Source organism: Pleurodeles waltl, chromosome 7 (assembly GCF_031143425.1).
Source record: "Pleurodeles waltl isolate 20211129_DDA chromosome 7, aPleWal1.hap1.20221129, whole genome shotgun sequence".
In the NCBI taxonomy this organism is placed as follows: Eukaryota; Metazoa; Chordata; class Amphibia; order Caudata; family Salamandridae; genus Pleurodeles; species Pleurodeles waltl.
In genome coordinates, this window is record NC_090446.1 from 698,320,933 (window position 1) to 698,830,978 (window position 510,046).

The 510,046-nt window shown below is 45.9% G+C and overlaps 1 protein-coding gene and 1 long non-coding RNA gene across 2 annotated transcripts; both read right to left on the reverse strand.

Annotated features, from left to right (window-relative positions):
* Positions 1-26,188: 26,188 nt before the first annotated feature.
* NDFIP1 (Nedd4 family interacting protein 1) lies at positions 26,189-300,279 on the reverse strand. The gene is made up of 8 exons (XM_069244703.1): positions 299,673-300,279; positions 202,587-202,674; positions 166,757-166,887; positions 130,893-130,980; positions 122,919-123,043; positions 120,595-120,661; positions 92,173-92,278; positions 26,189-27,450 (listed from the first exon to the last, which is right to left on the reverse strand). Exons 1-7 carry the CDS (start codon positions 299,706-299,708, stop codon positions 92,175-92,177), a joined length of 639 nt encoding a protein of 212 aa, XP_069100804.1. The 5' UTR covers positions 299,709-300,279; the 3' UTR covers positions 26,189-27,450; positions 92,173-92,174.
* LOC138304553 (uncharacterized) lies at positions 246,219-281,077 on the reverse strand. The gene is made up of 4 exons (XR_011205589.1): positions 280,975-281,077; positions 269,531-271,409; positions 252,889-252,951; positions 246,219-248,237 (listed from the first exon to the last, which is right to left on the reverse strand). It is a non-coding gene; the product is annotated as an uncharacterized lncRNA (long non-coding RNA).
* Positions 300,280-510,046: the final 209,767 nt, after the last annotated feature.

The following is a 510,046-nucleotide window of genomic DNA, read 5'->3' on the forward strand; positions in this document are numbered from 1 at the left end:
TGCCTTTCCCTTTCTATGGCTAGGATCTGTCTTTCCAAAGCCAATCTTTTGGCCAACCTGGCTAGCAGGCGGTCATCTTCATTGAGGCTGTCCTCAATGCTTCCAGAGTTGCTGGACTCTCCTGTGAGAGAAGCAGCATCTCTGACTATCACTTCTGGAGTCGGGGTTGGAGGAACCCTGGTCTCCCTAACCCCGGGTTGGAGGTGGGAATTCCTCCAGCTCACTAGTGTCCCCCTCTGTGAGGCCATCATCAGAGGGGTTGTTTTTAGAAAACTCTGCCAAGAGCTCCTGGAGCTGTACTTTGGTAGGGTTTGAACCAGTCTTTATCTTTTTGATTTTACAGAGAGACCTTGACTCTGACATCCTAAGATGCAGGTAAGCGGTGAGGTTGAGTTCCATCACATTCTCTTCTGTAGTAGACATTTTGTTTCTAAAAGTTGGAATACTTTTTAAGAATCTAAAACTATCTCTAGATCTTAACTCAAACTTTTACAAAACTTTTAGATTCTAAAAGAAATGCTAATAGGGACTAAACACAAGGCCCAAGCAGGACTTTTAAAAATTTAGAAAAATTGCTCAAATTTCAAAAATCAGTTTCTAATGACAATTTTTGGAATTTAGTTGTGTGATCAGGTATTGGCTGAGTAGTCCAGCAAATGCAAAGTCTTGTACCCCACCGCTGATCCACCAATGTAGGAAGTTGGCTCTGTATGTACTATTTCAAAGTAAGAAATAGCATGCACAGATTCCAAGGGTTCCCCTTAGAGGTAAGCTAGTGGCAAAAAGAGATAATTCTAATGCTCTATTTTGTGGTAGTGTGGACGAGCAGTAGGCTTATCAGAGGGTAGTGTTAAGCATTTGTTGTACACACACAGGCAATAAATGAGGAACACACACTCAAAGACAATTCCAGGCCAATAGGTTTTTGTATGGAAAAATATATTTTCTTAGTTTATTTTAAGAACCACAGGTTCAAGATTTACAATCAATACTTTAAATGAAAGGTATTTCACTCAGGTATCATAGGAACTTTGAATCAACAAAATAGCATGTACAGTTTTGGCAAAAATGGCAATAAGCTATTTTAAAACTAGACAGTGCAAATTTCAACAGTTCCTAGGGGAGGTAAGTATTTGTTAGTTTTGCAGGTAAGTAAACCACCTACAGGGTTCAAAGTTGGGTCCAAGGTAGCCCACTGTTTGGGTTCAGGGCAACCCCAAAGTTACCACACCAGCAGCTCAGGGCCGGTCAGGTGCAGAGGTCAAAGTGGTGCCCAAAACACATAGGCTTCAATGGAGAAGGGGATGCCCCGGTTCCAGTCTGCCAGCAGGTAAGTGCCCGCTACTTCGGAGGGCAGACCAGGGGGGTTTAGTAGGGCACTAGGGGGACACAAGTCAGCACAGAAAGTACACCCTCAGCGGCACGGGGGCAGCCGGGTGCAGTGTGCAAACAGACATAAGGTTCGCAATAGGTTTCAATGGGAGACTAAGGGGTCTCTTCAGTGAAGCAGGCAGGCAAGGGGGGGCTCCTCTGGGTAGCCACCACCGGGGCACGGGAGAGGGCCACCTGGGGGTCGCTTCTGCACTGGAGGTCGGATCCTTCAGGTCCTGGGGCTGCGGGTGTAGTGTCTTTACCAGGCGTCGGGTTCTTTGAAGCAGGCAGTCGCGGTCAGGGGGAGCCTCTGGATTCCCTCTGCAGGCGTCGCTGTGGGGGCTCAGGGGGGTCAACTCTGGCTACTTATGGGCTCGCAGTCGCCGGTGAGTCCTCCCTGTAGTGTTGTTTCTCCGCAGGTCGAGCCGGGGGCGTCGTGTGCAGAGTGGAAAGTCTCACGCTTGCGGCGGGAAACGTGGAGTCATTTTAAAGTTGTTTCTTTGTTGCAAGTTTTGGTTTCTTTAGAACAGGGCCGCTGTCCTCTGGAGTTCTTGGTCCTTTTAGATGCAGGGTAGTCCTCTAAGGCACCAGGAGAGATAGGGTGAGTACTATAGGGTCCTATTTAGTAGGAGCAAGAGTCCTCACACACCCAGTTGGGTGTCATGCTTCATCATCGGACGAGCTCCTCGTCAGACCGGCGCTGCAATGTCTGACGGGCACCACCCATCGGGGGGCTCTTTGCCGGAGATCTTTTCTCGATGATGCCACACTACCCCGCAAATGAGTAGGGAGAAAGAAAACGGGGAGAGTTCAAAGAAATAAATAAAATAAAATTGGCTCAGGACCCTTACTGAGTACTAACTTTATTATGTCTGTGTGGGGTGAAGGCCAAGGTTAAAATATTAATCAGGAGAGTGAGATAGAGATGATGCTCAACCACTCTCTAACTGTATGTCTAATAACGGGTGGTCAGGAAACTACAAGACCCACATCAGAATCGGGTCGACATGTTTCGCGTCTCTGTGGTCCACAGGGATCCAATGACGCTTCTTCAGGAACTAGTGTAAAAAACTTCTCCAACTACAAGCTAAAGTAGCTCTTACATATCAAAGCTAACAGTCAAAAAAAGGTATTGTCAGTCACTTACACGAGTCCATTATGACCCTGTATTTAGTTCCTATTCGTCACCCTGGAAAATATCAAAGCGTAAATTGTATCTCAAAATACTCCTGATTCAATTAAAGAAGAATGTACGATAAACTGTGTGGCACACGGTGATGGTGTTGGTGATAATACACCCATGCCAAATAAACAGAAACATGCTTACCCTCCCAAATAGAGTCAGGGCTTCATGGGATCACGCGGGCCATAGGCCAGGTTCGCATAACACACTACTTGTCATATGGAAGAAGATAAAGTAAGGGAACAAATAAAATTTCAAAAATCACACCCTTACATGGAATGGAGACAGTTCAAAGATATTTATCAGTACTAAAAAACACAGTGTAAAGAGGTCATTTCCCTCTATTAAATGTAACCTTAATAGTCATTTAATAACAGTGTAAAAGAAAACATAATTGACAGTCCAAGAAACGGATATGTGGGATTTTTATGGTATGTAAATAATTGCTGTGTACCCACTTTGAGTATCTCTAAATAGAAATGGTCCGGGTAGCTGACCGGTCAAGGGCAGGAGGTGCCTATTGACTCAACTTAGTCTTTTATATTTAAAAACGCCGAACTCACTCAATCTAACAAACATAGACGGAGGACAGACCTTGGGGGCAAGTATGCAGCATTTGTGGTCGTACAAGTATCCCCGGTTCGGTCGACATTCAGACGTTACCCATGCCGCCAACGAATCGCAACAGCTCAACACAGCGGTACACTTACTTGTCAGGACCTGGCGGTGGGTGGCTACACCTACCCCTGGACGCGCTCCCAGAGGTAAATGGGAAGCGCGAACCCAGGGGTAGAAATCCCAACGCGCCCGGAAATTGATGTCAGCAAATGACGTGCGCGTTGCTAGGTGACGAGAATACGTCCCGAGCACGGCGATAATGGATAACAGAAACAAATGACAGGCTCGTGATGGTCCTGACTCTGTTACAGGCACAAAGCAGTGGCCATCTTAAAGTTAAGTAATTCTGGGTTAGTGCAAGTCAGGAAAATGATCCAGATGGCTGTAACAAGTGTCTTCTTACACTGGAACGTGAGAGAAGAGAGGAATTGAGTCCCGACTAATCGTGTGTCATCATTTATCAGCTGATTCTCGTCGTAAATGAGATGCTGTCGATAATCATATTTTGTGTTAGTATCAAGTCAAATTGTCTCAGAACCACACAAATGTCCAGTGGACCACCATGGTTATTCTAAGTGTGGAAACTAAATCAGGGGGAGAAACTCGTCCAAGGGATGTCGTCATTCAATCCCTTGCGATGGGTCCCAAGTTTAAATACCCAGCGTTGTTCTAATTCGAAGAGAGACCCCGTCCCTTTCTGGGCGCATGTCTGCAGTACAACCCACCACATGTCATCCGGGCTGTGTTGTACTTCAATATAATATTACTGCGGTGTTCATTGATTCTTAGTTTGACTGTTCTTGTGGTCATCCCTACATATTGTAAGCCACAAGGGCAAGTAATCAAATATACACAATTTCTGGTGTTGCAGTTGGTATGTTTGAGTAGCCGCCAGTTTCCAATGGGTGCTAAATCTAATGCATCTATTTGTTTTGTGAGTGAACATACATTGCAATTTCCACACGGGTAGTGGCCACTAACCGGTGGCAGTTCCCAAAGAGTCCCTTGTCTGCTGGGCAAACCCCGGGGTCTGGGTCGCGTGTGGATCAATATATCTTTTAAATTGGTGGTCCTTTTAAAGGCAAATAGCGGTTTTGAGACATTCTCACCGCCACTACAGAGGATATCCCATCTTTTATTAATGATTTTCTTGACGGTATTAGACAATGGTGTAAAGGTGGTAACACAGGTCAGTTTATTTTCTGGACACCTAGGTGCCGTATGCAGTAGTGAATCTCTTTCACTGTACTTAGCTCGCTTATAGGCGGTATTGACCACTCTGGTGGGATAGTGACGGTCGCATAGTTTATGTTTCAATTCTGTAGCTTGTATGTCAAATGAGCGGATGTTGCTGCAATTGCGGCGTAACCGCAGAAACTGGCCATAAGGCAAATTGTCTCTGAGTGCTTTAGGATGGCAGCTGTCGTATAGTAGTAAACTATTACTATCTGTAGTTTTCTGATATGTGCAAGTCTTCAGTATCCCTCCATCAATGCTGATCACCAGATCCAAGAAAGGGATCATAGTGGTTGAGACCGAGGAGGTGAAATGCAAAAAAGGATCCAGATTGTTGACCCAAGTCGTAAAGGCCGCTACCTCGTCGATGGGACCCTGCCAGATGACCAAGATGTTGTCAATGTAACGACGCCATAATTTGATGTTATCAAAAAAAGGGTTCGAATCAGGTAGTATGAATCGTTTCTCAAAATCATTCATATAGAGACACGCTAGGCTGGGAGCAAAAGTACTCCCCATCGAAGTACCTCGAATCTGATGGAATAGTAGGTCTTCGAACTGAAAACAATTCTCTGTCATGGCTAGGTTAGCACAGTGCATGATAAAATGCACAGGGGTAGCCGAGTCGAGTGTGGCAGATAGGAGGGCTGTCTCAACTACTGTCAAAGTGGCTTGTTGTGGAATATTGGTGTATAGTGCTTCGACATCTAGGGTGATCATTGCTTGAACGTTACCTGCGACATTGATAGATTCTATGAGGTTTAGGACATCTTTAGTGTCTCTTAGATATGTAGAAGATTGCTGCACAAGAGGTTGCAAAAAATGGTCACAAAATGTAGATAGGGGTTCAAGGATGGATCCTATTCCTGAAACTATAGGGCGACCCGGGGGAGGGGTCTTCCCTTTGTGAATCTTAGGGAGGCAATAAAAGTATGGAATTCTCGGATTCACAGTATCCAGAAATTCTGCTTCTTTTTGTGAAATCCAAGAGTTGCTGGAAGCCTCATTTATCATTCCTCTAATCTCAGCTTGAATTCTGGCTGTTGGGTCATTGTTGATTCGTGCATAATAAGTGGAGTCACTAAGGAGGCGGAGGCATTCTTGTCTATAGTCTACTGAGTTCAATATGACTATAGCGCCGCCTTTATCTGCTGGTTTGATGGTAATGCTGTTGTCGGCTGCCAGCCTCTTAAGAGCGTCATTCTCATTTTTGGGTATATTAATGAAGCTCTGTTTGGGTCGTATTCTCGTCACCTAGCAACGCGCACGTCATTTGCTGACATCAATTTCCGGGCGCGTTGGGATTTCTACCCCTGGGTTTGCGATTCCCATTTACCTCCGGGAGCGCGTCCAGGGGTAGGTGTAGCCGCCCACCGCCAGGTCCTGACAAGTAAGTGTACCGCTGTGTTGAGCTGTTGCGATTCGTTGGCGGCATGGGTAACGTCTGAATGTCGACCGAACCGGGGATACTTGTACGACCACAAACGCTGCATACTTGCCCCCAAGGTCTGTCCTCCGTCTATGTTTGTTAGATTAAGTGAGTTCGGCGTTTTTAAATGTAAAAGACTAAGTTGAGTCAATAGGCACCTCCTGCCCTTGACCGGTCAGCTACCCGGACCATTTCTATTTAGAGATACTCAATGTGGGTACACAGCAATTATTTACATACCATAAAAATCCCACATATCCGTTTCGTGGACTGTCAATGATGTTTTCTTTTACACTGTTATTAAATGACTATTAAGGTTACATTTAATAGAGGGAAATTACCTCTTTACACTGTGTTTTTTAGTACTGATAAATATCTTTGAACTGTCTCCATTCCATGTAAGGGTGTGATTTTTGACATTTATATTTGTTCCCTTACTTTATCTTCTTCCACATGACAAGTAGTGTGTTATGCGAACCTGGCCTATGGCCCGCGTGATCCCACGAAGCCCTGACTCTATTTGGGAGGGTAAGCATGTTTCTGTTTATTTGGCATGGGTGTGTTATCACCAACACCATCACCATGTGCCACACAGTTTATCGTACATTCTTCTTTAATTGAATCAAGAGTATTTTGAGATACAATTTACGCTTTGATATTTTCCAGGGTGACGAATAGGAACTAAATACAGGGTCATAATGGACTTGTGTAAGTGACTGACAATACCTTTTTTTGACTGTCAGCTTTGATATGTAAGAGCTACTTTAGCTTGTAGTTGGAGAAGTTTTTTACACTAGGTCCTGAAGAAGCGTCATTGGATCCCTGTGGACCACAGAGATGCGAAACATGTCGACCCGATTCTGAGGTGGGTCTTGTAGTTTCCTGACCACCCGTTATTAGACATACAGTTAGAGAGTGGTTGAGCATCATCTCTATCTCACTCTCCTGATTAATATTTTAACCTTGGCCTTCACCCCACACAGACAGAATAAAGTTAGTACTCAGTAAGGGTCCTGAGCCAATTTTATTTTCTTTCTTTCTTTGATCTCTCCCCGTTTTCTTTCTCCCTAGTCATTTGCGGGATAGTGTGGCATCATCGAGAAAAGATCTCCGGCAAAGAGCCCCCCGATGGGTGGTGCCCGTCAGACATTGCAGCGCCGGTCTGACGAGGAGCTCGTCCGATGATAAAGCAGGACACCCAACTGGGTTTGTGAGGACTCTTGCTCCTACTAAATAGGACCCTATAGTACTCACCCTATCTCTCCTGGTTTCTGAGGAACAGTGTATTGCATTATTAGTAACTTTCATTGGAGGGTATACACTGGACCTTTAATCCTCCGAATCCCCTGTATTTTTGATGTAGTCCTCTGAGGCTTCAGAGGTTGCTGGACCCTGGGGAGCGCGTCCCTGTTGCAGTTTTTCTCGAAGTGGGGAGACAGGCCGATAAGGCTGGGGCCAAAGCAGTTGGTGTCTCGGTCTTCTCTGCAGGGCTTCAGGTCAGCAGTCCTTCTTCGTCTTAGGTTGCAGGAATCTCTCTTCCTAGGTTCTGGGGGCCCCTAAATACTAAATTTAGGGGTGTGTTTAGGTCTAGGAGGTCAGTAGCCAACGGCTATTAGCCCTGAGGGTGGCTGCACCCACTTTCTGCCTCCTCCCTGAGGGGAGGGGGGCACATCCCTAATCCTGTTGGGGGAATCCTCCATCTGCAAGATGGAGGATTTCTAAAAGTCAGAGTCACCTCAGCTCAGGACACCTTAGGGCTTGTCCTGACTGGCCAGTGACTCCTCCTTGTTTTTCTCATTATCTCCTCCGGCCTTGCCGCCAAAAGTGGGGGCCGTGGCCGGAGGGGGGCGGGCATCTCCACTAGCTGGAACGCCCTGTGGCGCTGTAACAAAGGGGGTGAGCCTTTGAGGCTCACCGCCAGGTGTTACAGTTCCTGCAGGGGGAGGTGAGAAGCACCTACACCCAGTACAGGCTTTGTTCCTGGCCACAGAGTGACAAAAGCACTCTCCCCATGTGGCCAGCAAAATGTCTGGTGTGTGGCAGGCTAGTAAAACTAGTCAGCCCACACTGGAAGTCGGGTATGTTTTCAGGGTGCATCTCTAAGATGCCCTCTGGGGTGTATGTCACAATAAAATGTACACTGGCATCAGTGTGCATTTATTGTGCTGAGACGTTTGATACCAAACTTACCAGTTTTCAGTGTAGCCATTATGGTGCTGTGGAGTTTGTGTTTGACAGACTCCCAGACCGTACTCTTATGGCTACCCTGCACTTACAATCTCTAAGGTTTTGCTTAGACACTGTAGGGGCATAGTGCTCATTCACTTATGCCCTCACCTATGGTATAGTGCACCCTGCCTTAGGGCTGTAAGGCCTGCTAGAGGGGTGACTTATCTATGCCATGGGCAGTGTGAGGTTGGCATGGCACCCTGAGGGGAGTGCCATGTCGACTTAGTCATTTTCTCCCCACCCGCACACACACGCTGGCAAGCAGTGTGTCTGTGCTGAGTGAGGGGTCACTAGGGTGGCATAAGACATGCTGCAGCCCTTCGAGACCTTCCCTGGCATCAGGGCCCTTGGTACCAGGGGTACCAGTTACAAGGGACTTACCTGGATGCCAGGGTGTGCCAATTGTGGAGACAAAGGTACAGTTTTAGGGAAAGAACACTGGTGTTGGGGCCTGGTTAGCAGGCCTCAGCACACTTTCAAATCATAACTTGGCATCAGCAAAGGCAAAAAAAAAGGGAACGCACCAGAAGAAGAAGACGCCTGGATTACAAGACTCTCAGGTGTAGGATGTTGGGACAGGAACTTTGGGTCGTTCGGCGCTGGCCGATGGCGGCGAGCGATAGTCCTGTTCACAGGAGCCCCTGTATTGGGTTTGGACCATGTACCCAAAAGGACATCAGTGAGGGTCTCATTAAATGGGAGAAGGGGTTCTGACGTAGAAGCCCCAGGTTGAAGCACCTCCGTCAGGAGATTAAACCTGACTTCAACAGTAGGTAGCTCAAGGCCAAGGACCTCAGCTGCCCTACTAACCACCATACTATAGGTAGCTCCCTCTGCCGTAGCCACGGTAGGAGGAGACAGCATGCCAGTGTCAGGAGAAGTATCCAGACCACTGGCTTCACCCAGTCCATAGTAGGGTCTTCCTGGTATTCATAAGGGTCCAGGGACCCCTCCAATTACTCCACGTATTCCTACCCATAGGAAAATGGGTCAGAATCTGACCTCGGGCGAATAGGGCCCACCGAAGCCGATGGCGGCGTCGGCCGACAGCGCTCCGAGTCATCGGGTATGTGAATTGGGTTGACGTCTATAGTGGGCACTACTGACGGCGGGAGCGTCGATAATCGACCCGGCACCGGGGAAGGTCTCGATTGTGTGACCGGCGTCAGTGCGGATCCGCACACTGATCCGGAGGTGACCTCGGTGGCCGGGGCCGAAGCCTCCGGTGCAGAACCCGAAGGCCCCACAGCCAAGCCCCTTGGGCCCGAAGGCGCCGTATCGGGGTCGGCACACCCAAAGATGAGGCACATGGCCTCGTAAAACTCTTTAAGTTGGGCGGGTGTCGATCCGGCTCCGGGAAACACAGGGAAGCGCGAAGTCAACCCAGACATAGGCTCCGAGGACAGAGGCCTAGTGCGTGGACGCTCATCCCGCGTCGTGTCGGCCGAGCGACGGGGTGAAGTCAGAGAGCGATGGGACTTCTTCTTTTTACCTTGACCCGAGGACTTTGAAGAAGACGAGTGGTGATGGCTCGGCGACTGAGCTCGAGACCTTCCTCTCAAGCGAGACCAGGACCTAAGCGGAGTCGAGTGCCGGGCTGGCATCAGCTTTAGGGACTGCTCCCTCAAAGCCTTCGGATGATTTGCCCGACACTCGGAGCACGACTTTGGGTCTTGGTCACGCTCAAGGCACCGACATCATCCGATGGCAGTCCTCACACGGCTTGAACCCGGTCTTCAGGGACATCCTTGACACACCAAGTGTCCCACCCAAAAAGTTTGACAAAACGGTCAAATTCAGACAAAAAATAGCCTTGGGTAGCTCTTTCCGGATCAGCGCGTGGCACAGAAAGAAAAGAACTGATGTCACTGCGCAAGGGCGGCGTCTATGTACTACTCCCGACGTCATCACGACGCCTACGGAGTTGACCAACGCCACCTACCGACGCGCAAGGGTAGTGATCGAAGAAAAATCTCCGGATCCAGTCTGACGCCTGGGGGAAATTCGAAGGTAAGGAATCTGCAAATAGAAGTCTCTGTCAGATAGATAACACAATTATACTTATTCCTGTCTTAGTAGACAACTAGTGCGAAGTTTCCAGCATCTGCCTCATACAGATCTGGTAACTTGCCCTACTAGTAGCATTACAGCTAGGCTTCCCTGTTTTTTTATTGTTTACTTTTTTTGGACTTTTCAGTGGCATTTCCTCCTAAGTCTCTGGTTATCACTGTATATTCAGTTGCCTACCCCCCCCAATGTTGTCCAGTATTAATAAAACACATTGCAGTGATCGTTATAACACATTTTTCAATTTAAAGGCAAAGTACTGCATGCAATTTAGTGTCTTCTCACTGGCAATGTTTCCAATTGACATATGGTAGAGTTGCTACACATAGCAGTCTATATACTGCACACTCTTACAAGCCCTTTCTCACATCTTATGCTTGCCTTTTCTGGGCTGTGTCTGGTTTCCAAAACTATTAGTGGCTTAAGAAAGTAGAACACGTTATTTATCTTTGGTATAGCTATCGCGGGTTGAGACTATCTAACCATAGATTCCTCACCTTTTGACTAGTCCCTTAAGTGTCAGACTGGATCACGAAAATCTTTTGCTGTTCCCCTGAATGCCAGCAGGTGGCATCTATGACCCCACATCAACATTGGTCCACAACAGATCTAGTGTGTACAGGCCTACATAGGTGCCCCAATGCATGCTGACATCAGTTGCTTTCTTTCCCATCTGCACTCGAAGACGCAGAGCTAATATCAGATCAATTGAAACCAATGTGCAGACCTCTATGTTGGGACCTTATTGAATGAAATAGACCAGTTCAGAGACTGGGGAGACAAGAAGGTTTGAAGAAATCTGCAGTTAAATAGAGCCGATGGTTCTTCTAACAAACTTTTACCCACAGATGCCTCACCATTTGAATAGATACCTAACCAGTACCTACCAGCTGGTGGGTCTGTGAACTGGCTCAAACCAAAAAATCTTTCAGGACCAGATGGATAAAATGCCCACCTTGGCGGACCTGGCTGTCTAGATAGTAGTGTTTTGTGTACATGGTGAACCTGATCCTTTCTGCTGGGTCCTCCACAAACATTTTGTCTTCCTTCTCCTATTTTTGCTGAATTCGTTTTTGCTGGTATTGGGACTCTGTGCACTTTACCACTGCTACCCTGTGCTAATGAGCTCAGGCTCTCTCCTCTACACATGGCAGTATTGGCTGATAGCCAATTTGCATGTGGGCCAGAGCGCACAGCAGGTAAAATCAAATGTTCACAATCTTATTCTTTGATTATGAATCAATGGCAGGACAATTTCTTTGTCAAGACTTACATTCTCACGTCCAAAAGTCTTTAACAGTGGATTAAGGAAAACAGTACACAATTCCAATCAATGCATGTACAAATGTTAGTGCACGTTTGCAAAGTTCCCGCAAATGGAAACAGGTTTCTTTTGTGTTAAAGTGGGCATTGGAACAGTTATTTTGATGCTGTTGTGAAGCTGCAAGGGCAGTCCCCCTGGGTACGTTGCAAGTTAAGTCTGCTTGAGGAAGAGCTCTGGGTCACTTATGAGTCTTCTCTTTTTATTTATGTTGTGTTTTGAGTTACTAACATCCCTCCTTGTTTCCTGTTTACATTGGCAGTTACTCTTGAAGAAAGGACACATGGTCCCAAAACGCATAGGGTCTTGTACACAGTCTACAGTTTGCATGATGACTAAGCATTATCCACAATGAACTTTGCAAATGTGCAGTAACATTTGTACAGGCATTAATTTGAATTGTGTACTGTTTTTCTTAATCCATTATTAAAGACTTTTGCTGGACATGGGAATGTAAGTCTTCACAAAGAAATTGTTCTGTCACTGATGCATAATCGAAGAAGACAATAAGAAATATTTAGTGTTTGCTCCTCTGCGCTCTGAATCTGGCCCACTGCAGTGGTCCAGTTACTTTCAAATACTCTTTTTACCAGGCCCAAACCTTCTCTTTCTATGCATATGTCACCCCTCAGATAGTCCCTTGATAACCCAGGGTGCAATAGATTTAAATGGCAGGACATGTACTTTTACGTTTTACATATCCTCCTAGTAAAAAAACTGAAATTTGTTTTTCACTACTGCAAGACCTACCTTGCCCGTAGGATAACACTGGGATTCCCAGTTGGTAAGAGATAGACTTTCCAAGTTTGGTGTCTCTGGAATCACAATTTAAAATCCTAACTTACAGTGATGTCGGATTTTAAACTGCAATTATGAAAATGCCACCCCCCCCCCCGAAATCCATACACATTGGAAGCTTAGGTGTGACTTAATGGGCCTTCCTGGCAGGATGGGAGGAGGTGCTGGACTAGCCTCATACCTAACTAGGGTGTGCCCATCCCGACACAAATGGCTGCATTCCTCATTGTAGTGAGTCTGAAGCCAGTCCAGGAAGGCACCACTGGTTATAAGAACTGGACCTCAGACACCACCATTTCAGTACACTTATGGTCCTGTGGATACTCTGTCAGGAAGGAGAACTGCTGTACTGCTGAAGGACTGCCCATGCTGGATTGTACTCCGCTGGACTCCTGCTTTGCTGAGCTGACCTGCTGCCTTCTGCCTGAGTAAGAAGGACTGGACCTGCATCCCTTAAACCCAGGGTGACTACAAGGGCTAGTTGGCTGGCCTCCTAATCTGAAGGCTCAGGGACATAAAAGACTCCAAACTATCCTGCTTCTGCACCTGGACTCTGCAATCTGTGAGTTTATCTTGCCAAGTGATGCAACCCCAGTTCTGGACCCTTGGATGTGGGCCTAAGGTGCTTACCAGCAGAACAAAATTAGTCCTCCCTGCAGAGCGACGCATCCCTTGTGCATCTCCTTGGCTGTGCAGCACTCCCTTGAACAGAACAGATACATTGCTGCTGCTGTGCACAGTGGAGCATCGCATAAGACTTGCATAGCCGCTGACTCTCACATCTTGGGTTCGACCCATCATGTGTGAGGCTTTTTACCGGTGTAATAATCTTGCATTTACCGTCGACAGAAGCCTCAACACCACCACCGAAACCCCACATCGCAGCTTCACTGCTCATCAGAACAAACACACTGCCTTGATTGCGCAATGCTTCCTTGACACCAGACTACACATCGCAAGCCCCATCGACAGGATTATCAATGTTGAGGCTACAGGATTTCACACTGCAGCCTTGCCACATCTCAGACCAGACGCATTGTCTCGGCTGCGTAATACATCTTCGATGCGGATCCACACAAAGCTCTGCAACCAGAATTTGAGGTAATTTGGTTCAGCAGCCCCAATTGGGTCACTGTAGCCGGCCCACATTCCATCGCTGTCAGCCTGAAGTTTTGACTTTGTCCTGGTCTGGCACAACCCGATATCCCCAATAGCACTTTGTGCTTCTTGGCTCTATTTTTACTTAAAACTTTGAAATTCAATAACTCCAGTTCTACTTATTGGATTTTTGTTGTTTTGGTCTTGTTTTATTTACAGATCTTTCAGTGCTGTGTTTTCACTGTTTTCCTGTCTGAAGTGTTGCACAAATACTTTACACGATGCTTCTATGTTAAGCCTGACTGCTCTGTGACAAGAAACCAGAGGGTGAGCAAAGGTTAATTTAGGGTTTGCCTGTACCTTGCTCTAGCTAAGAGTGGTTGCCGTTTGACCAGGGCTCATACCCCAGTCAACCAACATCCTCACTTCTAACAGACGTATGAAGTGATGGCCATGTATCCACCTGGCAAATGCCCAGGACACACACCGGGCATTGCAACGCAGTGGTAGCAGGCTTGGCTCTCAGAGTAAGCCAGCAAACTTTCAGGGCCCGCTGCTTTGCCATTGCATAGCAGATCTTAATGAAAGCATGAGCCACCGACAGGTGGTTTTCTTCTGCACAGCCTTGCCTTTATTCTCTCCAGTGAATCAGATAAACGGCTAATTGACCACCCACTGTTCTCTGGTACAGCCAATACAGAAACTGAGAACACTTTTTGGATCCAGGAAATGGGGTATTCCTCCTTCTTAATGAGGGTGAAGTTGAGCAAAGAACGCCAGCAGAGTGATATTCTAACAGACATGAAAAGGAATCAACTTTAGAAAAAAGAAAACCACCATATTCATATGTAGGCCTGAATTGTAAAACACCTGAAACCTAATGCTTTCAGCATTTTTACTGCCATTACATGAAAGTGTTGCTGGTGTTGCTCGGAGAATCATAGCTGCCAAGTGTCCCCAAGTGAAGTGTCACTTTAACTCAATCTCACTTTTTAGCCAACATCACATATTTTAGGGCTTTAAATTTTGCAGTTAACATTCTAAGCTCGGCACAAAACCCCAGCAATAAAGTGCAGGCGACTAAAAGGTCAGGATTAGCTCAACATGCCACACATAACAAACTGACACTTTTTCAATATGAAATATTGTTTAACTGCATTGGTATTTGAAATACTTGTGCAATGCTTTTTCCATAGAGACAAACAACTTTTTACATGTACATATCACTATACCTTGCACTGAATGTTTAAAGCCTGGAGGGTTTGGCAGTCGACCTGTTATTAATACTGACATGTGAGAAAAGGTACCAGATGTATATATGGGTTTGACAAATTGTGTTTATGGAAAATGTAATAATACATATTGGCAAAGATTCTTATGAGTTAGTCATTCCATTTCACCACAGAATTTAACACTGTTAAGGGGTCAAATATGATTTTAATTCTCCAAGATTCTCTGCAGTGTATAAAATAATTAGATCAAACCTAAAAACATGTTCCTAAAAGTTGCACCATTAATCTAGCACACAAAACTTGAAGAAACCAAATGAAGAATAAACAACATTTTAGTAAAATACTTGGAATGTAATAGACTAATATTAAATCAGTCTGTCTTGTTACTGCCGTGTACAACAAAGTCAGATTGTGTTGGTCCCTTAAGGAAGAAATAAAAATGACAAATGTTCTATCAGTTTATTCTTAAATGCCCGCACATATACACACTAAAATGCCATTCATCAGTGCTTATTTGTTTACACTGATAAGGGCCATTTCCCTCTAAGTTGGGTTTTATTAATAAGTATTGGTTCAACCTAAAACTGCAAAGTCTAGATATAGTATGGGCTAAATTCGACCAGAAAGAAAAACAAAATTGACTGCTAGAGGTAATTCTTGACCTTGCTTCTGGCGAAGATATTATTGTCCAGGAAGCCAGTGCACTGACGAAGGTCCTGAAGGGCCTGAATAGTAAAGTACCCGAGGCAAAAAGCAGCTACAACTGGGTTGATGGGGACTGTCAACAGTCAAAGAAGTAAGAAAGTAGTACAGTGGTTTATTGCATTTTCAGATCGTATATTATGGCCGATACTGTTATACGTTTGAAACTATAACATCAAAATTTAAGAAAATCTCTAGATGACCTATAAAAACTGTATATTGAATTTCAGAATTTAGTCGATTGTACCGCGGAATCTACTACTACACACAGTATACACGCAGACTAACGGCTCTGCCAGTGCATTCTTAGCTGGTTGGAAAGAAGCTTCAGCCTCTGACCGGGCATCATGATTTCCAGCGATCACTGATGTAAGTGCATTTCTTGAAGAAGTGGAACCTGCGCCAGGCTTGAGACTCGAAGTCAGCTTCTGCGGGGGGTAACCTTAACTTAAAGCACGTCTTGGTAGGAGTGCATGAAAAGCAAGACTGCAGGGACTACTAGAGATGATTGCTCAAGGTAAGCATTTTCTTGCAGTCAAATCCAGATGATAGTTGAACTGCATCTTGAACACATTTTTCCAAATAATAAAGGAGTCTACATGAGAAAGAGGTTATGGACCTTGCCTTTGGTTGAGAGAACAGGTCACAGGTCACGCAATCGTGATCATTTGTTTTGCAAATGCGATGGTAGTAGCCATGACATTGTTTTTTGCACTTATTAAATTAATAATCATAAACCCTATAACCGTTTTAATTTTTTTAGTGCTCTGACACTAACGCTGTGTGTAGTTTGCCTGCTTTGCTGTAACACTATTCTTGTGGTGTGTTAGGGACACGCACTCGGGACTGAGGTAGCTCTTTGGTGCTTAGGTTTTTTTCCGTCCTGCAGTCAATTATGATAGCTCCTTTTGTTTTAGATTATAAATTGCCGCCTATATATTTTAAGTATTATACTATTTTTTTTTGTTTTCTTTGGTGAACTATACTTTATATTTTAATGGCTTCTGCTGTCTCCCGGTAGAGGCTCACACTGATGCCAAAGACGAGTTTTTCCAGTTTTTAATACCAAAGTAAACTAGTCTAGACTAATGCGAGAATAAATCTCCTAACCTTTGGCTCACTGGCATGCAGCTGGATGACCCGCCATTTTCTTGTTGTCCCTTTGATCTTGGCACTACTCATCAGGTCGTCAGCACTGTTGGTTTGTTGCTGATCTTGATTTGACATACCAGGACCGATTGTAATAGGTCTCATCACGCGTAAAAATCTGTAAGATGCTGGTGGAAGAAGTGCGGAACGTCTTCGATTTTTTTAACCAACCATTTCGGCTATGATAGTGCTTTAATATATTGTGCCTGTCTATCCATGGCTTTATCTGTAGCTAATGCTGATTGTCTCTTCTCTTTATCTATTTAACTAAACTCTGCTTCATTGATGACCGCGGTTGGGGTGGCTTGTGTACTCCTGAAGCCGGTTCCCTACAGCCAGTAGAGCAAAGACTTTCATTGTAGAAGACAACATCGGACAATAAGTTGTGAATGCCTTCATCTCCAGAATACTGATTTTTGGTCAAATAACTTCCCCTTGAGTGGCCGTGTTTTCAGCTGGCTGGATTGCCTGGAGAACTCTCTGACCTCTTCGAAACTAAGGCCCATATTTATACTTTTTGACGCTAAACTGCGCTAACGCAGTTTAGCGTCAAAAAATTTAGCGCCGTCTAACGCCATTCTGAAGCGCCATGCGGGCGCCGTATTTATGGAATGGCGTTAGCCGGCGCAAGCAGACCGGCGCTGCCTGGTGTGCGTGGAAAAAAACCACGTAGACCAGGCAGCGCCGGCGTTGGGCAAAAATGACGTTAGGGCGTCTTAAAATGGGGCAAGTCAGGTTGAGGCAAAAAAATCGCCTCAACCCGATTTGCGCCATTTTTTTACGACGCCCAGACGCCATTTCATGACTCCTGTCTTAGTAAAGACAGGAGTCATGCCCCCTTGCCCAATGGCCATGCCCAGGGGACTTGTGTCCCCTGGGCATGGTCATTGGGCATAGTGGCATGTAGGGGGGCACAAATAAGGCCCCCCTATGCCACCCAAAAAAAAAAAAAAAATTATACTTACCTGAATGTCCCTGGGGTGGGTCCCTCCATCCTTGGGTGTCCTCCTGGGGTGGGCAGGGGGGGTCCCTGGGGGCAGGGGAGGGCACCTGTCGGCTCATTTTGAGCCCACAGGCCCCTTAACGCCTACCCTGACCCAGGCGTTAAATAGTGGCGCAAATGCGGGGTTTTTTGACCCGCCAACTCCCGGGCGTGATTTTTGCCCGGGAGTATAAATACGACGCATTTGCGTCGCCGTCATTTTTTTAGACGGGAACGCCTTCCTTGCATCTCATTAACGCAAGGAAGGCGTTCACGCAAAAAAATGACGCTATTTGCCAATACTTTGGCGCTAGACGCGTCTAACGGCAAAGTATAAATATGGCGTTAGTTTTGCGCCGAATTTGCGTCGAAAAAAACGACGCAAATTCGGCGCAAACGGAGTATAAATACGGGCCTAAATTACTAGTTTCATAATTATGTTCATTTTACTGCATTCAGGGCAGCAAAGGGACAGCTGGCTGGTCCGGCGTGTCTAAACGGTCCTTGTTGATGCTTCAAAGTATTCAACGTTCTGACTAAAGGCATTTTTTTTTTCTATCAAGACTGTTTGTTCTCAGGTAGTCATTCAAAATCCCAACAATTTTCATACTTGCAGTACTGGAATGTTTTCCTTAAAAGTTTGTTGTTGTCTAGTTTGGATTTTTTGTCTATGTTTAAGCAGATGCTTAGATTCTCAGGCTTGCTGCTTCTTACTTGAGGTCTGTAGTTAGTCACACAACTTCTCAGTGTATAATATCAGTCCGTCAGTTCGAGTAAGATGTCAAATATGTTACTTATTGTTTGTGAGGTAAAGAAGCAATTCCCAAAAGAGTTCACTGAAGACGTGGTACTGCTTAAATATTCCCTCAACTAGTAAGGGCGGTGACAAAGAGACCCTAGTTATATTAAGGATATTCCCTAACCTCACACCTGCTCAATGCATGTTATGCCTCAGGCAAAAGCTCTGTTGGCACGTGTGAAATCATACACATATGCTGATGATCTATACTTCCCACAATGAATTCCAACGAACAGTGCACTTCCTATGGCAACTAAATGGCAATAGGATCACAGTACAATAGTGGCCTATGGGGTCATTCTTATTGGTCTACCAAACAGGGAACCCCTCCGCACTACTGTAAATTGTGTGAAAAGGCTGGGAGTCAAAACTGGCCTAGTCACCTCTGAATGCTCAAGTATCAGCAGGTCGTTTCTTCTTGTACATATCATATTAAAATTCTGAAAAAGATTCTCCCTTACCTCTTTCATGACTGTACACATAATGCTACGATTGCCTTACCTGGATCCCAACTGGACTATGCAAATTCGCTGGTTCTTGGAGCTGCCGCAAAGTGTTCCACAGGCTTCAAGTGGTCCAAAATACAGCAGCCAGATTGGTGGCCAGGGACTAATGTTCTGCTCAGACCAGCCTAATTTTAACACAGCATTGGCAAAGCCAATAGGTCTCGTCTATAAAAGGGCTATTGGCAATGTGTTTTTGCCATGTTGTACACCGGTGCGGCTACTGTTGTAGTATGACTAAAAGTTAGTGTTATGGAGTGAGGGACAGTTGAGTGGCGTAGTCAATTTGTTGGAGCATAGTGTCAGAGTGGGGAAGGGAGAGTGGAGTTCAGTGGTAGAGCGGGTGGGGTAGAGCAGATGGAGGTGGTGGGGTGGATTGGATTGGTATTGGCATTGATTGGATTTGAGTGGAGTGTGGTGGATTGGAGTGGTTTGGGGTGGGTGAATTAGAGTGGGATTGATTAGACTGGACAGGAGTAAATTGGAGTGGGCTGGATTGGACTGAGAGGAGGTGGAGTGGGTTGGACTGGAATGTGGTAGATTTGAGTGTAGTGGGCTAGATGGATTAGATTGAGTGGGTGGATTGGAGTAGAGTTGGGTGGACTGGATGGGTTGAATTAGATTGGAGTGGGGTGGGTGGGGAGGACTGGGGTGGATTGGACTGGGTGGAGTGGGGTGAATTTCATAGAGGTGGGGGGATTTTAGTGGGGTGGGGGAATGTAGTGAGGTTGAATGAAGTGGATGGATTGGAGTGGGTGGACTGAAGTGGGGTGAACTGGATCAGCGTCGGGTGGACTGGAGTGAAGTAGATTGGACTGCAGAGGGGTGAACTGGATTGAAGTGAGGTGGATTGGATTGAAATGAGGTGGATTGGATTGAAATCAGGTAGACTTGTTTGGGGTGAGGTGCACTGGATTGAGGTGGGGTGAACTGGAGTGGATAGGATTCATGTGAATTTGATTGGGGTGGGGTAAATTGGATTTGGATTAATTGGATGTGGGTGGATTGGAATGGGGTGAGGTTGAGTGGATTGGGGTGGGTTGTTTTGGATTAGAGTGGGTGGACTGGAGTGGGGCAGGTTGGATGGAGTGGTTAGGGATGGATGAATTGGAGTGGATGAATTGAGTGGATGATTTGGATTTCGATAGTGGGTGGATTGGAGAAGAATGTGGTGGATTGGAGTGAGTGGGGTGGATTGAAATGGGGTGGTGTAGATTGGGGTGGCTGAGTTGGATTAGGGTGGGGTGGACTGGAATGAAGTGGGGTAGATGTACTGGACTTAGGTGAGTGGGTTGGAATGGAATGTGGAGTGGAGCAGTGGGTTGGACTGGGGAAGGGTGGGGTGGATTAGGGTGGGGTGTATTGGATGGGTTAGATTGGATTGAGTAGGCTAGTTTGATATAGATTAATTGGATTGGGGTGGATCGCATTGAGGTGGAGAGGATTTTAGTGAGGTTAAATGGATTTGGTGGAGTGAGGTTGCATGGTGTGGGTGAATTGGAGTGGGGTGGATTGGAATAGGTTAGATTGGACTACAGAGGGGTGAACTGAACTGGAGTGAGATGGATTGGATTAAGTGGAGTAGATTGGATTGAGGTGGGGTGAACTGGACTGAGGTGAGGTGGACTGGACGGGGTAGACTGGATGTGGCTGGATTGGGGTGAATTGGACTCTAGTTAGGTGGACTGGGTGGGGTGGGTTGGAATGGAGTGGGTTGTTTGGAGTGGGGTGGACTATTTTGGACTGGTGCAAGGTGAATTGGAGTGGGGCCGGCTGGAGTGGTGTGGGCTGGATTGGAGTGGGTGATTTGGACTGGGATAGAGTGTGGTGGGTTGGAGTGAGTGGGATAGAATGGACTGGGGAGGGGTAGGGTGGATTGAAATGGGGTGGATCGGACTGAAATGGGGTGGGATGGACTGGGGAGGATTAGGTGGGGTGTGTTAGATTAGGGTGGAGTGGGGTGGACTGAAGTGCAGTAGGGTGTATGAACTGAATTGAGTGTGATTAACTGGAGTGGGGTAGGCTTATTGGATTAGATTGTGGTGGCCTCCACGGGGATGAGGGCCTATTGGATTGAAATGGAATGGATTGGGTGGTCTGGGTGGAGTTGATTGGACTGGGGTGGATTGCCTTGAGGTGAGGTTGAATGGATTAGGGTGGATCGGATTGGGGTGGACTGGAGTGCAGTGGTGTGGATTTAAGTGAGGTGGATTGGACTGGAGTGAGGTGGGGCAGATTGAATTAATGGGGTGGATTAGGCTGGGGTGGACACGATACGGGTGGGATAGATTGGAGTGTGGGATAGGAGAGGGATAGATTGGAGTGGGCTTTATTGGATTGGAGTGGGCTAAATCGGATAGTGTGGGGTGGATTGACTGGAGAGGGGTGGACTGGAATGAAGTGGAGTTTATTAGGGTAGTTTGGAGTCTGATTGATTGGACTGGAGTAAAGTGGATTGTATTGGGGTGGGGTGTATTGGATTGAGGCAAATTGGAGCAGGGGTGTGGTAGGTTAGTAGGGTGGGTTTGATTTGACTGGAGTGGTGTGGATTAGACTGGAGTAGGGTGGGTTAGATTGGAGGATGGATTGGATTGTGGGGTGGATTGGAGCTCGATGTATTGGATTGGATTTGGGGGGACCGACTGGAGTGGGTTGGATCAGACTGGGGTGGGGTGGATTGGGATGAGGTGGATTGAACTAGGGTGGGGCGGATTGGACCGGGCTGCATTGGGGTGGATTGGAGTGGGGTGAACTGGATTGTGTGAGGTGGACTGAATTGGGATAGGAGTATGGTGAACTGGAATTGAGTGGGGTGGATTGGATCGAGGTGAGATGAATTGGATTGGAGTGGGTTGTTTGGGATTGGAGTGGGGCAGGTTCTTTTTGGGTGAAGTGGGCCTATTGTTTTGGATTGGAGTGAGGCATATTTGAGTGGGGCAGATTGTTTTTGACTGAAGTGGGGCAGGTTGGAGTGGGACAGATTGCTTTGGATTTGAGTGGGCAGACTGGAGTGAGGCAGATTGTTTTGGATGGGAATGGTGCACACTGGTGTGGGGCAGATTGTATAAGGGTGGACTGGAGTAGGGTGGATTGGGTTGATCTGAGGTAGATTGGACGGGAGTGGGGTGGCCTGGATCTGACTGAAGTGGGTTGAATTGGATGGGGTGGGGTGGGGTTGATTGGGTGAGGTAGATTAGACTGAAGTGGGGTGTATTGTTTTGTATTGCAGTGGGGTAGATTGTAGTGGGAAAGACTGTTCTGGATTGGAGTGGGAAAGATTGTTTTGGATTAAAGTGGGGCAGATTGGAGTTAGGTGGACTGGAGTGGGCAGATTCTTTTGGATTGGAGTGGGGCGGATGGGAGTGGGGCAGATAGTTTTGGATTCCAGCAGATTGTTTTGAGACAGACTGTTTTGAACTGGAGTGGGGCACATTGCCTTGGTTTACAGCGGGGCAGACTGGAGTGCAGTAGATGGGAGTGGGGCATATTGTTTTGGATTGGAGTGGGGCATATTGTTTTGGATTGGAGTGGGGCAGATTGTTTTGGAGTGGGATAGACTGTTTTCAATTAGCGTGGAGCAGATTAGGCTGGAGTGGGTTGGGAGGACGAGTGGGGTCAGTTGGAATGAATTGGGGGAGTGGTTTGGTTTGGACTGGAGTGGGGTGGATTGGTGTGTGTGTGTGGGGAAAGTAGGGTGGATTGGGGTGCATTATAGTGCACAATTATGTGTTAAAGCATCATTTCAGAAATTACAGATAAAGAAACAATGTTGTTTTGCACTATTTCAATCTAGATAATCGCCATCTTTTGAGCAGCACGCCCACGGGCAAAAACAACACAAAACACGAGTGGAAAGTGAGAAAAGACAACTTGGCAAAATAAAAGAAAGTTAGCTGTAAAAAAATAAATCTTTACAATTTTGTTTGTTCTGCTGGGCACTAGAAGTTAAAAAGAACAAAATAGAACCTCGATCAAGGCGGGAGTAGTGGATGGGCGCTAATTAAGTTGAACTAATCAGTGCTTGGTCCCTGTTCCATACAGACAAATGGAAATGATGCCAGGTGAGCCTTGACGAATTAGAAGGTTACAAAGTAGAGTGCCACGCAAACCATCAAATGGAGAGTGACAGGCGGGCTCCAATCCTTTAACTGTACACCACAATCTAGCTAGTGCATGCACTCACAGGCTCGACCCTAGAGACTACACTATCTCCGTATCAGATAACAGATCCACTTTTAATCACAATGCACTGCGCATAGGTTCATGTCAGGGAACATACCAACGTTTATCAAAAAGTGATTCCGAACTTACCGTTCCAACAGGACTCTGAACTCCTCAGGAGCCAATTAATGACTGGGCCCAGATTCGACAAACCTAGAATTGATGGGACACAGCTTTTCAATGTATGCTACTAAGCTTTGAAAAACCCTTCCTGTCAATTTGCGACAGGAAATGTCTCTTTTACTTTAATACATCTTCTGAAAACGTGGCTCTTGAAGCAAGCGTTTTAAAACCTTCTCAATTGTCACTTGATTTGGATCTAATCTCTACCCACTCAATAAGCGTAGCACCTACAGATCTGTTTGTGATAGTGTGCTACACAAATATTAACAGACCATAAGAGACGTGGTGACGGCGCCTAATTACTAAAAAGGCAACCTTCCTACACCTACATCAACACCAATGGTGATAATGCTTGAGGTCAAAGTAAATCTGTCTGGAACACGGACTAAAACCATATGGAAAGGAGTAGGATCCAATTTTCCAGACATGGACTTAACCCTCAATAAATGGTGGGAAGTGAAGAGGAAAATTAGTGTAAATGCCTCTGTAAAAAGCACTCTGATGCCCTTGAGGCCTGATCCATGCTATAGAAAACATGTTAAAAAATAAATAAATAAAAAAAGCTACGGTGATATTTACAGGAGATCGACATTTAATTTTGTGAATAAGGGTAAAACAGAAAGATTCATTTGAATTTCACAAAAACTGAATTTTGACCAGAGACCCCTAATATCATGGAAATGTGTTTTTTTTTAATGCAGAAATATAGTGAATTTGAATGAGTGCCATTTCTATTCTTGAACTTCTCCCATGACTCACCAGCTATATATAGGTCAGTTCACACTAAGCTTTTTCCTTGTTCACAACACAAATTGTGGGAAAGGCAGAAAATACTTCGTGGGCAAAAACAAGTTTACTAATATTTTAAGAATAAGCTAAAAAATGCATTTTCTTTGGAGGCTCCTTTAACTGCATTTCATGTGAACTTCCAGGTGCTGGTGAGCTGAAGAAGCGCACAATCTGAAGATAAGAGCACAGCTTACTAAGAAGAAACATAAAAAATAAGTGCATAGGCCAACAAATACAAATATTTTTCCATTAAACCCAAATACTATTTGCTGGAAGCACAATAAATACACCTTGGAGGAAACACGAAGGAGCACAGAATAGCAACGCAACAGGCTGGGTACACACAGATGACACAAATGTAAATGTGTGTATTCAATGACAACTCTGTCGTCTACTAAATATTTAGTTTATGGATGAATGCTTTAGAAAATGTTGTGAATCAACAATAAGACAGGGCATTAGCAAAAATAAGTTGACAGCTTCTGAAATCGGTATTGGTATAGTAACACGTGTGGGAAACCAAGCAGGCTAACCAAGTCAAGGTAGTGCACATCAGTCAAATTCCTAAAAAGGGTGTCCCGCACACTTTGGGCTAGGGAAGGGATGGCTCCATACCGATTTTCAGGTTAACTAGTGACTTTGTTAGTGTTTTCCATGTAGTGTCAATGTGTGTAAATACATCTGGTGTGGATAACTTGAAAATCTGCCACTGAGTCAACCATCCAGGTAGGAAACTCCCCACCTAAACTGAGATTGTTCTAAAGCAGGGGTCTCCAACGAGTAGCTCCGGAGCTATTGATAGCTCACCAGTACCCTTGATGTAGCTCTCAGGGCTGAAACAGAGCCCTGTAACACTTTCAGAGGGTCTGTGCATATTAAAGAAGGTGGCACTGTTCACCTCAAGACGCTTAGAGTAGTAGGCTGGCAAACCAATGACTGGGCATCGTAATAAAACTCAAACATATGCTGTTTCAGCCTATGGGATCTGCCTTGTGGCCATCTGTCTTCACTCAGAGTTAAACACATTTAAAGTTTATAACATAATGAGACATATTGCAGTAGTCCTTTGTGCTAGGGGACACCTGATGCTCTGTCTGATATTTCATTAGATAGGTGGAGGCACTTAATACTGATGGGCTTTTTCCTGGTATTTCTGCTGGTAAGAGCACCTGTAATTCTTGTGTGGTCGGTACTGATAATCCCGTTTATGGTGTCCATAGTATAATATTAACATATGTGATTACTATTTTACAGTGTTAAACGTTTCTAGTGGCTCGTGAGGACTTTGCTAGCACAAAAACAGCTTTTACTACAGAAACGACTGGCGACCCCTGCACTAAAGACATGAAATTAAAAGTTAATGTTCTCTGTTTGTACATTGTACACGTGCATTGTACACGTGCAAATGCATGTGATTTAATCCAACCCACCAAACATTTGTTTGATAAATCAGTATAATTACACCAGTAATACTGTCAGATGGTGGTTTGTACAAGCGTGTCGACCCCACCTGCACAGGAAGCATTCCACCGTGTCATTTCTGCAGGTCTGGATCCTTCTAGGCCGGATGCAAACACTGTAGGAGGTCAAGACTATTTTGTGGCTCGATGCACTCTGTCCAGGATTTTGTCTAAACAAAGGGCTTAGCGTTTAAACACTGGTAAGTCCTTTAAACGAAACAAGCAAAACATATTTACAACTTACTCTCAGATGAACGGGGGGAGGGGGCGACAAGTGCGGAGCAATGTAGGACATGACGAACATGAAAGGGGAGCAGTCTAGTTGTTGAACAGCATTTAGACAAATTACTTGACCAAAAATAGGAAGCAGCGATTCCAGTTTTTCCCATATACAAGACCAAATAAGGCACAAATGTAAAATGAGTAAACACACGACTGGTTGGGCGTGTTTGGCTGTCTGGCTGCAACGCAGTGTTTCACTCTGCTCAATGTTTAGAGCAGTCTCTCTCTCTACGAAACAAAATGTTTTTTCCAAGTTAAATCTATGCAGGTAATAGCTGTGCTTTCTGTTCTTACGCACTTACAATACATAATACTGTCAGTTGCTGTTCAACTTATGCCACGAAACCATCAAACAACAGTAAACACCTAAGTCAGTTGTAATTCAAATAAGGAGCTGCGTTCTTCAACATGTTCTCATTGAAATGTTTTGATTTCCAACACCTACAGATCAGGCATGCGATAGAATTATGCACATATGCTGTACATTGCGACCTGCAGTGCTGAAGAATTTTGCATGACAGTTGTTTAAGGAGGGTAAACATGAGGTTATGAGAACAATCAGAATCGCGAATGAGGCGCCAATCTCTCACGGAAAGTGATACTTTAGAGACATTTATTAATGTTGTCCTATATTTACAGTTTTAACATAGTAAAACTCCAGAGTGATTTGCCGCTTGGCAGAAAGCCCAAAGTGCATGCCAGTCTACACTTATAATGCACACGTTTAAAAGCAAAAAGTACATGTCTCAGAAGCCCAGCAAACAAACCGAAAAATGATAACCACACATGGCCCTCTTTTGGGATGGTGATCTCGAGCCGTTCTCTTCAAATAGATTACTGAAGTTTCAGGTTGTAAAATGGGATTTCCGGCTCCAAAATATAAAGGTTCTTAGTGGAAGTCCCAGCCAATAAAATGAAATAGTGTGCCACAGCTTAATGACGTCACCGTGCACAGGTCACATGGCATACAGTCACCGTCACTCAACTGATGTCCTCATCGGAGGCTCTGGTTTCTTAGTTGCAGCTGGTTGAGCACGTTGTATTGCTATTTTCAAGTTAAGGTTACCATTTTAACAGTAGGCAGAGAAACATGGCTAACAAAAACAGCAAATGAGTTTCCAAAATCAGCAATACCTTAATACTTACGTTATCATCTTTACGGGATGCACTGAACAATCTTTCCACGCTCCAAAAAAGTATACATTTATGTGTAAAGCTATCCAGCACGATTATGAATATTGGCTGCAATAAATCAAACTCGAGCACCAAAACCATACCACAAGAAAGTCAATCACCCACCCTAAACTTATTTTGGGGTGCAACAGAATGTACCCTATCACACAACGAGTGTCTGGTGTGCAGTAACGTTATAACAATAAGTAATTCCATCTTCCGTGACCCGAACCCCTTTCAAAGTTGTAGCCTCATACTTTTTTTAAAAACACTAAAATATTGAGATTTCTACCGTCATTTTAGTATGAAGAAAAAATAAACCAAGACTGGCCCCTACTGGCCGCGGGGGCATACTCCATGCTATCAAATGACTACAAATAATGTAAGGCATTTAATATTAGTACATCACAGGTTGATTGCACTAGCTTTCCAGACAGTAGCCACTAACGATTCAATGAATACAGATTTTTTGCGTGAACTAGTAAAATTGTACACCTTGAAACAAATATAAAGAAATATTTTTCTACAACAGTACTTTATTTTAGATAGTTTTAATATGTTCTTTGTAAAGCAGTTGATCTTCCGTTTCCTTTTTCGCACTGAACTTTTTGAGACTTCCTGCAGGTGTCCGATTGACGCTTGACGTTGAATTCATAAATACAGGAAGGACTGGCCCAGAAACCTTCTGTTGACGAAAAAAGATACATAGTATTAGACGTAACGTTGGGGTTTCCTTGTTGAGAGGCACTACAGTATGCCAAGCTACGCTACGTGCCTCAGCGGGAATTCGCCTGGCACACACACAATTATTTTACACTTGGAACGTTCTGTCTGCTAGCTGCTATGTTGCAATCTGTAAATTAGACAGCGTGGAAAGGAAAATCCAAAACACGGTGATTGTAAGGCACAAAGTATTAGTGAAGTCAACGATAATACGCAGTCCAACGGAGTGTTTTACGAAAGGCGGTAAACTCACACCGGAATAGAGCCCCACTGAATACGGGATTATAAAGAGGGAAAAGGTGTGTGTAATAAACAACACATTTCAACATTATTACTTTCTGTGTCAACCTGGCGCCCAATACATGCAACAATGTAGGGGACATCCAAATCCATTTACACTCTCAGATAAACGAAGGTTGAGTGCATTTTAGAGGACTTGAAGCTTATCAAATGACATACATTGCGCTTTGACTGTGGATAAAGTAAGGGGCAGTTGAGACCGGGCAGAACATTAGGACAGAAAAACAGAGTTTGAGTGTGACCATATATTGGTGGCTGTCAGAAACCCTTGACACCCCACAAAAGAGTACTGCAAATGGATCGTGGCCACACTCAACTAGTGGTTAATCTATTGACTTAAGCGAAGGTAGTGCTTGAAATAACTATGACAAAGTAAAATACCAGTTACTTACTTGTCAGTATAATTTTGAAAGAAGACTCTTCTGGAGTCAAAGGCTGCCCATAGTTGTGTCCGGAGGAGTAGAGCCCCTATACCACCCATCCTTTTGACTGTCTGACAAGTACCGTTCAACTGCTCGCATTTACAAAACTATATTTGTTTTCTTTTCCATTAAGGCACTTTTTGAGAGTGCCTTTGCTTTCTCGCGGTCTATCTCGTGTGCGACTTACCATCCAATACCCACAACCCCAATTCAACTTCTCCTCTGTAGCAGTCATTTGAATATATATTTTTGTAAAGTTTTCTTTTTTGGGAGGACCTGGCACCTGCCATTTGTTGCCGGGTTGTTCGACATTATAAACGACGCTTTGCTTGTTCCCCTCAACGCCCTCTCCTTCTCTGTTGCTTGTCCCAACCAAGCTCATCGCCCACTCCTCCATTGCTTCCCACGTATCATGGCCATTTTACTGTTCGTTTTTATTTTTATTTATAGATTATTTTTTTTAGAAGGAGCGGCAGCTGCGGGGCTGCACTATCTCAAAAGCATTTTCGCACCGTAAAACTTTTTTTTTTAATCTTTATTTACTGATCAAACTGATAGGGGGGAAAAAAGGAAATTGTGGTCCACATTTTGTAGGTGCACGCATGCATCCCGTTGTCAAGCGGTGTGTGCGTAGCGTACAGAATGACTGCTACCTGCAGCAACAGCTTTAGGCGATAAATAGTTATATTTTTTAGCAATACGCAAAGAGGCTGTAAAAACTGCAAATCTTCTTGATAGGTTTCCATTGAAAGGACGCATTCTACAACCGATAACGTCCTCTCAAAAACAACTTCGTCACTAGGAAGCTTCAAATGACTTTTTCAATTACAACCAATATTGACAATCAAGCAGCCTTTAGATTTGCTGACAGACCATTTGCACACATTTGCATGTGTTTCAGGAAGCTGGCACCCTAGGGAGAATACTTGTTTCTTATTTAGATGCCTGTCCCTTCTCTTGCTTCACAGTACAGGAGACAAACTCCTTCCCTTTCAGCCTCAGGAAGCTCAAGATCCACATTAACCATTCAAGAATGGGTTTTTGTTAACAAAAAGTGTGGGAACTGCTTCTAGTAAAAAAAAAATAAAAAAATAAACACAAACAAACAACAACAAAAACACTTGTAAATTCATTCTCAACAGGTCGCACTCACTTCATCCACTGCTCAAAAGATACACTATGGGGGTTATTACAACTTTGGAGGAGGTGTTAATCCGTCCCAAAAGTGACGGTAAAGTGACGGATATACCACCAGCCGTATTACGAGTTCCATACGGCATGCAGTTTTGCATGCAGAGTCCTAATTCCAGATCATAACTCACTGTTCTACATAACAAGAATTATAACTGAGATGTCAATCAAGAATACAAATCTGGGACATGCATGTTCTACGTTGTATAGTGCAGAAGGCACATTCATCCTTTGTTATTTATTTCTAAGTTAAATCTGTGAGTAGACATCACTCAGATTTCAAAGGCAAGTGCATTAACAACCAGAGTTCTTTCACAGTTATGATACCCCGAAAAGTGCTGGTCTCACAACGAACTATGCAGCAAGTGATTTAACCCATAAAAGTTAAGATAAATGCAGTCAGTGACGAATTAAGTAAGCCAAAATGTATTCAGTACATCATCTTTAGGTTGAGTGTGCAAGCGCTTTGACCTATTCTAAGTATTGTGGGATTTTAACCAGGCCCACAGCACGCCCATCGCTTTCACTTGTTCGTGGGCTTGCCTTTCAAAAATCATTTATTATCATTGGTAAATGCTTTACATTTGTCCCTCCTTGGGGCGGTTTTGTTACCGCCTTGCAGTCTGCCCGTTACATGGATAATTGCACGATTGCCGATATGTTTGACTATGTGCGAACTTCTTTTTCTTTGTGTGTCTCCTTCGCCCTCATGCTCATGGCAACCATAGTGCTTTGAATCGGCCCGCTTATGTCAACTGTTTTTTTCATTTTCAATTTAAGTCGCAAGAAAATTCGAGTTAGGAATTTATCATTGGTAATAGCTTTAACTTGAGAAAATGCGAGACCCATTGCATTGCAAATGCTTGCTCCTTGTTGCCAACTTCTTCGGGGCAGTTAAAAAAAAAAAATGTGTAAAATGACTAGCCAACTCTGCTTCCCTCTTGTAAGTTTGTTTACTTAAATCCTGTGCAGCAGCGGTTAGCCGAAACTGAGCACCTTCAGTTACTTTCTGCACCACTGCCACGCAGCATGCCCTGCCTGCTCTTTCCAGGGTGCCAGACACTGCAATGGTAGTGCATTTACTGGCCAGTGTCCCCATGCATCATCCAAAAGGCAGCAAAGCTAAGTCACTTGCTGCCACAATCAAGGGTGGAGAGGCAACTGCTCAGGCTCCCCCCATGGGAGATGGTGGCTCTGCCTGTAGGAGTCTTAAACTCTATTCTTGTCTGGCAGGTGCACCCAAATGTTGCAATGTCTAGACAGACTAAGGCAGTCCGCGATCTGCTCAATGGTTTGATTGCCCTGAATGTTTTCAACGTTACTCATGTAACTGGAATTTATACTATGCATATTATGTTATGCACTAATATATACATATTTTGTTTAGCATCTGACATTTGTTTCTACAGATATTCTGTGAATTTAATTTCAACGGTACATTGGTTTCTGTATTATTAGTTGTTGCATTTTTTGTAGTTTCTGTAGTTAGTAAATTAAGGTAAATGGTTAGCTATAATTTCTGCATTCTGAATTTGATTTTCTTAATTTTTACTTTGCTTGATTACTTATTTTGCACTTTATTGCACTTTTTAATTACTGTTTTTTTTCCGCGCAGTATGAATCTTTTTTTAGGTCTCACATGGAAAGCGTTTACACTATCTCTTCGAGGCATTTTCTTTACAGTTAATGGGCTTACAGCCAACCTATTGCTTCTTATTTGATGTGCTGAATGTCAGTTTGAAATGCTAGCTTTTATGTGGTCATTGTCTGTTAGATAACCTGTCTTTTTAGGGTCAAGCGTGCAAGCGCTCTGGCCTGATGCAATCTCTCTGTGGGCTTTTAACCACACCCACTACTGCTATTCATTTTTTGTTGTGCTTGTCTTAAATGCTTCATTTTCAATGGTGCATTTTGTGAAATATCCCTGCTTTGTGTGCTGAGTTCCCTCCCAGATGATTTCACTAAGTGAACATTTTTGTTGGTCATCACACTTTCTCCTGTTACAGCGTGTGATGGCCCCTCCTCCAGTTTCGGTTTGCCTTTCATCCCAGGCGCGATCCTTTCTAGACATTCACGCAGGGAGCCAATAACTCTTGCACTTACGGCTGCCGTGGCGCTTTGAATTGACCTGCTTATGTCAACTGTTTTACTTTTCAATTTCAATTTATGTGGCAAGAAAAGTCCAGTTAGGAATTTACAACGCTTATAGCTCTAACTCAAGCAAAAGTGAGACCCATTGTATTGCAAATGCTTGTTTTGTGTTGTTCCCTCCCACGGAGATTAGTCCAATTACTTGTGACCTTCCACTTTTTTTTCTTCTTTTGATTGAGGAGGTGTTTGGAAGCGCATCTTGCTCATGTTTCTTACACAGTCAGCGTGTCACTGGTTTATTTATTTTTTATTAAAGTTTTAAAACATCCTGCAGCGTAACTGTATATTTGTATAAAGTGTTTTCTAGTGCACCGCAATTGTGTTTTGAGATTTTTGTTTTTCCATTACTACAAAGAAAGTTTGCTTCGGTGCTTGACGATGACTTGTTTTCTCAGCTGGCTCCCTTGTGAACTCCTCCCCCCTCTGTATTCCTCCTGCCCTCCCACACCCAGGTGCCTGTCCTCCCTCCCTCTTCCTTTTTTTTTTTTGTTGCCCTTTCAGAACTCTGTTTGTTACTTCCCTCTGTCCGTTACTTACCCCCTCTCGCAGTCACGATTTAAAAAAAAAAAAAAAAAGATCCTGCTTGAGACCTCACAACCCGCAACACTGAGTGAGCTGGTGACACTGGTCACAATAAATATCTGCAGGCTCTGAGGGGCGATGGTCCCACTCTGTAGCCTCATTAGATTTCCCCTTGCCACCTTGTCCCACCACCTCCACACCGTAATTACTTTTTACATTTGTTTCTTGAGCTAATAATTACCCAGAATGGGGCCTGTGTTCCTTCTCTGTTGGAAAACGTGGCAGCAATGATCCAAACAATGTCACTCCTGTACGGCAGAGTGTGTTAAATCTTGCCATACACTGCACCGTGTTATTTATTGCATTGCTTTGAATGTCTGAAGACGATAACATGGGATACAATTTGTGCACTACACATTAAATAGTGTAGCCATATTTATTTGTGCACTAGTTCAAACACATACTCACTGGGCCACTTTAGTTTTCACTGAATGGTGCACTGCACAGGTTTTGTTACACATTTTCACACTGTAAGAAGACACATCAGTGAAGTTACCCCTCCACCATGACTAGGGTTGCCACGGTTCCAAGCGAAAAATACTGGGCATTAGTTGTTTTAAGAGTGACGTGATTCTGAATAGGAATATAAACAAAATCGTATGTATTCATTGATAAATGACTATTTGACTTGTTTTACTTTAAATATTAGCCATGGATCATTAACGCAGCCCTAGAACACATTTAAAAGTACTTTCTATTTATATTTGCTGTTTGAAGTATGTACAGATAAGGGCAAAAAAAAATAAAAAAATATGGGCTAAAAAAAAAAAAATCTTGTGGCTGCTCCGGCAGATGTCCTGTTTCTTTTTACAAGGTAAAATTAAATGCGGTTAGCACAGATATGTGGTGGTGCGAGTGGACACATCACCTTTACTGCAGCTTTCTGAAAACAGAATTCTTAACAGAATTGCACTTGCACTGTCCCTTCAATCTCATCATCGCCCACCCAGTGATCTTTTGGTATGATCAATGTAAAAGCTGAGTGTTCTTTTGGTATCCAAGAGAAGAGATTCTAATGCTCTTTGAGGGGTGAGATTGTTATGTGGTTCCTATATTGGTAATAAGACTGTATTTGTAGAGCAGCAGCACAACTGAATGTGGGAGACTGAGTCAACTACCCACACGCTTGGAAGCTTTGGGTCTCCAAGCTAGCTTGCAGCACTTTACCCAACACTATCAGGGGAGCGGTGATTTGTGGCAACCTACATCGGACACTCTGACTCCTCAGAGAAGTCGTGGAAACAGATCATGCCTCTTTCACTCAGTTACTCATGCATGTCAAGGTGAGACATAAGATGCAAATTGGATTTCAAAGCATTTATTAAAGCAATTTCATCTTAGTGTAATAAAAAGCATGTGCTGCGAAAGGAAGATGAAACATAACTGAAAAGTATGACTGATTTACATTTTGCACATGTTTTTTAATCTATGGCGCACTGTATTTTAATTATCTATGCTTTTATTGTCGATATATTGTTTTATTATGGGTTGTGCAAATCGAAATAAAGTACATATATAACATAACACAGTAATCATCATTACAACTAATGTGAAGAGATGAACAACCCCACCATTTTGTATGATTCTAGAAAGCCTAGTTTTTCCTAGAGATTCCTACCACACCCTATGTCGAGATCTGACAGCATAGCGCTTGTAACCCCTTCTGCCTGGCCTGACCTAAGGGATCAGCCCCAGCCCCATTCCTGAATAGGATAGCAAGGGTCTGCCTGTTGTCTGGATGGCAATCCTCTCGGGAAGGTGAAGAGTCAGCACCAGGATCAGCAAAGCTGAAGTAGTGTGGTACAGGCGCCAGGACGATCATGACCAGAATGTCATCTACCCTCCTTAGGCCCATGTGTTGTTTATATACTAAGCCATACAGTGTTCTGAGAAAAGGTCTAGAGTAATGATGTGTCTCAAGGAGAGAAACTGACTGCAGGCTAGCAATACAATTTGGCATATCATGTATCGTACATGGCAGCCTAATTGTAATGCACTAGACCTACAAACTGGTCCCAAAATGTGTGATCCTAGGCAAATATGTTAGTTTACGAGTCGCCTTTTTCTTCATTCTCATGAGTGCACCTTCAAATATGTGAGCTCAGCATTTCTGCTGTACAAAAAAAACCTCTTTTGTTTCAAACAGACTAAACTTTTGCTCCATGTATAATAAGGATTTAGTTTACATATAGAGGACACATGATCCATGACTTGTCTCTTAGTTTACTAACATAATTGCCATAAGGGCAGGAATGCTTCTCAGTTTATGTTTAAACACTCATTTTTATTAAATATATTACCAAAGCATGATGTGGTAGCACACTGCCCTTTACAGACAGTACATTTCCAAGAAATGTCCAAAAACCTGCCAACTTGCAGCTTTACTCATAAAACTATAAAATGTATTAACAATAATCTATGAAAATTGGTTTCAGAAAACATTTATCCTTTGCCCACCACCAAGTAAAGTGTTCCGATGTTTTCATCCTATTAAAATAAGTACATAAAATGGACCTTCACAACTACTGAAAAATATTTTGAAATGTTTGCACAGTTTACTTATTTATTTAAATACTGTGTGTGGAAAAAAACCTGGCATTCTACAGCCTTATTTCACATTCTTTGTACAGCAGGTCAGATAGTTCACCTTACAAAAATCCTGGAACTCTGCAGCCAGAAGTAAATTAACTGTAAGAAGACACTGACGTTTGACCTCTGTCTCTGAACACAGAGCAAATGTGACAAGATAAGAACAAGATTTAAAGGCGTCTTTATTGCTTCTTCACTTTCTGACTGAACAGAATACCTGTTCTTTGTCAACTCGCCAGAAGGGGCAAATAGGTCCTAAAAATACCTCAACATGATAAAATATGACATCACTGCGAGAAGATGTGCAATAGGAACTCTGTCTTATAAAAAATGACAAAAATTCCGAAGTCGACAAGCTGACCAAAAGTTTGAGAACATGGCCAAATTCAGACAGTTCTTTTCAGAAAAAAACCATGCCAATTAGCAGAACCACACATGAGGCTATCAAACACATGCGTGGAGATGGAATCCAAGAGACCCCACTTCGGCAGGCTATATAACCATCTGAGCCTCATCCAAAAGGTCAAAGAAGCACATGTGATCCGACCCCAGCCAAAACTGAGGGGGGGGGGGCAGCATTCCGTTCTGTGCCGGATGTCAGGGCACAGGGAGCCAAAGCGACCTGGTTCATAAAGGATGGCTCAGAGAAGGTGTCACGGAGCAACTGCAATTTCACAGGACAACTCTGAATGAACCCTTATCAGGAACAGCATCAGACTCATGTCCATAGAAATTACTTGTTGCTTAATAAGACACACTTCCAATTACATTTTCGAAAGGGCACCACAAGCAACGGAAGACAGGCTGAACACAGCAAAGTACCGGTTGAAATGACAATGACCAGTCCTTATCAAGTTCTTCCAAAAGTAATACTCCACAATACTGCATCATGCATTCACGACACAGGTGGGTTGGTGGAAGCTGCATCACTTTGTTTGGTAGAGATGGGGCAGCCATTGCAATTCAAAAACAGAAGTAGCTGGTTGACATCAACTAATGCCACAGCAAACGGGAAACCTCTAAAAACATTTGAAAACGAGTGAATGTCTGAAGGTATTAGCCAGAAAACATTCTGGAATGTACTTACAAATCTGGATTCAACAGCCTTAAAAAAATGTACAATCCCTGCAGTATTAGAAGCATTAAAAATGTGACTCGCCAATTCACCAAAATGTCTTGGAAAGTTCATATTTAAAAGGGACTGCAGCTTAGTTGATGACCTTGCCACTTACAAGTCATGTGTTTCAAGGGCAGATGTGAGCACCACGTGTTTTTGAAACAATAATGCCTTTAGTCTGCTCAGGTTGTCGAAATTGACACTGGAAGTAACAAATTGAGATGGCCAATTTGCTACTTTAATCTCTTGCATGTGAGGGAAAAGTACATTTGCACAGCGGGTCACTACATGAAAAACAGAAATCACATATAGGACTCCTGCTCTCATCGCACAACAGCCTTAATCACTCAGCATCAATTATCTCCCATTCCAGAGTAACTGAAACACCAGGTGGCTCACAGAGACGGGAATACCCTTCAAATACAAGCTAAGTTAGCTGTTGATGCATTGCATGCGCTGTGCAATGCCAACTGTTTAAAAATAATTTAATGGCTCAAAGAAGTTTCATATTCCCTTCCGCTAAGAAAAAAATATTTTTCCCCACTCACGCATTTTAAAACGAAAGCCAATTCCCACACCTCATTAATATAACTTCCTCCTAAATGCTCAAACGTACTAATAAGAAAATGCTTTAAGCACAAGGTAAACTAAAATGTGTACATCGGCTGGGATATGAACCTATGTATTAACCACGTTGATGATAGTATTCCAGCTACCGTAAAAGACAACTTTTCTAGCTTTTTTTATATGAAGCATACTGTAACTAGCTTTCTTGTCTGCCATTATATGTTTAAGTGTAAGGTTGAATGTGGCAAATAATTCCTTGGAGTCCACGTGCTTCCAGGGCACACAATTTGCCTTAAGAACTTATAAAGTTCAACCCAACTACAAAATGGACCCTAGTTGACTTTGCCCATGATGTAAAAATGGCAAATCGTTTGGAATACTGTCAACAGCAGAAGACACAATGTTGTTTATAGTATATATTCAAGTGGACAGTGTATTCATACCATTATTGACAACAGCTAAAGCCTTCTCCAAGTATTCCCTATCCATTTGCCTTAAACGAGCTACAGCGTCCAGTCGTAAAAGCTTCCATATTTCATTCTATATTTTGGAGTGTGGTTTTCTGGGACCCAACAAGAAGTCTTCTAAGTCTACAGCTTCGGAAAGGAATGAGAGAGGTTCTTTCACGGCTGTTAACTTGGAGTGTTTCAACCATTGTTGACATAATTTACCCATGCTATATGTGGTTATTATACCTTAATGTTTTGTGGTGGCATTACGATGGTCCAGTCTGCTTGCTCTAAAACCCTGTGTGGAGTTATTTAATAAAACACGCATGACAACCATCCGTGTTCATTGGCCATAATAACCACCCATTGGGACCTGAAAGTGATAAATTAAACATACCGTTCTGAACTATGCCATTGAGCTGCTATTCAGAAAAATAGCTATCTTTTGCCAATTGTCAAATTTAGCTATTGAGGGAATAATGGGCACATTCTTTTCATTCACTTTTGGTAACCCAAGGCAAGTTGTTTGCTGAACAGTGTCATGCAAGAAAATCATTTGTGAGGACATTAAAACTGCTTTAAATAAAGCTTCCACGCCTAGTGCTTGCCAGTCTTTCGTTCCCCAAACCGTTTTTAAATCAACTGTCTTTTTAACAATACCCATAGCCTTGTATGGCCAACCGGGGAACAAATGAATCGAAATAAATTAATTTAGTATCGGTTAGTAGTATTTTCCTTGATGTGGGTATTTTGAAATAAATAGGACTCAGGATTTGTAGCACCATGCCCAGAAAAATAGGTGAACTTTTCTACATGTATTGAAACTCCCCACTACTGTGTATATTTGAAAACTATCCTGCGAGTACTAGCTATATGTGAAAAATGATGTCCATAATAATGGTAACAGACATTTCCCCATAATTTGTGGTGCTCATGTTCATATCATAACTTCAAACAAAGTATAATATTCAAGCTCAGAATCAACTATTTTAACATCCTAGTCATCAAAAACTACCCCAGGTGCAATAATGTAATTCATGGAAATTTTAATAACAGATGGTATCTGTATCATTTCAGTAGGACCAAATATATCATATGGAACTTTATCCCAAACAATCCCATTAGAAACTGGAACAGCAGAAATGTTCACAACTGACACGTCTCTTCGCACTTTGTGGGAAGACAAAGAAGGCTTTAAAACCTCATCCACCAGTTCAACAGCAGAGGGTTCAGGAAGATAATGACCATGTAAAAGCAAAAAGAAGACCATAACAAAACCAATTTAAGGAAGAAAGACCAGCAGTGTCAATATAATCCACAAGTAATACCATGGATGAATCAGATAAGGGTGTATAAGACAGTTAAAAAGCATATGCATACAATGTGTTGAGGAAACAGGTGAAGCTGAAGCGAAATCTTCTATGTCGGCAAAATACCCAGAAGCAGTTTCTGCAAAAACTGGAGCCGGTGCAAGTGAAAGTGAACTAGTAGATGTAACCAAAGGAGGTTCGTAGTAGACAATCCCAAGAAATTGTGTTTAACTGGCAAATTGCCTATTCAGATTTTGGACATTTCTTGCGCTTGTAGCGGTTACTGGAATAAAAAAAAGTGAATTCTCCACCCTCCCCAAACTCTGGAAATAATTTCAGCATTGTTTAATGCTTGAAGAGGTATCTCCTGTACAGTAGTGAGGAGGGCAAGGGAACTACCCGGGAATCCTCATGGTCTACAGTGCAGGATCGACCACATGATGCAACTTTATGTGATCAATGGAGATAAAGATATTGCTTTTAGAGCCAGGCAGTGGTGGTAGAATAACAGTTCTTGTACCCTGTATTCCAAGAACCGGTACCAGTGCCTGGTATGATGGGCCAAACCCCTTCACAGGTATCTTTTTTTCAAACCAGATACTCAATTTTAGGAATCCAGCCTGTGGATGTTGTTGAATCCCTCATTCGCAAAGTGGTGGCATGTGCTTTAAAACACTCATCTCAGAACTGTTGTAATTCTTGCAAGACAGTGACACGTTCATTAATGTCAAAAGGTGTTTCTGCTGCCACAGTGTCAGGACCATCAAGATCTGGGACGTAAATAGGGATGCTGAACAGAATGTCACAGGGGTAAGGCCTCCCAAAGATCTTCTAGGCAGATTATTTCATGCTCTATGGACTACATACAATTGATGGATCTAACTACGATCTGAGCCTCCTACCCTAGTTGTTAAGGATTGCTTTAAGTCTCTGCTTTTCTGGTGGCGGGGTCAAGATGGCGGCCGTGGCAGACGCTTGAAATCGGGCTCCGCTTGCGGCCTTTACAAATATCTGTTTGACGCCTCTGCGGCACCAGCCACCGCCATAAATGGTGGCAGAAGCAATCTGGGGGTGCCGGGAACGGTTGGTGTCACGTAAGGTGGACGGGGCAGTGCCCGGGGCCGCCGAGATTTGAGGGCCTTCCCCAGGAGCCGGGACCTGAGAACTGGGAGACACGTGCGTGGGTGTGGCATGCCGGTGAGGCGTGCCATTCTGAAAACGGACTGCGAGGGGGAGCAGCGCTGAAGGAGGATCGGCTCCGCGGAGGCAAAGCTGAGTGAGACTACGGCTGTCCGGGTGCTCTTTCGCTGCTGGGCATTGCCCTAGATGCCCGACTGGAGAAAGAGAGACCGCGTGCGGTGAGGAGTGCACCCTGGGGGTCCAAGGATTGTTGGGGGCTCCGCATGGACGTTATGACTGAGGGGCTGGCTCCCACCCCCCTCCTGTTTGCCTCCTGGGCCTTGCCCTATAATAGTGTTGGCTGCTGGAGTCTATCTCCACAACATCTTGCGCCCAGGAAGTAAAGGGCAGTGGCACACGAAAGTCCAGGGGACTGTATATGGAGACTGCACGTGGATGAGGCTGATCGGAGGCAGCAGAGACAACTTCACAGTGGGTACAGTTGCTGGAAGCCCAGGGATATTGTGCTAAGTGAAGCAAACCCCGTTGGCTGCATGAAAAAGGGGATTTTAACACTGCAAAGGGGTGCATTAAAGTGCACTACATAATGATACCAACACACTGAACAGGCCTGCTCCTGATTGTTGCCTGCCTGAGGGGGGGCAGTCCCTGGAGCCAGTGATAGTACTGGTTTTCTAGGGTATTCGTGCACATTTGAAGTTACTTTTATTCTGTCCACGAGGATATTGATCTATCTGGCAGCGGTGAGTCGAGTGGTCTTTTCGACATGGTGGTGAAGTGGAAAGTAGACTGGGAGTAGGCAGCTCACCCTAAAGGAGTAACATTTTGCGCAGATAGAATGATGGGGAAATCTAAAACACCCAAGTCCCAGGAGCAATTTCATCATACAGCTCCTCCAGAGGCACCAATTGGGGTGCTGAGTCTACGCTCTTTGGAAAACAGTTTGCAGTCACACTCGGGTCAATTCGAGAAGATCTTGCAAGCTATCATGGACACTATATTATCTCTTGAAAACAGAATAGACACGGTTTCCCAGGACCTTAACCTACTCAGAGTGGATCACAGTAGTCTGGTGGAGAAGGTGGGGGTGACGGAAACCACCCTGGGTACCATAGATCCTATTGTATCCAACAACCAGAGGCAAATACAACAATTGGATTTGGAAGTGAAAGCCCTCCAGAGACGTGCAGAAGATACTGAAGGCAGATCTCGTCGAAATAATGTTCGGTTTTCGGGGTTCCCAGAAAGAGTGTGGGGGGGCACAGCACGGAATTGTTCCTGAAGCAATGGCTCATTAAAGAGGTGCTGAATGGCACAGCACCAACGTTCTTCTCTGTGGAAAGGGCGCACAGAATTCAGAGTAAGCAGCTGGCTCCAGGACTGCCGCCCCACCCGCTAATTGCGCGTTTTCTCAACTACAGAGATTGTGATGCGAATCTGCAGTACTTTCGAAACAAAGGCCCGATACGACACGAGGGGGCTTCTATAACGGCCTACCCCGACTTCACAGCAGAAGTGCAGTGCCAACGTTACTCCGACATGAAGATAAAACAGTGTCTCCCTGAACACAATTTCAAATACGCCCTGATGTTCCCTGCTAAGCTCCAGGTGATTGCTGAAGACCGCACTCATGTCTTTGCCACGCCGGCTGATGCCTGGATGTGGATGCATGCCAAGGGTATTGCACAACCGTCGGAGGAAGATGGGGAACATGGAGAGTGGCTGTCTTCGTCAGCTCGCAAGAGATTAAGGAGGAGAACAAAGGCGCAGCCCACGAAAACACAAGCAGCTGCAGAAAAAGCAAAGGTGCTGAGGGACACAATGCTGCATAATCATAACTCTTTCACTATGCTCCGATCAACTTCCCGGGAGCAGACGGACTCGGATTCTGGTGGATCCGACTCTCTACCATCGTGGACATGCTGAAGGGACCGGTGGTTACGCCCAGTACTGCAGATGAGTTGTAATGATGCAACAGTCACTTCCTTATCCAGTGGTGATTTATCATGGAAGTCTGAATGTCTTTGTGGTGTCATGATATGGGCCCTGGGTCATTTGGCCAAGAGACTTGGGGATGTGACTGCCACCTGGTTGGCCTTTGGATGGAATCCCCGACACCGTAATAATGGTTTTGGCTACCTGTACTAGTGGAGGTCTCCTTTTTGTTCCATGGACTCAAAGGGTCCTGGTGGTGGTGTGGCTGAGGCTGATGGAGGCGTTACTATGAACAACTTTTATCCTGTAATAGGGGCCCTAGTAACAGGCTTCCACCGACAGTTACCATGTTCCCCCAGATGGTATTCAAATGGACAAAGTTTTTTTTGCAATCGATGCATGTTTTCTTTTATGTTACTATTGGTGGTGTCTAGAGAGGTGTACGTATGTCACCATTTGTGGGGGCTATGGGTATTGTTGGGGGGTGGTGGGTTTTGTTCAACATGTTTAACTGGGTCACAATGCATGTTTTCACAATTACCAGACAGATACCTTTTCCATGGGCTACAGTTGCATGCCCTTATTGGAGGTCGGTCACAGGGCAAAACGGGCACAAATGTATTGCTTACCATGTTACAGGTTCACACACATACAGTACACTATGCAGGACTATAAAATCATAACATGGAAAGTGCGAGGAGTGGCTGCACTGGGTAAGAGGCATCGTATATACATTTATCTTAAGCGGCAAGGGGTACATTTTGCCATACTGCAGTAAACACTTGTTGGGTGGCGATTTGCAGGCTCTGAGGAAACGCTGGTGAGGGCAGATTTATGGCACGTCGTTTTCGGCATATGCGAGGGGAGTACTTATGTGGATAGCGCCTTGGGTACCATACATTCAGCATACGCACAGGATAGAGGAGGGGAGCAGATACATAGTGTCAGAGGCGCAGCTCGATGGTAGACCATTAATTATAGTGGGGGTTTACACCCCCAATAGCGCATTAAGTGAATTCCTACAAATACTGACCCCCGCCCTGTTAACTGACCCTGCAGTGCCTGCCATCTGGGATGGGGATTTTAACTGTGTCCCAGATGTACTGATGGATCGTTCGGCACTGCCCTTGCAGGGTGCAATGAGTAGGCGCAATTCTAGTTTGCTGACGCTTGGGCTGGCGACATTGGGATACACAACATGTGGCACATGGGTCACCCGACACACAGGGAGTATTCCTTCTACTCCCCACTACACAAAATACACACCAGAATAGACTTGTTGTGGGGATCCTCCACCGTGTTCCTTTATAAGACTCAGAGTACCTGGCTAGAACTAGGTCCGATCACTCCCCATTCCTGCTGACTATACAATGGGGTAAAAAGTGTTGCACAATACCTACTTGGCGATTACAGAGGGAGGCACTGTTGGACCATCTCTTTAGAGAGGAGCTAAGCACCTGTATTAAGCAATATTGGGACTTAAATAATGGGTCCACTGACACAAGGGCTATGGAGTGGGACGCACATAAAGTTGTGGTGAGGGGACATTGTCTCTCGGCCTCCTGGGGGGCTCATCGGTCATTGCATGTTGAGGTTGTCACCCTGGAGAAAGACATGCGGGCACTGGAAATAGAAGTTGAACAAAATAAGGCGTCCTTTGAATCCCTTCGCACTAAACGTGATCTGTACGAGGAGGCGGGTCAACGTCTTCGCCGCCATGATTATAATTATCACCTCATGCGATTACAGGCGGAGGGTGACAGATCGGGGAAAATGTTGGCATGGCTGCTGCGGGAGGACCAGCAACATACCCCTTTCTGGGGCTATACGTTTGATTGATGGAACGTTGGTCACCTCGCAGGAAGCAATTAATGCTTTCAAGGAATATTACATGGGGCTGTACCGTGAGCGGGCCATCTGCGACGCTCTGCGATTAGAGACCTTCTTCTGCGGGGCACCTTTTCCATAGTTATCAGCAATGCATACGGCAGCGTTAGATGAGCCCCTCAAACTAGAAGAAATTGGTGTAGCCATAGCACAAATAGCTTGCAATAAGACCCCGGGTGTGGATGGCTTGCCGATAGAGTACTATGCTATTTATGCACAGCATTTGTCGCGGCACCTGTTGTCAGTGTTTGAAGAGGCGTGGACCCGCGGGATGCTCCCGCTGTCTCAGAGAGGCACTGGTAGTGGTGCTCCCCAAATCTGGTCGTGATCCCACGGATGTGAAGTCCTATAGGCCATTATCTCTTCTTAACTTAGACCGCAAAATCTTAGGCAAGGTGTTAGCAAATAGGCTCGCCCATGTGATACACACTCTGATTCATGAAGATCAAAATGGCTTTATATGAGGCAGAACACATTTTTGAATATCCGCAGACCATTAAGCATCATTGGCGATACTCTACCAGAAGCATATGGTAACGTGGCAATGTCATTAGATATAGAGATGGCGTTTGACACACTAGGCTGGGATTTATTGTTTGCCACCGTACAACACATGGGGTTTGACCAGGGTTTCATGCGATGAGTACAGACCTTATATGCTGAACCTACGGCTAGGGTCAAAACGGGAGGAGTAATATCGGACAATTTTCCCATTGGTAGGGGGACCAGACAGGGATGCCCCCAGTCACCTTTACTATTTGCAATTGCAATGGAGCCGCTTGCGGCCCAATTGCGTGCAATGGCCGAGCGGTGGGGGATATGTCGGATGGGGATGCACCACATCATATCATTATATGCGGATGATGCATTGATTTACCTGGAGGATGGCTGGACCACACTGCCTGCAGTGATGTCCCTGCTGGATGCGTATGGAAAGATCTCAGGACTGAGGGTTAACTGGTCTAAATCTTGCTTGTTCCCTCTGGGTGACTTGCCTGCGAGGGTGAGAGAGACGCTGTGGCGTTTTGACACCTTTAAATATCTGGGAGTAAATATATACCATAAATCTGAGGACCTGAGGGATAGTAATCTGGGCTGCACGCTTTTCTCAATGAAGGGCTCGCTCCGGTTTTAGTGCTCACTCCCTCTCTCCCCTCTGGGCAGGGTGGCAGTAGCAAACATGCTGGTGCTCCCGCAACTCCTTTACTACTTTGCTGCACTGCCCATAGTTGTGCCTAGGAGCTTCTTCCGTGAGCTGAACAGATTATTGTTGGGACTTATATGGGGGGGGAACGACAGACCCAGGGTGGCACTTGACAATCTGCAGGAGCTGCTACGGGAGGGGGGAGGGGAGGGGGGGATCTGGGCACCCCAAACTTCGAACACTACTATGTTGCAGCACAGCTACAGAGGCATTATACTGGATACATAGGCCTGAGTCATCTGAGGCAGTGTGGGTAAGTACACAGCTACAGGGCATTCCTATTTACACATGGTTGACGGATCGCGCAGTGAAACATAATACTCGTAATTCTTTGTTGACAACAGCATATACCTGCTGGAGACGATATGTACAGAAGGGAGGAACTGGTTCCCCATACTCACCCCTCATTCCCTTGGGCCAGATACCAGGAGGCGCACAATTGCTTAAAGCTCAGTCCCTCACACTATGGGCGGAAGCAGGGGCAGAGACAGTGGGGGATTGTTTTGATGTAACTTGAGGCTGTCAAGGACCTTACCTCGGTGGGATCGGGACAATTTATGTCATATTATACCATATGTCACTTGATTAAAAAGCATGGGCGGAGGGAGACCGGGAGCCTGTAACCTCTCCCACACTACACTTTCTGCTCTCAGATAGCGGCCTCTCAAAAGTGATTACAAATTTGTATAAAGCCCTAACAGACACGGATGGAAATAAACTTGAGGTTGCGAGACAGAGATGGAATGCAGTTCTCCCTGTGCCTTTGACCCCCGAGACATGGCTAGTGGCCCTTCAGCAGGTACGAGTGTCACGAAACCCTAGGTTCCGCTATACTCAGATCAATTTTGTTCACCAGACATACCTGTCTCTATCCCGTATCCACCGCTTGTAGCCTACATCTAATCCGACATGCCCCCGATGCGGATCTCAAGCAGCTCACTTTTATCATATGGTGTGGGATTGTGGACCCCTTCAGAAAGTTTGGCATGATGTAGTGACAGATATCATTGACATCACAGAACAGGTCTTCCCATTGGAACCGAAATCTTGTCTTTTGGAATAAGAACCAGAATCAAGCAGCATACACATATCCACAGGTTCACCGACCTGGCGTTCATTATGTATAAGCAATTGATTGCTATGAATTGGAAGGCATCCAGGGCATCGGATATACATAAGTGGCGTGCTATGACACTGCGATGGGCACGGACGGAGTCACAAGTGCTACGAGCCTTGCGAGATAAGGGAAAGGCGCACACGAACCATGACATTTGGGAGAGACTTGTTGCCCAGTTGGAAATAAAAAACTGATGAGCGTCCGCCGTGAATCAAGGAGTCAAGGTCACTATATCCGTAAAGCAATAAGTGTTGGAGTTTTCCTGTGAGTTGGGGGGTAATGGGAGACTTGGAAGGACTTATGTATGCGCAAATGTGTAAGTGATAAGCACACAAGAAGGTTAACAAAATAGATTTTACCCAACTGCTTGAGTCCCCGTATGTAGCTAGCAGTGCACTGAATCGGAGGCACGGGACTACACGCTTGTGATGTGTTGTGAGAATTAACTCACTGGGTGAGAGGTACAACAAATTAGTCGCACTCAAAGCATTTAAGGGATGGCATACGATATTGTAATGCACTATGCAGCTGCTTCTTGCACATATCGCTTGTTGCTCTTCGATAGATTTGTATTATGAAACAGCACACAAATGCTCTGTTGACCTATGAATAATGGTATACATTGACCCAGTTTTTGATATTTTGATATTTGAATTTGTGACTGAATATCTGTGTTGGAAATAATAAAATAGAAATATAAAAGAAATGTCTCTGCTTTTCTTTCCACAACCGAATTTCCTTCAGGAGGGTATGGTGAATAAAAATGGACTGCTAGCCCAAACATTCCCATGGCATCCCTGTAAGCCCTAGAGGCAAAAGCAGAGGCCTGGTCCGAATGGAAAATGGGAACTGCATATGTCCTGATAAAGACTAGCAAATCTTTAATCTTTTATGGCCACACCTAAAGGAATCTGGAGCAAGAGTCTACTGCTAGTAGAATGTATTTGCATTCACCTTCTGAGTTTAAGTGACCACAATGGCCCAGGTATGCAAATGACATATTCTTGTTTGTTTTTAAGAGGGATGTCTGAGGTGGGCGCTTGTTAGTGCAACCTTTAATTTATTGACAGATGTCACAGCTAAAGACATACTGTTTCGCCTGTTCCTGTAGACTGTGCCACCAACATTTTTTGTAAAATGGAAATGGTAGCTGCCACACCAGAGTGAGCAGTAGCAACACCCTCATAAGCTGATTTGATCAGTTCTGGCCTACAATCTAGGTTGGGGACCACACGATCGCCCATCCCAGGTATAGTTTGTTTTGGGCACTTAAGTGGGATGAATATTTGGTTGGGTATGCTTTTGGTAAAGGCTTTTTGTCCGCCAAAGCATTTACAGCAGTCAAAATGTCATCATCCATCCTCTTATAGGAATAAGTTATTACAGCAACAGTTGACATAGCAGCTGCAGATATTGCACCTTCATCAGCCAGTGAATTCCCTACAACATGTATTACATGAGCCCGTGGCTGTTTGTCCTTAAGCTAAGCCACTTTCCCCCACAAAAATGTGTGTTTTACAGTGTTTCCTTTAGAATCTCCAAACCAATTAGGGCACCAGTAATTTGAGTTTTCATTGAAGGACTGGACATAATAATAGGTATCGCACACAATAAGTGCGAGGAATTTAGGATCCGTATGTTCCAGGGCCAAGATCAATGCTTTGAGCTCAACAAGTTGTGCTGCGCAATCCCCTAGGGAGTGTGTGCAGGTTTGTTGAGGGTGGAATTCAGCATCCCTCCTAAGTCGCTAGAAAGCTGCGTAAACCGCAGAGTATTGATGTTTGTTACTTACAGCTTGTTGCCCTGAACCATCAATATAGATAATGTATCTGTAATGGTCAGGAGGCATAACATTAGGGGACATGAGGTACTCAAGATCCCATTGAAAACATTCTTGGGTCTGTAGTTTTGGATCAAAAACAGTCAACATCAGTGGCAGTCGTGGAGATAGCCCTTTGCATCCAACATGGATGTAATGTTTAAGTTCTTTTGCATTTAGAACACTGGCTTTCGTAACCGCCTCAAGTGCTAGGGCTGGAGTAACGACAATGATGCGCTTACCCTGGGCTAGTGGTCTCTCCTTGATCACAGCCATATGAACTGCAGTCAATATTTTTTCAGTAGGTGCAAAGCGCATTTCTGCATTAGAGTATAAATGTGATTTGTACACTATTTGTACTGTATCACCTTCATTAAATATGACGTATGTGAATCCGATGGCATCCGGAATGACCCGGATTGACAGATTTGTTTCCTTTCACGTGTATGTGTTTTGCTTCAAGCATGTCAGTTTGTAATGATTTGAGAATTTTTGTATATTGTGGTGTTCAATGTTTATTTGAGAAATCTGAAAGAATTAAATCATAAAGTAGTTTTATGCATTGTGCATAATCTGGAATGTAAGTTCTGCCAAAATTGAAAACTGTACCAAGGATTGCCGTTTCTTAATGGTATTTGGTGATTTTAATTGGGCACACTTCTTAGAGAAGTGTGGTGCCAAACTCTTCCCCTCGTTTGAAAGCATGTTTTCCAGAAACAGGACACTGAGGAAGGCAATTTTAGTTTTCTCAAAATTGAATAAAACCCAACACATTGCGATCTACTATGGCCAGATGTGAATTGAGGTCGTCATCCGCCAGATAAATATCGTCTACATAGGACAACACCTCAGGATCAATATCATGCAATACGTATGTCACACGGGCTGAGAACAATCCTGGACTGTTCTTATTCCCTTGAGGAAGTTGGCAAAAGCAACACAGAGTCTAATGCGGAAAGGCTGCTTAAATCCCAGTTTTCAGGTGCTAGATTTTGGCAGGAAAAACCCATTGAAGATATCCAGGGTTGTTTTATATTTTTTATATGGACAATGCTGTTTATAAGAGTTGTACTATGAGTTTTGAACAGCAAATGTGAGTGTTACTTTTTAAATGTCTGTAATCTAAAACTATTCTGTAAGAATGGCCTGGCTTAGCTATGGGAAACAATGGGATGTTCACTGGTGATACACAGGGTTCAATTACTGCCTGGTACACTTGAGAGAATCTCCCCCAAAGGGGCTTTTGCATCACGTTTTATTGGGACCTGAGGTTGTACTTGTGGGCTGGTCCGTAATGGAATAACATAAGGAGAATCCCTATCCCAACCTACATGGTTGTGGTACAGAGATGGAGCCTGTGCCAGAGCCCAATCTGCAGCATATGCTTATTTTACTGAATCTGGAACTAGGCCTGAAGAAGATGGCATAATAACATCAGCTCCCTGAGGGAGCATTCAAATAAGCTCTGGAGGTCAATCGTTTTCTGCCAGGAGAATGTCATGGGTTAGTGTTAACCTTTCCCAGAAAATTACTTTCAGTGATCACATAAAAGGAAGAGGGTGTGGGAAGCATCCAAGTACCAAATAACGCAAGTGTAACAAACTAGTAAAAAACGGTAAAGAAACATACCATTGGTAGTATCCAGTCACTACTAGTAATAACAAAAGTGTAGATGACCCACCCCCTCTTTCTTTTGGAATCTCACCTTGGGAATCCTATTCTTGTCTTACTATTTTCATGATAACGGAGATACATATATCTCTTTAACTGTACCGACATGTAACCTTTCTTTTAATTATTTTTTTTATTAAATTCACATTACAATTCTGTATCTGCATGTTTCTGTGCACACGCGTTGTACTGGTTTATTATTTTGCATTTGGGTGATACACGGCTTTGTTCTTTTTCGACTCATCTTTATGAGTTGCATCCTTTTAATCACTTATATAGTCATACTCTTTGTGTTAGGGATAGTATGGTATATATATATGTTCGTTTGGTTATGTTACAGCCCTGAAGAAGCCCTTTTTTTGGGCGAAACACGTTGGCTGCTGTTCATCCTGCATATTCTATCTGTCCAGCGAATTGCAAGACAACGTGGCTACTTCATTCTATTTTTCTTTGACTCTTTATCTTATGTATGGAACTGTGTGGAATTAAAATTCCTTTGGACTTGTGATAAAATATTAAAAGGACAAGACAGTTCAGTTGTACTTCAGAATATTGATTATCTTTTTGTCTTTTCATGAAATATATTACTTTGTGTTGATGGTCGTGCACCACCTTGTTGATTATCTATATACTAGTATAAGTGTCAAATAATTTTTGATAACTACCATTCTTGGTCTATCTGTGGAACTTTGGCAAGCCGTTTGTATACTGCCAATGCTGCTGCTTCCCCTTTAATATTTCCTAAAATAATAGACGAGATTGTGGCAGAATTGTCCATTAATTTCATCCCCAAATATAGGTCAGGGGCAGGCTTGTGTTCATTTTGTACTTGTTTTAACAATTCTGGAAGGTTTGAGAGTGTTGGTTTACCATGTGTTATGGTGTAGGCTACAGAAAATACCTTAACCCAAGTGGCACAGTCATCTATGGAGGGAACCATCCCAAATAGCAAGCATATATTGAGAATTATGTTCCTCTTGGTGTCCCATATGGGAAAATGCTGCTTTCAGCTAGTTTATTTTTTGTGCAATCCAAAATGGAATTTCTTCACATTTGGTGGGAACCTTACCCATAATTCCATTGAGATTTACCTGGTTTATCCCTGGTGACGCCAACAGTTGAGCAGCTGGAGCAAACCTTGCTTAGGCAGTACTCAGAGTTTGCATTACAACTTGTATTAATGGTCTATATATTTTAACTAGATCATTGTATAGTTGGTGCAGATCTGCTGCCTGCAAATTTTGGAAATGGTGTGAAGGCAGCTAGAAATGGGTGTGAAGGCAGCTAGGGATGGCCGTGAGGCCTCATCATTACTGAGGGGTCACAATCTAACTCTCTCAGTAAGGTGTGGGAGGATGCATTGAAACCAATTTTTGTGTTCTTAATATGTTAATGGTATTTCTAAAAGATTATAAGTTCTGTATTGTGCAGGTGTGTTTGCTACAGTGTATGTGTGAAGAATATTTGTATTAGAATCTGCAGGAAAAGTGAACATGAATAGAAAGTTTCTGTTCTGTATGCATTGCATGCCTTTACCAAAAGCATAACGTTTCCACCCCTATTTGGAAGCCCATTAGCAAGTAAACATTGTGTGACTGCTCGTCTAAAATTTACTGGATTTACTACTGATTGTGTCTGTAAAACAACTTTCAGAGATAGAAACACCAAACGGGGTATCCTTTTAAGGTTCAAGCTTAAATGACCTACTGGCTAGTATAGGTACTGTCTATATAGCTGACTGAGGAGGATTCTTCCATAACACCATGACATCGCCATATAGAAGGCGATTAGGGTTTTTTCGGATTGCAAAAGTGAATTACTCAGGAGATCCGTTAAATAAGTACCTGACCTAGTGATGGTAGCTCTTATCTAAACCAACAAATAATTTACAAAAAAATATATATGCAGCATAGATAAAAAAAAACGTTAAGAATCCATCCTTTATTTTATACACAATTACTTCTATAATCTTACTCAATATTCATAAAAAGCCCCTACCATATTAACACAAGAGAAAAGAAGGACAGAAAAGGTGGAAGAGAACAAGTGCTCGTGATTAGGAACACAAAAAACGACAGTAAATTCCCCACATATCCATTAACAAATTTCAGTTTAAAAAGCTAGTTGCTTAACCTTTTTTCTAATTGAATCAACACTTGTTTTTGTCCGGGTTTAATTCCCTACTTTTGTCCTTCACTCCATTCCAAAGAACCCAATTCAGGCTATAGCGTTATCGTCGATGTTTCGACGCCCTATAACTCTTGGGTCAGTTCCAGGCTCCAAAACGGGTCTTCCTCTGGACTAATAGGTAGGGAACATCTAAAATTCACTCAACCTTTAAAACCAACATCTTCTCAAGTATAGCTCCAAATTCCCTCAGATCCACAATGCATGAGAATCTTTATTAACATCTTCTTCTTTTAATAATATTTTCTAAACCACATAGTGCAATGTATCCTTTGCCCCCGGTATTATTTCCTCCAATTCGGTCCCTTTTTCAACTTGGTGCATTTATCGCCTAGATTCAGCCACAGCCCCTGTTTGTAACGCTCCGTATATTGAGTAAGACTATAGAAGTAATTATGTATAAAATAAAGGATGAATTCTTATTTTTTTTTGTATCTACGCTGCATTTATATTTTTTTGCAAATTATTTGTTGGTTTAGATAAGAGATGGAAGTAATTGCTTCCGGGTGGATCAATGTTGTTTGGTAAAATGAATAACCCAGGTACTTCGGGCTCTTTATTGGGTTACCCTGTGTAGTCTAATATACTAGTGTTGGTAGCGCCATGACATGCAATTTCTATTTTAGTAATAATACTACATGTTTGGGGCGATAGCACCATCGAGCGTGGGAGACTGAGTCAACCCCACACCTCTTAGAAGCTGTAGGCCTAACTCCTGGCTAGCTCGCAGTGCCTCCCCCAACCCTATAAGAGGTGAGGTGATTTGTAGTAACCTAAACCTGACACTGACTCCTCAAGGAAGTCGTGGACACAGATCATACCCCTTTCACTCAGTTACTCATGCATGCCAAGGCAAGACATAAGATGCAAACTGGATTTCAATTAATTTGTTGAAGCAATTACATCCTAGTGTAAAAAGCATGTTCTGCGATAAGTCAGATGAAACATAACATAGTAGTCATCATTATAACTAATGTGAAAATGAACAACCTCAACATTTTGTATGATTCTAGAAAACCTAGAGATTCTAGAGATTCCTACCAAACCCTATGTCTAGATCTGACAGCAAAGTGGTTGTAACCCTTCTGCGTGGCCCAACCCAAGGAATCAGCCTCAACCCCATACCTGAAAAGAATAGCAGCGGTCTGCCTATTGTCTGAATGGCAGTCATATTTGGACGCTGAAGAGTCAGCACCAGGATCAGCAAAGCTGTCTGGAGTGTGGTATGCCTCCCAGGACGGTCGTGACCGGAATGCCCTTTATCCTCCTTAGGCCTATTTGTTGTTTGTACAGTAAACCATACAGTAAACCATACAGTGTTCGGAGAACAGGCCTGACATAATGACATATCTAGAGGATAGAAACGGACTTCTGGCTGGCAATACAAGTTGGCATAATATGTACCCTACATGGCAGCCTTGGGCAAAGGTACAGATTACATGTTGTAAAATAGGTGATAAAATGTGAAGCATGAACTCTGACTTCCTAGAAGAGGCAGCTGATAAAATATGTAAAACAACTGCTAAAAGCAGGCTTGATAAAAATTATGAACATGAATAAACCGTGAATGAAATGTGTAAGTTGTAAAAGGGACAAACAGGGGAACTAAGCTACGTTAATCTAAGGCTGCTTAACCTAGATACTATACGGTCCTTACAACGAGATAGAGCATAGAAGACGAGCAGGGTGATAGTCTGACTAATATTGAATGCTGACACACCTTTTGAAATGATGCCTGCGTCCGCAGAACAAGTTTGTCTGGGAAGAAGGAAATGCATGGTGGATTGACACAGAGTCTGAAGTTCACTCACTCACTGTGCCTAGATGATGGCAATGAAGAATAGTAAGGATCTGTAAGAGACAACTGTGAAGCGCCTCAAACAGGAGTGCACATCAAATAATTGAGGATCAGTTTGAGTTCCCACTGGGGCATTACAGAGGGGTAACGGGGGAAAACGTACATTTTGGAGCCCTGAAAACTGATATTGTAGCCCTTTCAAGAATCGCATCACAACTGGTGACTTTGACAATGATCTGGCGACCATACGGTGGCGAATAGGGCTGAAAGATCACCTTTAACCATGCCCAAAGCAAAGCCTTGCCAGGCAAGAGACAAAAGAAACAAAATCGCAGATAACGTATCCTGATGGGGGTAAATCTGGGGTGTGCCGAACGAAACACATCTGTGCTAACATGCATATACAGTTTTCAATGAGGGATGCCTAGCTGCCAAGATTACATCAACCACCTGCAGGGGAAAAGTCAAATGAGTTCAACTGCAACCGCTCAATCTTCAACCATGAAGGGAAGACTGTGAAGGCCCAGGTGCAAAACCCTGCCTTGTTGCTACGACACCATATCTTTTGGAGGGGCAGCCCGTTCAGAGGACTGATGCTCAAGCCCAGGAGTTCTGTATACCACACCTTCCATGTCCAAACCAGAGTTACTAGGGTGACTTGTGCCCATGCTGTTCTGATCTTTTTTTGAGAACTTGGGGGCAGATGCGGTATTGGCAGAAAGGCTCATATGAGTCCTGAGTTGCACTCAAGTTGTAACGCATCCCAGCAAGAGATGCCTTGGAAACTCCAAAACGCAGAGCTGACATTTTGGGGGTTATTACAACTTTGGAGGAGGTGTTAATCCGTCCCAAAAGTGACAGTAAAGTGACGGATATACCACCAGCCGTATTATGAGTTCCATAGGATATAATGGACTCGTAATACGGCTGGTGGTATATCCGTCACTTTACCGTCACTTTTGGGACGGATTAACACCTCCTCCAAAGTTGTAATAACCCCCTATATGTTCTCAGTGGTGGCAAATGAATCGAACCATGGTTCTCCCCATTCTCAGATGATGCCTTGTGTAAGCCCCCCCTCCCCCACATGCTCCTGCCACTCGTGACCCACAAAGCATTGATTGCAGAGTTTGTACGCCCTGGCATTCATAGAACCTGCCAGGTAATTCACTAGGAGGTAAATCCATCCCAACTGAAAAGTGATGCATTGTTCTTCACTGTCAGCTCTGGGACATGAGGGAAGTGGTGCCTATGCTGATCCAATCACAGTCCAGTAACCACCACTGCAGGCCTTTCACAGTCTCCTCTGAAATCTTAACATGGTTGGAAAGGAACCCTTAATGTTGGGCCCACTGAGACTTCAGGCCCCACTGCAGAGTCTGCATGTGCCACAAGGTGTGCTCGACAACAAGTATGCAATCAGTCCCAGCGGCCTTAGAGTCGACCTCACTTAAATACTGGACAGAGGCTGAAAGATCTGCATCAAAGCCTGAATGTCCTGTATGCCCTTTTCTGAGGTTAAGAGACTAAACTGAACCATGTCCAGAACGGTTCAGATAAAGGGGAACCTAAGAGAATGAGTCAGGTGAGTCTTCAGCACATTGATGGTGAACCTCAAGATGACACTAGGTTCGCCCTAGTTTGGAGGTGGTAGACCACTTCCGGGGGTGACCTCGCCTTCCACAGTCAGTGGTAAAGGTAGGAGCAGACAGGAATCCTGACCTCAGAAGGTGTGCTGCAACCACCACTATCAATGTTGTGAACACTCGAGGGGCAGTGGTGAGACTGAAGGGGAGCACCACATATTGAAAATGCTCCTGTCCCATCACAAACCACAAGTAGTGCCAGTGGGCCAGCAGGACGGGCATATGAAAATAGGCTTCCTGCAGATCCAACAACCCCATCCAGTCTCCAGGTGAAAACACAGAAGACTTGGCTAAAAGTGAGCATTTTAAAATTCTCCTTCCAGAGCAAGGCGTATAGAGGGCACAGGTATAAAATAAGCCGTAGGCCTCCATCTTTCTTGAGGACCAATAACTAACTACCACAACCTACTTCTGACACAGGCACCCTCTCAATAGCCTCTTTGACCAAAAGGCTTGGCGGTAATAGTTTTTTAATTAGATCAGTCGTTTGAGGCTGCACCAGTAGGCTTTCAGGTGCTGCAAGAGAAAAGCAGGGTCACCTGAAGCACAGAGATAGCACCTGGCAATTTGCGAATTGTCTGCCTGACCAGAATAAGACTTGCCCAAGCCCTTATCCATCAGTGCCTTGTTAAATGGAAGAAGGGGCTCAGAAGATGTTTGCCCTGGGAGGATGAATTCTATCAAGACATTAGTTTTAACCTCCAAGGCAGGGACCTCACGGTCAAGTACTTTCACCATGGAGTATGAAGCAGATTCCTCCCTTACCGGTCGGGGGGGCTGGTGGGGGGGGGAGAGAGGAACAGTTTATGGGGAAGTACTGAGGCCACTAGCCTTCTGAAAATCCTTGTAACAAGTATGCTAGTAGAGTTGAGTAAACTCATCCCCTGGGTCATAGTCACTGTCGGAGTCCATTTCAAAAAGGGAATGCAGAGTGGGTGTTCTCCCTTGTGGAGGTGGCAAATCAAATAGTGGGTTGGGTGCTTCGGGCAAGTCATCTGTTTGGGTCGGACTGAGATTGAAAATAACTATTAGGGACTCTTCCTCCTGTGTCAACATAGTTGGTATTGGCATCAAAATGAGCTCAATGGCCACTGAGAGTGAACCAGGCTGTGGTACTCTAGATTGAAGCCCTCTCAGCTACTTGGGGTCTGAAGGCGTGCCAGAGGGAGTCGGCAGGGATCCTAAGATCAAGAGCATGGCTTCCCGGAACTCTTTGATCTGATGTGGCATGGCTGTAGGCCCAGAAACTCTGGATGTGCCGGCACCAGCTGCAGAATCGGCTCCAATGTTGGCCAAATTCGAGAGCGAGATAGAGAGGTGTGGCGCTACCCTTGTGCCTGCTCAGGCAAATGAGAGTGGCATGTCGATTACATGTTTTTTTACTTACCTGTGGATTCTGACAGCAATGAAGCCCGGCTTCTAGAGAGGCTTTGTCGACTTCGGGAAGAGGAACAAACTGGACCGTTGCTTGGAACGGTCCTGGCGAGGAGTCTCCTTATGCTTGGCGATGTAAGGTTTTGCTTTGCGGTCCCGGATGGCCTTTGTGTTCAACACACAGCTGCTGCGGGCCTTGGAGTTGTGGCCTGACCCCAAACACCAGAGGCATACGTAGCGGGGAATCTGTCACAGACATTTGTTTGGGGCAGTCGTTTAGGGGCTTAAAACTTGCTGTTTTTGTGGAGTGACATTCCTTTCATACTGAAGGAAAGTTTTAGGTAAACGCCTCAGACATGAAGGGAATTCCAGATTTTCATCTGCTGGTGCGGAAAGAAATGTACAGATGTCAGCACATAGAGGTGGCGTCTATATATGTTTTGGACGTCAATTCCAGAGCGGAACAGTCAGTGCGGAGACTTTACTGCACCACCTGTTGGTTCACTGAGGTACTGCAGAATATTAAAAAAGTGAGGAGTCAGCGGCTTGAAGTCTCTATCTGAAATGTAAGTACTTGGGACAAACACAGCTTTGAATGCACCTTTTGTATTTAACAAGGGGCAACTGCTGTATAAGTAGTACATCAAAAGCAAGAGAGGTTGGTATGATATCAATTTTTAACTACTTTGTGAAAGCTCTACCAGTTGCATCTACATCATATAATTAAACACTGGCAAGGACGCAAGCATTTCACCACCGGATTGCCCTGAGTCTTTGGGTACCAGTGGAAAAACTGATTGGGATATTGTGTGTCATGTACTGGAATTCCACATTTTTAAGGAAGTTGTTTTCTATGGCCACTCCTGCTTGTGGTACTATCGGGAGCAGTAGAACATGGTTTCCCAGGGAGCTGGTGGTTAAGAAGCTTGCAAGAAGGCAGTGCAGTGTTTAATATTTTGAAGACATGCTAGTCATAAAGTTCCAAGACCACTGGTAAGTGCATCTTTTGACCCCAATCTGTAATGAGACATCACTAGTGTCAATGTACGGTCAGATGAGCGAAGTCCAAAAGCCCAATTGAGTTTTTTACTATAATAAACACATGGGTGAGGTTGACCAGTATGGCCAGATGCTTCTGGCCTTGCAATGCTGCTCATAAGACCTGCATTTAGTATCAGAAGTTGCCTGAACACCTGATGCAAAGGGCACCTTACAATATGTATTATGTGCATTGCAATTCAACTCCTAATTGCAAGATGTCTTTTTGATTCTGAGAAGCCGATCATCAGCAACCTTGATACTATTGACGATTGAGCACTGTACACTGAGTTAGAGTGTGTTTCATGGCTGGCTGGCCAATCCTTTTCCAAACTTGAACCTTCAAAAGGGAATAATCACCAACCTTATCAGAGGTCTGAAGTTTGTGCCAGAAGAACGAGTTACTTACCTTCGGTAACGACTTTTCTGGTGGATACATTAGCTACCTGTGGATTCCTCACCTCATGAATACTCCCATGGCGCCAGCATTCGACGGAAATCTTCTTACTAGTCTCTGCACGTCGACGAGGACGTCACTGTCTCGCACGCGACGCCGTCTGACGTCATACAGGCAATAAGAGGTCCTCGACGACGTGCAGACGTCAGTACCAATCATTTTTTACGTGCATGAGAACAACCAGGCAATGCAATGAAAGAGCAAGGCAACATCCATTATATTGTAAAATACACCACATTGTATGAATAACTGTATATCTTTTTATGTACATATATATATATATATAAAACTCTCTCTTTTAAAATATATACACACACCAAGTATATACCATATACACATATATATATACAAATATATTATATATATACATCTATTGCACCCTCAAGGACCAAGAGGAGCGCACTCAAGGATTACTTGGCAAGACCATAAAGGCAACGGGGAGGCGGGTGGGACCGTGAGGAATCCACAGGTAGCTAATGTATCCACCAGAAAAGTCGTTACCGAAGGTAAGTAACTCGTTCTTCTGATGGATACAACTACCTGTGGATTCCTCACCTCATGAATAGAGTCCCAAAGCAGTACCACGCCCGGCGGTGGGTGCCTAAATGGTCAAACCAAGAAATCCTGCAGCACTGACCGTGCAAAATGACCGTCCCTTCTAACCTCAGAATCTAAACAGTAATGTTTTGCAAAAGTGTGAAGGGACGACCAAGTTGCGGCCTTGCAGATGTCGACCACAGGAACACCTCTGGCTAAGGCCGAAGTGGCCGACTTAGCTCTGGTGGAATGAGCTCTAATGCCCTCAGGAGGATCCTTCTTTGCCAAAGAGTAACATATTTTAATGCAAAGAACAACCCACCTGGATAGTGTTCTCTTGTGGACTGCCTTTCCTCTCCTCTTGCCCACGTATCCAATAAACAGCTGATCCTCCAGCCTGAAATCCCTTGTTCTATCGATAAAGAAGCTCAACGCTCTCTTTGGGTCCAGACGGTGCAGTCTTTCTTCCTCTTTGGAAGGATGAGGCGGAGGATAGAACGTGGACAAAGTAATTGCCTGAGCCAAATGGAAGGGTGAAACAACCTTCGGGAGGAAAGCAGCCTTGGTCCTCAACACCACCTTATCCCCATAAAAAGTTGTATAAGGGGGTTTTACTGATAAGGCCTGCAACTCACTCACTCTCCTTGCTGATGTTATAGCTATCAGGAAGACTGTTTTTAAAACCAAATACCTCAAGGGGCAAGAATGCATAGGTTCAAAAGGGGACCCCATAAGGAAAGTCAGGACTAAGGACAAATCCCATTGCGGCATAACGAATGGCTTTGGAGGATATTGATTTAGAAGACCTTTCAAGAATCTGATAACAATAGGGGATTTAAATAAAGATGGTTGGTCTGGAAGACATATGAAGGCTGACAAGGCCGATAAATAACCTTTAATGGTAGCCACTGCACAACCTTTCTGCGCCAGAGATAGAGCAAAAGACAAAACGTCCGATAGATGAGCATGTAAAGGATCAATCTGCCTCTCTCCACACCACGCAACAAATTTAGACCACCTATTAGCGTAGATAGATTTAGTGGAGTGTCGCCTGGCCGCTAATATAACATCCACTACCTCAGGCGGGAGAGAGAAGGAACTCAGGTTGCCCCGTTCAATCTCCAGGCATGTAGGTGCAGACTCTGGAGGTTGGGGTGTAGAACCTGCCCCTGCGACTGTGAGAGGAGGTCTGCCCTGAAAGGGAGACGGAGCGGCGGGCACGTTGAGAGTTGGAGAAGGTCGGAGTACCACACCCTCCTTGGCCAATCCGGAGCTATTAAGATTACTAGAGCCCGGTCTTGGCGAATCTTCCTCAATACTCGAGGAATCAAGGGTATGGGAGGAAACGCGTAAAGCAACTGGCCGCACCAGGTCATTTGAAACGCGTCCCCCAACGCTTCCTGCATCGGATACTGAAGGCTGCAGAACAACGGACAATGCGCGTTCTCTCGAGTGGCGAACAGATCTACCCGAGGAAACCCCCACTTCTGGAAGATTAAACGGACTTGATCTGGATGGAGACGCCACTCGTGGTCTGCCGAGAAGTGGCGACTGAGACTGTCCGCACGCACGTTCAAAACTCCGGCCAGATGGTTTGCTATCAAGCAAATCCGATGGTCCTTTGCCCAGGACCATAGTCGAAGAGCTTCTCTGCAGAGAAGGTACGACCCCACTCCTCCCTGCTTGTTTATGTACCACATCGTGGTAGTATTGTCCGTTAGGACCTGTACCGACTGACCACGAAGGGAAGGGAGGAAGGCCTTGAGAGCCAGACGTACAGCCCGTAACTCTAACAGATTGATGTGAAAAATCTGTTCCTCTGGAGACCAAAGACCTTTGATCTCCAGATCCCCCAGATGAGCTCCCCACCCTAGAGTGGAAGCATCCGTTATGACTGTTGTCACTGGTGGCGACTGCTGGAACGGCTTTCCTTGTGAAAGATTGTTGCTTGCAATCCACCACTTCAAATCCACAGCAGCATCTCTGGAGATCTTGACAGTACCCTCTAGATCCCCTCTGTGTTGAGACCACTGCCTTCGGAGGCACCACTGAAGAGCCCTCATGTGCCAGCGAGCATGCGTGACCAACAGAATGCAGGAGGCAAAAAGACCGAGCAGACGAAGGACCTTGAGGACTGGAACTACCGCTCCATTTCGAAACATTGGAACCAAATCCTGAATATCTTGAATCCGCTGAGGCGGAGGAAAGGCCCGACCCAATGTTGTATCCAGTACTGCCCCTATGAACAGAAGGCGCTGAGAGGGCTCTAGGTGAGATTTGGGCTCGTTCACCGAAAAGCCCAGGTCGAACAACAACTGGGTTGTTGACTGCAGATGACGCAACACAAGCTCCGGGGACTTGGCTTTGATTAACCAATCGTCCAAGTAAGGGAATACTGCTATCCCCTTCCTTCTGAGCTCTGCCGCAACCACCGACATCACCTTCGTGAAGACTCGAGGTGCTGAAGTAAGACCAAACGGAAGGACCGCAAACTGGTAGTGTTGCGATCCCACCACAAACCGGAGATACTTCCTGTGTGACTTGAGTATCGGGATATGAAAGTAAGCATCCTGCAAGTCGACAGACACCATCCAGTCTTCCATGTTCAACGCCAAAAGCACCTGTGCTAGGGTCAGCATCTTGAACTTTTCCTGCTTGAGGAACCAATTCAAGATCCTCAGGTCCAGAATTGGTCTCAAACGACCATCCTTCTTGGGAATCAGGAAATACCTTGAGTAAACTCCTTGACCCCTTTCCTGCTCCGGGACCAACTCCACCGCGCCCTTTAAAAGGAGGACTTCTACCTCCTGTTCTAGCAACAGGAGGTGTTCTTGTGAACAATACGAAGGGCGGGGCGGGATGAGGGGCGGAAACTCCCGAAAGGGAAGGGTGTAGCCTTTTCCCACAACACTGAGAACCCAAGTGTCCGACGTAACAGTCTCCCATTTGGTGAGAAAATGCTGTAATCTTCCCCCTACAGGAGAGGAGTGAGTGGGAAATGGTGGAAGCCTAAGGCTGCTTCCCCTGCTGCACCCCTCCAGAGGATGAGGAAGAGGCAGAGTGCTGCTGAGAAGCTCCCCTGGTGCGGACCCTACCCCTCCCCCTAAAAGATCTATAGGGATGGGAAGAGGCAGGTTGCTGATATCTTCCCCGAAAGGAAGAGGAGGAAGAGCCACGCCCAAATCCACGAAACCTCCTGAAGAATTTGGAAGAGGCCGTGGAAGAAGGAGCTTGGAGTCCCAGCGACTTAGCCGTGGCCCTGCTCTCCTTAAACCGTTCCAAGGCCGAATCAGCCTTAGCCCCAAACAGTTTGTCCCCATCAAACGGGAGATCCAACAATGTGGACTGTACATCTGCCGAAAAGCCCGAGTTACGGAGCCAGGCCTGTCTCCTTTCCACCACAGTTGTGCCCATTGCTCTGGCTACCGAGTCGGTGGTATCCAGTCCCGTCTGGATAATTTGGGTCGCAGCAGCCTGAGCATCAGAGACAAGATCCAAAAGACCCTGGGGAAGCTCTGTAAACGAAGAGGAGATGTCATCCATCAGAGCATGAATATACCTCCCCAGGATACAGGTTGCATTGGTGGCTTTTAAAGCCAGACTGCAGGACGAAAAAATCTTCTTCGACTGCGCCTCCAGCTTTTTTGAATCTCTGTCCCCCGGCACCGTCGGAAAAGAACCAGGCGCTGACTTGGACGAACAGGAGGCCTGCACAACCAAGCTCTCCGGCGTAGGGTGCCTAGATAGGAAACCAGGATCAGTTGGAGCCGTCCGATACCTCCTGGCCACGGCTCTGTGAACTGCTGAGGAAGATGCCGGCTTCTTCCACACTTCTAAAACCGGATCCAGCAGAGCGTCATTAAAAGGTAATAGAGGCTCCGCCGCGGCTGAGGCCGGATGCAACACCTCTGTCAAAAGGTTTTGTTTCGCCTCCACCACCGGCAAAGGCAGGTCCAAAAAACTAGCTGCCTTCCGTACCACTGTATGAAAGGAAGCAGCTTCCTCGGTATATTCCCCCGGGGACGAAAGGTCCCACTCAGGGGAAGTGTCCAGCCCACTGGCCGACTCCAGTCCACGCAGCCCATCACCCGAGTCCTCTAGCTCTCCTTCCTCTAGGGCTCGTTGGTACTCCTGCTCCTCTAGTACCCGGAGAGCACGCCTCCTTGAATGCAGTCGTTGCTCAATCCGCGGAGTCGACAATACCTCCGCCGAAGTCGGAGATCGGCGCCGATCTTCCGAAGCCACCGACGCCGCATCCGGCGCCACAGGTAACTTCGGCGCCGACTGAAGAGCAGATGAAACGGATGGACCCACCGGAGTCACAGGCCGAAATCTCGACGTCGACGGGATGGAAATCCCTGGGGCCAATCCGTCCGAAGCCATCGGAGCGGCCACCGGCGCCGACACTGGCGCCGAGCCCACGTTCCCAAACGGGAGAAAGGGCATAAAGGGTGCCGGCCGAAGAGGCGCAGGATCACCCAAAGAAAAGGCCAAAGGCCCAGCCGGAGCACCCCCTGGAGCCATCTGTTGGAAGATGGCATACATCGCATTCAAGAATGCGGAACTATCGGCTCCAGGGGTGGGAAAAGCCGGATACTGGGGTGCCTGACTCGGAGGCGACCCCGACCTCGGCGTCTGCGCCGGAGAAAACACTTGAGGCTCCAATACCTCAATCACCGACGCCTGTCCAGGCGAAGTTGGAGACGCCGGAGAGAGCAACGGCGTCGAAGGATGCGGCGTCACCGTGGGGCTGACCTCCCATGTCCTCCGGCGCCGATCCGGAGACCTGGAACGAGCCTCCCTTGAATGACGCCGAGATTCTCTACGGCGCCGGGAGTCTCGATGACGCCGATGTCTTGGAGAAGACTTTTTCTTGTGATGCTTCTCCTTTGACTTGGCCATAAACAGCTTCGCCTCGCGTTCTTTAAGGGCCTTCGGATTCATGTGCTGACACGAATCACAAGTCGAGACGTCGTGGTCGGAGCTCAAACACCAAAGGCAATCGGAATGAGGATCCGTCACCGACATCTTGCCTCCACACTCACGACAAGGCTTAAATCCAGACTTTCTCTGCGACATTATTTCCACAGAGAAAGAGTACGCAGCAAGATATACACTGTAACCGCAAGAGTAACAGTTGCTCCCTCGAAGATAACCGTTTCGAATGCACGGAAAAAAGGGAACTGACGTCTGCACGTCGTCGAGGACCTCTTATTGCCTGTATGACGTCAGACGGCGTCGCGTGCGAGACAGTGACGTCCTCGTCGACGTGCAGAGACTAGTAAGAAGATTTCCGTCGAATGCTGGCGCCATGGGAGTATTCATGAGGTGAGGAATCCACAGGTAGTTGTATCCATCAGAAAGAGAATCAGATGAGAGACAAGGTAATTCTGTCCCCAGTCTCTCAAATACCGACCTGTGCCACCCCATTTCCATCTGTACCACACAAAGGGGAAATTCGGGGAGACTCCTTGAGAAAAAAGTTTTTTGGGTGGTGCTCGTTGTTCTAGATTTTTATGGATCTTTTCCTTCCAGTGTTCTTTGACAGGTAACTTATTTGGCATGAGTGAATAAATCATGTAAGTTAGCTTTGCAAGTATGTTTTTCAAATGTGTGGTGATAATATGTATCATTGAAAAACTATCTTGATGTTGTAGAAGATACAAGCCTGAGGGGGAGCTGAACAGTGTAAAAGACTATGGGTAACTGGCAATGTGGTTTTTGGAAGTGTGATTGTGTGGCTAGAGATTTATTGAAAAGTGGTGTACTTGCGTTGCAAGTGGTAGTGCGAGTACTGTGAAACGTACACTATGTATGGTGGTAAAGTGTTTAGTGCACGTTGTGTTGTCCAGATTACTAGTGAAGTGGTGGAAGTCAGTGTGCCATGTGGGTGACTGGTTGCAGAAGTGAGCAGTGAATGGGTATTAATATAGTTGCTGCCTCAAAGAGTCATCACTGCTCACATGTTTATGATCCATGTACCAAACCACCCTTTTTGATGGATGGCTATGTGTAGTAGTCAGATGATTAGTCTGCCTATGTATGAGTGCAATTGGTGGGTTTCTGAAATGTATGAGAATTAAGACTGAGGAAAGGTAACATTTACAAAGCAGACATTTTGAATAACCGACTTGATGGCATATTTAGGAACTGGGATGAGCCTCACCCAGGAAGTCATACCATCAAAAGGTACTTCGATGACCTGGAGAACCTTGATTGTTGTGGCTTAAGTTGATAACAGCATGCTTTCATACCCAGAATTCCCCAAAAAGGTTTGATACAAAATTTTTTTTTTACCTCATTTATGTAACAAAAATATCTGGCTCTTCTGGCCAATAGCAAAATCTCCTATACTCTTCACTTGTCTCCCGATAATTACACCATACCACAAGTGGGTGGACGTAATGCACTTGTTTTTAATGGACCAAAGCATTTAGCTACTGATGATTACATTCTAATGTGGCCAGGCATCCTGGATTTGCTGGGACAGTCTCTGTGTTCCACCGACTGTCCTGGCAGATTTTGGGAAATTTAGCCTGTCCCGGTGTTTAGAGAGGGTCGACTAAACGGTGGGAGGTAGCTTTTTATGTTTTCCAAAGCAGGGACACTTAGCAGGTGTTATAAGAAAGAAATGTAATTACCAGGCGTGATACTGGCTTTAAAATTTGCATTTTATATTCTTAGTACCTCTGCTGTAAGTCTATGCTGATGAGTGCTGTCATTCTGCATGCTCACTAGAAGTAAATTGGCTTTTCTGTTTTTATGACATGTCCTTTTTTTTTTTTTTTTTACTTTAAACTTCTGGTCACCCTATTACATTCACACTACATGACCCAATCGTCACAGTTTTGGCATTTCGTGTTGCAGGTGATAGGCCCAGCCAAACAAGTGGGGTACATTTTATGATTATTATTATTTTTTAATCAGGAGTAGTGTAGAACACTGGGTGGTAGGAATTTTGTGGATCCCAACAGATGCCAGAAGTTTCCATCAGAGAATTGTGGAAAATGAGAGATATTAGCCAAAGTCTGACAATTGTAGGTCTACTGGGTAAACAAAAATATTGGGATCTACACAGGTCTCCCCACCCTGGTCTCATATGTGTCTATTATTCAGGAATGTATTGGTTGGGTAGATTTCCTTGGCTCTAGCAAAGCCCGGGCCAATGTGTAAATTTGAAAGGCAACATTTTTCCTTGTTGCCTTTTGGAGTCGCTTCAGTTTCGAGTGACAAGCCCAAATACACAGGTGGGCTGCTGTTTCTAATCGGAAGAAGTGTGAGAGCACAGAACAGTAGAACATTTGTTATTATCATTTGTATTTATCTCCACTTTTAGCGTTCAAATATACACAAGTATGCAACAAAGAACATATTTTACAAAACACCCTCACAACTATGATATGTTTAGCTCCAAGATTTCTACAAATAGCCACTATTCTTCCTCATTATCTTGGGCATATTTCACAAGTGCATGGTTTACTTCATGCCCATTTTTCGTTCATTAGATATTATCATATGAATTGATGTTTGGCCAGTACACAGTGACAATTACTATAAGCTGCAGCTCTGTTTGCTTTGAGCATCACATTTTTTTTTTTTTACAACCAACATTATATATCCCCTTGAGCAGAGGAGTCAGGAAATAATAGCATAATATTTTTGTAAACCAACTACGATGAAAAATTGCAGATGAAAACGTTGCCACACATTTCAATTTTTCCAATGATTATGCCTTTATTTCTTTGATTTCAACAATTAGTTTATTGGGGAAAACTATGGGCTGGCTACGCAAATTAATTCCGTTCTGAATTCAGACACTGGTCTACTTTTCAGAACTAAATTCACCAGTGTCCAACACAAACTGCGGTTAAAAACACAAAATACAAGAAAATCGACTGTCATTAGAAAATTGAAAAACATTGCGGCAAAATGCCTTTTTTCAAAAACAACTTTGTCTCTTCCTGGAAACCAGGAACAGGGTGATCTTAGCACAGTAAAGCTTTTATGGATGCCATTTTTTTTTTTTTTTTTTTTTTAAGGAAAAAAAGACTAGACATTTTTTGCACAACATTTTCCCACATTCCCAAAAAATAAATACAAAACTTAATGCTGCTACATTTTTGCTATTTTTCAGTTCCCTTTGCAGTCCCAAACGTGGGGAAAAAAGGATGCACGTTTGGTCTCGATAGCTTAATACTGACGTACAAATATCAAAAGTAGGGGGTTAGCACAAGGTGGAAAACCTCTGTTGCTAAAGAGATTAGCGAGTTGGAAAACAAACTCAAATAAAGTGGCATGTGGACGTCCATTTGCATTTCATGGGCTCAGTTGTACCTACAATACGCTAAATTTTTCGGTTTCTTTACACATAGGGAACAACACTTCCAGCGTCGTTGCATCAGGCGTAAACTTAGGGCATAGAAATGTACCTGCCAAATTCTTAACTAATAACTACTTTTGGCTCGCAGGAGGAACAAAAATGTGAGAGCGAGAGGTCACAGGATGTTTTGGATACCTTCATTACATTTTACAAAATGAATAGTGTTTTATCTAAAATCTCATAACCAAGGACAAGTGTGTTCTTGTAGCTTACATTCCCCGAAGGGAGTATCTGCCATGAACGCTCAGGGCTGGTTCGCATTACGGTAAACCACTCCAACAGTCTGCGTTTTCTGGAAGCCACGGCTTTCCTAACACACAGTGGCTTGCGCCTCCCATTCGAAACCAACTGGCATGTGCGTCTTTTTGGAACAGGCGCACTGCTGTGGAAAATTATTGCTCGTTAATGATGATAAAGACAATTGCTATAGGTCCACTTCAGTGCCTACGTAAAGGTAGTTCAATCGGGTCAGAGCTGACTCTATACATAAAGCCAGTGTCTATGAAGCTTGGGAAAGGGGACCGGTGGTAGCATAGGAACAGCCATCACGTCTGGAAGGCACCACTAAAAGGTTGGTGGAGGCGGAGGAGAGCTGTCAGATAGGGGAAGGAGGCTGCAGAGACTGGCTAGAGTTCTTACCAGGCACAGCTAGAGACCTATGAAAGGCCAGTGGGGCAAGTACCCTAGAATGATGTGAACTACTGGCCTTTCGTATGATGCTGCTCGTACTAAACACACTAAGCAAGTTAGTGCCTGCTAGTGCCACTGACCTTACGGGTGCTGCCTCAGTTACTGATGCTGCTGGAGGAAGATTTATTTGCAAACTCGCAAAGATCATTCTATTTATACCAGACAAGCTTAAAAAAAAAAACAGATTGGCAATATCCCTAAATTGAGGGGATCAGGCAGGTATACTAGCTTCTTTATTTGTTTGGTCTTCAAACAGGGGCAAAAAAGTGTTAAAAAAAAAAAAAAAACACTGACAAAGCCAATAGATCTGGTGTTTGGCATTCAGCCTATCAGCTTTATTGCATTTTCAGTCAGTATTGTACATGACATGCGGATATACTGTCATGGTCTAGCCCAAACTTTTGACCAGGGAATCGAAGAGGTGTTCCTCTATGCAGATGACTCGTTCTGTTCGGTAGATACCCAAAGTGGTCAGACCAGCATCTTATGAAAAAACTAGGCGAATTCAGAAAAGTCTCATGGATCATAGCCAATTGGAACAAATTGGTTACCTATGAGACAAACAGTTTTTAATATTTGATGATTCCAAAATTCAGGATCCACAGAGGTGGTGGAATCTGAATCTAAGTCCTCTGGTGGAGACCTTAAGTAAAGATCTTCTGGGTTGGAATGCACTTCCTATTTACACCTCGGAGAGAGTCACTGCTTTCATGATGGTGGCCTTGCCCCACCTGTTATGTGTCATCCAAAAAAATAATGCTTTGGAATCCCAGCAGATTATTTTTTGTAAGAATGTGGGGAATATATCAATTCTCCCCTTCAGGCGAATTGGGTGCCCTGTGTGACCTTTCAAAGCTGTATTCAGTTTATAAGGATGACTGACTTGGCAGACATTAGGTTATAATAATGGGTCTCCCAACTTTTTGTGATTAATGATTGGATTTTCAGTCAGCGTGCAGGCCCTGCAATCTGACTGGAACTTGATCACGTCATGGAGCTTTACCCGTGTGGCCATTACCATTTGAGGATCATCAACCAGCCTTCATTACTCCTGTTAAGACTATAGTTCGGTCAGGGGGACGCACCTATTCAAGACAAAAACGAATAAATCAATACATAACAAAGAGAGCACAGTTAGAACATCTATAAAACAAAAAGGAAAAAACTGCAGCACAAGAAGAATAAGGGGGCAGAGGCAACCAAAACATCTGGGTTGTGGCCCTCCTCCTTTCCAAGATGCTGTGTCAATCTACATGCCACTGTACCCAAATACAGAGAGGAAAGAGTGGCTTGTTTTGAGAAAGAGCATATCTTTAACAAAAGGTAGGTGTAGGGAGGATAAGCAACGGAAACCATCATTAGGCAGAGAATTCCACTATGGAACAAAGACAGGTACAAATCATGCGTCTTATGATTGTCCAGCGCCAAAAAGTCCTTGAACCGTTCATGCAAACGTGTGATGCTTAAATCCAACTGAGAAGAGGATCTTGGTCTTACAGACCAAATTAACTTGCTCAGGCCTAAGGTGGCGTCGAGCAAGTTTACTTTACTTGCTAGAATGAGATTAATATTTTCACAGGATTTATTATTCACGAGTCATTGGAAAATGGCTAACTGCACATCCCTTAGCAGCCTTAGACGCACAACCCAGCATGGGTCTTCTTTCAAGGCATGTGGAGATAATCTAGCCATCCAAAGGTCTTGGTCCGAAACCACTCAGACACCTGCAGCAATTTATGGGTGGAAAACCAACGTGCCCCTTAATAAGCTCTTCCGGTCATTATGAACGAAGAAGGATATACTCGTGCGGCACCTCATAGTTATGGTGTCCTTCTCACATAACAGGATATAGCTAAACACAGGAGATTGCCCACACTCGGCTCTTCAGGAATGGTTGAGAGGAATGGACAGATGTTTGCTGTTTAAAGAAGTTATTTATAGGACTAGGGGCGGTCGCCAAAAGCACTAAAGAGCATGTGAACGCTTCCACATTTGTCTTAGATTTAATGCATATTGATGTGTTTTACTTATTCACACCCTACCACTCAAACCCATTTAGTAATAAGGTATTGTGTGATAATAAGTCGGTGACGACGCTGAGGAGGAGGGGCAAAAAACCAGGGGCAAGCATGCAGAAGCTGGGAGCAGCAGTGCAGCGTGGACTGGTACCGGACTCCAGGTGCCTAGGAACCCGAGAGCCAAGGCGCAATAGGCCAGACTGTTTGGGATTGAGGGGAAGCGACACTGGCAGCTTTAACGTGCCATTAGCATTCGTCGAAGGTAAGGTGCGCAGTGGTCAAACGCTCTCCGCTGCCTCGCAGCGATTTACTTACGGACGTCTTTTGCCGCTCAGACATCCCATCCTGCTGGACTCCCCCCATCGGGCCGCTCACCAGGCCCCTTGTCACATTGTCATTTTGCTCAATGTTTACTGACTGAATTGAAGCCTATGCCTTAGCATATTAACTTCACCTGTGCTCCTGCAATCTAGCCTCCCGCAATTTATTATTGTAGCCAACATAGTCTATCTGGCAGCGTGCTTGTTGATTCGTGTAAAGAATAGGAGCAATACCTTGCCCTCGCAGTGTCACATAATTGGTATATGCAACACAAGCTACGTTACAGTAACTTTAAAAAGTGCAGCAGACAAGCAAATTCAAGACATTGGCTCGGCGGTCGTGGTGAGCGTGGCCATGGGGTTAGAGCCACTGCCCCAGGGTTCAGCCGGAGTGGAGGGGAGGCGGCGGGAGTAGGACTCCGAGCGGCTTGCAATACTCTACATGTTTCCCCGCCTTTTATGTGGAGTGTCCTTTACAGCTGCAACGACCTTGCCATCTATGTCACATTATCTGTTGTCTTCACAACAGCAATAGAAGTTGCCATTGGTGCTGTCCATATTGCACTACTCAGCACTGAGGGAAATGACACTTGAAAATCCTGCTGTAGCAACTGCTAAACAATGAGGTCAGGTAAACCTGGGGGCAATCCCCCACCGGCTCAGCGTAAATGGAAGGGCCAAAAAGCGTCTGGCACTGATAGCCAGGCGGCAAACTCAAACAAAGCTCTCTATCCTTTTTTTTTTTATAAAGAACTTTTATTGATTTTTGCAAAAGAAAGAAAACCATGATACAAACATCAAAACACGATGCCAACGGGCACACAACATTGGTCGAACCTGTGATCCCAGACAGCACTAATATTAGAGATGACATATTGTTCAGGTGCCTATTGCGGTCTCCCATTTCCCCCATATCCTATTGTATTTATCCGGACATCCTCTAGCCTCACAAAGCTCTCTATCCTTAATGGTTTGCATATTAGTTTCACCTCTTAGTCCATTCCTGCCCAACATGTTCGCCTCGTAGCCTAGGCTTCATAAAAACCTGTCGAAATTCTTGTTCATGAAAGATGGAGGTGCAGTTCCAGCCACTGAGGTTAATGGAATGCTTCCTGCATTACAGCCCCCACTAACTCCTCTACCTGGCCCTCAAGGCAAGGATGCAGTTGCTGTTCAGCAAGGGTAACAGGCAACTCGTTGGACGGGTACACCTTGCTCAGTCCTATAATACAACCTCAAGTTCCCCTTCTGAGCAGCAATTTGATTAATCTTCATTTGCTCCTCTATCACAAAAAGCAAATACCCAAAAGGCTATTTTTTCTGTGCAGCCAGAAGAAAATAAGTTACTTACCTGTAACTGTGGTTCTCCAGTATTGGTATCTTTCATAGATTCACATGCTTGAATCATTCCCCGTCGTCGAAGTGGGAGTCCCACCGTATATAGAAAGCAATAAATAGAGATTTTTTTTTTTCTTCATTGAAGTCCATAGGAAAAAACACATTCAAGTGTACAACTGTCAGCCTCATTAGAAAAAGCCCAAACTTCAGCCAATCAGGCGAGACCACCCCTTTAGAATCCTCAGCACAGAGGCTCAGTCTCTCAGATTTCTCCGCACTAGTGATTACAGGAAAGCAAAAGAGGTGAGCCCCTCTGGGGAGGAGGGTGGGTCGCATGTGAATCTATGAAAGATACCAATACTGGAGAACCACAGTTACAGGTAAGTAACTTATTTTCTTCTCCAGTATTGGGGTATCTTTCATAGATTCACATGCTTGAATCAGAGTAGTCAGCAGTAGGAAAGATGGTTGAGTTCTGAAACGCCAGAAGCATGCCTGTGTATAATTTATCCTATATGGACTTATATAGGTAATTAACATTTGCAAATCAACCCTCTAAAAGATTATATACATGAATATATATATATATATCTACACATAGATCTATTTACATGAAAATATCATTCTGGCAATACGTAGAGGATGGAGGGTAAAAGGTTATTGGCTCACCTTATGCAAATAAATTACGTAATACTGCTTGTCCTACCGCGGCATCCATTCTGTCCGTCGCTTCCAGGCAGTAGTGCTGGGTAAAGGTGTGAGCACGTGTCCACGTTGCCGCTCTGCAGATCTGGCTCAGAGGGACTCCTGCGAATAGAGCTGCCAAAGTGGATACCGCTCTAGTGGAATGCGCTCTGACACTGGATGATAACGGTTTCCCTGCCAACTGGTGGCATAGCTGTATGGCAGAAAAGATCCAGCGCGCTAGGGTCTGCTTAGTAACGGCTTTGCCTTTATTGATCCGTCCATAACTAATAAACAGTTGCTCAGATTTACGGAAATTGCTAGTCCTTTGTATCTAAAATTTTAAACATCGTTTAATGTCCACAGAATGTAATGCACGCTCCGCTGCAGTTTGCGGATTTGGAAAAAAATGTTCTCAGAACCACCGGCTCATCCATATAAAAAGACGATGGAACCTTAGGTATAAATTTTGGATTAGTTCTTAGAATGACCACCTCTGGTTTGAATTGGATGAAAGGTGGAGAGATTGTGAAGGCTTGGATATCGCTAACCCTCTTCGCTGATGTCAAGGCCAGAAGGAGGGCTGTTTTAAAAGAAATGAATTTGAGGTCTACCTTATGAATGAATTTGAGGTCTACCTTATGAATGGGTTCAAACGGATGCTTCATTAACTGGGATAGCACAATATTCAAATGCCACTGAGGTGAAGGACGGTGAATCGGCGGAAACATCCTGAACAAACCCTTAAGAAATTGTTTTATTATTCTGGATGACCATAAAGAAGGTGACTGAGACGTTCGTCGGAAACGGGATATGGCAGCCAGGTGCACTCTAATAGACGAATGCGAAAGGCCGGATTTAGCTAAATGCAATAGATATGGCAGAATCTGTTCAGGAGAGGACTTTAGAGGATGAACGTTGGAAGTTGAGCACCATATGCAAAATCTCTACCACTTGAACTTATATGTCCTGTTTGTAGACTGAGCCCTGGCACAGGCAAGTACCTCCCTGCAATCTGGAGGAATATCTAGGCCGTCGAATTCATAGAATTCAGGAGCCAGGCTGATAAACGAAGAGACGTCGAGTTGGGATGACGGACCTGACCCTGATTCGTTGTTAGCAAATCCGGTAGTGTCTTCAGTCGAATGTGAGGCTGCTCCGAGAGTAATAGGAGTTCTGTGAACCAAAACTGGCGTGGCCATTTGGGAACAATTAATAGAAGTCTGCATGGTTCCCTCTTCATTTTCTGCAGAAGTCTCGGGATGAGTGGAAGCGGGGGAAAAGCGTATGCATAAATCCCTGACCATCTGATCAAAAACGCATTCCCCTTTGATCCCTTCTGCGGTCGCCAGCTTGCGAAGTGTTGGCATTTCTTGTTGTCTCTGGTCGCGAACAGATCCAGACTGGGTTTGCCCCAACGCCGAAAGACGGTAGAGAACTGACTGATTGAGTTCCCACTCGTGGCAGCTGGTTCGAGTCCTGCTTAAGGCATCTGCCCAGGTGTTGGTGATCCCCGGGAGATGTTCTGCTCTGATGGATATTCGATGTTGAATTACCCAATGCCACAGCTTCTGCATCTCTAGCGATAATGCTTGCGATCTTGTGCCCCCCTGTTTGTTGAGGTAATGCATGACTGTGGTATTGTCAGTTCTTATCAAGACTGAAGAACCCCTGATGTTTGTGAGGAAGGATTTGAGTGCCAAGGAAACCGCCCTTAACTCCAATACGTTTATGTGAAGAGTTGACTCTTGAGTGGACCATTTCCCTCTCACTGAAAGATCCTGCAAATGAGCACCCCATCCCTCTAGGGATGCATCTGTTGTTATAATGTGCACTGGCTTGTCCTTCAGGAATGAAAGACCTTCTGAGATGAGGGGCGTATCCTTCCACCATTTGAGAGCTTGTTTTGCTGATGGGGTTATCCGAATTACGTCGTCGAAAGAACCTTCCGTTTGTTTCCATTGATTGTCTAACTGCTGTTGAAGTGTTCTCATGTGCAGACGACAATTTTCTATCAATGGAATGCAAGACGAAAGCATCCCCAGAAAAGACTTGTAAGTCCGCACAGAAGCGGACCTTCTTTTGCTGAGACGTGCTGCTAAATCTCGAAGTTTCTTTCGTCTGTCGTGTGAAGCAAAGGCTTTTGCTTGGACTGTGTCCAAGACTGCTCCTAGAAAGGTGATGTTCTGGGAAGGATCTAGATGAGACTTGGGGTAATTGACTGTCAAGCCTAGTGTTCCGAAAAGAGATAGACATGTCTTCGTGTCCCTGGCAGCCTTTGACGTTGTTTGTGCCTTTATTAGCCAGTCGTCTAAATACGGGAATGCTTGTATCCCTAGTTGCCTGAGGTGGGCTGCAACCGGTGCCAAAACTTTGGTGAATACTCTTGGGGCCGACCTGAGGCCAAAGGGCAACACTTTGAACTGGTAGTGAGTGCCTGCAACCCTGAATCGTAAGAATTTCCGATGACTGGGGTGAATGGGAATGTGGAAATATGCGTCCTGGAGATCTAATGATGTCATAAAGTCCCCTCGGTTGAGTAGGCGCAGGACGTCTTGAAGGGAGATCATGCGAAAAGATTGCTTCCTGAGGTATTTGTTGAGAGAATGAAGATCTAAAATAGGTCTCCAGTCTCCTGTCTTTTTCCGTATAAGGAAGAAGCGGGAGTAAAAACCTGTTCCCCTCTGGCTCCTTGGTACGATCTCTATTGCTCCCTTCTTCATTAATATAGTAATCTGTTCCAGAAGTTCGTTGAGATGGGCTGGCGGGGGACCTCTTGGTGGTACATGAGGGGGAGGCTGGTTGAATTCTAGTGTATGTCCTCGGTTGACAATATCGAGTACCCATTTGTCTGAAGTAATTTTGGACCACTGGTGGAGGAACTTGGAAATTATGCCCCCTATTAGAGTGTTGATATAGGGGCTGGGTGCAGGCATCCGATGAAGGTCAGTGCTTTCTTGCCGTCTCCTTGGTCTTGTAAGCCGACTTTCCTCTCGCTTGTTGCCTGAAATGCGTGGATGACTGTTGTCGAAAGGAATGTGGTTGTTGCTGGCCAAAGTTGGAACTAAACTGTCCCTGGTAAGAGGAGTATTGGCGATACTGATGTGCGCCTCCTCTATAAGAAAATGTTCCTCTCCCTCCCGCTCCCCGAAAGGGCTGTCTCTTGTATTGCAATGTTGCCAGAGATCTGGCTGTCTCAGTGTCTGCTTTAATGGATTGTAACGCATCATCCACATGCTTGCCAAACAAGGGCTCGCCATCATACGGCATGTCCAGGATCTTTAATTGTACTTCTGGCCTAAAAGAAGTAGCTTTCAGCCACCCTTGACGCCTGAGTACGGCCGCTCCGGCTAACTGGCGAAAACCTGTAGACGAGACGTCTATGGCGCAGTCTATGATTTCAGCCGAGATCTTTTCACCCTCCTGTAGAATCTTGAGCGCTTCTGCTCTACTATCTTCAGGTAACCTGTCAATAAATTGCGACATATCAGACCACATCTGGCGGTCGTACCTTCCTAGGATTGCTAGGGAATTTGCTGCTCTAACTGTAGTGGCCGCCATCGTTGAGAACTTTTTCCCAATCAAATCCAATCGACGTCCTTCCTTGTCTGGGGGGGCAGTCAGAGATGCTGATGGATTTCTGGACCTTCTCTGAGCTGCCTGCGATATGACCGAGTCTGGTTTAGGGTGACTAACCAGACATGCTGGAGAATTGTCCGGTGCTTTATACTTCTTCTCAAGTCTCTGTAAGACTGCAGGAATGGAGGATGGAGTCTGCATGACCTTAAGGCCCTCCTCCCAGATGAAGTCAACAATGGGTATAGCCCTTACAGACTTCCTAGTATCCTCTTTGAAGTCATAAAGAAAACAGTCTGACTGCTTTGATGTTATTGGCAGTTGGAATCTTTTTGCAGCTCTTTCCATCACGCTATGAAAGCCACCAATATCCTGCGGCGGAGAGTCCACTGGCGGTGGCGTAGAAGGAGATGGTGTTTGAATTTGATATTCATCCCATTCTGGAATGAGTGAGTCAGTGTCCTGAATTTCACCTTCTTCCTGCTCGTCCTCAGATGAAGGTGGAGCAATATCCTGTCCAGATGAAGGAGCTGTGGTAGGATCCGGCAATTCAGATGGTCTAGCAGGGGTGGACACTGGTGTATGCGGAGGTTGCACCGGGGTAGAAAAGCCAGGTGGAGGAAATCTAGAATAATAATCCTGCATCATCTGCTGTAGGTTAGCTATCAACGAGACAGGCATCTGAACTGTCTGCTCCTGCTGCTCTTGAAGTTGCAAGTGACTCTGATTCTGCTGATCCGAATAAGGCTGGTTATCTTCTTCTTCTTCTTCTTCATCTTCATCTTCATCTTCCTCCTGACACTTAATCCGTAGTTCAGATGGGCTACGTGCCACCGGGAAGAAACCATCATCAGAATATACATCATCATCCTCCTTGTCAGCAAAGAGATGTTGCGGAGGTACTGGTGTGACTTTACTGGGTGATGTATGTGATGGAAGTAGGAGAGAAGACCTGCTCTTTATTGGTAGAATTCTCTGTGGCAGGTAAGGAGATGCTCCAAAATGTTTGGGTATCGGATCAGGGTATTGAGCCGTCGACGGAGCCGTCGTCGACGGAGCGTTCGTCGATGGTGTTCTCGTCGACGGTGTAGGTGTCGACAGAGCCGTCGTCAGTGGAGCCGTTATCAGTGCTGTGAGCGTCGACGAAATTGCCGCCGACGGTGCCAACGTCGACAAGGTTTCTGTCGACGGGGTTGCCGTTGACGGGTGTGTCGCCGTCGCTGCTGCCGTCGGCGAGATCGACGAAGAACTTCTGAATTTACTCGTCGATGAGTGCGTCGACGGTAGAGATTTCATCTTCTTACCCGTCGACGGTTTCTTTGTAATCTTCAAGGTGTGAGCCGACGATGGACCGTATTTCAAGCTCACCGACGTTATAGTCGTAGATGACATTGGAGACGAGGTAACGATCATTGGCGACGATGGAGCCGTAAACGTGGCCGTCGCTGTTGTCGATGAAGGAAGGCCTGCCGTCGACGATGCGCTTGTCGACGGTGTGGATCTCCTGGACGTCGACGGTGGCAGGGAACTTGAAGGTCTTTTGAGCTTCTTTGATGAGGAGGCAGGTGTAGATGGCTCTGAGCGAACCTTACTACCCATTTCTCTGGATGTTGAAGCTTGTTCCTCTGGCCTGTCCTTAAATGCATGCAGCTTCTTGGCTGACTTACTGCTCTTGGGGGAGAAGCTCTCCACAGACCTCTTCCTCTTCTTTGAGGCCACTGATGTGTCGCTGTCCTCCTCCTCAGAAAGAGCTTCTCTGGCCATTCTTTTCTGAAGCCAAAGTAAGAGCCTGGCTTCTCTGTCTCTCAGAGTCTTGTTGGGAAAGGTCCTGCAGATCTTACAGTCTTTGACCTTATGCTCTGGATGGAGACAGTATATGCATTCCTTGTGAGGGTCCTCACAGTGAAGTCTTAACTTTCCACAGGTCCCACAAGGTCTAAACAAACCTTTTCTTGCTGTAGACATGATGGATAATACTACAGTAAGAACAAAAGTGAAAATTGAAGATTATCTCTTGAAGAGAAAGAAAACTGAGCAGAGCTCAGGGAGACTCCCTTACACACGACGTGCGGTAGAAAATCTTAGAGACTGAGCCTCTGTGCTGAGGATTCTAAAGGGGTGGTCTCGCCTGATTGGCTGAAGTTTGGGCTTTTTCTAATGAGGCTGATAGTTGTACAATTGAACGTGTTTTTTCCTATTGACTTCAATGAAAAAGAAAAAAAACAAAAAACAAAAAAAAAACAATTCTCTATTTATTGCTTTCTATATACCGTGGGACTCCCACTTCGACGACGGGGAATGATTCAAGCATGTGAATCTATGAAATATACCCCAATACTGGAGAACTGTGCTTAACGTCAAACTAGGTCACAACAAATGTTAAAACGTTACAATGCACAATATAAATACTGAAGCACCTGAAAATATCACTGGCTCGCAACAACATACTTTTCAGCATCACAAGCAGCTCAGTTACACATGAATATACGTTCATTGGTGATTTTCAAGTTGTGCCTCTGATCCAAGACTGTAGTATTAATTCCACACTTGATATTAAGGCCTGGCAACAATTAATTAATACTTTAGATATTACTACTAACGCTTTGGAATACCAGTGCAACAAGGTCGATATCCAAATTTCTCTATTAGAGACGCTAGCCCAATACACATCATCAATTGACTCTCCCTTTGAACAACTTAATGTCACTAGTAAGCAGTTTACTCCTAAATCCCATAGTCCCATAATCCATCTATTCATAATCCATCAACCTCTTCTGCCTCCAGTATTTAACAGTGCCTTTCTTTCAATTCTGATGGACAAGTGCCTTGCTCTATCCTTCATAGTGGTCGACTTACTCCAGGAAGTAAAAATGGTTGGAAAAGCACAGCCTTTTCATGCTAAATCCCAAACCATCTTGTTACCAACAGACTTGCCAAGAACTTTTGAACAGGCACCAACACTGCCAGCACCAATAGAGCCCTCCACAAAAGCACTGACATCAAAGGCTATGGGACTCAGTGTGGAGATAGAATGAATATAATGTAACCTAGAAATATTAGACAGTAATGAAACAACAATTAAAGCAGATAACTCCATGCCAGCCAATACTGTAACAAACTCACCAACTATTTAGGATAATCAACACAGGCAGCATTCCTCCTGTACGACCATCAAGGCACAAGAAAAAGTGACTCTGGAAACTGAATTAACAAAAACAGGATAAGATCTTGAAAGCTGCAAGACAGGCAATATTGATAAAAAATGTCTTTCAACCTACTAAAAAAAGAGATCCACGCACAGATGGATTTCGCTCATAGTTGGAACCTCCAGGAAGTGGTCCTCTCAAGCTCTAAGTGCTCCATCAACCTCACAAAAACTAATAGAACACAAGTTATTGCAAGACTAGACTCTGGAAATTCAAACAAAATCAGCTTGCCCTCTTCAGCAGCACCAGAAGAACAACCTAAAATAGATCCCACATCAAGTGGTGTGGCAATTATGATTCTCCAGGCCACAGGCCCCTCTCAATCCTTAAACCGGCAAAACATCATTAGGAGCTTACGTCCCGCACCATCAAAAGAAAAAAAATCTCAAAAATCCAGCCACATTAGATATACACCCTAAAGCAGAGCTCAAATTTTCAGCAGGAAACGCAGTGCCAATTATAAGCCATCATAAAGCAGGCGCTATTGTTGCAACGGGGAAAGAGCAAAGCGACACAAGAGCAAGCAGCAAAAATTTGAATGAACTAAAAAAAAAACCTCTGACAGCTAACTCGTGTGTGCAATCCACAATAATGTCAAATCATGTCATGACAGGTAAAATAACAGTAGAATACTCTAATGCCAGGTCTCCCTTTACCACCAAGGATGCATTCTCATGTTGTTGCTTCTTTAGACCATCATCTGACCAATAGAGCACCAGGCCCTACTGTTGCACCTGGCCCTTTTTGCAGTCATCCCCAGTCTTTCTGCCTCCATTCTCGCAATTGTTCTGACCAGTTTTACTTGGCTTTAGGACTCTAGGCACTTTGCCACTGCTAAAACAGTGCTAATGTGTATATGCTCTCTGTGTAAATTGTACTGTTGATTAGTTTATCCATGATTGGCATATCTGATTTACTGGTAAGTCCCTAGTAAAGTGCACTAGAGGTGCCCAGGGCCTGTAAATTAAATGCTACTAGTGGGCCTGCAGCACTGGGTGTGCAATTCACATTAGTAGCCCTGTAAACATGGCTCAGACCTGCCACTGCAGTGTCTGTGTGTGCAGGTTTAAACTGCCAATTCGACTTAAACCTTCCCTTTTACTGCATGTCAGGCACCCATAAGGTAGGCCCTGGGAAGCCCCAGGGGCAGGGTGTGGGGTATGCTTAAGGTAGGACATATACAAGTGTGTTTTATATGTCCTAACAGTGAAATACTGCCAAATTCGTTTTTCACTGTGCAAGGCCTCTCTCTCTCATAGGTTAACATGGGGGCTGCCTTTAAATATCCTTAAAGCCCAGATTCCCCTTGAGAGCAGATTAAAATGTGGAGTTTAGGGTCTCTGAACTCGCTATTTAAAAATACATCTTTTATTGAAGTTCGTTTTTAGATGGTCTGTTTGCAAATGCCACTTTTAGAAAGTAGGCATTTTCTTACTTAAACCATTCTGTGAATTTGCCTGTTTGTGGATTGTCTGTCTGGGTCATTTTCACAGATGGGATGTTTTGCACCTCTCTAGACAGTGGCACAAAAGGGGTAGGGTGTGTAGCCTGCATAGCCTGATGAGCCATCTGAGCTAGAAGGGAGGGAGGAGTTGTCATTCACACCTGAAAGTACTGTGCCTGCCCTCACACAATGGAGCCCCCGACCCCCTGGTGTGTTTCTGGGCTGGCCAGGACAAGAAAGGGTCTGTCAAACACTTGAGACTTTACTTTGAAGTTTGCCAACTTCAAAGGCAGAAGGGGGTATAAGAGGAAGACCCAAAACCCCAGACTTGTAGAATCTTTCTGGAATCAAGAGGAACCTCTGCCAAGGAGAAGAGCTGGAGGAGGAGTACTGTCCCTCTGCTGTGTTGCTTTGCTGGACTTGACTGCAGTTGCTGTTTCTGCCTTAAAAGCGTGCAAAAGGTGAACACTGCTGTGTGTCCTGCTTAAGAAAGTTCTCCAAGGGCTTGGAGTAGAGCTTGCCTCCTGTTGGAAGCCTCAGGGACACCAAAGACTTCAGTATCCTCGACCTGCAGCACTGGGAACTGTGTGTTTTGGCTGCTCAAGAGCAGAAACCACAGCGATGCTACGAACGACACCGCTGGTCTGCAACGCAACCTGCCGACGCCGCACAGAGTCGCATTGCCTCGCTTCGCACCGCGACCCTGGTCTCACCGACGCCGTCATCAGATGACTTCACCGAGCCACTGCTTGCACCGCGACCTGTGGGCCCCACACTCCGGCATCACATGCTCACACCGCAGCCTGGGCCTCCCTGACGACGACACTCCAGTTGACACCGGCGCCACTGCCTGCACTGTGGCCTGTGGACACCGCTCATGAGGAGCGCGAAGCACCATCCCGTCTCGCACTGCAGCCCCGGTTCACCAACGCCATTTCCATCGACTCCAGTGTTGTCACCAGTAATCTCGGCCTGCACCGTTGCCCGTCGACGGCACTGCTCATGAGGGTCACAAAGCACCGTCCCGTACCGCTTTGCTGGCTTGGGCCTACCGACGACATCGCTTCCACAACGACGCCGCCGCTGCCTGCACCGTGACCTGTGGACACAGCACGTTGCACCGCCCGCTTCACACCACAGCCCTGGTCTCACCGAGCCGCTGCCTGCAACATGACCTGTGGGCACCGCACGTCGCATCGTTCCACTTCGCCCCGCAACCCGACGCCATCCACGCCAGCGCTCATTACTTCATCAGCCCAGAGTTCGATCTGCAAAGCGTGTGACTTCAAGGGCCCGACGAATCCTGCCTGACTCTGGAACCAACACTGCATTGTCAGTGACGCCGCTCTCCGGAGCTCACCGCAAGGATCACCACGCCCTACTAATCCAAGGTACTGTTTGCGGGTCTTCCCGACACTGCTGCCTGAACCAACAGTTGAGGCCGCCGCGGCCATCCTGAACTGTTGGTGTTGTTGATCACGACTCCGTGATAGCCCCAGGTGGAGCTACTGACTTCAAGGAACTGTATTTTGAAGTTAAACCATGCAAAATTCATATCTTTAGCAATGTATATTGGATTTCTCTCATTTTGGTCTCGTTTTACCCAGATAAATATTGGCTATTTTTCTAAAATTGGTGTGGTGTTCTTTTGTAGTGTTTTCACTGTATTACTGTGTGTTATGTGCAAATGCTTTACACATGGTTTCTGAGACAAGCCTGACTGCTCGTGCCAAGATAGCAAGGGGGTGAGCAGGGGTTATCTGACCGGGTATCTCCCTTATCCTGACTAGAGTGAGTGTCCCTACTTGGACAGGGTGCAAAATGACTGCCAACTAGAGACCCCATTTCTAACACCTACTGTCACTCTTAAATCAGAAACTGGGAAACGCAATGCACAAACATATGACTGCCCATGCCTTCGACCCAATCTGGCATAGACTTAATATATAATAATACAACTCAAGATGCCTCAACTTTAACAACAATCTGGCAACCTGAGTATACCTCACAAGGCAATAACAATATACTCAACCGAGGTAATATTGTTAAACTCCTGGTCTCATATCCAAATTTGTCATATAAACTCTAACAACACTGCTGCCATATATTTTATATACTGGCTCACAAGGAAGCAACTGCAGTGACATGGTCTACTCAATCTGCAGCCCACACAATCTGTGAAAATCAGAAATCTTAGAAGAGTGGGGTATGCTGATAGCTCTTCCAATAGGGCCTCGATATCCAACAGCACTCTTAATAAAGGAACACGTTCAAGCTTCCAGTCAGCCCTCTTTCAATCAAGACAAAATTCAAAGACCCAGGGCTCCAATAAAAATCAAGGACCATCATCTCTTCTAAGAAATGCAATTGCCCCCCTTCGATCAACAGTTACCTCTAAAATACAAACATTAATTGTTTCTACTCACAACCAGGCAGGGAGATGCTATAAGTTCCTTACACTACTAGCTGAAAAACCACAGGAGGATTTGGAATGGCTCGCTGTCACCTTAGCCAGACACCCATCCAATTGACTTGCACCTAAAGAGCATATCAGTTTAATGCTAAACCTAAAGAACAAGGCTGCATCTACATCTTCAATTTCCTGGAATGTGGCAAGTTTAGAAAATCCAACGGACTTGTCTTTTTAACATCATATGACAATATATGCATCCAGGAATCGTGGCGTGATGTGGGAACTTCGCGTGAAGATTTCTATGAGTTTTTCTCTCCCATCACATATTATGGGCCATGCAATGGGTGGTCTATCCATTTTCTTATCATCCCTTTGGGACTTTGCGATTGGACAAAGACTTTTTATGTGTGGAGATTAAAAGTTGGAGCTACAGTTCCATGAAGAGTCAACTATTCTTACTAAACGTGTATATTCATCCAGCATTCTTAAAGATAAAGCAAAAAGTGAAGTGAAGGAGCTGGAGCAGCTAATGTCAGCTATTAGGCACAGTCATCCCAACGCTCATCTCCCGACAGTCGATTTCAATTTAAATCTGCTCCCTAATCCTTTTTGCAGCACCCATACAAGGGTCACCAAACCAGTGGCCGCCAACTTTTTAGATTGGTAGTCCATGGTAAGACGGGATTCCAGCCAAAAACCTAAGCTCTTCAGATTCTGTCACACTGGAAACATGCTATTGCCAAGCCTTTGCTCAAAAAGCCTCACCTTAATGCAGCCCTATTGAATAACTATAGGCCGATCTCTCTTCTTCCTATAGCGTCCAAACTGATTGAAAAACGTGTCAATAGACACCTGTCAGGTTTTCTTGAGGACCACATGATCCTTCATCATACTCAAATGGGCTTTAGGCTCCAACAGAGCACCGAGACCGCCCTTCTGGCAGTTGTGGAAGACGTATGACAACATCGTGATTCATGGGGCTCTGCGGCTATCACTTAACTGGACTTAAGCGTGGCATTTGACACCTTAGGCCACACCACATTGCTTCAAATAATCTCTCATGCAGGCATCAAGGGGCTCGCCTTGAAATGGATCTCCTCCTTCCTGGGGAATAGGACTTTTCAAGTCCTTGATCATTCCTTTTTCCCCAGTAGTTTCTCTCCCAGCTGTGGGGTTCCCCAGGGCTCCTCCCTGAGCTCCACCTTGTTCAATATCTATATGTTTCCATTAGCTGAGATTGGAGAACCTTATGGTTTGTCACTAGTGTCCTATGCCGATGACATTCAGCTGTTTTTTTCATTCTCCACTAATTCTAACTCTGATCAGCCCAGTCTAACACCTTGCCTCCAAGCAGTAGCCAGATGGATGGCTGACTATAAACTCAAATTAAATGAAGACAAAACAGACGTAATTCTAGTGGGGAACTATGTCTTTCACAGATCCCCTTCCCCATGCCCTGAAGGGTTTCAAGACTTGCTTACGCCAAAAAGAAATATAAAGAGCTTAGGTTTTTGGCTGGAATCCCGTCTTACCATGGACTACCAATCTAAAAAGTTGGCGGTCACTGGTTTTAGTGTATTAAGACTTCTTAGGTTTTTAAGGTACTTCCATTTTTGGCCAAAAGACCCATCATCCAGGCTCTTATAATTTCACGCATGGATTATGGGAATGTCCATTATCTGAGTTCATCTTGATATGTATTAACAAGACTGGTGCAGAATGCCGCTGCACGCCTACTTATGAATATACCTAGACACCTGTCTGCAAAATCTACTTTAGTCTCGCTCCCTGTGGAGCAACTGATCAACTTCAAAGCTCTTTGTACATTGCACAGAGCCCTACACAATAGGGGCCCGGCCTTTCTTAGGCTGATTGCAACACCTTATATCCCTCACAGGTCTCTCAGATCCTCGACATCCACCCTGATTAAGGTCCCTCGGATCAAGAAAACAAGGTGGGGGGCAGATCCTTTGCATATAAAGTTGAAAATCTCTTGAACTTCCTTTACTTGGAGCTCCATCAAGATAGCCAAGAACACCCTTTCGTAGGAATTTGAAACTCTATTGTTTATAGTACAAGCCTCTTCCTTGCAGTCTGTTCTGTTTCCGCTCTAGCACTGAGAGGCCTTCGGGTAACCATGCGCTTTATAAATCCTTTAAACTAAAGCTAAACATCAGAAAAAAACGGCGGACTATTGGTGGTGGATTCTATCGCAGGTAATAATCCCACCAAGAACTGATTCCCCAGGAGGCACTCTGTCAGCGGCTTTAGAGGGGATGTCTCACCTAGCACTGAACAGGCATTTTCCGGAAGATAAATCACCTAATTTTACACATTTCTCTCAGAAAAGATCAGTTATTTAACATTATACGGTCTGTTCAATCTTACTGTTCAACACTATTAAGTCATTCACTCACCATCATTTTGTGATGTGAAAGTGATCACATGCCCCAGAGCTTGCTTATAAAACAATTATAGGAATGAGGACACCACTCTAAGGACCGTCGGCTCAAATGACACTCATAACTGGAAACTGATTAAATGGAGCTCAGAAGCTGCAATAAAATACACCACCTGGAAAACAACATTATCTAATCAGAGTACCTCTTTGTGTCTTACAATTCATAACTGGGAACTCTTCGCGCAACAGCTACTTTCTGCTCTTGCCAGTAGTCAGTCTAGTCCAACAATAAGATCCTCCAGGTCCACCTCTTCACAGTCATGGTTCACAAAGCACCTCAAGATCCAGAAAAGAAATCTTAAGAAGATAAGATTGCTTAAATCTGGGCCTAGTCCTTTTTTTATCTGCAGAAATACATACCTTACATAGCTGATACAAAAACCAAATTTGGCAAGCAAAACAAAAGTATGAGGAAGCACTCCAGATTGAGGTTTTTTTGGCCTGTTTAAGTGAAAACACAAAGGAGTTTTGGATCATTATCAATAGCCTCAGCAGGGGGACGAAAAATGTTACAAGAGATGGGAACAACTTCACCTTCCGAAAATTGGATCGCACACATTAGCCTTCTGTACAAAGCTGCAACAGAATCCTATAATTTTCAACGTAGTTATAATAAGTTTAGTCCCTCGTGCAAAAGAACCGAGGCAACAGAGGTGCAAACCCTTCAATACACATCAACTTTTATGGCCAAAAGAATAGTAAACTTGTTCCAGAAAAGCACAGCTGATGGAGCCCCTGGCCCCAATGGCATTCCTGTATCAGTATACAAAAAGGATGCAGAGTTTTGGTCTTTGTCGTTCAAAAAAAACTTTAAAACATTTGCTTGATCATTAAATCCATACCTTCTTCCTGGCAAGGGTCAATACTGCACACCATCTACAAAAAAGGGCTCAGTGGCGAGCCCCAATAGTTCTTGCTACATAAGCCCTTTTGGACGTCAGAGTTAAGTATTTCACCTCACTTCTACTGAAGGACTTAGGAGCACGGACAAGCTCACAAAACCTGATACCTCTCCATCGAACTGGTTTTAGACCTTTTTTTAAGCACTGCTGACTATCTTGCGGCTATTGGATGATCGTGGCAAAACAGATAATGAAAGAGGAGTTACCCAAAGTTGGTTAGTATTTAACAAAAAGGAGGTCAGTGGCTCTGCGTGTGTTGCTTAAATATTAGTTTTTTTAGCCTATACCCTCTGTTGTTGTCCAGTCACTGCTGGTAAAACTTTGGTTAATGGGTGAACAGAATGGGTAAGCCGCTAGGCAAAATCTGTTACTCCTACATGGGTTTATTTCGAGTTTACTATAATCTCCTGTTTACCCTGTGTTGATTTGTGCCTATCCTGTCATTTTAGGAATTTACAGTCCAGATCTTTATTTGTGGTAACATTTTTAGTACAGTCATTGGTGATTATTTAGCACTTTAATAGTTTTTAGCACACACCACTTTATAATTCTGTAATTTACTAACGTCTGATCTCAGACCAATTTTCTTTACTAATAAATGCATAAACAGCAATGAAAGAAGAGTTGCTCTGCTGTTTTGTGGACTATTAAGCGAGGCCCTTGATCATGTTAACCGCGAGTTGCCTTGATCTAAGCTCAAAGCCTGGTATATCCCAGAAGCATTACTCTGTGGCATTCAACTACTCTATTCTGAAACGTGGGCCTGAGTAAAACTGGGAAATAACACAGCAGTCTCCAGCAGGAAAAAATTCGAACAAGGCAGCAAACAAGGGTGTGTATTAGCCCCGGCTCTTTTTAATCTGCTTATGTGTGACCTGGTACACACACTGCATTACTGCATTTCCAGAGAAACTGGGCGTCTTTTTGAATAATGGTCAGTGCACCATTTTTAGATCACTGTTCAAGCTTCCTCAGAACACCTCACCAGCCCAGATTAAGCTAGAGTTTATGATGAGCGGCCAATTCCTTGCACGGAAAGCCAGTTTCTTAAAATATATGCACTCCACACGTGTCGCAGAAATAAGCTCCCTAAAGAATCTAATCTGGCTGCAAGTCCTATACGTAAATAGCTCAGCATCCCAAAATGCTTGGACAAACACCCTTTCTGGTGTTTTAGAGCTTAAAAGTGCAGTAGCACTCTGGAATCTAAATTTTCCTCCAAGCAGTTCAAAGCAGCTTTAAATAAAGAGGTTCACAGGGGATCTTGTGTATCTGATGGTCGGACATTCACGAGAAGAAGAAGAAAAAAAACTGACCTAAGAGAGATCCACAAATACATTACTGAACCATTTTCAGTCTACTACAAAGTTAAGTTCTGTCACCTCTGCATGGGCTGCTTTTGTTCCTTAGACCTCCTGCTTCCTTGGTCGTGCCGACTCGTCAGCAACATGTGCCATCTTTGTGGCTCGATCCAGGAGTCACTACCACATCTGCTCTGAATATGTCCCATGCTTATTCATGAAGGCAAATGGTTCCTCCATCATTTCCTGATCAAATCAAGGGACACAGACAATACGGGATACTTTTGAATGTCTTCTGAATGATGCCCACCCACAAGTAATTGCTAGCCTGGTAAACTTTTTGGACAGACTGGATAAATTATTAAGAAATTTAGCTGCACACCCAACCCCCTTAGAGCTATAGGGATACAATTCTGGAGTGTGTCTACTGTATGATCTGTGCCCTTTATGTACCCAAGTGGGTTAGTATTTAACAAAAAGGAGTTCAGTGGCTCTGTGTGTGTTGCTTGAATATTAGTTTTTTAGCCTATACCCACCGTTTTTGTCCAGTCGCTGCCGGTACAACTTTGGTTAATGGGTGAACAGAAAGGGTAGGCTGCTAGGCAAAATCTGTCACTCTTACATGGGTTTATTTCGACTTTACTATAATTTCTTGTTTACTCTGTGTTGATTTTGGCTAGCCTGTCATTTTAGGAATTTACAGTCCAGATCGTGATGGTGGTAAAATATTTGGTACAGTTGTTAGTGATTATTTAGCACTTTATAGTTTTTAGCACACAGCACTTTATAATTCTTTAATTTACTAATACCTTCTGGTCTCAGACCAATTTTCTTTTTTAATAAATGCATAGACAGCAATAAAAAGCCACTACACTTAGCCCCAGATGCTATAAATCAAAAACAGCTGCACCACCACCAACGTTAGTAGACTAGTTTATCTCAATATTTTGTAACCTCTAGTCATAGGTATCAGAATCTGTCATGTGTATATCCAGTGAGGCCTAGACTGATTTTAGTATTCAACGCAAATTCTCTATTAAAGGTCTAGTCATTAGATGATTTTATAATTGCACATTATGTGCTACAGTTGCTTTTAACATTTTATGAATGGATTGTGGTGTATATTGTGTGACACTGTTTATTCATTTCATTTTTTCCTTATTTGGACGTTATTTTATGCTGCTGGCACTTTAATAGACTTGATTGTCTAAATAAATTATTTTCAAATTGAACTGAATTGTGTAATAATTGTAGATGTGTTCCACTTGAAAAGAGACCGAGGGGAGTGATCCCGTCAGAGCTACTATTGCTATACTTCAATACCGATACAATGTTGTAAATACAAAAATCATGGATTAGGCACCTGGGAAAGCAATTGAGAACCGCTGCTGCATATATTTGAGCTCAGAAACCTGGTTCCAGTGAGTACCGAATCACTATTTTCTATTATTGGGTTCTCACAGATTCGGGATCATCCATAAAAACAGACTCTGCCAGGAAACCTACTACTTGGCTTTCTCCTCCTTTGAGTGTGTAGTCGTACATTGTGAAATAAATTCAAACAGATCCTTCACCATATTAGTCCCCATCACTCTCTGGCCTTTCAACGTCGGTCAATCACCGTGAAAAACACTAATAAAGGAGACAGAAATTCAGCCTCCGAATTGAATGAGAACGAGTGCATTAAAGGTCATTTAGAACTGAGTGGGCTTACTCACAAAGTGGGCCACAACCAACTGGTTCTCAAACGATAGGGAAACCAGAGTATTTTAAAATGCAACCTCAATCTAGGTCTGACATTCACTGATCATCCTCTCCACCAATCTAACCTCTTGTGTCAATGTTGTTCTCATACTAAACCAGAAAGGCCCTTCTATCCTGTTACAGAAGTGAAGAATGGAAGGTAAGACTCCAGCAATGTATAAATCAGTAATCTCAAAGCTACATACACAAAATGAGCCAGAGATCCTGGTTCATTACCTCAACCCACTAAATCTCAAACATGCTCAGCAAGCTGTTACCAGGCCCACTTAGAAGACACATGCAAATGATCAAGTAAACCAATAAACAGTATAAACATGAACAATCCAGCGTTAAGACAAAATTCAACAACAGTGAACACAAATGGTATGCCTCACTACCAGAAGCGGGCATGGGTAGCTGTAGGAATCAGAGAGAAGAGGCTCACAATCAGATAAGTATGCAAAAAAGGTGTAGTATGCCAAATACAACAATAAAGCCCTAAACAAAACTAAGGACATCTTCAACATCTACCAAGAAATAGTTATTCATTATATTTTGAAAAATACACCTCTCTCTTCTTAGTAATACAGTTGGGAACTTCGTGAACATTTTCAAGACAAAGACCTCAAATATATTCAAATCAATTGCACGCAATTCAGCTCCTTCACCAACCCACGTAGACAAACTTGACTCTCTTCAATCGTTACTCTCCACTTTTAAACATGGGTGCCCTGTGTTTAGACGGGCAGCTGGCAACATAGTAGCAGTAGGACGGAGAGGTACTTTGAAAATTATGAAGAAAATGCTAACAACTAAGCTCATGATTTTCTTTAGGGGCAGGAGAAGTAGTAAAGTTTAATCCTTACCAGAATCTTTAATAAAGATTTGGCAAAATGGATGGAAAGAGGTTTTCAAATGTCTTAGATGTTCACGCGCCGAAACCTGGAAGCAGTGGCACTGTAGATGATGAAGAATGCTAGCCTCATAATGAAGTGTAATTGCAAGTTGAGAATACGGACAAACTGAAAGAGCGCATTTGTATCAGGAGTACAGTGATGAGAGTGGACACAGTGGCGGTACAGAGGGGTTTAAGAAATAGATTTCTTTGAGTAGTGAAGGAAATAAGCATGAAGGAGCAGAGGGCCATGCAGTGTCTCCAATTCTCGGCTGAAGCGGTAAAGATGATCTGTGCATCAGTGGCAACACTTGATAGGAGAAGGCAAACTAGACAACTAAAAAGGAGAGATTTGGGAGAGAGATGGGAGAACTGGTCAAGCATTGCAGTGGCAACACCCAGTAAGAAAAAGTAGCATTGAGGAATGGTGAACAATGTGAAATGCTGCAGAGAGGTCATGCTGGATAAGAAAAAGGAAAGAAGCATGGAGATTAATTCTGGACTTATGCAAATGGTACAGGTAGAAATGGATCAACAGTAGTTATCTCTTCACAGGTGAAGCTGTAAACCTGCAGAAGTATTTCTAAGATGCAGGAATACAGCAATATTGAAAGCTCTGTCTTGAGGAGTTAGTGCAGTATTTTTGCACTCATTTCCAAAGGCTTTTTTCTTATCCAGACCCCCCCCCCCCACCCCCCCCCCCCCCAACACATCTCACAAGGCTTTTCCCATAAAAAAGTGCACGTGGCAGAAAATTAAGGTGGTTTCCGCTCGAATATCAATTACAGTGAAACTAATATAGTGGACAAAGTTGTTTAAATATTTTACAGAAGTTGAGGAATTAGAGTCTCCAATGTCTGCCGGTCTCTTGAACGAGGAAATTACCATAGGATACCTGAAGGACTGTGGATAGGTTCCTGCATGGAGACAGTGAATACAATCTCCAAAGAGCTGGATAGGTGAAAGTATACTGGAGAAGAGGGCAACCGAGTTGATGATATAGGAACACCAAAGAGCCAGTGAGTTCACAAAATAAGTCATCGTATAAAAAAAGGAGATCTTGTAAAAGCGACAGACTATGCTGGGTTGCTGTATTTCGAGGGGGTACAGGAGTACGAGTTAAAATTGGGGTTAGGTCAGTGAGAATGAATTCAAGTAAGGTGGTCGCTGTAAAAGATAGAATTAGGCGAGTCAACAGTTGTGATGAAGGTACTGAGGACGTTTGCAGATTTATAAAAGCATAACATCCCCCACTTAAAAAAGGTGAAAATGCAAAACTGAATATTGCGGAAACTGAAGTGTGATGCACGTTTGTACAAACATGGCAAAGGGTGATAATCAAAGGGAACTGACATATGCCATTGCAGAATTCAATAGAAATGTGGTAAGTGAAAGGAGTAAAGACATGACAGGTCTATATAAGGATGGCTAGATTTTTGTTCTGACGTAGGGATCAGGGGGAATGTCTTATGAATTAGGACACGGTCAGAGAGCAAGGGGTAAATGGTGAAAGTTGTGGAGGACACCAAAGGTCTGTTATGTGCAACAAAAAAGGGAATGCAGGGGCACTGCCAAAAAAAAAATTCTACTACAAAACAGTAATATATTTCCCTTGATAAGTACTCACTATAATTGCCTTATTCAATGCTGGAAGTATCCAGGTTGCAGACAACATACACAAAATTAGCTATCTTGACCACTGCCTGGTCTGTCTCCAGAGGAAATGTCCACTCAAGGATTGGGTCCAACCCTGGAATCACTACGCAATAGGAACAAAAATCCCTCCTAAGGGACTTTATACAGTTCTATGAGCCGTAAGGGCTGACTGATAGAGAAAAATCTACTTGTCTGAACTTGCAGATGTCTATTAACCTCAGGGTAAGGTATTAACAAGGAAGAAGAACCAAAGCATGAAGAAAACAATGATATTGGAAACTAGATCACCATCTTGCTGATGACACCCCAACAGATGCATTCACATGTAGCACAATCTTTGCCACCATAGGATTTCATAATTCATATTCTTGCAAATCTACTGCCTTTGCTTTTTTCCTCTAACAGGAGTGCTTATGTTAAGTTTAATACCATTGTAAATTACTTTGTGGACTAAATATTCTTTCTTTTGGTGATGTATGCCTCATGGGGTTTTAGTAGCTCGTTTGCATGGATGTGTATGCTTACTACAATTTTACTTGGTAATTAACGTTTCTAAAATCAATACAAAAGTTGCTTGTAAAAGAAACTAAGCACATGCAGGTGAGCATACACTGAACAACCAATAGTTCTAATAATGGAGGCGAAACAATATTGCAGCATCACTGGAAAAAAAAAAAATATATATCACAAAAAGCAAAATAGAGTAAAAGTCAGCCACAAGTTCTAATGATCTCAAACAGAACTAAAAAGAGAAAACACAGGTGGCGTTTACGGGCAGGAAACGAGAATTTATAGAGCTAGGATGTACATTCGCTCATTTAAGTCTACTTATAGATGTGCAGCAGCTTCCAGTTGTCATAGTCAGCTGTGAGGCCACAAGAACAGCTTAATCACGTCGATCTTTCACCACTATCAATGTGATTTCATATATCGCCAACCTCAGCAACTGCATGCCACTTCTCTATTATGTAAAGGTTGTCTGTCACTAAAAGTACCATGCAAGGACTCCAACATTTTAATTTAACTTAATTTTGATAATTCTGTGATGGTAGTGTAAAGTACGTCTTATGAAAACAGATTGCACAATGCTTTAGGAACACAATCTTTATTTTGGAAAACATAAATGTGGGATAGTGATGTGATCTGCCACAGTAGTGCATGTTTTATACCTTCAGTAGATAAAAAGGACCCTGGTCCTGGGGAGAGTTGAAAATGTATCTGGCATCTTACGGACTTTCGCATAATTGATGAATCCTCTAAGAAAGAGAAGAAAACCTAAAAGTAAAAAAAAAAAAAAAATCATTATTAGAAATGACATATAGCCTGGACCTTCTATCACGCAATACAGTTATGTCTCAATAAACACCTTTCTTTTTTAGATAATCAATATGTTCTGTTCTCTACTTTAATGAACACATTTTACCCTCATTCTAAATCCATGCTCATTTGTGGTGCACATTTACAGTCTTGCATTCGCTGGATTGAAATTTCAGACACAAAACACATTTACTTCAGCCATTCCGCTCCCCAGCCACTACACACTGAACTTTTTGCTCCCTCATTTAAAATTCATAGTACAAGTGAGTGCAGAGAGCTGAGCTCTGGCATGGCTGCCTCGTTTCGGAGCTCCAGTACGGGCTATCACCTGCAAGCTGCTAAATTTGTCTACGGCACGGCTAATTAATCCAAATAAGGGTTGGTAAATGTGGTCCCAACCACACTTTCTTACTTTTTAGAAAGCTTGCTGGCTATAGAATATACAGAGCCTGATTCAGCACAGTAGTGTAGTCAACCATTTAGCAGTATCAAGTAGTCGTGGGCGCTTTCCACTGCATAGCAATTTGTTTAATAAGATCAGACGCAAGGTCGATTAATAATCAATGTAAATGTTTATCTTCTTTGGCCTTGGGGCAGAGGCCAAGAAGGCAGGGTTCAGGGGTGGGCGTCAGTGTGTGACCAGCTGGTGGGTGCGATTTTCACCTGAAGCAGGTGAAATCATGGGCAGTCCCACACCATGTAGAAGAATCCAGCTTCTGCCAGTCTACATCTCGGGCATTCGGGTGTGGTCATAGGAATTATGCGCCTGACACATTGGGGCGGGTACAGTTGACGTGTGTAATTAAATTGTGTAAAGCAGGTCCTTGGATCCCTGGATACATCTTTGACATTCTGTAGAGCTCACGCCTAAGTTTTGTTTGTCAACAGCTGGTAGAGAACTTCATTCCACCAGGTCAGCGCCTGCACCGTATCTGCCAGAGCCCCAGCCGTCAGTGTCACATAGTGTTGATATGGTCCGGCATGTCCCGTCATGTGTAAGGAGAGTGTGCAGGATGGGTGATTGAGGCGGTTCCCCCTCTCCAGTTCCCCATGTAGTTCTCACCACCTGTTGGATGGCATGCTAAGCTAGAAAGTGGCCCGTGCCCAAGACGTATGTATCCATAATGTCTGCAAAGGACATGAGGGTTCCCTCATGAAATAGGACTCCTAAGGTGTCCAGTCCCACTGCAGCGCCAGGTCGTGTTGGGCAGCTAACTCCAGCATATTCAGCAGTTGCTCCAGTGTAGTTAATGGTGAGTAAAGGATGATGAGGTGGTGCCCACGTACAAACCGGCTCCAACATTTTTGTGCTGCCATCAACAGATTCGATCCTCTTAGTGGAGGACAAATATGATCGATCAGCCAGCTGACGACACTAGCTCGCTGAGTCTAGTTCCAATGGCTGTTTGTTCAGCAGCCTGTGCGATATTCAACCAGTGCAGCACCTGCTGTAGCTGCGCCTGTGCGTAATTTAGCTCAAAGTTAGGTGGGCACAATCCTCCTTTGAGGAGTGGACGTTGCACTATGGGTAGAGCTACGTACCAGCAGCCCTCCCCAGATCAGGGTCAATAGCATCCCGTTCAGTTCTCTTGAAAACACATTTGGGAAGTGCAATTGGCAGTGTGGCAAAAAAATACAGTAACCTAGGAAGTACCAACATCTTGCTACTGCCACATGCCCTAGTGGGATAGGGGCAGCAAGCACCAAAAAGGCAGAGAGCCACGCACTGACTGCACTGAGCGATACAAGTTTCCCTCTATGGGACCCTGTTGGTGTGATATATTTGGACAACAAGGTATTTAAAAGTGCCATAGAACCATTTGAGCAGGTGATCCGAAGTGGCAGCCCTTTGGGGTTCAAGAATTGGGGCATAGGGAAATAGACAAGATTTGAGCCAGTTGACGCTTAGGCTCGAAACAGCACTCAAGTCATCAAGTAGCCACATCAAGTCTGGCAGTTAAGAACCAACATCATGCAGGAAGACCAACGCATCATCTGCATAAAGGGACACAATGTGGTGAAAGTTTAGTTTTGGAGTTTCTCATTCCTGCGCTCTTTGTTGTAGGTGACAGGCAAGTGGCTCCATGGCAATCGCGAATAGCAAGGGTGATAGCAGACACCTCTGCCTGGTGCCCCTCAAGATATGGAAACTGTTCGATATCAACTGGCCCATCCTTACTCCACCCTTCAGGTTTGAATACAATGTGCAAATCCACCCCCAAAAACCCGTTCCAAATCCCATGAGTTGCAGCGTCATGAGTAGAAAACTCCTAACTTAGGGTATCAAATGATTTCTCGATGTCAAGAGATACCACAAGCCTGTTGTGCACCTCTAGAAGTGTGTCATGCATGATCTGTAAGAGTCACCTTATGTTGAGAAAGGTGCTACCAATGTTCCGATCAACAGGAAAAGTCTGTTGGCTAATATTTTCCTGAGCACTCTCCAGTCAAGAGTAAGACAGGACTGCGGGCGGTATAATGGGAAATCCAGCAGGTCACATACTGGCTTAGGAAGGACTATTATGATTGCTTCGCATTGCGATACTGGAACATGGCCACGTGACCTGGCTTCCTCAAACACCTACAAGAGGGGCTGGGTAAGTAGGGCTGAGAACGTGGCATAGTATTCAACAAGAGTTGGTCCGTGCCAGGGGTTTTTCTTGAGGGCTATCTGAGCCACTGCTGCTCTCACCTCTGAGTCGGATGGGTTCATTCAATTTGGCCATTTGAATCGGGACAGATGTGGTAAGGGTATTTCAGTCATGAAATTGTGTGGCGGTTAGGGGGCATCCACAGCCCTGTACAAAGTAAAGTAGTACGTGCAGAATGCATCATTAATGTTAGACAGTGAAGCATCATTGCACCATATGACACCATTTGGGATGCAATTTTGTTCATCCTTGATCAACCATGCTAGCATTACATCACAACATGATGATGGATGGAGTGCTGAAACTTTTCAAACACTCACCAGCAGCCACAGATCTGGGTTAAATCCATTGCTCTTCTGCACACCAATGCCACTCCAGTTTTTGTCTCAGGCACATGCAAATCAGTCTTGAACCTGTTCACCAAGGGAACAGACCAGTCCGAACTACCAAGTCAGGTCCTCCCTGGACCAGAAACAAGCATCCTTGGACTGGTTTTGGAGTATCACCCCTCAGCAGCCAGGCTAGCTTGAATCCAGTGGTACAGTGAGCAAGGGGTCAACATCTGGGCATACCCTTACAACGTAGGGTGAACAAAAAAACACAACAAGATGATGGACGAGGGCTGTAACTTTTCAAACACTCACTCACCCCCAGTCACAGATCTGGGTTAAATCCATCATTCTTTTGCTCATCATGCCACCACAGTTTGGACCCAGCCAGATGCAAATCAGTCCCTCATGGGGAACATAGCCAAGTAAGAGGGCTAGGGTCAGTACAACCTAAACTTTTATTTTGTTTGGAATTGGGTGCACAAATCCCCACAAGTGTCAACTGTGCCCCGTTTAGGTTGCCTTCTAATATCACAAGCTTACCCCATGCAGCTGTGCTGTGTCTCCACTATTTATGGAACCCCTGGCGCTACCCATATGAGGACACTACGGACAGACTCTGACAAGGATGTGCCAAAGATCTGCCCGCTCCATCTGGCCTTAACTTTCTAAAGTTTTGCTGCTGCAGTGAGATGCGTCACCTGCAGCATGGGTATGTGTGTGTGGTGACACTTCAGATATAGGTAGATTCTATAGCATTTGCCTGGGGTCGCCATGATGCACACATTCCATATCATCACAATGTAGTGGAGGGTGAGTGTATTAGTGCGTGTCCCCATGGTGAGTCGCAGTAGGGCGTGTGCCATCCATTCAGTTGTGGGCTTCAGGTGGTCCGAATCGTGTGATCACAGGTCCAAACCATGTTGAAGCCTCCTTACAATTGCCCGTATGTAAGTGGAACACTCAAACTATTGCTTAGCAAGGAAATTCAGCAACAGGTCCTACCCTCTACGGACCTCAACCCACAAACAACTCTGGAGTGGGTGTGAGACATAATGGTGAGGAATTACAATGACCAAGAAAGTAGTAATGCTTTTTTTGTTTCAGATGTTCCGTAACTGAATAGTGCATTTCATTTACACAATGTACAATTACTTACTACCTTGTCAAAGAAAAAATACAATCTTTTTACCAAATAAAGAATGCAAGTTTGCCTTGGAGGTCGCATACTTTGTACTGTACATAAATCAATAATTTCGTCTACTCATCCCCCACTGAGATGAATACTGCCCATTATAAACAAAGTTATGGATTATTACACTATGTAGATGCAAAATAAATATCCATTCTAGGCCACTGGCATTTGTTCAACTATAGTCTTATTTAAAGTCCTCGTTAACTAAACTTTTTGGGGAAAAAGAGCCTACAATCTTGAATTACTGTTGACAGGTTGCCCAGAGTCGAGAGAGAAGAGAGGAAGAACCTTCTTCCATCTGGACAACAAAACAGCCAAAGATGAGACTTATTCATGGTTTTTAGAGAGGATAGAGATTGTCTTCTGCCCAAACACCCACGTGAGAAATAGATACCATTGAAGGAAAACAGTAACCACAACACATCTTTTAACTTAGAATGATGTTAAGGGAAGTAACATGATTGTGGATAAAAGGAGCCTGAATCGACAACATGTCAATCCCTCACAATGACCACAATCAAACAGCTGCACAAGACATTAAAGTATTGAGGCTTAAGTACCGGCTATAGTGACCTAGCTAGAGTAGCTCCCCAGAACTACTGAAGTGGAAACGGAGGTCCGGGCACTGGACTGCTTAAAGGAATTACCAGAAGAAAAAGTGAAATAAGTGACCGAAGAACATGTAACTTCCCAAAGATACGCAGCAGAGACTAATAAAAACTTCCATGCTAAGGTGGAGAAAGCTGAAATGCAGTATTAGTGAATCAAAAATAGAATTTTGGGCTTTACTACTTCTTAGAAGGGAGAGGAGCTTAGACATGGTTTAACCATGAGCACGGCAGTGCAGCCGGATGCAGCCTCAGCTAGTACAAAGGTGCCCGACCAAAGCACCAACTGCCACCGAAAGAGCAAATTAGGACTGCCACAGTAATCAGTTAGACACAACGTGCATTCTGAGAAATGTTGCCAGGAAGCTTTTTCTGTAAATCTATGAAGACGGACAACCTTCCTTCCCTGACGTCATGCATGTTTCATTCTTTAGGATGTGATTTGATGTTATGTCAAGAAAACAAAGTCTTTTCTATAGTTAAAACGAGTACACAGGTGTTTAAAACCAAAAGTAGATTGATTATTGCGAAAGTCGTCCCATCTTTTATAATCAAAGAAAGTGCTTTGCAGTCAATGTTGTGCGGCATATCATGTTCCTGGCACACACATATACTTCCACCTTGGACCAGACTGGGAAATGCAAGCATCCTTTAATGTTTTAGATTCTGTCATGTAAAAAACACCCTCAGTGTTATGAGGTAATTGGTGCACCCTCTGCATGAGAATCTTGACTGCAGATTTTAAGGTCATGGCCTAGAGACTGCCAAGTGTGTTTTAATTGATCACAATGCACTTGTAAAAAAAACAGATATGAATAATCCTAGATTTCATATCTATATGAGATGACTGCTGTAAAAATGATACTGCATACATTTGTAATTCTATTGAAACATAAGCATTCAGATGTTTGTCAAAGTTTTGTATTCCCTATAAAGTTATGCAGGGTATGTCAACACAAAAGGATTTTAGTATTATACATTAAACCTGAATCTAACACTGAAATTAGTGCATTCACAAAATAATGAAAAAACCTCTGTATCAGGTAGGCTTATAAGTTTTCTTGAACAGAACCATATATTATATATATATATATATATATATATATATATATATATACACACAATAAGAGCAAGAGTGTGTCGATTTTTAAACAACATTATTGTTGACAAAGCTTTGTATGAAAAAAATCATATTAACCCTTTCGCTGCCAGGCCTTTTCGCCTCCTGTGCCAAGCCTTTTTTTTTTGGCTATGTGGGGCAGTTCGCACTTAGACCCTCATAACTTTTTCTCCACAGAAGCTACCCAAGCCAAATTTGCATCCTTTTTTCCCCCCCAACATCCTAAGGATTATAGAGGTACCCAGGCTTTGTGGGTTCCCCTGAAGGAGACTAAGAAATTTGCCAAAATACAGCGAAAATTTAGTTTAAAAAAAAAAAAGAAATGGGAAAAGGGTGCTGCAGAAGGCGGCTTGTGGGTTTTTCCCTGAAAATGGCATCAACAAAGGGTTTGCGGTGGTAAAATCACCATCTTCTTAGCTTTCAGGAACAGGCAGATTTAAATTAGGAAACCCCATTTTTCAACACAATTTTGACATTTTACTGGGACATACCCCATTTTTACTATTTTCAGCCTCCTTCCAGTTAGTGACAGAAATGGGTGAGAAACCAATGCTGGATCCCAGAAAGCTAAACATTTCTGCAAAGTAGACATAGTTCTGAGTTCAGCAAGGGGTCATTTGTGTAGATCCTACAAGTGTTTCCTACAGAAAATAAGAGCTGAAATAAAATAATATTGAAATTGAGGTGAAAAAAACAGGCATTTTTCTCCACATTTTACTCTAACTTTTTCCTGCGAGGTCAGATTTTTTTAAAGCACTATACGGTTACGTCATGCTGGACTCTTCTGGTTGCGGGGATATAAAGGGCTTGTAGGTTCATCAAGAACCCTAGGTACCTAGAGCCAATAAATGAGCTGCACCGTGCAATGGGTTTTCATTCTATAACGTATACAGCAATTAATTTGCTGAAATACAAAAAGTGAAAAATAGGTATCAAGAAAACCTTTACATTTCCAAAATGGCCACAAGATAAGGTGTTGAGAAGCAGTGGTTATTTGCACATCTCTGGATTCTGGGATGCCCATGCTACCATGTGAATTACAGAGCATTTCTCAAATGGACGTCTTTTATTTACACACAGTCTTACATTTGGAAGGAAAAAATGTAGAGAAAGACAAGGGGCATTAACACTTGCTTTGCTATTCTGTGTTTCCCCAAGTCTCCTGATAAAAATGGTACCTCACTTGCATGGGTAGGCCTAATGCTCGCAACTGGAAACATCACATTTTACATTGAAATCAGACACGTTCTTTGCAAAGTGCCTAGCTGTAGATTTTGGCCTCTAGCTCAGCCGGCACCTAGGAAAACCTAGCAAACCTGCGAATTCTTGAAAACAAGACACCTAGGGGAATCCAAGATGGGGTGACTGGTTACCCAGAATCTTTGCAAACCTCCAAATTTGGCAAAAAAAAAAAAAACACTTTTTCCTCTCATTTCGGCGACAGAAAGTTCTGGAATCTGAGAGGAGCCACAAATTACCTTCCACCCAGTGTACCCCCAAGTCTCCCGATAAAAATGATACCTCACTTTTGTGGGTAGGCCTACTGCCCGCGAAAGGAAATGCCCCAAAACAATATCTGGACACATCAAAATTATAAAATACAAAACTACCTGTTTTTGCAAAGGGGGGGGCACCTGAGTTTTTGGTCCTGGGCTCAGCAGCAATCTAGAGAAACCTGACTTTCGTGGATCCCCTAATGTTTTCTTACCCAGAATCCTCAGCAAACCTCAAATTTAGATTTAAAAAATAAATGTTTCCACATTTCTGTGTGGGATCACCGCACCGGGACAAATTTCACACCATCAAACGTTCCCCTCAGTCTCCCAGTAAAAATGATACCTCATTTGTGTAGGTGAGCCAAGCGTTTGTGACAGGGAAGAGCCAAAAACATGTCGAAATTGAGGGGGAACCAAAGCGGGTCCAAAAGGGCAGTTTGGAAAAAAACATTTTTAGGCTGATAAGTGCAGCAGAGTTATTATTGGTATAGATATGAGAATGCTGGGTGGTAGGAATTTTGTGGATTCCTGCAGATTCCAGAATGTCCCATCACAAAAATGTGGGAAAAATGTGTGATTTCCAGCAAAGTTGGAGGTTTGCAGGGCATTGTGGGTAAGAAAATGGTGCAGGGTGCATGTGAAACACACCACCCTGGAATCACCCAGATGTTTCGTTTTCAGATGTGTCAAGGTCTTGTGGATTTTTCTACATGGCAGCATCCCAAAGTCCATAAAGTGCACCATTCCAAGTGGGACGCTTTTGAGAGTTAGCCAAGCTCTCATGGCCCACATGTAAAACCAAAACCCAAAATAATCAAATGTCCTCTTGCTTGCTGTGGGATAAGATGTTTTAGTGTGCGGGGGAGAGCTGAAAAAATGTTACCCCCTTCAGTTGGGGTGGGGGCATAACCAGGCCCATATTGGTTGGTAGCCACAACCCCACTATTTTTATTTTTTTTATTCCCTGACATCTAGTAGACTTTCTGCCCCCCCCCCCCGGGTGTGTATCAGGGGTAATTGCCCCATCTGCCCACTGGTGGGCATAACAACTTTGGCCCCATTTATTTGGGGTGAGGGTATGGCCATACCTCCACCCTCTTATTTTGGAGAAAAAAAAAACTTCCCTTGTGGGCTTTCTGACCCCCCTTGGGGGCAGATGGGCCTTCCAAAAATAGGCCAATCTGCCCCAAGGTGGACAGATATGGCCAACAGTAATATGCCCCCAAGGGGAGTGACCCTTACCCAAGGGGCTGCCACCTAAATAAAACACATACACACACACACCAATCACTGGTGCCTAAGTGGTTCCTGCGCCCCCAGTGGCAGATCGGGCAAATAGAAATACGCCGAAATTGCCCCCTAGGGCAACGGCTCCGGTATAGGGGGCACAGAGTCAGAAAGCAGCACCAGTTCCTACGTCGCTCTGGAGTCAATTTGTTTAGTTTCTTCTTGGTTGTACCAGAGCTCATTTATAAAGGACCAGGAACTGGATTTGGCGCCACTTGGCAAGCCAGGACTCTCAGCAAGAGAGCTCAGGCATTGGGAGGTGAAGTCTTTGATGGCCCTGAGGAGGCAAGCTCAGTTCAAGCCCTCGGTGAACCTTGGAAAGCAGGATGTAGAAAGCAAAGTCCAATCCTTTCACTCCCGGGACAGACACAGCAGGCCCGCGCCACAAAGCAGCAGGTAGAGTGGAAGTCCCTCCTATAGCAACCAGCTCTTCTTCCTGGCAGAATGTCCTCAGTCCAGAAGTGTTCTAATTAAGTGGTGTCAGGGGTCCAGTACTTATACCCATTTCTGTCTTTGAAGGAGGCAAACTTCAACAAAATGTCTTTGTAGTGCACATGACCCTACCTTTCCCTGCCCTGGCCCTAGACAAACACCAGGGGAGTGGAGACTGCTTTGGGTAAGGACAGGCACAGCCCTATTCAGGTGCAAGTGTGAAGTCCTCCCACCACTCTAGCTCAGGAAGACCCATCAGCCTGGTGATGGGCCATCAAGATATGTAGGGCACACAACTTCCTCTGTGTTACTGTCCAGAGCGAATGCACATACAGCCCAACTGTCAGCCTGACCCAGATGTGTACTCAACAGACAGAGGCACGGAATGGTTAAGCAAGAAAATAACCACTTTCTAAAAGTGTCACTTTCAAACGTACAATCCAAAAAACAACTTTACCAACAGATGTACTTTTACATTTTGAGTTCAGAGACCCCAAATTCCTTATCTCTATCTGCTCCCAATGGAAACTGACACCTAATATTTCAAGGTAGTTCTCATGTTACCCTATGGAACAGATAGTCTTTGCAATAGTGAAAAACTAATTTAGCAGTATTTCACTATTCGGACACGTAAGCACACCAGTACATGTCCTACCTTTTCAATCCATTGCACCCTGCCCGGTTTGTGCCTGGCAGTGGGTGTACTTTCCAGGTCGAAATAGCAGTTTAAAACTGCACAAGCAGACACTGCAATTGCAGACCTCAGCCACATTTACAGGGCTACTCATGTGGGTGACACAATCAGTGCTACAGGCCCACTAGTTGTATTTGATTTACAGGCTTTGGACACACACTGTACTAGCGGATTACTAGTAAATCAAATATGCCAATCATTGAGACACCTGTACAATTTACACAGGGAGCACCTGGCCTTTAGCACTGGTCAGCAGTGGTAAAGTGGCCAGATTTTTAAAACCAGCAAAAACAAAATGTAGCACACAGTCAAAAACAGAAGATCAGAGGCAAAAAGACAAGGGACATTACACCAAGAGCTGAAAGGTCTAACACTATGTAATCCTAAAGTGCTCTGTTTAGGGGTAGAGTGGTCGAGCAGCCTTAGGCTAAACACAGACGAGTGCAAGACATCTACAAATACACACAATAGTCCATAAATGAGACACACGACTCAAGAAGGCGAACCACACCAATTTCAAAAACTAGGAAGTACCTTTAAATATGTTTTGGCATCAGAGAAAAATCATTCAGGAAAGTGCATTTGTAAATAAGAAATCGTTTCACTTTCAAAAGTGGACACTTCAATTTCTGTGTTCTGCACTGTTATCCTAGGGGAGGAAAAACAAGTTCTGCAAACAGGGACCAATCTCCAGAAATTAAGGTGATTAGTGAGCAAGGTCCAAGGCAACACCAAAAGGACATCTCCAGAGGCACTGGGGGCCAGGTGCAGAGTGAAAAACAGTGTCTGGTGCACAATGTGTTCCTATGAGGATCGGTAACTGTGAAAAGAGGCTGCAGTCTCTGGCCAGGAGGCCAATCGGGCTGAACCAACAGCAGGGCTCAGGCCTCACGATGCTCAGGCACAGGTAGGTACCTTTGGTCCTCTTCTCCACAGCTCAGTTGCGCCAGGTGTAGAGGTGTTCTTGAATGTTTTTTTTTTTCTGACCGTAGTGGTCGCGGTAGATGGAGTCCAGAAGGGGTTGAACAGAACAGTGGCACTGGGGACCTGGTTGGCAGGGTCCCAATACACATCAGTCAAAGTTATATCAAATACCAGGCAAAAAGTGTGTGTGATGGGGGGTTCCCTACATACACAAGGCTCAGGCTTTCCTGAAAGGGATATGATGTTTTTTGGTACAACTTATTATAAAGGATACAACCAATGTCCCCCGTTTTATTTAGGAAATACTGTGGAATTCTTGGCACATCCAAGATATGAAGCAATCTGTGTGGCAAAGAGGACAGATATGGATTCTAGTTTGAAATGTATAAACAGTGACTTGCAAAGAAATCTGTTATCACTTCAAGATGGAAAGATCTGTTATCACTTTATGATGAAAACTTGGTTGGTTTCTTAAAACAACCTTATTTTCAGGGAGGAGTGTTTGCTGCTCAGAGACAAAGGCCTGAATCACACTAAGCCACTGTGCAAAGGTGTTAGTTACGAGGAAAGACACTTTACAAGAGAGATGCTCCGGGATGGATTAGTGCATAGGTCGAGAAGGAGGACTCATGAGCTTTGACAATAAAAGGTTTAACTCTCAAGGGACAGTGGGCTTTTCACATTGGGGGAAGACTTTAAACGTACCCCTGAGATAATGAAAAACATTTAGGAATGGCTCTTCCCATAGGCCGCTATAAAGGCTTGGAGAAATGTCTCTTATCCACCCACCTAGATTTTTGCTGGAAAGGATAATGCAGTTTTCACCTCACACACAACTGATTTGATGAAGTCAAACAGTGATGCAGGATTCTATTTTAAACTAGAAATGCAACTCCAGTCAGTTCAGCAACCTCATCTGTCAGTGTTCTGAGAATCACCTTGTTGAGGCAGTTCTGGAGCAAGTAAAATCATTCTTATGTCAGCCTGTTTCAGCTTAATAATAATGTCTGAGAACAGGCAAATTGGTAGAAAGGTTTAGAGAAAGCTCTCTTAACAGCCCATCAAAAACACATTCCACACAATAGCAGTCTCTGGAAACTGGATAAAAAGTCTTAACGATTTGCAATTTTTGTAAACCACAAAAAAGTTTTTCTCAGGCTTTTCCAGTGAAAGAACGTGGACTCATTTGTGGCTGTCGGTTACGATTCTGGTTACAACACTGGCTTCATTGAATACTGCTGTGACGGAGACATCCCAAGCAATGAACCTGTGCATGCAGCTCAAGCATCCTTCCAGAAGGAACATAATGTTGTTCTTCTGTTTTTCTTGTTGAACGACCAGGTGAATAACATTTTATTTCCATTATGGTTGAAAAGGATTTTAAAGTATAGAGAAAGACATTGAGCTACAGTATCTTTATCTGATACAATGATTCCTCTTGGAACCTGTACCTTAAACCTGTTTGCCTCAGTAAAGAGATTTGTAAAAGTGAAACCATTTCATAATTTTTGGTTCCTTCATTCACCACTAAAACAATTCCAGGTCTATCACCATTAGTGTTAATTCACTGTCTCAATGTCCCATGCATTGGCTTCCCTTAAGTCGTGTATGCATTCCTAAGAGGTTTCATACAGTGTCTCCATTTGATAGTGAGCTAATGTAGGAGGCAATGAAATGAGATTTAGCAAGACAGTAGATAACATTTTGATACTTTTTCCAAATGGAACAGAATCTATCTTCTTTAAGGGCACACCCTTGCTTCTTTCACACCAAAACACTCATAAATAATGAATTAGTGTAATTAAAGTTGCAGGGGAGTGACCTACACTTTGCCCACAAAAAGGGTTTTATCCACCAGCATCCACTGTGTCTGTAGGTGGAAGAAAAGGAATTGTCTAGGACACGATCATGACTGTCATATACCCATCAAATACAGGAAGAGGCTTGAAAGGGTCACACCTCTTCAGTCTTTTCTCTCCTCCATCCCATCCGTCCAGCAGTTTGCTCATGAAATAACTGTGTATCTTTAAACATTACAACAGCACAGCAACATAATGGATTAGTTCTTTGTCTCACAAATAATCCATCCACATTTAGGAGACTTGCTATTGTATATGTTCATCTGCTCCCCAATTACATAATGGTCCAGGAGGCAACAGCTCACAACTTTTGCTTGGACCAAGAAGACAGAGTTAAGACTACATAAGGGAGTGCAGCTCTATCCATTTGTTTCATGTGACACCAGCTAGCTAAAACCACAGATTGTTCCATTATCCTATCTTTCTACAATAATAATAATGCTAATTAATATGCAGACCAATCCCTTGTAAATGCACAGCTGATTTGTTCATTTCTGTCTGTAGACAGTGCAACACTGCCATCAACTACAGTGAGTGGTGCATTGGTCAACATGGAAGGTTGAGGGGTAGGATATCAAGGTATGCAAATTTTAATTTAATTACATTTTGTACAATTTTAAAATAATTGTCTCCAGAAAACTTGGCTTCTAAATCCCCAGCTCAAACAAGGATGTTATATACTTCAGATCTGCCAACAATTACAGAGAAAACATGTATCTGGTTGATTACTCAAATGGGCTACTTGCAACTATCAATTTAAGTCCTTGGCAAGGTCCTTTTTTCTTTTAAATGGTCTATGGTTTGGTTAACGATCACTTCCACTCAAACTGTCCTTCACCCAAGACCATACATTTGTTGAATAAAAAGAGTTTGTAGTCAGCAGAGAACACTGGGTCAGCCATTAAGGAAATCCTTGTCAGTTTTCGGGTGACCGTCACCCAATCACTCTGTGGCCTAATGTTTTTCCGGATTTCACTGCCTGGCAGCTTTCAAAATGTAGAGCTCTGAAATGGAGCACAACCAAACTAGCATGTCCATGTTCCTTTTTTTTGCTGATCTTGCCACTGAACCTCTGACTACTATGGCACATACTACTCTCACATTTTAATATTTGCAAGGCTGCAAATCCAAAAACTGCCTATTAAGACTGTCTGCAAATATCAATGAGTGGATGTGAATAAGTTAATGAAAACCTTAAATTCCCAGATAGCAGTGGTTTTCCGCAAGCAAAAAACGAACAACAAAAATACAGTAACAGCAAAAAACAATTCTTTGGAGATCCATTTTTCAGTTTCCAAACCACCATTAGACCATAACAGCCAAAGATTTTTGAATTCATGAATTGGGGCAGAAAATATCTTTGCTGTTTTCCCGATTCGACAATTTCAGATTTATGGCATAACCATTTTATGAATTTACATGGTGTTAATAAGCCAAGATAAGAAAATATTTAATCCTGTTAAGTCTTTCTCAAGTAATCCAGAATCTTTAGCTCCAAAAAGCAGGAATAGCAACTGTCTCAGACTAAGGTCAAGATGCTTTTCTTTCACTCCTCGTCAAATTCTACGAGCTACCTTTTTTGCAGATATTTCATTACACTTTTCAAGCACGGAGCTAACAAAACCTTAGATGGATTTTTGCAAAAGGCTGTTGGGGAACTTGAAAAAGAAATAGAGTTGGTGCAGCGACGCCTAGCTGTCCCCTCTTTTCTAGTTAATAGCCCAGTACATGACAGCTCTGCTTCACAGCCCCCCCTGCGAACAGAATTGCAGCCTGTTCTGACTACCCCTCTTTCCTCCCTCTCCAGAATCCCCCAGGAGTACCAGGACGAAACGTTAAACGCAACTAATACCCGCGCCAATTTTGCTGGCTCGGAGTCCTTCAAATGAAGGACCCTTAATCTCAGTAGATTCCAATACCAAAGGAAAAAGGAAACAAAGGGAACCCGCCATTAAAAACAAACGAACCAGGACTTTGAGCCCCTTTAATTTGGCTCAGCCCTCTAACAAGGATGCGATTCTAACCTCCTTACATAACACTAACGAACGACAAGCTAATGAGCATTCTAGGAATCTCATAAGAGACGAGCTGTCAAAGCTGTTTCTTCCCATTTTAGCTCGTCTCCAAACAATAGAGGACAAACTGGAAAGTCTTATCAAGAGCCACCTCTCAGCACCTCCCCCAATTGCAGAAACTAAATTCCATTCCCATCATCCCCCCCTTAACCGAGACCTCTTCACTGCTAATAGACCACCCGGCCAAATGGGCAAGTCTCCTCTTCTCTCTATAAACCAAGATTGGTCCAGTTCTGTCAAAGTAGCTAGCATTTCAAAGAACAAGCTCCCCACAGTCTCCGCTCCCCTTCCAGAAGGAATTGCTCTATGGAATAACCCAGCAACTAACACAGTAGAAGGCAACCCTAACTGTGAGCATCCTCAATCAGGCCCCCAGAAGAGGGCCCAGATTAGTGGTTCATCTGATCCAAGAGTGCTGCATCTTCCATCCATCATACCCATATGTTCTCGTTATATCCAATGTACCTGAACTCAAACCCAAATCCTCAGAATCTTTCATCGAACTCAAAAACAAGGTCATTCATTGGTTGCACGTTAAAGCAGGGTTTGCATTCTCCATGATACCCTCGATATTGATGGTGAGAAGGGTAGGGTGGGTGGGCTCCTTAGCGAAGAATGGCCCGGGGGATTGTATTGTTATTAAATTTAACTCTCCTGGCCTTGTACAGCAGCTCTTTTCAAATGCCAATAGACCTTATCCTTCAGTAGGTAAAGCTTCCCTTTGCAGGTTACAAGTGTTTTATCCTCCCTCTATGCCATTTGTGAGTAGGCAATTGCCGTTGCTGCACGGAGCTTCCCCTGTTACCCAAATACAGCCTATCCCCAAACTTGGCCTTAGATGCCTTTCGTCGTCTCTTTCTGAGATAGATTGACTAAGAAATGACCCTTCAGAAGTGGCTCCGAGTACCTGTGAAGTTGAAGATACTCACCATCCTGTCCTCAGTGTTTCTAATTCTGTTATTCCATCGACTCTGGCAGACTTTGACAATCAGGGAACCTCTGTAAGCACTACGCATCAAGTTAATGAGGAAGGGGTTTTTAGTCTGACAACCGCTCCTTGTAATCCGGGGTTCACCCATTTGGATAATTTACCAGATATGAACATAGCTGGTGTAGCATCCAGCGAGGTGAACAAATCACAGAGTGAGAAAGCTACAGGTTACAGTATGCCTGGGGGGAAATAGTATGGTTCTTAGCTGTATCTCCTCTTGTAGGAAATATCCCCAGAATAAAGCAGGGTCTACCAAAACAGAGGATTTTGATAAGGTACTCAGCTGGAACATAGCAGGGCTGGAAAGTAAATTACAAAGCCCGGGATGGGGCAAATTTATTGACGAACATCAGATTTGTCTTTTCCAAGAAACATGGGCATTGGAACCTAAATACAGATTAGGCTTTAAAAGCTACTGGGTTGCAGCACGCAAGTCGTCCTTTGGGAGACCATCGGGAGGGCTGCTTGTCTGGTTAAGCAGTTTTCTTAGGTGTAAAACAGAAGGAATAGATGTGGGTTGCCCTGATTTGCAGGCCTTATTAATAACGACTTCTGAAGAGAGATCTTTACTATTAATTAATATCTATAACAGGAATGTGGGCTCCCATTCGGACTCTGATGCTCTGCCTATTCTGGACAGTTTTCTTAAAAACAATTCTTCCCATTTTATCTTGATTGGAGGGGACTTTAATGTCACATTCGAGCCCAATCCCTTGGTTCAAGGGATATGCAAAGAAGAGGATGCCTATTGGGGTATCCCTCAGCTAGTCTCCAATAAAAGACCAAGACTGAATAAATCAGCGCGCTTACTGGCTGATATCACACTAGCGCATGGTCTCCGAGCTTGTAATGGCCGTTACCGCTCCAATACCAATTTGCAAGCCACCTTTAGGCGTGGAGGGCATAGGAGTCAGATTGATTACATACTCCTTGACATCCGACTGTGGAGCCACATGTTTGACATGAGGGTCCAAGAGCATGTTGAGAGTGACCACGACCCGTTGATTTTACTAACCAGAGGACTCTTTCCTTCGCTTAAAGCTCCCCATTCCAAGGCTTATGCCCTACAGCTGGCCTTAACAAACAAAAGAGGCAAATTAAAATGGGAATCTGTTATTTCATCCCCTAAACACCTCGCATCTATATATAACCTGTTAGCCAATCAAATGGAGTGTATGATTCAGTTTAATGAGGAGGGTGAGGGTGACAAACTTTTAGCAGCCCATACTGAATTGTTTCAAGCTCTAAAGCATCTCTTTACAAAAGAGATTTCCAACAACCCAAATAAAAAGCATTGCGCTCCCTGGGTCAATAATTTATGCAGGGAAGCACAACTAACTCTTTTGAAAGCACTAAAAGACGGCCATGCTGAGTCTTTAAGAATAGCCAGGAAGGATTATAAGAAGGAATGTCTTAAGGCGCGCAGAAGCTGGGAAGAGGCCAGATGGGTCACTATCCTGGAGACTGCTAAATCTAACAACACATCCAGGTTCTGGAAGCTAATAGCAGATGATTGCAGCGATTCCCCCGCCGTACCTGGCTCCTCAATTCTCTCTGCAGCATGGGTGGAGCACTTTGGGCAACTATATGAAGGACCATCGGAAGCATCTTTTTGGGCCCCTGTTGCTTCAACAACCCAAGAGACCACCCCGATTATATTCACCCTAACCGAAACAAGAGCAGCAATAGATTCACTGAACTGGGGAAAGGCTCCGGGCCCAGATAAGATTCCAGGCGATTTTTACAAGTCAAGACCTGATATATGGGCACCATATCTTAACCTTATCTGTAATGCAATTGCAGCGGGGGCTCCCGCTCCACCTACTTGGAAAGGGGCTGAAATAGTACCCATTTTTAAAAAAGGTAGCCCCAATACCCCTGCCAACTATCGACAGATTTGTCTTCTCGATAATTCCCAAAAAATGTATGCAAAACATCTTTTGTTTCATCTCGATGAATGGATTTCGGAGTCTGAAGCTCTCTCTGACTTACAAGCGGGATTTAGACCTGCAGTGAGTACCATAGACCAAGCCCTGAGATTCCTGTCAATTAAATGGAAGAATGTTGACATGGGGGGGGGGGGAAATCTGTATGTGGTCTTTATAGATCTTAGAGCTGCATTTGATTTGATCCCCAGGACCATGCTAAGGTCAACACTATCAAACATGGGGGTTCCATCAGGCCTCTTGAAACTCATTGCCCGATTGCATGATAATACCTATGCTCAAATTAGATGTGGTAAGGGGGGGTGAGTTGACTGACCCCGTAGCTATTAAGAAAGGAGTCAGACAGGGATGTGTCTTGGCGCCCACTCTTTTCCTGCTCTATATTAATAACTGTATCCACTACTTAGAGAATTGCATAAATGACTCACCTAAATTGGTAGGGAAAAAAATCCTGTGTCTGCTATATGCAGATGACACAATTTTGCTATTGAAATCACCAATGGGAATTCAAAACTTGATCAACCAATTCTGTGTCTTTTGTAGTGACTATGGTCTGGACGTAAACGTCAAGAAAACAAAACTTATGATATATAATACTTCAAGGAAACGACTGGTTGCTAAAATAGAAATGAACTCAATTCCGCTGGAAAAAGTGGAAGAGTTTGATTACTTGGGTATCAGACTATCGACCACAGGTAAATGGAAGGCAGCCATTGATAAAGGGGCACTTATTATAAGCCAAAGAGGTGGGGCCCTTGTTCGTAGGTCTAGAAAGGCTCTGAGTCCCCCCTTGAACATAATCGCGGAGATTTACAATGTCCAAATCCGTGCGGCGGCCCTATATGGAGCCGAACTTTGGGGTTCGCACAAACATTTTGACATTCTGCAAACTAAAGAAAACCATTTCCTTAGACAGGTGTCCCGATTAGGTATGGGCACACCAATGATCCCTCTTAGGCTCGATTTAGGTTTAAATAGCATCAACACCACAGCGGCCCTAAGACCTCTTTCCTACTGGATTAGTCTATGGAGAACTGTTGAACTCGAACCATTCAGGTTGGCGATAAGGGAACTCATAGCCTCTCCCCAGGCCCTGGAAAAAATCCTTTGGTTGAAGGAGATGAAATCTGCCTGGGATAAAATAGGACTCACCCATTACTGGAAATATCCGGAACTAATCCCCAACAATGCAAGGCAACTCGTTAAAAGAAGATATTGGGAGAAAATTAATGAAGATTCCTTCCACCAAAAGGAGGCGGGCAGGCTAACAATGGAATTTCTTCAACTTAAGCATGTGCCTTGGCCCGAGAACTTTTTGAATCTTTCTATGCCTCCGTATGCTCGTGTCTTATACCTCCAGCTAAGATATGGTACACTGCCTATCAATAGTTACACGGCTCACTGGTCATCTAATAACTCTTCAACCGATAGATGTATTCTTTGCCAACATTGTAAAGAAACAATAGAGCATATACTATTCTTCTGCCCTTTGTACAAGAGTCCCAGAGGGAGGTGGATCATTCCCCTGTGTAAAAATGTGTCACTGCAGGACAGAGCTAATGCCACCAGAATCTGTATATATGATACATCTTCTCTGGTAGCTACTTCAGTTACCAAATATTTATCGGAGGCTTGGTTCATCCGCCGTAGGTTTATTGCAGCAAAGGGCATTTGAGTCAGTTTGGCAATAGCCCATAGAGGGAGATTTAATAAGACATAATTTTCATTGATGCCTTTTTCCCTCATCTTTCATGTAGCTTTTTCAGGAATTTCATTAGAAACCAGCGGCCCTTTATATGACCAGTAGAGATTGTATAAGTTTACAGAGACATTTTTGCACTCGAAATTTGACATGCTATTTGACAAAATATTTTATATATGGAAGTGAATTTTATCTGTTTTGTTTTTTTGGGACTGGCTAAGGCCAGGTCTTATGAAAGGAAACAGCTGCACACATTGGTATGATAGACACAAGTTTTTAATCACAGCTTTTTCCTTTTTTTTAATTATTATTATTATCTTACCCATGTCTTATCTATTGCATTTTATCTATGATCAAAAGCTCAGTTTTGAGGATTTCACAGTTATATTTCTCCGATTGTTACTGGTGTTATCAGCACTATGTATTGTTATTATGAATTTTAACATATTTCATTTATTACGTAAGAGTGTTATCTTTGTAATTTTAAATGGTCCAGAACTCTAGACCGAATGAACCTAAATAAAGTAAAATAGTACTTAAAAAATTTAACAGACCAGTTCAAGTTCTTCCTCCTGGATATCACAATAAAGAGTTCTGAGCAAATAAGTCTGACTTTATGTGTTGAGTCTGTCTCAGGCAGAGTTACGTGTGGGAATGAGTTCATTTAATCAGGACTTCTACTGATGCAGTGTGAAGTCAAGCATGAGCAACTTTGAAAAAATAAACTGCGCATGTCATCTTTTGAACTTCAGTGATTTCAAATAAATCAAATACTCCAGATGTTTTAATTACTAATTTCCCTGGGGTTAAAGCAAGGCACTGTTGAAGCCATCAACTGACACTGTAATGCTACCCATGGAGAATGATATGGCAAAACAGTTGTGCTAGCAGATGCAGCTGACATACTGAAAGCAGCATGGCAAGGATGCACCTTTACCTTAGTTTTGTTTAACATCTTCATTAACAAACTACTTCTCACTCAACTGTTTGAAAGCAACTCTGTGTAGAACATATTGCTTTTAGTACAAACTGAAACTAGCCTTGCTATGAGGGCCTCGGGGAATTCTGCAAAATGAAAAAAATAAAAAGAGTTTGCATTCAACACAAAGTTTATTGTAGTAGGCACAAATATAACCTTAGAGGGGAGACTGCTACTGAACAAATAGCTTAATTAGAAATATCTAGGCATCTGCATTACGTCCCAAAGAATACAAGGATTACATACTAAAACATGGAGGAAGGCTTAATTGTGACTCCATCTGATCTAAGTCAGTCCCTATAAGATCTTCAGGTGTTTCGTCTATCATAACCGTTTATAATGCAAACTCCCTTTCATGTGTGTTATATGCATGCTGCAAAACTGGATTATTTTATACTGACTAGCACCATGTCACTGAACTCACTTTTACAACTTTGGTCCTCCACCACACATTTGGGCACTAACGACTGAACTGAGTCACTGCTATAGACTAGAACGGTAAGAAATCATGTTAATCAGGGTAAAAATCTACTCAAACCTATATCTTTCCACCTGAAATAAAAATGTATTAAGGTCTGCAAGGCAGGCCAAGACTGGAAATTGTATCTAATCCATGCAAAAAACTCAATGTGAAACCTGAATCCCCCCCAACATGTTAATTGTTTTTAAAACTTTAAGGTGATCACACCTACCAAGCACTCTTACTTAAGTCAATACTAGATAGGGAAAGCACCTTATTGCCCACTAAAACTAGAAAATTATGACAACTAAACAGTAAATCCTGGCTACGCATCCAGTTTACCCAATGACCCAAAATTGAACAGCACTATCCTTAGAATCTGTGATAACATTAAGTGAGGTACAAACAAATCAGACGTTTATTAGAGCCAAAGGGTTTGGTTCTCTATTTTCCTTTCAACACTAATAATAACCTTTGTCATGGTAGACTGGCACTTCATCACTCTGATGCTGAAGAGAAAACTAGGATAGGATCCTCATTTTAACAAATCAGTATTGCAAAAGTACTAGACACCAGTGACAAATATCAAGCTAAAACAGCATTTATTTTTATAGAATCAACAAACCTAAGACATCCTTGTTTCTCAGGCCCTAACCTCCTAAACTCTTTCTTCTCGTATAAAGGAACTTTGCACATGTCTAATGTTCATCAGGGAAAACACTAATAACCACAACCCAGGCACTTTCTTTGGTAATGTTAGGGCACACGCCACATTGCTTTTCTGGTCTAAAGTCACTGATCCTTATACTAGGGGTTGTGGTAGCCTAAAGCTTGACCTACTGATATCAAGGTGCTGTCTCTGCCTACGCCTACTAAAACAGATGCATGTAGGCTACCTCACAAGCTAAAATACAAGTACCCCCCTCAAACACACTGAGGTGCCTCTGCTCAGAAAGAAGCCGGCTCGAGCAAATGTTGTTCCGTCCCTCATTCCCTTTGGGCACTCACTCTAAAAGAAATGGTCTACTCAGTCATTTCCGTCCCAGGATCTGACTGGATCCCTGTCTCTTAGGAAACTGGTCAAAGCTTAGCCACATGTCAGTAAACGTGAGAATTCATTCAGACAGAGGCATTAGTTCGAATAAACTGAGGGACTAGGCATACACATCTGCCATCAATCAAATGATTGCCTTTCTATGGGTAAATTTTCCATCCTGGTTATCAGAGCACTGTGGCTTGAGATCGGATGCTGGCTGACCAAGCTTCTGAGAGGAAACAGGAAAGTAGATCTTCCATGCTCCTGACAGCATCAACTGGAGCACCCAGGGATAAGTAACATTGTAATGCAAATCTAGTCTCCACTTTTTAATCTCTGGTTTTTTGGTGCCTCTCTCTCATGTGGGCTAGAGAAATTGATGGATGGATGTTGACTCACATCTGAATCCCCCCAGTCTAGGATCTTAACAAATGGTCTCGAGGGGGATGGATCCTGACCAGCACCACTTCATTAGTGAGGCCTCGAAGGGTTCTCCCTGCTCACTGACTTGCCCTTCTGCTATACTGTTCTTGGTCCACTGACTAGCATAGGTGCCTTATGAATGAACGTTACGAGGCAATTAGATCAAAGCATAGTGGCAATCCCTGTACGTGTATGTATGTTAAGTACAATTCTATCAGCATGATACTTATCTGCCACTCTAAATGACCATGAGGTGCATTAAGAAGAGTGAAGGAAACCTCTGGTCAAACAATGAAAGATTCCTACATAGGTCACCTTTTATTCCCACAACAAACCACTTAAATCCTGTATTCCAACAATATTAAGAAGGAGTGCAAAGCACTTTTAGTATACTATGAGTAGAAACAGGCGTTACAAATGTTGAATACAGTATAATATAGACCATGCTGAGGTCACATGATCGCTCACGTTATCAGGTCTGATGCAATTCCACATCAATAAATCCAACAGTTAAAAAAAAGGCAATTCAGGCATTATGGTAAAGATGAAAGCAACTCAAAATATCCATTATGATTGATTATGTAATTTATAAAGCACATGGCTACCCAGCGGGTTTGCCAGGGCCAGCCAAGTTACAGTAGCAGATCAGTAACAGATGACCGGGTCTCCCAGGACTAAATCGGTGAGAAAAGCCACATTTTCAACAGCTTAAGGAATCCCAGATGGGATTTACATTCTTTCAGACGTGGCAGGAGGTTGTTCCACAGTTTAGGACCAAGAACGCGCAAGGAAGAGTCACCTTATTGGGCCCGTCTGACTGTAGGGACAACAGCTAGGTTCTGATGACTCGACCCAAGTATATCCTGCGGCACATAATAGGTGACTTTTGAGCTTGAATAGGAGGGGGCAGTGTTGTATAGACATTTATACATAAAAAGAGTGCTTTAAAAAGAACCCGTGTGTCCACGGGCAAACAATGGAGAGAATGGAGTAAGGTGGCAGAAATAGTGAGCTGCGCTGCGCGAAGCAAGAGACCCGTACTATCTCTGTAGCAAAGCAGTCTGTACTATTTGCAGGCGTTTTGGCAAGGTTTTTGCCACTCCAAGATAGAGAACATTACCGTTGTCCAGCCTTGAAATAACTAATGCTTGGACTACGGTACGCTGAGCTGTAAATGGAATACAGTATAGTATTTTTCTCAGCCATTTAAAAATGCCAAAACAAGTGGCAGCCACCTTAGCTATCCGTTGCATCATTGCCAGTTCCTGATCCAACCATACTCCAAGAATTTGCACCTGCACAGCAGGGAGTGGAGAAGCACCTAAGAATGCTGGCCAGAGGTGGGGGCCCCATAATGTAGGGGATGTAAAAACCAGGAGTACTTCAGTTTTGTTCCCATTCGGGTTCACAAAATTTGCAGACATCCAATCTGCCACTTGCTTAAGTCAGAGGGGAAGTGCAGCCTTAGTAGACTGGTTCTTCAAAGACAGGGAGACCACTATTTGGGTGTCATCTGCATAAGAGAAAAGAAGGAGACCGAAATTCTCATCAATATTCGCCAGTTGCCTCACATATGATTAAATAATACCAGGCTCAGAATAGAGCCCTGAGGCACTCCTGACATAAGCGCATGTGGCTTAGATCTGCATTGATTTGAGTGAACCAGAAAGAAGCAACCTGTCAAAAAGGATTCTATCCAAGAGAGCGATTTGCCTCGATCCATCAAGTTTTTAAAGTAATATTTCATGACTGACAGTGTAGAAGGCTGCACTCGGGTCTAAAAGCAGACGTACAGCTCCTCCTCCCTCATCCAGTTTGTCTCAAATTCGGTGACCGCCCCAACCAGTGCAGATTCTGTACTGTAACCTGCACAAAAGGCCGACTGAGAAGGATGAAGTAAGTCATTCTGTTCTACAAGTTGTGTTAGATGCAGATTCACATGTTTTTCTAGCAGTTTCGAAACTATGGATAAAAGGGATCTGGGCCTATAGTTGGACCATATTTGTGAATCAGCATTAGGCTTATGAAAATGTGTACTTCTCTTTGTGGCAGCTCTCCTACATGGAGAGGCTAACACAGTTTTCTCTACGGGTTAAGCAACTTAACTAGTTAGCGAACCTGGTCCAGTTAAAAAAAAAAAAAAAAAAAAAGAATAAAGAAAGAAATATCTTCACAACGTTTAGGTAGGCAGCAACACCCTAACAGGCAGACCAGTCAAGGTTCTCGCAACCTATTAAGGGCCCAAATAAGAATGGAGAATACTTCATAACAACCGGGCACTAGATGAGTCCACAGCATCAAATTGCACACTCAGTGTTAAGAAAGCCGCTGGGAAAAGCTTAATTTGAGTGTTTCTCTGAAGGATTAGTTTGAACCACCATGTCAGTTCGAAGCGTATAAAACAAAACATTTTCCCGGTGTTGCATTTCTGATTGTAGCACAAGTGCCAGACAAGTAATAGCTAATGGAAAAGGTTAATGCCTTATCGTATGTGCAATAAGAGGCAAGTAAGAAGGATGAAATAAAAGCACACTAATCATCTATCATTTAGTAAATGGAAAACACCACAATAAATCAAGCTGCATCAAGCGTAACTTTGTACACTTCATATATAATGCTTTAATTGGTTCTTTTGTTGCACAGAAATAGGGCATCCTTTCACAAAGGCGACGCATTTCTTTTCTGTACAACTAAAACTGCTCCAAAAGGTCACCTACGGCAGAATACCCTCCCAACATTCAAACTCAGCAGCCCATGTATCAGCTTTCTTTTCAAATGTATTCACTTCATGTTTTCAAGTCTTGTGTTAGCTAAATCCATTTGATGTTACAAATATTAGATACATAACATACTTACTTATAAGAGCTTTCAGCAAGCCCTCTCTATTCATTATTTTGTTGCTGTGTCATTCAGATTTTCTTCTGCTCATCACAACTCATAGTTATAGCATGGGGAGATATGTTAGCACCCTCCCCTTCTGCCACTGGCTAGTTACACTGAGAGAAACCACATTTTGCTCTCACAAAGAGTACACCTTCTCCCCCAACAAAAAAAAATATTCCAAGGATTAGTATGGCAATGTGTGTTTTGAGTTTAAAGAAATATTTTTACTTTTAGTCTTGGCAGCTACTTCAACAATTTAATGTACAAAAAGCCATGACAAAACAAGCACTGACAAAGCTGAAAGGCTACAAAGCAATGCCTGTGGTTGCACCAATGCTTGTTTATTTTGTAACAACTCAATGCTACAATTGAAACAACGCTGGTCCAACAAACAAACCACGCTATATAGTTTAGCTAATATAATCCAGCAGATACTAATAAAATAAAAACTTACAAAAACAGATGTATTATATCAACTGTCCTACACGCCCTTTTCGGTACCATCCATAAGAAAGTTCATGTTTATTATTTTCTGTGCAAAAGACCTTGAACAAACATGCAGACACTGTAAGTAATGCATTCTTATTTGTTCCATTAAATACTTAAGTCCTAACGCCTTTACGCCTTGCTCTCAAATGTAACAATCAGGACAGCATTTTTGAAGACAAAAGCTCAGTAGTACGAAACAGCCCAGTGGCGGAATATCTGAATAAAAAGGTTCAACGATCTCAAATTACTACTGAATTATGAGACTCGAGATACCCCACTGCACACCTTACTTTGGCCTATGACATAGCAAGAGACTATTTTCCAGAGGGCAACTTGTGAGGGAGTGCACGGATATGGTTTGGGAGAGGTGGACAGAGTGACGGCAAAGTTGAGCGTGTGTATGTGTATTCTATCTTATTGCAACCAGTGCCAATAGCCCAAACATTTGCTGCAATTAGCAGGCCCTAAAGACTAATTGTTCTTTTCTGGATAAAGGTGTGTCTTCATCTATTTAGTACTGGCTTAATCAGAATGGTTGAAAAATAATGGACAGCAACTTTTTTGGGCTTTCTCAAAGGCCTTTTTTCAATCGGAAGGTCCCAACCATACACCACTGAACCCGCTTCCCCGGACATCACCCTCAACAACTGGACCCACATCAACACGGAAGAAACCAAATCCATCATGAACTCTATCCACTCCGGCGCCCCTTCGGACCCCTGCCCGCACTTCATCTTTAACAAAGCCGACGACATCATCGCCCCGCACCTCCAGACCGTCATCAACTCTTCTTTTTCTTCTGCTACCTTCCCCGAATGCTGGAAGCACGCTGAAGTCAACGCCCTACTAAAGAAACCTACGGCTGACCCAAGCGACCTGAAAAACTTCCGCCCCATCTCTCTTCTACCTTTCCCAGCCAAGGTAATAGAAAAGACCGTCAACAAACAGCTGACCACCTTCCTGGAAGACAACAACCTGCTCGACCCTTCACAAACCGGATTCCGAACCAACCACAGCACGGAAACCGCCCTCATCTCAGTCACAGACGACATCAGAACCCTGATGGACAACGGTGAAACAGTCGCCCTCATTCTCCTCGACCTCTCGGCTGCCTTTGACACCGTCTGTCACCGCACCCTAATCACCCGCCTACGCTCCACCGGGATCCAAGGCCAGGCCCTGGACTGGATCGCCTCCTTCCTCGCTAACCGCTCCCAAAGAGTTTACCTCCCTCCGTTTCGCTCAGAACCCACCAAGATCATCTGCGGCGTACCTCAAGGCTCATCGCTCAGCCCGACACTCTTCAATGTCTACATGAGCCCCCTCGCCGACATCGTACGCAAGCACGACATCATCATCACCTCCTACGCCGACGACACCCAACTTGTACTCTCCCTCACCAAGGACCCCGCCAGCGCCAAGACCAACCTACAAGAGGGTATGAAGGACGTCGCAGATTGGATGAGGCTCAGCCGCCTAAAGCTGAACTCTGAAAAAACGGAAGTCCTCATCCTCGGCAACACCCCGTCCGCCTGGGACGACTCCTGGTGGCCCACGGCCCTCGGCACCGCACCGACCCCCGCAGACCACGCCCGCAACCTCGGCTTCATCTTGGACCCTCTTCTCACCATGACCAAGCAAGTCAACGCCGTGTCCTCCGCCTGCTTCCTCACTCTCCGCATGCTCCGTAAGATCTTCCGCTGGATCCCCGCCGACACCAGAAAAACCGTGACCCACGCCCTCGTCACGAGCCGCCTGGACTACGGCAACACCCTCTACGCCGGGACCACAGCCAAACTCCAAAACCGCCTGCAACGCATCCAAAACGCCTCGGCCCGCCTCATCCTCGACGTACCCCGCAACAGCCACATCTCCGCACACCTGAGACACCTGCATTGGCTCCCAGTCAGCAAAAGGATCACCTTCCGTCTTCTCACCCACGCACACAAAGCCCTCCACAACAAGGGACCGGAATACCTCAACAGACGCCTCAGCTTCTACGTCCCCACCCGCCCCCTCCGCTCCGCTGGCCTCGCACTTGCTGCCGTCCCTCGCACCCGCCGCTCCACGGCGGGTGGGAGATCTTTCTCCTTCCTGGCGGCCAAGACCTGGAACTCCCTCCCCACCAGCCTCAGGACCACCCAGGACCACTCCGCTTTCCGGAGACTCCTAAAGACTTGGCTGTTCGAGCAGCGATAACCCCCCCTTTCCCCCCTAGCGCCTTGAGACCCGCACGGGTGAGTAGCGCGCTTTATAAATGTTAATGATTTGATTTGATTTGATCACCTAAAAAAACCCAGCCTTTCATTTTTCGGGTAAGACCAGCTGTGTGATGCTTTCCTGTGTCCTGTACAAATGCTGTTTTCTTCTTTCTTCTTCCCCTAAAGAGGAAGTGTGTTAATTACACTTCTAGCTGATAAATCCCCTGCTGATAAACCCCCTGACTCTTTCTAGGTTGTTCGCTTTGAGCTTCAACTTTAAAAAGGGAATTAAGTTCTAATAATGGATTAACCCAGAGTATCATGGTTCTAGCAAACGGTTCAGCTCACATAAGGGTTTACAAAAAAACAGACTGAAGCCTTCCAGCCTGGAAGTGAATCAATGATCCTCAAACAATAGATTATTCTAAAATGTGTTTTTATGCATTATAATATTAAATCATACTAATGAACTGTTTTAATTTAAAAGTACTTACCCAACACCAGGAAAACCCACCAAAGCCAGTACTGGCCATCAAAATACCCAGGGAAGTAGGTAGAAAACTAAAAGTGAAGACAGAAAAGGAAGTCATGTTAAAATACCCAAAACAGTGAAATCTATGTACATTGTGGATTTGTAAACGGTAAAGTTTCAAGAGTTGTTCAGCTCATTTCAAAGCTCATAAACAAATAAATACATTGTTCCATTAAATATGCTTGTAAATTCATCAATAGTATGTTTATTAAGGCAAGATTGGCAAACGTGGCATTTTTTTTAAACCTGTGTTATAGAAAAGAGGAATGATGTACATGAATTAAAGAAGGCTCTTCTAAAATCAAATATCTGACACTACATTGATCAAAGATCGGACGGATGTATTAATCCATGGAAAAAGTATTTAGAGAGTGCCAAATATTGTCTGGAGGGGAGTGAGACATGGACAGTTCTAAAAAAAAAATTAGCCGTTCAAGTCCTCCATAGCAAGTCAGTTAATAATTATACGCTACTTGATATAGTTTCAAAGAAAATACTGTTTCTTAGTTTATCTTCTTCTCTGCAGCTAAAAAGAAGCAGGGTTAATTGAGTCAATAGAACCTTCAGTTCAACTGTGTTTTTTTCTCGTTCAATTTACGGAATTTAGAGGTCACTCCAACATCTAAATAATCAGGGTTTTTGCAAACGACTTAAATTACTCTGAATCTTTAATGCACATTCTCTTCTTTGCAAGCTCTTGGAACAAGAAATAAAATATTTGATATGGCCCAACATTTACTAGATAATGACATCTGTACTGATCGAGAAGCAATTCATTTGTCTGAACGTATTACCACATGTGGTTACATTTCTTTCAGTAGAGGTTAAACGATTGATGGAGTTGATCAAAAAGTAGTAGCAAGTGCACATTGAAAACCATGTTTTTTTTAATTAATACTTTATTTTTGTATGTGTTTTTTTCAAATTTGTTCTTCTAAAATATAGAACATAAAACAGGACATTTTCTGTAAATTAGTTGCACCAAACGTCTGGCAATCTACCACATTATCTTTACATGTTCATCAGAAATTTACAACCATTGCACCACTTATTTGGTTTTTGCTGATCTGACCTAATGTTTTATACCACTCAGGATTTAAATCAAGTAGCACTGAAGAGCAATTTGAGGAGAGCCACAACCACTAGGTCCATAGGATGCTCTATAATCATCGTAGGTCTGCATGTATTCCCTTTAAAATGTGATCTTAACAGCACTGCACAGCTTAGTCAAACTCAAATAACTACTTATAAAAACAGAAGTGATGAATTAACTTTATTATTTTCAGTGCACGTTAACAGGAATTTTACAATAGCAGTGGCAGGCATACTGTAGCAATTGTATATTTATTTTTCATAACTCATGTGTTGACTAGGTTGTTTCTTGCTTTATCTGTTGAATGGTAATTGATGTGACTCTATTTTGCATATTGTAATGACAAATTATTGTCCAAGAACTACAAAAGAAAGCTTTTCTTTCGTATAACCTTAAGCAAAGTACTTTTCTACTATAACTATTTTTGCATACAAGTAATGCAAGTAATGCAAATGATTTTGTGACCAACACTAACGTTTAATAAGAAAACAGACCAAAGCATGTCTGCCAAATGAACTGTTCTGAGGCACATAAGCGATACAGTAAGAGCTTCAACCACATCAGGAGTCAAAAGACTGTTTGCTTTTTGTCAACCATTGGCACTAGAGATCTCAGTGCAATGACTTTACAGAGCAAGTGGTTTATCAACAAAGTAGATGGCTGAAAATGACCCATAGCAATTCTGGCTGTAGAGCTAAAAAGTGAAGTTGATCTGTCATGGATCAAAAGGGGTCGCAGAACTCAGTCATAACCTTTTTTTTTTTCTTAAACCTTTTTTTACCATTGGGTTGTCTCTGGCAAGGTAGCATTTTTTATGGAGCATTCGTATGTACTTCATGTACAGCAAGCAATTGTTGAAGGAGTAGCTGGCAATCTCGAGAACGAATCAAGCAGTGGATGGATGCTGTGGTGGCCACCTCACTCAATGTCATCACAGCCCTATTTCTAGCACTGGGTTTTCACATGACAACTTGATGCATATTCAATATTGTGGTCTTGGAATATGTTGATTACCTCATTTAGAAAAGGCACTTATTTCGGAGTGAAAATTTCATGAGTAGAAATAGAGGCCCTGGTGTACATGGAGTGAGGCTTGGTCACTCAAATGGATGTGCATATCTCTGCCAACCATTATCAGCACTGTGACAACTACGGGGTGACCCTAACAGGCAAAATTTATTTGACGTACTTACTCTAACAATCAGAATCCACTTGATGAGTGAGAGGCCAAATCCAGATATTGCTCCATATCGTCCAGCAGCTGAGGTGGTGAGACAGAAGGAAAGGAAAAACCCAATCCAGTTGAAGAGGAATGCCACTGAGGTGGATAAAAAAAAAAAATACACATTTTCCGTTTACATTTTTGTCTACAGCAGGTACATGTCAATTTGAGTTTAGCTTAGTTACAAAAAGTAATAAGAAAATAATAATTACCTGTAACTACAGTTCTCCAGTGTTGGTATACTTTATAGACTTACAGGCTTGAAGCATTCCTCATCGTCATGCTGGGAGCCACCATTAGCATTAGAAATAGCATTAAGCAATATTCAACACACACATAGGGATAGTAAGTACCATACACATGCTATAATACTATGCATGCATTTTAATACATTCATGTCTATTTCGCAGTACATTCACTTAATTGTTAATGTACATAGTTCAGTTAATAGGATGAATGTGCGTTGAATTCCAATTCCCTCAAAGGCCATGTATCCCAGATTTCTACGCACTAGAGTGTAAGAATAGGCAGATGAGGCTTCAGGGAAGAAGGGTGTATAGCATGTTAACCTATTAAAGGCACCAGCATCAAACAAGTGTAGTTGCAGATTATGTAACTTCTTCTCAAGCACTGATCTTTTATAGATTCACATGCTTTATTCTAATTACTAAGCAGTCAACAACGGGTAAGACAACACAATGGAAAGAGGCTTTCCTTATCTGCAAAGGGTCTATGGCACAGTCTATCTCACTTTGGAATACTTTCTGGGCTGCACTGAGCAAGTTGTGCTTCATAAAAGGTATGATATAATACATGCTGCAGGCTTTCGCTAAAAGACTGCTTATCCACTACCTGGTAGAAAAAGGTCAGAGCCTGAAACAGACCACTTTTTAATAAGCGAAATAACATGTTTACATGTGCATTTAATCAAATGGAGGATCCAGGAAAAAAACTGTGCTAAGTTGTTACAAAACGGAAACATACAAAAGAGTATTTCGCTGGATTTCTTCAAAGTGAATTAGTGTCTACTTTGCTCCATTGTAGTCGGCTCTTTATGCATATACATCAGCATGTAACAAAGGAAATGTAAAGGAAACAAACACTGTTTGAGACGTGCACAATCTAATGGTGCAGTTGTATGTAGCCGCAAATGTTTTTGTTGCGGCCAATAACGTCACCTTCCTTGCTCCAGGTTTTTGATTATTAGCTGCTCCATCAGCCAAAAAGAAAAAAAGAGTTCGTTTCGTAAGCAAAAACTGTTCTTATTATTCAGACACAAGTCTATTTTGTGGACCAGGTTCAAAGTTGCACCAGGGCGGGCTACTGCTTCTGTGCAGGATTCTGCTTTCAGGATCTGGTTGTTCAAATGTGGGAAAATGTGATTTTGCTGTCATTTGAAATAGGCCTCATCTGCTACCTGAAGTTCTGGGTGCACATTTTTGCCCAAATGGAAGCACCTTTTGTTGAGCCAATGGATATGATAAATAGTGGCCATTTGTGATACCTTGGAGAATTGAGCCACAAAGGAATGGTCATGAAGGTCGATGATATTAGGTACTCTTCCTACTTAAGAATGCAAGGAGATACTGCAGGGTTACCATGGGGAGGGACAGTTTCTCAGTGACTTTGGATAGAGAAAACGCAAGATCTCTCTCCATCCTGCATATTTCTTCTTTACCTAGTACTCTGAACAGAACCATCCCTCTCTCTGGTTCATAGGCACGTCTTCTTTTATTATCTAGCTCAGACTTCCCTACTCCAACACCTTGAAGGGGTTGGAAAATTCTTTCTTGTGTGGATTTTGAGGGATGTTTAGATGAACTCCAATGTCTGGCTGTAGCAAATGATAGCCATTACCAACTCAGGATAGGCATCTTGAATATATGGGTGTTCTTAGTCCCTTCATCATCCTTCTTACAATCCTCATAGTCACCCTAGGATAACAAAGTGAATGGCTAAATGGTTGGAGCTTAAAGCACTGTCTTCTTACATGAGGTCCACATTATTTTTTTCCTCCACTCCCATGATTTGAAGGAGAAGCTGTAGATCCACTTTAAGGAAATTATGGACCGCTAGCAGATAGGACACGTTTTGTAGGTGATGGTTTCACTGTTCACCTAGGCTTCCCCATGAGCAAAGGCTTATTCCATTTGAATAAATCTGCATTAACAAAAACATTGAGGATGTTTGCTTCATTGACAAGGACGTTTTCAGACAGCATAAGCTACTGAAAGACAGGTAAGCAACAGTTGATCATCAGTTCTATTGGGTCACCATTTATGAAGGAAGGGTGTTTGAGAGAGGTGAGCCCAGAGACCAGGTCCACATCATCGATGAACTTGTAGCTTTCACTGGAGGGGCAGTTATTCATGAAACAAACGTTGCCTACAATTATTTAGATTTAAAATCTTGGAGATGTAAAGAGAAGTGCTCAGAAAGTATCTTAGATGGAAAAGTCTTGAATGAGGTTATTTTCGTTGAACCTGTTCATTCAAAAAGAATGAAGTATATCATTTTAGCCATGGAGATCCAGTCCAGTGAATTAGAAGGAGGCCTGGGCAACCGCTGATAAAATTAACAGTTCCTCAATGTTTCAGTGTAAATTCTCAACAATTCATACAGAGACCGGAACTAGGACACACAGCACCATCTCTTGGACTGTAATCGAGCCCATGAACAGATGCTGTGCACATTCTTTGATACTGAAAAATGCTGAAAAAGGATTAGCTAGCTCTGTTGGTCTGTACAAAGACTATGTTGAGGAATCCACTTTAAACAACTACTGGCAAAGCATGGGTGATAATGCATCCAGTGCTAGAAGATGAGAACAAAAACAAGGGAGTGAGCCAGCAGGAGGGGACAGAGAGGTTTACAATTATAAAGTAGTCCCCTGTACAGTTCAAAACAATCCCAAGTGGAAGGATACTGCAGACTGCACATAGCGTTAGGCAAGATGATACTCCACCAGGCTGAGCCAGTCGTTACAGATAAAATGAATACTCCACCAGCCTGAGCTTAGATGGGATTCTTAGGCCACTGGCTGGAAGAGGTGATCGAAGACTACCAGTGTTTCATGGTTGAAAAGGGTGGACCCAAAGGCTACACTAGATATTTTCTTATCAATAACCCAGATCTAAAAACCTATATAGATTGGCTGCCAGTAAGAGAAACAATCTTATTTGCACAGTACAACAATACTATGAGACATGGAGGACATAACACCCTAGTACTGGGCAAGATGATGTAAAAGCAAACAATGATAAAAGGAAAAACCACAGAGGTGAAGACAAAGCAAGGCTTTCATTAATGGGAAAGGGAACCACTACATCAGTATCATTTACAATGACGCTGGCACTTGTATTAGAACCTGTATTGACACTGCAGACCAAAGAGCACAAAAAAATCTCAATTGAAACTATACGTATGGGTTAGGATATGGATGTACACAGGTGCATCAAGTTTCAAATGTAAAAAACTTAAGACAAGCTTTATACCAGCTATTTGTCTTGTTTGACTCAGGCAGGGGCCGTCCCTAATGCAAACGGGGCACTGCATGTTGGCTATTAGCCTGCATCACCTTCTGGCTCTGTAAAGCTAAGCGTTTGCCACTCCAAGGCAGTATGCGGGCACATTTCTTGAGAAACATGGCAACAACAATAACAACAGCTGTACTATACAAATAGCTATGCTGGCTATATGTTGTTCAACCATGTTGAAAATCAGACATATTTTCACTGAGTTTTACTACCTGGATCTGGATGCAGCACTCAACTCTTCAGTAGCTCACGCAGTTCTAGGCAACGCTTTTTTTTTTTTTTGGGGGGGGGCAAAAGTGTGCCTGCTTTCTGCTTCCCTTATCTATAATATACTGCTTGCAATTCTAATTCAAGCATGTGAATTTACGAGCAACCTAATACTTTTGAAGAATATTCTATGAAATCGCAGCCATGGTGGCCACTATTGGAACAAGAGAGCTCAGCACATCCATGTCATTGCCTGAAGTTGAGGTTGTTTCAAATTACATGGAAGTGCTACTAAACAAATGTGGTTGCTGGGCATTTGCAGTTTTACTGCCATTTAAAGATATTTGGTATTCCCGGCCTGGTAATAGGCATGTGCATAAGATAAAAAAAGTTTCACTTTTCAGAATTACTTAGTTTTGCTTAAGTAGTAAATGGCTGCTCTACGGACTACTAGCATAAGCTGAACTCTTTCTGCTTGGGTCTTTGTTTGCTGGAAGAAATCCGGTAATTGAATGTTTTGTTCATATGGAAATGTGATACGACATTTGGCAGGAAGTGTGGGAACTGTTTGAACAAGATTGCTTTTAATAGCCAATCATCTAGGCATGGGTATACTGCTGTCTGCAATATGCTACCACTTCTGCAAAACATTTTGTAAACACCTTGGGTGCTGACTCTATCCCAAAGGGAAGTATTTTGAATTGGTAGTATACTTGATTAACACTTAAGGAAAATAATGCTTTGTGCTTCCTGCTCATTGGCACCTACAGGTGGGCATCCTTGAGGTCTGCAGTCACTAAATGGTCTGGTTTCCACAGCCAGGGTATGACCTCTTGAGTGAAGTCATTTTGAACCTTTGTGTCTTAATAAACTGGCTAAAAAAACCTGAGATCCAGAATTGGTGTCAAAGTTTAGACGGATTTTCAGAAAATACACAGAGTAGATTCTCTGGTTGATCCATTTTTGGTATATTTTATCTTGATAGTTTTTGCGGGAATTCCTCTACTTCCTGTGCTAGTGTTGAAGTACTTCCAGTGTACCTGTTTTTTGGGTTTGACATAGAGGATTTTGTAGGAGTCAGATACAATAACTGTGTTCAACAATGTTCATTATCCATTTGTCTGAGGTGATGGACCTCCATTCTTTAAGGAACACTTCTATTCTGCCACCCCTTGTGTTATATGAAGGGGCTGTCCTGTGTACATGTCGTTTACTTGAAGAGGCCGTCACTCGAAGGCTGTCCCTTTCCCCTGGCTCTGCAAAAAATAAAAAAATAAGGGCCAGATGTATCAAAATATTTTGCACTCGCAAACGGCGAAACGGCCGTTTGCAAGTGCAAAATCGTGGTCTGCAATGCATCAAAGGCATTCGCAGACCACAAAATGAAAAATCGAAAAAATTGCGATTTTTCGCAGAATGGTATTTTGCACATGCAAAATACCATTGTCTGCAACCAGGTGGTAACCTGGTGCAAAATTAAAAAATGCAGTAAAACTGCATTTTTAAATTTAATCTGGAAAGCACACATGCCCTTTTGGCATGTGTGTACTTTACATGGTAAAAAAGAAAATTGGGGTGCAGGAGAGGGGGCCTTAGGTCCCCAGCACCCTGACCTTTTGCATTTCCCAAATTGCGATTTCTGGTTTAGAAATCGCAATTTAGGAAATGCAAAAAATTTGCAGCTATGGGCCAGTATCGCAATTTGCGATTCGGTAATTTAATTTGCGATTTTTAAGAAATCGCAATTACCGAATCGCAAATGTGATACAAGGCCCTTTGCGAGTCGGTAATTGCGATTTCTTAAAAATCGCAATGGGCCAGAATCATACATCTGGCCCTAAGTGCCTTGGTGTTGTTTAGAATTGCCACTGTGGTGGTGGTTGTTCTTCTACTTGCTGGTGTGAAATCTGCGGTGTTGATGCTTCAAAGCCTTCTCTTTCCAGTGGTTGTCTTATTGGGCTAGCTCCCCATCCTATGCTGCTTGGAACAGCAGAATTACCATGGCCTTTGTGGTTTTGTTGCTCTCATTTAGTTGTTGTAGGGACCCACCAACTATTGTTATAAACAGGTACTCCACTGTAAATGGATTATTTATATTTGCCTGCACCTTATGTTTCATGCCTGAGATGCACAGCCAAATATGCCGCCTGACAACAGTACTGATGCATAATTGCCTACTTGCCATGTCAGCGGCATCAAATGCAGACTAAACACAGGTATTTACAATAGTCTTGGTTTCTTCTACAATGAATCTCCCTTTTTGTATTGTTTAGGGAGATATGTCATTAGTTCCATCAATCCACTAATTTCAGAGTTTCTCCAACTGTTGATGGGCATATTAAGATTTCTTTAGAGCTTGCAATTCTCCATTAAACAGCTGCTCTTCTCTCCACCTTTCGCCCCATCATCTCCACCTTTCGCTTTTCCAGTGGAGGTCCAGATGACAATAGGACATTAGCTATTTTCTGGGCAGTTGCCATGCTTAATATTTCTGCCACTGCAATCCCCTTGATATAGAGCGGGTCTTTGGAGCACTATTTATACTGCTTCCCCACTATTAGAGTCACAGGCCTGGAGACTGCTATTTCCTGAATGCTTCCGTTCCTTGATCTAGAATGCATGGCACTTCTTTGGAAATGGTATCAGAGCTTCCAGGAGAAAAAAACGTCTGTGACTGTTATTTCTCCAGTTGTACCCCGTACATGTCAGCAACTTGCTTTATTATCATGTAGTTGACAAATGTCTTGAAGGATAGGATTCCACGCCCTCTTCAGGTGAATCTATGTCAAGATCTAGCCATTCTCCCTCTGTGCTCTCCAGGTCAGAAAACACCAGTCTCGTACAGCTCATCCTTCTCTATGAAGACTTCCTGCTCCTGTTCTTGGGATTTAGGTGTAGTCTGTGGAAGCAGTTCCAGTTGATCTTTCTCAACAATGTTCTCCCATATCTGCTTCGAGCGGATTTGAAACTCCTTTAAAAATGCATCTACGTTCCTCTTTTGGCGAATCGCTGCCATTTTGGCCTCAGGAGTCTTTTTCCTTTTGACCTAGAGCACTCTGTGTACGCTAACAAGGGCTGGTTCCAGTCTCCTGATTGGGGTTCCTGCCTCTTACATAACCTCCTTCCAGTCTTCCTTCTCTTTGTGTCGGTGGGGCATCCTCCAGTGGTGTTCTTTTAACGGGAGACTCATGAGATTCTTTGTGTTGCCACCTGACTTCAGAAGGCAATCGTTTCACCATCAAGAGCGTCTTTGGGTCCCAAAGTCTGAATGTTTAGACTTTGGTGCACTGTGTATTTGTGGTGTTGCCTAAACTTGCCTCTTGTGCCCTCATTCTTTCAGCTTGTAGCGCCTTGTTTAGTTGCTCTTTCCTTTCTGGCTCGACTTGGTCTCCCTCCAAGCTACATCCCTGTTTTGCACTACAGTCACTCGACAATGTGAGATCTAAGCTAAGCTTGATCTTTTTTTCCTGTGACTGTAGTGTAGTGTAGGGTGCCAACCTCTGTCTTTCTCTGATTCGGAGGTTTTATGTTGGAATGTGGTAATGGCATTGCAGCCTTTGGCACTGTGGTCTTTAGGCAAGCAGAGGTTGGAAACACTAATTGCCTTTTAGTGAAAATCTTAAGGGTGTGTTATCCATCTGCTGCAACGATTCCTGACCCCCCCCTCACACCCACCCCCCACCCCCTCCACCCCAGTTGCATACCCTTTGACTCCTTGATCAACAATTCATAAGGCACACCTATTTCTTTCAGTGATCCTCTTTGGCTATTGGTTGTCCTCTGTGTCTTTTCACATTTTGATGTTTTTGTAGAGGTTTTCCAATATTTGTGTGTGCTAATCTAACAATTTTACCAAAAAATATTTCCTCAGCACACCTGGAGAGCTGTCTTCTGCTTCTGGACACAAAGATGGGAAAAGGGAACTGACAATGCAGGCCATGTCTTTAGGCTTCTAGGGCGTATGTCTGACATCATGAACTGACAAGCGTACCACCAAATAGTGAATTAGGAAGGCCACATTAATAAAATGAACAATAAAGAAAAAAAATCCAGACACAACCACCAGATGGCAGAATAATGCACAGCATGTGAATCCAGAAAATATTCATGATGCAGAATTCCACTGCCAGAAAAGTTTAAACATGCAGAGAAACTGCTGCCCAAAACCCTGGCACAAGTTACATCCTATAGGACATACTTACTGAAGAATGTCAACATGAAAATCCCGTCATTCCCTATCCTCAGCTGATCCGCATCATCAAAATCATCCCGAGCAACAAAATCATCCTCCTAAAAAGAAGCAAAAAAAACTAGGTTAGCGATTCCCACCTGTTGGCAAATTAAGCATTATCAAACATAACACAATGGTGATAGAAGATTTGTACTTTAAAAAAACAAAATACAGGACGTATTCACGAAAGGAAACTGGAAGAAACACAATGTGATAATCATTGTTGGTCAAGTGTTCTAAGCTTGCAATTAAGTGACAAGTTCAGGAGTTATAAAGAGTCAAGTATTTTATTAGGAGGTATAGCTTTTGAAGTATATCTAACAATTGCTTAAAACTGCCTTCATCCCTCTTGAAAATGTATGGACAGCGGGTGTGAAATTCAGTAGCAGCTTTGGACAAATCCACATACTTCCTGCTGAAACTGCGAATAAGAGTGGTTGAGAAATTCACCGAATGAGTAATGACGCAGAAACCACTATTTACATTTCAGCATCACAAGGCCAAATACATTCTAAAATTAGAGAACGAGCAGGCATATAATAACACTCTTTCAAATGATCTATCAAGTCTTGTATGACTGACTGGGCTCTCATTTTGGTTAAAGGTCTGGATACTTTTCTTCACATTTGGTTGACTCTGTAACAATGTGCTACTTCAGTGAGATCAAGACTAAGCCTTGACTGCTGCCCACATGGATTCCAGGGATTCAGTCTCTGCTGGTCTTCCTAAATTCACTCTACTTCTAAGGATGTGCTTCATTTGGTCGCCACACTGGTGTCAAGCTCCAGGAATTATAACCATAATTCCACGTGTATTATTACTACATTGGCTGCCTATGCTGGCACAAGTGACACTGACTGTTGTTTGCCTTACCTATGAGGCTTTTACTATCAAAGCCGTTGCACAGCGTGCTGCCAAACTGAAATTTTGTGGCCCTAAGGTCGTTGAATTAAGACTATTAAGACCACATTTACACATTTCAGAATCTGCACATTTTCTGTCAGTTGTACAGCCACATGGAATTCTTATCCCCATGCAGCCAGCATTTCCTGCTGTATGGCAAACAATTAGGGCTTGCCTTTGGGTGTCTCCATTTGAGATAAGAGCTACAACTGTGACTTGAAACATCTCATCTGTTGGCAGCCTTTGACAAAGCATGTCAAAAAATACTTCTCTCTCCTCTCAAAAGCTCACTTGGTATAGATGAATCTACAATGCAGTGTGGTTAGGATCTTTTTTGACTATCTTATACATCAACTGAGTGGTTCAGAACTCATGTACCCATGAGATAAATATAAGTCAGTTAGATTCAAGTGTCACCAAAGTAACCACTGGGGACCTCTAGGGTCGGTCTTCGCCTCTTGGTCTCTCTCGCTCAGCCATCCACTGATGTACATTTGATGTGGCATGGTACTTTCCAATAGATTGTCAACAGTACACCTCAGATGTGTGTTCTTCTAAGACTATTGAGCTTGATCAGACATTTTGGGGTTCTCTCTTTCCTGAAATAACTTTCACCACAAAAGTCAACAAAGTTATCAGCAAAGCGTTCAAGAAGGTCTAAATGGATTGCACCTCTCTTGCCAACCTCTCAACCTGTTCTCTCAGTAGCCCTTTCAGACTCGGACTCTTTCTGGCACATAGAGGGTTATAGCAACAAAAACAATGAGTAAACTTTAAAGAGCTTCTAAACTCAATCATTGTCTTAGAAGCTATGATAACATGTTGTCTACCTGTCAACACCAGAGCAGTACGCGCTCTATTGGTGACAAAAATGCAAAAACCCAGCACTCTCAAAACAAAGTAATTTATGCATTGTGCTGATATGTTGTGGTTTAACCTTTTGCATTGCAGAGTTCAATCCTGAAAACTTATTTTTAATATGCTTACAAATACTGTTTCTTTGCAATGTATTGCTGCAGGTTTTCAGAGTGTGTTAGGGTGTGGCCCCTTTCCAGGGCCTTCCAGAGACTTTCCCTGCAACATGCCTGGGCGAGGTTCTGGGCTGGGCCAAGACTCTATAAAAGAGAGCCAGCCCAACTCCCAGTGCTCACTATTCAGAGGTCCAGGTGCAGAGCAGCAGGTTCTTCCTAAGCTCCTGTCTCGGCAGCCTATTTGGATCTTCCAGTCTTCTGCCCTAATCCTTCATTGGTGATCATTGTTCCAGGCGGTAAGACGGTGGTTGGACTGTCCCGACACGGTTATTTAGAATTTTCATATTCTTGGTGTAAAGAAATGGCTCCCTGTTGCAGTTACCCCCCACTTTTTGCCTGATACTGATGCTGACTTGACTGAGAAGTGTGCTGGGACCCTGCTAACCAGGCCCCAGCACCAGTGTTCCTTCACCTAAAATGTACCATTGTATCCCACAATTGGCACACCCTGGCATCCAGATAAGTCCCTTGTAACTGGTACCTCTGGTACCAAGGGCCCTGATGCCAGGGAAGGTCTCTAAGGGCTGCAGCATGTATTATGCCACCCTAGAGACCCCTCACTCAGCCCAGACACACTGCTTACAAGCCTGTGTGTGCTAGTGAGAACAAAATGAGTAAGTCGACATGGCACTCCCCTCAGGGTGCCATGCCAGCCTCTCACTGCCTATGCAGTATAGGTAAGACACCCCTCTAGCAGGCCTTACAGCCCTAAGGCAGGGTGCACTATACCATAGGTGAGGGTACCAGTGCATGAGCACTGTGCCCCTACAGTGTCTAAGCAAAACCTTAGACATTGTAAGTGCAGGGTAGCCATAAGAGTATATGGTCTGGGAGTCTGTTTTACACGAACTCCACAGCACCATAATGGCTACACTGAAAACTGGGAAGTTTGGTATCAAACTTCTCAGCACAATAAATGCACACTGATGCCAGTGTACATTTTATTGTAAAATACACCACAGAGGGCACCTTAGAGGTGCCCCCTGAAACTTAACCAACTATCTGTGTAGGCTGACTGGTTCCAGCAGCCTGCCACACTAGAGACATGTTGCTGGCCCCATGGGGAGAGTGCCTTTGTCACTCTGAGGCCAGTAACAAAGCCTGCACTGGGTGGAGATGCTAACACCTCCCCCAGGCAGGAGCTGTAACACCTGGCGGTGAGCCTCAAAGGCTCACCCCTTTGTCACAGCCCAGCAGGGCACTCCAGCTTAGTGGAGTTGCCCGCCCCCTCCGGCCACGGCCCCCACTTTTGGCGGCAAGGCTGGAGGGAACAAAGAAAGCAACAAGGAGGAGTCACTGGCCAGTCAGGACAGCCCCTAAGGTGTCCTGAGCTGAGGTGACTGACTTTTAGAAATCCTCCATCTTGCAGATGGAGGATTCCCCCAATAGGGTTAGGATTGTGACCCCCTCCCCTTGGGAGGAGGCACAAAGAGGGTGTACCCACCCTCAGGGCTAGTAGCCATTGGCTACTAACCCCCCAGACCTAAACACGCCCTTAAATTTAGTATTTAAGGGCTGCCCTGAACCCTAGAAAATTAGATTCCTGCAACTACAAGAAGAAGGACTGCCTAGCTGAAAACCCCTGCAGAGGAAGACCAGAAGACGACAACTGCCTTGGCTCCAGAAACTCACCGGCCTGTCTCCTGCCTTCCAAAGATCCTGCTCCAGCGACGCCTTCCAAAGGGACCAGCGACCTCGACATCCTCTGAGGACTGCCCCTGCTTCGAAAAGACAAGAAACTCCCGAGGACAGCGGACCTGCTCCAAGAAAGGCTGCAACTTTGTTTCCAGCAGCTTTGAAAGAACCCTGCAAGCTCCCCGCAAGAAGCGTGAGACTTGCAACACTGCACCCGGTGACCCCGACTCGGCTGGTGGAGATCCAACACCTCAGGAGGGACCCCAGGACTACTCTAAGACTGTGAGTACCAAAACCTGTCCCCCCTGAGCCCCCACAGCGCCGCCTGCAGAGGGAATCCCGAGGCTTCCCCTGACCGCGACTCTTTGAATCCTAAGTCCCGACACCTGGGAGAGACCCTGCACCCGCAGCCCCCAGGACCTGAAGGACCGGACTTTCACTGGAGAAGTGACCCCCAGGAGTCCCTCTCCCTTGCCCAAGTGGAGGTTTCCCCGAGGAACCCCCCCCTTGCCTGCCTGCAGCGCTGAAGAGATCCCGAGATCTCTCATAGACTAACATTGCGAACCCGACGCTTGTTTCTACACTGCACCCGGCCGCCCCCGCGCCGCTGAGGGTGAAATTTCTGTGTGGGCTTGTGACCCCCCCGTTGCCCTACAAAACCCCCCTGGTCTGCCCTCCGAAGACGCGGGTACTTACCTGCAAGCAGACCGGAACCGGGGCACCCCCTTCTCTCCATTCTAGCCTATGTGTTTTGGGCACCACTTTGAACTCTACACCTGACCGGCCCTGAGCTGCTGGTGTGGTGACTTTGGGGTTGCTCTGAACCCCCAACGGTGGGCTACCTTGGACCAAGAACTGAACCCTGTAAGTGTCTTACTTACCTGGTAAAACTAACAAAAACTTACCTCCCCCAGGAACTGTGAAAATTGCACTAAGTGTCCACTTTTAAAGTAGCTATTTGTCAATAACTTGAAAAGTATACATGCAATTGAAATGATTCAAAGTTCCTAATGTACTTACCTGCAATACCTTTCAAACAAGATATTACATGTTAAATTTGAACCTGTGGTTCTTAAAATAAACTAAGAAAAGATATTTTTCTATACAAAACCTATTGGCTGGATTTGTCTCTGAGTGTGTGTACCTCATTTATTGTCTATGTGTATGTACAACAAATGCTTAACACTACTCCTTGGATAAGCCTACTGCTCGACCACACTACCACAAAATAGAGCATTAGTATTATCTATTTTTACCACTATTTTACCTCTAAGGGGAACCCTTGGACTCTGTGCATGCTATTCCTTACTTTGAAATAGCACATACAGAGCCAACTTCCTACATTGGTGGCAGCGGTGGGATACAAGACTTTGCATTTGCTGGACTACTCAGCCAATACCTGATCACACGACAAATTTCAAAATTGTCATTAGAAATTGATTTTTGCAATTTGAAAAGTTTTCTAAATTCTTAAAAGTCCTGCTAGGGCCTTGTGTTAGATCCTGTTTAGCATTTCTTTTAGAGTTTAAAAGTTTGTAAAAGTTTGAATTAGATTCTAGAACCAGTTGTAGATTCTTAAAAAGTATTCCAACTTTTAGAAACAAAATGTCTAGCACAGATGTGACTGTGGTGGAACTCGACACCACACCTTACCTCCATCTTAAGATGAGGGAGCTAAGGTCACTCTGTAAAATAAAGAAAATAACAATGGGCCCCAAACCTACCAAAATACAGCTCCAGGAGCTTTTGGCAGAGTTTGAAAAGGCCAACCCCTCTGAGGGTGGCAACTCAGAGGAAGAGGATAGTGACTTGGAGGAAAATTCCCCCCTACCAGTCCTATCTAGGGAGAACAGGGTCCCTCAAACCCTGACTCCAAAAATAATAGTCAGAGATGCTGGTTCCCTCACAGGAGAGACCAACACCTCTGAAATCACTGAGGATAACTCCAGTGAAGAGGACATCCAGTTAGCCAGGATGGCCAAAAGATTGGCTTTGGAAAAGCAGCTCCTAGCCATAGAAAGGGAAAGAAAAGAGATGGGCCTAGGTCCCATCGATGGTGGCAGCAACTTAAATAGGGTCAGAGATTCTCCTGACATCCTAAAAATCCCCAAAGGGATTGTAACAAAATATGAAGATGGTGATGACATCACCAAATGGTTCACAGCTTTTGAGAGGGCTTGTGTAACCAGAAAAGTAAACAGATCTCACTGGGGTGCTCTCCTTTGGGAAATGTTCACTGGAAAGTGTAGGGATAGACTCCTCACACTCTCTGGAAAAGATGCAGAATCTTATGACCTCATGAAGGGTACCCTGATTGAGGGCTTTGGATTCTCCACTGAGGAGTATAGAATTAGATTCAGGGGGGCTCAAAAATCCTCGAGCCAGACCTGGGTTGATTTTGTAGACTACTCAGTAAAAACACTAGATGGTTGGTTAACTGGAAATGAAGTGTGTGACTATGTTGGGCTTTATAATTTGTTTATGAAAGAACACATTTTAAGTAACTGCTTCAATGAAAAGTTGCATCAGTATCTGGTAGACCTAGGTCCAATTTCTCCCCAAGAATTGGGAAAGAAGGCAGACCACTGGGTCAAGACTAGGGTAACCAAAACTTCCACTGGGGGTGACCAAAAGAAAGGGGTTGCAAAAACTCCCCAGGAGAAAGTGGGTGACACTAGAAACAAAGAAAAAGAGTCCTCTGTAGGCCCCCAAAAACCAGAACAGGTGGGTGGGCCCCAAGACACAACCCAAAACAAAGGTGGGTACCAGGGTAAGAACTGGGATGCCACTAAGGCATGGTGCCACAACTGTAAACAGTCTGGGCACCACACCAAGGACACTTCTTGTCCCAAAAACAAACCCCAGAACAAAATTCCAGGGGTAACCAGTGTAGCCATGGGAGATGACTCCTCAGATGAGGAGGTCTTCATAGCCTTCAACTGGAAACAGGGCCCAACAGGTGAGTTGGAGATTCCAGAGGGAAGTAGACACTTCCACCACCTACTGGTGAATGGAATCCCAACCACTGCCCTGAGAGACACTTGTGCCAGTCACACTATTGTGCATGACAGGCTGGTGCTCTCAAACCAGTACATCCCAGGTGAGACTGCCAGGGTAAGAGTTAGCCTAGACAGGGTCACTAAGAGGCCTGTGGCTTTAGTGCCCATAGAAGTGGGTGGCACTCTTAGCTGGAGAAGGGTAGTAGTCAGTACAGACCTCCCCCTTGATTGTCTCCTTGGAAATGACTACCCAGAGGTTAGTCAGAGCCTAAGAGAAGAACTGGTCCAGGGCCAGTCCTCTCCCAAGGATTCTGGAGTGCCTGCCTCTGCAGTAAATGCAAGTAGGCCCCAGAAGAAAAAGAAAAGGAAACAGAGTAGGAAAGGTGGACAACCTTTAGCCAAGGTTCCAGCAAGCCAAGGAGATTCTGCTCCAGTAGGGGAGAACTCCAAAAGTGGCTCTGATAAAGTCCAACCTGACCCACAAGAAGTCCTGGCTAGTCAGGCAACTGTTAAACCTGAGTGGGTGGCTCCTCAGCTAACAGAAGAAAGAGTGGAAGAAGGGTGTTTACTACAAGATGTGGTAACCCCCCACTCTAATACAGCAGACAGGCAACCTGAACCCAAAGAAGCCTGTAACTTAGCCCCTTCCCTTTTAGGTGAAGAGCTAAAGGTGTGGTTCTGGGCACTGACAGCTGTCAGTGGCCTCTGCTGGGTGTTAGCCTTTATGGCTGCACTATCCTTAGCATGGTGGTCTGACCCCATGCCAAATAGCAAGTTAGGCCCCCTGACCCTGTTGGTCATGGTGGGGTTACTCCAGCTCTGGGTAACCTCTTTGGGTAAGCTAGGGGTGACCCTGGCTAAGATAAGATTAGCAGAGGTGGATACCTCTGACCTCAAAATAGAGAGAATGGGTAAAGACATAAAAAGCACAGACAAGAGGCAGTTCAGACTAGGTCCTATCACTGTGGAAGTGGGTCAGTTCCCCAGAGGGAATGACCTGAACAGGAGGATGTAAGGCAGAGTAGGCCCTGCAACAAACCAGCCATTTCCTCTACTCTTCCTCGCCTGACAGACTAGGAAGACTCTTCCAGCGTTGGCTGAGTCTCCTGGCCTGTGGGCTGGGGGGGGCTTGTATAAAGAAATGGCTCCCTGTTGCAGTTACCCCCCACTTTTTGCCTGATACTGATGCTGACTTGACTGAGAAGTGTGCTGGGACCCTGCTAACCAGGCCCCAGCACCAGTGTTCCTTCACCTAAAATGTACCATTGTATCCCACAATTGGCACACCCTGGCATCCAGATAAGTCCCTTGTAACTGGTACCTCTGGTACCAAGGGCCCTGATGCCAGGGAAGGTCTCTAAGGGCTGCAGCATGTATTATGCCACCCTAGAGACCCCTCACTCAGCCCAGACACACTGCTTACAAGCCTGTGTGTGCTAGTGAGAACAAAATGAGTAAGTCGACATGGCACTCCCCTCAGGGTGCCATGCCAGCCTCTCACTGCCTATGCAGTATAGGTAAGACACCCCTCTAGCAGGCCTTACAGCCCTAAGGCAGGGTGCACTATACCATAGGTGAGGGTACCAGTGCATGAGCACTGTGCCCCTACAGTGTCTAAGCAAAACCTTAGACATTGTAAGTGCAGGGTAGCCATAAGAGTATATGGTCTGGGAGTCTGTTTTACACGAACTCCACAGCACCATAATGGCTACACTGAAAACTGGGAAGTTTGGTATCAAACTTCTCAGCACAATAAATGCACACTGATGCCAGTGTACATTTTATTGTAAAATACACCACAGAGGGCACCTTAGAGGTGCCCCCTGAAACTTAACCAACTATCTGTGTAGGCTGACTGGTTCCAGCAGCCTGCCACACTAGAGACATGTTGCTGGCCCCATGGGGAGAGTGCCTTTGTCACTCTGAGGCCAGTAACAAAGCCTGCACTGGGTGGAGATGCTAACACCTCCCCCAGGCAGGAGCTGTAACACCTGGCGGTGAGCCTCAAAGGCTCACCCCTTTGTCACAGCCCAGCAGGGCACTCCAGCTTAGTGGAGTTGCCCGCCCCCTCCGGCCACGGCCCCCACTTTTGGCGGCAAGGCTGGAGGGAACAAAGAAAGCAACAAGGAGGAGTCACTGGCCAGTCAGGACAGCCCCTAAGGTGTCCTGAGCTGAGGTGACTGACTTTTAGAAATCCTCCATCTTGCAGATGGAGGATTCCCCCAATAGGGTTAGGATTGTGACCCCCTCCCCTTGGGAGGAGGCACAAAGAGGGTGTACCCCCCTCAGGGCTAGTAGCCATTGGCTACTAACCCCCCAGACCTAAACACGCCCTTAAATTTAGTATTTAAGGGCTGCCCTGAACCCTAGAAAATTAGATTCCTGCAACTACAAGAAGAAGGACTGCCTAGCTGAAAACCCCTGCAGAGGAAGACCAGAAGACGACAACTGCCTTGGCTCCAGAAACTCACCGGCCTGTCTCCTGCCTTCCAAAGATCCTGCTCCAGCGACGCCTTCCAAAGGGACCAGCGACCTCGACATCCTCTGAGGACTGCCCCTGCTTCGAAAAGACAAGAAACTCCCGAGGACAGCGGACCTGCTCCAAGAAAGGCTGCAACTTTGTTTCCAGCAGCTTTGAAAGAACCCTGCAAGCTCCCCGCAAGAAGCGTGAGACTTGCAACACTGCACCCGGCGACCCCGACTCGGCTGGTGGAGATCCAACACCTCAGGAGGGACCCCAGGACTACTCTAAGACTGTGAGTACCAAAACCTGTCCCCCCTGAGCCCCCACAGCGCCGCCTGCAGAGGGAATCCCGAGGCTTCCCCTGACCGCGACTCTTTGAATCCTAAGTCCCGACACCTGGGAGAGACCCTGCACCCGCAGCCCCCAGGACCTGAAGGACCGGACTTTCACTGGAGAAGTGACCCCCAGGAGTCCCTCTCCCTTGCCCAAGTGGAGGTTTCCCCGAGGAACCCCCCCCTTGCCTGCCTGCAGCGCTGAAGAGATCCCGAGATCTCTCATAGACTAACATTGCGAACCCGATGCTTGTTTCTACACTGCACCCGGCCGCCCCCGCGCCGCTGAGGGTGAAATTTCTGTGTGGGCTTGTGACCCCCCCGGTGCCCTACAAAACCCCCCTGGTCTGCCCTCCGAAGACGCGGGTACTTACCTGCAAGCAGACCGGAACCGGGGCACCCCCTTCTCTCCATTCTAGCCTATGTGTTTTGGGCACCACTTTGAACTCTACACCTGACCGGCCCTGAGCTGCTGTTGTGGTGACTTTGGGGTTGCTCTGAACCCTCAACGGTGGGCTACCTTGGACCAAGAACTGAACCCTGTAAGTGTCTTACTTACCTGGTAAAACTAACAAAAACTTACCTCCCCCAGGAACTGTGAAAATTGCACTAAGTGTCCACTTTTAAAGTAGCTATTTGTCAATAACTTGAAAAGTATACATGCAATTGAAATGATTCAAAGTTCCTAATGTACTTACCTGCAATACCTTTCAAACAAGATATTACATGTTAAATTTGAACCTGTGGTTCTTAAAATAAACTAAGAAAATATATTTTTCTATACAAAACCTATTGGCTGGATTTGTCTCTGAGTGTGTGTACCTCATTTATTGTCTATGTGTATGTACAACAAATGCTTAACACTACTCCTTGGATAAGCCTACTGCTCGACCACACTACCACAAAATAGAGCATTAGTATTATCTATTTTTACCACTATTTTACCTCTAAGGGGAACCCTTGGACTCTGTGCATGCTATTCCTTACTTTGAAATAGCACATACAGAGCCAACTTCCTACACTTGGTTTAAATTCTTAAATGAGTAACAGATTACTTGCACGCTACCATTTCTGGACATTTATATGGTAGTTTACAAATAGGCAAGACACGCGATTTATTTCATAAAGGTTTGACTTTGTTATTCATTGCGCGCTACCATTTCTTGACATTTACATGGTGGCTTAAGAATCGGCAAGATGTGCGATTCGTTTTATGGTGTTTAAACATTGTTGTCCAATCGCGCTACTATTTCTTGACATTTACATGATATTTTACAAATTGGCAAGACGCACAACTCGTTTCATGAGCATTTAACTTTGTCGTTCATTGCGCGCTACCATTTATTGACATTTGCATGGTGGCTTAAGAATCGGCAAAAGAAGCGCAATTTGTTTCATTGTACTTTGATCTTGTTATTTATTGTGAGCTGTTATTCCTTGACATTTACATCGTGTTTTACGAATCGGTAAGACGCGCGATTCGATTAATGATTTGACTTTGATATTCATTGCGTGCTACCATTTCTTGGTATTTTACATGGTAACACTCGAATTGGCAAGACGCATGATTCTTTCCTCGAGTTTAATTCCTGTTGTTTATTGTATGTAAACTGTAAACTTCGTACTTGTATAGAGCACTACTCACCCGTTAGGGTCTCAAGGCGCTGTACGCATACCGCTGTGGAACCCCTCCTGGCTTTTCCCTGTGAGGTGCCCACTCCTGGGCAACCTCCAAGGTGAAGCCAGGCATCCCAGCGCTGTTGGGGCCGTTGTGGAGATTAAGCAAGCTATTGCCCAGAGTTACAGAGTGGGACCCATGAATTAGATTAGGCACTTATGCGAGAATTATCAGGTCCGAGGAAATTGAGCCCAAGACCGGCCGAGGCGGGAATTGAACCCTGGTCCCGGGCCAGATTTCTGCAGCAGGGTCTGCCGCTCTAACCATTGAGCCACACTTCTCCACTATTATGTATGCCACTATTCTAAGATATTTATTATGTAATATTCGAGTTGACAAGTTATGTGATTTGTTTCCTGAATCCATATTGTGTTATTCATGGTGCACAATCCTTTTATGGTGTTTACTACATATATATATATATATATATATATATATATATATATATGCAATATGTGCAATTTGTGTTCAAACATTTTAAGAGTACACAGAAGGCCAGAGTTTCTAGATGCAATATTGTATGGTCCTAGTATACATTCTCAAAACAGTATTTATATGACTGGTTTAAAATTTAGTCAGAATGTTTTTTCTGATTGTCATGTATAGGAAAGTACTTGAATAAGAAAGTTTTCATTTAATTTATCTTGATTCCCCTACAGGTATCCGGCCAGCTTGAAACTTAGTCATTTTAAGCTTAACTCTTAGATTGTTCATGTTTTCAGAGTGACTAGGCTTAGAATCATAGTCTAGTATTGATTTCAGGAGATATAATTTTCATATTGTGTATTCTAACTTTTTTCTTACTACCGGTCTCCTTCCCAGCTGTTCCCTTCCTAATCCTCTCTTCCCCTCTTGAACTCTCTCAGTCTCTGTGATTTATCTATCAGAGTCTTGGAGCTGTTCAGTGGTGGACGTGTTGGGAATGTGCACAGACCCCGAGCATCTGGTGACTCTGACAGAATAGTGAGCCCACAAATTATTATCCTCCTGGCTTGTGTATGTTCTCAGCATGGCCACGCTAGAGGAGTTAGTCAAGACTATCACCCAGCTCCAAGCAGAGGTGGTATCATCCAAAGAATTGACAACTAGCTTAGCAGAGAGAGTTAGTCAGTTGCAAGATAAGGTAGAGAAGAAGGAACAAAGTCCCACAGGTGTGTCTTGGCCAGGTACTTCTTCTCAGGCTTCTGGAGGTAATCCGATTTCCCTAAATGTTCCTTCTGCTATTCCTTTAGCTCCCCCAGAACATTTCTCAGGTGACCCTTTGAAAGCGTAATCTCTCCTGGTTCAAGTGGAACTACACTTCACCTGCAGACCAAATACTTTTCCCGATGCCCAGTCCAAAGTAGCTTTCTTGTTATCATATCTATCTGGGGATACAGCTACTTGGGCAATTCCTCTTGTGCGTAAAAATAGTCCCTTGCTGTATAACTGGAGAAATTTTGTTCATGAATTTGAGAGTTTTTGATCGTAGAACTGTAACACAGTCAGCAGATCGTGAATTATTAGATTTACGCCAAGGAAATCAAGACCTAGTGTCGTATTTAGCTAACTTTAACCGGCTGGTTGCCGAGACATCCTGGCCTGAAGAAAAACAAGCGGTCTTGTTTTACAAGGGACTCAAAGAGGAATTAAAAAATATCTTAGCGCAAATCGATCCACAACCTACAAACTGTCAAGAATTAGTCAAACTTGTCTTGAGGCTTGATCATCGTTTAGCAGAACGTAAAGGAACTCAAAACAAGATTCAAAAATATTCATGGCGTGTTCATGATAACAGAGACTCAAGAACTCCGAAAGAGAGAACGCCGGAAACAATGGAAATTGGAACCATCAGAAGACCTTTGACCAAAGATGAAAAGGACCTACGCAGAAAAAATGGACAATGGCTTTATTGTGGGCGGAAGGGTCACTTTGCCAAAGATTGTCCAATCAAACCAAAGAACAAGCAAGGTCCAGTTCAGAAGGTAGCAGCCAATGCACCAGTCGAGTTGAAAAACTAAAACACCCAAGATGCAGAGAAGGGTTGCTCTTGGGCGTCACCGTGGACCCTTCACAATCTAGACATCTTAAACTGGAAATAAGAGTTCAGGTCAAGAAAAAGATCTATTTAAAAAAAAGCTCTAGTCGATTCTGGGGCTACTGGGAACTTTGTTGATGTCCAATTGGCTCGTGCATGGGGGAGCCCATGTATTGAAAAGAAGACCCCAGAAATCATCCAGGCAGTCGATGGAAAACTCTTGACTGGACGTCCAGTAACTCTTCAGACTATCCCCGTTGGTGATGATTTGTGAAGAAAAGAATCAAAGAAAGAAACATAAAGAGAAAATAATTCTTGACGTGATCCATGCTCCCCAATATGGGATTATCCTCGGCTTGCCATGGTTAATTCATCACAATCCGGAGATCAATTGGGCAGAACGAAAAATCGTGTTCTCATCTGCACTATGTAACAAACAATGTCTCCAAAAGATTCAAGTACCAAAAGTTTGTAACTCTTACATAGCTACTGCCACGGAGAAAGAAATTCAGCTGCCCAAACAGTATTCATCTTACAAAGATGCATTTGATGAGAAAGGAGCAGAGACTCTACCTCCTCATAGATCTTATGACTGTCAAATTGATCTAGCCCCAGGTGCGATACTTCCCAACTGTCGTGTATATGCCCTGTCAGAACATGAAAATCAACATTTACGAAAATAACTAGATCAATTTTTGGAGAATGGCTTCATTCGCCCCTCTAAGTCTCCTGCAGCTTCGCCTTTGTTTTTTGTTCCAAAAGCTAATGGAGAACTTCGAACTTGCATCGACTATAGGGGTTTGAACAAAGTCACCATCAAGAATAAACATCCTTTACCCCTAATTCCGGTATTATTGGAACAAGTAAAGAGAGCAAAAATCTACACGAAGCTTGACCTTCGAGGTGCTTATCATTTGGTCTGAATGAGAGAGGGTGACAAATGGAAAACAGCGTTCAAGACAAGATATGGCCTTTTTGAATACACCGTCACGCCTTTTGGTCTGTGTAATGCTCCAGCAGCATTTAAATTTTTCTTGAATGACGTTCTTAGAGAGTACCTTGACATATTTGCCATAGTCTACATCAATGACATTTTGATCTACTCTGACAATGAAAACGAACATGTCCAACATGTCAAGAAAATTCTTGCAGCCCTTCGAAAGCACCATTTATATTGCAAACTAACCAAGTGTGAGTTTCATGTTACCGTAGTTGAGTTTATAGGGGTTATTCTTACCCCTCAAGGTATGGTGATGGCAGAAAAGAAAGTAAATCTGTATCTGATTGGCCCACCCCAAAGACTGTTCGTGATGTACAGTGTTTCCTGGGGTTTGCAAATTTTTACCGGCGATTCATAAATCATTTCTCCGAGACAGTGGCTCCAATCACTAAGTTACTAAGAAAGAAAGAAAAGTTTGTATGTTCCCCAGAAGCTGATCAAGCCTTCTTGACTTTGAAGAAAGCTTTCTCCACTGCCCCAGTCTCGACTCATCCTGATGCGAATCGACCTTTCATAGTGTAAGCTGATACTTCAGATGTAGCAATAGGAGCTGTCTTATCACAACGAAATAAAGACACTGGTCAACTTCATCCTGTAGCTTATATGTCTCGGAAGTTGAACGAAGCCGAGCAGAACTATGTCATTGCTGAAAAAGAGCTTCTGGCGATTCGTGACGCCTTTAAAGAATGGAGACATCATTTGTTGGGTGCCAAATACACTGTTACAGTATATACTGATCGTAATCTTCAATTCATGAGTTCCGCCAGACTTTTGACCCCTCTGCAATTACGCTGGATGCTTTTTTTTGCCGGATTTGACTTTGTAGTAACCTTCCGGCCTGGTAAAGATAATCGCAAGGCTGACGCCTTGTCCCGTCAAGAGTCTACCACGTTTCCTGCATTTCAAGCCTCCAGAGCTATCATTGCTTCTGACAAGGTTCTATGCATCATAAAAACTGAAGATTTCTTTGAAGAAATTCGCAACTCTTTCACTGTTGAAAAATGGCAAACGTGGGCCCAAGCAAAACCCAAAAGGTCCATCACGCAAGGTTTACCCTTTCATGACACTCGTTTGTTCGTACACACTACCAAACTGCGCAAGATAGTGTTTCATTAGTTGCATGTTATACCTACGGCAGGTCACCCAGGTACTCCTAAAACTCTCGAACTGATCCATCGCTATTTTTGGTGGCCTACCCTAACAAAAGATTTAAAAGCAATGGTAAACAACTGTGAAGTTTGTGCTTGCATTAAAACAAGTCATTCAAAACCAAAAGGGTTGTTACATTCACTTCCAAACCCAAGTCGTCCATGGGAGCACATTTCTTTAGACTTTATTACCGGTCTGGCAGTGGTTCAACAGCATTCAGTCAGTCATTCTGGTGGTAGTAGATAGTCTCACGAAATATGGACATTTCACCGCCTGTAAAAAAAATTGCCCACTTCTAGTGACTTGGCAACTATTTTACTGAACAGAGTGGTTCGTTATCATGGACTGCCAAAGGTTATCCTCTCCGATCAGGGGTCACAATTTTCCTCCAATTTCTGGAAGACATGGTGTAAAACACACCAAGTTACATCTACGCTATCTACTAGTCACCATCCTCAAACAGATGGTCAAACGGAGAGACTAAATCAGACTTTGAAACAATACCTACGTGCCTACGCTGAAAAGGCACTTCATTCTTGGACATCTATGCTCTGGTTAGCTGAGTTAGCTTACAATAACTCATTCCACACTTCTATTGGCGTTACACCCTTTTTTGGTTTATTTGGCTATCATCCTGACACCTTGCCCATCACAATTCCTCAAGGAAGTTCTCTTACTCCAGCTGTATCAGAAACCATTCAGCTTTTACATCAAACCCAGAAACTTATTCAACAGCATTTATAAAAAGCCAAACAAAAATATAAAAGGCATTAGGACAAGAAACATTGTGAGGGACCGCAATATCAACCAGGAGACAAAGTGTGGCTTTCCACAAAACATGTAGAATTCAAGAAGCACATGTTTAACCCTAAATTCATAGGCCCTTATACTGTCCTTCAGCAAATAAATCCGGTGACATATAAACTACAATTGCCCAGATCCTTACGGATTCATCCAGTGTTCCACACTTCCCTCTTGAAAAAGGCAGTCCAAAAGGTCCACCCTCATCCAGCTCCTGTTCTAGTACAAGGGGAAGAAGAATACGAAGTCAAGAAAGTGTTGGATTCTAAACTGAGAGGGCGTAATCTATGGTACTTAATCTCATGGAAAGGTTATGGTCCTGAAAGTAACTCATGGGTTTCCGCATCTGATGTTCATGCTCCAGTACCTGTGAAACGCTTTCATCGTCTTAATCCAAGCAAACCAGGCCCTAGAGCGCACCTGGGAGAGGGGAGTACTGTCGACACCAGAGCAGTACGCGCTCTATTGGCGTCAAAAATGCAAAAACCCAGCAATATTAATGTTGCACTTGGATGTGACGAAAACCAACACTGATTATGGCAATGAAGAATTAAAAAAACAAAGTGAAAAGACTAAAGAGGGATGCAGTATCAAGGATGTAGTATCGGGGATGTTGTAGGAACCAAATAACTAATTTTAGTAGATCCCAAATATTGGGCAATTAGTAACTTAGGCAATTTCCCATTTTACTTATACCTACACCAACTGCATTACTTTCCCTCATAAGAGAATAGGCTTGAGCAAATACGTTTTGCTGTAACTGTGAATCTGCATATATGCCTCGTGTTTTGCTAGCAACCTTAAACACCTAAGTTATAGAAACTGTACATTCACAAAGGAAAGGAATGTATGTCCAATTACAATAGCACACATACAGAGGTGGCGGAATGGGGGCTTCATGACTCCGCACTCTCGGCCTCAGGTCTCCTCTCCGAGGGATGATAGGTCCTACGCTGCGTGCAGATCTCAGGCCCAGCGAGGCCCCAACACACGGAGCAGAGAGCAGCCCCGCAGGCCCAAACCGCCAGCCTCTCCTCCTGCAGCGCTGCGCCTCCCCCGCTCACAGGCAAGGGTGCCGCCTGGGTGTCCAGGTTGCTCTACAATGATCACCGGGCCGTTAGATACCCCAATCCGGCCGATGCCGCCGATTCCAGGAGGATTATGGCAGTCAAGTGCGGAGCTAGAGAATTACGCGTCCGTCATGTTGGATCGCGTAGCCACGCCCCAAAGAAGTATAACCTTCCATGACAAGAATTTTACGTCCGTCCTGTGAATGGGGCTCAAATGGATGTTTCATTAATTGAGACAAAACTGTGGTACGCTGCCAGGATGGCGGTGGTGGTGGTGGTCTAACTGGTGGGAAAGAACAAAAAAGTCCTATAAGAAACTATTTAGTAATTCTTGTCGACCACAAAGTTGGTGAGTTTCCTGATCGCCTATAACGTGAAATTGCAGCTAAATAGACCCTAATTGAAGCGTTCGCCAAACTTTGCCTGGCTAAATGAAAAAGATAAGGTAGCACCTGCTCTGGCGATGACGATGACGAGAAAGTGTGCACCCAAGCTGGTTTGCACCATACGCAAAATCTTTTCCATTTAAGGCGGTAAGATCTGATGGTACTATCAAGAATGACTCTACAATCGGAAGGAGTGTTCAAAGGTTCGAATTCATGGTGTTCAGGAGCCAGGCAGTCAAGTGAAGGGATGCTGGGGCCGGTGGAGAACTTGACCGTCGCTCATTGTTATCAAGCAAGGCCATACCGTGGTTACTAGAAGAATTTTGGAGGGCTCGTTCTTGATCTTGGCTAGGACTGTCTGAATGAGGGGAATGGGAGGAAAAGCGTAAGCATAAATTCCTGACCATGCAATTGAAAACGCATTCCCCCATGAGCCCGGATGGTGATCCCGACTTGCATAAAATGAGTGGCAAAAAGACTGAGCTTTGGTTTGCCCCATTGAGAGAAAACGCTATCTAGCACACTTCAATTTAACTCCCATTCATGGTTGGATGTTGTCTGTCTGCTGAAAGAGTCCATAATGACTATCAGAGTGCCTGGTACGTACTCTGCTCGAAGATGCATCCCCTGTAGGATGGACCAGTTCCAAATACGTTGAGATTCTCGAGATAAAAGCAGAGATCTGGTTCCCCCATGCTTGTTGAGATAGTGCATCATTGTGGTGTTGTCTGTGCGTATGAGCACTGACGAAATTCTTATCCTTGGTAGAAAAGCTTGAAGCGCTAAGCAAACTGCTTTCAGTTCAAGATAATTGATATGGTAAACTTTCTGATGTGAATCCCATTTGCCTCTGACTCTTAAATCCTGAAGGAAGGCTCCTCAATATTCTAGGGAAGCATCTGTTGTGATCACCCATGGGAGGAAGGAAAGAGAGACCTACTAATATGGAGATCCCTGGGTCGAGCGAGATAGATGCGCTCTCGTGGATCTTGTAATTTTGATTACGTCGGTGAAAGACCCTCTGGACTGCGTCCACTGACCATCCAGTTGTCCTTGAAGTGGACGCATTCTGAGACGACAGAATGGCACAAGTGGGATGCAGGAAGACATCATTCCTAGTAGGGACTTAAAGAGGCGAACTGAAATAGACTTTCTTTTTTGAACAAGACTCACTAAGGCAATTCGTTTTTTCTGCCTCTTTTGTAGGAGCCGCCTTGTTGTTGGAAGGGTCTAGAACTGCACCCAGAAAGGTTATTTTCAGGGGTTGAAATGCTGATTTGCTGTGATTGAGAGTTCGGCCTAGTTTTCCAAACAGGTCTATTCAGGCCTTTGTTGCTCCCTGAGCCTGCAACCTGGACTTGGCCTTGATGAGGCCGTCGTCCAGATATGGAAAGACTTGATGTTTGTGTCTCCTGAGGAAAGCTGCTACTGGGGCTAGGCATTTAGTGAAAATTATGGGGGGCGATTTCAGCCGAAGGGAAGGACTTTGAACTGAAAATCCTCTACGGCTACTGCAAATCTGAGGAATCTTCTATGGGACTGATGTATAAGAACATGGAAATATGCATCCTGAAGATCGAGGGTGGACATATAATCTCCTGAATTAAGAAGGGAAAGGATATCTTGTAAAGTAATCATACTTAAAGACTGCCTTTTGAGGTAAGTATTCAGGTCCCTCAGATCCAAGATTGGACGCCAATCTTTCCATTTCTTCAGGACAAGAAAAAAACAAGAATAAAACCCCTTGTTTCTGTCCCAAACAGCAACCCTTTCTGTAGCTCCTTTTTTGAGCTTTGTTCGGACCTCCTTTTGGAGAAGATTTAGGTGTTTCAGGGTCCGCGGAGGAGGAGGTCTTGCTGGTGGAATTTGCATGAACTCCAGTGTATGGACAAATTGACTTGGGTTTAATACCCAATGGTTGGAGGTGATTATTTGCCAATTGTGTAAATATTGAGAGATCCTCCCTCCTATTATTGGGCTTGAGGAAGGATGAGTAGCCGGAGTAAAAGAGAAGTCATTGCATGTGTCCTGCTTCTCTTGTTTGTCACCCTGCTCTTGCCTTCTGTGTCGTTCTAACATATGCTGCCTGTGGAGTCTGCCTCTGTTGAAATTGGGGTCGAAAGGATTGGTAATTGGAGAATGAAGAGGGATATTTAGATTGTTGATACCCCTTATGTAGAATGGTTATCCCCTTCCTCTGGCACCCCAAAAGGGCTGTCTTTTGAATTGCAGGGTTCCAAGGGACTTTGCTGTGTCTGTATCAGGTTTGACACTGAGGAGTCGTCTGGCAGCTTATATTTCTTATGTAAGCGTGGTAATACCGCAGTAACAGTAGTGGGATTTTTCATTGCCTTCAGACCCTCAGTCCATATGTAGTCCACTATGGGCATCGATTTTACACTTTTTTTTTTAAAAGGCTCCCTAAAGTAATAGAGAAAGCAGTCCATCTGCTTTGTAGGCATAGGTAGTACAAATCTCTTTGCTGCCCGCTCCAACAAACTGTGGAATCCACCAATGTCACCCGGTGGAGAGTCTACTGGGACTGTGGAAGGGGAAGATGAAGGTATTTGGTGGTCATCCCACACTGCAATAAGGATCTGGTAACTCCCCCTCTTCTCCGTCATTGTCGGATGTTAAAGGGTCTTGTGGTGGAACAGAAAGAGGTTATGTGGGGGCACATCCAATGGCAATACCTGTGGTCTAACAGGTGTGGCAGGAGGTGGCGCTGGTGGAAGTATAGATGCCTGTCGGTCTTCAGATTTGACTGGTGGAAATCTTTTCCTATAGTCCGCCAGCATTAATTGGAGGTCTAAAATAAGGGAACATCTGTTCCTGGTATGAATAGTGATCGTCAGGAGTATAAAAGGATTGAGGGTCATATTGGTTGTCGCCTAAATCCTGGCGCTTCACATGTAGCTCACAAGGACTATGGGCAGCTCCAAATAGATCTTCCCCATCAGAGTCGTCGTCTTCCAAAAGATCAAGCAGGAATAAAAGGTGACTCCCTACTAGGGGAAGTGTGCGACAGTGTCAGGGGTTTAAATTCTTTAGGTTTCTGTACAATATCCCCTGTCAACGGTATCGGCGATGCGGTTGTCGCCCATGGTGCTGGCAGTAACGGCTGTGTGAGTCTCGACGAAAGGTTTAGCGTCGACACCGGAGGAAGCAGTCGTCGTCGTCGTCGTGTGCCCACTGGACGTACTGCAAGCTGTATAAACAGTCGTCGTTGTACAGGTCATCGACAATGCCGTGCACACACATTTCATCGATGTAGTCGTCGGCGATTTCATCAACGATGTTGACAGGTTGACAGATGGCTTCTTGAAATAATGTTTAGTTGTTGGAGGTGGTGCAGGAGGCTCAGAATATGCTTTTTTACTACGCTCTGATGAGGCGCAATATTCTCTTCTCTCTCTGTGGGAGAATGCAGACCTCCTGTGAAGAGAACTTGAAGGGATGTGAGTTTTTACAACCTATGTTTGGTCTTTTTTTAAAGCTTTTTTAGGCTGGTCCTCCTTTTCACCTGTTTGAGGTGATCTGTCCCTTTTATGAGTTTTAGTTAAAAGAGTCCTCACTGTCTGAATCAGAAACAGGATTTTTCCTAGTTTTTAATTTCTGGAGCCATATAAGGAGACCCTCTTCCCCATCCTTAAGAGTCTTGTTAGAAAATGTCCTGCATACCTTACAATCCTTAGCAGAATGTTGTGGATAAAGGCAATATATGCAGTATTTTTTGGGGGGCCCTCAAAGTGACGCTTTTTCTTTCCACATGTCTTGCAGGCCCTGAAGTGACTCTCTCTTCTTGTAAAACGTGTTGTAAAAAATGTGAAACTGGGTGTAGAGCAGACTAGAGAAGACACCTGAAAGTCTTTGACTAGTAACAGCAATATTCTGAGGAGAAAAATACCAGAATTAGTTTCAGAAAGGTGTGACTGAGGAGAGCTCAGTGGAGACTCCCTAACACGATGTGCAGAAGAAAATCTGAGACGCTGGAGTTTCTCACAGGAGTGTTCTAGAGGGAAGGGCAGCCTGACTGGCTGAAATCTGCTTTTTTCCCCCCAAATAGACAAGGATAGACTACTAATGTGGTAGGCCTTAGGCCAGTATACACTTTAGTTATCATTACATTGCTATTATAATACACCGGGGACTCCCATCTCAATGACGGGCAATGATTCAAGCATGTGAATCTATGAAAGATTCCAATACTGGAGAAATACAGTTACAGATCAGTAACTAATTTTATTTTTTATTAGTGAACATGTATATTCCTTCAGGAAAGCCTTTTGATTAACTGATGAACTCCCTCTTCTTTTGTTCATAATATTTGCATTTTGGAAGATTACCCCTCAAGTTATCATGTGAGATCTAAATGCTAAGGTGTCTAATTCCTCTTTGGCAATCATTACCAAAGTTGATAACGAAGAGATATGGTCCATTCTGGAGATTCTCCTCTCTGATGAAACCAGATCAGATAAGCGTAGGTTTTTATTACTCAAGACTCTTAGTAAACCTGATTAGGTTATCCTAAATGGGTGATTTCCTGGGGGTGAAGTTGTCTTGTTTTCTTTTCATACCTTCTCTGCACTTTAATATGTGGTGGTCTATCTTTAAATGTTTGGGATTTGAGTGACCACAGTTTAGTTAATACATCTGTGGCCCTTACTTTCCACTAAATTTGGGAAATTCTTGATTGGTTACTATGGGTTTTAATAGGACTAACGGTTGTTCCTTTTGTATCACTAAGAATATGGCTACTGTGCAAGTGCAAAGATAAAGAAAATCTGAGATGATTTTGTGGAAATTGTTTGTGAGGATTCTATTAGGTTTTTTTGAGCCTCAGATGGAAGAATTTCATAAATTAAGCTCTAATGCTATTGGCTCTCGAGTGCTAAGAAAACTTAAGTCCCATTTAATGGATATCTAGTGCTATTGAATATGGTCACAAAGCTGCAGGGAAGCCCCTGAGCAGAACATTGCATGCACATTCCACTAGAGTTGTTGCAGCATCCACTGCGCTCTTCGGTGGAGTGCCCATACAGGACATTTGCAGAGCGGCCACCTGGAAGTGCATGCACACTTTCATGAAGCACTATTGTCTGGAAGAATCATTACAAGGTGATGTAGCAGTGGGACAAGCAGTGCTGCGGCATCTTCTCCAGTAACGGTGAGTTGTGTTATTCTTCTTTTTTCCCTTCCTACCCAGTATAAAGCTCATCACATTGTATGATAAGGTTTCTTTCCTTCACAATACATTGGCTGTTTAGTACGGTGTAATAATTGTTTTGTTACCATAGCAATTAATCATCTAAAGCTTTCTTTTCAGTTCACAGAGTTGCATCTATCAAGGGAACATAATGGGTTCATCATAAAATGTGCTTCACTACTGCTTGCTACTCTGATTCAAGCATGTGAATCTTTGAAAGTCCCAATATTTGAGTAAGAAAATTAGTTACTTACCTGTAACTTTAGTCCTCCGGTATTGGAATCTTTCATAGATTCGCATGTGACCCTCTCTCCTCCCCTAAGAAGCTCACCATTACAGGTTATATACCTCACATACTTCAGCACTTGTGATGGGGGGGGGGGGGGGGGAGGGGGGGAGGACCTGAGGCACTGGAGCTTCTCACAGGAGTGTTCTAGAGGGAAGGGCAGCCTGACTAGATGAAACTTCTTTGGGTCTTTTTCCCCAAATAGACAAGAATGGGCTTCTAATGTGGCTACCCCACCTGCCCCCACTAGCATGACCCCTGAGCATCTTGCATTACAGGTAAACACAAAATAACCATTGCCATCAAACTCTGTATGTGACCAGATTTTTTTAAAGCAAATGATTAGAGAGTTGGAGGATTTCACAAAAGGCAAATGTTATGTACCCAGTAAGCATCTGTTCGTGGCATGTAGTGCTGTAGATTCACATGCTCTGCATACTCCTGCCATCTAGTGTTGGGTCCGGAGTGTTGCAAGTTGTTTTTCTCTGAATAAACATTTTCGAGTCACGGGATCGAGCGACTCCTCATTCGCGGTGAACCTGTGCTTGGGCATCGACTCCTTTATTTGACTGTTTTCCCACAGGCAGATGAGAAAAGGAGTGTAGAGGAAGTGTAAAGAAAGATGTCCCTGTAAATATAATTACATACGTACAAGAATATACAAATATAAAGTAACTGGAACAGCCAAAGGCGTCCGGGGAAGAGGGAGGGTGCATGTGAATCTACAGCACTACATGCCAACGAACCAATGCTTTCTGGGTAAGTAACATTTTCTGTTCAATGGCATGTGTGGCTACAGATACACATGCTTTGCATAGACTGTAAAGCAGTCCCTCCATAAAAGTGGTCGCTAGTCTGTGGGAGTTGCAGTTGATTGGAAAAGTGTTTGTAGCACAGCTTGACCTACAGTGGCTTGCTCACGTGCTAGTACATCCACACAGTAATGCTTGTAAATGTATGTGGTGTAGACCATGTTGCTCCCTTACAAATGCCAGCTATAGGTATTTTTCCAAGGAAAGTCACATTGGCTCTTTTTTCCCTAATAGAATGGCTCATTTATTCCTTGTAGAATGTGTAGGAGCAACAGCTCTAGTTGATTTATCATAGCAGGTTTGTATACAATTTACTATCCATCTAGCAACGCTGTTTTCGGATATTGGACTGCCCTTCAGAGCTCTATGGCTTTCCTAAATTCTTTGGTTCTAGCAATGTAAATCATAAGTGCTTGTTTAACAGCTTGTCACACTCAACAGAGTGTGTTGAGCTCTTTCCGCAACTGAGCCAGGCTGCGGAAAGAAGACTCATAGCTCAATGGATTGACTGATTGATATGGAGTTGGGAAACTACTTGAGGAAGGAACCGCTGGTTTGTACAAAGGACCACCATGCCTCTATGAATTAGAAAGAAAGGTTCTTCCAAGGTTAGGGCCTGGAGCACACTAACACGCCAGAGTGATCGGTTTGTGGCTAAGAATGCCACTTTCCAAGAAAGGTATTGAAGAAAGCATGAATAAAGTGGGTCAAAAGGAGGGCCCATAAACCTGTAGCACAATATTGAGGTTCCAGGATGGTGCAGGATGTGCATTGGGTGGAATAACCCTTTTAAGGCAATCCATGAAAGCTTTGATGACTGGGATTATGAATAAGGAAGTATGTTGTCTGATCTGTATATATGCAGCTATAGCTGTGAGATGTAAGCCAATGGATGTGTAAGCTAGCAAGCCTTGAAAAATGATAAAAATGTTACTAGACCTGCAGGTCGAGTAGCTTGAATAATCTACTCGACCTATCCGTAATGTACTTGACCCGGAAACGGGTCTCAAATTGTGTGATCCTAGGCAAACATTTTTTTTTAGATTCGCCTTTTCTTCGTTCACACATATGAGAGCACCTTCAAATATGTGGGTTCAGCATTTCTACAGTAAAAAAAAATACCTTTTTTTAAATTAAATTCACAAAAAATTTGCCCCATGTATAATAACTCTAGCCCACATATAGGGTACACATGATCCATGCCTGACTTGCCTCTTTGTTTACTAATAGCTTTGCCATCAGGGCAGGAGTGTTTTAGTTTATGTTTAAACACTCACTTTTAATAAATATATTACTAAAAGCATGACGTGGTAGTGCACTGTCATTTACAGACAGTAAATTTCCAAGAAATGTCAGAAAACCTTCCCACTAACTTGCAGCTTTCCTGATAAAACTATATAGTGTATTAATAATCTGCGAAAATTGGTGTTCAGAAAACATTTATCATTTGCACATCACCAAGTAAAGTGACCTTTTTTCATTTTATTAAAATATTTTCTTTCATCACACAAGTAGAAAAAATGTCTTTCACAGCTACTGAAAAATGTTTGCAAAGTTGACTTAGTTATATAAACATTGTGTGTTAGGAAAAACCCAATACCAAAAGCCTTTCATTTCACATAGGTCAGACAGTTCACCTTACAAATCCTGGAACTCTGCAGTCACAAGGAAAAGTATTTGGATTGCAAGAAGACAAACTGACTTTTGACCTCTGTCTCTGAACACAGAGCTAATGTGATAAGAATAAGAATTAAAGGCATATTAATTGCTAATTCAGTTTCTGACTGAACAGAACACCTTTTCTTTGTCCACTGGCCAGAAGGGTTGAGTGGAATCTAAAAATAGCTCGACCTCATAAAATAAAACTCACCATAGCAGGTCAGTAGATTTTTCGAGCCCTGGCTATATTTGCTATCTTTAAGTGAAGCGAATAACAAAACTTGTCTTGAACAGTAGCTTTAATGGATTAATACGTATGGGGTTGGCAGTAGCATACAAAACGTTTCCATTTTGCAGCATAGCAGGCTCTGGTTGTGGATCTACAAGCTTCCCTGAGAATGTCCATACAACCGGCAGGCAATCCTAAGTAACCAAACTCTGACTTCAGGAGCAATATCGCAAGGTTGAGTGTCTTGGGGTCTGGATGTCTGATCGGTCCTTGATTTTGAGTGAGAAGGTCCAGCCTGTTGAGGAGATTCTTATGGGAAACTACAAAGAGGTCCAGAAGTGTGGTGAACAATGGCTGACGTGCCCAAGTGGGAGTTACAACGATCACGGTGATCCCCTGAATCGGAAATTGAATGAGAGGGAGAGGTGAAAAAGCATAAGCAAATATCCCTGACCAGTTTATCCATAGAGCGTTGTCCTTGTATAGAGGGTGTGAATGCCTGGAAGGGAAGCTTGAGAATTTTGCGTTTTCTGCTGTGGCGAAAGGTCTATCTGAGGAGTTCCCCACTTTGCGAAGTACGTTTGAAGGTCTTGGAGGTGGAGGTCTCAATCGTGGACTTGTTGCTGTGTCCTGCTGAGCAGGTCTGAAAAAATGCTGTCCGTCCCTGGGAGATACTTTGCCACTAGGTGAATGTGGTGGTGGAAAGCCCATTTCCATATTGTCTGAGAGAGTTATGACAATTGGGGTGACCGTGACCCCTGGTTTCTGTAAATAATACAAGGCTGTCATGTTGTCCGTGCAGACTGAGAGCACCCTGTGAGACAGGTGATGAAGAAATGCTTTCAGGGCCAGAAAAGCGGTCTGCTCACGGTAATCGATATGTAGAAATTGGTGACTAAAATCCCAGAGGCCATGTACTGTAAGGTCTTGAAGGTGAGCCCCCAACCCGTGAGTGAAGTGTCTGTCGTCAGAATGACCCAAGACACAGGGTCCAGAAAAAGCTGCCCTTTTTTCACAGGTTTGTGGTGTTCCACCTTTGCAGACAGCAGTGAGTATGGTGGTCTAACACTAGATCCTCCAGGTGACCCTGTGACTGAGACCACTGATGAGACAGACCTTGCTGTAGGGGACGCATGTAGAGTCTGGCTTGGTGAACGATAGCAATGCAGGACACCATCATCCCTAACAGGTGCTTGATAGTCCTGACTGTAATGTGTAATTCTTCTGAAACTCGGGGAGAAGAGACAGAAAACACAGAATGCAGGCCGGGTTAGGGTGTGCTAGCCCCAATTCACCATTGAGAATAGCTCCTAGATAGGGCTCATTCTGAAGAGGTTGTAGATGGGAGTTGACAAAGGTGATTGTGAATCCCGGTGTACGAAGCAGGTCCATGGTCATATGAGTGTGATATTGGCACTGTGGTAGTGTGCTGGCTTTGATGAGTCAGTTGTATAGGTAAGGGAACAGTGTATGTTTTGTTGGAGATGTGCAACGATGTAGGAAACTGGCCTGGTGTGTGGTGGGTACCTAAGGTTCTTACACTTACACCAGGGCCAGGTATCTCCCATTAGTGTAGTGAGGCAGTGTATAGAAGCCAGGCTCTCTAGAGATAGCTGTGGCTGAGCAGCCAATGTTTATCTAGGAGACATGCAAAGCTCATACAATATTACTGTAGTCACACAGCACTTACACATATGAAAGAAAACACTCATTGTTACAAAAGAAGGTACTTTATTTTAGTGACACAATTACCAAAAAGTACTAAAGAGACAACCCTCCAATAGGAGGTAACACACTAGATATGTACACTTCTAATCAGAAATAGTCATAGAAAACCATAGAAAACAGTGCAAATGCAAATAGACAATAGTGACCCTAGGGGGAGCCCAAACCATATACTAGTTGAATGTGTAGAGGGCAGCTGAATGAATTAGGAAACCCCCAAAGGTAAGTAGACGGTGCCCCCCAGCGACCAGGAAGAAAGGAGAAAGTTACTTTTTTTTCCCTAAACCACCCAAAAGGAAGGAAAAGAAGAAAATGTAACACCCAGACAAGACTGCAAGACACTAGCGGTGGATTCCTGAAGGGAAGACCTGTGTAAGAAGGGGACCAAGTCCAGAAGTCACAGGAGAGTCCGGTGGGGGCGGGAGCCACTACCCACCCAGCTGTGGTTGCAGGAGTCTTCGTCCTGGATGCGGATTTTCGGTTCCCGGAGGGTCCAGTCGCGTGTCCAGGATCTAGAAGTCGAAGTAGAGGTTGCAGAGGGGCCCTGCTGAATTCTTGCAAGCCAAATCAGAGGACCCCACCCAAGAGAGAGACAATAAATAACCAAGAAAGTGGGATTGGTCACTTAGTCAGGTGACCACCTATCAGGAGGGGGCCCTGAAGTCACCTGCCTGACCTGGCCCCTCAGATGCTCCCAGAGGTCCCTGCCAACCTTGGATTCAAGATGGCAGAACCCAGGGACCCTCTGGAGGAGCTCTGAGGTGGTGATGGGCAGGGGAGTGGTCACGCCCATTTCCATTGTCCAGTTTCAAGCCAGAGCAGGGACTGGAGGTGCCTGAACCGATATAGACTGATTTATGCAAAGAGGGCAACCCCTCCCAAGCCATGAAACACCTATTTCCAAAGGGAGAGGGCTTTACCCTCCTCTCCTAAAACAAATCCTTTGTTCTGCCTTCCTGGGCTTGAGCTGTTCAAGCAGAAGGAGGGCAGAAACCTGTCTGAGGGGTGGCAGCAGCTTGGGCTGCCCGGAAAACCCCAGAAGGCTGGAATCATACTTCCAATACTGGCAACAGTATCTGGGTATGATTCCGACATGTTTGATACCAAACATGCCTAGGTTCGGAGTTACCAATATGTAGCTGGACATATGTAGTGACACGTCCAGTACACACATAAAATGGCGTCCCCGCAATCCTAAAGTCCAGGAAAATAGAACTGGAGTTCGTGAGAGCACCTCTGCTAGTGCAGGGGTGTCCTCACACACCAGTACTTGCAACCTGCCCTCTCGGTTAGGAGGGCCTGCCATAGGTGTAACTTACAGTGACCTGGTGCAGTGACCTGTTATTGAAAATGGTGCATGCACCCTTCAACGCAGGCTGCAATGGCAGGCCTGCGGATACACTTTGCATGGGCTCCCGATGGGTGGCATAATACATGCTGCAGCCAATGGGGGATCCCGTAGCTACCCCAATGCTCTGGGTACCTGGATACCATATATTAGGGACTTACATGGGGGCACCAGTATGCTAAATGTGGGGTGAAAATGGTTCACGTAATCATGTTTGAAGAGAGAGAGCATAATCACTGGGGTCCTGGTTAGCATGATCCCAATGAACACCCATACAGGTCTCAAGGCGCTGGGGGAGAGTGGTGTTGTGTAGCTACCATTAGTGATGTGGTTCTCCAAAAAGCCATGTTTTCAGCTCCTTCGGGAAGTTGAGGAGGGATGTAGTTTGTCTGAGGTGAAGCGGGAGGGTGTTCCAGGCCGTGGTTGCGATGTGGGAGAAAGAGCATCACCCTGTTCTTGATTTCCTGATGAGAGGTACTTCAGCGAGGGAGAGCTGGGCTGATCAGAGGGTCCAGTGGGATACATGGAAGTTTAGTCATCTGTTCACGTAGGCCGGTCCAGTGTCATGGCGGGATTTGTGGGAGTAGATGAGGAGGCATGTCTCCTTACTAGTATACTGGTGTTTATACCATGTGCAGGCATGATTGTGGCATCCAGGGCACAGCGGGTGGAATTATTAGAGATTGTTTGGCCATCTGCAACAATCTGTTGTCCTCTTTTGCGGTGCTCATCTGGGAGGTATTTTGAGGAGCTCCTCCATTTCATCCCAGTGAGCCCGATTGTACCTCTCTAGCAAGGCCTGTGAATTGGCGATGTGCCAATGATTGGCTGCTTGTGCAGCTACTCTTTTGCCAGTAGCATACAGCTTTTTGCTCTTCTTGTCTGGGGACTCCCCTGTGGCCTGATTATTGGCCCAATTTCTTGCAGTGGTGGCCACTATGGAGTCTGCCGGGATCTGGTATATAGCGGATCAGAGGAAGCAGGTTTATACTTTGTCTATTCTAGAGGTGATAACCCTAAAGCAGACCGGTTCATTAAAAATGTTGTCTCTGTGACTAAGCATGCCAGGGAGCAGGGGGAGGAACTGGATATCCTTGTGTGTGGAAGTTAACATGTTGAAAATGGGGCGCCCGTGCAGCTCAACAGTACGGAAGGTGGCTGCCCAAGCTACTACCTGTTGGTAGGATGTAGTATCCTCGGGGGGGAGGGTTTTGTGGGGTACAGATCTTGGTCTGCACTTATCATGGGATAGGGGTCATACGCCATAGATGGTCCTACGGTGTCCCACCCAAATCTTCCCCGATAAATAAAGGGGAAACCTGAAGTGTGCGATCTTCTGCAGTAGGAGAAGCAGGTGAATGAGGGGAGGGGTTGTGGAATAGAAGCAGGGAGTCGAGGTGGTGAAGAAGGTGGATCCGAAAGAGGAGAAAGAAGAAAAGGCTTGGGAAAAGTGTTAGTAGCCTTGTCATTAGTGTCCTTCTTTGGAGTTGAAGTGACCAAATCCTTTTGGAAGGACAGTTTCCTCTTGAACGTGACGGGGGAAAGCAATAATGCGCCGCCCTGTACCCTCCTGGTGCCCATAGTCCCCAAATTGGGTTAAACGGGTGATAGCATAGCTGAAAACTGGATGGAGTGTTTGTGCTCCGAAGGTGTTGGCTCCCTAGGTTTCGTTTGGGGTCCTTTTGTCAGAACCAAAGCAGCGGTGGAGGCTGGTCTGCTCAGAGCCGAAGTACTCAGTGCCAAAGTCTGGACCGAGGAGTTGCAGGTCGATGCCAAAGAAGGTGCTGCGGCCTTGGCTATTTCGGAGGCGAGCGGGAGGGCGAGACAGCCAAAGCAGTTTTTCAGAAATGGCCCTGGCTTTGTGGCAGTGGCAGTTCAGCAACCTCTTTAAGGGGCTTCGTAGCATTCTTGGAGTGAGCAGGAGGGGCCACTGTACTCACAAGTTGCACTGATGTCCGCCAAGTCGGAGTCCTGGATGGAGAAGGAGTTCTGGATGGAGAAGGAGTCCTGGATAGAGAAGGGCTCCTTCTTGTTCTGGCTCTTCCTGGGTGTGCTCCTCCCCAAAGATGTCTGGGGTGCCAACCGGAGACTTGTACGCCATCTCCAACGTGCGAGCTCTTTGATCCCAAAGAGTCTTCCTCGACCAGAATGATTTGCAGGCACTGCACGTGGCTTCCTGATGATCGGGAGAGTGGCACAAATTATGTGTGGTTGGTGTCAGGGAATTTCAAGTGGCGCCAAGGACAGAAACAAAGCTGCGTCCGCATGGTGAGGTAAGCCCAAAACATGCAAGGTCACACCAGAATGGTGCGCGGTCAGTGCCCCGACCGACGAGTGGAAACGAATGCAAAGATGGCAATACACAACCAAGAAAATACAGTCGCTAAAGGGAAGATGGAAGGAAAGTTTCAAACCGGAGTGAGTCGGAAGACAGAGCAAAGACACACACATCCGAACCCAGACAGTGGAGAGAAAACAATCAAATAAAAGGAGTCAATGCCCATGCGCAATACCACCGAGAAGGAGTCACTCGATCCCATGACTCAAAAATGCTTCTTTTTTTTTAGGGGGTTGGGGGGTTGGAACACTCCGGACCCAACACTAGATGGCAAAAATATGCAGAGCATGTTTGAGGGGACACACGCTACTGAACTGTAAATTTTCCCTCATCATATCCCAACCCAGACATATTCCAAGACAAAAATAAGCCTCACAGACTATCTTAGTGGCTTATTAGTCCTGGGTGAGGGGCAAGCGTTATTCAGAGCACCCGCCACCCACCTCCGGTGAACAGGTTGGAGACGGAGGGATGAATTTCCGGGCCACCCACCACATTGTTTACTTAACTCCCCTGCCCTAGTAAGACGAGTAGGTCTCTGGGATTCCCAGGTAAAAAATCCAAATCATGCCCCATTGCATCAATCACAGTTTACTTGAATACATTTGGATAATTTGATTGTTGAAAAGGGGGTTCCTAATACTCAGTAACAACCTCAATCCACCGCTTCAGAAAATATTCATAATTCTGGACAAGCAAATTTGCATCAACTAAGGAGCCGAAAATGTAACTCTAGAGTAGGGGGACAGACCAGCAAAGTAAATATTTACATTAGTGATATCACCACTGTTCACCAACATTAAGGCATCAATCTACTTGAAAGAGTTTAAGGTACAACTTTGTTGAATAAAACAACAAAATCAAAAACAAACAACTTAACATTTTGCTCCACCTGCATCCTTTGTAGAAAGCCTACTGAGGGGCTTAAAGAGGGTTCCCTTACCCTCAGGCAAAAAGATTTGGCCTCATAATTAAGCGTTGTACAAGGGTGTAAGTTAAACGCACCTGAGGAGCTATAATCAGCATTAAGCCTTGTGGATGGGATACATGGATGATCTCCTTTGATTATTCCTCCTACATAGGAAATTTGCCCTTGCGAGCACCCAACCAAATTACCATCAACAATTCTTCCCAACTCCGGCAATGAAGAGGGTTCCTCACTTCTCATTCCCACTCCCACTCCAGGAGGCACAAGGGTATCAGTCAGATTGGGAAGCAAGGCCCCTTTAGGGGCAGTCGAAGGAGGAGAGGAAAAAGTAAATGCTACTCCACTTCTCACCACCATCCCAGCATGATCTATATATGGGAAATTCTGCACAGTAGGCACCTTAAGAACACAGTCTTCAGAACAGAGTTTTTCCAGGCCTCCCCACCCCCTAACTATTTGTGTTGTTATCTTTAGGGAAATGCAGTTTTTTGGTTTTCTGTTTACGAAGTCTTCAGGTTTTTTTTATTATACCTTTTCATAATCATAACATTCAGACTCCTTATAGGCAGCATCTCCACCTTACCCTCCACCAAAACTTTGCTGGACATACCAATGCCCTATGGCTCAGCGAGTGGCACTGCAGCTGGCAAATAAGCAGAAGCCTGCACCCCATCCAACCCCACAACCAACTGTGATGCCGATCCATTTACTTTCGCCAAGTTTTTAGAGCCCTTTTTTGACCTCTTTTTAAATAGTGCAAAGATCTCAATGTTGCCTTTACCTGGGGGAGAACACTTCTCCAAGTCCCCAAACAGCATAATCAAACATAGCTCTTAATTTGCAAGATTACCATCATTTTGTAAGTGAGGCACTTAACGCACAGGTACACCACCTTGCACAGAAACGTCATTTAACCCTCCTAAGGGCAAAACCATTTTGTTATTTTTTCACAATATTACCCTTAACTGAACTGACTACTGTCTATGACCCGGCAAAACGAAATTTATTTACATTTTGCACTCAACCAAGGTGGCAGGCATCATTTCCAGTATCTGGTCAGAACTGAACACATGATTTTTCCAATAGAGGCAGGATGGCGCACAAGAACTTTTCAAACCAGAACAGTGTGTCCGACTGGGCACCCTCCCGAACATTAACAGTATTCAGCTAAGTAGTCTGGAGTAAAAAATCATCATCTAACTCAGAAAAAGAACCCTTCAAATGAGAGGAACTATGGTATAATGAAAGTAAGGATGGTCGCAAGGAACCAGTAGGGTGAATTGGGTTGGACACAGGCCCCCTCTTCCAAACTTTTCTCGAAAGGGGAGAAACTATGGTATAATGAAGGTAAGGATGGTCACAAGGAATCAGTATGGGGAGCTGGTTTTGACATACCCCCCTCATCCAACATTTTCTGAGAGAGACCACCAACCAGGAAGACCGCAGCCTCCCTATGCAGGTCAATGTCAATATTTGGAATAGTGAGATCTTCCTAAATCCTCCCTTCTTTTCTGGTAACCGTAGCAGCTCCATGAACAGATTAATTTCTCAAGGCATCTTCTGTAAATACTTCTGGGGCTACACATTGCCTCCCAATAATTTTACCATCCTGCAGAAGACTTAAAGGACTGTGAACTTTCCAAGTACTATTAGAGGGGCTGACGGATAATGCCCGAGGTGCTAGAAGCAACTCAGCAGGAGACTCTGAGGAACGAGCAGAAGGTGAAAGGACTTGGCTCTCCTGAGCACCGCCAGACAATAGAGACCCACCAACAACACTTGCCTTCATTGGACAGCCATTTGCAAGCAAAGGGCTAATCTCAGAAAGAGAATGGACAGAAGGACAATGACTAGAGACTTCTGCCATTCCCACTGCCTCAGAAACAACAAAGGGCATTTTCTTAAAGAAACTAGTAATAACAGGATGGGATTTAAGAAAATGTTGCTAGGAGCTTCTTACACCACAGGTAGATTTTCTTACTTTCAGTTTTTGGCTTGGGGAGGAAGAAACTACTCGGCCAGAATGCAATTTCTTCACAGTCATTATTATAATTTCACAGACCCTCCCTTCAAGGCCCATGCTTGCAAGCTTCCTACCTTATTAGCTGCTGGTCAGGCCGTCTGAAGATGGTTTTCAGATTGAAACATGCAAACGGAAGTGAAAGCAATAATAGAAAAGAGGCAGCAGATTAAAGCCAAAACTAGACTTTAAGAAGCTTTCGAAAACTTAAGAGCAAATGAAGACGTTGGCAGACTGTGGAAATGTGTGCAGGAGGCTTGCCCTCTCTCTGTGGTAAAAGCCGCACTGGCCTAAAGCCAGCCGCATCCGCACCACCTGCAGCCTAAGCCTCTACCTACACACACCCAAAACTGCCTCTGAGTGCCAATGAAGCATAAACTTCGCACTCACCGCTACTTGCTGTTGTCACTGATGCTGTTTCAGACTGCTAAATCACTTGCCTCTCTCCTCCAAGGTAGCCCTTGAGATCACTCCAAAGCTCAAGCTAGATATGCTGACACACACAGGCTTCGGTCGATAGATTATTTTTTCTGGCCACAACAGCACAAATGCACAGCACAGATGCGGTCAGTGTGGTCAATACGGTCAGTGGATGAGACCCACAAGTCTCTCAGGCACCTAATTCTTAATTCCAAGTTACTTGCGCCTTACGCAATTGCAGCAAGGGCAGGGCCACAGGCAGGAGACCATGGCCTGGTTACTGCAATGGCCTGGGAGAGCCGTGACAAGAGTGGTGACAACAGCAACCAAATGCCTGAGTATGGGCTCCGAATATGGCCTCCAAGGGAGCAAACAGAGCATTTCCAAGCATCCTGGCTACTTTCCAAACTTCTGTAAACTTTATCAGCTGCTGTCGCTTGCTGTCCAGCAAAACCAGTAAACGACACAGCCCAACATGCCACCACGGGAGCAAACAAATGTCCAAGCTTGGGAGCTTACAAAACCTCCAGCCACCAACTGCCGCCTGATGACCACCTACAAGCAGCAATGGCAGCACCAATGCAACAGAGGGAACAGCCAGCCGAATCACCTCTCTCCCCCCAAGCGGCCCAAGTGGCCATACGTCCCAAACAATGGTGGTCACCTCAGTCTTCAGTTTTCTGGTTAGGGGTCCACAGCAGCAGTGTGTCCATCCTCACAACTACCCTCAAACGCTTGAGTAGAGTTCTACATACCCATTACACCCTATTTTATTTTGACACAGTTTACCGATTACAGGGAATAGAATAGGCCCACACGTAGTGGCCAACGGCAAAGGTGGTTTACTTTTTAAGCCGCCTTACAGCAATCCAAGGTAAAACCTAACAAAAAAAAACTATGTAAATAGTATTTGACGGCCTTGAAAGAGAATATCTAACATTGTAAGGGAATGCACTAGAGAGGGAAGCAGTAGGAGATGCTTCTTTTCATTCATTTTTACAAAAAAAATGGGTAATATTAAATCGCACGTTTGATCTAGGTAACAGTATTTATGTTTGGAATGTGGAAATTGCACAGATTAAGACACTTCAAAATATTCGGAAAGAAACCCCCCCCCATGACAGGGTCAGGGACTGCTATAGCAAAGTGCATTCTCATAGCAATAAACATCCCTTTGTGGAAAACGCCAAACTTATAACCTGAATAGGACAGATTGCACCAATTCAGAATTTAAGTGTGCCTATTTTCATGGACAGAATGCTATAGTTAACCTTCTGATAAATTGTTAAATACCCAGTTTTACACTGATCATTTGTGCATATGCCAAGCAAACAGTCAACAATGCCCTCCATGATCATTTAAAAAGATAATAATACATTAAGATAAAAATAATACTTACTCTCCCAGGAACCAGAGGCACAGTAGCTTCAATCTTGGTTCGTTCAGCTTCATCATAACTTGGGAGTGAGGTTGCAACATTGTATGAAGGTGGTTTTGGAAAGCCAGACTCATCTTTATAATCGAAAAAAGCTGAAGGAATAAGTAAAAACATTGTTTGACGAAGAAATTTACCAAAATCATCAATTCAAGATAGCACCTCACAGATATTTAAGAAAAATTAAAGCAATTCCTCCAGTCATAGGTTTTTAACACCAGAGCAGACTGAAAGAACAAGTCTCTCTTCCGCATTATCAAGTATGGTTTAGTTGGTTCACTCACTATACATTTTCGCTAATTCACCAAAGCCTGCAAGACAGGAACAACAATGTGACTCCATCTGCATTAAAATTTATTTTTAGGATATATATGCTTAAATGCACGTAAAACATTCATCAGACATCTTGCAATCACCAAGATATTGCAAGGATACAACAGAAGGTTTGATAATATCAACAGAAGGCGACAAAGGAAGTAAAATCATCTTGCTCACGATCGAAACAGAAATGACCCTCACCAAATTGTACAAAAAAGAATCTCAACACCTCTTCTCTGAGGCAAAAAACATAACCTCCAACTTCCTTCCACACCAAAGTGAACCCAGAAGTCTGGAATAAAGAAAACGTTTTAAACTGAGGGTTTATGGAAAAGCAAATAAAAACTTGAGGGGATTATGACAAAACATCATAAATTTGCTTTTATACTGAAGCCAGACAAACATTTCCTACAAATTTCCACAGCCCAATGAGCAGCTACTGGCTAGAATACAATCTATCTAAATGGTAGGAAATCTGCACAGGGCAGTGCAGCATCTATCATTTCAATTCACATAAGATGCAACACAGGAAGCAGACGGGACGGTAGCTAAAGACAGTGATTTGACAAGGGATTATCCATTTTATTTTACTTATTTTGGAAATGTGTATGGTCTTACATACTGCACTGTCTTCAAACTGTGGGTGAAGGTTGAGAGAATTAGACAAAAGTACAAGTAGGCAACCAGATTTTCAGTTGCTTTCCGTCTAAGCTATTAAATCAGAGGACCATCCAGAGTGTAGTACTTCACACAGCAGATTTTTGGCCTTCACACGAGTGCAATCAGAAAGTGAAGTAAAGAAGTGCCAGGTTTATTGACAATGGATGAAGTGCTCTTAAAGTATTCAAAGGCTGATAAAGGCAGGGCAGATATAAAAGTGTTTTGTCATTTATTCAGAACCACAACTTCAAATATGAAGTAGTCTTGTGTTAGGAGAAAATTGTGTCCTTTTAGGAAAGTGTTTGTGTGGTCAACTAGATCGGTATTTAGGGCCTGTCCGGACATTCTTTGGGTGTAAACAGTTAAGTTATCTGAAGAGGGTTTTGCATAATCCTGCCCCTCCAGATATACCTCCATAAAAAAATGCTGTCCAGAGATTTTCATTTTTGCTTTGTGTTTTTGGATCATTAGAGAATTATTTAAGCTTGTGTAGTCATTGCTGATCCGGGCCAAATTGTTCTTTACGACAATTTTAACAAGCATTGGCAAAGCCAATAGGTTTCACCTTTGTTTTCTTTTTATATGTAACTGGCTAACAAATATTACGGAAATTATATAATTACTTTGTTTTATTAAATTAAAAACAAACATTATAAAAATGTTTCTAATATTTGTAAGCCAGTTACAATGAAAAAAAGAGAAAGGTGAAACATATTGGCATGCGTGTTAGAAGAAAGAAGACAGAAGGGGCTCGAGAAGACAGAAGAGGCGTGAGAAGACAGAAGGGGCATGCAGAAAGAAAAAAGAAGACGGACGGCAATGAAGAAAGAAGACAGAAGGCATTGAAGAAATAAGGCGTCAGTGAAGTAAAAAAAACTGCATGCTGGAAGTAGAGAGAAGGCAGCAATGAAGAAAGAAGACAGAGAAGAAGACAGCGAAGAAATACAACAGCATGCAAGAAGACACAAACATTTGCAATGCAATGATTCTCGCGTTTGCTTTAGAGCTATTAGCGTTGTAAATTCCTAACTGAACTTTTCTTGCCACAAATTAAAAATTACAAGTAAAACAGTTGACATAAGCGAGCCGATTCAAAGCGCCACGGCCGCCATGAGCATGAAGGAGAAATTAAAAAAAAAGGAAAAAGTTTGCTCGCAGTAAACGTATCAGCAAACGTGCAATTATCCATGTAACAGGGTTGATGGCCAAGGGGGTAACAAAACTGCCCCAAGGAGGGACATACGTAAAGCATTTACCAATGATAACAAAGGATTTTTGAAAGGCAAGCCAATGAACGAGTGACAGTGATGGGTGTGCAGTGGGGGTGGTTAAAAGCCCACATATAGATTACAATAGGCCAGAGCACTTGCGTGCTGGGCCTAAAAAGAAGTACCTTCAACATCGTAGCCAGAGGAAGGGCACTGGCCAGTGTCCAAAAGGAAGTGACCGGGAGGACTATTTGGTCCACACTCAACGGCAAGATCGGTGAAGACAAAGACAACGACAGGAAGTAACATGAAGAAGACGTGTTGGCCAATCTGAAGCAGGTAAATTAGAGCGACACTGGATTAAGCCAATGGTAATTTCAGATAAGTAAGGAATTGGTTTCAAACCCCTTTTAAATTTTTTGTACTAACAAAAGATTTTGCAAGCATGCATGCAAGTGTGCAGGCAGGCGAAACCTAAAAAAAGGCGAATGTATTGTAGCAATGTAATATTTCAGGAACCTTGACACCTATGTACTTCATTTGGTGTCAAACATAGGTTTTGGGGATCAAGTAGTCTTATAGAACAGAAAATAACTCCTCAGAGCAACCCATCTGCCATTTTCCAAAACGGCAGCTATAACGGAGGAAGAATAGACATATATAGAAATGAAACAAATAATAATGTTTTTTAATCCTTTCATGTATACACCAAAGAAAGTTTATGATCTGAATATGAAAAAATAGTTATCATTTCTGTTTTAGGCACATTTTCATTGTTCACTTTAGTTGGGTCAGCAATCGCTCATGGTACATTTGCAGAATGATGAACATCTGAGAAGAGCTAATCAACAGGTTTTGCAAGTACATGTGCATTTAAGTTCTGTGGGTAGAGACTTTAGAAATTGTATAGGGTATAGCACCCCATCAATAGCTTCCCAACCAAATTCACACAGATCTTTCTCTACATATGCATGATCCAAAACATTTACACATCTTCTGATCAAGTAGAACGCGCTTTAAATGTATCCCTGCGCAGAATAGGACATTGCTAGACGATCACTTAATGAGACTGATCTCTTGAACTCACTGTATGGAAGATCGTCAAACCTGTGACAGTCCAAACAATTTTTCCCACACACACACAAGGTATTTTTCTACATTTTTAAAGTCACGCTCTTATTCTGTCTCGGCATATCCTTTTAGAAACTTCACAGGTTCAGCAGTTAAAGCTCCAAGTTTTGTTCCAGTTTTGCTGATAGTGTCATCACCCACAAGAATATGTGCTTTGATAGAAACACTGGGCATCTCTGGGTCAAGTTTCTTGTACAGAATATGAAGCAGGATTAAGTATCTTTTCTCGCCTGTTCCATAACGTATCCATAACTCTGACAATCCTTGACTTATGAACATTGCAACAAATCTAAGTAGCACATTAATAACATGTGTCATTTGACAGTACAATGACTCTAGTGGAACCATTTCGAACAGCCCGCTCAAAGTGTGGCACAACACCAAAGTCAGCTTCCTCCAATTTGCTGTTAGGTTTTTGAACAATATAGTCTGTACTTTTTTAATCTCTCTCTGCTGGCACCAACTCTTCATTGACCATCAGTCCACATGCAGTAATTGGAAAAGCAGGGTTCACTGAAGCATCAGCAATGTTGTGGCAAATTAACATCTCCAAGTTCATTCTGTTTGATGTTGAGGACCAGAATTGATCAAGTTGCAAACGTACAGGTGTCGAATTTTTGATGCAGGCAAGGTCAATTGTTCCACTTGTGGATCTTCCTCCGATTCTCTCATCTTGGGCAGAACTAGGTTTCCCCCAGTTCTGGGATAGTCCTGAAGCGAATCCAACCAATGCAGCTCCCCTTTTTAAGCAGAAATTCTGGGAGAAGGTCAATACCCAAATTTCTCAGAAAAGTACAACGGGCTGCCCGACAAGCAAATTCCTTTCTGTTAAACAGGAACCACTTGCAAAACCGTTCATTGATTTGAATATACCTGCTCATGCTCGTTCGTTGTTCCCAAAGTTTAGGTACGGCACTACCTGTGGATGACTACACCGCCCGGTGGCTGCCGAACGGTCTTGGTGATAGTAAATGCAAATTATGTTTGGTAGGCGAGAAAACTATTGAACACTCTTTTTCTGCCCCAAATACATAGCCCCAAAGAGAAAGTGGATTGTGCCCCTATACAAACATCTGACACTTTGACTGTTTCAATGCCTTCGGTTTCGGGTAAAAGTGATCCATCATCTGTGATAGTAACTGCCATTGCTAAATATATTCCGGCTTCTTGGCTTATCCACAGCAGAGCACTTAAGGCTCTTGGTAGAGATATCCCTGAGTGATGGACCACTACATCGCTATTTACATAAGGCTATTGGTTTAGTCAGGAGCCTGAAAGGCCCCGCTTCATACTGCTGTAGTTTTAGACATCTCCATTTATTGATTGTTAATTTTATTGAACTTTAGATGTATTTTAATTAGATGATCTGTGTTATTTCGAGTTCAATTGCTCTTGACCCCTCAAATTGCTTGTATTACGAACTATAGAAACCATCAAATGGTTTTATTGACTGTTTTTATTTATTATAATTACAATGTAAATTTTTGTATTATTTACATTTTAACTGTTTGGCTGATAATTGTTATGCTTGATGATGAGATTTTATAGTTCGATATGTTAATAAAATTTGAATTTGATTCTCTCACATTCTTTGACAAATAGTTCAAGATAACAGTCAAATACAATGTGCAGTTCTTGCGAGGTGCACACTAGCCTTGATATCTGTAGAACAGTCTGAACAAGCTCTTAAGTTTTGCATGAATGAAATCTTGGCCATTTGCAATTGTGACATAGTCCACAATAACAGCAGTTTTTAATGAGGACACCTTTTTGAATTAAAACTCTTCAGGTGAAAAGGTTGACTTTTTTTTTTTTAGCTCTTGTACGAGTTTGTGCTTCACTGGTTTGGTTGCAATATCTCCATTAAATATTGCGTTTGTTGAAAGAAGATCTTGCTACAGAAAGTCCTTGATAAATTCATCTCTTTCTTTTGCTACATTCATCTCTCTATGTGCTTGCGAAAATTATTTTTTGTAACATGCTTTGTATTGGCTGGTAGGACAAAACTCTTTCTATGGCAAATAAAACGTGGAAGTTTAGCTTTAGTGATTATGTCAAATAGCCTTGTATCTTTCAATACAAATATCTCCTGCTTCAGTTCTGCGGATAGTTTCGATCTATGTTCCAGGACATCTACTAGACGTGTCTTTATATCATTATCCACAGATTGTTTGGTCACAAAATTGTGTAGTTGCACGGGCTCAGTCAGTTCAAAGGGGTTTCCTTGCTGCTGCATGAAATGAAGAAGGCTGTCTACGTGTTTATTATAAACGCTTCAATCTCTTTCCCATCAGTTTGTGGTGAGGAACAGTCTCACAATGGTCCACTAATTTTGAATTTATCATCACTCTGAAAACATTGCAAATAGAAAGGATTTTGTGTAAACTAGCTGCCATTGAGCAAAATATTCACTTTAACGTATCTGGCCAACAATTCCCTTGGAGCTTTTCGGTGATCTCTAGATAGTCTGTTCCAGTTTCATATATGGAGCTACAGCATTAAACTTTCCCTCTCTGTCTTTCATAGCAGAATGTCTTTGGATGAAGGTTCTGTAGAAGTGTGGTTTTTCCTTTTTTTTTTTTTTATTTGGAAAAGAAAGATGATTCATTACAAGGATAAATAAAACAATTATCCAATTAATTGCAATTAAAGTGCTTTATGCCTTGCTTTCTTTTTCACTAAGCCATTACCGTGACCACCCCCAATCTCCAAAAAGTTCCCTTATTATCTGACCCTTACATCTTGCCCGCCTCCCCTTGCGTTGGTACAGAGCTACCGCCAGATGATAAATAGATAAAAGTCTTTCCAACCACTGCCGACATGAAGGGGGCCATGGAGGTATGGTTTTTCCACCTTTAGATTCTTCACTCTTTCCAAGTACCACAACACATATCTCGGGTAGTTTATGCAATTGAATTTGCGAAACACAGTAATCAGTGACTCCACAATCTTCACGCGCTGCTCCCAATCACCATCCCGAACAGAATATATCAAGTTTTTCAGTAGAGCCATCATGTGCAATACATATCCCCAGTACTTGCAAAGTTCAGATTTTTCCTCAAATTATTCGACAAACTCTACAAACTTGGTTTTCGGATTTTGATCCGTGTGTATTGAACATTGCCTGGCTTTGCGTTAAGTCTTTTGAATTAAGTGCACACTGTGCCTTGTTCACTTTTGAGATAAGATATGCAAAACCTAATTTGTCATTCTCGCTCCAGAAAGCATTCCAATGCAATGTTTCTATATCCTCAGATACGATGAGCATACCTTGTAACAAACTAACAGAATGAGTTCTGCTCAATACCGACTGGGCATTTTTGCTTTCAAAGATTTCCGCCTCAATAAGTGAACCATCTCCGCCACAAGCACTGAGAACTTCTAGCACACTGCAACACAACTTTCGTCATGAGGAAAACGGTCATAATTGGATAAAGATCAATCAAATTCTACTGGCTTATTTAAAAAAAAAATACATATGTCAGCTACAATATGGAAAACACCTTCATTGTAAATATTAGCAAGAGAGGCTGGTCTTCATGCTCAGCACGCACATTTTAGATTTTTTTTTTAGAGCTGTGTATACTGTTGCGTAGTTGGATACTGGAGATAGTATTACTGGTAAAAACCCAAATTTCTTCAGTGGGACAGTATTCTGGGAGATCAGAGCATGAATTCTAGCCCACAGAAGAACTTGCTTTTCTTCAACCCTCAGTCTACAAAGAATAAGCGATAAGATAAGATAAATCAGCTTTGCGTACCACAGCATCAGGTAGAAGAAGATTCATGTCCTCAGCCACTTTGAAACTTTCTGGTAGACTGGGACGTGTTGATGGCTTGAATAGACTTTGCACACGCTGGCAAGGCAGTTGGGTTAGACGTTTGCAGCTTTGGGTGTTTATGTTTGCCGTCATTCCACTCTGGATCCCCCGCCGACCCCTGCCGGAACCACTTCTACAACCTAGGAAAGGAGATAATAGGAGCACCCCTCACAGTGATCCTAAATACTTCTATCACTACAGCCACAGTTCCCAAACCCTGGTAACACACCGAGATCAGACCCCCTTCTGAAGAAGCCTTCAGGGGACCCAAGTGAGCTCAAGAACTACCTCTCCATCTTGCTCCTCCCGTTTCCCACCAAAGTCCTGGAAAAGGTCATCAATCGGCAGCTCATAGATTTCCTCAAACACAACAACCTACTCAACCCATCCCAATCCGACCGAACCACAGCACCGATACCACCCTGATCGCAGCAACTGATGATATCAGACACCTCCTAGACCTCAGTGAAAAAGCAGCTCTCATCTTCCTCGACCTATCCGCAGCCTTCAAAACAGTATCCCCACCACACCCTCATCACCAGACTCCATAGCATCGGCAACCAAGGGAATGTTCTCAACTGGATCTTCTTCTCTGGCCAAACACAGAAGATCTCACCCCCACACTATGTCTCCACCCCCAGAGACATCTGTGGGGTCCCCCAGGGCTCCTCCCCCAGCCCCAACCTATTCAGCATCTACATGACCCCTTTAGCGGGCATCACATGCTCCCGCGGACTCAACATAGTCTCCTATGCCAACACCCAGCTCGTCCTCTCCCTCACCGATGTCCCCTCCACATGTTCCAACACACCATGATCAACATCGTCTCCTGGATGAAACCCAACTGTCTCAAGCTAAACTCAGATAAAACAGACCCTCACCTTTGGATACAAGCTACTCCCCCCCCCCTCCCAAGGGACAATTCATGGTGGTACTCCACCCTCAGTCCCCCACCCACGTTCTCCTCCAGCCATGCATGCAACATTGAAATTATCCTAGATAACCAACTCACCAAGAAGCAACAAATAAACTCAGTCTCCACTGCCTGCTTCCACACCCTCCTCATGCTCTGCAAGATTTTCCACTGGAGACCCCCTCTCCACCAGGAAAACAGTCACTTAGGTATTCATCTCCAGCTGCCTCGACTACGGTAACGCACTACACTGGAACCACAAAGCAGCGCACCAACTGCCTCCAGACCATCCAAAAAACAACAGCAAGACTCATCCTCAACCTCCCCAGAAGTACCAGCATCACTCCCCACATCAGGGCCCTCCACTGGCTCCCCGTATAGCACAGATGCCACTTCAAGCTCCTCACTCACGCCTAAAAAGCCCTTCACAACACCAGACTCAGCTGCCTCAATAACTGCCTCAACTTCCACCAACCGACCAGGGAACTCCGATCAGCCACCCTCACCCAGGCCCTCATCCAGCGCAAATAATTAGAAGAGTACTATAAGGAAATGCCTTCCTTGGCATGGTTACCCCATGACTTTTTGCCTTTTGGTGATGCCAGTTATGATTGAAAGTGTGCTGGGACCCTGCTAACCAGGCCCCAGCACCAGTGTTCTTTCCCTAAACTGTACCTTTGCTCCCACAATTGGTACAGCCCTGGCACACAGATAAGTCCGTTGTAAATGGTACCCCTGGTACTAAGGGCCCTGTTGCCAGGGAAGGTCTCTAAGGGCTGCAACATGTCTTATGCCACCCTGGGGACCCCTCACTCAGCACATGCACACTGCCTCACAGACTGTGTGTGCTGGTGGGGAGAAAATGACTAAGTCAACATGGCACTCTCCTGAGAGTGCCAGGCCCACCTCTCAATGCCTGTGGCATAGGTAAGTCACCCCTCTAGCAGGCCTTACAGCTCTAAGGCAGGGTGCACTATACTACAGGTGAGGGCATAAATGGGAGAGCACTATGCCCCAACAGTATCTAAACAAGACCTTAGACATTGTAAGTGCAGAGTAGTCATAAAGAGTATATGGTCTGGGAGTCTTTCAATTACGAACTCCACAGTTCCATAATGGCTACCCTGAAATCTAGGAAGTTTGGTATCAAACGTCTCAGCACAATAAATGCACAAGGGTGCCAGTGTGGGACTTATTGTAAAATACACCCAGGGGAAATCTTACGGATGCCCCCTGCATACTAGTCCGACTCCTAGTGCTAGGCTGACCAGTTTCTGCCAGCCTGCCACAACGACTAGTTTCTGGCCACATGGGGAGAGTGCCTTTGTCACTCTGTGGCCAGGAACAAAGCCTGTACTGGGTGAAGGTGCTTCTCACCTCCCCCAGTAGGAACTGTAACACTTGGCGGTGAGCCTCAAAGGCTCTTGCCTTATGTCACAGCACCTCAGGGCATCCCAGCTAGTGGAGATGCTCGGCCCTTCGGCCACTGCCCCCACTTGTGACGGCAAGGCTGGAGAGGATAATGAGGAAAACAAGGAGGAGCCACCCACCAGTCAGGACAGACCCTAAGGTACCACTCCTGCCTTTAGAAATCCTCCATCTTGAGATTGGAGGATTCCCCCAATAGGAATAGGGATGTGCCCCCCCCTCCCCTCAGGGAGGAGGCACAAAGAGGGCGTAGCCACCCTCAAGGACAGTAGCCATTGGCTACTGTCCCCCTGAAGTAAAACACACCCCTAAATCTAGTATTTAGGGGAGACCCTGAACCCAGGAAATCAGATTCCTGCAACCTACAACAAGGACTGCTGACCTGAAAGCCCCGCAGAGACGACAACTGACTTGGTCCCAGCCCTACCGGCCTGTCTCCAGACTCAAAGAACCTGCACAGCGACGCATCAGACAGGGACCAGCGACCTCTGAGGACTCAGAGGACTGCCCTGAACCCGAAAGACCAAGAAACTCCTGAGAACAGCAGCACTGTTCATAAACTGCAACAACTTTGCAACAAAGAAACAACTTTTAAAGAACTCTCTTTTCCCGCCGAAAGCCTGAGACTTCTCACTCTGCACCCAATGCCCCCGGCTCGTGCTCCAGAGAACAAACACCGCAGAGAGGACTCCAAGGCAACTATGACGACGTGTCTGCCCCTGTGCAGCCCCACAGTGACGCCTGTGCACCCCCACAGTGACGCCTGCAGAGAGGATCCAGAGGGCCCCCACCCCTGACCTCGACTGCCTGGTAACATGGAACCTGACACCTGGACCAAGGACTGCACCCGCAGCCCCCAGGACTGAGAGGAACCACCTTCCAGTGCAGGAGTGATCAGCAGGCAGCCCTCATCCTAGCCCAGTCGGCGGCTGGCCCGAGAAGCCCCCCTGTGCCCTGCCTGCATCGCTTAAGTGACCCCCTGGTGCCTCCATTGCTTTCAATAGCAAACCTGATGCCTACTTTGCACAGTGCACCCAGCCGTCCCTGTGGTCTGCTCCCCGAGGACGCAGGTACTTACCTGCAAGCAGACTGGAACTGGAGCACCCTTGTTCTCCATAGGGGCCTATGTGTTTTGGGCCCTCCTTTGACCTCTGCACCTGACCGGCCTTGTGTCGCTGGTGCTGTGGCTTTGGGGTTGCCTTGAACCCCCAATGGTGGGCTACCTATGCCCAGGAGACTGACTCTGTAAGTGCTTTACTTACCTGAAAAACCTAACCAAACATACCTCCGCCTGGAACTGTTCATTTTTGCACAGTGTCCACTTTTAAAATAGCTAATTGCCATTTTAACCTAAACAGTGTGTACTACTGTTTTAAATCAAAGTTCTATACTTACCTGTGTGAAGAACCTTGCACTTTATGTACTTACCTCAAATCTTGAATCTTGTTGTTCTAAAATTAAGAAAGGATATTTTTCTATATAAAACCTATTGGCCTGGGGTTAATTCTTTGAGTGTGTGTGTTCCTTATTTATTGCCTGTGTGTGTACAACAAATGCTTTACACTACCCTCTGATAAGCCAACTGCTCGACCACACTACCACAAAATAGAGCATTAGTATTATCTAATTTTGCCACTATCAACCTCTGAGGGGAATCCCTGGACTCTGTGCACACTATCTCTCACTTTGAGATAGTATATACAGAGCCAACTTCCTACAGGTGCTCTTTCCCCTTCCTCTCAGCCAAATCCTGGAACAAACTCCCCCTCCACACACACACATCCCAGTCACTGGCCGACTTCAGAAAGCAGCTCCAGACCTGTCTCTTTGGCTGTCACCTCACGCCAGGCTAGACCAAAAGTCCATCCACATCACCTAGAGACTTTCCAGGGTGGCAAGCCGCACTTCACAAGAACGATTAATTGATTGATTGATCCCTACAGCTGACACAGATTGTTTTCCAGCAACTACTTCACTGGTACAGTCTTGAAAAAGCACCATGGCAGTTATGTGTGCTGGATGTTCCAAACAAAGAAAGAAGAGCTGTCTTCAAAATCAAAATCATCAAGAGCAGCAATTGGGAATCCTTTCTTGGAAAGTGACTTGTAAGTGGTGTGCTGTCGGATTCACAAGATTTTACAGCATGAGCTGCTAACACGTTCCTGCTCCATACTATGTCATTATAACTTGTTGATACACCTATCCTATTCATTGAAGTGATTAGCTCACTACCTTTGCACTTGTCAGATTCTGTGAGCAGTCATCATGTGTAGCGGAGTTTTCTTTTTGCCGTGATGTAATTCATAAAACATAATTTGGAAAAGAATACACTTGCACAGCATAAGGCTGTTGGTTCATGGAATTTTTGTCTTTCACTGCTTCGGTTATATCTTCAAAGCCTTCATGAATGTTGTCAGCTTCTGTTCTGAAATTCAAGAACTTTAGTTGGCAACAGTTTGCTTTGCTGATATTGAACAATGATGTAGAAAAATGTTAAGGCAACATCAGGCATTCTTGTTGACTCATGAATTGCGGAGCTCTAGGGTATCACAAACTTTGTCATCAAGTCCAAAATCGAAATCTTCCAGGACGTTTCTTAAAATGGTTCCACCCGATTGTACTGCATTCTGGCAGCAAGAAATTCAGGAGTCAAATCAGCTGCGAACACCACAAGTGTCTCATTCATTTTGTTAGACTGACAAAAACGAATTCTGTCATTGAACATTCTCACCAGAAAAAGCTGTGTTTCATTATTATGGATCAATACAGTTTCATCAATGTTGACCATTATTTCTCTGATCTCACTGAGTGTAAACCTGTAGCCAGCACTCAAGACTGGCTTTAAAACTTCATTCACTTTTTCAAAGAGGCCAAACTTAACTGAAGGCTGGTGGTTAAGCTCATTATACACTCATATTTCAAGTGTATGCACACGTGCAGTGTGGGTGGGCATACAAATCTGCTACAAATACATTCACCTTGTGTTTAGATCAGCTACTCGGCTGAAAACCTTATCTTGGAAGAAACTAGCTGCAGATAAAAACAAGTTTGCCCTTTGAGACTCACATACTCTGTACTTTGTTCTTTAGTCAATCACTATGGCCCTTGTTCTGGCTAAAACACAGGTAACACATTGAAGATCCTCTGCTTTCTGATCAGTTGTTTGAGGTGGACGAGGGGTAGCCATCGATCTTCTAAGTGGATGGGCAATAAGTTTGGCTGTCGTCGCTTTCTCAGAAGACTCAGATTATTGTTGTGATTCACTAGTTTCTGCTATTTTTTGGCATATTTTTTTCCAGGCTTTTTTCCATTGTATACAACTTAATAAAATATTTGATCCTCTTCTGCAAACCAGTTTCAATCTTTTGGGAACTTCGTCATTCCGTATTTCTGCAGCATTTCAAACTCTTCTGTCCAGCCTCAGTTGATGTTAGCTTTTCTTTCGGATTAGTTTGGAATATGACTCATTTGTCTTTGTTGAAGGAGTCCTCAGATTTTGTAGTTAGCAATACTCTGTCAGGAGGTAAAGATCCTCTGCTATCACCTGCTTCGCTCATGTTTACAAATCTGAATCAACAGAAAACCTGAAACAAAAACAATATTAAATTACCAATATGATGTCTAAAACACATTATAGAGCAGCCATTTCTAAAAATGGCGAAAGGGTTGCTCTGAGGAGTTATGTACGGTCTCTGTAGGACTACTTGACCACCAAAACCTATGTTTTGACAAACAAATGAAGTATATAGGTCCCATGGTTCCTGAAATATTACATCACTGCAACACATCCGGCATTTAAAAAAATGTCATTCTGGGGGCTGAGGGGGGGGTGCAGTGGAAAGGCCCATATTAGCAATGTCTACCCAAGCTAAATTAGTTCTAATCATAATAAAAATATATATCAAAAATGAAAAACTCTGGATAATTATTATTTTTTATTTTTTATTTTTTTAACTGAGGTATATCAATGGGCCAGAACTAACAGCAATCTAAGTTAGAGAAGTTAAATCACTCACCATGATACTGAGGCACAAAACAGACAATTATTCAGCGCAAATTTATTCGGGCGGAATTTTGAAGCAATCATTTGGACTTAACAGATCGTGAAAACCGGCACTGCATCATAAAACGGGACGTGGGAACTGACCACAGAAAAATAACTCCGTGTAGGCTACGAATGTACTGAAATAAAATTCTCCCATAAGCTGCATTGCTTAAGCCAAAGTGCAATTCCCACACAGTGCTTCATAGTTGGTAAAACCTGCCTTCCCACAAATACATCAACTCTTTAACTGCTGCACAGTGACTATCACAAAGTGCAAAAAGTAGCACAAATACTAACACTTCCACACTCCTATTTAGTAAGCACACAAAATTCACCCCCTTTCTTACAAAAACAAATCCTATTATACAGCACACCTCCTGACAAACCCATTGAAACAAAGGGCTCCTCTCACCTCCTACACAAATAATAAGCACGCCTTCTTTGACAGATTGCCACTTCATAAAGACACACAACAATCCTACCATATGCAGGTGCTATTACACAGCATCCTTTACACAAAGCATAAGAATCCTACTATCCCCCTAAAAGCAGCAATTGATGCATATTTTGACTGGAGAGTTAAGACAACACTATCATTGGTATAAAAATCATCTGCAGAGTTCCATACGATTCTTGCCAGAGGTCACTTGCATGCACTGAATGTAGAGAGGATGGAGCACTGTGGGACAATGGGGATGGATTGTACAGGGATGAAAGTCAAGGACTTGTGGCGGACTCAGATTTGTTTGTTTTGAAAAGGCTAAAACCAGTACAGGACTTGGGCATAACCTAACCAATGTGTGGAGATGTATAAAGAAGAATACATGGTCTAGAGTTTGCTGATCTTTCTGAATATGTCTGCTGTGTTTCAAACTGAATCAGTTTGAACCAAACAGTCATATTAAGGTGTGGAACTCCTATAGCCCGATGCCCAGGACATATTTTTGGGGTCCAGGACAACTGGTTTTCAGGTTTATTTTGTCCTTGGGACAAATAGGCCCAATCCTCGGCAACACAAACCCTTTGGCTGCCAGCTTACAGTACAGCATTACAGAGCAGGGAAAGGAATTGCCGGCAGTTGAGGTTACATTTGTGTCCATATGTTAATGCTGGTCGAACTTGTATTTATGGTTAAGGTTTAATTAATACAAATTCATTATTAGGGTGGGTGTTCTAAATAAATGTTGGAAGCTTGGACTGCACTACTAACAAAAACAACAACAAAATAAGTGTACACGCTTTTGCAAAGTTTATGAACATGTGGGGACGAATAATGCTCCCAGAATGCTCTCTGATTAAATGCAAATATTTGCAGAAGCTTTTAAGCAAGCATGATGATTGTTTGCTTTCAAAACAAAATATTCACAAACAATGCCACTGGGGGGAAATAAAGATTTGCTAAACAACTGCGAAATTTTAGGTAAAATTTCTTTGGAAGCATCATTTAGTAAAATGTGTTGACAACCTAGTATTTCCAGAAAATATTCATAATGGTCAGTGTAACCAGTTTCAAAAAGATTATGGGAAACATGAATATAAACAAGCATAGGCAAAGCCAATAGGTTCGACATTGGTGGTCATTTATTTTGGTTTTGTCAATGCAAGCCCTGTTTTGGCATGGCATTTGTAAAACTTTATTGTTTTGTGAGCTGCTGGGCCTTCACCACTGTAACAAATATTACCAAAAAGCAAACCTAGTTTTTGGGTGCAAAAAGCACACATTGCCACAGTAGTTCTTAACACTGAATAAAACTAGTTTGTGTGGAGAAATGCTCCTTTTGAAACAGCAGACTGCAATAATTGTCATGTATCACAGAATTGTCCAACACAGAACTTGTCACCATTGAGGGTATCCAAGCACTGAGTTGGAGCAGGTTTTGCAAGTAGGATCAGTCACAGTGAATTCAATAACAAAAAGGTCTTGGTTAACACAAGCCCTTTTAGGAGGCCAATTCTTAAAGAAAGTCACAAAGGTGCACCCATGGCATAAGTCTATCCATTAGTGCAGATCTGTGTATTTCATGAATTCATAGGTATTTACAGAAGTAGACAAGGAAATCATACTCCTAGAACATATCTGGGAACTGTATTTTAGCACGAGCAAATATGCAGGTGTAGATTTGATCTTGTGAAAATGTGTTGAGCTTTTACAAGTTCACTTTCCCTTTAAACACTTTCCCTCCCCCCCCCCCAACCCTGGAAGAAGTTTTACTTCTGACCCTTTTCGGGAGTAAATTTCCAGCCTCTCTCAGTATGGGAAAAGTTTAGAGAAGAGCTGGGGAACACCCTTAAAACATGCAAGGTAGTAGCTTTGCACTGACTCAAAATGGCATTCCAACCCTGGAACTATTGCTTACCACTACCTCCACCTCCAGTATGTAGATCTGCTGAAAGGTGACCAAATAAGGAAGCTGCTAGTATTCAAATCCTTACTATAGTAATAGCCCTGGCATAATCAGAGAGGATATTATCAAAGCTCTTATACAATGAGTTTGCTGCTATAACTTGTCGCCACGCTACATGGCACCAAAGGGACAAGCAGATTTTTTTTTTTTTTGCAGGAAAAGTAGATTTATGAAGCAACCTGTGCCATGGAAAAGTAGATACTATATTAAATTCTGCACCTCTGCATATCAAATGATCAGTGACAGAGACCATGGATGAGGGACTGGGCTGAACAGTGATAAAACTGACCAAGTTTCAGTGGATCAGGCAATATACCTTGGGAGAAGCCAGGATTGGGAAAGAAATTTAAAAATGGGCTCAATATGGCATTGCTTTGAGAAATGAGGGAAACAGCTGTATGCTGACTAGCTAACTAAAACATGAAAGAAAATGTTATTTACCTTCAGTAACGCCTTACCTGGTAGAGACAATATCTAACTGCAGATTCCTTACCTTTGAATTTACCCATGGCATCAGACTAAATCCAAAGATTTTTTTGAGTAGTACCCCCAGGCACTGCTAGGTGGCGTCAATCGGCTCCACATCAGTCTTCTGTGTTGCCTGCGCCAAATAGGAGATCGCAGTTCCTATATAGGTACTAACCCGGCGCACTGACTTCCATTTCATTTCACGACCTTCCACGCCAGAATTGCAGAGCCACGAAGAACACTGACTACTGGTGCGTCAAAACTAATGCCCTGAAAAGGGAGTCCCTGTCCCTAGAAATCAGTTCGCAGAGCGAGGAGGATGAGTGGGCCGGTAAGGAATCTGCCACCTGATATTGTCTCTACCAGATATGAAGATTCCTTTCCTTTGATCTGATACCCAAGCAAAAACATCCCAGGAAGTGGGTCTGCATATCAAGAATGCGTACCTGCAGGACCGAACGGGCAAAGTACCTGTCCCTACGGACCTGAATGTCCAGGCAGTAGTGTTTGGTAAACATGTTCAGAGATGCACACGCTGCCACCTGAAAGATGTCAGGGACTGGAACTCACTGTGCTAACACAGTGGTCGCAGCTGTAGCTTGGGTAGAATGAGCAAGTAAACCTTCAGAGGGTTGCTTTTTGGCCAGCGGGTACCAGAGCTTAAAGCAGAGAACAATCCATCTAGAGAAAGTCCGCTTCTGCACAGCCTGACCTTTCTTCGTAGCCACATAACCGACAGAGTTGATCACACACCCGGACCTCTTTTGTACGATCAGGGTAAAACGCCAACGCTCTTTTTAGGTCCAAGCACTGGAGTTTCTCTTCTTTATAAGGATGTGGAAGTGCATAAAAAGTAGGCAAGGTGAAGAAGTGACCTATATGAAAGTGTGTAACTACTTTTGGCGAAAAGGAGGCCTTAAGGTGAAGTACCAAGTCAGTATAGATGGAAAGGTAGGGCAATTAGATGACAATGGCTGCAGCTCATTCCCTCTGCGGGTAAATGAAATAGCCACAAAAAAGGCTGTTTTCAAAGCGAGAAGCTTCAGAGGACAATTATGGAGAGACTCGAAAGTAGCACACATCAGAAGGGTCAAAATCAAATTTAAATCCCATTGGTTGTTAATGGATGGAGAAAAGGGATTTGTAAGGCCCTTAATGAACCTATAAACAAAAGAAGTTGATCATGCAACCTTAAAAACACAGAAATAGCCGACAAATAACCTTTTAGACTGCCCACAGCAGAGCCCTGCTGGACAAGAGAAAGGATAAACAACATGACATAAGCAAGGGGCAGAAAAGGAGTGAGACTTCTCTGTGCATCATGCCACAAATTTCTCCCAACAACAGGTGTATACCGTTTTGGTGGAGGGATGCCTGGCTGCCAAGATTATGTTACAGATTTTGGGGGATAGGTCAAAAGCTGTAAACTGTTGTTGCTCAATCTCCATGCAAAACAGAGTTGACAGGTTGGGCAGAAAGGCGTACAGGAGACCAGAGTGCCACTCGAGTTGAAAAGCATCTCAGAGTGACTGCAGCCTTGGAAACTCCAACATAAAAAACTGCTGACATTGCAAGTTCTCTGCAGAGGCAAACAGATCTAACCAAGGCTCTCCCCACTGCTGAAAGACATTGTGCCACCTCCGGATAGAAACGCCATTCGTAATCCACTAGACATTTTTGGCTGAGTGTGTCTGCTCTGGAGTTCAGAGCCCAACACATGATGAACCACCAGGGATATGTACTGCTATTCCAGCGATGTCTAGAGGCGCAGAGCCTCTTGAAAAAGGGTCCACGACCCCACCCTGCCCTGATTGTTGCAACACCACACAGCAGTTGTCTTGACTGTTAATACCTGCACCATATTCACCTTGATAGAGGTAAGAAATGCTTCTAATGCTAGTCAGATCGCCCAGACCTCCAGCAGGTTGATGTAGAGTCCAGATTCCACCAGAGACCATAGGCCTCTGATCTCCACCTCTCCCAGGAGTGACGAAATCCAGGGCAGAGGCTGAAACAACAGTATCATAGTCCGAATATCCTGGACTCTCCGCTCGGGAGAGTAAGCCCGAAACGGCACGGTGTCTAGAACAGCTCTGATGAAAGGGAGCGTCTGAGAGAGAGTCAGGTGTGACTTTGGCATGTTTACAGTGAGCCCCCAGAAAATGCCTGGTCTACCATAGTCAGGAGACGACAGCCTGGGGCAAGCCTGCCTTCAACAGTCAGTCGTCAAGATAGGGGGAAGACTAAAACCCCTGATCTGCATAGAAGAGCTGCAACCACTGCCATCATCTTGGTGAACACCAGAGGGGCGCTGGTAGGGCCAAAGGTGAGGACGGTGAACTGAAAGTGTTGTGGTCTACCGTGAACCGCAAGTTATGTCTGAAACAGGCAGGATGTCAATGTGAAAGTAAACGTCATACAACTTTAACGCTACCATCCAGTCTCCTTGGTCTAGGGCAGATAGAACCTGAGCCAGAGTCAGCATCTTGAATTTCTCCTTGAGGAAGAGATTGAGGGACCGAAGGTCTAGGATAGGACAGAGGCCCTTGTCGTTTTTGGGCACCAGAAAGTAGCAGGAACAGCAACCACGACCTACTTCTGGAACAGGAGCCCTCTCTATGGCTCTCTTACCCAAGAGAGCTGTAACTTCCTCACGAGGAAACAAAAACTACCCTCTGTCATCTGATCGTAGGATGGTGGTATGGAAAAGAGGAGTAGCCCATTCGTACTATCTGCAAATCCACCTGTCTGACGTGATGGATTGCCAGAGGAGCAGGTGATGGTGGATCCTGCCTCCAACTAGCCCACAGTGGGGAAGAGTCTGGCAGGGAAGGTTTAGAGGGTGCTGTGACATGACGAGTGTTGGGGGGGGGGGGGATGTGGCGGCAGCAGACTGGCCGGATTGCTGGCTTCCTCCTCCAAGTGGCCGGTGGATTCCACGCCCTCTGCCATGCAGAAGCTGGGCTGCATGCACGGCATGGTGGCTGGTCATGAATAGACATGGTTAGAGGCACCTTCCATAACCATGAAAGGGGTGAAAGGGAGACTGAGGGGGATGAGGGGCACCATGAGGCCCAAAGACCTTGCTGCTCTGAATCCTTGAAGTGCTCAGGCGCCAACTCGGCCTTGTCTCCGAAGAGACAGGTGCCATCAAAGAAGTTTGGAAATACCCTGAAAAGCTAGACATCAGTAGCCAGGTGTGGAGCCTCAGAGACACTATCGACAAAAACACTCTGCCTAGCAAGTCAGATGTGTCCAGTCAACAACGGATAGTGAACTTGGCTAAGTCTCTCTCATCCGCAGCGGCCTGAGAGAGTACAGCCCGGGCCTCCTCTGCGACCTGTGGCAGCACTTGAGCAGCCATATCCCACAGCATGTGAGAGTAATGGTCCAAACAGCATACAATGTTTGCAGACCGCAATGCTAGACTGGTGGAAGAAAAAAAGAAAAAAAAAGTCCCCAAGTGCATCGAGCCTTTTGGATTCCCTACCATGGGGTGCGGAAGGGAACTCACACTGGGAAGTAGATGCTTGGATAACAAAGCTCACAGAGGTGGGGTTTTGAGTCAGAAAACTTGGGACCCCTGCAGTGGGGCAACAGCCGATGTCAATTGTCCTGTCCACAGGAACCCCTTTGCTGGCTTTGGACAGGTACCCAGTAGGATATCCATGAGAGCCTCTTTAAAAGGGGTTGAAGCACCTCCGCTTGGAGTTTAGTCCTGACTGCCACCGAAGGTAACTCATGGTCCCGGACCGCAGCTGCTCTTCTCACCAACACAGAACAGGACGTTCCCTCCTCTATAGCCCCAGTAGTGGGAGAAAGCAGTATCTGGAGAAGTATCCAGTCGGCTGGCTTCAACCAAGCCTGTATGCCAGTCCATAGGATCTTGGAGCTGGTATTCTATAGTGTCCAGCGACCCCTCCCGTTTCTCACCACAACGTAGCCCGTAGGAAAGGGACTTAGGACCTAGTATAGGAAACAAGGCTCCCAACAGCGGCGTACAACGCCCATCTGGCTCTGTGATGGAGTCAGTTATAAGAATGGGGATAGCGCCGCATGTGGGCGTGGGCAGCGCTGGGGAAGGTCAGAGTGGTACAACCGACATTGGTCCGGATCCAGTATTGGATCCATAGGTGCCCTTCGTTGCCCAGACCAAAGCCGCCAGCACAGAACCCAAAGGGGCATCTTCAGACTCCGCTGGGCCTAAAGGCGCTCCAGCGGTGTCGGACTGTCCACACATGAGGCGCATGGCCTCAAAACTCCCTGAGTTGGTAAGGGGTTGCTCCTGCTCCCAGAAACTCGGGAGGCATGGAGTCAGCCCAGGCACAGGGTCCACAGAGCGAGGCTTAGAACTTAGACGCTCCCTCGTCTCATCAGCCGACAGACGAGGAGAAGTCAAATTAAGATTTTTCTTGTGCCTCAACTTACCCGATCGCCCCGAGGACTTGGAGTGGAATGGTGACGATGGAGGACTCTGCAACCAATCCCAGGGCTTTCCTCTTGACAGAGATCATGACTTGTGAGAAGTGCCAGCCTGGATCCGGAAACTTTTTCCCCCTAGTACATCTGGGTGTTGCATGGCTCCGTAATGGTGTCGTCCACTAGATGTGATGTGAACGGAGTCCATATAATCCCCCTGCCGACATACAGACGTCTGTTTCTTCTGTTACATTTTTCAGCACTCAAAACGTGAAGCCACAATAGAAAATGGCAATGGAAACATTGTGCTTCAAATAAGACACCCTTGTGTCAATTATCACCTACGTCTAAGCCTAGGTGTAGATTTCCAACAGGAAATCTATGCAGACCTCAGAGGAACGAAGTTCACAAAGAGGGGAGGATGGGAGGGTCGTTAAGGAATTTACAGCTAGATCCTGCCTCTACCAGATATATTGCAACCGAAGGTAAGTAACTTGTTCATCAGGAGAGCGACATCTAGCCGCAGATTCCTTAAATTAGAATCAAAGAGCAAAGCATAGAAACCCCAGGGGAGGTCCTGCGAACTGAGACCCTTGAAAGTCCAAGTGTCATTAAACCGGTTGAGAACAAGAGCAAAAGGCCAGGGAAGAACAACAATTAAGGAGAAAAACAACATATTCTATGACATTTTAGCCTGTGGAACTAAGCACAGGTGAGTAACACCAGAAAACAGGAGAGCATAAAAAGAAGCTCAACCATGTGAAAGCATGGAATAAACTCATGTGTCATATGTGACTTAATCACAGAGAAAGCCTTTCATCTCGAAGGAAAGCTGATTTACTCCTGGAGAAAAAGACTAAGTACTCGAAAAAAATACCCATGAGAAAGAACATCCTCATTAAGAAAAAGAATTGGTGAAAAGACAACTTGCGAAAAGGGGTACAAAACGGTAAGAACATGGGTAAAAACTCAGCCATGACTGCACTATTAAAATTACGTTCAATATCCTTAAAATGTATGTTCTGAGAACAGAAACGGTCTTGAAAAATGTGAAAAGACCAACATACAAAAAAAGTATGTGAGCTTTACCATATTGCACTACCAAGGACTCCACAGAGAAACCACTGAGTAGGGGAAATTCGAAGGTAAGGAATCTGCAACTAGAAGTCTCAATTAGATACTTTTCTTTGAAGATATTGGGACAAGATAGGCGAGAAGAAGCAGCTAGGAGATGTGGGTCATGTAAAATTGTGAAACATATGTGGTAGGAGAGTCGGGGAGCAGTCTTCAAGGCAAATTAACTTCCGAAGAAGTAAGTGATTATCTGCTAATGAAAAAAAATCAACACACATCCACAGCAAATTAAGAAGATGGACACTAACCCCCTGTATATCCTCTAAGGTGTGTGCAAGGGTGCCTGTTCAGTTTTTCATTTGTTGCACTTATCGGGAGGCTAGCATGCAAAATGTGCATGTGAATACACAAAGTCAATATTTTGCCTTCCTATGTGCAGTTCAAGGAAAGAAAATGTTTTACATTTCATTTGTCTTGCCGAATTGTGTGATGAATGGGATGGAGGCCCTTAAAGCTCGCCCCCAAGAACATCCGAGCATGATTGAAGAAGGTCAGGGGGAGCTGCATAGAAATTCTGCTCAGTTTACTCTGCACAACGCACTCCTTAACACCACCCTCATACTCAAGGAAATAAATTCAACTGCACTCCTACTGTTAACAAAAAAAGTGAGGCAGTCTGGTCAGTGAATATGCAAGTGATGTTTAGTTGAATAAGGAGCTTAGAATAAAATAGTGTTTTCCCATCTGCTTCAGAATGTGATGTCAAAACATTTTCGTAATCCTGCTTAAGGTGATAATCCATAAACAAAGCAGGACAATATTTCACAAGATACTGTTTATGTCCCATCTTTGCTGCTTTAGTTTGCCTGTATTTCTCCAACTGTGTTGCCCATTATCCCCAATGCCATCAAGCAGATTACTGACACACATAACGGTCTGTTGTGGTTGAAGACCAACAAGACAGGCTAAGTGTTTGAGACAGCTGAATAAACGTTGCTTCTCTTTTCGAAATAAAACAGCAAAAAAGTCCAAAAAAAAATCCATTTAGCTGGGAGTACCTACATCGGTGGACATCACACTAATTATTAATATCATCCTTTATTAACATGCCCGATAGTCCATGACCTCCGCACTGTTCACATGCAGATGGACACTCAGTTTCAAATACTTACTCTGAGACACAACTCTACCTAGAATACATTTCAGTAAAGCAGCTTCTGGTTAGAGTTGCCTAATATTCAAGGGAATACTAGCTCCTTTGACAGGATTTTTCTGCAGCTTACCATTTGAAAACACAGAAACACAACGGGCCCTGTTTTTTTGTTTTTTTTTCAGGTCACAGATGTAGAATTCACTTCCACCCAAATTCTAGAAAAAGCCACCTCTGATACCATTAAAAACATGGTCATATTAACCATTTTAGGTTTAAAAAATAAAGGACAGGCAATGTATTTTGTCAATTTATTTACATTTCACATTCTTCAATTTAAAAACCAAGATGGGATGTTCAAAGTTGAGATTTCTGCTAGTTAAGCATTGTACCACATTTAAACAAGCATTTGGAATGCAACGGGTCTTGCGTTTGCTCATGTTCGAGCTGATCGCGTTGTAAACTCCTAACCCGACTTTTCACCTATCGGTAAAAGTGCATTAATGTACGTAAGCTGAAAAAGTGCATTGAACTATGTAAAGCGCTCGACTTCTGCCAAGTAAATCGCGCTAGTAAATTAGAGAAAAAGTAGTCCACGAGCCGGACAGAAAACAGCGAGTCTTGCATGTTTTCTGTACTTGGTCGATGCGCTCATGGAGGGCTAGCCACCGGAAAAGGCATGACGTATGCATGCCTTTGACTAATGAAAGCAAGTAGATTTTAATAGGCAACCCCACTAACCAATGAAAAACACTGACGTGACGTCGACAGGGCTCCGAGCCCTTTTCTAAACCCTAAAGCGTCTCGCTGCGATTCACATGCACGAGCGCATGCAACACAGGCTCGACCCTAAAAATGGATGAAAAAGACATAAAAAAATAAAATAATGGGCCTGAGGCTCAATGTCTGTGGTTAAGCATATATTGTGCAATATTTGTGCCAAAGGAAATATCTTTCAAGAGACTGTGGATATTTCAGATTAGGGCCCTCTGAATTGTACTTCATGCACCCTCTAACCAAAGAGGAAATTGACAGTACAGAAGGTATTTTTTTAATCCACCGTTGACTCTCTTGGAGTAATGTGGCACCGATTTTAGCAACCTGAAAGGAACAGGGCATCTCACAGCACATAACCTGTCTGGTTGCTACCTAAAACTAGCGTACTTAAGTGATGGGACAAAGAAGTTCTAAACTCAGTTTTAAGCATGTGGCAATACAAGCAGCTTCCAGATTCCTCTTAGATGTGTGGCTAAAGAGCATTGCAGCTGTCTGCAACAGCTGAGGTAATCGACAGAAAAATACCTCAAAGTATCACTATTCAGAAAGGACCTTTAGCTTTGCCACTGTTGATCTTTTCTACAGACATTTGATTCATGAGCTACTGTGCTTTTTCACCTATAGCACAGTTCCATTTGCGTCTAACTGACTGAGGCAGTGATAGCGCAAAACCCACACTAAATGAATCAGGCATGGATTTGATATGGTGCATCCCAATTACAAATACAATGGGGTGGTTTTAACACTGCAAACTCTGACAACTGGAATTGGCTTTAAATTAACAACTTCATGACAAATCTAATAGGAAGGAGCTTTACACTGCAAAAATTGTTATAAACATCGTTGGGAGGAATTTTACATTGTTATTAATAAAAGACCTTCTTGGACGGACCTTAGTCAGGAGAGACTAGAGAGTTGTGGTTTTCCAAAGGCACATTTGTAATATATGTTCTGAAGATCAAGTAGTAAAGGGCGGTATGTACTTAGTGCTCAGTTTAGATATAATAGTAAGAGTGGCCCAGTGCTCAGGCTCTGCCCTTTTATTGATCATTTTCTTTACAAGTGTTTAATTTGGCAATAGTTGTGTTAGCTCACCTAAGACATAGCTCCTTACTTGACAAAGACACTGTTAATGTAGAACCTATGTCAAATACTCTAACAAATACAAGAGGAAAGGATTTTATATTTTGGAAAACATCACAAGCACCACACAAGGTGGCTGAACATGGTTTCATGCATACCTTTTCACACAGACTGCTAATTCAAGAGGATCTGTAAATGCCTTCTTTCCATTTTGTGCACATACAACATTTTATGTTGAGCATTTAGTTGTGTGTGAATTGATCCAAACCTTTTAGTCTTAGCTAACTACCTTTGATCCCATAACACCCCCCACCATATGAATCCTATCCATGGCCAAACCAAATAAATCCTAGGGTTGGGGCTGATGTGCCAGAGTTTGTTTTACGCATCTAGATATCTGATGATGTGACGCCTCAGTAGGAAAATGTCACTTACCCAGTGTACATCTGTTCGTGGCATTAATCGCTGCAGATTCACATGCTGTGCATAGTCCGCCGTCTGGTGTTGGGCTCGGAGTGTTACAAGTTGTTTTTCTTCCAAGAAGTCTTTTTTCGAGTCACGAGACCGAGGGACTCCTCCTACTTTGGTTCCATTGCGCATGGGCGTCGACTCCATCTTAGATTGTTTTCCCCGCAGAGGGTGAGGTAGGAGTTGTGTATGCTAGTAATAGTGCCCATGCAATGGAATGAATAAGTATGTACAAAATGAAGGTTAAAGTAATATATTTACAAATGTTGAGGATTACTTCCAAACGGCTACAGGCTCCCGGGGAGGCGGGTGGGCGCATGTGAATCTGCAGCAACTAATGCCACGAACAGATGTACACTGGGTAAGTGACATTTTCCGTTTGGTGGCATGTGTAGCTGCAGATACACATACTGTGCATAGACTAGTAAGCAGTTATCTCCCCAAAAGCGGTGGTTCAGCCTGTAGGAGTGGAAGTAGTTTGAAATAAAGTTCTTAGTACGGCTTGACCTACTGTGGCTTGTTGTGCAGATAACACATCTACACAGTAGTGTTTAGTAAATGTATGAGGCGTAGACCATGTTGCTGCCTTACATATTTCGTTCATTGGAATATTTCCTAGAAAGGCCATAGTAGCACCTTTCTTTCTGGTTGAGTGTGCCCTTGGTGTAATAGGCAGTTCTCTTTTTGCTTTAAGATAGCAGGTTTGGATGAATTTTACTATCCATCTGGCAATACCTTGTTTTGAAATTGGATTTCCTGTATGAGGTTTTTTGAAGGCAATAAATAGTTGTTTTGTCTTCCTAATTTGTTTTGTCCTGTCAATGTAGTACATTAGCGCTCTCTTGATGTCTAACGTATGTAGTGCTCTTTCAGCTATTGAACCTGGCTGTGGGAAGAACACTGGTAATCCCACTGTTTGGTTTAAGTGGAACGGTGAGATAACCTTTGGTAAGAATTTTGGATTTGTTCTTAGAACGACTTTATTTTTGTGAATTTGAATAAATGGTTCTTGTATGGTAAACGCCTGTATTTCACTTACTCTCCTTAGAGATGTAATGGCAATGAGAAATGCAACTTTCCACGTTAAGTATTGCATTTCACAAGAATGCATGGGTTCGAAAGGTGGGCCCATGAGCCTTGTTAAGACAATGTTGAGGTTCCATGAAGGAACAGGTGGTGTCCTTGGTGGTATAATTCTCTTTAAGCCCTCCATAAACGCTTTAATGACAGGTATTCTAAATAGGGAAGTTGAATGAGTAATCTGCAGGTAAGCAGATATTGCTGCGAGATGTATCTTTATGGAAGAGAAAGCTAGATTTGATTTCTGTAAATGTAGTAAATATCCTACTACATCTTTCGGAGATGCATGCAATGGTTGAATTTGATTATTATGACAGTAACAAACAAATCTTTTCCATTTACTTGCATAGCAATGTCTAGTGGAAGGTTTTCTAGCTTGTTTTATGACCTCCATACACTCTTGAGTAAGGCCTAAGTGTCCAAATTCTAGGATTTCAGGAGCCAAATTGCTAGATTCAGCGATGCAGGGTTTGGATGTCTGATCTGTTGTTTGTGTTGTGTTAACAGATCTGGCCTGTTGGGTAGTTTGACATGAGGTACTACTGACAGGTCTAGTAGTGTCGTATACCAAGGTTGTCTTGCCCATGTTGGTGCTATTAGTATGAGTTTGAGTTTGTTTTGACTCAATCTGTTTACTAGATATGGAAGGAGAGGGAGAGGGGGAAAAGCGTACGCAAATATCCCTGACCAATTCATCCATAGAGCATTGCCTTGGGATTCCCGGTGTGGGTACCTGGATGCGAAGTTTTGGCATTTTGCGTTTTCTTTTGTTGCAAATAGATCTATTTGTGGTGTTCCCCAAATTTGGAAGTAATTGTTCAGGATTTGTGGGTGAATTTCCCATTCGTGGACCTGTTGGTGATCCCGAGAGAGATTGTCTGCTAGCTGGTTCTGGATCCCTGGAATAAATTGTGCTATTAGGCGAATGTGGTTGTGAATTGCCCAATGCCATATTTTTTGTGTTAAGAGACACAACTGTGTACATTGTCGTCATGTTGTCTGTTTTGACAAGAATGTATTTGTGGGTTATCATGGGTTGGAATGCTTTCAATGCTAGAAATACTGCTAACAGTTCTAGGTGATTTATATGAAACTTTCTTTGATGTATGTCCCATTGTCCTTGGATGCTGTGTTGATTGAGATGTGCTCCCCACCCTGTCATGGAAGCATCTGTTGTTATCACGTATTGTGGCACTGGGTCTTGGAAAGGCCGCCCTTTGTTTAAATTTGTACTGTTCCACCATAGAAGCGAGATGTATGTTTGGCGGTCTATCAACACCAGATCTAGAAGTTGACCCTGTGCATGTGACCATTGTGATGCTAGGCACTGTTGTAAGGGCCGCATGTGCAATCTTGCGTTTGGGACAATGGCTATGCATGAGGACATCATGCCTAGGAGTTTTAATACCATCTTTGCATGTATGTTTTGTGTTGGATACATGGCTTGTATCACCTTGTGTAAATTTTGAACCCTTTGTGGACTTGGAGTGGCTATCCCTTTTGTTGTGTTGATTGTCGCTCCCAAGTATTGCTGTGTTTGACACGGCAAAAGGTGTGACTTTGCATAGTTGATGGAGAAACCCAGCTTGTAAAGGGTTTGTATAACATAATCTGTGTGGTGTGAACACTTTGTTAGCGAGATGGTCTTGATTAGCCAATCGTCTAGGTACGGAAACACGTGTATTTGCTGCCTCCTGATGTGTGCGGCTACTACTGCTAGACATTTTGTAAAGACTCTTGGCGCTGTTGTTATTCCGAATGGCAATACTTTGAATTGGTAATGTATTCCTTTGAATACGAACCTTAGGTATTTCCTGTGCGAGGGATGTATCGGTATATGGAAATACGCGTCTTTTAGATCTAACGTGGTCATGTAGTCTTGCTGTTTCAGCAGTGGTATTACGTCTTGTAGCGTGACCATGTGAAAGTGGTCTGATTTGATGTAGGTGTTTAGTGTTCTGAGATCTAATATTGGTATCAGAGTTTTGTCCTTCTTTGGTATTAGAAAGTACAGTGAGTAAACTCCTGTGTTCTTTTGTGGACTTGGTACTAATTCTATTGCGTCTTTTTGCAGTAATGCTTGAACTTCTAGTCCTAGAAGGTCTATATGCTGTTTTGACATATTGTGTGTTTTTGGTGGGACGTTTGGAGGGAGTTGGTGAAATTCTATGCAATAACCATGTTGGATAATTGCTAAGACCCAAGTGTCTGTTGTTATTTCCTCCCAAGATTTGTAGAATTGGCTTAGTCTTCCCCCCACTGGTGTTGTGTGAAGGGGTTGTGTGACTTGTGAGTCACTGTTTATTTTGAGGGGTTTTGGGACCTTGAAATTTTCCCCGGTTTCTTGGGAATTGGCCCCCTCTATATTGGCCTCGAAAGCCTCCCCTTTGATATTGTCCCTGGTAGGTAGGTGGTCTTGTTTGTGAGGTGCTGGCTTCTGTGGCTTGACCCCGAAACCCCCCTCTGAAAGTTGTTTTGCGAAAAGTGCCAAATGTGCCTCTGCCCTGCGGGGAATAGAGTGCGCCCATGGCTTTGGCTGTGTCCGTGTCCTTCTTTAATTTTTCAATTGCAGTGTCCACTTCCGGCCCAAACAATTGTTGTTCATTAAACGGCATGTTGAGCACTGCCTGCTGTATCTCAGGTTTGAAGCCAGAGGTGCGCAGCCATGCGTGCCTCCTTATCGTCACAGCAGTATTTATTGTTCTTGCTGCTGTATCTGCTGCATCCATAGAAGAACGAATCTGGCTGTTGGAGATATTTTGTCCCTCTTCAACCACTTGTTGCGCTCGTTTCTGGAATTCTTTGGGGAGGTGCTGGATGAGATGCTGCATCTCGTCCCAATGGGCCCTGTCGTAGCGCGCTAGGAGTGCTTGCGAGTTGGCGATGCGCCACTGGTTTGCACCTTGTGCTGCAACCCTTTTCCCAGCTGCATCAAACTTGCGGCTCTCCTTATCTGGAGGTGGTGCGTCGCCTGATGTTTGCGAGTTGGCTCTTTTACGAGCTGCTCCTACGACTACTGAATCTGGTGTCAGTTGTGACGTAATAAAAGCAGGGTCTGTGGGCGGTGCCTTGTATTTCTTCTCCACCCTTGGAGTTATTGCTCTGCTTTTAACTGGCTCCTTAAAAATCTGTTTAGCGTGCCTTAGCATTCCTGGGAGCATAGGAAGGCTTTGATAATGGCTATGGGTGGAGGACAGGGTGTTAAAGAGGAAGTCATCCTCGATAGGCTCCGAATGTAGCGATACATTATGGAATTCGGCTGCCCTAGCTACCACCTGTGCATATGCTGTACTGTCCTCAGGTGGTGAGGGTTTAGTTGGGTACGACTCTGGGCTATTGTCCGATACCGGAGCGTCAGAGGTCCCATGCATCCTGATCATCTTGGCTCATGGTGGTATGAGCCGGTGATTGTGGTGGAGTCTGTGCCGGTGATGCATGAGTTGACGGTGGTGGAGAGGGTGGTGGATTTACCTTCTTTGCCACCTTTGCTTGTGGTTGCTTGTCTTGTTGCTGGAAGTCAAGTTTCCTTTTCCTCCTGATGGGGGAAGAGTGCTGATCTTCCCTGTACCCTCTTGGATAAAGATACGCTTTTGCATGTGATCTACTTCTGTTCTTTGTAGTTCCTCCTCAAATCTGTGTCTTTTTAGTTGGGAGGACAGTGATTGTTCCTCTGAGTAGGAACTGGTTTTCGGTTCGCTTGCCGGGTGTTTTGGCACCGAAACCGTGTCTTTAGTTTTTTTCGGCTCCAACGAGATTTTTCTCTTTTTCGGTGTTGTGCCCTCTCAGTGACGACCATCTTCGGTGCCGCTGTCTCTGTGCCGAGCAGCTTCGGTGGCGCTGTCTCTGTGCCGAGCAGCTTCGGTGGCGCTGTCTCTGTGTCAACCCTTTTCTGCACCACTCTCTCGGTCCCGAGATTGCTGAGTGCCTGTGTCTCGACCTGAGTTGGACGACTTCGGCACTGGCTCGCCCTTTTTCGGTGCCGATGGACGGTCACCTAGTTTATGGCTTTAGCCATGGCCTGTTGGCAGTGGCGTCCCCTGGGCTTTGTCTGTCTTTTCGTTTGATCTTTGCTTCGACGTCTTACTCACGGTTGGTTGCTCTTCGACGTCGAATTCTTCGGAATCCGACTTGTGGATGGAGAAAGTTTCTTCCTCGAACCTTTGATGTCCTGTCGGCGTGGACGCCATCTGCAACCTCCTGGCTCTTCGGTCTCTGAGTGTTTTTCTCGACCGAAACGCGCGACAGGCCTCACACGTTTCCTCCTTGTGCTCGGGGGACAGGCACAAGTTACAGACCAAATGTTGGTCTGTATAGGGATATTTATTGTGGCATTTAGGACAGAATCGGAATGGGGTCCGTTCCATCAGTCTCGATGTTGCACGCGGTCGGGCCGACCAGGCCCCGACGGGGGATCGAAAATACCCCGAAGGGCTACCGGAGCTCTTCAAGATTCGGTGTCGATTCTAATCTAACCCGATACCGAACGAAACAATACCGACGTATTTTCCCGAGATTCTGACTAACTTTCCGACCCGAAACACGGAGCGAAAAGGAACACGTCCGAACCCGATGGCGGAAAAAAAACAATCTAAGATGGAGTCGACGCCCATGCGCAATGGAACCAAAGTAGGAGGAGTCCCTCGGTCTCGTGACTCGAAAAAAGACTTCTTCGAAGAAAAACAACTTGTAACACTCCGAGACCAACACCAGACGGCGGACTATGCACAGCATGTGTATCTGCAGCTACACATGCCACCGAACATTTGGTTCCAGACTGAATGGAGAAAAAAAGGTTGATGACCTGGTTTCTAGCACACGGCCTCAGAGTATTTAGCATGGTCACACACTGATCCTTGTGTACTGAGAAACAGCCAGAAGTCCAAATCCATACAGGGACTTGAGAACTCCAGGTTCTCCTGTAGGACCTTTCACCAAAGAATGTGGAGATCTTCACATCCATCCTCAGCATTACAACTGTCAATGTGAAACTTCTGCACATAAAAATGTGTTAACAGTGGAAAGGCCTGTGACACTTAGTGGTATGAACCCTATGCAGTCACAGAGGTTATGATGCTTCCTTGAACTCTGCAGAATTCCTAGCCTTTACAGACATTAGTACTGTTGGTCTCTTGACCACTGGTGGATTCCAGCAATTGATATAGGTCATGGCCTCTCTCGAAAATTGACTTCTGCCTTGCACCTTCTTTCAAAAGTATCAATCACACTGGAACATGGCAGAGCCATCACAGGCAACCAGGGTGTGAGCTCCAAATGACAGAGGCAAGGACTGAGAGGAGTTCAATGAACCATTCTTTTCCAAATCAATCACTACATAAAAGGTGAGCAGTGAGACAAAGTAGGTACCTATAACCCCTTCTGTGCCCAGGACGTAATGGTTACATCCTGAGGCACAGTGCTCGTGTGCCCAGGACGTAACCATTACGCCCTGGGCACAGAGCCCAGAGGGAGAGCTAGCGCTCCCTCTGTGGGGTTCCCCCCCCCCCACCCTGCAAAGGCAGGGATGGAAGGAGAAGCCCTTCCCCTTCCACCCCCGCCCCCCCTCCTCCCTGTAATGACATCAGCGCGCAATCACGCACTGAGATCATTACACAGTGCCAGTCGCACTGGAAGCCATTTGCTTCGAGTGCGACGAAGGGAGAAATAGGTGAGTTTCACCTCCGGCGGGTGGGGGATTTGGGACAAAGAGGCACCGGGGGAAAGGAATGGCTTTTCCTTCCCCCCCGGTGTCTCTTTGAGCATTCAGGAGTGCCCACTAGACGCCAGGGATTTTTTTTTCTTTTTTTTTTTCTGTGCAGTTTGTGTTTCGGGAGCAGCCCCTTGGGCAAGGGTCGCTCCCATTTGGCGGCATGTTTGTGTGGCCATTTCTGCCCCCCCTTGGGGGCAGATCGGCCTAATATTTTTAGGCCGATCTGCCCCCAAGGGGGGCAGAATCCAGTAGACGCCAGGGATTTTCTTTTTTTTGTTGTACTTTCTTGTTTGTGCGTTGGGGAGCAGCCCCTTGGGCAAGGGTTGATCCCATTTGGGCGCATGATTCTTGTGGCAATTTCTGCCCCCTATTTGTAGGCCGATCTGCCACAAAGGGGGGCAGAATCCACCAGAACGCCAGGGATTTTTTTGTGTATGTTTATATATGTAGTGGGGGGAGGGGAGATGTCCCCTTGGGCAAGGGGCGCCCCCCAAAGGGGGCATTGAACTGTTGGCCATTTCTGCCCCCAAGGGGGGCAGAAGCCACTTAGACACCAGGGATAGTGTGTGTGTTGTGTTAGGGGATGGGGGGGCAGCCGCTTGGGCAAGGGTTGCCCCCTCTTTGGGGGCACGTGTATCAAGGGCATTTCTGCCCCCAAGGGGGGCAGATCGGCCTATTATTTTTAGGCAGAAACCACTAGAGCGCCAGATAATTTTTTAATGTTTATTTATGGGGGGGGGGGGCAGAAGCCACTTAGGCACCAGGGATAGTGTGTGTGTGTTTTTTTTTTTTGGGGGGGGTGGCCCCTTGGGCAAGGGTTGCTCACCATGGGGACACACTACTAAATGTATTTTCTGCCCTCCTTGGGGCAGATAGGCTTATTTTTTAGTAGGCCCATCTGCCCTTATGGCAGAATCCACTTAGGCACCAATTTCTAAATGCTTGATGGTTGGGTGTATGTCAATTGACAAAGTAGTTGTATTTGTGATTTTAAAAAAAATATTTTTTGTTCTAGTTCAAAGCTTTTGCTTTTTTTGCTGTGGCTCCTTGCAGTTTTGGCGGTGGTTGACCAGCGGTTTGCATAGTTGCATGTTTTAGGTAAGTAAAAACAATTTACTCCAAAGGAGTATTGTTGACATGCATGAATGGCATGTTTGTAGGTGGTGTACTAAATGCAGGTTTGTGAGTGAAATTGTCCTTAGATTTGTGCACAATGATATTTGTGTTGTCTTATTTCTAATTTGCTTTTCTTTCTTTCTTTTTAGTGGGATATCATTGGTGATTGCTGTGTCTGTGCAGAGTAGTTGCTGGTGAGTCAAGCTTTTTCAGGCAAGTGAGCGGTATAGTTTTTGAGTTTATAACTCTTACAGATAAAGCTACACTTTATTACTTATCTTACACAGGGTTGGTTGTTGGTGGTGCATTTGTCGAGTTAATTTTCGTAGGAAAACCGCAGGATGACCGCTCAGTAGGTGATTGGTATGCTTTTTGAGTCATTGTCTGATCATGATTATGAGACGGACTCTGCATCTGAGGCAGAGGAGGAAGTGAGAGATTCTGGCAGCGAAGTTTTTGTTGGAGAGGAATAGGTTGATGAGGAAGCCACACTCAGTGCAGATGAAGGGCCTGTTTTAGAGGAGGATACTGATGTGCCATTAGTGCAGCAACCTGGGGCTGAAAGGTTTCCTGTTAGAAGACCTGAACTCTGGGTTGCCCCAAACATGGAGCAGCCAGAGTTGCCTGCCTTTACTGGTCTACCAGGGTGTAGAGTCAATACAGAGAACTTTGTGCCTGTCAATTTCTTTGAGGTATTTGTGGATGATGTGTTTTTGGAAGAGCTTATTGAGCAGACTAATTTGTATGCGGAGCAGTATTTGAGGGAAAACGCTGCTAGACTTAGGCCACACTCTAGAGCTACCCAGTGGATTCCCACAAATTTGGAGGAGATGAAAAGGTTTTTGGGTTTGACTCTTTTGATGAGGTTGATAAGGAAGCCATCACTGGCTTCTTATTGGTCTACTAGTCCCTTGATGGCAACAGCTATATTTCCTGCAACAATGAGTCGTAATCGGTATTTGCTTCTTCTTAGGATGCTGCATTTTATTGACAATGCCATGAGATCACCCTGATTCTGACCGTCTTTTTAAGATTAGGCCCGTCCTTGATCATTTTGTAGATCAGTTTTCAGAGGTCTATGTTCCAGGCAAAGAAATAGCTGTGGACGAGTCTTTGGTCCTCTCCAAGGGTCGTTTGGTTTTTAGGCAGTACATTCCTAGCAAGAGGGCACAATGTGGAATTAAATTGTATATGCTGTCTGAAAGTAGTGCAGGATATGTGTATAATTTCCGTGTCTACACTGGTCGGGATTCCCACTTTTGGGGTTACTAAGAAAATTGTGTGGGAACTTGGTAGACGACTGTTCAACAAAGGTCACCATTTGTATGTAGATAACTTTAGGGATATCACCCCCGTAACGGCCCACCACTTTTAAAGTGAATCATTTGCCACTGCCATAAGTGTTGCAGGAATAAGATAGTGACAGCAAATCTCGAAGAAAGGGCAAAGCAGGAGGTATGAGGACAGGGATGAGGGAAACATTCACTGGTACCAAATGCTGTAACTGGATACTCATTTTCCGATCCTCTGAGGCATACAAGAGTCTGAATTTGAGGCTGATAAATGAGAGCATAGGTGCCAACCCAGGAGTCTTTTTAAAACAGCCTTCACCATTCTTGCCTTCCTTCCTTAATGTGTCATGAATATGAAGGATTAGCATGTGAAAGTTAAGGAAAGTATAGCCATTTAAATCTACTGAGGCCAGTCTTTGGCATGTAAAATCAATAAGCACAAATGCTAACAACTCAATCTGAAGAAAAACCTGTCACTGAATCAACAAACTATTTATAAAAAAAAAAACATCTCAATATAACCATAAACATGTATCTCAATACGAAATGCTCTACCTAGCTACCTTCAGCTCAGCCCTCCGGCAAATACACTGTCTCCTGGCCAACTAGCATGCCTGCTATGTGCCAAGTCCATGGACCACAGACTGTCAACTGTGCCACGATGGGTACTGGATAGTACTACCCTGACCTCTTCTCTCGGGGATTATCAAAGCATTCTCCTCGTTAAACATCCTAACCCAGTGAAAGACATTTGTACTGGGACCAGGATGTGGAAGAGGGGCTTGTTGTAGACGGGATAATCTGGTGACAGACTGAATATTAAGCCCACCTTACAGCAGGAAGAACAGTTAGGATTGTCAATACGCTGTGTTGAAAGGACAGGTTGGCGCAAAATAAACAATCTGCTGAAAATGCCATAGAAAAATGGCTTAAGGTCTCCCACGTGTGGAACAATTTGCCCCCACACCCCCCCCACCCCCACACACACACACACATATATGTACCAATTGGAAACATGTGAAAGTTGCATTTTTAATAAAGATGGAATGTCAAAAAAAGTTCCATGTTTTAGTGTTGACAATATCTACAACAGCACTCTTTGAAGTAAGATGTACAAAGGGACACTCATGTCAACAGTGACCGCTAAACACACATGAAGATAAATGCTTATGTGCTGACAGAGCATAAATTAACTAAGGAAACAAAGAAAAGCAATTGTTTGATCACATACCTGCATTCTCTCCGGTGAGACTGCTGTATGGCGGGGGGGCATCAGTTCCTGCTTGGGATGACTCTCCTGGCTCCTCTTCATTCTGTAACTAAACATACCAACATAGTTTAGTTAATTCTCTTAAAACTGAACAGAGTGAACAATATCAGCTAGAAGACGGTCCATGTGCATTCTCACAAATTCTTGTCACCACTTGATGTTTTATACCAAGCCTAGCATGTGCAGAAATCTATTAAAACAACCACTTTATTGTGAGCAAAGACTGACTCAAAGTACAGTCACACCATCCATTTGCTAGACCGCATCAATAGAATCTAGGATCAGATGGATTTTCTAAGGCAATGGAGATTTGATGAAGTCATAGTCTACCTTTGTGACAAAAGCAGACTTGCACATGAGAAACGGTGTGGCTACTGATTCAAACCCGAGCAGCATTATATAATGATGAACCAAGAACAGACTCTAGACCATATTAATAAATAATGACAAATGATGCTCAGATTGTTAGGTCACAGCAGATAAGATGGTCTCTGCTGGCTAGAGAACACTAAAAGAAGAAAGACATGTTTTGAAGAAAAGTCAGGTTTTAACATAAGAAGCAACAGTAGACTTAGTCAGTAGGATATATCCTACAAGCATTAGCACTGTTATTTTACAAACCTTGCAATATAACTTCCTTACTAGTAGTCCAAAATATGTGAAATGGGAGAAAGAATTCCCCAAAACATCACAACACCAGCTACTGGTATGAAGTTCACATTGCAATGTTTATGTGCAATGGACAATCTGCTCATGCCAGATGATGTCAAGCCACTCTTTTAGCTTTAAGACTGTAACCTGCTTCAAACTGCTTCGTGGATGAACTATGGGGAGGGGGGAGATTACCTACAAGGGAAGGAGAGTTGGAAATAGGGAATGCAAAAGCAACAAAAGAGACAGGACATAGTTTAGCTGGGTAGAGTATTATAGTGTGATCCTCTCCAATTATTTCTGTAGAGTGCGCATTTCTGGTCATTGTGTAGATTTTGAGTCCCAGCAATAATTCAAGTTAGTGGTGCGACAATATATGGCGCTCATACCATATCAGCATTCTTGAAGAGTCATCTGGCAAACATTCAACGTCACATCCTGGTGCACTCTGGATCCAAGCACACCTCTTAATTTAGTGGGTGTGGTGGAGAAACAGTTAATGCTGCTAAACACTTCAATGTTTCAACACCTCCGAGACTGATCATCTCGGTCGGTTTGTTGGTGGAATAGCATACTAATAAGGAGTGGTGTAAAGACTGCCTTCTTGAGGAGGCAGATTTAAATTTTCTTTAAGCGGTCATGGTTTTAATGCTCAACCAGTCTGGTATGCAGAAAAAGGCAGTCTATGGAATCTCAAACTTGATAGCACTAGCAGCCATTAGCCTTTTTATGAATTTAGGGATGACTGAAACCAAGTCTCCTGTCTCTGTTCTTGCCAGTACCTCGTTCATGAGTGTGGGGAGCAGGAGAATTTGCTGGTTCAGACACCATCGGCCTGGCCTCACCCAAGATACTAATGAAAGAGGTTGGGCTTCCACGTTGTTTTTCTTTTTTTTTTAAATCACAAACTCCATAGCGAGTCTTACTTCTGATGAATCTTTTATTAGGAGCATTGTCCAGACCAAAGGGTTGCAGCTTAGAGTAATCCAATATGATATGATAGATGATAATCCACCTATGAAGTTTCCACACTGGCTTCAGCAAGGACGATGGTAGAGTGTTAACCAATATGATGCACTGATAGCTAAATAGCTCAATCCGTTCTATGCTTGACTGAACTTTATAAAGATACCGGCTTGTCCAGCTTTCTGTAGTGGCCGTCAAAATATTCTGGTGATCATTCCAACTCCAGAAGAGAAGTGTAAGGCTAGCACAACATTTTATGAGATTTTATGAGACTTTAAAGAACCAGTATTGCAAAGGTGGGCAAGCACTCGAGGAAAATCAGCAGGGTAAACATTTGATTAATCTCTCAGCATGTCTGGTCCAATGTGAGCAGATCCATGCACAGCTGAGAAGGTGGGCCCCAAAAAATATTTCAGGTCGTTCAGCTCTTATTAGACTCAATGGCATTTGCACATATCGTTCATCCAATTTCTACTGCCTTCAGAAGGCGTAAGTAAAGGGAAAAGATAGACTCTCGACTATGAGGCTTTTCATCTCAAAATGTACCGAACCTCTACAAGAAACTCGAAATATTTTTCTATAAATTACAGATTAATTTGTAGAGATCTGCATATGATTTGAAATAAATAATGCACTTCCCTGTAGTAGTGTGGAGTTCAAATACTTTATGATGTTCACTAGACTATAATAATTTCAACAACAAAAAAACAATAAGTTATCTCAACGTTTCACTCAACACCTTTTCTTAATCTCAAACATAATCAAAGTAAAAAAGACTGTCAATGTGCAGATTTGCTAATAATTACACACTAAACGTAGGTGAGGTGCATTTAAAGTAACATAAAACTCAATAATAAATGGTGTATATTACTACAAATTGGGTATGTACGTTATTACACATTCTGGCCCAATGACAGGTAGGGAGCACCATTCAAATCAGTGGTGTCATTCCTGAGAAGAACAGTAAACGAAAACTTAGTCCGCTGCTGCCTTTTTCAGCCAGCAAGTTATACAAGGTTAAATTCGTTTTTGATACATTCACAGAAAACTCCCCATGAAACCGGAAAAAGCATTGACAAAGATAATATGTCTCAACTTTCAATGCAGTTATTTGACCTTTTGGGTATGCAAAAGTATTTTGCAATGATGTTCTGCATGAGCAAATTGGAAAAAATGCCTGTTTCCTGATGTGAAAAGGCATTATCAAAAAAGCATGATGGAATATATGTACACTTGCATTATAATGCATGGGCATGTATTACTTCATGATGCTAAAACAACTGCAGCATGATGACGCATTTGCTGTTCAAAGATGAGGGAAAATGGGAGACAATGAACTTGAAGCAGTAAATTAAAAAATATATGTAAAGAGTGAATGACAAAGCATTTTTTAATGGACGACAGCCAGCGAATTGCAGCTGCCAGGCCTATATAGTAATAGTAAGTACAAGACATCGACAGGATGCATGGAGGAAGAGTGAGGGTCAGAGTGTTAGGGGAGCTGGGTGAAGGTGTATTCATTTCAAAAGAGATTTTAAAAAACATGCTTAACAATGAGAAGTGAGAAACAACAGAAGCTGAGGAGGAAGAAGAAAGCAGCACCGAGGATTGAGCGGAGGGGTGGGAATTTGAAGAAAGCACATGCACTCCCACGGAGTGCTGAAAGAAAAAGGAAAAGGTAGTTCCCTGAATACAGCAGAAAGATACAAGTCATCCAATGAAAGGGATGAATATCAGGCTATGCACCTGGTGAGGGAAAAACACAAGAAGAGAAAGTGAAGCCATGAAATAAAAAGCAAATAAATTAGACTAATTAGAAAATCAATCATCAGTAACAGATGTCCTCACCCAAAGCAACTTCTAGTACTGGTGTTGTCCATAATTGGTCTTCAACAGACAGCTAAAGGCTAAGACCTAAAAAAAGGAACTGAAATGCTTTCTGATAATGTGCTCGGCTCCGTACTCTTTAAAACAGCAGAAGACACAAAAGGTAGCATTTTTCTAACTATTCCTTAAACCCAATTGCCTCTTAACACCCAAAAAGTTAAAAACAACTGGAATTCAGTGAGCAGTAAAAAAAGTTGATTAATCAACTACACCAGATGAACTGCGTGTGGTTCTAAAGGAGATGGAATGAGGGTAAAAGAATTCCTAGGAGACAATACGTGGAGAGAAAAGAAAAATCCTGTTGCCTCTGCATTTAAATCAGGAAAAAGAATGGTAAAGTAGCACTGTTTATTGGACCTGAAGGAGCACCCTAGAACGGAGCTACAATAGTTTTCAATTAGACAGTGTCGCTGCACTATACAAGCCAAGCACACACTCTTAAAGGCCAACTTCTTTTTGACCGATTGTCAAGGTAGCCATTTAACGGACAAAAACTGTAATATTTCAAAGGGCCAAGGAAGAAGCATGCCTCTGCATTTGAACAGAATGCAACCTCATCACAAGACCTGCACAAGGCCTGGGTGAGGACCCTCACAGAGTCTATTAGGTTTTTACCAGGAACCCAACAATAAGCATGTGCTACGTCCTGATAATACAGTGAATTTCTTCATTTTGCAAAAAAAAATGTAAATAAAAAGAACAAAAAAATATGCTAAAAAACACGTATTATGTATAAGGTATTTGCATGAGGAAATCACACTTAGGTATTATGAACATACAAAGAAAAAAATAACGTTTAGGTATAACTTAGTCTAACTGTTCATGCAATATTAACTGCAATTTATGCTAAAATTAAAAGGCCTGTTTTCCAAGTTGAACTATTTTTGTGGATATGCTGTTTTTGCCCGTTTCACTGCAGATGCTGTAACTTTCCAATAGCTGTTTGTTAGCTAGTGAATAGGTATTTTTTATGCATTAGACAACTTTTAGCGAGGTTCTCATCAGGAGCATAGGAGTAAACAGGAAGCATGATTCATGGGAAGAACTGGCTGAACCACAAAATATGGATGAGGATCTTTTCAAGGTCTTGCATCTCTGGCCTATTGTGAAGATGTAATAAAGAGGGGAGTTTACCTACTCCCAGGAGTTTACTGAAATCCTACTGGATACTGCAGACAAAGAATGTGTTACTTGTTTGCACTCTTAAAAGACTTTGTTTGTATTAGAGTGTGTTTCTAAATAAAGTAAGGCTTTTCTTGCTCGCATTTCTAGAGATCTACCATGGGTTTCTTGGGACCATCGCTATCTTCATGGGATAAAACAGTTGATGTTTTTCCTTTTCATTTAGACGTCTGCTGATTTATAGCTGCACACATTTTCCAGCTTAAATAATTTTGTGTTGCTTGAAGTGGAAAGGCTTAAGGCTTATGTATTGATTCTCTCATCAGAATGCTTTACTGGGATTTTGAACTGACACCTTGTTCCACTCTATTCCAATTTAATTTAGATTAGGGGAATTAGATTACGAAACACACTTGCTGTACTATTTCAATTTTAACTATCATGCTTACAATTATTGTACTTTTCTTTATTTTGAGATACAGCTTTATGTATTATATGAATTTCTAATAACCAAACTATAATGAAAACTTGAAAATTGATGAAAAAAATCCTTTAGCTCATACACAATTCTCTTTATTGCTGGAAATAAAATCTTTGATTATTTTATTATTTATAAGAGCATGTTGTTGATGACTGCTCTTTTTAACTTCTCCTTGTTGACGATCTAAGGTTCATACAACTAATGGGGGTAAATTAATTACTACACCCGAAGATTAAGATATAAATATCCTGACTCCCATCATTGAGAAAGTTTGGAAGAGTGTGAGTAGTTGGCAATAGTAGAATAAATGAGGTTGTAATACTGTCCAATTAGGACTCCATTTTTCATTCCAAATACCCACAAGATGTTTTTGCTTTGTTTTAGTTTTTTTTGGGTGGGGTAGGGGCTCAGATCTTGTGGCCCCTGTTTATAGAATAGGCAGATGCCTTCTAGCATTCATCCAGCACACCGCTGACTTAAGTTTGTTCTTAGGCCTGCAGAAAAAAAAATAGTCTTTTGAACTAGAAGCAGATTCGGAGAAATTGGGAGATCATGTATTTAGGAAATATGAAGGTTCAACTAAGTGACAGTAATATGTCAAGTGATATCAGCAGGGTCTGAAGTATGGACAGGGTAGCCAACAATGTATGTTAGGACATGTTTTCTTTCCTTGAGCAAGAAATGCAATAGTCACTGATAGAGATCGCATTTTATTAATACATGAGTGGCACAGAAGTTAGTGTATAGCGGCTTAAAAGTTTCATTTAAAAGCCTAACAGAGAAATTAACATTAGAAGTAAAAATGTGCACTTTTGAAATATGGTGGACATTGTGACCTCTATTTGTTTTCAACATTACGTTTTGCCATGGAAAGATGCTGTGCATTTATATTTTAGTGAACTATGGCCATGAATCAATATTAAAAGTATTTTTGGAGAAACAGATTAAAAGAGTATTATGAGTATTAAATGAACATGAATTAATCGTACGGATATTAATTAAATGAATTTATTAATGTGAGTTACATGTGTGCAAAAAACAAATGAACATTCAAACTGTTCTAATTGTAGATATCAATAATGATTGCAATTAATTTTGTTTGCATATTTGATTTAAATTGTAAGGTGTGCAATAGGTTTTATTTGTATTAACTTCATTAAAATATGTATTTAGGCTTTCTTAGCTAGAGTAGGCCCGAAAATTAATTTTGCAGCACTAATGGTAAAGTGCTAACACATTCTGTTTCTTTTGACCCGAGTTATTTCCTAGGTTGCTGACATATTAGGGAATGTCCCATTGTATTAAAGACAGAGGGCGTTTTAACCAATAACAATTGTAACAATATTTGTTCTAGCTGTTGAACAAAGCAGGAAGCATTATTGTATTCACATGAGAACTGTTCACATCATCCTGTAGAAGCCTAAGAAAGAGATCCTGTTAGAAATGGGGTTTCTAGTTGGCTAGTGTATGCACCTAAGCCAGGCAGAACCCACCCACTCTAGTCAGGGCAAGGGCGTTACACTCCAAGATAACCCCTGCTCACCACCTTGGCAGCTTGGCACGAGCAGTCAGGCCTATCCCATAGGGAATGTGTAAATTGTGTGCACAACACACGTGACACACTATCCCCACCACAAAGGAAACACAACACCAAGTTACATGAAAATATACTGTATATTACGCAACGTAATTATTAGACCAAACACAACAGGTCAGTAATATCCTTCTACTTAAGCAGTTGTCAGAACGTTACAACATAGCACATAACACACAGGATACTTATTATTCTGCAGCATAAGCAGTAGTCAGGAATCACATTATAAAAGAAATGCACTTGTCATTAAAGTATCACAAATGCCTATACCAAGAGCATTATAAAACTTATGGCAAGCCAAGATAACGTATAAGCATGTCATGCCGGTAGGTGGCAAGAAAGTACGCACAAGGGCAAACAAACAGAAAGAAAGCGCTCTAAAGGCGCTAGGATAATTACTTAAGAGCACTTCTCTCAGCGCTCAACACAAACTCAGCAAAACACTTTCCAGGCGCTACAAGGTGAAATTAAGCACTCCTCGTGCTCTAAGGAGTTGCGGGGGTCAGGGGCCACAGCACCCTGCCCCTGGGTAACAAAGTCAAGGAAAAAGGCGCACAGGTGGCTGGGCCCAGCAGCAGGCCTGCGCAAGGGAGATGCAGGCAGATGGCAGGTCCTCCCATGACCAAGCAGGACACAGGTCAGCACAGCAGCAGCAGTCCATGGTGGTTCCTGGTGAGACTCTCCAGCATTCTGTGTCCAGTTCCAAGTAAGTTTCCAAAATGTCACCAAATTGAGGGGAAACCTCCCCTGTACTTATACTCAGTTTTACAGTGTGTTTCACAAAGAAGGGGAGAGGAGGTTTGAACCAGTTACAACTGGTTCTGGGAGGGCCCCCTCTCCCCTTCAGCATAGGTTCCAAACATCAGTTGGGGGAAACAACCCTTTTGTGTGAGGCCAGGGCAGCCTTTACAAATGTAGGTGTGCCCCACCTCTCCCTTCTCTCAGCCCAGGAAAGCTATTCAGTATGTAGATGCACCTCTGCAACACCTCCACCCTCCCTGTGTACAGGCTGTCTGAAAAATATGCACAAAGCCCAACTGCCACTCTGCCCAGACATGGATCAGAGTCAAGCTGCAAAACACCAAAGTCATAAGCACAGAGAAATGCTCACTTTCTATACGCGGCATTTCTGTAATAGTAATAAAAAAACTCCACTTACACCAGCAAGCAGCAATTCTCGTTACCATTACAACCATACCAAACATGCCAAACATGCCTACGCTACCCCTCATAAATAAGACAATAACCCATACACATAAGGCAGGGTATTTCCAATGCAATCCTATGAGAATGCAGCACTGACAGCAGTGGGAAACCAAATAGGATGTTTGACACTACCAAGACAGGCCACACTACTAGGCACATGTCCTGCCTTCTACACACATAGCACCCTGTCCATAGGGCTATCTGGGGCCTATCTTAGGGGGGACTTACATGTAGTAAAAAGGGAGTTCTGGGCCTGGCAAGTAAATTTAGATGCCAGGTCCCTGTGGCAGAAAACAGCACACGCAGGTCCTGCGCCAGCAGGCCTGAGACAGGATTGAAAGGCTATTTCAGTGGGTGGCACAAGCAGTGCTGCAGGTCCACTAGTAGCATTTAATTTACAGGCCCTGGGTATAGAAATACCACTGTACAAGGGACTTGTAGGTAAATTAAATATGCCATTGAGGTATAAGCCAATCATACCAACTTTATAAGGGAGTGCACCTGCACTTTAGCACTGATCAGCAGTGATAAAATGACCACAGTCCTAGAGCCAACAGCGACAGGTCAGAAAAAATAGGAGGAAGGAGGCAAAACGTTAGGGGATGAACTTGCCAAAGAGCCATGTTTCAAAATCCTATAAATGTTTTATTTTGTCAGAACTGTATGAACTCATCAAGATGACACTGCATCTTCCCTTTGAAAATCCGGAATAGTTGAAAACCTGATGGGGCATTTAAAACTCTAATTGGATATTGATCCACTTGTGCAAGATTAGTCCACCCTGAGGACCAATCAGAGCTCAATGGATATTTCTAGATAGGAAGAGACTTTTGAAACTGGTAGACAGACGAGTCTTGCTTATGACCCTTGCTGTGATGCTACTCTCTCTTCTCCTGAATCCCTATGATCCTTAGATGTCTTCTGAAGAAACAAAGTCATCCTTTCTGATTGCCCCATATGCTTATGATCTTCAGTACTAATATCCCAAATAAATTCTGAATTGCTGACTTGCCCTATGTGCAGCTTGTGTTCTGCTCTGCCCTTGATAATGCAGTCTACTGATGCTGAGAAGCTGTGAGCGCTCTGCCCAACAAATCCTTCCTGTCTGCTGTCCCATGAGGAGAGGTATACAAATTGTAATGTTTTTCTTGTTTCCTTTTCAACTTTGATAATTACACCAGTGTATTCTAGTAAGATTTTCAAATTATTTTTGTCTCTTCTTTTTTTCCCCCCGCATGTGTTAGTCTGTCCCCACACCTGCAAGTCTGAATTTGTGTTAAAGTATGGCCCAGCCCCAATTACTGACCGATATTGAGTTTGATGATTTACTGATGTCACCATCACCTGCTTTGAAATCTGATTTTGATGTGCATATTATCGTACTGTTGATTTGTGTTATTCTCCTAGAGTGTTTAATAGCATAGATGTTTAGTAAGGCTAACCTGATTTTAGACGCTTTGGTCAGCCTATGATTTTCATGTACGTTTATAATTTAGTCTAGCGCAACATTTACGTTATTTTGGCTTTGTGTTTGTAATAAAGCTTTTTAACTTTATTTAGTTTGGAGGTTTGCTTCCGTAGAAAAATTGGTCATGGTGTGTAACATTATTTGTGTTTCTCATGGTACTGGTTTATGTTGAATGAATCTGATTACCACACTCCTCTCAGAGTCCAAAGATCTACTCGACCTCTAGTATAGGTAGGATGAGTTGTGGCATCACACCACAGCACATGCGGTTTGAGAACCCAAGCAGGAAAGAAGACCTCTGCGTGCACCCAAGCACCAGTCTACATTTCCGGCTTATTATAAATGGTTAGGAGGGCTGTCTATCTGTAGCTGCTTATGAACTGGCAGCCCAGCACCCTATCCCTGGTTGCCCTGTAGATCCGCTATTCATCAGTAAATCGGAGGACTGGTCACTCCTACTGAAGATGATAATGATGATGATGATCCAGGTCCTCTTTCCCACGGGCCCAGTGACTTTGCTCTTTCATGTGGACTCCCATGAAGGATCCTGCAATGATCTCTCCGAATATAAAACATAAGAGGACCTGTCTGCCAAGTGTCATTCCTTAGGTCGCTACTCCTGTGAGCCTCTTGGGTGTCATTTCAAGCCATGCAGCCTCCTTCTGCCCGTACAGACCAGCAAGAAACTTTAGTGCATCCTGCCAGAAAAGAAGAGACTATGGTAACGCAGACCCTTTATAGATGGTAGCCCTAGGCAAATGCCAGCACCATCGGCAGACCCACAGTGACGGCGATTCAACCTAACGCGCATGGTTATCCTCTCCCATTAATGTCGCTGAGGCTTGATGTCTATGCTTGTGTATTTAATCCACGCTAAACCCCGTAGTTGAACTCTCCTACAGAATAATTTCTTTATGCACTACATTTATGTCTGATGGATCAGAAGAACATTTAAAAGGTTGGAAACAAAGGGGCTTTCCCCTACCCGCCCCTAGCACACACCCCTATTTAGACTGGCAGTTGAGTGACTCAAATGCGGTGCATTCTTATCCCCTTTAGCTGCAGAGAAAGAAAGAACCAAAAGCAACGAGCAGTGTTTGACTAATTTCCAAATGTCCACAAGGTGGCGGTATTGCCACAAAAGTACAGTGAAAAGTTCCGCAGCATTTTAGCTTCACTCTATTCTCGACTATAAACAATATAAACATGTTCCTTCTATTCTTTTACAACGTCAGCTTTTTCAGTAGTCAGATGTTTAACCTTAAGTAACCTGCACCAAGGATTCGTATAGGCGGATTGAGCCATTCGCACAAAACGGCACCGAATTCCTGTTCTGGTAACTGAGGCCGCTTGCAACGGTAGACAAACAAACACTGCGTGCACATAATAAGAATGCAAGGACCACTCGATGTGTGCTCGGTCTTCCGTGAGTTAAGTGCCCAACCCTAGACTATGCGGAAATAACTGCGTGTAACTAGCTCCATGTCCTTCACATACCAACGATCACCAGAGAGCCCAGAATCAAAAGTCAAAACCCGTATTCTATCTACTAACGAACACTGACTTAATTTTCTACCACATAATTACAGTGGCAAACTGGAAATGGGGGTGGGGGTTGGCTTGCCTGTTACACTACGCCAAAGCGTCAAATTCTATTTTTTTTATTATTGATGGCAGTCAAACAAATAATAAATTACGCTTGTCCTCAAAGAAAAGCATACTGCGATCAGGTTCTTGCTGCGGTACCCTTTATTCTAAATAGCAATAAAACACAATGACTTTGAAAACAGGAAAAAGAAACTGAATGAAAATGTCAACAATAAACACCAAATGTATGTTGTGTAGAAAAGCAACCTCAAAGTGTGAATTAAACGTACCAGAACTTCAGACACCTACAGAACAGCAGTACACGAGCTACAATTTGACTTAGTGTTACATTGTGTGCGGGTTTAAAGCACATTTCCTCCATTTGTATGACCCCATTACCAGTTTCAAAACCTGGGCATCGTGGTTGGTTCTGGGACCCTCACTGATCAGAGTCGGAGTGGATTGCTGATACTTGCGCCTAGTTGTGTTTGGAATGTTTGAAGGTGAACGCTACTCCATAGTGGTAAGAAAGTTAAGAGTAAACTAGCACAAAGACAATAATGGGTTTATATTGGATTGTGGAAGGCAGGATCCACTTATGAATGTGTGAAAGCTTTGGTGGTGTTTTTCTTGAAATGTTCTGTGCATGTGTTGCAGCAGATTTAAATTTCCGGTTTCAAAATGGTTGATATGTAGATTGCTGAGAGGATATGAAGTTAAGGCGGCATATGCATAGACAATGGTTTGAAGAAATGAGCACGTGATGATGTTATGGGTTGTCTCTTCTGTTGATGTGCTCCAGAGGCGTCAATGTATATTCAACTATGTGGCTTCAATCGTGCTCCAGTCGTTTCTTCAGAACACTGTTAACAGAGCCTAAATAAAATTATGTTATTAATCAGTAGGTACAGTAGCTTTTTGTTCAAAGGGGACTGATGTCAATGTTTTTTTATTAGTGCATCTCTTTATCCCTAGATGTATGTGAGATACTTAACCGAATACATTTTGGGTGTTATGTTGCCTTTTGGAAGAAAGGCAGATAGTTAGGCAGGGGTGTGGAATTTATTAAAATATCTACTTGTCCAGGGGACAGGTTGCTTCTCAAATCTACTTGTCCTGTAAAAAGATCTACTTGTCCCTTTGGTGCCATGTAGTGTGGCGACAAACTATGGCAGCAATCTCATTATGTAAGAGCTCTGATAATAGACTCTGATTATGCCAGGGCTACTACCATAGTAGGGCTTGAATACTTGCAGTTTCAATCCCTACTGTAGCAATTTCCTTATTTTGCCACCTTTCTGCAGATCTGCATACTGGGGCTGGAGAAAGCAGTAAGCAATAGTTCCAGGGCTGGAATGCCTTCGAGACTGCAAACCTACTAACCTGCATGCTTTAAAGATTTTCACCAGCTTCTCTCTAATATTTTCCCCTATTAAGAAAGGTTGGACATTTACTCCTGACAATGGCAGAATTAGAACTTCTTCCAGGGTTGGGAAGAAAGTGGCTGGAGGGAAAATGAACTTGCAAATGCTCAATAGATTTTCACATGAGCAAATCTACACATGCTTATTTACCCATGCTAAAATACAATTCACAAATATTTTATAGGGGTACGACATATACTATGGGTGCACTTTTGTGACTTTCTTTAATAATTTGGGGCCACATGTAGGTAGGTTCAGATTTGCGACCCGCAAATCCGAATGTAGGATGGTGTCCCTGAGACCATCTGTGATTCGCAAGGGCTTCACAAATGCCCACCTCATGAATAATCATGAGGTGGGTCACAATTTGCGACCCCCTTGCGAATGGCGGCCCTCACAGGGATGGTGGCCTGCTGGAGACAGCAGACCACCATGTCTGTGACTGCTTTTCAATAAAGCTTTTTTTTTTTGTAATGCAGCCCGTTTTCCTTAAAGGAAAACAAGATGCATTACAAAAACGAAAAATGAAACGTTTTCGTTTCATTTTTTCAGAGCAGGCAGTGGTCCGCAGGACCACTGCCTGCTCTGAAAAAATGTTTACAGTGACATTCACAATGCGAACGTGTTAGCACCCATTTGAAATGGGTGCAAACTGTGATTGGTTTGCGCCCGCGGTCACAAAACAATCCTACATTGCACTGCGAGTCGCAATTAGGAAGGGAACACCCCTTCCTAATTGCGAGTCGCAAACCCGTTTTGCGATTCGGTAACCAGGTTATCAAATCGCAAAACTGGGTTTGTGCATCGCAATGTGCTTTTTGCACGTCGCAAACAGCGAAAGTCGCTGTTTGCAACATGCAAAAAGCTACCTACATGTGGGTCTTGGTCCCTAATTAGGTCTGGTGTTAACAGAGACATTTTGTTTTTATTAAACTTCTATTTCTCTCTCTTTCGGCTGGCTTTACTGTGAGTGATCGCATTCTGCTCTTCCACAAGGAGCATATTTGCACACAAAGTAGTTTTGTTCAGTGTCAGGAACTACAGTGGCAATCAGTGACGTAACAAAACTGGAGGGTGCCCCTTTGCAAAGTACATGGAGGTGCCCCCTCTCCAGACTCAGGGCAGGTGCTGTGCTGAAGGGACCCCCTGGAGGGCGGCTGCAGGGCCTTTGTTATGCCACTGGTGGCAACGTGTGCTTTTAGAGTTCAAAAATCTTTTTTTTTTTTTTTGCCAGTGTTTGTTACAATGTTGAGGGCCTGGTAGCTCCCACAACAATAAAGTGTTACAAAAGCCATGTCAAAACAAGACACGCATTGATGAAACTAAAAGACTTATAAAAATATGTCAGATCAGTTGGCTTTGTCAGTGTTTGTTTATTTTCATGCTTCCCATAATCGTGTTGAAAATGGTTACACTGATTTTCCATTAGAAATATTTTTGGGAAATACTAGCATGCATCAACACATTTTAATAAATGACACTTCATTTGCATCTAATCAGAGAGCATTCTGGGAGCATTATACTTAGCCCCATAGCCTAAACTTTTCCAACATGCGTATACACCTTTTTTTTTTGTACTGGAACCAACATCAGTAGTGAAGTGTGACCTTAAAACATTTATTTACAGCACTCACCCTAATAATGAAGGCTTTCAAATAATGAACCATAAATACAGTTCAAACAGCATTATCTTTTGGAAACACATTACCTCAATTGCAGAGAGTTCCACTCTCTGTAAACAGGCAGCCAAAGGGTTTGTGCTGCAGAGGGTTGGGCCTACTTGTCCCAAGGACAAAGTAAACATAAAAACTTGTTGCCCTTGACCCCAAACAAGATGTCCCGGGCGTCGGGCGATAGGAATTCCACATCCCTGGTAGGCAATGCAATAAGTTGCAATTATGGGTATGTAACCCACGCAGTCACTCAGGATCAAAACATTTTATTTTGTTTGAATCGTTTTATTGAGTTTTACAATATGCTTCTTAATGACAAAACAGACAAAATGTAAGTAATGGTAAAGTTTAATTACAGCAAATCGTTAGGTGATGCAAAATAAATGGTTTCCATACAGTCTAAGAGAAAGAGGATGCTGTTGATAAACAGCTACGTTTTAAATCTTTTTCCAGAGAGAACTAAACCACAACATGGAAACTAAATAACTACAATATATTCCACGAAGCGCCCCATTAAATTTTCCCCACCCATCATATTGCCTGCAGATCGTAATGTACCAGTGTAAAGATCACTTTTGTTTTATTTTCTATTTTTCAGTACCTAGACTGCATTTTACTACACTAGAGGGAGTTACTCGTCTAGGATGTCGTGTGAGAAATGCTGCTGAAGTGTGCATGATATTATATCGCAGTCATCTTTGATCTAGGGCGTCTGAGTGCGAGTCAGTTGTGAACTCAGATAAGAGTGTCCCAGTAAGAGGCAATTGGGTACTTGCGGAGCTGCAGGGTGTCTTCTGTGAGTAACTTTACGCTCTTTACTGGGGCCAATGCGCGCAAAGAGGCATTCCAAGCCATTTGTGTCGAAAGTTCCGACTATTTCCACAGTTTGGTGAGGAGTCTTTTAGCTGTTATGAAACCCAAGTCCAAAAAGCGAGTGGTGGCTTTTCTTTTCTTTTGCCTATGGTATAGGCCTAAGAGGCACACCTCCCATGTATGTTAGCTCTGTCGGTCGGTACATATGGATAGACAAGACGTGCTCCCCGCCAGTAGGCCTACAAGCGTGGACAATTCCACAACATGTAAAGCAGATCTGCATCTGTATAATAACAGCGAGGGCAGGTAGTGTCTGTTCGACCGAAGTATTGATTCATTTTGCCTGGGGTAATGTAAGCCCTGTGTATGATGTAGAACTGAATCGATTTAAATGAGGCATTTCGTGGGACTTGCATTTGGCTTTCGAAAAAGGCGGCCCGTTCTTTGTCTGAGCAAGGACTGGCCAGGTCGTTCTCCCACCCGTATCCAAGGGCCATAGGTGGTGGGGTAGTGTGGCTGCGGAATGAATAAGCAAGCCAGCATGTCAGGTATCCACCTGCTCCCATCACATGAAGGTACTGAATCATGAGGTGTATGGGGAGTTCGTGTGACATGTCAACCCCCAGCGAGACCAGTAGGAAATTGTGCAGTACGAATTTTTCGGGGGTAAACCTTCTTCTGTCATTAACGATATGTATGGGAGAAGAACATCTTCTCAGTACAGGTCGTCTTGTGTAGGTATCCCAGTGGCATGCGGGCAGTTCTGTCATCGATGTTAAGGTGTCACCCCTAGGAATGCCAAGAATTGCAGCGGACTTGGGATCCTGTAAGGCAGAGGCATCTGCAATAGCAACAATAAGCTACGTATAATAAGTAGAGGGGGCGGGGGAGGGAAATCAAGGGCTTTCATTTTAGTAGCACAGATGGAATAAGAGAAGGATAGCAAGCAGGTTCTAGGCAGGCAGTGTGTGCCTACTGTCAACTGGTTAGCCATCTAGCTACCCACTGAAATGGGAAAGCCAGATAGTAATGTTCCAGATACCCTAAGTCCACCATGGTTGAACATAATTTCATTAGCACTACCCTGCAGCGACAGGCGTGCCATATGAACTCATGTATGGGTCGCTCAAAGGAATGAAGGAATCCTATTTGGAAATATATGGGCAGATTAGCAAAATAGTATAGGAGATGGGGTAACACTACTATTTTTCAGGAGCGCAACGCGTCCCGCCATTGTTATTGGTAACATGCACTCAAAGGTCATTTGCGATCGCAAGGATGTGGCTGCTCATGAAATGTTCCCATCAAAAAGGTTAGTCAGGGAGTGGTATATGTGCACCCCTAAATATCTTAATGTAGGGGATGGCCAAGGGATCACTGCATCACCAAGTGTAGGTGAGTCTGGTGTGAAGTGGAATAGGCAAGATTTAACTCGCAGGCCAGAGAGGGATGCAAACTGATCAAGGGTCAGAGCTATTGTGTCAGGAATTGCATGTGTGACTTTAAGACAGAATAATAAGTCAGTGGCATAAAGGGAAATAGTAGGAGTTCCATCTCCTAGAGCTATTACCCTATGATTCACTTTGCTTCTGAATGGCAACTGCAAGTGGCTCAATGGCCAGAGAAAAAAGAAGAGGAGACAAAAGGCAGCCCTGTCTAGTGCCTCGATGTATGCAAACAGGTTTGGGTATGAGGGAGCCCATCTTGACCTGTACCAGTGGTTGGGCATATAGCAGTTGCACTAGGCAGAGAAAGCGATGTCCAATGACATAGCAAGGCAGTGAAGCAACAAAAAAAAAAAAAGTCCCATTCCACTGAGTCAAAGGCCTTTTTTCAAGGTCTAAAACTAGGCAACCAGCTTTGTGCCAAGAGAGAGTAGGACATGATGCGAAAAAACTCAGCAGATTCAATGAGGTATTGCAGACCGGGACAAACCCATTCTGGTCTGGATGTACCAGAAATAGGACCAAAGGGGCCAGGTGATCCACTAGTATTGTGGCCAGAACCTTGTAATCATTGTTGAGTAGGGCAAGTGATCTGTATGATTCCATCAGTGTAGGGTCTTTATCAGATTTGGGGAGGGAGATGAGGAGCTCCTCACACTGGGAGGCAGAGAGACAATTAGCTGATAGAGCTATGTCGTTTAGTGACAGCAAAGGGAGTGATAGAAGATGTGCATAAGCCATATAAAACTCAGCGGGCAGTCCATCTGGGCCTGGGGTTCTGCTGGAGACAAGCAAATGTAGTGCCTCAGGGATTTCGAATTGCGTGGTGGGACTGTCAAGTTTGGCACGCTGCTCTTGATATGAGGTAATGATATCGTAGAAAATAAACAATTAAAATCGCAAGGGGCTGGGCTGAAACAGACTGATACAATTGCGTATAGTGGTCGATCAGTTCATTGTGCACTTTGAGTTGGGTAAAGATTAAAACATCTTTGGCAAATATTATTTCCACTATGGGTTATCTGGATTGGTGTTGCTGAATAAGCCATGCCAGTAGCCAGCCAGGTTAGTCTGCCGCTGCATGCTTACAAGTCAAGTGGGTAGCATAATTCAGGAAGCACCATCTTTCCAGCAGGGAAGTGTGTTCCCGTCTGCCATCTGTGAGTTGGGGGGGGATGTTGTGTTTTTGAAGGTCAGGAGGGTGCATTCAAGTTCTGAAATGTCTCTGTGAAGTGTTTGACACATGAACCATTGTATCCCAGTATCACAACTTTAAAAGGCATCCTATTCTAATGATTTAGTGGATACTGTGACAGTATTATTATAAAAGTAGTCAGTGATTGCCGCACAAAGGGAGGCACATAAGTGCAGGTCTTCCTGAAGCGCCAGTTGTAGGTGGCAACTAGGGATGGAAGAGGGATAGGAGTCCCAGGTATATTGAAGATTTGAGGGTTGTCGTCCGAATGGGCTTGGCCCAAATAATCTGTGCTGGAGATGGTGGGGAGTAAGGCGAGTGAGCCAATGATTCTATCAATGCAGACGTTTAATTGGTGTGAGGAGGAAAAGGAGTATGTCCTTGTGTCTGGATTTCTAAAGTGCAAGATGTCAGTTAATTGCCAGTGTTGGAGCCAGGTGTGTAATGCTAGTTTGTTGGAGGTGGTGGTGTTCAAGGTAAGAGAGGCAAGAAGCGGTCAAGGGTGGTGTCCAGGACACAGTTGAAATCCACCCGCCTTTAATCCATGGCAGTCCATTCCAACGGGACAGTATCTCTGATAAATTGTGGAAGAATACAGTTTGTTCAGAATTGTGGGTGTATATTGAACCCAGGAGGATAGGACGGCCGTCAAGCCAGCCTGGACAAACACAAAGCAGCACTCCGTGTCTATGCAGTATCTTCCGCTACTAAGGGGGTTTGACTCACAATAACATTCCCCTTAGCAAAAGGAGGAACGTGCGTGAGCCAGCCCGGTAAACACCATACTAGGTGGGCAGCATTGGCAGGGTCCATGAATGTTACAGAAGTGTGACCAAATAAAAGGTAGGTACAGTGAGCAAAACATCTGCAAAGGTAAGATAGTTAGTTGGGCAGCAACAATTGGAACTGTCCATACTTACAGTGCCTAATTTTGCATGTTGGAATGTAGAGCGATATGGATCGGTTAGACCTTGATTCAACTGATATCTTCTGCTGTCTGTGACGTTACATCACGAGGAACAAGCGACCTGGCTCCAGATGGCGGATGATTCATTGTCACTCATTGATTTAGTGGAATCTTCCTAAGGGTTGGATACCCGAGTGTCCTCTCATAGCGTGGCAGCAAGTTACAAGGTTTGACGCCTCTCTTGTATGACTTGCTAAAGATTGGGTTTGCTCTTCAGTTGTGATGGGCAATTGGAGCGGGATCGCCGCCTGCAACGGTGGCTCGCAGAGGAGTTGTTGGATGATTTAGGTCTGGGTGCAGAGTGACTCGGAGACATGAGGCCCTTGGACACCAACCCTTCCCAGGCAGCTTTAGAAGAATCAAAGAATAGTGTTTTCCCTTCTGACACTATTCTCAACCTCGCCAGAAATAGGAGCGAGTAGCAGATGTCCAGTGCACGGAAGTGGTGCTTAACTGTCAGGAAGGAATTTCGCCGTTTCTGCACTGACACAGTGTAATCCGGAAAAAACATGACATTATTTTGAATCGTGAGGTCTTCAGGTTTTCATGTTTCACGCAGGATGGAGTCTGTCACATTAGTGGAGTAGCATAAATAGGAGCAGTCGGGGACCTCCACCCAGGGGTGGTCTCTGTGACGGAACACGATTGACATGTTCCACAGAGAAGAACTGGGAGAGGACCTTGGGGGGGGGGGGATGTTTGGAAGGGAGAATCAGAGGACAGCAGGTCACGTGGCCACTGCTCAAAACATGCTACTGCATCTACTCCCTCAACCCTCTCCAGGAGTCCGACCACTCTTATATTGTTCCTTCTTAGGCAGCCCTCTGCATCTTCGACCAAGATATGAACACTGTATGCTAGGGATTGCAAGCAAGGAGACCTGTTCTAGGGCTTTCATTTGAAGTTCAGTAGAAGTTGTTCAGCATCTTTAACTTAATCTCCCAATTTGAAATGGTCAGCATGTAGCAACATTAGGTCAGCTGTGATATGATCTATTATGATCTCAAGGGACATACTTGCGTTTGTGAGAGAGATCTCAACTTTTTCCACTGTTGCTAATATGGCGCCCAGTTTATCACCAATGGAAGTAGTGGGGTCTGGGAGGTCCGACGTGTCAGGGACCCCAGTCTACTGGTCAGTGGTGGCAGAGGGGCGTGAGGGTGCACCATGATTTCCAGTGCGTGGACGACTCATTAAATTGTATCTTGCGGACGTGGTATAGAAGAGGTATTGGTGAGCCCTTAAGGGGCCTGCTTGCCAGCACCGGCTGGTGCTGGGAGTGTGGCAGCACGAGCAGCCCACATGGCCAAGAACAGGGAGGTAGAGGCACAGTCAATAAAATGAGGCAAGTCCAAGGATGGCTGCAGGAAGGTGAGGCAGACACTCTGTTCCCGAGAGAATGCTTGAGCAAAGTGACTAAGTTTAAATGGTTCATTCCGCAGTGTTGTTGGTTAGCAGTAGATATATACTGCAGGTTATTGAAGTGCAGTTAGTGTGGGTGGGAGTAACAATCTGCATACGGGTGCAGGCATTGACCAACAAGACCTCCAAGATGGCACGGCATAGAAGGCAGGTTATTCAGGCCACAGCAATTATTGTTTGCATCAAGGAGTGTGGCAGTTTGTGCAGGACTGCAGAGATATGGGGGCCAGGGATCAAGTGAAGAGCCAAATAGCGCAACTGTGTTCTCAGTTGCAAAATCCTGTGGTTATTCAGGTGGGAAGAAGCTCCCAGATGCCGAACAGTGTCTTTCACACCGATGGGAACTGATAAAAGAACTGTATGCCACAGTTGCTGTTTAAGTATAGCAAGCCGGTTGCTGCAGCCCTCCTCCATGACTCGCACGGTTGCCAGTGAGCTGCGGCAGTAGAAGTGCATGGAGGGAGATCTGCCGGCGATTACAGCCATGGAAGCGGGATCCAAGGCCATGTGGCAGCAGAGTTTGCTTATTCTCAACAGTGCGGCCTGCGCCACCTGCCATAGAAACGGCCATACAGTGCTGCAAGGCCCCAGATGTCAAGGCAATATTCTCTTGTCCAGGACAGAGATGCTCAAGTGGTGGCCGCACTAAGCCGGCATGCCGCTTCACCACTTGCGGCCCTCCTTCGTCCCATTCAGCAGCAAAAAACAGTTGTGGTACAGCTGGCAGTCTGAGCAAGTCTCAACACGGCTTAGGGCAGATGGCAGGCTCACAGCAGGAGAATCAGCAGATTGGCGGGGATAAACGGCAGTGCCTCTTCAAAGTGTGGCTGCCATCTCGGCTGCGCAAACCGCGCCACAAGGATCAAAACATTAATAATAATATAATACAAAGAATGTGCTTGCTAGTGCACACCACACTCATTTTGGTGAACCTAATTCTAACTAGCCCATCTTCCATGACGACAGTAACTCATCCAGAAAGAGGAAAATGGGGTGGATACCAAACTAGGAGTCAGCCCAACAGTACAGAAGACAACAAACAAGAAGGACTAGAGGTCAGGGTGGGAAGAAAGAGCCATTGGGTTTTGAAAAAGGGGACAAAAGGAAGCAACAAGGCAAAAGGGGAGGCGTTCACTGGCAGGGGCTACAGCAACAAAAAACAAGAGAAAGTAAATAACAGAAAAGATAGAAAGGTGACAATAACACCAGAAAGGGAAGCAAGTTCTAAGAGAGTGAAGATAAATAAAGTGAGGGATTAGGGCATATTCTCTGTAGAATTCAAAGAAAAGGACCATGACAAAAGGAGGATTGCTCACATTTGTTTTTTGTTCTGGCATTAACCAAGACCTTTTGATTTTGCTAAACATATACGTATAATACACTGATTGAGACTGTCAGACAGTTGTTTTCATACACTGGTCTATTATGAAGTAATTCACATTTTCTCTTCCACAGAATACAGCAAGGGGCAGCCAGCTCACTTCAGCCATTGAGTTACATCATGGTGAATAACGTAACTCTGCTCTTTCACTATGAGCACATGGCCACACAAAGTAGTTCCCTTTCAGTGCCAGAGATTACTATGGCAATATGGTCTTTGAAAACAAACATTTTTTTTTGTAGCTTTTAGGCAAGTTTTTTTTTTTTTTTTTTATAAAGATTGTTGAGGGCCAGGCAGCTTTCCAAAAAAAGTTTTGCCAAAAAGTGACAAAACACAGGTACTGATAGAGATAAAAGGCTAACGGCCAGACCTAGGGGCTTGATCAATCCTTGTTTTCAGGTGAAAGGCCCCACCAGGCTGGATCTAATAACGGCATTCATTTTTTTGGGGGGGAAAGTGGGGTGTGGGGGGCGAATCACAGAAATGGAAACTTGGAAAAGGATTTGTAGAAAAGGTTTCACCACACATTTTTTCCATTTCAATATTATGCATCCTTTTGTGCACACTGTTCCGTAACTCCCTGCACTGCTGAATAGGACTCCAGACACTGCTCCCTGGATGCCAAGATTACAGGATGATTTAATGCCACTAATAACAATGTGCTTGTCCAAGGCACTTAAAAGCTACTGCTTTCAAGTAACTGTAACCCTGATTTTCACCAACAAGTATTAAAACTAATCCACCACATTACAATGACATAAGAGGAAAGCCCCAGATTGCAGTGCTACGTCCTTGTGGCATCGGGTCATCCGAGGACCTTCTACGAGGAACACACTATATGTTGAAAAGAACAGGGTGGGTGGTAATTCACAGTTATTTGAAAAAGCACTCGGCACATTTTCTCAAAGTAAGATCCAGCCTTACTGAAGAACTAGTTATTTACTTTCTGTAACACTTTCTGGTGGAAACACTAACCACAGAATCCGCACTTTGTGAATATCCCCAGGTGCCAGATTGAAATGGAAACTCAAAAACTAGTACTCCTGCACACCATTAGGCGGCATCCTGCAGCTACACGCCAAACTTGTTCCACTACGGAAGTGAACAAAGCTGCATATAAATGCCACCCAAGCGTGCGAACGTCAGTTCCTTTGCTGGAGTTGCGGTTAATTGCCTTGGTGCTGAATGCCTTCCTGCCAACTATCAATGAGAGGCTGGAGCAGGTCCTCAAGGACACTGCCACTGATATGTGGTACTGCAGCAAGCAGTGCAGGGGGGCGTTCTGGGTCCTGGACCAGGATACTCTACACCTCTGGAACTTACAGAGCCTTCTGGCAACCACCTATAGGGATCTCTGAACACCAGGGCTGATTAACTCAACTGGCAACATCGAGCAGATCACAAAAGGAAGCTACAGCCAGAGGTGGTGCAGGGTGTATCCCAGCAATTGGAAGAACCCTGGCTCGATCTCTTCACCATTGCAAATAACTTGCAGTGTGATACGCGTTGAAGCATTCTGCCTAGAACGAAGCATGGGGTTCCTGTATGCCTTCCTGCAGCTAGCTCTTCCCCCCTACCCAGAGTTCTGAAGATGATCAGGAACGATCAGGCTAAATTCATCTTATTTGCTCCACACTTGGCCAGGTGTTTGTGGTACCTGAAACGTCTGAACTGTAGCCTTTGTCCTTTCATCAGACTGCTGCTTTGGAAGGACCTTCTGTCATGGTCAAAGGGCAGGGTTTGGCACCCGCGTCTGTGCCCTCTGGACCTCGACGCATCGAGATGGAGTGGCAATATTTAATCTCCTTTGATCTTCCTTCCAAAATGATTGATGTGATCATGGCAGCCAGGTGTCCTTCCATGAAATATGTACCTGCTGCAGGGCAAACTTGGATGGCTTGGTCGTTTTATCTTCGAGACAGCAAGGGCTTGCAGTGGGCACGTTAAACAGTTACTTGCAGGACTTTCCAGCCATTGTACGTTTGCTGGACCAGCAGCCCTTGTTCAAATCACCTGTTGTGAAGAGAATTTCTAAAGGTTTGCAATATACATTTCCACCAAAACTCTTTGTGAGAACAGTGGGACTTAAACTTGGTTCTTACTTTCCCAACGTGTACCCTGTTTGAGACAATGCAGTTGTCTATAATGCTTCTTCAACAGTTTCCAGACAAACTTGTGTTGAGAACCAGAGGTTCATTCCTGCTGAAGGTAAGAACACCTTTTCATGCTGGGCAAGCTATCACACTTCTAACATTCTTTGTTCTGCCTCATTTTTCGAACAAGGAAGAGAGACTACTTTGCCTGGACCCCAAAAAGCAGTGAGCTTTTGCATGAATTGTAACAAGGATATCTGGTGGCCGATCAGCTCTTTGTGGGATTCTCTGGAGCAAAGGAAGGCAAGGAGGTGCAGAAGCAGACCACATCACCATGGATAGTCCTCTGTATTAAGATTTGCTATGCAGTGGTTAAGCAGTAGCCTCCAGAAGGTCAGCCAAGGCCTGTACTGCTGTTTTGGCACTGAAATACCTGTCCTGGATGTAGGTCAAGCTGCTAGGTGGGTATCAGTGCACAAGTTCACAAAGCTCATTCTAATTGGCTACTTACCTTACGTAACACACTTTCAGCGGAAAATTATCGAACTGCATATGTAACACCACCCTTAACCTCCTCGTTCTGTAGAATGGTCTCCTTTTCCATCTAGAAAGGTCCCAATTTAAGAATCTGTACACAGATTCATCCAATTTGTTGATGGGCTACTGTCTGAGGGCAGGAACAAGCCTGGAAATGAAATGGACATCAGCATGTGTGGGTACTTAAAGCATTGTTTGTCTCTTCTTAATGGAACTGCAGGCCACCACCTATCAATGCGCAGGAGCACTCCTTTTTGAGTTTCCAAATCTACTCTCACGCCTGGGGATATTCACATGGTGAGGAACCCGAAATCTCCTTGACATGCTATTATTTATGCTTTATACAATATATTTTTTGAAGTACCTATGAAAAACCCTGCATTAAACTTGAGCTTCTGTTTTGCTCAACAATATCAGAGAGCTCCAAACAAGGTTACAAATACAAAGTATGCTGCATTTGCTTAGAACGATACACACCAGGATCTGGTTAGTGGTGAAGGGGAACAGTAGAGACTGAGAGGCACTTGCAAAAGAAATATGAGGGGCAAAGTGGATTAAGCTTTCTTAGGCACATACACAGCAGGGGCTCAAACAATATCCAGGCAGTATTCCTTCACACAATTGCTCTGATTTCCTCAACCGCAATCTGCAGCATGCCAGACTGTCACAGCAAAATCCTGTTCTTCATACTGCTGAGTCTGCATTCAGCGACTGGAAATGTGGCCTGCCTGAGGTTATCTCTAGGGCTGCCATAGAAGAAATCAGTAGAAGCAAAACGTCAGAATGTTTTTTTTTCTTTTATAAAGTAATTTCAAATGAGGTATGCCTTTTGTTTCTTCAGACCTGGGAATCAAAGATATGTGTCCCTCCATCACAGAATGCATAGTGGTTACTCTTGTGTTTGCCTGACAATATGATCCTAAGATCAGAAGTTCAGAGCTGGCCTATCTTAATCTATAATTTCTTTGTAATGCAACAACAACATTTCAGAATGAAATGCTAATAAACACAAGGGTCTTTGGGCTGTGTACCATCTTGCCCAGTTGCAGAATTCTGCCTGCTAGGCACCAAAATTCACAACGCGCTAACAAGCATAAAATCCCAGTTTATCAGTTGCCAAAAATGATCAGCAAGTCCGTTGCCTATAAAGCTAGCATTTTTCTTTCCATTCACACTTTAGAATGCTTAAAAACTCAAACAAAATATCTGTATTCTAAACCTACAGCTTGCTGTAGCCAGCCTAATATCGCCAGCTTTCTGGCTACTGCTTGAAACTCAGGCCTGTGTTGTGTGAAAAAGGTGTGATTTATGAAATCAAAAAGAACAGATGATGGACGGAATGCAGAGCAAATCAAACATTCACCCCCAGTCAGACAGATCTGGGTTTAATCCATTGTTTTTTTGCTCACCACGCCACCCCAGGTTGGACCCAGCCATATGCAAATCAGTCTTGACCCTGTTCCTCATGGGAACAGTTCAACCCGAACTGCCAAGCCAGGTCCTCCCTGGACCGGAAACAAGCATCCTGGGACCGGTTTCAGTGTATCCCCCTTCATCAGCTAGGCTAGCTTGAATCCAGTGGCGCAGTGAGCACTGGACCAACGTCTGGGCATACCCTTCCCACTTGAGGTGACAAATGCAAAAAGGACAGATGATGGACGGAATGCAGAGCAAATCAAACATTCACCCCGTCAGACAGATCTGGGTTTAATCCATTGTTTAGTTCGGGTTGGACTGTTCCCATGGGGAACAGGGTCAAGACTGGACCCAGCCATATGCAAATCAAACTGGAATGGCATGGTGAGCAAATAAAACTGATGGATTAAACCCAGATATGTGACTGGGGGAGAATGTTTGATTTGGTCTACATTCCGTCCATTATCTGTTCTTTTTTTGCATTTGATTTATGAAATCAACAGTTTTCTTTCATTCAGCTCTGAGTTGCAGTTTTCAGTTCTTGTATGGGCCTATCACTGAACACGGATTACTTCTGAAACCTACTTCTTTTCATTCGCTTATACAGTTTGGTCCATATCTCCATCTGATTCCTCAGAGCATTCAGCTCACCACAGACCAGCAACATACGTTTTGGAATGTATGGACAATTTAACAAACTATTTTAGGTCGAGACTATACAAGGTGTCATAGTATGATTTATAAAAGCTTTTGGTGTCAAGATCAAGACAAGGCATGAATAAAACGAGATTTGTGTTTATGTAGGACGATTTGAAGTTTCAAAATATCATCTTTGTGGTCATCTTCAAATATTAGTTGGGTGGACGAACAACAGGTAAGAGGATCTGGCTCAGGAGCAGAGTGATTTTTATTTGGAGGTTTCTCATCTGTCATCCAAGAGGAGAGGACTGGGCCCGGTAGAAGAAGGAGGCAGGTGCTTAAGCAAAAATCCCAATTTCTACTACCAACAGAAGTACTATGAAGAGGGCCAAGCTGAAGGCACCACACATTGCTGCTGCAAGGCTATACTTAAGCACACCCATTCCTCGAATACTTTAACTTCTCCACCTGTTTCACTAACCTGAGGACCTTGCTGTAGCACATTCTCCTCACATCCCACAACGTGCAGCAAAGCACGCGCACAGAGCCAGCGGACAGTAGTGTGGCAGGAAAAAATGTGCAGTTCAGAGCCTGCAACCATTCATATCTCAGAAAGGCAACACTGCCAACAGGCCAAATCAGTGGCAAACAGGCGCTACATAAATGTCAACGTAGATAACTACAAAAGGGACACTCTGTTAGTCATGATGGTGCACCAGTGCCCACCACTGGTCATCTTTTTTGCACTAGCAAACATAACTGGAGTAATAAGAGGGCCAGGGGAAACAGGCCTAAGAAGCATTCTATGGCTTTCCAGCACAGGCCTAAGAAGCATTCTATGGCTTTCCAGCTCAGCCCAGCCCAATCCTTTGATGTCACTACAAGCCTTCAGTGTCCACATTGGCAGAGAAGTACAAAGGGACCCCCTGAATACTCCAGTACCATCCACTTCTATTTTCCCACTCTGCTTTCTAACTATTCTGGCACTAACCTTCAACAGCAGCAGTTGGCCCTCCTCTCCACCGGTAGTATTAACAACAGCCACACGGGGTACAAATGGGAGTGATTTACTTGTATATTAGGCTCTGGTGAGAGGACACGTCAGCAGGCCATGGAGATAACATTCACTATACTTCGCAAAGATCCTCCCCCTGAGTGTGTTGGCTTCCCTCGCTCACCCTTTCAGGCCCTTCTGTCAGACTGTGAGAGCAAAGGTCAAAAGGTGCAGACTTGAAGGAGTAAGCAAATTAAAAACAGTACAATGAAGTGAACACTTCGGAATTAATAAAAGGGCACTTCTAATGTGTGATGAGCTCTTGTCTCTGTACAGTACTGAAACTCTCACCAGGACCATTTTGATCATATGGTGTGTGATCAGAAAAAAACACTCGCATATCTTAAATTACAGTAACATTTGAGAGAAAGTGCAACCAAAAAAATGTGTGTAAATGGTGCCTGTCTGCGCAGTGAGAAGGTGGTGGTATTGCAGTGAAAGTACTGAACTGTAGTTTGTTTTTCAGCAGTTCAATAAATTAACCACAATACCTGCCTGGCCCTATATTTGGAAAAAAAAACTTCTCTAAAGAAGTTCAAAATCTACATAGGCCCACAAGAAAACTATTACTCATTTACTGAGGGTTGTCAGATTATCAAATCTGTAATAACCACCCACTTTGATCATCAAGAGTGAACTAGAATTTGTGTTGTCCTAACTTAAAATTAAAAAAAACACTGGAATGCTAAAGGAAGAATTCATACTCAGACATCTTTATGAACGCTCTCCTTTAACTAAATATCCCAAAGCTGTTAACTTGAGAACTGGCTTTCCACAGTCCTTAGGGTCGTGTCCTGCAGGTTATGTTCAATGTGAGTTACTCATGACCAACCGCCTATCTCTTCCACCTGTATCAGGTATTAGTCTCAATGTACTTGTTCACATTGTTGATTCAATTTTAGTTCATGAAAAGAATCTGCATAACCCTAGCAAGTCTCTCTGTAATACTTAATTTCAGATCTTAACGGTGTATCATGACATAAGGTATGTAATGCTTTTTGTTGATGTATGTAATTTTAATTTGGATCTAAATACAAAATATAAATGTTTAGTGCTGCACTTAGTTCACCAGGAAGAGTGTACGTACGAACTGTAGCTCCTTTTTTATATATTTTTTTGTTCTACTTTTTAGCCACCTGTGTGTTACGAAGTTCCCGGTTTTTGCCTTTTGGAAAAGGATGACAAGTTACCAGGTCTTGGCGCATTTTTTTCTGCAGTCAGATAATATATGCACCGATTGGGATACTTTCACTATAATTGAACGCAACCAAGCATGAATGAAAAATGTATGCAACATATTTCTCTGCATGCTTCTGTGAACCTTTTCTATAGGTAAAGGGAAAAGTTTGGAGACCTTTTCTCTGCCCAATGACATTGCGAAGGAATAGATCACTAAATTCTCCGCAAACTACATTTCAGGTAGAACCATTTTCATCGCGTTAAATAAGAATACCAGTGACATAACTTGTTTAAAAAAAAAAATCACGATATTGTCACGCAAGAGGCAAACAGAAAACTTGTGCGATCTTCACTAAGTTGCTTCGCAAAGGTTTGGAAAAAACATTACAACTTCAATCCCCTCTGCTGATAATGGCATCAACTTTCAATCAGATTTGGGTGAAGTTCCAAGGTACATGGGTTTTCAAACATGTGCCCTTTCGTTTCGAGCACAGTAAAGGCTTTTTCACCAGTTTCTGCAATTTATGCACACTGGACCTTTACGTCAAAGCTGATTTAATGTGCCACAAAGAAGCTCTGCCCTTGTAAACATTTGCATCTAAAAGAACAGTACGCAAAGGTAAGAAAAAAGTAGAACAGGTTCTTGGTGAAGCGTCAGCAAAAATATCGGGTTTATGATGTAAAACGCAGCACGTGAACCACTAACGAGAAACATAAATAAGTACAGCGGTAGAATGGTCATATCGCTGCTAACAATCACATCAAACAAATAACTCCGGCGAGTAAATGAGGTGGAAATAAAGAACAGCCGGTACTCCCACACATACCTACCACTGGTCAGGGAAACCAAGTTTAAACAAGTATTGACACAGCCTTTAGGACAAACTTCTTTATTTTTATTGTGTATTTTTGAAGGCATGATTTGTATCACATATCTAACACAGTTGGCGCGACTAGGCTCATCGCAATATTTCTGTTCCGTGCTCAGACATTGGCGGAAACAAAAGGAATAAGTGCTACACCAGATGGTTTCCTCTTATTTGATACAATGTCTTTCAGGAGCAAACCAGCTCCTTCTCTGCAAGTCCTATAATTACCGATTCTTAAAGGCTGCCCGATGTGGCATACACTACCAGTCACTAGTGCATGCTGCTCTAGATGCTTTCAATCACCGCTATCTTACAAATGAATGCATGGCTTTATTTTAAGCTAAAAAACAAAACAGCAGCACCCATCCCACTGCTAGACCCATTATTGGAATATCCTACCAAGACACCATAGTCTTAGTTACTTCATAAGCATACCTCAATCTGGGTAAAGTACAAACCAACGTTTCAGCGAATATGTGCTGGTTCAGAAAAGACTGGGCTTTTTATGAGGCGGAAAGTAGCACAAAGAAAATTAGGGGAAAAGAAGTAGAAAAATCTAAGTCACTTTGTCACAAGCTGTGTAGTTTAACGGTTTAACAATAATACTCTGTATCTTATCATAATTAGGAAATTCAAGAATACATTACAAGATCCTGAGACTGCTAAAGTTCATTTTGCAGGCAGCCTGAGCACAAGATAGTACATAGCCACAGCTCATCATTCAGATATCATGTAGCCACTGCTTCTCACCAAAAACAGGCAATCCAATCTAAGTAAAGTGCTCAGAGAGTGCTTAGGTATCATCCATAAACACCTCTGAAAACTATCTCCCTAGTGCTTACAGAAGGCCCAACCCGCTTAATCAAACAGAGTTCAGTCTAATTCCTATATCTTACAGACTCTCTAGTCCTGGTGGCTGATATTCTGCCTCACTGTCGTTGGCTAGAACTATTTCATGCCATACTCCGCCCTGAACACGCATCGTTTTTATGACTGAATTGCATGGTCATTTTGCACTTCAGTCCGCTACAGGCGAATGCGGGCACTGTACCTACAGATGATGTAATTTAAATATGTTTAGTTTGTGTTGTCAATTCATGCACCCAATCAAACAGTAGTAAAGAATACAGATAAAATAATAGGATTGTGGTGACAGCGAAAGCAGGGCAAAAAGAAATACTGTAGAAAATAGGAGAGAACTAAAATGTAAAGAAGCGAACGAGCAAAATAAATGTAATGTACACAGTGTATTGTTTTGATAACACAACAATTAAGTATAAACTGCTAGAGGGTAAAAAACATGTTCATGTGTGACAAACTTTAAAGTGTGCTTTTGCTCTTAGAGTTTCCTATTAGAGTAATATACTGAACTGTTCATTCAAGGCAACCCAAGTGACTGTGGCTTCAAAACTTTACCCCTCACCTTGTGATGTTTATTTATTTGGGCGTTCTCTATAGTATATGTGCTACCTTCCCAATACTTCAGATTGAGTAGAAAAAACAACCCACAGTTTAGACCATGGGTACTCACAAACTTTTTCTCGGGGGCCAAAATTGCAGTATGGTTTGCGGCCGAGGGCCGCACTGAAGTGACAGCGGGGGCAGGGGGGGTGGGAGGGGCTTATAGGGGGCACAACCACCCGCCCCCTTTTCCAAACATTGCTAAACACACACAGCGTCATACACACACCGCGCCATCTGCACACAGCGCCATCTGCTCTCACCCCTACCCCAGTATCACACACAGCGCCATCTGCTCTCACCCCCTACCCCAGTAACACACAAAGCGCCATACACACACAGCGCCATCTGCTCTCATCCCTACCTCAGTATCACACAGCGCCATCTGCTCTCACCCCTACCCCAGTATCACACACAGCGCCATCTGCTCTCACCCCCTACCCCAGTAACACACACAGCGCCATCTGCACACAGCGCCATCTGCTCTCACCCCTACCCCGGTAACACACACAGCGCCATCTGCTCTCACCCCTACCCCAGTAACACACACACAGCGCACACACACAGCGCAATCTGCTCTCACCCCTACCCCAGTAACACACACACTACATTAAAAACAAATAAATAAATAACCAAAGAGCCTTACCTGCCTCAATAAAGCACTGTAAAGATGCCACAAATGTAGAACGGCAGGCAGGCAGGCGGGCAGCAGACGTGGAGCCGATGACAGGAAGCAGCCAAAAAAGCCCCGTAAAAGTTAGCTGCAAGCGCTGACTTTTATGGGGCTTTAGCTTCCAGGATCGTCACGGAAACGCCATAAATAATGGCCGCTGTAGGTAAACAGAGGAGTGCCGCGGGAGCATGCGCAAAGAAGCCACGATTGCGCATGCTCCCGCGGCCCTCTTCTATGTTTATATACTGCGGCCATTATTATATGGCATTTCCTTTACGTGTCCGCGGGCCGGCAAGGAAGGTCCGTGGGGCCGCTGGCGGCCCGCGGGCCATACTTTGAGTAACGTCGGTTTAGACCAAGAGAAAGGGAAAGTTAGATCCCAATCAGAAGGGTGATTTCCCATTTCAGAAATTCTAGGACTGCAACCTATGATCTATAAGGAGTTCCATTTAAAAAGCCAAACTGCCAAGGAGCGTCTTAAGTAGACGTCTGTAGATATTGTGGCAGTATTTTAGGGATCTCAAGGCAATGGCTCGAGCCAGCTCCAAACGATGGTCAGTTTGGAGCAGTGAAATGATATTTCATAATAAGATGAGCTGGAGATCAATGTTTTTAAACAAATAGGTTGACTTGTGCTAGGGCCGAGTTCTACGTTAAATTAGCAGTCCACAATAAACATTTTTTCGATCCGTCATCATTCAGGTTAAACTAAAGAATTCAAACTGAATTAGGACTGATTGGAAATGGTTATGGTCAATGCCTGCATTTTCTGGGTCTCCCTTCGACAGAAGGTCAGGCAGGAAGGCACTATAGGACAGCACACAGTGTGCTCTGAGAATGGCATCATGCCGCAGGGCCTGTATTTTAACAGCCCCTTACTGCAATGTGTTTGGAGCTGAAATGCCATCGGCTTCTTCACGCTGCTATAATACGGTTCTCGGGCGTACCCATGCACAGCCCAGAACTTGGCTGAACGTCTCTTCAATCCAACATTGTCATTTGCCACAGGGTAGATATGCAAACCTCTGAGATGTGACCTTGCGGCCCTTGGACTTCTCCAGGCCTGCTCTAATCGAGTGCCTGGCTCCTGTAGTTCGGTCTTCTGCTGCTAGAAAATCAGGGATGCACCAGAGTTATCCAAACAGGTTTGTGTCTGAATCTAGAAGACAGATTTCTCTGCAGAGATGTGTGGTTTCACGCCTTACAAATAACAAAAGGCTCACTGTCAAGCACATAATAGGTAAACATTTTCTTATTCAAACAATCCTGAGGAAATGATACATTGGTAGCTTGAACTGACAGCACAAGTGTGTGTGCTCTGCTCACAGATATATTTTGAAGATAATAGGGTATATATTAATTTCGTACTAGGCAATATAAATATGGAAAAGAACAGTCAGATAATTCCCCCACCATTTAGCTGCAGACACTGGGGTTGTCGGTCATTTTGCTTATGTTTAATTAATCGACCAGTGTTACTTTTACATCCTTATTCACAGTTAGTTTTGTGGAGTTGTAAGTGTGACATTTCTTCAAAGAGGTCGTTAAGCTGAAAAGCAAAGCAAAAAAAAAAAAAAAAAAAAAAAAAAAAAAACTTAATTGTGGTGCTGGAGAAGAGTCAGTTGGATTAGCACATTAGGTTAACACATTCCTACCTGTTAACGTAGTGTAACTGGATAACTTTCACTATGGCTTCTCTTCCCAGTCACTGGCTCCCCTTCCTTATGCAATGATTCCCATTGGCTTACACTTCGCCCACCTCTCCTATGCTTCTGTTATCCCAATGTTCCTCTGTCCGTTTTTTTTCCCTTTGCTCTCTTTTCCTTGACCACACCCTTTTCTTCCCTCAGATACCTTTTGAAATCTCCATGTGTTCCCTCTCCAGTCCCTCTCATGTGCCTCCCATATATTTTCCCTCGCCTTTGGTTCAGTAACTTTCTACCTTCTCTTACGTAGACCTTCCCTCATATCACAATGACAATGCCCTCTCTGCTTTAACCATTTACAGTTCTTATTGAATATCTTCTCTCCAAATTTTATTTCCAATCCTCTACTTTGCTAAAGCGGTCTCTTTAGTGTCACCAACTTTACACCATCGATTTTTGCCACTTCTGTCACTTTTTGCCATGTTACCTGTCTTTGCCCTCTTTATTATCAATGTTATTCTGCCTTCTATGCTATAGGTCACCCTGGTGCCCGGTGTTCCACCTATATTTCCTTTCCGTGCCACTTTCTTAATTTTTCAGTTCTTTGTTATTCTTAAATCATTGTCTGGATTCTCATCTTTCTCCTTTTCCTGTATCACTATCTGACCTCTCCTATATGGCTATCTTTTATGACTTTCTCCTATCTGCTATGTCTCACTGTCAGATGACTACACCACTGGGAATGTTAAGGCTTGCCTGGGCTGTTGCACAGAAAAATATGCTGGAAAACGCATGGTTTTGACCATTTTTAAAAAGCATTTGCAATGCAATGGATCTTGTGTTTGCTCGAGTTGGAGCTATTAGTGTTGTAAATTCCTAACTGGACTTTTCTTGCCACAGAAACTGAAAATGAAAAGTAAAATAGTTGACATAAGGGATCCGATTCCAAGTGCCATGGCCACGATCGCGAAAGGAAAAACAAGTTCGCTCGCAGTCAAACGCACTGGGAAATGTGCAATTATCCATGTAACAGGGTCGATGGTCAGAGCGGTAACAAAACTGCCCCAAGGAAGGACAAACTTAGAGTATTCATCAATGATGACAAAGGATTTTTGAAAGGCAAGCCCATGAACGAGTGATAGAGATGGGTGTGAGGTGGGCATTGTTAAAAGCCCACAGATAGATTACAACACGTCAAAACGCTTGCACGCTCGACCTAAAAAGAACATGTTACTTACCAGTAATCAGTTTGTGGGTTGTAGTTCTGTAGATTCACATAATGTGCAGAAGCTCGCCATCTAGTGTTGGGTTCATAGTAGTACAACTTATTTTTGTTAGAAGAATGTTTTCGAGTCACGGGATCGAGCGGGCGACTCCTCTCTGTTATACTGTGCATGGGCATAGTCCTTTGTTAGATTGTTTGTCCGCAGGCGGGAGAGTGAAGTAGTGAAAAGAGTATAGAAGGATATAAAAAGATGTCCCTGCAACGTATATGCACATTATATATATATATATATATATATATATATACACACACATATATACACACACACACACACACACACGTACACACACAAAAACTAAATTGCAATCCGTACACACTTCCGGGGAGGAGGGAAGAGGGAAGGCACATGTGAATCTACAGCACTACATGCCACGAACAGAAGTCTACTGGTAAGAAACATTTTCCGTTCGATGGCATGTGTAGCTGTAGATACACATGCTGTTCTGTGCATAGACTGTAAAGCAGTCCCTCCATAAAGCGGTGGCTAGTGTGTAGGGGTTGCAATTGCTTGAAAGAGTGTTTTAAGTACAGCCTGTCCAACACCTGCCTGTTGTAAAGGTGTGTGGTGTAGACCATGTTGCTGCTTTGCAAATGTCGGTCATTGGTAAATTACCTAGAAAAGCGATAGATGCACCTTTTTTCCTAGTGGAATGTGCTCTAGGTGGTACAGGTAATTGTCTTTTAGCTTTAGTATAGCAAGATTAAATGCATTTGACTATCCATCTTGCTATAGTTGTTTTAGATACTGGGTCTCCTTTATGTCGTAATGAGAAAGCCACAAAAAGTTGTTTTGTTTTCCTAAAATGTTTTGTCCTGTCTATTTAGTACATACCAGCTCTTTTGACACTTAAAGTATGTAAAGCTCTTTCTGCTACTGATTCTGGTTTTGGGAAGAAAACTGGCAATTCTATTGTTTGATTAATACGAAATTGAAAAATGACTTTTGGATTTGTTCTTAATACAACCTTTTATTTATGAACCTGAAAGAAGAGTTCTTCTAACGTTGGTGCCTGGAGTTCACTAACACGCCTGAGAGATGTGATGGCAATCAAGAAAGCTACTTTTCATGAAAGGGTATTGTAATGGCAGGAGTGTAATAGCTCAAATGGTGGAGCCAGGAGTCTCGTGAGTACCATGTTTAAGTTCCAAGACGGAGCTGGAGGAATCCTTGGTGGAATTATTCTTTTAGTCCTTCCATAAATGCTTTGCTAACTGGAATTCTAAACAGTGAAATATGTTGTCTATTTTGCTGATATGCAGCTAATTGTAAACTAATAGATATGTAGGCTAAATTTGCATTTTGAAAATGTAATAAATATTGTACAAACATCCTGTACTGTTGGTTGAAGAGGGTGAATGTTTTTTGTTTGAGAATAGCAAACAAAACATTTCCATTTTGCTGCATAGCACTGTTTAGGGGTAGGTTTGTGAGCTTGTTTTAGGATATCCATACATTCTTGTGGAAAATGTAAATATCCAAATTCTATGACTTTAGGAGCCATATCGCTAGGCAGAGTGATTTGGGATTTGGATGTACAATCTGTTCCTGTTTTTGTGTCAGAAGATCTGTTCTGTTTGAAAGTTTTTGATGAGGAACAACTGAGAGTTCCAGAAGTGTTGTGTACCATGGTTGAGGTGCCCAAGTAGGGGCTACTAAAATCATGTTGAGGGAAGATTGTTTTATCTTCCATATTAGGAATGGTAAGGGTGGGAGGGAAGGAAAGCGTAAGCAAATATCCCTGACCAACTCATCCATAGAGCATTGCCTTGAGACGGAGGGTTTGAGTACCAGGAGGCAAAGTTTTGGCATTTTTTGTTTTGTTGCAAACAGATCTATTTGAGGTGTTCCCCATTTTGTGAAGGACTGTTGAAGGACTTGTGGGTGGAGTTCGCACTCGTGTGTCTGTTGATGAGTCCTGCTTAGCAGGGCTGCTAACTGGTTGTCTGTGCCGGGGAGATACTGTACAACTATGTGAACATGGTGACGAATCACCCATTTCCACAGTGCTTGTGCTAGCTGGGACAGTTGTTGAGATTGTTCCCCCCCCCACTCCGTTTCTGAAGATCGTAAACAGCACTCATATTGTCCGTGCGTATCAACACTGTTTTGTGTTGCAATTGTGGTAGGAATGTATTGTTTTTGCCAATAATACTGCTTGCAGTTTGAGGTAATTGATATGAAGACACTGGTGAGTGTCTTCCCATATTCCCTGAACTGTTAGGTTGAGGAGATGTGCTGCCCACCCATTGTTTGAGGCATCTTTTGTGAGAGTAATCTGGGGCACAGGGTCTATAATGGGCTGCCCTTTTAAGAGGTCTGTGTTATTCCACCAATGTAGAGATAGACAAGTCTGGCGGTCCAACAATACTAGATCTTCCATTTGACCCTGTGCTTGGGACCACTAAACGAGTGAAAGTGACGGGCGTGAGGTGGGCGTGGTTAAAAGCCCACACAGATACCAACACATCTACTATGCTCGACCTAAAAACTTGGCAACAGTGAAAATGAGTTAAAAGTGAGAAAATTAGCACAAGAAAACACAACATGTCTGCTTCACGAGGGAGTCTCATACACAGTATGGGTGTGTTGCAAAGGCCACTTAAGAGCACAGGGTGAATGTGACCTCTTAACTCCAGCTACATCATCATCTCACACTACTCCGTCTAGAAAGGATACCTGCATACCACTTGTTTAATCTCTCTGCTGGGTTACCATGTAACTCAGAATGACACAGGCCTGGGGGGGGGTTCATTGCTCAACCCTCATTTGCTTAAGAGCTGAAGTTCCTGGAAGATATCACTTTAAGGGGCTCAAAAAAAGTCAAACTCAAGCTTCAAGTCAGACACCTCCAAAATACAGAAACTAATAAATTAAATTAAAACGAGAGAGACCGAGATCAAGTCAACCATAAAGACAAAAGTTGTATGACAAGTTAAACAAGCATTTGAAATGCAATAGGTCTCGCATTTGCTTAAGTTAAAGCTGTTCGAAATTCAAAACTGGACATTTCTAGCCACATAAAGTGTTCAACCCAGACTCATAATTTCAGCTTTTCCAGTCATATAATTCCAGTGGCCCTGCACTTAACTGAAGCACTTCCATTTATCTTCTTCCTCTCTGTGCAGCAAAAAATGAAAATGTTACCAATTAGCATCCTAATTTAAATCTGCCATGCCAATTCAAACAGAATACCAATTTCACCGCCCCACCTTCAGAGTTGCTGGATGGCTAACAGAATTCCCCCCAAAAATCACAAGACAGCCACAGAGGAGAAATAAACTAGAAGGGTCCCCCAAACATATCAAGGGTGTTCAAACAGCCATAGTGTAATAAGAAAGTTAAGTTGGCCTGAAATATGGTCATAACTGTAATAAGAGATTTTAAAGCATATACAACTATCATATAAAATTTATCAGAAATAAACGTTTGGCATTAGACTGTAATGCTCACAACAGTCCCTAGAGGGCACCATAACAAATATCATTTGTATGAAACCTGGTAATGTAAGCATATTTTTAGCCCCTAGAGGGGATAACCCTGTGAAAAAAACAGGAGAAAGTAATGCGGGTAACCATATACTTAGCCCCTCAAAGGCCTTTTTTAGGGCTAGAAGGCCTACTAGAATATTACAAACAAAGGCCTTTAAAACAAAACTTCTCCCGGCTGTAAAATAAAAGTTGTAGCTATGAGAAAGCTTAAAAGATACTGAATAGTAGGAGGGGTTATTATTTTGGGGTCCCCACTAACCTAGTGAGGACCCAGAGATGATGTAGACAGAAAGTGTTTGAAGGTGTTCCCATTGTCCTAGGACCACCACAGGCTGAGTTATAAGCAAAAATGTTTTGTAAAAGTAATGCCCTGCAAAGCATTATGGGACAAGTTTCTGTGACACAAATATTTTAATATGTTGATATGACTGTAATGCTTAGAACAGCCCTTAGAGCGCACCACAATGAAAATAGCCGCTGTAAGTCACATGGTCATGTAACTATATAGTTTGCCTCTAGAAGGCATAACCGCACAAAATGAAAATGCCTATAAACAGTGCTGCATAATTATGTGATCTAGCCCCTAGACAGCATAGTGCATTGCATTTATTCGGGGGTAGCAGGCCTATAAAAATGATATTACAAACAAGTTCCTTAAAACACAAGCCTTTCCCAGCTGTAAAAAAAAAAAAAAACTAAATGGTCCAGCCATGAGAAAGTTTAAAAAGACACTGAATGGTGTGCGGGGTTCTTATTTTGAGGTCCCCACTAACCTAGTGTGGGGACCTAAAGATGATGTAGACAAAAAAAGTTTTGGTGGTGGTCCCATTGTCCTAGGACCACCAAAGGCTGAGTTATGAGCAGAAATGTTTTGTAAAAGTAATGCCCTGCAAAACATTATGGGTCGAGTTTTCCCCGAGTGCAGTGAATATTGTAGCATCGCCACTCCCTCTGTGCCGGGAGAGATGCTTTCGCTTTGAGGATTTCGGTTTTAAGTAAAAGTATTCACCAATTTTAAGTGTTTTAAGGGGAGACCCAGGAGAATTGACTTTGATTAGGTAACTGTGAACAATGTGACCATCGCTCCAATACCGCTGATCGAGTTCACGCTGTTGTGCCTGTTCACGATGTGAGCACCATGGCCACCATGCAGCACGAAGGGGAGGGGCAAAAAAATAGTTTTCCCACAAGGAAGTATAACGGCAATCATGGAATAATCCATGTAACAGGGGCAGTCTGCAAGCCGTGACAAAAACAGTCTCAAGGCGGGGCAAACGTAAAGCATTTCCAACGACATTAAGTGATTTTTAAAAGGCAAGCCCACGAACAAGGTAAAGTGATGGGCGTGAGATGGGCATGGTTAAAAGCCCCCAATACTTACAACAGCCCAAAGCGCTTGCGCGCTCGACCAAAAAATATGTAGTCATTTTCCATGTTAATGGTAATCTGCTCTATTCTGATGCAAAGCCAAAGGCTTCATAACCAATTGTCATCTTAAGGCTTACGAACAAGGGTGTAAGCAAACGTTTCATTCCATTATAAGGCTGGCATGGAGGTAATAAAATCAATGTACAATTTGTATCTAATGGTACAGATGACAAGTTGAACATACATCCGCTTGAGCTTAAGACTGTCTGAAGAAACACTGGGGAAGCAAAGTAAAATAGAAACTGATAAAAACTGTCTGATGTGACTAGAAATTTGCTCTGTTAAATGTCTTTTGGGGTAGGCCAATAAATAACAGACATTCTTTATATGTAGTTTCTGGGACCCAACAATAAAGTCAGTCTGGAAAAAACGTGAGAAGTAAAAAAAAAACAACAAAAAAAATAGCTATGGGTTAGATTGCTTGTTATGCTGAAGTAATTGCCGCTGATGGGGGGTTCTCAGAAGTCAAAAAGGTTGGGAACCGCTGGTTTAATGTATTTAATCAAACAAGAGTTTTTTTTTTTTTTTTTATATATACCACAAATGCTGAACTCACATATTTGAAGGTGCACTCATATGCGAGAATGAAGAAAAAGGCGACTGTAAAATACAATATTTGCCTAGGATCACACAATTTGAGACCAGTTTCCGGGTCAAGTACATTACAGTTAGATCGAGTAGATTACTCAAGCTACTCGACCTGCAGGTCTAGTAACATTTTTATGATTTTGCGAGGACTGAACAAGATTACTTTGGAGTCTTAATTGAGCTTTCAAGGTTCCAGTTGGGAAGATCCTATAAAGACCTATACAGGATAATTTTTTATGTGATCCATTCATTTACTATATCTCCAAGGGCGAGACTTAACCCATAATCCAAGGTTGGCAAGAATTTAGCAATTGACACCAACTATGGGTGTAGATGTAGGACTTATTAGTGTGAATGTAGTTTTCTTAGACCATACATCTAAGATGCTGCTTTACTTTTAAGATGTAACAAGTGGTGCCTATCTATGCCCACTCCAGCTCTCAAACGAGTACTTTTGATAATTACCTATTTCCACGTGGTCTGGTGATGAATTTGTCACGTGACATACGTAAAGCTTCTGGTCTGACCAACAATTTAACAAGATATACTGGCATTTGAAAGCGCTAAATTATTATAAGCCAACTATGGCTCAAACCAATGGAAATGTCAACATACTGGTTTTTGCCCAATGGTTTATGGGAAGAGCCAGCCTGATACATTTATCAAGGTGTGCAATAAATGCATACATTAAATAATAGTGGCGCAAGCAAGTAGCCTTGTTTTGAACTTTTGTTTGCAATTTTATATAAAATAAAGCCATTATTAAATTTGATCCTTCCCCATATGCCCGAATACAGGCTTTGAACAACTGGTAAAAGTCTTTGGGGAACTCCATAACCCTATACTTGTTTCCACATCATAACACTATATGCCCCAAAAAAAGTCACAGTGCATGAGGAGAGGATAAAGCCGACAGTGCACGCAATAGAGAAAAGAATCATTTGAAAGGTATGAAAGCAAATTCTCTGCCAAATCTAATGTCTCAAATTCCATTAGTACATTTTGTCCATACACTTATTGCCTCAATATCAATGAGCACACTCAACCAGTAGTTAGATTTGGTGTGCTGCAAGACGTATTGTTTAAAATTCAAGTGGGCTTGCTACCCGTCCAAAGAATGCAATTAATTGCCTTTAGATGTCACTCTCATTTGCAATTTTCTGATTGCTTAGCTCCTGCAAGCTTCCCTTCCTTTCTTTCTTGTGTTAAGCTGCTCTCTGGAGCATGGACCAAGTAAATGTGTCCATCCTTGTCTTTTTTGCAACACACTTTGTAATAAGCATTTAGTAAAAATATTTAGAAAAACAGCAGTAAAAAGAATAAAAAAAAAAAAAAAAAAAAAAAAAAAAAAGAGAATATAGCACAAAGTCAGCATCAAAGTAATCACTGCAGCCGTAGGCACACCCCATAATACTCTGTGATGCCCACAAAAAAATCTGCATATTCTTCCTGGCCATATACCAGTAGGGCAGGGGAACCACCCAAAGCCTGGGGTCAAATGTATTGATTTGAGAGGCAACATGGTTCAGAGGAGCAGTGCAGTCCTCTCCCCCCACCCCCCCAGTACTCACAAACCGGTTCTGAAATACTGACATCTAAGCCTACCCAACCAGCATACATGACCCTGGGAGAAGTTTTCCTCGGTTTCAAGAGCTCCCAGGGCTGAAATGTTCATGTGCCCATGAAAGCCTCAGGCCATTGTGTTTCTGGGTCTACAGTGACAGCTAGAAAACCAGGTTTTGAAAATATATATATATATATATATATATATATATATATATATATATATATATATATATATATATATATATATATATATATATATATCTTTACTCAATCTGGATTTCTAACAATCACCAACAATAGTAATTCCATGATGTTGCTCCATTTGAAAAAGGATGTTTGGGGATTGAGATGTGTTATGACATCAATCACAAGAAGTCCTATTTAATTATAAAAACACTTGCACTGCAAACTGGATTGACTGTATTTCTTAGCTATAGATTGGAGGTGTAAAGACATCTGTATGTAAGCACTGCTCCATCTTGACCACGGACTCCATTTTGTGGTGCAGGTAATTTTCAGCTTATGCAACACGTTTTTCACTCATGTTTTTGTTTTCATGCCCTTTCTCACCAAGAGCAGAGACATAACATGGAGGAATGAGGGTAAGATAAGGATGTACCAGAAGAATATTTATGGTACGGTAGGGAACAGCTTAGTGTTGGGAGAGCACCTTGGGATGTGGCCAATCTCTGAACGTGCTCTTTCAACACGGACCTGGTAAGGTCACCGTTATAAAAACTTACTGGACAGCTTGTTTAACCCATATAAAAGGAGGAAACTGGATGACAGGGAAGGAATATAGAACTCTGTTCTGGTGAGGGACGCCTTTGCCCAAAGTCCCATTGTGGGTAGTTCTCTCTTGTTCCCACGGTCGTCTGGGTTCCCAACATGACGTTGGCAAAGAGATGTTGCAGTCAAGCCATTTTGAGGGTTGAGCGCGCAAAGAGCTCTGTCCCTGGTGTAATCTCTCTATGGGCTTTTAACCACACCCATCAAATTAGTTAGTTCGTGGGCTTGCCTTTTAAAATTCGCTTCATTTCGTTAGTGAAAGGTATGCACACGTCATGCCTTTTCCAGTGTTTAGCCCTCCTCGAACGTCCCGGCCAAATACAGAAAACATACAAGGCTCGATGTTTTCCATATGGTTTCTGAACTACTTTTTATTTAGTAGGCAGCACAATCTCGCTGGGCAGTAATCGAGGTCTTTGCATGACACTGACCCAGTTACAGGATAACTGCACTTTTGCCAATATGTTTCACTGCGAGCGAACTTCTGTTTCCTTTTGTGGGTCTGCTTCGTGCTCATGGCCGCCGCCGGCTCGCTTATGTGAAACTGTTTTACTTTTCAGTTTATGTGGCAAGAAAAGTCCGGTTAGGAGTTTAAAATGCTAATAGCTCCAACTACAGCAAACACAAGACCCATTGCATTGCAAATGCTTGTTAATTCTTATCTTTAGCTTTGCATTGTGCATGAATATGTCAGTAGTGTATGTTCATTGTTTGTTTCTATGATCATTATTATTCTACTGCTCTGATTATTTTAGGAAGTGCACTTGTGTGCTGCATTTGAGATTAGATATACACGCCTTCCCTGTACGAACCTTAAGAAATGCCTCAATAAATTCATTTCTCAGACTAAGAGCTCTGCATTGTTGGAATACCTTTTATTTGTATTTCTTCTCAGTCTGAAGTACAAGCAAAACAGGAAGTCATAGCTAATTTGTTTGTATAAGCCAAGGCTAAATATGCAGTAACAGAAATGCTTCAAATTCGTGAAATGTGAATTTTCTTACTGTTAAACCTATGGCAACTGTTGGAAATGGTTCCTTTTGCAGGGTCATCCCCAAACGTCTGTCTTCTTTCTCCCATTTCTTCTGAGCTGTTTTTGTTGACTTTAGGACTCTGGGCTCTTTACCACTGCTTACCAGTGCTAAAGTGCAAGTGCTCTCTGTCTAAATTGTATTGGTAACTGGATTATCTGCGATTGGTATATTTGATTTACTATTAAGTCCCTAGTATAGTGCACATTGTGTGCTCAGTGCCTGTTAATCAAATACTGCTAGTGGGCCTGCAGCACTGTATGTGCCACCCACATGACTAGCCCTGTAAACATGTCTCAGACATGCCACTGCAGTGTCTGTGTGGACATTTTTAACTGCCAGTTCGACCTGGCAAGTGGGCCCACTTGCCAGGCTGTTTTGCTTCACTAATGACAGAGCTGAAACACTCATGCACTGACAAAAATCTCTTGAATGCGCTTCTTAGTCCAAAGAAGATATTTATTTCACTTCGCAAGGTTCCTAAAAGGAGATTAGCACGTGAAAACACACGGTTGAAAATGGTCACAGCAATGAAATGAAAACATGTACAAATGATTCTCCACTGCAACATACACCTCCACTGCAATATACACAGTAAATATAAGTATCTATATTATACTGCAAAGCAAATAATGAATTAAAAAATATGCATCACCATGAGGAAAGAGCATCACTGCTTTATCTCCATCCTATTCAGCATCAGATCATCAGAATCGATTGAGGAGAGAGAGATCAATTATCCTCATGGGAAGGATGATACACTCTAGCGTCTTGGATATGCCTGTCCCCGGTCCACCCGGTCTCGGCCTCTTACACTTTGAACAAACAAGAGAGGAAAATTCTAGAACATCCCTCTCTCTGCAGAAGTTTATTTATTCAAAAAATGCTGATTACTTTAGGCAAGCTTTGAAAATAACACAGGACTTGGCCACAATCCCAAGGTGCCAATTCAAAATAAGACCGTTCCCTGCCGTCTCAGTACATCCTTATCAGCCTAAGCCCTTGGTGGGAAAAAACACAAAAAATAAAAACTTGTACACATTGTACAATGTGGATAACTACTTGTAGCCTTTAACGTGGCAGTGTCTAATGCTAAAATAATGTCAATAGACAAAATGAAGTTGGTGGTCACTAATGTGACGGTGTGCTGCTAGGCTACGTGGAGTCAGTGGAAAAAACTCACATTTCATTACACAGGCTCAAACCTTCCCCTTTACTACATGTAAGTCACCCCTAAGGTAGGCCCAAGCCAGCCCCATGGACAGGGTGCAGTGTATTTAAAAGGTAGGACATGTACGGGTGTGTTTTACATGTCCTGATAGTGACATACTGCTAAATTAAGTTCACACTATTGCAAGGCCTATCTCTCCTATAGGTTAACATGGGGATATCCTTGAAATATCTTGTAAGTGTAATTTCCTATTGGGAGCAGATAGAGATCCAGAGTTTGGGGTCTCTGAACTCACAATTTAAAAATAGATCTTATGGTGAAGTTGGTTTTACAATTCTAAGTTTGAAAATGCCACTTTCAGAAAGTGGTCATTTTCCTGCTTAACCTCTGTGCCTCTGCCTGGCTGTGGAATACACGAATGGGTCAGGAGGACAGTTGGGCTGTTTGTGAATTCACTCTAGCTGAGGTGTGCCCTGAATATTCTAATGGGTCTTCCTGGGCTACAGTGGAGGGAGGAGCTGACACTTTCACCTGTGCCTGTCCATAAACAAAGCAGTCTCCATCCCCTGGAGTGTGTCTGGGGCCAGGGCAGGAAAGGCAGGGTCTTGTGCACTACAAAGAATTTCCTTTGACGTTTGCCTACTTCAAAGGCAGAAATGCATAGAAGTATCGGACCTCTGAGATCACAACTTCAGAACATTTCTGGACTGATGACATTCTGCCAGGAAGAGCGGGATGCTGTAGGAGGAACTGCCACCTTTGCCTCCTGCTTTGTTGTGCTGGCCTGCTGCTTCTGTCCTGGGAGTGAAAGGACTAGACTCTGCTTTCCACATCTTGCTTTCCAAGGTTCTCCGAGGGCTTGAACTGAGCTTGCCTCCGGTTATGAAGTCTCAGGAACATCAAGGACTTCACCTGCCTGGGCCTGGACTCTTCTGCTGAGAGGCCTGACTTTCCAAGTGGTGCCAAATCCAGTCCCTTGGACGTAGAAACCGGTGTCCTAAGGGAGAAAATCCATGCATCAGACTGCCGCGGCTAAAATCAGTGCTTCGTTTGGCTTGCAGCAGAAGAATTGACTCAGCGCCTGCCTTGCGGTGGAAGGATCAACAGTGCCTGTAGGACTGACGCAGCACCTGTTCCACCGCAGCTCTGTCATCACTGTGCATCTGGATTTTCCCACGCATCGTGTCTGGGCGTCATTTTGGCATCAACCCTGCACTGCAGCAAGGAACAGAGGTTGCGTGACCAGAAACCTATGCATCATCTCTTCTTTGGGGAGAAAACAGATGCATCACCTCCCCTGCAAGTAAGGAACCGACACATAACCTCACCTTCGCAGTGAGGAACCAACGCATCACTTTGTTTTCCGGTGCCTCGCCTCCTCTACGCCTGCATCGTCTTTTTGACGATTCCCAGGTACTGGATGTTAAAAAAAAAAAAAAAAAAAGACAATTATAGATTCCTCTGGATTAAGACTCTTTGTAACTTTTTAAAAGTGATATCTTTGCTTGTGTATGTTGGATTTTTGTCAGATTGGTCCTGTTTTATTAAGATAAATACTGGCTATTTTTCTACATGTATGCGTGTGTGGTGTGTACAATGACTTTACACATTGCCTCTGAGTTAAGCCTGACTGCTTGTAAGAAGCTACCAAGGGGGTGATCAGAGGTTACCCTAGATGTGTGGCTCCCTTACCCTGACTAGAGTGAGGGTCCCTACTTGGACAGGGTGCAAACCACTGTCAACTAGAGACATTGTATACAGTGACAAACAATGACAAATCTATAGCACTTTAGTTGAAATGTAGCTATACTGCAGCCCAAAAAAGTCACAGCTAGTCAGCTCCCCGTTCAGCAGCAACCATTCGTGTCTAGGTTACACAATGGAATGCAGAAACAAGTAATGTCAAGACCTAATACACCGAACGTTCTACTCCCAGCACAACATATCTTTCACCTTTAAATAAAATTGAAACTAATAAAATAATTACGAAGAACTAAAACCTAATTCATACTTCAACAGTTTCACAAAAGGACAAAAAGTCACTAATTTACAATAGAAATCACAGGACTTCTTGGGTACATTAAGAACACAGCTATGTTTACTGCTTTTTACTTTATTCTCCTCATGACTTATTCGCAGCACAGGTACTATTTCCCTCGTTGGTAGAAATTCCTTCCTCATTATTAATAACTTCACATGCAGCACCTTCATCATTCAACCCATCATACTTCTTAGCTGCAATGCACTGGTCGTCATTACATTTGGAGTTTACATGGCAATCTTTGCTATCCCATAACATAGCTGGATCGCAATGTCATTACATTTTCTTCATAGGTTCTCTAAACCTACTCTCTCCCTTCTTTACCAAATCACTCTCCTTGACATACACCCTCTCTCCATCCCTCAAATTAACTTCCTTCACTCAATGTCTTTTATCATAGTTTCTCTCATAATCTGATTGTGCAGTAATAATATTCTTCAATACTTCTTCAGGCAACCAATCAACCTGTCCAACTCTAGGCATCCAAGTAACAATGTCTTGTGTGAACAGTGTCCTGCCCTTCATAACAAATGAACTATACCTAGTCACATTACAAGGAATTATCTTACAAGTCCACAACATTTTTAAAATGAACCTTCCCCAATCATTCTACTCTTCATTGATTGTTGATCACTATGTTGAAGTTATCAACATTTCCATTCCATTTGAGATGGTATTTGGATGTTTTATGCACTACTCTATTCCTTCTCAAAAAATCCTGTACCAAGTTAGATGCAAACTAGGGTGCATCATCACTAATCAACACTTTATGTAGGTCTGGTCTTAAAAATACTTTATCCAAAAACATGACAACCCCACTGGCATCTATCTACATGCTCCACAAATTTCACCCATTTTGAAAAACACATCAGTCTTTACAATAACAACCTTACTTTTCTTTCCTCTTAGCCACAAAAAGGATCTATAATAATTAACTTCAATTGCTTCCAGGGCAAGCTAGGACTTTTGACAGGACAAAGCGGTGTCCAGAAAGTCACTTGCGATTTGCCAGAATTCAGACATGTAACACAATTTCTAATCACATTTTCTACTTCCATATCTAAACCAGACCACCAACAAGAACCTTCAACTCTTCTCTTTTTCTTGCACTGCCAAGATATCCTTCATGGAAAAGGTTTATATATATATTTTTTTTTTTTGGGGTTGGCTAACAGATGGTACTACCTTAAACCCTCTTGTAAGTGTTCCATCATCATCAACACTTAGTTCATCTTTAGCTTCGCACACTTTTACTCTGTCATCCAATCTCTCTTTTTATGGCCATCTTTCATTAACAAATGAAGAATACACATTATCTCTACCATCAGGTATACTAATGCAAGCTTCTCTTGAAATACAATGTTCAGAATATTCCGATAAACTAGCTCATTGGAACACATCCCAATAATTTGTGGGAATTTGTTTTGTAGGTAAAGGCAAGCTTCTTTAAAAATAAATAATAATAATAAGCTATACAGTTTTTGGCACCTGATACCTACCCTACCACATAGTTGTAATCAAGCAGTCTAAAAGAGGCACGTGCAATGAAAGGTGCTGCATTAAATAACCCTTTGGCAGGCATCATTCTAATCTAAGGGGCTATGAGCAAATCTCAAAATCACACAGGTGCATTCCATATATCCTGCCTAAAATATTGTAAACCTCATATATAAGCCAAGGTTTCTTTTTCTATAACATTTTCCTCAGTCAAGGAGCGTGTAGAGTAAGCAAAAGTGTGTCCTTTCCATTTACTTGCATCGGAGTTAAAACAGCTCCTAATGCTTTATTCTTTCCATTAGTAGTCACAAAACTAGAGAGTCAAATCAAAAACTTGTAATGGTATTCTATGCAAATATTGTTCTTGATCAGGTCAAAGGCATGTTGACATTCAGACGACCGTTTAAAATATATTCTTAATTAACTGCCCGAGTTCAAATGTTTTTCCCGGCAATTTTCTCAACAAGTTTGGAGTACAAATTAGCAAATGTACAGTTACTAATTTCTGCACAAGGCTTGTTCTTTCATAAGATACTTAAAACTGATCTAAGTGTCTTATTTTTTTCAGGCTTAGCTTTACTCATGACAGAGACGTCATCTTCAAAGAAAAATACATTGTTGACATCCTTGAATAACATGAACATTAATCTCTGAAGAAGTACAGCAGATGACACAAAGCCAACTGGAACCCTACAAAATGAGTATCACCTGAACCTAAACAGCCAATTTCTTGCATTTTTTGTGGGGAGGAAGGTGACAGGCTCACTTCAAATCAACTATACAAAACCGTTTCACATTCTTGGTCATAGTTAAGTTTCCATTACCAAAGATGCAACAAATGTTACCACAAAAATATTCTTCTTCAACTTATGAAGGTCCACACGCTGTCTAACTTTGCAATGGACTGACAAGTTGCCACCAGACAACCAACTGGAGGATTCTTTAGGCTCTATTATGCCAGCATCAGGGATGTGGAATTTAATAAAATATCTAGGTTGCTTCTTAAATCTACTTGTCCCTTTGGTGCCATGTATTACGGCGACAAATTATGGCAGCAATCTCCTTGTGCAAGAGCTCTGATAATAGCCTCTCTGATTATGCCACGGCTACTACTATAGTAGGACTTGAATAATTGCAGTCTCAATCCTTACTATAGCGATTTCCTTATTTTGCCACCTTTCTGCAGATCTACATAATGGGGCAGGAGGAAGCAGTAAGCAATAGTTCCAGGGCTGGATTGCCTTTGAATTTGCAAACCTACTAACCTGCATGTTTTAAGGATTTTCACCAGCTTGTCTCTAATCTTTCCCCATAATGCAAAAGGTTGGAAATGTACTCCTGACAATGGCAGAAGTAGAAGTTCTTCCAGGGTGGGGAAAAAAGTGGATGGAGGGAAGGTGAACTTGTAAACGCTCAATAGATTTTCACGTGAGCAAATCTACACATGTATATTTGTTTGTGCTAAAATACAGTTTACAAATATTTTCTAGGAGTATGATTTCCAGGTCTACTTCTGTAAGCTGTTGTGAATTCATGAAAGCCACTAATTCAAAGACGTATGCCATGGGCGCACTTTTGTAACTTTCTTTAAGAATCAGGTCCCTAATTAGGTCTGGCGTTAACAAAGACATTATTGTTTTTATTAAACTTTTATTTCTCTATCGGCTGGCTTTACTGTGGCTGATCACATTCTGCTCTTCCACAAAGAGAATATTGGCACCCAAAGTAGTTTTGTTCAGTGCCAGGAACTACTGTGAGGTAACGGAACTGGAGGGGCCTCCCTGAAAAGAACACGGAGGCCCCCGTCCTTCAAACTAAGTGCAGATGCTCTGCTGACAGGGCCCCCTGGAGCGCGGCTGCAGGGCCTTTGTTACACCACTGGTTGCAATGTGTGCTTTTTGAGGCCAAAAACGTTTTTTTCTTTTTGCCAGTGTTTGTTACAATGGTGAGGGCCTGGCAGCTCTCACAATAACAAAGTGTCACAAAAGCCATGTCAAAACAAGACACGCATTGACGAAACTAAAAGACTCATAGAAAATGTTGGTTCATTTGGCTTTGCCAGTGCTTGTTTATTTTCATGCTTCCCATAATCTTGTTGAAAAGGGTCACAATGATTTTCCATTAGGAATATTTTTTTTTAAATACTACCATGCATCAACATATTTTAATAAATGACGCTTCAAATAAATAGCCCCTAAAATTTCACTGTAGCAAAACGCTTTTTTTCCTATTTGCATTTTTTTTCTGAACATTTTATTTTGAAAGCAAAGAATCCTCACTCTTGCTTACAAGCTTCTGCAAACATTTGCATATAAATCAGAGAGCATTCTGGGAGCATTATACTTGGCCTCATATTGTTAAACTTTTCAAACGTTTGTACACTATTTTATTTATTTACTGGAACTACTGTCAATAGTGCAGTGGGACTTTAGAACGTTTATTTACGGCACTCACCCTGATAATGAAGCCTTTTAATTAATGAACCATAAATACAAGTTCGAACAGCATTAACATATGGACACACATTACCTCCACTGCAGACAGTTCCCTTCTTTGTTAATTAGCAGCCAAAGGGGGCTGGGTCTACTTGTCCTAAGGAAAAAAATAAACATGAAAACTTGTTGTCTTTGACCCCAAACAATATGTCCCAGGTGTCGGGCAATAGGAATTCCACATCCCTGCAGCATCCAGTACAATTTTCAGTCCCAGCTTAACTTCACTCCTTAACACTATGCATATCCGTCTGACTTTATGCACAGAATGTACAACATATATTTTTTTATAACAACCTTGGATACTAACCCTGTCAATTTTCCAATTACATCAGAAAACACAGTAGGAAATTCACTTATTATGGACACGTCTATCCTTTCATTATGGACTAAGACCAACAGTGACTCTGGACTATTAAGATTCAAAATCATAACCAATGCTCCTAGATCCATCTAACTTAAAACTGAAGGCCCTTTGATAGCTACATACAATTTTCTTTCTGCTTTCTTGTTAAACTCAAACAATTTCCTGTAGCCCAATAACTCTGTAGGTTCGCCAGTGTCTCTCTCTGGTTTATAGCAGCAGGTTCTATTTTTTTCACCTAAAACATGAACACATTTTCTTTCCATACACCCTCATTTATAATTGTGCAGAGTGAACCTGAGTCAGCAACAATATTCATTTTACTCCTCCAAAGAACATCACACATTTTTTTGGAAATGTTGTTTCCAACAGCCCCTATAATTTCCACTAGGATACTTAATACACAGTTGTTGTCAGAATAACCAAGACAATTGAAAAGATTCTTTGTCATTACTGATACGTCTGATTTTGCTAATACTTTTGGTTTTGCCAGAGATGTCCTCTCCCCCCCCACCCCCCAAACCCCTCTCCCCACACATACCCTGGCATGATGGTTGAAAATACCAAAAGAAAAGGGGGGGGGCTGTGTGTGTGGGGGGGGAGGGGCGCGTGCGTGTGTGTGTGTGTGTGGGGGGGGAGGGGCGCGCGCGCGTGCGTGTGTGTGTGGGGGGGGGGAGGGGCGCGCGCGCGTGCGTGCGTGTGTGTGTGGGGGGGGGGAGGGGCGCGCGCGCGTGCGTGTGTGTGTGTGTGGGGGGGGGGAGGGGCGCGCGCGCGTGCGTGTGTGTGTGTGTGGGGGGGGGGGGGAGGGGCGCGCGCGCGTGCGTGTGTGTGTGTGTGGGGGGGGGGAGGGGCGCGCGTGCGTGTGTGTGTGGGGGGGGGGAGGGGCGCGCGTGCGTGTGTGTGTGGGGGGGGGGAGGGGCGCGCGCGCGTGTGTGTGTGGGGGGGGGGGAGGGGCGCGCGCGCGTGTGTGTGTGGGGGGGGGGAGGGGCGCGCGCGCGTGCGTGTGTGGGGGGGGGGAGGGGCGCGCGCGCGTGCGTGTGTGTGGGGGGGGAGGGGCGCGCGCGCGTGCGTGTGTGTGGGGGGGGGGGGGAGGGGCGCGTGCGTGTGTGTGGGGGGGGGGGGGGAGGGGCGCGCGCGCGTGCGTGTGTGTGGGGGGGGGGGGGGGGGAGGGGCGCGCGCGCGTGCGTGTGTGTGTGGGGGGGGGGAGGGGCGCGCGCGCGTGCGTGTGTGTGTGTGTGGGGGGGGGGAGGGGCGCGCGCGCGTGCGTGTGTGTGGGGGGGGGGGGGAGGGGCGCGTGCGTGTGTGTGGGGGGGGGGGGGAGGGGCGCGCGCGCGTGCGTGTGTGTGGGGGGGGGGGGGGGGAGGGGCGCGTGCGTGTGTGTGTGGGGGGGGGGAGGGGCGCGCGCGCGTGCGTGTGTGTGTGGGGGGGGGGAGGGGCGCGCGCGCGTGCGGGGGGAGGGTCGCGCGCGTGTGTGTGTGTGTGTGGGGAGGGTCGCGCGCGTGTGTGTGTGTGGGGAGGGTCGCGCGCGTGTGTGTGTGTGGGGAGGGTCGCGTGTGTGTGTGTGGGGAGGGTCGCGCGTGTGTGTGTGGGGAGGGTCGCGCGTGTGTGTGTGGGGAGGGTCGCGCGTGTGTGTGTGGGGAGGGTCGCGCGTGTGTGTGTGGGGAGGGTCGCGCGCGTGTGTGTGTGGAGGGTCGCGCGCGTGTGTGTGTGGAGGGTCGCGCGCGTGTGTGTGTGGAGGGTCGCGCGCGTGTGTGTGGGGAGGGTCGCGCGCGTGTGTGTGGGGAGGGTCGCGTGTGTGTGGGGAGGGTCGCGTGTGTGTGGGGAGGGTCGCGCGTGTGTGGGGAGGGTCGCGCGTGTGTGGGGAGGGTCGCGCGTGTGTGGGGAGGGTCGCGCGTGTGTGGGGAGGGTCGCGCGTGTGTGGGGAGGGTCGCGCGTGTGTGGGGAGGGTCGCGCGTGTGTGGGGAGGGTCGCGCGTGTGTGGGGAGGGTCGCGCGTGTGTGGGGAGGGTCGCGCGTGTGTGGGGAGGGTCGCGCGTGTGTGGGGAGGGTCGCGCGTGTGTGGGGAGGGTCGCGCGTGTGTGGGGAGGGTCGCGCGGCGTGTGTGGGGGGAGGGTCGCGCGTGTGTGGGGAGGGTCGCGCGTGTGTGTGGGGGAGGGTCGCGCGTGTGTGGGGAGGGTCGCGCGTGTGGGGGAGGGTCGCGCGTGTGTGTGGGGAGGGTCGCGCGCGTGTGTGGGGAGGGTCGCGCGTGTGTGGGGAGGGTCGCGCGTGTGTGGGGAGGGTCGCGCGTGTGTGGGGGAGGGTCGCGCGTGTGTGTGGGGGAGGGTCGCGCGCGTGTGTGTGGGGAGGGTCGCGCGTGTGTGGGGAGGGTCGCGCGTGTGGGGAGGGTCGCGTGCGTCGTGTGTGAGGGTCGCGTGTGTGGGGAGGGTCAGCGCGTGTGTGGGGGAGGGTCGGCGCGCGTGTGTGGGGAGGGTCGCGCGTGTGTGGGGAGGGTCGCGCGTGTGGGGAGGGTCGCGTGTGTGGGAGGGTCGCGCGTGTGTGTGGGAGGGTCGCGCGTGTGTGGGGAGGGTCGCGCGTGTGTGCTGGGAGGGTCGCGCGTGTGTGTGGGGAGGGTCGCGCGTGTGTGTGGGGAGGGTCGCGCGTGTGTGTGGGGGAGGGTCGCGCGTGTGTGTGTGGGGGAGGGTCGCGCGCGTGTGTGTGGGGAGGGTCGCGCTGTGTGTGGGGAGGGTCGCGCGTGTGTGTGGGGGGGGGTCGCGCGTGTGTGTGTGGGGGAGGGTCGCGCGTGTGTGTGTGTGGGGAGGGTCGCGCGTGTGTGTGGGGAGGGTCGCGCGTGTGTGTGGGGAGGGTCGCGCGTGTGTGTGGGGTGCGTCCCGCGCGTGTGTGTGCTGGGGAGGGTCGCGCGTGCGTGTGTGTGGGGAGGGGCGTCGCGCGTGTGTGTGTGGGGGGAGGGTCGCGCGCGTGTGTGTGTGTGGGGGAGGGTCGCGCGTGTGTGTGTGGGGGAGGGTCGCGCGCGTGTGTGTGTGGGGGGAGGGTCGCGCGGTGTGTGTGTGTGGGGAGGGTCGCGCTGTGTGTGTGTGGGGGAGGGTCGCGCGCGTGTGTGTGTGGGGGAGGGTCGCGCGCGTGTGTGTGTGTGGGGAGGGTCGCGCGCGTGTGTGTGTGTGGGGAGGGTCGCGCGCGTGTGTGTGGTCGTGTGGGGAGGGTCGCGCGCGTGTGTGTGGGGGAGGGTCGCGCGCGTGTGTGTGTGTGTGGGGAGGGTCGCGCGCGTGTGTGTGTGTGGGGAGGGTCGCGCGCGTGTGTGGGGAGGGTCGCGCGCGTGTGTGGGGAGGGTCGCGCGCGTGTGTGTGGGGAGGGTCGCGCGCGTGTGTGTGTGGGGAGGGTCCGCGCGGTGTGTCGTGGGGAGGGTCGCGCGCGTGTGTGTGGGGAGGGTCGCGCGCGTGTGTGTGGGGAGGGTCGCGCGCGTGTGTGTGTGGGGAGGGTCGCGCGCGTGTGTGTGGGGAGGGTCGCGCGTGTGTGTGTGGGGAGGGTCGCGCGCGTGTGTGTGTGGGGAGGGTCGCGCGCGTGTGTGTGTGTGGGGAGGGTCGCGCGCGTGTGTGTGTGTGGGGAGGGTCGCGCGCGTGTGTGTGTGGGGGAGGGTCCGCGCGTGTGTGTGTGGGGAGGGTCGCGCGCGTGTGTGTGGGGAGGGTCGCGCGCGTGTGTGTGGGGAGGGTCGCGCGCTGTGTGTGTGGGGAGGGTCGCGCGTGTGTGTGTGGGGAGGGTCGCGCCGTGTGTGTGTGGGGAGGGTCGCGCGCGGTGTGTGTGGGGAGGGTCGCGCGTGTGTGTGTGGGGAGGGTCGCGCGTGTGTGTGTGGGGAGGGTCGCGCGTGTGTGTGTGTGGGGAGGGTCGCGCGTGTGTGTGTGGGGAGGGTCGCGCGTGTGTGTGTGGGGAGGGTCGCGCGTGTGTGTGTGTGGGGAGGGTCGCGCGTGGTGTGTGTGGGGAGGGTCGCGCGTGTGTGTGTGGGGAGGGTCGCGCGTGTGTGTGTGGGGAGGGTCGCGCGGTGTGTGTGTGGGGAGGGTCGCGCGTGTGTGTGTGTGGGGAGGGTCGCGCGTGTGTGTGTGTGGGGAGGGTCGCGCGTGTGTGTGTGGGGAGGGTCGCGCGTGTGTGTGTGTGGGGAGGGTCGCGCGTGTGTGTGTGGGGAGGGTCGCGCGTGTGTGTGTGTGGGGAGGGTCGCGCGTGTGTGTGTGGGGAGGGTCGCGCGTGTGTGTGTGGGGAGGGTCGCGCGTGGTGTGTGTGTGGGGAGGGTCGCGCGTGTGTGTGTGGGGAGGGTCGCGCGTGTGTGTGTGGGGAGGGTCGCGCGTGTGTGTGTGGGGAGGGTCGCGCGTGTGTGTGTGGGGAGGGTCGCGCGTGTGTGTGTGGGGAGGGTCGCGCGTGTGTGTGTGGGGAGGGTCGCGCGTGTGTGTGTGGGGAGGGTCGCGCGTGTGTGTGTGTGGGGAGGGTCGCGCGTGTGTGTGTGTGGGGAGGGTCGCGCGTGTGTGTGTGTGGGGAGGGTCGCGCGTGTGTGTGTGTGGGGAGGGTCGCGCGTGGTGTGTGTGTGGGGAGGGTCGCGCGTGTGTGTGTGGGGAGGGTCGCGCGTGTGTGTGTGGGGAGGGTCGCGCGTGTGTGTGTGGGGAGGGTCGCGCGTGTGTGTGTGGGGGAGGGTCGCGGCGTGTGTGTGTGGGGAGGGTCGCGCGTGTGTGTGTGGGGAGGGTCGCGCGTGTGTGTGTGTGGGGAGGGTCGCGCGTGTGTGTGTGTGGGGAGGGTCGCGCGTGTGTGTGTGTGGGGAGGGTCGCGCGTGTGTGTGTGTGGGGAGGGTCGCGCGTGTGTGTGTGTGTGTGTGTGGGGAGGGTCGCGCGTGTGTGTGTGTGTGTGGGGAGGGGTCGCGCGTGTGTGTGTGTGTGGGGAGGGTCGCGCGTGTGTGTGTGTGGGGAGGGTCGCGCGTGTGTGTGTGTGGGGAGGGTCGCGCGTGTGTGTGTGTGTGTGGGGAGGGTCGCGCGTGGTGTGTGTGGGGAGGGTCGCGCGTGTGTGTGTGTGTGGGAGGGTCGCGCGTGTGTGTGTGGGGAGGGTCGCGCGTGTGTGTGTGTGGGGAGGGTCGCGCGTGTGTGTGTGTGGGGAGGGTCGCGCGTGTGTGTGTGTGGGGAGGGTCGCGCGTGTGTGTGTGTGGGGAGGGGTCGCGCGTGTGTGTGTGTGGGGGAGGTCTCGCGTGTGTGTGTGTGGGGAGGGTCGCGCGTGTGTGTGTGTGGGGAGGGTCGCGCGTGTGTGTGTGTGGGGAGGGTCGCGCGTGTGTGTGTGTGGGAGGGTCGCGCGTGTGTGTGTGGGGAGGGTCGCGCGTGTGTGTGTGTGGGGAGGGTCGCGCGTGTGTGTGTGGGAGGGTCGCGCGTGTGTGTGTGGGGAGGGTCGCGCGTGTGTGTGTGGGGAGGGTCGCGCGTGTGTGTGTGGGGAGGGTCGCGCGTGTGTGTGTGGGGAGGGTCGCGCGTGTGTGTGTGGGGAGGGTCGCGCGTGTGTGTGTGGGGAGGGTCGCGGCGTGTGTGTGTGGGGAGGGTCGCGTGTGTGTGTGGGGAGGGTCGCGCGTGTGTGTGTGGGGAGGGTCGCGCGTCGTGTGTGTGGGGAGGGTCGCGCGTGTGTGTGGGGAGGGTCGCGCGTGTGTGTGGGGAGGGTCGCGCGTGTGTGTGGGGAGGGTCGCGCGTGTGTGTGGGGAGGGTCGCGCGTGTGTGTGGGGAGGGTCGCGCGTGTGTGTGGGGAGGGTCGCGCGTGTGTGTGGGGAGGGTCGCGCGGTGTGTGTGGGGAGGGTCGCGCGTGTGTGTGGGGAGGGTCGCGCGTGTGTGTGGGGAGGGTCGCGCGTGTGTGTGGGGAGGGTCGCGCGTGTGTGTGTGTGTGTGTGGGGAGGGTCGCGTGTGTGTGTGGGGAGGGTCGCGTGTCGTGTGTGGGGAGGGTCGCGTGTGTGTGTGGGGAGGGTCGCGTGTGTGTGTGTGTGTGTGTGTGGGGAGGGGTCGCGCGCGTGTGTGTGTGGTGTGTGTGTGGGGAGGGTCGCGCGCGTGTGTGTGTGTGTGTGTGGGGAGGGTCGCGCGCGTGTGTGTGTGTGTGTGGGGAGGGTCGCGCGCGTGTGTGTGGGGAGGGGTCGCGCGCGTGTGTGTGGGGAGGGTCGCGCGCGTGTGTGTGGGGAGGGTCGCGCGCGTGTGTGTGGGGAGGGTCGCGCGCGTGTGTGTGGGGAGGGTCGCGCGCGTGTGTGTGTGGGGAGGGTCGCGCGCGTCGTGTGTGTGGGGAGGGTCGCGCGCGTGTGTTGTGGGGAGGGTCGCGCGCGTGTGTGTGTGTGGGGAGGGTCGCGCGCGTGTGTGTGGGGAGGGTCGCGCGTGTGTGTGTGTGTGGGGAGGGTCGCGTGTGTGTGTGTGTGTGTGTGGGGAGGGTCGCCGCGTCGTGTGTGCTGTGTGTGGGGAGGGTCGCGCGTGTGTGTGTGTGTGTGTGTGGGGAGGGTCGCGCGTGTGTGTGTGTGTGTGTGGGGAGGGTCGCGCGTGTGTGTGTGTGGGGAGGGTCGCGCGTGTGTGTGTGTGGGGAGGGTCGCGCGTGTGTGTGTGGGGGAGGGTCGCGCGTGTGAGTGTGGGGGAGGGGTCGCGCGTGTGTGTGTGTGGGGGGAGGGTCGCGCGTGTCGTGTGTGTGGGGAGGGTCGCGCGTGTGTGTAGTGTGGGGAGGGTCGCGCGTGTGTGTGTGGGGAGGGTCGCGCGGTGTGTGTGTGTGGGGAGGGTCGCGCGTGTGTGTGTGTGGGGAGGGTCGCGCGTGTGTGTGTGGGGAGGGTCGCGCGTGTGTGTGTGGGGAGGGTCGTGTGTGTGTGGGGAGGGTCGCGCGCGTCGTGTGTGTGTGTGTGTGTGTGTGTGGGGAGGGTCGCGCGTGTGTGTGTGTGTGTGGGGGAGGGTCGCGCGTGTGTGTGTGTGTGTGGGGAGGGTCGCGCGTGTGTGTGTGTGTGTGGGGAGGGTCGCGCGTGTGTGTGTGTGTGGGGAGGTCGTCGCGCGTGTGTGTGTGTGTGTGTGGGAGGGTCGCGCGTGTGTGTGTGTGGGGGGGGAGGGTCGCGTGTGTGTGGGGGGGGGGAGGGTCGCGCGTGTGTGTGTGTGTGGGGGGGGGAGGGTCGCGCGTGTGTGTGTGTGTGGGGGGGGGGGGGAGGGTCGCGCGTGTGTGTGTGGGGGGGGGAGGGTCGCGCGTGTGTGTGTGTGTGGGGAGGGTCGCGCGTGTGTGTGTGTGGGGAGGGTCGCGCGTGTGTGTGTGTGTGTGGGGAGGGTCGTCGTGTGTGTGTGTGTGAGGGGGGGAGGGTCGCGCGTGTGTGTGTGGGGAGGGTCGCGCGTGTGTGTGTGGGGAGGGTCGCGCGTGTGTGTGGGGAGGGTCGCGCGCGCTGTGTGGTGTGGGGAGGGTCGGCGCGTGTGTGTGTGTGTGTGTGTGGGGGGAGGGTCGCGCGTGTGTGTGTGTGGGGAGGGTCGCGCGTGTGTGTGTGTGTGTGTGGGAGGGTCGCGGTGTGTGTGTGTGGGGAGGGTCGTGTGTGTGTGTGTGGTGTGGGGAGGGTCGCGTGTGTGTGTGTGGTGTGGGAGGGTCGCGTGTGTGTGTGGTGTGGGGAGGGTCGCGTGTGTGTGTGTGGTGTGGGGAGGGTCGCGTGTGTGTGTGTGGTGTGGGGAGGGTCGCGCGTGTGTGTGTGGGGAGGGTCGCGCGCGTGTGTGTGTGGTGTGGGGAGGGTCGCGCGTGTGTGTGTGTGTGGTGTGGGGAGGGTCGCGCGTGTGTGTGTGTGGTGTGGGGAGGGTCGCGCGTGTGTGTGTGTGGTGGTGTGGGGAGGGTCGCGCGTGTGTGTGGTGTGGGGAGGGTCGCGGTGTGTGTGGGGAGGGTCGCGCGTGTGTGGTGTGGGGAGGGTCGCGTGTGTGTGTGTGTGTGTGTGTGGGGAGGGTCGCGTGTGTGTGTGTGTGTGTGTGTGTGTGTGGGGAGGGTCGCGTGTGTGTGTGTGTGTGTGTGTGTGTGGGGAGGGTCGCGTGTGTGTGTGTGTGTGTGTGGGAGGGTCGCGTGTGCTGTGTGTGTGTGTGTGTGTGGGGAGGGTCGCGTGTGTGTGTGTGTGTGTGTGGGGAGGGTCGCGTGTGTGTGTGTGTGTGTGTGTGGGGAGGGTCGCGTGTGTGTGTGTGTGTGGGGAGGGTCGCGTGTGTGTGTGTGTGGGGAGGGAGCGCGCGTGTGTGTGTGTGTGTGGGGAGGGGCGCGCGTGTGTGTGTGTGTGTGGGGAGGGGCGCGTGTGTGTGTGTGTGTGTGGGAGGGGCGCTGTGTGTGTGTGTGTGTGTGTGTGGGGGAGGGTCGCGTGTGTGTGGGGAGGGTCGCGCGTGTGTGTGTGTGGGGAGGGTCGCGCGTGTGTGTGTGTGTGGGAGAGGGTCGCGTGTGTGTGTGGGGAGGGTCGCGTGTGTGTGTGTGTGGGGAGGGTCGCGTGTGTGTGTGGGGAGGGTCGCGCGTGTGTGTGTGTGGGGAGGGTCGCGTGTGTGTGGGGAGGGTCGCGTGTGTGTGGGGAGGGTCGCGTGTGTGTGTGTGTGTGGGGAGGGTCGCGTGTGTGTGTGTGTGTGGGGAGGGTCGCGCGTGTGTGTGTGGGGAGGGTCCGCGCGTGTGTGTGTGTGTGTGTGGGGAGGGGCGTGTGTGTGTGGGAGGGGCGTGTGTGTGTGGGGAGGGTCGCGTGTGTGTGTGTGTGGGGAGGGTCGCGTGTGTGTGTGTGGGGAGGGTCGCGTGTGTGTGTGTGGGGAGGGTCGCGTGTGTGAGTGTGTGTGGGGAGGGTCGCGTGTGTGTGTGTGTGTGGGGAGGGTCGCGTGTGTGTGTGTGTGGGGAGGGTCGCGTGTGTGTGTGTGTGTGTGTGGGAGGGTCGCGTGTGTGTGTGTGGGGAGGGTCGCGTGTGTGTGGGGAGGGTCGCGTGTGTGTGTGTGGGGAGGGTCGCGTGTGTGTGTGGGAGGGTCGCGTGTGTGTGTAGTGGGGAGGGTCGCGCGTGTGTGTGTGTGGGGAGGGTCGCGCGTGTGTGTGTGTGGGGAGGGTCGCGCGTGTGTGTGTGTGGGGAGGGTCGCGCGTGTGTGTGTGTGGGGAGGGTCGCGTGTGTGTGTGGGGAGGGTCGCGCGTGTGTGTGTGGGGAGGGTCGCGCGTGTGAGTGTGTGGGGAGGGTCGCGCGTGTGTGTGTGTGGGGAGGGTCGCGCGTGTGTGTGTGTGGGGAGGGTCGCGCGTGTGTGTGTGTGTGGGGAGGGTCGCGTGTGTGTGTGTGGGGAGGGTCGCGCGTGTGTGTGTGTGTGGTGTGGGGAGGGTCGCGTGTGTGTGTGTGTGTGTGGTGTGGGGAGGGTCGCGCGTGTGTGTGTGTGTGGTGTGGGGAGGGTCGCGTGTGTGTGTGTGTGTGTGTGGGGAGGGTCGCGCGCGTGTGTGTGTGTGTGTGGGGAGGGTCGCGCGCGTGTGTGTGTGTGGGGAGGGTCGCGCGCGTGTGTGTGTGTGTGTGTGCTGTGGGGAGGGTCGCGCGCGTGTGTGTGTGTGTGTGTGGGGAGGGTCGCGCGCGTGTGTGTGTGGGGGGAGGGTCGCGGCGCGTGTGTGTGTGTGTGGGGGGAGGGTCGCGCGCGTGTGTGTGGGGAGGGTCGCGTGTGTGTGTGTGGGGAGGGTCGCGTGTGTGTGTGTGTGGGGAGGGTCGCGTGTGTGTGTGTGTGTGGGAGGGTCGCGTGTGTGTGTGTGTGGGGAGGGTCGCGTGTGTGTGTGTGGGGAGGGTCGCGCGTGTGTGTGTGTGTGTGGGGGGAGGGTCGCGTGTGTGTGTGTGGGGAGGGTCGCGTGTGTGTGTGTGTGGGAGGGTCGCGTGTGTGTGTGTGTGGGGAGGGTCGCGTGTGTGTGTGTGTGGGGAGGGTCGCGTGTGTGTGTGTGGGGAGGGTCGCGGTGTGTGTGTGGGGAGGGTCGCGTGTGTGTGTGTGTGGGGAGGGTCGCGTGTGTGTGTGTGGGGAGGGTCGCGTGTGTGTGTGTGGGGAGGGTCGCGTGTGTGAGGTCGCGTGTGTGTGGGGAGGGTCGCGTGTGTGTGTGGGGAGGGTCGCGTGTGGTGTGTGTGGGAGGGTCGCGTGTGTGTGGGAGGCGCGTGGTGTGTGTGTGGGGAGGGTCGCGTGTGTGTGTGGGGAGGGTCGCGTGTGTGTGTGGGGAGGGTCGCGTGTGTGTGTGGGGAGGGTCGCGTGTGTGGTGGGGAGGGTCGCGTGTGTGTGTGGGGAGGGTCGCGTGTGTGTGTGGGAGGGTCGCGTGTGTGTGTGGGGAGGGTCGCGTGTGTGTGTGGGGGAGGGTCGCGTGTGTGTGTGGGGAGGGTCGCGTGTGTGTGTGTGGGGAGGGTCGCGTGTGTGTGTGTGTGTGTGGGGAGGGTCGCGTGTGTGTGTGTGTGTGTGGGGAGGGTCGCGTGTGTGTGTGTGGGGAGGGTCGCGTGTGTGTGTGTGGGGAGGGTCGCGCGTGTGTGTGTGTGTGTGGGAGGGTCGCGTGTGTGTGTGTGGGGAGGGTCGCGTGTGTGTGTGTGGGGAGGGTCGGGACGGTGTGTGTGTGGGGAGGGTCGCGTGTGTGTGTGTGGGGAGGGTCGCGTGTGTGTGTGTGGGGAGGGTCGCGTGTGTGTGTGTGGGGAGGGTCGCGTGTGTGTGTGTGGGGAGGGTCGCGTGTGTGTGTGTGGGGAGGGTCGCGATGTGTGTGTGTGGGGAGGGTCGCGTGTGTGTGTGTGGGGAGGGTCGCGTGTGTGTGTGTGTGGGGAGGGTCGCGTGTGTGTGTGTGGGGAGGGTCGCGTGTGTGTGTGTGGGAGGGTCGCGTGTGTGTGTGTGGGGAGGGTCGCGTGTGTGTGTGTGTGGGGAGGGTCGCGTGTGTGTGTGTGGGGAGGGTCGCGTGTGTGTGTGTGGGGAGGGTCGCGTGTGTGTGTGTGGGGAGGGTCGCGTGTGTGTGTGGGGGGAGGGTCGCGATGTGTGTGTGGGGGGAGGGTCGCGTTGTGTGTGTGGGGGGAGGGTCGCGTGTGTGTGTGGGGGGAGGGTCGCGTGTGTGTGTGTGTGGGGAGGGTCGCGTGTGTCGTGTGTGTGGGGAGGGTCGCGCGCGTGTCGTGTGTGTGTGGGGAGGGTCGCGCGTGTGTGTGTGTGGGGAGGGTCGCGTGTGTGTGTGTGGGGAGGGTCGCGCGTGTGTGTGTCGTGTGGGGAGGGTCGCGCGTGTGCTGTGTGTGGGGAGGGATCGCGCGTGTGTGTGTGTGTGGGAGGGTCGCGTGTGTGTGTGGGGAGGGTCGCGTGTGTGTGTGGGGAGGGTCGCGTGTGTGGGGAGGGTCGCGTGTGTGTGTGTGTGGGGAGGGTCGCGTGTGTGTGTGTGTGTGGGGAGGGTCGCGCGTGTGTGTGTGGGGAGGGTCGCGCGTGTGTGTGTGTGGGGAGGGTCGCGCGTGCTGTGTGTGGGGAGGGTCGCGCGTCGTGTGTGTGTGTGTGTGGGGAGGGTCGCGCGTGTGTGGGGAGGGTCGCGCGTGTGTGTGTGTGGGGAGGGTCGCGCGTGTGTGTGTGTGGGGAGGGTCGCGTGTGTGTGTGTGTGGGGAGGGTCGCGTGTGTGTGTGTGTGGGGAGGGTCGCGCGTGTGTGTGGGGGAGGGTCGCGCGTGTGTGTGTGTGTGGGGAGGGTCGTGTGTGTGTGTGGGGAGGGTCGCGTGTGTGTGTGTGTGTGGGGAGGGTCGCGTGTGTGTGTGTGTGTGGGGAGGGTCGCGTGTGTGTGTGTGTGTGGGGAGGGTCGCGTGTGTGTGTGTGGGGAGGGTCGCGTGTGTGTGTCGTGTGTGGGAGGGTCGCGTGTGTGTGTGTGGGGAGGGTCGCGTCGTGTGTGTGTGTGTGTGTGGGGAGGGTCGCGTGTGTGTGCGTGTGTGTGGGGAGGGTCGCGTGTGTGTGTGTGTGTGTGGGGAGGGTCGCGTGTGTGTGTGTGGGGAGGGTCGCGTCGTTGTGTGTGTGTGGGAGGGTCGCGCGTGGTGTGTGTGGGGAGGGTCGCGTGTGTGTGTGGGGAGGGTCGCGTGTGTGTGTGTGTGGGGAGGGTCGCGTGTGTGTGTGTGTGGGGAGGGTCGCGTGTGTGTGTGTGGGGAGGGTCGCGTGTGTGTGTGTGGGGAGGGTCGCGTGTGTGTGTGTGGGGAGGGTCGCGTGTGTGTGTGTGGGGAGGGTCGCGTGTGTGTGTGTGGGGAGGGTCGCGTGTGTGTGTGTGGGAGGGTCGCGTGTGTGTGTGGGGAGGGTCCAGCGTGTGTGTGTGTGGGGAGGGTCGCGTGTGTGTGTGTGGGGAGGGTCGCGTGTGTGTGTGGGGAGGGTCGCGTGTGTGTGTGGGGAGGGTCGCGTGTGTGTGTGGGGAGGGTCGCGTGGTGTGTGTGTGTGGGGAGGGTCGCGTGTGTGTGTGTGGGGAGGGTCGCGTGTGTGTGTGTGGGGAGGGTCGCGTGTGTGTGTGTGGGGAGGGTCGCGTGTGGTGTGTGGGGAGGGTCGCGTGTGTGTGTGGGGAGGGTCGCGTGTGTGTGTGGGGAGGGTCGCGTGTGTGTGTGGGGAGGGTCGCGGTGTGTGTGGGGAGGGTCGCGTGTGTGTGTGGGGAGGGTCGCGTGTGTGTGTGGGGAGGGTCGCGTGTGTGTGTGTGGGGAGGGTCGCGTGTGTGTGTGTGGGGAGGGTCGCGTGTGTGTGTGTGGGGAGGGTCGCGTGTGTGTGTGTGTGGGGAGGGTCGCGTGTGTGTGTGTGTGGGGAGGGTCGCCGTGTGTGTGTGTGTGGGGAGGGTCGCGTGTGTGTGTGGTGGGGAGGGTCGCGTGTGTGTGTGGGGAGGGTCGCGTGTGTGTGTGGGGAGGGTCGCGTGTGTGTGTGGGGAGGGTCGCGTGTGGTGTGTGGGGAGGTCGCGTGTGTGTGTGGGGAGGGTCGCGTGTGTGTGTGGGGAGGGTCGCGTGTGTGTGTGGGGAGGGTCGCGCTGTGTGTGTGGGGAGGGTCGCGTGTGTGTGTGGGGAGGGTCGCGTGTGTGTGTGTGGGGAGGGTCGCGTGTGTGTGTGGGGAGGGTCGCGTGTGTGTGGTGGGGAGGGTCGCGCGTGTGTGTGTGGGGAGGGTCGCGCGTGTGTGTGTGGGGAGGGTCGCGCGTGTGTGTGTGGGGAGGGTCGCGCGTGTGTGGGGAGGGTCGCGCGTGTGTGTGGGGAGGGTCGCGTGTGTGTGTGGGAGGGTCGCGTGTGTGTGGGGAGGGTCGCGTGTGTGTGTGTGTGGGGAGGGTCGCGTGTGTGTGTGTGTGGGGAGGGTCGCGTGTGTGTGTGGGGAGGGTCGCGTGTGTGTGTGGGGAGGGTCGCGTGTGTGTGTGGGGAGGGTCGCGTGTGTGTGTGGGGAGGGTCGCGTGTGTGTGTGGGGAGGGTCGCGTGTGTGTGTGGGGAGGGTCGCGTGTGTGTGTGGGGAGGGGCGCGTGTGTGTGTGGGAGGGGGCGCGTGTGTGTGTGGGGAGGGGCGCGTGTGTGTGTGGGGAGGGGCGCGTGTGTGTGTGGGGAGGGCGCGTGTGTGTGTGGGGAGGGGCGCGTGTGTGTGGTGGGGAGGGGCGCGTGTGTGTGTGGGGAGGGGCGCGTGTGTGTGTGGGGAGGGGCGCGTGTGTGTGTGGGGAGGGGCGCGTGTGTGTGTGGGGAGGGGCGCGTGTGTGTGTGGGGAGGGGCGCGTGTGTGTGTGGGGAGGGGCGCGTGTGTGTGTGGGGAGGGGCGCGTGTGTGTGTGGGGAGGGGGCGCGTGTGTGTGTGGGGAGGGGCGCGTGTGTGTGTGGGGAGGGGGCGCGTGTGTGTGTGGGGAGGGGCGCGTGTGCTGTGTGGGGAGGGGCGCGTGTGTGTGTGGGGAGGGGCGCGTGTGTGTGTGGGGAGGGGCGCGTGTGTGTGTGGGGAGGGGCGCGTGTGTGTGTGGGGAGGGGCGCGTGTGTGTGTGGGGAGGGGCGCGTGTGTGTGTGGGGAGGGGCGCGTGTGTGTGTGGGGAGGGGCGCGTGTGTGTGTGGGGAGGGGCGCGTGTGTGTGTGGGGAGGGGCGCGTGTGTGTGTGGGGAGGGGCGCGTGTGTGTGTGGGGAGGGGCGCGTGTGTGTGTGGGGAGGGGCGCGTGTGTGTGTGGGGAGGGGGCGCGTGTGTGTGTGGGGAGGGGCGCGTGTGTGTGTGGGGAGGGGCGCGTGTGTGTGTGGGGAGGGGCGCGTGTGTGTGTGGGGAGGGGCGCGTGTGTGTGTGGGGAGGGGCGCGTGTGTGTGTGGGGAGGGGCGCGTGTGTGTGTGGGGAGGGGCGCGTGTGTGTGTGGGGAGGGGCGCGTGTGTGTGTGGGGAGGGGCGCGTGTGTGTGTGGGGAGGGGCGCGTGTGTGTGTGGGGAGGGGCGCGTGTGTGTGTGTGGGGAGGGGCGCGTGTGTGTGTGTGTGGGAGGGGCGCGTGTGTGTGTGGGGAGGGGCGCGTGTGTGTGTGTGGGAGGGGGCGCGTGTGTGTGTGTGGGGAGGGGCGCGTGTGTGTGTGTGGGGAGGGGCGCGGTGTGTGTGTGGGGAGGGGCGCGTGTGTGTGGGGAGGGGCGCGTGTGTGTGTGGGGAGGGCGCGTGTGTGTGGGGAGGGGCGCGTGTGTGTGTGGGGAGGGGCGCGTGTGTGTGTGGGGAGGGGCGCGTGTGTGTGTGGGGAGGGGCGCGTGTGTGTGTGTGGGGAGGGGCGTGTGTGTGTGTGGGGAGGGGGGCGTGTGTGTGTGTGGGAGGGGCGGCGCGTGTGTGAGTGTGGGGAGGGGCGCGTGTGTGTGTGGGGAGGGGCGCGTGTGTGTGTGGGGAGGGGCGCGTGTGTGTGTGGGGGAGGGGCGCGTGTGTGTGTGTGTGGGGAGGGGCGCGTGTGTGTGGGGAGGGGCGCGTGTGTGTGTGGGGAGGGGGCGCGTGTGTGTGTGGGGAGGGGCGCGTGTGTGTGTGGGGAGGGGCGCGTGTGTGTGTGGGGAGGGGCGCGTGTGTGTGTGGGGAGGGGCGCGTGTGTGTGTGGGGAGGGGCGCGTGTGTGTGTGGGGAGGGGCGCGTGTGTGTGTGGGGAGGGGCGCGTGTGTGTGGGGAGGGGCGCGTGTGTGTGGGGAGGGGCGCGTGTGTGTGGGGAGGGGCGCGTGTGTGTGGGGAGGGGCGCGTGTGTGTGGGGGGGGCGCGTGTGTGTGGGGAGGGGCGCGTGTGTGTGGGGAGGGGCGCGTGTGTGTGGGGAGGGGCGCGTGTGTGTGTGGGGAGAGGGGCGTGTGTGTGGGGAGAGGGGCGTGTGTGTGGGGAGGGGCGTGTGTGTGGGGAGGGGCGTGTGTGTGTGTGGGGAGGGGCGTGTGTGTGTGTGGGGAGGGGCGTGTGTGTGTGTGGGGAGGGGCGTGTGTGTGTGTGGGGAGGGGCGTGTGTGTGTGTGGGGAGGGGCGTGTGTGTGGGGAGGGGCGTGTGTGTGTGTGGGGAGGGGCGTGTGTGTGTGTGTGTGTGTGGGGAGGGGCGTGTGTGTGTGGGGAGGGGCGTGTGTGTGTGTTGGGAGGGGCGTGTGTGGGGAGGGGCGTGTGTGTGTGGGGAGGGGCGTGTGTGTGGGGAGGGGTGTGTGTGTGGGGAGGGGTGTGTGTGTGGGGAGGGGCGTGTGTGTGTGTGTGTGGGGAGGGGCGTGTGTGTGTGTGGGGAGGGGCGTGTGTGTGTGTGGGGAGGGGCGTGTGTGTGTGTGGGGAGGGGCGTGTGTGTGTGTGGGGAGGGGCGTGTGTGTGTGTGTGTGTCTCAATGTCAAGGAGGACCCCGTAAGTGTATCAAGCCTGAGGCCCTGTCCATTCCCATGTCAAATGTGGTGACTTGCTGATAGTGAAGCCTGTTTAATTATTTCCAAATCGTGGTTTGAAAACATTAGGGGGTCCAAATTATAGTCCAGTATCCTAAATCTAAAGAGAGGAAGTATTTTTTCTGCATGATACCACTCATTCAGAGTTTAGCAATTTCAATTTGCTGGTGTTAATGATATATCCAAACTCAGTTGGGTCTTCCTTCGGTCCTAACTTTCTCACTGCAGAGTCTTTAACCCCTAGAAAGATACACCCTTTGCTTGGTATTTGGGTTATTTCTCGCTTACACCTTCATAACTTTTTTCCACATACGGTATCCACATCAACTTTGCATCCTTCTTTTCCCCAACATTTTTTTATAAACTAAAGTGGAATTTTAATTGTGCTACGGTTTCAACTTTGTAACCGTTTAGGTACTTCTAAATCCTCTAAAAATTTTCTCAAATTAAGCCTGTGTGCTCTGTGCAATAGCTACCGGGGTTGAGCTTGGGTTTAAATTACTGAAACCTGCACTGGACCTAACAAGAATAGTGACATTTTTTTTTATTTAAGAGAATGAAGAGCGAAATTACCTGATGTTGGGAATGTATTGACAGGCAAAAAGAGATGGGATAACAGTCCAAAGCGAAGAACAATGTTTTAACTCCAGGTAACAAGATTGGGAAGAACCAAACACAGGCAGTAATGGTTGATCAAATTTGCCTTGCTATTCCGGGGAGACATCAAATTTTGCAATGTTGACTCAACCAGAAGAAAGGTCATAGTGGGTCACAAAAGTAATATGAGGCACAAAGATAAATCTGTCCACAAAGTGCAAATACTTTTGTCCCTAAAGTTGCAACACACAACTTCACAGGTCCTTCAAAGCATCCCCTTCTTATTTATGCAGCAGTTCGAGAACGCCTGTGCCACAAACGCTGGCAGAACATGGCATGTTCTCAATCTGATGAGGCATTTACCCGACTGCAGGAAGGATTCTCGGTGCAATCTAAGGCACAGATTACTACATTCGAAAGTGGCAGCCATTTTAGGTTAGGGGAATCCCTTCCCCAGCAAAAAGAATTGCTTCTTTCAGGCAAATGGATAGTTAGCACTCGGCTCCATGTAGAAGTCAGACTGGAGTGTAGTGGGTGAAGCTGGTTTGCACAAAGGCTAGCTGCCGCTGGAAGCCAATCCTGTTAAGTTCACGGGCCATCGTTTTCAGGAGCATAATGCAGCAGGGGTGGTTTCCCCGCAGTGCATCTCTATACAATAAACATTTACTTTACGTCCATGCACTGCAATAAAAACACTTTTTTTTTGCAAAGTAGCACAACTGCTGGCTTATCAGGTGCTGTCATGCCGGAAATAAGCTCGTCAGCATCTGAAGACCCTATCTATATTCTCTTTATTTTACTTTTTTTTTTATTTTTTATGACTGCTTTCGCAGGCTGCCAAAACTCAAGAAGTCTCTACCAATACCTGAATAAAAGAGTTACTGGTGAGGACACAAGCTGCCAAGGAATAAATACATATAGGATCAATTGCCGAACAACAGTTTACTATGGTATGCCTACAGAAGCACAGCCGGCCACAAAAATATAAGCATTATCCTGCCAGTACACAGATACACACAATCACTGATCTTGGACAATAGGTAGCACAAACAGGTCAGGCAAAGCTATATTATTAGCACAAATACCCACTTATCAAGGTTAAATTGTCATGGTTTCAGAGTGCAGTTTTAACATGTTTACTATTATAGACTACCAAGGATTCAGACATTTGACGTTCGGATGCAGGGGTTTATTTATGTGTAGACAAAGAAAGACATTTGACGTTCGGATGCAGGGGTTTATTTATGTGTAGACAAAGAACTTGGGTCTCCAGGGCGCCCCCTCCTCCCCCCCCCCAAAAAAAAACACACACATACAACACGGGAAGCCATTCCCCGCAGCCACAACAACGCCAGAGCTCAAAGTCCAAATCCGTGGAACAGCACCCACAGGCCTGTCACGAGAATATAATGTTTGAAGGCTTTCACTCACATACACCAAACAAACATTCTGAGCTATGTTTATATATAAAGATATCACACTCGTGCGTGAAAACAACTATTAATAGGAAGAAGGTAGCAAGTTTTGCAAATGCCTTTCCACATAAACATGCTTAAAGATAAACATCGGGCAAACCCCCTTCTTAAAAGCACAATATAAGAGCCCGCCATTAGATCCAGACTTTAGGGTGTTGTGCCTTCCGATTGTGAATAACTGTGGCAGCCACATCCACTTAGAGTGGGGAGCGGAGGAGTTGCATAAGAGGGGCGGGCAGGGAAACTGCAGAATTGCTCTTGCGACCGACAGCACTGGAAATCTTGATGAGCACAGATGACTATTTAAATCGTATGATCTGTTTCCATGGTAGCCTGATGAGTTTCTCCTCTGCTTCTCTTTAGAGGCATCAACCCCCTTGCTGCCAAAAGAAAAAAAGGTTTCTTTCGTTTAGCAACATATCGCTTTACCAAGCAACAAACACTTATTAATCAAGGGACATGCATAAACCTTTAGCAAATGATTCTAATCGACCAATGTGGTTTGTTGTGTCCCATGTTGATTGCTGAAACAATACAGGTTTCAAGTCTCTGCTATGCTTTTGTTTTACTTAGCCAGGGACGATGAGAACAGTCTAAATGTGCACTCCAAACCAATTAGCAGTTCATTTAAAAAAAACAGTATGCAGGATTTTTGCAGAGCACGTCCGAAAATGTTCTCAGAACATTAAAATACAAAGTAGCACACGAGGCTGGCAGAGCAGATTCAGCGCAACAGACAAGGTGGGGTTATGCAGCGAGAGTGGCAGCCTTTTCGGCAGTTTGGGCTCTTTCTATATAAGAGAAACCATCTGACAATCATCTAGAAGAACCGAGTCAAAACGGATGCAGAGGAAAGTGCACACCATAAAACTTCTTAACGAGGACTCACTCATCTCACCACATTAAAGTGCAGAACTTGCTTTCCTGTAATGTACGACACAAAAAAAACAAGCATTTGTAATTCAATAGGTTTCACATTTACTTGAGTTAGAGCTACTGGCCTTGTAAATGCATAACTGGACTTTTATTGCCACATAATTTGATCCTCAGTGCCACATAATTCCAGTGGCCTTGCAGGCTGACTGCTATATTACTTCAAACAAGGCCCTTAAAACACAAACTACTCCCAGCTGTAAAACAAAAGTTCGAGCCATAAGAGCTTAAAAAGACAATGATTGGTGGGAAGGGTTAATATGTTGGGGTCCTCACTAACCTAGTGTGAGGCCGAGATGATCTAGACAAAAAGAGCAAGTGGGGAACGTTTTAAAGGTGGTTCTATTGTCCCAGGACCATCACAGGCTGAGTTATAAGCAAAAATGTTTTGTGAGAGGAATTACATGCAAAGCATTATGGGATGTGATTCCGAGTGAAGCGAATATTGTAGTAGGCGGACTGTAATGCTCAGAACAGCCCCTAGAGGACACCATAGTAAAAATAGCATTTGTAATATACATGGTCATATAACCATATAGTTAGCCCTTAGGAAGCATAACCACATGAAAACAGAATGTCAGAAAGTAATGGAGTGAAAGCATGTATTTAGCCCATAAAGGGTTTAGTGCAATACACTTTTTCAGGGCTAAGAGGGCTACTACAATGATATTACAAACAAGGCCCTTAAAAAACAAACTACACCCAGCTGTAAAACAAAAGTTCCAGCCATGAGAGAGCTTAAAAAGACACTGAATGATGGGAGTGGTCATTACTTTGGGGTCCCGACTAACCGAGTGTGAGGACCCTGAGATGAGAAGTTACAACCCTTCTGTTGAACGTTCTGAAGGTGGTCCCATTGTCCTAGGACCACCACAGAAGTTATGAGCAAAACTGTTTTGTAAAAAGGATGCCTCACAAAGCATTATAGCGTGAGCTTCCCCAAGGGCAGTGAATATTGTTGTGTCAGCCCTCCCGCTGTGCTAGGAGAGCCACTTTGATGATTTCTGTGTTTATCAATAAAGCAATTACAAGGGATTTTTGAAATCCATCAAGCAAAGGGGAAAGACAAAAGCAAAACTGAATTGACTCTGATTAGATAATGTGAACAATGTGACCAGCGTTCCAATACCGCTGATCAAGTTCATGCTGGTCGCGCTTAGTGAAACTTCAAATCGCCCTGGAGGGCGAAGGGGAGATTCAAAAGTAATTCACCCTCGCTGAAGTATACCAGCAATCATGCAATAATGCATGTAAAGGCGTAACAAAAAAGCCTCAAGGCAGGTCAAACGTAAAGCATTTACCAATTACATCAAAGGATTTTTCAAAGGCAGGCCCAGATACGAATAAAAGTAATGGGCGTGGTTAAAGCCCACGGAAAAAGTTACAAGTCAAAAAGAAGCGCTTGCGCGCTGCTATGCTCAACTTAAAAAAAGTAGAAAATCACTGAGTAAAATGCATTCCGTTGACATTCAGGTTGAAACACAATTTGCAAGCGTAAAAAGGCAATTTATAATGTCATGCTGGAATTGGTTTAACAAAGATGCACGGACATGAGATAAGGGGTGTTCGGAGGAAAAGAAAAGTGTATTGGGGTGCGGTATTAAATGTGGAAGTAGCGGTGGAGGGATGATGTGCAAAGAAGCGGTAAGCAGGGTGGCTTGAGGGTCACGAATACTGTCATCAAGATTATTATTATTTTTTTATTTATTTTTTAACATTATAGGTAGTGCCGAAAATAGAATGGGCACCGGGGGTCTCTACCCACACCTCTGTTGGGAAACTAAATTAGAACATTCTGTTTTACTTGTAGCGATTTTCGGTATATTAAATTAGGTTAATATTGATATATTGGATGAGATGCAATTTAGCAAATATTACATAGAATAAATGAGGGTGGATCCGTTTCTGTACAATCATTTAGATTACATGCTCTACAACTCCATCTGCTACGCTGCAACAATCAACAAGGACCCCATCAACAATCAACAAGGACCCCATCGTCTGGCCTTAATAGACTGGGCTCTTTCAGACCACCTGAAAGCTAATTATCCCAAAACTTATGCTGACTGGAGGTCAACAAACGGTGCCTACACAAAGGAAATTCAGAAAATCTCAAATGCAATGCAATTTTAAGCGAGAAATTATAAGTGCCAAAACCAAATTCCCTACCAAAGACAAACTGTACAAAGTCACAAGCAAGCCATAATCTTATTGTTCCAAACTAATCCTCCTATTAGCGAGGCTTCAAATAGTGAAATGGTTCCTGGTTTCAGAAAGGTAATCTGTGGTGTGTGCCTTGTGATCTGTTAATCACTTCAATTACCTATTCTATGCACTTTTGTTTTCCGTATTACCTCTTCATAATAAATACAAGATAGTAGAAATATCCCATCGCAAACATTAACTTCAATTAGCAGTCTGCTCGAGGGATACCGTGGAAAGCTGTGTTGCTCTTAAAACTCCAGAGGGGCATACAATATGTGGAGGGATCTAGCATTTATCTTACCTAATGACTACAAACTTTCCACAAAGTATAAAAAGCCCGGGGGACGGAATAAAGAGCTGTGCATGCAGGGAGTGCTGAGCACTGATGCAATCGTCAACTAGGTGTCACTTGCAGCAGTTAGCTTCGAAAGCAACAACAGCAAATGCATGTGCGCAGATAACACAGCTCCTAAAATGGCCAGCAATATGTAGCAGGATGTGCATGTAGATTTCAAGTAAGGAAGACCATCTTTAACATGTACAATCAGGACACAAGACAGGGCCAATGTCAGACTTGTTTAATCATTATCCAGGGGTCAGATTGTGGAATACACAAAATAATAATAATAGAAAAATCTTTATAAATTCAATAGGCAAAAACCCTTGGCTGAATCCAAGCAAGAACTATGATCAAAACACATATGTTCAATAGTTCTAATCTCAGAGTGTGTCAGAGTATCTTTCCCTTCATTCCACTTTACAAAAGGTTCCAATAGCCCCATTATTGTGAAACTGATAAATAAGTGCATTTCAAGAGTGGAACAAACACAAAACTGTAACCTACATTTAAAATAAAGAAGAAAAATATGTGAATAGTCCTAATGGGAGGGATCAGTGCTTTTCCACAAAAATGCCATCAACATTTTGGTCACTAAGGAGACAAGCATTGGCAAAGCCAATAGATCTCACCAATGCAAGAACTATTGGCTTTGCCAATGTGATTAAGCTATGTTGTACACCAGTTTGGCTGCTGTTCAGCTTGGCTAAAAAAAGTTAGTGGCGTAAAGGAGAGTGCAGTGAAACGGAGTGCCCTGGCATAGAGTGACATGGCAAAGTGACGTGGCATCGCATGACAGAGTGGCGTGGGGTAGAGTGGCATAAAGTGGAGTGCCAGAGTGGCGTGGCACAGAGTGGCGTGGCACAGAGTGGCGTGGCACAGAGTGGCGTGTCCTGGAGGGAGTAGAGTGCTGTATGTAGGAAGCTGGCTTGGTGCGTGGTGAGCATCTATGGTGTTAACACCTTATGCAAGTACCAGGTATCCCCTATTAGTGGTGAAGTGTAGGCAATGTCTAGAAAGCCAGGGCTCTCTAGAGGTAGCTGTGGATGGGCAGCCAAGTCTTATCTAGGAGACATGCTAAGTTCATGCAATACCACTACAGTCACACAGCACTATCACACATGAAATAACCACAGTGTTAGAAAAATAAAGATACATTATTATTGTAACACAAATACTAGAATACTGAATAGGCAATCCCCCAACGGGAGGCAAGTAAACACACTATTTTATACATATTAGTAATCAGTAAAGACTGTAGAAAGCAATAAGCATTGGCAAAAGTATAGGTAAACAGTGAGGGTCATACGGGAGGGCAAAGCCATATACTAAAAAAGTGGAATGTGAAAGGCAGTCCCCTAACTAAGGAAGTGGAATCAGTAGAATGGAGATGGAGGAACTAAGGACCCCAAGAGGTAAGTACCAGAGTGACCCCCCCCCCCAACCCCAGCTACCAGGAGAGCAGAGGTAAGTACCTGGTATTCCCCAAAACAACAGGGAACTTTTGAAGAAAAAAAAAAAAGATTATGCAAGCCCCAACCAAGATTGGTCGAACCCAAAGGTGAATCCTGTCAGAAGAGGACCTGCAAATTAAGGGGACCAAGTCTAGTTTGTGATGGAGTGTCCGGTTATGGCAGGAGCCACTACCCCACCCTTCTGTGGATGCAGGAACAGGTCGACAGTGGACGAAGAAGGCCAGCAGTGCAGCACCGGAGATGGAGCAGAGTCCCAAGAGTGATGCAAGTGGTGTCCCACGTGGGCGGTCGAGAAGCAGCCAGTGGTGCTGGAAAAACACCAACAAGCATAGGCAAAGGCAAGAGACTGAGAAGAGGGTTTGCAAGGCTGAAGCGGACCAGCAAGGTCCAGGGGACTCAACCCAAGGAGATGAGTCCAGGGTGACCCTCAGCAGCTTGGAGAGTCACAAGAAGAGGAAGTAGACCCCACATGCAACCCACTGGCAGCAGGCACCGGAGTCACAGCGAGGCCCACTCAACTCACCATGTCGCTGGATCAGCAGACACGAGACTCGCTTTGCAAAAGGAGTGCTGAAGGTCGGGGCTACCTGGAGCCTGAAGATCCCATGGAGGAGGAGCAAACAAGCCTTGGTAGCTGCAAGAGTCGCGAGGCACTGGGGTACGGTACGGTCCTGCAAGGAGGGGCAAGGGCATATTGTCTCTCAAGTTAGACAGCTGGTAGAGGACCAACAGGACCACTCCAGTCCACCACCTGTGATGCAGGATCCACACAGTTCCAGAGGAGAGAAGATCCATGCAGCCAGTCGCCATTGCAATTGGTGATGCAGATTTAGGGGAGTGACTCCTAGGGAAATTCCTTTGCTTATTTCTTCCTGTGCAGGCTGAAGACTCCCCTCCCTCATAGGATGCACAGCCGGGGAAATGTTGCAGGTACTGGAAAGAGCCGGAGTAACAATGTTGCAGAACGTAGTCATCACTGAAATTGTAGATTGTCAGCTCCTGGATTGGTTGCAGTCCCAGCGGCCAGAAGATCTAGTAAACAATGCAGAGAAGTCCTGCTGGAATCTTGCACATCGGATCGGAGGACCCACCCAAGAAGGAGACTCTAAATAGCCCAGGAAGTGGGGTTGGTAACCTTGCACAGTGACCACCTATCAGGAGCGGGCTGTGACGTCACCTACCTGACCTGCCCACTCAGATGCTCCCAGGGGCCTCTGCCCACCTTGGATTCAAGAGGTCAGACTCAAGTGGCCACCTGGAGAAGCTCTGGGCAGTCTAATCGGGTGGTGATGGACAGAGGACTGGTCACTTCCATTTGCTTTGTCCAGTTCTGGGCCAGAGGAGGGACCTGGCTCCCTGGGCCCCTGGGCTGGTGCAAACCAGTTTATACAAGGAGGGCACATTTCAAAGCACACCAGTGGCTTAGGGATGCTACCCTTCTCAAGGCATGTAATACCTATTTCAAAGAAAGAGGGTGTTACCTCCCTCTCCCACAGGAAATCCTTTGTCCTGCCTTCCTCTGCCTGAGCTGGTCAAGCAGCAGGAGGGCAGAAACCTGTCTGAGGGGTGACAGCAGTGGGGGCTGCCCAGAAAACCCCAGAAGACTTGTAGGAGCAATGCTGGGGGTCCTTTAAGGAGCCCCCAGAGGGCATGGACTCATACTAGGATTCCGACATGTTTGATACCGAACATGTCCAGGTTCGGAGTTACCATTATGTAGCTGGACACAGGTAAGTGACCTGTGTCCAGTACACGGGTAGAATGGCTTCCCCACACTTACGAAGTCCAGTGTAATGGAGCTGCAGTTCGGAGCGGCACTTATGCTCATGTACACACAGGTACCTGCACCCTGCCCTCTGGGCTAAGAGGGCCTGCCATAGGGGTGACTTACGGTGACCTGCTGCAGTGACCTATAGTGAAAGGGTGCATGCACCTTTTCACGCAGGCTGCAATGGCAGGCCTGCAGACACATTTTGCATGGGCCCCCATCAGTGGCACAATAAATGCTGCAGCCCATGGGGAACCCCTGGTGCCCCAATGCTCTGGGTATCCAAGTACCAAATGCTAGGGACTTACATGGTGGCACCAGTATCCCAATTGTGGGGTCTGCAAAGTCCTAAGCAACCAAATTTAGAGGGAGAGAGCACAATCACTGGAGTCCCGGTAAGCAGGATCTAAGTGAGAACAGTCAAAGCGTACTGACAGCAAGCAAAAAGTGGAGGAAACCATTCCGAAAAGAGGGTACTTTCCTACACTGTAGGGTAGCTTAGATTAGAGTGGCTTAGAGTAAAATAATGTGGTGTGGCATAGACGGTGCTGCTCCGAGAGGAGATTGGTGGCGTAGACTGTCGTAGAGTGGGGTGGCATACAGTGGAGCAGTGTTATAGAACTGCATAGAGTGGAGTAAAGAATTGTAGAGTGGAGTGGTACAGAGGATAGTAGAGTGGAGTGCTATTGAGTGGCGTGGAGTAGTGAAGTAGTGCGTCATAGCACAGAGTGGAGTAAAGTGGCATGGAGTGGCATAGAGACAGTTGTGAAGATCATCGTGGAGGTGTCTAGGCTGGAATGGAGTGGCATAATAGACTGAAGTGCTGCATCAGAGCGGAGTGGCGTGTCAGAGTGGAGCAGAGTGGAGCGGAGTGGTGTGTCAGAACAGAGTGAAGCGGAGTGGTGTGTCAGAACAGAGTGGAGTAGAGCAGATAGTTTCAGAGTAGAGTGAAGTGATGCAGGAATTCCTGCATTCTATGCCACTGCAGTACGCAAGAATCACCTCACAGCACCTCTGAAGACAACAGAAGAATTCAGCAGCCAGACTCATCCTAGACCGCCCTAAACTGACCCACATCACCTTCAACCTCAGGAAGCTCCACTGAGTACCCATCCAGAAGAGACGCCAGTTCAAAATGTTGATGCACACCTTCAAAGCCCGCCAAAACCAGGGACCTGCTTACATCAACCAGACTGAACTTCTGCCTTCTCTTTGGACACCTTCGCTCCGCCTCCCTCGGCTTCGTACGCACCCCCACATTCACCACAGCAACCATGGAGGGCACTCTTTCTCCTACCGCACTGCAAAGTCCTGGAACGACCTCCCTCATCACCTAGAGACCTCAACTTCTCTGTTGGAATTCAGAAAGGGACTCAAGACCTGGCTTTTCAACTAAGTCGACTGCAGTGGAACACTCAGAGACTGGATACCCTCACGGGTGATTAACCGCGCTGTACGAATCAATTTTGATTGGAGTGACGTACAGTGGAATGATGTAAGGTACAATGAAGTGGTACATACTATAGTATAGTGCTGCAGAGTAGAGTGGTATAGAGTGCAGTGGTGCAGAGTAGGCTAGAATGCTGTACAATTGAACGGTGTAGAGTGCAGTGATGCAGAGTACAATGGCACTGAGAGTAGTGGCCTAGAGTGCATTAGTGTAGAGTGCAACAGAGTGGCACAGAGTGGTACAGAGTAGAGTGCAATGGTGTAGACTGCAGTAGTATTGAGTTCAGTGGCGGAGTGTGAAGTATTGCAGAGTACAGTGAGTGCAGATGTAGAGTGAAGTAGCAGAGAGTGCACTGTCAGAGTACAGTGGTGCAGAGTAGAGTAGAGTTCCGTGACGTAGAGTGCAATGGTGTGGGATAGAATGATGTAGAGTGCAGTGGTGTAGGAGCAGAAAGTTGGAGAGTAGAATATGTATTAGTTTAGAGGAGAGTGGTGTATAGTGCACTGGCGCAGAGTGCACTGGCATAGAGCAGAGTGGAGCAGAGTTGGGTTGAGTGGAGTATCATAGATTTCAGTGTTGTAGGGTGCAGTGGCACAGAGTGAAGTAAATGGCATAGAGTGCAGGAGAGTGGAGTGTGCCAGAGTGGTGTGGTGTGGGGTACAGTGTAGTGGGGTAGAGTAAAGTACAGTGGTTTAGAGTAGATTAGAGTGGTGTAGAGTCAATTGGCATAATAGTGCCGTGGAGTGATGGAAAGTGAGTTGCAAATACTCAAGTGGCATAGCGTGCAATAGAGTGATTCCGAGCACAATGCGGTGGCATAGCGTGAGAGTGCACCGGTGTAGAGTACAGTGGTGCAGAGCAGAGTGCTGTAGAGTGCAGTGTTGCAGAGTGCACTGGAGACTACAGTGGTGCAGAGATGTGACAGAGTGCAGTGGCATAGAGTAGGGTGTTGCAGAGTAGAATAGAGTGGCACAGAGTGCAGGGGCGTAGAGTGTAGCAGAGTGGAGTACAACAGTGTAGAGGTGCAGATTAGATTAGCATAGAGGCCACTGTTTTTGAGTAAAGTAATTAAGAGTGCATTGGCAGTAGTGTAAAGAAGCATAAAGTGCAGTGGTTCAGAGTAGAGTCATGCAGCATATATTGCAGTGACAAAGTAGAGTGGAACAGAGTGGAGTGATGCAGAGTAGAGTGGTGTAGAGTGTTGTGGCACAGAGTAGATTGTTTCAGAGTAGAGTGAATTGACAGAGTGGAGTGGTGTAGGATCAAGTACAGTGGCGTAGAGTGGCGTGGTACACAGAGTGCAGAGCTGCAGAGTGGAGAGAGAGCGAGAGGGGCAAAGGGGAGTGGAGTGGCCAAGACAGGAGTGGCGTATAGTGCAGTGGCGAAGAGTGTAGTGGTTCAGAGTAGAGTTGTGTAGACTGAAGTGGTGCGAAGTACGGTGAAGTGGAGAGGTGCATGCAGAGTGGAGTGGTGTAATGTGGAGTGTATGCATGGTGTGGTAGAGCATTGCCATTACCGACAATAAATTTTCAATTTAAATACCATTACAACTGCACATACAATCTTAGTGATAAACCTATACAGTGCACAAATGATAATGTGTGGAAAAGGCATCACCTAGTGTACGGACTTGTAAAATATTTGTTTCCATCACACTTCACAATTACAAAAAAGTGGTTTATTTTTGGTTTCCTAATTCCAAAGTGTTCTGAAATATTTGCAGTTAATTTACAGATATTTAAATGTTGTTGTGTGCGAGAAAAAAACCTTTTCTTACCCAGTACAGGCAAAATTGTCACATAATTCCTCTCACTTTGAAGTCAGAGAAAGAAAAGTAAACACCAAAGCCCCTCGAAGACACATCCTGACATTTGACCTGCAAATGTGACAAGATAAGAAAAAAATGTAAAGGCTGTTTACAGAAAGCAAGGACTTGTGGAAGAATCCAAGGAGCAATGGGTAACAAGCCTTGCTCTTCCAGAGTGACGAAGACATACCAGATAGCCTAAAACGAATAAAGGCATGTAATAGAAAGCCAAAAAATGTGAGCTACAAACCACAAAACCAATGGTAACCAATGAGTGAAATGTACTCCCAGGGAAGCATTCAGAGAGCACACAAAAATATATATATTTTTTTTTTTACAACCAGTCAGCTGGGCTGTCTGGTAGGCTTCGATTTAAAAAGGAAACTAGCACACACTTTTTTCTGAAACCTTCATCTCCTGGGCTTCATAGTAATGCCTAGGTCACTTTCTGGTTATCATGACTTATCCTAGTCCTATTCTTCTTTGTCACAGTTATTCTTAATAAAGTATACGTCACCTTCAATAGAGGAAATTCATTTCAGCTAGGCCATCAGTCCTACTGATCTCCCAACAATATCCAGGCCCATCTAGTCTGAAGGACAAGACTCACAGTGCAGACAGGGTACAAGCAATGAGATCAATAAGAGCACACCATCATCTTTCTCATTCGACTCCAGTCTAATGAGGTACACCAGAGCAGAAGGCACATTCACTCCAGTACTTCAAAAGCACAAAGTGCACAGGAAAGCAGGTTACGTGAAGCACGGTTGCACTAGTGGACATGCAATAACGGTATAACCATCTACGCACATCAACCATTAAAGAAGATGAAGTCTCCATGATCTCCACCAATAGATGCAATAAAAAATTTTTTTTTAAAAATAAAAAACTCAGGCGAGTCACTTGTCATTTACAAGAGAGCTAACTAGAAGCTCGATCTGTGAAGACACTGGTACATACCAAGGGAAAAAAAAAAAAAAAAGAGGAACTCTTAAGGGCAAAGGAACTTGGTCTACGAATATGCAGGCGTAATGATGGATACTAACCAAGTGACCGCCTGGGCTCATCCAAACTGATTGTCTTTAACCTAATTTGGTAGGTGAAGGCTGTTTTTTCTATTTTTTTTAAGGGACTGATCACCCTAGAGACATGATGGGAACAAAGACAGAAAATCTCTTGGGATGCATGAAAGGATGAGAAACTTTGGAGCAATAAGCTAAGTTCATTTGTGAGCGATAATGGAAATTAAGTATATAGATTAAATAAAATCAATTTCCTCCTACCTTGCCTGTATGTGTTATGGCTAGCACACACATAGTAAGACTACCCGAGTCTTGCTCAGGAGAACGAGACAAAAAATATAAAATTGTTGTAATGTACCACATGCACAGACCCCAAAAGGATCAAGCCAAAAATCTTACATTAACTTTTTTCACAAGGGCTGGATAGAAGTACTATAATATAAAGAGAATCCTTGGAAATCCACAGACATAATTATCAATAAAATGAGTTTCAAATGCTTCCTCTAATAAATATTGCTGGAAGCTCCATAGAAGAAATAATCTGTATTGCCACACCATTAAATAAGAACAAGAAGACCAGTTAACACAATCTTTTCCCATATATGACATTAAAGCTGACAGTTACTAAGAGTGGGAATAAGACTGTTTCAGCCACTCCACTTTTCCAAAATTATGCATTTGTGGTCCACGTTTGTGAGGCATGTTAGTCAGAAGATTATCTTAGTAAGATTAATTAATGCATGCGGGAGAGAAGTTTTTTGCTCAGTAGTGTGGCGGCCATAAACGCACCATGATGGTTCTGATGGCATACTCTTTGGCATTATGCAAAATGTGATGGATTCTTATGTATGTACTCTTTATGCTCTAGTGTACACAACAGTGCAAACCCTGTTTTTTTTGGAAAAAACAATAAAAAGAATCTTTAAAAATAAAATGCCCTTTTCTTTGCCTAGTATTATTAACTATACCGAGACATAACCACAAAATCCCCATACAATTATTGTGGATTTATTGTTTTTGAATCTCCGATCATTACTGCAGACCATACTTTGCATACAGCTTATAGGCCACAGCGTCCAGGCTATCATATCATAAGGCATTCAAAAAAATAATTGAGTAAAAAAAAAACAAACAAAAAAAACAAGGGGTGGATAAAGGGTGCCAACAAGCACACTCTAGCCAGCAGGAGCAAAGTAGCACTTCTTACTTGGTTATCTGCTGTTTAATTTTACTATAGTTGGTCTATGTAATACACAGGGATAATGTAAAAAGCTTCCTCCTCCACAGGTGGCACCAAACTTAAAACAGGTCTATTTTATGCTGATAACAAAGTGAACCTATGTCAGTTGCCTCTGGGCTTGTACAACTACAAACCAATCTGGAGAAATCTTGCACCATACATTTCTTTAGAGACAACACAGGGAAAACAACAGTCTTTCAGTGCAACCAAAAGTGACATTTGAACGGTTGTATATGGAAAGATAAAATAACGGAGCCTTTCCCAAAGTACCTCCACTTGGGCCAAAAAAACGAATAACCAATTAAATGCACTGGAATCCTTTGGCAGACACTGAATAACTGTCATATGAAATCTTAACAATAACGTCATGCAAATCAGCCAATCTAAATGTATCCGTCTTAAAGTTCATAAAGTGATGATGGCTCCATTTGTCAAGTGTGGGGTCACTAGTGGTGGCCAGGCTCATATGAAGAGTGCTAAAGCTTAGTAAAAACCACTGCTAAATGGGGTTTTTGCTGTAAGAAAAGCAATAAACTATCCAGGTTGTCCAAAAAGAGTGGTTAATGTGTTCAATTAAGGTTACAGATTTGGAAGCATTAATCGGACTTCTATATAAAATCAGGTATGTTAACAACTATACCCTGGAGGAACTAATTGGCAATAACCATTTACATCTATTTACCTTAAAAGGTAGTTGGATAGGTTAGAACTTAGCACCCTAATGAATGATGATGTGTGTAAATTCAATTTAATGCAGTAGGTCGAGCTAAAGATACATGCTTGGACTAACCTATCGGACATGAGATATCAATAATCCTGATGCTCATACATAATCTGTCTGGAAACTGTATCCTGTATAGGACATGCGTTTTATTGCACCAAGAATTTATATACTGAATACAGATAAGCTTTTAAATTGTTACACTGGGGCCAACTGTCTTTGTTAGGAGAGCAATGAAGATGGGCCATGACTTGTTAGATATCTTAGTCTTTGCATAGAGTGGCTCTTGCACTTTTTCAGTTCCAAACTAAGGTAATGAGTAATGTATTCTCCAATTCCAAAGTTTTACAAGTAAACAACGGGTACCATGTTTTTTTTTCCATTAAGCTCAAAAGTTAAGGCCATGCTAAAATTGTTTGATAGTGGCATACATGATCAGATCTGACTCCTTGAATTGCTCTCTTCATTTACGCAACTTTGAAGACTTGGCAAATGTTATGTATATATGTATTCAGTGGCTTTTCAGTTGGGTGAAGCTAGATAGGGGGCAACACAGCACTAGGTGAGGGGAATGATTCAAGCTCACATTCTATAGGGGGTAGAGAGATTATTTTTACTGAGTAAGGAGTCAAAGGTACTGAGAGGATGAGATGCTTTGCTCTGTGCCAGGCACACTATCTTCTGACTTAGCTACATGCAAATGTTTAAGGATACAGGGATTTGGAAATATCAAACTTGACAAAGCTGTCTCAACTTGGTCGGCTACTACTTAGCCTAACAATACCTCACCTCTTCCTTTCCAACAGGTTCTACATCTACAAAACCTGCACAAGAAAAGCGATGGCTCACCCCACATTCACAAAATCTTTCCACTTTTACCTAAGTCGTATTAATATCCCTCACAGCCACTGCCATGTTAATGGCCACAGCCCAACAGAAGAGAATGTAAACAGTGGGGTAAAAGTTCAGGCACTTGGGGCTGTCCCGGACCATGAGAGACACAAGGGGACAAACAAAGCTTTGGAATGGAGGAGGCAATAAGCAGTCTTTATTGCAGGGCAAAGCAACCCTACTCCTCTGACAAGGGTGGAGGCAGCATTCAAGGGTTTGTGTGGTGTACTAGTTACAAACAATCACTTGTTTTTTTAGAGCAGGGCACATCCCTGAACTTGCTCTAGGAATAAACCCAAAGAACACTCAAAGCCTGAGATGAAACACCATATGATATGTAGTAAAAAAATAATAATAATAGTAATAATAATAATAATAATAATAATAATAACTTGACATATGGGACCAATGGTACAAGAATAAGCAGCCTCTTGGTGGGGATCTACCAAGACTGTGAATGTGAGGAATGAACGTAGAACTCACACCACTCACAAAGGTCAGAGATACAGGAGTACATAATACAAAGATAGAAAAGTATACACTGTGATGCACAAATGTTTACAAAAAATGAAATAATTATTGGAAAAGATGCTGAGAGGGGAGGTACAGAGGGCATTCAAATTATCAGGCTAGATGCCCATAATTATGGGCATATTGCGTCTGTCTTGCTGCACTGAACGAATGCTAAAACACCATGCAATGGATTAAGCATCTTTGAAACAGAATGTTGCATTAATTACCTAGGTATTCAGGAGAAAGGTAGCATACATGCTCATCCTTTATGTTCTAAACTGTAACATCTCGGCTGTAGAGGTTTAGTCAAAGATCCAAATATTAGAATGATTACTGCATATTCTACCTATCTTAACAGTTGGGTTGGATTTAAACAGAATATTAAAGGACCATTCTATGCAGCCAGACATCCAGCAATAAAGCAGACAGAAAATCATAGGTCCATCAGATACACTCACAGAGGCTTAAGAGTTGAGATCGTAATCAGGTAATTCGGTCATGCTGCCAGTTAAACGGGATAATCAGATCACTGAAAATCCCAGTTAAAGTAAGCTTCTTCCTCATGTGAAAACGGCTGGCATGTTAGAAAGAAAAGCAGCACCACTTCAATGCCACATAGGAATGACTTGTAAACACTGAACGCAGTAAACTGATGTAGCAGAAACATAAGTGCCATCTCATGTCACAGGGATCATCTATACAGGACAGTTTATGCATTATGTTAATCAAAGTACAGATAGTTTGAATATAGAGTGGTGCACTGAGAAGCTATTTTAGTGTGCATTTGTTTGGACTAAAGGCAGGCATGGGTGATATGGAGGTTTAATTAAGTGTTTGAAGTATTACTATTTAAGCTCCAAGCCAATAGTCTCCATTGGAACAATATTGAATTTCTAATAGTTAATGTTTTAAATGTGTGCAAAAATAGAGAAATGTAGTTCTATGTTATACTGACTGAAATGTATTAACAGATGTTTTTCTTAAAGTTACTGTAACATGAATGCTAATGGAGGATTATTAATGTAGAATTTATAGTTTGCAAATCGAAATATGTTTTATTTGAACGTATCAATGTGCTGTTTAATTCACTTCAATTAGCCTAAGTGAGGCCTACCCTGTATTTCGTGACTATGCAGAAAATGTCAAGTCATTTTGCTAAGGTGTACCTTTCTTTCAAACTTCATTCCCATGAAAGGACTAGTTTGGTAATAAACGCCTATTGTTTTTCACATAAAGAGTTACAAGATTCTGACCTTGAATGTAGAAAATCCTGAACTGTGGACTAGCAATTTAAACATTTGTTTCAATCTTGTGTGGAGCTACATGGATGGACGCTATTGTCATGACAGACTTGGGAAAACCTGAAGATGTTTCAAGTTGGAATCATAGGATTTATTTCCATTGGATAATGCCCCTTCAACATCAAATTAACTGTTGCCCTGACAAATCAGATTGTCATATGAACTTTAATATCTCAATGCCCAGCAGGATCTAGATCAGATGCCTTGCAGAACTCTAGCAGATTCCTTGGAGGCCCAAGGATAATATTTTGCCCCACATGCTGAGCCCCAGAGAGTAAGATGTATCTTCCTCTCTACCTTTGCCCCCTTTGAAATGCTTTGCTGAGATTTAGAGATTTTCTTCCTAACCCTTACAGAAATCTGTTGACTGAGCTTCCGACATGTTGACGCATTCCCTTTTTTTACTTAGTTAGTAACTGGTTGCCCTAAATTACCTTTTTCTTTTCCACTTAAGTGTTCCGCCCCACACATGTCCTCCCCTTTTTGGCTAAACCGTAAGGTTTCCATGAGCCCAGCCAGATTGAACTTTGATGATTTGAACTGCCTTAATGCTTATTAAAAACTGAGCAAATTTTATTTTCTGTACATCAAATTATCTTGATGTTTTGCATTGTCTTTGCTGAATGCATAGTGCACCTAAAGTAAGTCCGCTTGAAGTTATTTTGTTGCCTTGGATAATCCTTGGTGTTTTTGTATCTTTATAATTTTGTTTGTGAACTGTCTACATGACTCCGAGCCTAAGTTTGTAATAAAACCCTTAACTTTACTCCTGACTATGCGCCAGTCCAGGCTTATAGGGGGCAAGTTGTGACATGTATTTGGTCGGTCACAGAAATGCATGTCAGCTTGAAACCAATTGTCTGTCTCCTGGGAATGGTGGCATGTCCCAGAGGATGCATGATTCACTATATAATACCCCAATTGGTCTAATTGCTGGCGAAGAGGAGAGTGGCCAGAGGCTGGATGAGCACAAGGGTCCCACTGTTTACAGAATGGCTCCGAGACATATTAGAATGGGGTGCGGCAGAGGAATCCCACATGAGAGTATCACACACAGATGAAGGGGTGGCTACAGCTGTCCAACTCTGGGCTTACTTTTTGAGTAGGTTCCCAGAGGATGATAGCCTGACACTTGGGGAGAGCTCTGAAGGGGAAGGATGATGATCAGTCAGGTCGACGGCCTGCGCTACGATTATTCGATAGATGTATGGGACATGCGATACCCTGGAATGTTATGATGGCCAATAACTTGGGCAGTTCCAAAGACCAGATACTATCCCGGAATATACTTGTGTTTTTTTCCCCCCATTGAGTGGCTGCTGTTGCATGATTTTCTAAATAATTGTATTGGACTCTGAACAGTAACTGCTAATGATAATACATTATGAGTAATGCGGATGACGTACACGACATGTATATATTTGTTATGGTTTAAAACTAACAGTTTAAAAAAAAAAATTAAAAAAAAAAAACACCTTTACTCCTGACTGGAGTTTTCCTTGAGAGTCCACATGGTCACAATGTGTAATCTAACTGGTTTGTATTGAAATTTTGTTGTAGGTTTCAACCACATCCTATGCATGGTCCAAAGATAGGTTTACCTCGATGAGCACAGACTCCTGTGAAGGAGGAAAATTCTCCAGCTAAGCCACTGCTGAAAAATGTGTGCAGCAAACTAAAAACAAGAACTAATGGTGAGAAAGTTCATCCATAAAGGGACATGATGTTTGTTTTTTATTAAGCACGGATACAAACCCTTCATTTTCTATGCCACGGGGAAACAACCAAAGTGTGTCTTTTATTTTGGTGAAATATTCACTCCTTCGTGAGCTTTTTCACCGTCACTGTTCAGCATTATTCAACATCCTCATCTTAAAGAGGAAGGCATGCCGGGTACAGCTCTTGAGAGTATGGGCTTCCTCTCCACTAAAGGATATATTGGATCGGAGTAATCATGACCACAGAAACAAGAGTCATGCTACTTACTTCTACAGGTATTTTATTTCTCTCCTTTTTATACCCTCTACAGGCCTAGTGCATACAATATCCTTGGGCAGAAGGGTGGCTTAGTGCAAACTTACTCCTCAATATATAACAGTAATTTTCATGCTTTACAAGAATTGTAAATCATGTCCTAATTCATCCCTCTAGCACAGATCTTTCCTGATGCACTTCTAAATTACATCAATGACATACAGATTTACAGCTGTCTGTACAGTAAATCAGGGAACCAGACAAACAATATGAAAAGACCAGACCAGTCTTAAAACTGGATAAAACCTTGTGTGAGTGGAGTGAAAATGTAACCTTTTTAATGGTATCGGCAAATCAGGGCTGTAGTGAAGAGGGTCAATTTACATATGTCCATGAACACGTGATGCACTCCTGCAAGGTGACAATCTGATTGAATCAACAGGGGCCCCTGCGGTGGGCGGTTAGACTACTGTAATATAATCCTAACATCACACAAAAAGAGCTCACTAACGAATTGCAGACTAGAAGCAGGTGGTCAAACTATGCCTAAACATCCAGCAAACTAATCAGGGATACACAGAAATCCACCCACCTCCCCCACAAAAATAAATAAATAAATAAATAAGAAAGGCACACAGCAGCAGAAAGAATGTCACAAAATGACATGCGTAAGCCTCGATAATGTCGGGTCTGGCTATCCTAAATCTTCCATCTGGGTTTATCTGGTGGATATCCATTAACATATCATGCAACACATCTGCGCATACCACTGTGCACAATGTAACACCAAAGCTACCCTCTGACGCAACTCAATCTACAACTTTCACAGCACAAGGAAGCTCACATTAGAAAGTTAATTCATGTACTTTGTTAGAGTGATACTGGGAAGAGTTTAACACAAAGGTGACGTCTCAGTCCCACTAATTACCATGCACTTACTAGTCAAAATGTATATATTTTTAAAACATGTATGCCATGCAGGGTCTTCAGAGGTGCCGACAAGTATGGGGCACAAGAGGCAGCAACTCAGGAACACTCAACTGCAAAAGGTGGCATCCCATCCTTCAAATCATTAAATGACATTCTCTACACATGCCTCGCATACTGAGGAACACCCATTACAAACAAAAGCCACGCTCGACGTTACCACGGTATGGAGGAGTGATCTACTGCTTCTTTTGCAACTGAAAATTCATTTTGTATTGCAGTACCTAGTGTTCACTAACTGAGGTAAGACAATTAGCAGACCGCCCGCTCACTTTCATCATAGTGCACCCACTAGAAACCTTGGGCTTCGGTCGGTTCTGAAAGCCATAAAACCAAATCCACATTGAAAAACTCTACTTTGCTTATGTATGCTCCTCCGTACGCTGACCCGGTTGGCATGAACTACCTCACAGGTCCTTCCACCAAATCTGAATTGTGTGGTCTGGGCAAAGGGAAAATCTCTATGATCTACTACTTTTAAATTGACTCGTGGACTTTTTTTTTCTCCAGATTTCATGAAACAATGACTGTGGCAAAAATAGAAAAGTCTGTAAGTTTCAAATCTGTCACGATTCAGGCAGCAGAAAAATAAATAGCACCCTGCTAAAAAAGCTGAAGGCACACAAATGTCGTCCACATTACACTGTAGTTACAGAGTACCTACACTATACTGCCTGACATGGACATTACCTTCTCTAAAACACGAGGCATTACATCTTTTCAGGTAAATTAGGTAAGAGCTACCTAATAATATTTCAATACAATTGAAGAGAAAATGTTAGTAATATATATATATTTTTTTTAAAGCATAGGACTGGGTTGGGGGGGGGATTCTCTACACTTCAAAATGATAAAATACCTCAAGCTCTAGAGAAGGATATGCAGAGGCAGGCTATAAATGTTACAACCATATATACAGATATTCACAGCCATATCCCACACAATACATTGCTCGCCATTTATACAAACAACTCACAAACACTAGCTTCAGTTTTATGCTATGTATCAACAAAGAACATCAGTCACTGACAGAAAAGACTGATGTGATAACTAAAGCCTAAATAAATAATTGATGCTTTACAATAAGTATGTGCATATTTCTTAAACGTGTTAAATTTCTGTAGAGTGCAATACTTAGACTACCACAGATCTAAAAGAAAAACTGGTCATACTAATGACAGAGTATAAGTCTGTATAAAGCTACCATTACCAATAACATATTCACCGAGTGGGCTTCGGCTACACTGAGAAACGTTGATTCTCTCTTTTATTCTGTCTCCTATGTGTTCCTTGCTTTGTAGTGCGTAGGAGTCTACTGTACAGCAGAAAAGTGCACCGAACCGTCATATTTTAAATTATTTACCTCATAAAACTGGCTATACAAAGTTATTGCTTTTATTTTATTGTTCACTGTAGAAGGGTTTTCAATGTTTTAGTAGGGGCTCAAAATAAAAGCCAGGCCAATTGGCTTTGCTAAAACGTCGAATGCTATTATGTCTAAAGTGTTGCTTCATACAATTAGAGAGAAATGACAAGGCCACTGTAAAATCGCTTCTTTTGGTAGTTTATAAATTATAAGCCAGAATAGGTGAGCGTCAGGGGCCGCAAATCACATAATTCCAAGTTGTCTTCCACCCAATCAAATGCAAATACAGAACCAAGTTACTTCAGTAGTCACTTGAACTGTTACTAGGAAATTCATATTTTTACAATTAAATTTCTTCAAAAAAGTCCAGTATGTCCTATTCGTACCTAGATGCAGCAGGTTAAAACCTGACCCTCACCTAAATAAATAACGGCATACTGCAGACCTTCAGTCAAATGGATATTCATTTAGAGTCATTAAGTGCCAAGGTTTGAAGAATTCCTAGAGTGTCAACCTTGCGGAAATAGAGACTGTGCTTATTGCTGGCACTAGCAGGCAAGACGGGTCGCTACAAGTAATTACATGTTACATGAATTGGACATCATCATCACTCTCTGCTTCAAAACCATACTGTGGCATCAATTCGCCATGTCATGCAGAGTCAAGACGTTCTTTCCATCCCTTACACGACATCTGAGTTCCAAGCTTTAGTTCATTTACATCTTGATGGAAGCAGCACTCTACTCACCAAGCTGAACGCCTAAAAAGAATAACTCGTACAGTCTTATTATTCAATGGTTTGAAGACATTTGACGAGTCCTCATCCATACCACAACCTCCTCACAGGCTTCCTCAGTCAATCCACAACACACTTAAACGTTTATGTCATGTCACTTTCAGGGAAGTGAATTTAAACAGCCCATTTTACCCAGCAAGCAAAATTAAGAACTCAGGTGTGTTATAAATTAAACAGCACCTGTATCTTTAAACTAGAAACAAGAACAAACAAAAGGGGGGAAAAAGATATGTCAAGTCGTCCCCTCTTGTTTCGGATCTGAAATGATTTGTTAGTACAAAACTTCTTGGCATCATTTTGTGTATCTCTTACCTGCATGGGTGGCACAGGTGTGATGTACATGTATGGGGGGCAGGTGAAGAGTGTAAAGCAACTTTTAAAAAAATTGGAGCGATCGTTTTAGTATGTAATTTCCAACACAGATCATAGTTGTACATTCATTCAGACATCATGAACTGACTGAGCTCAAATTATATCCCATAAAATATAACCCAAGCTCTCATCCAGTCAGAATATTTGCTAGTAGTCTTTGATTTTTTGTTTTCAGAGTGGTATCTAGACCCAGGCCATGAAGATAAGACTAAAACCAATAAGGTTGATATCATTGTTAAGTTGCTCAGAAGGCACACTATTTTTTCACAAAATTACACTACTCTTCTTCAAAAGATTAAGTCATATATGTCGGACTCTCCTCACTATGCAGATAGTAATATGTGAGGATTACATTGTGTTTTTTATGCCTAATATAAAAGGTATCTGGGTCTTGATGTAAAATAACTCAAAAAAGTTTATGGAAGATCAAGGTTTGAATGTCTGCAATGCAATTTTTAAAAAGTATTTAAAAGTTACTAGGTTTCAGATCAAATAGAAGCCGCTGACATTCATTCTGTATGGCACTTCCTTCACCCAGCCTTGTCCTTCCAACAAATTATCCCTTTTACAAACTCATAATTGTGGACATACGTGTACTTTAATTTATGGATTCCCTCACAGGACTAATCATCCAGATCTATTAACTATTACTCCAAAACCCAGCTAAATAACATTTTCCTGAGACGAAACTCATTCTATTGCCTTGGATCTCAGTCCCCTTCCCAACCAGGTTCCTTCAAAGCATGCAAAATGTATGTCAGGAATTTAGATTCCATAAGTAAACACAAACTAAAACACGAAGTCTTTGGTAAACTCCATAAGTAAAGCACTTCTTTCATACCTCGGTCATTTTCTGCAAGTCCTTTTGGGAAACATGTTTTTGTTTACGTTAGCTTTACTCCTAATATTTTTATGATTTTGTTAGACATTAACCAAGACAGTCTGGCTATCAGGGTGCTGTAAACGTCTGTTTCAAAATTGAAGTTGAGGAGAAGCATACTCGAGCATAACTGTTGTTCAAAACAGAATGAAAAAAAAAACGAAAAAAAAAAAAAAAACACAACACTTGGCAACAAACATGTTTTAAAGTCACACAATATTTTGTAGAACCAAAATGTTTGCATTCTAATGCATTGAAACCACGAAAATGGATGGAAGTGTTGTAAAATAAATATAGTACGAATATGAAATATTTAAAATCCAGTCTCTCAAGCTACAATTCAAAAAGATTTTAAGACGGGCTTTTACAGAAAACAAATTAGTTCAAGTTATCACAGAACCATTTTCATTATTTCAGAACTGTGGGTAAACTGATAACAATCAAATAGGCTCTGAGCAGAGCACTGTTGTATTCGTAAAGCACAAAATAATGACAGAAGGAAAATGTTTGGAAACAATGTAATATGGTCTCCACAGACCTAGAGAATGCTTTAGACACGGTCTCCAAGGCCCATCTATTCCAGGTATTAGAACGCATGAAGTTCGGCCGGGTGTATATCGGGTGGATAAGACTTGTGAATGCGCAACCAATGGCATCATTTCAGAGAGATGGACGTTAGAAAGAGGTATGCATTAGGGTTATCCGCTGCTCCCTCGTGCTATGCGTGTAGACCTGAGAGATCTAGTAATGACTGTAAATGCTCTGCTGGAGAACTTGGAGAGTTTTGAATGTACTTCTGGTCTAAGAAAATTAATTGGGATAAATGATCTACTGACTCACTCTGACAAAACGTAAACCTGTGCATGCTTGATTTATCGCTTGTGCGGTAAATTACACTTTTAGATACATGAAGAGCTCAAATCGTGCCCTTGGCTCAGAGATGGTAGTCACTGAATATGGGTGGGACGTCAGTAAATTAATAAGCAATATTTGCAAATCTGTTTTGTTGTGGTTTACCCTCATTTTTCACTACTGGTCAGAGTTGCACTGGCGCCACAATCGAAGTACTGCTCACAGCTTTTCCCAATGTTGCATGACCTCTTAATCTTAGGATTATGGACTTGGGCCTGAACAGGCAACGATTCGTAGACGCAGCACTAGTACTAAAATGCCCTATCACTGAGGTACCGAAAATAACTCACATCTCATTAGAATGGCCACAAAGCAAATTAACCTTACATAAAACAGGCCACATACACCCCTAAAGCCCCCGCTGTGCGGATTACCGAAACTCAGGAAGGGATGGAGGGCAGTGTCATGTCATAATGGAGGATGGGGTAAAGGGATGGAGGAATATGGGTGATCTCTAATTGGCAAGTTGTTAATTATCTATGAAGAAGCCCGAACTAAAAATCAATAAAAATGTGTGATAATTCCTACAATGAAGCAGAATTCTGCCAGCAGCTACGGGCACATGGCCAACACTGCTTGAGTCCCATTCATTGTCAAACATACTGTACTTTCCAAAATGGCAGGTGTCCCAAATACGTGGCTGGATGATCATTTATACAAGACAATCCGGAGTGATGTCCCATAAAAGACACTTCTAGTGAAGAATAGATGGCACGAGGAGTGTGGTGTAGAGATTCACGTTAACGACTGGGACAAGACAAAGATTACATGTTACAAGGCAATGCACTTTGCAGGGGGTATTCTGGAAAAATGTTTCAGAGGTACTCAGAGGACACAAATCTATCAAACCTGCTGATGCCACACGTATGCCTGCTGAACATGAACCATTTTAAGAACCAAGGGAGACATTACAAAAAGCTGCATTAGCCTCTCTATGACAATATAAAAGGAGGATTGTGATTCACTGATGTGCTTGAGGGACATAGAATAGAGGTCCCATACTGGTGACAAATTAGCAGATTTTGGAGGAGTGGCAATTCTAGCTACTTCACTTATTGCACCCTCCTCTGTGAGAAACTGGGTTGCTGTTGTTTGAGGACGGTGTGAGCCCTTTTAAAGCAACAGCTACAATCCCCATCAGGGTGAACCATAAAAGTCACTAAATTAACCTGTGCTTAACCCTCTGGTCGCCTGACACAAAAGCAGTCAGGCTGGCTTAATTTAGACGCAATGTGTAAAGTATGTATGCATCACTTTAACAGTAATGAAAGGTGAGAACAGAGCACAAGGAAAAAAAAATATCACACAACAAGAGAAATAGAGAAAAATCCAATCAGTAGAACTAGAGTTATGAATTTTTAAAACTTTTATAGTGGAAAATAGCACCTAAAAAACGAAAGTGTTAATTGTGGATATCTAGTCACACAAGAATGGGGCAAAATGCAAACTTGTAGCCAACCGCAATGGAGCGCGGATCAGATACACAAAGTGGACTGGGCCCAGTTTCCACTTCTCTTCGAACGTAAGAGTTTTTAGAAGAAAATAACTGAGAAGGTAAAGTTCAGCGGGCAAGGCAACTGGTGGAGTCCAAAAAGGCATCATTGTCAAGGAGCAACTGGATGAGGTCAAGGTTAAGATTCCTTTGTTCAGACTACGCAGAGCCGCTCAATAGGAATTGCTACTGCAGAGAACGTAGCAGTAGCTGCCGGGAAGTCAGGTCAATCAGTGATGCACTTTGGGCTGATCGGCAAACAGGTAGGTTCTCGTCTCCTCTCAGTTTTCAGAGCACTTTTTGGGCAAACCTTTTCTAAGCTCAAGTTATGGACTTGGGTGGGATGGTCACTTTCAGCATTACTTTTAAGGGTCCAGGACTGGGAGGCACCACTTGGAGGGTCAGGATTCACTCAAGCACTGTCCAGGAGCAGGTTCAAGATGGTTGGAGCTTATTCTGTCCTGGAGGCTCTGGTCAGGGGGCCACCCAACTGGACTTGGAGCCACTCTGAAAGTCTTGGGTTCAAGTAGAAGAACACAGCAGACCTCTGGGGCTCAAAGCAGGCTTCAGTAAGGAGAGCAGTTCTTGGTACACTAAAGCAGTCCCTCTGAAGTACACATCCAGACACAGTGTTTGAAAGTCCTTCTGTAGGTCCAGAAGTGAAATGAAGAGTGGGTCTGAGGGTTCCGTTTTTGTCCCTGGTGCCTCCTTTGATGTGCGGGAAGCTTCTAGAGGCTTCTCCTCACAGCCGTGCCTGGAATTTCCTGCCTCCCTGGTACCAGCCTGCCTGCAGAAAGAAAAGGCTAGCATAAAGTCATTTGTGGGATAGCTGGGCATAGCCTACTGAAGTGCAAGTGGGGCTGTGCACACCTCTGCCCGACCCCAATCCTACCTATGATAGCCCATCCAAGCACACCTAGTCCCTCTACTGAGTAGCTATCTGGAGGAATACGCAAAGGCCAACTACACCCACTCATGAGGCCCAGGAACAGGCACCAAATGGTTAGGGCAAGAGAATGCCAACTTTCTTTAAGTGGCATTTTCAGAACTGTGACTTAAAATCGGACTATCATTAAAAAGGATTTTAAATTACAATTCCTCAGATACCAAACATGACTTTTCTAACTGCTCCCAATCCAAAGTTAGCACGATTAAATGTAACAAAGGTAGCCAAATATTATCCTATAGGAGTGGTAGCCCTCACAGTAGTGAAAAACAAATTTGTGAGTTTGTTCACTATAAGGACATGTAAAACTTAAAAATACAATTCCAACTTTTCAAGTACACTGCACCATGCCCTATAGTAGGTCTAGGGCCTACTTTAGGGGTGACGTGTACTAAAAAAGGGAATTTTAGGCCTGGGAAAAGAGTTTGTTTGCCAGATCGAAATGGCAGTTTAAAGCTGCATGTTGGTTGCAATGGCAGACCTTGGACATGTGTTAGGGGGGGGTTACTTAAGTAGGTGGCACAATAAGGGTTGGAGACCCACTAGTGGCATTTAATTTAACAGCCCTAGATATATGTTATACCACTTTACTCAGGACTTAGAAGTAAATTAAATATGCCAAACAGGTTCATGCCGGTTTACCATGTTTTCGTGAGTGAGCAGAAGCACTTTAGCACTGGTCAGCAGTGGTAAAGTGCACAGACTCCTAATACCAACAAAAAAGAATTCAGAAAAACAGGAGGGGTGAAGGCAAAATCTTTGGGGGAGGACCACCTTAAGGCTGACAGATCTAACGCCCACCTCTTCCTTCCAAGATCGAATTGCCCTCAAATGTCCACCATACTGTGATTAATGGATACAAATGTAGCCCGGTTTCTGGACATGGTTATAACTCCGACTAACGGTGCAGCGGAGCTCCGTTTATGAGCAAGATGCTTAAACTTACCCCTGCTTTGTATGTCTACCTGTGGATCCCTAGTTTTCCTAACCTACACACCCAGTCATCTTGCAAATATTTGTGACTCCTGTATCGAGCACTGTCAGCTTGTTCTCACTATTATCCAAGTATGTTTTTCATCATAGGCAATTCAATATGTTTATTCTTGTGTGTTCTGAATAAGTCAATAATAAAAAAATAGCAGCTTCCTCAGCGCAAACGGAAGGCTTCTCAATACTACTGCCTGCGTTGAGAAATCTCACCGGGAGGTGGTCTAAAGTAGGATTTTCCTCACTCACGAAAGAGGAGAAAAAAAAAAAAAAAAACTACTCCGCACCAGAGTGTGGAGTGGGAAAAACTCAGCAAACTCCACGAGCAGAGCGGAGTTCACCGCCCACCCCTACCGCCTTGAACAACTGCCCTTTCTCTGTGAGGGCTGAATGGAAAATAAGTGTGGATTTTAGCCTCTATATTGCCTCAGCAGTTAAAAGCTTCTTCTTCAGCCTATGTATGCTGGTAAAAAATGTTTTATTTCAGAATAGGATTAAAGGGGCATATGTCTTTGTTCAAGCATGCCTGAATTTTTGTATTCAATCTATTTGTAAACTACAGGCTATCCAGAACACCACTGCGAGGCTCAGATTTAATTAGCAGAATTATTAAAATGAGTTTCCAAACACCTTAATAAACTTCAATGGTTAGCAGTAGTGAAACTAATTCGGTATCAATAGGCATATGTGGTCAGGATTCATTAAACGTGTAAAGTTTGTTGCTGTTCGCCCCTAAAATCCTGAATCTCAGGCTATTGAATCATCCTGAAGTGCAGAAACATAAGGTTAGGTGGTGCAACATTTAAAAGGTCCAAGCAGCAGAGCTTCCAGTGGACGTGAGCCATTGAACCTACTGTACCCAGGTTTTGGAAAAAAGATGAAAATGTGTGACTTTTCTCAATAATTTGGAGATTTTACTTTAAATCCGCCTCTGGTGGTAGTTTGCAAGTAGGGTAAAACGGTTTGTCCAGTTTTGGTAGAGAAAAAAGACTCCAAGTACGAGAAAGCATGCTCTATAAACAAACATTTGTTATTTTCTTGGTCGTGGACATCAGGATTATATTTACTGCACAAATATATATTTTTACACAATTCAATTTCGAGACTGGAAAACGTGTTATTGATTAAAAAAAAGTGAGTCGAAGAACTCAAACCAACAATATATTCTACATATCGCTTTTACAACTCGACAGCAGAGGCAGTCATGCGGATACTGTGATTGAGGCGAGCATAGGTATTACGTATTTAACATAATAGAGCGTAATACGTGTACAGTACTTCTTTGCCAGAAAATAATGCCACGGCAAAAAGCAAAGCAGATAGGAGGAACTCTGAAGTATAAGAACAATGTAAAGACCTCCCAACGCTCCAAAATATCACTGAATTTCAGTACACTGTAAGTAACGGTTAGGGTCCGATTAACAATTGAGCAAGTCTTGCCAATTTATTAAATGGCCTTGGCGAGAACTTATGTACAATGGAAATGCAGTCACAAAGGCAGGAAATATATATATTACTTGCTCGTGGTTCACCTTTCTCTGACCCTGAAACATTCCACTACTCTGGTGCATTTCAAACGAAATGTAGACATGACCAGCATTTTAATGTGCATCAACATTACTTCTCTGGAAAGGCATCACATCACGTGCTGTTACTGGTTTTGATCATGCAAGCAATTATGCACAAATTACAGGTAAAAACTATCACAATGTCTCAGAAGCCATTGCGCCTAACAACTCATAAAAGAGGAATTGTCATGTAATGAGTGTTCAACCTATTTATAACACAAGCGCGTTACAGATTACGTTTCAGACACACCAAAAATCGAAAATACATGGTTAAAACGTTCTCTCACTGGGTGCCGGGGAAGAGTAATAACGCGATCAGGTCTACTGTTGGACCTACACAGGAAACAATCCGGCACATACGAATTTGACAAATTCATTTTTATCAACTAGGAAAATGCCCAGAAAAAAAAAAACACATGACGTGAAACATATTTTAAAGAATAGGGTCCGAAAACACTAGTCTCGGTATTTCATTACCCCTCTTTGCAAATAAATAGAAGATTAGTCTCCAAAGAGAGAGTTATTTCTTATTTCACTGTAAATTCCGTAAAAGTGTTCTGAAGAAACAGGTATCTCTGTTTGAAAGTGCATCAAAACAGTGGGGCCTACCTCGCCCTGCCCGATCCCCGGCACTCGCGTAAAAGCGCGGCCGGCGCCCGTCAGGCCAAGCCCGGCAAACCCGGCAACCCTTGTCGCCTACCTGCTGGTATCGGCCGCTGCTGCTGGGATCCGCCATGACGGTGTTGGTGTTGAAAACGCTCACAGGCAGCCGATGGAGAGGCAATAATCCACTCAGAAAAGGACTCCTGCCGCCGGGGGTCTCCTTCCCTGGAGAGGGGCACTGGGAATAGCGAAACTCCGAATCTAGGGCGGGTCGATTGCGGCCTCCCAGTGTACTACAGTCACGACCTTCTTCCTCCTCCTTCCTCCTCGCAGTTGCTCAATGGAGCAAAACACTGCCACCCTCCTCTTCTCTCAGGCAACTTCACTGCCTGCCTCAGCAGACTTGCCAGAGGCCAGCAGCAGACGTTTAACCCTCTCTGCCTGCAGCGCTAGGGTACGACATTTCCGGTGTTCATTTAACAATTCACCCTGTTCATGTTTGGCGACAACCCCGTTATTTTTAATAATAATGTATATTTTTCTTTCAGTTCTACCATACCCTCTAGCTTCTTTTGAAAGCAATGAAAAAACGTGAACATAGAGGTCCCACGTTTATGCAATCAGGAACCGTAACCTACTAATGAAAAACAGGTTTGAGAATATTTTTATCGGACTCTTGTTCAGTCTTCCCCTATTCCAAGAGTGACTTCGGCTAAAACTGTGAACGCCTTGAGGATGAGCTAGATAGATTTGAAATAAAATGCATTGGAGCAGTACTCAATTTGAGGCGGTGGTTTCCGGTGCAAGGCACCAGCACTTATTTTTTTAGGGCCGGTACTTATTTTTGAGGGCAGGCACCTAGGCCCTCATTTTGTCATTGGCAGTAAAATCCACCTACCGCCACGGTGACAGTCGCCAAAATACCATTTCAGTGGCTACCATCCATCCGCCACATTAGGATCACTGCCAGACTTCCACCACAAGAAGGGAGGAAATCTGGCAGTGATCATACTGGCGGACAGTGGTAAACTGGCGCTGCTACCACCAGCACCACCACACCAGTTGAACGCCGCCAACCGTATCATGACCTGTGATAGGGCCTGGCGGTGGTCTCCTGGCAGGCGCTGCCGGCGCTAGCAGCGCCCCTTCCCATTCCCTGTCAGAAGACCTCCTAGAACAAGGTACCTGGGCTTCCGACAGGGGAGTGGGGGTGGGGGGGTGGGGGTGTTGTGTGTGTCTGGTTGTGTGCATGAATGTGTGAGTGTGTGAATGCATCTGTGTGTGTAGCGTAGTTTGCGTGGTTGTATGCGTGTGAGTGATTGTGTAAGAATGTGTGGTCGCCTGTCTGGAAGTATGCATGTATGAATGCGTGTATGCCACTGTGAGTGATTGGGTGTATACGTGTGGTGCATGTCTGCGCGTGTGTGCATGTATGGGGGGGTGAGCGAGAGGATCGGAGCGGGTGGGGGGAAGTGTGAGGATTGGAGGAGGTGGGGGGAAGTTTGGATGGAGGGGGGTGTCAGGTGTGTTTTGGGGGGAGGGAGGGGGAGCCGCCTACCGGTGACAGGGAAGGAATTCCCTGTCACCGGTTGGGCCTACCGCCATGGTTTTCGTGGCGTTAGCAATGCCATGAAAACCATGGTGGTAGGCAGACTCAAAATGCCACCGGAGATACTATGCCATCTGCCGAGCTAGAGATTGACATCTCTGACCCGGTGGCTGATACTGCCATGGCGGTATGAGTGGAGAAGTGGCGGGTTAGCTGCAGTCAACCCGCCATTCTCATAATGTGGCGGTATGTACCGCCAGCCTGTTGGCAGTACTACCGCCACATTATCACTCACTGCCGGGGTCATAATGACCCCCATAGTTTTCTGCATCAGGCATTTACTGCGAGCAAAAGACACATAAGGGAAAGGCAGAGGAAGAGAAAAAGGAAAAAGCATCCCAAAGGGAGAAAGCAGAATGTTACAATAGTGAGTTAAAGGGGCAGTGAGTGGGTTTAAAAGGATTAAATAGGCCAGAGATGGTTTTAGGATAATGCTGCCTCAGCATTCAGTGTTTGCACATTTAAATGCAGCAGCTGCACGTTTCAAAGGAAAGCTTTGGGCACCAGCACCTTTTTTATTTACAAATACAATTTAATTTCAAATTTACAATAAAGCACTGAATTGGAGTGGAGGCAGAGGGATACATCCAAGCGGGCAACAGCATTAGGTGAGAGATGGATTTTCTGGGCTTCTCCCATTTGGAGATTGGATAGTTGAAGGCTGGCATGATTCAGTGGTGAAAGAATGGCTTATCTTGGTGGGGGGGAGATAGCACACATCACCCACTAGAGTTTGGGCGGTAACGTACAGAACCAAAAAAGCAGTAACTCTAGCGGGATAGAGGCACGTAATAAAATCTACAATAATACTTGAATTATTATTGGATCATATCAACAGTTAACAACAAATTATTCAAACTTATTCATACAGCCCAACGCTGCTTTCAATGTTGTAATACATGAAAACGTTTATTAGTGGATACTCCTCGGACATCAAGTGATAACAATCTTTATAACCAACAACACAGTGTCCTTGTATATCTACATCAATCAATAGACAGCCCAAAACTTCATTTCTAGTTGGAAGCGTCTTGAGGCAGTCCATTTTCCATTTTTTCCACCTTTCTCCTAGTATGTACATGCTGAACAGTCAATGTATTCAGGCCGGAAATTCTCGCATCAATCTTCCTTTCCAATGTCAACGTGGACTCCTTTGGAGTGATAGTCGAAACATTTTGGTCATTTAATTTCCAGACTTCTCAAAACTATACAAGGGAATCTGGCTGCCTGTACCGGCCCCCAGCTTATACCAGTTGGGCCTCTCATACTGTAGAACAATATGCTTCATACATCAGGTAACGTCAAGGGCGATATCTATCCCATCTGCCAAAATATAAATCTCATTATTTCCTATGGGATTTATATTTCGGCAGACGGGATATTCATCACCGTTGTGACAGAGAAACCCATGCGCTGAAATCTAAACCAGGCTCTTAGTCTCTGAAATGGAAGTTGAAAATCTCCAGTGGGATGAGGCAGAGAGCTGTAGCTGAAGACAATTCCACAAGGACGGATACCCCTTTTTCGAAGGACAATTGTAGAGGCTTTACTGCGGCGGAGAAGAACGTAGTGGGAGAAGCCACAATGTCAATCCGAGCAGCGGTGCATTCCGGGCAGATAGGCAAGCAGGTTGGTCCCCATCTCCTCCTGGTTCTACAAACAGTTTTTAGCAACACATTTTTGAAGTCCTCACTTTTGGATTTTGGCTGTCTGGGCATTTCTAGCACTACTTCAACGGGTCCAGGACTGGTAGGGCATCACAAAGAGGATCAAGACGCGTACAGGTATGGGTTCATCATGGAAGAAGCCTTTTGTATCCCTGTGGCTTTAAACTGGAGACCAGAACCCTATCCCTTGTATGTCACTCTTCAGGTCCTGGAACAGTTGAAGATCCAGTCCTTTTCCCCAGACAAAAGGTAGCAGAACAGCAGGACAACCAGGGCAGCAATCCAGCAGGACAGCACCCTTTCAGAGCAGCAGTCCAGCAGAGTGGCAGTCTTTCCAGCAGCACAGCAGTCCTTACTTGTAGCGGAGTACTCACAGGTCGAGAAGGTAGGTCTGAAGGTCATATTTTATGCCCTGGTGCCATTTTTCTGGAAGGTGGAGGAAGACGTTTCTAGAAAGGTTATTTGAAGTGCACAGCATTTCCTGACTCCCCTGCACAGGCTTCAAGCTGGCTGCAGTGACAATGTGAGGTTGTTAGGACCTTTGTGTGAAGACAGAGCACACCCATTTCAGTTGCACGTGGGTCTGTGCTCATCTCCACCCCTCCATCCTGCCAGTAGGCATTCCTAATCCTCCTTCCATTGTGTGATTGTCTGGGAGGAAGTCACAAAGTCTGTCATCTACATCCAGTCATGTGCCTCAAGACAGGTAGCAGGTACAAAGGGAAGGAAAATGTAAACTTTCTAAAAGTGGCATTCTCAAAATTGGTATGCAAAACCCAAATTTACCATTAATGGGGATTTATCATTACAATTCCACAGATACCAAGCATGACATAGCTGCCTGCTCCTAAATGGAAATTACAGCTTATGCAACGTAATAAGGAATTCCCAATGTTATCCTATGTGAGGGGTAGGCCTCACAGTAGTGAAAAACGAATTCAGGAGTTTTTCACTACCAGGACATAAAAAACTTAAGAGCGCACTTCCACCGTTTTATTTACACAGCACCTTGCTCTATGGGTTACCTCGGGCCTACCTTAGGGAGGACCTATGTGTAACAAAAGGAAAGTTAAAGGCTTAGCAAGGGAGGGGTTAAATGCCGCAGCGGGCCATAGAAGATGCAGCGTAGGAAGTGGGATGCTCCCCACTCTGCTGCGTCGGTGGCAGTTGAGTGGTTGATAGAGACCTGCTGTGTTTGTGCACCTCGTGGCTCCTATGGTGTCGGCAACCGTTGAGGAGGTGTGTACCGGCCTGCCATCCTTTGCATCTTCAGTGGGACGATATTTGCATGCCGTGACCCTGGGAATAGCCACACCTTAATACCTCATCGGCTGGGGCTGGGGCCTGCTGTGGGAAGGTCTGACTCCGAGACCTGAGCTGAGGTCAAATCTGCGACTGGGTTAGATGATGGCAGGTAGCCCTTCACTCCATTTTCTCCAGTGGCTATGTTAGGGGCCCCATAGCCTATACCCTCCATGTGGGTGGACTTCATGCGGTTGGTCCTGTTGGCAGTGTTACAAAAGGAGCCTATCCACTGATAATCCTGGAATCCCAAAATGACAGTGGCTCTGGGAAAGAAATATGCAGTGCTGGGAGCCCTGCTCTTGGTGATGCCTCTGTGGAGGAGGGCTTTGACCCCGTTCAATGACTGGGGACCCTGAGGACTTGTGGCGTTTGGTGAATGTGCTGCAGTTTTGCCCAGCAACTGCATTGAAGAACCCTCTGAGAACTTGGGGCCCGCACACGACTGGCACACTCTGTCTGCACTGTCATGCAGCCCATACAGCTGGCTAGGGGTCCTACCTGGGTGGACTGGACTGGACTCATGCCTGAAGCTGCTTGTGCTGAGGTTGGGTGTCCGCGAGCCTCCATGTGGCACCTGGTGGGGCCCCAGCAGGATAAAGCTCTCAATCCTTTGAACCTGATTCCTGAGCTTGTGACCCCCTCCTATTGGGGCTCTGCCATGGGAAGAACTAAACCTGTGGGCACGGCAGCATCCTGCCGGACAGCCATGGAAGAAATTATGGCCCTGGAGTGATCGCCAGTGGCCTCTTCTAACCCTTCCTCTGCAGTAACTGTTGTGGGCTTAATGCCTCACAAATTGGATCTAATAAGGACAGAGATCTGTAAATCACAATCCCCCTAGGAGCACAAAATCAACACCTTGGTTCTTGATCTGGGTGTCATCAGAGAGGACCAATGTAAACTGCATGACAGGGTTCAACAACATACCTCCACACTGCAGGATGTTGCCCCCAAAGTGAGGGAGCACACCACTCAGCTCCTTCATTTGGTAGACCGAGTGAAAATCCTGGTGCATCAGGCTGAACATGAGGAAGGCAGGGCAAAGTCGTACACAGCGGAAGTCGTACATAGATTAACGGCAAGGTTGCTTCCTCTGAGCACAGCCACTCCACCCGCTGGTGGCTAGAATACTGAACTATCAGGATTGTGACTATATTCTTTGCCTGGCCAGAATCACAGAACCAATGTCATTGGAGTCCTCCAGAGTGATCCTCTGGCCTGACTTCACCCTGGCAGTCCAAAAATCCAGATCATACTACGGGGAGGTTAAAAAAGAGCTACGCTGCCTTGGCCTCCAGTATGCCCTCCTCTTTCCCTCATGGCTCTAAGTGGTAGCGGATGACCACACCCACTTCTTTGATGACACTGTGGAGGTATTGGCTTAGCTGGAGCTTCATTATGGTCAGACGGGCCCACCTGGGTCTGCCCAGCCACCTAACACAGCTGCTCTTCCATCAATGGGGGGGATGTAAAGGTCACAGGACCCACCGAACAGTGTAGGGGTCTAAATTGGATCAGGCCTCTGAGGGGCGATAGGCCATCCTGAGATCTGCGGAGACGCTCTGGTCTGCCGCTGCCTCCTCACCTGATGGAGAACTCCCTGATTCCCTGTCAGACTCTGGCTCACAGTCCTCACAGCCAGAGCGACCATGTGTTAGACAGCAGATTAAGTTGTTTGATTGCTTCCGGAGACATGCACCTCCGTGGCCTGTTCGGACTTGGGGTTGAGTGCCTTCGCCACCATTCTTTATTACTCAGTCTCAAGGTATGACTTTCCCCTGAGCCAATGCTGTCTTCTTTTTACCATTGATAGTTCATCCAGGACAGCTCCTCTTGCTGCCCCCAAGGCAATGGAAACTATGGCCCTCATTACAACCCTGGCGGTCGTAGATAAAGCAGCGGTAATACCGCCAACAGGCCGGCGGTAATAAATATGAAATTATGACCACGGCGTAAACCACTCAGACAGACAGCCACTTTAACACACCGACCGCTAGGGCGAAACCAACAGACACCACGGCGGTAACCGCCAACAGCCAGGTGGAAGACAATATACCGCCCACAGTAATATGACACACCTATCCGTTGCTTTTTCCGGGGTGGTAACAACGTCATCAAAGCCTGGCGAAAACAGACCACAGAAAGGAAATGACTCACCTCTGGACACTCAGGGAAGAGCCATGCCACCATGGAGTCTGAGCTGCATGTCTTCCCCATGCTCTTCTGCCTTCTGCTCCATTACGAACACCAACACCGGCGAAGATGACCACGGTGAGTACTGCCGTCTAGCACACAGGGGAGTGGGGAGGAAAAAGAGAGTGACACACACGCGCAACACCCCCAACACCATACACACAACCAGGTGCAGTAACATAATGGGGGTCATTCTGACCCCGGCGGTCATGGACCGCCGGGGCCAGGGTTGGCGGGAGCACCGCCAACAGGCTGGCTGTGCCCCGCAGGGCATTCTGACCGCGGCGCTTTGGCCGCGGTCAGAAGAGGAAAACCGGCGGTCTCCAGCCGGTTTTCCGCTGCCCATAAGAATCCTCCATGGCGGCGCAGCTCGCTGCGCCGCCATGGGGATTCTGACACCCCATACCGCCATCCTGTTCCTGGCGGCTCTGCCGCCAGGAACAGGATGGCGGTATGGGGTGTCGTGGGGCCCCCGTAAGAGGGCCCCACTTTGTATTTCAGTGTCTGCTTTGCAGACACTGAAATACGCGACGGGTGCAACAGCACCCGTCGCACCTTCCCACTCCGCCGGCTCCATTCAGAGCCGGCGTCCTCGTGGGAAGGTTGATTTCCACTGGGCTGGCGGGCGGCCTTTTGGCGGTCGCCCGCCAGCCCAGTGGAAATCCCAGAATCACCACAGCGGTCTGACGACCGCGGTGCGGTGTTCTGGCGGGGGTACTTTGGCGGGCGGCGTAAGAATCAGGCCCAATATATACACCCCGTACTCCTCAGGAATAATGCAAGGACAACTAATATAGTGTGAAAAGACTGTAATAAGATAAATACAGGTGAAATATGTACATCCAAATCCAAAACTATATACATATTTACAATGCAAGGGACACTGCCCAGTCCTCAATGTCCGTGGGCCACAGGGCCACATAACAAAGTCCAAGGCCCAACCTCGCTCCTGCAACAATACGGAGAGAACACTGCAGGGGCATCAAGTCGAAAATAGACAGGGAATGGGGAGGGCACCTCAGCCGGAAGATGGTACAACGCCACTGGTTCTGGAGGGGGCAGCATGCCCACCACTCTGTCCTGGCGAGTGCAAGGCCACAGTCTCTCAAGTGGTCCTGGGGAGTGCAAGGCTACAGTCTCTCAAGTGGGTGACTTGCCCACTGCTTGGTCCTGGGGAGTGCAAGGCCATAGTCTCTCATGTGGGTGATTTGCCCACTGCTTGGTCCTGGGGAGTGCAAGACCACAGTCTCTCAAGTGGGTGACTTGCCCACTGCTTGGTCCTGGGGAGTGCAAGGCCACAGTCTCTCATGTGGGTGATATGCCCACTGCTTGGTCCTGGGGAGTGCAAGGCCACAGTCTCTCAAGTGGGTGATTCGCCCACTGCTTGGTCCTGGGGAGTGCAAGGCTACAGTCTCTCATGTGGGTGATTTGCCCACTGCTTGGTCCTGGGGAGTGCAAGGCCACAGTCTCTCAAGTGGGTGACTTGCCTACTGGCTCTGGAGGGGGCATCGTGCCCAGTGAGCTTCATCCTGGGAAGGATGGGGTGAGTGGATGGCTTCTCCACTGGTTCTGGAGGGGGCATTGTGCCCAGTGAGCTTCCTTCTGAGAAGGATGGGGTGAGTGGATGGCTTCTTCCACTGGTTCTGGAGGGGGCATTGTGCCCAGTGAGCTTCCTTCTGAGAAGGATGGGGTGAGTGGATGGCTTCTTCCACTGGTTCTGGAGGGGGAATTGTGCTCAGTGAGCTTTATCCTGGGAAGGATGGGGTGAGTGGCTGGCTTCTCCACTGGTTCTGGAGGGGGCATTGTGCCCAGTGAGCTTCATCCTGGGAAGGATGGGGTGAGTGGATGGCTTCTTCCACTGGTTCTGGAGGGGGCATTGTGCCCAGTGAGCTTCAGCCTGGGAAGGATGGGTGAGTGGGTGGCTTCTCCACTGGTTCTGGAGGGGGCATTGTGCCCAGTGAGCTTCATCCTGGGAAGGATGGGGTGAGTGGATGGCTTCTTCCACTGGTTCTGGAAGGCGCAACATGCCCTGTGATGCAGATCTTGGGGGAGTGGAAGGTCACAGTCTCTCATCTGGGTGTCAGACCCACAGGATTTGCTGGGGCCAGGCCGCACAACCGCCCATGGAGGCAGGACTACACACTGTACGCCGGTGGTGACGGCTGCTCAGTGGTGGCAGTGGTGGTGCTGGTGGCGGTGCTGGCAGTGGTGGGGGGAGGCTACAGCCCTTCCCCTGCAGCCTTGGACGGCTGCCCACTGGGGCTGCTGCTGCTGGCAGTGGTGCTGGTGGCAGTGCAGGTGGCGGTGCTGCCAGTGGTGGTGGGAGGCTCCAGCCCTTCCCCTGCAGCTTCGGATGGCTGCCCACTGGGGCTGCTGCTGCTGGTGGCAGTGCTGGCCGTGGTGGGGGGGAGGCTCCAGCCCTTCCCCTGCAGCCTCAGATGGCTGCCCACTGGGGCTGCTGCTGCTGGTGGCAGTGCTGGCAGTGGTGGGTGGAGGCTCCAGCCCTTCCCCTGCAGCCTCAGATGGCTGCCCACTGGGGCTGCTGCTGCTGGCAGTGGTGCTGGTGGCGGTGCTGTGCAGGTGGTGGTGCTGCCGGTGGTATGAGGAGGCTCCAGCCCTTCCGCTGCAGCCTAGGACAGCTGCCCACTGGGGCTGCTGCTACTGGCAGTGGTGCTGGTGGCAGTGCAGGTGGCGGTGCTGCCAGTGGTGGGGGTAAGCCCCAGCCCTTCCCCTGCAGCCTCGGACGGCTGAAGCACCATGGTTGGTGGTGGGGGCGCCGACTGTGTTCCAGCACCAGGCCTCTTGACTTTTGTGCCTGCTGGTGCAGGCCCCTTGCCCTTCCTGCCAGCACCTGGGGATGGCTCCTTGCTCATTTTGGCAGCAGCAGGGGACTGCTCCTTGACCTTCCTCTCAGCAGCCGGGGATTGCTCCCTGCACTTCCTTTTTGCAGCTGAGGGTGCCTCATTGCCCTTCTGTTTTGCAGCTGGGGGTGCTTCCTTACCCTTCTCTGCGGCACTTGGTGCAGGCACCCTATCAGTGTGGCTGCCTAGTGCCCGGGATCCTCTCCCACCTGGTGTAGCTGTGAACACTACTGTGCCCCTGGACTGGGTGGCTGAGGTGCTTGACTAGGTTTTGACCACCCTGGCCTGACATAAGGGACGGGGGAAGGGGTAGGGAAGAGGTCAATGGTGCAAAGGAAAAGCTTCTTAAGGACATTGGGGTGGGAAGAGGGAGATGGTTTGGGAGTGGAGGAAGAGGGAGTGGTTGTAGGAAGTGTCAGTCTGCAGAGTTTGGGTGCAGGTGCATGGGCTGGATGCTGTTGTGAGGTGGGTGGCTGTTGGGTGTCTGAGTGCTTATGTTTGTGTACTTTGGGAGGAGGGGGCACAGGCACAGTGGGAGAGGACACAGGAGACGTGTGCATGGAAGTGGGGGTACTGACTGCCAGTGAGGGGCGTGTGCTGTTAGGTGTGCTGGGGATGGGGGTAGTGGATGTGGATGTTGTGCATGCAGGTGTGAGTGTAGACACAACTGGGACGGAGGTGGAGGAGGAGGAGAACGGGGACACAGTGGAGACAGTGGATGTTGGTATGTCTGCCTTTGGATGATGTCTGTGTGAGTGCCTGTGTCATGAAGTGCGATGCTTGTGTTTGCCATGTCAACTCTTGTGTTTTGTCCTGGGTGTATGCTCGTCTCACTGTGTGCTTGGGATAGGCTGTGGTTGAGGAGAATGGGATTGTGTAGAGGAAATTGGAGGGGGGAAGGCTAGAAACAGGGACAAAAGCTGCCATCTGAGAGAAGGCCAGAGCCTGGATTGATCTATGTTGGGCAGCCATGCCAGTGTGAATGCCCTCCAGGAATACATTTGTCTGTTGCATTTGGGCTGCCAGCCCCTGGATGGCATTCACAATGGTTGACTGCCCAACAGAGATGGATCGCAGGAGGTCAATAGCCTCCTCACTCAGGGCAGCAGGGCTCACTGAGGCTGGGCCTGAGGTCCCTGGGGCGAAGGAGATGCCCACCCTCCTCGGTAAGCAGGCACGGGAAACTCACTGAGGGGCTTCTGGGAGGGCGGTGCTGGTACGGGGTTGGCGGCTGTACCTGTAGCTAGAGTGGGCACAGAGGTGTCCGCCACCACCAGGGAGCTTTCATCGGAGGAGGAATCCGTGTCTGAACTGTCCCCTCCTGTCTCAGCTGTGGTGCTCCCCTCGCCCTCCGTCCCACTGGTGCCCTCGCCATTGGTGGATTCGTCATCCTGGGTCCTGTGGGACTCTGCTTCGTCGCTGGTGCCTCTGCTTCTCCGCCAGCTGATGCTAATGTAAATAAAAACAGTTTGACAAAACAAAAAGGGGGGGAACAGACAAAGGATACACTTGGTCAATGGCAGCAACAACACCACCGTTGGTTTACACAACACAACACACACACAAACACATGGAACAGGCCTACGCACTAGGCAATACAATCCCAGTCACAATGCTAGTCACCAGGCCATGGATAGGGACACCCAATGCCAGTTGCAGCATACCTGAGACCCATAGACCACTGCCCAGTAGTTGATGCCTACTAGCTTGTTTGGAGGTATTTTACATCAGAACCCTGCCCAACACGGGACCTTACTCTGCACTGTCAGGCCTGGCCTAGGGGCACCCACAGGACCACATCCCCCACATGGATCCCACCCCACTAGGTGCAAGTTGTATATTGGGGCACTGTACTCAGTCCCTTGTGCCTGCTGTGAAGCACCCAAGCACCCATCCAGCTCTGGATAGGCCACCGCCAGTATGCGGGCCATCAGTGGGTCACGGTTCGACAGGCATCCCTTCCTCATTGGGAGGGCATCCCAAGCTGGGCCTCCGCTGTCTTCTGTGCCCAGCATCTCAGGTCTTCCCACCGTTTCCGACAATGGGTGCTCCACCTGCCGTAGACCCCCAGGGTCCGCACGTCCTTGGCGATGGCACGTCATATACCCTTTTTCAGATGGGCGCTGACCTGCAGGGAAATGGACACAGGGAAAGGTATTAGTCCAACCGTCCTGTCTGTTACACTCATGGCCCACCATACCCCTTCCCATCCCCATTAGCACAGACATGGCCCACCATACATACAGCACACTGCCCAGGGCCCATCCACCCCCCACCACATGAGGCCTTCACACACAGCACTCCATGCATTCACAACCCATGCATCGTACTCACTGTGTATTCACCTGTTGGTCTGGAGGCCCTTACAGCATTCGGTACTGGGGTAGATCCCCATCCACCAGTCTCTCCAACTCAGCTGAGGTGAAGGCTGGGGTCCTTTCCCCAGTGACACGTGCCATGGTCAGTTTTAGACACGGTCACAGCAGCAAATGCAGTGTAGGTCCTCTCCTGTTGAAGGTCAGGTAGCAAGTGAGTGAACAGATGGCAGTGACGTCCACGGCGGTGCATACCGTCACTGCCGGCGTACATGACCACTGGCCATTGTACCCCATAGGGCCCAATGTTAACCAATGAGGAGTTGCACGGCGGTTTTCGACCACCGCCCGCAGCGGTCCACAACGTCAGCGGAATTACCTCATTTCCACCTGTCCCTCCAAACAGGACAGGCGGACGCCATTTTAGGGGGGTGCAGGTCATGGCTCCTAACTGCGTCACAGTACACATATGCACCATTTGAACCTCTCTAACAATATACTGTTACAATCACAACATGCATTGAAGTGTTTGGAAATAAGAGATAATGACCAGCTGCTCATCATGTTGCCCCATAGATTGCAGCCGCTGCGGATGAATAGGAGATAGAGACATACCCCCGTGTACAGACCCCTGGTGGACTTGGCAACAATGGAGGACAGGCACATTATCCTCACCTATAGACTGGACAGGGCCACAACCACAGAGATGTGTGCCCTATTGGAGCCAGACCTAATATCTGCTATCCGTCACCCCACCGTGACCCCCCTCTTGTGCAAGTGCTATCAGTGCTCCATTTCCTGGCAACTGGCTCCTTCCAAGTGACAGTGGGCTTGGCAGCAGGAATGTCTCAGGCAATGTTCTCAATAGTGCTGACCAGAGTGTTGTCTGCCCTGATTAAACACATGCGCAGCTACATTGTTTTCCCCCCAGGTGGAGGATTTGGCCACAGTGAAAGCTGATTTCTATGCAATGGGACATATCCCCAACATTGTTGGGGCAATTGATGGTACACATTTTGCTTTTGTCCCCCCCTGGCGAAATGAACAGGTGTTCAGAAATTGATAGAGCTTTCACTCCATGAATGTGCAGATGGTGTGTCTGGCGGACCAGTACATCTCCAACATCAATGCAAAAAATCCTGGGTCTGTGCATGATGCCTTTATCCTGAGGAATAGCAACATGCCATAGGTGATAGCTCAACTCCAGAGGCACAGGGTGTGGCTAATAGGTGAGCCCTGGTTTCCACCCAGTATATGTTGGTGTATGGGTATGGTGTTGGCCCTAAGGGTTGGTGTGTGGCTAACAGTTGTCCCTCAACATTTGCAGGTGACTCTGGTTACCCCAACCTCTCATGACTCCTGACCCCTGTGAGGAATCTCAGGACAAGGGCAGAGGAACGTTACAATGAGGCACATGGGCGGACAAGAAGAATCATAGAGAGGACCTTTGGCCTCCTGAAGGCCAGGTTTTGTTGCCTCCATCTGTCAGGTGGATCCCTGTACTACTCACCCAAGAAGGTCTGCCAGATCATTGTGGCATGCTGTATGTTGCACAACCTTGCCTTACATCGCCAGGTGCCTTTTCTGCAGGAGGATGAGGCTGGAGATGGCCGTGTGGCAGCAGCGGACCCTGTGGACAGTTAAGATGAGGGTGCAGAGGACGAGGATGAGGACAACAGAAGTGCAATAATTTGACAATACTTCCAATGACACACAGGTAAGACAGTGTAACTTCACATTTAAATGACTGTTTTGTGTTTGACATTGTCACTGGCGGGCTGATTTTCACACTTCTATGGCCACTCACTGTACCCTTTAGCATCTCTATTTGCAGATATTTGTGCCCCACTATCGCTCCTAGTGTGGTGACTCCAGACGACTATAGGTCATTCCTATTTATCCATTTACTGTGCAGTTGATTTTCAATGTTTAAACCTTGTTAAACAAATACATACTTATATCATTTGACATACTCCATACTTGTATTTTTTCAAAGGGTGTTTATTTAGGTGCTAAGAAGTAGAGGGGGATGTGCAATGGGCTGGGGTGATGGTGGAGGAAAGTCCAGGATAGAATCCAGTCTATTTGTATCACAGGTGCGTTGTCCAAGGAGGCATAGGAAGGGGAGCAATGGCAGTTCAAGGTGGACAGGGTGACAGAATGGGACACAAGGGTGACAATCAGGAGAGTCTTATTTCCTGTCAAGGGTCTTGGCAATAGTCTCTGGCTTCTGCCTGGATCACAGGGAACATTTGCGGGGTGGTTCTCCTTCTGCAGGGGGAGGGATGATGGTGGCCTGTTGGTCCTGTGGTGGGGCCTCCTTTCCACTAGCAGCAGCAGAGGTGGAGGGCTGTTCATCAGTTTGGCTAGTGGTAGAGGCCCGGTGGTGTGCCACTGCCTCCCTCATAGTGTTGGCCATGTCTGCCAGCACCCCTGCAATGGAGACCAGGGTGGAGTTGATGTCCTTCAAGTACTCCCTGATCCCCAGGTACTGTCTCTCCTGCAGCCGCATGTTCTCCTGCAACTTGTCCAGTATTTGGCACACCGTATCCTGGTAATGTTGGTATGCTCCCAGGATCACGGTGAGTGCCTCCTGGAGAGTCGGTTCCCTGGGCCTGTCCTCCCCCTGTCGCACAGCAGTCCTCCCAGCTTCCCTGTTGTCCTGTGCCTCTGTCCCCTGAACCGTGTGCTCACTGCCACTGATCCCAGGTCCCTCATAGTCCTGTGTTTGTGGGGTGGTGTGAGAAAGTAGCCTCTTTCTAGCCCTGTTACCCCCACTTTTGGCCTGTTTGTGAGTATATGTCAGGCTGTTTTCACTGTCTTACTGGGATCCTGCTAGCCAGGGCCCAGTGCTCATAGTGAAAACCCTATGTTGTCAGTATGTTTGTTATGTGTCACTGGGACCCTGCTAGCCAGGACCCCAGTGCTCATAAGTTTGTGGCCTATATGTATGTGTTCCCTGTGTGATGCCTAACTGTCTCACTGAGGCTCTGCTAACCAGAACCTCAGTGGTTATGCTCTCTCTGCTTTCCAAATTTGTCACTAACAGGCTAGTGACTAAATTTACCAATTCACATTGGCATACTGGTACACCCATATAATTCCCTAGTATATGGTACTGAGGTACCCACGGTATTGGGGTTCCAGGAGATCCCTATGAGCTGCAGCATTTCTTTTTCCACCCATAGGGAGCTCTGACAATTCTTACACAGGCCTGCCACTGCAGCCTGCGTGAAATAACGTCCACGTTATTTCACAGCCATTTACCACTGCACTAAAGTAACTTATAAGTCACCTATATGTCTAACCTTCACCTGGTGAAGGTTGGGTGCAAAGTTACTTAGTGTGTGGGCACCCTGGCACTAGCCAAGGTGCCCCCACATCGTTCAGGGCAAATTCCCCGGACTTTGTGAGTGCGGGGACACCATTACACGCGCACACTGTGCATAGGTCACTACCTATGTACAGCGTCACAATGGTAACTCTGAACATGGCCATGTAACATGTCTAAGGACATGGAATTGTCACCCCAATGCCATTCTGGCATTGGGGGGACAATTCCATGATCCCCCGGGTCTCTAGCACAGAACCCGGGTACTGCCAAACTGCCATTCCGGGGTCTCCACTGCTGCTGCTGCCAACCCCTCAGACAGGTTTCTGCCCTCTTGGGGTCCAGGCAGCCCTGGCCCAGGAAGGCAGAACAAAGGACTTCCTCTGAGAGAGGGTGTAACACCCTCTCCCTTTGGAAATAGGTGTGAAGGCTGGGTAGGAGTAGCCTCCCCCAGCCTCTGGAAATGCTTTGATGGGCACAGATGGTGCCATCTCTGCATAAGCCAGTCTACACCGGTTCAGGGATCCCCCTGCCCTGCTCTGGTGCGAAACTGGACAAAGGAAAGGGGAGTGACCACTCCCCTGACCTGCACCTCCCAGTGGAGGTGCCCAGAGCTCATCCAGTGTGTCCCAGACCTCTGCCATCTTGGAAACAGAGGTGTCTGTAGCACACTGGACTGCTCTGAGTGGCCAGTGCCAGCAGGTGACATCAGAGGCTCCTTCTGATAGGCTCTTACCTCTCTTGGTAGCCAATCCTCCTTTACTGGCTATTTAGGGTCTTTGCTTTGGGAATGCAAGAGCTCATCAGAGTTCCTCTGCATCTCCCTCTTCACCTTCCGCCAAAGGATCGACCGCTGACTGCTCAGGACGCCAGCAAAACTGCAACAAAGTAGCAAGACGACTACTAGTAACCTTGTATCGCTTCATCCTGCCGGCTTTCTCGACTGTTTCCAGGTGGTGCATGCTCTGTGGGGTAGCCTGCCTCCTCTCTGCACCAGGAGCTCTGAAGAAATCTCCAGTGGAATCTTCCCCCTGCAACCGCAGGCACCAAAAGACTGCATCACTGGTCCTCTGGGTCCCCTCTCAGCACGACGAGCGTGGTCCCTGGAACTCAGCAACTCTGTCCAAGTGACTCCCACAGTCCAGTGACTCTTCAGTCCAAGTTTGGTGGAGGTAAGTCCTTGCCTCCCCACGCTAGACTGCATTGCTGGGTACCACGTGATTTGCAGCTGCTCCGGCTCCTGTGCAATTTTCCAGGATTTCCTTAGTGCACAGCCAAGCCTGGGTCCCCGACACTCTAACCTGCAGTGCACAACCTTCTGAGTTGTCCTCGGGCGTCGTGGGACTCCGTTTTGTGACTTCGCGTGGACTCCGGTTCACTCTTCTTCTAAGTGCCTGTTCAGGTACTTTTGCAGGTTCTGCCTGCTTCTGTGAGGGCTCCCTGACTTGCTGGGCACCCCCTCTGTCTCCTCATCCAAGTGGCGACATCCTGGTCTCTCGTGGGCCACAGCAGCACCCAAAAACCTCTACTGCGACCCTTGCAGCTAGCAAGGCTTGTTTGTGGTCTTCCTGTGTGGGAGCACCTCTGCAAGCTTCATCGCGACGTGGGACATCCATCCTCCAAAGGGGAAGTTCCTAGTCCTCTTCTTTGTTGCAGAACTCCTGCCCACTCTCAACACTGTCGCGACTTTTGGACTTGGTCCCCTTGTCTTACAGGTACTCAGGTCCAGAAATCCACTGTTTGCTCTCTGGGGGTAGTAGGTGCACTTTACACCTACCTTTCAGCGTCTTGGGGTGGGCTATTTTTCTAACCCTTACTGTTTTCTTACAGTCCCAGCAACCCTCTACAAGCTCACATAGGTTTGGGGTCCATTCGTGGTTCGCATTCCACTTTTGGAGTATATGGTTTGTGTTGCCCCTATACCTATTTGCTCCTGTTGCAATCTACTGTAATTTTACATTGCTTGCATTACTTTTCTTGCTATTACCTGCATAATTTTGGTTTGTGTACATATATCTTGTGTATATAACTTATCCTCATACTGAGGGTACTCACTGAGATAGTTTTGGCATATTGTCATAAAAATAAAGTACCTTTTTTTTAGTACTTCTGTGTATTGTGTTTTCTTATGATATTGTGCATATGACACCAGTCGTATAGTAGGAGCTTTACATGTCTCCTAGTTCAGCCTAAGCTGCTTTGCCATAGCTACCTTCTAGCAGCCTAAGCTGCTAGAAACACCTCTTCTACACTAATAAGGGATAACTGGACCTGGCACAAGGTGTAAGTACCTCTGGTACCCACTACAAGCCAGGCCAGCCTCCTACAGGTGGACACACTGCTGATTGACGTGGATTTACCGCCAATGTCAAAATGAGGGCCTATGTTTTTTTGGCTTCTTGTTTCAAAACTCTGTTTAGAAGGTTCATCCGTTGGCCTTGGTCCAACCAGTTTTGAGGTATTTTGGTTATTTTTGTTGCTCACTGGAATCTCCTGCATTTCTCTGCATCTCACTACAACAGCTGGCTACAGGTTGAACCATCTTTCCCCCTCATCGGAGAGTGTGCTCTTCTCACCACACTGTGATGTCTCAGATACAGCCCACGACTTATAGATTCCTAATGTGGAATGTCCTGGGCATGGGATTGTGGCCAATATAGCCTCTACTCTCAGATTAGACTATCTGGGGCCCATATAGTGTTCCTGCCAAAGACCCATTAGGACCAGAAGGAGGAAGAAAGGCTCCATTGCTGCTGGCAAAGACAACTTTTATATACTACACACTCTTCCTATTCCATGGATGCAGCTATCTGGGTTCACCATGATATTCTCCTGCGGATAATGGACTCGGTCATAGACAAAGATGGGAGCTATGTTTTGCTCCGAGGCTGTTTAGATGGTCAGTCAGTAGTCCTGAGAGGCCTCTATGCTCCTTACTTTGACCCACCCCATATTGCTTCCCCCTCTCCCCACTTGGTGACCTAGGTGGACTATAGGTGGCTCCTACTTGGGGATTTCAACTGTGTAATGGACCGTGCTCTTGACCGCTTCCATCTCCCCCTTCCCTGGTGCCCCAGCGGCTGGTAATTCTACTGCTTTGGCTGAATGGATCACTCATTGGTCCCTAGGTCACACATGGCGGACATAACACCTACACAATAAGGAGTATTCAATTTTCTCTGCACCCCACAACCTACATGCCCACCTCAATTACATAGGGTGCTTTCTCTTCCTTGCAGCGTAGACCATGAATGCAATGTATCTTGGTAAAACATCCTCTGTCCACAACTCACTGTACATAGTGGCACAGGAGAGGGTGCCCAGCCCAGTCCTCACGTGGAGGCTACAGCTCCAGTTGTTGGAAGACCCAGCCTTTAAATCTACTCTGTGGCACAATCATTTCAAATTTCACAAACAACAAAGATTCCGCTTCCTCCTTCTTGGTTGAGTGGGAGGTTTTAAGGCTGTGCTGTGAGGCGTGTGTATTAGGACTGTGGTGGGGAGCAATTGTCAGAACTTGCGTAGATGTTGGACCCTTGTGAGCATGAGGCAGTGGCAGAACCAGTGAGTAAAGATGATCAAGTTAACACGGGAGAGACATATGCTACTTAATTGGAGTGCCTTTGCTGCTTAGACTGGAAGGCCCACATAGCCCACTCCCATGCTGAGGTGGAACGACCCAGCAGGCTCTTTGCTTGGTTGGTGGTGCCCCACTCACTGGAGGCCCCTGTTTACAGGATTTATAACCAAACTCGTACACTTCATCATAAACACAGTGAATCGATGTGGCCTTTAACTGTTACTATTTCATGCTTTACAGATTCACGGATGCTATAACACCAGCAGTGCATTATGGCTGCCTTGCAGATATCCGATTACCTCGAATACCTGATGGCCTCCGAACTGCTCTTGAGACTCCCATCACGGAACAGGAAATTAGAGAGGCGATCAGAACTCTTCCTAGAGACCAATCACCTGACCCTGATGGACTACCCCTCAAATTGTATGCAGCATATGAGACCTCTAATATACTACGCTTCTTAAAAATGTTCCAATCAGTAAGGGAGGCAGGCTTCCTTCCTCCTTCCTTGTGGAAGGCCCAGGTGGTGCTGAATCCGAAACCTGGCCACAACTCCACACTCCCTTCCTCATATTGGTCAATCTCCCTCCTCTCATCTGACTACAAGATCCTTAGTAAAGTTCATAATCTCCCCCTCCTTCCCGACCTGGTACACACCGGCCAAAATGATTTTGTTCCCCATCACAACACCTCATTAAACATATGCCGATTATACGTCACTATGAAATGGGCCCGCTTGTTTGGCCTCAGGTGGTGTGCCTGTCGCTTGACCTGATACAGGCCTTCAACACTCTGAATTGGGAAACTTGTTTTGGGACCTTTGGGGCTTTGGCCCACAGATACTGAGCTGGATCCATCTCCTTTACTTCAGTCCCACCTCCAGGACTAAAACTGGCCAGCATATTTTATGATCTTATTCTATAGACAGTGGCACCCGTTGAGGCTGTCCCCATCCCATCTATTGTGCCTGGTGGTGCTGAAACCACTAGCTGCACAATTGAGAGCTAGTGGCGATACCTACGGCAATGCCCTAGATGTCCAAACATGCCTTGTCTCACTTTCCGATGATGACATGATTCGCTATATCCAGGATATTTATGGGAATCTGACTGGCCTAACCTCCATCCTATCCGCCTTCGATGAAGTGTCGGGCCTCAAGATTAATTATGTCAAATCCCTTTTTTTTCCCTGCTGAGAGTCTCCCTGTGCAGCCAGTCTCGATTGGTGCTGGACATCTTACATGGGGCCCGAACACTTTTAAATGTTTGGAGATTCAGATATATCACTCGGCTGCGGACCTCCTGAAGGGAAACCTGGGTAGAACACTGAGATCTCTATTCTCCCAGGTCTCTATTTGGTTTACCCTCGCCCTATCAGTGGTAGATCTTTGCCTGCCTCCAAAATGGTAGTACTACCCTGGTTGTTAAACCATTTCACTAATATACCAGTTCTGATCTCGGTGAGCATTTGCCGATGTCTGGACTCCATGCTAGTGGAAATGATCTGTGGCCCCAGTCGGAAAAGAGTTGCTTTGCACTCACTCCAGTTACTCCCCTCTGGAGGGGGCATAGGTGCCTCGATTTTTGCACACTATTACCTTGGTGCCCCGCTCCCATGGATGTCATGGTGGTTGGGGGCTGTCATATGGGTGAAATGGGGTCCTCCAGGCCAGAGTTGGCAGGGGCCTTTTGTTGCAATCTTCCAGGTTGCCAGACAAGGGGCCCCTACACTTTACTCCTTTGCAAGTTTTTGTGGAGGGGTTTTCTGTGAGCCAACGCCACTCAGCCTTATACCCTGCTGACCCCCCTCCCTGGGGGAGATACTCTTACCAGCCGGTATGTGGAGATCTGGAAGGAGGCAGGAGTCACAACATGTGGTGACATGTTTTGAAAGAAGCAAAAAAACACAAATGATGGACAAAATGCGGAACCAATCAAACATTCACCCCCGGTCACAGATCTAGGCTTAATCCATCAATTATTTTGCTCACCATGCCACACCAGTTTGGACCCATCCATATGCAAATCAGTCTTGACCCTGTTCCCCATGGAAACAGTCCAGCCTGAACTGTCAGGCCTGCTCCTCTCTGGACCGGAAACAAGCATCCTGGGAGCGGTTTCAGGGTATCTCCCTTCATCAGCCAGGCTCGCTTGAATCCAGTGGCACAGTGAGCCCGGGACCCACATCTGGGCATGCCCGGCACACTTATGGCAACAAAAGCAAAAAAACACAAATGATGGACAGAATGCGGAACCAATCAAACATTCACCCCCAGTCACAGATCTGGGTTTAATCCATTAATTCTTTTGCTCACCATGCCACCCCAGTTTGGACCCAGCCATACGAAAATTAGTCTTGACCCTGTCCCAATGGGAACATTCCAGCCCGAACTGCCAGGCCAGGACCTCTCTGGACCAGAACCAAGCATCCTGGGACTGGTTTCAGGGTATCACCCTCCATCAGCCAGGTTAGCTTGAATTTAGTGGCACTGTGAGCCCGGGACCCACGTCTGGGCATACCCGGCGCACTTATGGCGACAAAAGCAAAAAACACAAATGATGGACGGAATGCGGAACCAATCAAACATTCACCCCCAGTCACAGATCTGGGTTTAATCCATCAATTATTTTGCTCACCATGCCACCCCAGTTTGGACCCAGCCATATGCAAATCAGTCTTGACCCTGTTCCCCATGGGAACAGCCCAGCCCGAACTGCCAGGCCAGGACCCCTCTGGACCGGAAACAAGCAGACTGGGACCGGTTTCAGGGTATCACCCTTCATCAGCCAGGCTAGCTGGAATCCAGTGAGACAGTGAGCCCGGGACCCAAGCCTGGGCATACCCGGTGCACTTATGGTGACAAAAGCAAAAAAACACAAATGATGGACGGAATGCGGAACCAATCAAACATTCACCTATAGTCACAGATCTGGGTTTAATCCATTAATTCTTTTGCTCACCATGCCATCCCAGTTTGGACCCAGCCATATGCAAATCAGTCTTGACCCTGTTCACCATGGGAACAGTCCAGCCCGAACTGCCAAGCCAGGTCCTCTCTGGACTGGAAACAAGCATCCTGGGACCGGTTTCAGAAAACTGATGGATTAAACCCAGATCTGTGACTGAGGGTGAATGTTTGATTTGTTCTACATTCCGTCCATCAACTGTTCTTTTTGCATGTTTTGAAAGAAAGCATTTCTGTCCATCCAAGCGCTCCATGAACTCTATGGCTTACCTAAGGGGGAATTCCTGATTTAACGGGGTCTATAGGGGATACTACAGAAATGTTGGGGGTTCACTACTCCATGCGCTGCACTCACTGGGACACAGTCAGCACTTAGTGACATGGGTATATCAGGTCTTTGCATGGGAACCACTGGAGATGCTATCTCGTCTGCGGTCTGGATGAGAGAACTCTTTGGGACAACCTTCCATGACTCGGACTGGCTTAAAGTGCTGGAATATCCCAGCAAACTCCTCTGCAACGCCAGGTTTAAGCACATATAATTATGTCTCCTGCATTGGGCCTACTTGACTCCCCAATGACTTTACCCTATATATACCACAGTTGCAGACAAGTGCCCTAGGTGTAGAGCGGACTCGTGGAAATGGTATATGTTCTGGAGCTGCAGGCCCCTACATCCTTACTGGGACACCATTCTCTGAGGGATATCAAGAGCCACGGGCAAGGAAAGATTGATCACTGGACAACAATGACTCCTGTGTCTGCACACTAATGCCAGGGCTGGCAAAGCATCCACACACGTCACTGACCTTGCGCTCCTCTTGGCTAAGAGAGTGATAGCAATGCAGTAGAAATTTTTCATTTCCCCATTTGACTTCGCTTCTATGCACCAAGGTGCTCAGATGGGGGAGGCAAAAGGCACCACACTCCAGCTTGAAGAGTATTGTGCACTGAGGAAATTCATCCTTGTGGACCACTGGGACCTAATCATTTGTGATTTAGTGCCTCAGTTTGCAGAGGGATCACCCTCCCCCTCAGACACATCTGTCAAGGCTTACACCTGAATGACAGATTCCCTGTTCTCCCCTCTCCTCCAATATTTTTGGTCCCTTCGTGTTCCCCTCCTGCATCCTCATTACGACTTCAGCTGTCTTACTAGAAGTCCGCCGATGCCGCGGGCGCCACTATACCGCCAGTGCTGGCAGTATATGTGGCTTTATGACTTTTCCGCTGGGCCAGCGGACGGAAACAGTGTTTTCATTGCGCGATGGGGCTGTGCCTAGGGGTTCCTGCACTGCCCATGCCAATTGCATTGGCAGTGCAGGGGCCCACAGGGGCACCCCAAGTCCCCCTTACCACCAGCCTTTCCATGGTGGTGTTTACTGCCATGGACGGGCTGGCGGTTGGGGATTATGACCACCAGGATGAAGCCTGGCGGTATGTTGGAGGGGCCGGCGGTATGGCCGTGGCTAATGTGCCACGGTCATAATCCACTGGCGGTACACTGCCAGCCTGTTGGCGGTGTTACCGCCAGTGTACCGCCGGCCGCCAGGGTCGTAATGAGGCCCTTAGTCTGGTCCTTCTCCCGCCATGCCATGTCCCCCTTGCTTGGAGGATTTAGATTTCCAATATTCCTATCCTTCCTGTTATACATATGAATGACTCTTGGTGAGATTCCCTGAGGGGTGAGGGATAGATTTTAATTCCTTTTTTCTAATTGTTAGTTCTTATTATCTAAAATGATACTGGATGGAACATGTACGCTAAGCCACTATGCATAAGAATGGGATGTTGAACGTTATCCGGTTCCCACCGTACTCTGCCTCATTAGTACCTTTCACCACACTTGTGTCTGTGCATGTATGCTGTTATAATACTCTCTAGCATGCTTTTTAATGGTTTAAAAAAAAACAGTTTGGGGGTGACCATGCAGAAAAGGCCAGGTCCAACACAACCCCCCTCCAGCCTAAAGCCAGTGGAGACTAATCAGTACCTTGATGGGCTTCCCTGTTTAGGCAATAGAACATGTCCAACAATAAAACATGGAAACAGTCCCTCTACTGCAGAGGCTTGTGTCTATGCCCTTCTGAATTAAATTGATCCCCTGCCTACACTCCCCTGAGCCACTGACCCATAGGAAGCCCTTCTCCTCCCCTGTGAACCCCATCTCTGCAGCACCTAACCTTAATTGGCACACAGGTGCGTCCCAGTAGGCAGATTGTACCATTATGGCCAATAAAGTGATGTGGTCCATTCCACCCCTTGGATCATATTTCTATTCCAGACCCGAGGAAAACTCTGCCCATAAGTACAACAACTAATAGAGGCCACTGACAGAAGTTAGTGTCAAGAGCCAAGTCCTTCCCGGGATATATGACCTCTCAGGTTTCTCAGAGTTGGAAGCAACATCCCCTGGTGTTAGGCACCCTTTTTCCTCTCTCTTTCCCACCAGTCCAGGGGTGGTAGCCTGAGATTGGTCACTCAGCCCAGAATCTGTACCCTGGAGGGTCAGGGGTCAGAGGTGAGTCTTTTCTCCCTCCTACCCCTCCATCTGGGGTTCTGTACCATCCATTTGGGAGGGGTACACCCAGATGTCTGTGCTTTCAGGGTGCCCTTTGCGGCAACCCCTATCAGCTCCCCTGACACCGGTGGCAACTCATTGCCCAGAAGGCAGACCATGGGCATCCGGGGACTAAGACCCTTCTATGGGTCACCTTCCCAGCAGTTCAGGGATAGCAGGACCATGTGGGGGACAAGGACCTGCCACTGGCCTGGGTTGTCCTGCACACAAGGCCAGTATACTGCTCTGAGGAAACCAGCCTTTCCACTACCATTGTCTGGATGGCCCCGGTGTCCCACAGAGCAGTGACTGGGATCCCATTCAGCTTGACCTGATAGAAGCGAGAACCCCCACCTTCAGGGATCACCAGTCTGCTCTCTGAGTCAATCTCCCAATGAAGGGAGACTATGGCATGTTCTATTACCTGGTCCTGGGAACTACCTCCCCCTAAGGCTTTATGGACTCTCATGTGCAGCTCCCACCAGTGGGTAGGTTTTTAATACAGACCAGATCCCCTTGCCTGTGCCCTAACTGGGAGCAATCAAAGCACTGGGGTTTGGAATGATGCATCCTGGGCCTCCACCCACCAGAACCTACCCCCTAATCTTACGAGAAGCATCAAACTCTGTCCCTACACACTAGACTGGGACCTGTTTGGGTCACTGTGTACCCTTCCTCACTCTGTTGGGAGGCCCATGAACCACTCTCCTTGGGATCACTCCCAGATACCTTCTCATACACTCTGGTACTCACCCAGATATCTCCCTCTCTTACAAGCTTCCTGGGGTCTGAACGTATTAGACCAGGCACCCTTAGTGTGGTCTTCCCCCAGACGTTTTGGCTTTACCTCCTGTTTAGTTGTATTATCATTTGGTTGGCTTCAGGACTCTGTGCAGTTTACCACTGCTACCACTGCTAACCAATGCAAAAGTGCATGCGCTTCTCCCCTAAAACATGGTAACATTGGTGTATCCACAATTGGCATATTTAATTTACATGTAAGTCCCTTGTAAAGTGGTATACCATATACCCAGGGCCTGTAAATTGAATACTGCTAATAAGCTTACCGCACTGTTGGTGCCACCCACTTAAGTAGCCCTGTAAACAGGGCTGCCACTGCAGAGCCTGTGGGTGAAGTCTCACTGCCACTGACTTGGCATTTAAAGACCTTACCAAGCCTTAAACTCCCCTTTTCTAACATATTTCAACCCTAAAATATGCTCTAGGTAGCCCATAGGGCAGGGTGCCATGTAAGTGAAAGGCAGGGTATGTCCTGGTAATGAAAAACTCCCAAAGTCATTTTTCATGACTTTGAGGCCAGCCCCTCTCATAGGCCAGCATTGTGAATTCCTTATAATACTTGTAAGCTATAATTCCTGATCCTCTCTACTAGTATAGGTGGATTTATTATTAGTATTTTAGAAATGCCACTTTTAAAAAGTGAGGATTTCCCCACTCTCACTGCCTTGCGTGCCTACAGCCCATCTCAAATACATGTCAGACTGGGGCTAGGTGACAGCTACACATGTGCATTCCCTTCAGACACCCAAAACACAAGATACTCAGCTACATCTGTATTTATTTGCATACTGATAGGTATTCCCAGGGAGGAGGTCAGGAAGTGCTCCCACTTATATCACAAAGGGTAGTGGCAGGGCCCTTACAAAGGGGCTGATTACCTCCCACTGTGGAGCCAAGGCTGAGCTGAAAGGGGTACCTGTGCGCTTCACAGAAACCTTTTGAAGTCATCCCCCACATCAAAGGCATTTGCTAGTATAAGTACTGGATCTCTGAACCACTCAAATCAGTACACTTGACAGTTGAAGATCTAGTCTTTGTCCCCAGGCAGAAGGTAACTAAGCAGCTGGACAATCAGGGCAACAATCCCTCAGGGCAGCAGTGCTTCAGAGACGCAGTCCAGCAGAGTGGCACACCTTCCATGAGCACAGCAGTCCTTTTTCCTGCCACAATATCCAAAGGATCAGAAGTGTCCTTATGAGTGTATCTGAAGGTCCTATTTTGATACCCTGGTGTCCTTCTTCTGGAATGTGGGAGAAGTTTCTAGAAAAGTTCTTTGAAGTGCATGGAATTTCCTGATTCCCATGCTCCGTCCCCATGCTGGCTGCAGTGACAATGTGAGGTTGTTAGGCTCTTTGTGTGAAGGCAGAGCATACCCTCTTCAGTTGCAAGTGGGGCTGAGCCTCACAGTAGTGAAAAAAAAACAATTTTGGAGGTTTTTCACTAAAGGGACATGTAAAATGTAAAAGTACATGTCCAACTTTTAATTACACATCACCCTATCCTATGAGCTACCTAGGACGTACTGTAGGGGTGACCTATCTGTAATTAATGTGGAGTTTATGGCATGGCTGGGGGGGATGTAAATGCCAAGTCAACTTATCACTGCATTCAGACTGCAAAGGCAGGCCTGGAACAGGTTTTAAAGGGCTGCTTAGGGGGTGACACTAGTAGCATTTAATTTACAGTCCCCGGGTATATGGTATGCCCCTGAACAAGGGACTTATAAGTACATTAAAAATGCTAATTTTGTATAAACTAATCTAACCATGCTGTCGACGATTGAGCATAAGCACTTTAGCACTGGCCAACAAAAACAAATTCAGCTCAGAAGTGGAGATTAAAAGGCAAAATGTTTGGGGGTTTCCCTGCAGAGGGGGACAGGTACAACAGGAGAATTAGACCTTATCAGTATCTCAAACCTTGGCTTTGTTTGGTGATTAGATAATGTGAGGTCCTTCCAGCAGCAGGAGGAGGAATTCCAATTAAACAGTTCCCAATTAAATGGGTATTTACAATTCTGCCATGCAATGTTGACAAATAGAAACAAGTTGGAGAAAACACCGGAGCTTAACCCAACAAAAACAAACTGCCCATGCAACCCTTGGGGACTAAAGACAACTCAAAGTCTCAGCCACAAAATGAAAACTCGTCAAAATTACTTTAGAACTGTCTACAGTATTCCTGAATGTTTTATTGCAAATAGAGACAGAATTGCATTGTTAAAGAAACAAAATGCAGACAGTTTTACACAAACTGCTGGTTTACGTTTGTGGTTTAATGGTTTAAGTACCATTGTGGTAAATTGAAGAAATTCAGGGATGAATTAGGTATTTACAAGCAGGTGTTTATTCACAGTACAGCATCCAATCGCCCTGTGTCTGTACTGCAGCTGATCCAGAATCAACATTCTGAATTCTAAACAGCTGATGCAGAGCGGAGCAACACAGTTGAACATAAACACATTCCTTAGTTACACATCCATGAATAATGACCTATACATTAGATATGATAAAGAAAAGGTACACAAGGTACTTGATCTAAAATGTTAATATCTATATATATCTGTCTGTAACGACCATCTTCTGGGCTTTCCATAGCTCAGGATACACAGAAATATTTATAATTTTTCTGTGCGAAAGTTGGCAAACCGTTCTGCAGGTCTTCAGAGAAGCTGGGACGCCCACTAGGTGCTCACAGTCATACTTAGAAACTACAGCCAGATGTACCTCCATAGCACCCACAGACAGCTTCACAACAGTGGGTGTGGTTTGTTTTTTCAAAATATTTTTATTTGAGTTGTTACCAATTTGAATACAATAATAATGATAACGCGTCCATTTATGTCAATTTTATACACATTAGGACTCGTTTTAGGCCGATGAATCTTTTGACCCAGTGGTGAGACACCGCAGAACGAGATAACTGATCAATATGTCAAGCAATATATCAATGATGTTATCAATATTTATCACCACAATATACTTTACTTTGGATAAAGACATTGATTAAACTGTCGGCGCAACCATGACCTTTCAGTCATGAATAACCACACCTTATTAGAATATTGTGAATTTTATTCCCTATTGATTACAATCTAATAATAGAAGTGTCAATCTCAAAACCATGAAGCAAAAGAACATAGTCACGATATGGCAACTGTGATAAGACTTTGATAATGCAAAGATCACAAACATAAAAGCACCAACATAAGACAAACATAAGTCAGAGCACATAGAATATCATATACGTCTCAGTTCAGCATAGCACAATGTCAGTCTCGTCTGTTTGCGTCAGTCAGGGTGTTCACCTGGCCTAACCACTGATTAGCATCAGCATGTTGGACTTCATGCAAAACAATTTAGAACACCAATTTAGAAAACATCTAAACTAAGGTCTCTATTAAAAAATACAGCAGTTGGTACCTAGAAAGGAAAAGCAAACAGACAAATTTCAATAGCATTGTCATAATTACCCTCCTCGGAATAAGTCAGCATACAGGATCAGTCTTCGTCTTCAGGACATCAGTTAGTTCGCCGTCAATCTACTTCTTCTAAGGGACAGGGGACACTTCCCTCATAAAGAGGAAAAGTGTAAAAGGGCAGTCTATGGATGAGGATGCTTTGTTTAAGTCTCAAATCACCAAACAGAGTGACAGAGTTTCTGGATGTAATCAATATCATTCCCTACCTAGTTCTAATGACCCTTCTGTGTCATGAGTTTTTATCCCTTTTTCGCAACACCTTCCCCCAAAATTCTATTGGATATTTGCTATACCCCACTATCTTCAACCTATCAAATTATACATTAGGTAATCCAAATTGTCACCCCACAATAATTTATAACACTTTGATTGGTCTTCATAATTGACGTCTTCGTAGGTGGCACATCCGGAGGGTGTCATCGCCTTGGCACGTTTCTTAGGTCAAAAGTTCTCTTTTCCATGGTTGAATGTCCTTGAATACTTTTACTTTTGTTGCAAACTGTATAAAGTCCATTGCAGAAACAGCTAATATGCGGATAGGAAAAAAACATTATTGTTTCATAAAACGAAGAAAAGAACAAATGCTGGGTCATGGCCCTTTGCGAGTCAGCACACTGGAAAAACAGAAAATATGCTTTAATATGAGAGTTACACGGCTAAATCTTCGACTCACGCTAACTTAAGGCCTATAAGATTTTTATTGCAATATCGTAAATGCTAATATAAGCTTGATTAATCATATCACAAACAAGTTTACTCATTATTGTCATTAGTTCAGTTTATCATAGTCATAATTCAAAATGCACGTTAAGCAATTAACTAAGTATTGTCAATTTCTATGTGCAGTATTGTTAAGCATTTCACATTAATATATGTATTGTTTAAACTACGCTCTCTCAATAACATTTCAGTATTATAATATACCTTTCCAGTTTCAAGATCCAAATTTTCATCAGACGGGACAGCATTCAACTGATGTGTATTACTGCACTGTCCATTACATTCCTGTGTGGCCATTTACACCTCATCATTATTAGACACTTTAACAGGTAGCCTAGAAATGGGGCCCATATGTCCCTCTGGCGCAAAGCCACTGGGCTGGGAGCAGTTCAGCATAGAGTTTTGTTCGGTTCGCTGCAATACATGAGCTAATGTATTGATTATTGAATGGTGCAGCACAAGCTCGGCCCCACTGTTGTGCTACTATTCTTATGCTAGTAGTCGGAATAGAGTTGTGAACTTCCGGTTACCATTTGAAACCTTATGAACCCAAGGAGCAAAAATAAAGGTGGTTCTGTAAGGGGGTGTTCGGAATACTGTGAATTATATTTATTACATTTACTCTTGACATTTTTCCACAGGCCCATGCACATTTCTCACATATAGAACCAACCCTCAAATCCGATTTGTGCAGCATTAATGGTGAGTAATAAATTCTATGAATGTATCTGCAATGGGTCAGCCGTAGTTTACTACTTGGCTGGCGTTCACCTGTCTGTGCACTAAAGTATGACCACATCTCATCAGTAATTAGTGATTCAATATCAGCCCCCAGACTGGCCCGCTCAATGCAGGCCCTTCAGGACGCTCCCCCTGTATGCCTTTAAATATAGCAGAAATTAGTTTCTGAGGATTCTCAGCAACCATTAGCATTTCCAACGAGTCAAAGCAGACTAGCCCGTGGGGGAACTCTGGCATAGTTTGCCTGCTTGTCAATTTCACACTGTGATAAAGAAGTGTATCAAGAGGTGTAAATATGTCCCTTGCACAGTTTAGCGTGATTTATGTGCTTCCTTCATATAAATATCTCCTCATTTTATTGTTTAGCCTATTAAGCTGAGACCGGGCTTTTTCTTCAGACATCATGTCAAATCATAGGTGTGTTTCAGTGATATCCTGGGTGTGTGTATAGTAGCGTCACATTCGCTATTTGTTTGATCTGTGCCCAAGCCAGCATAGTGCAGTGTACCATTTTTATTTGGGATTTTGATGAGGGTTGTTTGATTTAACCAAATGTGGAGTCGGGTGTGCCACCTCCCTCTCAACAGCAAGATGGACTGGGCACCCTGTGTGTGTGAGGGGAGGGGTGGTAGGTGAGGGTATAGCCAGTAGTGTGCAAAATGTGCCTGGGCACTCAGGTAGTAAAGTGCTATACCCACTATGGTGAAATCTCCCTTTTGGTACTGCAGAACCATATGCCCTGATTATAACATTGGTGGTAAATTTGGAATACTGCTGCGGTGACTGTTGCCAACATACCCCGCGGAGGCGAACATCCGTCCACCAGATTATGACACATACACACAAAACCGACAGAAACCAGCCACAACCACAAAACTGCCAGACCCACAGAACGTGATAAACTGTCAGAACTAGCACCCATACTGATATGCCACCAAAACAACGCCCTCCAAATAATGACCCATGAATCACCACAGCGGACATTCAACTGTGGTACACCATTGGCGGTGCACACCACCAAGGCATGAATGGCTACCCAAATACAAAACAATACAAGATTGGCCACAACAAAATAAAAAACCTGACACAAATACCCACAACCCACACACCTACCAACATCACTATAAAACACACACCCACAATTCCCACAAACCTTTGCAAACACAATAAAACCACCACACCTTGCCACCTCAATCCCAGAGACAACTGCACACACATACCACAACTACCCATATATCCATCACGCACCACACCACATACCCCACCACATCACACATCACCCTCTGCACAACACACACAACACCCATGTCCCCACAAAGGCACCCCTTTTCACTGATGAGGAGTTGCGGGTCATGGTGGAGGAAATAGTCAGGGTAGAGCCACAGGTGTTTGGAGCACAAGTACAGCAGATCTCCATTGCCAGGAAGATGGAGCTATGGCTGAGAATCATGGACATGGTGAATGCTGTGGGACAACATCCACGCACAAGGGACGACATTCAGAAGAGGTCGAATGACCAATGGAGGAAGGTGCGTTCCATTGCAGCAAGGCACCAGCTCGCCATCAGGAGGACTGGTGGTGGATCCCCACCTCCTCCCCCACAGCTGACAGCATGGGAGAAGCAAGCCTTGGCAATACTGCACCCTGTGGGACTCACTGAAGTAGCCGGAGGACTGGACACTGGTTAATCACCATTAACAACCTATCCCCCCAATACCTGCATGCCATCTCACCCCCTCACCCTGACTCCCTTCATCCCACACCATCCCACACAGTGCTCCACCACAATTACCACAACGAAATGTCAAACCCTGCATGTCATACCCACAGCAAGCACATCCCTTCCAGCTCTGCACGCACACCCACCACCAACACATGTACAGCATGAAGATCTACCAATCCCACAATACATCACCATACACAACCAAAGGTGGGAGGACAACACCAATGACATTGGGAAACCTAGAAATGTGGAATATGTCACAGACAGGTACCCTAACACGTCACTTACATCCCCACAGGTGCCCCAGCCAATGTCAGCGGCAGGCAAGACATTGAGGTCTTGGTGTCAGTGGGAGTGCGCACACCATTCAAGGGACACAGGCACAGGGGGCCAGGGACAGTCTGAGGACAGCTGTGCGCCAGGGGGAAGACAGGCCCAGGGAACCCACTGCCCAGGAGGCACTCCCAAATGTCCTGGGGGCATACCAACAATCCCAGGACAGGATGGGTCAGGTGCTCAACATCATTCAGGAGAACCAGTGGCTGCAGGGGGGACACCGTCAGGAGGTCATGCAGCAATTGCAGGCCTTGAATACCACCATGGCCTCCGTTGCAGGGGTGCTGGGTGACTTGGCCAACATCATGCAGGAGTACACAGCACACCAGCGGGCCACTAGCCACTGTACTGACCAGCCTTCCATATCTGCTGCAGCAAGTGGACAAGAGGCCCCGCCACAGGACTCACAGGCCACCAGCACCCCTCCCCTTGCAGAAGGTAGACCACCCTTCAAACATTCCCTGCAATCCAGACAGACACCATAGACAGTTGCCAAGACCACTGCAAAGAAATGAGCCCCTCCAGAATGTCCCCTTGTGTTCCACTGTGTCACCTTGTCCACTTTGGACTGCCATTGCTCCTCTTCCTATGGCCCCTTAGACACTGGACCTGTGCTACAAACAGAATGGCCCACTACACTGGACGTTTCCTAACCATCACCCTACCCTATTGCACTTTGCATTGTAATTGTAATTTTATAAATAAACACCCTTTTACATGACTTGAGTAATAGTGCTTTATCAGAAAGAAATGTACAATGTATTGAACTGTATTGAACTGCATGACTGTGCAAATGTCCTGTAATGTGTAAATCCATCCTACATATGTGTTTCAGCAGTCTGGACACATCAAAGCAGTCAGTTGGGATGCAAAGGTAGTGACTGGCATTATACCACAGACACACAGCACATCACTTAAATGGAGAAATATATAGTTCAACAGTCTTACCAGAGTGTCATTGGAAGTACTGGTGAATGGTATGTGGCCTGTTGTCCACATCCTCCTCCAATTCCTCCTCCTCACTGTCCTCAGTGTCCACTGCTGCCACAGGTGCATTGTCAACCCCCTCCTCCTGCAGAAAGTGCACATAGCATCTGAGGGCCAAATTGTGCAGCATAGAGCACACCACAACAATCTTGCAGACCTTCTCAGGGGAGTCGCATGGGGATCTACCTGTCAGATGGAGGCACCTGAACCTGGCCTTCAGGAGACCGAAGGTGCATTCAACAGTCCTCCTGGTACGCCCATGAGCATCATTGTACCCATTCTCAGCCCCTGTTCTCGGATTCCTTACAGGGGTCAAGAGCCAGGACAGGTTATGGTAGCCGGAGTCACCTGGAAGAAGTGAGGGACACACATTAGCCTTGTAGGCATACACAGACATACATTGGGTGGGGAGTCAAGCTCACCTATGAGCCACACTCTTTGTAGTCGTGCCATCAACTGTGGGACACTGCTATTCCTCAGGACAAAGGCATCATGCACAGATCCAGGATACTTGGCAGTGACGTGGGAGATGTACTGGTCAGTAAGGTACACCATCTGGACATTGAGAGAGTGTAAACTCTTCCTATTCCTGTACACCTGACCATTGGCCCTGGAAGGGACTAAGGCAATATGGGTCCCTTCAATGGACCCAATCACATGTGGTATGTGTCCCCTTTGCATAGAATCCAGCCTTCACAGTGGGCAAATCATCAACCTGGGGAATGCATTGTAGCTGCACATGTGTTTGAGCAAGGCAGCCAAAACCCTTCCAAGCACAACAGAGACCACTGGCTGTGACATTCCTGCAGCCAAGCCCACAATCACCTGGAAAGAACCTGTTGCCATGAAATGTAGCTCTGACAGTACCTGCACAAGAGGGGGAATTACTATGGTGCAACGGATAGCAGTTAGCAGATCAGGCTCCAATTGTGCACACAGCTCTGTGATTGTGGCCCTGTCCATATGATAGGTGAGTATGATGTACCTGTCCTCCAGTGTAGCTTATTCCACATGGGGTCTGTACACGGGTGCTTGCCTCCTCCTCCTATTCCTCTGCAGTGGTTGATACCGAAGTGAGCCAAAATTAAATAGGGTGTGACAACAGGACCTATGGACACACAACATCAGAGTACACTGAGCATGTATGTATATTGGACAGTAGAATTGTCTAGATGTGTATAGTTGACACCAATGACGCACTTTTAAATTCAATACATGAGTACTAGCAGTAGGAAATGGAACCGCCTGTCCTGGAACCTGCTTTGGCCCATGCAACAGGGGAAAGGGCCCCAGCCTTCACGTTGGAGGAGTTAGAGAGGCTTGTGGATGGGGTCCTACCCCTGTATGGGCAGTTGTATGGGCCTCCATACCAACAGGTGAGTACATCATGGGTACATTGCATGCAACATGGCTGCATGTAGATGTATGTGTGTGCTGGCAGAGTGTCATTTGGGGGAGGTATGGCTGCAGGCAATGTGAATGAAGAGGTACGGGCCATGTGTGTGTTTGATGAGGGGCAGATGCAGTATGTAGGCCATGTGTGTGACAGGCTGGATTATATGGTTCATGGTGTCCTTCTGTCTGTGTTTCCTCTGCATGTCAGCGCCCATCAGAAAAAGGGGTTGTGGCCTGCGATTGTTTAGGACGTGCAGACCCTGGGGGTCCATAGCTGGCAGAGCACCCACTGCAGGAAACAGTGGGAGGACCTGAGACGCTGGGCCCGGAAGACCGCAGAGGCCCAGCTGGAGACGGCCTCCCAATGAGGGAGGGGTGCCCGTCGGAGTCTGACCCCCTCAATTGCCTGCATACTGGCAGTGGCCAACCCAGAGCTGGATGGTGTATTGCTTAACCCTTCAGAAAAACAGAACTATGCACTTCAGGATAGTTTAGAGCACAATGTGAAACAATCACTCTCACATACCTTAGTAAGTAGAATAATCAAGTTTATTTATGGGGCAAGTTCTCAGATAGCAAAACTGACCACACTAACATATCATGAAAAATAACAGGAGAAAAGCTGCGAGAATATAAACACTCTGTGATATCATGAAAAATAACATGAGAATAACTGCAAGAATAAGTGCATATTACACACACACAGAATATGCTTAAATGCTTATAAATTGAAAGGCTTCACCGAAAAGAGATTCTGCATCCCTCCGCCGCACACCAAGCCGGGGAACCCAAATTGACTGGCGCAGGGAGTCTCCTTTGGGACAATCAGTCCTCTTGGTGTTGCGTCCAACCCAGAAGAGAGTTCTTAAACCAGTTCATCAGGGCTCCTGACCTTTATAGTATTTACTAACGCCCAGGAGTCTTTTCTAGAAAAAGACCCCTCCTTTACAGATTGTGCAATCGGCGGTACCTTGTTCACCCTTCGAGAAGTCTCCTCGGAACGGGCCAGGTTCCCAGAAGAGGGCTCCAAGGTGAAGCTTGCATTCCTCCTTGAGTACAGGCGTATCCCCCTGTTGTCCTAACTGATAGCTCGTGGAATGTAAATAGCGCCCTCCGTACCAGGTAGATGGAGCGAAGTTGAGCAGAAAAACACCCCACCCTGCAGCTTGAAGAAGCTTGTGGAAAAACACAGAACAGTGCTTTACACACAGAACCAGACTCGACAAAATGGAGTTGTGAGCCATTTTAAAATGGAAGCAGAGGCCAATGATCCATAGTATATTTAATTGCCCTTACCCTGCACCACTGTTCACCTTGCACGTAGTGCATGTAGCAATACATTCCACCCTTGGACCATTTGGCAAACTTACAACTAAGTGTATCCTATAAGCTGAAATGGTAATGCTCTTGGGCGACACTGAGATAGAAAGTTAGGCATACACTGAATACAACAACATAACAAAATTAAAATACTTATTATGATAATGATTACACCAAGGATATAACGCAGTTGACCTAAATCAGGCAGCCATCCAAAAACCCAGTCCCACCACCCCTTGTCAACATCTTGTTTCACTCCCTTCACTAACTTATGCAGGGCCTCTTTGTGGGAGTTGATTGATATGGAGTGATCAGATAAATTAAAACAACACAACCCTTCAAAATCGCTGCAGCCATGGTTGTGCTTGAGCAGCAAATAATCAATAGCTGCACGATTCTGCAAAGCAGCTTTCCTAGTTCCCTGTACATCTAATAACAGCTCAGCTAAAGCAGCTGATGTATAATTAATATTCTTAACTACTAAACATGCAAGTTTATTAATAACTCTGGTATTATACACTGCGAGCCGTGGCACCCCTATGATGGAAACAGCTAAACTGACATATTCTGTTTTGGAAAGCAATGATATTTCAAAATCACAGTCTGCAGGCAATTGAATAGTGTCTCTTACATAGCGAGGGTGTAGAGCGGTATCCATAGGAAACATGAGAAAGCCTAAGCGTGTCCAGGCACAAGGCCCTCCGGTTAGATTGGCTGGGATATAGGTAAAAGGGATGTTACCACGTGAAAAGAGCCAACCTTTAGGCAACTTAACGTTTCGAATGTGGCTGACAGCAGGCACCACATTCTGACAGAAAATTGAATTATTTACATTCAAACAGGTCATGTCATTTCGTGAGAGGCACAATGTCTGTTGTGCAGCAGTTACGTTTTTGTCTTTTTTCTCCAGTTTAAGCTGAGCACATTTACCTATTTTTATAGGATCACAGGTCAATGAATAGCATACATCTCCATTTGAGATGTTAAACGTGAGTATGGATGTCATGTTCCTCCACAACCGCCTGCCCACCTCCGGGCAATGACGGCAGTACTCATAGAGTGACAGATGGGAGCGAACGTCACTCACATCCACCATTCCATCCTGGATTGTATCGTTAAAGATGTGCAATAATACCGCAGCAGGAGTGGGCATCACCACTAGACAAGTGGTAATCATATCTTGAACGCTTCGCATGTTACTCATACAGAAGTGAGATACATTCAGCACTTCCTGGGCCAGATGAATCCAAACATTGTTCGGTTGATGCAGTAGCGTCGGCATCTGCGGCTGACGAATCTTTGTGCTATGAGTCCCACCCGCTCCCCGGTGGAGCCTCCCGAAAGGGCTCCATACACCACACTCATTGCACAGGAACCCCATAGGATGATCTGAAAAGAACAAAAGACAAAACACGTATTATCATTCTCGCAAATAGCATTTGTCAGCGGGAACATGTTCCCATTTGTCTTGACCAGGTCGCATAACTACCAGGACATTGTCTGGTCCAGTGGCAATGACATCAGCGGGTTGAGGAGGGTTATTTGGGGATTCAATCCACACTTTGGCCCCTGGGTTCTTGTCAGTAGATCCAAACCCTCCTTTGCCTCTTATAGTGAAAAGGGCTGGGGCACTCCCCTTCTTGACAACACCTCCATAAACCGGCATAATTACAAGCTGGGCAACACGATCACCAGGTTGCACCACTAGGTCTGTGTCACCAGTGTTCAAGAGAATGACTTTCAACTCGCCCTGGTAGTCTGAATCTATCACACATCCTAAAATTTGGATGCCTCTCAGGGCGAGCCCAGATCGAGGGGCGATTAGACCATAATGCTCAGGGGGAATCTGAATTCCAACCCCTGTTTCAATCAGAGTGATGTCTCTAGGCTTCAATTGATGCATTTGTAAAGCATGCAGGTCAAATCCTGCAGATTCTGGTGTAGCCCGATATGGGGCCAAAGCTCCTGGAGTTGTTTCCCAATACACAATGGTATTGCTTGCTGTAAATGGTTTGATCTGTAAAGCAGACGTGAGCATTCTCATGAGAGGTGTCTCGGCATTCGTAAGGGGTCGGTTGTTCAAAATTTGCATAGCATCGTACAAATGATCCCTTCACCCCTTCAGTGTCCCATCAGACAGTTTGCGCAATTGTTCTTTCAACAACCCATTCATTCTCTCAATCAGTCCCACTGCTTGCGGGTAATAAGGTATGTGAAAAATCCACTCAATGTTGTGTTGTGCACAATAGTCCTGCACTAGTCTGCCCTTGAAGTGCCTGGCGTTATCACTCTGAATTTGGAGCGGCACCCCAAAGTACAGAATCAACAGATCTAATGTTTTCAGGGTGATCTGCTGAGTTGCACACTTGCAGGGAAAGGCTATGAGATAACCAGCGTAAGTATCCACCACTGTGCAGGCATACTGACACCCTTTGCTCACTGACATTGGTCCAATGTAATCAATCTGCCATATCTGTCCTGGCAATTTACCTCTGCCTAGCTGGCCTCTCACCAACTGTGGGACCGGTCTGTGCTGTGTATGCTGACAAATGGGACATTCAATGATTGCTGTTTTAATTAAATCTAGGGGAAGATGCATCCCTCAAATCTCTGCCCACCTGTGAGTAGCTTTTTCTCCAAGATGTCCGCATTTCTGGTGTGCCCATATAGCCATTCCCACCAAATCAGAATTCTGCACCTCCACTTCAGCCTCTTGAATCTTGGCTCGATCGTCTGCAAGACAATTGAACTATTGGTCTAATGAATCAGTCGGACAGTGAGCGTCCACGTGATAGACAGTCACGGTGCTTTGAGGTAACATTTCCCAGATCTCCTGTCATAACTCCTTCCCCCATACCTCCTTGTTATGGATTTTGTACTGATGTGCATGCCACGTGGGAAGCCAAGTAGCTAACCCATTGGCGGTAGACCAGGAATCTGTATAAATGTGACATTTTCCAGGTAGCTCTTGTTTCAAAGCTTGATACACAGTGTAAAGCTCTGCAAACTGGCTACTTCTTCCCTGTCCTGTAGTTGTTAAAAGCTTCTTTGTAACAGGATTATAGGACACTGCTTTCCCGTGCCTTTTCGCTCCCACATATTTTGCTGAGCCATCTGTGAACCACATATGTTTTTTATCATCTGCATATAAGTCTGTGAACGGCTGGCCCCATCCTACCGGAGATTCACATACCTGAGGTACATCGTGCAAAATTTCTGAATTTTCCACAGGAGCCTGCTCTACCTGCTCATGCAAAACAGCGGTTCCTTTTGGACCCATTCGTGCCCTGTCCTGGACATACCATTTCCATTTTATAATGCTGGCTTCTTGCGCATGCCCAATTCTGTGAGTCTTAGGAGAACTCATCACCCACTGCATGATGGGGATTTCAGGTCTTAAAATCACATTATGGGGGTCATTGTGACTCCCGCCGGCGGCGGTAACCGCACGCCTGGCGGGAGCCGCCGAATGACCGCACTGCGGTCAAATGACCGCGGCGGTCATTCTGAGTTTCCCGCTGGGCTGGCGGGCGACTGCCAGAAGGCTGCCCGCCCGCCCGCCCAGCGGGAAACCCCCTTCCACGAGGATGCCGGCTCCGAATGGAGCCGGCGGAGTGGAAAGGGTGCGACGGGTGCAGTTGCACCCGTCGCGATTTTCAGTGTCTGCTATGCAGACACTGAAAATCTTTGTGGGGCCCTGTTAGGGGGCCCCTGCAGTGCCCATGCCATTGGCATGGGCACTGCAGGGGCCCCCAGGGGCCCCACAACACCCGTTCCCGCCAGCAAGGTTCTGGCGGTCAAAACCGCCAGAACCAGGCTGGCGGGAAGGGGGTCGGAATCCCCATGGCGGCGCTGCCTGCAGCGCCGCCATGGAGGATTCCTCAGGCCAGGGGAAAACCGGCAAGAAACCGGGTCGGAATGACCCCCTATGTCCCAATGTCATTTGCTCGGTATCAACCAGAGCCCAATAGCAAGCCAGCAGCTGCTTCTCTGAGGGAGTGTACCGCTCTCCTGCCTTGGGGAACTTCATTGTCCAAAATCCCAGGGGCACTCTCTTTCTTCCTTGTTTTTGCCACAAACTCCAATTAGCATGGTGCCCTTGGACTGTCACATTCAGCTCGATGTCTCCCTCCTGAATTGGCCACAAATCCAAAGCACTCTGAATGTCGTCTCTCGCTAATTCAAACGCGCGCTGCTCCTGCTCTCCCCATTCAAACGCATTCTTCTTTCGTGTAACTTTGTACAAAGGGGCCAAAATCTGAGATACGTGGGGTATTTGTTGTCTCCAATACCTGAATAGTCCAATAAAACACTGGGCTTCCTTCCGATTTCGCAGCACTGCAAATTCTTTAATCTTTTGTTTCACTTTTGGCAACACTTCTCTGTGTCCCTGATTCCACTGAATGCCCAAAAACCTTCACGCTCTGAGACGGTCTCTGCACTTTCTCGGGCTTAATCTCCCACCCTTTATTCTGCAAATGTTCCACCACCCTGTCTAGCTGAATCTGCACCTGTTCTTGTGTCTCTCCCTGCATCATCACATCATCTATGTAGTGGGAAATTTGGACTCCGGGAACCACTGGTACTTCATCCAAATGCTCTGCCACCAGCCAGTGACAGATAGTGGGGCTATGTAAATACCCCATGGGCAACCTACAAAAGGTGTACTGACGCACCACCCACTTGAATGCCAGCTGGGGCTGGCTCTCAGGGGCTATTGGTATCGTGAAAAAAGCAATGGCAATGTAAATTGTTGCATGCCAAGTCCCACTGTGTTTCTGTATGTTTTCAATCAAGGTAATGGTGTCTGGGACTGCCGCCGTCAGAGGAGGGGTATATTTATTCAACTGGCGATCAATGCAAATCCTCCAACTGTTATCGCTTTTTTGCGAACAGGCCAGAGGGCATTATTCCACGCAGTGGTGATCGGAACTACCACCCCGGCCTCCAGTAAGTCATGTATAGTCTGGCTAATCTCTTCATGCCCTCCCGGTATTCTGTACTATTTCATTTGAATTACCTTAGTGGCCTGGGAAGTGTTACCGGAGAAATTTTCAACAGCCCCACCCTCACGGCGGCTATTGATATAAATCTCTTGGAACCAAACTGATAACATCCATCTTCCAAATGTAAGGTCATCCCTTTCAAAATGTCAATCCCAATAATGTACTCGGGAATGGGCACGATCAAGACAGTGGGGGTCATTACAACATTGGCGGTAAAAGCCACTTACCGCCGTGCAGAAGACCGTCAACACACCGCCGCGGCTGCGGAATTTCCGCCACAGCTGTTATGACCCACATCTCGGAACCAGCCAAAATTCAGACACCCACACAAGTCCGCCACATCAAAGGTCAGTGATCAACTGGCAAAAACAAAACCAATACTGTCACGCCAACAGAAATACACCCACACTATCACGACACACGAATCCATGCGGCGGTCCTTCAACCGTGGCATTCCATTGGCGGTACACACAGCCGCGCTAAAAATACACACACACATACAAAACACAGCCACATTGGACAAATCGAAATACACACACCTGATACACATACACACACCACTCCCACACACCCAATACAATATAAAACACACACCCACATCACCCACAAACCCCTACGACCAAAAATCGAGAACGAAGCACAGAGAGAGACACCACCAGCAAGTACAACAGCATCCACAGGCACATAACACCATCACTCGCACAACTTCCACGCACCTCACACAACACACCACTACATATCACCACACTTATCACCACACACCACACCGGACACATCACCTACACCACCCCATGGCACGGCAAAGACAGCCCAGGTTTTTGGAGGAGGAGCTCAGGGTCATGGTGGAGGAAATCGTCCGGGTAGAGCCACAGCTATTTGGATCACAGGTGCAGCACACCTCAATTGCAAGGAAGATGGAGCTATGGCGAAGAATAGTGGACAGGGTCAATGCAGTGGGACAACACCCAAGAAATCGGGAGGACATCAGGAAAAGGTGGAACGACCTATGGGGGAAGGTGCATTCCGTGGTCTCAAGATACTACCAGGCGGTTCAACGGACTGGGCGGCGGACCCCCACCTCCTCACCCACAACTAATAACATGGGAGGAGCAGGTCTTGGCGATTCTGCATCCTGAGGGCCTCGCAGGAGTTGGTGGAGGAATGGACTCTGGTAAGTCAAATCTTAACTATTACATCCCCCACCCTACCTGCATGCTATCACATACCCCCACCCTCGCCCTCACCCCTATCACTCCAACTCCCCACAAATGTACCAATATTACAAACCACGCTTCCCAACACCAAGCCCTGCATACAACAACAAAGCATGGACACCCATCACTAAAGCATGCCCACTGCACATACCCATACACCCCCCTAAACCATCATCACACAAGCTCCCACACAGGAATGCCAACACTGGGGTACACGGTCACCCACCCATTGTACACCATGCCACACACAGATGCAATAATCATGCCTTTCCACCCCTGCAGGACCACTACCCAACGTCACCAGACAGATCTAGATGACCAGCCCGGACCATCGGGGGCCTCGGGACAGTCGGTTCCCCTCACACAGGCACAGGCCACCACAGACCTTCCCCCCTCTGGAAACACCAGCACAGCACCCACCCAGCGGGCCCATACCTCCGTCCCCAGGACACGTCATTCAACTGTGTGTCCACCACTTCAGGGAACCCAGGATAACCCACCACCCCAACAACAACAGGGACCTGGGGGCAGTGGCAGGGGCACACAGTCCAGGGGACGGAGGCCCAGGAACACAGGGGAACTGGGAGGGCTGCTGTGCAACAGGGGGCGGACAGGCCAAGGGAACCCACTCTCCACGAGGCCCTCTCCTCCATCATGGGAGCCTACCACCACTCCCAGGAGACAATGGCAACGGTACTGGCCAAGTTTCAGAGACCCAGAACCTGCAGGAGGAACAGTATATGGGCTTCAGGGAGGAACTCAGAACCATCAGCTCCACCCTGGGCACCATCTTAGGGGTGCTGAAGGAACTAATTAACACCAGGAGGGACACTGTGGCACTCCAAGAGGCCCCTGACACTAGCATGGACGATGAACTGCCCACCACCTCCGCCGGCGCTAGTGGACAGGACACCCCGCCACAGGACCACCACACCAGCACCCCACCCCCTGCAGAGGGTGAACCACCCCGCAAACGGTCCCTGAGATCCAGAAACAAGACAGAGCACGATGCCAAGACCCCCGCCAAGAAATGAGACCACCCTGATTGTCGTCCCACTTTGTCACCCTGTCCATAATTAAACTGCCCCAGCTACACTTCCAATGCACATATGGGCAATGCACCTGTGAGACTAATAGACTGGACTCTGCCATGGACACTCCTCCGCCATCACCCCTCACCATTTAACTTCCCCCTCCAATATTTTGCATTTAAATAAACACACCTAAAGCACAAAATGATCTGGAGTCTGTCTGTGATTTTGAAATAGTGTATTTGCAATTACAGTGACAAAATGTTCTTGAAATAGTAATGTCAACATACCTATGTCACATAGCTCTAGCCCATGAGGAATCTAAGCAGATGACACACGTTGGGACCCACATCTTTGAAACCGTAAGGGAAAGTGACAACTCAGTGACCATACACTGGGTGAAAACGACAGACAGTAGAGAGGTAGTAGTGTAAAAGTACATGTAGTAGGCAGGAATGTATTCTCACCTGTGTTTCACTGGAAATATTGCTGGATCACTGAGTCCCTGTTCTGCATGTGTTCTTCCTCTGCTTCATCCTCATCACTTTCCACAGGCTCCACAGCTGCCACAACACCACCATCTGGACCATCCTCCTGCAGAAAAGGCACCTGTTGTCGCAAAGCCAAGTTGTGAAGCATACAGCAGGCCACGATGATCTGGCACACCTTCTTTGGTGAGTAGAATAGGGATCCACCTGTCATATGCAGGCACCTGAACCTGGCCTTCAGGAGGCCGAAGGTCCGCTCGATCACCCTCCTAGTTCGCCCATGGGCCTCATTGTAGTGTTCCTCTGCCCTGGTCCTGGGATTCCTCACTGGGGTCAGTAGCCATGACAGGTTGGGGTACCCAGAGTCACCTGCAAATGGCGAGGGACAACTGTTAGACGCACACTAACCTGTAGGGATAACCCCAGACAACCATTCCCACTGTCTTGCTTCCAGGGGCTCACCTAATAGCCACACACGGTGCCTCTGGAGTTGACCCATCACATAAGGGATGCTGCTATTCCGCAGGATGTAGGCGTCATGCACTGAGCCAGGGAACATGGCATTCACATGGGAGATGTACTGGTCTGCCAAACATACCATCTGTACATTCATGGAATGATAACTCTTCCGGTTTCTGTACACCTGTTCACTCCTGTGGGGGGGTACCAAAGCCACATGGGTCCCTTCAAAGGCACCTATGATGTTGGGGATATGTCCAAGGGCATAGAAGTCACCTTTCACTGTAGGCAAATCCTCCACCTGAGGGAAAACGTTGTAGCTCTGCATGTGTTTCAGCAGGGCAGACAACACTCTGGACAATACGTTGGAAAACATAGGCTGGGACATCCCTGATGCCATGGCCACAGTTGTTTGAAAAGACCCACTTGCAAGGAAATGGAGCACTGATAGCACTTGCACTTGAGGGTGGATTCCTGTGGAATGGCGGATTGCTGACATCAGGTCTGGCTCCAACTGGGTACACAGTTCCTGGATTGTGGCACGGTCAAACCTGTAGGTGATTATCAAATTTCTTTCCTCCATTGTCGACAGGTCCACCAGCGGTCGGTACACCGGAGGATTCCGCCATCTCCTCACATGTCCCAGCGGATGGTGCCTATGAAGGACAACAGCGACCACAGAGTCAAACAACTCAGAGGTACGTACCCACAGTTTACCCAGAACACCAATCATACACAATAGGTGGCCTGTATGTGTGTTGAGACTAGGCCTAGGTATGTGTGACGCAGTTGGAAATGAGGCTATGCGGGCCCCTGAAATGCGGCTGCCTGACTTCTAAAGTGGGACAATGGGATGTGAGGTAACTGCGTTGGCATTGTACACCGTTGCGGTAGGCGGTCAGAGACCGCGGCGCAATGCTGCATTGCTTAACATTGGACCCTATGGGTCCCAAGAGCTAATGACGATGTACGCCGGCGGTGATCGTACGCACCGCCGTGGACTTGACCTCCATTTTCTATCTGTTCAATCACTCGATACCTGATCTTCGACAGGAGAGGACCTACACTGCAAGTGCTGCTGTGACCTCGGTCTGGAAGAGACAATGGCTTGTGCGTCTGGGGAAAGGGCCCCTGCCTTCACATCGGAGGAGTTGGAGAAGCTCGTTGATGGGGTCCTCCCCCAGTACACCCTACTCTACGGTCCTCCAGACAAACAGGTAAGTACACAGGGAGCATGTTGTATGGGCTATGCCTGTGTGGAGAGGGCTGGATGTAAGAAGGAAGGGGGCAGAGTTCTGCGTGCATGAAAGACGGTGGGTGCATGTGCCACATGGCAAGGGTAGGGATGGGGGCCACTCACTTTGACGGTGCAGTTGGTAATGACTTCTCTTCTTCCCCTGTACATTTCATGTAGGTCAGCGCCCACCAGAAGAAAGATATTTGGCGTGCCATCGCCAAGGATGTCCGGATCCTGGGGTTTTACCACAGACGGAGCACCCACTGCCGGAAAAGATGATAGGACATTCGCCGCTGGAGCAAGAAGATGGCGGAGGCTCAGCTGGGGATGGCCTGCCAACGTGGGAGGGGTGCCCGTCAAACCATGACCCCCCTGAGGTTCAGGATCCTGGCGGTGGCCTACCAGGAGTTGGATGGGCGCTTGAGGGCATCACAGCAGACACAAGGGGGTGAGTACACTCTCATTCAGCTGACATTGCGCGCAGTGGAGTAGGAGGGCTGTGGGTTTCCCTAGACCAGGGCGAGTTCCGTAGGCTAGGCCCCTCCGTAAGGCATGGCCCTGTGGCCCCCACCCCTCTGTAGAGTGCCAAGTACAGCTATTCATGGCCCTGTGTCATCTATGTGTGCAGATGTCGTCCATAGCCTTGTAGGCCATTTCCCAGGAATTGCACTGTAGAGCCCAAGAGCGCGGCATGGTGCAGGGGGCTTCTGTGTCTGTCTTGTCCGCCAACTGTAGCGGTAATCCATGCACTCAACATGTCTTTATTTTGTATCCCCCCCCCTTTTGTGGTTTCCCTGTTCTTGTGTGCATTAGCATCATTAGGCGGAGGAGCAGTGGCACCGGGAGCATGAGGGAGCTGCATCACACATGGCCATGGAGGGCCACACTATGGACTCAGAATTCACCAGTGGGACGGAGGGCGAGGGGAGCTCCACAGCGGGGACAGGAGCTGACACCAGTGACACGGACTCGTCCTCTGATGGGAGCTCCCTTGTGGTGGCAGCAACATCTGTGCCCCCGCATCTACAGGTACAGCCGCCACCCCCCCTACCAGCACCGCCCTCTCAGCAGCCCCTCAGCCTTCGCCCGTGCCCGGTCACCCAGGAGGGTGGGCATCACCTTCACCCTAGGCACCTCAGGCCCTGCCCCAGTCACCCCTGCTGCCCTCAGTGAGGAGGCCATTGACCTCCTCAGGTCACTCACTGTTGGGCAGTCTACCATTTTGAATGCCATCCAGGGTGTAGAACGGCAGTTGCAACAAACAAATGCATTCCTGGAGGGCATTCATTCTGGTCAGGCGGCCCCTCACCGAGCCTTTCAAACTCTGGCCTCAGCGCTGATGACAGCCATTGTCCCTGTGTCTAGCCTCCCCCTTCACCTTCCTCCACCCAGACCAAATCCCCTGTACCTCTGCCTATCCCAAGCACACCATCAGACCAGCCTGCAAACACCTCACCACACAAGGGAAGCTCAGGCAAACATAAGCACCACACATCCCACAGGCACACACGCAAGCATCACACACATGGAGACACACCAACATCCACTGCCTCCACTGTGTACCCCTCCTCCTCGTCTCCCTCCTCCCTCCCAGTCTCGTCTACACACACACCTGCATGCACTACCTCTACAGCCACTACGTCCCTCACCAGCACACACACCAGCACACCCCGCTCACGTGCAGTCACCACCCCCACTACCATTCACACATCCCCTGTGTCCTCTCCCAGTGTGTCTGTGACGCCCCCTCCCAAGATACACAAACGCAGGCACACACCCACCCAACAGCCATCCACCTCACGACAGCCTCCAGCGCATGCACCTGCACCCAAAGTCACAAAACATACACCTCCTACTATCACCACCTCTTCCTCCACTCCCAAACCCCCTCCAGCTACCCGTCCCAGTGTGTCCAAAAAACTTTTCCTGTCCAGCCTTGACCTTTTTCCCATACCTCCCCCACCCCGTCCATCTCATAGGTCCCGAACTAGCACCTCAGCCACAACATCTCCGGGACCAGTGGTGCCTGTAGTCACAGGTATGTGGAGTGCACCGGCCACCAGGACAGCCAGTGTGGCACGGAGCCACAGCACAGCCAGTCCCCCCACTGTGAAGCATCAGAAGTTGGCCAGTGCCCAGCGGGAGAGGGGGAAGACTCCAGCCACCGAAGCCGCTCCCAGGGGTCCCGGTGGGAGTGTGGACTCAGCTGTGACACCTCCCAAGGTGGGGAAGGGCCACAAGAAACCCGGCAAGTCTGGGAAGATCAGCACGGCGGAGAAGACCACCATCATCCCGCTGCCCAGGAGGCCACCGCCAGACCCAGCCCAGCTGCCCAGGAGGGCCCTTCCAGCCCCATCCCCGCTGCCCAGGAGGCCACCGCCAGCCCCAGCCCAGCTGCCCAGGAGAGCCCCGCCAGCCCCATCCCTGCTGACCAGGAGGCCACTGTCAGCCCCTGCCCAGCTGCCCAGGAGGGCCCCGCCAGCCCCATCCCCGCTGCCCAGGAGGCCACCGCCAGCCCCATCCCAGCTGCCCAGGAGGCCACCGCCAGCCCCATCCCAGCTGCCCAGGAAGGCCCCGCCAGCCCGATCCCAGCTGCCCAGGAGGGCCCCGCCAGCCCCATCCCAGCTGCCCAGGAGGGCCCCGCCAGCCCCAGCCCAGATGGGCCATGAAGGACCGCCAGCCCCAGCCCAGCTGGGCCATGAAGGACCGCCAGCACAAGACCCGCTGGGCCATGAAGGACCGCCAGCACAAGACCAGCTGGGCCATGAAGGACTGCCAACTCAAGCACCGCTGGGCCATGAGGGACCGCCAACTCAAGCACCGCTGGGCCATGAGGGACCGCCAACTCAAGCACCGCTGAACAGGGCAAGCACCGCTGAACAGGGCACCGCCAACTCAAGCACTGCTGAACAGGGCACCGCCAAATCAAGCACCGCTGAATAGGGCACAGCCAACTCAAGCACCGCTGAACAGGGCACTGCCAAATCAAGCACCGCTGAACAGGGCACCGCCAACTCAAGCACCGCTGAACAGGGCACCGCCAACTCAAGCACCGCTGAACAGGGCAAGCACCGCTGAACAGGGCACCGCCAACTCAAGCACCGCTGAACAGGGCACCGCCAACTCAAGCACCGCTGAACAGGGCAAGCACCGCTGAACAGGGCACCGCCAAATCAAGCACCGCTGAACAGGGCAAGCACCGCCGAACAGGGCACCACCAACTCAAGCACCGCTAGCCCATGAGCGGCAGGGGCACTGACGCAACTGGGACCGTCACGGGGTGAGTGATGCACTCTGCACCAGTCCCCCCCCCCAGAACCAGTGGAGACATGCATCCACTACCTCTGTCCTTCACAGGATGAAGCACTCTGGGCGCCAGTCCCCCTCCAGAACCAGTGGAGACATGCATCCACTACCTCTGTCCTTCACAGGATGAAGCACTCTGGTCACCAGTCCCCCTCCAGAACCAGTGGAAACTTGCATCCACTACCTCTGTCCTGCACAGGATGAAGCACTCTGGGCACCAGTCCCCCTCCAAAACCAGTGGAGAGATCTATCCACTACCTCTGTCCTTCACAGGATGAAGCACTCTGGGCACCAGTCCCCCTCCAGAACAAGTGGAGACATGCATCCACTACCTCTGTCCTGCACAGGATGAAGCACTCTGGGCACCAGTCCCCCTCCAGAACCAGTGGAGACTGTTATCCACTTGAGAGACTGTGGCTTTGCACTCCCCAGGATATGGCAGTGGGCAAACCACCCACTGTAGAGACTTGAGAGACTGTGGCTTTGCACTCCCCAGGATAATGCAGTGGGCAAACCACCCACTGTAGAGACTTGAGAGACTATGGCTTTGCACTCCCCAGGATAATGCAGTGGGCAACCCACCCACTGGAGAGACTTGAGAGACTGTGGCTTTGCAATCCCCAGGATGCAGCAGTGGGTAAACCACCCACTGGAGAGACTTGAGAGACTGTGGCTTTGCACTCCCCAGGATTGAACAGTGGGCAACCCACCCACTGTAGAGACTTGAGAGACTGTGGCTTTGCACTCCCCAGGATTGAAGAGTGGGCATTGAGCCCCCTCGTGGATCTGCGTCATGCACTCATCTGGCTGAGGTGCCCCCCTTCCCTTGCATGTGTGTGTCCCTAATTTTTGCCTCCCCCCTCCCCTGTGTCGTAGGTGCAGTACTCACCGTGGTCTTCGCCTCCGGCGTTCGTGCTCCTGGTACAGGAGCAGGAAGAATATCGCAGGTAGGATTTGGAGTTCCGGGTCCATGGTGTCCTCATTCCTCGTGGAGTGTGTTGAGGTGAGCGTTTTTCCTTCGAAATTCCTGTTTCCGCCGTGTTTTTATCCGCGGTGAATCTGCCCCGGAAAAGGTGGCGGATTGGCCTGACATAATAGTGTGGGCGGTACATTGTTTTCCGCCTGTCTGTTGGCGGTGACCGCCGTGCTGTTTGTTGGTACCGCCGTGGCGGTCGGAGTGTTAAAGTGGCTGTCTTTGTTGGCAGTTTCCGCCACGGTCATAATTGCAATTTTTTTTCCACCGACCTGTTGGCGGTCTTACCGCCGCTTTAACACCGTCCGCCAGGGTTGTAATGACCACCAGTGTATTCTCTTTTTGGGGGTGCCCCTATTTTCATGGGAACCACTATCTGCACTGCTGGGGTTTCTTTTCTGCCCAATCCCGTAATGGTGAAGTACTGTCACTTGAATTTTCTTGGGTTTCCATGAATTGTAGAGGCCACCGCTCCGGTGTCAACAAGGGCTCGAACTTTCTGAACATTTCCACGTTTCCCAAAAATTTCTACCTTAACATGTGGTAGGTTATCTTTGCGAGCCCATCCCTGCACCGGAGTTTGACCTATTTCCTAGTCTATTTTCACTCTGCGCACATCGGAGTCTGCCCAAGTCAGATCTGGATACAGTCTATGGTAATTCTCAGGGAGCTCCTCCTACCTGTCTCTGCCTCGCAATCTCTCTGAGCTTATTAGCTCCCTCTCCCACTCTCTGCCTCGAGTTCTCTCGGAACTTGTGAGTTCCTGGTCTCTCTCTCTGCTCAGGGTTCCCTCTGAGCCTCTGTGCTCTTGCTCCCAATCTCCATCATCTAGGGATCTCTCTCTGATGTGGGTCTCTCTCTCTCTCTCTCTCTCTCTCTCTCTCTCTCTCCCTCATCATACTCGTGCTCGTCCCATCCTGCCTCTCTCTGGTTAACCTGTTTGTTATCTTTCTTGTTCCCTTTCCTGCTTCCCTCCTTCTTATCCAAACCGCATTTGCGGTACATCTCCCACATATCCTTGGTGGTTATCCCATCAATGTCATTGCTGGCTACCCCATCTTTCAGCAAGGCCAGAAACATGTCCCGCCTTGACACCCTGTTGTTATCAGTACGATTCTCAGACCGTGAATTCCTCTCCGGCTTAGTCCATTCGCCTAAATCACTTAAGTCACGCACGGCTTCTACCACCTGAGACAGTGGATTACCAGTCTGATTAATCAACAGAGTCATGATGACATGCTTATATGCAGGAGGAGCGGACCTAATCAGTCGGTTTCGCACAGACACATTTAAAATTCCATTCATCATTTATGAGCATTATCCAGAAAGATGGCCGTTTTCATTCCTTCCTCCTTCAATCTCTGTACTGCATCTCTCAAAGTATACCAAGGTTTATCGTTCGGCGGCCAGTCTGACTCTGTCGGATACTTCTGACCACACCCGTGTGCCGCTAACTTCAACAGATTGGTCATGGGACCATTCCCTGGATAAGTTCTAAACTCATTTTGGATAACTGGGTCCGTACTTAAGATACAAAGCCTCAGGCGTCGCCGTGATCTAATTGGACCCCCTGACCCCCCATATCATGCACTCGCACCATCCATTTAAGCAATGTTTCCTTTGACCTCTGTCAAAATCTGTCTATCACATCACTTAGTTCTTGCTGTGTGTAGTCCTCCAGAGCATCCAGCATTATCCCTCCTATGTTAGCTGGGCTATGCTGTAACCTTCGCCGATATATTGGCTGTGCACGGACAACATTCCTGCGCTCTGTCTTTTCCTGACTAACCTCTTGACAAGTATCACCCCCGGACTCATCCGAAAAATCAGACGTGTCCCAGATGTTTCCATCCCAAAATTCAGGGTCAAAGGCTAGCCCTGCCTGAGAGATAGCTAAATATACCTTCTTTTTATTAACTTTCCCCTCTTTGTATTTTGTGTTTATATTGAGCAACGCTAACTGCTGTCCTCTCTGCAACCAGATGGTACATTTCAAGCTTATCACTTAACAATTTATTTTGACAAGCTAACATGGCAGAGGAATTTCTGGCTTCTACTAACTCCTTCTCCATTTGCTCGTGGTGTTTCTGTAACTGTAAACATTTTTCAGCAAAGTCCAGCCTCGCCTCCCTAACGTACAAATCTCTTTTCCCTTGTCCATCGACACTTTTTGCAAACATGTTAAGACATTTTCAGGTTCTGCATTCAACATACACGCATTCCAATTTTCACACAAACCAGCACAACATGACCATTCCTGAGCTAAAAGTTTATACGGGCAGTTTCCCACCCCGGTATTTCTATGTCCGGATTTGATTTATGAGAACTTGCTTTTGAGCTCGCCTTGATCTTGTAAAACATTTTTTTTTTTATCCTGCAATCGACCGTCAAAATTTGTTGCTTCACCCTTCAGAATAACAGAACTATGAACTTCAGGATAGTTTAGGGCACAATGTGAAACAATCACTCTCACACACCTTTGTAAGTAGAATAATCAAGTTTATTTATGGGGCAAGTTCTCATATAGCAAAACTGACCACACTAACATATCATGAAAAATAACATGAGAATAGCTGCGAGAATATAAACACTGTGATATCATAAAAAATAACATGAGAATAACTGCAAGAATAAGTGCATATTACACACACACACACACAATATGCTTAAATGCTTACAAATTGAAAGGCTTCACCGAAAAGAGATTCTGCATCCCTTCACCGCACACCAAGCCGGGGAACCCAAATCGATGGTGCAGGGAGTCTCCTTTGGGATAATCAGTCCTCCTTGAGTTGCGTCCAACCCAGAAGAGAGTTCCTAAACCCGTCCATCAGGGCTCCTGACCTTTTTTTTTTTTTAAAAATAATTTTTTATTGTTTTTAACAAGGGGTTATAGCATGTAATGATACAATTTACTAAATACACCCAAACATAAAAACTTACCCCCCTCACCCTCTCGTGCACTCAGTCCATTTTCAAATACTCTTATTACAACAATTCTCTACTGTACGGGGCTATGTCAGTGTTCCATAGTGTTTTTGAGCTGCAATTGTGGCGGTCTACTCAGATTCTGGTTCATTGTCACTGTTATTATCCTCTGATGTGGGCGCATCCACAGACTTTTAATTTTCCAGCAGGGAGTCCCATTGTATAGCATCGTCTCTAGGCGTTTGCCCCTGTAGGGCTTCTTTTAACAGAACCGATCCTTCAGTTCCACCCATTTCTTTAGCGCAATTTGCCACCTTGTCATTTGGGGGCCTCCCGGATCCTTCCAGTGTGACGTTATTTCTCTCCTTGCTAGTATTAGTGCCAGGTCTGTGAATTTATTGGTTATTTTTTGAGCTGACGGGAAAGGAAAGTCCCCCAGTATTGCCACTATTGGGGTAGCCGGTAGAGATTTATCTGTGCTGGAGGATATTTTCCTGAACACTTCTGACCAGTATGAGTTAATTTTCAGGCAATTCCATAGCACATGTACCAGGTCTGCTTTAGGTTCTTCACAACGGGGGCAATTAGAGTTATTTGTGTTGTAGAATTTGGATATCAATTGTGGGGTAAGGTATGCCCGATGATAGATATATTAGTTTATCAGTTTGAACCTTGCATTCCTAGATACTGAGTAGATGTGAGAGGTGATTCTAGTCCATTGAGTGTCCTCTAGTATAATGTCTAGGTCTGTCTGACATTTGGTTCTAAGTTTGTTAATTGGTGCACAGGTACTGCTCTGTAGGGATCTGTATATTCCAGAGACTGCCCCCTTCTGGCCTCCCATTGAAAAGAGGAACTGACATCCTTCATTTGTGTTTGGTTCACTAGATTTTGTTCCCCATAGTTTTTGGATGGTGTTAACTAAGGCATTGTGAGTAAGGAACAGGCCGGAGGGGAGATTAAACTGCTCCTGGAGCTCTGCGTAGGAGCAGAGTTTACCATTACTGTACAAATCCCCCACCTTCATGATGTTGTGTGCTATCAGTTTATTAGTGTGTGTTACGATGTATCCCTTCAGGGTGGGATTTAAGGCTACCAGGGGGAGCTCAGGAGAGTATGGGGAGTTTGTACGGGAGCATCTCAGAAATTGTTCGCCAGCAGTGTCTTGATGTTTTCCATTCCAGCGGGAGCGGTTGTTTAGATTTTTTTGGGGTTCAGTATTATATGTACAATTTTTTCAAGAGGACAGTTTAGGGGGATTCGTAAATCTTTTGTGCCTGTAGGTTCGCTGACTAATTTATCCAGCCATTGTAGTTGCCCCGCCCAGTAGTAGATTTCCAAGTCCGGTACGGCCAATCCACCCTCCGCAGTGGGCCGTCTGAGGGTGTTAAGGGCGATTCTGTGCCTATTCCGGCCCCATATGAAATTCACAATTAGGGAGTCTATATTTTTGAACACTCTTTTTGGGATTATTAACGGGATAGTGGAGAAGTAGTACAGTAACCTTGGTAGTACTATCATTTTGAGCAGGGCAACTCTCCCAAATACAGTCAATGGCAATGTGCTCCAGAAGAGCATATTGGCTTTGATTCCTCCAATTGCCCTCTGTACACTTCCCTCTAATAGATCTTCTGCTGTGTGGTATATGTTGACCCCTAGATATTTGAAAGTGTTCGGGGACCAGGGTAAGCCCTTGGTATCTGCAGGTTCTGTAGTGTCTCTAGTTAGTGGGAAGATGGAGAACTTTCTCCAGTTGATTCGGAGACCGGAGGCCATACTGAAATTTTCAAGCATGTTTATTGCACCAGCTAAGTCTATATCCAGGTTTTTGAGGAATAATAGCATTTCATCTGCGTATAAAGCTATGTGGTGTGGCCAGTTATTGATTAAGATACCCTCAAAGCACTTCTTGGCTCTTGCTGTTTGTGCAAGGGGCTCTACTGCTATAGCAAACAGGAGGGGAGAAAGTGGACAGCCCTGTCTGATTCCTCTACCTATAGGGAAGGAGTTGGAAATGGTGTTGCCTGTACGTACTCTCGCGGTGGGGTTGGTATACAGTAGTTTTGTCCAGCGTGTAAATCCCTCTCCTAGTCCAAGTTTTAGCATGACCTGTTCTAAGTAGTCCCACCTTAAGCTATTGAAGGCGTTTTCTATATCTACAGAGATTATCGCTGCTTGAGGCATTGTTGATGGTAAGGCATGCAGTATTGAAACTAAGCGCCTGATGTTTTGTGCTGTACTGCGTTGCAGGATAAATCCTGATTGGTCTTGATGTATCAGTGATGTCATGTGGGGTAAAAGTCTGTTTGCCAGTATCCGACTATGGGCCAGATGTAGCAAGGGTTTTGCGAGTCCGTTTGCGAGTCGCAAAAGCCTCTGCGCTATGTAGAAATGCATTTTGCGAGTCGGATCCGACTCGCAAAATGCATTTCCGACTTGCAAATAGGAAAGGGTGTTCCCTTCCTATTTGCGACTCGCAATGCTATGCATTTTCATTTGCGACCGCGATTGCGGTCGGAAATGAAAGCGCAGTTACTATCCACTTGAAGTGGATGGTAACCCAGGAGCAAACGGGAAGGGGTCCCCATGGGACCCCTTCCCCTTTGTGTCTGGAAATTGTGAGTTGCAATTTGCGAGTCGCTGAGACTCGCAAATTGCAACTCGCAATTTGGAGTTTTGCTACATCTAGCCCTAAGTATTTTATAATCTAGATTCAACATAGATAATGGGCGGTAAGAACGAACGTCTGAGTGAGGTTTATCGGGCTTAAGTAGGGGAATCATTATAGCCTCATTGGTTGATTGAGGCAGTTTGTTGTTGCTCCATGCTTCAGTGTATATTGCGCAAAGTCTCTGTGCTAATAGATCCTGGAATAGTAAATAGAACTCCATTGGGAGTCCTTCTGTTCCCGGGACTTTCCGCCTTGCCATGCTCTGTATCGCTGTTTTAATTTCCGCTATTGTTATTGAGGCAGCTAGAGACAGGCATTCCTCCACTCCTAGTTTAGGAAGGATGAGAGCCTCTAGTTCCTGGACCTGAATGTTACTAATAGTGTCCTTAGGTGTGGCATAAAGAGTTGAATAGTATTCTAGGAATCTTGTATTAATCTCCCTTTAACCATGTACTCTGTCGTCACCTTGTGTCTCGATCTCAACCATAGTGGTTTGCTGTTTGGGTGGCTTAGCTAGCCATGCTAACAGAGCGCCTGCTTTGTCGCCTTCCGCATGTTGTTGGTTTATATACTGCTTATAATCAAAGCGAGACAATCTAGTCTTTGCCTCTGTAATTTTAGTTGTGGTTTCAGTCATGAGGGGGGTCAATTCAGGGTGAGTTGGGATCTTACGCTCTACTTCTCTAAGGGCATCTTCCAGTTTTTTTAGTTTGTTCTCAATTGAATTTCGGACTCCTATACTCTCGCCAATACATTTGCCCCTGGTAACTATTTTGAAGGTTTCCCATTCAAGGGCTCTGGAAGTGGCTGTGTCTGTATTTATAGTGAAGAATTCCTCGATGTTTTTATGTAGGGTGTGTTTGAATGCTTCGTCTTCAAGTGTTTCTAATCCTCAGACGCCAAGTGGGGATCAACGTTTTTTCCCCCCTCCATGCCAGCGATACCATCAGGGGGTTATGTTCTGATATTGTACGACTTAAATATTCGGCTGCTATTACTACCTGTTGCAGTTTGTGGGATATTAGGAAGGTGTCTAGCCTAACGTATAGGTCATGTGTTATCGAATGATAGGAGTAGTCCCTACAGAGTGGGTTAAGCTGTCTCCAGCAGTCTCTTAATTTCCAATGTTGTTGCCATTTTGTAAAAGAATTGGCGTTTTTTGTAGTTTGTGAGTGCGGTAAGGGCAGATGTGACCTATCTAGGTGTATGTTGGCTATAGTGTACAGTTATTGTCCCCGCCGAGGATTTTCAGGCCTGTGAGGCTCTGGCCTAATTCTTGCGATAGTTTAATAAATATATTTTTTTGCTCTAGGTTCGGTGCGTATAGGCCACCAATTGTCACCACCTTCCCGCCTAGTCTGCCCTTGACCACTACGTATCTACCTTCTTTGTCTATGGTTGTTTGTAGTGCCTGGAAGGGAACCCCCGGTCGGATCCATATTAACACTCCCCTGGCACTCCCCTGGCAAATGTAAGTAGTAGCAAATATTTGGCCTCTCCATCTTTTGACTTCCTGTTCTAACAGATGTGTTTCCTGTAATAGGGCTATGTGTGTCCCCCTGCGCTTGAGGTAGTTGTATACTTTATACCGTTTGAACATATTATTTAAGCCTCTGACGTTCCATGTTATCATTTTGTAGATTGCTGCCATGATCTGTGGGTTTTAGTTTTGTGAGTGTGGGTGTGAGTAGACCTATAGCTAGGTTTTCTGTTAGGAATACTGATTGAGGATCTGGGACGAGAATTGTTTGATTCATTGGTGGTTAGTGCTTTTTGAACCCCTCTAACTATGTGAACAAATTTAATCCCCAACTTCCACTCCTCAGGACTGGTGACCAGAACATTTCCCGTCCAAACCATAAACATTCTTAAATTATAGTCCTATAGGTGTGAGATGTGTCGGCGGTCGAGAGCCCCCGCGTGGAGCTGCATCCGGTGCCCGGCTGTGCAATGTGTTGCTTCCATTAGCGTGCACCCAAGAGGCCTAAACTATCACTTGGTTTGAGGGGATATTTGCTTATTATCCTGGATGTGCTACTTAGGGCCATATTGGCAATCACATAAAACTTGATCCTCATAGACAGCGATTAGATAATCTCCTCCGCGGTACCTGGCGTTATTTTGGGCAAGCTTGTGATAGTGTCCCGCGAGGATCTCGATGAGCCCCCACAGTCAGAGTCGAGGTCGGAGACATGGTCCGGGGTCCGAGGACGAGGGCTGGTTCCTCCACTTAGGGCTGCTGCTGTTTCTACCGCATTCCTCATCTCCCAAAGTGATTGGTGCCTTGGTGGGGCTGATTCCAGGGTTCGTTTGGCGGATCTGCTGCGTTTCTTGCCGGGATTGCGTGGGGTTCTAGGAGGAGGGGGCGGGTTATTTATGTTTAAGGTTTCCATCCATTCCCGTACTAGCTGCGGTGATAGAAAGAAGTGTGTTTTGCCGTTGTGTTCCACACAGAGCTTAGCCGGGAAGAGCATGGCATAGTTTATACCGCACTCATGTAGTGCTCTCTTAGAGTCATTGAAAGAGGCCCTTTGTGCTTGTGTTTCTGTGGAGAAATCCGGGAAGATCATAATTCTTTGGTTATTGCATGTTATCTCACCTAGTTGACATGTTTGCGAGAGGATGTAGTCTCTGTCTCTGTAGTGCAACAACTTTGTGACAATTGGTCGAGGTCCGGCTCCAGGTAGAGGCATTCTGGGGCATATTTATACTCCGTTTGGGTCGAATTTGCGTCGTTTTTTTCGACGCAAATTCGACGCAAAACTAACTCCATATTTATACTTTGGCGTTAGACGCGTCTAGCGCAAAAGTTCATGGAGTTAGCGTCATTTTTTTGCGTGAACACCTTCCTTGCGTTAATGATATGCAAGGTAGGCGTTCCCGTCTTTAAAAATTACTGCGATGCATATGCGTCGTATTTATACTCCCGGGCAAAAATGACGCCCGGGAGTGGGCGGGACTAAAAAACCCGCATTTGCGCCGGATTTTAGCGCCTGGGTCAGGGCAGGCGTTAAGGGACCTGTGGGCTCAGAATGAGCCCAGAGGTGCCCTCCCAAGCCCCCAGGGACACCCCCTGCCACCCTTGCCCACCCCAGGAGGACACCCAAGGCTGGAGGGACCCATCCCAGGGACATTAAGGTAAGTTCAGGTAAGTGTTTTTTTTCTTTTTTTTTTTTGACATAGGGGGGCCTGATTTGTGCCCCCCTACATGCCACTATGCCCAATGACCATGCCCAGGGGACAGAAGTCCCCTGGGCATGGCCATTGGGCAAGGGGGCATGACTCCTGTCTTTGCTAAGACAGGAGTCATGTTATAGGCGTCTGGGCGCCCAAAAAAAATGGCGCAAATCGGGTTAAGATGATTTTTTTGCCTCAGCCTGACTTGCCCCATTTTTGGACGCCCAAACGCCATTTTTCCCTACGCCGGCGCTGCCTGGTGTACGTGTTTTTTTTTCACGCACACCAGGCCGTGCCGGTCGGCTAACGCCATTCAATAAATACGGCGCCCGCATGGTGCTTCAGAATGGTGTTAGCCGGCGCTAATTTTTTTGGCGCAAAACTGCGTTAGCGCAGTTTTGCGTCAAAAAGTATAAATATGGGCCTCTGTTGGGGACCCTATGGGCTCTTTCTATTGCGAAGAACGCTGAAAGGCCCTCCAAGGGGATTGTGGTTTTGATCCAGCTTTCCAGAAAAGCCTCCATGGTATCTGCTGATGACTCTGTTCTCTCTGGGATCCCAACCAAACGAAGGTTACTCCTATGTGAGCGGTTCTAGCGTCCTCCTCTCTGGATTCCAGGGATTTAATACGTAAGGAGAGATCCGTGAGCTCTGTGGTAGTTGTGTTTTGTGGTAGGGTTGTTGCTGCAAGAGTTTTTTCGTTTGCTCCCACCCTTTCCTTTAACTTGCGGTGATCCTCTCGCAATAATGTAAGGTCCACTGCTAGGTTATCTATTTTCTTCTCTAATGCTTCCCGGGAGTCTCTGATGGCCAGGAGGACCATATCCAGGGTTGTTTCTTATTGCGCCTTGTCATCTGGAGAGGTTAATTTTGGGGGGTAACTAGTGGTTTTAGTGGTTGTAGCCTCGTCTTGGCTCTGCTCTTCGCGCCTCTTGGTCTTCCCCATTTTTTGAATTATTGATTAATTAGGTGAGAAGAAGTATCTACTGCGCCGATGGGCGGTCCCTTATTTTGCGTTGCACTTTCGGGGGGTCCCACAGTGTTATTAAGACCCACTATTTTCCTTCAGGGGGTGGGCGGAACAGGGGGTAATTAGTTGACTGTTTAGTGTATGCAAGGGGGGAATGTGTGGGTCCCACTCTCCCCCGACCTCAGGGATTTTGAGTCCGAATGATACTGTTCAACAGGGCTTGTCCAGGCTGAATTTCACTGATGCTTTCCATTCCCGTCCTAGACCTGTATTGTTATGGGGGTCCCCAAGGTTATCCTGCGGTGGGGCCTGTGATCATTTTTGTGCTCAGCAACTCAACTCGAGACAGGTAGGGGGGACTTCAGCGCAGGGCAACCCCGCTCTGCATTGCAGTTCGAATCGCTGCTATTGAGGGAGAGGCCTTTAGCACCCGGTCTTCTCACATAATTTCCAGCACCTACGAATTGCAAGCCCTGGACCCCTAACTCTTATTCCCCCACTCTCTGGGCTTCAAATTTGAGGGGCGGGGGTTTCATTGCTCGTGTCTGGTGGCGGGGGGGCATGCAACCAGGTAGTCCTGCGTTATTTGTTTTGCTCAGTGGCCCCGGCCCAAGGGATGTTCGTCTTTTTCACGCGCCAGCGGCGAGGACAGCCGGGGCGCTCCTGCGTCAGTTTATGTCAGGGGGAGCGCCACCACATTAGTATTGGCAGGGATCCCCGTGCTCCTCCTCAAGTTTTCTTTTTTCCGGCCCCCGCCCTTATATGAGGGAATTCCGGTGTCCCCGGTCTGGCAGGCGCAGTCTCCAGGCCGCGGTTGGGCAAAGGTTTCAGGCCCTTCGCGCCCCACTCACCGGCTCATCCAGGGTACCGTTGATAAGCTGCCTCCACTTCGGGGCCCCCCCGGTTAGCGGGGGTCACCTGGTTCTCGTTGCGGGTGCCACGTCTCCTTGGTGTTCCAAGGCGGGACTCCGAAGGGCTCACTTGGTCACGGCCGCCATTTTGTCTTGGGTGGCCGCGGGTGAAAAAGTCTGAAATTAAGTAGTGTCCCGGGGTTGTTTCTGTTCCTGTTGTCTCGGCGCATTCTGACACGTTCCCGCCCACTGGAGTCAGCTTAGGGTGGCTATCAGGGGTTTGAATCGAGCCGGGCCCCGTTTGCTTCCCCGGAGCTCCTTTCTAGGTGTGAGGCTCCATCATCCGCCGGCCACGCCCCCTACGGGCTCCTGACCTCTATAGTATTTACTAACGCCCAGGAGTCTTTTCTAGAAAAAGACCCCTCCTTTACAAATTGTGCAATCGGCGGTACCTTGTTCACCCTTCGAGACGTCTCCTCGGAACGGGCCAGGTTCCCAGATGAGGGCTCCAAGGTGAAGCTTGCATTCCTCCTTGAGTACAGGTGCATCCCCCTTTTGTCCTAACTGATAGCTCATGGAATGTAAATTGCGCCCCCCATACCAGGCAGATGCAGCGAAGTTGAGCAGAAAAACACCCCACCCCGCAGCTTGCAGAAGCTTGTGGAAAAACACAGAACAGTGCTTTACGCACAGAACCAGCCTCAACAAAATGGAGTCGTGAGCCAATGTAAAATGGAAGCAGAGGCCAATGGCCCATAGTATATTTCATTGCCCTTACCCTGCACCACTGTTCACCTTGCATGTAGTGCGTGTAGAAATACAGATGGGCGCTTGGGGGCAGCACAGCAGCCACAAGTGGGTGAGTACAATGTGTGTGATATTCATCATTTGTTGCCTGGCAAGGGATTTGGGTGCAGGGTTCTAGTCAGTGGATGCCCCAATAGGCCAGTTTAGACATTGCTGCGTGGTCCTGCTTAGGTATGTAGGGTGGTATGCATATTTAGAATTGCTAGGTAGCTAGCTTTCCATGGCAGACAGGGTTTAGTTGGTCCCAGTAGGTGTTTAGATGGAAGTGTTTGGGTCCTACCTGCTGTAGTACCTAGCCAATGGTATGCCACTGAGGTCCATACTGCCCATTCTTAGTCCCAGTGAGTGATAGTGATGTGTATGCCATCTATGGTGTTGGTGCTGTAGTTGACCCTGTGCTCCCTTTTTTTCCTCTCCCCCCTCTCCTTTTGTCATGCTGTCCATGTGTGCATTAGCATCATCCGGCGAAGGAGCAGGGGCACCAGTGAGTGAGGGAGCTGCAGCTCACGGGACCCAGGAGGCAGAGTCCACCGATGGCAAGGGGACCAGTGGGACAGAGTGCTAGGGGAGCACTACGGGGGAGACGAGCTGATACAACTGACTCTGATTCCTCCTTCGATGGAAGCACCCTGGTGGTGGACGACCCCTCTGAGACCACCCCAGCAATTCATCTTCCGCCACCCTCTGTACCAGCACCGCCCTCCCAGTAGCCCCCCACCAAGTGGCCCGTGCCCGCTCACCCAGGAGAGTGGACGTCTCCTTCCGCCCCAGTCAGCCCTAGTGCCCTCAGTGATGGGCTATTGACCTCCTGAGATCCATTTCTGTAGGTCAGTCAACCATAGTGAATGCCATCCAGGGGCTGGCATCATAGATGCAGCAATGCAGCGCCTTCCTGGAGGGCATTCACGGTGGCTTGGCAGCCCTACAGAGATTGTTTCAGGCTCTGGCCTCCTCGCTGATGGCGGCCTCCTCGCTGATGGCGGCCACTGTCCCTGTTTCTACCGTACCCCCACTCCAACTATCTCTTCCCAATCCCTGTCCCCTCTCCCCCAACCCATCTCACACACACACATTCAGAAAAGCATGCACCCAAAACAACAGACAGGACTCGCACAGACAAACACAGGCACCACACTTCAGTCCACAAGCAAACACACAGCCAACATGCAGATGCACATACAACATCAGCCACTGCCCCCACTTTCTCCCCCTCCTCCTCTTTCGTCACAGTCACATCAGCACTCACACCTGTATGCACAGCATCAACCGTCCCAGACCCTGCCACCTGCACAGCCTTGCCCACAGTCACAACAGCAGACCCACAGACAAGCACCCCACACACATGAGCAGTTACCACCATCACCACCTCATACAGCACACCCACCTCACTTGCAGACACCACCACAACATCCATCCACTCGTCCTGTTTGTCCTGCCCCACCCTTTCTGCCCCCCTCCAAAAACACACAAACGCTCCCACTCAGACCCCCAGCAGCTAGGCACCTCACACATGCACACTGTCCATGCACCTGCACCCACGTCCAGCACACCTCCTCCTCCTACAACCACTGCCGTGCCTCCTCCCACATCCCGCCCCACTGATCCTAAGAAGCTTTTCCTTTCCCGCCTTGACCTCTTCCCTCCTCCATCCGCCGTCCTGCCCTTAAGAGGAAAGTCTCACCCCCCTGACCAGTACCTCCAGCTCCAAACCGACTCCTGTTCCTCCCCCTAAGTGTACTCCTGCCACTAAGGTGAAGAAGGGTGGCACTTCGGCCCCCGTCCCAAGGCCACTCCTCCTCCCCCAAGCCGAAAGGGCATGGACCGGCCTCCTCCCAAACCCAAGGGCCCCCCTGCAAAAAAGAAACACCCCCCACTCTCCCCCATCCCCCCCACCACCCTCTGAGGTGCCTGCCTACCGTTACCATGATGCCCCTGCCCAGTGGAGAGACTGGGCTGTCAGGAGGCAAGTTGGGCCTTGGACATTGCCCTGTGGCATTGTGATTCACTATCTGTAAATATCTGTATTTACAAACTTGAGGTCGCTATACCCAACTCATTACAGTGGTTAGAGCGAAGGTATGTGTCCTGGCTTTCTTACCTTCTGGCTTATGTTGCTGTTGACCCACTCTGCAGATTGTTCTGGGTATGTGGTGTGTGTGTATGGTGTGTGTTGTGCATGTGGGTGTGTCACTCTCCCCTCCCTCCCTTGTGTGCTAGGCAGCTGTACTCACCTTATTCGTCTTTGTTGGCATTGGTGCGCCTGGACTGCCATGGCATGGTACATCTTTGGGAAGACTTCCAGTTCTGGTTCCATGGCGGCCGCGGACTCCTCTGTGTCCCTGGAGGTGAGTGTCTCCTTTTATGTGATGTGTTTTCGCCAGGCTTTTTGTGGTGGTCTGCTATGTCATGTTATTGTGGGCGGATCCTTGTCTTCCGCCTGCCTGGAGATTGCTACCGCCGTGTTCATTGGTCGTACCGCCCTGGCGGTTGGGGTGGTACATTGGCTGTCTATGGGAGGGTTCACCGCCATAGTCATAATTTGGCAGTCATTACTGCCAGCCTGGTGGCGGTACTATCGCCATCGTCAGTTGACTGCCAATGTCATAATAACCACCATAGTCTCCTACGCTATCTTTAGTTTCTTCCCATTCCACGTTAATTGGACGAACAGCAAATTAAGCTGTTTAAAAAATGCCTTAGTGAGTGGTATGGGTATATTCACAAACACGGGAAAAGGAATTTGGGCTGGATGGCCATCCTGATGAGGCCAGTGCGCATAGACATTGAAAGGTATAGTTGGAGTCAGCGAGCCACACCTCCCTCGAGTGTAGTGATAGGCCCTACTGTAGTTAAGCGCTATGATTTCATCCACATCGAAACTTATCCAGAATGCCAGTTATTCTATAGGGGGCAGCACAACTTCAGAGGGCAGTCTTGGTCGAATTGTTGTGTGGCAGGAATCAGCAGAAACATTTCCGACTTGCCTGAGTTCATTGTTAGCTCAGATATCCAACTCAATTTTATAAATTCCTTAGCAATGGATGGAGACCCTGTCACAATTCCTAACATAGAGTGTGATGTCATCAGCATGGATTGATGTGGGTATAAGCCTATTTGTGAATCACAGGGGGAATTGATGATAGAGTTGCCTTTATGTGGAAACAAATGGCTCCAATGTTATTGCGAATAGCGTAGGGGATACCGGGCAAACCTTTCTATTCCCTCTGTAAATCACAAATCCCTTGGAGATGATACCATTCAGCTGAATTGTAGATATTATTGCAGTGTATAGAAGTCGGATCAAAACTGGGTACAGTCAAAGCATGCCCATGTGTCCCAGCACCACCATTAAGTAATGCCACTCAAGCGAGTCAAAGCCGTGGTAGCGTGTAGGAAGATTGCTGTCACCCCTTTCTCGAGTTGCTGTAAAACAGCGACCAATGTGTGAGGGTTGTCACCTTTACTAGTGTGATGTGTTTGGTACCCAGCAGGCACTGTGCAAAAACATATCTGCCTTCCGGGTCGGATACTGATCTCAAAAGGTGGAATGGAACTCCTCTATTAACTAAAAATTGCCATCCCCCCATCATACAAGGAATACGAGGCAGGGATTGTGAGTGCCAATCATCTGCCGAGTATGTTTCTGTAATTTGCAGGTGTCAGACGTGTCTCCTGTAAGAAGACGATCTCCTTTCCTTGCTTCTGCAAGTATTCTGTTACAGGCCTCTCATAATCAATGTAAGCTGCAAAACTTCCTGTCTTTAACAAAACTACCCATCATATGGTATAGGTCTAGTGTTTGAGATCTGTGTAAGCTGTAGCTTGGCTACACTCATGTAAGTGAATATGAGACGATTTGGTATAGAGATTGTCATAATAACATTGCATTTGTCCTTCTCTTGGTTCCTCCTTCCACCCACACCAGCCCCCAAGCATTGCTGGCGAATGTTATAAGCCCACCCATACACACCTCAACCACTAGATTCCAATCAATTACATATTCTTTAACTTAATCATTATGTCTACTTTGCCCTTGGATTTTATCGCTTGGGGGAGGGAGGCAGCGGGCCTAGCTGTTCACGGTGCTCTGTGTCTAAATGAACTTGGGGGCTTCCAAGACCAGGCTTATTCAGAAGCACATCTTAACCAACTCAGTCCCCGTAGATAGGGCTTTTACCAAAATGTTAGCTACAAACATTTGCAGCAGGGAAATAACTGAAACTATTTATGTTATTTTGTTGGAGCAGAGGGACAGTGCACGTATCAACATATCCCTAATGAGATGATTAATTATGGTGATTCTTCTTTGGATGGAGATGTGTTTCCTTCTTTGTTGGTGTGCCACCTTTTCTTAGACTTGTCTTTCTGTTGTTAAACTAATTCCATGATCCCCTGTGGGTCAATGAAGATTTGTATTTGCCCTTGTAAATAATTCTCAATTCTGCCAGGTATAGCATGGCATATGGGATGCCACGTTCTTGTAGTTTATGTTTTGCTGTTGCAAATGCCAAGCAGGCCTCTTGAACAGCCAAAGTGAAGTCAGGATACAGTGCTATTTGACAGTCTTTGTATTGTAGGCCTTTTTGTTCACACACCAAACAGAGTGCGGTGTCCCTACGCCTGTAGTTCAGGATTCATGGTAATATAAAGCATGCAGGGTCACCGAGAGGTGGCAGGGTGCAATCGATCTGTGAGCACTCTCCTCTATGAACATGTTGGAAAAAAGTTCTGGCCCCAAAGAGTGAGCAGAGCATGGTTTCAACAAATAGATACATCTTCCTGGTTTCGCTGAATTCTGCAACTCCAAGAATGCAAATATTGTTCTTTCTTGACTGCATTTCTATGTCTTCATTTTTAGCTTTAGTGAGGCTGAGCACTTTGTCCATGTTCAGCATTTTATCACCTGCAGTGTTTTGTATGTCATCTACAGTTGACAGTCTGTGGTTCACCACCATGATTCTATCATCATGCTTGTCTCTTTAGAATGATATATGATCCATCCACAGATTGAGGGCATCTATCTTTGTGTCAAATGAGAAAAGGCTGGCTTGAACAGATAGTAATAGACTGTTTACACCAGGATTTTCTCCTCCCTCTGGTCGGTACTCCCCTGAAAAGGATGCAACAGGCCACCAGCTTCGAATTGTTTTCCTGTTTTGCGTATCTCAAATTGAATCATGGTTTGTTTCAGGTCTTTGGTTGTCTCCATTGTTTTTTTCGTGTATCTACAGCAGAGGCAATTTCAGCTGGCGGGAGACATGCACTTAGAATCCAGTTAGTCCCAGTTTTACCCTGAGCGGTGTGAAAATAGAACAAAAGTATTGTGGACGCATTTTTCATCCGTCACAGGAATCAAATGCACAACTAGATCGATGAACCTTTGGACCCAGAAAGATATGTGGTGAACCTTCAAAAATTACTTCAACACCACCTCAATAATTTAGACACCAAGACCAGTGTGGCCACGGAAGGAAAACTCCAGTCAAGAATATAGTTCAAAGCTTTATTACAAACACAAGTTCAAAGTCATGTAGACTATGTGCAAAACCAAGTTATAGCGATACATAATCACCAGAGGTGCACAATGCGACAAAATAAATTCAGGTGTACTAACATCAGTAAAACTAAGCCTTCAAGAAGAATGATATTGGAAGTCAATAGAAACATCCAAGACACGGAAATCACGGGATGCTCAGATTGCACAATCACTTAGTCAGTGCAAGTTCAATTAAGTCAATAATCCTTGGCTGAGCATACATCGACCCTACAGTTAACTTAATTAGGGAAATACATGTGTGGGAAGGAAAACAGGCTGACAAAAAGGACAAAAAGAATTCAAAAAAATAGAATAACGCTACAGGACACTAACTAAAAATCAAAATAAAATAAGAAGTGTCAGCATGATGGAGATTCTAACCTAAAAGGGCATTTGAAGGGGTAGGTGCAAATGGCAGAGAGAAAGATACCTCTCCAAGGGATACAACTAATTACAAAAAAACAACAGCCCTAGGCAAAGTACTAAAAAACACTTACACATACATACATACCATTACCCTTCAAATTATTTCCCAAAATTATTTTTTAATATTTTATCACATAAATTATTTCATTTAAATACAATTCATGACCCCCCATTCTATCATAGAACAAAGAGAGAGAAAACCAGTGTAAAAGATATAAAGTGCTTGTGTGCTAATAGTAAAGAAAAGAGAATTTGTCCCTCAAACCATTCCAGAAAGCAACTTTTAAAAATATACACTTAAAAGACAAAAAAGCCTGTTGGTTAAACTTTTCACCACATTTAAATCAACATATTATTTCTCCAGAAAAATTATATATATGGAATCCTATCCCCCATTCTAAATTCTCTCCACAAATAATCCAACCAATCCAGGCAAGAGCAATATCGTCGACGTTTCGACCCCTTAATGCTCCTGGGCCAAATCAATGCTCCATCATTGGAAATAATTGAAGGGTAATGGTACGTATGTATGTGTAAGTGTTTTTTAGTACTTTGCCTAGGGGTGTTGTTTTTTTTGTAATTAGTTAGACCCATACCCCTTAGGGGCGATTTAGGGTTACCCTCTGTGGTTGGTAAAAATTCTCCAAGGGATACAGTGTACAGGGAATCTTCATCAACAAAGCATCTGGCCAGCAAGACATCTGCAAGCATCAGGAAAGTGTCTATCTCAGATTAAGACAGGACAAGGGCTGCCCTCTCCGCTCTGCACTCAGGCTGCTCTGAGCAAAGTTCGATCAGCCAACACTTTATTCATTCACATGAAATGCACCTACGGATCACTAGTGCCAGTTCATGTTACGCTAAAAGGGCATCATTCGATCATAAATTATCACCAGACTTCAGGTTGCAACAGTTTGACATTTTCCCAAGCCTGTCTTGAGAACATCCCCTTTTCCATGCGACTCCAAATGGGTAGAAACATACGTATACAAATTCAGTCCATGTTCCTGTACTGAAAAACTCTCAAGGACAAATGGGTCCAATTCTTCTACAATTAATCAATAGACCAGTGGTTACCAACCTCTCAGGAGTCCGCGACTGCTTAGAAATTAAAAAATATTTAACAGATTAATAAAGTGTATATAAATAAAGTGGCCAAATGTACAGTTGAACATTTTAAAACATATTGTAAATATCAAGGAATTTGAAATTGGAGGCCAAAAATTAAATTAATATCCTCAGATTGATTTGTGGGAGCAGCGTAGGGGCATCAAACATAATATAGTATGGACTATGTGTGGCTTCAGTTGAATTTAGAAAAGCTCCAGCCTTCCTATTAAAATTACCTTTTTTTAATTGATATGTTTTTGAAAATTGAATAACGTGTTATCATTTGTGTTTGATGAATGGTTGTTTCTGTATTTTTGTGGATTGTTTTGTGTTTCAAATCATTGGCAATGTTTAAGCCGGGGTCTCCGGCTTCCAACAATGACTCAGTGGGGGGTTCCCCAGATTCCAATAATGATTCAGTGGAGTTTGCAGGTTGCAGGAGAGATAAAGTGAGGGTCCACAGAAGTCAAAAGGTTGGGAACCACTGTAATAGACGATAGACGTTTTACAAGTGGGGCTTTGCTTCTCATCAGAACAAAATCTGAAAGAAGACTTCCCATTATGAAAAATGATTAAGAACTTTTATATTTTTTTATATTTCTTTTATTAATTTCACAAGTTAACACCATTACAACACAATGGTAACAGTTTCCCTCTTCCCTCCCCCTGCCCCTTCACAGAGCTAGTGGACAGTCACACCTTCATTGCAATTGTTTGTATAAAGCCAGACCATAGTGTCCATTTAACATGAGCACAACTGACATGTCACATATATTTGAAAAATACTTATTAGTAAAATACATATAATATATAAGGTTATAAGTGCATCATTAATGATATTTCATCAGATTAATTAAAACATTTCATCTAAATGGAAAGCTTTATTATTGCATTACATTAAGTGTAACAGAGAAGTGCATTTTTCTCACTTGCGCATATTTTCAAATCTTTCATTAAACAAAAATAATCTAAATTTATTTCGACATAAAGTATTAGTTTAGATTCTAAATTACATCTTATGATCAACTTTAACATTCCAGCATGCAATTTAATCAAAAAGGCACCTATGTCGAACTGTGAAATACAGGCAAATTGCACATTTAAAATGTGCATCATTGCAGCTTTCTACGTCAGTTTTTCTCTCATTTACATTTATGAGCTTTAACTTGTCACAGTCGGCTGTCTATAGTGACATGAGGGACAGAACTAAAATGTACGCTCCTTCAGTATCCATGTTAGGTTTCACTCTGAGGCGCAGTACATGTGATGTCAGATTGTCTTTATTTTTTCCCTCCTTATTTTCATGTTTTGTATTTTGGTTGTGCTCTGCATGTCAGACTCGTCACTCTCTCTCGGGGGGGGCATGAGCGCTCTCCGTGTAGGTGCTCTCTGGCATTTTCCATCCACCTGCCCCATGGTTTCATAATAGTGCAGTCTGTGAGCACATATAAAGAAAGCCCTTGTTTCAAGTACCTGCAGTGCAATTGTCATTCACATGCACGGGCTCAGTGGATGGGCTTATGCATAAGGAGCCCCCCTCCTTTTGCATGTTTAGTATTGTGAATACGGGCAGCCAGGGAGGAGAGGATTTAGGATCCTATTCTTGGTCTTTGCCCCATCTACATTGACGCCAGAGTGACAGACTGAGAATTAACAATAATTCATTTTCACAGCCAAGCACAACTTATCCGTGGGTATCAATGATTTTCATCTGCTCTGTTTCCACTGCACTTCTCGTACAACCATGTGCCGTGTACAGCTCTTGCTCCGAGTAGATATTCTTGGGGCTCCATTTCTGCACCCTCACCTGTGTTCATATCATGGGAGGACCTTCAGTCACTCCAGTCACCTTCACTGTTTGACGCTGTTCTGGGCGAAGGCCTGCGACCGTAGGGAGCTCGGAGGGGCTGGAGCGGAAACCACACCGTGGCCCGAGCAAGAAACGCGCCGAGTATGGCGCGTAAAATGTCAAAGAAAGAAGGGGGGCCGGAAGTGCCCCTAAAAAACAAAGAAACAAGCACCCCACCCCCAACCTTTCTGGCCATGTCGCAAACAGGACGTTTATGGCGGAAACGTAAAGGGGGGGCTGGAAATGGACAAATAACCCAGTGGGGTGCGGTCATTGTTTGAATTTCGCTCAAATGCCCTGAGGGCAGAAATGGGGGTTAAAAAGGGCTGCCCGGCTCAAAGGACGCACAAAGATTGCGAGAGACCGGGCAGCAGAAGAAAGGACGACACCCACACCTAACATCAGGCACCCAGAGCGTCGCAGGCTGGGCAAATGGATAACAGGCAGCAGCGGTGGAAAGGCGGAAACGAGAGATAAAAAAGAACTACAAAGGACACACCCAACGCAGGGGGGTGGCAGAGCTACTTACCTTGGGATGCCTCACGGCAGGGTAAGGCAGTCAGCGGAGGTACTCGGAAAATACGGCACTCGCAGCCCGGGTCCACCGGAGAGCTGGACACAAGGACTAAACAAGGTAGCGAGTTAAGCCTAAAGGGAAACAAGTACCCTCCTACTTGAAAAAGGAATAACGGCTTAGGACCAAACGGGAGATTGATTGAAAGCAAAGGAATGAACGGCATGTAACAAGAATTTTATTGTCAAGTTGAAAGTTATCAGAAATGCAAAGCGATGTATGACACAAATGTAGCAATGTGAATCACAAACCCTAGGTCGGCTAATCTCAGAAGAGATATAGCAGTATGGTAAATTTATCGCTCATAACAACAACTTGACAGAATGATGTGTGGCCCTCATAAAAGCAGGGCGGGCATGCTGTAAACTAACCGTTCAATAAACTGCGGCCAAAGATTATCCAAACACATACCCAACTGTGGTGTTATCATTGCGGGAATGGGCCGTCTGGAAGGGTTTTTCATTGGCAGCACTGGCCTAGCACACCACAAACCCCCTTCCCTGCCATTCTGTGCAAGCCCAGCCCTCCACTGTTTCTCCGGCTGCCAGATTCCAGAGCGATCCTGGGAGATTTTATGGCCAGTGTCAAGCTCAGCAAGCCCTCATGACGGCAGTTTTGGCAGATTTAGCTCACTTGTCTTTTTTTGATGTTTGCCACCTGTTATGTCGCCACGCGGCATCGGAATACGTATCACGGACACGTGGTGATTCTTAATACTCTGGCTCAGCCGATGCAGTTTCTCGCTCAACTCTGTTAGAATCATTGACCCCGCCCTGCCGACTAACCTGACTTTATTACCAGCCCCACACCTGACCACGGCAGCAACATTTTATGGCAACACCAAGGGAGTCTAACCGACCCCCCTAACATTTCACTTTGTGGTTGTGGTAGTGCCCGCAACCATTTGCGTCACTGGCGCAACACTAAAGGCATCCTGCAACTCCACCAGAACTCGCTTGCTCAGCAGCTGTCATAGCTTGCAGACAAGCCACGCACCTAAACAGTGGGTATGAGTAATGCTTGGGAAACATGAGAAGAGAAGCTTCAAAACAGGCTTCCCTCTCTCATATAATAGGTACAGCACAACTTGCAAACAACAATCACAGAACAGACACAGCTTGGCATTAGCAGTGCAAGTGTCCCTCTCTCATGGAAGAGATGCACCATGTGCATCAGTTGACCAGCTCCCCATCTTCAAAGAAGAAGTACACCGCAGCATCTCTCAAACAGCAGGTACAGCTGGGTATCAGCAGTACAGGCTTCCATTGCTCATAGAACAGGTACAGCATGGTAACATTAGTGAAAGCTTCGCCCTGACATTACAGCAGCAGAATAAGCTTTCTACTGTCACATAACAGCTAATGCTCATGAAGTAGTCATAAAACCTCCTCTCTCACTACAGCACACCCAGCAGCAGCTGTGCAAATTGCCTATTTGATGCATATGTTTCATTATGTTTGTGTGGATTGGTAACTGCCTGGATGGTTGAGTAAAATGCTCATCTACGAATGGTTGAGTAAAACATCTGTTATTTTAGTGCCTAGAGACTCCAAGAGGGGAACAAGTACTTACAAATACATATGTCATATTGTTATGTTATGTTTGGAGGGGTTTATAACTGTATTGATACATGAGCGAATGGATAGAGTAGTGGATGGTGATGTGAGTTGGACAAATGACTGGGGGAGAGTGAGGCTGGGTGGCTTCTGAATTTATGCTTTGGTGAATGCTGAATTTGTGTGGGCAGATGGATGAGGAGATAAATGGAGAATTCATGTTAAAGGACAATGCCTGTGGATTCATGGAGATTTGTGCAAGGATGGGTGTTGGTCAGTTTGTGTGTGTGGTAGATTAAAGGCCAGGTGGCATGTGTGCATGTCTTTGGTGTGTGTATTGATGTTTGTGTGAGTTTGCATGTGTGCCCAGATGGATGTGTATCTCGATGGATATGTGTAACTGAATTTGAATCTGCTGCTTACAGATCATCTCCCCTTGTGCACATGCGGAACTGTAAAGAGACTTCAAGGCATTAATTGGAAACGTCTTAAAGAGACACTTTCATGTGTACTGTTAAGCTTTTAGGCTTTGAGGCATTCCTGCTGTACTCCCGGCCCCACCACCACCAAAATCCACCAGGTAGCACACTGGGAAATGTGAAGGACAGTATTGGATAGACGGGGGAAGTTGTTATATCTGTGTTGAGAGATTATCAGAGATTACAAATGTTCTGGAGAAACTGGAGTACCCCTCACACAGTCAGGAGTTGATAAGTAATATGCTTAGTGCGTGGCTCAGCATCGTTGCTGCCAACACCATGCTGGTGCTTCTGAGCTCATGCACAATTGAAGGGGTTTTCCATGAGCCGCAATAAGGGATGTCAAATTTAGGCTTCTTCAGGTGTCAAACTTGCGCCTTGAGTTACAGGAAAGGAGTCTGGACAAACCTCAAACTCCCCTTTCCAAAATGATGGTCTGTTTAGATAATTCTATTTGAGGATCCAGTTTGAATCTCATATAGGGGGAGGCATTTACTAGTGATGGATGCATTGCTGAGCATTCATTCCCTTATTTTGTGTCAAATTCCTTGCCCCTTGTTACTATATATGTTCCTGACTTTTCTGTTTCTTGCATTTGGAGCTTCTACTGGATCTACCTCTGAATTTCCTTGTTTGGCTCTTTCATCTTCCCTGTTCTCAGGTTACTTTGGTGCTTTACTCTTACTCTCTGTATGAAATCTCACCTTGAATCAAGAGCTGCAAGATTGCAGAGGATATTTTGTATTCATTGTTGTCCTAACTGGAAACCTCTGAAGGAGACGTTTGTACAAATACTATTAAGTCAAAGGTGGCGCCCTCTCTACTTGGAGTTGTTTCTTTATTCAGGCAATTAAAAAAGAGACTGAACCGACCTCAGCATTCAGTCATTTACAACAGTAAATGTTGTAGCACTTGTTGTACATCTGGTGAAAGGTGCTGTCCTTTTTAGCAATATCTCACAGTTATTCTAGGGAAAAGAATGACTTGCTTGTTGCCTTTACTTCTTGAGGGCAGTGCTAAAGGACCTTCATAGGGAAAGCCAGCCACTGAACTGGATCCTTCCTCGCCTTAATATTGTTGGACAAGGTGTCCTTTTTGTATCCATACAAACAGAGGGTTCAGTAAAAGGTACTTTGACATTGTGGTTTATATGGCCCAAATGCTCAAGTTTAACTTTCACGTTCACGTCCCTTATATTTCATTCTGATGATGATAGTGTCAAATCATTGTTTACACAGTAACTATAGATTGGGTCTGGACTCATTCATTGTAGGACGTAGCTGTGTAATCACTGAATTGGATGCTCAGCCTGATTTCCATGACCTTGTCATCTGCTGTTGTTTATATACACACATATTCATTTTCACCCACCTTTTCAATGTGGGGTGACTTGGAACACTATGCACCGTTCTATGCTTATTATGTGAATTGTAATATTTTATTGCATTATTTATTTGTTCACAGAGGCTGGACTTTCATCCTTGCAAGATCACATTGATTGTGCTGAGCAAATTATTTGCTCATAATGCGCTTTGACTGTCTTTTGAAAACAATTAGACCGTGGTGAATCAATGTTTTGTATGCATGTAGTTACCCAGTTTCCTGTCAAAATATTGAGCCGTTGTCTCAGTCACTACCAATGGTTCATATGTATGCAAGAATTCAAGAGCTTTTACCTTAGAAGTTTGTCACTTCACAGGCTATAGTCCAGGTGATTTATTTTGGTTGACGTCTGGAGTCAGTCAACTTAAGCATCCATCACTGTAGATTAAGAATATGGGATTCAATAAGTAGTAGTATGGTTTGGATATGCAAGATGAAGCAACTGTTCTACTCTCAGATTAACATGGCTAACCCCTGTAACTTGATTGATTGTGCCTGTCAATTTGCTATTGATTCTATAAATGCCTTCAGGTCGTTAATGTTGAGGCATGTGAAAACATTTTGTGAGCTGATACCCTTCTGCGCAGTTCTCTTTTATGCACACAGCAGTAGTACAAGCCCTCTTTGTAATGGTTCTCAAAATCAAATACAAATATTTAAAAAAAAAATAATGTGGGATTCAAAGCCTTTATCCTTCATGGGACTACTAAAGCCTATGCTTTGGTGAGTTCAAGTCCCCATCAGGAGGTTTAACCCCTTAGCTGCTGGGCCGTTTCCCCCCCAGTGCTGAGCCCTTTTTTGGCTATTTGGGCTAGTTCGCGCTTAGGCCTTCATAACTTTTTGTCCACATAAGCTATCCACGCCAAATTTGCATCCTTTTTTTCCAACATCCTAGGGATTCTAATGGTACCCAGAGTTTGTGGTTTCCCCTGGAGGAGACCAGGAAAATAGCCAAAATACAGTGAAAATTTCATTTTTTCCAAATAAATGGGAAAAAAGGGCTGCCGAAGAAGGCTTGTGGTTTTTTCCCTGAAAATGCCATCAACAAAGGGTTTCTGGTGCTGAAATCACTATCTTCCCACCTTTCAGGAATGGGCAGACTTGAATCAGAAAACCACATTTTCCAACACAAATTTGGCATTTTACTGGGACATACCCCATTTTTACTATTTTTGGTGCTTTCAACCTCCTTCCAGTTAGTGACAGGAATGGGTGTGAAACCAATGCTGGATCCCGGAAAGCTAAACATTTCTGAAAACTAGACACAATTCTGAATTCAGCAAGGGGTCATTTGTGTAGATCCTACAAGGTTTTCCTACAGAAAATAACAGCTGAAATAAAAAAATATTGAAATTGAGCTGAAAACAACAGCCATTTTTCTTTATGTTTTACTCTGTAACTTTTTCCTGCAATGTCAGATTTCTGAAAGCAATATACCGTTTTGTCTGCTGGACTCTTCTGGTTGCGGGGATATAAAGGGCTTGTAGGTTCATCAAGAACCCTAGGTACCCAGAGCCAATAAATGAGCTGCACCCTGCAGTTGGTTTTCATTCTATACTGGGTATACAGCAATTCATTTGCTGAAATATGAAGAGTGAAAAAAAAGTATTAAGAAAACCTTTGCATTTCCAAAATGGGATCAAGATAAGGTTTTGAGGAGCAGTGGTTATTTGCACATCTCTGAATTCCGAGGTGCCCATACTAGCATGTGAATTGCAGGGCATTTCTCAAATAGACGTCTTTTTTACACACTCTCTTATATTTGGAAGGAAAAAATGTAGAGAAAGATAAGGGGCAATAACACTTGTTTTGCTATTCTATGTTCCCCCAAGTCTCCCGATAAAAATTATACCTCACTTGTGTGGGTAGGCCTAGCGCCCGCAACAGGAAATGCCCCAAAACACAACGTGGACACATCCCATTTTTTGACAAAATACAGAGCTGTTTTTTGCAAAGTGCCTACCTGTAGATTTTGGCCTCTAGCTCAGCCGGCACATAGGGAAACCTACCAAACCTGTGCATTTTTGAAAACTAGAGACCTAGGGGAATCCAAGATGGGGTGACTCGTGGGGCTCTGACCAGGTTCTGTTACCCAGAATCCTTTGCAAACCTCAAAAAGTGGCTAAAAAAATAAGTTTTCCTCACATTTCGGTGACAGAAAGTTGTGGAATCTGAGAGGAGCCACAAATTTCCTTCCACCCAGCATTCCCCCAAGTCTCCCGATAAAAATGATACCTCACTTGTGTGGGTAGGCCTAGCACCCGCCACAGGAAATGCCCCAAAACACAACGTGGACACATCCCATTTTTTGACAAAATACAGAGCTGTTTTTTGCAAAGTGCCTACCTATAGATTTTGGCCTCTAGCTCAGCCGGCACATAGGGAAACCTACCAAACCTGTGCATTTTTGAAAACTAGAGACCTAGGGGAATCCAAGATGGGGTGACTGGTGGGCCCTGACCAGGTTCTGTTACCCAGAATCCTTTGCAAACCTCAAAAAGTGGCTAAAAAAACAAGTTTTCCTCACATTTCGGTGACAGAAAGTTCTGGAATCTGAGAGGAGCCACAAATTTCACGCAGCGTTCCCCCAAGTCTCCCGATAAAAATGATACCTCACTTGTGTGGGTAGGCCTGGCGCCCGCGACAGGAAATGCCCCAAAACACAACGTGGACACATCACATTTTTTCATAGAAAACAGTGCCTACCTGTGGATTTTGGCCTCTAGCTAAGCCGGCACCTGGGGAAACCTAGCAAACCAGCACATTTTTGAAAACTAGAAACCCAGGGGAATCCAAGATGAGGTGACTTGTGGGGCTCTGACCAGGTTCTGTTACCCAGAATCCTTTGCAAACCTCAAAATGTGGCTAAAATAACACGTTTTCCTCACATTTCGTGACAGAAAGTTCTGGAATCTGAGAGGAGCCACAAATTTCCATCCACCCAGCGTTCCCCCAAGTCTCCCGATAAATATGATACCTCACTTGTGTGGTTAGGCCTGGTGCCCGCGACAGGAATAGATCACACAACGGTCAATGTTGGTCCTTACGTGAGCCAGCTGTTGACCCTGGGGTGATCCATTCCTGACACAGGCACTAGGTGTAGGCACTCAAGTGGGGTAGTGTTTTTATCAGGACAGGTGAGGAGTCACTGGGTGGTAGGAATGTTGTGGATCCCAGCATATTCCTGTTGCTTGTGTGACAGAAATGCAAGAAAAATTGTGTTTTTTTTCCAACATTTCAGCTTTGCAGGGTATTCTGGGTAAGAAAACTTTGGGGAATCCACACAAGTCACACCTCTGTGGACTCCCCCGAATGTCTAGTTTCCAGAAATGTTTGGGTTTAGTGTGTTTCTCTATATGGCCGCCGAATCCAGGACCAAAAACACAGGTGCCTGCCTTACAAAACCAGTTTGTTTTGCCACAGATAATTTTGATGTCTCCACAATATGATTTGGGTGGTGGAATTTGGGGCTGAACTAAATTGGGGAGCTCCAAAGAGAGCACTCTCTCTCTCTCTCTCGCTCGCTCTCTCTGCTTGCCGCCGCATTCACCTGCTCTCTGGGTTGGCCTAACCCACTATTACCCAGTTGCACGAACAGCTTGCGAAGGGACAGCAGGACTGTCCTCATCACCTTCCTCATAATGTACTGGAAGAGGAGTTATCGAATGGGACTCCTCTGACTGAAAAATCACTCCCAGAGTCTGCGCCATTGTCCTATCCCTCAGATGCTGTCTCAGTATCTGATGTCTCAGTCTCTGATCCTATGTCAGAGCAGTACTCTATAACCCGAGTGCAGGCAGCAGTCATCCATCAAGATGCCATCTCTGCTATTGGCTAAACTGTTGCTCTAAAACACTAGCCTACGTAGACAGTCACAAAATCGATGGTGTGTGTGAGATACATGCAACAGTAGAGGCCACCTTACCTGCGCTTCTTCCCTCAATCAGCACGTACTTTCAAGACACTCAAAAAACACCTTGTCACATACCATTCGTTACAGTCTTTAGCACCTCCTGCGCCCAGTCCAACAATCATTATTGGTGCTCCCACTCCCTCCTCCTCGGATTCCCTCATTACCACCCAGCAAAAGTGCCCTTCATCTCTCCATAGCCGCCCTCCACCCCGCACATACATTTCATTGGTATTATAGCGCAGGTAATGGCTGACTTTACTAATGTACTCAGCTATTTACATAAAATACAGATTTGCTCTTTGCAGTAGGCATATAAACCTTCTGCGCTTCTTTATGGCACTAAAACTGCCACTAGACAAGTCGGACCCTTTTCCCCCCAGGGAAACCACACACATATTGACAAAAGTGATATATATATGACAGCCAACCACCTGAAACTCAACTCAAGCAAAACCGAAATAATCCTCTTTGGCCCACACAAAAACACCTGGGACCCCTCATGGTGGCCCACCACGCTAGGCCCTGCACCCACCCCCGCCAACCACGCACGCAACCTCCTGATCATCCTAGACTCCTCCCTCTCGATGACCCAACAAATCAACGCTCTCACCTCCTCATGCTTCAACACACTCCGTATACTGAAAAACATTCAAATGGATCCCCACAGAGACCAGAAAAACTGTCACTCACGCACTCATCAGCAGCAGGCTTGATTACGGAAACGCCCTCTACGCCGGCACCACTCTAAAACTCAAGCGCAAACTACGCACATCCAGAACTCAGCAGCACGACTCATCCTCGACCTCCCCCGACACAAACACATCTCTCCACACCTCAAATCCCTCCACTGGCTCCCCACTGACAAAAGGATCACCTTCAAAATCCTCATCCTCGCACACAAATCACTCCACAACACAGGCCCTGCCTACCTCAACGAGAGTCACCTTCCACACCCCCACACGAAACGTCCGCTCAGCTGACCTCTCTCTCGCCTCTGTCCCCCGCATCACACACACCACCACCGGGGGCAGATCCTTCTCCTACCTTGCACCCAAAACCTGGAACGACCTCACAACCCACCTTCACAAGACGCAAAACCTACTTCTTTTCAGGAAGGGCCTCAAAACCTGGCTTTTCGAACAGTGAACCTCCCAGCCCCTTTCCCTCCCCCCGTCCCCCCTCCAGCACCTTGAGACCCTCACGGGTGAGTAGCGCGCTTTATAAATCTTTGATTGATATATATAGATCTACCTCTATATATATATATATATATATATATATATATATATATATATATATCTATCTACATAGATATATCTATAGATATATCCATGCAGTGCTTTAAATGGGCGGGTACTCTCCGGTACTGAGTACCAGTACTTTTTTATTTTGAGAGGGAGAGTACCGGCACATCTCAAGAAAAACGTAATACTTTTAATTGGAGAGTACCGGCACTTCTCAGAAACAAGCAGGTACTCTGGTACAGAGTACCTGCACTTCTATTTTTCCATTTAAAGCACTGTATCCATGTACATAGATATATCTATCTACATAGATATATCTATCTACATAGATATATATATATATAGACCTATATATAGATCTATTTTTTTTAGTTGTTGTATGGTTTCCTTGGGGGCCAAAATGGCCCTCAGGGAAACCCTACAACATCTAAAAAAAAATATTGCCCCCTCAGGGGGTCACCCTGCCCACGGGCGACCCCCTGTCATTTTATTTTATATTTTTATTTTTTAATTTTATTTTTGGGGAAAATTCCTGGGAGTGTTTCCCCTTTCTTACGAGGCCTTCCTGAAAGTGTTTCCTGGACCCCGATCGCAGCTGTGCTTCTTACGAGGCCTTCCTGAACGTGGGGAAGGCCGTTTTACCCATCGAAGCAGGAAGCGGCCGCAAGGCTGCTTCCTGCTTTGATGGGGAAAACACCTTTAAAACGTCAGCGCGCCGGCGGATGGGGGGTGGGGGGGAGACACGGAAGCTTCTGTGTCTCCCGGGGAAAGGTTAAAAAAAACAAAAATCCTCGGGTGCAACGCACCCGAGGATTTATTAATACCCTTCCTGGTGTCGGCCACTGGTTGTGACCCACACCAGGGAGGGTGTGTGGGCGTCGGCCAGTGGCCGACGCCCGCACCGAAAAGGTTAAAGTGGAATGAGTGTTGCAGATGCACATTTGTGGTTTGTTCTTTGATGAACCAGTGCAAAGGCATTTCTAATTAGGTGGTCCTTATTCCGAAGGAGTGGGAGGAAGAAGAGGAATGTGGAGTTAATACTGGAATTACATGCCGTAGCCTTCATTGCTATTGGTCTATTCTTCTTCATAACTATTTTTAACTAAAACGTTTATTAAAGATTTTGTGAGAAACCTAAAAAATATGTTTGGTACAGGAAGAACACCTAGTATTACAAATAATTAACAGTGGCAAGGCATAGATGTGTCTTCAGGAATAGTTGCATTGCCACTGGGCCCTCATCAATACTTTTCCCGGGATACAATAGCCTTTCCTATGTTGACGGGCCTCATTAAACTTTAGTGTTCTTGATTTCCCCAGAAAGAGCACAGAAGTTACCAAGATGATTTCTATGGGTGTTTGTCAGCAAATACAAATTCTATATTATCTCACAATCACTGTCCCTGTGCAGTAGAAGTCCATATGATATTAATAGCAGCATCAAGAGTTGGGTTGCTCATTTAACTGGAGACGAGCAGGTTAAAGGTTAAAATATCATAATGAATCCAGGAATTGTGGCAAAGGGTGTAGGATTGGCTTGAGGTACAGGTCACATACCTGTATTCTTAGATGTGGGATTTTGTTTTCTGAGTATCAAAGACTGCTGAGGGTGCAGGAAGGGTGCAAACAAAAGTACAAAAAGTAAGGTCCATTGTACTCTTCTCAGTCTGTTATTAGATCTTACCCTACACTATTCACATGAGGTAGCCGAAGGCTGATGAAATATGTTACTAACACCTCTCCCTTGAGGCACGCAGGTCTCCAGGACATCTGTTAAGTTCGATCAAGCGTCTGAAAAGAGTATGTGCAGCCTTGTGCATAATCACCAGACCCATTAAGGTTTGATTGCTGCTATAGAGAGCCTTCCTCCCTGTGGAGTACCCCAAAATTTGGGTACTCCAAAATTTAGACACATCCGGTTCTCCCAGAGACTAAATTGTGCATTAAGAGACCCTCAAATATCTATTAGCAGAATAAAACAGTTCAAATCATAATGGAGTCCACTCAATAATTCTAGATCAATAAAAATTAAAGAGTTGTGTTACAAAATCAAAAAAATATGGGGGGAGGCAATATGGCAGCAGGCACCTGGCTTGTCAGTTTGCCTCAGCCATAAATAAAATGCCTACAAACTTGTTACATGCTGGTATTTTACTCCTGTAAGGCTACACTGAATGTTTGGATACTCCAACTCCTGCTTGGAAGGTGTGCAGGGAACGAGGCACATCCCTACACCCCTGGAGGCCTTGTTTGTCAAAACAATCTTTCTGGGGGGAGGTACTCCTACTTCCCGATGATCCTTTGCTGATCCTTTTAGGTAATCCTTGTGCAGAAAGAGCTCTCCCCACCACGACTTCACAGAGGCAGTTTTTGTCTCATCTCCTCCTCCAGCATGATTGTGCATAGCGCAAATGTGGAAGCAGCCCCATTCTGCTACTATAAATCTGTGGTGGGGCAAGTTATAGAACCTGTATGTCATAGATCGCTGCAATTCTTAGGGACCGACTGGCTGAGCTTGAGGCAATGTTGGCACTCCTTTATCACATACATTCACCATCAAAATAGGACAGGTTCATACACTTACTATGTCGAAGACGCTGACAGCCTCAGACATATGGGTTCTCTCCCCTTCAGGCTCAACGGATGACTCTTCTTGATTTAAATATGCTTAGGCCACCCTGTATACATGCTACCACCTTCTCGGAAAGGTCAAGACATCCATGATGGAAATTATGTTGTAGTCACTTTGGGGGGTTTGTGCTTGTATCTGCCGTGACTTGGGGGATTACAAGGGGTTGGTGGGGAATTCTATGGACCTATGCGGAAACATTCTGTCTTGTGCTTCTGAATTGAGTTCATAGGAGTGAGTTATTGTGATGCTTTCCCCTTTCCTGTTCTTAATCGTTTTTATGATATGTACTGGATGCAATTGCTAAATGTGTCTTGTTCTAATTCAAAATACTAAATAAAGTGGTTAAAAAAAACAAAATAAACAGTACAGGGTTAATGCAATATAAACTCTAATGTGCAGCGTTGTACAGAGTATGCAAAGTCAGAAGTTATTCCAAGTTCCAGTTGAGCAGCAAAATCAAAACGAAGTCTGACAGCCTCCTGAAAGTCAACTGGCTCACCCCCAGAATCAAGGGGCCTTCTATAAAATTCTTGAATAACAAATTAGACAAACTGTGAAATCACCATGGTGTGCACAAAAGTACAACTTTTTTTTTACCAAATCAAAACTCAAAACAAAATACCCTTTACGACCTTAACACATTATCACAATCCTATTTCCCAAAAAACGTTTTCTGCACCCTGTTAGAAATGGGGTCTCTATTTGGTAGGGGTCTGCACCCTTTCCATGTAGGGACCCTCACTCTCATCAGGGTAAGGGAGTCACACAGCTAAGATAACAGCTGCTCACAACATACACAAGTCAAGACATGAATATTCAAAGATTTTATCTTAGTAAAGCACTTAGAAAAACAATAGCTCCAACTGGAGCTATCACGGCACCTTGACGGAGTTGTTCCCAACAATCTGATGCCATTCGCGAGGGAGTGCGGGCCGGTCACGGAGTTGAACGGACTCCAAGTACAGTACCTTGGAAAACGATGAGGAAACAACGACGCTCCACAGAGTAGGGGAGGTGATGTATCACTGAATCCAGTGCAGCGTCGGTTCCTTGCTGCTACTGAGGGGGATTAGGCATTGGTTCCTTACTGCTAGGAAGGGTAGGTGAGGCATTGGTTCCTTACGGTTGCAGGGGAGGTGAAGCGGCATCAGTGGTGAGGTGTCAGTTTCTTACGACAAGGCGGGGTTGATGAATCCAGCAGGTCAAGATAGTCACACCACAGGGCCACAGGTGCTGCAGCTGCCATTGTCTTCGGTGACACAGCGCACTGGACTGACGATGTGGTGGGACTTCGGAGGTACTGTGGCAGCTTCAGGCCTGCAGCTTCAGTCACAGTAGTTGCACTCAGCGGGGACCACAGCTTCAGTGCAGGCAGCAGTGTGGAATCAGACAGTGGGGCTGTAGAAAGCTTGCCTGGTGTGTGGTGGGTACCTATGGTACTTACACCTAATACCAGGTCCAGGTATCCCCTCTCAGTGAAGTGTAGGCAGTGTCTCGAAGCCAGGCTCTCTAGAGGTAGCTGTGGATGAACAGCCAAGGATTATCTAGGAGACATGCAAAGCTCATGCAATACCACCACAGTCACACAGTCCTTACACACAAGAAAGAAAACACTTGGTTGTACAAAAATAAAGGTACTTTATTTTTGGAACACAGTATCAAAAAATACTAGAAAGGTAACCCTCCAATAGGAGGTAAGTAAATACACTTTATATATATATATATATATATACACACACACTCACACTAATAAACAGTAAGAGGCATAAACAGAGGCATAAAAAGGTTTGAAAACAGTGTAAAATTGCAATATGCAATAGTAGCCCTAGGGGGAACCCAAACCATATACTAAGAAAGTGGAATGCGAACACAGGGCCCCACCTAGGTAAGTAAATTGTGTAGAGGGGAGGTGGGAGTACTCAGAAACCACACAGGTAAGTAATGCAGTACCCCCCAGTGATCAGGAATGCAGGAGTAAAACACTGGATTTCTCCAAAACCACCCGAAAGGATGAAAATAAGAAAAAGAAGACACCCAGAACAGCCTGCAGGGAACCAGCAGTGGAAAACCAAAGATGGAGACCTGTGGAGAGAGGGGACCAAGTCCAGAAGTGTCTGTGGATTCCAGGGGGAATAGGAGATAACCCCCACCCAGAGGTCCCTTTGAAGCTGGTAGACAAGGAAGGAAGACAGGTCAGCACTGCCACACAGAAGCTGGAGAAGAGTTCCTGATGCGTGCAAAAGATGTCCCACGCGGGAAGCTGGATTGCACTTGGGTGTCGGTGAAGGATTTTCACCAACAAGCCTGGGCAAAGGCAAACTCGCAGTTGGAGGGAAGGGGTGCTGCCAGGGACCAGCAAGGTCCAGGAGAACTCTACCCAGGAGGGGGAGTCACAAGAGACCCTCCACGTCACAGAAGGCCCACAGGAGCAGTGGCAGCACCCACAGGTGTCCCACAGGTGTCCCACAGGACAGGGACACAGAAGTTGCTGAAGCAGCCCACGCAGCACCACAGAAGTTGCTCCCACGTCGCTGGAGGACCACAGTTGGTAGAGAGGAAGGGCGGCTCTCCAGACCACCACCCATGATGCAGGACCCACGCCACTTAGGATGAGGGGAGATCCACGCAGCCGGTCGTCGATGCAGCCAGGTACCTGTAGTTACAGGGGAGTGATGCCTTCACCCAAAGGAGATTCCTTCTTCTTCTTGTGCAGTCTGAAGGGTTGTAGTCTTCTTAGGATGTGCAGCCGGGGAAATGTTGCAAAGCTGGCAGGAGTTCCGGATACAATGTTGCAGAAGAGTTTTCCTTGTGGATCTGCAGCTTGTAGGTTCCTAGAGGGTCCAGTCGTGGATCCTGAGGCCAGTGGTCGAAGCAGATGTTGCAGAGGAGTCCTGCTGGAGTCTTGCAAGCTGAGTCTGAGGACCCACCCCAGAGGAAGACCCTAAGAAGGGGCTTGGTCACCTACCCAGGTAACTACCTGCTTAGCCTGGCCACTCAGATGCTCCCAGATTTCCCTGCCAACCTTGGATTCAAGATCACAGAACCCAGGGACCCTCTGGTGGAGTTTTGGGCACCACCCCTGGGGTGTGATGGACAGGGGAGTGGCAACTCCCCTTTCCACTGTCCAGTTTCACGCCAGAGTAGGGACTGGGGGTCCCTGAACCAGTGTGGACTGGTTTATGCACGGAGGGCACCAAATATGCCCTTCAAAGCAAAACCAGTGGCTTGGGGAGCTACCCCTCCCAAGCCAGTCACACCTATTTCCAAAGGGAGAGGATGTTACCTCCTCTCCCAAAAGAAATCCTTTGTTCTGCCTTGCTGGGCTTGATCAGATCAAGCAGCAGGAGGGCAGAAACCCGTCTGAAGGGTGGCAGCAGTTGGGCTTCCCGGGAAAACATGTAGGACTGGTGGTAGCAATGCAGGGGGTCCTCTAAGGTGCCTCCAGAGTGCATGGGATCATAGTTACATACTTAAAATACTTGCAACTGTATTGGGGGGTATGATTCTGACATGTGTGATACCAAACATGCCCAGGTTCGCAGTTATCATTATGTAGCTGGACATAGGTATTGAACTGTGTCCAGTACATGCGTAAAATGGCATTCCCGAACTCATGAAGTCCAGTAAAATGGAGCTGGAGTTCGTGGGGGCACCTCTGCTAGTGCAGGGGTGCCCTCACACACACCTGTACCCTGCCCTCTGGTCTGAGAGGGCCTACCATAGGGGTGACTTACAGTGACCAGGTGCAGTGACCTGGGGTGAAACCGGGTGTCTGCACCCGGTTCACGCAGACTCCAATGGCAAGCCTGCAGAACCCTTTGCATGGGCTCCCTATGAGTTTCAGAATAACTGTTGCAGCCCATAGGGATCCCCTGGAACTCCAATACCCAGTATGCCAATTGTGGGGAGAAAAGGTTAGTAGCAACCAAATTTAGAGGCAAGAGCATAATCACTGGGGTCCTGGTTAGCAGGATCCCAGTGAACACAGTCAAACACACTGACAACAGGCAGAAAATAGGGAAACCAAGCCAAGAAAGAAGGCACTTTCCTACAGGCGCCAGTTCTGAAGTCGCTCTTGAGTCGATGTGCTTGGTTTCTTCTTGGTTGCACCAGACCCACTCCCAAGGGCCCAGGAACTGGACTTGGCAGTACTTGCAAAGTCAGGACTCTCAGCAAGAGAGCCCAGGTGCTGGCAGATGAAATATTTGATGTCCCTGAGACTTCGTAACAGGAGGCAAACTTAGTCCATCCCCTTGTAAAACTGTTAGAAGCAGAATATAGAAAGCAAAGTCCAGTCCTTTTACTCTCAGGACAGAAACAGCAAGCAGAAGGCCAGCACAGAAAAGCAACAGGCAGAGTGGCAGTCCCTCCTACAGCATCCAGCTTTTCTTCCTGGCAGAATAACCTCAGTCCACAACGATTCTAGCTATGTGGTGTCAGAGGTCCAGTACTTATACCCATTTCTGTCTTTGAAATAGGCAAACTTCAAAGAGAAGTCTTTGTGGTGCACAAGACCATGCCTTTCCCTGCCCAGGCCCCAGACACACTCAGGGTGTTGGAGACTGCTTTGTGTAAGGATAGGCACAGCCCTGTTTAGGTCCAAGTGTCAGCTCCTCCCACCACTCTAGCTCACGAAGACCCATCGGTCTGGTGATGGGCCATCAGGAAATGCAGGGCACACCTCAGCTCCCTTTGTGTGACTGTCAACAGTGAATACACAAACAGTCCAACTGTCATCCTGATTCAGGCTTTTATTCAGCAAACAGGCAGAGGCACAGAATGGTTAAGTAGGAAAATGCCCACTTTGTAAAAGTGGCATTTTCAAACTTACAATTCAAAAACCAACTTCACCAAAATATGTACTTTTAAATAGTTCAGTTCAGAGACCCCAAACTCCGCCCCATTATCTGCTCCCAATGGGAAATTACACTTAGAAGATATTTCAAGGCAATCCCCATGTTACTCTATGGGAGGGATAGGCCTTACAATAGTGAAAACAAATTTAGCAATATTTCACTATCAGTACATGTAAAAGATACCATTACATGTCCTACATTTTAAATACACTGCACCCTGCCCATAGGCCTGCCTTGGGCCTACTTTAGGGGTGACTTACAAGGGAAGGTTTGAGCCTGGCAGGTGCACCCAATCGCCAGGTTGAAATGGCAGTTTAGAACTGCACAAGCTAGCACTGCAATGGCACGCCTGAGACAAATTTGCAGGGCTACTCATGTGGGTGGCACAATCAGTGCTGCAGGCCCACTAGTAGCATTTGATTTACAGGCCTGGGGCACACCTGGTGCAGTATACTAGGGACTCACTACTAAATCAGATATGCCAATCGTGGATAAACCAATCACCAATACAATTTAGACAGAGAGCATATGCACTTTAGCACTGGTTAGAATTAGTAAAGTGCCCAGAGTCCTAAAACCAACAACAAAAAGGTCAGAAAAAATAGGAGGAAAAAGGCAAATGTTTGGAGATAACCCCACAAAAAGGACCAGGTCTAACACACCCACTATACTAAAATCACCTAGAGATGTTCTAACTAATATGAAACATTTAAACAATGGCATGTTCAGCAAAGGAATGGACTAGTATTCAAAATGTTTCAAATTATAAAGAACAGGGAAAAGTTCATCAAAAGCAATGCAATCACGACAGTGGAAATAAACTACTAGATATCAGCTTGGCCGTGCTCTGTGGAGCCTTTGGGGAAAATATGCATGCAGGGGAGGAACAGAACTGAGATACAAACATGGCATCCATTGTCTAATGGCATCTCACAATAAAATGTAGCATAACTAAAACACATGAACAGACTTCTACACATCCTATGATATTTGTTTTAACTGTAATCATGTTAACTCAGCCTACATTTGCAGAATCAAAAGTACAAATGCATACTAACCGTCATTAATTATGCACAAAATGTAAACCCCAAAAAACAATATAATATCCCATATGCTTCAGCCAATGTCAGCGTGTGATTGTAGCTCATCAAATTGGGCCAACCTATCATTAAAAAAAGAGTTTTCTAAATTGAATTATACATGTCAGTGTCTCAATGTCTCTTATATCTGAGACTTTACACTTCCATTGAAATACTGTCAGGGTGGCATCTGATTTCTAGTGCAACATAATACATGTATTAGCTGTTACTACTGAAATTCTAATTAAATATTTATTTTTCTGAGCAAGGGACTTGGCATCTGACACACTAAACAAAAGAGAGAATGGCTTATTTGAGAAGCTGTTGCCTATAATGGCTCATATTTCCTGGTGGAGTTGTGTTCTGTATTGTTGAAGTGTGAGAAACATCTTGAAAATATTCTCATGAATATAGTCAATTGTGTGTACCAGAACCCTTTCCAGTAGGTGCAAGAAATGGGTGAACCCTCTCACTTCAAATATTAACATACACGTTTGGTCTTTTTCCAAAGGAAAATTTACATTTTTATTTATTTATTCATATGATTTTTCATAGTGTGGACATGGCCCAACAATTATAATTACCAACAATCACACAAGAATATATATTTGAGATACAGTGCAAGAAAAGTGAGAAACAGCCAATTAGGAGTGTGTGTGTGTGAGATCACAGAGATAGCCAAAATCCTTTCAAAGAGAAGTGTATTAGGTTTCTTTTTAAAGGTGGCATGCCCAGGGGTCATACAGAGGGTCGGAAGAAAGGAGCTTCAGAATCTTGGAGCCCTTCTTGAGAATGACTGGTTCTTGTTGGAGAGTTGGGAGGCTTCAGGAGAAGGAATTGTGCATCTTGTACCCTGTTTTGTGCCCAAAGTTTCCATTTAGGTAAATGGGCAAAGAGGAATGCAGGGCTTTGTGTGTGGTAATGTCATGACCAGCCAGAACGCTGACTTGTTTCTGCTCTCTTGTCCTCCAAGTGCCTGCAGGCCAAACCAAAGTTGGGATGGTGGATTTTCTGGGTGTGCGCATGGAGATGCAAGAAACTGCTTCCCAACACCTCAGGGGGTCAGAGGGTCGTTTTGGGTCACAAACATCCTGAATAGCACTGAATCCCACTGTGTCATTGTAGGAGGCTGGCCTGGCTTGTAGTGGGTACCAAGGGGTACTTACACTCTGTACCAGGTCCAGTTATCCCTTTATTAGTGTAGAAGAGGTGTTTCTAGCAGCTTAGGCTGATAGAAGGTAGCTATAGCAGAGCAGCTTAGGCTGAACTAGGAGACATGCAAAGCTCCTACTATACCACTGGTGTCATATGCACAATATCATAAGAAAACAAACACAATACACAGATATACTAAAAATAAAGGTACTTTATTTTTATGACAATATGCCAAAAGTATCTCAGTGAGTACCCTCAGTATGAGGATGAGAAATATACACAAGATATATGTACACAATACCAAAAATATGCAGTAATAGCAAAAGGAAGTAATGCAAGCAATGTAAAGTTACAGTAGATTGCAATAGGAGCACATAGGTATAGGGGCAACACAAACCATATACTCCAAAAGTGGAATGCGAACCACAAATGGACCCCAAACCTATGTGAGATTGTAGAGGGTCGCTGGGACTGTAAGAAAACAATGAGGGTTAGAAAAATAGCCCACCCCAAGACCCTGAAAAGTAGGTATAAAGTGCACTTATAACCCCCAGAGAGCACAGAAGTCGGGATAGGGGGTTTCTGCAAGGAAGACCAACACCAGCAAAGCAACAACTGTGGATTTCCGGACCTGAGTACCTGTGAAACAAGGGGACCAAGTCCAAGAGTCACGACAATGTCGAGAGTGGGCAGATGCCCAGGAAATGCCAGCTGAGGGTGCAAAGAAGCTGCCACTGGATTGAAGAAGATTTGGTTTCTGCAAGAACGAAGAGGACTAGGAACTTCCCCTTTGGAGGATGGATGTCGTGAAGAAGCTTGCAGAGGTGTTCCCACGCAGAAAGACCGCAAACAAGCCTTGCTAGCTGCAAGGGTCGCGGTTAGGGTTTTTGGTCCAGGAGGGACCAGGATGTCACCACTTGGATGAGGAGACAGAGGGGGCGCCCAGCAAGTCAGGGAGCCCTCACAGAAGCAGGCAGCACCCGCAGAAGTACCGGAACAGGCACTTGGAAGAGGAGTGAACCGGAGTCCACCCGAAGACACAAAAGGGAGTCCCACGACACCAGAGGACAACTCAGAAGGTTGTGCACTGCAGGTTAGAGTGTCGGGGACCCAGGCTTGGCTGCGCACGAAGGAAATCCTGGAAGAGTGCACAGGAGCCGGAGCAGCTGCAAATCACGCGGTACCCAGCAATGCAGTCTAGTGTGGGGAAACAAGGACTTACCTCCACCAAACTTGGACTGAAGAGTCGCTGGACTGTGGGAGTCACTTGGACAGAGTTGCTGAGTTCCAGGGACCACGCTCGTCGTGCTGAGAGGGGACCCAGAGTACCGGTGATGCAGTCTTTTGTTGCCTGCGGTTGCAGGGGGAAGATTCCATCGTCCCACAGGAGATTTCTTCAGAGCTCCTGGTGCAAGAAGGAGGCAGGCTACCCCAAGAACATGCACCACCAGGAAACAGTCGAGAAGGCGGCAGGATGAGCGATACAAGGTTGCAGTAGTCGTCTTTGCTACTTTGTTGCGGTTTTGCAGGCGTCCTGAGCAGTCAGCGGTCGATCCTTTGGCAGAAGGTGAAGAGAGAGATGCAGAGGAACTCTGGTGAGCTCTTGCATTCGGTATCTGAAGAATTCCCCAAAGCAGAGACCCTAAATAGTGAGAAAAGGAGGTTTGGCTACCTAGGAAGGAGGATAGGCTAGTAACACAGGTAAGAGCCTATCAGAAGGAGTCTCTGACGTCACCTGATGGCACTGGCCACTCAGAGCAGTCCAGTGTGCCAGCAACACCTCTGTTTCCAAGATGGCAGAAGTCTGGAGCACACTGGAGGAGCTCTGGGCACCTCCCCTGGGAGGTGCAGGTCAGGGGAGTGGTCACTCCCCTTTCCTTTGTCCAGTTTCGCACCAGAGCAGGGCTGGGGGATCCCTGAACCGGTGTAGACTGGCTTATGCAGAGATGGGCACCCTTTGTGCCCATCAAAGCATTTCCAGAGGCTGGGGGAGGCTACTCCTCCCCAGCCCTGGCACCTTTTTCCAAAGGGAGAGGATGTAACACCCTCTCTCTGAGGAAGTCCTTTGTTCTGCCTTCCTGGGCCAAGCCTGTCTGGACCCCAGGAGAGCAGAAACCTGTCTGAGGGGTTGGCAGCAGCAGCAGCTGCAGTGAAACCCCGGTAAAGGTAGTTTGGCAGTACCCGGGTCTGTGCTAGAGACTCGGGGATCATGGGATCATGCCAGAATGGCATTGGGGTGACAATTCCATGATCTTAGACATGTTACATGGCCATGTTCGGAGTTACCATTGTGACGCTATACATAGGTATTGACCTATGTATAGTGCACGTGTGAAATGGTGTCCCCGCACTCACAAAGTCTGGGGAATTTGCCCTGAACGATGTGGGGGCACCTTGGCTAGTGCCAGGGTGCCCACACACTAAGTAACTTAGCAGCCAACCTTCACCAGGTGAAGGTTAGACATATAGGTGACCTATAAGTTACTTAAGTGCAGTGGTAAATGGCTGTGAAATAACGTGGACGTTATTTCACTCAGGCTGCAGTGTGTAAGAATTGTCATAGCTCCCTATGGGTGGCAAAATAAATGCTGCAGCCCATAGGGATCTCCTGGAACCCCAATACCCTGGGTACCTCAGTACCATATACTAGGGAATTATAAGGGTGTTCCAGTATGCCAATGTGAATTGGTGAAATTGGTCACTAGCCTGTTAGTGACAATTTAGAAAGCAGAGAGAGCATAACCACTGAGGTTCTGGTTAGCAGAGCCTCAGTGAGACAGTTAGTCATCACACAGGGAACACATACAAGGCACACTTATGAGCACTGGGGCCCTGGCTGGCAGGGTCCCAGTGACACATACACTAAAACAACATATATACAGTGAAATATGGGGGTAACATGCCAGGCAAGATGGTACTTTCCTACAGTCATTGATGTCTATGGTGGAATATTCTGGTAGGAGTTGAAGGGATATGCAAAATATTGGCAGCCATTTGGGATGAGGAGGGTATAAATACACTCTCTTTGGACTGCACCCTTGATAGGCTATCAATGCTCTTCCTGAGAGGACATTTCTCCTTTTGCCTCAGGTATCTGCAGTGGATCCTAGTCTCAGATTAGCTGTAGTGGAGCCAGCGTATTCAGTTCTCTTCAGCATATCTTCCTGTCACGGACATCAGCAGCTGCTACCTGAAAAAATAAAAGTTAAAGCTAAGTACTTACAACTTACCTTCATCACATGTACAAGCATGGCTAAATCCCAGAGACTAACCCAAGCCTATCGCAGAGACTAATCCAAAGAATAATACAGAGACTAACCTCAATGTCCAAGCACTGTCACACAGAGAGCAGAAACCAGCCAGAAGAAAGTGGTCTCAGTAACCACGCAGAGTAATCAAAGCACACAAGTTCTTACTGTGCATTCAAGCTAGACTTAGGACTGAATGGAAAGACAGTAGAGGAATTTTTATTAAACCTAGATAAGGCAAAGGACATATTTGGTGAATCATGTTGCAGGGCCAACCTACGATAGTTCTTCCAGTGGAAACCTGACTAGGAATACAATTTCAGGTGATATGTTCAAACAAGTTTGTATAAATGAAAACAAAAGGTTGCATACAGTTGTTTCATTGTATAGTTTATGTACGGTGACTAATACAATGCACTCTTTCCTATTCAGACATGCAGACTCTCAAGGCTACAGTTTATTCCGATTGAGAGAGAAGTGTTTAATGATTGGTCCAAGTTTCGCTACTACACAGTCACCAGTTGGCTGTTTCTAATTTTGTCCCTTTTCCAACATTCCCTTTGGTGCTCTTCAGGAGAGAGTAGTTCCATTTACTCCTTGAGTTGAGAATGAGGGGGAGTGGACGTACAGGCCAGGCCTACAGGTTAGTCCTTTTGCATTTCTGATTACCTTTGGTTTTGACAGGTAGAGTCAGTTTAAAATTGTGCTCTCATCTCAACAGATAGCCGTTGGAGGGATAACAGGACAGGTGTGATATGGTCAAATTTCTTGTGTCCCATATCAAAATGGACCACAACATGTAGTGTGGATCTGGGCAGGACTAAGGGGGTCATTCCGACCCCGGCGGGCGGCGGGTGCCGCCCGCCGGGCGGAAACCGCCCAAACACCGCCCCGCGGTCAGATGACCGCGGGGGACATTCCGACTTTCCCGCTGGCCCAGCGGGAAAGCCCCAGCAAAGATGAAGCCGGATCCGAATGGAGCCGGCGGATTTGCTGCGGTGCGACGGGTACAGTGGCACCCGTCGCGATTTTCAGTGTCTGCCAAGCAGACACTGAAAATCTTTATGGGGCCCTGTTAGGGGGTCCCACGACACCCGTTCCCGCCAGCCTCTTCCTGGCGGTTTACAGGCTGGCGGGAAGGGGGTCGGAATCCCCATGGCGGCGCTGCTTGCAGCGCCGCCATGGAGGATTCCTTTGGCCAGGGGAAAACCGGCAGGAAACCGCCGGTTCCCCTTTTCTGACCGCGGCTTTACCGCCGCGGTCAGAATTGGCCAGGAAGCACCGCCAGCCTGTTGGCGGTGCTTCCTCTGCCCTATGCCCTGGCGGTTTCAAACCGCCAGGGTCAGAATGAGGGCCTAAGTGTGCTTTGGGCAAAGGAGAGAGTTCCAGTAGTCTTGTCTTAAGAGAACTAGCACCTGAACAACTGATTTTAGTTTCTGTTCTAGAATGAGCTGCCTGATTCCTCAGTGCAGACTTAGTTAGAACTAGGCCCTCTTGGCTATAGCCACCATTTGACTCTGGAAGTTGAGTCAATTATCGAGGATGAAGCTAAACAACTTGATGTTCGTAACAATGGAGATTTGGCACACTAGGGCCTGGCAGGGGTTCTACTGATACTTGTATATGTAGATTGGATTTCTTCAAAGATATAAGAAGGAATTTTGTTGTTGCTGGGTTAAGGGTAGGGTGATGAGTTAACATACATGTTTGAATTCTTGTCAAGGTGTTGGAGAAAAGTAGGCTATAAAGGGATGAGACCTTCAAGTAGTATCATCACGACATAGGTGAAAAAGGATCCCAGCTTTCCTAAGTAGTTCATGATAGAGGTTAAATATGGTTGGTCCGAGGGCCAAGCCTTGAGAAACCCTTTGTTGCATGCTGACTGATTAGAGACTGAGCTCCCGAATTTCACTAATTGTGAATGGGCTTATGTGCATAGCTTCTTTCCCAACTTTAAATTGGTTAGTGAGCTTCTGAATGGTCACAATATTTGCATCAATGAATCTGTGGTGAAGCACTTCGTGTTCTGTCCCAGATGTTTGCCTTGTAGTCATATAGATGTACTTATGGGGTAGGGAACATCCTATTATGATTGATACCTTCCAGTTCCCGATTGTGTCTTGCTGAAGTCACTTACAAGCATGTAAACTGGGCTGCTTCCTAGTTCTGTTAAATTCTTGGCAGAGCCAGACCGCTCTTGTGACATATTATCCCAAAATACAAATTTCCTGATCCTTGGTTGGTTTTTTGGCCCATATCAAAGTTAATTAGTATCTCTCTAAAGTGATAATGTTTTGTACTGTACACTTAGTTGAGAAGCACTAAACAAATACAAGTATTGATAAAAGAATACATTTGGTAATGTTTATTTTACCCTTCTCTGAGTGAGGAATGACTGTCCACCTTTTTGCTATATACAGATCCTCCACCAGAAGTATTCACAGACATTTAGGGGGTCATTACAACATTGGCGGTAAAAGCCGCTTACCGCCATGCAGAAGACCGCCAACACACCCCAGCAGCAGCGGAATTCTGCCACGGTCATTAAGACCTACTGCTCGGAATCCGCCATAATTCAGACACCCACAAACCCTTACTACCAAAATTTTTGACGAAGGCCAGAGAGAGACACTACAAACAACTACCAAGCATCCACAGGCACACAATACCATCACCCACATTACTTCCACGCACCTCACACAACACACCACTACATATCACCCCACTTATCACTACACACACCACCCCACACATCACCCACACCACCCCATGGCACGGCAAAGACACCCCAGGTTCTCTGAGGAGGAGCTCAGGGTCATGGTGGAGGAAATCGTCCGGGTAAAGCCACAGCTATTCGGATCACAGGTGCTGCACACCTCCATAGCTAGGAAGATTGAGCTATGGCGAAGAATAGTGGACAGGGTCAACGCAGTGGGACAGCACCCAAGAAATAGGGATGACATCAGGAAGAGGTGGAACGACCTACAGGGGAAGGTGCGTTCTGTGGTCTCAAGACACCACCTTGCGGTTCAGCGGACTGGCGGCAGACCCCCACCTCCTCCCCCACAACTAACAACATGGGAGGAGCAGGTCTTGGCGATTCTGAATCCTGAGGGCCTCGCAGGAGTAGATGGAGGAATGGACTCTGGTAAGTCAAAGCTTTAACTACTTCATCCCCCACCCTACTTGCATGCTATCACATACCCCCACCCTCACCCCCACCCCCACCCCCATCACTCCAACTCCTCACAAATGTCCCAACATCACAAACCACACATCCTAACACCAAGCCCTGCATGCAACAACAAAGCATGGACACCCATCACCAAAGCATGCCCACTGCACATCACACAAGGACCCACACAGGAATGCAAGCACTGGGGTACACGGTCACCCACCCATTGCACACCATGGCACACACAGATGAAACAAACATCCTTTTATACCCCTGCAGGACCCCTACCGAACGTCACCGGACAGGAGGGTCCACACATGTCCACACCACCAACAGAAGAGGCCCACAGTGATGACAGCACCTCTGTCCAACTGGATCTAGATGACCAGCCCGGCCCATCGGGGACCTCGGGACAGTCGGTTCCCCTCACACAGTCACAGGCCACCACAGAGCTTCCCCCCTCTGGAAACACCAGCACAGCACCCACCCAGCGGGCCCATACCTCTGTCCCCAGGACACGTCAATCAGCAGTGTGTCCACCACTACAGGGAACCCAGGCTAACCCACCACCCCAACAACAACAGGGACCTGGGGGCAGTGGCAGTGGGCACACGGTCCAGGGGACAGAGGCCCAGGAACACAGGGGAACTGGGAGGGCTACTGGGCGACAGGGGGAGGACAGGCCAAGGGAACCCACTCTCCACAAGGCCCTCTCCAACATCATGGGAGCATACCACCATTCCCAGGAGACGATGGCAATGGTACTGGCCAAGTTTCAGGAGACCCAGCGGCTGCAGGAGGAACAGTATTTGGGCTTCAGGGAGGAACTTAGATCCATCAATTCCACCATGGGCACCATCGTAGGGGTGCTGAAGGAAGTACTCAACACCAAGAGGGGCACTGTGGCACAACAAGGGGCCCCTGACACTAGCCTGGACGATGAACTGCCCACCACCTCCGCCGGCGCTAGTGGACAGGAGGCACCGCCACCAGCACCCCACCCCCTGCAGAGGGAGAACCACCCCGCAAACAGTCCCTGAGATCCAGGACAAAGACCGAGAACGATGCCAAGACCCCAGCCAAGAAATGAGACCACCCTGAATGTCATCCTTCTGTCCCACTTTCTCACCCTGTCCATCCTCAAACTGCCCCAGCTCCACGTCCTATGCCCATTTGGGCAATGCACCTGTGAGACTAATAGACTGGACTCTGCCATGGACATTCCTCCACCATCACCCCTCACCATTTTACAACCCCCTCCAATATTGAGCACTTAAATAAACACCCTTGAAGCACAAAACAATCTGGAGTCAGTCTGTTATTTTGAAATAGTGTATTAGCAATTACAGTGTCAAAATGCTCTTTCAAATGTAATGTCAACATATCTATGTCACACAGCTCTAGTCCATGAGGAAACAAAGCAGATGTCACACAGTGGGACCCACATCTGTGAAATCGTAAGGGAAAGTGACAACTCAGTGACCATACACTGGGTGAAAACGACACAGACAGTAGAGAGGTAGTAGTGTTAAAGTACATGTAGTAAGCAGGTTTGTTTTCTTACCTGTGTCTCACTGGAAATATTGCAGGATCACCGAGTTCCTGTTGTCGATGTCCTCTTCTTCTGCTTCCTCGTCTTCACTGTCCACAGGCTCCACAGCTGCAACAACACTGGGCCATCCTCCTGCAGAAAAGGCACCTGTCATCGCAAAGCTAAGTTGTGAAGCATACAGCAAGCCACGATGATCTGGCACACCTTCTTTGGTGAGTAGAATAGGGATCCACCTGTCATATGGAGGCACCTGAACCTGGCCTTCAGGAGGCCGAAGGTCCGCTCTATAATCCGCAGAGTTCGCCCATGGGCCTCATTGTAGCGTTCCTCTGCCCTTCTCCTGGAATTTCTCACTGGGGTCAGTAGCCATGACAGGTTGGGGTAACCAGAGTCACCTGCAAATGGCGAGGGACAACTGTTAGACACACACTAACCTGTAGGGATATCCCCAGACAACCACTCACACTGCCTTGCTTCCAGGTGCTCACCTAATAGCCACACACGGTGCCTCTGGAGTTGACCCATCACATAAGGGATGCTGCTATTCCTCAGGATGTAAGTGTCATGCACTGAGCCAGGGAATTTGGCATTAACATGGGAGATGTACTGGTCTGCCAAACACACCATCTGCACATTCATGGAATGATAACTCTTCCTGTTTCTGTACACCTGTTCACTCCTGCGGGGGGGTACCAAAGCCACATGTGTCCCATCAATAGCACCTATGATGTTGGGGATATGTCCCAGGGCATAGAAGTCACCTTTCACTGTAGGTAAACCCTCCACCTGAGGGAAAACGATGTAGCTCCGCATGTGTTTCAGCAGGGCAGACAACACTCTGGACAACACATTGGAAAACATAGGCTGGGACATCCCTGATGCTATGGCCACTGTTGTTTGAAATGACCCACTTGCAAGGAAATGGAGTACTGACAGCACCTGCATTTGAGGGGGGATTCCTGTGGGATGGGGGATAGCTGACATCAGGTCTGGCTCCAGCTGGGCACACAGTTCCAGGATTGTGGCACGATCAAGCCTGTAGGTGATGATCACATGTCTTTCCTCCATTGCCGCCATCTCCTCACATGTCCCAGCGGAAGGTGCCTATGAAGGACAACAGCGAGCACAGAGTCAACCAACTCAGAGGTACGTACCCACAGTTTACACAGAACACGAATTATAATCCGAAATTTGGCCTGTATGAGTGTTGTGGCAAGGCCTAGGTATGTATGACGCAGTTAAAAATAGAGCCATGTGGGCCCCTGAAATGGCAGCTGCCTGACCTGTAAAGTGGGACAATGGGATGTGAGGTAACTGCGCTGGCACTGTACACCGTCGCGGTAGGCGGTCGAAGACCGAGGCGCAATTCTACATTGGTTAACATTGGACCCTATGGGTCCCAGGAGCCAATGACGATGTACGCCGGCGGTGACGGTACGCACCGCCGCGGACGTGTCCGCCATTTTCTATCTGTTCAATCACTCGATACCTAATCTTCGACAGGAGAGGACCTACACTGCAAGTGCTGCTGTGACCTCGGTCTGGAAGAGACAATGGCTTGTGCGTCTGGGGAAAGGGCCCCTGCCTTCACATCAGAGGAGTTGGAGAAACTCGTGGATGGGGTCCTCCCCCAGTATACGCTACTCTATGGTTCTCCAGACAAACAGGTAAGTACACTGGGAACATGCTGTATGGACTATGCCTGTGTGGAGTGGGGTGGATGAAAGATGGGGGGGAGATTGAGGCGTGCATGAAACGACGGTGAGTGTATGTGCCACATGGCAAGGGTAGGGATGGGGGCCAATGACTGTGATGGTGCAGTTGGTAATAACTTTCTTTTCCCCTGTACAATTCATGTAGGTCAGCGCCCACCAGAAAAAGGATATTTGGCGTGCCATCGCCAAGGACGTCCGGACCCTGGGGATCTACCACAGACGGAGCACCCACTGCCGTAAGAGATGGGAGGAGATTCTCCTCTGGAGCAAGAAGATGGCGTAGGCCCAGCTGGGGATGGCCTCCCAATGTGGGAGGGGTGCCTATCACACCATGACCCCCCTGATGTTCAGGATCCTGGCGGTGGTGTACCCGGAGTTGGATGGGCGCTTGAGGGCATCACAGCAGCCACAAGGGGGTGAGTACACTCTCATTCTGCTGATTTTGCGCGCAGTGGAGGTGTCTGGGTGGGGGAAGTGGGCTGTGGGATTCCCTAGGCCAGGGCGAGTGTGCTAGTTAGGTCCCCTTGTTCTGGCAGACCCTGTGGCACCCCACCCCACCTGTGTACAGTGCCAAGTTCACCTAGTCAGGCTCCTGTGTCATCCATGTGTGCAGATGTCAGCCATAGCCTTGTAGGCCATGTCCCAGGGATTGAACAGTGGAGCCCAAGTGCGCAGTGTAGTGCAGGGGGCTTCTGTGTTTGTCGTGTCCGCCAACGGTCGTGGTAATGCATGCACTCAAAATGTCTTTCTTCTGTCGCCCCCCCCTTTTTGTGGTCTCCCTGTTCTTTTGTGCATTAGCATCATCAGGTGGAGGAGCAGTGGCACCGGAGCAGAAGGGAGCTGCATCCCACATGGCCCTGGAGGGCGAGACAACGGACTTGGAGTTCACCAGTGGGACGGAGGGCGAGGGGAGCTCCACGGCAGGGACAGGAGCTGAGACCAGTGATACGGACTCGTCCTCTGATGGGAGCTCCCTTGTGGTGGCGGCACCATCTGTGCCGCCCGCATCTACAGGTACAGCCGCCATCCCCCCCACCAGCACTGCCCTCCCAGCAGCCCCACAGCCTGTCAGCCTTTGCCCCGTGCCCGCTGACCAAGGAGGGTGGGCATCACCTTCGCCCCAGGCACCTCTGGCCCTGCCCCAGTCACCCCTGCTGCCCTCAGTGAGGAGGTCATTGACCTCCTCAGGTCCCTCACTGTTGGGCAGTCTGCCATTTTGAATGCCATCCAGGGTGTAGAAAGGCAGTTGCAACAAACAAATGCATTCCTGGAGGGCATTCATTCTGGTCAGGCGGCCCTTCAGCAAGCTTTTCAGACTCTGGCCTCAGCACTGATGGCAGCCATTGTCCCTGTCTCTAGCCTCCCCCCTCCAACTTCCTCCACCCAGACCCAATCCCCTCTACCTCAGCCTATCCCAAGCATACCTTCAGACCAGCATGCACACACGTCAACACAAAGGGAAGCTCAGGCAAACATAAGCACCACACATCCCACAGGCACTCATGCAAGCATCACACACATGCAGACACACCAACATCCACAGCCTCCACTGTATGCCCCTCCTCCTCATCTTCCTCCTCCCTCCCAGTCACGTCTCTACTCACACCTGCATGCACTACATCTACAGCCACTACTTCCATCACCAGCACACACACCACCACACCCCGCTCACGTGCAGTCACCACCCCCACTTCCATTCACACGTCCCCTGTGTCCTCTCCCAGTGTGTCTGTGATGCCACCTCCCAAGATACACAAAAGCAGGCACACACTCAGCCAACAGCCATCCACCTCCCGACAGCCTCCAGTGCATACACCTTCACCCAAAGTCACCAAACGAACACCTCCTACAACCACAACCTCTTCCTCCACTCCCAAATCCCCTCCAGCTACCCGTCCCAGTGTTCCCAAGAAACTTTTCCTGTACAATCTTGACCTCTTTCCCTCACCTCCCCCACCCCGTCCGTCTCCTAGGGCCCGACTCTCCAGGTCCCATCTTAGCACCTCAGCCACAACATCTCCGGGACCAGTGGTGCCTGTAGTCACCGGAATCTGGAGTGCACCGGCCACCAGGGCAGCCAGTGTGGCACGGAGCCACAGCACGGACAGTCCCCCACCTGTCAAGCATCAAAAGTTGCCCAGTGCCCGACGGGAGAGGGGGAAGACTCCAGGCACCAAAGCTGCTCCCAGGGGTACAGGTGGGAGTGTGGAGTCAGCTGCGACACCTTCCAAGGTGGGGAAGGGCCACAAGGAAGTCAGCAAGTCTGATAAGAGCAGCACGGTGGAGAAGACCGCCATCATCCCCGCTGCCCAGGAGGCCACCGCCATCATCCCCGCTGCCCAGGAGGCCACCGCCATCATCCCCGCTGCCCAGGAGCCCAGCACCAGCCCTGCTGCCCAGGAGGCTACCACCAGCACCAGCCCTGCTGCCCAGGAGGCCACCGCCAGCACCAGCCCAGCTGCCCAGGAGGCCACCTCCAGCACCAGTCCAGCTGCCCAGGAGTCCACCGCCAGTACCAGCCCAGCTGCCCAGGACAGGACCGCCAGCACCAGCCCAGCTGCCCAGGACAGGACCGCCAGCACCAGCCCCGCTGGGCCATGAAGGCCTGCCAGCACCAGCCCCGCTGGGCCAGACAGGACCGCCAGCACCAGCCCCACTGGGCCAGACAGGACTGCCATCAGCTGAGTCACTGCCAAGGACCCCACCGCCAGAAGCACCGCTGAACAGGACACCGCCCCACAAGCACCGCTGCAAAAAACACCGCCGCCACAAGCACCGCTGCCAAGGACACCGCCGCAACAAGCACCGCTGCCACAAGAACCACTGACAAGGACACCACCGCCACAAGCACCGCTGCCAAGGACACCGCCGCAACAAGCACCGCTGGCCCAAGAGAGCCAAGGGCACTGACACTACTGAGTCCGTCACAAGCAGCATGAAGCATTCTGGGCCCAAAGCCCCCTCCAGAACCAGTAGAGAGATACATCCACTACCTCAGTCCTTGGTAAGATGAAGCACTCTGGGCACGGAGCCCCCTCCAGAACCAGTGGAGAGATACATCCACTACCTCAGTCCTTGGCAGGATGAAGCACTCTGGGCACAAAGCCCCCTCTAGAACCAGTGGAGAAAGGCATCCACTACCTCAGTCTTTGGCAGGATGAAGCACTCTGGGCACAAAGCCCCCTCCAGAACCAGTGGAGACTGTTATCCACTTGAGAGACTGTGGCTTTGCACTCCCCAGGATAAAGCAGTGGGCAACCCACCCACTTGAGACTTGAGAGACTGTGGCTTTGCACTCCCCAGGATAAAGCAGTGGGCAACCCACCCACTGTAGAGACTTGAGAGACTGTGGCTTTGCATTCCCCAGGATTGAACAGTGGGCAACCCACCCACTGTAGAGACTTGGGAGACTGTGGTTTTGCACTCCCCAGGATAAAGCAGTGGGCAACCCACCCACTTGAGAGACTTGAGAGACTGTGGCTTTGCACTCCCCAGGATAAAGCAGTGGGCAACCCACCCATTGTAGAGACTTGAGAGACTGTGGCTTTGCACTCCCCCGGATTGAACAGTGGGCAACCCACCCACTGTAGAGACTTGAGAGACTGAGGCTTTGCACTCCCCAGGATTGGACAGTGGGCATGTGGCCCCCTCGTGTATTTTGCGTTGTGCACTCAACCGGCTGAGGTGCCCCCCCCCTTTCCCTTCCCCCTTAGGTGCCTGTTTTATTGCCATCTGATGCCCATCCAGTGTTCTCTCCGTCATGTTCGGGGATTGAGTGTGGGCCTCGCCCATGCCGTGTGGGCCCAGTGTTCCACGGACTTCAATGGAGCACTACCTGGACTACTATTCTTGGTGCATATATTTGTTTATAGTGTATATATATTTTTGCGTCCTGGATTTTCATATATTACAATGGTTACACTCATTTGCTTTTGTCTTTGCATTCTTCTGGGGGGTTTGGGGGATGTAACTGTAATGTGTCATGCTGTAATAGTGTGTGTGTTGTAGTGGGTGAGGGTGGGGGTGTTGCGTGTGTGTGTCCCTGTTTTTTCCCTCCCCCTCCCCTGTGTCGTAGGTGCAGTACTCACCGCTGTCTTTGCCGCTGGCGTTCGTGCTCCTGGTAGAGGAGCAAGAAGATGAGGGCTGGCAGGATCTGGAGCTCGGGTTCCATGGCGTCCGGATTCCTTGTGGGGTGTGTAGAGGTGAGCGTTTTCCCTTCGGAGTCCTGTTTCCGCCGTGTTTTTGTCCATGGTGAATCCACCCCGGAAAAGGTGGCGGATTGGTAGGTTGTGATACTGTGGGCGGTCCTCCGCCTGTCTGTTGGCAGTGACTGCCAAGCTGTTTGTTTGTACCGCCGTGGCGGTCGGAGTGTTAAAGTGGCTGTCTTTGTTGGAGGTTTCCACCACGGTCGTAATTGCAGATTTTTACCACCGGCCTGTTGGCGGTCTTACCGCCGCTTTAACACCGACCGCCAGGGTTGTAATGACCACCTTAATCTTAAGTTTGTATTCTGATCCTTTGTCTGTTTGTATGGTTGCTGTATTGGGTTGAACAACTATTTCTTGCACGCCATTGCACACATAGCCGTTCAGTTTTGTTGACATTCATTTTATACCTGAACACCATGGTTTTAAGTGGCATGAAAATGTTGTGGGGTCTATAATGGGATCTGGTGAAATACATCCTTATCTGCTGACAAGAGCTCAGGTAATCACCAAAAACTATTTTAAAAGCTCCACTTGTATGTGGACATTTTATTGACCCGCAATTGTGTACTTCCACACATGAAGTAGTTCCATTGCTTATAACTGTTAGAGACATTGGGAATGCATTCCCTGAGTCAAATATGGTAGTAAGATGCCTTTGAGGGGGTAACCCATTGAAAAACGTAATAGGAAAGGGTTTTACATTGTGAACTCTATTACAAGTACAATAAAAAGGGATTTATATTGTGAACTCCCTGACAAGCACCATCTGGTGTAATTTTAAATAATTGCATTGGCATAATTGTGAAGGGTGATACTATCTTTTTCTACAATGCTGACTATGCCTTTAACGTCTGCCCATCTCTTACATGTAAAGTTTCACTGTCATGCCTAGAAATGTAGGTGAGAAATGTTTGAAAAACTTGGTAAGCGATAAATGTTTACTTTTCTGTATCTTATTGACGTTTGTTTGCAAACTCTCTAATGACTTTAAATCCTGCATTTATATAACACTTTTCTTTAAGTTTTATCACACAAGCTATATTAAAATAGGTTTGCTAATTCATATATAATAGTTTTGGCCCAGAGATATAGTAGTACCCTGTGGCAGGCGGAACGGTATAAACACAACTGAGAGTGGTTAGGATGATAAAGTAAGTGATTTATTTGTGAGGTTTCCTTTTCCTTGTCTTTCAGTTACAAAGTTTACAGGGTTATTAAGGTTTCAGGATGGTTTCTTCTAGTCTTCTAATTGGGCTTTTCTCCTTCTTCTTTGTCTTTAGGTCGATGGGTCCTAGGTCTCCCGTATGGCTCCAGCGGATTACCGGGAAAAGAAGGAGAACGCCAAGGTAAGTAGTGAATTACGTCTGGGGTTGTGATTTTACAAAAGAAAGGGGAAAAGGGAAAGGTCAGGGGGTGTGCTGGTAGCGTGGTGGGACACCCGTGTATAGTATATACACTAAAGTGAACGTGATAGGTGACCTCCTGTGCCCAGTTACGCACTTTTCAGTTGCCTTTTCCACCCCCCCCCTTTTTACTCCTCCCCAGTTCCTTTCCCCAGTGCCTTGTTAGATTGCACACTCTCTCTTGTTCCCCACAGGGACCGTACCTTTGTAAGCCACGACCCTCCTGGGTCGTGGCTGGCTCCTGGGCGTTGTGCCTCCGGCGCTCCTCCGTGAGCACTCTCCTTCTCCTCGCACCCGTCTCCGGTCAGGGTCTCCTCTGTACCGACACGCTCCTCCGTAGTGGTTGATTCCCTCGTGCTTTCTCCGGTCGCTCCTCTCTCCCCGTCTCCGCGCACTGCCTCCTCCTTCAACTCCCTGGCCCGGAAGTCTTTTTGTGTTTCCCAGGCAACCGGGAAACGCCGCGCTCGTTCCGAGAGCATTCCCACGGAAACGTGGGAACGCGGAAGTGACGTGTCGGGGTTACCCGACACGTCAGTGACTGCCGCTGTTGGGGACGTGCTAGGGTCCACCCGATCACACACCCCATCCCAAGAGCGGTCCTGATCGAGGACCGAAGAAGAGCAGGGAAATCGGGACAAATAATCCGCAGGGCCTTGTTGCGACCCAGGTATATGGCGGACCTGGAAGGAAAAAGGCTGCAGTTCAAGGAACCATCGTAGAATCCTAGAGTTGGAATCCTTATGAGCGGCCAGCCAGGTAAGGGGAGCGTGATCAGTATACAGAATAAAAGGCCTGCCTAAAAGATAATATTGCAAGTTGTCCACCGCCCATTTAATGGCCAAACACTCCCTCTCGATGATGGGATAATGACATTCCCGGGGAAGAAGTTTCCTGCTGATAAACACAATAGGGTGATCCCTGCCGTCCCCGTCAGGTTGAGCCAGAACCGCCCCAAGTCCCACATTAGAGGCGTCTGTGTACAGATTAAATGGTTTAGAGAAATCAGGACATTGCAATACAGGTTCCGCCGTAAGAGAGGATTTCAATCGCTCAAAACTATTTGTTTGAAGTTCCGTAAAGGGTAGCAACTTGTTAGGGTGAGATTTTGACAGGAGGTCCGTAAGGGGGGCCGCAATAGTGGAATACCCCGGTATGAACCTACGGTAGTAGCCCACTAAACCAAGAAAAGAACGCAGATCTTTCTTTGTTTTAGGGGTAGGGGCTAGTTTTATGGCTTCCACCTTTGTGGGTTGTGGTTGTAGCGTACCATGGCTAATTTTGTATCCTAGATACGATATGTCTGTTTTCCCTAATATGCATTTCTTGGGGTTGGCTGTTAACCCTGCCTCTGCCAGGGTATTAAATATTTGACGGAGGTGGTGAAGATGATCCCCCCATGTCTCACTAAAAATGACGACATCATCCAAGTAGGCTGCAGAGAATGTGTGAAAGGGTTTTAGTAACCTATCCATTAGTCTCTGAAACGTAGCCGGGGCTCCATGGAGACCAAAGGGTAACACTGTAAAGTGATAGAGACCGGATTGTGTAGAGAAGGCTGTTTTTTCTTTGTCGTCTGGGGAAAGGGGAATCTGCCAATACCCTTTAGTGAGGTCCAAGGTGGACAAATATTTAGCTCTTCCTAGTTTCTCGAGGACATCGTCTACTAGGGGAATAGGATACGTGTCGAACATGGATATCGCATTAAGTTTACGGAAGTCAATACAAAATCTGACGGACCCGTCAGGTTTTGGAACCAGGACTACTGGAGAGCACCAGGGGCTATTAGAGGGCTCGATCACTCCCAAGGCTAACATTTTCTTTATCTCGTCTTCTATGATATGTTTCCTTGCCTCAGGAATGCGATAGGGACGCAGTCTGACTGTTTGACCCTGGGGGGTTCGTATTTTATGACAGATTAGGGAAGTTCTTCCGGGCGTCTCTGCAAAGACATGTTGATACTGACTTAACAGGAAATACAACTGCCCTTTTTCAGACCTTGTCAGAGAAGCATTGACAGAGGGCGTATTTTCATTATGTTGCTTGTCATCGGGGAAGAACTCTACGTCTAATTCCTTACTGGGATATAAAAACCGGCCCATCTCTACTGGGTTGTCTGGTTCATCTGCGACTTCCCATTTTTTTTAAGAGATTCACATGATAAATCTGTTTTTTTTTAGGATTGACATTTAGTTCTATGAGATAAGTGACAGGGGAGATTGCTCTAATGACCCAATAGGGTCCCTGCCATCTTGCGAGTAGCTTTTGCTCGGACGTGGGACGCATTATTAAGACTTGGTCATTTGGGTGAAAGGTACGCAATTTACTTCCTTTATCATAATAGTGTTTTTGTGTCTCTTGGGCCTGTTCCATATGTTGCCTTACATCTTCCCATAATCCTTGTAAATGGGATTTCAAGTTTTGGACATATTCTAACAACGGCCTTCCTTCTTCCTCCCCTTCTTCCTCCCAGGTTTCTACAGCCATATCTAAAAGGGAACGGGGTTGCCTTCCGAACACTAGTTCGAACGGGCTATGTCCTGTTGAAGCCTGTTCGTGGGTTCTAATGGCGTAAAGAACTAAGGGTAATTTTTGATCCCAATCCCTCCCAGAGTCCTCGACTACTTTCTTTAATAGTGTTTTGATGGTTCGATTGTAGCGCTCAACCAGTCCGTCGTCTGGGGATGATAAACTGAGGTTTTTATTTGGGAAATTCCTAATACCCTACATACCTGTTTCATGAGATTCGACATGAATGGTGTACCTTGGTCAGTGAGTATTTCTCTGGGAAACCCTATTCGAGTGAATACGGTTATCATTGCCTGTGCTACAGTTTTTGTTGTCATACTGGCCAGTGGGAGGGCTTCGGGGTATCTAGTAGCATAGTCTACTATAACCAATATATATGTGTGGCCTTTAGAGGAGGGTAATAAAGGTCCAATTAAATCCATCCCCACCCTGCTAAACGGAATGTCAATGATGGGAAGTGGTAGGAGAGGTGCTTTCCTGGGCCTACCTGGTTCTGTAAGCTGACACCTGGGACATTGAGAGCAATATTTTCTAATATGTGCAAAAACTCCTGGCCAATAGAACCGTCTGAGGAGATACTCCTCAGTTTTTTCTCTCCCAAAATGGCCCCCTCCTGGTTGGTTGTGTGCTAGGATAAGGACTTGGTTCCTATAGTATTCTGGGACTATTAATTGACGTTTGCGATCCCCTGCTCGTGTAGTGGTAACCCTATAAAGGAGGTATCTTTGTACCAAGAAATAGGGACCCACCTCATCTGTTTCTTCGGTTTTCACGGCTCTCCAAGCCTGAGTGAGGGTAGGGTCCTCTCTCTGTTGTTGACGGAAGCTTAAGGGTGCTTCGTGATTCTCAGCTATAAGTCTTAGGGGATGCCCATTCTCTTTGTGAGCCCGGAACTGTACTCTCTCGTCCCGTTTCTCTCGGCGAGAAAGTTTTCTGCGGAGTAGAGGACACTCAATGGGACTACCGGAAAAAGGAGCCTCGGCCCACCACTCCAGGTTCTCTCTCGGATTTTGAATATGATTTAGAAGTTGTTGGAAATGTATATAGTCGGTACCAACGATACACTCCTCAATGAGTTGGTCCATAACTCCCATAGGAAGAAAGTCCCTGTATTTACCCCACTCTAGTTCCACTACCATAACGGGGTATTGTTCCTTGTCGCCGTGGATACAGCAGATATTGACCCATTGACTAGCTTCCCTATCTATAGGGCCTATAAGATCTTCGCGAACGACGGATTGGCTGCAACCCGAATCTATGAGAGCACATAGGGCCCGTCCATTGATTTTTATGGTTTGTTTAAACTTAATGTCTCCCCCTCCTGTACATAGGACTCTACGTCGGGTCACTCCTATCTCCATAGGCTCTCCTCCTTCTACTTTCCTGGGGCACATGCGAGCTATATGACCCCATTCTCCGCAGTTAAAACATTCTGGTCCCTGCATGGGTTGACCTTCTCCGTGTTTCCGGGGAAACGGGTCTTCTAAAGGAAACCTCGGTGAGGGTTTGGTGGGTGGTGTGATGGCTTTTATGTTAGACCTGGGCTGTATACCTCTTACATCGGTGGACCGGTGGTATGCACAGGCTAAGTCTATGGCCATGTCTGTATCTACCTTTGGATGTTGTCTTATCCAATTTTTTGTAGTAGTAGGTAAGGAGTCCAAGTATTGCTCGAGGACGATTGTCTGTATGACCTCCTCTCTGCTATTTCCTATAGTTCCCAACCATTTCAGTGCTAAATCTTTAACACGAAAATAAAAGGTTCGGTAGTCCTCATTCTGTCCCCATTTTACTTTACGGAACTTTACTCTATAGTACTCGGTATCATGCCCCACCCGTTCCAAAATACTATTCTTTATGTCTTTGTACGGGGTTGTTCCCCTGGGATTAGCTGATTGGTACGCGGCCTGCAGGAGTCCTGTGAGTAACGGCGCGATGTATTGTCCCCATCTTTCCTCAGGCCATTGGGCGGAGGAAGCCACTCTTTCAAAGTTGGTAAAGAAAGAGTCTGGGTCTTCCCCTTCCTGATATTTTTGTAGCACCGAACTGGGGACATTAGGGTGGACTTTACTGGCAGCTATTGTCTCTGTTAATTTTTTCATCGCCGTTTCATGTACCAGTTGGTTGTTCGCCAGTATGGTGGCTTGACTTTTTAGGGAGGACTGTAAGGCCTCCCTGTCCTCCTTCGCCTCTCGCTGGTGAGCTTCCCATACCAACTGTAAGTGGCGCTGGCCTTCCGCCAGCTGTTTAATCATGTCCTCTAATGTAGGACTTTCGCTCATTGTCTATACCGTTTTGTTAGCCTTAGGGCTCACTAGCCTGATCCCACTTCTGACACCACTGTGGCAGGCGGAACGGTATAAACACAACTGAGAGTGGTTAGGATGATAAAGTAAGTGATTTATTTGTGAGGTTTCCTTTTCCTTGTCTTTCAGTTACAAAGTTTACAGGGTTATTAAGGTTTCAGGAGGGTTTCTTCTAGTCTTCTAATTGGGCTTTTCTCCTTCTTCTTTGTCTTTAGGTCGATGGGTCCTAGGTCTCCCGTATGGCTCCAGCGGATTACCGGGAAAAGAAGGAGAACGCCAAGGTAAGTAGTGAATTACGTCTGGGGTTGTGATTTTACAAAAGAAAGGGGAAAAGGGAAAGGTCAGGGGGTGTGCTGGTAGCGTGGTGGGACACCCGTGTATAGTATATACACTAAAGTGAACGTGATAGGTGACCTCCTGTGCCCAGTTACGCACTTTTCAGTTGCCTTTTCCACCCCCCCCTTTTTACTCCTCCCCAGTTCCTTTCCCCAGTGCCTTGTTAGATTGCACACTCTCTCTTGTTCCCCACAGGGACCGTACCTTTGTAAGCCGCGACACGCTCCTCCGTAGTTGTTGATTCCCTCGTGCTTTCTCCGATCGCTCCTCTCTCCCCGTCTCCGCGCACTGCCTCCTCCTTGAACTCCCTGGCGCGCAAGTCTTTTTGTGTTTCCCAGGCAACCGGGAAACGCTGCGCTCGTTCCGAGAGCGTTCCCACGGAAACGTGGGAACGCGGAAGTGACGTGTCGGGGTTACCCGACACGTCAGTGACTGCCGCTGTCGGGGACGTGCTCGGGTCCACCCGATCACATACCCCAACACACAGCAGTTGACAGCTTACTCTCTCTTACCCCTCTTGCACACACATTAGACATATCTGCTACAAGATTTATCCATCACCTGTACTGTACCAGCCAATAAACAAATCATCCCCAAATGAACAGGCATAGAATAACTGAAGAGATCTGTCACATACTGCTTGTCAACTGGAGGTCTTTAATCTAGTCCACTATTGCAGAGTACAAAAGCACTATAAACTATAACAGCTTTTTCACATGAGTCACTGTGACAATGAGATGGGAGGATAGTAACAACGCCCATTCCAGCAGATCTCTCTACTTGTTTTTCTATCTTCACCCATGGCAGCTAAGGACCAACACTATAAACAAAAGTTCAGGTTGGACCACACAGTGCACTATCCAGCAAGGTAGACTATGGTCATAAGAAATACAACAAAGAGAACTGCATCACACTGCCATGCTCTGCATTCAGAAAACGATAACCACACCTTGGTGGTCATCAAGCACTACACAGAAACATTTCCCAAACAGGATCACAAAACAAATACAACATACTTCAACACACCCTACATGACGTAGCTTGTTGCCCATGTAGACAAGCACTTCTGTGCCCCACATAGGGGTAGTAAACGCAATATTAATGCTGGAATATAATACATTTATTGATAAAATTGAGGTAGATCTATACTTGTTTCAACTTCATTTACTCATAAAACCCAAAATAAATGTGGATAAACACAGATAAAATTAACAAATAATAAACATTGTTAAATTCTGACAGAGATGTCAAAAAATCAATACCATAAAACCAGAAGCCCGAATCATATGTATTGGACTAGAAGAGCCACCACGTCTGGGAAACATGTATGCTCTATTACCTGTTAATTTATAGTTTGTACTCCTGTGAAGCAGTGGGGACCTGAAATAAACAATGACCACTGAATATGCCACCCAAGAAGTGGTTCATTGTGTTAAGGCAACAAATCTCCTCCCTTAAAGCAAGGCCAACCCTGAATTAAGCAGTTTTGCAGTCATACATATGTAATCTATAGATGGATTTGTCAAATCCTCGCCTTGCGCCCCAGCCATCTTAACGGGTTAGTATATACAATGGCATCACAATAGGCAACATTGTCTCCCACTATAGAACTATTAAATGCAAGTACAGTGGTAGCAAGTGGCATTTCATGTAGTCCCATTACTCTAAAAAAGATGAAGATCTGACAATCATATTCTCTCAGTACGTGATGCCAAAACATGGAAAAATATAACTCAGCAAAACCTTTCTTGTTCTTAAGTATTTGTCTATTCCTGACAGTGAGAATGCTCGGTGATTTCATCAGTCAACATTATCTCCAAATACAGCACTCTATCATGGAAAGACAGCAGTTACCAGCTGTATTTAAAACAAGAGACTAATTTAGAGAGCGGAGTAACCATACTTTAAATTTGGAGAAGACCGTTAACCAAGCAGATATCTCTTTACATTGGCAGGAACCAAATTCAAGGGGGTTCCTGTCAATGTATTAAAGGTTTGACAGATGGCTCCGTCAAAATAACGGTACCATCCATCAAACTTTTGTCATGTTTTTGTATTTTCAAAACATAATCCCAAAGTGGGATTTTGTTTTGTAAAATGAAAAAAAAGACCCATCACACTATGAAAGACGTCTCCCATAATGTGGGGTCATTTCGCAGTTTTTGTTGATCCTTGCCCCCAGGTTTTGCCTGGACCGAATGTGAAAGCTAGCTATTTGATCGCCGTCTCTAAATTGGGCAGACTGTCAGATCGCCATATGTCCAATGGCCCTTGCTCCCTCTGAAGGAGTATGTTAGCGATGGAGACGGAGTAGTCTCCGTTGCTGACATACTTAAGGTCTGTTCATCTGTAAATAAGGCAGGCAGACCTTCAGTTTGGCAGAGAGGGTACTCCTTTGTTGTTATGATAGAGTACCCTCTGCCAAATTCTAGATCTGCCATTCAGTCTCCATTACTCTTAAACAAGAAGCCCTGTTACTAGCTTTGATTGGGTGCTCTCATTGTAAGTCCCCTGCTAGCTGTGTCAGTCTTCCATACTGGAGCACCAATGCCAGCATATATCTAATTGAGGCAGTCATCATCTTTGCTCCATGCTTCCTAAACTGCATTACTATTTGCCCAATTATGCTATCTCATTGTAAAACATTTCATTGCCATACATTACCACTTTAAAGTCAGGCCTACTGGGATTGCCAATTGTTGTTATGAAGAATGGCCTATAAAACTAACAGTGGGGCTTAAAAAACTTGGACTGGAATTCCGAGTTTCACAATTTGTAAGTAGGGTCTTCTTTTATAAGTAGTATAATTTGAATCAGTAAGCACAACAAATCTTAGTAGTTTATCCTGGGTCATTAGCAGTAATAAATTTGACACAGTTCTTGTAAAAACTAAGTAGGGGCATTTTTTAAATTTATGAACATTTTGCGTTCAGCTACATTGAAATCGGGGCTTATGCACTAACCGTGTGATAAAGTGGCATTTACATTTTCAAGACCAATGTAGGTGAATACACAACACATATATTTATTTTAATAAGATCAATTGTAGTTATTAGGTTTAATAGCAACAAATCCCCATCTACCGGGTTCGTGGAAGAAACCTCAATCGTCTTGTCAAGATTGGCTACACACCAAATTTACTACCGATTGTAAGAAACAAACAGAAAGAAAGAAAGCAGATAGAAAAAAAGAATCGAAAAAATGTAGGGTTCAAAGAATTGATTACCCCTTCGCCAGAGAAGCTATCCCCAGTCCCTCATGGTCCAGGGTTACAACATGCCTTGCTGTCCGAACACCCATCGCAAATGCGTAAAGGGGTTATCCACTGATGGCTTAAATATATTCTTTGTCAACCGTCAAATCCACTCTACGTTTGATAGAGTAACTCACTATAGCCTCAAGCCCTCTAGATGTCAGTTCCTGCTTGATGTCCAATAAGGCCTTCTTTCACACCAACACAGCACGGTGTAGGGCAGGAAAAAAAGGAGCCGCCAATCACTGATTTTTACTTACTTACATATGATGGCTTCTCATTGGATCCAAATCTTCCACTCCCTAGTTCTCACCACCAGAACTGTTGTCCCACCACAACTACCAGCAGATTTCTTTGAGGTGGAGGGGAGTGTATTAGTCCTTCTCACTATGTCTTCTGCTGTCTTCTGTTAAAGGACCAACATATTTGAAACACTGCAATCAAAGTGGGCTGCGACTCTGCAACTCTTCTAGGGGAATGTCTGTCAGGACTCCAAGGCCGCCTGGGTGAGTACCACTTTGGTTGTCCAGCATCTCTACTCCTTAAGCCAGTCGCGATAAAGTTCACACCATAGATGGTTTGAAAAATTGTACTTCCTCCATCTTAGAAGAAATCTATGCAAACTAACCCTCCAGTGCCTTGATCTTGTCCTCTATAGATCCCAACTTATGCTGAGCTAGCAGCATTCTACCTGTAAGGTTTCCCAGTTTCTCCTGTACATTATTCACAGATTTTCTATCTCATGAGATCTTCTCACCTAGATCTACCTGCAGGGTGTTGCGTGAACACAGGAGAGCCTGCTCAGTGCTAGAGAGCTGCACTTTCATGGCTTCCACCACAGAACCCTTCTTGTTCATTCTCAAAGCAGAGCGCTTTGGTTCTGAGAAGTCCTCTCTTCTCTTTTTCCTCCCTGACATCTCCAGCTGTCGCAAGCCTCAATGTGGTGTGTGAATCAAATGACAACACTACAAAGTGTCTCCTTCACTGATACATGGGTATTATTGGTCCATTTGAGAGGGCATCACACAGGGTCTACAAACAAGGGCCACTTCCTATCAGGTCCCCAACAGCAGCCCTCTCATCCATGATGGTCTGAGGATGTGCCCCCTCCTACTGAGAGGAAAAAGGGCACTCCAATCTCATCCTTCACAGGCTGCACCCATTTGCAGTGCTGCTCAGATAAGTCATGGTTGTAGTCCACTGCGGCTGCTCCAATAGTCTGCTGCTCTCAAATGTGAGGATTCAGGGGAAATAGCAGGTACACGGAGGATGGAGGCACAGGAGAATGGGCCTCTGGAAGTTACGAAGGGCTGGGATATTGGACCTTTAACTTTAGTGTAGCAGTAATTACTTGCTGGTCTTGGGTCACTTCCAGGTGAAGAGAAGTAGAGAAAATTTAGTCACACTTTGGTTGCTAGCCGTCACATGTCAATATCTTACATACTTGCAATTATGTTTTGCTCACATACTAGTTCTTACCCAGTATTGAGTTCTCTCACATTTGTTGTTTTTCTTCTCTTTTCACATCCCCTAGTTCCCCTGTTTGTTCCAGTTTTTCTTTGCCTTTGTGTTGTGCTGCTTTAGCCCTTTTCTGTAGTCTTACCAGAGGGTTGTTGCAGCCTCCTGGGGCCTTTCACTTGATCAGCTCTAGGCTCGTAACACCGCTACCCACTGCTTAAACCACTGGTATAGATCTATCCATTCCATAACATCTGTAACATCTAGACAGCCCATTGAATCAGACAAGTCTTGAAAGAGTGTGGATGCCAGTCCAGGACTTTTCTCTCTCGCCTCTCACTATTGCTCCCCTACATCCAGTAGCGGTAACCTTCGCTCACTAGTGTAGGTATACAGGGACAGCTGCGACTTTTGGGAGATCTTCAACCCCGAAACCTGACATTGAAGTCCTCCCAGCCACTTCTCTTTTCAACCCTTCTCTTACCATCTCCCACGTGTCACCAGGGAGCACAGTCAAACAAGAGCATCACAGTCACCTCTAGTGTGTAACTTGCCAACAAGCACCTCACCAGTTAGACCCATGGGGAGGTGAGAGCGTGGACGGGGGGTCTAGAGCTGCCTGAGTTGTACTGCTACAGAGGTCGAAGTTGTCGGATTTGGAGGGGCACGATGTTCCTATACTTTTTTGATTTATGAAATATCATTCTCCTACATTTTGTAAAAAGACAGGAGGGTTAATTCCGATAAGTTAAATTCATCAACTGAGGTGTCATTCAGTGAGTCTCCACTGCAGTGAAACCGAAGCCAGGCACACAGCTAAACAAGCCTTCCTGCCAGGGTGCTTTCTGAAAGGAATGCAAATGTGCTCTACAAGGTAATCTGCAAATATAAAAAGGTGCTCTGCAAAAGTAACAGGGTTTGGTGGGACATCCAACCCCAGGGAGGTTTCCCCACTGGAGGTTTGGGGGAGTAAAGCAGTCCACAACTGGTTGGGCTATTTGGGGTACGTGGGCCACATGTAGCCCACAGGTCTATAACATGCCATTTTAGTTGCTGTGCCACCATTTTGTCTAAGTTTATGGTTGCTGAAAGCAGCAGTCCCTTATGGAACGGTAGACAAGAGCATGCCTGGACGAACCAGGAAGTAAAACGTTTGTTAAGAAATTATGTTAGTTACATGTTCAGAGTTACAATAAGCTGAAAGGAACTTTAAGTATAGCAATCACTCATAGCAGTTTGGGGGAAATACAGTATTGCTGCAGCTAAGTGGGGAGGGTTCAGTAGGGGAGAGGGGCGGGTAACATAGGTGAATTGTTTGTATAGTGAGACTGGTAGTTTTGTAAGCCAAAGCCCAGGTTTGTTATTGTTAGGTGCACCTGTTTTCAATAAAGAGCCCTTTTTCACACAACGCCCGGTGTCAGTGGTTAATGATGCTCCCCTTTTCCCCAAAGGACGCTTGGGAGCCAGTACTGGCTTTAATTGATCAAATCACTCTAAGCTTTGTGATGACAAACATTTATGCTTTTTGAGGGGTAGCGCAAAGAGTTAACGATTGTAATTGTATTTATATAGTGCTTACTACCCCTGGAGGTGTTGAGGGGACAGTAATGTAAAAAAATTGCATTTCTTACTGTCTGAGTATTACTAAAATCTATATTTTGGAAGCACCATTTTATCTTAAAATGTTTTGCATGTTTTGTAGCAGTCTATCTTATACTATGTGTAATGCAAGTTAAAAAGTGACTTACATAGTCACAAACGTTCAGTCACAGGCTGTGACCTCGTCGCACTAAATATGCACGTCACTACACACAGGCATCTGTAGTACATTAACTAAGAGGTTTCATAGTGTACTATAGTGCATTTCCCACTGAGTAACAATTTTTTGTATTTATTTTTCATTTAAGGTCACATTATTTTAAATGTAACTATCCGACGGTGAAAGACTGTTAGACCTGACAGCCTTAGGGTGGTCATCCTCCAACTTTTTGCCTGCCTCCCTCCATTTATCTGACACTGTTTTTGCTGGTTTTAGGACTCTGCACACTTTACCACTGCTGACCAGTGCTAAACTGCATGTACTCTCTCCTCTAAACATGATAACATTGATTCGTACTCAAGTGGCCTATTTAATTTACTTGTAAGACCCTGGTAAGTGCACTAGTGGATCCCAGGGCCTGTGTAAATTAAATGTGACTAGTGGGCCTGCTGCGCTGGTTGTGCCACCCACATAAGTAGCTCATTTAACCATGTCTCAGGCCTGCCATTGCAAGGCCTGTGTGTGCAGTTTCACTACCACTTTGACTTGGCATTTAAAACTACTTGTCAAGCCTTAAACTCTCCTTTTTCTACATATAGGTTACCCCTACGGTAGGCCTTAGATAGCCCTTCGGGCAGGGTGATATGTAAGTAAAAGGCAGGACATGTACCTATATGTTTTATATGTCCTGGTAGGGGAAAAATCTCAAAATTGTTTTCAGTAACTGTGAGGCCTGCTCCCCTCATACATCAGCAGTAGAACTGCCCTTATATACTTTTAAGGGGTAGATTCTGATCTGAAAGGAGTAGCCCTGTCATGTTTAGTATGGCCAGAATGGTAATAGAAAATCCTGCTTACTGGTGAAATTGGATTTAATATTACTATTTTAGAAATGCCTCTTTTAGAAAGTGGGCATTTCTCTGCACTTACTGCCATCTATGCCATACAGCCTGTCCCCAAATCCACGTCTGATCTGTGCTGGTTGACCGCTCCCTTTGTGCATTCAACCCAGACAGTAATAAACACATGACACTCAGTCACATCTGCATTCATCTACATACTTAATGGGTCTCCCTGGGAAGGAAGGGTGGAGGGGCTCTATCTTACACTACAAAGGCCATTGTCCTGCCCTCACACAAAGGACTGATAATCCCCACAGAGATCCTGGCCGACAGGACTGGGCTGAAAGGGGAAGTTGTGCACTTCAAAACCTCTCTTGGGAGTTTCCCCCACTTCAAATGCACTTTTGGGTGTATATATATATATAGAGTCTGACCCCACCAAATCAGACACTTCTGGATCTACACCTGGACTGTGTCAGACTGACTGCCTGGCTACCCAAAGGATTCATCTGGACTGCTTTGCTGAGAAGGACTGCTGCCCTGCTTGTTGCCCTGCTGCCTACTGGCCCCTGACCCTGCTGGAAGAACTCTGCCTTCCTCCAAAAATTGCTCTCCAAGGGCTTGGATAGAGCTTGCCTTCTGTTCTGAAGTCTCAAGGCCAACAAAGACTTCATCTACTAGCTTCTAGCTAGTTCACTGACTTCAGCGACTCCAGCACCAATGCTGAACTGCTGCCTGCTCCAGCTCCATGGTCCTCGCTGAACGCAACAACTGCAGCCTGTAAAGCAAGACATGCAATGTCTTTGTTTCTTTGTTTTCAAAGGTACTGTGCCTGGGGGTCCATGCGACTCTGTGACCGGTGCCAGTGGTGGGCACGACTCTGTCAATGACGTCATGATAGCCCCAATTTGAGCTATTGCATTTCTTAGCGCTTTTTTTCGACTTAGGCCCTCATTACAACATTGGCGGTAAATTCAGTTCACCGCCGTGCAGAAGACCGCCAACACACCGCCCCGGCCGCGGAATTCCGCCACATCTATTATGACCCACAGCTCGGAATCCGCCAAAATCTAGACACCCACACAAGTCCGCCACACCAAAGGTAAGTGATAAACTGGCGATAACAAAACCTCCACCGTCACGCCAACAGGAATACGCCCACACTATCACGAACCACGAATCCACGCGGCGGTCTTTCAACAGCGGTATTCCATTGGCGATACACAGCGCCGCGCTCAAAATATACACACATTCACAAACCACAATCAAATTGGACAAATCGAAATACACACACCTGATACACATACACACACCACTCCCACACACCCAATACAATATAAAACACACACCGACATTACCCACAAACTCTTACTACCAAAAATTAGGAAGAAGCAGAGAGACAGAAAAGCAAAGACCACACCAGCAGACAGAGGCACACAACACCATTACTCATACACATCCACACACAAAACACCACACACCCCTAAACATCACCCCACACCTCACAACACACACCACCTCACAAATCACCCACACCACCCCATGGCACCGCAAAGACAGCCCAGGTTTTCTGAGGAGGAGCTCAGGGTCATGGTAGAGGAAATCATCCGGGTAGAGACACAGCTATTCGGATCACAGGTGCAGCACACCTCCATAGCTAGGAAGATGGAGCTATGGTGCAGAATCGTGGACAGGGTCAACGCAGTGGGACAGCACCCAAGAACACGGGATGACATCAGGAAGAGGTGGATCGACCTACGGGGGAAGGTGCGTTCCGTGGTCTCAAGACACCACATTGTGGTTCAGAGGACTGGCGGCGGAACCCCACCTCCTCCCCCAACTAACAACATGGGAGGAGCAGGTCTTGGCTATGCTGCATCCTGAGGGCCTCGCAGGAGTAGATTGAGGAATTGACTCTGGTAAGTAAAATCTTTAACTACCATATACCCCACCCTACCTGCATGCTATCACATACCCGCACCCTCACCCTCACCCCCATCACTCCAACTTCTCACATATGTCCCACTATCACAAACCACACATCCCAACACCAAGCCCTGCATGCAACAACAGAGCATGGACACCCATTACCAATGCATGTCCACTACACATACCCACACAGATCCCCAAACCAAATATCACACAAAGTCCTACACAAGAAGGTAAGCACTGGGGTACAGGGTCACCCACCCATTGCACACCATGGCACACACAGATGCAATAATCATGCCTTTACACCCTTGCAGGACCCCTACCCAACGTCACCGAACAGGAGGTTCCAGACATGTCCACTCCCCCTACAGAAGAGGCCCACAGTGATGACAGCAGCTCTGTCCAACTGCATCTAGATGACCAGCCCGGCCCATCTGGGACCTCGGGACAGTCGGTCCCCCTGACACAGTCACAGGCCACCAAAGAGCCTCCCCCCTCAGGAAACACCAGCACAGCACCCACTCAGCGGGCCCATTCCTCTGTCCCCAGGACACATCAAGCAGCAGGGAACCCAGGCAAACCCACCACCCCAAGAACAGCAGGGACCTGGGGGCAGTGGGCACACGGTTCAGGGGACAGAGGCCCAGGAAAACCGGGGAACTGGGAGGTCTGCTGTGCGACAGGGGGAGGACAGGCCCAAGGAACCCACCCTCCACGAGGCCCTCTCCAACATCATGGGAGTGTACCATCATTACTGGGAGACGATGGCAACGGTACTGGCCAAATTTCAGGAGACCCAGCGGCTGCAGGAGGAATAGTATTTGGGGTTCAGGGAGGAACTCAAATCCATCAATACCACCCTGGGCCCCATTGTAGGGGTGCTGAAGGACCTTGTGAACACCAGGAGGAACACTGTGGCACAACAAGGGGCCCCTGACACTAGCCTGGACGATGAACGGCCCACCACCTCCGCTGGCGCTAGTGGACAGGAGGCACCGCCACAGGACCACGACACCAGCACCCCACCCCCTGCAGATGGAGAACGACCCCGCAAGCGGTCCCTGAGATCCAGGACAAAGACGGAGAACAATGCCAAGACCCCTGCCAAGAAATGAGACCACCCTGATTGTCATCCTTCTGTCCCACTTTGTCACCCTGTCCATCCTTAAACTGCCCTAGCTCCACTTCCTATACAATTTTATCAGATGTAGGAGGCGGTGATGTCTTACCTGTGTCTCACTGGAAGTATTGCTGGATCACAGTGTTTCTGTTGTCTATGTCCTCCTCTTCTGCCTCCTTTCTTCACTGTCCACAGGCTCCACAGCTGCCACAAGACCCCCTTCTGGACCATCCTCCTGCAGAAAAGGCACCTGTTGTCGCAAAGCCAAGTTGTGCAGCATACAGCAGGCCACGATGATCTGGCACACCTTCTTTGGTGAGTAGTAAAGGGAACCACCTGTCATATGGAGGCACCGGAACCTGGCCTTCAGGAGGTCCTCTGTATGACTCTCCTAGTTCGCCATGTGCCTCATTGTAGCGTTCCTCTGCCCTTGTCCTGGGATTTCTCACTGGGGTCACTAGCCATGACAGGTTGGGGTACCCAGAGTCACCTACAAATGTCGAGGGACAACTGTTAGACACTGCAGCCGGCTGTCCGGCGACGTGGCTCCCATTTCGGAATGGCGCTGTTCGCGCAGCCGCGCGAACAGCGTCTCTTGTTGCCATGACGACCGGGGGGCCGGCGTCAGTAAAACACAACCGGATTTCCGGGGTCGGGGACCTGAAAAAAGGGAAAACGGGCAAGAAGAAGGAGAGGACGGAGTCGGACGCTTGGCAACGGATTCGATCCCAGACCCAGAGAAGAACGACCAGGAGCAGCCCAGAGTGGAACCGGAGAATCATGACGGCGTCAAGGACGCGGAAGGCCGGAGGAACGAGGAACCGAGCGAGGACGTGCTCAGAACCCGCCACGTCCCAGGAGGGGCGTGGCTCTCCAAGGTACGGTCCCTTCTGAGGGATGGACAATTGTTTAACCTGGGAAAGGACAGTAGGAGGGAGGAGGGTAGAGAAGGGAGGGAAGGGATTGAGGAGGAGAGCAGTGGGAGCGGGGAGGGAGGTGAGGCACCAAAGAATAATTAAAGTAAAAGAACAGCACTATTGGCAAGCCTACAATAGAGAAACTGTATACAGTGGCAAGAGTCTGATCCACCACCGAGGGTGACTACCAGCACAGCCTACTATTCATTCCTTTCCACATACGCACCCGGGCTCTCTCTCTCTCTCTCTCCCTCCTTTTTGTCCCTATCGTTACATACGCTTCCTATAAATACCTACCCCGACTTACCTACCCTTTCATTCTTTTCCGGTACGTCGGGAGACACGGACGAAGATCTCCGCCAGTCAACCAGGGAGCTGCGCAAAGGACAAAAGAGAACACGGACTGAGATAACACCAAGACACTGGGACACTAATAAGAACTGTTAAATAAATACACCTTACCACTTACCTGAGTCTCTGAGTCCTTCTATCACCGACCCACGTAACAAGGGTGTCAGAAGTGGGATTTAATTAATCGGTGATACGGAGAAGACCAGGAATAATGGGGGAGAAACCTACCCTAGAGGACATGATCCAGCAGCTGGCTGAGGGACAAAGACACCTCCAACTGGTATGGAGGCACACCAGAGGGAGGCTAAGGAGGATCGGGAAGCCTTACAGAGTGCACTAAAGAGCCAAGCTACCATCATGGCCAATAACCATTTAGTGCACGAAACGGCCTTACAGAAATTGACGGACACCATAGCGGCGAGTAAGGTACGCCCCAATGTCCCTAGTTCGGTCCTCCAAAAATTCCAGGACGGGGAAGATCCAGATGCATTCTTCACAAACTTCGAGCATGTGGCTTCCTCTGCCCAATGGCAAGAAGAACGCTGGGGACAATACATCGCACCACTGTTAACCGGTATTCTGCAAACTGCTTACCAACCTGCTAACCCAGGAGGCACAACACCCTATAAAGAAATTAAAAGAAGTATACTAGAAAGAGTGGGCCACGATTCCGATTATTATAGACTGAAATTTCGGAAAATTAAGTGGGGACAGGCCGAGGATTCCCGGACCTTTTATTTCAAAGTTAAGGACCTCGGGCTAAAATGGCTAGGACCCCTGGGAACGGAGAGGGAGGATGTCATTAAAGCAGTAATCCTGGAACAATACCTGGAGTCTCTCCTCTCCTCCACCAGGAGTAGGATAAGACAACACCCTAATGAGAACACAGACATGGCAGTAGATTTAGCCTGCGCCTACCATAGATCCGTCGATTTTAAAAATCCCAGTCTTAAGTCAACAAATAAACCACCTGTGGTACCCTATAAGTCCTTTATACGAAAATACCCAGAAGAGGCAGGGCAAAGTCGTAGCGGAGACGCCCCTCCCATGCAACAACCACAGTGTTAGAGCTGTGGTGAGTGGGGTCATATAGTCAGAGCATGCCCAAGAAAAGGAGAAAGAGGGGAACCCATGGAAATTGGGGTCACCCGGGGAAGGGTCTTATGGACGGGGACGGGTGCGCCTAAGTATAAACAAACTATTAAAATAAATGGACGGACTGTCCTGGCACTTATAGATTCAGGCTGCAGTCAATCAGTGGTGCGAGCCGAAATACTAAATGCCTCCCACCCACCCACTAATCAATGGGTATCCATCTGTTGCATCCACGGCGACAAGAACAATTATCCCTAGGCACTAGTTCGAGTAGAATGGGAAGGACACCAGGATCTCTTACCGGTGGAGATCATGGATCGATTGGTGGAAGAGTGTGTTCTGGGCACGGATTATCTCAGGTTTCCCGAACTCTTAGAGAAGGTTAAAACCCATACCTTAAATAATAACTGGTGGATAGAAGCACCCTTCCATGACACCTACATAGAAAAACTGGGAAAAGCCAGATACATGTCCACCCTAGACCTCACTAAGGGATATTGGCAAATTCCCCTGGCGCCCGAAGACAAGGAGAAAACGGCCTTTGCCACTCAGTCAGGCCTCTATCACTTTACAGTTCTTCCCTTCGGCCTCCACGGCGCCCCGGCAAAGTTCCAAAGATTAATGGATCATTTATTAAAACCCTACCATTCGTTTTCCGCAGCCTACCTAGATGATATTGTTATATTCAGTAATACCTGGGAGGAACATTTAGATCACCTACATAACATCTTCCAGGTCCTATATCAAGCTGGTCTCACTGCCAATCCTAAGAAATGCAATCTCGGTAACAATAAAATTGCATACCTAGGGTATTTTATTGGAGAAGGTCAACTGCGACCCCAAAAGAATAAGGTGGAGGCCATACTTCAGGTGCCTACTCCCACTACTAAGAAAGGTTTACGTTCCTTTTTGGGTCTCGTAGGGTATTATCGTAGTTTTATTCCCCAATATTCCACCTTGGCCGCTCCCCTCACTGATCTCCTAAAAAACGAATATCCTGCAAAGTTGCCTCCCTTCTCCTCGATACAGTCGAATAGTTTTCACCTCCTCAAAACGGCCCTCACTTCTGAATCGGTATTGAGATGTCCCGATTTTTCCCAACCCATCCATCTTTATACCGATGCGTCCGATGTGGGACTTGGGCGGTTCTTACCCAACCTAGCGAGGCAGGTCTTGACCTCCCTATTGTTTTTATCAGCCGGAAGCTGCTTCCACGTGAGTGTCATTATCCCATTATCGAAAGGGAATGTTTGGCCATTAAGTGGGCAATAGATAGCCTGAAGTATTACCTTTTGGGTCTCCCTTTTGTGCTCTTCACCGACCATGCCCCTTTGACCTGGTTGGCCTCCCATAAAGACTCTAACTCCCGGGTGCTGCGCTGGTTTATGGAGCTCCAACCTTTTTCCTTCCAGGTCCGGCATGTTCCTGGCTCTCAATAATGCCCTGCCGACTTTTTATCCCGGTTTCCAGATCCTACGGCACTATATCAGTCCTGATCTTGGGATGGGGTGTGTAGCCGGCTGTCCGGCGACACGGCTCCCATTTCGGAATGGCGCTGTTCGTGCAGCCGCGCAAACAGCGTCTCTTGTTGCCATGACGACCGGGGTGCCGGCGTCAGTAAAACACAACCGGATTTCCGGGGTCAGGGACCTGTAAAAAGGGAAAACGGGCAAGAAGAAGGAGAGGACGGAGTCGAACGCGGATGCTTGGCAACGGATTTGATCCCAGACCCAGAGAAGAACGACCAGGAGCACCCCAGAGTGGAACCGGAGAATCCTGACGGCGTCAAGGACGCGGAAGGCCGGAGGAACGAGGAACCAAGCGAGGACGCGCTCAGAACCCGCTAAGTCCCAGGAGGGGCGTGGCTCTCCAAGGTACGGTCCCTTCTGAGGGATAGACAATTGTTTAACCTGGGAAAGGACAGTAGGAGGGACGAAGGTAGAGAAGGGAGGGAAGGGATTGAGGAGGAGAGCAGTGGGAGCGGGGAGGGAGGTGAGGCACCAAAGAATAATTAAAGTAAAAGAACAGCACTATTGGCAAGCCTACAATAGAGAAACTGTATACAGTGGCAAGAGTCTGATCCACCACCGAGGGTGACTACCAGCACAGCCTACTATTCATTCCTTTCCACATACGCACCCAGGCTCTCTCTCTCTCTCTCCCTCTCTCTCCCTCCTTTTTGTCCCTATCGTTACATACGCTTCCTATAAATACCTACCCCGACTTACCTACCCTTTCATTCTTTTCCGGTACGTCGGGAGACACGGCCGAAGATCTCCGCCAGTCAAGCAGGGAGCTGCAAAAAGGACAAAAGAGAACACGGACTGAGATAACACCAATACACTGGGACACTAATAAGAACTGTTAAATAAATACACCTTACCACTTACCTGAGTCTCTGAGTCCTTCTATCACCGACCCACGTAACACACAACTAACCCTTAGGGACAACCCCAGACCCAGACAACTATTCACAAGGTAAAGGGTCCTTATCCTCACCTATTAGCCACACACGGTGCCTCTGGAGTTGCCCCATCACATAAGGGATGCTGCTATTCCTCAGAATGTAACCGTCATGCACTGAGCCAGGAAACTTGGTGTTCACATGGGAGATGTACTGGTCTGCCAAACACACCATCTGCACATTCATAGAATGGTAGCTCTTCCGGTTTCTGTACAACTGTTCACTCCTGCGTGGGGGGACCAAGGCCACATGTGTCCCATTAATGGCACCTATGATGTTGGGGATATGTCCCAGGGCATAGAAGTCACCTTTCACTGTAGGCAAATCCTCCACCTGAGGGAACACAATGTAGCTGCGCATGTGTTTCAGCAGGGCAGACAACACTCTGGACAACAAGTTGGAGAACATTGGCTGGGACATCCCTGATGCTATGGCCAATGTTGTTTGAAAAGACCCACTTGCCAGGAAATGGAGTACTGACAGGACCTCCACTAGAGTGGGGATCCTTGTGGGATGGCGGATAGCTGAAATCAGGTCTGGCTCCAATTGGGCACACAGTTCCTGGATTGTGGCACGATCAAGTCTGTAGGTGATTATTACACGTCTCTCTGCCATTGTCGACAGGTCCACCAGCGGTCTGTACACCGAAAGATGCCGCCATCTCCTCACCTGCCCCAGCGGACGTGCCCTATAGATGAGAACAGCAAGCACAGAGTCAGCCAACAGTGAGGTAGGAAAAATACAATTTTATTGCACACATTTGTCAATCCGCTATGTGCCTGTTTCTGTGTGTATGCAAGGCCTAGATATGTGTGACACAACTAAAATTAATGCCATGTGGCCCCCTGAAATGGCGGCTGCCTGACCTGTAATGTGAGACAAGGAGATATGAGGTAACTGCGCTGGCATTGTACACTGTCGCACTAGGCGGTCGAAGACCGCGGCGCAATCCTGCATTGGTTAACATTGGACCCTATGGGTCCCAGGAGCCAATGACGATGTACGCCGGCGGTGACGGTACGCACCGCCGCGGACGTGACTGCCATTTTCTGTCTGTTCAATCACTTGATACCTGATCTTCGACAGGAGAGGACCTACACTGCAAGTGCTGCTGTGACCTCAGTCTGGAAGCGACAATGGCTCATGTGTTTGGGAAAAGGGCCCCTGCCTTCACATCGGAGGAGTTGGACAAACTAGTGGATGGGGTCCTCCCCCAGTACACGCTCTACGGTCCTCCAGACAAACAGGTGAATACACCGTGATCATGCTGTATGGGCAATGCCTGTTTGGAGTGGTGTGGATGGAAGATACAGGGGTGGGGGGGAATGAGGCCTGCATGATCGGACGGTGAGTGTATGTGCATCTGGGCAAGGGTGGGAACGTTGGCCAATGACTGTGACGGTCCGGACGGTTACAGTTTTTCCTTTTGCCCTGTACTATTCCTCTAGGTCAGCACCCACCAGAAGAAGGATATTTGGCGTACCATCGCCAAGGACGTCCGGATCCTGGGGGTCCACCACAGACAGAGCACCCACTGCCATAAAAGATGGGAGGACATTCGCCGCTGGAGCAAGAAGACGGCGGAGGCCCAGCTGGGGATGGCCTCCCAACGTGGGAGGGGTGCCCGTCGCACCATGACCCCCCTGATGTTCCTGATCCTGGCGGTGGCGTATCCGGAGTTGGATGGGCACTTGAGGGCATCACAGCAGTCACAAGAGGGTGAGTACCGTCACATCCATCTGACTCTGTGTGCATTGGAGGTGTCTGGGTGGGGGAACTGGGCAGTGGGTTCCCCTAGACTAGGGCGAGCTTTGTAGGCAAGAACCCTTTGTGAGGCAGGCTAAGTGGCACCCCAACCCCACCAGTGGTAAGAGCCATCAACACCTAGTCAGGCTCCTGTGACTTCAAGGTGTGCAGCAATCGGGCATAGGCCATGTACCCCATGTCCCTGTGATTAATTAGGGAACTCTAAGTGCATGGCGTAGTGCAGAGGGCTGCTGTGTCTGTAGTGTCCGCCAACGGTAGCGGTATTGCATGCACTGAACATGTCTTTCTTCTTTCTCCCCCCCCCCCTTTTTGTGGTCTCCCTGTTCTTGTGTGTATTAGCATCATCAGGCGGAGGAGCTGTGCCACCGGAGCAGGAGGGAGCTGCAACCCATATGGCCCTGGAGGGCGAGACAACGGAGTCAGAAGTCACCAGTGGGACGGAGGGAGAGGGGAGCTCCACGGCGGGGACAGGAGCAGAGACCAGCGACACCGACTCCTCCTCTGATGGGAGCTCCCTTGCGGTGGCAGGCCCCTCTGTGCCCCCCGCATCAACAGGTACAGCCACCACCACCCCTACCAGCACCGCCCTCCCAGCAGCCCCTCAGCGTGTGTCCCGTGGCCGCTCACCCAGGAGGGTGGGCATCTCCTTTGCCCCAGGCACCTCAGGCCCTGCCTCAGTCAGCCCTGCTGCCCTCAGTGAGGAGGCTATTGACCTCCTGTGATCCCTCACTGTTGGGCAGTCTACCATTCTGAATGCCATCCAGGGTGTAGAGAGGCAGTTGCAACAGACCAATGCATTCTGGCCAGGCAGCCCAACAGAGAGCATTTCAGGCTCTGGCCTCTGCACTGATGGCAGCCATTGTCCCTGTGTCCAGCCTCCCCCCTCCAACTTCCTCCACCCAGACCCAATCCCCAGGACCTCAGCCTATCCCAAGCACACCATCAGACCAGCATGCACACACCTCAACACATAAGGGTGGCTCTGGCAAACATAAGCACCACACATCCCACAGGCACTCACACAAGCATCATACCCATGCAGACATGCCAACATCCACTGCCTCCACTGTGTCCCCCTCCTCCACGTCTCCCTCCTCCCTCCCTGTCATGTCTCCACTCACACCTGCATGCACTACATCTTCAGCCACTACCTCCATCACCAGCACACCCATCACCAAACACTGGTCACGTGCAGTCACCACCCCCACTACCATTCACACATCCCCTGTGTCCTCTCCCAGTGTGTCTGTGAGCCCTCCTCCCAAACTACACAAACACAGCCACACACCCACCCAACAGCCATCCACCTCACGACAGCCTCCAGCCCATGCACTTTCACCCAAAATCAGCATACAAACACCTCTGACAACCACTACCTCTTCCTCTACTCCCAAACCCCCTCCATCTACCTGTCCCAGTGTGTCAAAAAAGCTTTTCCTCTCAAATGTTGACTTCTTTCCTACACCTCCCCCCGTCTGTCCCTTAGGGCCCGCCTTTCCAGGTCCCAAACCAGCACCTCAGCCACCACATCACCGGGCACAGTGGTGCAAGAAATATCCGGATTCTGGAGTGCGCCAAGCAACAGGGCTGCCAGTGTCCCAAGGAGCGAGTACAAGGACATTCCCCCACCTCCAAAACAGAAGAAGTTGCCCAAATCCCAGAGGGAGAAGGCTAAAACACCTGCCACCAAGGGCTCAGCCAAGACAACAGTTGGGAGTGGCAAGACAGCTGCGCCACCATCCAAGGTGGGGAAGGGCCTGAAAAAGAAAGGCAAGTCAATGTCGCTGCCAACCTGCACGGCAGACAAGACCGCCACCGGCACGTCACATGCACTGCCGTCACGGGCACCGCCGCCAGCACCCAAGATACTGAGCCCTTCACCTGCACCGCAGACACTGTGCCCTTAAGCAGCACCAAGGTCAGTGAGCCCCCCCACCAGCACCGCCGCTCATGACACAGTCGCCAGCACCGAAGTCAGTGAGCCCCCCACCAGCACCACTACCCAATGAGCGCCGCAAGCATCGCCGCTACTGAGCCCGGCGCCAGCACCGCCAGCGGCCACGCCACATCCTGAGCCAGTAGCACCACCGCAGACATGGCTGCCATCCCCAGTGGTCATTCGTACGGGGCTGGTGGTCAGTTCCAGGGGCCTGGCCAGCTTGCATGTTGCACCACCGTCAGTGGAGTGTCACATCCACTACCTCAGTCCTTGGCAGGATGAAGTACTCTGGGCACAAAGGCCCCTCCAGAACCAGTGGAGTATCACATCCACTACCTCTGTCCTTTGCAGGATGAAGCACTCTGGGCACAAAGCCCCCTCCAGAACCAGTGGAAACTGTTATCCACTTGAGAGACTGTGGCTTTGCACTCCCCAGGATAAAGCAGTGGGCAAACCACCCAATGGAGAGACTTGAGAGACCGTGGCTTTGCACTCCCCAGGATAAAGCAGTGGGCAACCCACCCAATGGAGAGACTTGAGAGACTGTGGCTTTGCACTCCCCAGTGTAAAGCAGTGGGCAAACCACCCACTGGAAAGACTTGACAGACTGTGGCTTTGCACTCCCCAGGGTAAAGCAGTGGGCAAACCACCCACTGGAGAGACTTGACAGACTGTGGCTTTGCACTCCCCAGGATACATCAATGGGCATGGAGCCCCCTTGTGGAGCTGGCGTCGTGCACTCATCCGGCTGCGGTGCCCCCCCTTCCCTTCCCCCTGAGGTGCCTGTGTTTTTTTCCATCTGATGCCCCTGCAGTGCTCTCTCTGTTTCGATCGGGTATCTTGAGTGGGCCTCGCCCATGCATTTTGGTCCCAGTGGTCCACGGACTATATTGGTGCAGTACCTGGACTTGAATTCTTGGTGTACATATTTGTTTATAGTGTATATAAAAATATTGACAAATGGATTTTACATGATTACAATCGTTCAACTCATTTCCTTTTGTCATTGCGTTCTTCCACGGGGAGTTGGGGGGTGTAAATGTAATGTTTCAGCATGTATTGGTGTGTGTTGTTGTGGGTGAGGGTGGGGGTGGAGGTGTTGCGTGTTGCTTGTGTGTGTCACTCTCTTTTCCCTCTCCCCTCCCCTGTGTTGTAGGTGCAGTACTCACCGTGGTCATCGCCGCCGTCGTTCGTGCTCCTGGTAGAGGAGCAGGAAGACAATCGCAGAGAGTATTTGGACTTCAGGCTCCATGGCGTCATGGTTCCACTGTGTAGAGGTGAGTGTTTCCCCTTCCAAGTCCTGTTTCCACCGTGTTTTTGTTCGCGTTGAATCCGCCCCGGAAAAGGTGGCGGATTGGCCTGTCATAATAGTGTGGGCGGTACATTGTCTTCGGCCTGACTGTTGGCGGTGACTGCCATGCTGTTTGTCTGTACCGCATGACGGTCGGAGTGTTAAAGTGGCTGTCTATGTTGGCGGTTTCCGCCGTGGTCGTAATCCCATTTTTTTTACCGCCAGCATGTTGGCGGCCTTACCGCCGCTTTACCACCGACCGCCAGGGTTGTAATGAGGGCCTTAATCTTTAAAAATTCATATATTGGCTTGTACACATTGGATTTTTGAAATGTTTACCTTATTTTATCCAGATAAATTATCTATTTTCCTAAACTGGTGTGGAGTACTTTAGTGTTGTTTTAACTGTGTTACTGTATACATGCTATGTATTACATTGCTTTCTAAGTTAAGCCTGCCTGCACTGTGCCAAGCTACCAAAGGGTGAGCACAGGATAATTTGGATTGTGTTGTGACTTACCCTGACTAGGATTGTGGTCCCTACCTGGACAAGGGTGTACTTATGCCAAATAGAGACCCGATTTCTAACAAAGACCAAAAGAATTTACAGAATATTTGTTTTTTTAGCCACACCTTTGACCCCGCCTCCAGGCTCACTGATTCAGCCCCCACTGCATACAGCATCACATTTCGCACACATTTTATTAATGCACTTCAGCCGCTGTACTGCTGCCACTATTGCATCAAATGAAAACAACTTCTTGTCATGCACTCCTCTTCCCTCGCTCATGGAATCCATGCAGCAACTTATAGGGTGTCACCTGGTCAAGGAACACAGGCCAGGTCACATGCTGGAAGATCCATGGCCATCTTCGGTCCCGAATGGCCCGCCCCCTATATCTGTGTGTTTTTATATGGTGCACCCTACTACAGTTTTGCTTTTAAACAGCATAGTAAACAATTGGTCTTATCACCAACCTCAGTAGTACCTAATTTATTAACCTCAAAAGATGAAAAGCTGTGTTAGTCTCAACAAAACGTGAACCTCTCACCTTCAAGTTGATCACAAATTTCATCAGTAGGGCCAGCAACCCACTGGGATTTCTTAATTGCTATATCTCATGAGCAAGCGCCTCATTATGATATATATCAATGTGTGGTGCTTTGCAGGCTGCAAGCAGCTACTGTGCCTGAAAAGACTCCCCTCCCCCCACCCATGCCCCGCCTCCGCTCTTCTCGTGCACTACGGTTGGAGCGGCAAATGCTCCTCTAAAGATTCCTCTCACCTGCTCCATTTTCACTCTTATGGTGACAAAATAAGCACCATTAAGCTTGGTGGTGATTAATATCTATTGTTAAGTGCCAAGAAACGATTAAATGTGTGTTGTGCGCAATGTGGCTGGTCTAAATGAGTACAATTAAGTCACCTAAGCATACAAATATTGGGGCATATTTACAAGCCCCTAGCTCCGCCTTGCACCATATTATTGTTATTTTCTTTACGCTAATGTGATGCTAAGGAGGCATTTTCGCCTCGCCGTATTGCAAAGTGGCGCAATGCATGCATTGCACCACTTTGCACCCCGATGCGCCACATTATGCTTGCATCAGGCATAATGTATGCAAGGGGGGCATTCTGGCACTAGGAGGCCCGCAAAAATGGCACAGTGAAATTTACAACTTTTCACTGCGCCATTTTTGGCTTCCTTTTTAATGCCTCACTGTAAAATTAGGCACTCATAGTAACATATGGACCTCCTGGCACTCAGCTGCACGAGGGTCAACATTTTTGACGCTAGTGCAGCAAAGTGCCACAATAGCGTAAAAAATTCTGACGCTATTGTTCTAAGCACTGCCATGGTGCGCTGTATTGTAAATATGCCGCAGCCACGGTGTTGTTAGGTGGGGCAGGGCGACGCAAGAAAACTGGTGCATCAGTGCTGATGCCCCAGTTTCTCGTAAATATGCCCCATTGTGTATTAGGCAGATTTTATTTTGCCTCCTTCCTCTAAAAGGAGGCAGCACAGCATTAGTAATTCTGCTGTCTATCCAATAGCAAACATTTAGTTCTCATGTTCATCAGGTCATGTATGGCCTTTACTTCACCCTTCAGATCAGCCACATTTGTGTGTTTTTTTTCCAGTTGCATACTTCCTCACATTACCAACACCCATGTTAGTCATTTTGATTACCAGTGAGTGAAAAAATTAGCCATCTCTTTTTCCTTGATAGAATTACAAATGCATGATCCGCTGCTACCATATAACACCATGGAACTAAGACGTGATTTCAGTTCCTTTATTACATTTAAGGTTCATATATTCCTTGCAATCAAAAATCCAGTTATAAATCTTTTCAGTTTGTGTACACCGTGGAGCATAGTACACTGATGTGTTTATAAAAATTAGGTATGAGTAAGTAAATTTTTTATGTTCCGCATTATTATAATTGCAGCAGGTGTGGTTTGTGACCAACAGTGTCAGTTGAAGCCTCTGAATGTGTTCGCACTGCCAACTAACTAGGGCAGCGGTTCCCAAACTTTTGACCTCTGTGGACCTCCACTTTATCATTACTGGAACCCGGGGACCCCCACTGAATCATTATTAGACTCAGGACACCCCCCACTGAGCCATTACTTAAAGCTGGGGACGTAATTTGTTAATAATATTTAATTATCTAAGCAGTCACAGACTCTCTGAGGAGACATCCCGGACCCCCATGTATTACATTGCTTTCTAAGTTAAGCCTGCCTGCACTGTGCCAAGCTACCAAAGGGTGAGCACAGGATAATTTGGATTGTGTTGTGACTTACCCTGACTAGGATTGTGGTCCCTACCTGGACAAGGGGACCCCGGATCACAGGTGGGAAACAGAGGCATGCTCTTTTGTAACACCTTGCAAACAGAAAACCAGCAGTCACCAGCAGTCTGTCGAAAATCAAAGGGATGGATGCCTTAACTGTCTGTGATCAGACTGGCCGACAGGACTGTCACTCAGACAGTGCCCGAAGGGCAGCTCTGACAGGTCCGTGTGTGGCCCCGTTTTGTTTGGCCTTTGGTGGGCCTGTTTTATAGTCTGTTGGGCAGATTACGTTCCCTGTTATTAGAGCAAACATTGGTGCAGCACGCACAAGTCTGTGCAGTTTTCCATACTTTGCAAAACACTTATACAGAATGTCTTTACAAGTTCAAAACTGTCCAATTGGCAAACATGGGCCCATTAGTTAGTCAAGTCACTAATTGAGTACCAGTTTTAGTTGGTGTATGTGCCTATTTTCTGTCCCAGTCCTACATTGTAACTATCACGTGCGATTGCATCACTGTAGGAAACAGATGAGTTAGTTGAGTCATGCTGCTCTGCGGTTTTGCTATGCAGCTGTGCTCATAGAAAATCACGTTGTCAGCAAAGTGAAAATAAACAGTAGGCTCCAGAATGCTGTTCTCTGACTGACAACTTACTTACAGCTTCTGAAGAGAGTACAGGAGACAAAGGCGGGCGAGCCACTAGTTATATTTCAATTTCAAGTTAGCTAAGACTTGTATTTTCCAAACAACCTTTAGAAAATAGATACATATAGGTATTACATACGGAAGCTTTCTGGCCCCCCTCTGCAGCTATTGGTCTCTTCTATTGTCATTCAGATTTTACGGTCGCCCATCCGAGCATGCAGGATGGGCCAAAAGGTCGCCTCACTTCAGTCACTGGCTTCCCTCACTGTCGGTGATGATATTTTGTGCATATTCACCATAAAAGTAGTTTCCTTCAGTGCCAGGGACTCCTAGGTCAAATTAGTATATAACTCTTTCAATTTTGTTCAACATTAAATGTTTCATCTTATACAAGGGCCCCGCAGCACGACATACACTGCTACTAGTATACACGCCAACATTTTACAAGAGGAAAGCGGGAGATTTTTAAAAAATAATCGGGAGAACGTACTTCTCCATTGACGTCTATTATAGCAGAGGCGATTTCAAGCGAAAGGCCAGCCAAAATAAAGCCATTCTTGGCTTCGAAAATCGGGAGTCTCCCGCCTGAATTGAATCTAAAGGCCCTTGCTGCCATTTGCAATGCGTTGAATCCTGCTTTGTGCGCTGCAGGCAGTTGCATTTTGGAAAAGGCCTTTGTTACCAGTTCTAAGAATGCCACCATTGCATATCCACACGGGCAGACATCTTTGAATGATTTTTGTTTTACTTTATCAAAACAATTTCTTAAATTAAAGTCTACCACCACACCAGCAATCATAAATAAATGAAGCAACAACATCTGCAGTAAATATCCCCAAATCATCAAAAGGTATCACTGAAACGTCAGTTTATGATATTTTGGAAATAAACTAATCCTGTTGCCAAGTGCTAGGTTTAAATTTTTCAGTACATAGATTTAATTGGTCTCTAGCCAACACACCAGCCTAACATTTTCTGAAGAGAAACACTCATTGTCTCCAAACACCTGCCTTCATTTTTTTGGAACTAAAATAATTGTGTCCCAAAACATTAGCTTACCATCTTCTGTACATACATTTGCTCCTAAAAAATGAACTTTTTAGTAATACACCCATTTCCCCTAAATGTATTTTTCTTATTTCTCCAACACACTGATTTTGTCACAATATTTCTGCTTGTTATTTTCATTAAATATACTTATGTTGTTCCCAAATTCCAATTCATTTTCCATATATTAAAGCTATTGCCATCATGTTCCTCAGTAGTCACAACATATTCCAGTTAATGCTATTATGCACCCTGGTGTGCCCTTTTGTAGCCAATGCCAAATCTGATCTCATGTCACCCATGTCAGCATTTGCCACCATGGCACGTCTGCCCCAAGAAAGGCATTACCTTCATCCCCAAGTGTGTTCCCTTTCATGAATGCTATCATGTGCCAGTGTGTATTCCATATTCATATTTAGTGCAGTCATATACTTGTGTATGTTCAGTGCCAAGTAATGCCATCATGTACCTAGGTGTGCTCCTGGGAGACAAAGCCACCATTCAGCTGGGTGTGCTCCACATCAGTCACTTCCATCATGCCAGTCAATGCTATCATGTGCCTGTGTTACTGCACCCTCATACACCTGATGGTGAAGTCATGTGCCTAAGTGTTGCCCATGGCAGACAATGCCATCATGAACCGTGTTGTGTCACCCTCCACCCACGTTCATCATATGCCACATATGGCAATCTTGGCCATCACATTCCCAGGTTTTAATCATCTCAGTTGATGCCTTCATTTGCCTTGGTGTACTACATGACAATCAGTGACATTGTCCTTTATGCCAGTGTGTGCCCTAATGTGACCAAGTGAATGTCATGCCAAGCAATTCTATTGAGTGCCTGTGGTTTAAACCTTGTGTGCCAGTAATGTTATATGCCACTAAGTGCCTAGATGTGTCCATGCAAGTCAGTCAATACTAAAAGCATACATTCGGCAACCCTTAGATTCCTAAGGTTAATCTTTTTTTGGGCCTGTGGGAAGATGGCCTGGTGTGTGGTGGACACCTATGGTGTTGGCACTTTATACCAGGTCCAAGAAACAAACCCCTATTAGTGAATGAAGACAGTATCTAGGAAGTCAGGACACTCTAGAGGTAGCTGTGAACGAGCAGCCAAGACTCTAGGAGACATGCAAAGCTTATGCAATACCACAATCAGAAATTAGCATAGAAACAACAACCATTGGCAAGAATTGTAGAAAATAGCTAGGGCCCTAGGGGAGGACCAAACCATATCCTAATAGTGGAATGCAAAGTGAAGCCACCCCACCCAAGGGTATGGAGTAGTCAGAGCGGAGCTGGGAGAACTCTGGACCCCAAGAGGTGTGTACCTTAGTGACCCACAGAGAGCAGGAGAGCAGAGGTAAGTACCTGGTTTTCCCAAGGACTAACAAGTGGACTTAGAAATTGGATTGTGCAAGAACAGGACCAGACCAGAGGAAACCAAAGGTGGATTCTGGAAGAGGAGGACCTGCAAAAGACGGGAACAGAATCCAGTCACGATGGAGTGTCCAGTTGGGGCAGGAGCCACTATAAACCCTTCTGTGGATGAAGATCCAGGTCGACGGGGGAAGAAGAAGGCCAGCTGTTGAGCCCAGGAGCTGCAGAGGAGTCCTTGGAGTAGGGCAAATGGTGTCCCACGTCGGTGGTCGGGTCACAGATGGTCAGTGTTTAGAACCACCAAAAAGCCTTGTCAAATGCAAGAGGAGGCAAAAGAAGAGTTTCAAGGCTGAAGAGAAGCAACAAGGTCCAGAGGACTCAACCCTTGGAAGGGAGTCCGGAATGACCCTCAGCAGTTAGAAGAGCTAACTGAAGCAGTCGCAGCCCCCACAGGCAACCCACTGGCAGCAGGCACCGTAACCTACAGTGAGGCCCAATCAGCACACAGAGGGGAGACTGTCCTTGCAAGGATAATGTGCTGGGGGCCAAGGCTTCTCGGAGCCTGAAGATCCCTTGGAGCAGGAGACAACAAGCCTTGGTTGCTGCAAGAGTTGCAGTGCATAGGTGTACTGTCCTGCAAGGCGAGGCAAGGGCTCACAGTCTCCCAAGTTGGACAGCGGGCTGAGAGGACGAAGGGGGCCACTCCAGACACCACCTGTGATTCAGGATCCGCGCACTTCCGTAGGAGAGCACATCCACGCAACCAGAAGTCATTGCTATAGGTGCCTGCAGATGCAGGGGAGTGACTCCAAGGAAGATTTCTTCTTGCTTCCTAGTGCAGCTGAAGTATTGCTGATCCCAGAGGATGCACAGCCATGGTAATGTTGCAGTTGCTGGAAGGAGCCAGGGAAACAATATTACAAGGCAAGGTCATCTCAGGAGTTGCAGTCTTGTCGGTCTCTGAAGTGTCCAGTTGTGGTTCTGGTGGCCAGGAGCAGAAGTAAACGATGCAAAGGAGTCCTGGTGGAGTCTTGCATGTTGAATCTGGGGACCTACCCGCAAGGGAGTCTCTAAATAGCCCTAAAAAGGGGTTTGGTCACTGTGCACAGTGACCACCTATCAGGAGGGGTCTCTGATGTCACCTGCCTGACCTGGGCACTCAGATGCTTCCAGGAGCCTTTGCCCATCTTGGTTTCAAGATGGCAGAATCGAGTGGCCACCTGGAGGAGCTCTGAGCGCCACCCTTTGGGTGGTGATGGACAGGGGAGTGGTCACTCCCCTTTTCTTTGTCCAGTTTAGAGCCAGAGCAGGGACCGGTGGCCCCTGAGTTGGTGCAAACTGGTTTATGCCAGGAGGGCACCAAATGTGCCCTTCAAAGCAAACTGGTGGCTTGGGGAGGCTACCCCTCCGAAGCCTTGTGAGACCTATTTCCAAGGGAGAGGTTGTTGCTTCCCCTCTCCCATAGGAAATCCTTTGTTCTGCCTTCCCCTTCCTGAGCTGGTCAAGCAGCAGGAGGGCAGAAACCTGTCTGAAGGGTGGCAGCAGTGCTGGCTGCCTGGAAAACCCTGGAAGACTGATAGGAGCGATCCTGGGGGACCTCTTAGGAGCCCTCAGAGTGCATGGAATCATGCAACCAATACTGGCAACAGTATTGGGGTATGATTCCGACACGTTTGATACCAAACATGCCCATGTTCGGTGTTACCATTATGTAGCTGGACATAGGTAGTGACCTATGTCGAGTACACGGGTAAAACGGCTTCCCGCACTTATGAAGTCCAGTGCAATAGAATTGGAGCTCGTAGGGGAACCCCTGCTAATGCTGGGGTGCCCTCACACATGGGAACCTGCAACCTGCCCTTTGGACTGGTAGGGCCTACCATAGGGGTGACTTACAGTGACCTGGTGTAGTGACCTGTGGTGAAAGGGTGCATGCACCTTTTCACACATGCTGCAATGGTAGGCCTGCAAACACATTTTGCGTGGCCTCCCATTGGTTTCCATAATACATGCTGCAGCCCATGGGGGACCCCTCATATCCCAATGCCCTGGGTACCTAAGTACCATATACTAGGGACTTAAAAGGGGACACCAGTATGCCAATTGTGGATTGCACGAAGGTCCAAGGTAGCCAAAGCACACTGATAGCTGGAAACAAGTGGGGGTAACCATGCCAAAAGAGGGTACTTTCATACAGGGCCCCATTGTGTCTCTTTAATACTTATTTCGGTAGGTTTAAACAATTCTAATGGTATATTGTTTGCTGCTATTTGATAGACCGTATATATTTTACATTTAGATGATAATATGTGCATTAACTCAAAAAAATATAAAACATTCTTTAGCTTTTATTATCAATTTTCAGTCTTTTACAGCACCGAAACAATCACTATGTAGTGGTGAGTGTGTGACGGCTTCATACGCAGTAAACTATAAAAACCTGTGTTTAAATACAAAAATAACCAAAAAAGCACATACAATTAAACACAAACAAGCAAACATTAAATGAGTAAAGGTCCTTGAATACACACATAATCACCCAATAATATTAATCACAGTGTGGGTATCGAACCCCAACAATCAAATGAACCCCAATAATCTAGTAATCCCAATTTTACCTCAGCAGTTCAGCTCCATGGCTCTGTTGATCTAGTGGCTAGAAACACCTCCCTTTTTCCTCAGGTTCATGAAATTAGTAGAGCATAAATCAACATAGTAAATTTGTAACTGGGGCCACTCAATAACTGAGTTCTATATAAAGAGAATACATTTTTAGTTTTTAGTATAGAAAATCCCAATGAAATCATTACAGAAAAATGCATCAAATGTCATGAATACTCAGGTACAGAAAACAGAAATCAGAATAACAATACTCCCTATTTAGGCAGAGGGCCAGTTGTCCAAACATTAGGAATGCCGATTTCCTAACTGCAATTATCTCCCAAACGAAATTAGGTATTCCTAATGTATCAAGCTCTTTTGAGATCATTAGCAATTCCTAGTGGGACGCAAATAGACCTAATTCACTCATATGAATGAGGTAGATCACAATTTAGGACCCTTTAGGAATCTCAGCCATCAGAGGGAGGATGGCTTGCTGAGGTCAGCAGACCACCACGTCTCTGATTACAGAATGGACAGAGCACTTTGTGCTCGCCCATATAAAGCAATCTCTCTTTGGGCTTCAAACCACGCCCATGCCATGTCAGTTACTTACATTGGTTCGTGGGTCTGCCTTTTAAAATCCGCTTGCTTTCATTTGTGAAAGGCATGCATACGTCATGCCTTTTCCGGTGTTTAGCCCACCTACACAGCACTGGTAAAGTACCAAAATCATACGAGGCTTGATGTTTTCAGCCTGGAGTCCAGATTACTTTATCTGTTTATTTTCCATGCAGCGCAATCGCGCTGCATTTTACATAGCGCAATCATGCTGCGTTTTTTTTTGCTTTACAACGCTAATAGCTCTAACTCGAACAAATGCGTGATCCATTGCATTGAAAATGCTTATTTAATAAAGCAATCATTTTTTTAAGTGCAGACAGTTTTCCTTAAAGAGGATGCATGTAAAAAGAAAATATTACATTTTAAGTTTTATTACTTAAGTGTAGGCAGTGGTCCCTGGGCCTGCCGCCTGCTCTTAAAAATATTTTTCAATATTCTCAAAGGGGAAAGGGATCCCAAAAAGACCCCGTCCTATTTCTGAATTGCTTACCACCACTTTTAGAAATAGGTGGGTAAGTATTACTGTTTTCCAGCTGGAATTTGCGCACAAAATAGAAGTACATACCATACATATTCAGTATTTGGAAGGGACGCCCAAATAAGCCCCTTCCAAATACCGAATTGCAAATGCAAATTGCAAAACGGTAACAAGTTACTGAATTGCATTTTGCATTTTGACCATGTGAAAAACATTTTTCTGGCCGCAAACAGCCTAATCTTGTGAATCCGATCGTTTGCAACCTGAAAAATCCTTTGTACATCGGGCCCTTAGAAACAAAGTATTTGACCCATAAGAGTTCAGCATTTTTGAGTAAGGAAATAATTCTCAAGTAAGTCTAACACAGTCTCAGGAGGAAAATGAAAAGTCAATCCCATACCTCAAAACTAGTGTATTTATGCACAATTCATGCATATGAATTATCAAAATTGCTAACTTATCATGGCATGTTCATGGTTAGTCCAATTTTGACAAATCAGAAAAAATATTGTCACAGGTTTCAAACTACTTAACACTATCCCATTTCTTAAAGTAAGGAAAACTTCCATTCGCTCCCTCAGGAACTAGAGTCCGGAGTTGCAGAAACAATATGAAACATTCTAAACAAAGCCCATTAGAAAATATTTTCCTGCAAGCCTACATCGGAACTTCCAGTGGAAGTAGAAGAAAGATACATTAGGAACACGGTGAACGTTTAATTCACAAAACATATTTTCTAACAGGTTTATCATTGACGTCACACACGTTGAGGACTTCAGAAACTGAAAGGAGAGAAGATCTACAACATAATCTGGCGTCCATTGTAATAAAATAGTGTCTCACGCGAAAATGTGACATTACTGTGTAAACACTCTTTCGACCTATATGTTTTTATTGTTTTTTAGTGCAACATAATTGGTTCATCGGATAGGCAAACTAGAAACTATTAAAATCCCACAATTATTTGTCACCCAAAATTGCACATCTGAATAAACTTTAACAACTTGAACAGGTCAGGTTATTTTCAGGTAGGGCTTTCCAACAGTGTATGTCAATGTTTTAGTCCATTAACATTAGTAAACAAGACCATCGTTGTTGTCCAGCTAGTGCTCCTACTGAAAAGAAAAGGCACTTTACTTTGAATACACAACACAATATTGTACTGGCAATGCTACTCCCTTTAGTAGCCTATTGTGTAGATACAATCTGTGCAAGTTGTGACACATTGCCTTCTTTAGGAAAAGTGGTAGGTAGGGATCTTGTGACATCCCTCTGGTCCCCATCACCTCCCCTGAAGCGACTATGGGCCATTTATGGGCAGGGTGTGAATTGTACCAAGGTCAGTTTCCTCCATAATGTCTCACCCGTAAACGGTACCTTTTGTTTCAGTACTCAGGGTCACAACTCGCTCTGACAACTGGGGCAGAGACAGCACTGCTCCTAATGGTAAGTAGCCCCACAAAGCAATCCAGGAGGAACTAATCTGACACTGTGTGCATTTATATGTATGGTGTTTTAATTGCGCAGACCTAACCAAAAGACAGCGGATTGCTGCACAGGGTCAAAGAAAAGCACAAAGTCAACAAGTGATAGGAGAAGTAGCTGGCTTGTAGACAGTTAATGCATTGTTACATGGTGTCCTTCCTTTAAAGAGACTATTCTTCAACTCTTTTTAAAAATGGAGCAGCATTGGTACAGTCCTGATGGATACCGGATGTTGTTGCAGATCCAGTGTGCCTAAATAGAAAAGATCTGCTGCTTTATTTGTTTTCCTTTTTAGACATTTTCATCTGTAGTACAATGGTGTCCCAGCTCTGGCTGTGCAGAGAATCACCAGAGATGGTGAGCTCACTGGCATAACAAAGGCCTATGCAGCCCCTGTGATGCAACGGGAGGGGGCGAGCTCCAGGAGGTGCCCTCACCACACTACACTGTGCACAGGTGGCAGACCTCTGACTGGGTCCAGGGGGGAAGGGACCCCCCTCCAAGTTTTGTTGCGTAACTTGGTGAGCTTGTCTGCAAGCTAAGCAGCAGGGCGGGCCTTTAGTGATGGGATGGTGGTGTCTGGTGCGACAGCCAATTTTGCCCCCCACGACCTCCTCAGATCCTCTCTATACCAACTGGGCAAAAGTGTCCCTCATCTCTCCATAGCCCTTCTCTTACACATTTAATTTGTTTTAAAGCACTGGTAAAGGCTGGCGTTAGTAATAAGAATGTATATCTACCCAAACAAAAGCTTTTTAGCAACATGAGGAATAGATAATGAAAGACTGAGGGGAAAAAAATAACATCCTAAGCTAGCTTGCATGCAGATCTTTGATGACAGTTTGTAACAGTCACTCTTCTATATTAGGGGTGTATCTTATGAACTGCGGTAACAAAAGGATCTCTGTGACAAAAGCATTAATCCACTCAGCTATCCACATAAAATACAGATCTGTGACCTGCATGGTAAGCTTTCTTTGCAGCAGGCTTAATGGACTCGTAATATGGCTGGTGGTATATCTGTCACTTTACCGTCACTTTTGGGACGGATTAACACCTCCTCCAAAGTTGTAATAACCCCCTTCATCTTTTAAAAAAGAAATGGAAAAGAAAACTGTTCAGGCACCCAAATGCAGGTATTATAAATAGGTAGGCATTTAAAGTTAATATACAAAATAAATAAAATAGCACAATTTAACTCAGCGTTGTCTCTGAAGGCAAAGGAACTATTATTTAAGTGCATAAAAGAAATGTGCACAGGTTTTGTACAGTCACTCAAAAAGAAGGAGTGGGAGGAAGCAAAATGTGAATGACAATTTAACAGACCTATGAATGTAACCCTCTGATCACCCCGTCCCTCCAGGTATGTAGATTAAGTATTATTCTTATTTTAAAAGAACAGCAGTCTGGTGAGACAGCAAAGGCTATCTCAAAGGGTATGCCATGCAGCTTTTGGTATGCGGAACGTTACAACACAGATAAGAACAACACAGGTAAGTATCATACATACATTTTTGGCCTGTTTACAACATAGTACTTTACCACGCATGTAATTGATATATTTTTAATTGACATATTTTTCATGTCATTGTAAAAAGAAAAGGGGGGGGTTAAGTTTTTGTTAGGGCTCAATGGTGGGTAGAGGTAAAAAGGGGTCAGGGGTGAGTAGAGGTAAAAAAGGCAAAGGGAGGTAAGGGGCTTTTAGGGGTCAGAGATGGGTAAAGGTAATTGGGGGCAAGGAGTTTTTAGGGTTCAGGTGGGAAGAGGTAAAGGGAGGTAATTGTATTTTTAGGGAGTTTAGGCACAGAGTTATTTGTATAATCCGGTATTGATATGTCCTTCCAGCACTTTCAGTAGTTCGGGGATAACGATACAAATGGTTTTGAGGTTTCCGTCACAGCCCGGAGACTGAATAGGTTCGTAGAGACACCCACTAGCAGTTGAAGAAATATACCTTTGTAAAACGAATGTGTTGGACTTAGAAATTGGGTTACTTGAACCAACAATGAAGAAAGTTCTTAAGTTAACTATAACACATTAACAATTATTCTGTCATTCTTATGTTGCTGCCCTTGTACGTATATGGTATTTCTATAGTGAAAATCTAGAAGAAAGGCAGCAGAGTGCTGTACAGGGTCAAAGGCAGTGGCAGCTGCTACTCAGCGGGGGGGGTGGGACAGGGGTATAATTTTTTTTTTTAAACAACTCATACCTTTCCGTCAGGAGAAACTGCTTCGTCCTCTTCTCTTCCCCGACTCCAGGGAGAACAGAAGCATACAGGCTCCCAGACTCCCCTTAGCCAATCACGACGCTGCTGTCACCAGCATGACAGCAGCATCGTGATTGGTCTGAGCAATCTGACTCGGCGCTCAGGCAGGGAGTGGGAGCATGTGCACACTCTCATCCCAGCTGTGCAATACAGCCAGATGGAGAAATGCTAAGTGTGAATGACCGTTTGGCCGGCCCACTCTAACCTGGCTCCCGAGGAAAAATAAAATCATAATAACATTGCATTATTCTCATTTTATTTTTCCTTTTTTCTGCACTGCACAACACAGTGGGACAATACTCCTCCTCCTTAGCGGAGTAGCCGCCGCTGGTCAAAGGTAAGCACAAAGTCAGCAAATTATAGGTGAGGTGACTGGTTTGTAGACTGTTAATGCATTGCGATGTAGTGTTTTTTAAAGAGTGTGTCCCCAACTCTTTCCTAAAGGTGCAGCATGGAGGCACAGGGATGTTATTCCAGATTATGGGTGCCTAAGTGACCTAATCTTCAGAAAAAAATAATAATAATAAATTGTATATATATATATATATATATATATTCATTCATCGAAAAACACAAAGGTTACAGGGTTATAGTTACTGGAAAGAACTCTAAGTATGACTGCTAAATTTCTATGATTTTGTACGAGTAAATTCAGGACCTAACTATAACGTCCCTGTAACCTTTGTTTTTTTCTGTTAATTTCTATGTTTTTTTAACGTGAAGTAATTTTAATTACTGCATGTTATTCCTACACCCGCCACACACGGCCTTGCAGCCAAGCCCTTATAACCACTGAACCCCGTGCCGCGCATGGCCTTTGGCCTTGCGGAACGCAGGTTGGCCACAGGGGCCTGTCTGTCAGTGGATGTGTGAGTGGGTGCGTGAGTGTCTGAGCGGGTCTGAAAGTGGGTGTGTGAGTCTACGAGCGGGTCTGAGTGGGTTCATGAGTGACTGAGTGGGTGTGTGAGTGGGCGCAAGAGCCCCTGAGTGCATGTATGAGTGAATGAATTAGTGTATGAATGAGTCAGTGGTTTTCCTTTCATATTTCTCCATAATCGTGAATAATTTGCAAACATATCGCACAAATTCACAAAATTTGCAAAACACCTTTATTGCACCCCTGGGGTAAGGGCACCTTCACCCTGCCCCATTATGCCACTTTCAATTTTCACCCCAGTGGACTGTATCCCGTGAAATAAAATGGCAATCAAAATTTTCTAGTCCGGTTGCGGTCAGTCAATCGCAATGCTTCTTTTCACATGCATATTCGTAAAAATTCATGAATTTTGCGATTAATCGCGGCCAGAGATATACAAATGTATTTGCCCTTAACTATCTCCTAAATTACCGAACAGATTTACACCAAATAATAAAAAGCAACTAGCTTTCTGCCAAATTTGGTGTAATTCCGTCCAGTGGTTCGGGCTTTAGACGTGTTGACAGGTCCTATGGGAATTAACATGAGAAACACGTTTTGTGAGCTCTCTTTTTCTCGGCCCCCTCTGGACAGATCACCCTGAAAATTCCCGTACGCAACAAGAATCACTGAGTCACTTTTTTGGAAACTTTTGTGAAGATTCATTAAACGATGCCAAAAATATAGGCAAGTCAAAAACCACTTTTTCTATGGAAACACAGTCCTTACTCTAACTACCTAGTGTTGACCGCCAGTAGGTAATATATAGTAATTATATTTCTATAGTTTACTACCCCAGATGAGGCATCTAAGCGCTTTCCAGAGAGTACCACATTACTCCAGAAACCAAAAGGATTAGTATAGGGAAATATGAGTCGATTTGAGCTGTGGGATCTACCACGTTCTATGTAATGAGTACATTTGTGACATTTCCTCCTGCAAAGGAAAGTGTATCATGCATTGTCGAAGTGCCCAAAATAATTTAACGTTACAAAAGCCTTTATATTCCCGCGTCGCGCCCCTGAAAGAGTTCCTCTAGAAAGGTCAGCGAACATGTAACCGTTAACAGTAAATTCTATGATATATTTGCAGAGAGCGACACGTTTGTTTGAAAAGGATTCAGTAAACACCAATGCAGATTTTCTATGCACTCAGCGCGTGAGGTAATGGATAAAAGAGACTGCGTCATCCACAGACGAGCGACTTGTGCCCGACTCCGCCCTCTCTGCAAACATTTTATAAGCAGGGACAGAGCAGGCCCCGCCGGCGCATTACTTTGGCAGTGTTCCACCGCAGCACTTAGGAAAGAGTCACTTGTCTTTCAGCTTTCCTTTTAGTAGAAAACATTTCTCTGGACGAATATGTGAGTGAGTCTGTGCAGCTGTTAGCGTTTTGCAGCATTACACTTCTGTGTGTCGGGTTACTTTTAACGGAGACGCCCCTGCTGCAAGGTACCAGGCCCTGTGCACTCCACCACATGGCGGCAGCCCCCTACTCAAGGATGGCACGTACAAACAAATGCTGCTGCTGCCCCACGAACGAGACCCTGCAAGAGAAACTCTTAAATCTGCACACACACAACACCAAAACGTTTTTCTCGAAAGCCGCACTTTAAACTCTCAGTTTTCTACCCAAGCCCAACAAAATGTGCTTTAAATCCTTGTCAGGGGTATGAGCTCTATACAAATTCAACAACAGTACTATTCAATACAAAGCACATTTGACTCCGTGTTGTACTTGTGAGGTGTAACACATCCTTGGGAAGTCCCTATGTAGGTGAACGCACTCCAAGGCAATCTGAAAAACATTAGCAAAGCCAAGATGTCTGGCTTTTTGTTAGGGGGAGTATTGGGTATAGTTGAGCGACTGTATAGATTTGATGCGCCTAGCTGTCTGAAAAAGAAAACTATAATAAAGCAACATCTCGGGCAACAACAACATCGAACCTAGGAGCGGGATCCATTCGCTGAACAAACAGCTTTAGCAGAAGTGAGCTGTGACTTCACAGATCAGTGTTGTGAAAAAGTCAGAAACTTAAGTTTACATTGTAAATGGTGAAATTAAAAGGCATGTACAACAAGGTAACATAACAACACGAGGACCCCAACGCGGTCTCTCCGGAGGTGGCGAAGCAGGACAAGACCAGGATGCAGTATCAGGCAAGGGTCCCAGTGGGAGAAAGTGGGCAGGCCTCGGAAGGAGTTCACAAAGCCAAAACACTTGACAACAGGCCGGGTGGAGGGCTATGTCAGACGGACTGACAGAGAGCTGTCCTCGGCACCGGTCCATCATTGCAGATTACAGGGCTTAGTTTGGAGGAAAAAACAAACCGTAAGTGCCAGGGCCCTAATCAAAGGCCGCTGTACTTTGCACGCGATATTGCTTCCGGGCAGTGCTGCCAATGATAATATCAGCACAACAACTATCACTCTTATACAGGTGTGACTTTTCAGACTATTGCAGGCCAACTGAGATATGGGAATGGCTAAAGTGGTTAGTAATAGTCGCTTTTAATGTACATTAAATGAATAAACAACTGTTCTGCTCATCTCTGAATTAGACAGAGAGCGCCATCACATGGTAGACTCTTGCAAGCCCTGGTTTTGGCAATTAACTGCTGGTGCTGAGCACAAGAAACCACCGGCTCAAATTAAGGACTGCTAAAGAACCGTTTAGGGAGTACCAGGAAGTTCAGAGGAAGACACTGCATCATACCCCGTAAACAGAACCACCCAGATAACAGTCTGCTTCCCCTCACCTGCAGACTTCCCTTCTTCTGGACCTGAACAATAAATGAATGCATGCATGCATGCGTGAATGAAAAGGATTGTTTGCAGTATGGCACTGCAGCGTTCGCTGCTCTGTGTTTCTTTTCTGATAAGGGGATGATGGTTTTGTATGAAGAGCTATATAAATTCTGCAGAGGCCAGGGGAAGTGTGCCTTTGTGACTTTGACTAACACTTAAGAACTTTGACTTTTGTGCTTTGGTGTGTGAGTGATGTTGAAGTCACCTACAGTCGCTTTCTAGAAATTTCGCAGTGTCATGTTGGATTTGGTATTGCAGGATGGGCAGGTGACTTTATTTCTTGGAGTTTCTGAATGTCTTCACATATTGTTCTAGTTCAGGCATAGCCAACTCAGCTTTTCATCCTTTTGCGGGTCAGTGAAAGGAGAAACATTTATAAATGTGCAGAACTGTAACATAAAAGTCTCAGGTGTTACAATAGCTGAGATGGTTGAGCGCAGGATTGTAGGCATGGGTGTGTGCTTGTAGTCGAGCTTCGAATCACAGGTTACAATCCAAGCTGAGCAGCACCCACCTTCAATCCTTTCAGTTTGGTAAAATGAGCACCACTGAGTTGGGTAATCTTAGTCTATTAATATGTTATTGTTATACCACAGGATGTTGATTGGTATGAAAAGTCTGCTAAATGGTGTTGCTCATGGTGATGCTTGTAAGCATAAGGGCTGGGGTTTAGGAGGTCTCTCTGTAGACCGGGGTGTAAATCTGAACAACACACTGACATCCGCAGGGGCTCATGGCGCCCCCTCCAATATGGATAAGCCTGGGGGCCCACCGCACAGCGGGGGCTGCAGGGACCTCTGTTATGCCCCTGTCTGTAGAAATGTTCATTGAACACAGGGCCGGCTTTTGTGTGATGTGAGCAGTGTGACCGCACCGGGGGTGCTGTGTTTATCAATAACTTCAGAAACTTGCGATTTAAAAGCACCTGCTGAAAAGTTCCTTGCGCGCTTAGCCTTCAAGAAACAATTAAAATGTCAAGATACCTCTTGTGATTAATGTTCCTGCTAGAAAGAGAGAGATGGGAGTTTTACCTAGTGGCAGCTTTGACTCAAAATAAAGTAGCATAGAAGTTCCTAGAAAGGGCCTATCCTTTTGTGTGTCTGATTACCGCTACAGGAAGGGTGAATTACAGCCAGATGCTGAATCTCACACCTAATTGTGGCTATGTTGTGGGTGCTCCAGATTAAACACAGCCCCAATGATAATGATGATGAATATAGACTTATACTGGGCACAGCTACTTAGCAGAGTGTCCCAGCGCACAAGCCAACACATCAGGAGGAAACCGAGAATTAAATCTGATTGAAGAACCACTCTTTCAACTGTTTTTTGAAAGCTGACTGACATGAGACAGCCCGTGGTTTTAGTGGAGCTTATTTCAGGCCATAGCCCCTAGAAAAGCAGCAGGTCTTCTGCCATTTCTAGTCTTCCACACCCTAGAAATCACTGCCAGCTATTTATCAGCTGATCTCAGATTGTGGGAAGGACAGTGAAAGCTGAATCTGGAACTAAGGTATTCGGCCCCCGATTAGTAAAGGGCATCATGTGTCAGCACTAACGCTTTGAACAAAATTCTTTTTCTAATTGGCACCCTGTGCAAATCGAGCAGGTACGGAAAAAATTGCACTCATCGGTAATCTAAGAAGAAGGCGAGCTGCTGCATTTTGCACCACATGTATCCCCTCTATGAGATATTCCAGCAAGCCAAAGTAAAGTGCATTGCCGTAGTCCAACCTTGATGTTATCAAAGCCTGGATGCCTGACTTTTTAGCCGAGAAAGACAGAAGATGTAGAAACTTTTTCAGTGAGTGCAATATCCCAAAACACATGACTATGACTGATTTTATTTGTGGTTTAAAACATAACTGATCATTAAATTTCACCCCTAAGTTCTTCACAATGCCACCCTGATGGCCTGGGGGGAAACATTAATGGGCCAAAAGGACTGCCAGAAATTAGATGGTATGCCACCAAAACAAGAATTTCTGTCTTCTCTGCATTACACTTGAGCTGATGTTTTTCCACCCAGTGAAATACTGCTGTCAGACACACTTTAATCAGGTTTGTCAGGAGCTCACTGCCCTTATCACAAGAAAACAGAAGCTGAGTGTCATCAGCATATGATATGATATGATTTTGGCACCCAGGGATTCTGCTAGTAGAGCAAGAAGGGTCAGATATACATTAAAGAAGTTAGTGCTCAGCTCGGAACCCTGGGGGACACCTATGGACCGTTCTCAAGATTCAGATGAATAAGGTAGAATCCAAATCTGCTGGCTTCGTCCCTTTAGAAAAGAGGAAAGCCATTTCAGAGCCTGATCAATTATTCCCACTGATGAGACACTCTAGGAGGCTGGATTGGGGGACTGTGTAAAAGGCTGTTGATGGGTCTAGCAATATCAGCACCACCTTTTCCCCATCATCTAGTGTGCCTTTGATGTGTTCACTATCCTCCAGGAGTGCTGTCTCAGTGCTGTACTTTGGTCTAGACTTGACTGACTGGGATGTAGAAACTTCTTAGATTTAAGATATCTGGAAAAATGAAGATTGTCTTGGTTTTCCAGAATCTTGGAAAAAGCCGGAAGTAGAGAGATTAGTCTCTAAGTTGATGGGGCCTCATGATCTGCAGAAGGCTTCTTTAAAAGAGGTACAATTTTAGCTTGCTTCCAAGTGCTTGGTACCTTGGCTAACTCCAGGGAGGCGTTTAGTACCTTATTTACTAGGGGGATAATTGCAGAAGCTGCTATCACACACAGTCTGGGTCGATATGGGCCTGAAGGGGAACCCAATTTCAGAGTACTTAATGCCTTTAACCCCTTTGCTGCCAGGCCTTTTCCCCCTCAGGTGCCAGGCCTTTTTTTGGCTTTTTGGGGCAGTTCACACTTAGGCCCTCATAACTTTTTGTCCACATAAGCTACCCACACCAAATTTACATCATTTTCTTCCAAGATCCTAGGGATTCTAGAGGTACCCAAACTTTGAGGGTTCCCCTGGAGAAGACCAAGAAAGTAGCCAAAATACAACAACAATTTTGTTTAAAAAAATAGGAAAAAAGGGCTGCAGAAGAAAGCTTGTGAGTTTTTTCCCCTGCAAATGACATCAACAAAGGGTTTGCAGTGCCAGAATCACCATCTTCCCAGCTTTCCCTAAGCAGATATGAATCAGAAAACCATATTTTTCAACACAATTTTGGCATTTTACTGGGACATACCCCATTTTTACAATTGTTTGTGCTTTCAGCCTCCTTCCAGTTAGTGACAGAAATGGGTGTGAAACCAATGCTGGATCCCGGACAGCTAAACATTCCTGAAAAGTAGACAAAATTCTAAATTCAGCAAGGGGTCATTTGTGTAGATCCTTCAAGGTTTTCCTACAGAAAGTAACAGCTAAAATAAAAATATGTTGAAATTGAGGTGAAAAAAGATCCATTTTTGACCACGTTTTCTTAGATAACTTTTTCCCACTATGGCAGATTTTTAAAAGCAATATACAGTTATGTCTGCTGGACTCCTCTGGTTGCGGGGATATATAGGGATTGTAGGTTCATCAAGAACCCTAGGTACCCAGAGCCAATAAAGAGCTGCACCTTGCAATGGGTTTTCATTGTATACCGGGTGTACAGCAATTCATTTGGTGAAATATAAAGAATGAAAAATAGGTATCAAGGAAACCTTTGTATTTCCAAACTGGGCACAAGATAAGGTATTGAGAAGCAGTGGTTATTTGCACATCTCTGAATTCCGGGGTCCCCATACTAGCATGTAAATTACAGGGCATTTCTCAAATAGACGTCTTTTTTACACACTGTCTTACATTTGGAAGGAAAAAATGTAGAGAAAGACAAGGGGCAATAACACTTGTTCTACTATTCTGTATTCCCACAGGTTGGCCAATAAAAATGGTACCTCACTTGCGTGGGTAGGCATAATGCCCACGGCAGGAAATGCAACATGGACACATCACATTCTTACATTGAAATCAGACGTGTTTTTTGGAAAGTGCCCAGCTATGGATTTTGGCCTCTAGCTCAGCTGGCACGTAGGAACCCTACCGAACCTGTGCATTTTTCCAAACTAGACACCTATGGGAGTCCAGGATGGGGTGACTTGTGGTGCTCTCACCAGGTTCTGTTACCCAGAATCCTTTGCAAACCTCAAAATATGACAAAAAACACTTTTTTCTCACATTTGGGTGATAGAAAGTTCTGGAATCTGAGAGGAGCCAACAATTTCCTTCCACCCAGCATTTACCCAAGTCTCCCGATAAAAATGGTACCTCACTTGTGTGGGTAGGCCTAGTGCACGCAACATAAAATGCTCCAAAACACAACTTGGACACTTAACATTTTCCCAAAGCAAACTGACTTGTTTTTTGCAAAGTGCCTAGCTGCGTATTTTGGCCTTTGGCTCAGCTAGCAACTAGGGAAACCTAGCAAACCTATACATTTTTTAAAACTAGACACCTAGGGGAATTCAGAATTGGGTGGCTTGTGGGGCTCTCACCAGGTTCTGTTACCCAGAATCCTTTGCAAACCTCAAAATGTGGCAAAACACATCTTTTCCTCACATTTAGGTGATAGAAAGTTCTGGAATCTGAGAGAAGCCACAAATGTTCTTCCACCCAGCATTCCCCTAAGTCTCCCGATAAAAACGGTACCTCACTTGTGTGGGTAGGCCTAGGGCCTGCGACAGGAAATGCCCCAAAACACAAAGTGGACAGATCACATTTTCCCAAAGAAAACTGACCTGTTTTTGTTTTGCAAAGTGCCTAGCTGTGGATTTTGGCCTCTGGCTCAGCCGGCACCTAGGGAAACCTAGCAAACCTATACATTTTTGAAAACTATAAACCTAGGGGAATTCAGAATGGGGTGACATGCGTGGCTCTCATCAGTTTCTGTTACCCAGAATCCTTTGCAAACCTCAAAATGTGGCAAAAAAAACGATTCCTCACATTTCAGTGATAGAAAGTTAAGAGGAGCCACAAATTTCCTTCCACCCATCATTCCCCCAACTCTCCCGAAATGGTACCCTACTTGTGTGGGTAGGCCTAGTGCCAGCAACAGGAAATGCCCCAAAACACTACGTGGACTCATCAAAATGATCAAATACAGAACTACCTGTTTTTGCGGGGGGAGCACCTGCGCTTTTGGTCTTGGGCTCAACAGCCATCTAGGGAAACCTACCAAACCCAAACATTTCTGAAAACTAGATACCCAAGGGAGTTCAGGGAGCTGTGACTTCTGTGGATCCCCTGTGTTTTCTTACCCACAGTCCTTAGCAAACCTCTAATTTAGCTAAAAAAAATAATCAAAATTTTCCCACATTTCTGTGTGGGATCACTGCACCGGCACAAATTTCCTACCACCCAACGTTCCCCTCAATCTCCCGGTAAAAATGATACCTCACTTGTGTAGGTGGGCCAAGTGCCTGTGACAGGTAAGAGCCAAAAACATGTTGAAAATTAGGGGAAACCAAAGCGGGTCCAAAAGGACACCCCCCTCCACCCCCCAGAAAGCCTACTAGATTCCAGGATCGGGGGTGATTGCCCCATCTGCCCACCTGTGGTCAGAACAATTTTGTCCCCATTTATTTGGGGTGGGGGTATGGCCCCCTTGGGGGCAGATGGGCCTTAAAAAAAAAATAAGTCGATCTGCCGCAGAGGTGGGCAGAAATGGCCTAAAATAAAATTGCCTCCCAGGGGAGCGACCCTTGCCTAAGGGGTCGCTCTCCTGTTTTGAAATTGTTGCAAAAAAAAAAATCCCTGGTGTCTAGTGGTTTCTGCCCCCCCAACCCCCTTTGTGGGCAGATCAGCCTAATTAAGATAGGTCGATGGCCTATATTAAATTTGTCCCCCAGGGGAGCGACCCTTGCCTAAGGGGTTGCTCCCCTTTTTTTAAATTGTCGCAAAACAAACAAATCAAATCCCTGGTGTCTAGTGGTTTCTGCCCCCCCTTGGGGCAGATTGGCTTAACAAATATAGGCCGATCTGCCCCCAAGGGGGCCAGAAATGGCCTAAAAACAATTTACCCCCCCTCCCCCGGGAGCGACTTGTGCCTAAGGGGTCACTCTCCACGCGTAGAAAATGAAAACAATAACTATCCTTGGTGTCTAGTGGCTTCTGCTCTCCCTGGGGTCAGACCGGCCTAAATAATATAGGCCGATTTGCCCCCGGGGGGGCAGAAAAGGCCTTGTAAAAAATTGCCCCCTGGGGAGCGACTCTTGCCTAAGGAGTCGTTCTCCTTATAATGGTAAACAAAAAATAAATGCCTGGTGTCCAGTGGTTTTTGCCCCCCCCCCCATGGAGGCCAGATCAGCTGAATTAATATAGGCCGATCAAAAAGGCGTAATAAAAAAATTGACCCCTGGGGAGTGACCCTTGCCTAAGGGGTCGCTCCCCTTATAAATGTAAAAAAAGAAATAAAAAGTCCCTGGTGTCTAGTGGCTTCTGCCTCCCCTGGGGGCAGGTCGGGTTAATTAATATAGGCTGACCTGCCCCCAGGCCTAATAAAAAATTGCCTCCTGGAGAGTGACCCTTGCCTAAGGGGTCGCTCCCCTTATCATAATAAATAATAATCCCTGGTATCTAGTGGGCATTTCTGCAGCCCAATCGCTATGCGATTGGGCTGCAGGAATGCTTAGAGACAGGAAAAGGAAAGGAAAAAGCCTTTCCTTTCCTTTTCATGCCTCCCTGACCTCCCCTGCCCCCGTACCGAGTAGAAACTAATCTGTTTCTCCTCAGTCACGCTGGAAGGCATGCTTTCAGCGCGATGGGAGGAGACCTTTGATGAGGTCAGCGCGCGATCGCACGCTGATGTCATCAGATGTCACTGGGAGGGTCGGGGCGGGGGCAGGGTTGGAAGGGGAAGCAATTCTCCTTCACTCCCTGCCCTGGGGTGGTGGGTGGGAGTCCATGGGCTGAGCGCTAGGGCTCCCCCACCATTGGCCTGGTGCAGGACATAAAGGTTACATCCTGGGCACTGAAGGGGTTAAAGAGTTATCCAGTAAGCTCGGCTCAAGAATAGGGCAGGTCTCTTCACTAGGCGGTGTCCTCATACTCTGAATAGCATCCTGAATCTCCTCATTAGGCTGAGGATCCGAGGGGGTACTGGCTTGAATTGCCTGTATTTTTGACTGAAAATAGGAAGCAAGCTGCTCACACCATGATATCTGTCCTGAGAAGCACTATGTTACACAAATCCAATAAACTGACTATGTTCTCCTTCCTCCCACCCTGACTATCAGAGTGAAGGGGAGGCCCATCTCTAGCACAAACATCTGAGGGACAACATTCCTTCCATCAGATTTTATGGGAAAATGAAACCATATTTAAATACTATTTACACACAGGTGATGGCAGTTGGTGTGCACAGCGGTGTTCTCATGGCTTACAATGATACTGCAAAACATGCAAATAATGTTATTTCTTTATATAGGTTTGCATACTGTCTGAAAAAGCCTCACCAATATTCCTAAAAACCCTACAGGAAAACTGACTTTGACTTTTATTCTCCTTTTTTTTTCAAATGACTCTTCTTCCTTTGAATCCGAAATGATCCATCAGCATGCCTCCACTATATGAGTACAGCCTTCTCTAAATCACTTGCCTGTTTGCCTGATCCTTACTATTGTATCTCTGCAAATTGCCCATATCTTTTTTCAGAGGTCCCAACCTCTCCTTTGAATGTCATACCTTGCTTTCTAACAATACCTAATCTCCTGTAGCTCATCTATTGAAACTGCCAACAAATGCATGGATTCACATATCGCCCTCTCGCACAAAAGATCAAATAATATTCCTACCAAAGTAATCTACCTCATTGAAATTGGAGTACCCGCATTGAATCGTTCCTGTAGAGAGCAAGACAACTCTCAATAACCAACAATAACTACCAAAAACAAGCATTGGCAGAGCCAATAAGGCTCACCTTTGATACTATTAGCTCTGCCATTGCCTTTTTGTTCATGCTGCATAGCATGGGCATTGCTGACTTTGGAAATGATTTGAAGCTATGTTGTATAAGCGTGGCTGTTGTGCAGCATGGCTAAAAATATATATTTTTTAAACCACAACACATCCATTGCTAATGCACTTAAAAAAAAAAAAAAAAGTGCATTAGCCCAGGCTGCTTCATAGTGCTTCCATAAATTAGTTTTAGCCACACACCAAAGCATTTGCGCTGTTGTACAGCATGGCTACAAATCTTTGTCAATAGCTCTCACAGACAAGACCTTTTAGCTTTGCCAACGCTTGTTTTTTTGGCATATGCTTGTGATTACAAAAAAAGCTGTGGCAAAAGGTTAACCATCACATCAGTTTACCAAGTTCAATGGTTTTGCTAATGCTATCTTCACTCAACAGATGAATGTTTTACATATGAGGAAACAGCCCTAAAGGCAGTAGTGTAGCTCAGTGCTTAATTTGAGTCTGTGGTTTCCAGTGGGGGCATCAGCACTTATTTTTCTGCATTAGGCATTTACTGAGAGCAAAAGATGCATATGGGAAAGACGGAGGAAAAGAAAAACGAAAAAGCTTCACAAAGGGAGAAAGCAGAAAGATGCAAGAGTGAGCCGACGGGATAGGAAGTGGCTGTAAATGGATTAAAGAGGCCCGAGATGGTTTTATGATTGCATTGCCTCAGTATTCTGTGCTTGCACATTTAACTGCCGCAGCCACTGTGTTTCAAAGGAGAGCTTTGCGCACCAGCATATTTAAACACTTGTGCAGGTTTTAAGCAAAAGTGACCTCACTGTTCTGCAAAAATATCAGCAAACGTGATAGGTGGGAATTAAGAGGAAACAACATACTTTCCTTCTCTGGGGCAAGAACGCCTACGAAGGATGAGTCCCTCGACTTATTTTGTTTGCAGTTTTACATAACACAAACTCGACCCTAAGGATGTGGAGCACTTTATGTAAGCCCCAGTTACATTACATAAGAACACATTCCTATTTTTAGGTACAGGGAGATTAAGTCGTTTGCCCAGAATCACAGGATGTGTTGAGTGAATGCTGAGATTTAGCTCTTCCTGGTAGGTAACCAGGCTTCCTAAATCCATCCCTACTAACAGAACATGAATGGAAGAACAGATGTTGCTGCAATAAAACAGAGCCGAGGGAAGGTGAGTGACACGGGACAACACAATGCCGGGGGAGGGAAGAAATGTGACGTTTGTATAACATGCCCTACAATACACATGCCATCACATCAGAGACTAGCGTATTCCGTCTACGCCCCGCATATTAACAGTAAACATACCAAAACTGCTTTACACTCAAACATTACACATTCCTAATGTGTTAAGGGTTGATAGGGTATGAAAAGAAAAACTAAATAACACCGAACAAAATCACACCAAGTTTGTTTACACTGGCCCCACGCACAATAAGGTAAAACACACAAGCCACAGGCCATACAAGTAAACATACAGATCACGTTTACAGAGGATGAGGCAACATTCTCGAGTTAGTCAGGTCCAGGAGTGATCAGTTCATTCTGTCCAGTGTTTGGCTTTTCATTCTGGGACGTGTAGTCCTCATTCGAAAATCGGATAAATGGGACTGTAAACCCCAGAACGCAAAGTCCAAACGTGGGATTGGATTGGGCTGTTATGCTTGAACCCAGGAAACATCAGAACTCTGATCCACCAAAAGAAAAAGACAAGCAGTGTGTTGCCAAGTGAGATCTGCCGTTTTCTGAGTGGTGTGTTACGGCAGCAGTAACTCCAGTGCCTCATTTTCACCCCGAGGGAAGACTACAAACCGGGCACAGAAATCGGGCAAATCTGTGGCCCAGCTGTCACCAGCGTTTGGAGGCTGCTATCTTGCCTGTAGAGTCCCAGCCCCATAAAAAATATTTGAAACGAAATCCAAGGACGGGTTGCAGTGTCCAATGTTTTGATGGTGTCACTGGAAAACAGGACTGTCCATTACAGAAGAAAATGGAGCAAATACACCCTTATTATAGATAATTTGGTGCCAGTGCTGGGGCACCTTAATGTAACAGGCTCCTGGTGTTTGAGCACAGCTGTAGTTATTAAGGTGCTAGGAGAATAGATCTGCAACTCCCCCAAAAGGGAATTCATGTTGTTGATAATGGCTTGCAGAATTCTACTTTTGATTGCATTTTAATATAGCACGAACTCGAACTAAAGACCGTCAAGTGCTTTACATGAGCACCAGTTTACATCACGCAAGGACACATGCATTTTTTGTTAGGCACATGGAGATTAAGTGATTTGTCCAGAATCACAGGATGTTGAGCTGACAAAGAGACTCAAACTTGGTATTCCAGTTCCAAAGTCAGTATCGCTGTTACTTCACATCCTCTTCCTCTGCAATAGGGTCATGGACCCCATGAGCTCTCTCTCTCTAGCAAGCATTGAGGAAAGGGATGCAGCAGGTGCTGAAGTCTTAGGCCCTCATTACAACCCTGGCGGTTGGTGTAAAAGTGGCAATAATACCGCCAACAGGCTGGAGGTAATTACTGCCACATTATGACCATGGCAGAAAGATCTCACATAGACAGCCACTTTACCACACCGACCGCCAGGGCGTAAACAACAGGCGCCACAGCCATAGCCGCCTACAGCCAGGCGGAAGTCAATGTACTGCCACCATATCACAAGAACACAATCCGCCATCTTTTCCGGGGCGGTACCAACAACATTAAAAGCCTGCCAGAAACTGAGCTCAGAAGGGAAAGGACTCACCATTGGAGACACAGGGAACAACCACGCTGCCATGGAGCCCGAGCTGCATGTCTTCCCTATGATCTTCTACGTTCTGCTCCACCACGAACACCAACGGTGAGTTCAGCCGCCTAGCACACAAGGGAGGGGGGAGGAAAAAGAGAGTGACACACACACGCACAACACACACCCGACATACACACACCCAAATGCACAAGAAAACAAGTTATTCCCCCTAAATCGGCTGAATAATGCAAGGACAAAATGAATTTACAAAAGTGAGTGTAATAAGATCAACACAGTATAAAAATAACTTAGCCAATGTAACAGATATTTACAATTGTACAGTTCCAGGGACACTGCCCAATCCACAGTTTGCGTGGGCCACATGGCCACAGGCCAAAGTCCAAGGCCCCACTTGTCACCCCACTTGTCACCTGCATCAACATGGAGACAACACTGGAGACAACACTGCAGGGACATCAGTTGGAAAATAGGCAGGCACCTCAGGGGGACAGAGGATGGGGTGGCACTTCAGCTGGGAGATAAAACAAGACCACTGGTTCTGGAGGGGGCAACATGCCCTGTGCTTGGTCTGGGGAGTGGAAGGCCACAGTCTCTCAAGTGGGTGACTTGCTCACATGCTCTGGAGGGGGCATTGTGCCCTGTGCTTGGTCCTGGGGAGTGCAAGGCCACAGTCTCTCGAGTGGGTGACTTCCCCACTGGTTCCGGAGGGGGCATTGTGCCCTGTGCTCTTGATCCTGGGGAGGCTGGGGTTGGTGGGTGTATTACACACTGGTTCTGGAGGGGGTATCATGCCCTGTGCTCTTGATCCTGGGGAGTGCAAGGTCACAGTCTCTCAGGTGGGTGTCATAACCACCGGATTTGCAGGGGGCAGGCTGAACAGCAACCCATGGAGGCAGGACTACATACCGTCCGCCGGCGGTGACGGCTGCTCAGTGGTGGTAGGGGTGCTGCTGCAGCCGCTGGTGGGGGAAGATCCGGCTCATCCCCTGCAGCCTCGGATGGCTGCCCACTGGAGGCGGTGGTGCTGCTGGTGGGGGGAGGCTCCTGCCCATCCGCTGCAGCCTCGGACGGCTGCCCACTGGAGGTGGCAGTGCTGCTGGTGGGGGGAGGCTCCTGCCCATCCTCTGCAACCTTGGACGGCTTCCCAATGGAGGTGGCGGTGGAGGCTTCTGCCCATCCCCTGCAGCCTCGGACAGCTGCCCACTGGAGTGTGGCAGTGCTGCTGGTGGGGGGAGGCTCCTGCCCATCCCCTGCAGCCTCGGATGGCTGCACAATCATGGTTGGTGGTGGGGGCTCCATCAGAGTTCCTGCCCCAGGCCCCTTGCCCTTCCTGCCTGCTGGTGCTGGCTCCTTGGTCTTCCTGGCAGCAGCTGGGGCAGGCTCCTTGGTCTTCCTTGCAGCAGCGGGGCAGGCTCCTTGATCTTCCTCACAGCAGCTGGGGCAGGCTCCTTGGTCTTCCTTGCAGCAGGTGGGGCAGGCTCCTTGGTCTTCCTTGCAGCAGCTGGGGCAGGTTCCTTACCCTTGAGGCTGCCTGGTGCAGGCTCCTTCACCCTCAGGGCATGTGCCCTGGATCCTTTCCCACCACGAGTGGGTGTGGTGACTACTGGGCCGGTCGACTGGGTGGCTGAGGTGCTTGGCTGGGTTTTTGCCACCCTGGCCAGATGTGCAGGATGGGGGGAGGGGTAGGAAAGAGGTCAATTGTGGATAGGAAAAGCTTTTTAGGGACATTGGGGCAGGAAGAGGGAGAAGGTTTGGGAGTGGAGGAAGAGGGAGTGGTTGTAGGAGGTGTCTGTCTACTGATTTTGGGTGCAGGTGCATGGGCTGGATGCTGTTGAGAGGTGGATGGCTGTTGGGTGTCTGAGAGCTTGCGTTTGTGTATTTTAGGGGGGGGACAGACACAGTGGGAGAGGACACAGGTGATGTGTGCATGGCTGTTGTGGAGGTGTGTACCAGTGAGGTGTGTGTTCTGCTAGGTGTGGTGGTGATGCTGGTAGTGGATGAGGATGTAGTGCATGCAGGTGTGAGTGTAGATGGAACTGGGAGTAATATGGAGGATGAGGAGGAGGGGGAGACAGTAGAAATAGTGGATGTTGATATGTCTGCATCTGAATGGTGTTTGTGTGAGTGCCTGTGGGATGATATATGGTGCTTGTGTTTACCTGTGCCACTCTTGTGTGCATGCTCGTCTGCCTATGTGCTTGGGATAGTTTAGGGTTGAGGGGAATGGTTTTGGGAAGAGGAAGTTGGAGGGGGAAACAGGGACAATGGCTGCCATCAGAGAGAAGGCCAGAGCCTGGATTGATCTCTGTTGGGCCACCAAGCCAGTGTGAATGCCCTCCAGAAATGCATTAGTCTGTTGCATCTGGGCTGCCAGCTCTTGGATGGCATTCACAATTGTTGACTGCACAACAGAGATGGATCTCAGGAGGTCAATAGCCTCAATAGCCTCCTCACTCAGGGCAGCAGGGCTCACTGGGGCAGGGCCTGAGGTGCCTGGGGCGAAGGAGATGCCCTCCCTCCTGGGTGAGCGGGCACGGACAACTCGCTGAGGGGCTGCTGGGAGGGGGCGGTGCTGGTATGGGGGGTGGCGGCTGTACCTGTAGCTGGGGTGGTCACAGGGAGTTATCTGTGTCTGAACTATCCCCTCCAGTCTCCGCCATGGTGCTAACCTCGCCTTCCGTCTCACTGGTGCCCTCACCGTCGGTGGACTCTGCCTCCTGGGTCATGTGGGATGCAGCTCCCTCCGTCACCGGTGCCTCGGCTCCTCCGCCAGATGATGCTAATGCACATAAGGACAGGGTGACAAAACAAAAAGTGGTGGGGGAAGAGACAAAGGATTCACTAGGTCAATGGCTGCACCAACACCACCATTGGTGTACACAGCACCCTTCCACACAGGCTACACGCCTACGCACTATGCATTGCACTACCAGTGATATTGCTAGCCACCAAGGCATGGGAAGGGGCACACACTGGCAAATCCAGCATACCTGGGACCCACGCAGCCTTGACCACTAGTGGGTGCCTACGAGCTAGGTAGCAGGATTATCCCTTCTAAACCCTTGCCACCAAGGGACCTATACTGCAATGTCAGGCCTGGCCTAGGGGCACCCACTTACACACATCCCCCACCCGGATACCACCCTACCATGCGTACGTTGTAATGATGGGCACTGTACTCACCTCCTTGTGACTGCTGTGATGCCCTCAAGCGCCAATCCAGCTCCGGATAGGCCACCGCAAGTATGCAGGCCATCAGGGGAGTCAGAGTTCAACGGGCACCCCTTCCTCGCTGGGAGGCCATCCCAAGCTGGGCCTCTGCCAGCTTCCGTGCCCAGCGTCTCAGGTCCTCCCACAGTTTGCAACAGTGGGTGCTCCGTCTACCAAAGAACCCCAGGGTCTGCACCCCCTTGGCGATGGCACGCCATATACCTTCTTTTGATGGATGCTGACCTGCAGAGGGAATACACACAGGAAAAGAGTATTTGTCAGACAGTCCTGCCTGTTAAACTTGTGGCCCACCATACCCCTTTCCATCATCATTTCTACACACATGGCCCGGCACACAACCTGTATGCCACCCAGGGGACATCCACCCACCCCCCTTACAACACGAGGCCTTCACACACCACTCCATGCATTCATGCCACATGTATCGTGCCCACAGTGCACTCACCTGTTGGTCTGGAGGTCCATACAGCAGTCGGTACTGGGGTAGGACCCCATCCACCAGTCTCTCCAACTCTGCCGAAGTGAAGGCAAGGGCCCTTTCCCCAATAACACGGGCCATGGTAGTTTCCAGACACAGGTCACAGCAGAACATGCAGTGTAGGTCCTCTCCAGTTGAAGGTCAGGTAGCAAGTGAGGAATCAGTGAGAAAATGGCAGGCAAGTCCACAGCGGTGCATACTGTCACTGCCGGCGTACATCACCATTGTCCACTGTAACCCATAAGGCCCAGTGTTAACCAATGAGGAGTTGCACGGCGGTTCCCGACTGCCTCCCGCAACGGCGCACAACGTCAGCAGAATTACCTCACTTCAACCTGTCCCTCCACACAGGCCAGGCGGATGCCATTTCAGGGGGGGGGGGGGGGCAGGCCCTGGATAATTACTGCGTCACTGTTTAAATTTGGACATACAGGACATTTCTCACTGACCCATTACAATTTGACAGCATGCATCGTACTGTTGTTGCCCCATTGTTCAGTTTGTGACTGGCTCCTCACTCTTTTGTCCCTTAGATTGCTACCGCTGCAGATGAATAGGAGATGGAGACATACCCCTGTGTACAGACCCCTGGTGGACTGGACAACAATGGAGAACAGGCACATAATACTCACCTATAGACTTGACAGGGCCACAGTCACAGAGCTGTGTGCCCAATTGGAGCCTGACCTGATATATGCTATCCGTCACCCCACTGGGATCCCCCCTCTTGTGCAAGTTCTATCAGTGTTCAATTTCCTCGCAACTGGTTCTTTCCAAGAGACAGTGGGCTTGGCAGCAGGAATGTCACAGCCAATGTTCTCAATAGTGCTGACAAAAGTGTTGTCTGCCCGGATTAAACACATGTGCAGCTACATTCTATTTCCCCAGGTGGAAGATTTGGCCACAGTGAAGGCTGACTTCTATGCAATGGGACATATCCCCAACATAATTGGGGCGATTGATGGAACACATATTGCATTTGTCCCCCCTGTCAAAATGAACAGGTGTACAGAAATCCTAAGAGTTTCAACTCAATGAATGTACAGATGGTGTGCTTGGTGGGCCAGTACATCTTCCATGTCAATGCTAAGTATCTTGGGTCAGTGCATGATGCCTTTGTCCTGAGGAATAGCACCATCCCAAATGTGATGGCACAGGGTGTGGCTAATAGGTGAGCCCTGGTTCCCACCCAGTATATGTTGGTGTATGGGTATGGTGTGGGCCATATGGGATAGTGTGTGGCTAAATGTTGTCCCCCAATATTTGCAGGTGACTCATACTCCAACCTATCATAGCTACTGACTCCTGTGAGGAATGCCAGGACAAGGGCAGAAGAATGTTACAATGAGGCACATGGACAAACTAGAAGGATCATAGAAAGAACCTTTGGCCTCCTGAAGGCCAGGTTTTGGTGCCTCCATCTAACAGGTGGATCCCTGTGCTACTCACCCAAGAAGGTCTGCCAGATAATAGTGGCATGCTGCATGTTGCACAACCTTGCTCTGACACGCGTGTGCCTTTTCTGCAGGAGGAGGAGGCTGGAGATGCCCGTGTGGCAGCAGTGGACCCTGTGGACAGTGAGGATGAGGAGGCAGAGGATGAGGACAACAGAACAGCAGTGATCAGACAATATTTCCAATGACACACAGGTAAGACAGTGTTACTTAACATTTCATTGTCATTATTGTGAAATTCTTTGGCACTGGCATGCTGTTATTTCCCACTTCTATGCCCACTTACTGTACCCTTTGGCAATTCATTTTACAGATGTTGGTGCCTCACAATAGCTCCTGGTTCGATCACTGCAGCCAACTACAGGTCTTTCATATTTGCTCATTTACTGTACAGTTGAATTGCAATGTTTGTACATGGTTAAACGTACACATACTTAAGCAATGTGACATACTCCATACTTCTATTTTTTCCTAGGGTGTTTATTGAAGTGCTAAGACATTGAGGGGCAAGTGATGATGGAGGAAATTCCAGGGTATAGTTCCCATCTGTAGGTCAGGTGCATAGTCCATGGGGACATAGGAAGGGAAGCAATGGCAGTTCAAGGTGGACAGGGTGACAGTCTCATTTCCTGGCGGGGGTCTTGGCAATAGCCTCTGGCTTCTGCCTGGATCGCAGGGAATTTTTGTGGGTTGGTTCTCCTTCTGCAGGGTGAGGGGTGCTGGTGGATTGTAAGTCCTGTGGCGGGGCCTCCTGTCCACTAGCGGTAGCGGAGGTGGAAGGCTGTTCAGATGTCTGGCTAGTGGCAGGGGCCCGCTGGTGTGGGACTGCCTCCCTCATAATATTGGCCATGTCTGCCAGCACCCCTGCTATGGAGAGCAGGGTGGTGTTTAATGGCCTGCAAGTCCTCCCTGATCCCCTGGTACTGTCCCTCCTGCAGCCGCCTGTTCTCCTGCACATTGTCCAGGATCTGGCCCATCGTGTCCTGGGAATGTTGGTATGCTCCCAGGATCTCTGCAAGTGCCTCCTGGAGAGTCGGTTCCCTGGGCCTGTCCTCCCCCCGGTGCACAGCACTCCTCCCAGTTTCCCTGTTGTCCTGTGCCTCTGTCCCCTGAACCATGTGCCCACTGACCCCAGGTCCCTCATTGTCATGGGTTTGAGGTGTTCCCTGGAGTCCCTGTAGAGGTGGACACACTGCTGATTGACGTGTCCTGGGGACAGAGGTGTGGGTACGCTGGGTGGGTGCTGTGGTAGTGTTTCCAGATGGGGGAGGCCCTGTGGTGGTCTGTGACTGGGCTTGGGTGACCCACTGTCCAGAGGTCCCTGATGGGCCAGGTTGGTCATCCAGATCCAGGCAACCAGAGTTGCTGTCATCACTGTGGGCCCCTTCAGTTGGGCGACTGGATATTGCTGGTACCTCCTCTCCGGTGACATTGGCTGGGGTACCTGTGGGGATGTAAATGATATGTTATTGTTTATGTGTGTGACATATTGTGCATCGGTGGCTTGCCCTCTTTGGTTGTATTTGCCCTGGCAGCTTTCACTTGTATAAGTTGGTATGTGGTGGGCTAGCTGATTCTCTCTAGTGTGCATGCTTTAGTGATAGGTGTCCATGCACGGTTGTGTGTGATGTCCATGCATTGGTAGGGCACGCAGGGCTTGACATTGGGATGAGTGAGATGTGATGGTGGAGTGTGTAGGATGGAGTGAAGTGATGGGAGTGAGGCTGAGAGTATGTGATGGCATGCAGGTAGGGTGGTGATAATAGTAGAGAATTGACTTACCAGAGTCTAGTCCTCCTCCTACTCCGGCGAGGCCCTCAGGATGCATGATTGCCAAGACTTGCTCCTCCCATGCTGTGAGTTGTGGGGGAGGAGGGGTAGCGAGTTGGTGTCTTGCTGCTATGGAATGTACCTTCCCACGTAGATCGTTACACCTCTTCATGATGTCATCCCTGGTTCTTGGGTGCTGTCCCACAATGTTGACCCTGTCCACAATTCCTAGCTATCGATATCTGCTGCACCTGTTCTCCAAATGGCTGAAGGTCTACCCTGATGATTTCCTCCACCATGACCCTTAGCGCCTCCTCGGAGACTCAGAGGTGTCTTTGTGGTGCCATGGGTGTTATGTGAGGTGTGTTGGGTAATGTGTTGGGGTGTGTGATGTGGGGTACGTGAGTGGTGTATAGGTGTGAGTAGTGTGTGGCTTTGGTTGTGTCAGTGGTCTTGCTGTCTCTCTCTGGTGGCAATTGTTTGTATTTGTAAAGGGTTGTGGGTAATGTGGGTGTGTGTTTTATAGTGGCTTGGGTGTGTGGGTGTGGTGTGTGTTTGGGTGTCAGGTGTGTGTTGTTTGAATTGTCCAATGTGGTGTTGTTTTGTTTGTGTGTGTGTATTTTGAGCGCGGCGGTATATACCCCCAATGGTTTACCGCCATTGAATGTCCGCCGTGGTGATTCGTGGGTCATAATGTGGTGGGCATTGTTCTGTTGGCGTAACGGTGTGGGTTTTGATACCGCCAGTTTATCACCGACCTTTGGTGTGGCAGAATTGTGTATATGGCTGAATAGTGACGGTTTGGTGTGTGTGTGCCAAAATATGGTAAACGGGTATCCGCCGCGTGGCTGTATGTTGGCGGCAGTCAGCATGGCAGTAAGTGGGATTTACCGCCAATGTCATAATTAGGGCCTTAGTGTTTTGCTGACAGGGCCCGTCTCTGTCTCTCCATATACACTAACTGATCTCTGTAGCAGGGTCATTGACCTCCTGGGGTCTCTCACCAGTACCAAATAAGGGAAGGGATGCTGTAAACTTGTGTGCAGCAGGTGCAGCTGTGTTATTGTTTTGTTGACAGACTCCAGGCAGCGCTTGCCCTCTGTCACTGCACTGTATACACACAGATTTCTGCCGCAGGCACATGGACCTCCTGAGCTCTCTCCCATAGTAATGAATGAGGTAAGGGAATGCTGTAAAGCCATGCGCAGCAGGAGTTGCAGTGTTATTGTTTTGCTGACAGGCTTCAGGGAGGAGCCGCCCTCCATCACTGCACTGCATACACACAGACCTCTGCAGCAGGCACTGACCCCCTGAGCTCTCTCACCAGTAATGAATGAGATAACTGATGAAATGGTGCTGCAATGTTAGTGTTTTGCTGACGGGGTCCGGTGAGGAGTCGTCACTACACAGGCTGTATGTCATCATGTTTTGACAAGTATTGTGGAGGTTTCTCAGCCACAGAGCCTGTTATTCAGCCTGTGAGACGGAAACTGCTTCAAAGAGATGTTAGCCATAATAATAATACACTCAGCCACATGGTACTGTCATGGTCATTACCCCTGTGCGAGATCCCCTACTTCAGAGACTAATTGTCCTCCTGGCAGACCACCTCTTGGGTCATCGGTATGAGATGCCACTCAATATAGAGACAACTTAAAAAAAAAAAAAACATGTGGGACACCCCAGTAGGCAGCTGTTAATTAGGTCCAAGCAACAAAACATGTGAGGAGCAAGCAATAAACAATGCAAACTAGTGGGGTTGGCAAGCAGCACACCATTTGGGACAGGGTGTCAAGAAAAACGAGCAAGGGAGAGGGAAAGAAGCAACAACAGAGCAAGCTGAGGATGGAGGAAGCACCCTTGAGGGAGAAGAACCAAAAAAAGTGCCTCAATGTGAGCACAAGAAGCAGAAGGGCACCATTAAAGAGATTAGTCAGTGCTTGGGCCATGCTCCAGCGAAAGGAAAACACACATAAGCAGGAAGTGAGGCCTACATGTGATGCCTAATAAGGAGCAAGGAATTGCGAATAATGAGCAAGCCAACCAATGGTAAGTAAGGGGCGGGCTTAGATCCCGATTTTAGAGTTTAAAAAAAAAAAGATACAATAGATCATCATGTAGCAACAGCGCATGCGCTCTGCCTGCTGACTTGACCTAAAAAACACTAAACCTGAAGCAGCGTGTTGCCCTGCATCAAGTCACAACAATGCCTTGTCAGAGGTAGTAAGTGCTATAAAATGCAATTCCAATACAATAAATGACTCACACTAAAACTAATTCCATAACACTCAGCAGTCAGACAGTCAATTGTAGTTTATAGTGACTGCTTATTAGTTCCCCTTTACTACTTGACACTCTTACACTCACGTAAGACAAAACCGCTAATGGTACTATACCAGTCCCAAGCAATAAACCACCCATCACCAATTGAACAGGCACAGAATTACTGAAGAGATCTGCCACATATTGCTGACCAATGGAGAACTCTAATATAGCCCAACATTGAAGGTTCTACTAACAAACTACTATGGCCACTTCTTGGCATCTCACAATGACAATCAGATTTGCGATGATATTAACAAAGACCTTCCCAGCAGATCTTTCCTCCACCTCTCCCTTTAACCTATGCCTGCTTAGAAAAAAATATTTCAGAATGGACAACCAAGTACAGTAACTAGATAAGCAGACTATAACATTAAACATAACAAATACCAAAAGGCACCCTCAGAACTGCTCAAAGCTGCCCTCTTACTGAAAACCATAAACTGCATGCATATCTCTCACACTTTTTCATCCATCACAATGCTAGGCCTGCTTCCCATAACACGATAACCACACTTCAGTGGTCCTAAAGCACAACATGGAACCACTTCCCACATAGGATCAAAAGAAAGATGACACACCTTTACCCAAACACCCTACATGATGCAGTATGCTAACCATGTAGGCAAGCCCATCAGCGTTCCACATAGGGGTAGTAACCACTATATAAAGGTTTCAACATAATAGAGCACAGTACAATAATAGATATATTAATTTGAACTACCATTTAGGGTGACCCCCACCAAGCAATGTAAGGATTTTTTGTATTGTTAATGAAGCACTCCATTGTGAAAACCTGGTACCCAAAACAGTGAACCAAATAGTGTGGTGATTAAATACTTTGATTGAGATACTGAAAATTGGACAGGGCTAGGATCCAGAGTCTCTCTATATCTATTTATTATTCTAATGTAGGCATGGTGACTTAATGTGCAAGGTACGTGTCGTATGTGTCATTGAAGTTCAGATAGTTTGAATAGAAAGAACACCTACCTGGCCCAGCACGGGTGCTAATCATGAATGTTTGTGCTAATTAGAGGTGGCAACTGGGAAAAACAGTAGAAAAAAATCAAGTTAGGTTGAAGCAAGCAAAACAGGAGTAAGTGAGGTGCAAGACCCTCTCCTCTATGACCCTCTATAACAAAAGTCCGAAATGACATTTTTTAAGATTGCAGATTTGCCATAAAATATGCTGATTTAGAAGAGTGCATCACAAACATATTTTTGAATTCCACAAGGTTACATAGATGTGCTATGCAGTATTATGAATCACAACCTGATGAACAGAAGTGTTATTGCATAGTGTACAAAATCTGTCTTTTCTGCGTGGTCATCTCAGATTGTTTTTACCTTTTGCTGGACCTTATTGAACTTGGTTTTTATTCTGGCTGTAGAAGTCTGTGAACATTCCCACTACTAACAAGTGGTAAAATGTCTTTGCTCCTCCTTTCGACATGATGAAATTGGTATAATCCTAATTGGTATATTTACCTTACATTTACATCCCCAGTACATGGTACAAAATGTACAAAGGGCATGTACGTTAAATGTCGCTAGTGGACTTCATAACTATTGTGCCTTCCATTAGAGTGATAATGTAAAACATGGCTTCAGGTCTACTCTGTGTAACCTGAAAATTGAAGAGTAAAAACTGCATTTCGACTTGTCAAACCATTTTAACAGGTCAAAATCTCCTTTTTAAATTTGAGAAAAATTCCAATAGTAGGCCTTGCCACCGACCAGGCAGGATGCATGGTATTTGAAAGTAGGACATGTAGAAATTTTATGTTAACATATCATTACAGTGACTATCACCCAAAAGTTGTTTTTCACTGTGGCAGTGACGTCCTATGTAGAATACCAGAGTACAGTATAAAAATCCTAACACTATATTTCATGAATGGATCTAGCTGGAAATATAATTAAACAACGATTTTAATAGTTGTTAAAAATCCAGTTAAATAGTGAAGTTGGGTTTTTAATACATATTAAGGGAAAGTAACTTTAAGGAAGTTGCCTTTTCCCTCAGCCTGTAGTTCCTGGAGACTCAATTTTCTCCCCTACTTCTGCCAGCAATTAGCATTTGAATAGGTGTGGAAACGATGTAAAAATGCCTACAAGGTGACCTGAATGGCCAACAGGACTCTTCTGAACCTGACATAATTTGTAATGTAGAGTGGGCTATGTGAGCATCTTTTTTGACATTGTAGTGTCAACTCTTGCTTAAATGTCAAATCCTGCTTGACAGGTCTACTGGGCTTTTACATAGAATTAGGGCTCCTGGTTTTATGGTATTTATTTGTTGACATTTCTGTCTTTATTTATCCATATTTTGTTTGTGTTCATTTTATCTATGTTTATCCATATACATTTTAGGTTTTGTGCAACATGAAACCGAAATTAGTATATTTCCACATTGTTTAAACCAATAAAAATAGACTTGTACTTGAATGCTTGATATGTTTTATAATATGAACACCCATAGGTAATAGATCTATATTCTTGTACGAAAACATAAACATTTACTTTGAACATTTGCCCCTGTTTAAGCCTCATGCCTAAAATATCACAATTTTTTAGCTCCCTTCCCTGTCATTCCACACAGCTATTTGCCTGGTGGCTACCACTGACAGCATTAATAATAACTCAAAAAGCAACCTAATTTGTGTTTTTATCCCCATTCAAAAACAAATACAGATAGGAAAATAAATTGGTCTCTGTCTGTAATTACCTGTAAAAAAATCAGTAAAAACGGAAAACAGGGAACCTTACATATAATACTGGGGCACACTTGAAAGAAAGGGAAACATGATGCCAAAACAATTCTTGTGTATCCACTGTCTGGTTGCTGGAAAAGTCTCCATGTTCTACCAGACTTATGTTTCTGTGTTTATTAGGGGTACAGTGGCTGCCTCAAATGGGATTTTACAGTATGGGAGGACTTTCACCATCTTGAAAATGCCCAAAGTAAGTAGAGTTGGCCTCAGTAACTAATATCTTGGTTAGAGTGTCCCCAAAAATCATTCCCACCTAGTAGCTAATCCCTGGCATAAATGGGCTATGGGTTCATACAAACTATGAGAGGCCTTTTCCTGCAACTACCCAGCTGACCAGTGAGAACTGCACATGGACAGGACCAGACCCTGCTTTTGGCCTCTGCCTGACACCCTCTGAGTCACTAAGTGCCCCCCTTAAAGTACTGGAGGGTGTTAGAAGTGTATTCCTGGGGAGGATTGGGACTTATGGCCTAATGCCAGAAGGTAAAATCTTTGGCCAGGATGAACTTGGTTGGCGTATCTGATCTGCGCCTCATTGCAGTCAGCATCAAATTATACCTAGAGTCTGTTGGTACTAATACCTACCATTGAGACAATATGCTTCTTAGAGCTACTCTGGTTCCCTTTATTGGATTTTTGTTATTTTGGTTTCATTTTGTTTATTATATTTTACTCTTTTGTTCTAATCCTGGTTGGAATTTTTAGTGTGTGAATTTCAACTTTATGACTGTTTTGGTATGCCATGTACACACTACATTTTGCCCTAAGTTAAGCCTGCCTTCTCCGTGCCATAGCAACTGGGGGTTGTTCATTTAGAGACTTTGAGAGTTCACCCTGACAAGGGCTGTGATTGTTTCTTGACATGGGTAGTCACCCAGCCCAATTAATAATTCAAATTCTTATATGTAGCTAGCAGCGAAGGTGGCAAAGTCAGCACTTCAGTATGTTATTCTCATGAAATCAAAGGGAAGTAAAGCTCAGAAGAACTATTTTTAAAAAGGGGAAGTTCATGAAAGGTAATTACAACATTTGTTCAAGGAAAGGATTGTTAGATCTATATACAAAAAGGTAAATAGGTATATGTTTTTCTTTTTATAACAAGTTTTATTGAGTTTGCTTGATAGCAAAATATTCATGACACTCCTGACACATCATAATGGAAAGCATAAATAGTGTGTGTATATGTGTATGTGTATATATCTATCTATCTAGATAGATAGATAGATAGATAGATAGATAGATAGATAGATAGATAGATAGATAGATAGATAGATAGATAGCAGGGAACATATTTGTACTAGCAAAGTAACAGATTGAACACATCAGTTACAAACAATGCCCCTCACCCTAACCCCAACTGGTCTTCTGCCTATAGAATCTCCTAATTAGGAATAGCCACGCATGGGTCTGGGGGGGGAGGAGAAGGAGGCTAATAGTAGACCAGGTCACCTCAAGTCGTATCCGAAAGGACTGGGACATGGTTTCCCTGATCTATAATTTGGATCCAGAAGGTGGGAGGGTCAGGGGGAAGGATTAACATTCCTCTGCATTCATTACCCATTAATCACAGTCCACATAAGTTTTAAATGCTTCTAGGACAGTAGTCTTCAAACTATTTAATGCCATGCCCCCAAGTGGGAAAAAATCATCTGCCCCCCCCTCAAAATGTTTCACAATTATTTTATTAAACTGGCAATGTTTAAATGTCTCTACACTTACATTGCAGTTAAGTTCTGTTACCGATTTAAAATCGCAATCAAATACATGATTGCCAAACATATTATTCTGGTCAGGCAGGCTTTACTAATGTGTAAACGTATCCACAGTATGATTATTAGAAAAGTGGGTGAGGGGTTTGAAGAGTATTTAAAGTCCCTTCCCTTTGGCCAGCCAGGATATAAATGACAAAATATGTCAGTGATGGCCTATTACAGAGGGGCTTACTGCTGCCCACTAAAACAAAACACTGTTATCAGTATAATGCTTCTTTTGGCTGGAGCCTGGTGCCCCCCCCACCCTCCTGGATCACTTGAGGTCCCCCTTGGGGGACCCGTCCCCCACTTTGAAGACCCCTGTACTAGGAAGACATCCCACATGGAAGTTATAGGCTGCTTCTGGAGTCCCGGATACTCCTCTCTGTGTAGAGCATAACCCGCCGGAGTACCCCAGCGCAAGACCTCCTCACGCCAGCCGGCGGCAAGGGAGGCTTTGGGGGATTTCCACTGTCTGGTAATGTGACGCTTGGCTAATTGGAGCACCAGTCCAACAAAACATTACAATGTTTTGGAGGTTTTAGGGCAGTGTTCCACAGTATTCCAGTGAGGGACCTCAGCCAAGTCCACCAGGGTTGCGTGAACAGCTGCTGCCCAATAAGGTCGTCGGAGGGGTACTTCCAAAGCATATGAAGTAAGGTTGCAGAGCCTGGGTGACATCTATGGAAGTGTGGTGGAACTGCGGGAAAGAGCCTATGTAATTTCTGGGGGGGGGGGGGGTGAGGTACACCCTATGAAGCAGCAAGAACTGGATGAATTAGAATCGCAGGTTACGTGGGATTAAGTTTGAGTATTCCAGAAGAAAACACCAAACCCTGTCATGCAAAACGCGTCTGAGATCCTCCTTCCACCGAGCACGTAGGGGCACCAGCGAAACTTGCAGGTGTGTACGTAAGCCTTTCTATAGCTATTTTACTAGGTGTCTGCCCATTCCCATTTCGTACACCGCTTGAATGAATGTGTATTGGACTCCGATCCCGTTGGTGTCCAAATGTGTTCAAATATAGCGGGAGATGTTAGCACAGGTCAGAAATAAGGAGCCAGAAAGCTCGTACATCATTATGAAGTCTTGGTTTCAGGAGTATCTTATTGTCAAACATATCCCCCAGTGCATGTACTCCAGCTGATTCCCAAGGTTCTAATGTGTTTTAACGCACTTGTATTTGTGGGCCAGCTTCCAATATATATGGCAAATATGTCTATGTATATTAACAAAACAGGGTTTTTAAACAGTTTGACCAAGGGCCTGATTAAGAGTTTGGCAGACAGATTACTCCATCACAAACGTGCCGAATATCCCGTCCGTCATATTACAATCTCCATAGTATATAATGGGATCACAATACAGCGGATGGGATATCCGTCGCATTTGTGACAGAGCAACCCTCTCCGCCAATATCTAAATCAGGCCCTAAGTGTTTTCTGAAGTGGAAGAATATGGGTGTTAGTTGTTATAGGGTGGTAATACTTTCTATAATAATGGTTGAGCAAAGGAATCAAGATAGAGGATTGTTGTTTTAGTTTAGGATGTTTAGTATGAATTGAGTTGCGTTGTGTATGTGTGCAAACTGTTCAAAAGTTTGGGGATTCATTGTAATCAGTGTAATATAGATAAAAGGCAAGTATTTTGTTGTATACTTATCAAAGCCTAAGTGTATGCACATTTTTACTTGCAACACAAATGCTAAGACACTTCATATCCCATTTGCAGTCAAATAAAAGGACCATTTTATGTCCCATCATCAAAACCTAATGAAAATGGGACAATGTAACCATCCACCAGGTTCCTGGCTTTGATGAAAAGTCAATCCAAGCAATGGCAAACCATAAAAAGCACATGAAAGCAAATTGCTAAAAGGGGCAGACTCAAAATCTGCTCTGTTGCTGTTCAGCTTATTTTGATAGTTTTGAAGATTTGAAGACATGAGCTTTTGCAAATGGCTAAAACCTTCTGTAGTCAGACCTTAAAAACAGAGCTATGGTACAAAAGGCCCATATTTATACTTTATTAGCACGCATTTGCGCTGCTTTTTGATGCAAAAGCGGCACAAACTTACAAAATACAATTGTATTTTGTAACTTTGCACTGCTTTTGCGTCAGAAATTGACGCAAATGCAGCGCTAAAAGAGTATAAATATGGGCCTAAGTGCTTCACCAAGCTACTAGTGGACTGGGGTCAGAGATGCTGGAAATTTTCAGCTAGACATAAAAGATTGTTTTTTGTGGCAGAGCAAGTGCTAAGCAATTGCCCTGAGGAACCTTGGCCCATTTTAATACTTTTTTAGCGCTGCATTTGCGTAATTTTTTGATGTAAAAGCGACGCAAACTTACAAAATACAATTGTATTTTGTAAGTTTGCGCCGCTTTTGCGTCAAAAAGAGGCACAAATGCGGCACTAAAAAAGTATAAATATGGCCCTAATTTGTCTCTTACCCTCTTACAAAACAATTCTGGCCCATATTTATACTTTTTGATGCAAACCAGCGCCATTTTTACCGCGGCTAACGCCATTCCAACGCACCAGGCAGGCACCTTATTTATGGATTGACGTTAGCCGGTGCTGCGGCCTGGTTAGAGTAAAAAAAAAAATGGCTCTAGCCGGGCAACGCAGGCGTAGGGAAGAATGGAGGTTGGGCATCAAAAAATGGTGCAAGTCAGGTTAGAGTAAAAAATCATGGCTCTAACGGGACTTGCGCCATTTTTTGACGCACAACCCCCATTAAAATGACTCCAGTCTTAAGAAAGGCAGGAGTCATGCCCCCTGCCCAATGGCCATGTCCAGGGGACTTCTGTCCCCTGGGCATGGTCATTGGGCACAGTGGCATATAGGGGGGCCCAAGTTAGGCCCCTTATGCCACTTAAAAAAAAAAAACTTACCTGTACTTACATGGGATGGGTCCCCCCATCCATGGGTGTCATCCAGGGGTGGGCGAGGGTGGCAGGGGGTGTCCCTGGGGGCAGGGTAGGGAACCTGTGGACTTCATCCATGGTCAGAGACCATGGAAATGAGCCCACAGGTCCCTTAACGCCTGCCCTGACCCAGGCGTTAAAAAACGGCGCAAAGCAGGCTGGGTGCCATTTTTTAAGGCCCACCCCCTTCTGTGCGTCAAAATGACGTGGGAGTATAAATAAGGCGCACATGCCTTAAAGTCATTTTTTGGACGGGAACGCCTACCTTGCATGTCATTAACGCAAGGAGGTTTCACGCATCCAGAAAATGACGCACACTGCTGAATTTTTACGTTCGCGGGGTCGGGCGTCAAAGTATAAATATGGTGTTAGGTTTGTGCCGAATTTGCGTACAAAATTTGACGCAAATTTGGCGCAAACAGAGTATAAATATGCCCCTCCGTGCTTACTTAAACAATCAAACTAAGCTAAAAAAAACTATATTCTGGTCCCTGCCTCAATTGTTCTAGGAAATAATTTCCAGGTTTCAAGTACATCCCCTTAAGCGTTGTTGATTTAGGACTTTGTGACTAAACACTTCAAAGCAGGGTGTGCTCAGAACACTTGTGCGGAGCAGTCAGAAAATGATGGTTGCTCTTCATCACATTGCGCACTTAAAAGCTATCGTGTGCCACGCGTGAGCAAACTTCTGAATGAATCTTTAATGCATTTAGAAAAAAATCCTTGCCTGTGTCCCTCCACTCGAGTTCCAGTATATTTTGGTTCGCAATTTATCTAAGAGCAAATTATGTAAAGAACAGAAAACGAATATTGTTTTTTTTTTTTTTTTAAAACAACTCTTTTATTAGCATTTCAATAAAAATTGGGGACATGAAATACAAGCGCAGCTAATGGTACAGCGGCAGTATAGCTCAGATAATCGGGACACTTTCACCCACAACCCTCATACTCTCTTCTCCCCCCTCCCCGGTAACCCGAGCTCCGATACATAAGTCCTACCGTCCTTGAGCCCTTGCATGTTGAGTGGCAGCCAATACTGGGGTACATAAAAATCCCTGATGGTCATTCCATTTCCCCCACACTTTGTTCCATTTATGTGGACAACCTCTACATTCAAAGAATATCTTCTCTGCCTACATATACTAGTCCATAACTTCCTGCCATTCACCTAATCGTGGTACTCCATCACCACCCCAGAGCTTGGCTATGTTTTGCTTGGCCACCATCAGACCCAGGGTCACTCACAATCTGTCTATGCGGGTAAGGTCTGAGTCACTCCAAATATTCAAAAGGCACCACTTGGCTCCTGGCTCCAACAAACTGCCACACACACTCTCCATGCAATGCGCCACCTTGGTCCAGTAATTCTGCAGTACCGGGCTATCACAGATCATGTGGCAGAATATATCTATTTCTCTACATCGCTTGGGGCAAGATGCTGTATCCAGTCTGCCAATTTTTAACAGTGTAACAGCTGCATAGTAGATTCTGTGAAGTATCTTTAGCTGTACAAGACAGAAGCATGCCCGTATTGGCCACCACCAGCGAAGAAGCCAGGGCTTCATGCCATTCGTTATCCTTTATACCACCGAAGTCCCCCTCCTATGCCTCCCTCAATCGGGTTAAAGTACCAGGGGGAATTATGTAACAGTTTTTGGTAAGTGAGGGAGATTGCCTTCTTGGGCAGGTAGTCGTCCAGTAACCTGTCCTCGAGGGGAGATGATTCTGAGGAATCCTCTCCTTTAGGGATCGCCACATAGAGAGCTTGACGAATCAGCAAATATCTGTATTTCTCTGATGGAGATAGCTCACAGTAAGATTGTAGTTCTGCGAAAGGAAGTACTCCCCCGTTCTTCCACATGTCCATACTCAGGACCAGCCTATGAGATCCCATTTATCGAACCCCTTATGAAGGGCCAGGATGCCCAGGTGTGCTGTGTCCCACAGGGGTATACTCTGTGTGATCCTCCTTTCCCAGCCCATAACTTTCAATGCTGTGTGCCCCGTGGACACTGTGACGGCCGTGGTGGTGACATCTCAGTGGGCGTTTGCCAACCCATAAAGCACACGGAAGTAGGCCACCAGTTGCATGTTTCTTCTGTCCATTCTATAGACTGTCTCATCCCTCGGAAGGTGTACCCAGTGATTGTCTATGATGATCTCGGAGGCCCAGTAGTATCTTTGTAAGTCAGGGAAGGCTATTCCTCCATCATACCAGCCCATTCAATAGTTCAAAAGTAGGACTGTGGCATGGGGTAAGGTGTGTTCTGGAGGGCATACAGGAACCACAGCAGGGCCATCATTTTAAAGAGGGCCGCTTTACCCAACAAGGAGAGAGTGAAGGTTTTCCAAAGCATCACTTCCCTCTGTAGACGCTAAAGTGGGGGGGGTTCAATGTTGCATGAATAGAAACCATTTGGGCCTCTTGTGACAAAGATGCCCAAGTAGTGGAATCCCTCCACCATCGAGCACAGCTCATAGCTGGCCAGGAGGGTTGGCGACCCTCTGTGAAGGATGTAGATCAGGGATTTATTCCAGTCAATTGTGTAACCAGAGTACTTTCGACCTGTAGCCATTATATGCATTATCCTGTTAAGTGTGAGTGGGGGGTCTGCTATGTAAAGTAGGATGTCATCCGCGTATAAGGAGACGTGATCCTCCCAATCTGCTGTCCATCATAGAACCATTATCAAGGGATCACCACTAATCCATGCCGCCAGTGACTCCAGCATAAAGGCAAGATACAAATCACGACGCGGACATTCAATGGCAGTAAACCACTGGCGGTACATACCGCTGCGCTCAAATTACACACACACATACAAAACAGCACCACATTGGACAATTCAAACTACACACACCTGACACCCATACACACACCACACCCACACACCAACACCACTATAAAACACACCCCCACATTACCCACAACCCTTTACGACTAGAAATAATTGCCAGCAGACAGAGACAGTAAGAGCACTCACACAACCAGAGCCACATACCACCATCACCTATACACCACCCACGCACCTTGCATCACACCCCCCAACACATCACCCTACACACCCTCCCACACAACATTCACACTACACTCCTGGCACCACAACAACACCCCAGATTCTCTGAGGTGGAGCTAAGGGTCATGGTGGAGGAAATCATCCGGGTAGAGCCACAGCTATTTGGAGCACAGGTGCAGCAGATATCCATTGCTAGGAAGATGGAGCTAAGAATCATGGACAGAGTCAATGCCGTGGGACAGCACCCAAGAACAAGGGACGACATCAGGAAGAGGTGGAACAACCTACGGGGGAAGGAACGTTCCATTGCAGCAAGACACCTACTAGCTGTACAGAGGACTGGGGCTGGACCCCCACTTCCTCCCCCACAACTAACAACATGGGAGGAGCAAGTCTTGGCAATCATGCATCCTGAGGACCTGGCAGGAGCAGCAGGACGACTGGACCCTGGTATGTCAACTCTATACTACTATCAGCCCCCCTACCTGCATGCCATCATATACCCCCACCCTCACTCCCATCACTCCACCACTACCCACTCACCCCACACCACTCACAGACCTGCATGGACACCTATCATTACAGCATGCACACTAGAGACAATCAGCTAGCCCACCAAATAACTCACACAAGGCAAAACTGCCAGGCCAATAACAACCATAGAGGGCAACACACCCATGCACAATATGTCACACACAGAAACAATAACACTGCATTTACATCCCCACAGGTACCCCACCCAATGTCACCGGAGAAGTGGTGCCAGCAACAGCCAGTCCCCCCACCCCAGAAGAGGCCCACAGTGATGACAGCAGCTCTGGTCGCCTAGATCTGGATGACCAACCTGGCCCATCAGGGACCTCCGGACAGTCGGTTACCTAGGCACACTCTCACACCACCACAGAGCCTACCGCCTCGGGAAACACCACTACAGCACCAACCCAGCGGGCCCATACCTCTGTCCCCAGGATACATCAATCAGCAGTGTGTCCACCACTACAGGGACCCCAGGGCACACCATAAACACAAGATAATCAGGGACCTGGGGTCAGTGGCAGTGGGCACACGGTTCAGGAGACAGAGGCACAGGAGAACAGGGAAGCTGGGAGATTTGCTGTGCGCCTGGGAGAGGACAGGCGCAGGGAACCGACTCTCCAATGGGCACTCACTGCGATCCTTGGAGCATACAAACATTTCCAGGATACGCTGGGCCAGATCCTGGACAAGATGCAGGAGAACATGTGGCTGCAGGAGGGACAGTACCTGGGGATCAGGGAGGACTTGAAGTCCATTACCACCACCCTGGTCTCCATTGCAGGTGTGCTGGCAGACATGTCCAACAGTATGTGGGCGGCAGTGGCACAACAGTGGGCCCCTGACACTAGCCAGACTACTCAACAGCCTTCCTCCTCCGCTGCTGCTAGTGGAAAGGAGGCCCCGCTACAGGACTAACAGGCCACCAGCACCCCTCCCCCTGCAGAAGAACCACCATGCAAACGTTCCCTGCGATCCAGGCAGAAGCCAGAGACTATTGCCAAAACCCCCGCCGGGAAATAGGACACTCCTGGTTGTCATCCTTGTGTCCCACTCTATCACCATGTCCACCTTGAATTGCCATTGCTCCCCTTCCTATGCCCCCTTGAACATTGCACCTGTGCGACAAATAGACTGGACTCTAACCTGGACTTTCCTCCATCATCCCCCTAGCCCATTGCACTTCCCCTTTTTCGTCAGAACACTGCAATAAACACACTTAGAAAAAATACAAGTATGGAGTATGTCAAATTATTTCAAAATGTATTCGTCTAACAAGGTTCAAGCATTGCAATTCAACTGTACAGTAATGTTTACATAGGAAAGACCTGTAGCTGGCTGCACTGAACACACCAGGAGCAATAGTGGGGCACCATCTGCAAAAAAGTGATGCCAATGGGTACAGTGAGTGGCCATAGCAGTAGGAATTCACAGCCTGCCTGTGACAATGTCACACACCAAACTGTCAATGAAAAGTGAAATAACACTGTCTTACCTGTGTGTCATTGGAAGTATTGACGAATGACTGCACTTCTGTTGTCCTCATCCTCTGCCTCCTCTTCTTCACTGTCCACAGGGCCCACTGCTGCCACACGGCCATCTCCAGCCTCCTCCTCCTGCAGAAAAGGCACATGGCGTTGCAAGGCAAGGTTGTGTAACATCCAGCATGCCACGATGATCTGGCAGATCTTCTTGGGTGAGTAGCACAGGTCCACCTGTTAGATGGAGGCAACAAAACCTGGCCTTCAGGAGGCCGAAAGTTCTTTCTATTATCCTTCTGGTTCGCCCATGTGCCTCATTGTAACATTCTTCTGCCCTTGTCCTGGCATTCCTCACAGGGGTCAGTAGCCATGATCGTTTGGGGTAAACAGAGTCACCTGCAAATATCAAGGGATGACTGTTAGCTACACACTAACCCTTATGGCCCACACTATATCTATACACCAACATCCACTGGGTGGGAACCAGGGCTCACCTACTAGCCACACCCTGTGCCTCTGGAGTTGGCCCATCACATTTGGGATGCTGCTATTGCTCAGGATAAAAGCATCATGCACTGAGCCTTGATACTTAGCATTGACATGGGAGATGTACTGGTCCGCCAAACACACCATCTTCACATTCATAGAGTGATAACTTTTGCGATTTCTGAAGACCCGTTCATTTCGCCTTTGTGGTGGGACAAATGCAATATGTGTCCCATGAATCGCACCAATGATGTTGGGGTTATGTCCCATTGCATAGAAGTCAGCCTTCACAGTGGCCAAATCCTCCACCTGGGGGAAAACGATGTAGCTGCACATATGTTTGATCAGGGCAGACAACACTCTGGTCAGCACTATTGAGAACATTGGCTGTGACATTCCTGCTGCCAAGCCCACTGTCTCATGAAAAGGACCAGTTGCCAGGAAATGGAGCACTGATAGCACTTGCACAAGAGGGGGTGGGGGGATCCCAATGTGGTGACGGATAGCAGATATCAGGTCAGGCTCAAATTGGGCAGACAGCTCTGTGATTGTGGCCCTGTCAAGTCTATAGGTGAGGATAATGTGCCTGTCCTCCATTGTTGCCAAGTCAACCAGGAGTCTGTACACGGGGTATGTCTCCATCTCCTATTTATCTGCAGCAGTTGCATTCTATGGGGCAAAAGTATTATCTGTACACTGCAACCACTACAGTACAATGCATATTGTGATTCATACAATATTATGGTGACATATGTCCAGAATGTGAAAATGTGAACTGTGACGGCATTTAGTATCCATGGCCTGCCCCCCCCCCCCGAAATGGCGTCCGCCTGTCCAGTATGGAGGGACATGTGGAAGTGAGGTCATTCTGTTGACGTTGTGCGCCGTTGCAGGAGGCGGTCGAGAACCGCCGTGCAACTCCTCATTGGTTATCATTGGGCCCTATGGGTTACAGTGGCCAATTGTGATGTACACCGGCGGTGACGGTACGCACCGCCGCGGACGTGACAGCCATTTTCTATCTGTTCACTCACTTGCTACCTGACCTTCAACAGGAGAGGACCTACACTGCATGTGCTGCTGTGACCTGTGTCTGGAACCTACCATGGCTCGTGTGACTGGGGAAAGGGCCCCTGCCTTCACCTTGGCGGAGTTGGAGAGACTGGTGGATGGGGTCCTACCCCAGTACAGACTGCTATATGGGCCTCCAGACCAACAGGTGAGTACACTGTGAGCACGATGCATGGGGCATGAATGCATGGAGTGGTGTGTGTGCAGGCCTCGGAGTTGGAGGTGGGTGGATGTCCCCTGGGCAGCGTGCAGCATGTATGCAGAGCCAGGTCTGTGCTAATGGTGATATGAAGGGGCATGGTGGGTCATGAGTGTAACAGGCAGGACGGTCTGACTAATATCTTTCCCTGTGTGTATTTTTCTGCAGGTCAATGCCCATCAAAAGAAGGGTATATGGCGTGCCATCGGCAACGACGTGCGGACCCTGGGGGGTCTACGGGAGGTGGAGCACCCACTTTCGGAAACGGTGGGAGGACCTGAGATGCTGGGCACAGAAGACAGCGGAGGCCCAGCTGGGGATGGCCTCTTAACGAGGAAGGGGTTCCCATCAAACTCTGACCCCTGATGGCCTGCATACTGGCGGTGGCCTATCTGGAGCTGAATGGGCGCTTGGGGGCATCACAGCAGCTACAAGGGGGTGAGTACAGTGCCCTTCATTACATCTTACGCCTGGTGGGGTGGTATCTGGGTGGGGGATGTGGGCCTGTGGGTGCCCCTCGGCCAGGCCTGACATTGCAGAGTAGGTCCCATGTTGGGCAGGGTTCTGATGTGATATTCCTCCAACCTAGCTAGTTGGCATCCACGACTGGGCATAGGTGTGTGGGTCTTAGGTGTGCTGCAGTTGGCGGTATGTGTCCCTACCCATGGCCTGGTGACTAGCATTGTAACTGATAGTGAATTGCCTAGTGCGTAGGGCTGCCCCCTGTGTGTGCGTGTGTTGTGTACGCCAACAGTGGTGTTGGTGCCGCCATTGACCAAGTGTATCCTTTGTCATCCTGTCCTTATGTGCATTAGCATCATCTGGCGGAGGAGCAGAGGCACCGGCGACAGAGGGAGCTGCATCCCACATGACCCGAGTCCACCGACGCTGAGGGCACCAGTGGGACAGTGGACGAGGGGAGCACCATGGTGGAGACTGGAGGGGACAGTTCGGACACGGATACCTCCTCCGATGGAAGCTCTCTGGTGGTGGCAGACACCTCTGTGACCACCCCAGCTACAGGTACAGCCGCCACCCCCGTACCAGCACCGCCCTCCCAGCAGTCCCTCAGCGAGTAGCCCGTGCCCGCTCACCCAGGAGGGAGGGCATCTCCTTCGCCCCAGGCACCTCAGGCCCTGCCCCAGTGAGCCCTGTTGCCCTGAATGAGGAGGCTATTGACCTCCTCCAATCCATCTCTGTTGGGCAGTCAACCATTGTGAACCCCATCCAGGGGCTGGCAGCCCAAATGCAACAGTCCAATGCATTTCTGGAGGGCATTCACACTGGCTTGTTGGCCCAACAGAGATCAATCCATGCTCTGGCCTCCTCTCTGATGGCAGCCATTGTCCCCGTTTCCCCCCTCCAACTTCTCCTTCCCAATCCCAATCCCATTCCCCTCAACCCCAACCTATCCCAAGCACACAGGCAGACGAGCATGCACACAGGACAACACTCAAGAGTGGACATGGCAAACACAAGCACCACACATCATCCCACCGGCACTCAGACAAACACCATCCAGATGCAGACATACCATCATTCACTGCCTCCACTGTGTCCTCCTCCTCCTCGTCCTTCACCTCCCTCCCAGTTGCGTCGACACTCACACCTGCATACACTACATCCTCATCCACTACCCCCATCACCAGAACACCTATCAGATCACACACCTCACTGGCAGTCACCACCCCCACATCCATGCACACGTCCCCTGTGCCCTCTCCCACTGTGTCTGTGCCCCCTCCTCTCAAATTACACAAAGGCAAGCACTCAGACACCCAACAGCCATCCACCTCACAACAGCAGCCAGCCCATGCACCTGCACCCAAACACAGCAGACTGACACCTCCTACAACCACTCCCTCTTCCTCCACTCCCAAACCTTCTCCCTCTTCCCACACCAATGTCCCTAAGAAGCTTTTCCTCTCCACCATTGACCTCTTCCCTACCCCTCCCCGCCCTGTCCTTCACATCAGGCCAGGGTGGTCAAAACCCAGACAAGCACCTCAGCCACCCAGACCATGTGGCACAGTAATGTCCCCAGCAACTCCAGGTGTGTTAGGTTCCCGGCCACCAGCCAGCCAGATGGAAAGGGTGCCTACCCAACGTGCTGAAGGAAGGAAAGGCAAGGAGCCTGCCCCAAGTGCTGCAGGAGGGAACGGCAAGGAGCCCAACCATGGTGGTGCAGCCATCCGAGGCTGCAGGGGATGGGCAGCAGCTTCCCCCTACCAGCACCATTGGGCAGCTGTCCGGGGCTGCAGGGGATGGGCAGGAGCTTCCCCCCACCACCACCAGCAGCACCGCAGCAGCAGCACCATTGGGCAGCTGTCCGAGGCTGCAGGGGATGGGCTGGAGCCTCCCCCCACCACCAGCAGCAGCACCATTGGGCAGCCTTACGAAGCTGCAGGGGATGGGCTGGAGCTTCCCCCCACCATCACCAGCAGCAGCAGCACCACCACTGCCACCACTGAACATCCGTCACCACTGACGGACATTCATTAGACCTGCGTCCATGGGCTGTTGTGCGGCCTGACCCCTGCAAATCCCTGCAAATCCAGTGGGTATGACACCAACTTGAGAGACTGTGACCTTGCACTTCCCAATATCTGCATCACAGGGCACAATGCCCCCTCCAGAACCAGTGGAGATGCCATCCACTCACCCTATCCTCCCCAGGATGAAGCTCACAGGGCACGGTGCCCCCCCCTCCGGAACCAGTGGAGAAGCCATCCACTCACCCTATCCTCCCCAGGATGATGCTCACAGGGTACAATGCTCCCTCCAGAACCAGTGGGCAAGTCACTCACTTGAGGGACTGTGGCCTTGCTCTCCCCAGGACCAAACACAGGGCATGTTGCCCCCTCCATTGCCAGTGGGCAAGTCACCCACTTGAGAGACGGTGGCCTTGCACTCCCCAGGACCAAGCACAGGGCATGTTGCACCCTCCAGAACCAGTGGGCAAGTCACCCACTCCAGAGACTGTGGCCTTGCACTCCCTAGGACAGAGTAATGGGCATACTGCCCCTCCATTGCCAGTGGAGGATTGGTGTGTCATAATACAGTGGGCGGAACATTGTATTCCGCCTGGCTGTAGGCAGTTACTGCCATGGTGCCTGTTGATTTCACCCTGGCGGTCGGTGTGTCAAAGTAGCTGTTTGAGCGGTTTTCGCCATGGTCATAATTTGGCGGTATTTACTGCCGGCCTGTTGGCCGTATTACCGCCGCTTTATCACCAACCGCCAGGGTTGGGATGAGGGCCTCGGTGTGGGTGGTCTCCAGAGTATATGGGTGGTAAAAGAGTAAAGTTTGGTGCTGCCACTCCCACTGAGTGTATAGATAGTGCAAACCGTACACTATTTGTGGATAAAAAGGTCTAAACAGCACACGCTAAATAGGAGTAGATCACTCTAAATTCTCAAAAATATTCCCAATCTAAGTGACTTGGTGACCAATGATTTAAAATAGGTCAGCTTTCTTGTGTGGACTAGGAGGGAATTAGTGAAGATAGGTTTGAATTCTAGCTTTATCTGAGAGGCAATAGTAAGCAGCGCAAGCTGGTGAAATTTGAAAGTGGCAGGGCACAAAGAAAGAACATGTATTGTTCTGGTCTAGAAAGTTCTTCCAAGAGGTATTCAAGGAGTTTAGTGTTCCAAGCTTGACCTAGTTGATAGTGCTGATTAAAAGAGAACGAGTTCTGTCATTAACCTGATAAACAATTCTCATTAAACAGGTAAAAGCTGATAATGTAAATGTTCAGGCTGAGGATATGTGAACGTCTACAAAAGAGCTGTGATGGAGGGAAAGATTCACTCCGCATCTTTTCATAGTAACGCCCAATCCCCACCCACTCATCTAATCTACCTCCAGAAACCATCACCACTTACTGAACCTTCCAGATTCTGTACTCCATATCACCTTGCAATCCCCCATTGCCTGCACCCATTCAGAAAGTCCAAAATCTACTGTAAACGAGGCACCAAAGACTCATAACCAATCCCAAATCCCGTTCACATTCTTCCTCAAGGTCCTACAAATTAGCCCATGATCTACACCCTATATTAATATTGTGCAATGCTTCATGCCATCACTTTACAATTAAAGGTAGATGCATAGATCATTGCCTTACATTTAAATTGCATTAAACTATCGTTGCAACATTCCTAAAGGTTGTGCTGATTACTCAGACTCCTTCAGCGCAGTGACGGTTTTAAAATACACATATGCATGAGAAATAATTGCTTCCAAAATATAGATAGACTGCCACTTCTCCCTCAATCTAATTATTCAAAGCAGTCCTCTATTTCCCAGTAGTAAAAAGAGTAGTGATGCATTTCTTCGTGGAGCTTAATTATAAAACACCAGTTCCAGCAACTTTGGAAAAAGTATATAATTGAAGGACTTTATGTAAGTTTCAATATCACTAGCACCCAACAGCGGTACCGAAAAACACCCACTCGGTGTAAGCTTTTGTTACATTTCCGTGTTACATTAAATACTGAAGATGGACGGCTGTAAAATGGAGGATTTTCTGTAAGGAGGGACGTGAAAGGCTTTACATCATCACGCAGGGCTTCAGCAAGTTTCACCCTGTGGGGAAGAATTATCAGCTGCAGGCTATCTCACTGCTGGGGAATGTTTACTATGAAAACCAAGGGCTGCAAAAAGACTCCCATACATGCACATTGCATGTCCTGCCAATACCTGGGCGCCTGCCCATGATCAGATCGAGTCTAAAGAAGCCTAGCGCTTGCTGGAGCAACTGAGACATGTGGTTCACAATAATTTATTTACTAGAAAATCTTACTAACTCATCAATCTGACATCCCAGTGCTTATGCTGATTTGACCTTTGTCATCAGAGGAGATTAACCGAGAACTGTATATACATTAATTAATTAGCACAGTTCAATCTTTCTCAGTCAATTATGAGAGTTCAAAACTTTTATTAAGCTATTTCCTTATATGCTTATCTTTATTAAGGCAGTATTAATTTCATCAATATTCCATCAGATAACCAATAAGCAAAATATGTAATCAATATTTCATAGGCAATTCAGAAAGCACGTCTAATAAAGAAACGATCCCTAATCTAAGAATGAGGATTGTTTTAAGAAGGGAATGGAGCATCAAGAATGTGCCACTTAGAGCCCATCAAGAGTTCTATATCGAGAGGTCAAATATAAAGCTTTAATTTAAATATAAAAATCAGTCAGAGCAGAACTTCATGTAAAGAGAGGTTCGAGAAAATTAATAAAGTCTCAACCTGAGCTGTCCAGACTCAGACAGGGTAATGAGGATGATTCTCAAGTCATCAACTGCCAAATCTCCTCTGCTGCCCCTACACTTGGCCTACACACTTTTCTAAACATTTTAATCTTAAACTTTTACAACATGTTTCTTTTTCCAATCTTCGGTCATCCAATCAGCTGGCGAGGTTTCTTGGAGCAGGAACACTCCACCTCTTCTCTGGGATACAGTACTATAATCAGCAACAACATGTAACCAAATTCATCTCTTTTCGTCAAGTGCCCTTGCTTTCCACGTTGAATGAATCAATTTCTACTTAAAAACTCCAAGCTAATCAGATAGATTTGCAAGGTTACATGTTAGCATTCTGCTCAAGTTAATACATTTCATTGAAATATATGCATAGGTGAAGGTCAGGAACATTTTATTTTTACATTCTTGAACTAGGTCACTTGTCAAAAAAATAAATAAAAGCAGCTTTCAGCAAGGCAAGCAAAATATGTGTAACTTTGGTTGTTTCATACAATTTGTACAGTGTAAATGCATTTGTTTTCTAATGAGGCCTACATGTTAATTCTATACGTGAATTAATGCATTGTTTTTGAACAACATAAAATCTGCTCTTAAGGCAACATTAATGCAAGGTTAAAGGGAAATATGTTTAAAGGCCTGGAAACAGGGTGTGTGGAGTCCCTGCACCGTAAGGCAGAAATCGCCACTGATAGTAAGATGAAAGGAGGTGCTGCTTCTAAGCGGGTTGAAACTGCTCTCTCTAGAGTTGATTGACGATTGAGCAGAAGTGGGATAAAAGTGCTGTGGTTCAGACTTGGCATTCTGATTTAAAACCTGCTCATTTGGATTTTGCTGCAATGAATAGTGACAAAAATGTTGATCCTGATATAAACAAGCATTGGCAAAGGCAATCAGTCTCACCTATGTTTGAGCGATTGGATTTGCTAATGTCTTTGAGTAATGTTGTACAGCACTGTGGCTGTGAAGCATTGCTAAAAGTAAAGTTGAAAAAAAAAAAAAAAAGCTTTATGACACAGCTAGCGCTGGCCGCATCACACTACTTTTTTTTTTTCTTCTGGCATGTGGGTTGACCAAGGCTGAGAATGAATGGAACAGATGGACAATATGGGAGGTAATGGGACAGTAATTAAAAAAAGCACTATGACGTGGCCAGCAGGGTGGATGGGGAGGCAACACAGATAATGGGATGCTGAGGGTGGAAGGGATGAAGCAGCACACACAATACAGGAAAAAGCAACAATGGGTGGTGGTTTGGAGGGCAAGAAGCAACGGGGGAAGAATAAATGAAATAGTACCTGAAGCCCAGCAAGGAGTAGATGAACAGTAACACGACCCAAATAAAAGTAAATCAATCAGTACTTGGTTGCTGCTCCTAATTGTTGAATAGGAAGTGAAATTGGCAAGCGCTGGCCAATTAGGATGTTGCAAATAAGAGTGAAAACAAAGCCAGTGAATGGAAAGCAATGGGCAGGCTGCAAGCCCCTTACAATAAAGAATACCCCTCGAGGTGACTGTCCATGTGCTGTCCGCAGACAAGATCTAGAAAGGAATTCAGACATAACGTTTAAAGGTCAACAAACTTAATGAACGCATTTGGGTGTTTTTTCTTAATTGTATTCTGGAGAGCAAAACTTTAAATGGTGAAGAACACTACCATCCTCAGACTAACTGATTTAACCTAAAGATAAAGAGTAGGTGAGAGGGAAATAGGGTTGAAGTACCAATCAGAGAGGAAAGGGCTGCCCAAGATGCCTGATCTCTTCATATGGAATGCTCCTGGCTTCAATAGCCTGAGAAGGTTTGGTAAACTGTTTAGGAGGGTTATTTAAAGAACTAAGGGCCAGATGTAGCAAAGGGTTTTACCCATTCTGTGTCTATGGGAAAATGCTTTATTACATATGGCCCTAATAGTGCTAATGTTCCAAGAGAAACGGTGGCAGGGTAGCCCAAGAATGAACAACATCTTGTGCTTCGGGAAAGCAACATATGTTGTAAATGGAGGCCGTCCTTCAGGGTGCTTCCTTTAATTTCAAAATCATAGGCACTTGGTGTAAACAAAAAGTGATTACATTTTGGCTTGTTTATGTAGCCTGGGAATATAAACCTTTGCGGTCTATTGGTAAATGTGAGTATTCCCCCTAATGTGCATCTCGTTGACACTAATTTTGTAGCACTTCACGAGGACTTTAATGCGTTAAGACAAGCCTTTCCAGGAGCTATCCCTATTATAGCAGCCAACTATAGTTTAAGCAAAGTCGGCTTGAATTTGATGAAATCTATGTGGAACAATTGATTGCTTATGAGATATAACATTCCAAAGACTGTCTGATTAAGAGTAACTATGTCAACTTATGCCAAGAGAATAGGACCCCTATTAATGCAGAGAAATATGATTTGTTTGAATAGACACAATGTTATAGCTAGTCCTGCTCAGCATATGCTTTGTAATGGGACTGGTATACAGGGGCGGCTACTCTACTAGAACAGAAGAGCGTTGCCCCACTGCCAAAATAGCCCCCTGGTCCACAGGTGTATGAAAACTAAAGGAGGGGGAGCACAGGGCCCCCCTCCTAGGGCATTTTTATGCCCCAAGGACCACCACCTCCCTGGGATTCATAAATATGATGATGGAGGTTGGCCCGCAGGTGCCCCAGGGACCACCACCTCCCCGTGGCAAATCATGAAATTAATGCAGGGGGCCCTTGCGCCCCCACAGTCCAATACCTCTCTGGGGCTTAAATGAAATAGTATAGGGGGCACGCGGCCTAAGGTAACTATAACTTGCGCACTTGCTATGCATTGCTAATTACCCCAGATACTACAGCACTCATGACAACATTTATAATGTCAATAATAATATCACTGAAGCATTGAAAGTCAAATTATTGAAGAAAAAACTGCATGGCGGGGACGCAAGTTATATTTACCTTAGTCGGCGAGTTATAGTTACTTGAAAATAACTAACTATAACTGCTGAATTTCTCTGGTTTTGTGAGAGTAAATTCAGAACCTAACTTTAACATCGCTATAATCTTTGTTTTTTGAGTGAATATATATATATATATATATATATATATATATATATATTATTTTTTTTTCTATTACATACTCCCGGCAGACAGCTAAAAAGAGATTCCAGTAAGAAATATTACAGCGCAAACTGTCTACATCTAGGGATTGTCAGAGGTGGTAGCAAAGACCTAAAGTCTCCCCTGCACAGGTAAACTGTGACATTTCATGCAACAAAATACCTATCAGTAAGGTTTAATGTACGGGAATAACAATCCACCATTGTATGCCTATTTACATCTGCTTATGATTTTCACAATCATGTCACATCTACTAAATTTATCATAACCTTTCATAAAAACAGTTCATACTAGTGGCATCAGAAATCTTTTTCTTAGTTAATCAATCAGGCCTCTAGCTATTATCAATGGCTTTTCCTCATAAAAAGCTGAGGAACCCCAGACTGATCTGAAACTTTCCCACAAGCAACCACCAGTCATAAAAGTATATAGCATACAAAATTACTTGTGGCAAAGCAAAATACTATATCTCCTAAGAGGACCTAACAAGGGTTCTGATGGTGCAAATGTTTTATACACTGATTTCTCAGAGGAGGTAACCAGCATCAAAACCGTGGCCTCCTACAGTAATTTGTGGCATTCCTTTTAACAATATACCTATCTGTAAGCTTTAATACAGAGTAGTAACAATCTAACCTTAAATGCCAACTGACTTTAACATATGCTTTTCTCAATCAATATATCAGGACTAATGCCTATCATTACTTTCATTATCTGCTTTTGTGCTGCAGACGTAATGGTTACGTCCCGCTGCACAGTGCTCCTGTGCAGAGGACGCAACTATTATGTCCCGGCACCAGAGCTCGGAGGGGCTTCCTCCCACCCTGCCCAGGGCAGGGCTGGAAGGGGAATTGCTTCCCCTTCCACCCCTGACCCCCCATCACCCCCGTGTTGTCTGATGACAGCGCGCAATTGCACGCTGACCTCATCAGCAGTCACATCCCATTGAGCTGGAAGTATGCTATCTCTACGCGATCCTGAAGAGAAATGATAAGCATTTCTCTTCCACTCGGGAGGAGGGGGCAGGCAAAGACATCAAAAGAAAGGAAAGGCTTTTTCTTACTTTTGATGTCATTCTGAGCATTTCTGCAGCCCGATCGAAAAGCGATCGGGCTGCAGAAATGCCCACTAGACACCAGGGATTTTTTGTTGTTATTGGCATGAAAGGGGACCAACCCCTTGGGCAAGGGTCGCTCCCTTGGGGGGCATTTTTTCTAAGACCATTTCTGCCCAGACCCCCACCTGGGGGTAGATCGGCCTATACTGATTAGGCCGATCTGCCCCCTGGGGAGGCAGAAGCCACTTGACACCAGGGATTGTTTTTTTGTGTTTTTTTGTGTGTTTTTTTTTTATAAAGGGGCAAGGCAAGGCAAGGGTCGCTCCCCAGGGGGCAATAATGTTATTAGGTCTTTTTTGCCTCCCCTAGGAGCAGATAGGCCTATATTGATTAGGCTGATCTGCCCACAGGGGGCAGAAGCCACTAGACACCAGGGATTTTTTTTTTCTTATGAAATTGCCATTAGGGGAGTGACCCCTTTGGCAAGGGTCGCTCCCAGGGGGGAATTTTTTTTATTAGGCCTTTTCTGACTCCCCCCCGGGGGCAGATGAGCCTATATTAATTAGGCCGATTTGCCCCCGGGGGGGAAGAAGCCACTAGACACCAGGGATTTTTTTGTTGTTGTTTACATTGATAAGGGGAGCAACCCCTTAGGCAAAGGTCGCTTCCTGGGGGGGGGGGGGGGGGGGGGGAGGTGAGGAGGATTGTTTTTTAGGCCGTTTCTGCCCCCCTTGGGGGCAGATCGGCCTATTTTTCTTAGGCCAATTTGCCTCCAAGGGGGGCAGAAACTATTAGACACTAGAGATTTTTTTTTTTTTAAGTCAGTTTCACGCAAGGGGAGCGACCCCCTTTGGCAAGGGTCACTCCCAGGGGGAGGGGGGATTTTGTTTCAGGCCAACTGAAGGGGCTAACAGTCTCCCAGCTCTCCCTCCGCACACTAAAACATCGTATCCCATGGCAAGCAAGAGGACATTTGATTATTTTGGGTTTTGGTTTTACATTTGGGCCATGAGAGCTTGTCTAACTCTCAAAATTGTCCCACTTGGAATGGTGAGGGCAGCACTTTTTGGACTTTGGGTCGCTGCTATGTAGAACAATCTACGAGACCTAGACACATCTGAAAACTAAACATCTGGGTGAATCCACGGTGGTGCGCTTCACATGCACCCCGCACCATTTTCTTACCCACAATGCCCTGCAAACCTATAACTTTGCTGGAAATCACACATTTTTCCCACTTTTTTGTGATGGGACCTTCCGGAAACTGCAGGAATCCACAAGATTCCTACCACCCAGCATTGTTGCATCCATACCGATAAAAATTCTGCCCCACTTGTCAGCCCAAAAATATTTTTTTTCAAACTGCCCTTTTGGACCCGCTTTGGTTGCCGCTTATTTTCAACATGTTTTTGGCTCCCTGTCACAGGCATTTGGCCCACCTTCACAAGTGAGGTATAATTTTTACCGGGAGACTGAGGGGAACGTTGGGTGGTAGAAAATTTGTGCCGGTGCAGTGATCCCACACAGAAGTGTGGGAAAAAGTAGATTTTTTATGCTAAATTTGAGGTTTGCTGAGGATTCTGGGTAATAAAACACTGGGGGGGATCCAAGAAAGTCACACCTCCCTGGACTCCCTCAGGTGTCTAGTTTTCAGAAATGTTTGGGTTTGGTAGGTTTTCCTATATGGCTGCTGAGCCCAGGACCAAAAACGCAGGTGCCCCACACCGCAAAAACAGGTGGTTTTGCATTTGATCATTTTGATGTGTCCACATAGTGTTTTTTAGGGCATTTCCTTTCGCGGGCACTAGGCCTACCCACACAAGTGAGGTACCATTTTTATCTGGAGACTTGGGGGAACGCTGGGTAGAAGGAAATCTGTGGCTCCTCTCAGATTCTAGAACTTTCTGTCACCGAAATGTGAGGAAAAAGTGTTTTTTTGGCCATATTTTGAGGTTTGCAAAGGATTCTGGGTAACACAACCTGGTGAGAGCCCCACAAGTAACCCCATCTTGGATTCCCCTAGGTGTTTAGCTTTAAAAAATGCACAGGTTTGGTAGGTTTCCCTAGGCTGAGCTAGAGGTCAAAATCCACAGCTAGGCACTTTGCAAAAAACAGCTCTGTTTTCTTTGGGAAAATGTGATGCGTCCACGTTGTGTTTTGGGTCATTTCCTGTCGCAGGCACTAGGCATACCCACACAAGTGAGGTACCATTTTTATCTGGAGACTTGGGGGAACGTTGGGTAGAAGGAAATCTGTGGCTCCTCTCAAATTCTAGAACTCTCGGTCACCGAAATGTGAGGAAAAAGTTGTTTTTTTTGCCATAGTTTGAGGTTTGCATAGGATTCTGTGTAACACAAACTGGTGAGAGTCCCACAAGTCACCCCATCCTGGATTCCCAGAGATGTCTAGTTTTTATAAATGCACAGGTTTGGTAAGTTTCTCTAGGTGCCGGCTGAGCTAGAGGCCAAAATACACAGCTAGGTACTTTGCAAAAAACACGTCAGATTTCAATGTAAAAATATGATGTGATCATGTTGAGTTTCCTGTCACGGGCATTAGGCCTACCCAGGCAAGTGAGGTACCATTTTTATTGGGGACCTGGGGGAACACATAATACATTTTCTACATTTTTGCCTTCCAGATGTAAGATAGTGTGTAAAAAAGACGTCTATTTGAGAAATGCACTGTAATTCACATGCTAGTATGGGGACCCTGGAATTCAGAGATGTATTGTATTGTATTGTAATAGTATTTATATAGCGCTTACTACCCCTGACGAGGCGTCGAAGCGCTTTTTGGCGAGTAGCACGCTACTCCGGAACCCAACTAGAATTAGTGATGGATTAGTATCGGGAAATATGAGTACAGTTTTGGTATTATTATGAGTTAATTTGAGCCGTGGATATGAGAGTTTGTTAGTTGGACTGACAGGAGTAATGGAGGGGTGGAGGAGGAAAGAAATCCAGAAGTGTTAGTTGGGAGTATATCCCTCATTTACTCATCCCAGGGGCTTGGGATGAGTAAAGTGGGACGGAGGAGGGAAGATTCTGTGGAAGGGTTAGGGAGATCATAGTAGCAGGGTGAGATAAATGAGGGTGAATTTAGTAGGGTTGTTTGGGAGGTCATGGTAGTAGCACGTGCCCGTCATCACTGAAGCACAACTAGTACCCTTATGAACTAGGTAATGGAAGAGAGGATGATTAGTCCTGGGGTGGCGGGTAACCGATCAACATTGGGTTCACTCTGAACATTTTAAGAAGTGACTAGATTCTGTATAAATAAAGTTGAACTTTTATTCCACTCAGTTACAACAACCCCAGGCATGTCAGACATCATATCATTGTTCTCTTCACCTCACCTCCATCATCATTGCAGAATCTTCCCCCAACATTCTTAAAAGTCATCCTTAACCAACCTCCACCACCTTACCAGCATTCCTTAACTCTCGTAGAGGTGTACGTTCACATGTTCTGCATACTTCTGCCATCTAGTGTTGGGTCCGGAGTTGTGGAAGTTGTTTTTCTCCTCCGAAGAAGTCTTTCGAGTCACAAGGTAGAGTGACTCATCTCTGCGATATTGCGCATGTGCATCAACTCCACTGTTAGATTGTTTTCCCACAGGCAAGTGAGAAAGAAGTGAAAGGTATGTGTAAGAAAAGGTGTTCTTAGCACTGCCTAGCCCACACTGGCGTGTTGGTGTGCTAAAACAGCCATTCAATAGTGAAGGTGTGTGGTGTAGACCATGAAGCTGCCTTACAAATGTCCTCTAAGGGAAAGTTAAAGAAAGGTCATAGTTGCTCACTTTTTACAATTAGGGTGTGCTGTGGGCGAAAAAGGTAAAGGTCTTAGTGTAGCAAGTGTGTATACACTTGTGACTTAATCTGGATGTGCTGGATTTGCATTTAAAGTATGAAGAGCTCTTTCCGCAACAAATGCAAATAACAAGTGCTTCCCAACACCTTATCTTGTGGCAATTTTGGAAATACAAAGGTTTCGCTGATACCTATTTTTCTCTCTTTATATTTCTGCAAATGAATTGCTGTATACCCGGTATAGAATGAAAACCCATTGTAAGATGTAGCTCAATTATTGGCTCTGGGAACCTAGGGTTATGATGAACGCACAAGCCCTATATTTCCCCGCAACCAGATGAGTCCAGCAGACGTAACAGTATATTGCTTTCAAAAATCTGACATCACAGGAAAAGGTTACAGAGTAAAACTTGGAGAGAAATGGATGGTTTTTTTTCACCTCAATTTCAATATTTTTTATTTTAGCTGATATTTTCTGTAGAAAAACCTTGTAGGATCTACACAAATGGCACCTTGCTAAATTCAGAATTTTGCCTACTTTTCAGAAATGTTTAGCTTTTAGGGATCCAGCATTGGTTTCACACCAATTTCTGTCATTAACTGGAAGGAGGCTAAAAGCACAAAAAATAGTAAAAACGGGGTATGTCCCAGTAAAATGCCAAAATTGTGTTGAAAAATGTGTTTTTCTGATTCAAGTCTGCCTGTTTCTGAAAGCTGGGAAGATGGTGATTTTAGCACCACAAACCCTTTGTTGATGCCGTTTTCCGGGAAAAAAACAAACAAGCCTTCTTCTGCAACCCTTTTTTCCCATTTTTTATTTTATTTTGTAAAACTTTCGCTCTATTTTGGCTAATTTCTTGGTCTCCTTCAGGGGAACCCACAAACTCTGGGTACCTCTAGAATCCCTAGGATGTTGAAAAAAAGGATGCAAATTTGGCATGGGTAGCTTATGTGGACAAAACGTTATGAGGGCCCAAGCGCAAACTGCCCCAAATAGCCAAAAATAAATGGCTTGGCACAGGAGGGGAAAAGGCCTGGCAGCGAAGGGGTTAAGAATAATTAGGCCTGTAACCTTTATCATTTGCTTGTCATTGAAAGCAACTCAGACCTACTGTGTTGGTCATAAGCCTTACCGCAAGGCACCCATCAGGTATACCATAGTAAAATTGCAAATAGGTTCAAAATAGAGTTGTCAACACAAGTCCATTCTAATAGAGCCTAAAAATGATGACCATAGTGCAAATCGTCCATCCCCATGGTTTGTTCAGGTGGATCAGCAGCACCAAATCCCTTGCTTACATCAGTAATCTGTGAGATTCCATGTTACTAAATACCTACTTACCTGCTACAGCAAAGTGTAATAACAGTCCATGCTTTTCACAATAAGTATGTCAAGCATATTGGCTTTGTCATAATGGTCCATAATAAACAAATCAAACCTACGAAATCGGATATGACGTTTCCCAATGAAGCTATGAAGCCTTTGCCATTGGCTTTAGACAGTACCCAACACCAGCCTATTCAGGTGAACATGAACTAGCAACCATCATGCATACAGTTACAAAATTACAAATATGTTGACAACATAGCTTGCACAAAAAATACAACCTCAGCAGGGCCTAACAAAAAGTATCACAGTTAAAACCTTGTAGGATTTATCAGAGGGGTGACTAACACAAACCTATTGCCTTCTATGGTAATCTTTGAGATTACATAGAACTAAACACCTGTTGGAAGCCTGTAACGCAATCTGATAACAACTAATTGTTAATAGGCTTGCCTACAGTACTGAGCGTCAACATTTCCACAGGCAACCATCAGAAACAGTCATAGGACTTGGAGAATAGAAACCGTTTTAACAACCGCCTTCTTTATGGCTTGCCTGAGAATTCTGAGGGTCCTGATTTACTTGTCTTTCACAAGAAATCCCTTCCAGACCAGCTTGATCTTCCTGCTTCTCCACCCTTGAACCTACAATGGGCACATCATTTGGGTCACCTTAATTCTGATTCTACTAAAGCAAGAGATAATATTATGCTTTTTCTAGAGTTTACAGATCCTCTTGATGTCCTAAAGTTGGCTAAAGACATACAATAACTGGTTTGGTTTCGTCACACAATTTTCATATTTCAGGATCTTTCCAGTACCATCAATACTAGACATATTGAATTGCTCCCCATGAGACTCCAGAAGGGGCAAATAAACATTCGCTATGACATCCTTCACCCTTGCATTTGTAAAATAACCTTCGAGGAGACCACTAAATCCTTTGAAGATACTCTAAAATTGAGACCGATTCTACAGAGGGTTTTGATCCTTCATCTTTTCTTCTTTCTGCTCACTTCTTTATACTTTTTCTTCCCCCTCCTCTTCCTTCCCTCCTCTATGTTTCATATGAGTGCTTTCCTGTTATTTACCCACATTTTTCTTCCTTGTTTTTCTTTTGTTTGATTAAACCAACAACTTTGGTTTGTCTCCTTCCTCTTTTCAGCAGCTTGTCACCAGTGTTCCTGTACTTTCATTCCCATGTCTCCTATATGTTCAATATTGTCTTGTGGAATGTTCGTGGTCTGGGGCACCCAGTTAAGCGACAAAAGTTTATGTCGTAAGGACATCTTGGACCTAAGTTGGTCACCCCTGTTTTTAGGTTCATTTTACATTTTCATATTTTATTTATTTTAGCTAAGCTACTTTTAGCAATGACATTTACACACATTTCTTGCATGATACGTTTCTAGGCATCTGTGTGTATAAGTTGCTTTTTTAACTAGCCTTTGCAAAACATGTAATCTGTACTTTCTATTCAAGGCTAGGAACACTGTTCACAATACCCTAGTTCTTATGTCGCCCGTTCAGGAGACAGCTTCTAACATCTATACACAGCATTGTATCCGAACTGTGCTTCCAACAAAGTATGGCTTTGCAATATAAATAGTTCACTCACCCAGAAGTTGCAGATACCATTCCAGCCACAACCGTCCTGGGATAAATGCTGTATAACGTGCAGCTTCCTGGCGTTAATCAACAAGCCTCCTGAGAAGATTACCATCTACACCGCAGGTCGATTCCTGACATTGTCTTCAGGTATTGGGTTTGGGCTAATCCCTCAGATTGGCCCAGATAAAAGGGTACACCTGCTATGCTTTCAGCGTAGTTTGGGGTTATGTAGGAACCTCTAGAACGTTTAGAACCACATTTACCGCCATTACAAATATATACAGTAGCCAACACTCCACAACAATAAAGATCATACAACTATTTAGATATACCAGGAACATCAAAATTGGTTCCAAGATGCCCTATCACATGTTGAACATGTTAGACTGGGTCCCCTAAGTAATGACAGGCCATATGACAAGTTCTAGCTGGCTACACACCATATCCAAACATACAAAATGTACCAGCAGCCAATATGAACCCATTATATGCTAATGTAGCTGGCTATATAGATAACACAATCTGTTATACATACTCTAAACACTGCCCCAGCAAGGTACACTCCAGCTGTCCAACAACAATTGGCTATATCTTGGATTACCCCAGTGACTATTAATGTTATTATGGCTAATGTGCACACCAGACTGGAGGAAATTCCATTCTGTATTGCTAAAAAAACAAATCAGCTTGAAGCTGTGTTTGCCCACATGGAACCCCAAGATAAACATATAATTCTCACAATGTGCTTGCCACTTGGGGTGGTACCCTCTATTGAGGATTGTGCCACTTGGGGCACAGTTTTTTCTGCAATATATACCATAACACATGGTACATGATCTCTTGCTGTTTTACCGGAGGTGTTGAAACAGGTACAAAACGGATATGGGGCTGCCCCTGCCCTTAACTTGGGGATGAAATTAATTGGCAATTTTGCCACAGTGTCCTCAGTTATTTTATGAAATATAAAAGGGGAGTCAGCAGCACTGTCAGTTCACCACCATCTAGCGAAAGTTCCTTTAGTAAATCAGGAGTTATTATAAATAATTGCCGAGATCTATATATGCATGGGTTGTGATAATTTGAGGGCCAGAGCAAATATGCCGCAGCTTAAAGGTAATCCTAAAAAAGATCATACCAAGCAAGCGCAGGAGTCTTCTAAACAACACTGGGTTAAACAAAAATCAAATAAAGCTAAAATAAATTCACAGGGAAAATCGCTGCAACAGGAAAACTCTGAAAAACGTTAAAATTTGCATACACATGATATTTTGAAACAGCCTGAAGGGTATCAGTATACTGATACATGCCATTCTCGTTCCTTTCAGAGCTCATCCGACAAACGGTCCAAGAGAGTGGGGCGGTCAGAGCGCAGACAAGAAGAGTATGTGAAACTAAAAAAGGAATCACAATGTTCGTCTGACATCATCATAAAGACGGAAGATAAACTTCCTCAACAAAAAAAACAATTCTAAAAGAAGGTGGTTGCAGGAATTTTAGAGAAATGTGTCACACAAACATAGAACACTACTGCGGAACAGGACGTGGGCAGTGACTCTGCTAGACAGCACATCAGAGGTCACTATAGTTTGCCAGAATCTTCAAGAGTTTCTGGATGTTAGAGCAACTAACAACTACATAGAAATTGAAACCCCAGAGAGGCAGGCTGCCTCTCCAGATAGAGTTTATAAATGAAACATAAAGATTGAGGGGCTAATAAGGTGCACAATTAATGTAATTTTCTGGGAAAGATTAACACTTAGTTATGACCTTCTCTTGGCTGAAAAAGTATGGCCACAGGAGCTTGTTAGAACACTCCCACAAGGGGAAGATGTGAATTTACCGTCTTTCTCAGTTCTCATTTTAGCGCAAGTAAAGCAAGTGTACGCTGCAGAATAGGCTCTTGCACAAGCCCCAGCCCTATACCACAACCATGTGGGCTGGGATAGAGACTCTCCTTATGTAAAACCCATAAGGTCTAGTCCACAAGTGCAACCACAACAACTCGTAAAATATAAAGCAAAACCCCCCCGTGAGGGAGATTCTCTCACGGCTTGAGTACAAGGAAGTAATTGAACCCTACTTATCTCCAATGAACAACACCTTGTTCTCAGTAGCTAAACCGGCTCACTCTTCTAGAATAGTCTTAGATTACAGACACTTAACTACCAAAACACATGCATTTGCAATACAGAACACACACAGTACAGCCCTAATGAACAATATTGTCTGTAAAAAGTACAAAACAACTTTGGATATGTCAAACACATTTTTTGCCCAAAACATAATGCCTGAAAGCAGGCATCTAACCACTTTTTCCACGGCCTCCTCTCCCAGCACTGTTTTTGCCAACTCCCCGAGAGGTATAAGAACAGCCCATGGCTGTTCTCTGCCCGTGTAACATCAATATTACATTATACTGATCCAGAAGCATTGTCCTTTATCGATGACATGTATCTGATTGATAACGACTTAAACACTTACTTAGCCAGAGTAGATCACATTGTTTTGGGATTTGCTGAAAATGGCTACAAATTCAATTTTAAGAAAACAAAAATGATCTTTCTCTGTGTCCTATGTTTGGGATACAAGCTATCAAATGAGGGCAAGAGCCTGGCACCACATTTCCTTGCAATGCATGTGCAATTACAACCACCTAACACCCTTAAGATATTGGAATCTTTGTTAGGATTGTTCAATTTTGACATAACCCACATTCCAGATTATGCACAATGCATAAAACCACTTTATGATTTAAATAGTTCAGATTTTTCCAGCAAACATTGGACATTGGAAAACAGACAAACACTCAGATCATTACAGATTGACATGCTTTAAGTACGATACTAACATACATGTGTAAACCACCCAATCTTAGTCATGTGGATAATTATGGATGTCATAGGCTTTACCTATGTCACAGTCAATGAAGGTGACTGTGCTGATTGCATATAAATCGCACTTTATATTCTAATGCTGAAATGTGTTTTGCTTCTACTGAAATATTACTGACTGCAGTTCTGATGAATGTCATCAAGGAAACAAAATTAGCGCAGGGAAAATGCAGGATTGTTGTCACCCCAGTCACCGCCTTAGAGGCTGTTACAAAAGCCTGCGTTTCAAATGCAAAAGCTTTACCTCCTAGATGGATACAATGGGCCGCTTCCTTGACTGCCACTGATGCAGACTGTGACCCTAAGCTGCAAACTCAAGAGTTTTTCCAGTACGAACTGGAATACCTCATGCCCACTAACATTTTGCCTGTTGGTCAGTATAAATATATTATTTACACTGATGTTTCAGCCCTACCTGCTGTAGGTACCAAACATCAATACTCTGCGGCATGTGTAGCTATTTATGGAGTGGTGAGGAATGGAGATGTCAACCCGCAACAAACCATTACGCAGTCTCTTGGGGATTGCACTGCACAGCTACCTGAACTGAAAACATTGATTCTAGCACTGGAACATACGGATCCTGAATTCCCAACACTTATAGTGTGTGATTTGTACTACTGTGTCCTGTCCTTCAATGAGCATTTACATTACTGGTGCATCAATAGAGTCAGAGACTCTAAGGGAAATACAATCAAGCATAAAGTGCTTTGGGGGAAGGTGGCAGAGCACAAATACATACTGGACTACACGTTGTAAGGAACTCACTAGCCGATGAAGCAGGCCAATCTGCAGTCATTACTACAACTGTAGCTGTGATTACTCATTCAAATATGAGGGCGGATGATGAAATAATGAATGCTTCAGCAAACAGCACCCCCTTACCAAAAGCATACCCAGCAAAATATTCCTACCAATTAAGTGCCCAAACACTCCTTATGTAACCATACTGGGGGTGGGTCATCAGGTGATCCCAAACCAAGACTGCAGGCTAGATTTAGTTAAATCAGCGGATGAAGGAGTTACTTCTGCCCATGTTGGTGTGGCAGCTAGTTTCCTTGTTACAGAAATGCTATTGGTGGTATGGTCTGTATAAACAGACAAAGCAGTATGCCCTGAGCTGTGACATTTTCCAACAAATTGAAGGTTCCACCATTAAGCCCCCACTGCAGACATCCCACTTAGTTGCCAACAAGTCACTGCAGTGTGTATACCTAGACCACTGCGGCCCCTTGAAATTGGATGGTGCATTCATGTAAATCCTACTTGCTGTAGATTCTTGCTCCAGATTCCTTTGGGTGAGGCCACAGCGATCACTTGATTCTCTCACTGTTATTAAAGACTTGCGAGTCTTCATCGGGACCTATACAGTAGCTGCATTTCTTTCATTCTTCTCCATATTATTTTGAGGGAACTTTGATAGCGGAGAGGAGGAACTGATACTTAAAGCAATCCTTAACAGCTAGACTATTTGGATCAGGTCGCAGGTGGACCCATCACCTTCATGAAGTACAGAGAGCATTAAATAATTTGCCTAGAAGATCTTTGGGTGGAGTACCCCATATGAAGTCCTTTTGGCATCCAGATGTATGCCCCAGATCTTTATGGTCCTGAAGCAGTGGTGGCAGAAACACCTTTTGACATAAATTAACATCTCACTGTATTACAGGAACTAAAGCACTTTGAGACAAGCGTTCTACTACGCATCCTGCCACTGAGGGAATGAGGGATTCACCAGCACCCACAGGCTGGATTCCAAACATTGGGGATCTAGTATGAGAAAAGATTGTAGTGAAGAAAGAATTTGGCCCATCATACCATACACCGGTGCCAGTCCTTGAAATTCAAAGTACCGGAACTATGATTTTGCCATTGCTTGCTGGTTGTAAAGAAAAGCTTTTTGTCTCTATTGATCAAATCAAATTGCTTCACATGGCTGATCCTACACAGTAGGCCTCGAGGACTCCTGGTTAGTTCCGTATATCCTCTCACTACCATATAGGAAATTCCTCTTAAAGCTTTGAACAACACCAAACTGGTCTCCCCTATGTTGGGTAGTACATAGGATGAACATCTGTTGATTCCCATTGCTACTACAAGCACCAGAAATGCACCAAACATAAGTCTACAGTTCACTACTTCTCACGACGACTGAGTTGTGTATAATAAACAACCTTTAGAGGCTTCTACCAGTTCTCTTTCACCTCCAGCAGCTCCTATTTTCAAACAGACTGCTTCTAAGTACTTTGTCAACACTGATGACTTTTCTTCAGATTCCACTACCACTTTCCTGCATGGCATACATAAGCTTTTTCAATGGCTTAAACACACGTATCTGATCCACCCATGGCCCTATTTGTAGATTATACTCCCCCTTCTTGCTTGCTTCTTGTGGATTGGATTTGTGGCTGTTTTCTTCTTGCTTATAAATGGGCATTATATCCCTGAACGCTCTGCTGTTGAACTGGTAGATAAGGTACTGAAGTCTCATTTTTCTTCCCACAAAGTGCAAAGAGACCCGTCCCTTGTGAACCTTTCTGATGTTCCAGTTCCTGATGGGATTGTTTGGGATAAGGTTCCATACAACATGTTTGATCCTACAGAAACTATTCAAATTTCTTATGTTTTTACAATCTCTATGGATAATATAAAAACACAGGCTGTTGTGTCTGACGATTGGGATGTGAAAATTGTGTCCTCAGTGCTTTCTGAGCTTGAATACTTTACTGTATTTCAAATTGAAGATATGTACATGAACTCTGCAAATTATGGTGAAATGTTCTGTTATTACTATGCACACCATTACCTATATCGAACTAGTACTCCACATACAATTTTTAATCACACACAATTTTTATTTCTAATTCTACCAGTGAGGAGTTCTAAGGCATATTCAAACAAATGCACATATTTGTCTGTGCACGATACTACTGATCCTGTATCTCATTATTTCAAATTGCAGTCAACAAAAGTGAGGAAAAATATGCTGGCCAATATTAAATTCATTTACTCAAATTCATTTAATTCCCAACTAGCCATCAGGGGATATGAATATTGGAAAGAAACAGTTTATTTAAAAATCAGTTTGAGAACAAAAGATAGTCAAGGCAAGGATGCCATCTTTAAAACGTCTGATTTCGTTACAGATGGTTTTTCTGAATGACACTGTTCAGCAGACAATTTGCCTAGATCTAGCAAAACCTAAAGTCATGAATGTGGCCAATTAGCAAAGTCTGGTAAATTACACAGCATATGATCCCAATGCTATGGTCAGAAATCATATATTTAATTCAGCATTTTCAGGTCTTAACTGGTAGTTGTTGTGGCCAGTGGAAACAAATGGTTGAAATGCATGTTTTATACACATTTCGCAGGGTTTTAAAACAAGCAGACCGGTCCCTTGTTATATTGAGACACAACATGCAGTGATTGTCTTCACTTACAGCGTAGGGAAGTTACGTCAGCAATGGTTATGACATTCCACTTTGTCAGCTGTAAAAGAGCACCTCTCTCTCCTCTCTGATTACATGGACTTGCAAGATTTCTTGTTAGATCATAGATCTCCACATTCCAAATGATTCTTGTATAATTTGTGGAAGTTTTCTCAAATGGTATCTGCTGCTCGTTTAAGTCAAACAGATCAGGCTAAATTGGAGAAAACATTGGCTGTTGTTGATAATGGAATGAATACATAGTCTACTTGTATTTTCACACTTAACAATATTGTGTCTTCTGCAATTGCCATCACACAAAATGACATGCCATTTTACGACATGTACAGAGCCAGCTTAGATCCATTATGCAGTTGAGTTAGACATTATGAGTTATGAAGTCGAACCACGTACCCTGGAACCACATTAACTCAAAAGTTATTCTTGCCCTTCAATTTAACTTGTAAACAACATGGCAAAGAAGGATTCAACATACACAATGCTTAACATAGAAAAGTTACAAAAATTGCCTTTCATAGTGGCTGAAACTTCATCAGCAGTGTGATTAGTGCATAGAGTTATCTCCCAGCCAATCTCCACATTTCAATTCATATCATGTTTGAATCATTTTTAAGTAGGCACATATTAGGATTCAGGGAAGAGTTTTATACATAAGGTGTGAGAATTACTGTTTGATTACAAATGTATGAGTAGGGAAAAGGAAGGCTTTCTCAGTGGAAGTGATTGTGAAGCTTCTGTACCACTCAATGACTTGTAAACAGGTGACATTGCACAGCATATGTAGCGCGTCCGTGGCTAATTTGGCATGTTACTTGAAGGGAGTTCCCATCCCCTTGATTCGCTTAGTGTTTCAGTTGCTTTCGAACAGACGTTACTTGATGATGAATGATCAAGGATGTTGTGAATGAAAGCAGGTGTCCCTTATGTAATTTCTGTTTCTCAAATAGGGACTTGCTATGGTAACATACTGTTCACCCCCACGCATGAGATTGGGGTAACACGTTTGTGGCCTACCATTCCTACCTTTAATGTTACCTTTGACAAGCTGAGCCAACTAAAAGCACCATTGTTTCAAAAACACGTGGCACTTACATCTGCCCTCGAAACATTTGAATTGCACGTGGCGAGGTCATCCACCGAGATACAGTTGCTTTTAAATATCAACTTTCTAAGACACTTCGGTGAACTTGTGAGTCACATTTTTAATCTTTTGTCAGCACTTTGCAGACTGTCTTTGGAGTAATTCCATCCTTTATACACTTCCTGTTTCAGAGGTGTGTAATCCCTATAACCCAACACCCATCACATATTATTTGGTATCCAGGATAACAGGTTTTCATGTTTATTTTGTCCTTAGGACAAGTAGGCCCAACCCCCTGCCACACAACCCCTTTGGCTGCCAGTTTACAATACCACATTATGGATCAATGGAAGGGCACTGCCTACAGTTAAGGGAATATTTGTGTCCATATGTTAATGCTGTTAAAACCTGTATTAATTGATCATTAATGCAAAGCCTTTATTATTAGAGTGACCGCTCTAAGGAAATGTTATGAGCCCGGACTGCACTACTGAGATTGGTTCCATTATACAAATGTTTACACACATTTGCAAAGTTTACCAATATTTAGCTACGTATAATGCACTAAGAATATTCCCTGATACATTCAAATATTTGGAGAAGCTTGAAAGCAATTTGATTCTTTGCTTTCAAAATAAAATATTCACCAAAAAATGCAACTAGGAAAAAATTTGTTTGCTAAACTAATGAGAAATTTTAGGTACCATTTCTTTAAAGCATTATTTAGCAAAATGTGTTGATACATGCTAAAATATTCATAAAGGAAAATAAGTGTAGCCATTTTAACAAGATTATGGGAAACATGAAAATTAACAAGCATTGGCAAAGCCAGTAGGTCGAACTTGGTAGTCACCCTTTTGGTATTGTAAATGCGTGTCTTGACAAGGTTTTTGTAAAAACTTTATTGTTGTGGGAGCTGCTGGGCCTGCACCAATATAACAAATATTGGCAAAAAGAAAAAATATTTTTTGCTGTCAAAAAGCAAACATTGTTCAGTAGTAACTGGCACTGAACAAAACTACTTTGTGTGTAGATACACTCCTTGTGAAGGACCAGAATGCTGTCACTCACAGTTAAGCTTGCCAATAGATAGAGAGATATAATTTTAATAAAAACAAAAGGTCTAGGTTAATGTCAGACCTAATTAGGGGCCCAATTATTAAAGAAAGTCACAAACGTGCATCCATGGTATAAGTCCCTGCATCAGTGCATACTTATGGCTTTCATGAATTCACAAGAATTTACAGAAGCAGGCTAAGAAATCATACTCCTAGAAAATATTTGCGAACTGCATTTTAGCACAAGCAAATATACATGCCTAGGTTTGCACATGCGAATATCTGTTGAGCGTTTACTAGTTCACTTTCCTTCCACCACTTTTTTTCCCAACCCTGAAGACGTGTCACGTCTGCCCTTGTCAGGAGTACATTTTCAACCTTTTTCAGTATGGAATAAGATCAGAGTAGAGCTGCTGAACATGAAAATTACTAGATTTGCACGGACTCAAAAGGAAATTACATCCTTGGGACTATTGCTCACTTGTACATCCAGCCTTAGTATGCGATCTGTGGAAAGGTGGCAAACGAAGGAAATTGCAAGTATTCAAACCCTACTACAGTATAACCCCTGGCATAAACAGAAAATTATCAGAGCTCTTATATAATGAAATTGCTGCCATAATTTATCGTCACACCAAAGGGACAAGTGGATTTTTTTTTTTTTTTACAGGACAAGTACAAGTAGATATTTTGTTAAATTCCACACCCCTGCCTGTTTTCAAATGTTTGTGGAGGCATGCTGCTTGTATTGCCGTTAATTCGCAGTATTTTGCTATTTCTATTTTTGCTCCGCAATTGATGTCCATATCAACGTTGAATGGTGGTGGAACTACCAAACGTCCAACTGTGTTGTGAACATATGATACAGTACTTTGGCGTAACTTTAATGGAGGAGCTAAACAACACCTGGTATTTGTGTTTTCAACTAGTATGGTTCTACTGCGTGCAGCCTATGTTCCGCTGTTTTTGGTGCTTTTTCCAGTGAGCACTGGATGTGTATCTTGCATAGCAATTGGTTCTATCTATGGACATGGCTCTTGTTATCTTCCCATTGAGGGATCATTTCCGGAGTTGTCCTGTGAGACTACAATTGCTTCAAGATGCCTTTTATGAGCCATTTTACATGGATATGGATGCCATGGCTCAAAGAGTTTTCATCTGGCTCAACAACTGCAGGCATTTCTCAGGATGCTGCTTCCTCAGAAGAGGCTCTGGATCATGTCTGTTCTTTTGATTTACTCACTGAGGCTTTGGTGGTTATGTCGTCTATGGATGTGGGATTCTCTCTTGGATTCCATTTTCACTGATGTATTGGATGACATTACGGCTGCCTGCAATGACTTGGGCCTTTGTTTTTAAGCACATTGTTTGTTAAAAGTCGCTTATTTTTAATTGTTTGCTCTGCTTGTTGGTGTGAACATTTTATTGCTTTTTATATTTTTAGATGGCCTTTCTTTTAGAATCTGTCTTTTTCACTTACAAGGGGAGGGTGTTGCAAGGACCTTTTGGACCAATGTTGGTCACCGCTGTTTTTAGGTTAATTTTCATATTTTAATCATTATAGCTAAGCTGCTTTTAGCAATGACATCTACACGTCTTGCATGATAGTTTTTTAGGAGTCTGTGGTACGAGTCGCTTGTTTAGTTAGCCTTTGCATAACATGTAATCTTTACTTTATGTTCAAGGCAAGGAACACTGTACACAATATCCTAGTTCTTATGCTGCCCATTCAGGAGACAGCTTCTAACATCTAGACACAGCACTGCATCAGTTGTGCTTCCAACACAGTATGGCTTTATTATATAAACAGTGCATTGACCATGAAGGGGCAGAGGGCATTGCAGCCACGGCCATCCTGGGACAAATGCTGTGCAAAATGCAGCTTGCTGGCATTAAGCTACCAGCCTCCTGAGAGGATTGTCATCTACACCACAGACGACTCCTGACACTGTCTTCAGGTATGGGATTGGGGCTAATCCCTTAGATTGGGCCAGGCAGAATGATACACCCATTATGCTTTCAGCATGCATAGTTTAGGTTAGGTAGGAACCTCTAAAACATTTAGAACCACATTCACCATGGCTGGATTTTTTAAATCTTTTTTTACTATGTTTGTAGTACTGAGTACTTTGCTTTGTTTCATCTGCCTAATAACAGCAACTCACTCTTTATATGCCAAACTGTGATTGCTTGAATAAATGTATTGAAAACTGATCTTGCATCTCTGTGTCCCGTCTTGGCAGCACAAGTAATAGCAACTATGTTATGTTTCCATACCTTCTCTGGGGCGTTGCAGTGTCATGTTTGGGTTTTTGCAGGGCACTAGAGATTAAAAGAAGAAAATAGTAGCTCAATCTTGTCAGGAGCAGTGGACGGGCACCGATGAAGTTGAATCAATCAGTGCTTGGTCCCTGCCCCACAGAAGGGAACAGAAATGGTAATATAGCCTCCAGTGAAGAATTATGAGGCTGCAAACAGGAGGGCCATGTAAGCCAACAAATGGTAAGCCACGGGCAGGCTCCAAGCCCTTTTCAAACAACAACAGTGTCACGCTAGCGATACGCATGTGCTAACACATGCTATCATCAGGTCAATCCTGAAAAGAGTTTGTGTGCCTGGATAGCATGGTTCTCCTCAATGTCAATGCTTTGATCTTTTTAATATTGAACGTTACCTTAACATTGACCCAGCCTTTAAAGGGGAGCAGGTTGGTGCTGTACCTTGTTACAATGTTGGAGTCTTCAACATCAAAAGCTGAACTCCTCCAACTTTCATGTCTTCTCTTCTTGTATCTTCCCCAGTGGGAATCCTCAAAGATATGGGTTGAAGCACAGATAGTGGGATATCCCTCTCCTTGGTCCTCTGATCGTCCTCCTCATCTTGACCGGATTCTCTCTCCCTGCACAGTTCCTAAAAGGCAAATCTTCTCTTTCTGCCTCAGGATGTACTTGGAAAAAGTCTTGCAAAGTTCATATGGCAAGCTTAGGGGTTTCTGGAAGGCAAAGAATGCATAGCTGATGCGGGCCTATTTTGCCGTTTTCCAGCCACATGCAGTACATATGACAAAGATTCTGGCATTTGTGACAAAATGAAAAATATTTCCTAGAAAATGCTGTAAACACCCAAAGAAATTTAGTAAAGATGTTTTAAAAAGAGGTTTGCAAATACTTCCAATGAGAAAAAGCCAAAAAAGGCCAAGCTCAGGGCTCAAAGATTCTGTCACCAGGACCCGGAAAAAAATAACTGAGGTAACTGCCATCTACTGGGCATGATTGCATACACTGGAGGGGTTGGAGCCATTGTCATGGTCACTTTTGAATTTAGCAAAGCTGCACATTACATAGATTCATTGCCACGATTCCTCTCCCTTCATTCAATTTTTAAAAAAGGGTTTGTTTAGGATGTTTTTAAAGGTCACTCAATGTTTCTAGCGATATTATGGTTTCATAAGTATATTTATGCATTTTTTAAAGCAAATGAATGGATTTGTCAATATAGCCTGCTCTACAGGCTGCTAATTTTTTTTTGTGTCATGAAGAAGTTCTGACCTTTCCGAAGTAAGGTAAAGATTTAGCTCAGAAAAGTTAATTTGGAGAGGTGTTATGGGATCCCCGTGTATGGGCGGGGCTAGTTCAGTGCTTATGATTATTAATAGAGAGCCCCAAAGGAGAACTTGGTCTTTCTCACCAAAGAAATTAACATGCCATATACCTTGATTATATTATTCCGATGGTCTTGTTATCATGGATTACAGGCTGGTAAAGCTTAAACGAAAATTACTGGCTCTTGAGCAGCTTTGTAGAATGTAGACCGACAACTAATGAAGATAGGGCAAAGATACAAATTGTTATCAAGCAATCTTGTAACTTTAACTAGTGGGGATCAATAGTAAAATTGGAGCAAGTGTCAAAGTACCAAAAATTAGGTTTTATTATTTTCAGCAAATTAAGTTTGGCTAATCATTTTGGTATGGCTCCTTGCTGTTTTGACAAGCTAAATGCTGAGCTTGCTACAGTTCTGCTGATGAAAGCCAGTTTTGGGAAGATAATTACCCGGGGTTGATTCAAGGCTGAACTTTCAGCTTCAGGCCCAGAGTCAACTGGTCTCTGCTGAACGTTTGGTACAAGCAGTAAGATTGTGGCTTAACCTTATAACCTGGGACATCATAGCTAAACACTGCTGTGCGAGTTTTATTCAAATGTTGAAATATCATTTGTTGAATGGGAGCACTCAAACTAATTGATAAGGAGATCTAGTACCCTCACTTTAGCTCAGACTATTCAAATAAAAAAAGCTTTGCTTTGACTATGTCACTGCACCCTGGATGAACATCATTCCATTGCAGGGGTAAAATCATTGTTGCAAAGTCAGGCTCATGATTAGCAATGAGATTGTGATGTCGAATATTTGGCTAAAAAGAGCTTGGCTGCTTAATTTTTACACTGATTGCGTCATAATGAAATATTTCAATACTCCAGAGAGGGAAATGTGAACACAGATCCTTTGTTTAAAGGAGGGTGTAGGCATAACATGGCAAATCAATGGTTTGCTGGCAGCAGTAGGAATCTGCTTGACAGTCTTCAATGTTAAATTTGCAGTTATTCATCTTTTATTAGACTGTACATTGGTTTTATTTCAACATGAACATATATTGTACCTGTATTTTAGAAATACAATATCGTCTAGTCATCTGTCAGATAATTCAAAGTTCCTTATATGTAATAATTGTTTTTGTGCCACCTTTAAAGTTAATTTAAAACATGTAATTAGGAACACACTTTTAGTGTAGAATGACATGAAGTAGGTACACATCTCTTACTAATTGTTCTATGAGTGTATTGAAAAATATATGTTTTCTATTAATTGTTTAGAAGACTAACAACTTTTTTAAGCATATCAACTTCTACCCACAACCCCATAAAATGCTCTTTGGTGACTATCAATTGCAAGCAGCACTTAACAAAAGCCCTAAAATAAGATGCACTAGAAACACAAAGTCACAAATAATTGCAGCATTAAAAGGTATTTTTCCCCAAAATCTTTACAGGTCCTGAAATCTGATAGAAATGCAGTGATATAGAAGA

Bases quoted from the DNA above. Each gene is read 5' to 3' on its own strand.
- NDFIP1 (XM_069244703.1), bottom strand. From the start codon at position 299,708: ATGGCGGATCCCAGCAGCAGCGGCCGATACCAGCAG. The intron at 123,044-130,892 runs GTAAGTATGTCC...TATCCACCTCAG, and splicing joins TTTCATGTTGACATTCTTCA to TGGCATTCCTCTTCAACTGG. The intron at 92,279-120,594 runs GTAAGTACTTTT...TTTTACTTTTAG, and splicing joins GTGGGTTTTCCTGGTGTTGG to GTTTTCTTCTCTTTCTTAGA.